General features: G+C 38.2%; 11 protein-coding genes across 16 annotated transcripts in view; 5 read left to right on the forward strand and 6 right to left on the reverse strand.

Annotated features, from left to right (window-relative positions):
* Positions 1-29,353: 29,353 nt before the first annotated feature.
* TMEM40 (transmembrane protein 40) lies at positions 29,354-43,953 on the forward strand. Its single transcript, XM_082767847.1, has 13 exons — positions 29,354-29,669; positions 33,035-33,091; positions 33,707-33,846; positions 34,419-34,572; positions 36,024-36,131; positions 37,019-37,072; positions 37,966-38,001; positions 39,430-39,462; positions 40,843-40,905; positions 41,181-41,252; positions 41,334-41,408; positions 42,140-42,202; positions 42,667-43,953. The coding sequence occupies exons 2-13, from the start codon at positions 33,043-33,045 to the stop codon at positions 42,684-42,686; spliced, it is 867 nt and encodes a 288-aa protein (XP_082623973.1). The 5' UTR covers positions 29,354-29,669; positions 33,035-33,042; the 3' UTR covers positions 42,687-43,953.
* Positions 43,954-45,215: 1,262 nt separating this feature from the next.
* TKT (transketolase) lies at positions 45,216-68,994 on the reverse strand. Its single transcript, XM_082768366.1, has 14 exons — positions 68,731-68,994; positions 63,535-63,652; positions 61,880-61,993; positions 61,142-61,239; positions 59,310-59,501; positions 58,395-58,513; positions 56,726-56,919; positions 55,908-56,072; positions 54,515-54,671; positions 51,195-51,325; positions 49,862-49,945; positions 49,592-49,685; positions 47,849-47,971; positions 45,216-45,513 (listed from the first exon to the last, which is right to left on the reverse strand). Exons 1-14 carry the CDS (start codon positions 68,835-68,837, stop codon positions 45,326-45,328), a joined length of 1,884 nt encoding a protein of 627 aa, XP_082624492.1. The 5' UTR covers positions 68,838-68,994; the 3' UTR covers positions 45,216-45,325.
* Positions 68,995-87,157: 18,163 nt separating this feature from the next.
* Positions 87,158-94,161, forward strand: LOC309881922 (phosphoenolpyruvate carboxykinase [GTP], mitochondrial-like; the record flags this gene model as incomplete). The annotated part of the gene is given in 5 exon segments (XM_082768481.1): positions 87,158-87,201; positions 88,733-88,917; positions 92,397-92,431; positions 92,433-92,624; positions 93,019-94,161. Coding segments are annotated over 5 exon segments (789 nt in total). The 3' UTR covers positions 93,352-94,161.
* A 13,939-nt stretch (positions 94,162-108,100) lies between these two features.
* Positions 108,101-143,968, reverse strand: DCP1A (decapping mRNA 1A). Of its 3 annotated transcripts, XM_082767881.1 has the most exons (10): positions 143,812-143,968; positions 142,909-142,949; positions 140,924-141,051; positions 131,816-131,882; positions 126,628-126,766; positions 122,448-122,567; positions 116,724-117,488; positions 114,218-114,283; positions 113,273-113,491; positions 108,101-111,983 (listed from the first exon to the last, which is right to left on the reverse strand). In XM_082767881.1, the coding sequence occupies exons 1-10, from the start codon at positions 143,950-143,952 to the stop codon at positions 111,903-111,905; spliced, it is 1,767 nt and encodes a 588-aa protein (XP_082624007.1). In that variant the 5' UTR covers positions 143,953-143,968; the 3' UTR covers positions 108,101-111,902. The 3 variants fall into 3 exon arrangements, with proteins under 3 accessions (XP_082624007.1, XP_082624009.1, XP_082624008.1); XM_082767883.1 differs by lacking the exon at positions 116,724-117,488; XM_082767882.1 differs by lacking the exon at positions 114,218-114,283.
* A 41,624-nt stretch (positions 143,969-185,592) lies between these two features.
* Positions 185,593-375,592, forward strand: CACNA1D (calcium voltage-gated channel subunit alpha1 D; the record flags this gene model as incomplete). The annotated part of the gene is made up of 47 exons (XM_082768090.1): positions 185,593-185,635; positions 187,482-187,800; positions 190,257-190,362; positions 252,002-252,141; positions 256,415-256,557; positions 257,988-258,140; positions 259,464-259,660; positions 273,111-273,214; positions 284,202-284,371; positions 292,369-292,456; positions 293,620-293,646; positions 296,276-296,436; positions 297,029-297,254; positions 297,428-297,635; positions 299,452-299,572; positions 300,663-300,777; positions 301,494-301,563; positions 302,185-302,254; positions 303,462-303,606; positions 305,428-305,557; positions 308,651-308,710; positions 312,173-312,279; positions 313,401-313,488; positions 313,988-314,095; positions 314,251-314,303; positions 314,585-314,731; positions 315,507-315,708; positions 317,136-317,294; positions 318,594-318,704; positions 324,359-324,442; positions 335,391-335,519; positions 336,278-336,343; positions 337,580-337,671; positions 339,440-339,599; positions 340,638-340,765; positions 340,887-340,983; positions 342,166-342,268; positions 343,309-343,410; positions 348,725-348,855; positions 358,498-358,614; positions 360,132-360,493; positions 360,800-360,826; positions 361,675-361,824; positions 363,631-363,794; positions 367,351-367,472; positions 368,924-369,244; positions 374,291-375,592. The coding sequence occupies 47 exons, from the start codon at positions 185,593-185,595 to the stop codon at positions 374,582-374,584; spliced, it is 6,420 nt and encodes a 2,139-aa protein (XP_082624216.1). The 3' UTR covers positions 374,585-375,592.
* Positions 375,593-375,725: 133 nt separating this feature from the next.
* On the reverse strand, positions 375,726-391,525 carry CHDH (choline dehydrogenase). Of its 2 annotated transcripts, none has more exons than XM_082768368.1 (8): positions 391,319-391,525; positions 385,514-386,318; positions 384,930-385,081; positions 384,224-384,353; positions 383,445-383,579; positions 382,152-382,294; positions 381,361-381,463; positions 375,726-380,926 (listed from the first exon to the last, which is right to left on the reverse strand). In XM_082768368.1, exons 2-8 carry the CDS (start codon positions 386,277-386,279, stop codon positions 380,508-380,510), a joined length of 1,848 nt encoding a protein of 615 aa, XP_082624494.1. In that variant the 5' UTR covers positions 386,280-386,318; positions 391,319-391,525; the 3' UTR covers positions 375,726-380,507. The 2 variants fall into 2 exon arrangements, with proteins under 2 accessions (XP_082624494.1, XP_082624493.1); XM_082768367.1 differs by having other exon boundaries at positions 391,175-391,525.
* A 354-nt stretch (positions 391,526-391,879) lies between these two features.
* Positions 391,880-408,557, forward strand: IL17RB (interleukin 17 receptor B; the record flags this gene model as incomplete). The annotated part of the gene is given in 6 exon segments (XM_082768482.1): positions 391,880-391,887; positions 396,158-396,227; positions 400,387-400,423; positions 400,426-400,534; positions 402,404-402,514; positions 406,496-408,557. Coding segments are annotated over 6 exon segments (789 nt in total). The 3' UTR covers positions 406,950-408,557.
* Positions 408,558-408,668: 111 nt separating this feature from the next.
* ACTR8 (actin related protein 8) lies at positions 408,669-417,435 on the reverse strand. Of its 3 annotated transcripts, none has more exons than XM_082767828.1 (13): positions 416,853-417,435; positions 416,584-416,751; positions 415,689-415,799; positions 415,309-415,413; positions 414,346-414,519; positions 413,649-413,742; positions 412,840-412,972; positions 412,295-412,448; positions 411,464-411,559; positions 410,779-410,919; positions 410,105-410,369; positions 409,605-409,768; positions 408,669-408,926 (listed from the first exon to the last, which is right to left on the reverse strand). In XM_082767828.1, exons 1-13 carry the CDS (start codon positions 417,309-417,311, stop codon positions 408,783-408,785), a joined length of 2,208 nt encoding a protein of 735 aa, XP_082623954.1. In that variant the 5' UTR covers positions 417,312-417,435; the 3' UTR covers positions 408,669-408,782. The 3 variants fall into 3 exon arrangements, with proteins under 3 accessions (XP_082623954.1, XP_082623953.1, XP_082623955.1); XM_082767827.1 differs by having other exon boundaries at positions 416,584-416,754; positions 416,853-417,416; XM_082767829.1 differs by lacking the exon at positions 415,689-415,799 and having other exon boundaries at positions 416,584-416,754; positions 416,853-417,419.
* A 714-nt stretch (positions 417,436-418,149) lies between these two features.
* On the reverse strand, positions 418,150-421,395 carry SELENOK (selenoprotein K). Its single transcript, XM_082767830.1, has 5 exons — positions 421,248-421,395; positions 420,818-420,908; positions 419,986-420,063; positions 419,276-419,368; positions 418,150-418,378 (listed from the first exon to the last, which is right to left on the reverse strand). The coding sequence occupies exons 1-4, from the start codon at positions 421,264-421,266 to the stop codon at positions 419,281-419,283; spliced, it is 276 nt and encodes a 91-aa protein (XP_082623956.1). The 5' UTR covers positions 421,267-421,395; the 3' UTR covers positions 418,150-418,378; positions 419,276-419,280.
* Positions 421,396-488,651: 67,256 nt separating this feature from the next.
* On the reverse strand, positions 488,652-510,268 carry LOC309881924 (uncharacterized protein; the record flags this gene model as incomplete). Its single annotated transcript, XM_082768483.1, has 2 exons — positions 509,785-510,268; positions 488,652-488,824 (listed from the first exon to the last, which is right to left on the reverse strand). The coding sequence occupies exons 1-2, from the start codon at positions 510,164-510,166 to the stop codon at positions 488,652-488,654; spliced, it is 555 nt and encodes a 184-aa protein (XP_082624609.1). The 5' UTR covers positions 510,167-510,268.
* Positions 510,269-510,320: 52 nt separating this feature from the next.
* The window catches only part of CACNA2D3 (calcium voltage-gated channel auxiliary subunit alpha2delta 3), a 463,161-nt gene continuing 396,765 nt past the window's right edge, over positions 510,321-576,716 (forward strand). Inside the window, exons 1-2 of the mRNA XM_082768173.1 lie at positions 510,321-510,822; positions 511,456-511,537. Coding sequence (XP_082624299.1) covers positions 510,704-510,822; positions 511,456-511,537 — 201 coding nt within the window. The 5' untranslated portion in view covers positions 510,321-510,703. The remainder of the gene's footprint in view (positions 510,823-511,455; positions 511,538-576,716) is intronic.

Consider the following 576,716-nt stretch of genomic DNA (forward strand, 5'->3'; position numbering starts at 1 on the left):
TAATCAGTGCTTTTAGCACTGAGCTAATGAGTTATGGAACAGGCAGGTACTTTTTTTTTTTTTTTTGAATGTTGTTTCCACTTATGTATTTTGAGTATCCACAGACTTCCCTGACATCTGCTATAATTTTTGCATTAATTACTAATAATTGGAAATCCCATAGAGCTATTTTAAATATAATTGACGTGCTTTATCTAAGAAAAATGTATCATTATGGTCAATTTCTGCACCTGGTAATTGAGGTAGGGTTCAATTTTAGCATTTGGAAGTATTACTCTGTGCATTTAAGATTGTAACAATAGGTTACTATCTTATATATCTGGTTAGAGATAAATAGATTTGTACCTTAGTCTTTGCTCTTTGATGTCTATCCCCCTGCGCTCTAGCCTTCAAATAAAGCTGCCTTTCCATAACTGATTAAAAACACCTGCTATCAAAAGGAGAAAAAAATAATAAAAGAAAACAAAACTGAAGAGAAGGCAATCCCAGACAGCTGAAAAACATCAGACCTATAAAAAAGGGAAAACTCTAAAGTGTTAATATGGGCAGTGGTTTCACTGGATATTATAAAATCCACAATTAAAATGTAGTAAAATCCTCACGGCTCAGTTCAGAACTCCCATGGGTGGGTTCAGGAAAACAAGGAAACAGAGCACAAAGTTGTTAAATGTAACCACTTAAACTAGGCCTTAATGGGGTACTTACTTTCTGTAGCTATTGCAGTTTTATATATCTGAATTATTTTCCAAAGTGACTTGTGTATCTGCAGAGCAGACACAGGGGTGTGTTCTTGCAGAGTGTTCACACACAGGATTCATAGCAAGGGGCTGGTTATGATTTTATTCACATCAGTTATAGATGCATACAGCCATTCTGTTTTCACTGGTTGACACCAAGAGTCAGGTCTCTGCCTTTAAAAAGCAAGCGTGAGCCTACATATACACTGATTTAAAAAAAAAAAATGAGGTGTACTACTTTAAAAAGCACATCCTTATGCCCAGCAGAGTCACATTCTTTGCCACTATAAACAAAACTAATTCCATAAAAAGATAAAAGCAGACATGCCACAGATTTCCATAAGCAGTCTTTCTGGGGCCAGACATCTGCAGCTGTAGCATCAGCCCAACGAGGCTGGCCACTAGTACAATGCAGGGGAAATAGTGCACTTTCTTCCCAGTTTCTTTTGACAGTTAGTTGGTACTCCCCATGTGATGGTGAGCTGTCAATAACACTTTAAAAGAGAAAACCATCAGCAGTCCAGTCTGAATTCATTTGTAATGAAGGACAGTTTTCTGAGCAAGTCGTCTTGCAGAGATCATAAGCGTGAGCAGGAAGGAAGAAAAGCAAAGAGAGAATTAAAACAGAAAAACAAGAAACAAATTTGAGCAGGGGATTTTACTCTAATTACTCTGCTGCACCACTCTTTTTCTTTTTACCCCCTTCCTTTTGCATCCATCCCTGGCTTGGTGCTGCCATGCCTTTATTCACACGAGACTGGGTCTTTAGAAGAGCTCCCAGTGACAGAGAACTCAGAAGGCACAGGTACTGTGCCACATTCCTCATTCGTATCCAGAGCAATGGTCTTCTGTAAGGGGATTAAAATGGAGCGTGCGTAGGTCAAAAGGTAGACAGGAAAAGAATTGGACTTTTGCTTTCTTCCTGTCAGGAAAGACTATAGGCTGGCCAAAGCATTAAGTCACATCTTTCATCATATCTGGAGAAAGACTTTAGTTGGATGGGAACAGCAGGAAGCCAGGGACAGCCAACTATGAAACGACATCCAAAGAACCACAACCCTCTAACATCCTGTTATAAAGCAAACTCCCAGTATTTTACAGGTAATGTCATTCAATATCTAGCACAAATTTTAAAAACGTAATAGTCCTATACTTGACTGCTATACCTTCTATTATTATAGGTGGTAATGAATGCAAATCATATGGCAATTATAGTTCATCATTACAATGAAAAGGTTCCTGGCAAAGTGCTACGACAAATGAAAACCCACATCACATTCGATAGCAAAAACATAAGCCTGATTCTATTTAAACATACCTACCACAGAAATATCCCACATATGTCCCAGATCTGTCAGTAATTATACTTGAAAAGGATGCACCATGTTAGTTAGCTCAGTGAAACTAGCCGTATTGTGGTCTTTGAGTCGTCATGGCCATTAGCGTTTATCAGTATTCATCACCAGCATATTTTGCTCTTCCAGCTTCTGTTTCTTTCCAGACTTCCCAAGATCACCTTGCTTTCCCATCCTCCCCTGCTCAGCTCAGCACAAAGAGCAGAGGATCAGGTTGCAGTCATCTGGAAAGCACCTCTTTGTCCTCAAGGTACATGGTCCCTGGCACAGTGCAGTGCCACTCACAGCATTTCCAAATCCATAAGCCCCATCTTTATTTGTTAGCGCTGAATATTAAACTAGTACCTCTTTCAGATTTGCAAGTAATTTCACATTGCTTCACATAGACATTCTTGTGGGCAGAAGAGAAATCCAAATGTTTTGCTTGGCCAGCTGATTATGTACTGTTACGTAAGATCTTTAAAATGGCAATATATTCTACAGTATAATTCAATGTAAGGGAAATAAACATTTAGGAAACATAAATAAACCAACCAGAATTATCAAACTGGGCTTTGAACCTGTACTTAGGAACAAGGAGAAGTCAGAAATTAGGTCCAAGTTAAGACCAAGGAAAGTAGAGTTTTGACCTGAAGTATCTGTCTCAAACTCCAGAAACGATTAAGAAAACCACAGGCCAATTTCTGCAAACAGTTATGCATTTGAATAACTTCAGAGATCTTATTTGTATGAGTAAAATTCCTTACCTAAGTGTCTGCAGGATCATGCTTCATGATGGGAACCAGCAAGGCTGGAGAAGTGTTTTAAATTGTTCCTTAACTACTGTTAGTCCAGTAAGGAAGGGCATACTCTCTCCCTGTGCAACATAACCAGATAAAAGCACGTTAACCTAACTTCATCATGGCATACAACTTACAGCTAACTAGCCTAAAGGAAATCGTATAACTTGGTGTACATTCTTTTGTTACATAGCACAGACAAATGAAGTGTCACTGTTGGACTGACTTTTTATTGTTTGGGTGCTGACTCTGTGCTCTTCAGAGCACATCCTGTACATTCTGTTTTCTTACATGGTACCTATTTGTAGGGGCTGTTCTTCCTGAAGAGCATAAACGAGTCCCTCCTGCCACACAGGAAATTTGTTTTTGAGAGAGGCCAGTAAGTACATTTTGCCTGTTGTGGAAAAGGTGAGTCAGACCCATGAAATATAAACTGCAGGTAAAAAAGCACTGAAAACAAATAATCTGCTGAAAGGTATGCTTTGCATTTGTGAAACAGTATTCAGATAAGGTTCACAAAGCTAGGTAATGATTATTTGAATATTTGGTATAGATTACTACTATCTAGCTAGCTCAATATCTACATGGTAGCCCTGTAACAACCACGAAGTACAACATCTTTCCCATAGAAGTAGATATGCATTTCTGGGAACAGCTTTGTATTCCAGGTGCTTTGTGTTTTGAATTTCTGCCCTAGCTCTGCATGTCCAGCAGTGCCAGAGTCAGTGGGAGCCACCAACCTAGAGTAAATCCAGCAAATATAGAGACAAGCACCCATAATGTACCAGGTACATAGAATACGCTTTGAAACTCTGGCAGGTAGTCACAACTCACTCAGCTAGGAGGAGGTCCAAAAATCACAATTTCCTATCATAACCACTCCAATACTTTTCCTTGTTTCAGAGACAAGAATAAAAATGTATTTTATTGAATGCCTCACCTACTACATCCTCTATCCTCTGGAACAGTGCGTTTGGTCTGGTGTAAACAAGCAAGGAGTAACTCAAGGTGGTGTCCACCAGAAACTCACTTGTTTGGACATTGCAGCCTGGTTATCTGAGGGCCAAAGCCACAGCTCTGTCACGATTTGTGCCTCGTGACCAGAGACTCCTGGAGTCTGTACAATAAGAAAGAAAGATTTCTGAAGGAGAGGGAGAAAGCAGACCTCACGCAGTACCTTTGAAAATCTCTCCCTAAAGGCATAACTAGAAAAGCCATTAATGGGGCAGAGAGTTTTCATTATTCGAAGCATGTTTATTGCATCTCTTTCCCCCAAGGAAAATAGCACCCGCTGTGAAATGGAAGGCAGTTAATGGATTGCAGCAGCAGGAACTAAATATATTTCCTTCTCTTCCATAAGTACCAAAGAAAGAAGAAAGTGGCCAGCACAGGCATTGCCCACAGAGGCTAACTGCTGCTCCAATTCCCCGGACAAAGCATCAGTTTTAGAGCTTCTCACTGAGCTTTGTATGTAGGCAAAGGCAGATGCTCTGCCCTGGGAGAAAGATTATTCCTCTCTAACTAACACTGGCCAAAAGACTCACACGGAGCTTCCATACACAGAGATGTCTGAACAGCCGTACGAGTCTGTACCCAGCCCCGGGGCAGGGCAGAACAGGGTGGAAGGGCACAGCTGCAGGGACCGGGTCAAGCAGAACTGTTCCCACCACAAGATCAGGTCTCCCATAGTTCAGTCCAGCCACCCCATGCCTCTTGGGGGAATATCTCCCACTTTGCTGCTTTCCCCACTTCAGGCAGCATTGTTAGCATGCTATGGCCCCTCTACTCATTGCTTTACCATGACTGCAGAGCATCTGCCCCTTGTTAAAGGCACCCTCAGACAGCACGTTTCATTTCTTCAACTTGCACCATGCAGAGAGCTGCCAGCTCCCCCGGTCTGGCCCCTGAGGTAAGGGAATCCTGCAGCGGCACACAGCAGCCGAGCTCTGCCCATTAACCGAGGCACCCCAGGCTGGAGGCTCACAACAAACCTCGCTTCAGCACCTCCTGCTAGCCAATTCCACTGCTTATTGACCTAACAGAAAAGAGCAAACAGAGGAAAGAAAGCATTTTCCTGAGCCTGGCTCTCTCCTATTGCTCCCTCCTTCCCAAAGCCTCAGAGATGCTCTGCAGAGCACTGAGCTTTCAGTGCCCCTTTGTTGGCTTTGCTTCTACCTGAACAAGAAAGACAGGGGCTCTTCCTGAAGCTTTCCTGCTATCCTATTATCAAGTTGTTAGATTTGTGTTTTTGTTTGTTTGTTTGTTTGTTTTGGTTTGTTAGATCATTCTTCTTTCTTTTCCTTTTCCTCTCCTCTCATTTTCCCTGATATCCTATCAGTATTAGTATTTTTAATATCTCTTCCTCAGGTCTGGGGAATAAAAGCTGTGGTAACTTAGCTGGGGGTTGGTCAGCATGAATAGCTTAGTCGTTAGTCCCACAGGCCCTTCCGAGGTGCAGCCTCGTATTAATGGTAGTTTGCCTTCTCTTTTGCTTTTGTATAGTCTTCCTTGAAAATGCCATGCAGACGGTGTAAATGGTATCAAGATAGATAAAGCAAGGCACATATAATTTCCATATCTTGTTCTCCACAACCTCTTTCCAGCAGAAGGAGCCACGATATCCCCTAAGTGAACTACTCACACAAGGGTAGATGTTATCCCGACACTACAGCAGGAGCAAAGCAAACAAGAAGTAAATACACAAGTGGAAATGCAGAAAAGAAAATGGAGACTGGATTCCCCACCACAGCCTTTGGGAAGTAAGGCAAAGCCAGGAGGTTTACTACTTTTAGAAGATTCACATACATTTTCTAACGAACTAGTATATACAGGAACTCTAACTTGGTACCTTGAATTCTTGTGCTGACTTACAAGATAATGACCAACGTGCAAGGAGAGACACTTGCACATATTCCCTTTAGAAAAAGAGCTGAGACAGAATCATGAACATCTTCAGCCTTGAAACTGATGTTGCTCAGAAGGAAATACTGGTGGGTGTGGTAGAAGGAGTCATTTCACAGACAATTTGTTTAAAAATACAAAGCCCACACCTTTTACATGCATTGTTAGAATAAAATAAAAATGGGAACTTAAACTGTATTTATTGCATAGTCCTAACACTTCTCGTGTTGCCTTATTTTCCATGCAGATAAAACATTGGTAGGGTAAAGAGTCTGTCTCTTTCACTGCCTCTGTAAACAAGCAGAAATACATTGACAACTCCAAGCTCCCTGGAATAACGTGCTAGCTGTAGATGCCTATTGTCTGCATATCACCATTACAGATTTCTCTACACCAGTGATTCAGCTTGGGCAGAACTGAAACTTCCCCATTTCCCCAGATATTGATAAAATAAACAGTGAAAGAAAGAAATTATTTTCCACAGCTTTTCCTCTTGGTTTTGCAGCAGGCTTTAGTTAAAAAGTGATTTCCCAATGAGAATGGAAATGAGAAATAAGAAAGTCAATTAGAAAACTGAGATTTGTGAGATACCCTTGGAGAAATCTTAATGAGACTTTGTACCTTCTTTCCCTGGCTTCAAGAGCCTGTACTCTACTAAATTATTTACAGTCTATGTAAACTAAGAATGAGTGGAACCAGAGTGTTTTGAGAAACAGATGCTGAGGTTGCCCTTTCCTTCCTCTCCACTCCTGGCAGATATATTATGTTCACAGTGAGGCTGTGATCCTGTGCAACTTTACTTCTGGGGTTGAATTTCTGTACTGTGCAGTTTTCTGCCATTCACCCGTGCTGCTTGCCTTCCCCTTTTCTTCTGTAAGCACCATCCTGTAACCTTTTAAAAGGCCCCACCCCACCCTGATATTAAACACAGCAGCTGACTACAGCCTCCTTTACTAGAGCTTTGTCATCAAAGCTCTTCATTCAATTCCTGCCGTAATTCTTTCTCCTGCATGGTTACGTTCCTCATATTCCCACTTCAAATGCCTCACCGCATGACCCCTGCTTTGTGACCATACCTAGGCTACATAAATATCTTAGAGAACATTTTTCAGGTTTTCTGTCACCCTGTCACTGGACCAGCAGGAGTGTTCGGGCAAGCAGAGCTTACACACCGCAGCATACTTCCCTGTTGGATCACCCCAGCCACCAAACACCTTGAGATTTTAAAATAAAGCCTCAGTGCTTCAGTTGGGCAGTACAGGGGGAAATGTGAGGTAGGCTGTCTCTTCACCTGATATTTTCCAATCTTGTCTTTGTCTTCTCCTTTCATTATGCTGATGTTACAGTCCAAAAAGACAGAGAAGAGAGAGAGAGAGAAGATTTTTTTTTTCTTTTTTTTTTTTTTTTTTGGGGGGGGAGGCCACTAACTTGAGCAATAATTAGATCTACAAAATGTGACAGCTGGTGGTGGGCTCACATCTATTTCCCTTTGTAACTGAGTACCTTGCACAAGTCCCTAAAGCCCTATTGTTGTTAACATTTTTTTTTTGCCAAAGTTTTTTGTATTACACCATTACTCTAGCTAAACCCCACTCTTCCACTAGCTTGCCTTTGTTACAATATCCACTTAGATACACAAAGACCAACCAGTTTCTGTCTCCCCAAGACTGGTCAGCCCTAGCTGCCAGGAAAGGTGAAGCTTCAGGGTCATCCAAAGTTTGGTAACGTGGGAAAGCAAAAGTCAAAGAGGACAAATCCCAGTGTTGTGCACTCAGACAGGGAAGCTGCAGTTGCCTCAGAAGACCTATCATCACTGAGGAAATGCAGGTGAGAAGATGGGGACTCAGCAAAGCAGCATGGAAGTGGGAGGACCTGAGCAGTGAGCAACAGCTTCTTTGGAACAGAGATGCCTCCACACCTACTCTGTTGAAAGCAAGTAGGCCTTGTGTCACAACAAACGGGTTTAATCATATGCTGAAGTGCCAATTGATTCCTCCAAATATTTAGCTCTTAAAAAAAAATAAATCCAAGGAAATATAGAAGCTTGTGGGTGCAGGGTACTTTACAGCAAAGTTGCTGCTGTTAATCCTTACCAGCTGTGGTGAGGACAAGCGTTTTTTCCCAGTACACTGTGAGACATCAAAGTGTGTTGCTAACATTTATGCTTAATGCTCCTCTCTCAAACAACTGCATCTGCCCTGCTGATAACTAAAGAAATAGTAGCTTAGAACAATAAGGCTGCCTTAGACTGATGATGATGTCAATTGATTGTGGGTATGGATGGCTCTTGATCCTATCATTTTTTCTATCCATGACACTTAAAATTTACCGTTTCAATCCATTTTAGCAGTACATGGTGTTCTGTAGTAAAAAATCCAATGTGGCAATGTGCCACAGGCTTTTATTCCTAGAATAAACGCAGCATAAGATTATAGGGGACATATCAAGGGTTTAGACAAAAACCAAGCTTTAAGATAGATTTCTTAAAGATAGCATGTCATATAAGAATTCTTGCCTTTCCATATATCATCAATGATTCAATACATATTCTCCTGGCTTCTTAAGAACACTATTAACTGTAATTTCTACAGAATAATGAGATTTAATCATCCATTTCATAATTACACACACTCCCTAGCCCCAGGCCATTTCCAATTGAAGGTAAACATGATGGGACCTGAGACAAGAGCACAGGAAAAAGAGGGTGTGGAGAGTGTTAACAAGGAGACAAAGGTAAAAGCAATTGCTTAAAGAGCCAAGCTAATCTGGAAGGATTATCAAAAACAAAAAATAATTCAACTGTGGGAACGAAGAACATGCCAGGAGAGCACAGGGCAGTTATGGCTGAAGGAGCAACTGTGCAGGACCCAGAGGTGGTTGGGGCAGGGAAGCTAAAGCCTAGGAAAAAACCAAAGCCCCATGTAGGTAGCAGTCAGTAATGTTTGTCAGTCCCTTTGCATGCTCCTGCTCCGAGGACCTCCTTGCTGCTAATCCAGAAAACTGCTGCAAAGACACAGCGTGAAGCACAATTATGCGGTTCAGTGCTCTATGTACTTAATGTCCTTCCTCCTTGAGCTCTCAGTTTCTCACTGTGGCTACAAGCACTGCAGCAGTGCTGCTCTTCCCTGTCGTATCTGAGGAGGACTTCTCCCTGAGAACAAGTTTGCTGGCTCAGTGGATTGATATCTGTGGAAGGGAGCATCGGTAAAATAACACAGTGCTTATACAGAACTTGATTTTTTTTTTTTTTTTAAAGGCATGAAAAAAAGAGGAAAGGAAAAAAGAAACAATTAGGGAGAACATGGCAAAAACAGACAAAAAGGACAGACAAGCAAGGCAGAAACAGACAAAAATGCCTCTTAGGTTTCAGGCAATGACAGTTGCTGGAGAAGCTGAACAAAATATCATCTGCTGGATTTTCATTGAACGTTTTCATTCCCTGGCCTCACTGTTCACGCAGCACTAAGTCTCTGTGCAATTCCTGTGACATAACACACAAAATTCTACGTTGTTTGCCCATGGCATGCTGCAGCACATGTGCCTTACGTGCTGTGTTGGTCCCCTTACTGTGCTGCTCTGCTCAAATGGGACCTGAGGGTGCTGGAAGCAGACAGGAAGGCATTATGAGAAGGACTTTTGCAGGCTCCCGTCTGTGGGACGTTTCTGCCCGTGTTGCAATAGATGATTTGCACACCGCCCACACAGGGACCGGGTAACACTTCCATCTAGTGGACAGTGACAGATCTATGCTATTGTGTGCCAAGGCTTGCTCCTCAGGCTTTGCTTTCTTACTGTTTTAGAAAAAACGTAAAATGGTGATATCAAATTCTTCTACATTAGTATGGTAGAGATGAGCTCATCTGGGAGAAAAGCTCTCAGGTGTCTAGCTGGGCGGGTATCCAAGTTGAAAACAGATCGATTTGATCAGATACGATGCCTTGGGATTTTCCATGCACATTTCATCCAGGAATCCTAGGGTGAGGTTTAGGTAGGCCTGATAGGTTTGAATAGTTTTTTTTATCTTAAACTAGATAGTTTCCAAACCTAATTCCATTTCAACTGAAGCAGATTCAAAACTTAGATCAACAAGTAGACCCAGAAAAATTAGCGATCCATAGGCTATGTAAAAATGAACTGAGAATCATTTACGCTTCTCTGTATTACATAGCTTAATCTGTGGGGAAAGAAGAAAAAGGAGGGCAATGGAAAAACCAAACCAAACCTGTGTTATCACTTTGGAAATACCCAAAGGGGAGTTTAGGAAGGGGGAAAAAAAAAAGCTTCTCCCATCTCTTTTATATAACGACCATAGTAAATCCCAAAGAAAGCCTGTCAGCATCAACACACTTATTGCAGATTGCAAGAACAGGTTGGATGTTTTTCCTCATTTAGCAGAGCAAAAGCGTTAAATTGTATTCTTCACAGCTAGGTACAATATATATTTTTGAAATCCCTTTCTGTTTCAAGCTTCTGTACTCAGATTGTCCAACTAAATTAAAAACAAACAAACAAACAAACAACAACAACGACACACACACACCCCAAACAAAAAGTCTACCACCACCTTGACCACCAACAAAATAATAAATAAATAAATAAATAAATAAATAAATAAATAAATAAACACCCACAAAACTGAAAGCCAAATTCCCAATCCCATCCCGAGGGAAACCAAGTACCCAAATCCCAGCCCCTGAGGAGAACAAATGTCTCCACCCTCTGCTTTCCAAGCAGTCTTTCATCAGAGTCAATCTGGCTGTTGACTCAAGGTGACCTCTATCATCTGCAAGAAAACCTCCTGAACAGCCAGCTGAATGAGCTGATGAATTAGCACAGATGCGCAGATTGCTCTGGTGAGTGAGAGGTCTTCAGACTTCAGCTTCACTCCATTTTCAGATACATCCGTAGTGCTCAAAATTAAAATCAAAAGAGCTGCTACTCCCCTTCATTTTGAACACTGCCATTTTAAATGCTGACCTTTCCTTTACAGACCCCAGCAAGTGGGCAAACATGATGCCATAGACAGGAAAACATCCCAAGCAAGTGGAAGGGACCATGTCTGTGGGCCTGAGCTGGTGGCAGGTGACACAGTGCATAGGGCTGACTCCTACAAGCTAAAATGAAGGTATCATTGTTTGAGACTGGTGGGCTGGTACCACTTTTCAAAAGAAAAACAGCTAGAGCCAAGGCAAATAGTGATAGCAAAGGGTTAGTATGTGCCATGTGGATCTTTGACCCTTATTTATTTAGTATATATAAAGATTGGCCTGCAAGTTACTGTAGGCTTAAGCAGAGTGTTTAGGAGCATCTTATTCTGCCTTTGAAATGTGCCAAGAAATTCTAAGAGGGCAACTCGGGATCATATTGTCCCTAGGCTGGCTTGAGTACCTCACTGGGTGATTCACGCATGCTTAGCCCAGTATCGATACTAATGGGAGAAATAGGAACTGCATATATTTAGCACATCTCTGAAAGGAAGATTCTTTCTCCCAAAATCTTAAATTGATTATTATAATTTGAAAGCTATTTATAAAAGCAAGAATCAGGAACCAGACATTTTAAAGCATGGTCCTAACAGCTCCCGCATCCTCTCGCGGCACAGCAGCTCCCAGGCCCTGCATGTGCAGGATCGGAGCAGTCTGGTGCAGACAACCCACGCAAGTAAGGAGCATCAGCTCAGCAGCAATCCCCCAGAGGCTTCAGGAGGACTAGAAGATAACGAAACAGAGGAAGCAATAAAGCAAAGCATGTTTCAGGAACACTTTAGGTATTGATTGCAACCTCGACTTTTTGCCTACTCTGCAAGGAATGTGTAATTCAGCTGGCATGGATGAGCTTTCAAAATCCAGGCCAGAATTAACTATGCTTAAATGATTCGTAGGAATAAATGACACAAAGATAGTTCTTGCTCCTCTAAACACATACACTCTAAACAGTAAGTAGCTTGGAGAGACACAAATTATGCTTCTCTTTTATAATCTGTGGAGGCAAACAACACTTCCTACTCCAACGAACAGCCATGGAAGGGAGGCTGATGACTCAGTTTTGCAGACCTGGAACAGGGTAGGTATGCCAAAGAGCTGCTAGAGGAATTGCCTGAAAGGAAAAGCTTAACAAGAGGGCCTAGAGGAACTGGCATCGGGCGAAAAGCTGAATGCCTTCCTGGCAGAGATGCATGGGGGTGTTCACTCTCCTCCTAAGAGAGCAGTGGGAGGGACAGTGACAGCCTACCATGGTCTTAAAACTCTAGCCAGAGGCAGCTAAACCTTGATGTCCAAAATGAGGGAGGATTAAGATCTCCCTCTTTGTTCTAGCTCCTTCTCTCTTAACATCTCACCTCTCCACAGGGCTGAAAATAAGATGTGAAGTACTAATGTTGTCACCATGGGTGCTGCAGCCAGAAGGATTCGGTAATTCTCAAAACTCATTGCAGATGTGAGAGGTAAGACTTAAGTCACCCCCTGCTTGAGAAGAAAAACTAAATTAATATTTAGTCACAGAAGCTCATTGCTGCTCCGAGCGAGACAGAACAGCTCTCAGGAATCCTGGAAAGGCATAGCATGCAAATGCCCAACAATTGAAAGACATTCTGGGAAGGAACATTTTGCAAGAGAAGGTACTACAGCTGACACACCTACCCTGCGTTACAGCTTCCAAGGAAACATTGTATACAGCAATTTGGAATGCATATACAACCCTGGGAGCAGCAGGTTTTTTAACAGCTAACGCATTTCCTTCAGCTGTATGAGGTGTCATTTGACATTTATATTCCACAGGGATCTTTTCTGCAGTTATTCGGATATAACTTGGAATATCCTCTTGGAAAGCACACAGCTTGACTGAGAAGTACCAAGGTCTTCTGTACAGTGAGGTGGGAGAGAGGAAACAGAAAACCTGTAGCTATTGCAGAGATGTTGCCATTATAGGGTTAATTAGGCATTAACAACTGAGGCACAGCACGCATTTTTCTGAGGATTAATGACCATCTGGAAGAAACTGATGGCCTAGGAGACCCTGATCATCAGTGTTTAAGGCTTGTCCTTTCTCAAGGTCATTAGCACAGCTACAGGGTAAGGCTGGATCAGAGGCCAAATGCCAGCCCAAAGTGCTCCCTCACACCCCATAGAAGTTTGCACCCGACTTTAGGGGTTTCCAGCCACCTGCTGATACACTGATACTGGTGAGAAGGTTTCAGGAGCATTCAGAAACCTGTCTGACTGATGGGTAAAAGCTTCACCGATCAGGTAGGATTTAATCTGTTCAGTTTATAATATCCCTCAGTTAATTTGTTTTGCAAGCAGAGGTTCTTCCTCTGAAGCTCACAAGCAGGTACTGTGCGAGCATTAGTCCCCAGACACACCAAAACCACAGCGGCTGAGAGTTGTGCCTGCCATACCCAGAAGCACAAAGTGTCCTCCAAAAATGTGGGAAATGAAGAATAACCCACGCAAATCAGAGATATTTTCTTGCCTATTCCCTTGGTATGAAATGGGAAGGTTTATATCATCAATATTTTTATACATATATGAGAGCACTCACAACAGTCTCATTACCCACAGAGGTGTGATCATTTTATGCCTTACAAAACTGTTAGATTATCATTTAGCCTGTTGCTTCCCAAGACAGGTGATACATTTTGGCTCTGTGTGGTTTTAAATACACTTGACAAGTAAAAAACATTTCTCCTTATTTGTTTACCTTGCCTCCAATTCTGAATAAAGAAAAACAAAATTCCTCTACCTATTTTCTAAAGTTAGTATTATTTCTTGTTCTCTCACGCACGTATTTCTAAACTCACCTATGAATTGTTTTATCACTCCATCTCCAGTGGACTTCATTTGGCAGAAGGAAATAAAAGTTTTCACAGGGCTACATAGGTTAAGGCCCAAATCTTTTCCCATGTGCCTGCTGGCGTGGGAACTCCTAACATGTGCACACCATTATTGTCCTTGCAACCTGCATCACCAGATGGAAGTCATCTGCCAGTGAGTGCCCAGTTAACGTGGCTGTTTATCTCTTCCTTTCTTCTCTAACCTAGAACTACTTTCAGTTTTATGTCTTTTTGTATCTACATCCTCAGCTCATGGTCAACTAGTGTCAGAGGACCTCTGCTTCAGTATGCAGATGTGGTACAAAGCTGCTGATGCTTTCCCTCTGCTCCTGAGCTCCTCTGCTTTATTAGGATCCCCTAAATAAGTTCTAGAGGTGCTTATAGGGGCAGATGAGTTTTCCCAGCTGCTCTTCCTGTCCTGCTGGAGATTAGGCCTCTTTCTCCCCCTTCTGTAATAGAATTAGCTGGAATGAATATACTCTGGCTTTTCGGCTGCCTCAGTTCATTGCCTGCTGTATTAACCAAGACGCTGAATTAGTTCATCCCAGCAGGACTCTCCAGAGATAACCTGAAATTGCTTTTTACTAGACTACTTTATGTCCCTCAGTTACTTCCAGTAAGGCAATTTTCCAAGTTCTTTTGAAAATCAGAATAAGTGGTTTTTATCCCTTTGCCCTTTATCCTCTATTTTGTCATTCAGAGTTTTATTTCAGAACTGTTTCACCCTGCCTTCCCCCCAGCCAGACACATTACTGGGCACTGCAGCTCTGTACTGCACCAGGGAGTCCTGCAGAAGCAGACCATCTGCAAAAGCCATTAACCAAGGCAGCTGCTGGCCAAGGCCAGCTAGGAAGGTTTGATTCAGAATGGCCTACTTCTTTCCCTCCTGCCCTCAGAGAGCGTGGGAAAGATCCAGCGACTTCACAGTGCTTCATTTTAAAGAACTTTTCAAGTCAAAGCAGTTGCAAAACAGGCTGAGAGCAATGCTGGATTTTCCCATGAAAATTTTGTGGATGAGGTTTGTCTTTCTGCCAGATCAGACTAACGTGAACCAGCCCCTCTTACCCCAATGAGAGCACCTCACCCCGCAGAGAGCTGCAGGAACAGGCCCAAAGACGATGGTATCTGCGGTCTGCAGCTGGGCGCAAGGAGCCAGTTACCAAGAGGACTGTCAGCAGTTAAGCCCTACGAGCTCCTGTCTCCTAGCCCCTGACAAAACCTGCATGTGTAAGTTGAACAATTCCATTTTCCCTACCAGCGAAGAAAGCATGGCTGAGCAATGAGAACAGTAAAAAGGCTCCCCAAAATTTTTACGCTTGCTTTTGCTCAAATTAAGAGCAGCTGGGTAATGACACATTTTTGGAGTCCATTTGTGCCTGGTCAGTAGCAGGAGGCATTTGACACAGCAAGTTGCTGATAATTGATCACATTGAAAGCAATTCTCCTAAAACCAAACTAGATTTTTTCCCTGGCAGAGTTGGTCAATGTGGTTCAAGTAGCTCTGGACTTGAGCACAGTGTGTATTTATCCATTATTTGCCTGCAGCCTCCAGTTACAGACAAGCCTAGCCTTAAGCACCTGCAGAGCATTCATCTAGCATCTTGCCCATTGCCATTTGCTCCAGCTCTTCTTTTGCTCACCAGCATTTGCCCAGACATTGAAAAATTGCTTTATGATTACTTAGCAAAAACACATTGCTTCAAACGTTTAAAACCCAGGAGCTTGCAGTGCATCCCAGCTACCATCACTATTGTCTTCTGCAAAATACATCCCTGTGTCCAGTAAGCCCAGTGTGTGGCAGGCTGTGCTCAGGAGGTGGGGACCGGTGTTCTCACTCCAGAACACTCATTGGCAGGCACCACATGGCAGCAGAGAAATCCCAGAAATGTCTCTCTATAAAATTACATTGCATCCTTCCCCAGTAACCTTTCCCCTCTGACTTTCTTCTGTTCAGCCCTCTCTACTGTTGATCCACTCCTGCTCGGTCTCTGCCACCTCTGTCAGCACAGCTCTGGCAGGGTTGGCAGTGGGTGAGTGAAGCCAGAACTCACCAATGCTCGCTGCACCAGCTTCTGATTTTAAGCCACGGCACCGCTCTGAGCAGCATGAGAACAAGCCTATGAGCAGCCCTCCCAGGACAGCTGTCCCAGACATGAACTGCTGATCCATTACTCCCCAGTAAACACAGAGAACAGGAAAGACAACAACAAGAAATCTACTCTCAAATTGCCAAGACGTAAATTAAAACGATATTGCTGTTTTTCTATTGCCAGCTCTCTAGGGAAGTGTTATTTCCACAGTAAAACAGGTCCATTTGAAACAGTGATGCATATCTCCCCCTCCTAATTGCTCCAGTTCCCCAGAAAATCCCCTGGTCCATGCTCTTAAGAGTTTTTGTTATCAGATAATCTGTGTGTTTGGCATATGTCCATGGGGCCACTTAAGTATCGTCTCCTTTGACATGTAGTGTATGTCCTAAAACCCTTAAAGGCTTAACCAAAACCCTTTGTTCTTATGCTCTGTTTCTCTGAGAGTCTGCTGAACACAAATAGCATTATTGTGTTCTCAGTTGTGGATTTGTTAATCCAAATAAATTATTGTCAATTACCCAAGTGCCGTATCTCCATACCCTGTAAACAGCAAGCCACGGTTTTAGGCGAGTGCCACGAACGTTTTAGAGTCTTTGAGCACTGTGTTTAATTCAACAAAATACAGGAACACAAGGGGGAAGAGATACGGGAAAAAGAGTGAAAGATAAAACTGAGACAGAGCATGGTGGGTGGGATCTTCAGAAGCTTGGAGTAACCATGGGGCAAATCACGTCTTATAGAACAGTCAATCCCATCACCTCTTTGGGACGGGGGAGATGCTGCCCCATCCACTCCTTCCTCATGGTGCCCTTGTCACTCACCAGGCTCTTTTCTGCATAGCCAAGGCTGCTAAATGGCAGGAAGCCAAACCCAGTACCTGCACAGTTGGCTTTCTGATGCAGCCCCAGGAGCACTGGGTAACAAGGATAGCAGAGCAGCAAGACATCAACCTTTGGAGGGCTGATGTGATGCCTAACCTTGTCCTTGTGTGGGTCTTTGGGGGAAGCAGCACTACTTCAAGTTGTACTGCACCCTGCTTTGTGGGCTTTTGTCCGTAACAGAATCAGGGAGCTGCCTTGGGCTATAAATCATGGAAAAAGAAGGGAAAGAGGGTAACTAACCTGTGGCAGTCAACTGGTCCGATTCACAGGGTGAGCCCGGGGCGCTGCAGCAGCCCAAGCAATGGGGCAGACCAGGGACAGGAGCAAACAGCGGGTCCTGAGGACAGGACCCCATTGCTGTCAGAAGAAACAGAGCACAATTATCTTTCTATTCTTATCGCCTTCACAGGCCTATGTAGCTGTATACTGTTTAATATAATATTTGATTATACACACACACATGGAAACAATTACTTTCAATCCTAAATTATTTAAACCTTTTCTCATTTTTATTTTGATTGTTTGCTAGAGGACCTTGGAAATAAAAGAAGGAAGGAGAAGAAACAGAAAAAAGCAATACAAATAACCAAAACATTCCCCCATCCCTCCTTCCGGGGAGACAGCCAGGCCCCAGCGAAATCCACATCATAAATTCCCATTGTTTCAAATGGATGCTTTTCCAGCATTAGTCTTTATAGGCTGGACCAAATTCTAAGTTTTCAACTAGGCACAGAAAATTGCAGCAAATTCTGTTTTAATTGATGTTGTTTTAAAAACACAAACTAACATATCTAGCACATTTTTTGATTGTGGCAGAAAAAAAAAAAAAAAAGAAAAAAAAAAGGATGTTATACCTTGTCTTGTCTACTATGTCAAGGTCTTGGTCATACATGTCAGCCAGATGGTCCTTTTTGTCTGTAACGTCCTAAATTGCACTGACACTCTGTTTCGGGCAGTAAAATTAATTTGTGGTAAATGCAATTGCTCCAACTGAAACAAATAAACAAACAAAAACTCCACCACCCTAATATTTTAGAGTTTACTTGTTTATTTCTTTACTTTGAGCACATTCAAATAACAGTGAAAGCATTGTTACTGTGTTATTGCCTTTGTATTATTGTAACAGAAATAAGAATAGTAAATAACTTTTTTTCCCATTCAATTCTTTCTGTTTGTGCCCCAAGCATCTAGTTATAGGTGCAGCCAACAAAACACACAGCAGCTTGCATATGCTCCTATGGCTGACTGAGTAAATGGCATAAGGACTGCACTAATACTAAATAGCCCAGCACTCATTCCAGAGCATACACCCTGTTATATAGGGGCACAGAATTAAGCAGTTCAAGCCCTGTGTCTAGCTTGTGTTCAGTTAGGAATTCAGAAAGTTTGTAAGCTATAACTGAGGTCTTTCTAAGCAGGTATATTCAAGATGGTAATTGCAGATGACCCATCATTATTATCCAACTCAGGATATTCTATGATTCTATGATTAACTCAAGCCCTTAACCATCGATTGAGCTAACATGATTAGCCACAACAGCTTGAATACAAATCACATAAAACACTCCTTTTCTAGGAGATGCAAAGCTGGTCTTCAAGCACTGAAGTTACTGTTCTTTTGCAAGGTTATTTGCAAGTTTTACAGGGTCTGTGACTCACAAAGCAGAAGAGCACTTTATAATGCCCATGCCTTTGACAAGCTTAGTCTGTGGCTATTGTGGTGTTCTAATTAATTTTTGTCAAGGTTAGTAATCTAGGAACTGTGGTCAAAGGAAAGCATCAGTAATTTAACTACATCCCACAAAAGATACTGTCATTATCACGTCACATGTGACTTTATCTAGCTGGATATAGGTTCTGTTCAGAAGCATGCATACATAAACACTGATTGCCAAGAAATTACCATATTTTATTCATAATATATATATGTATATATATATATATATCAAGGGTTTGATATTTTAAGAGAGAAAATCTTATCTACAACAAGTAAGCAAGGAAGCATCCAGCAGATACGCCCGACGTTACCTATCTGACAAAATCACAGTTTCAGCAGAATTGACAAGTGCCTACTCAACAGCACTCTTTAACTATGGCCCTTCATCCATTTCTCACATAATGCACTTTACTCTTTACCACTGTGCATCTTGGAGCTTTCTCCTGAAGTGTAACAAGTGAGGAATAAGCCATTCTTCTGCTGCAGATCTCCACTGCAGGAGCTGCACTGCCTGACTGTACACTTTTACCTCTTGCATATGCCGATTTTGACTTCTGCCTTTCACATGAAATTGCAGAGGCAGTGCAGAACTCAACCCTAGCCCCATGAGTGTGTCACTTAAACCCTCTTAAAGCCCATGTTTCTCCCGATTCAGTTCAAATTTGATCAATTTGACCTTTTCCAGCCATAAAATTCAGTGGTGTACAAAAAGAAAATCACTGAAATTCACAGACATTTTAAAAAAAGTAGAACAAGGGACATATTATTTGGGCTCCTATTTCAGTCACACTGATTTGCATTATAGTAGTTGGAAAAAGAAATCTGTTGAAGCAAAAATAGCTTTCTACAGCCCCTATATTATCCAGTTTTTAATAAATTATCTCAGCTATTTGCATAAGGACACACAGCTGTGTGCAGCACTTGGCAGCACCAGTAGTCTCAGGTTTTTTTGTGTGCTCTTCACTAGCACCAGCGAAATCAGTGATTTGCCTGAGGTTAGGTTACAGCCTTGTTGCTGTTCTGCTTCTGTCTCTTCGCTAAGTGCACAAATGAGTTAGTGACCTCTACACTTAGTGTCATTGATTACCAACAACTCAAACTATAGAGTCTCTGTGTCTTAAAGATAAATTAGGGATTAAGCCCTAAGGACTATAATATATTGCAGCAATAAGTTACAGTAAATATGTACTCTGATACTTTCAAAATTGCAAAGCCAGATGATAACCAGACCACCTTACTAAGTCATAATGTCCTTATTAAATCGAGTTGTACCAGTCCCATTTTATGAGCTGGTGAACCCAAACTCAGGAAGCATTTAAAAAAAGTTGAAACCCTGAGTATCAGTCACTTCCCAGCTCTACACACTCATCTCAGCAGAATGTTTTGTTGAACACTAGATGATGGACAAGCCACTGCATGCAGATGTGTACAAGTGTGTACAAGTATTCCCTGCATGTAACACATGCAAGAGGGAATTTTCTTATAGACTGAGAAAGGATGTTCCCCAGAGCTGCTTTAATTTTTGTGCTTTGTGTACATGGTTGATTCTGGCACAACATTTAGGAAAAGGGGGAGGAAAAAGGAAAAAAAGGACAAAAAAAGGGATAATCAGAAAGCACACTTGATTTTCTCAAATAATAAGAAAGCTCGCTGTGATTTACCATGGCATAGACACATCCAGGCAGCAGGACCCCCGAGCTGACTTGGCAGACAGGATACAAGTGCCAGGCTTTGCAGGCTGGGAGGCAGATGACCTGGTCTGGCAACTCTTCTGCTCCCTTGCAGTTCCTATCAACTCTAACAGCTGCTGGCAACAGACCACAATGGCCAAAAAATAAAAGTAACTAATGAGACAAAGCTTTGATACCTGATTTGAGCATACACACAATGAAATACAGATAATAGAAGAAAACATTTAAGGGCTGTAATACTGTTGTTGTTTCACTCTGGTGCACTAGGGACCCACAAAGTTAGAAAGTGGCTTAAAGAAGCCTTAGTAAATCACAATTTAATTTGTGTCTACACTTCTCACTTATCTACAAAGTAAGAACCCAGCAAAGATATTCCCTGTAACAGATTCTTATCAAAGGATTGTATTTCTTGCTGAAGAACTCCCAAGAGAGGGAAAATTGCCCAAGAAAGGAATGCTTTACCAGGTCTTCCTTTTCAGTACATGCAACCTACATGAGACTTCCAATCAAGCCTTGATTAATGCAGCATATCCCACTTCCTACTTAAGCACGCAAAAAGATAAGAGGCTTGTTTTTATTTTTAGTCAGTGACTCATTCTTACCTTGCATATATTTAGAAATCGTGAAAGAGAAAAAGTGGCTCAGACGCCTTTCTGGGGATTTTAAACCAGAAATAAATCACATTTAATCATCTTACCAATTCATACTTCATCTTACTCTGCTTTAGTTTGCCTGAAATGGGTTCCGAACTGCATCTCAAATGCCCCAAGAGCCTCCATGCCCTTTCCTCTCTGTCTTTTGATTTGACTTGTTAATTTCTCAGGAAATAGCCCACATCCTAGAGCAATGCACTGCAGATCCTTTACTGCACTGCATTTTTTCACTGGGATTTGTGCTGCTTCTCTCCTGCCCTAGGGCTTGGTGTGTGCTGGAGGCAAGGCTCCAGCTTCTGCAGCGTCCCAGTAAATCCACATCAGGGAACAAGATACAGTCAGCTGAGAGCAGAATTAGACTCCTAAAACTTTCCAGTGGATAAAACAGAACAGCAGGCATTTTACCACTGCAAGACTGTCTCATTCCTGGGTGAAATTAGCACCATCTGCTCTGTCTTCATCGCATCATTCCTTAAAAGCTCCTGCCTTGTTGCAAAATCATTGCAAACACCAGGGCAAAGAGAGTAGTGGCAAACACCCACTGGGTTTTTCAACACAGTGTTGGACAGTTCTCCTTGCAGCAGGGCTGTCCCTGCAGTTGAAGAAAACCTCAGGAAACTTTTACATGGAAATCCACCACCTTGACACTGGTGACACACCCCAGGATAACGGTAGCCCCAGGTAGGAGTTAGGACCTTTCTGAAGATGTAAATGCTGCGAAGTGAAAAGAGGGCCTTGCCTTCAGAGTGCTGCAGCAAGGCTGTCTGAAACTTTGGGGTACTTTGTAAGGAACCTGTGCTCTGACTAGAAGCTTCCATCTTCACCATTGTTAAGTCAACAGCCCTTACTAGCACCCTGACTTTCTGTGTCTATTTAAATTAAAAACACATCTGGGCCCTTAAGGGGTTCGGACAAGCTTCAGTGCTTACCTGATACTTGGAACAGATAAAAACAGCCTCACCAAGGGATGTAAATGATCACAAAAATTGATCTGACTTAAAGTACCTCTTAGCTTCACGCCGTGAGCCTCATATTCTGTTCCTACTGTGTGATACATGTACATACATACTGCAAAGATACTACTGTCTCTGTCCACAAGCATGTAAAAGGCTTCTGCTCCAGGAGTTTTTCTGTCAGGAACTATTAAATACAGAACCGCCTCTAGCTCAATAAATTGGCTCTGTAGATCTCAAGGACCCAGAAGAGCATACATGGGAATCATCACATGCTCGCCTTGCTCAAGGACGTCATCCTGGGCTCTATCTGCAGACATGGGTTAACCCTAGGTTAGACAGACTTTTGGTCTGATCCAGCAGGGCTCTAGCTTTTTTCCCCCACATTTGTCCCAGACTCATTGCAAGTGCCCTAACTCTGGGCATCTGAGCTCCACACCTGCAGGGCTTGCATGACCATGGGCAGGCTCCTCCACAAGGCAGTGCTCTTGCCCTAAGAAAGGGACATGAAACAGTCATAAGATTTGCACCCTAGGAGGGCCTCACTGAGCACAAAGGAGGAGTGAAACAACCATACTGAATGTAGGTACCTGCCTCGGGAGTGTCTAACATCAGATTACATGAATCCTGGGCACTGTATAATCATCTCTTGGTCTCTATTCCTCTATGATATGAATACCTAACCCCCACTGTGATGCTCATATTAATTTGAGAAAAATTAATTGAGATTGCAAATTAAAGGAAATAAAGAAAGGCATGCAGTGCAAGCGCTCTCCAGGGCTCAAACACACCAACAGCCTCCGCTGCTTCATTAGGCACATGGAACAGCACTTCTGCAATTATGGGATGTCCCTGAGACTACAGCTGCCAAATCTGGCTTGATACATTTCCCTCCTTGAAAAGTAGAAAGAGAGCATTACGAGAACAGGTGGTTTGTCAGTGGCAAGCCTCAAGATCCAGGCTCAGCTGATGCACAGTGAGGCAGCTGGCTACTGCCTCGCCGCCTGGCAGCGCGCTGGAGCGTGTTTCAGGATTACTGAGCTCCCTTCTTTTGTTTGTTGTAGCTGAGCTTTAGCGTCATATAGCATCATCTCATATAGCATTCACATATAATTGTGAAAAGATTTTTAAATATCCCACACCAGAGCATGCCAGACATTTCATAACCAACCCAGAAGTGCTGCATCAGTACCAGCTCTATATTTAGTGATGACTGCAGGAACTGGATTGGAATAATTCAGCTCTCCTCCTCTCTCCAGCCTACATTATTAGCATCCATCCTGCAGCATATTAGCATCTGATCGATCAGTTAGGAGAAGCTGGGGGAATGAAGATTACATACTGGATGTCTTTGAGTGCCATGTATGCCTTTGAACATTTTTTAATTTGTCCACTGTCAGGGAAAAGAAAGAAGTGAAACAGTCCATGAATCTGCTTCACTACAGCAGTTACTCTTCTCCTGTATGACCAGAAAGCAAGTACCACCACAGCTCCTGACTCAGAGCCCTAACCAAACCCCAAGCACAAAGCCACAGGTTGTCTTTGTGTTTTAGATAGAGGTCTGGAAAAGAAATAGCTCATTTTGCCAGCAAGTGAACCAGGTCCATTTTCTTTCTTTCCCAGACCAGTCTGGGTTTACATTTCAGACATGTTTCAACTATGAGAGAAACAGAAACTCAAACATAATAGCAGCCTTGGTCAGCCAGGGTTTGCAGCCTGGAGGGTTGTGCTTTTGGAGGGACAGTGATGTTAGTGTTGTCACTTTCCTGTCTCTGGGCTTTAGGAGAGGCTAGCGTTTAAGGTGCTGAACTTCTGTGCTAAGAAACAACACATTTCTACAGAAAGTCTAAGCTGCAAAATGACATTTTTGCTTTGCTGGCCATTAATCTGAAACTAGCTTTCAGTTCTGCTTTATTACAACCATGTACACAAAAAGCCAGAGCATCTCATTTTATAACACGGCAACAAAAAAAATGCAGTTTGGCTGGCAAGGGCTTGTTCCAGCGTGCTGCAGCCTCAGTCCCTGTGGCAGGCTGGGCATCAGCAGAGACGAAGAAAATGGAAAAACATCCCTGGAGACGGATAAGGAAGGTAGGGTGTGAGCAAGGCCTCTTGCACACCGTCCCCACGGATGGGAGCAAGGCCACACGATGGCAGCCTTTCTGCACAAATGCTTCAGTACAAAACACCACCTGGGAGCACAGGGCAGCCAGCGACAATACCTGCAAAGGGGTTTGGCAGGGCAGTAGAGCTCGTGTCTTCTTCCCCTAACCTCTGACCACACAGGATGGTGGATGTCAAAATGTTGATCACTACTAGGCAGAAAAAAAAAAATCTTTCTTGGAAGTTAAAGAAACTTGGAGCACTTGGCCTCCGCCAAACTGGGAACTGTATTTGGAAGACACAGTCACCTTCAGAGCTTTGCAAAATATTAGAGAGCTTATTTATATACCTGCGACACACATCTTCAACATTCACCGTGACATAACTGGACTGCTGGTGGCTCAATAGCTGCTCGCACAGCTCTGGACCAGCTGTAGCAAGATGTGGTGCTCATTCAGTTCAAGGTCTGTAAGCACTCAGCTTGCCAGCAAAGGTACGGGACAGCTGCTTAACATCTCCATGACACCTGGCCAGAAGAATAAGAATTGTGAGACTCGAGAATCTACATAGTAGTCCATTATTACCAATTATGATATTGCCAATAAGGAGAGTCAATAAAGTAGAGGAAGCAAACATTCTTCTGGAATCTGTCAACAGGCTCTGGAATATGCACAGATTTCATCTGCATCTTCAGCTGCTATCACCAATATCTTAGTAGCAATTAGAAATTGGAGATTTTTGATGTAAATGATTGAATTTCACTATTAAGAAATAACTAGTGCACATTGATCCACTTTCAACAACACATATTAGAAAGCTTGTAATGAGTTTGAAGAAAACATGACTTTGACCAGACATAGAAGTTTGAGGAAATAGAATGAGGAAAAAAAAGTCAGAGGTCAGCACAGTGCCCTCCTTGGCTCTCACTACGATTGAGATGCTGAAGGTATTGTACCAAACAAGAAACTCCTATTTCTAGATCACCATTAAATAAAACTATGCCTAATCCTTAAATTTCAAGAGGCTTTAACAGAAGTTTTACTTCCGTTTGAGATGTTTGTACCATGAATTAGTAATCGCGGTAAATTATTTTGTAGAAGGGTACAGAATAAGAAAAATCTCCTAAAAGTCTCAACAAGGTACAATGTGACCCACTCTCCCATGATTCTGTGAAAACTTTCATGGCTGAACGTCAGACCTCCTGTCAGCCCAGGCAAAGTAGGACAGGTACTTTCTCACGTCCACCTCCCAGCATCAGAGCATGTTATTAGATCAGTGATAGTCTGGAGGATTAGGGGAGCGGGTTGTACTTATTACTTGTTGCTTCTCTTTTCTCTCTGCCTCTCAAAAGTGTTCACAGTTTAAAAACAGAAAGGTATTCGTAGATCAGCTGTACCCTGCAAAATACAACTGATACTGAAACATAGTGCTCCCTCAATTACTAGTACTTTGCTGTTTCACGATTGTTTAAGCAGGATTAAAATAAAGAAAATAAGTAGCATCTGCGCAAATAGGAGGGACTAGTTTAATCAGCCCTTTGAAAGTCAGGCTAGAGCAAGAGATCACAAGAATGTCTTAATCCATCAGAAATGTGATGACTAAATGAGTAATTACTACTCTGAATATGTACCATCACCGGGCCCCTCCTGCACTGACTTAAGAGAATATTTCTGCATTTCTCTTGCAATGTATCTTTGTGACAGATCTGTGCGCAAGCTGTATCCAATTAGTGTTAAGTTTAAGAGCTCCTTAGCATGTGTCTTGTGTCTACAAACGCCTCCTGGAAGTAATTTTCCCAGTGAACAAAGAGCAAATCACCTTTTCTCCTAACACTCTCAGAAGATATTTCCCAAATATGGGCAAAATAAACACATGTAACACACAATAAAGAATTAATTAGGTAATTTTCTCTCAGTGCTTTGAAGGTGCAGCATATTATCTGTTTTAAGTACTAAACATTACATGCAATTAAATATGTCAGGCTAGGTGAGACAAGGCACTTGAATGATGTGGAAAACTAATGATGCAGCCTCTATCTCAGCAGGCTCTGGAGAAAAGGGATTTTCTTTTATTTAGAAGACCTGGTCCCAAAGTCTCCCCAGGTATTTAATCCTGCTCCCATGTGTATCAATAGAAAAATTCTCATCAGCTTGGTTGAAAGGAGGTTTAGATTGTAAACACCATGAAGTAGCAGCATTTTGCATGCATTACCCTCTGCTTCAGCTAAGAGAAGTCTCATCTGGCTGCCCTCAGGAAGGAGATGAGCACCCTTCCTGCGCAGGAGGCACGAGTCAGGGCATGACAGCACTGCACCCACCTGGAGACACACAGCTCACGCCAAGCTCCATGCCTCTGAACGCTCCAGCCAGCAGCTGATTGCTTTGCTTGCACGTGTAGGAGAAGCATTTCATAAACCCTGAGATTAAATCCACAGGGTTGTTAATCTCTTGCATGCTCCATTTGCAATCAAAGGCTAAACCTGGTGAATAAGCAAACATGATAGAAGAAATCATTATGGTATAGCCAGGTTAAACACACACACACACACACACACACAAATCTTGTTCCCGAATCACATGCAATTAGTTCTTTTTCCATTAAAGTTACAATTTTACCAAAATTTTGAATATATTTCACATGTACAACATGAACACAGCTAGTTTTAACGCTTTGGTAATTGTGTGTGAAAGCCTAAGTGCCAGCAGGTGTTTTATTTGAACACATTTAACCGAACCTGGAAACCTTTCACTTTGCAGTCCCAGTCTTTGATTTTCTCTTGCTAAGTGTACCGATCTTCTGAGAATTATGCTTAACATGAAATTTGTGACAAGTATAAGGAACCCATGCCATGTTTCAATTTTAAAATGAATTCTTTTTCATTTTTAAAATGAGTTCTGTTCAGTTTAACCTTTCTCTCACATTTCTAACAAGGATTTCAGTCTTTTCCTGACCGAAGAGGATTGCTCCCTAGAAACTGTGACACAGGTAACAGCTATGTCACTACTATCCCATGTGATGTAACATATGAACAAGCAGCACATCCTATTTCCTCAGTGCTACAGTTAAGCTTATGAACTAAGGCTTGACTAGTTCTCTCATAAAAATCTGACAGCATAGCCAGTGGCTGTGTTAGGAGCCCAACATGCCTTCCAAAGTCAGCTGGGGCTGCCTACAGCCACTTGGCGCAGACTTCCCTAAGCTCTGCTCTCTAACGTTCCTCTCCCTTCAACATCTCAGGCTCTGGAATCCAAAACCATAAAACAACAACAACAAACTCTCAGAATTTATCTGCATTCCAGTCTCTCCAGAAACATCAATATGTGAAAAGGAGAGCAGAGGGTACATTACCTGCTCTGCACACCCCTTCCTCTGGCACCAGTTGCATCAGGGTGAAACTGTTAGCTTAATTTGACAAATGACTTAACATAACCACACCTTGCATAATCAATAGACACACTACTTTATGGGAATGTCCCTAGAAGCCTCCCATTATTACCAGCAATCACAGAATCATCTAGGTTGATTTGTCACCCAATGGATGCACCGTTTCAAGTGACCAAACATAGTCAAAAGCAATACCTTCTGAGAAAAAGAAACTCTTTACAACAGGACAGTAACAAGAATGATGCTGAAAGGAAGTCAAACCCAGAAACATATTTTAATCCAGAGACCAAAATAGGAGATTACCTCTGTGCAGGCACAGAAGTAGCTCAGAATCAATAGGAGCTGGAGTATTTCCTTAGATGAGAATTTTAAGGGCCAAAGACAAGAGACTAGCCTAAGAAAGGCATCATAATTAGTTAATTATTTAGCCAGAGACAGCTGTAGTGGGAAACACCAAGGTGAAAATGCCAGAGTGTAGCTGTTATATGCCCAGTGTTAAGCCTCTGAACTGGGCTCTCTTTGCTCTCATGCACAGAAGGGGTCTCCCCCCCCCTCCCCCTTTCTTGCTGTCTTGTTCCCTTCTGCTGAGGGCTGACTGGGTCATCTTTCATCTGCTAGTGAAGGAGGAGCTCCCACAAACAGAATACAACACTTGGATGATTTCAGTTTAATGTTGTGCTAAAAATGTTATATGCATCAGAGGTAAACAGGAAGGCTTTGAGAAGAACATTGATTAGCTGTACTGCAGGTACAGCAGAAGAAAAAAAGCCAAACAAAAGGTGCTTTGTTTCCAGTTATTCTAACAGAGGCAGGACAGACTACAAGGAAACGGTTTGCGTCTCTTCCTCCTGCTCAAAGACAGAATGTTAAACCCATGAGCAATATGAATTGGTACTCTGGGTGACTGGGCAACAGCCTACGCAGAGCCAGAGCTGAGGTACTGCATGGCCAGCCAGGGAGGATGAGCTAGCAGTGGCAGGGAAATTGCCTGTGAAGGATGCCAGGACCTGGAAGATGACTGACCATCCTGATCTCTGTTGCTTGCTGTTATCAGAACTCAAGAGTCTGCCAAGAGTTACTAATAGCAAAACATATTGCTGGAAAAGGGCAAAGAGAAACTCCCTGCTTTACCTGAGCATAATCAGAGACTGGAAGCTGCACACAGCTTGGGCTGCTCCCTGTTGCTTTCTAAGAGCAAGCAAACAATGCACAGTGAATGACACAGCAAATGGAGGATTTGCACCCACTCACTTAAACTACATGCCTTGCTATAAAATCACACCTAATTTGATAAAAATCTAACTTCCAGCTATGAAACCCAGAGAAGTTTTGTACCTGGCAAAGACTCTGGCACAAATCTATTGTACTATGTGTGAAGAGACCTGGACATCCATTTGCCATAGTGAAAATGTGCTAGGCTGGGGAGGAAATATTTTCTTTGCCTCAGCTGACTGAGGTGCCTGGATTCCTGTCAGGCATGTTGCAGGTTAACCTGGTGAAGGTTACTGGGGAATTGATCACAGCTGGGGGCAGGCAGGGTGACCAGTCTGGGAGTAAGTGTTCCCAGAACAGCTCCTCACTCCCCAGTCTGGCTTCTGGCAATCTCGTTAGTACAGGCTGCTGCGCCTCATTTGTATCCCAGGCACTTGCAAACACAGCAGGCCAAGGAGCTGTGCTTGTGGTGTTTTCCAGCTTATTACTTGGGCAGGGCAGCGTGGTCTCTCATCCCAGAAGCGTGGCTTCACCTCTTACCTACGTACAAGCCTTCAGTGACTTAAGGTGCAGAGCTTTGCTCGTGGCAAAAGCTGCCCTACTTTGCTGAGCACGCCCGTACCCCAGCGGCGTCCCCACTCTGCTCGCTGGAGACAGGGGTCGGGGACCCCTTTCCCTTCCCCGCCAGCCTCCCAGCTCCTCAGCACAGGACCCGGCGGCCCTGGGGTGCAGGAGTAAGGGCAGGGGCTCTACCTGCCTGGGCCCTGCTCCCGAGAAGCGCACGGGACAGAGCCCGCCCGCCTCGCTGCTCCCCTCACGCCCTTCCCTCCACACAGCCACCGCGGGACGTGGGGCCTTTCCCTCGCAGCGTGGCCGCCGGCCCCACGGGGCGCCCCAGAACGGCTGTCTGGGGGTCTCCGGCCCGCCCAGACCCGCTCACAGCCCCCCGGCCCCGGCCCTCCTCGGCGGCCCCGCCCCCTGAGTCAGCGCCGAGGGGCGGCCCCGGGAGCTGCGCCGGGCTCCTGAGGCGCCGTGCGGCGGGGTTGTCCCGCACCAAGGCGGCCTTAGGGCGGGCTGCCGGACGGGCACGGGCCCCTCGTGGGTGTATATATATATATATATATATACACACACGCATATGCTTACATATATACACACAAATATATATTATAGACACGCACATTTATAAACACACACATACATATATATACACATACGTATACATATAATCCTCTGGGCAACCCTTGCCCCCACTTCCCCTTTTTACCCGTTTCACGCCAAGGAGACTCGTTTTGACTTTACTCAGAGGACAAGCACCAGCTCATCCAGTTTCTGAGGCGTTCGCCGTCTCCCCTTGGGGCTGCAGGAGAAGCACACGCCAGGTGAGATTGGAGCGCACAGTGGGTATGAGGGCACGGCCCCAGAGGCTGTGGGGATGCCTGTCGGGTCCCCGTACCAGTGTCCCGCTGGCGGCACTGGCTGGAGCCGCTTCAGGCTGAAGGGACAGGAGGTTTGGGCTCACCTGCTGAGGCCTCGCTGCCACCAGTTTCCATGGAACTAGCCTGAGGCATACAGGGGTACTGCGTGGGGTCTCGTGGGACTGGTGTGGGGGAGTGGATGTTCAAAAGCAAACTTGAGCAGGATTTGGTATCTGCGTGTAATTTAAAAGGAATTATAGGGGTAGTTCCAAAGTGAACAGTTTTAGTATTAGATGGTCTTTGTCTTGAGGTGTTCCTGTGTTATTGTAGTCACAATTTCTGCTATACCAGTGAACAATTTCACTCCTATATTTCAGCAATTAAACAGAAAAAAGTTGTTGCATCTGGCAGATAACTTTCTCTCTCGGTATCAGGGAGCATGATGCTGCACACAAATTTTACTCTTAACTCATCAAAAAGACCTCGCTGCAGTTAACTCCCCATGGGCTCTGGGGAAAGCCAGGTGAGGTCTGTTGGTCACAGTGTTCCCTGGGGAGCTGGTGGCCAGGCTGCAAGGCCAGTATGGTGTGCCATCATCCTGCTTTTGGTGTCAGGTATAATCAACTGCATTGCTTTTAATACACACAATAATTAAATGGCAAGCCTTCTTCTTTCTTTAGATCTGATTTTCTTTCCAGAAGAGCCACAGGGGTATTAATTGCCCTCAGCCTAACATAAATTAGGCACCTGACTCCCTCAGTCCCACAGTGTGATGGGCAGCTGGGCTCAGCATGCTGGAGGCGTACAAGGGGAGCCTGCGTCAGGCTGTGGCTGCTCCCGGACCCTGTCCCGGCATCCAGCCGCCTGGACAGGGGCATGTATGTGTCTGCCCGCCAAATGCATTTCTGCTGTGGGTACAGCTGGGCAGTTATGTCATTTGGGTCAACAAACAAATAGTTCTATTGGAAGTTAGTCTGGCAGCACATGAAGCTGACCGTGCCTCCTCTGCCTTCGGTGTTGTTATCTGCTCTTCCTTTGTGTATGGCAGCACAGACCTGTCAGTGCCTACCCCCTCCCTTTGTCTTTGCAGTGACACAAAGCCAGCGAGAGGCGGCCGCTATGAGAGGCTTGTGGCACAGGAAGGGCAACATGCCTTGAATGTGCCAATGAAAGTGGCCGTAACGAGATGTTGAGAGCCCCAAAGTCAATCCCCCTCAGTCTCACTCTACAGTAAAACTGTGGATAGTTATAAATACAAAATGCACTTCATAGTCATAAAGGCAATGTTCATACTGTAAGTCATTTTGTTCCTTTAGGCCTAGTGTTTCAACCCCACAGTCCACAAACAGATCTAGTGAACAAAAGCAGACACTTCCAGCATTTAAGCTGACTAAATAAGAAGGCAGGAAAGATACTGAAAAAGGCTGAAAAACATTTCTGGAGATACATAACTGCACAGAAATTATGTTCCTTGTAGTGTGGCTGAGAACGAGTTTGTCCAGGGTGTGGTATGCTGGGTTCCGGTATTTCAGCATCAGCTGTTGCTTCACCGCACAGTGAGGACAGATGAGTTTCCTGCATTCTCTATCGGGTGCTCACAGTCTTACAGCGCCAGCCACTGTCACACAGTGCTGCTCCACAGCTCAGGCAGCGGAGGCTATCAGTCAGGCAAGGTTTGTAGGAGAGGTAATAACTTTTATTAGATTAATGGATGGAGTTCAAAGCTTGTTTTTCCAAAAAAAAACAGACAAGTTTTTCCAGGTATATTAGGTGGTTTAATAAAAGGTATTATCTACCCTTGTAAACGTTGTTTTGCACAGACTTCTCATTAGGAATAATTTTGAAGTGTCCTTAAAATATTAAGTGTTTGTTTCCTCACAGTACACCTGGCAGGTAGGTAAGCAGTTTTTTGGGCTTAGGCTTTTAAAGTGATTGAAGAGGTTATGAAGCTTTCCCAGAGCCAAACGGCAAACCAATGGCTAAAAAGAGTATCCAACTAAGGAACTGTTCATTTGAAAAACACTAGCAGTCTAGGAAAGAAGGAAGCTCCCACAATTGCAAACATACCAAAAATTGGAGACCCTAGCCCTGGTTCTAAAGAAGGGATGGCTTTTATGGCTACTTTGGAATCTGTTAGTGTTTGATGTCCTCTGTCTAAGAACTAACACTCTAGCAACCCGTTCTATTTAGAAAATTAAGATGTTTTTGTGTGTTTTATGCCACCCTTCTCAAGATATCAACTGAACCTGTTTTAGATTTTGTATTGGAATGTTTTTATGATTGATGGTGGTAATTGAAACTGGCCATAGAAAAACATCAGTTTTCCATCTGGAAAATTTAACGGAAAGACTTTGTTTTTAAACTTGTTGATTTAAAGTGTTTTGTTGAATGGACCCGAAAGTCATAGTGTAAGAAAATGTGAGGGTGTACACACAGTGTTTTCCTATTGTGCCTTGCATAGTGGAAACTGTGTTTTAGGCTTGCGAAAAGTCTTCTTTCACATCTCTCAATATAACAGCTGTTACAGCTGAAACGGGGAGATGGAGTTAGTGCAGGATGCCTGGACCACAGTAGGTGGAGGCAACTGTGTTCAGAACCCCAAGCACGACAAAAAATACATCATCAGAATAAAGCAGCTTCAAAACAAAATTTCCAAGGTGAGTTTAGCAAACAAAAAGGAAACATTGCATTTTGGGGATGTCAGAATACTTTGTTTCTATGGTCAACAAGAAACTTTCTGGGATGGACACTTAATTTTCAATTCATAAATCTAAAATTAGTGGAAATTTCCTTTCATGACAATTGGGAAGAACAGACGTTGAAGTATCAAAGTCTTCTGTGAGACAAGAATTCAAAATCTTGCTGGGTTCTCATATGAACTATTTTTTACTATTGTCCCTGACTGTCATATTTTAAGTATGAAGATGTCAGAGGTAATAAATAATTGTTCTGTTTTGTGCATGGAATAGTGCCTACCTATTAAGTTACTCACATCATTGGCAAAAAGTTAATTAGATACCTTGGTAGTTTAAAAAAAAAAAAAGTGAAGGATCGAGTCAGGCTTCTTTCGGTTTTACTCATGATGATGAGACTTTTGTTCTTTCTTAACAACCAAGGGCCAGCTCAGCAAGACTCATTCAGGATTTGAGAATGGGTCCTGGGAGGGTAAATGAGTCATGACGTGAAACTTGCACTGCAACAAGTGATTTCAAAACTGAGTGCCTAGAGACAGAGATGTTTGCAGGAAATCAAGTGTAAGACAGAAAAATAGACAAGGTCAGACTGATCAGTTTCCAAATAACATCTGCTTTTTCTTCCTTTTGGAACAGGTACAGCAATGGAGAACTTGAATGGCCCATTCCCAGAACTTACTGAAGAACAGCAAGGTAGGGGTAACATGCCAAGGTCAAAGCATCTGCTCGTTTACACTATGCAACATTTTTTGCTAGACTGACAATGAGTCAGTGAGACTAGTTTGTTCTGAAAACATGCTCCATACATCTTCTCCTTGCTTGCAAGCAGACCAGCAGTCAGTTCCCTGTCCATTGCATGTCCATTTTCCACAGGCTTCTCATCTGACCTTGCCACATCCTTATGTGAATTTAGATGCATGAAGGGGATTTTGCTGTGCATTAAACGCCTAACAATATGTAGAAAACCCTAGGTCTTAGGTATCCATCCCTTTGTATTATTGTGCCTCAATTCCTTATTTGTCAAATTGCATAAACAGGATAAACACCTGCTAAATAAATAGTTAGTAATACTTCCCCTGCTTCTTTTACTGAGGCAGCAGCACCACACCCATTTGTATGGACTATTGACATTTTTCTACCAGTTTCTGGTAGACCATGTTGCTTTATGTGATACAGCACTACTCTCTTTCCTATAAGACAACATGCTGCGGAGTCTGTCTGTCACCGCGCCTACACTGAGCTGGAGGGGAACGCTACCACACAACCCACCTCCACTTCTGTGCAGTAACTTACTTGTTTCTCCTCCAGACGTTTTCCAGGGGGCTTTCACTGCTGATGATGATTACTTGGAGAATCATGAGAAAATGAACCAGTCTTTCTGGGAATCCCTTGTAAAATGTTTAGCCACCACTGACCCACCTATCCTGAATACTGAAGAAAAGAACAATGTAAGTTAATGAAGAAATGTGCATTCTTTTTTTGTAAGGCATAGTTCTACAGATACACTTCTCTGATATATTTTGGAGAGAAGGAACATAAAGCCCATTTTCTGATATGTTTAAAAAGATATCTAAAATACACTAAATGGCATAAAAGAGCACTTACATAAATTAGACTTTCACTTCATCGTTTTCCACATGGAAAAAATAACTTTCCAGCAGAGTTGGTTTTATATGTATTCCTCAGGACCTGTCCAGCTCCCTTTTTTCCTAGGCAGGCCTGTTAGAGGAGTTTTGCTGTAAGATACTGTAGAGATTGCACGTCCATTTTCAGGCCCTATACCTGTATTTCTCCAGCTCTTTAAATAGTTAGCTATTGAACACCCCAGTTCTTTCGCAGTTGACACAGTTCTTCTCATCTTTGACTTTAGCCTTTATTCCTGATTTTCCCCTTGTATAGCAGGGGCAGATAACATTTCCCACAGATGGAGTGAGCTACATTCATTTCCATAGCAGGATCTGTTCACACATGCTGTGTTTTATTGGAAGGACTATTTACTATTTACTCATCTTTCTCTCAGCTCCTCAAGAGATGCAGTGTCCTGCCTGGGGGCTGTGCAGCCTGCCTAAAAGCCATACGGACAAAAGGCGTCAGGGCAATGGTTGTTCTTTACCTCTTGCTGAAGAGTACCAACCCATCTGTGTATCGGCAGCTGCCCAGTTCCAAGAGAAATGGTGAGTTCTACCTGGTTGCCCTTCACCTGTTTGTTAAAATCACTGCAGTGCTTGTGGGACGTGACACCAGTTGCAAAACTGATATACTCTTGGCTGTGATTATTAGTGAAAGATTAAAATGTCTAGAAATACATCCTAGAAAACACAGGTATGGTGATAATGGGAGCCACAGATAGACAGAACTTTAGTTTGAGTTCACTTCTTAAGGGGGGAGATAAAAACAAACTTGTTCACTTAAAGAGAAAGGAAACCTCGTCTGGGGTGATGATTCCTAAGAAATTTCTGTGACTTAAAGTGGTCCCCCAGTTTTTCCTAACTGGATTAGTGACAGTCAGTATGCTTTTTTGCCTGAACAGTTACCAAGGCAGTCTGGACCTCTCTGAGCTTCCACAGTGGTAAGAAATCAGAGTTGAGATACTGTCAATATTGTTGCAAATTTCCCTAGCAGGATGTGCAGCACTAAGTAAAGGAGCAGATGGAAGATACAAATCAGGGTGCTGAGCCTGGCATCAAGATAGAAACAGCTTCTGCTACACTTCTCATTTGCCCTGTTGTGGAACTGCACTTTTTTAATGCACAGGGCTCATGGTATCATTAATTGTCTTTAATACATCATAAAGCAGCACTCACTTAAGATGACCCCAAATTTAACTGGGCAGTCTCAAGGAAATCCTTCTCCTGTTTCTGCCATGTTGAAATGTGGTCATGAAGGGGTAGACTCTGCACAGCCTGGAGGACAACCTTGTTTTGAGCATGTGTTAAAGAGCAGGAGTGGTTGTCATGGCAGGGACCCCTTCCCACCCTTGTAGTTAGCTGCACCAACAGCTGGGGGGAATTGTGTTACTGTGTATGTCCAAACTAATAATGGAGAGACGCACAGAGGTGAATATGAAGCTGCTAAGAATCACCTACAATTGCAGCCACACGAGCCAGGAGCAATTTACTGCCTGGCCCAGGAGTCAGCATCCTCCAAATTTCTCCTCCCAGGTGAACTGGCCTAACTGACTTCAAGAGTTCTACTTTTATGCCACAAGAGGGTGCTGGCACTGCGGCATAACCCCAGGGAACCCCGCAGAAATCACAATGGTGGAGGGAGAAGTAGCCCAGGAAGTGGTGAGCAGCTATTCTTCAGCTAAAGCACCTTTCAGCTGCAGATGCTGTTGCTTCAGGGAGTGGGAAATTTCACCGGGGTAGCATTATCAGTAAATTAAAACCTAGAATATGAGACCATAGGCACCTGCTGCAGCCATTTAAGAAAGTTTAACATTGTCATGATGTTTACATTTGTAATGCTTTGTACTACGAAAAGCACAGCTGAAATAAATCTAATTTCCTGACAGACAACCTTTAAATACAGCATCTTGAAACACTGGTAGTCTATGATTGTAAAAGAGAGAAAATGGAAGTAATTGTTTCAAATATGTATATATTTTCTCTACCTATCACATCAGATGAGAAATTAAAACTCCTGAAGAGACTGGAAAGAAATCTCATGCTTTCACAAGGGGATAAGAAGGCTGACGACTCATCCCACGAGTCCGTAGATGAAGATCCACGAGGTAAAAAAGATTTTATTTTTCCCTTACACATATTTTAGTCTGATTATGTGTTCAAAGGAGATTCACACAGGAGACTTGCAGCAATTCAGTAGCAATTCTGTATAACTCAGAAAAAAGTAAGAAACTGCAAAACAGATGACAAAATAATTACTGTCTCTAGATTCATTATAAACAAAACAGTGGCTGCCTCCTGCTGTTGTGGAAGTTGGGGGTTTCAGAAATGTTGAAAGCTGCTTCAAGATTCATTTCCAAATATAAGATCATAATTGTTACGATCTTCATGGGGTTTATGTTCTAGCCAAAGCCTGTGCTACAGCAGGAAGCAATAATATTCAACATACAGCAGTAGCTGGCAATGCTGTACCACTTCCTAGCATTTCTTTTCTTAATAGCAATCATGAACAGTGTTATCAAAAGTCATGGTTTTGGTTGCCATGAGTCTATTTCATTCATGGAAAATCAGAGGCTAAGGAAATGATACACAACATGGAAGAGAGAATGCTAATATGCTGATACTGGCTTGTTCTGTCACAGAAAGCCAAAAGACGATTAGAAAGAAATGAATTGTAATTAGAAATAAAAATTTAAAACTAGTTAGCAGTGTTAGTGATGTATCTGTGTTTAAAATAAGAAATTTCTTGCTACACCTTTCTATACAATTCATTCCATCATCAGATTTTATTGTTTTTCTCCTATTCAGCCAGGCTTAGAGAGAGCTGTGAGGCAAAAGCAACTAATAATGATGCTTGCATTTCAAAGCCTTCATTTTTACTTACACATCTCACAGCCATTCATATATGAGCAAAAGACTATAGTGCTGTTATTTTTGATATTGCTGGCACATTTTTCTTTAATCTGATAAAAAAAAAAACACTTTCTCTATCCAGACAGTGATGGTGAAGATTTAGGAAGACAGAAGACTGAAGGCCAATTACTTGGAGGTGGGACAAAATGACAACAGCATTATTTTTTTTTTCCTAGGGACAACCAATGTAAAACAGAAAATGAATAATTTCTGGCATTCTATGGTTTGACTTCTAAACAAAGGTACACGAACACTCCATAGGCAGTTTTAGACGTACGAAAATGACCAGTTAAAATCTGGCTATAGGAAAGGTGTTTCCTACAAAAAGAAGCTAGCTAGGGCATTGCTTAACTATGCCCTACGGCTACAGTTGAACCACAACAGCAAAATCTACCATTGTAGGAGAACTGCTGCTGCCTGGGTTTGCACAGACAGCTGCCACTGAAATGCAACAAGACTTTTTGAAAGCATCTGTCACAGCCACTACTTACAGGGTTTGCTTTCCACCCTTGGCAAACAGTGGAGGTCATCGATTGGGACCACTCCTTGGATCTCAGTGCTGAGGCTTTTCCTTTCCTTCCAAAGGAAAAACTGGAATATAAGTACAATGCAGATAAAGAGAGGTGTTGTGTCAACACACAGCTATCAGCTTGTGGTATAGAACCATGGATTTAAAAAAAAAAAAAAACAAAAACCTTAGGGGTTTAATCATTTAATTTGTATATTTAATTGATCTCACCCCAGATATAAGAGCAGTTCATTTAAATTAACATTAGGAGATCTGATTTTTCCTGACTCCACCTATTGTTTGAGATGAAATATGTGGGGTTAATACTCCATATTTCCCTTAGATACTGAACTGCATAACCCACAACAGACCTGCTGTTCCTAAAGAGTAGGAGTTAGTATCTCCCTTGTCACATCTACAACCCCACTAGCTTCAGTATGGTTGCATGGGTTAGGGCTGGCAGCAAGATAAGCACATTCATTACAGATATCAATCTATATCATCTTCACATAATGTTTTAGGTATGCCATCAGAGGTTGCTCCCTACAGAGATTCAGGTAAGTGTTCCCAGATAATAACCTCATCCTGCAGCAAGTAAGACCTTATAACTGCATTTTTTTCTTTCTGACATTCTTAGTATATTAAAAATAAGTTTTTGGCTGTAACTCCATCAGGTTTTCTGTTCGCCTGGTAGAGGATCTGGGCATGGTATACATGTTTTGTTGCAAGCTTGTGATAGCATGTGATTTGTAAAAAGGAGTTCTAGCAGATTAGCTCCCCCCCCCTTTTTTTTTTCTTGTAGGCCTGCTGACATAGGATCAGCTCACAGGAGTTGTCATCCTTTTTAGTGGAAAACCCAGCAATGCTATTGGGAAACCCTTCAGTCTTGCTCAAGACAGCGAGGCAGTTTTCAGTATTCCTTTCAGCCCTCTGCACCCTGCTGAATGGGGATGCAAGATTGTGCGGGAGCTGGAACCTCGTTTCTGGCAGCTGGTGATACTCAGTTCTGAAAGTCTCCCTCAGTTTGCTCAGAGTGCAGAGCACACTCCAACAGTGATGCTAGCTGAAGGCCAAGTGATAGGCAACACAAACAGTGCCAGTTGAGAGGCTTGAACAGACTGCCACACTCTGAAGACATGTTGCTTTCTATCAGGAACTACTGAGCAGCAGCAAAACAGATGTAAAGAGCCCCTAGGAGGAAATCTGCAATAGCTTGATCGAATTATCAACCTCATCCCTCCCGCTCCCAGGCAAATTCTACCTTTGTTAGCTAGGAGAGGCAGAGAACCAAGCAGACTGGTCTTTCTGAGAGGAGACCTGTTCAACCATTTTTTTCCTGTGAAGTGGGGAAGAGCTGTTGTAACTTGGTCCATTTCAGATGAGGAAAGAATTGGGACGAAGGTGCAAGTTGCAGCATAATCCCTAGAGGAGATTTTTTGAGTTAACTGTCACCAAGGAGCTATATAAAGCCTCAGGGAGTGTATGTAATACACTATTCTCCCCGCAGGTGCAGAAGGGATCACAGTGATTTTCCAGTTGGCATGTCCCACCTCTCACCCTGGCCTTTGTTGCTTCAGTTCTAGATTAGTTCAGTACACTAGACCAAGCCACTGAAAATATTTAGCTAGTGTGGGACACCGTGTCTACTGTATTGGAAATGTTTAGGCGACTTGCAAACATAGCTCCTGGTTCTGGCTCTGCCTGGTACCAACTTCAGTTTTAGCAATTAAATATTAACAGAGAGGCCATCAGGCACATACTGCCCAGCTATTTCACCTGGCATTACTGTAAATAGGTGTTTTTACTGGTAGTTGTTCTTCAGCTTCTTTTTAATGTCATCACTTTCCTAGCACTTTCTAGCATTGTTTTGTCTAAACTAAGTCACAAAATAGAATACTTACCCTGCTTACTAATCCTGCTAATGGTGTTAAACAGCATGTGAGAGTTGTTACCATCAGAAATAATAAAACTATGCTTCTTTTCAGAAATTACCAGAAGAGAAGATTCAATTGCAGATGGTAAATACAAACAAGCAAACAAGTTTTTCTTGTGACTGCTGTCTTTTGGTATTCAGTTCTACTTAGTGATGGTAGCTATACCAGCTCCTTATTGCCTAGATATTTTGTAAACAAAAAGTAGAAATTTAAGAATAGATATTAAAATGCATTTGTAATGCTGTGATAAAAGAAACACCGCAAGTCATTCCATGATACAAAGTTACAGTGGGACTATTGCCTTTAGGAGGCAGTGTAATACAGAACAAACACATGGTAGGTATGAACTGATGTTCTGATAAATTCTATGACTATAGATCTTCCTACACACAGACAGAGGAACAATTGCAAGTCAGAATAGTGCCATACTACGTTAACATTAATAATCAAATTACTGAGTTTGTCCCCAAACCAGAACTTATCAATCCAGAATTCTCAAAGAATCAAAAGCTAGAATGGGTCCAGTATCAGGTAACCCAAGACAGATTTCTTCTGCAAAGTTGAGTTGCTACATGGTTCAGAAGCACAACGACAGAATTTTGTAGCTCACTTTAGAGTTTTAAGGTTATTTTTCATTACTCTCCTGTTACATCATTAGATAAAATGAAATTTACTGCCAGGCAGTGGTTGCGTGGATGCACAGCCTAATGCAAGTGAAATCAGCATCTAAAACTTGTGGTGAATAAACTCCCTTATACGCTGCAGACTGCCTAGAGGTCTTCTCAAGCACTCAGCAAACAAAAAAAATCCTTCTGCTTTGAACATGTCGTTAGAAATCTGGTAAAATACTCAACTCTGACTTTCAATGAGACAATTGGAGAAAACAGAATTTGATAATTCTGCTCACAACAAGACTAGCACAAAAAGCCTTGCCTTGTATTTAGACCTCTAAAAATATTGAGCTGGTTCTTATGCTTTTTTTCCTCTATCAATATATTTAGGTACCTATAAGGGTCAGCTACTGCAGTTCTTAATTTGGGGGATGCAGAAATACTTCAACATCAGACTTCAGTAGATAGACTGACAGTACTGTAGCTGTGACATCAAGAATCAAACTGAAGCTCCCTTGTACTACTGCTTTACTTCCCTACTGCATTTCTGAGACTAGATTGCCCCAGACTCAATAGAAAAGACCCGGAGTGCTTTAAAAGCAATTGTGTGTTGTTAATTCAACTATCCAATGATGCTATTTTTTACAGCTGCTACAGGCTATTTGGAAAGTAGTTTGAGGAACACTTTTAAAATTGCTAATTTGATCTTTCTGAAAGGTTTACATCTCTTTCCTCTGAACAATTCTTAATATATTCCGCTCTGAGAATCGATTTTGGATACAAAGAGGGAAAGAAACATAAAACCTTTTAATTTCAGAGTTGCATGGCAATAAAAGACATTTCTTTCTTGTAGAACATGAGAACGAAAATACTCACCCTCATTGGACAGTACGGTGGATGGGCATACGAAAGGATGGTAATTGTTTTCTTTTTAATTTCAGCTGATAGTGAAACCCATTGAGCCTTAGACCAAGAATAAGATCTATGGCTCCAAAACTCTTTTTTCCCCAATATGAGTAGTTTGTAGATGTTCATCAAGCCTTCTCAGTGAAGGTCACCAAGTGTATGAGTCATCTAGCTTATGAGACATCTCTCATGGAAGTACAGTTTATTCAATGATACACTGTAACTTAATGTGTCTTAGGGGAGCCTTGTGTGCAGTTGTGACCTAATTTCCCGTCTGTATTTCAGATGAGTTTTTTCATTTTGTCATTCTTTGCTTTGGAATTGGAGCTTTACTAATTTGCTACTACTACTACAAAGGTAAGGCAAGATTTCAGCAGAAGGATAAAGTGGTGTTTGCCAGAAAATGAGCAAAGCCAAACTCTTATTTCGTTGCCTTAGATTGGACAATTTCTCTTGGAATTGGTTTAATCACCTTTGCCTCCCTGGAAACCACTGGGATATACTTTGGTCTAGGTAAGTATCTACAGCAGCCAGCTCTGTACCAACACTAAGGACACAAGTTCACATAGTCACTTAACCACACAAGTCTAAAACATGGCTAGTGCTGAGACCCTTTAAATCACCCCTTCGATGTCCTGCAATTCACCATTACATGGTGTAGTGGGAGACAAATGCGCCTCTGTGACGCTGAAGGGAGATGTTGACTCATTTTTCATTCTCAGTGATCACAAGACCCTGAGTCACCTCTTTCTGCAGCAGTGGCTGAATGCTAAGTTGCCATGACAACATACAATTTTAGCAGCAAGGCAGTCTTCACAGATAAGCCCTTTCAGGTGCTGTGCGCTCAGGCTGCCATTTGTTCCCCCGGGACAGAGGCTGCTGAGTGCCCTGAGGACCAGATCTCAGCAGAACCCGGATGATGGCAGCTACTAAGAATTATATAAAATGGAGATTCTTGGCACTCCATAGGGCTCTCAAAGGAAAGAGACAGCAAGTCATGGCTTTTGAACTGAGGAAAAAAGGCTACTTAAGCTTGTGCCTGCTGTGCTTGATATGTTGTGGACAGTTCTGTCTGGAGTCACCCTTGTCACTGTTAATGATAGCATAGAAACACTTTGTTTAAACAGTAATCTTAGTTCTTTAATAGTGCTAGTGTCAGGGTTTGGCTTTTACTGTTTTTCTGGAGTTTGTGTATTATTTTTATATCTGACTTACCTTGAAAATGTGTGTGTTTTCACTATTAGTGTACCGAATTCGGAGCATACTTCACAGTTTTATTCCTCTGCTTGAGAGATTCAGGCTAACAGGTAATAGTGATCTTGTTACTAACTGCATGTATATTTCCCTAAACCTTCCCAGGTACTTGATTTTGGCTAACTCTTAAGATTACCTTCTCTAAATTACAATTTCCAGTCTTTGTAATTAAAAAAGAATATTTTAACTACAGTCCATTACAGCTGCTAGGGTTTAGAAATTATTATTGACTCTTGCTGTGTGGCAGAGCATTTTCACGTTTTTAATGCTCTTCCCAATATGGGGCATTAATTATTTCCTGAAAATGCCTGAATGAGAATACTATAGCTCAATTTAATATTAAGGGGAGTTGGCTTCTCTTCCCTGGTTTTCAAACAGGCTCCAGGCTCATATCTATCTGTGTTCATGAGGACACAATATGAACGTTGATATGAAGTTGCATCAGGGGATAAGTCAACACATGACACTTAATGTGAATGCAGTAGTCCTGACAGTCTTCTTTTTCATCATCCTGCAGGTATGAGGAAAGCTGCCTAGGAGGAGTATTTCAGGAGAGTTCCACAAAACCCCGCTGTTTGAATTTATAGTACTAAAAGAATTGTTTTGTAAGGCAGTCATAAATGCATAATGGCCAACACAAAATATTGAAAGTGTTAAACAATAGAAACATATCATTGTCTGCTCAAAAATGAAGCTGAAACAAGCACTTTTTAGCTCAGGATTGCTTGTAAGACAATGTAGATCCTGGTTTATATTTAATTTCATGGAATATGAACCCATTCTCCTTCCCTCCATTTAACCATGTTAATCTGGCTACAATATATCAAAAATCAACAAAGACCAATACTATCCTCAGCTGGGTCTGGATATTACAATAGGAATCTTGGCACCTACAAATCCACCTCCTCTTCACCCCTTGTGATGCTGCAAACCAGGCAAACACCAGCTGCTTGCTTACATAGCTGAGCCCCAACACTGCAATAGCACTGAAGCAGATTAATTTATTGTGGCAGAACTCAATATAGTGGACATACAACGATTTCACCCAGTGGAAGCTGGTTGAGATTGATATGCACTGACATAGTGGTGCATTAATGAGATAGTTAACAGCAGCAAATTTCATCTCTGAGGAAGAAAGGAATAAAATGCTTGGTTTGGACCATCTACCAACTTTTTTTTTCCTTCTGGTAAAATAAAGTGCAATTTTGCCATTCCTTCAAGCATGCTATACATTAGATATAATATGTAGTATTTTAATTATGATTTTTAGTTTTTCATCAATTATACATAAAATTGCAGATTAAGGCTAATGAGAAAAACAGGATGCCTTCAAATCTTTAGCAGAAATGTAAGGTCATCATAACCATAGAAGGATGAAGGCATCAAGTGAGACAAGAGGACAATAAAACATGAGACTTTAAGGAAACATATACCTAAAAACCATTAGCCCAAACAGCTCAGTTTTAGTTCAGTGAAACAATTTCAAGCCTTGCTCTGAAAAAAAAAAAAAAACTTTTTAGAAGTTGTACTTAATTTTAAGCATTGGTGTTTATCATTCACACGTATTGCAGTTCTGTTTGCACATCCAGAAATACCAATAATCATGTGCAGACCTGTACCAACACAGGGCAGCAGTTACCTAACATGTCAGGGGTTAAATTAAGCAATAAAGATAAATGCAAGTTATTTTGTAATATTTATATTCTCATTTACATTTACTGTTTACATATCTTTATGGAAATATTTTCTCATATGAAAATACTGTATATTTTGTTCTTATTCTGCAAATAAAGTCTTGCTGAGACCAGTGTAGCATTGTTTAATGTCCAATAGCTTTTGGGTGAACTGAAAACTACATATAGTCAACCTGCTCTCATGACTATTTTTTAAAAAACTCTTGTGCTGTGGCACAGTAAGGATGAGAAGCATATTTTGGTACTAAATATGATTTCAGATTTTTAAATTTGGCACTCTGCAGACAAGAGAATGAAAACAACCAGTTCATGGGTAAAGTAGAAGTGGAAAAATACTTAAAAATGACAGTGGACCCCATCATGTGGGATGAACAGCTACCCACAACATAAAGCAGATCATGTGAGAGAAGTCAGTTCTATGGAAAAAGCAACTTACCTGTTTTCATTGCATCCTCTTTGGTACCTGGAAATTTCCTGATGTTCTTTCAGATCCTCCTTCTCAAGTCCACCTCAGCATTTAACACATTTCTGCCTCTTGCCCAAAGAGGTTGCTGTCATTCTGGTCTCCTCTATCACCCTTGCTGCAACACTGCCAAACACTCAAAAATATGATATGAATTCTATGAAGAGTTTCAAACTCCTTAGAAGAGCTTGTGCTCCTGTCAGCTATAACTCTCCAAGTCCAGCAAGTCCCTCCTGAGCCCACAGCTCATCACTCAATGCTACAGCTCTGCTGGGCCTCTACCTCCCTCTGTTGGTTCCTCAGGACCAGCTCCATCTCCCTCCACTAGGCTCCCATTATCCAGCACTCAGGGTCCTTCCTTCTTTCCTAAATGTTTGTGGGGCAATGCACAGAGGAGAAATCAAAGAAAAGGTACTAGTCACCTTCCTGGTGCAATACATGTTCCTACTTTTCATCATCCAGTGAATAACATTTCTATCCAGAAGAGGGGCTGATGAACTCTCCTGGCAGCAAGGGAAGAATTATGTCCTTCTGCCCAACTCTCTTCAACAGGATTTTAATCTTCAGTAGTAAATTCAAGCAAAAAAAAAAAAAAAAAAAAAAAAAAAAAAAAAAAAAAAACAACTTACGTGATTCACTCTAGGTTACTACACCCACTACTCAATTTCCCTGCTGAAGCACAGCCCACTTAGACGGTCAGTGAACATGCAACCGTTCCCACCCCAGAGCTCCCAGAGGAGAGGTTAGCTGCAGAGCAGAAAACCCTGCTGCTGTGCCACAGGTACACAAAGGGCTGCTGCCCACCATTTGTTAAATAACTGGAAGCTTTTAGCAGCTAAAGATATTGAGATTTTAACCATACTGGAGAAATCCCTCGGGAAAAAACATATTGAAATACAGAAGGTTTTTTTAAGCTGGTATTTTTATTAGAACTCTACATAAAGCACCTTTGCCTGCCTTAAACTTACAGTACTTCTCTGAACACTGCTTTTGTGTAACATAGCACAAGATGCTTCAAGCTACTCCGCATTTCTTGATTTGGACACTGCCACCTTAACAGCTTGCACAATGGCATCTTTGTCAATGCCAAACATCTTCAGGAGCTCAGCTGACTTCCCGCTTCGTGGTACGTGAGATACAGCCAGGCGGTTCACTGTGATACTGGGCTCACCCACTACTGTAGCGCACACCGCTTCTCCAATGCCACCTATGAAAAAAAAGGTCTGTCTGAAGTGTATGCTTCAATGGGCAACATACAGATTGCTTTTAAATCAAAATCAGAAAATCAGAGATCACTTTTTTTTTTTTTTGTCTTTCTGTTTACAAGCTCAGTGCTGTAATTGCTCTCTTGGAGGGCACACTGGTACCAAGAGGATCTAGACAGAAGAAATGAGGCTAGGATACCTGTCAGACAATCAGAGAAGAAGTTCAATAAGCCTGCTCTAACACATTTTCTCTTGAGCCCACGGTCAAGTAAATAAAATTTTAAAGGCATTTAGAAATTTAAATATGATCAGGTCTACACAATTCATATACTTACAAGAAACGTCACAATATCTATCCAAGTCCTCCAGTTATGCAACAAAACCAATTCAGTATTTTAAAGACGTTCCAAGGACAAACAGCCTAACATTTCTGAAGTACTTACCAACTGGCAGTAAGAAATATACCTCTAATGGGCATAGGGTCACGAATCCCTCACCACTTCAGCATCAGCCAACTGAGGGCCAGGTTTAAGATGTATTTAGACTGGAGAACGTTTACAAATATACCTGATGTGCTTAAATTCCCACCAAGCTCAACCAAATTTATGTGCTCCATCTTTTCATAATGCCTGTAAATGCCACTAGGCAGCTGAGTTGTGTAATAAATACACTCACTACCTTTGCTTAGTGCTCAGTGTGACTGTCAGTCACAACGACAAAGGGTGCAATGGGGAACTGCGTGGCAGCAGGAGAGATGTTGGAAGCGGGAATACTAGTGAACAAGAAAGCACAGGGCTGCATGTGCTCCAAAGCCTGACAGTAGAGACATCCTGGGGCTGCGTTACAATTAGGGTGTATCCAGGAACATGCAGGGCTTGTCCCAGCTATGGGTACACTGTGCTTTAACCAAACAGCCTCCAGCCAGAGGCACCCACGGCTGCTAAGATCAGCGTGATGTGGGTTTGCAATGCATTCAGGCTTGTGATGTGTGTACACCTGACCTTCCTTGATTGCATCATATACAGAAAGCTGTGCCAGTGTAAATCACAGATTCATTACCTCAGTGGGATTTTGCCATTTTGCAAATCTGCAGTAAAATATTCATTAAAAGTTGAAAGATAAGCTAGAATTGACGAGGCTCAGTAACACAAATACCCTCTATGATCTGGAACAGAAGTATGGCGTAATTAGTACTTACAGAAATACCAGCTCACTTCAGAGATCTGGCAAGAGAGGCACTCACCTTGAAGGAGGATAACGTTCTCCTAATATCTATTAGTAAATATCTTCAGTATCTACTAATGCTCTTTTTCCCCCCTAATTTCTTTAGCTCCCCCAGTAGAGGAAAGCCTGACATGCTGTTCACAGCAGCTGTTCTATCTGCGTGCAGGCTCACCCTCACAGGACATGTGTGCACAGGTAGGCCCCTGAAAACCTGTGCACAAAGTCATGTCAAAGAGCAAGAGGCAGCAGAGCAGCTGAACAGATGATCAGCTCCCGAGCAGATGATCAACTCTTAAACCAAGGTCCTGCAGAATTCTCACAGAGATATCAGAAGTGGAAAGGAACTGTTTTACTCATGCAAATAAGAACCCAGTGCAGAAGCTGAGGGAGTCTTATAGAGACTACTCTGCTTTTCCCAAGCAGCTTTTTATCTGAAGATTATTTGGGAATCATCTTCTTGCATGCATATGTGCACATTTTGCTCTCAGGTGAAGAACACTACCATATGCCAGTGACAGATTCTGAGCCAGCCTGCAGGCGGTTTGTAATGCAGGAACAAAACAGCTCCAGCAAGTATGCACACTGCTCTGGTTCTTCACAGACCCTGATCTATTCTTTTACAGTGGTGAAGGAGCAAGAGACAAATTTCTCCCAGTGACTGCTGAAACTGACAAAACCATCTGATTTCAAAAAAAAACAAAACAGCTGAAATCAAGCTATTGGACAAATGGAAAGCTTAAGAAATGTGCATAGCAAAGGTCTCTCTTACAGAACAGCTGCTGTAAAAGGTATTCTGAGGCTGTTCTGTGCAGTCACTGCACCACAGCAGGAATTTACACTCTCACTGGGAACAAAGGAATGAAGACTTCACTTGCATCATGTGTACAGAAGGACACAAAGCTAAGTAAACCATAAATGCAATTCTGATTAACCCATTACCTTAGAAAGCGTTCAGCCCTGTCAACATACAGTCATAACAGCAATGCGAAAAGGCTGAAACCTCTCTTGTTTTAACTGAATGAACCACAGCAGTGGGCCTCACACTTCTCTTTTTCATCAGAAGCTGCCCTGGGGGCCTGTGGTGTGCACTCTGACCTCTGGGACCCAGCTCACCTTCATGGTAATGGTCCTCAACAGTGATGATTCTGCCTTTGGTTGCTCTTGCATTTTCAAGTATTGTCTTCTTATCCAGGGGCTTTATAGTGAAGGGGTCAATCACCCGGATGAAGATTTTTTCTGCAGAAATACAATTAAGTTATTTGCAACTTGGCCTTGGACTACGTAAGACAACAAAAGCAGCACAGGCCTGTAATCTTCTAGAGCTATTCTGAAAGCTGCCTACACTAACTCCCAGGTATTTGTAATAATGGCTTGCCTAACAGAACCCAACCAACCTTCATCTTTGTATGTATTCTTTCTTGGTGCTCCTTGTGATATAGCAATATCCAACTATTCCACAGATCAAACGGAGACAGAAAGGCCTTGGATAAGCGACTCAGGGTCAATATGAGTGCCTATTAGCAAAGCAGTAACTGAACTGGCCTTCCCAAATGTAAGAGCAGGATCCATCCACCACAAAATCCTTCTTATTCAGATTGTTGCATTTATTTTTTTTTCCTCCAGACCTTTATTTTACCTTTAATTTTACTGTCAAGCCAAGCACAACTTCTTCCTGCTTCTTCAATCTGTAAGCATTCCGAATTCTCCATTGCAGGCTGCCCACCTCACAGGTATACTTATTTGAGCTGCCCCAGCCCTGATTACAGCACCCTTAAATTAGCACAAAAATCAGCATTGGTCCTGCTCTGACAGGCAGGCCAGATTACTCACTGAAGATGCATACAGAACAGCAATCACTACATTGACCCTTACTGATGTAAGGAACTGGCGTAGTGCACAGAAACCCTCTGCTACACTATGGTGACAGTTTTGTGACTGAAGGCTCTTTTGTGGCCACTATATTTTAGGCATTAGATGCTGCCTCTACAGTAAGGGAGTATCTCTCCATTGTCAGAGATTTCATGGTCAGCAGTGCATTGCGAAGCATGGAAAATGCAGCAAAATAACAGATCTAAAAATAACACTTTCAAAGTGTCCTAAGCCTGGTGGTTCAAGGACATGACAATATCTGTACAAATACAAAGCTACCCCTAAGCCAGAGGCAGCATTAATTGTATTATCTCTTACTATTTGTAGTCTCTTCCTGGGCATAGGCCACTGACTCACAGGTGGATTTTCATGGTTTCTTTCTCTTCTTATTTCACAGGATTTTTATTTTCTTTGTCAGATAATGTCAGTGTATTTGAGCACTATCACAGGATCTTCACCTCCTACTCTAGCTAAATGCTGATATGTTCATTCAAAAAATCAAGTTAGCAGTGAACCGTATCTACACATATGCACTGTGTATTGACAGCACTGTGTGAGAGCACACACCATTGCTGTGGCTCAGCTGGCAAGCTGCGCGTTAACTGGCCCCAGTCTGATTGCATTCGATCACGTTGGTGCACTAGCCCACCCAAGCAGAGACCACTCCTGCTTCTTATACACTTCTCCAAATTCTGTCTAAGAGCGCATTCAGACAGGACAGCAATTTTAAGGAGACCTTTGATCTGACCAGTCCAGCAACTTTCATTGCTACTAATGCTGCTAACTAAAACCTACTCCATTAGGCAAGATTGGCATATATATACACCATATTGCACTTTATCAGCTAGCTGGTGACCAGCTGTCTGTAACATTTTGGTAGTTGATATTTAACCAGTACAAAGGGTGAGCAGTTAGGTTGACCAGTATTGATTTCTTTGCTGTAGTAAATGATAAAGTAAAAAAAAAAAAAAAAAAAAAAAAGATCACCTTTTCTCAGCTGCTCAGCTGCAGCCAAAGCCTCATGCAGCGTGACTCCTGCTCCTATCACAGTCACTTGGTCATCCTTACTCTTCAGGACCACCTACAAGAAAATGTTTCCATGCATTTTTCATAAGTCTTGTTGTTTCTACCATTTCTGGAAATTTTATTAAGAGATCAAAGCTTTGGCTTTAGAATGCTTTAGAAGGAAAGAGGCTTTTACAGAAAATAACTTGGCATATTTTTTTCTAATTTTCTGATTCCCTAGACAATATTTACCTTTGCCTGTCCAATATGGAACTCCTCATTGTTGTTGTAAATGACAGGATTTTCAGGACGACTAGTTCTTATGAAGCAAATGCCCTGTTTCCAAAGAAAGGATGAGTTATAAAAACAGAAAGGCACTGACATTCTGAATGAAAAAAAATGCAGCAAAATGACTTTTTCTAATTGTCTGTTCTTCACTCTTCAGTTTTCCCTCACCTCTTCTTAGAACATGCCAGTAACTTACTGTCTTCTTTCTGATTCAAAGATCTTAATTTCTTTTCTGTTCTCTCGTGGAAATGGAGAATCCTACTTGAGTTAATTAGAATCTGAGATCTTTTCCATACACGTGCATATTTTACTCTAGCAGCTTTAAAGCAAAGGAAGAAATGCTCATCTGAAAGCAAGGAAATACACTTTTCATTAGTTAATATTCAGATGTCCTTCCAAAAGGAAGTAATAAACCACTACTCAGATCTAATCTCTCCCTCATACTGCTCTACAATTCTTTACCTTTTTTTCACTCATCTTTTTTCCCACAGCCCACTCAACACATGTGTTACATGTCACATTTCCACACTACTCCCCTTAAAAGCTGTACCAGCATGACTGAAATTTTTCAGATTCCTTGCTCAAGGTAAGTTGCTATGGAAGCAAAGAGAAGTAACAATCAAGGAGATCTGACCCAGTGCTACCAATGATGTTTGCACATTACTATGACAAATTAGCTGAAATAAATATGAGAAATCAGGCACCCAGCCATGGCCATATAGGAACTGTTGGTCGGTCCTCTTTAGCCATCTCCCAGTTTAACTACAATCCATTGTTATCAAAGGAGAAAAAGATGACCAGTAAGATTGTCAACTAGTGTCAGTACCAGTTCTCAACAGCTCCAAAAACATTGAGTGTGAGATGGCAGTAGAGGACCTGACTCCTGAGCTTTCATAGGCACTTGATGATCAAACTCCTCAAGACAAATTTATCTTTCCTTATCCAGCTTCAGTTTCGATGCCAGAGATATCTTTTTAAGAGTGTACAATTTCTAAGTTTGCTAAAGACCAACATGAGTTAACGCTTGCCCTTATTTCTGAGCCAATTTAGACCCAAGCTGCAATCACTGTGTAATCATTTACATCTCCCCAGATATGGCCCACAGCATTCCACACTGTTCATTCAGCACTAGCCAGAGCAGAATGTTTGCAACTTTCCATAAAAAGAAAACATCCCACTGCCACGCTGGAGCCTTTGAAGCAATTTAAGTGGACAGAGAAATTGAAAAAACATGCCAGCAGCAACAAGAAAGTACAGATAAAATATTATTCTCTGACTCAAATTGTCTGATGCAAACCTTGGTGTTGGCAGCTATTTCCACTGCTTTTTCAGTGGCTACAGCATCACTAGGGTAAAAGACAGTAGCATTGGGAACAGCTCGGAACATGGACAGATCCTCCAGTCCCATCTGAGAGGGCCCATCCTCACCTAAAAACAATTAACCAGGGTTACAGAAAGATAAGTGCAGTTTGACAATCACTCAATATGAGGTTCAGTGCAAACCAGTACTATGCATATGTGTATGTAAAAATAAAATCAGGCACACACAGGACATGCAAATCTACCTGCTTGAGAAAAGAATCATCTTCTCCTTAAACTTGGAACCGTCTAAACAGTAAATAAAGATAGAAAGACTAAAAGGAAAGAGAACTGGGGTTATAAAGAAAAAATGGAAAATAAAGTGCAACAATAAAACAACCCAAAGGGCAGACAACCAAAATGAGAAGGATACAGACATAGAAAGTGGGTCACAGGATATTTAAGTATCTTCAGATTTACATGTACTGAAGCCTTACAAGCAAAATTTGCAGTTGTCAGTGATGTTACTCTAGATTTCATCTGCTGGAAATGTGAAAGGAGAATTGCATGTGTACCACCAGAAAGGGAGAGTCCACTTTGCTACAACTACACACTACACCAATTCTTAGGCTTACTTCAAGATTAAACGCAGGATACGTATTTTAATACTTTAGAATGTCTTTTGGAAGAGCAATGAGGTGCCTGTGTTGTTGAAGTATTCAAGCATCTTATGGCTTGAATTGCAAATCTATGACAAGGACTGTTAGACAGAGCATGCTGGATGCCATCAATTCCCTTAAAGAAACAACCCCCACAACCCCCTCCCAAGGGCCTTTGGGAACGGCACTGTTCCAAAGTAACCATGCAGAGTTCTGAATCCAGTCATGTCACAGCCTGCAAAGCAGAAGCAGGGCAAGAAGCCTTCCCACATGCGCCCACTACCTGTGACTCAAGAAGGCCAAGCCCATGAGGAAAGAGAATTTTAACAAGAGCAGCACAAAACTCTGAAGAGCTTCAAAGATGTTAAGGAAATCAGTCACTGAATTCTGACACTATATAATACTAATAATGTATGCATGAACCAGAAAAAGAGTCTCGTCGTTCAGTCACAAAAGAAGTATCTCCAGCATCACAATCCTTAAATCTATATGCACTCTGACAAACAAATTGAAATTCAAGGGGATTTTTCTGTCCTGAAATGCATTCAAATGCATACATAGAAAAAAAAGTGAAATTACAAAGAACAAAATGAACAGGTACCTTACCTGAAGTGATATTCCACTCATGCTCGTCTGTTCCACTTTTGCTATTACAGTGCCAACAATAATAGCATTCACCGTTCATACCAGTAATTCACAAACTAGCACTAGGTTGAGTTCTGCCCCACATGTGTCTTGACAAAAATCCCAATTTAATAATTTTGAGAGTAATGAAGCTCAAAAATAATAATTTTTCAATTATATCCTCAAAACATATATTTACAGCTTAAGCAAAACCTGAGTGCGTACTATGAACAGTATCAAACAACTAGAATGTAAAGCTGGCAGTCTAAACGAGTTTTTTTGTTAAGGTCGTTGTGGTAATTCTCTCTGATTAATTTCATGGGTCAAATTTCAAAGCACCAAAAGCCCTAGAACTGCATTAAAAAATCTTCAATTTTCACCACAGCTCTAGTTAGGATCCTGAAATCCATGCAGGCCCGAAGTTCTAATAGGAATTACACTTAACTCATACCCTTCCATTTAAAATTGAATTTTCTAACAGTTAAAAGATTTCTCTGTAGTATTGTCTTTTAGAATTCCATTGCAACACTTTGGGTTTTTGGAAGCTGGAGTTGAGGCCAAAATCAGGTTTGTTACTCAAACAGCTTTATAAATTTAAGCGTGCACTTCCCAATCACAGCTCCCAGCAAAACATTTCAAACATTGAAAATTCAAAGTTGGAAGTGTAGTTCTAGGAGACAATCCAGGTAACCCAAAGCAGTTTCATCTTCTTAAATGAAGAAAGATAGAAGCTAATTGGCTTGTGCACCAACACCCTTTGCTGCTTAAAAGACTTAAACTGGATTGAACTCGACTGTGAAGAGGTGGGAGGACTGATTTTAAAAAGAAAAGAGGCTTGTAATAGAATCCCTCCCTTAATGACATATAGAAGCCATAATCTGATATACTCTACTTACAGCTTCCTTCACTAAAGCATATTCTACACCACTGCAAGTTAAGCTTGAAGTTCTGGATGAGACTACACATATTAATAGCATCTTTAAATCCGTATAGCTTTACCAATATTACAGGCCAGGCTAGCTAATTTGCTTCAAACAAACAAGCAAGAACAACAAAACCACCCCTTGTGCAAGCCATACTGCTAGCCAAAACCATTAAATCAACTACAAAAATGGATGTATGCAAAGAACACCACCCTCATTAGCTCTCTCCCTCTTTCTTTTTCTCCACGAATACCTTGTAATATTTCAAGCATGAAAGTTTATTGGCACTTTCCTTCTTGGTTTGTAAGTCTGGTCTTATTTTCATGGGTGATCTTTACAGGTTTCTTTAAAAAAAAAAAAAAAAAAAAAAAAGCCTTCCCTTCATCAAACCAAAAGCAAACCCTAACATGACCTAACATGCATTAAACAGTTATAACAGGAAGGCAAAGACCAGAGAAGGTAACGCCAATTTCCTGCATTACATAACAGATTCACAGTTCCTGTTTTATTAGCATTTTAAGTTCTGTTTGTTGGAATGTTTTTACATTTTTTTAATAAATACATTTACTGCTCCAGTATTATGAAATACTGAGAAAGACTGAAGCAATTATTTAAAACTGGTGATGTTAAAAGGCAGAATAATACAAAAATATTTTTTTTTTAAAGTGTTTTTGAGATCTGAGGGCAAGACTATCTGTGCAAAACCAAATACCCTTAGTTTCTCATTTTAAGAGGTATAACCATGTGACTATTCCCATCACAGAGGAAGTCCACTGCAAAGATGGAACGGAACCAAAGCTCCTCGCTTTCAACCGACTCCTTTGTATTGCTTTGCACTTCAGGCTTGTAGGGAAAAGTCCTACTTTTACCAAGCCAAGCTGATAGAAGAGGAAAAAAAGACAAGTTAAGGCAGACTTGAAATTTCTCATTCTTTCCAAATGCAGCATTGTGCTTGATATAAAATTACAAATATTACTGCTTCCCAAAAATGGCTCTACTGCTAGCTTTATGAATGATGAATCTTTAAAAAAGCTTTAGCACTCAGCTTTGACCACTGAACACATCATTAAACGAATGGGAAGCACTAGCAAGTAACTCCAGGATGTCCTTACCAATAGAAACACCGCAGTGTGACCCACAGAGGTTGATGTTACTCTCAGAGATGGCAGCCATGCGGATCTGGTCAAATGCCCGTGTGAAGAAGGTTGCAAAGGTGCTGGCGAAAGCAACAGTTCTGTCACGTGTGGCACAACCAACTGCAATGCTCACCTGAAAAGAGGGAGATCGTACAGGAACACTGAATTCCTAATTTATCAAGTTTTATTAGTTTCCAAGAGATCATCCATGGGACTTTAGCAAGAAGCCCTCAACGCACTTAAAAAACCTCTCTCCAGTTCTCCTCCTAATCACTGACCTTTCCAAAAAGGAAAGAGAAGCAACTCACTCTTCTCAGCATCTGTTCTGCAGCATTTCTACTCCTTGCCTTAGTTGCTACCTGGTATTGTTGATCCTTACTGGCAGCAGCTTCTCTTCATCTGCAGCAAGCAGCCATTCAGAGTTTTAAAACTTATCCATCCTCCTCCCTGGATCAAGGACTTACGCTGCCAGTCCAAAGTACATGGTATTGACTATCTCCAGCAGATGAAAAACATCATTATTAAATGGGGAATGGATTCACCCATATCACTTAGATTGGTGTTTACTAGAAGGACCCTTCTTCAGCAGGATGGAAAGTAGAACCATGTTATTAAATCATTTATTTCTACAGTTACCCCATGCATTTATTTTACACATGTTCCTTCACGGCCAGATTTTTCTCAGCCTGATGTAAATACAAAATGCCTGACTCACGCTCATGAAACTGCCCTAGCATAAAATCTGCAAGAGACAGTCCACGGGTTCTTGAGTTATAAATCATTAAAGACAGCAACCCATTTCTGCCTGAATTTATGTCTCTAATTTCATTTGCTTCAGTGAACCATATAGAGGCAACTGACTCAGTCCAACAGATTATCAAATATTAGTCCTTTCTGTACAAATTACATGAGGCCAACTTTTATTAACTACTTCTCTGTCCTCACCTTCAAACCCCAGTCTAGCATAGAGCTCACTGTCATGTTGTGTTGTGGTATTCCATTTCCTGTGAAGAAAAAAAAGCCTAAAAAGTCTCTTCAGAATTGACCCTCTGCAAATCACACTGCAGGAAATATTACTATAATTTACGTGTTGCTATCTCCATGCACTCTGCCGAATTGCAGACAGTGTGACCACAAAAATAAGAAAGACAATGGAAGACTTAGAACAGGCTGATTAGAAGCACTCCTTTTGTATTACATTTGTAAGCTTCTGCCACAGCCTAGGTTTTCCATACGCATTAAGTAAAATTCAGTATCCATGAGCACACATATGAAAAAACTGAAACCTCACTTTCTGAAGAGTCAGACTAAACGGTTCCAGATCCTGCTGTGTAATAGCAGTACTTCACGAAAACAAGAGACCAGTTACCATGTTCTGTTCAGCAATGTAGCATTCAATGTAGCGACTGGGATGATCTTTCTTGAAAAGCTCTGAGAAAGTAGAGTTCTTTGTGTCTCCATCCAAAGCAATCACTCGATCATTAGCATGGCCCAGTTTTGCAAGTGCAACACCATAAGCTTTGCGGGTAGCCCACTAGGAAAAGAAAAGTATAGCAGTACTGTTACAAGTTTCTGGTTTTAGAAGCTTTTGTTTACTCATTTTTCTCATCTTTCCTTGAATGTATGCACATAAAATTAAAACAAAACAAAAACTCATTTTAAGTGTTAACACTATGATAACTACATTTGAGAAGCGTGCCTCAGGAGAGTAAATAAAGGAAAATAGTGAAGCATAAGGACACGTATCTATGCTCAAACCAGCAACTCCCTACCAGTCCAGCTAGAAATTTTTGAAAACCTTACCCAGATAGGTCTCTATCAACCAGGTCTACAAAATCAACAAACCAATATTTTTGCTCCTGCTTTCCAACCAGGGAGATTCAACGAACCTTGCAGTGCTTCTTCAGTTTTATTTACACATAAAATAGTTTGGATAACTGACAATGATCACAAATTCACAGAGTGATTTGAATCTATTTTAAAATATCCTTTCAATACCTGGCAAGTAGAATGTTTGTGTGTCACACCACATAGGTATGTACGTACCAGGATACTAAAAACTGGATGGGAAGATTTGAATAGTAGAAATCGTGGCAAAGGATACCATGGGAAACAAGTTCTCTCGTCACCCACTAAACAGTCTTATGCTTCAGACATCTGTCAAACTTTGAGAAAAGAAGGGAGTACCTTTTCTCCCACTTTATAACTTGGTGGAGATGGCATCTTAATGTTTCTAATATTTACTACAGGTGCATCTTCTTCTGGGAGAGCAGGAGAAAGTTTTTTCTTGTTCTGGATTTTCTCATCTATTTCCAGAATTACTTGTTCAGCCATGTTTTTTGGAAGTGGCTTTCCATGCCAGCTTTCCTTATCTTCAACACCTGCACATTTTATTACAAATAAGAAAAATATTTAATCTTTTAGTTACAGATTTTACCATGACAAAAGAGCAGTGGACTATGACACTCTAATATCATTTCCAAAGAATTTCCTTATTCCTACTGTAAGCAGTTACAATAGTATTCAACTGCATTAATAAAAACATGTTCAAACACATCAGAGAAAGAGTCAAATTCCAAACATTCCAGACTAGTGACCATTCTTGACAACAAACTTCCAGTGTCTTCTAGTGAAACTATTTTTTAAATTGGTACCTAAAATATCCAGTCCATCAATGTGAATAGTTAACATGAAATTGCAGCAGTTAGTACTACAAAAACTAAGTTTCAAACAACAATTAACCAAGCTGTCTAATTCAAACAAGCCCTGCAGTTTTACAGCTTTAATAGCTTCTGCTGACTCATGTTTGTGCACCTAGCACTAACAGTAAAATCACCTCTCAGGCTGATATGTTTTTCACTAAGTGACTAGGAATAACAGCTTTTGCTTGCTTAATTAAAAGTATGGAAGAGATTCACCCTTGCTATTAATAATTTTTAGCTGATTAGAAAGAAGAATCCACACTGTGCTGCTAAATCCTGTAGCTGAACAGAATCATGGTGATGTCTGACAGGTTGAATATGCATAGAGTCCATTTTATTGTAGCTAGCATAGATTTCCTCACCTCTAAGAGCCAAAATCATTTTTAAGCACTAATGCTGTTAAGAAGTATAGTTTGAAAGACTTCTTACACACTGTTGCTCAAATGCATAATCGTTTGTCCACTGGAATATCACATTTACTTAAGACTCATAACACATGAAAACTATGAAAGGATCTCAGAGGACCCATGAATTCCAAAATGTCGAGCTGCTAACCTATGAAATCATCTCTTTGAAGTGCTGTGTTCTGTGTCTGTCAAAATTACACATCAGATCGTATGAAATAACCTACAGTATGATGTCTTATGTACCACATCTCATGAAGTTTTATCAAAACTGCAAACGTGACATCCCTCATTCTCTGTGCATTTTATACTGCCTGGCTGGTAACTAGCAGACTCATTATCTGCAACGGGAAGCATGGAGCTTTTGTGACCACGTTACTCTCTTCTCTGTCTCACAGCAGTCTCTGCATACAAGTACAGCTGACAGCAGAGGAAATCCTACTCTATAACTGGAGATCTATAAATGCCCAATTAACACAGCTGGCTGATGTTAAGATCTGAGTCACATCTTTGCCTGGTTCCAATGAAGGGCCAATCTAATGTCCTTTATAAAAAAAAAAAAAAAAGAAAGACCAATAGAGTAGAATTATGATTTTTCAGAATGCATTGTAATATAACCAAGTGATAAAAGTGCTAGTATTATAACCATTTGCAAATCTATGAGATATTAGACTTCAATTTATTTTTTTAAACAATTGCATCATTATTGCAGTACACGTATTATACACAAAACAGTGGATGGTTTATTACCTGATATGCCTTTGCCTTTAAAAGTTTTTGCAATGATAGCTGTTGGCTGATGTTTGGCCTGCCCAAAGGCTTTGCAAAGTTCTTCCACACTGTGTCCATCAACAATGATAGCATGCCAGCTAAGAACACAAACAGATCAACTGTTTCTAAATGGTGTTAGCATATGACACCCTCTGGTAGCTAGCAACAACAACGAATACTAACTTCATTCCAATGCAGTGTCTTTTTAAGAGACCCGAAACACGCCAGAAATGTAAACTATCATTCATTTGCGAAGATAAAATATCTTTTTTTTTTTAAAATAAGGCCATATGACTCACAAACAGATTAACAGCTACTGGCAAAATCCATTAAGTTATCCTACATTTCTTCAAAAATAAAACCAATTTTTACATACAAGATCAAATTACACATCTAGCAATCAAAAAACTAACAATGAAAATTGATTAAAACCATTAAAATGCTCCATCATAATTTGTACGGTTGATATTTTATCTGACTGTTTTTTGTCATGGATTTTTGCATCTGCATAAAAAATAAACATTTCTAAACTACAGAAAGCCCATGCAAAGAATTCTATTGGGAATAACATTTTTTATGCCCGTTTTTCTGATCTAGTTGCTAAGACAGTACCCGTGGTCACAGATAGTTATATCTGTATTCATTGTCATTAGAACTAGATCCTCTTAACAAACTTATCTGAGTATCTTGTATTTTTCCTCTAAACAACAATTCTGACACTTCTAGTGTTCCTGCTGCACAAATATAGCCTACTAGTACCAGCAACCATGAAAGACCATCTTTCTTGGTGTTGGTTCCCTTTAGAGCTGAAAGTGCATTTTAAAAATTTTAAAAAAGGCAAATAAAATGTGGTTTCAAACGGAAGAGCATACTGAATTTCTTCCAATCACATACCCAAAGGCCTCACAACGTTTTTGGTAGATTTCAACATGATGCTGCAGAGGTGCAGGGTCACTTTGTCCAAGACGGTTAACATCAAATATAGCAACTAGATTATCAAGCTTGTAAAACCCAGCAAAGGCCATTGCCTCCCAAACAGAGCCTTCAGATAACTCTCCGTCTCCGAGCAGACAATACACTCGATAGCTGGAAAAAGAAATTAAAAACAAACAAACAAACAAACATGGTTTGACACATAAGCAGAACTAAATCAAAAGCAAAATCTCTCTTAACAATTCCTGGTGAGAGGTTTTTTGTTTATTCCAAATATTGGTCAATTGATTCACTTCAGATTACCTTATGTAACCTTAGACAAATCAAAGTACTTCTGAGCTGTTACACACAAGAAAATATTTAAGATGAGAGATACTTTTTCAAACTTTTCTCTCTAAGAAAATTAGGTTTTAAGCCTCCTATTACAAGGCTTGAATGAACAGGGCCGTTCAACACTGTCACTGTGACTCAGCAAGGCCACTGACAATGCATGAAAGGTAAACGCCTGCTTCCTCATTCCTAGTATATATTCCCTGGAAGGTCAGTCAGTAATTTCATTTCAGGAAACTATAAATCGGGAGTTAATCTAGCTACATATTAACACCTGTCACGTAACCAAATTGAGGAAAGAGAAAACCAAATGATACTATTTTGTATACTACTTATGTGTACAATGAAGCTGTTTATTTAGGCAAAACTCTGCAGGATTACTGCCTGATCTCCTCTACGGCATTCAGTCCTGAGTTTTAATTCTGTTCTCACTATCTTTTTGGATGACAAAGCTATTATTTATTAAAATTAAAATGGAATAGTATGTTAGGCTTCAAAGATTTCTTTTTTAAAACCAAATATAAGATAGCCATTAGTGATTTTTTTTTTTTACTAGACACTAAGCTCTTACAGACTTCTGATCCAAATCCCACCTGCCTTTAGCTAGATCTGAACTCTGTCCACACAAGCTTCTCCCCATTACTGCATGCAACATCACCTTTTTCTTCCATCAAGTAACCACTGGTTAATTTTTTCCCCACACGTAGCATCTGCTAAATTCAATTAAAATCAGCAAGTCATCTTTCACACAAATGATTTCAAGCTAGTGAAGTGTAGGGCACATTAACTGGGCAGCCTACGTTTGAATGTACTAGAACTGTCACATAAAATAAATCAACTACATGAGGCTACTTTCCTCCTCATACAGATTTGACTTTAGACATCTACTTTTCTTGTCCACAAAACAAATGGCAGAAGCAGTCATTTTTGCCTCTATGGAATCAAGTGGTTTTCAGGTAACATTTTTAAGCCTGACTTTATGATTCAGTAATGCTATTATTGACCGTAACAGTTCCTCATCCAGATCCATGTTGTCCATTATTTGTCATCTGACTTTGAACAAATGCATCCCCACTTTATTCCTTCCCTCTAAGGGGAGGCATACGAGTCTCAAAATTGCTATCAATTACTCTCTGTAAGTTAGAGGCTGCTCCAGCAACTTACTGCCTTCTCTGTGCAGGAACATCACCTTGCTGACAGGTTACAAAATGAATGAGCAGATGCACCAATTCTTGATAACCTCCAAATCTTTCCCAGTTTCACTAGTGATGGATCCATAATTACCAGGGTGTATTTTTATTATTTTAAACCTGAATTAAGACTTAAGTTAAGACTTGGGAAAGGAGAAAAACAAAATAAAGGATTCCCCGTTCCCTTCCCCCTCCAAGGTAAAAATAAATTTATATTTTCACAAAACATTCCCACTGAACGCCTATAATGATGAAATAAGAAGATGGAATTACCTGGCTCTGTCAAAGAATTTGCCAGTGTATGCCATTCCACATGCAGCACCAAGACCCTGCCCAAGGGATCCAGTAGCCACATCAGTGAATGCTTGTCTCTGATAATAAAAAGACAATCATTATTTTACAGCCAAGAAACAGAAAAGCAAGAGATGGTTCAACATATACCAAAATTCAACATCTCAGGCATGACAGTATAGTGCAAGTCCCTCCATACCTCACCCTCTTCCCCTCTCCCAGCTATGCACGTACTTCAGTGGTCAGTGTCACAGGCTAACTAGTTTCTCTGAGAGGGAGTATTACCTATAGCTCAGGGATTTCTAAACTGTGCCTGGGATGGCAACAGTTAAGAACTGATAATTTTGAATAAAAAAATAATTGAAAGAACTGATTGGAAATGGAAAGTCAACCAAATGGGATATAAACCCTTAAAATACCTCAAAACTTCTTATAGAGCAAAACCAGACATATTTTACACAACCCTTTATAAACAGATAATATTGTCATACAGGACTGCAGAAGAAGTTTACTAGAATACTAAAGGTTATTTTTGCACACTCATTTGAACCTGACTCAATTGTGAAGCCACAAATATCAACATAAACCTGCATGGAAATCTTTATCTTTCCTGCACTGTAACTGGCAACCAAGACTTGCAGCAATATATATATTTTATTATTATTATTATTTTATTTTTTAAGAAAACACCATGTTGTATCAAAGGTTACAAGCACTCACTGGTACTGGGTGTCCTTCTAAGACAGAATCAATTTTCCTCAAGTTCAGTAAATCTGTTTCTTGTAGAAAGCCGGCCTCTGCCCAAACAGAATATAAAATCGGTGCTGCATGACCCTAGAGGGAAACACAAATTTTAAGCAAAAGAAGTTTCACAATATCCTATTAACAAGATAAACGTCTACAAAGCAGAAGAGGTCTATAATCAGCTTCTTGGGTCCACCAAAACGGGTTCAAATTCTAAACCATTCTTACGATACAACATACACTCTGATGCTTCCTACCATGTGCTCAGTGCCCATGCTTAAAGTAGCCCAAATATCTGACTGCAGTTAAGGTACAGAGAATGCTGCACTCAAGGGCCATTTAGGACATCCTCAAGAAAATTAACTTTGAAGAATAAGGAAGTCTCTCAGTCATGTGGGTCCAATTGCAAAAATCAGTTTTGATATCAAAATGAAACACCTTGATTGATTCAATTTGCTTAGGTAGCACTTTCAAGAACAGAGCGCTGGTCATTCAGTCAGTAAGCAGATGGCTGAGAAAGTGTTATCCCACTAAAACTTCCACAGTACCCAAGTGTGCAAGGCAAGATGCAGGGCATGCCAATCAGCAAAATGTGAAGCTTTATACAATCAGATCCCTGTGGCTAGATTAATCTGGACAATTACAACGTAGCAGCCACATTTCACCACAGAGCCATTAGGAGTCAGCAGAAGCACGCACAGTTTTGAAGCCATTTAGCAACTCTGGGCAGAAATCCTGTTTAATCTGAGGGGGTAAAAGAGATGAAGCTATCCTGTCTTACCGTTTTAGCTCCTCAACATTAGCTATGGGCTTCTCACCCAGTTACTTCATTTGGAAAGGCAGTCAGAAGTGGCAACAGCTATAACCGACATAACAGACAGGCACCATCAGCTATGCAGTATTACTGCAAGCCACCATGTGAGGGGCTCTGACTGAGCAGAGAACTGCTTCAGCTGCTGGGAGCTTTCCTGAAGGCCCCTCAGCCGCCCTTAAGGCACACAATCAAAATGTCCCCATGATGCACAAGGGCACAAAGCAAAAGGCAACAAGAAATTATTCAGGGGCAGTCAGGGTTGTGCTTGCATGTGTTTTCTGAACTAGAGTGGCTTCAGAAGTACTGCTGACTTTAACACCATATTGGCAGAGCAGGAATGCAAGCGACTCACTAACCCACCACAGCTACTTCCTACAACACTTCTGAAGAGCTGACAGTAATTAGAGCACTAATAACAGTATGGCTGCATTTAACAAGTGGAGCCCAAAAGCTAACTGTGACTTACTGGTGAGAAAATTAGCTATGCCAAGATAAAGCAGACTTGAATTTCCTGATAGGTTTTATAGACAACATGATAACATTTATTATTTAATATCAGAACAACTTAACATAGTGAAATTCAGGCAAGCCAAGACACAATGCAGAGATACTTTTTAATGATTTTTGAGTTATGCTACAACTTAACTCTACCAACTTTTATATTTCTGTAGTAAACACATTCCAAACTCTCAAACATTTGCAATAGACTTGTCAGTGGATGCAAGCATAAATAAGTGCAAGTCATGGAAGACAGATCAATGTGATTTACAGACAGCTCTTTACTAGCAACCATATAGCATAACAGTTAGGATTTTACCTTTGAGAGAACAAAACGGTCGTTGCTGGCATTTCTGGGATCTTGCACTTTGTACTTCATGGTATGGAAAAACAGCACAGACATAATCTCTGCCGCACTGCAACATGATGTAGGGTGGCTACAAGTCAAGACAGACCCAAGATTACCACTTCTCATTATTGTTTTAAAGATGTGATCCTAAGAAAACATCACTTTACCAGTCCTCTACCCCTCAGCATTAAAACACACAGCCTAAAAGCATCTGTGATAACCCATCCCATCTACCATTACCCCAATGCCAATCACTTGCACTTTAAGACAAAGGAGCCTTGTTATCTAGTTAAAGTGGATGTTAAAGATAGATGCCAGTGACGGATCAAGGACATCTTTTAGAGCTCTCTGTTCTTCATGACAAAGGACAGCACCTGAATCAGTGACCAGGGAGCACAGGAAGCAGCACACACCCCGTGCCCCAAATCATACCCTGCTGACTTGTCTGAGGCAAGAATTCACCTTGACGCAGAGGTACTTTGGCCACTCGCTGAATGAAGGAATTAAACACGTGACACCATGACATGTTCAGGCCTCGGTGCACAGGCGGGAACTGGTAACGTAAGATTAACTGGGGTTGAATGTTCTGGAACATTTGGAACTGTATAACTTTTTTTTTTTTTAAATGATTCATTATTTCGCTGTTTGAAGTGTTTGAACCAGAATTTTGACTTCTAGAGAAGGCACTAGATAATACACAGTTCATCTGTTGACACTGAACACAGATATCTACTATCTCCAGCTTGTTATTAAAATAATAAACATCCAGATACACATTATAAAATACCAATTTGGTTAATCTTAGGCAAAAAGAAGGACCACCATTTTCCAAATTTATATCTAGATAAGTTTGAAAAATTAAACTAATTGGTTTAAAGATTTAGAAATAGCTGGACAGTCTCTCTTCTACTGAGCAATCTGAGACAACTTTTGCAACAGTTTTTAGCAGCAACACAAATGAATACTTCAACTGTAGCCTGCCTCTGAAATACACTGGCCCCCTTCAGAAGCGGATATGCCATACAACAGCAAACAAATAAAAATAAAATTATATGATGAGTTTTTCCCATGTGGCAAATACTAAGTTATTCCAACACAATGTATATATTTCATTTAAGTGTATCAGAAGGGCATACAATTTTTTTTTTTATCTACGTTACTGTAAGTTAAATAATGATTGCTGTGGTTCTTTTTTACCTTGAAGATGGTCCCTACTTGACCTATTCAGTATATCAGCCTTGGGTTTTCACTTACTTTGAATAGAACTCTAAAGCAACACAGAGAGTTATTGCTTTTTTGTTTGTTTTTTAATCTTTTTTTAATGTGAAAGGAGCATTTTTTTCTTCAGATTTTCCTGGTGTAAACAGGATCATTCTAAAGTACAGGAAAGTAAGTGATGAACAGTTGGAGAGTTATGGCTCCAGAAACCAACAACAGCTTTGATACCAAAACACTCTCGCCCCACTTTTCTCTTCTGCCAACATTTATTTTTTTTATCTTTAACATGATACTCTTTGAAATATTAGACCCTTTTTGTAATATAGGACAATTTTACTATGAAAAAGTCACACTTCATTTTTCTTTACACATGTACATTTACCGTGCATGTTAGGATTAGACAACACTTTCTAGAACTAGAACTTTAATGACAATACTCTCTTCTGGTAGTAATAAACCTTCCCTCCCAACATCCCCAACAGTGCTAATAATAAGAGAATAAAAACATGCAAAACGCTAGCAAAATATAAATTATGGTTAGTGTCCATCCCTTAGTAAGTACTCACACACAGGGAACCACAATAATTAGCTTTAAACCATGGTTCAAACATATTAGTAAATATGTATTCGAGTTAATCAATAAGCCTTACATGCTTGTTTAAAGCTTTCATTCCTTGAATTTTATTAACTTTATACTTAACCATACTTCTATGAACTCCTGGTCTTGGTAAAAAAAGTTTTAAACAACCTAAAATGGTAGCACGTGGAAAAAAAAAAAAGTAGAAAATTTATTAAATGATGTGAAAATTAAAAAAAAAAAAAAAAAAAAATTGTTAAAACTAATAGTTAATTAAATGAATTCCTACTAACAGAAGTTACCTAAAATTTAATGACATAACAGACCATAAATCACTCTAAAACCAGCTATATAATTTTGCTAAATATAGCCATCCTAACTAGATCAACTGCTCCAATTTTAATTCATAATTTCCTAACAAATTCTGTTAAAAATTCCTTGTTAAGCCTAACAAAGTGTATCTGGCATACTCATACTGGGCAGAAAAATACAGCAACTCATCACCACTATTCTCACACTATCTTGCGCATATATTCTTGACTAACCAACAACCTAGAACTTTGTGGCAATGGTCTGATGAGTACATTTCTCTGCCCAATAGGTTCTACCATAGAACTTTCTTAGATTTGAAATACAGCCCTTCTATAGGAAACAAAAAAAATAATTAAAATCCTGAAATTTTGGATCCACAAAAATAAAGAGTAAAATAATTATACAATAGAACTTTTTTTCCACTTAACATCAATTTATATTATCTCCACATACACATGTCTAGTCATTTCATCTGAGGAGAACTGTAGTAGAATGTTAAAATGGAATATCGAGTAAAAGACAAAGATAAAATATGCAAGAAAATCTGCAACAAGTGATCATACCACATGTTATGAAATTTAACTGCTTCTTAAGAAACTCCGGCAGCTTCCACTTTCAAGAGTTTAGCCATCTAATTCTAGGAAGCAGACACTGTTTCAAAACTGCAGAAGTTTATCATTAGCTACAAAAGGTACTCTACCAGTTTTGATCAAAATGTCCGCACTGCTTATCTAAAAGGAAAGCTCGGCCACACCCAAAAGCAAGTATGTTCAATCTTTACAATTAAATTAATAAAGTTTTTTCCCCACCTAAGGCATTTTAGGCACTTGTTTCCAGTTTACCGGATTTTTCCACTACAGCTAATAAGGGACTCATCACAGTTAATTACATATTTGAGCATCTTAAGGACCATATTCCCTGGTATCTTAGCCCTTGTCCAGACAAAGGCTATACTTTCTTTAATGAAACACAACTAAAGACTGCAAGAACTGGCTTGTCCTACCAACCACTGAACCACTTTTCCAGCAACACATGCCACAGTTTACAGAAATTACTTCTGTGACAGAAGTTGGCAGGTTCTCTTTCATTTGAAGTGTTTCTATTGCAAGTATTTCTGTCACTTTTACAAACTACGCCTTTAACAAATACTAGTTTCCTTGAAAAAGTCAATGCAAGCATGACACGGCTTTTTTTTTTTCCTTTTTAAGAGTAAGCCTCTATTTAAACGTAACTTGCAATCAAACTTCTCTGTCTACATTCTTACACTATGCTAGCACTTCAAACAAAGCTCACTGTCTATTTGGAAAACACATTCATAATGCTTAATTGCTTTAGAAATGTATGTCATTTGCCTAATGCTCCCACAGATTCTGAAATTCTTTTCCTTTTAGGCGCAATAAGACACCATCTTGGTAAGCAAATCTTACATTTATTAATAAAAAATATAACTTGCCAGCATTATCTTTCCTCCAGAGCCCATCTTTTGTAACTTGCTCATTATCAGGTTGTGTAATAATTTCAGACTCTACACAACTCTAAGTAGAGCTAGAATAAACTGTAGTGATTAATGAAATATCCCTATGCACGGAGTACTCAGTATTGTACAACACAGGAATAAATAGCTCAAGCAAAGCTATTTTAACCATTTCTTCATCAGTACTGGGAGAATGGCGCTAATACCAGATTTCTGAATTTTGTGAACCACAGAAGAAAAGCAAATGGTGTGGCAAGATCCTCATTCTTTATTTTCACATCAGGCTACATGGAGATAATTTTACCTGTAGATAAGAGAATCAGTAACACACACATCTGTGGCCTGCATACAATACATAGTAGAACCACAAGACTGAAGCCTCAGCTATATTAATCAGATGTATCACAATTTTTCTTACCAGTAATTTCACATAAGCTTGTATAATATCCACTATACATTGGAGCTTTGAATCAAATCAAGAATCAAAGAGCAATTGTTGGGTGTCCTGCACTTCCCTCTCCAGACTGGACCAACCAAGTTTTTATTGCTTGGTAAAAACCCACTCCTATGGCTTGCTGAGAGGCTCCTCGTGCACCAACACCCCATTTTACACAGTGAATCAAAGCACTATTGTCACTTGCTGCATGGAAAAGGAATGAGTAAGTCCAGATTCTGCGTGCTTTGAGAACAAGCCACGTGAGGCAGCCCATGCCCAACACAGAATGGAAAGTGTAAGGCAATTCAAAGAGAAAGCTTGGAAATGTTTCCCAGGCCACCTTTCTCCACAGAAACCTCGGTGTCCAAAGGATTCCTTCAGCTATGTAGAGAAGAAAAAAAAAAAAGGGGGGAGGGGGGGAGAAGAAAAAAAAAAAAACCCACACACTACAGCCAGTTTCAAAGACATCCAAAGGGGGGAAATTGCCACAAGATGGAATATGAAAGGCCCACATTCTACGTGAAAGCACTCAAATGCATTATTCAAGCAGAAAAAATGGCTTTAATTTTACATGAGTCAAAGTGGATTGTCTGCAGATATTTTTTTTCCATAGGTAAAGCACGATCAAAGGAAGGATAACCCTGGAATCTGCACACATCAGAGACTCGGCTAAATCCTGTCCAGAGGCCTGAATAAACCGCCCGCTGGAGACCGCGGGCATTTCACAGATAATCCCACTCGGGCTCACTTGAAATTCTGTGGAGAATTACTTCCAACTGACGGGCACGAAATGAAAAAGAAACTGTTTGCGCCCGGGGCACGAATTCTTTGGTGCTCAGTCCTGCACCGGCTCGGCACGGCCACAGCGCCGCCGCCCGGGGCGGGGCCGGGCCGGGGCCGCTCCGCTCCGCGCCTCGCCCGCCGCCATTTCCTGACGGAGCATCCCGCGGGGCCCCCGCCGGCACGGCCACGCGGGCTGCGGGACACACGGGGCTTGTGGCCGCGGCTGCCCTGCGTGGAGGCTGCCCGCCCCCGCCGCGGGGTGCTCCATCCCCCCCCCCCCCCGCTCAGTGCTGTGCGGGAAACAGGGCGAGAAAGGGAGAGCCCCCAGCAGCCCCTCTCGGGGCTCGCACCGCCCGCCCCACTCACCCCGAACCGGCCGCGGTCGTGGCCTTGATGGAGCTGATGCGGAGCCGGTTGGCCGTGTCCTTCAGGGCCTGCAGCGTCTGCTGGTCGGGCTTGTGGTAGTCCTCCATGGGGGCCAAGCAGCAATCGGCGGCGGCACCTGGGGCCGGGCAGGGGCGGCGGCGCTCGGTGAGGACCGTGAGCAGCGCGCCTCGACGGGGCTGTGCGGGGAGGGCGGAGAGAAAGAGCAGGCGAGGGAGGGACGGGCGGAGGGCAGGAGACAGTGAGGGAGGCTCGGCCCCCACCGGAGAGGCGGGCCCGGTCCGGCCTCGGGGCCCGCCGGCTCCCCCTGCCGATAGGAGGCGGCTCGGGGGGCAGCGCGCAGGTGCCCCGGGCGCCATTTCGCTGCCTCGCGGCCTCTCACAGCCGCTCGGAGCAGAGGTGGGTCTCCAACTCGCGCTCTTCCATCGTTCAAACCCCATCAGGCGAAGCTATTTCTGTGGGTTTCCACCTCGAGCCTGTCCTTGCCTGTTAAAGAACGTCACTGCACCGCGTGTAGTCGTTTGCAGCGAGAAGAAACTGTTGTGGAATTGCTGTCTGCCCTTTGCTTTCAAGAAAGAATCAACATTTCAGTCACACGCGTTCAAAACGCAGAGCTCTCCCAGCTCTCCTCATTTAACAAGCACAGAGAGTTTAGCTCAATAGGCTGAATTCATCAGTCCTCAAGCAGAAAACACAGTTTCTTTAGCAATTCTGAACACTAGGATGTTAAAGTCATTAAAGCTACAAACTTAACTAGGCACGCTAAAAATGTAATGTTTGTTCTGGAAAACTCCAGTAGTACTTGAAGCCACAATCTTTATATATATATATATTAAACCCACAGAAAACACACATAAGAATCAAAACCTTCATGCCTTGCTTATGAAGGCTGCTATTAGTGCACTCCGCTCTCCATGTTTTTCAACGTTGTGTCCACTCATAGCATGTCTTCATTACATTGTTTAAAAAAGTGATATATGTTTTAAATGTAAACAGTTACTCATAGTGAATATTAGTGCTACTGTTATCTCTCTTCTGAAGGCATTACTGATGTGTACCATTCAAGAAAACCGCACCTTTGTCTTCAGCTGTCTGAAGACTCTGGGTTTCAGCAGTAAGGGAAACCAGCTGTATTTATAAAGTAGCCATGCTCACTTGGCAAATCCCAGCTAATAAGTAACATGTGAAACTCTTACCACAGGAAGGCTACACTTTCTTCCACAAACTATTCAGTTTATTGTTATAAATAAAAGTAGGCTGGACTCTGCTAGCTTACCTGTTTCCTTCAGTTGTCTTTTCAAAAACATTTTTAATTAAAAAAAAAAAAACTCAGAAGAAATACTAAACTAGAAATAGGCTATATGCCAAGAAGAAGGAAAAAATGGAGTCAAACAACCAAACCCGACAGTAGCAAAGTGCAGAGTTCATTTTAGAGAGCACTGTGTAAAGGTTGTTTGCTGCAACTGCCATTTTCTGTGCTCCAATCTATCTACTTTAAAATAATTAGATAAGTCATCTACTTTATTTTCTTCTTGCAGAAGCAGTTACACAAATCTTTTTATTTTAGTATGACACTTATAAGTGTTATGGACAATAAAATTGGGATATTGAAGTGCCTGATGAGAATCACATAGATGTTAATTTAAGTTTAGGAACTCTAAAAACATGGTCTAGATTGTCAAGAGCTTCCCAGAGCAGAGCAATGGCCCATTAGAGCAAAGCACCAAAAACTTAATTTGTTAATTCAATTCAAGGGTCACTGTGCAGATCTGCTAGTGTCTCAAGGTACAGAATAACATGTCATTTATCCTGTAATGTGCTATGTCTGAACCGCAACCTGGAAGTGAAGCAATACTTGATAGCTAATCTCTGTTGCATAGGAAGTCGTAACTGAGGAGGCACAGAAAAAGGACTGACCGTTGATTGTATCCACCATATATGGCATTCTTAACAGCAATTTCACACACAAACACACACACCCAATAGTTCTGCTGAAATCTGCTTTGGTTCAACAATAGGCTTTTTTGTTCCTTTGTTTGTTCTCCTGGAGCTGGGGTACTCAAAGGGATCAGGTCAGTAGGGAGACCATGTGAACTCTAAGGAGTGACAGTAGTATCTATAAAGTAATTACTGTTTTAGGGCTCCTTTTCAGATTATAAAACCTACCTTAACTATTTGAAAAGTGACAGTAAATTCAAACCTTAAATTCCCCATATCAAGTTAGGGTCCCATTTGAGATCTTTCATCAAACTTTATACCTGTTATATAGCAGCAAGTATCTTGTTAGTAATTTGGCTGTGCCATAAAACAGGCCTGAAATTACTATAATCTTGTTGTAGAGTGAGGATCACCAAACTCTAAGCAAGTTTCGCAGCTTTTTTCCAGAAGGTAAGTCTAAAGCTGCTTGAGCCAGAAGGATGCTCCTGGAGCAAATCTCGTGACCATTCCTCCTTACTGTGCTTGGCTTGCCCTGCAGAGCAGTCTCTGTGAACTGGATCCCTTTCAAATAAAGATAAAACAGAAGATTCAGTCTGAGAAAGCAGCTGGTATGCCCCAGTCACTGATGTGTATTCAGGACAGACAAGCTAATCTGGAACAGAACTCAAAAACGCATGTTTTGTAGATGTTGATTCCTCAGCACTGTTCTGTGCTCTATAGACCTGCTACACTGGGGTCTCCTACCTGCTGGCATAGATGAAGCCAGAGAACCAAGTTACAAGCACCAGCAGCATTTATTAGTTTGAGTTCTGCTCCATGCTTAAGAGTAGTTGTTAAAACTGGTTGTCCTATGGAAGTGAAAGACATTTTTTTCTGTCACAGCTGCTGTTTAAACACTGCTCTTCAGACAGCTGTTGACATCTAGCTCAATTGTACCTCAGTGACATGGATAACCATGTCAGGTGAGCGAGGGCAGACAGCAGAGCTGGGCCTGCTGTAATCCAGAAGCAGTGCTTGAACTGCATTCTTCAGGTGAGGCCAGGCACAAGTGGACAAATAGCTATGATTCAAGACTCCACCGTATCTTAGCATCTGAAGGTACATTAAGAAAACATGGCTGTACACCCCTCCAATTTCAGCTGTAGATATTAAATTTCCCCAAACCAGATGTTTGCTTCATGAAAAAAAAAAATAAAAATAAAAAAAAAAATCTCTTTTTAGGTATATGGGTACTCCATCCTTTTGGGCTGCTAGTAGAAAAAGATGGCAATGGAAGCAGGTAGCATGGGCACAATCAAACAAGCTCTTTCTACACTATGTTTTTCCTTCTAATTAATTCATTTACTCCATGTTTTATGCATAGACAGTACAATTAAACTGTGAACATTGCAAGGCTGTTACTACTTCTTTCTGCAGACATCGTTGGATGTGGCAAAGTGAGCCAGCACTCAGCTGAAATAGGGCTCAGTCCCTCCCTACTCCTTAGTCAACCTACTGCATTTTTCTTAGTTCTTTTAAGTACACCCCGACTAGATCATAGCCTCAAATTTGGCTTTATTGGTCTGGGGCTGGTTGTAGCCTTTGGCTGAGGAGTAAGGCCTGTGATCAAACCTCTGTGATTACAGTGAAGATGTGCTCTGGAACCTTCCCTGTACCAAAGGTTCCCTACCAAACAGGCTCCTAAGCATACTGCAGCAATAGCCATCTTAACTGCCTCATCAGACTGGACATATGGTGCTTTCTTTTTTCCCTCCTGTAAGAAACTAAAGGGGATGATCTGGATAAGACTGGTATTACTGTGGCTCACAACTTGGTTTCCTCCATTGTTATCTGGATGGTAGAAAAGTTTTAAGATAGACTTAGCTTAGATAATGTCATAGGGAGATTACTGCCTGCAACTCACTCTTCTTTCCCTGAATCCTCATGCTGCACTGAGTGCTTATTTATGGTATTGTGTTTTTAAAACAGCAGCTCAAGCATACAGAGGATGAAATTCCACCTTGTGTCAGTGCCTCCACTTTGATCTACTGAAGTGCATGTTATTTCTGCAACTTTGATCTAGCGTGATGGACTGTAAAGCAATAGCTAAAGTCACGGTATACATTGTGTACAACAGTCAACATTTCTTCCACATTCTTGCATTTGCCTCTGAAACCATGTACAATATGATTAAAACAAGGATGCAAACGTATGAACAGTCTTGCTTCAGTATATACAATCACATCTCATTAGCTTCAGCATAAGCTACTAGACAGCTTCTTAAATACATATGCAGGACAATTGGATTTTTCCATTCCCGCCTCCACACAGTTCACAGTCAGGGCATTATGTGCAGTAGAAGCAGGAAAGCCGAGCTATGGTTGTCATTTGCTGAGATACTGCAAAAATGCATTGCTGACATAAGTGGATACAACTCTGTTTTACCAGAGCAGGAACTGTGTGTACTCAGCGTGCTGAAATTCAGGCCACTTAGGTACTATGGGCCTACGTCCCCCAGCTTTGCCTTAAAAACTGGGCTCAAAAGAAATTCCCAAATCAAAGTCCAGTAATAATGCTGAATAGTTAGCTACCTCATCACCTACAAAATCCAAACAATAACAAGGAAAGAAAACAAGTAAAGGCATGGGAGGATCCCAACAGGCTGTGCACCTGCTGTTTAAGCACTGTGCAGATTCCAGACTGTGCTGTGATCTGCCAGTCGTTGTTGGCATGGATTGTAATCTGGCTAGTCCTGAACATCTGTGTATGGTATATCGGGCTTCATTTCATTTAAAAATAAATAAATAAATAAATAAAATAAAAGACAAGTTACACAGTGGAATTCCAATCCTTGTAGTCTAATGTATAGCAATATACTATATTCTCAAATCAAATCTGGTTCTGCAAATTTTCCATAGACTCAGTTCATACCCTCATACCTTACTTAAAAAAAATATATATTTTTTTTTTTTTATCAGTGATAACAAGTGGATTTAGTTCAGCACAGGTGAACATTCAAGTAAATACCCCACAAAAAGAATATTCATCAGCCTGTGACATTATGATCAGCTCTGCAATTCCCATTGGAGCATGAAATCACTTTAAACATCCTTTAGTTTCTATAGGACAGCAGTTGTCTATGCTAGAGGCCACATCCAGCAACCTAGAGAACACAAAATTATCATGCAGCTGCTGATACAGACATATCCGGACAAGGAGATAATTCACCCTTGAAGTCCAGAAGAGCAAGATAAAAGCAAAAGACACACACATACAGAATATATTCTTAGTTTGACTCAACAACAGTCTTTTTCTCAGATACAGCTGACAAAATAATCTGCAAAAAGAAAGTGTTCTACGGAAAACTTCATAACAGAAGTTTTAACATTTTTGAGTTACAGGCAGACAAATACTGGATGAAAATAGTTTAAAAGTTACAGTAATTTTCACATCACCACTAATTAAAACATCATTTAGTAAAAAAAAGATAAAATTTGTAAAAATATATCTATATCTAACACACAACCTATCAGAGGAAAAAAAACGTTGTGTATCTTACACAGTTAAAATAAATTCACTATGACTTGTTTTGCTAATTGCTCTGCTGTTTTAGGCTATTTAGGGAAATATTTCTGTTAGCACTGCAAGGAAATTACACAATTTAAATTCAAGTGTGTAACACTAATGCAGCAACAGTTGGAGGTGTTTGGCTTAGTTTAATTTAACCAATTGCTAGTATTAATACTACATACATTTTTAAAATTTGCTGTAAAAATGAGTTTGCCCTGTTCCAATTTTTCCATATTTATCTGTTAATATAACTGTGAGTAGAAAGAGTTTGAGGCATGTGCCTTCATCTCTGCTTAGAAGACCTCGAATATGTAAATACTCCACTGTTGCTTTATTAGGTTTGCTTTCCCCATTTGAGTCTTAATAATTCAGCTTCCCTAGGACATATGCTTCAAATAAGCTTGGAAGTTGCTCTGTATAAAGATACAGGAATATCTATATTCAAACAACTAACTAATAAAGTTAAAAGAATAAAATTATCATCAGCAACTTACTCTAAAAGAAATTTTATGCAGCAGCACTTTCACAGGTTATGTAAGTTTAGAAGAGAGGAGTCTTCTGTAATGATCACAGAAAGAAGGATTCATTTGTTTTGTAATACATATGGAAACAAGGAAACAAAGATTTTTTTCTTCATTTTGTCCCCTGCAACACTACAGGTTTTGACTATTCTTCTTGCCCTTCAAGAGAACAGCTGCATTAGAAACCCTTCAAAACTGGAACCGTTCAACAGTGACTGAGATGGATTTGTACCAAAGTGCTCTTTATTTACGTCGACCATTATGCATCACCAGCACATCACTTTACATGTACAAAACTGCAGTCTTCAGTTATATATGGAAGAGATTGTTCAGCTAGTCTTCAGTAATAACATTATTAATCAGTTGCTAATTAATTTGAAGTGGAAAAACATTGTAAAAGACCACGTCCCCAGTTTCTCTGCAACCTAGCATCAAGAATAGCAGGAATTAGTGATACATACTGCATGAGAATAGGTATGGGTGTAGTGGTATGATCAGGTTGTGTTTTTTTTTTCTTTTTTTCTTTAAATCTAAAATAAAGCTACACATGGAGCTATAAGTCATGCCCAGGCTCAGTCACTATGCAGTATGTAATCTACAAAACTTTCGTATCTTATCTTATGAGTTTTGTTCAGACAGCCTCATACCTGCAGAATACTGACCTATGTCCATTCCAATTCCTTATTAAAAGCACTGCATGTGTTTTTGACCAAGCCTTTGGGCTTCACAATGTGCCCAACATCGAGTTATGCCAAGGGGGGAGGAAGGAAGAAGCTTTACGTTTAAGCCTTCAGAGCATCGCTCCATCAGAAGATCGATTTGCAGCCACCATGGCGTGCCAATGGAGATCTTTCTGTGCCAAAAGAAGTGCTTTGTCCTCTTGATATCGAAGGTAACCACCTATAGTTACAGAACGGATGCACAAGACCTTAACTCTGACCAGCAGGGAAATTTAGGACAACTGAGCGCAGATCCTGCCAATTTCTACCACTTCGGACTGTGCTTTAAGTCTCATTGCAAAGCCTCAGTTAGAAAAAGGATCACCTCGGGGTATCCAACAAGAAGAACAGTTTTAATTTTTATTTTTTTTTTAATTATACCCTAGGACTACGCAGTTCAACTGTCAATCATCTCGGAGAGTTCAAGGAGGAGGTCATCCTCGTCCTTCCCTGGGTCTAAGTCGATTTCGGCTTCCAGTCTGCCTCCTGAGATTTCCCAAAGTAGCTTCTCAAAATCTTCATCCGCAGATAAGGGCGCGTTCCCTGTGGAACTCAGCCGGCGTGTCCGTGCCTCTTCTGGCTGGGAAGAAGCTGAGGTCGAGGTCTCGAGATCCATCTCCATCTGCTCCTCAAATCTTTCCGGGCTTCCAAGATGCACTTCAGGTCTTGGGAGAGCAAGAAAGAACAATCAGGATATGCCATTTCTTAACGGGAAATCCCTTTCCTGCAAACTGGCTCTTAAAACTGTAGGCAAGCCCTCCTATGCTTCAATCTTACACAGGGATTGTTATCAATCAACCCAGGGCTACATTTAGAGCCCGATGTGTTACCAGGTACATTTTTCAGTCTGGGGGTTTATCTGTGAAGCCAGGGCACCTGGAGTTGAGGTGGCATTCTTGAGGACCAAAAGGCAGAGGACACTACTCATCATCTATCACCTCACGAGGAAGTAGAACTTCACCTCATCCTCGTTCAGGTATTCAGACAACCCAAGAAGTCACCAGAAAGCTGTGCTGACTTGCAGCATTTCAAGAAAGCCTAATTAAGCAATCCTGCTAGCTGCTAGAAAGTGGTTTCAGGTGACTTATTCCTTTGATGGATTTTGGCTTCAATTATCTCAGAACCCTCATTTTTTCCCACATGTGACAGAACTTGTTTCCCTGAGGATATACACTGATTAAGAAAAAGAACAAGTTGGGGTTGTCACCTGTTTTGGGGATTTTCTTCAAGTCTGATGGCTGGGACGTGCTCCGGCACGTCTGAAACACCCTAGAAAGCAGCAAAACAGTATTTATGACACATGGGTAAAAGATTCCTTAATAGCTTTTTCCTCCACACTGCTTCTCCTCTGGCATTGCGGAGCCGTGGCCAAAATACAAAACCAAGGTGCTCCTGAAGAAAGTTCACATTCACCTGGAGGTTACTCACGATCTGGTGTCTTTTAAGAACATGGCATTAATGGACAAAATCCCCCACACCAGAGAAATCACAGCATCAGAGTACCGGTTAAAGAGTGCCATTCATCTCATAAATACAGAAGGGTTCTACAAGCATCCTGGAGACAGCTACTGGATTTCTAAGGAAACAGAAGGCCTGCAGAACGTTTGAGTTTTCCACCTTTTCAAATAGAGGAGGGTAGAAATTTAACAAGGGATCCATCGCTGCATTAGCCCCTGGCCTTACCATGGCTGCTTTTCTGGCTGGAGGTCCCATCATGTCAGCATCAAAGGCAGTCTGTAGTTCCACAGCTGCTATGGCAGAGGGGTAACTCCCAGGTGCCTTACGTTTCAGTGCCTTCTTCTTGGGGAAAGTGACTTTCCCACGCGAAGGCTTTGCAGATGTCATAAAGTTGGCTAGAGTAAAAGGAAGAGAGAACTGATACAGTCTTGCTCTGCCTCAGGAAAAATCCAGGTTCTCTTAATCATTTCCACAGTCCCTTCTACACAGTTAAATGCATTTGGCCAGCACAATTACACTGCCATTGCCTGGATTCTCAGGAATCTTTTCCACATAGTAAACTCTGTCTACCAACAAGCCATACAAAGGAACAAAGAAACCGAAGAGCTACAGTAAATAATAATCCAGGACAAGGGAAACCTCAGACACATAGCAATCCTAAGTGCAAGCTAGGTTCACAAATATAGACAGCTTTTATATTTAAAGTCCTGCTCCCGCTAGGAAAGGAAAAAGCAGCAGTTATAGTAGGACAAGAGTGTATGCAACTGTTGTACCAGCTTCCTCTCCCTTGCAGTGATGTCCCACAGTTAAGTTGTTCTACAAAGTCCACATTTGTAGTGTCATTTTCTAGTCTCCCGTTCCTTACCTAACATCTGGCTGGCAGGAAAAGAAGCAAACTAAGAAAAAGAAAGTACACCCTTCGCTTCGTAGCACTGCGTGGCAAAATGCACCCAGCCAGAGTTACAGCATGAGAATTGTCATCTTCTGTCTGTATTTCAGAAGACAACCTAAGTAACTCTTAACCTTCAACACTTACTTTTAGCTTCCTGGCCCTGAAATTGAGCTGCCACTTTCCCTGCTGGTTCAGTATTAAAGAAGCCAGCAGTAGATTTGACAGCAGCTTCCTCCTGCCGAAGCTTCTCTTGTTGTTCTCTCTGTTGCCACTTCTCCCACCGTCTCTCTTCAAAGCTCTTCTCTGGACATTTACGAGTTCCACTCTGCTGAGTGGGCTAGAAGGAAAGAAAAGTAGTGCATGAATAGGACAAAAAAAATAAATAAAATCCGTGGAGATTTCGTTAAGAAAATCTGATCAGCAATCCCTCCAAAATGGTCTTGATGTGGAACAGCATATTAATCTCGTTCAGGTTACTGTTGGTTTGTTTGTTTGTTTGTTTGTTTGTTTGTTTTTTTCCCATAAAATTCTGCCTGTAACAAGAGCCATGCTTTACTATGGACGCAGTCTCACATATCTGCAATATCCACTATGGCAAGCTTCTTTAAACAGCTAGGGTGTTCTGCTGTACATCTATTTATCACATTCTTTTTAAGCAGCAGAAAGTCATACAAGTTCCCCTATACAGTATCCACTGACAGATTGATTTCCTTGAACACAGAACTCTGGCCTTCTGTATTAAATCCTTCATGTCTGACAGATCAAGTCAGTAAGAACAAAAAGAATTCCCTCCACGTTAACTGTGTAGATTTCAGCTGGTGCTAACAGGGTTTCTTTGTTGCTGTGGTATAAACAGACTGATTCCAAGTTTGAGGATTACAGAGTTGTCTGGAAATGCTGCTGGCGATAGGATTTAGACTGCACTGCAGCTCCTACCAGCTGCTGAAGGGTAAGAACACACTCAAGAGGGTGGCACACGGTGAGTAACAAAACTTGTCAGAATTATCAGAAATTGTACGAATGTATGTGTGTCTTCACAGAGGACTCACCTGTACATCAGGTCCAGAGGAAAGTTTAGGAAAAGGCCGGTTCAATTCCACTGCCTTCTTTTCTTCTTTTTCAGGTGCTTTAAAAGAAGACAAAAAAAAGTGTTGTCAATGGCAGAAATAAAGAAAGCTGGGTACTTGTTTCCTTTGTGCATTTATTTCCTTGTGTCCCATGAGAGAGAGAGAGAAAGGCTACAATGTGCAAGCCATTCAGCATTTATCCATGAAGCAGATCCTGAGCAAACTGAACTTGCTCAATATGGGAAGCACCTCACTGGGGCAGGCATTAAAGCATCTTATTACCTGTTAGTTTTGTGCTCCATAAAGATTTCTGCTCTGCTGGGGCAGGTCCGGGTTGTGCTGAGGGAGCTGGCACATCTCCTTCACTCTGCTGCATCCGCAGAGCTTTCTCACGCTTTATTTCTTCCAAGGTTTTAACACGCACTTCTCCTTCTGGCTTGACTTTTCCTGCCGGCTCCTTCGCCTGCCCTTTGCTGGGCCCGGACAGAGCGAGCTGCTTCTTGGACTCACCCTGAATTTTGCTCTTGCTATGGCATTCTCCTGCTTTTTTCTTCTCTTCTACCAAGCGATTATTCTTTTTTTCAGACAAGGCTTCAGAGAAAGTTTGCATGCGACCTGCACGAGCAGCTCTTGCCCCTGCGCTGGAATCTTCAGTTTTACCGTGCCCTTCAGCCTCGGCTTTGGCTTGAGTTTCGCGTCTCTGAAGAGCTTTCTCACGACGGATTTCCTCCAGTGTTTTCACATGGATCTCTCCCATCGGCTTAGCAGCCTTCCCTGTCATCATCAAGAAATGAGGAGAAGCACCAACATTTAAAGAGAGTCCAGCAATATTTTAAGTCTCCAAAATTTGTCAGAGCACTAAGGAAAACTCATCTTGAGCGTTCCCAATAATGCATCTTAGAACAATATCCTTAGAACAACATTCTCCTCCTCCTCTGAGCCACTTGTATTTTGAAGACCAGCCCTATCCAGAGAGAACTGCTACACAGAAATGCTGCTTTACGGGAGTTTTAGTTTCTTCTCCTTCCTCAGAAAGTTGGTCTGAAGGGGAAAAATCGATTCAGTTATGCATAGACCAGGTTGGTCATGATTACGTAGCTCATGCAGTGACACTTCAGCCCATGGTTCATATAAAAAACTTTGTTGCTGTTTTTTTTTTTTTTTTTTTTTTTTTTTGTTTGTTTTTAAACAGCTACACTGACCTGATGAACTCCTAAGTAGAATACACTAGGACAAAACATCTAGGACTCTAGATTCTCTCTGCAGCTTTAACTACTACACAACACATTGCTCTTCAGACAGAAAAAAGAAATTTCCTTCCTAGTTTCACATAGAACTTTACACAAAAGACCAGCTAAAGCCAGGAGTGGTTCTAAGCTTTCCTCCAATGTTTCAGCTTCTGTCCACTGACTGCCAGACAAAGCCACCAGTGACCTGGCCAGACTGCCTGCCCTATCGCTAGTCAGACCTCAGGTCATCTGTGATTTATACATTCATTTACAGCACAGATTCCTTCCAAGAACCAAAGATTTAACACATTCATTTACAGCACAAATTCCTTCAAGAACCAAAGATTTAACACATTCATTTACAGCACAAATTCCTTCAAGAACCAAAGATTTAACACATTCATTAACAGCACAAATTCCTTCAAGAAACAAAGATTTAACACATTCATTTACAGCACAAATTCCTTCCAAGAACCAAAACATGCTCACCATCATCATCTTCATCATCATCTGCAGCACTGATTACAACTGGAGGGTGTGTAGGGCTTGGGACATTTTCAGAGTTTTCCACTTTCGTCACCCCCTTAGCTGTGGAGAGGGATTTGACTGGACAGAAAGTTTGTTTTGCTGCAGTGACATCTGAGCCACTTTCAGATCATCGTCCGCGCACTCAGGCGGACTTGGCAGTGTAGCTAGAGGAAGAGGAGGATCATCGGTAATATGGCAGTTTAAAACTTTGACCACAATGCAAAGAGATGGTAGCAAAGGCAGATAACCCGCACAGACAACGAATTCAGCATCTCCTTTTGCCCATCCCATCACTGCTTACACCGTGAACAATGATTTCCCTTCCAACAACAACACATCTCCCTACCACCCAGCAAAAGAGGAAACAACAGGAAGCAAACTGCAAGGCAAACATCACACAAAGCAAAGAGAAGCTGAGCACGAAAGCAGAAAACAAACACCAGCAGTACACTCGGTGCAGTACACCTATGACTGCAGACCTTTTCCTGCCCTCACAAATGAACAGTTACCTGACGCCCCCTACAGGATTGGCACCCACTAAGTAATACTCAAAATTAATTCTTCAGCGCTTAAAGAAAAAGGACCTAAACTCACTCTTGCTTGGTGGTAAGAATTGTCCATCGATGTAACGTCCCTTTGCATGATGAAAAGCACAGTTGGCTTTCTGACAGCCTCCCGGCTGGTTCTCCCAGTAGCAAGGAATCTCACTGCGCTTTTTCTGAAGACAGAAAGAAAGAAAAGCTCGTGATAACATGCACCTGAGGCTTGCAAAGAGATGCACAGCTCCAGATCGTGACAGCTGTCACAACACAGTGCTGAAACATCATTCCAAAGGTCAGTTTCTCAGTTAAGTGTAGTATTTCTGGGCATATTCACAAAGTTTGCATAAGCTGTAACCACTATGCACATTTAGATTTGTCATCATTCAGTTTGAGAAGACAGGCACGCTCAGACAGCAGTTGAGGGTGGGTTAAACTAATACACCTAGGATTATACTAGGATTATTCAGAGGGAAAAAGAACATCTGAAATTGCCTAGGTTAACCCTGTCTAGAACTACTTCTTGGAGACTTAGTTCTTCTGCACCTTTAACTTTCCCCACTTCCTACCCCAGGCAGCTAGAACAGCGTTATCTGAAGGACTGTGGGTCAGAAGAGACCTGATAGTTCATTAGAACAGCCTGTTTATTACCCCCCTGCTCCAGCAGGTTTTAGCAGTCTATTTAACAGCTGTTCTGCATCTGTTGAGAAAACTGTCAGCATCTAATAAAACAAAAATAAAAATATCTTGCTAAGACATACCTAAGGCATTGATTTTATTTCCCTCTGCTTCTTCCCACCCCCTCTCTTGGTAACAGAAACCAGTATGATTTTGAAGCAAACGAATCTATCCTGCAAAAGCACAATCAGTACACCTACGGCACTGAAAAATGCTTTTGTTGATTTATTTTGAGAACACATCGTTAGGCACTCACGTCAATTTCCAGGTGTCTGAATCGGCAGACATTCCTGAAACAACGACCCTCCTGCCACAGCTTGCAGACCGTCTCATTGCCCAGAGCAGCTTCGCAGTGGCGGTAGGCACATTTGTCTCCCTGGAACCAAAAGGAAACCAACAAGGAAAATATAGTACAGCCTCAAAAATGGCCATGCTGCTGCCTAATGTTGCTACAGCTGAATTCAGAATCTATCTGGTTCTCAAGTTAACCAAAGACCAGTGTGCTTCCTCCTCCTAATCTACTCCTTCCTGAAAAAAAGGGGAAAAAAAAGCAAAGCAAAGGAAAGCCAGCCATACCTTGGTACAGGTAGAATAGAAATAGAAGTAGCAATCGTCTCCTTGTTTAGACATGCCGACGAGTTCTGGTAACAAGCTCGGGTTCTCTCCACAGGGACTTCCTCTGCTCTTGGAGAGAGCTGTCTTCACCCTTGCTTGGGCTGAAAGTCTTCTACTGGCTTGTGATCAGTGAAATCTTTTTAAAAGTAACCCTAAAGAAAGTAACAAGTGAAAAATAATGAGGAACGAACATTTTTCCAGCTTTCTTCAGTTAATCAAATCAAGTTATCAGTCTCTCGAAGAGAGCAAAGCCTTGAAATCAGCTGTTACATGAACTAACTAAATATTAAAGTTCTGTAAATCTGCCAGGAGCTTTGTCAGCAAGCGTTCTCTTCCACATCCTCAATAATATGACTTGGAGCACATCTGGAAGCCTGAAAACGGAGTCACTCCTTAAAAAACCACCTGATGATACATACAAGTCAATAATCAACTATGGCTACAAATAACTTCTCTAGAACACAGTTAGGACGCATTAAACAGCACGTTCCAGGCACTGTGGTTCTTCGATTTCACCTTCCTGGACAACCTCAGCAAAGTTATCGATCTTCAAAGACTTCCAGTTAACTGCTCCTGTAGGCCGAACCAAGACTGAATCCGTGAATTAATAATAAAGGGGTAGGAAGAATTTTCCTCCTCACTTTGCCAAGGGAACCTCTCATCCACAATTCAAACATAGGATGCGCTTTTAAACAGCTTATAACTAATAGAGGAAGCAAGTCCATTTGAATGCTCTCTCAGACTGGAGGCAGCCAGGGTTAGTTAGCTCTTCAAAAAAATAAAAACAAAACAAAAAAAAACAAAAACAAAAAACCCAGCGCATTTAGAGATGAACTCGTGATTCAAAGTGGCTGCAAAAATGAGGCTCCATCTTCCACAGCCGGACAATTTAACTTTTTTTTTTTTTTTTTAAATTTAAAATTCAGTATGTTCCAATCTCTGGTCTTCAAGATTTCTTCACCTATTAAGAAAACACAAAAACCTTTCCCCGACTTTATTACCTGTACAGCAAAAAACATACCAGTGCATATAAATCCACAGATGTGCATACGCATACACACATCTGTGTTTATACACACACGAGGAGGGAGTGAGAGAAAGTTAGCGAGAGCGACAGTGAAAAGAATTTTTGCCTTTTCAACACAGAGAGCACGTAAAAATTCTCTCATTTTGAGGGAACTAGAAAAAAATGGAGGCTCTACAAAAGATTTTGATGAGTATGCCTTCGAGGCCGATGCTTTGTAACATGAGTGATCTGGGGGCCAGCACACAAATATGCATACGGATGTACATGCATACAGGATAAACATATCTATACACACAAGCGTGCACAGTATATGTTGTATGATCTCCATATCGAGAACAACTCGTAGCCCTGACACGTAGAGTTGCAATCAATTAACAGCAGGAAGACAGCAGATCAAGGGTACAGCAAGCTTTGAGAGGCAGGGGAATGCTCACTTTGCCAGTGGCATGGCTGCATGATACCAAGGATTTTGAATTAGTTTGATTTTTTGGAAGCAATTTGGTTTTTCTTTCTGCGCTGTAGCAAATACCACAGGTTTGCCATCACGTGCTGTTCCCTAATCCATATATCCATCATCATCCATTGCTGCAGGATCATGAAAGGTTAGAGAAGACGACTTAGGTCCAATTTAACAGCCAATGATTTTTCGATGAGCAGAGCTGCAACAGATTTTATTTAGCCACAAGCATTTTTTTTTCTTTTTTTCTGATATGAAGTCAGAAATTTTGATTTTTTTTTTATTTTAAAGACATTAAATGTCACAAAACCTGCAACCAGACCAGATAAAGTTCAAATTAGAGTGATTCTGAATCCTTTCATTAAAACGCTGCACATTTCTGTGCAAATTATTTCTGACTCTTCTGGACAAAAGTGGATGAAATAGTTCTTACAAATTAATAATAAAAGATTGGAACCTTTTACTCACACAAACACTAGTGAATTTTCCAGGAAATATTTTTTGGCAGGGAATTTTCCCAAATCTAAAATAAAGAGAGGAAAAGTTGGGTTCTCATATTAGTTACTGCTTTTGACTGCTGGACAAAGGGAATAAAAACAGTAGTTAAGTGCAAGGTTTCCTTCTCTTCTTTAGTATGGATAGGAATCATCACTTCGGACCTTTAGCACCTTCAGAAACACACCCAGTGCCATGCAGGTTCCTCTGCATCTACTTCTAACAATTACTGGTGCTCCTTAGCATGGAAGTTTGACTCAAAACACTCTCCAGATTTAGCTCTTTTGACTGCCCACGGAGCTCATCATTTTGCTTGTTGCCTTCCATCTTCCTGAACAGACCGGGAACGCTGTTCAGAATCTGAATGGATCTGGTCTAAGGAATGGGAAGAAAGCAAAACCAAGGATACCTTGCAGCCCTACATTCCAAAAAAGCAGTCTCATTTTAAAAAGGACCTCAAAAGCTTTTTTTTTTTTTTTAAACTGACATCTGCTAACATAGCAATCCAAGCGCTAAACCAACTGAAGTTGCCCCTGAAAGCCTGAATAAAAACGAGTAACTCTGGTGCACTCAGCAGGTCTGTAATAGAAGTTGGTAAGATTTTTAGATTTCTTTTTTTTTCTCCAGGGTGCTGGTAAAATTTTTGCATTAAGAGATTTTGAACCTTTTGTACCAAAGAATTAGAGATGCGCTACAGTGCCAGTAGCTGGGGGTCTGGAAATACACACCAACAAGTGTCATAAGCTTTGCCTTTGCTGAAGGAAGATAAATACCATCCCAAGGACCAAAGGCCACAGCGAGGCCTTGCGCAATCCCCGGGGGCTCGATCCTTTCTCCCTTTGCCCCATTTCCTCTCTTTTTCACCCCAAAACGCCAGGCGGGGGCTGCACGGGGGGGCCCTGGCGGCGCGCCCCCCCCCGGCGCGCGATTTCGTGGAGGAGGGGGCGAGGCTGTGCCGGCCCCGGGCCCTGCGGCTCTGCGACGGCTCCGAGGAGGAGGGAAGGGAGCTGCTCAGGGGGCTGCAGGAGGACGGGACGCTGCTGCCCCTCCCCAAGTATGAGAACTGGTGAGTTTTGGGGCCGAAATTTGGGGAAAATCCGGGGGAATTTGGGAAAGATGGCACGGGAAGGTTTGGGGGAAGTCTGACGATGTTTGGGCGAGATATGATGAAGTTTTGGGGAAGATCCTATAAAAATTAGGGGAAAATCCTATTAAAGTTTGGGGATGATTCTGTAAAGGTTTGGGAAAAATCCTATAAAGTTTAGGGGAAAATCCCATAAAGTTTTGGGGGCAATCCTATAAGAATTGGGAGAAAATTCTATAAAAAGTTTGGGGAAGATCCTATAATATATTGGGGAAACCCTATAAAAGGTCTGGAGAAGATGCTGTAAAAATTTGGGGGAAATCCTATAAAGGTTTGGGGAAGATCCTATAAAAGTTTGGGGAAAATCCTATAAAATTTTGGGGATGATTCTATGAAGTTTGGGAGAAATCCTATAAAGGTTTGGGAGCGATCCTACAAAAATTGGGGGATGATCCTATAAAGGTTTGGAGAAAAATCCTATAAAAGTTTGGGGATGATCCTATAAAGGTTTGGGGAAGATCCTATAAAATTTTGGGGAAAGAAACTAGGAAATTTGGGGAAGATCCTATAAAAATTCAGGGGCAATCCTATAAAAATTGGGGAAAATCCTATAAAAGTTTGGGGGAAGAAACAAGAAAATTTGGGGATGATCCTACAAAAATCGGGGGAAGAAACTGGGAAGTTTGGGGGGATCCTATAAAAGTTTGGGGGCAGGGAGCTGCTCAGGGGGCTGCAGGAGGATGGGACGCTGCTGCCCCTCCCCAAGTATGAGAACTGGTGAGTTTTGGGGGAAAAATGGGGGAATTTGGGGCAGAGAGCATAAAAAAAATTTGGGGGAAGTCTGACCAAGTTTGGGCGAGATATGATGAAGTTTTGGGGGAAATCCTATAAAATATTGGGGAAACCCTATTAAAGGTTTGGGGAAAATCCTATAAAAATTGGGAGAAAATCCTATAAAGTTTGGGGATGATCCTATAAAAATTGGGGGGAAATCCTATAAAAGCTTGGGGATGATCCTATAAAGTTTGAGAGATGATCCTACAAAAATTGGGGGAAAGTCCTAAAAAGTTTGGGGAAAATCCTACAAAATTTGAGGATGATCCTATAAAGGTTTGGGGAAAATCCTATAAAAATTGGGAGAAAATCCTATAAAGTTTGGGGGAAAATCCTACAAAAATTGGGGGGTGATCTTATAAAGTTTGGGGGAAAATCCCATAAAAATCAGGGGAGGATCCCATAATGGTTTGGGGAAGATTCTATAAAAATTGGGGGGAAATCCTATAAAAGTTTGGAGATGATCCTATAAAAATTAGAAGAAAATCCTATAAAGTTTGGGGGACAATCCTATAAAGGTTTGGGGGTGATCATATAAAAATTGTGGAAAATCCTATAAAAATTCGGGGGAAGAAACTAGGAAATTTGGGGAAGATCCTATAACAGCTTGGGGATGATCCTACAAAAATTGGGGAAAAATCCTATAAAGGTTTGGGGGCGATCCTACAAAAATTGGGGGAAGAAACTGGGAGGTTTTGGGGTGATCCTATAAAGGTTTGGGGGCAGGGAGCTGCTCAGGGGGCTGCAGGAGGAGGGGACGCTGCTGCCCCTCCCCAAGTATGAGAACTGGGGAGTTTGGGGGCCAAAATTTGGGGGAAATCTGGTAAAATTTGGGGGGGGGGGAGGTCCTACAAAAATTTGGGGGAAGTCTGACCAAGTTTGGGCAAGATATGATGAAGTTTTGGGGAAGATCCTATAAAATATTGGGGAAATCCTGTAAAGTTTGGGGGATGTTCCTACAGAAATTGGGGGAAAATCCTATAAAAATTTGGGGAAGATCCTATAAAAATTAGGGGAAAATCCTATTAAGGTTTGGGGATGATTCTGTAAAGGTTTGGGAAAAATCCTATAAAGTTTAGGGGAAGATCCCATAAAGTTTTGGGGGCAATCCTATAAGAATTGGGAGAAACTTCTATAAAGTTTGGGGAAGATCCTATAATATATTGGGGAAACCCTATAAAAGGTCTGGAGAAGATGCTATAAAAATTTGGGGGAAATCCTATAAAGGTTTGGGGAAGATCCTATAAAAGTTTAGGGAAAATCCTATAAAATTTTGGGGATGATTCTATGAAGTTTGGGAGAAATCCTATAAAGGTTTGGGAGCAATCCTACAAAAATTGGGGGATGATCCTATAAAAGTTTGGGGAAAATCCTATAAAAGTTTGGGAGAAATCCTATAAAGTTTTGGGGGAAATACTATAAAAGTTTGGGGGCGATCCTATAAGAATTGGGGGAAAATCCTATAAAGTTTGGGGGAAAATCCCATAAAAATCGGGGGAGGATCCTATAAAGGTTTGGGGAAAATCCTATAAAAATGAGGGGGAAATCCTATAAAGTTTGGGGGAAAATCCTATAAAATTTTGGGAACGATCTTACAAAAATTGGAGGATGATCCCTTAAGGTCTGGGAGAAATCCTATAAATATTTGGGGGTGATCCTACAAATTTTGGGGGAAGAAATTAGGAAATTTGGGGATGATCCTATGAAAATTGGGGGAAGATCCTATAAAAGTTTGGGGGTGATCCTATAAAGGTTTGGGAGAAATCCTATAAAGTTTTGGGGACAATCCTATAAAATTTTGGGGACAATCCCATAAACATTTGAGGGAAATCCTATAAAGTTTGGGGGTGATCCTATAAAAATTGGGGGAAAATCCTATAAAGGTTTGGGGACGATCCTATAAAAATTGGGGTCTCCTTTTGGGGTCGGGCTCCCCTTTGGGTTTGTGTTCCTCGTTGGGGTCTTTGGGGTCTCATTTGGGTTTTGGGGCCTGATTTGGGGTTTTGGGGTCCCTTTTGGGATTTGGGGTTTTTGGGGTCCCTTTAGGATTTTGGAGCCTGATTTGGGGTCTTTGGGTTCCCTTTAGGGTTTGGGGGTTTTTGGGTTCCCTTTGGGGCCTTTGGATTCCCTTTAGGGTTTTGGGGTTTTTGGGTTCCCATTTGGGTTTTTGGGCCCTGCTTTGGGGTTCTGGGGTCGATTTGGGGTCTTTGGGTTCCCTTTAGGGTTTTGGGTTTCCCTTTAGGGTTTTGGGGTTTTCGGTTTCCTGTTTGGGTTTTGGGGCCCTGCTTTGTGTTTTGGGGCCCTGATTTGGGATTTTGGGGTCTGATTTGGGGTTTTTGTGTCCCGTCCCACAGCTGGCTGGCCCGCATGGACCCCCGGGACATGGCGCGGGTGGAGAGCCACACGGTGCTGGTGACGGAGCGGGAGCGGGACGCCGTGCCCCCCCGACCCCAAAACAGGACCCCGCAGCTGGGCAACTGGATGAGCCCCCAGCAGCTGGAGCAGGCCCTACAGCAGCGCTTCCCGAGCTGCATGGAAGGTCAGACCCCAAAACAGGGAGAAATCCTATAAAAATGGGGAGGGAGAAAGTCCTATAAGAAACGGGAAAAAAATCCCATAGAAAAGGGGACAAATCCTACAAAAAAAGGGGGAAATCCTACAGAAAAGGGGAGAAATCCTATAGAAAAGGGGGAAATCCTACAAAAAAAGGGGGTAAATCCTATAAAAACCAGGGAAATCCTATAAAGAAAGGGGGGAAAATCCTATAAAAATGGGGAAATCCTATAAGGGAAGGGAAATCCTATAAGGGAGGGGAGAGAAATCCTATAAAAAAGGGGCAAATCCTATAAAGGTAGAGGGAAAAATCGTATAAAAATGGGGAAAAATCCTATAAAAATGGATGAAAAATCCTAAAAAAAATGGGAGGGAGAAAGTCCTAAAAGAAACGGGAAAAAAATCCTATTAAAAAGGGAGAAATCCTATCGAAAAGGGGGAAAATCCTATAAAGGAGGGTGGGAGAGTCCTATAAAGGAAGGGGAGGGGGAAATCCTATAAAAAAGGGGAAAATCCTATAAAGAAGGAGGAGAAATCCTATAAAGGAAGGGGAAAATACTATAAAAATGGGGACAAATCCTATAAAAAGGGGGGAACCCAACTGGATGAGCCCCCGGCAGCTGGAGCAGGCCCTACAGCAGTGCTTCCCGGGCTGCATGGAAGGTCAGACCCCAAAACGGGGAGAAATCCTATAAAAAGGGGGGAAAAATCCTAAAAAATAATGGGGAGGGAGAAAGTCCTAAAAGAAACGGAAAAAAAAATCCCATAAAAAAGGGGGAAATCCTATAGAAAAAGGAAAAAATCCTATGAAAAGGGGGTAAATCCTATAAAAAAGGTGGAGAAATCCTATAAAAAGGGTGAAAATCCTATAAAAAGGGGAGAAATCCTATAAGGGAGGGGGAAAATCCTATATGGAGAGTGAAAATCCTATAAAAATAGGGAGAAATCCTATAGAAAAGGGGGAAATCCTGTAAATAAGGGGGAAATCCTATAAAGGAAGGTGGAAAAATCCTATAAAAATGGGGAGGGGAATCCTATAAAAATGGGAGGGGGAAAAATCCTGTAAAAAAGGGGTAAAATCCTATAAAAAACAGGTAAATCCTATAAAAAGGGGGGAAGATCCTATAAAGGAGGAGAAATCCTATAATGGAAGGGGAAAATCCTATAAAATGGGGGAAAATCCTATAAAAAGGGTGAGAAATCCTATAAAAAGGGGGGAACCCAACTGGATGAGCCCCCAGCAGCTGGAGCAGGCCCTACAGCAGCGCTTCCCGGGCTGCATGGAAGGTCAGACCCCAAAACGGGGAGAAATCCTATAAAAAGGGGGGAAAAATCCTAAAAAAATGGGGAGGGAGAAAGTCCTAAAAGAAACGGGAAAAAAATCCCATAAAAAAGGGGGAAATCCTATAGAAAAAGGAAAAAATCCTATGAAAAGGGGGTAAATCCTATAAAAAAGGTGGAGAAATCCTATAAAAAGGGTGAAAATCCTATAAAAAGGGGAGAAATCCTATAAGGGAGGGGGAAATCCTGTAAAGAAGGGGGAAATCCTATAAAGGAAGGGGGAAAAATCCTATGAAAATGGGGAGGGGAATCCTATAAGGGAAGGGAGAAATCATAAAAGAGCGGGGAAGAAATCCTATAAAAAGGGGGCAAAATCCTATAAAAAGGGGGCAAAATCCTATAAAAGGATTCTTTCTTCCTCAACCTTTTTGGGGTCTTCCTCAAATCTTTTTGGGTTCTCCACATCTCCTTTTTCAACCTTTTTTGAGGTCTTCTCCCTCAACCCTTTTTTGGGGTTTTCTTCAACCTTTTTTTTCGGGTCTCCCCCTTCAACTCAACCGTTTTTGGGGTTTTCTTCCTCAACCCTTTTTAGGCTCTCCTTTTTGGGGTCTCTTCTTCATCCTTTTTTGGGGTCTCCCTCACCCTTTTTGGGATCTTCACATTTTCTCCTTCCTCAACCCCTTTTTGGGGTCTCAATTTCTTCTCCCTTAGCCCTTTTTTGGGGTCTTCTTCAACCTTTTTGGGGTCTCCTTTTTGGGGTCTTCATGTCTCCTTCCTCACCCCCTTTTTGGGGTCTTCCTCACCCTTTTTGGGGTCTTCCACTCAACCTTTTTTGGGGTCTTCTTCAACCTTTTTTGAGCTCTCCTTCTTTGGGGTCTTCTCTAACCTTCTTTGGGGTCTCCAACCTTTCTTTGGGGTCTCCAATCCTTTTTGGGGTCTTCTTCCTCAGCCTTTTTTGGGGTTTCCTTCTCCAACCCTTTTTTGGGGTCTTCTCCAATCCTTTTTTGGGGTCTCCTTCCTCACCCTTTTTGGGGTCTCCAACCCTTTTTGGAGTCTTCATGTCTCCTCTCTCAACGTTTTTTGGGGTCTTCTTCATCCTTTTTTGGGGTCTTCTTCATCCTTTTTTGAGCTCTCCTTTTTGGGGTCTTCTCCAACCCTTTTTGGGGTCTTCCTCACCCTTTTTGGGGTCTTCATGTCTCCTTCCTCAACCCTTTTTGGGGTCTTCTTCTTCAACCTTTTTTTTGGGGTCTTCTCCAACCTTTTTTGGGGTCTTCCTCACCCATTTTAGGGTCTCAAACCCTTTTTGGGGTCTCCTTTTTGGGGTCTCCTCCCTCAATCCTTTTGGGGCCTCCATGCCTTCAATTCTATGTTTTTTTGGGGTCTTCTTCACCCTTTTTGGGGTCTCCTTTTTAGGGTCTCCTTCCTCACCCTTTTTGGGGTCTTCATGTCTCCTTCCTCAACTCTTTTTGGGGTTTTCTTCCTCAGCCTTTTTTGGGGTCTTTTCCATCCTTTTTTGGGGTCTTCTTCAACCTTTTTGGGTTCTCCACATCTCCTCCTTCTCCAACCCTTTTTTGGGGTCTCCTTCTTCACCTTTTTTGGTGTCTCTTCTTCAACCTTTTTTGGGGTCTTCCTCACCCTTTTTGGGGTCTCCTTTTTGGGGTCTTCCTCACCCTTTTTTGGGGTCTTCTCCAACCCTTTTTGGGGTCTCCATGTCTCCTCTCTCAACCCTTTTTGGGGTCTTTTTCAACCCTTTTTGGGGTCTTCTTCAACCCTTTTTGGGGTTTCCTTCTCCAACGCTTTTTTGGGGTCTTCTCCAACCCTTTTATGGGGTCTCCTCCCTCACGCTTTTTGGGGTCTTCACGTCTCCTTCCTGAACCCTTTTTTGGGGATCATCTTCAACCCTTTTTAGGGTCTCCTTCCTCAACCTCTTTGGGGTCGTCTTCTTCAACCTTTTTTTAGGGTCTCCTTCCTCACCCTTTTTGGGGTCTTCTCCAACCCTTTTTGGGGTCTTCAACTCAACCTTTTTTGGGGTCTTCTTCTCCAACCTTTTTTTGGGGACTTCCTCACCCTTTTTGGGGTCTCCTTTTTAGGGTCTCCTTCCTCACCCTATTTGGGGTCTTCAACCTTTCTTTGGGGTCTCCAACCCTTTTTGGGGTCTCCAACCCTCTTTTTGGGGTCCCTCAGGCCGCACCATGTACATCATCCCCTTCAGCATGGGCCCCCCCCTTGTTACCCCTGGCCAAGGCGGGCGTGCAGCTCACCGACTCGCCTTACGTCGTGGCCTCCATGCGCATCATGACCCGCGTGGGCCACCAGATCTTCCCCTTGCTGGCCACCGGGGACTTCGTCCGCTGCCTCCACTCCGTCGGCTGGCCTCTGCCGCTGCGAGGTGAGCCCAAAAAACCCCAAAACGCCCCAAAAATGCCCCAAAACAGGCAAAAACACCCCAAAAATGCCCAAGCAACGCCCAAAAACACCCATGAAACGCCCAAGAAACACGCAAAAACGCCCCAAAAAGTGCAGAAACGCCCAAGAAACACCCAAAAACACGCAAAAACGCTCAAGAATTGCCCAAAACCACACTAAAATGCTCAAGAAATGCCCCAAAACACGCAAAAACGCTCAAGAAACGCCCCAAAACGCGCAAAAACGCCGAAAAAACACCCATGAACGCTCAAAAACGCCCAAGAAATGCCCAATAAAAATGCAAAAATGCCCAAAAACCGCCCCAAAACAGGCAAAACTGCCCCCAAAACACGACAAAACAAGCAAAAACACCCAAAACCCCCCCAAAACAAGCAAGTAGACCCACAAAAAAAGCCAAAAAATAAACAAAAAAAAAAAACACAAAAAGCCCCTAAAACCCCTAAATTCACCCCAAAAACTGTTCTCTTTTTTCGCAGAGCCCCTGGTGAACGGGTGGCCCTGTGACCCCAAGCGCACCCTGGTGACCCATGTCCCCACCGTGCGCCGCATCGCATCCTTCGGCAGCGGCTACGGGGGCAACTTGCTGCTGGGCAAGAAGTGCTTCGCCCTGCGCATCGCCTCCCGCATGGCCCGCGACGAGGGCTGGCTGGCCGAGCACATGCTGTTGGGGGGCTCTTTTGCAATGAAATCCCCCTTTTTTGTTGTTTTTTGAGGATCTGGGTTGATTTTGGGGCGGTTTTGAGGTGTTTTGGGGTCTTCGTTGGGTTTTCTTGGGTTTTGTTGGGTTTTGTGGAGGATGGGAGTGGATTGTGAATTTTGGAGAACATCAGGTAGGTTTAGGGGGACTTTTGGGGTGGATTCATCGTTTTTGGGGTTTTCTTCTGTTTTTTTGGGGTGATCCTGTTCTTTTTTGGGGTCTTTTTGACATGTTTTGGGGTCTCCGTTGGGTTTTGTTGGGTTTTCCGTAGTCATCATGGTGGAAAAGGGTAAATTGTGGGATTTGGAGAACATCAGGTAGGTTTAGGGGGACTTTGGGGGCAGATTCATGGTATTTGGGGTTTTCTTCTGTTTTTTGGGGGTGATTTTGTTCTTTTTTGGGGTGTTTTTGACGTGTTTTGGGGTCTCCGTTGGGTTTCGTTGGGATTTCCATGGTCATCATGGTGGAAAGGGGTAAATTGCGGGTTTTGGAGAACATCTGGTAGGTTTAGGGGGACTTTTGGGGTGGATCTGTGCTTTTTGGGGTTTTCTTCTGTTTTTTAGGGTTTTCTTCTGTTTCTTGGGGTGATCCTGTTCTTTTTTGGGGTGTTTTTGACGTGTTTTGGGGTCTCCGTTGGTTTTCCTTGGGTTCTTGTTGGTCATCATGGTGAATGGGAGTGAAATGTGGGATTTGGAGAAGATCAGGTGAGTTTAGGGTGGTTTTTGGGGGAAATTCATGTTTTTGTTGTGTTTTTTTCTTCACGTCTACTTCTCTTTTGGGGTGTTTTTGATGTGTTTTGGGGTCTCCATTGGGTTTTGTTGGGTTTCCATTGGGTTTTATGGTGGTTGGGAGTGGATTGTACATTTAGGAGAACATCAGGTAGGTTTAAGTGTTTTTTGGGGGTTAAATCACGTTTTTTCTTCTGATCCGGTTCGGTTTTGGGGTGGTTTTGATGTGTTTTGGGGTTTCCGTTGCGTTTTGTTGAGTTCCTAATGGGTTTTATGGTGGTTGGGAGTGGACTTTGCGATTTGGAGAACATCAGGTAGGTTTAGGGTGGTTTTGGGATTGGATCCATGCTTTTTGGGGATTTTCTTCCAGTTTTGGGGGTGATGCCGTTCTTTTTTGGGGTGTTTTTGATGTGTTTTGGGGTCTCCATTGGGTTTTGTTGGGTTTTCCGTGGTCATCATGGTGGAAAAGGGAAAATTGTGGGTTTTGGAGAACTTCAGGTAGGTGTAGGGGGACTTTTGGGGTGGATTCATGGTATTTGGGGTTTTCTTCTGTTTTTTGGGGTGATTTTGTTCTTTTTTGGGGTGTTTTTGACGTGTTTTGGGGTCTCCGTTGGGTTTTGTTGGGTTTTCCGTGGTCATCCTGGTGGAAAAGGGTAAATTGCGGGTTTTGGAGAACTTCAGGTAGGTTTAGGGGGACTTTTGGGGCGGATTCATGGTATTTGGGGTTTTCTTCTGTTCTTTTGGGGTGATCCTGTTCTTTTTTGGGGTTTTTATGACGTGTTTTGGGGTCTCCGTTGGGTTTTAGTTGGGTTCTTGTTGGTCATCATGGTGAAAAAGGGTAAATTGTGGGTTTTGGAGAACATCTGGTAGGTTTAGGGGGACTTTTGGGGCAGATCTATGGCTTTTGGGGTTTTCTTTCATTTTTGGGATTGTCCTGTTCTTTTTTGGGAAGTTTTTGAGGTGTTTTGGGGTCTCCATTGGGTTTTGTTGGGTTCTCGTTGGTCATCATGGTGGAAAATGGTAAATTGTGGGTTTTAGAGAACATCAGGTGAGTTTAAGGTTTTTTTGGGGGTGAATCTATGTTTTTGGGGGATTTCTTCTGTTTTTTAGGGTTTTCTTCTGTTTTTGGGGTGGTCCTGTTCTTTTTTGGGGTGTTTTTGACGTGTTTTGGGGTCTCCGTTGGGTTTTGTTGGATTCTTGTTGGTCAGTATGTTAAATAGGAGTGGATTGTGGGTTTTGGAGAACATCAGGTAGGTTTAGGGTGATTTTGGGGTGAAATTACGGTTTTTTTTTTCTTCTTCATGTTACATTCTTTTTTGGGGTGTTTTTGACGTGTTTTGGGGTCTCTGTTGGGTTTCGTTGGGTTCCCAATGGGTTTTATTGTTGTTGGGAGTGGACTTTGGGATTTGGAGAACATCAGGTAGGTTAAAGGGTTTTTTGGGGTGAAATCATGGCATTTTGTTTTTTTTTGAGGATCCGGGTCGATTTCAGGGTGGTTTTGAAGTGTTTTGGGGTCTCTGTTGGGTTTCGTTGGGTTCTTGTTGGTCATATTCATGGAAGGGAGTGATGGTGGATTCATGCTTTTTTGGGGTTTTTTCTTCTGATCCCATTCTTTATCTGCACATCGCCTCCCGCATGGCCCGCGACGAAGGGTGGCTGGCCGAGCACATGCTGGTAGGGGGCTCTTTTGGGGTGAAATCAGGGTTTTTTTTTTTTTTTTTTTGAGGATCCGGGTTGATTTTGGGGCGGTTTTGATGTCATTTGGGATCTCCGTTGGGTTGCGTTGGGTTCTCCTTGGTCGTTAACGGTGAATGGGAGTGGATTGCGGATTCTGGAGAACATCAGGTGAGTATAGGGTCTTTTTGGGGTCAGATTCATGGTTTTGGGAGTATTCTTCTGTTTTTTAGGGTTATCTTTTGTTTTTTTGGGGGGTGATCCTGTTCTTTTTTGGGGTGTTTTTGACGTGTTTTGGGGTCTCCGTTGGGTTTCATTGGGTTTTCCATGGTCATCATGGTGGAAAAGGGTAAATTGCGGGTTTTGGAGAACTTCAGGTAGGTTTAGGGCGTTTTTGGGGTGGATCTATGGTTTTGGGGGTTTTCTTTCGTTTTTGGGGGTGATCCTGTTCTTGTTTGGGGTGTTTTTGACATGTTTTGGAGTCTCCATTGGGTTTTGTTGGGTTTTCCGTGGTCATCGTGGTGGAAAAGGGAAAATTGCGGGTTTTGGAGAACTTCAGGTAGGTTTAGGGGGACTTTTGGGGTGGATTCATGGTATTTGGGGTTTTCTTTCATTTTTGGGGTTGATCCTGTTCTTTTTTGGGGTGTTTTTGACGTGTTTTGGGGTCTCCGTTGGGTTTCGTTGGGTTCTCATTGGTCCTTAAGGTAAATGGGAGTGGATTGTGGGTTTTGGAGAAGATCAGGTGAGTTTAGGGTGGTTTTGGGGGGAAATTCATAGGTTTTGGGGTTTTTTCTTCTGATCCAGTTCTTTTTGGGGTGTTTTTGACTTGTTTTGGGGTCTCCGTTGGGTTTCGTTGGGTTTTCCGTGGTCATCATTGTGGAAAAGGGTAAATTGTGGGTTTTGGAGAACATCAGGTAGGTTTAGGGGGACTTTTGGGGCAGATTCATGGTATTTGGGGTTTTCTTCTTTTTTTTTTTTCTCCCAAATACCATATAAATTACATGCAAAACATTGTACATAGAGATTAATATCAAAATGCAATACAGGTCAGGTGCACTTTAAGCTGGACTCTAGGATATGGCAAACACACCAGGGTACATATTGCTTTGAAACCACCATTTTTTTTTAATGTCATGCATACCACATAATATTCAGTCTTTTGTTTTGTATTTTTCTGTTTTTATACAAAAATACCAGTGCTTATTATAATAGTTACTGGAAAAGAAAAAAAAAACAGATCTGTGTGCCCTCTTCAAATCAAAATTTTGTTGTGAGAGCACTGGATAAATATATATACGCACACCAACAAGTGTCATAAGCTTTGCCTTTGCTGACGGAAGACAAATAGTACAAAGAAAATCTGTCTAGTTTGTTTTTAGGCTTGTCTTTCTCAGTATGGAACAAACTGACCTCCCTGGTCTAACTTTGCAGTGCCTATTCTGCCTTTGTCCTGGAGAGAAGAGCAAGAAAGGAACAAATCTATTTTTGCACTCCAAAAACGCATTAGAGGAGGATTATCACACCCACCTAAGGGTACTTCCTTGTTTGTTTATAAAGCACCAAGTATTTCTCTTGGACAGTCTCTGTTGCTGGTCTGTTTTGTGCCTTCCATTTTTTTTTTTTCAAAGAACAGTAGAAGTGGAGAGTCGGATGACAAGCAAGAAGAAACACTAGAAACTCCTTGTTCTGCCCCTGCTTTTTAATCACCCAGCATCACCCCGGCTGCAAAACAGCCTCTGCTGATTTACCTGCTTGTTAAAGCACCCCACAGGCTGCAAGTGCGGTGTGCTAGGTGTCAAGTTATATTTAACGGTGCACAGGTAACCATTCATCTTCCCACAGTTGAAGCACAGAACAGCCTCTTGCTAACAGAACTCATCCCTGCTGCTGCAAGAAACCTCAAGGCCTGCAGGAAAACCTCAAGCTAAGAGTTCCAAAGCAAAAGCAGAAAATGCATGATTTGTACTCTTTATATTTGAGTGAATTCTAGCTGCTAAATGCTGCCTACATCTGAGGGCACGTTCTGAGGCTGGGGGGAAGGACACTCAACACCCACTGACAGCAGGAGTGCAAAGATGCCAGCCAAGAAGGCAAAGGTTAGAGCTGAACGCTGCCTCAGCTCCCTCCAGCAACCAGCTGGGGGTCACCTTTCACCACGCTCTCTGAGACTCTGAGCCCCGAGTTACCGCAGCCGCCAGGTACAGCTGCTCCTTGCTGGCCCAAACTATTTGAAGAGTCTTCAAACTTCAGGGACCTGTTTTATGACAGCCTCAAGATCAAATTCATCTGTTCCTGAAGGCGCTGATCGTCCTGGTGTTTCTGTAGCTGTCAAAGAACAATCCTGAACTGAGGCACTCGTCTGATCAGACAGTGCTTCGGCACAGATTTGTCTTTAGCTTGACACATCAAGGTGAAGAGGAATCGATTCTTGCAAGCAACCTCTCAAGCAGGGATCTAATAAGGTGACCAAAACGACAGATCTGTTGTGCAGATCTGAGCACGTCACTCTGCAGGGAATCACTTTCAAGCCTAAGATGTTTCACCCATCTCCCTGCCCCAGAGTGACACAAGTAAAGCTCTTAAGCAATTGCTAACCTGTTCTCAGTACTCACGAGTCCCAGATCACTAATTTTACAATATATAAACCATGGCAGCTGGCACCTAGTTGGCACACGGTGACACTGCACACGTTGGCAGTGTCGTCAGGAGCTGGAAAGTCAGGGGTGAGGGGGTTAAGGGAAAACCACACATCAGTTTAGCATCTTGGGTCCCGTAGGATACTTCCTACGGCAGGAGTTTTAGCAAAGCCACTCAGAGGGACCTGCTGGCTAATTAAAACGGGACTTCTGCTGGAGCAGTCAGAAGGCAGCAGGGTATCAGGAGATATCCAGTGGGCATCACTGTCAGTCTGTGGCAGTTTGGGGTCCAGGTATCAGTGGTTATGTGTGGTTTTCTCTGCTTCACTTTTTCCAAAGCTGTGAAAAAATATTTCTTTTACAGCGCTGTATAGTCACACGTTATAGATGGAACCAGCTGCATCAACTTCCAGTACGATGGTGTTGGAAAAAGGTGCCTTTGGTGGTCAGGAGCACAACAGCTCTGGTGATGTGTTATTTAAGTGTGTTCTTACATCTGAGTTTCCTCATAGCAGTACGTAGCCTAGGGGGTCCAAGTTTCCCAGGTAAGATTGATGTTTTTTCTCCTACCAAGCACCATCTCAGTATACAAAGCTCTGTTAATAACACCCAAGCATGTAGATGTTAAACTGAAACTGCTTTTAAACCTATTTGTTGTTACAAAGATAGCTTAATACACCATCTTCATAGGGTAAAAATTCACATGGAAGTACAGAAAAACCCAGAAGTGCTTCCTGAGCTTCAGTTTACCAACAGCACCATCGGATTTAGATCCTGGCCTGGCAGCCAGGATGCAGGGTCTGTAAGCATTGCTGCGATGTGGAAGTGCCAAGGCAGGTTTCTGGCCTGCCCTGACTAAAATACCTTTTTTTTAAATACAAACAGCGTGCCAGGTACGCTGTAATGCCAATGTGCCAGGTCAATAGAGGATGTCAAACAACAGAGGCGTTTATCCTAATTTCTGGCATGAAAACACTTTTAACAGCATTCTTTTCACGAAGAAACCCCTCTCTATCTTCTCCAGTGCTCCAGGATCTGCTGCAGCTGCAGCAGCCGCGCTGGTACAACCCACATCTTTGCCAAATCTTTTCAATAATTGTGCTTTACCTCGGCAATGTTGAGGTCACTCCTCTTCCTCCTCCAGCTGAGAAAGCAGCTCGCTGGCTCTGCCACACCGCAGGTGCGGAAGCGAAAGCTGGGAACACAGGAGTCAAACTCTCAGTGCTCATGAAGCCACCAGGGCAGAGGGCTGACACAGAGGCACCCCGGATCCGCTCTCCCTCCCCGCTGCGAGGCTCGCAGCAACCCCGACCCGAAGCACACACAATGCTTCGCATGGTGATGTCACCGCTGATTCTGAGTCCCCAGGTGAGGATCTGCCTCACCACTCTAAACGTTGGTGTTGGTTTTTTTCTTTTTTTTTTTCTTTTAAACATTCACAGCTTATGGGAAACCATCAGGTAAACCACAGATCGCTAGGGAAGAAGTCCCACACGAGGGAAGTCCGTGCTTTTCTTCCAGGCAGTGGCACGTGCTTTAACACGCCGCGTTCAACAAAGCAGCTCTCCCCGTTTTGCTCAGTGGCAACAGGCACGACTGCAACGCACAAAGGTGTAGGCAGCACCTGCAGGTCCCAAACCCTTAACCGGTTTTTAGAGAGCACCAATTTTTTAAGTAGTCGTTTTCCCTTAATCCATGACCCCTTCTTTCCTTTATTTCTATCGGGTGGCTCTCCTCCATTTTCCTCCTCAGTGTCTGAGCAGACACTGGGAATCGTTTCTGGAGGAAGGGCACCGCTGAAGCTCCTCCATCTACTCTCCGAGAAAAGAGAGTATGTTAAAGAATACATATTTCCTTTCTTTTTCCTTTTTTAAATACAATTTCTGAAATCAACGCTGCGGCCTGGCAGCAAATACTTACGGGACTAAAGATGATTCCTCATCCTCACTGTAACGTTGTAGTTAACCTCCCAACGAACCCATCTCCCCAGGAAGCGGCCATTTGAGATGGGAAGGGGCAGAGCAAGAGGAAGCTCTCCTTAGCCTAGCTCTTCCCCCAACACCACCTCGCCACCCAGCACCAAATTCAATTCGCCTGCTCCGCCCGATCAGTAGAACGGGCGTCCGACGCTGGCACACGCCACAGTGGTGGTTCTGACGTGGCTTAAATCACCTATCCGCAGAATATCTCCGGTCTGTACGCTCAAATAACGCAGTATTTGAGAAATAACGCCCAGAGCTCACACTCTGAGTGCAGCCCAACAGCACCGAAGCACCGGTAGGCTAAACATTCCAAACCTGGCAACAAGGCTGACCCAAGCAACAGCACGGAACCCTTCTGCACCTTCAGCGTGGACATCAGCGTAAGGAAACACAGACCTCCTCGATCCAAATTTTAAGCGAGAAACGCAAAAGGTCACCCAACCGGCTTGTTTTCAGCAAGCTAAAGGAGAAATTAAGGCGACAACCGGGTGCATCCAGAGTTAGTCAGATCCTGAAGGCAGTTCCTTGGGGGAACGGAGGAGCAACGCGCCAGATGAGGGCTGCCTTACAGCGCACCCCTTAGAGGCACTGCTACGGAAGGAAGGCAGAAGGTTGGAACTCGAAAGAACTCGCAAGGCGCCCGTTAAGGGGGAAATCTTTCATTTTTTTCTCAGCAGAACCTCCCTTATCCCCCCCCCCCCCCCCCCATGAAGGCAGCCCAGGGACTCTTTGCTTCCTTAGGGAGAGGGCAGGGACGGGGCAGGGTGGTGGGACAGATGGCCAGAGGGTCGGATGGACGGACAGACAGCCGGACAGAGGGCTCAGCAAGGCCTGACGAAGGGCTCAGGAGCGGGAGGGAAGGGCAGGGCAAGGGGAAGGGCGGCCCCGGGCCTGACAGGGGACCTTGGGCCTAACCCTGGGCAGCAGCTCCGCGTCTCACAGGGCCCAGAAGGGGCTGATACAGGGGGAGGGAACACCCCAGCCCCCAGCCCTGCCTCCAGGCCCTGCGGCCTGCACCCCCCCCCCTCCCCTCAGGGCACCCCGACCCACAGGGCCCGGGACGCAGCCTGCTCCCCCTCAGGGCAGCAGAGGGGAGCCGGGCCAGGCAGGAGGCCTTTCCCCCGCCCCCCGCTGGTCTATGAAGGGCTCTAGTTACCGGCGAGCAGGGATTTTTACCGATCCTGGCCGGACAACGAAGACTACTTATTAGAGAAGTACAATTCTTTTTTTCCTTGTGATAACTTTTCTTGACCAAAAAACAGGATTGTGAATGAGGGAAAATGAAAGATGTAACATGGGGACGTGCGGATACTCACGATGATGCAGCCTTCTATCCGCATGTTCACCTGCTCATAGAGCCACACCTGGATCCTCGACCTCTGCAGAACAAAGGAGGAGAGTAAGTCGGGCCACAAACACTGAGCAGTTTTGTTCTCTCATGTGTTCAGAAATACCTGCTAGCCACAGCCACGACAGCTCCCAGACGCTCCAAGGAGCAACTCTCAGGGGCAGTTCCAATGTGCAATCTGACATTTGAGCGTTATACCATCGGGTGAATACTACACGTTTGGTGAAGAACACGTTTCCAGTCACAAGGGAACACCCCTGCATGCCCGGCTACACGAGGGGGAAACGCCGGGCTCCTTGTGCCCACTGTAATACGCAATAAATGTTTGTTCATTGTCTTTTGTATTATAAAAACAAGGAGTTCTGTTTGAGGAACAGGAGTTGCAAAAGCTCCCTGCTGAAGTAAGGAGCTGTATAATACTTGGCTAGACACTATGAAAATTCTTTTGCTTAATGTAACAAAAAAAGAGAACCCCCTCCCCTTCTCTCCTTCTGCATCTCAGTTGCCTCTTTTGTTCAAAGACACTGCTGCAAAGTTCATGTAACCATCTCCTGATAAGTTGCTAAACTAGTGTATCAACAGGAATCTCACGCTGGGCCAACATGACCAAATAAAAAAAAGAAGTTGAACCACAATGCCGAGGAAGACTACAGCCTTCATCTTCACGACCACCAGAGGGACAGAGATGACCCCCTAGCAACAGTGCGCGCAGTCGCAGAATATACCAGGATGTGCTGCGTAATCCCGGAATTACCAAGATATAAAAAGGGACCCTGGTGGGGGTGAGGTGCGTGCTGTTAGCGGAGCTGAGACTCACGGCCGCCCAGCGCTGTTTTGCTTGCTGTTGCTTACTCAATAAATTCTATTATTAATGCAGTGCTCTCTGAAAATTAATTAGGGGGGCAACTTATAACACCCACCAGCACGCTGCACAGCTCTCCATCCCCCACAGACCCGTCCCGGGACACGGCCAGGAGCCGAAAACTCAGCGAGGGTGTTAGAAATGGCTCAGGATTCAAATTAGGATTAAATAAAAAATAGGATTTATTAAAAGAATATAGAAGAATAGAGGTAAGCAATCAGTGCTGGGTTCACCGGGAGTCTCCGCTCCACCAGGACGCACACCAGCCACATCAAGTAGCTGATTTTTATGCTCCTAGATTAATACATATTCATTACTACTTCTAAAAAAAAAAACAGGTTATTATAATTAGCTTCCAGGGTCCAGTCCCTCCTACTGGAGCATGCGCATCAGTCTCCTCTGGGGGTCTCTAGGGGTCTTTCATGCTGAAGGCTCGTAGTCTTCCTCTCCAAGTCCTTCCCCTTTGTACTCCTTTGGCACCGTACCAAGTTTATAGAACATTTTCTGCAGGTCTTGTCTCCCAGCCGTCCTTCAGCTTCTTTTTTTCTTCTTCTTAATCTCTTGGCCACCTGGCCAGATACCAGGGGTTTGCATAGTATCCCATAACAGTCAGTAGTTGTTATCAGTTGTTCTGAAACCCCCAAACATCAAAGACTTCATACAAATACAAATAACTTTCTTATTGACGCTTCACCAGTAATTAAAACATTCTTCACCAGCCATTCACAGGGACAGTCACACCTATAGCAGTGTTAAGTTAATCTCGAAGAAGACAAAAAAAAAAAGGCTGTAACTGTTAGAAATAGAAGTCCGGAATAACAAAAGCAAACAGGTTCATAAATTTGAGGAGTATTTTCTGAAGACTTGATAAATTGACTAGAATGAGGGGGAGACTGGGACACACTGCATCTGTGGTTCAAGAATTAAATTGCCAGTGCAGGGCCCAGAGGCAGACAGGACTGTTCTTTATGGACACGAATTGTTAACACATAACAAGAGGCGAAGGCTGATGGTAGAACAGGGCTTGGGGTGAAGGGAAAGCGAGGGCAGGTGGGCGCAGTCTTTGAGCTCTCCTCGTCCTGATTTTGGTTTTTCTCCCCCATTTCTGGCTGCGTGTGAGCACCCGGAGCCAGCAGAAGTCCCCGTGAAGTCCTTCGGCACGATGAAGGCCTGCGTGAGCTCCAGCAGCAGTTTCGTCGGCGGAGGTTTTCCCTGGTGGGGCCGGGGCGTCACAGCACACACACACACACAGAGATGCGTGGTTTTGTCCAAACATTAAGTATTTACAACAAATTCGACAAGCGCTTTTCCTCTGCCAGCAGCAAATGCCTGAGGGCCCCCACAGCTTCACAAATCATAGCGGGAAGAGCCTACCGTGCCGCGAAAAGTTCGGAAAATAATTCAAAATTGATCTGCTAGGGGAAAAAAAACGATGGCTGGTGGCAGGGTACACAATACACCCGAATCTCAGCTCTGTCCTCCGCAGGGTCAGTGCCCACGCCCAAGCGTGATGCTGATTGTGAGAAACACTCCGTAGCCAATAACTTAGGCTCAGGCGAGGATCTCAGTGAAGTAGTAATTTATTTGCGATTGCAATGGCGGGCGCCCCACAAGCAGGAGAGAGCGCATCTACTAGTTCCAAAACACTGTTTATATACCTTTTGATGGCAGGACCCTCCCCTGTTTCCCCACTGAGTGGGTAATCCAGATTCACAATCTATCTGATGCTTCACAAACAATGCATGGCCTTCAGTCGCCAGCCTGTTAAATTTCAAATTTCTTTTGACATTTTTACTGCTTGAAGTGGTAATGTTTCTTCACTTATCTGACTTGACACCATGATTTTCACCTAATTGTCCTAAGGAGTCTGATTGTCTGCATTTTATAAGGTCGCCTGCTAAACTTTCTTATCACTGTAAGCATATCTCAGTACCACATTCCCTCCTTCTAAACAATGTAACTCTGCAAAAACAACATTTCTATTCCCACACTGATGGCACCCGAACATTTGCTGTAGCAGGCAGCAGAGCCAGCAGCTCAGGGGAGCAATTTTTAAAACCAAGAGGCACTTAAACAACCCTTCATCGACCCCGTGACTGCGGCAGAGTCCCAACTGCTCGCCCTGGAGTCCTCACACCAGCAAAAAGCACCAACCAAAGCCTGGGGGAAGTTTGGTACAGCACAAGAGAAGGGAGTGGGGGTAGCGGAGCCGCATGGCAGAGCTGCTGCTTTTCACCATTTGATCCTCCCTGATAATTGAAAGTAAGGCTGGGTGGGCTGACCCTCACCCCCGCTCCTGGCAGCAAGTTTGGTCCACAACACACTGGAATAACGATTCTGCTCCCTCCCACCCCTACAGCTTCATCATCTGACAGGGGTACAGTCAAAACAATGGCATACATGAGTAAAAGTCAGGAGTTGACATACTAACTCCAGGATTTGGGTATCAACTATCTGAGAAATCAGAAGGCTTCTCTTGTGACAGGGCCTTCCTTTTCTCTTTATAATAGGTGTCTTAACTCTTTCATCTTGAAGATTACACCAGGAGCAGGGCTTGCTATAAATCCAACAGATTCTACAAATATCTGATTTGTGTAAGCTTTAATTTTAGCTTCTATCTCACTTCTTGTGGTAAATTTAAAATATCAGAATATTCCTTCCCAGCAATTGTTACATAGGAAAACTCCAACCCTAGAGAGCAGAAACTAACTTGATGCGTACTAAGTAAACTAGGGAAGGCCATTAGCATTACCCATAAATCTCAGTCGACATGAAAAAGCCAGGTGGATGACCTGCTAAGCCTTTCCCATCCCTCTTACGAACCACAAGTAGTAAAGCAGGATATGCAAGCCATATGCTCTCTAAATTAAGATCACATAGAGCTCTGCATACATGAGGCAGTCTGGAGGATCTTTACTTTGTTGATACTCTCAAAGCTTCTTGACTTATTTATGAGGAAAAAAGAAACAACTTGTGCATTTACATCACATACCTGCATGGTTCTAAGTGAGGCCAAGGGCAAGTGATTTCATTTCAGTCAGCATATAAAGGAAGCTTATTCCTTTATGGTTTAATTTTCCCAAAGCTTATTTTGAAAATGGTGCATCTTGAATTTTAAAGAATAGGTTATGATAAAAATATTTTAAGAGGTTTATTTTAAATGAACAAAGAAGGGCTAGATATGAAAAGCCATGTTCTAAACAGCAGATTTTAAGATATGAGGCCATAAAGCAAAGACGAATTATGTACTGCCATGAATCAGACAACTCCATTATGATGCTTCAGGATACTTGAAGAGTAAAGAAACCCATAGACCTGGCAAATTATATATTGCTACATCATTAGAGTAGGGAAATTGTGCCTAACCCAGCCTGTTTATGAATACATTCTGAAATATTTGTGATTCTTAGAGGCAAGCCTCATTTGAGGTTTGGAAGTACCTGAGGAAGACATACAGCAGTACAGAAACAAAGCTGACTTCAGTTCTTCTGTGCTTTAGGAAACCTCTTCACAGGCCGTACTCATCGCCCTACAATATTGTCTTTCACATTTACTTATATGCCTTTGATATTCCTTCCCCTTCTCAGGATTCCTTTCACTTCCCAGGAGCCTCCCACTCACTGTTTCTCTCCCTTTCATTTTATCACAAGGATTCTTTCAAGAATGCAGCAACTGCCCTCTTTTCCAATGTTTTTTGAGCCTATCTAGGAGTCGCACATGAAGAAGGATTGAGAGAAGGGTTTTTTTGTTGCAAAACTGTCAAGGACAAACTTCACTGTTAATAACCATATTGCAGTTACAGGTCTATCACTGGAGTGTAACCCTCTGAGAACAGCAGGACGGTTGATTTAAAGTACCTCCCTTACAATCAAAATTTGGAACAGTGAAAAGCCAATTCGCGCTTCAACTTATGTTAAAATGAGACAAAACATTTTACTATCAGGCACTGAAAATAACTTTAAAAACTGATGAACATACCAGTTGAGCTGTTATAATTCATAATCTTCTGAACTTCCAGTGAGGACACTAAACTTTTAAAAAGCAAAGTATCTCTACTATACTAGATACTACATTTAGTAATTTGACTGCATCTTGTTCATAAACGTCAAAAAAATTGTTTGAAGGATAACAGTTACTTATCCTCTAAAAATGACAGAGTGCTAATCCCAGCCCAGTGTTCTGTATATTGAGAATGAAGTATAGCTGAATCTTGACAAATACAGGACTTCCCTGACTTTGATTAACTTGGCCCATGAACATGAGCTACAGAGCTGTCTCCAATTTGTTTGAAAAGCCAGTTGTGTCATTTCATTCTGCAAGTCTCCAAATGAAATTTGAACAACGTTTAGTGGATGAGTTTTAGGAAGCTTCACGCTTACTAGTTGGTTCTACCCCAGTGTTGTGTGTCACCGCTGTATTAGAGATGGACTTTCTGCTCTGAGGTACTCTCCAAAAACACTACTGTTGAGCACACACTAGCAGGGAAAAGGCCCAAAATACTTATGGTTACATGAAGCAAGTCACAATTATTAACTTAATTTCAAAAATAAAATGGGAGTTCTTCGACGGAATAATAGTACACAGTAACACCTAGATTCAGGAAAACACAAGGTTAACAGCACCAACAATAAAACAACAACAACCTTTCTCAGTACTGATCCAACAGACAACATCTAACAGAATTTAATGCTGGATGTTAGGCCATTTCCATTTTTTCCTCAGTTCTGTTTAAAAAAATCCCTGATTTGTGTACTTGTTTTATATAGCAGCCTTCTGTCAGAAGAGGCTCCTGTATAGAGCACAGAAGCCAGCTCAGTGTGACCCAGCAGAGCAACAAAGGCTGTTCCCCAGTGACCTCTCATGATGCTGGGTACACCTCCCAGTCTGATTCCTAGGGGAACATTGTTCCTATTTCAAATGGGTGTAAGCAGCCAGGTACAATTTAGGGACTTCAGTGCAAGATTTTGTTTAATTTCAAAATCTGTTCCAACAGAACTTCTGCTATGGTTTTTCTCCTTAACAGCCTCCACTTAACTGTGAAGTTTGGATAGAACAGTTGCATGACAGCAACCAGGTATGGTAACTAATTCCTCTCCCAAGTTGATCAATGACCAGCGTTGGATTCATCAAGTATCATGTGCCATGTCTAGATTGATGAGAGGGGGAATACATTAAAAATGTGGTAAGGAAAAGCACTAAAATCAGTTACAGCTGCTCTTACAAAACAGTGAACCTGCAACTGCCTTTCTTAATGTGGAAGGAAATTAGTTTATCAAATTCAAAATGCAAGCTCACTTACAGCCATGCAGAAGAAGGCCAGATGCTATTACATGTGACAGATGCTATTCTGAACCATCCTTCAAGCAGGCATACTACATCCTCTTTCATAAAGAAATGCCATTTGTTTTTGCCCCCAGAAACTGAGACGTTTGAATTTCTTGTTTGGAAAACACTAACCCCAAGTCAAATCTGAATTTACCCTCCTAGCAGGCTACTAGCTCTAGAAACAAAAGGAAACATTGGAAGACTTTAGGAGGTGCTGAAACATTTGTTTTGAGGTTTTATTACAAAAATATATTTGCAAACATACAAAATTTTGGATGAAAAATGCTCATTCTTAAACATTTATGCAATAACTTAATAACTGCAAACATACATAGGTGCTATAAAATCCATACCATACTAAAAATGTTAATGATGCAGTATCTACATTTATTGACTTAAAATTGTTTGGGTTCCGTTTCCAGAAATCTGTCCTGAAGCCTCCCTTCCCCATGGTTTTCATGCTTAAAGAACATGCAAATGAGTATGTAACTGGTGCATCCACCGAAGTGGTAAAACTCAGAAATTGCTAAAAGCACATAATGTACATTAAAAAACACAAAACAACCATATGCCCATACACTGAATAGATAAATATAAATAGACAACCAAATTAAAGATACTGCAATTTTTCCAACTTGAAGTAAAGATATTGCATCTTAACATTTCCGTAACATTGCCAGACAAAACTGAGGTGATATATATTGCACACATTCCTCCTGTTAAGATACGCTGTACAAAGCAACCAAAATAGCTGGCAAAAAGGTGGGTGATTTGTTTAGAATACTATTTAAAACAAAAAGTCCCAAATTAACATTGGCTTTTAAAAATGTTTCAGAAAGTACATCAGTGACTACACATGGCATAATGGGTTTCAGAAATATACCAAAATGAAGCAACTAGAAATGTAAGCAAAAGTGAGATACATCCAGCAGTGAGTTTTTAAATATTATATTGAGTATCTATACACAGTTAAACATATATAAGAAATCAAAATGAAGTACTTAAATTTTTTAAACTTTATTCATTCTGCAAATCTTGTTTAATTTGGAAAGATATACATCTTCTAAGTTAACAGATGTTAGGCACCTTTTATATAAACTTTGCATTATTAAATAACAGCAGATAAAGTCTAACTACAAAACTGAGAATTCCAATTTTCCTGAATAGTTCAGCAGCTGTAGGTTTTTAAACTGTCTTTGATCAGGCTTTATTTTTTTGTTTTTAAATTAAAGTGACTTTAACATTAGCCACAAAAAATCATGCTTAGATAATGAAATTAATTTGGGGAGTATGGTCTAAACTAACTTTTTCACTCTCATAAATAGTAAGTATAATCCCATTAACCCAGTAGTTCTATTAAAAACCTCCACACACTTGAAAATTGTCAAAATAATTTGCTGTGTTGATCCATGGTAACTTGCTATACCCTAGTTATAGCTACATGCTGCTAACACGAATCAAGCATGTCAACAAACTGGTAGTTTTAGGTTTATGCAAAAAGTTTTAAAAAAAATCAGGAATAAAAGTTTTTAAATAGCACAGTCTACATTAAAAAATTCCAAGTTTTACACTGTAGTTAAGCTTGTGTATTACAACGCAACTTATCTTTAAAGAGATTTGTCTGTTAAATCTACTACAGAGTGCTACTCTGGCACTCATAAATCAATCTCTGCAGTGTATTGGAGGACACCTACATTCATTCCAGTGTCTGCTGGCCATACATATAGAGGCCAGGCCAGACCAGACATGTTCAAGATGAACAGGTCTGCTTGTACTACAAATGATTTCACTGTTTCCTTTCCAATTCATTTTAAAAGTTGGGGGAAACAAACCAATAACATATTGCTACTAATACATTAAATAAAAACAAATGAAGGATATTCAGGTGTCAGAATAGAGTCAAACTCTCAAAGCAGCATTGCTGCTCAAAACAGTATTACTTTTGTCAACTGCACACAATTTAAGAACTCAAAATATAACTCCTTCCATTGTTCCTATAGATCTTTGGATACGACTGTATTTAGCAACCAGTATAAATATTCATAATTAGCTTCCAATATCTCTGTTCTTCGAAACCCATTTAAACTTCCTCCAAAGGAGCTGGAAGTTGTACATAAAAAGCCAGGAGTTAGGAACTTCATCTTTGCAAAAGGACCTCTGTATTTGGTTTATACCTAATTTGAGTCTCATTGTTTATGCACATATGCAGTATCATAACTCTAGAATTTGTGTAGGAAGCTCCCATTTTCCTTAACAAGGCTCAGTGTCTATATTGCTGAATTCAAATGCTACCATTAAAGCCAATACAGTTCTTCATGAATGCGCATGATATTAGCATCATTCCCTGAATCTTCCAATTTTTTTTTAATTTTTTTTTATTTAGCAAAATACTATATATTTTAAACAGAAACATTGAACTCAAAGGCGGAGAAGAGCTCTTCAGAAGGCAGATAGTGCTAAAGAAGATATATTTTTTCCACTAAAAAAATATGAAAAAATAAAATAGATCGAATACATAAAATGTAAATATTTGTTTTATCTAAAACATACCAATTTGTGAAAACTCACAATTAAAGCTCAATTAGTTTCCAATGAAATGGCCTTGACTACGTCAACATGTACTAATCCTTAGGATACATATACATATGTATGTTTTTTTGTAAGGATCCAAACAATTTTTTTTCTTCAATTTCAACAGTGCTTGGGGGCATCATAACTCAATACAGATCATCTTTCTGCTCAATAAACCAAAACTTTTCTACTGCAAAAGCATCCTTTAAAACTACTATTGCTGGAAAAAGTTGAGACCTGAAGTCTTATTAACTACCTTTGTATGACTTCAAGAAACAAATGCAAGCTATGGGCTAACCAATACAACAGCATAGGAAAATATAATTACAAATTTTTCTGACTTCAAATGGGAAAGTATGAGATTAAACTCTTACATTACTGAATTATAAAATCACATAAGAAACACTAACAGGTTAACTATATAAACTTCATAAACAAGTATGAAGTTTTTACTACATAAACATACTTCAGACTATGAAGTATGCATTAACAATCTGGGAAGAGGGCAAGAGAAACGCATGCATTTGTTCCCTATCTGCATAGTTTTCAACACCGCAGTTCCAACACAACTGAGGAATGAAACCCAACTAAGATATGGTCCATCCTTAAGCTAAAAGGGAAACCAAGTAATTAAAACTATTTCAGTCAAACACTACTCAATGGGAAAATAGTCTTTCAGTGGTGGTTTCTTAACTATACATTTAAACCGAAATAACTTCAACATACAACAGAATTATTCCATTGCTTAAAAACAATACAATCACTGAAGTTTGCATATTTCAAATTCCACCTTTTTAGAGAAAATGGCCTTAATCACTTGAATACCTGTTTAATGTCAGGGATGGAGAAGCAGTACAATTAATGGAATATATAACAGATGAATTGATGTGCATTAGCTAGAGACTGTTAATGTATTGAGCAAATCACATTTTTAAACATTTTGCTAAAGATTTAGCTCTGAAGGCCTGGCGTCCAGATCCTACTCTTCCCCACAACTGCCAACTTAATCACTTAGCATTTTGCTCTCACCTTAAAACTGGAACTAGGTTCCCACAACAAAGTTTTGTCTGGTGTGGTGTAGTGTACTGTACTATGTATTTGCTAGTTTAGAGAGTATGAGTCTGTAATCCTTGAAAACTGAATACAGCTAGGAATGAAAGCCAGCACAAACACCTGCATATTCCATTAATGTGAATGAAAGATCATATGCAACTTAACTCCCTTCCCCAATAAAAACAAAGGTTTGCTGGTGATGATCACAGTGAAAACCTAGATCGCTTCTGAGAACATTACTTTCGTAAGTATTTAAGGAATAGTCTTTCCTAACAGGTTGAAATTCAAGACATTGAAAACTAAATATTCTTTTAAAAAAATAGTAGTTTTATAGATGAGGCATAATTGTTTCTAAAGTGGTAATATTCTAAGTAGATTTAGCTTCGATTATAGCTTAATGTTGTCTGTATTCTTGGTTAGGACTTGCAAGTAGACTTCGTGAATAGTGCTGAGAAAGCGGGAATCATTCTGCAAAAAAAAAAAAAAAACCAAAAAACAGAAACAAAACATCAGAAACATTAGTAAAAAGATACCAGAAAAAGTATAATTTAAGTCCATTTAAGTTATGCACAAAGATTCCTACTTACGTTGCTATCTACCTGAGGGCTAAGGCAAGGGAACTGGGGCAACTTGATCTGGTGGGTGGTATCCCTGCCCACAGCAGGGGGTTGGAACCAGACAGCCTTGAAGGTCCCTTTCAACTCAAGCTTTCTATACATTTATATTAATTCTATGATTTAAAAATTCCTGTCAAAGCATTACCAGGAAGTGAAATTGTTTAACTGATAGACAACATTTAGAGAGATTTCCTGAGTCCTACTCCTTCAAATGGTATATATTTCTCTAGGCTGAAGATGTAGTACTCTTTCTACAAAAATCTACAGAGCAAATTTATGCATCTTGCTTGGAACATTCTGTAAGTAATCCCATGCTACAGGGTATGTCCATTATGGCTTATGTTCAGCTGTCTCTGTAAGTAAAATGAAGATTAGAAAGCTGGCTGGAATATTTGTCTCTAAAATCACTACAGTGATTCAGACTACTGGGGGGAGATTCTCTAATGAGAATAAGACTTCTGGCAATCGAGCTCAGTTGCAAGTCTTACAAGTAAGCTAGTTTAAGTCTTTAAATAAAAAATACCAATATGCAAATTGTGCAAAAATAAACAACATAGATAAGTCAGGCAATCTAGCTGATGTTGGGATCTGGCAGTGGCCCTTTTGATCACAGCTTTTTCACTAGGAAGATATTGTTTGCTATTTTAGACCTGTGTTTTGGGTGTAAAACCTAACATTAGCATGTACAGAGCAAGAGAATCCTGAGTTAACACAGTACAGCTGTCACAGCAACTTCTACTGGTTACCTACAAATCTCACTATGGCTACTCCCAGCATTACACATTTAAATCAGCTAAATATTTTAGTCACTAGGGATAGCAACACTAGAGCTTTGTAAATTCCATTTCAAAGACACATACTTTGGTTAAAGTACAAGAACAGTTCTAGGTAAGTGGAAACAGGAAAGCTTTCCCAAGGAAAGCAGAAACACCTACAAGGACAGTAAAAACAGTCCCCAACCCCCATACACAGGCTTCTACAAGTGTAACTTTTTCCTCAGGTGTCCACAAGTTCATATGGATGTAAAAGGACATCTGAAGCAGAGTTGTCCTTCTAAGTCTTCCTTCCGTTTCACAACCAAAGTCTGGCTAGTCTACTTGGAACCCCATCCCTCAGATATGGAGTTCTTTAAGGACAGACCTTTATTAGATGTATCAGTGCTTCTTGAAGCTGGGACCTACTGAGAACAGTAGGAGGTATAGTCTGAATTTCTGTTGTTCCAAGTGTTAAAGGTGAAGAAGAATTGGCTTTATTTTCCACTTCAATAGCTTTTGTAGCTGACTGTTGGAAAACACTAGGAGACAAGAGTATTGAAGGAGCTACTGTAGTTGTGGCTGTAACAAACTGTGGAGGTGTGACCTGTAAAAGAACAGAAAGTCAGTGAGCACCACCTCCAGTAGGAACGAATGCTTTATTAACAGACAGAGATAAGCATAAAAAAAATTAAAAAAAACACGCTATTACTACAGGTCAGTTCGGTATTACAGAACAGTTATTCATAATGAGGAGGTATCTGCCTATGAAGGGTACCTGCTCAAGGGCAGTTCCAATAACTTTAAATTTGTATCTAGATCACCAGATCTTGCTATTACAAAAAGTTTCGTAGTGGTAAATTCTGTTAGTCTTTTCTTCCTCTACCTGCCATTTTACTGTCCTGATATCTTTTTCATGAAACACAAAGTATTTCAAGAACACTGAAAGATGGCAAGGCAAGGATTACATTTTATGCCTCTTGGGTGCTTAATGCTCAACTGAGGATAATATACACCACAACAATATAGGATAAATACTTAAAAACAAAAACCAGTTCTAATGGTGTTAACGCAAGACTGCAGAGCCAAAAATGTACTTAAATTTCTGCATTCACACCAACAGTAAGAGGTACTGTAATGTATGACTGACTGATCTTCTGTCCTAATCTTCCTCACTTCAGTACAGCTTGTTTCTGCTCCATCAACAGCATTTTAAATATGGTCAAAGTGGACAATATGACTGTATGATATGGCAATGATTACCATCCTTTAAAACGTCTTAAATTTTATTTTAAAATCAAACTCAATTTGTTGAAGGGTTTATTCACCTTACCTGACTTGTTTTAGATAAAGTCTTTGTCTGTGGAAATACTTCTGATTCCTTGTTTTGTTGTACAGTCTAATTTAAAAAAAATATATATATACATAAATTACAAGTGAGTATCCGCAGCTCAATTTTTATATAAAGCTGCAAAAATCTAAGTACCAACAGATTTTAGATGTAGTTCATTCCAGTTTGTAACAGTTGGAATTTGTGGTTTATGCTTTCAGTATTACAGCAAACTCTTAACACAGTTATTAAGAAAGTCTACCACAGTTCAAAAAAAAAATACTAAACATCGAACAGGAATCAAATGCATACAAAATGAAGAGTTTAATTAGAGTGTAATCAGTATGGCAAACTGACAGGATGCTAAATTCAGTGTTTTTTCCTAGAAGGTTTATCTAATTCCCTCCACAGAAATGAAATACTGTTGTCTACTAGATCTCTGTACTTTATATCTTTACAAATGACATCCAGGTATCTCTTTAGTCAGATTTCAAGACTGTAATATAATAAAATTATAGGATTATAAAAGCTTAGAAAACAAACAAACAAAAAGCACGTAGATAAGGTACTTGAATAAATTCACCTTGCATTCTTGGAAAGGCTTGTTATAGCCATTTGGAAAACCTCAACAGAGAAAAAAAACATCCTCAGGTAACTGATAACCTGTATCTATAATGACAGAAGTCAAATGAGCTTTCTGAAGTGGTTACAATGACAAGATCAAATTGCTAAGACCTAATTAGGCAAGAGTTAGGAAGTCTTCCTAGTTTGAGAGAACATATTTGGAGTATGAAGAACTTTGTCTAACAAAAATACATACACACAATGGACCTCATCAAAGAACAAAAGGGTGCAAGACTAGCACATGAATTGGAATTCATAAGGTTATCAAAGCAGACATTGAATAAATCTAGTAAGAGCAGTTACAGATACACCTCGACAGCTTTTCTAGATGCTTAAAAACATCACAATCCCAAGTCAAATCTTTACCAAGGTTCACTAGTACATGGAAGAAAGATACTGCTCAGAATGTACAGTTCTTCAACACTAGATCCAGACCGCTGCTCAGTGTTGTACTCTGACCTCCTCCTCTCTGGGCAAAACATCTCAGCCCAAACATCTCAACAAGGTGATGGCTTGCAAAATAACCCTAGCATACAGCGCTCAAGGCCTTCTTGAAAGTTTTCAAGAGCAGCAGTAGGTTATAAATGGGGTAATTAGAAAGACAGCCCAATGAGAGCACGCCCATTTCCTAAAAAAAAATTAAAAAAAATAAAAAAAATAAAAAAAATAAAAAAAGGTAATAATTCTTCTAAAGACAGAAGAGCCACATGTGAAAAATACAGGGCATTTACTGCTTAGGGTGTTACAGGCAGAAGCTTGTAATATATAAAAAATATAAATACATGTATATATATATATATATATATATAAATATATATATTACATATATATAATATAATATATATAATACATAATACATAATATATAATATATATATATAATATATATATAATATATATAAAAAATATAAAAATACAGAGTTGAGCTGTTTGTTAGATCTGTGTTATGAGTAAGTCATCACTATTATCACAACAAAAAATAGTAGTATCAGCTGACCCAGACAAGACTGTTGAAGATTTTGCTGAAACCCAGTGGGAAGCACTGGATAATAAAAAAAAAAAAAAATAGGAAATTCATACAGGTATAGCTGTAAGTAGTTCTGTGTGATAATTTTTTTTCTTGCATTCTCACTGTCCCTAAGATGCAACACTAAGTGACAGAAAATTTAAAACACAAAGCACGAGCATTAATCTTACAGAGTAGCAGTAATATTTCCATCTAGTCTCTCAAAACAAGCTTATTTATTTGGGTTATATCGAGGCACAGACAGTAGATTCGCCTGCAAGAAACAAGTTTAGAAGGTCCTTTAGAAGTGATACTGGGACAAAAGAAACCAAGGGGGTCAATTAGACAGAAGAAATCAGTTGATGATCCACGTTGACAAATAACAAACAACATCTCAAGGTAGCCCAGAGGGATTCCCAACAGAAGCGGTCAGTATCAAAGTGTTATGAAACACCCAAAGCTATATAATCTGAATCAGCAGACAATTTCATACTTTCAAATAAAGTACAGGCTATATTTCCACAGTAGCAACACTCCTAACACCATCTGACCTGTAACCTTCAGTCCTTTCTCAGATCAGACTCAGCAGCACTTCTCTAACCCAAGTATAGGCAAATTCCTGAGGATACATTCATCCACTAATAGCACCAGCCTGAAAAAATTCCTCCTCTGCAGACAAGTCTGTCACTGATAGCAGATGCTAATGACCAAAATTAGATTTTGAAGTTTGCAATTCAGTCACACACATTAGAAGTCCTTATTTTATTTATTTTTTTTTTTAGGAGCAATATATAGAAGCACATTTTCAAATGGAAATATTTGAAATATTTGTAGCCAATAATAGCTTAAAGCTTTATGGGTATAAAAAGCCACAGAATACCTGCAGAGAAGGGATTATCTTGTTGTTCAAGGTTGATGGTTTACTGTGCGATTCTTTGAAGCTTTCTGGTGTTGCAAGCTGGCCAACCGAGGCAGAGGTGTTTGGTGTTAAGGAAGTCTTAGTGAGAGACTGCTGCTGCATTTGGTCATGCTGTGGGGTCAACCTGAGTTTCTGGAGAAGATCAACGCCTGTATGGGATGTATTTGAGACAGTTCCCGTATTTGTTGATGTCAAGGGTGCTATAAGCTGACTTTGGCCAGCCATTAGATTTTGTGGAGCGTGGTTCACTTCGGATGGTGGCTGATTCACTAGTGGGGATATCTGCTTGGCAGCTTGCTGCATGACTTGCATTAAACTGTTGTTTTGCTTTAGGCCAGGAAGCCTCTGAGAAGGGGCAGCTTCCATTGTTGAGGCTGAATTAAGAATAGGGCTTAAACGAACTGAATAGCTTGAAATGCTTTTTACATCAGGCTGGGAAACTGAAGCTGGAGGTATTAGCATAGGTGTTAAACATTCCTGCTGATTCAAAGGATTGGCACTGGTTTTAACGTTTGGACTTTCTGATTTCCCTAGTGGTTGCTGTATTACTGTTGACTGGTCAAAGGAAAAAGGCAAGAGCAAGTTTTGCTGCTCTCTGGCAGAGGTCTCAGTCTGCAACTTCTCCCTTCTCTCTGCATTGGGATACGGAGGTGCAGGCTGTTCCTTTGGGACAGAAGTCCCAAACAGTTCTTCCAAAGTCAGATGCTTTGGCCTCGACTGAAATGTCTACAAAGAAAGGAAAAGGAAGGTTACAGAGTCAATTTAGGAATACCCAAACTGTGAGAAGTACAGTGATGTGTTACAAATTCAAGAAAAGTATGAATACAACTAGGTCAGATACATTTAAAAGACACCAAATTTTCTGTCACTTTTTTTTTTTTTTTTTTTTTAAACAATCACAGTCTCAGGCTAAGCTTGAAGCCAATTCGTCGCTTGTCACTGGACTCTACCTCCCCCTCCCCCAAATTGCACACTCTTCCCCTTCAGCTTGCATTATTTTTCTATTCCAAACACCTCCAACTCTATCTTTAAAAACTTCCACTGCAGTAAGTGTTTACATTCCACCACTTGGCTGGAGTACTTGGGACTGGGGGAGAATATTCACATTTCTTCAAGCATGACGTTAAAACTTGAAATAACCCATAGCAATCATACGGCAGTGGCACGAGGGCAGGATGCAGCCACAGTAGAGATGACACCTTCACAGCACTTTCTGTCTCTACATCCTTCTATAGACAGACTGCACTACTAGCACAGAAGGGGGACAGCTATGGTTTCTGCTATTAAGGTGATGCCTGCCATCACTGATCAACCTTAACTACACAGCACACTTGGTTGGGGGGGGGGGGGGGGGGGGGGGAGGGGAGAGGGGCTGAGGAACAACATATGTTTTGAACCAATGCCATGCAGAATTTACAGTACTGTAACTAATTAAATGGTCTGAAGGATGGGAAATAAAAAGAGAAGCCTGAAGGTAAACAGCTTATCTAGCAGTACATGCCTAGACAGTTCTCCCATTTTCATCAATATTGCAGTGGATGTCACCATAAGTAAAAGAATCTGTAAAAACCTAAAAATATGTGTTAATTTCCTTGAAAAGCATGCACATGTACACATGAACACATTGACCCTTGAGTCTCTTACACAAATATACATCTAGCCTACAGCACTGACATTGCTAGAAAAATCTTAAGGACTTCCTATTCCTAATATTTTGCCTTACTAAACAGCATTCCCTACATTAAAAGTCAACACAAGGTTAGCAAAGAATGGCTGTCTACTAGGAGTTTGTGTAGTATTGTTCCCCCCCCTCCCAACCAAGTTATCTTGTGAAAAACAGTCACCCTTTAACCATCAAAATAGATGTTGGCTTAACAGATGGAAAAAATGCTTCTTTCCTTATTTGAGAAGAATCCATAGAAAAACAGGATTCCTTGCTGAACAGGAAAAATAGCGGAAGTCCTAACAAGGCAACCAAGGTAACACACAGTAATAAAAATAACCCAAGTGACTCGTCCTCACTTTCTCCTTCAAAGGAAAACAATAACTATCGACAGAATGAGAAAGCAAATTGATAGAAAAAAAAAAGTAGGGTTGGCTAGGTCTCCCTGCGTTTCAGGTGTTGAAGAGGCAATACAACACAGTTCTGAATTACTTAACAGATCGCAAACATTTTTAAAATGCCTTAATAAAAAGAGATGATCACAGCTAATTAACCACAGGCTCCTGTATACCATTTTGCAAGGGAAAATAATGCATTTTCTTCAGCAGTATAATGAGAGAGTCTGAGTTAACCCCTTATGATACACCTGCCAGTTCTACCATGAATTACTCACAGTTTATTCCAAGCCAGCTATTTTACAGCAGGTATTTTAGCTGAATTAGTTTAAAACGCATTTTTCTAGTGAGAAAAACAGCTACTAACACCCTTATGTTAATTTTTTCCTGCTTTTTTAGGTTGTGCAGGAAGTTACATAAAACAGCTGGACTAAAACATGACATTCTGTTCAGAAGAGTGAATGGCCCGCAGCGAAATTCCAGTGCCTTGTGATGGTATGTCTAAACAAAGACACTATTTCACAATGACAATTACTGTACCGCGACATTGCTCTGCTCGTTCCAGTGTTACTAACATTGGTAAGGGCAACGAAGGAATGGCAGCACAGGTAGCATGCAAGCTGCCTGGCAGTCTCAAGCTTGAAATCACATTGACTTCTGCCAAGGTTACTAACTTGTGCTGCTGACACTGCTGATTTATTATTATTATTATTATGTTAAGAGAAAATGACTACTCTGCATCAACTCTGCTTTTCACCTCCATTTGAGTAACTGACTGGCTTTCTTTTATTAATACATTAAAATTTTCACCTAATGAACATGAATCTCTGCCGTGCTCTGATCGCAGTCAGATTAGCCCCTTACACATAACACACGACACATACAGCTTGAAACATGAAGTTCATTCCCAACCTGAGGGATAAAACACATCTTGTGCTTGACTCATCTCTGGCTGAGGTGTATTTTGGACATGTCAGCAACTCACTGTGTTATGGACACCCTTCTCCGCATGGGGTTGGAAAAAAGGCAACACAATCCATTTACTTGACAGGAATGGAGTGCTGCCCAAAGGGTTTCTCCGGGAATTATTTCAGATATATCGAGGCATGGGAATTAGCAGTCATAGCTGGCACATGACATTTCACTGTTCTAGTTATATTTTTGTGTTGGTGATGAGCAAAATTAATTTTATAATACAGCTTGTTTTCTTTTTGAACTGCCAGGGTACAGAACTTGAACTTCAGAATATCATACGACATTTATTTTTTATTCCCAAGTCTGTGATGTCTTTAGCATGAAGTGAAGGTAATCAATCAACATACAGTTATGACATTTTGGAAGGGTTTCAGCATCTCACAGTAATTATCAAATATATACTAGTTTTTAATTTCAATGGTTATCTGTTTTAATTAGATGAAAAATGTATTCTTACAGTTCAAATAACATTTTTTCCAGTTCTCTTCTAGTAGTACACATTATTAAAAATGAAATTATGAACAAACACCTTGGTGCTGTATTTGAACCCAGCTAGCTTTACACAAGTAAATTACCACTTAGATAACATAACTTTTTCCTGCATCTCCACAACAATTATTTTAAATAGCTCAACAGAAGAGACACTAGAACACCACTTCACCTGCTCTGTAAAACTGTACTTTCCCTTGAATTACTTTAAAGTAATGTATTACAATCTTAGAATTTTTAGAAATTTAAACATCAGAATTTATAGATCTTTTTTCAAGAAAAACTTTGAAATTAGAATTTTTCCTTAGCTAGTTTCTACTGCTCTGCAAGCTCATGCACTGTCAGGCTGGTCACTTCAGCTGATCACACATGCACAGCCAAAAAGAAGATTTCTTCTTTTAAAAGCAAGACACAACCCTGTTGCCAGGCCTCAAGATCAAGCATACAGCAAGCACAACTGGCTGCCAGGGGTCAGTCTATCACTTGTGCTGGTCCAAAACCAGAGGTGCTGCTGAGAGGGCAGAAGATGCCATGAGAGCCAATAATCCTTGCAAGTTTCCCCTCACCCCGTTTTAACCCACTGATTGTTATTACCCCAGCCCCTTAAACAGGTTTCTGCTACTCATACCGTAGCCCTAACCTGTACTAGAAATTATTTATTTTTACTTAAAAATAAGTATGTTGTTTACAATTACTAAATGCAGTGTTGCACGCATTTTCCTAGGGCATTTTCCAGAGGCAGTGCTTTATTGCATCCAAAACACAACAATAAGCTAGGACAAGGAGCTGGAGGCACACACTGTGGGGCATTTTCTGGAGAGGACCACTACTGACCTTTCTGTCCCCACTGGGTGGCACTGTAAGCAGGCACAAGTTACTGATGTGTTAGAAAGCATTTAATTGTTGCAAAAATTATTAGTATTTTTTTAAAAACGAACCTCCAAGAAGCACTGTATGAAGCTACACATCCCTTGTGCATAAAGGCTTATTAGGAAATGGAGCCAATTATTGAACTATCACTGCCTATATTCCAACCACTCCAGTGATGATGCTAATTATTTTTATAACAAGTTTCCCATGGTTCATCAACAACATTTACATGAAGCATGTTATTTTCACTAGCATTTTTACAGTAGTTTAATCTTTAATTACAGAAGTAATACTAGGCTTTAGAATTTGTAGGTATCTGGATACATGCTGATTGAACACGTATCTAATAATTATCTGACAGACATCTAAGCACTGTATGTGCACTAGAATTACCATAAATTTGAGCAACATCCCTCACTAACATCACTGAAACAATTCTGGAAGATACTGCTTAACGCAGAGGAAGGAATACACTGTCAAAAAAAGTCTAAACAAAACCGAACAGCAACACAACACCTCTCCCATGATATATATTAATCAGGCAAGTTGAATTTGATCATACAAGCAAAGGTTAAACACAAGCTACAGAAGTATGGGAGAAGACGGGTATGCACACATTCAGTAACTCCAAAGAGAATTTAGTGCTCCGTGACAGAAGTACTTTCCATTTCTTGTCTAGCAACTGACTGATGATTTCATTTAGCAGGACTGTAGCTACAGCTTTAAATGCAGCACTGACAAACTAAGTAAACGTCTCAGACACACGAAGACAGTGCTTCAGTTGCTGTTTGAAAGACTGCAACACAGTGTACAGTGAACAAATGCCATATTCTCTCTGTCAATTCAACAGGGGTAATTTTTATTTGCTCCCTTACTCAGAAGTCATCCTGCACAGGTGTCTCTATACTATCATGGACTGACTTACAGAATCTGAGTTAGCCCATTTAAACACACTTTTATATTGACAGGAGTGTGGATACAGCCTCATATTTAAACATTACGGCAAAAAAAAAAACAGAATTTAGGCTCTTTAGAGTCTTCAGACCCATTAGTTTATCTGAGGGGGGTGTGGGCAGCAGGAAACATACCAGCTGATCTTCAACAAGCATAGTGAAGAGAAATGAGAGTAGATACTAAAACCAATTCTAAACTGCAGTTAAACTTACAAATTTATTTTCACGATGAAGCATAATACATTCAGCAAGATGATACTTCTATTCCAAGAAAATATTTTGGTACCAAAACAAAGTGCTAAATGAAGTAACACACTATTTAGATTTGTATGACACTTACCTGATCTTGCACTTGTATCGAAGGTTTTTGCTCTGAAGCCTCTGTGCTTTCTGACTTCAGGAAATTTGCATTTTGTTGCATTCCAGAACTTGACATAATACTTAAGTCACTGATCTGATTCTGGGGGGGAAAAAATAAAATTAAAAAAATTACATAGCCACAGGAGCTCAGCCACTACTATAGTTCTGCTTAGGTAGCACTTGGGCTGATATCCAGAGGATGTACAGGTTAGTAATTTTCCTGTCAGACACTGTAAAATTCACAAGTTTCAGGAAAAAATATACCAAGTAATACAATATCTGGTAAGTGTTCACAATACTTTTACTCTGTATTATCAAAAAAAGACAACTGGTTTTATACTTTTTTCCACTGATAAATAAATAAAGGTAGACTTTTCACATTTTGTATTAGCTGCTAACAAGGCCATTAAATTAAGAATTCATGCTAGAAACAACTTAGCATGCTAGAAACAACTTAGCATGCTAGAAACAACTTCGAAAAAAGTCCTGTCAGAAATTCTTCTAAAGTGACTGGAAGAAGAGCTTGTCACTGACTTATTTCCACCAGATTTAAATAACCACGTGCATGTACTTCCACTAGGCATTAATTGGTTTTTCTGTGAATAAGGCAAACTAGCCAAGGAAGTTGTAGTAATAGACCATACGTTTATGGTTTGAATTGACTTCCTTCTTTACTAAATATATACATTAACAAAAATAAAAACTGTATTAAATTTTAAAGCATTAGTGAAAAAGTGTAGAACCAGTCTAGCATAAAATAGGTAAACTATGTTTATGATACAGCTGAACATCAGCACATCAGATGATCTCTCCTCACTTACCTGACAACTACAAAATATGAGAAACTGTAGCAGTAAGTTAGAAACAATCTCAGCTTTATTATTGTTTTGTTTTAAATTTCAAATTGCAAGTGATATAAACAACATCAGGACCATATGTTGTGATTTAGGGACAGAAGGGAGAGAAACAATGGCTGCCTTTCTGTAGTTTAGCCATTAATTCAAAAGGTTAAAACTCTTTGAGCCTGAAATGGTTGACTGCCTTGCAGCTACAAAATCAAAGCCTAGTTTTTCCTTTTCACTAGAGGATAAGCTGCTATGTTTTCTCAGACTGAAACACACACACACGAACACTATAAAAAACATCCATTCACTTCATTAAAAAAATATCTCCATTCATTTTCACATATGGACTTTATGGAGCGAGTACTTGAAGGATTAAGCTGATTTGGAATCCTAGATTAAATCACTCAGACTTCCATAAATCTCTTTTTCACTCTCTCTGCCCCCTTCTCATGCTGACACTCTGCCAATCTCATGTGGGCTGCACACAAGGATTACTGTATGATCCATCTGGAACATACCAGGCAGATGAGTACTTTCGGCTCCTAAATACAAATTCATGCATAATTACTGAACACCATAAAATAGTAATAAAAAAAAATCAGACAAGAAAGGTCTCTCAAGAAGCCACCATCCAAGTTGGTTACCTAATCGTATTAGCTTTGATGTGTGCTGGCCACAAGGACTTCCAAAATCAATGTGCCTGAGGTTTGTTGCTAAAGGTGAGGTGGCCAACAGAACATCCTGCAGGAAGTTTGCCTGAATCACAACTAGCATTGTTCATTTCTGTTTACTGAGCAATTTCTACAACACTACACTCGTAGCAGATTAAGTGGGGTAGATTCAGTTTATTGCTCATCTACATGCACACAAAATGAAATAACGTCTCTAATAATATAGGTGATCTAAAAGCATCAAGAAGCAAAATCAAGACAGAGAGGCAAAAAAGCTAATTTGTGTAGTATCTTTACTGTAGCCTAGTCCATGCCCCATGTATTTTCACACTGTATGACAGCTGCCACGGCCCAGTTATCAGTACTTGTCTACACAGATGCAATCATGACACTTCTGAACTTTGTTTCTAGCGAAAGGTTTTCATTACTCTCACACACAGACCTCAAAATTCAGAGAGAAGCTGGAATATCCTGAGTCATTTTTAAGAACCATCTGTTGGAAGTGTGTATCATCCGATATTGCAAGAACAAAGAAGGAGAAAGACTTCATTACACCCTAACAGGCCCCTACCAGAACAATTTCTGATTTTTTGTTCTGTTTTTTTTTCAAGCCTTCCATTTCTCCAGATCTGTCTCAATTGATATAACATTGAAAGATGAATCATTCAGCTTTCGATGCTTCTTTCTGTGCTCTCACAAAAGCTGCCACTTTCCCAATGTTGGCCTTCATACAAAGACACGTTCTCCTCAAACAGGATTAATGTGCTGAGAATTAGCTTTTATTTGGACCTATATTAAAACATTCTGAAAATACATTACTGATTTTCCGAAACTAGAATATAGGCTCAAATATATTGTATGGTCTGTCACTTTCACCTGTCCTTTATGCCAGAAAGCGACAAGATAAGCAGGTTCATCATACATAGCTTAGCCCACGTGTTCATTCCTTCCTCCTCATCCCACATGGTACCAACCTAGAATCCTACAAAGACTCAAAACACAATTATTCCAAGGAACTCCAGTGTCCCACTATACAAGTTCAAGAAGAAATGAAGCACTCTAGTGATGTGCTAACCCTTCTCCCACCAGTATAGCTGCAAACCATATTGTATCTCTGCGATATTATAGCTACACATTACTATTGTACATCCTTGTGTTATTGCACTCACAAAGAATCTTTGTTGCCTTTTTTTTTTTTTTTTTTTTTTTTTTTTATCTCCCACGGACTTCTCTTACATTTGTCTTCCATGTATGAATTTGGTTCTCAGGACTATGTAAAGTAATGCCTTCCCAAGAGATCTAATACTTTCCTTCATCATGTAAACTTATGAATTTAGTACTGGCAAAAGACACCAGACTCACCATTCCGGTATCAGCTTATTAAAAGAACAGACACACAATAGACAGGATTGAGTAGTACACCAGGGAACAGAAGGAAAATGTTATATGCTCATCTACAGCAATTAAAAATATGGTTCACTGAGTTTACATGTACTGAATGACTAAATCTCTACCCTCTAACACCACGTCTTTTTTTTTTTTTTTTTTTTTTTTTTTTGACACTAACTGAATGCTGACACTGTTGGGTACAATTTTTGTTATTCCTAGAGACAAAATTTTCCTCACAGCAGTAGAAACTGTTGTAGAATTGGTCTATCAAGCTCCATTTTCAAGTTGGATCACAGAGTTGATATTGGACTTCTTCCTCCTACAGTGTACTTGAGGGAAGGAACAGCAGCATTCTGAAAACAAGACCACTGGAACAATGGCAGAGAATGCCTTCTCTTTAAACAAAACACAGTTACGTTAAAAACTACTTACCATATAGGCTTTCTTAAGAATGAAAAAAATGAACAGTTTGGCAGAGTTACCTACTAAGCTAAAAATTATGGAAATAAAGCTTATGAACTTATCCAACAAGCAAACTCCACACTTCTTAAAAATATTTCCCTACAAAACCTGTTCCCCATAAGTCACTGTACATCTGTGCTTTTATCACAGACATGGGAGAGTTTACAGCTTCAGGGCTTTTATAATATTATTTAAGATGCCAAAGCATTTTGGTATGCAACCCAGTGAATGCTGTTGATTATGCCATGAATCATAGCCGACCTCCTCCAGTGATTTTCAGTACAATGGAAAAAAAAAGAAAACCTGAAGTGTTAGCTACTATAACAAATGTTTACGGAAGTGGAACTTCAGAATCACAGAAACAGACACATTCTTCTGCAGTGTTACATTCTGTTCATCTTTCCTTTGCTAATGATCTCACAAAATAGGACAATGATTGAATACTGAGATTAAGCAGCCCATGCACCTGTTTTAGAACACCGTATTTATTGTGTTTGCATTTCTAGGTACCCATTTTTAAAACTCTACTTCTTTCCCCTCAAGAGGCAGCAATTCAAACATACAAAATTTCAGGCCCATTGAATTATGGATTAGGTGCGCTGCTTTGTGATCTTGGGTTAGAGTATACTCAATTGTCATGTGGAGCACATGAGGATCCTTCTCCATCATGGCTCTCAGAAGCCACAAGGCATGCCATTTCAGCAGACTCCGTGAGGCCCCGACCACCTCACTGAGAAGGGAAAGCAGTGTTTTTATTCATTCATAGCAGAATAAAATTAAGACATTTCCTTACTCGTTCATATTCATCCTTGGCTTTACTAAGCATTTCCAGGATGTCAATAGGCCTGTTTTTACTGCAGCCATTTGTTCTGCTGGGACTTTTTCTGTCCTGGGAAACTTGCTGTGATCTCTGAGCTTCTTGTTCTACCACTCTGCAACAGGAAAGGAGAAATGGTTTTTCACAATTTTTATCTAGCATGAACATTTTACAAAAAGCAGGAAGGAAAAACATTCTCCAAGCATATAAACATGTTTTGTTCTGCTTGAATGAAAACCTAACACTGAGCTGACCAAAGCTATACAAGTTTTAATTTGCTACAAGGTTTAGGCAAGTCAAGCTGTCAAATGGTCTGTATGATTTACCTCTAATCCAGACAGCACTGGTCTATATCTCAGAATTTGCCTGCAGTAAGCCCTACTTCTGTAGACCTGTCACATTTAGACATTTTTTACAATATAGCATACAACACGCATTTGGATGTCCGCATAAGCAGCACGTGTACTATACCACAGACTGAGCAAACTGTGTATTTTTTATCGTTTACTTTGTAACATGCAGTTTTTCCATATTTAACCATATCAAGCCATGTTGTTCAACTAAATCGAATACAAACCAGTTCTTGTTTAGGACGAGACCTACCATTAGAAAACAAAAGGAGTAAAGGCAGCATACATTTCTACTCCTAATCCACGTACAGTTCACAAGATGTACATGGCTGTGCAATGCACTAAAGCTTATTCTCTTGAAATAAACACACACCAGCCTGTAATCCCCTCTTTTTTTAAGCCTGCATTAATCAAATATGTTAAGAAAAAACAAGCACTGTAAGCAGGGCAGAGCTCTACAGCTGGCACATCACTTGAAAACTCTCATGCTGTGGAGCTGATGGAGGAGTTGAGGTGCCATCAGAGCAGTCACAGAAAGAGTCAATCATCCAGCCTCCAGCTTCTTCTGGTCACTTAGGACTCAGGAATAAATCTAGATTTTAGACTGTTCACTAAATAGATATTTCTATGTACCTCTATGTTATCATTCCTGAGGAAAAAAATAGAGCAAGCGTTAGAAGATTCCTCCCATTTTCCTAGCTGCCAAGACCCTTTACTTCACTAGAGTTCAGCTGTGTTTATTTGAAGAAATATTAGACAGTGCGTTTTTTTTAAAAAAAGAGAAAGAAAAAAGATAGCTTTTAACAGTACAGCATTGTCCAGGAAAATGAGTTTCAAAACTTTTAATTATACAAGATGATTATTGAAGTAGCTTCTCATTATTCTTTGAATACTATACAGCTTCCTCTGTTTGCAGGCAAGCACTCACCTGCGAGCATAACTCAGGATCTGCAGGCCAATCTACTCTGTCAGTTTCTATGAACTGCAGCATGTGCTGCTTTGGATGAAGCAGCTCAATACTGTACAAATGTTTCTATGGTGACACCATGAGAGAACATTTTGTTCTAGCACCCCACATGGTCATACAGCCCTGACTTAGGACTTGTCTATACTCAAATCCAAAACTAGGGATGAGAAAAGGCAAGATGAAAGAACCAGAAGGCTTTGCTCAGATTTAAGTGCCAGCATGGCTGCATCAGGAAACATAAATACTTTGGCTAAAGAGCAATTTCTGGGCAGCTGAAGTCATGCATGTGCTGCCCTGTAGACAAAGGGACGGCTTGAGTCTCCCAGCCCTCTTTCTGTTCATTAAAAACAGTTCCAGAAGATTTCAACAAAATATCTTTCCATTGGAAGTAGTTCTAATGGTCTCAGAGCGAAATATTTTCAATGAGTAAATCCATTTCACAGAAGTGCTTCAGAAGTATTTCCACAGAACATCTCTATTTTCTTCTGCACATTATCAGGGGTATGCTACCTTTGTAATAGTTTACTTTTTGTTAAAGAATGAAAATGAAATTATCTCACGTAGATAAGTGCCTAATGGCTCTTCCTCCATTTCCTGTCTTATGCAGGTTACATTCAGATGATGGCAGTAGGGTAAATGTGAAGCAGCACCCCTTCCAAACTGTCCCAGATAAAGGCAAAACATCTGGAAGCGGGAGACTATCTCAGAGCCCAGCTGAGGTCTGACAGTTAAAATAGGGTAGAACAAGCCAATAAACCAACTTCAAAATAAGAAAATTACAATGTACACATCAGAATACAATAAAGTCTCCCAAAGACTTATGTCCTACTACTTCTAGGAAGCTTATCCTTCATGAACAAGTATTTTAACTTGACCCAAATTTATTTCTCCTCAAGTTAGCAGTTTGAACACTTGTATAGTCTTTTCATTAGTATAGAATCTTTTCATTGTATAGAATTTTCATTCCAGAAAATTCTAGATTTCGTTTTTAAAATAAAAAATTCTATAGATCAAATGCCTTTTCCTGGGGTAAAAAGTCAAAAGAAAAAAACCTCTACTAATGCAAATCTGTAAACCAAGCGTGCTCTGTATGCAATCAGGATTAAATCTTTTTTAAGCAAAGCCTGCTTTTTCTTTCCATTCTATCAGACAGTGGAAGAGGCACACATTCCTTCAGGGACACAGAAGTGGCTGTGACAGTTTGTTCAAGAATATCTGCAGTTACAGCATTGAAAATATACCTGGCACAACCTCACAGAAGAGCAGGGAAGGGGTGGGGAGAGAGAGAGACAGAGAGAATGTGAGAAGTGAAGTTGTGTGATTACAAAGCCTATGAAGAGTAATTTACTTTTCTTTTGAAAGATAAGCCACCAAAATATAAATGGATGGCCTGCAATCTTGTTAACTCAATCTGGCACAATAAGGTCAACTCAAACAGCAGGAAAGAAAAAAAAAAAAAAACCTTGGAAAAAAAAAAAAAAAAAAAAAAAAAGCTTGAAACCTTTTATGGTTATGTTTTTGAAGCTCTGAGATACTCTAAATGCAGTCCTCTTTCCTGTAAGTGATACAGGACACCCCACCTAAGTAAAACGGCACCAACAGGCAAAATACAAGTTTCTGCTGCTAACAACAAAAAACGTGAAACTAAATTGATACTCAAAGATAAACAACCACTGGAAAATCCACTGAACTAAGCCTGGTGGGGCCCACAACCATGTGACAAAGCTCATTCTCTAAAAAGGATTATTGTTATTATTATTTAATTAAAGGGCATACTTTATTTTTTTGAAATACATTTTTCATCCCAGGCTGAAACAATCCCTGTAGTTTGAAAAGAAAGGACACGTAAGCATCAGCACTTTTCTTCTCACTGCTTTCTACCCATTTGCAGGGAGAGGAAGCTTGATGTTTGTAGAAACTCATGTCAGCAAAATAGTTTCAATCCACTTTTCATCAAGTTTGTAACAACAGCCTCAGAAGTGCAATTTTGCCCTTCTACAGCAACGTGCAACTACAATGCCTTCATTCCAGTTTCCCTAGTATTCATCTTTAGATTCTCAGAAGCTCTAAGACACATGGTACCAAATGAAGTATGCTTTCATTCTACAGGACTTTTAAAAATATTCAATTTGATATACTTGCACTAAATGCTTCTAAGTATAGTAATGGCTTCAGCAAACTCTTTTGTTACCCCTACATCTATACACAGCTATTAAGAAAAAGAGAGCCAAGAGTATTTAGACATTCTACATACTAGTAATGGGGAAAGGCTTTATGAAATATACTCTCAGGTAATCAAAGACTTATTACCAGCAATATGCAGGCTAGTGAATATCACATCCTTTTTGACCATGTTAATAGCAGCAACAACTAAAAACCATTCTGAAGTGAGGTCCTAGGAAAGCTCAGAAAAACTTAACTGTATTCTGTCAATATCCAATCAATTACTTTTTCTATCTACATGTTTGATTTCTGTAGTTTCACTTGCCTAAGACTGAAGAAGTAACTATGGTCCAGACACATTCCCAAAATCTGCTTGATATGTTAAGCCGTTTCCAAGATATGCTTAATCCACAGTCATGCCAACACCTAAATTAGCGATTTGGTTTAAAATGATGTTCATCCTATGTCTACTTTACATATTATTAAGTTCTGCCTGCCTTTAAGATGTCATGACTTACAAGACATGATGTGCTGATTAGAGCACACAGAGAAGGTGCAGGAAAGTAAATAGTGATGGTGCAGAAAAACAAAGCAGAGAACACAGGAAGAGAAAATACCCTGAGGAATACATCTGCGTTTTGCAATTTTGCAATTTTTGCTAGCATATGAACACACTGCCACACACTTTAAACTTTCCTTTCACAAAGAACATAGAAGACTCACTTAAATGAATTCTCATCCTCTTCTATAAGCAAGGCTTAATCAGCAACACACCTCACCTGAAGGAACAGAAGCAAGAATACTCTCTCTACCCTACACTCACTACATTTTAAGTACCTCAGCTTTCCTTGACCTCTTCTGTTCACCCAAACTACTGAAGCCATGCCAGTGCAACCACGTACAGCACAGATAGGCTAACTGTGCTGCTACACGGATAGTATTTTAACAACTAACAATGCCATGTGTCTGCAAACACAACTTGAAGGTTTCTTTAAACAGACATCATTTCCAAAGTACTCCCGCTGCATGGCCTCCACACTTCTAAGAACCTCAGGAACCATAAAACAAGAGCAAGTGACATGTCAATTTTATAAACTGATTTATCTCTTGAGAAAGAAGAAAAGCATTAATAAAAGTTGAATAACAATCTAGAAGTTTAGCAACAAGTTCCTTTTATTTCATAGTTCAGTCTACACTCCTAACACAGAATCTTGCAGAATGAAAAACTATATCCTTCTCCCACTTTCCTTCTTTTTTTTTTTTTTTTTTTTTGACTTTAGTCAGGAATAATAATCAAGCTTTTAGAACAGGAAATGACCCACCACCAAACCAACCACAAAAAACACAGCCCTTATTTATTTGCCTTACACTTTCTGCTTCAGAGAATCTTCTACCAGGGTATTACTCTCCATTAAGCATCTCAATACTAAATACAAGTATAAGATAATAAACAGGGCTTATGTTTGCACTCTTCAGAGAGGGCCAATTAATACTTCAACTGAATTCTTTATTACTTAAAAAAGCCTTAGTGCTATAGTTTTGATTATTAACAGACCCCAACAGCAGCAAGAACTTTGTATCTCTCAATTTAAGGAGAGAAAAAAACATGCATGTAATAGGTTCAATTTTTGCCTGAAGAAGAATTCTGAAAAAGAATTACAGAGTAACAATCAGGAGTACTTACTTAGCCATGAGTTTTGCTATTCGATGACAGTCATTCTTGTCGTAAAACCAGATACTGTAAATTGACACTTGAAAAGAAAAAAAGGGAAGTGTAAGACAAGGGTTGAAAGAATAAAAATAAATCAGTAGAAAGGAAGCAAAAACCAACAGCCCATTAGCCTAGTAATGTATGAGTTAACATCAATTTCCACTCAAATATTCTCTGCATGACCAAGTACCATTTATAAAGTAATTATAAATAGCATGTGGGTAAACACAAATACAACGTAAAACAAATTAAATGGACAGACTACAAAATGCTGATCCTTGTTCACGGGTAGAAGAGGCAAGCAAGTGAAGTTTCACATTCCAGATGGCTTCCCACTATGGTTGCAACCTTCTATTTAGAATGGCAGATCTTACCATTACACTAGGCTGAAGAATATCCACATAGTTTTTGAACACTCATTTTCAACACTGCCAGGTTTTTAAGTTCAACAGAAGCGTTCAAGTTTGAGTTGCAGTATGACAATTCAGTCACAGGCTCTCTCTAAAGGTTCCCTCTCCTAATTCTTTTCATGAGAAGCAGTTGTACAGGAAGGGAGTGATAACAACGCTCCAGCTGTACTGTCACATTCACAGAGCAGCTTAAACACAGATTCATACTGAACCCTGCTCTTCGAAGGCAGCAATGACAAACCAGCAAGGGCAAAAAGCTTCCAGCTCTGCAAGACACCCAGGACAACTCTGGTTTTCAGGGCAAGTACAATTCCACTGAAACTTGGCGAAGTTCGAGCCTGATCACTCAGTGAAAGACATGGCAGAGCAAGAAACATGGTCAGCAGTGCTACATACTATTTCTTCATCAGCAGCCCCACTTTAAAGATGCCATTTTCACCCAAATACATCCTCATCTCCTCATTGTCCCCACAGTTGTGCCAACACAACAAATCTACAAACTATTCTCACAATTGTATTTGATCCAATTCACACAGCAGGTGATTTTAAATCCTGGTTCATCTATGAAATTTACCAGTGCAGAGTGTGCAAGTACCTCAAAGGCGATTAGACACCTGGCATATGTTACCACTGAAATATTTTCATTCCTGAAGGGATATTTTCAGCCTTTTAAAATTCAGCTTTATAGCACAGTTCATGCCAATGTTTTTATTAAGTTGAAATCCTTACAGAAAAGTAAAGAGTTAAAAACAAACACACTACCTTTCCTAGCTGGATTTACATTTAATTTTGTTTTTTGTTGTTGTTGTTGTTGTTGTTGTTTTAAAAGACAAAAAACACACCCCCCAAAAAAACTCAAAGTCTCAACAAAGGCCTACTCAAGGTTATTTAAGCCACAGCAAAGACTGTGATTATTTACCAAACATAATTTTCTAAAACTTCCAGTTATCCTAGCCTTGCTGTGTTGGACCAAAGAAGTCATGCCCATACCTCACTTCTATAACAAGATCTTAAGACAAGCTGAAGTTGTACTTTGCTTCTTATGTTTTTTTCTTTTTCCTTAAGTAACTATTATCTTTGCAAGTTCCAGATGAAGTAATAGCCAATAAAGATTTTCTAGCCATAAAGAAATAAATAACAACTTAAATAGCTTAACAATTTAAGCTATTTTCTCCTTGCAAAACACATAAGCCAATTGACATTGCCAACATTTACGAAATATTTATGAAAATTTATCACCTCATACAACTGGACTGTTTACTGCATTGAGACTCGACAGCATTTCAGTGCGAGATGTTTCTCTAGTCACGTAGGATATTTTAACACTAAAGAAAAGCTCTTTCCCTTCCCTGACTCCTGTATCAGTCGAACTACTAAAGGAAGAAAGCTTCTTCAAAAGCATACTTGCTGAAGAAATTAAGATAAGGAACCTATAACGATATCTTAATGGGATAAGTGATAAGAGTCACACACTATTCTGCCAGACACAGGCCTACGTAAGACCTGAAGCTGATTGAAATCTCAGCTCTGACTACAGAGTATCATTTTTCTCTTTACTTTGTACTACTGGCAAACAATCACAGGGAGTCACCACAAAACTTCAGCAGTATCACAAACTTCTAAAGCAGATTATGAACAAGTGAACTTGGGCATTAAGTTTGATATGGTCTGACGGACTGGAACAATTACCTCCCTCTTTTCAGAAGAGGACTCATCGGTACCCTCAGTTCAGCTCCCTTGCCCCAGATATCTCCAAACTTTCTGCCACAACTGCCTTACTACATTTGATGTGTTTAACATGCATGCAACCTCAGCTACGAACATCCTTGCATTAGGAGTTGGTACTTCCCAATTCTTTTGCTATCCGTGATCTTACTACACCCAGCAGAAACATCAGCTGAACGTTTGTATGCCTAATGGCACACCTTTCTACTGCAGCTCTCTAATATTAGTTTCAGATAAATTGGCTCATTTTTCCAACTACTTTAACACTTTCACTCTAGCTTTTCTACACCAAACGCTGGGCAGCATCTTCAGTAATCAAGTAGAGACAGAGTGTAGTCATCGTAATCCTTCGGTGGCATTCACATTACACTGACACACATGAAGTCGTAAGTAATCCTTAACCGCGGCCAAACCAGACTTGATAAAATTAAAATAAGTCAGTTATCTTAATCTAAATTCTTCTCGGACATTAGATACCTGGGCAAGTTAATTACATCACTTTTATTAAAAGCAGTGACTCGTAAGTGTTAATCAAAATGTGTAATGCCAGTTTCTCATGCTGGCTCCTTCTCTGTTGTGCTTCCACTGCTTCAAGGAGCAGTCAGATCCAGCTCCAGCACTGCCCAGCTACCAGAGCTGAATTTGGAGTGGAGATAGCCAAGTGCTACAGCAGGACAGAGGCCATACTCTGGCAACTTAAAGTAAGGCTTCATGCCACAGCTGCAGCTGCACTTCAGGTTTCATTTCAAGTTAGGGGAAATAAACAGTGTCGCCACCCTTACATTCTCACAACTTTGCCATGACTCAATTTACCCCAATCCACCCTCTCCCTTATGTCAGCCGGGTATGCCAGACCAGTTCCCCGATATTGTTTGCAGATCAGCTCGACAAACATGCCATCTGGTACCAGAGAAACGACAGAAACAAGAAGCTGAGGGCTGCACAGTAAGGCAAAATGGTTAAAACGTTCATATAATACCATGCCAAAAGGAAAGTATACGGGATGCGTCAGCAGCACCACTTTGAGAGATTACAAACTACCACTCTCTTGCTTCAACCAGGTTACCATTTGTGCAGATACAGCTTCACCTCATCCAAAACAATGGTAAGTTGTAAAATGGATCATAACTAGCTGGAAGAGCTGATGGGAAGAGAGAAAAAAAATACAGTTTTAATTCAGATGTTATCCTACAACAACTGGAAGACAATATCCCTTCCAGCTCCCTCTGCAAAAAAATGGGTTCATGTTGAAACCACCCTAAAAAGAAATCACGAAAGATAACCAAATCTCACTCCCATTAAAACAAAAAACTGATACATACATCATTTTACACCTCAAATAGAAGACAGGTGTATAATCTCTCTCAGTGCTCATATTTCTTTCAGGAGTAAGATTAGCTGAAATGCCACGCCCCCCCAGCCACTGTGCTCTGATCTCTTCCTCATTCACAACTCTTTATTTTTTTCAATTTAAATATTAGACTGTCACACAGATTTATAAGTCATTACAAATCATTTTAAAACATCCCTCCCCTTCTTATTGCTTTGAATATCAAAAGCTACTTCACAAACAGCGTTCACAGCACAACCCCACCAGCAGCTGCACTGGAGTAATTCAGCAGGTGTCAAACAGCAGCCACGTCCAGGATCAGGAACACTGGAACAAACTCCCATCTGACAAAGCACGACACAGAACGAGAGGGATTACCACTACACAACACTGAACTAGAGCAGAAAACTCCTACTAGTTCGAATGCCATTTTTCAGGTCAAACAAAATATTTTTAGCACTGCTTAGCAGCTTTCAATGGTTCTTCCCCTCCCCCTTGCTCGCATTGCTGCTTCTGCTGTAAAGGTATCAAGAACAGGCTCCTTCCTTATCTCGGACTAAAGCACTGGGTTAATGCGCTTGCTGGAGAGCCCTTCAGCTGCGCCAGCTGCAGAGATGTGTTACGTTCACTGCCTCATGAGTTGGGCGGGAGGAGAGGGGGAGAATATGATGAGATACTTTCCTTAACCGTTAAGATTCCCTGATTCGAAACCAATCAGAAGCTCCTGCAAAGAATTTAAAAAGCCATTTGAAATCAAGCAACTCACTTTTGGTTTGCTGTTCTGAATACAAGCGTTTATCATTAATGATAATGCAGGATGACAACACTTTGTACCCAACTTTTACATTTCAAAGTATAAACCTCCCCAGATCTATTACTTTTGTTTCACTAACTCTTACTTTTGGATAAAGAATAAGAAGGGGAATAAACCTATCAAACAATGACCATTTATTTTACTTTTTAAGTTTTACACTTGGCATCTGCCCTTTCAGAACCATGGAAATACATCTGCCTGACCTTCCAAAAGAACTAGCTTGGATTAAAAAGCCTTTTAATCAAGACCAACACCACCAATACAGAGGGAAAGTTATAAACGAGAAGGACTTAGAAGAATACTTCTTGCAGACCTTCAGAGGTAAGACGGTCATTGTCTAACTTATTTTCCTCTATAATTTAGCAAAGTATAGACTTGTAAAAAAAAAAAAAACACACACACAAAAAAAACAACCAACCAAACAAACAAAAAAACACACAAACTGCTGCACAGGAGCCACCACACTCCAATTTCTCACATTACAGACTGAAAAAAAGTAGAGAACTTTTAGACTAGACTATTATTAATGTTATGGACGGAGCCTCATCCATTTTTTAAAACAGATTTTAACGTACTTTTTCTCAAAATACAACGAAGAGGAAAGTTGATGGAGATATATCAGTGGTATTCAATGCTTCAGGAACAAATGCTCTGAACACTCTAAAGAACATGTACGTCTCCAGACAGAAAGCTAGACAAGGATCTCATGTACACAGCAACATACATTCTCGATGAAGCAATAATAAATAACATATTAAGTATGAAGCATAATCTAAAAAGTCTAACTTTTGAGAATTCTAAAAGCAAAATCTGTTACGTTACCAAACAAGAAAGTGATAGATTGCATTTTTGGATTCATCCTTATTTGGAAATATTAGCTTTCTTTAATTCTATCTAACATAGAAAAGTAGAATGTTTTTTTTTTTTTTTTTTTATTTCACTGCTGTAACTGGTACAATGCTTAACAGCTTCTTAGTCAACGCATTCTGTCATTTTTGGTTTAGGATCTGATACTACTGAATAAGTGGTCTAAGTTTTCAAACCGCATTATATACAAATTTTAAAGTAAATATATATTGCCTCGAATTTTTAGATTTAAATATTGTTTTGGGGTTTTAATCTTATGATACTGTCAGAATTATTTTGAGAAAAAAACAAGTTGGGAAGGATTTCAGTTACCTGCAAAAGTATTGAGAAGGTATTATTTTCTGAAAAAAAGCTTCTGCATGTCTTAGATCTAACCAAAATAGCACCTAATACTTTGACCCAAATGTTTTTCATGTTACTCAGTGAACACAAGAGAAGGTAGGTGTACAAAAGATATTTTATCATTTGATCTGTTGCGCTAGTAGTATAACCATAAAAGACACTTTCTTATCACATCCTGCAAAAAACAGAAAAAAAATACAAAACAGCCAAAGAGAAGTGAGGCCTCCTTTCCCATGGGAATAATATAGCAATTCCCTGTTATTCTAAGAGCATGAAAAAGTCTTTGTGCAATTACATTAGCTATAAACTTGAGATCCTTTAACAATAATTAAGTTCAATTATGCAGCAAACTATAAATTCCATTGTAATGAAAAATGTATTTGCACAAATCGAACTACAAAAGAATGGTAAATCCACTGAGAACATGATTATCTAGCATGACAGGCAAATTCTTCTTGTAGCCTCCAGCCAAACAGAAATGTTTATATATGGATTGCAAAATTTTGCTTATAACTTGTTAGTGACTCTGCACAGACTGGTGTACGTCACTCAATAGCATCAGAACTGTTCTCAAAGAAAAATGTCAGAGGTCTGAACTGGTGCACATGACAGACTTTGCCCTTATTATCTTCTTAAGGCAGAATCCCAGAGCAAAGTGAAGATACAAAGTTTATAAAACAGTGATATAAATATTGAAATCACTTATAAATATTGTCACCATGTATTCAAGAGAGGCTCCATAATTTAGCTGTGATCATCTTCTATTTCTACTGTGCCCTGAAGGAGCATCAAGCACCATTTGTCATTGATCTTGTTACAACCTAAATATACAGGCACACTGCTGTTAGGCAGAGACAAGCAGCAGTATTAACAAAAAGGAGTTTTGGAAAGCTAAGGAACCAAAAGTCAGTTCAATAATTCAGCAATTTGAGCAGGACAACTTAATTTTGAACGACCACAGCAGATCTTCCTCAAACAGGATACAGAAAACAGTGCAAGAGAAACAGGACTGTTGCCAACACCCTGCTAACGAGGTATTTTTCCATGCCCAATCTAGCAGTCCATCCTCTTTCTGTCATTATAAGATCTCAGACGAACTTCACGTTAAGTCCTTAGAGATACACACCACAAATCCCTTAGGGATGAGCATTATATTATCTATGGCCTTACAGCTCCTATTTGAATTGGTCTCAAAAATGCAAAGGTTTTTCATGACAGCAGGCAGCTGAGCAGAAGCAGACACTTTTCTGCATGAAGAGAACTCCGAAATAATTGCCTCACCTACCCGTATAACTAGAACATACACATGTTGAAGTCTGTCTGTAAATACGGATCAGTCCTGGAAGTAGCTTTGCTTATTTAGGTTTCTAGAACAGTATGCAGATACAGGCAAATGGAAACTTTTTAGTTGTATATATACATTTTTTTCCCAACAAATTCAATGGATGGAGATCAGGCAACTAAGGAAACTGCAGGAAAGTAAGAAAATCCCAAACCCAACAACTAAAAGCACAATATAATGGAGTTAACATGCTGAAATGATAAGGACTAAGAAGCTTACACAGAATTTTCCATACTGCTAAGTTTGTTCTTGAACAAAGCAAACACTAACAGAGTGCATGAAGTGATCTGCTGCCTATTTGTAGCACTCAGGGCAATAACTAACAGCACACTAACTGAACTTTACATCTCCAATTTGCATTAAGCACAGACTGGTTCTGGACACGCTCTTTCTAGGGGACAGAATGGAATGATGAAATAGGATAGTTTCCAACCAATGCCTTTTGGTCAGAATGACAGTGGCACTGACAAAAATACAGGTAATAAAGGTACCCTCCAAAATACAATTATTTCCAGTATCAAGTCTATCATATTCTCCTTGCACACTTTTGTCTAAATTTCTTTCTTCCTCATACTTTTCTGTCATCTCTGTCCTAAGTGCCAGGAGCCTCCCACAGATTTTACACAGTTGTGTCCCATAGGAAAATGAGGGCTTTCGTCAATGAGAGGAAAGCACATAATTAGCTTTAGGGGTTTCTAATGAACTTACAGCCAGCCTACCTTCTCTGACTACTTCCATTAAGTGATCCTCTGTCACTCCCACTAGCATACAATATGGTAATTCCACAGTAGCTCCTGATACCATCATAAGCTCCAAACAACAAATGAATCATCAGCTTCCTGTTTCCCTTGTATCACCAGCCTCACATTTGCAATCATTTCCTCTGCTGACACCTCAACAGCCACCCTGTACCTACAACCATCCTCTACAGTTCCTCTTCCTTCCAAACCAAGTGACCTGCTTAAAGACCCAACTCAGTGCAGCATTTCCACACACACCCCTCACAATTTCTCATGAATCTTTTCCTTTCCTGATCTCCTAGACTCGTCAATTCACTGACAAAGTTTGACTCGTTCCCCTCTCAGAGGCTTACAGAAGGAGGATTGCTAAACCCATTAAAAACAGAAACCTCCCACCTTAATTTGTTCTCTGTCAACTTAATGGAAACTATCCTATGCCCCACAGACCCTGAAGGCTTTCCAAGGGGGAAAAACAAGATGGGATTAACAACTGATTGGTCTTCTAGGTACACTGAAGTGCAGCCAAAACAGTGTTCCTGTCTGTAATTCAAGGAGACATTAGATGATAAGAAGAGATTGTGTCGAGGAAGTACTTTTTCCAGACAGTACTTGGGTTCTCTAAGTAATTCAGTAAGAACCTGTCACCAGATAGCAAACTAATTTCAAGGATGTAGCCTAAATAACAGGATATAAAGTGATAGTTTTGTATCATGAGGACACTGCTCTGTGGGACACCTTTTACATCATCTCCTTAACCTCACAATAGTTTCATATACACATATAATCCCTTGTTCCTTCAAAGAGCTACCTAAGTTATAGTTTGTGCTCTTTGCAGTAATAAGATTTTTACTGTGTGCCAAACTGGAATCCTAACTCACCTGACGACCCCAAATTGGTATTAGAGATAAACTGCAGCATGAAGATAGGGCTACTATTTTACCACTCATCTCAAAGCACTCCAGACTTGCTGAAGCCTAGATTCAAAGAAATTTAGCAGACACATTTGTCTCCAGACTCCAAATCCTGTTCTGGAGAAAGAAACCATCACTGAGAGCTGTGCGATTTTCACAACCCAGGCAGCTACTGATTAATATTTAATTTTCCTCTTGCAAAAGAAAAAAAAAAAATAGAAGTTTCACAATCTGACTTTTGAAGCCCTTAGAACTTCTCTCACTGTTAAATATTCTCAATAGGTATACATCTTCACTTGTCTTTAATAACGCTATAGCCCTGTGCATATGTTTATATTAAACCTGTAAGCTCATTAGTTAAAAAGCATGTAACTTTTTCTATCGGATACTTTGTCTATCTTGTTTTTACTGAAAGCAGGTGATCAAAGTAAAAACATTCTCAGCTACTTAAGCATATCTAGTACTGTAGACAGAGACATCAAACAAAGCACTGGAACCCAGCCCACTGCATTACACTGGAACACAGCACGGTAACTGGAAGTGGTCTGGGTTATAAAGCAGAATCTGAGGGTTAAATGGATTAAAGGATGTTATACTCACAGCTAGCATTTCTGTAAAGAAGAAAAGGCTCATGGAGCTGAAACTCCAAGTCTTTATTTACTGGCTCAACCAGGTTGTGCATGTTCAGTCGATTCACTATCGTAAAACCATGATAAGGAGAAGCCGACCTATTGTTTTAATTAAAATAAAATCATGGATTAATACCTTGATCAACATATACAAACAATTTTCTGAAACACGTTTACGTATTAATCCTCAAATCTCCATTACTTCATGAACTAAAGCTTTCGCAGTCCTGAATATCTAATAGCTGTTCTTCTACGCCATTTCTGGGTGAGCCAACTCATTTCAATTTAAAATCATGCTTACCTCAAATATGGTTAGGATTAGTGTTACAGTTCTGAACTGCTGAATCAAAGATATGCCTCAAAAAAAACCACAAAACTATTCAAAAAACCTAGGGCAGGCCCAGGATTAATTTTCAAGTGTACTTAATACTTCAAATAAGACAGCTTTAAAGCTTTTTAGAATCTTTAGTTAGAGGAGAAAAAACATCAAACCATACTATTCAGCAATACTGACGTTATTGCAAATAGATGTGACGATAAAAAAAAAAAAAAAAAAGATGGCTTAAATAACACAAAATTCACTTAGAGGGGAACCAGAAGCAGTAATTTCTTCCTAAAGGGATACTCTGAAAATAAAGATTTTACCCAGTATCTTCAAAGTAGTTATTAAAATATTTACAATTGTACTGCTTAGTGAAAGAATTTTTAATATCCACATTTTTGGTAGACACCATGTGGAAAAAGAAAGCAGCAAGCTAGCACACACTGAAAATTCAAGATGGTTTTGTTTCAGGTGTATTTTCTCTTGCTGCATGAATATCATGTCACCATACTGAGCTGTGCCCGTAAGCACTCATATAATCAACAAAGCAGCATGATGAAGGCCTTTGGGGGAAGAGGAGGCTTGTTTTAGATCATTCATTATCTGAGAAAAATAACTAGCTAAGCAAAGGCACTAGGGTAAAGAAACTGATAGAATTAGCTAGTAAGCATTAACATCTTTATAGCAACATGGACACCTCTAAACAATGTCCAACAACAAAACCTGCCAAGAGTTTCTATGAAGGTGGCAAACAGTCCTTACTGTCACGGGTTACTCATTTAATGCTCTTAACAGACCTTTTGTGAAATAATCAGAAACTTTGTTTATTTTTTTTTTAATTTGGTTGGTTTCTTACACTGTGTATTTCCAAACTTGGAGCTCAAGCAAAGTTAACAGCAAAAGATGACATGTATTCCTTTACAGTGCCAAGATACAACAGCTGGAATAACCTACTCCCTGACAGTCTGTTTCAGGATGGGTTGATTAAGTCTGCATTATTCACACTTCTTACATTCAGCACTGTTATTTCATTGTTAAATTTCTGACATGCTGGCAACTTAAAACTTAAATCCATAATTGGTTTTGCTGCTTCCATCAAGAATATCAGGCCCTTTTCCCCATGCCACGTAACTGCGAATTCCTTTCATTATTTTAACAAGGAAATCAAGTAGCCCTCAAGCGACTTAAGTGTCATCATCCATTTTTAGAACTAGACAGGATATGACAGAAGTTAAGAACATTATTTAATTTGATTTGAAATTCATATTGTTTTCATGATCAACTTCACATATTTTAGGAGACGTGGGGTGGCTATGCATTTATCAACCCCAATACATTAACAGATGATATTGTTACCAACAAAATAATGTTAATAAACTAGGTTTTTGTGTGGATACATAGGTAGCATTTATCAGGCCCTACGATTTTTCAGCAGTATTTCTGTGTGTTATCACTAGGGTTATTCACTCATGCGCAGAGTTTATTCCTCTCAAAGAATATATAACACATATGTTACCAGCTAGACAAATAAGTAATTATGAACTGTATGCAATAAATCCAGTATGGAGCTGCACATGTAGCCACCTTCTTTGTCTTTTTCATAGTGAAAAAGAAAACAAAAAAATAACCCTTACCTTTTGTACACAAATAAGGTACCTTCTATATCAGTTTTCTCCTACAAAAGAGAGCAGATGTGTTTAAGAAATACACTTGTTCACAGAGAATAGCTTTTATAGAACATTCCAATTACAAAGACTATTTGTATTTTTTTTTAAATAAGGATATTGTGATCTGTTATTTTCTGGCACTTGTTATTTTTTCTTAGGGAAGTTCAGAAATTAAACACACTTCCAGAAGATTTCCTTCATGGTGCTAACTTACTGATGGATATAACGTATCCCACAACTTTCTCATGCTCAGCTTCAACAGTCAGAGCTGAACACCTTTCTCACAACTCCCGCTTTAAATAAGGGCTACACTTAATTACCTACAAATAGTTTTTCACAGTTGTTACTTAAAACAAGTAGAGTGCCAGCACACAGAACAACGAAACAACCTAACTATGTGCCCCAGCTCTGTTTTGTCCTTCAGTTTTCCAAGCAGCCCTCACCGTACGCTTGAGGGTCTCCAGCACAGCTCCAGCGCTGCCCACAGCGCTGAACTTCCACACGTTCACATCTCGCGGTTCTGTGACTAAACTACAACAGGCAGGGACAGCCCGAAGGAGGCACAGGACAGCTCTGAACCTAAATCAGGCGTTTTCCTTAAACCGTACCTCCAGAGACGCCTTTTTACCGTAGGACCGGCAGCCATACGCAAACCACTGAGGACAACCAGCTGAGGTGAAAGCTATATTTTAACGCGCAGACGAGTATTATTCCCCAAGCCCCACTGCTCCCGAATTAGGGCTACGAACAACAAACCACACTTTAAAATGTCAGAGCTGTAGCAGCCCTCCAGCCCCACAGCACCGATACGATAACGAGGGCCCGGCCGGCGGCGAGGGAAGAGCCCCGGCCCCGCTGCCCGTCACTTACCCACTCGTTGGCCTTGGGGCTGAAGCTGTAGAGCGCTACCTGGCCGGTCACGTCGGCGATGCTGGTGATGTAGGGGTCGTGGCGCTGCAGGGCCGCCAGGCTGATCTCCTGCCCCGCCCGGCCCGCCGCCGCCTCCTCCATCTTGCGGCCCGGCGCGAAGCGGCCGCGCGGTGTCACGGCGCGCCCGTCCCCGCCGCCCGCCGGAACGCTGAGCCCCGCGCCTTCCGTTCCGCCCCGCCTCACGGCCCACCCCGCCGCCCTACCTTACCCCCCCCCCCCCCCCCCAAATAAATAAATAAATAAATAAAAACGGATACATAAATAAATGTGCCCTTGACTGTGTTGCGGGACTGCTGCCCTCAGACTGTAGTGGCCACTTGGTGAAATGGCCAGTGATGGAAGGGTAAAGGCAGTGCTGACCATGAGACAACACTGACCCTACCTCTGTGAGGCAAAAGGGCACGACCTGTGTAAAAATAAATGAAGATCTTGAAGTATTGCTTTTCGAGATTGAAAATTCAGATTCAGCTGTCACCTGAATTTGGTGGGTATCTTCCCATTTTCCCATACGTCTGTCCAAGCACAGTGGATATTTCTGTTATCCAACATTTTCAGTTTCGTTCCGAATTGTCTCTCCGCATCTGGGCATGTCATGAAGAGAAATAGCTTCTTTATTTCTCATGATCAGATCAAGCTAAAGATCTGTGTATTGCTTACATTGTAAGAAGTAATTATGTTTTTACCATAATTTGTTTCCTGACATGAGTAGTACAAAGGCTTCAGAGTTTGCCCCGGGCTGGCCTGTGACATGCTGTGAGCTGGGTCCCAGGACGGAGGAGTCACCTCCCAGGATTTTGGGGCCAATGTTGCTCGTTCCCTTGGGTTCCCCCTGCCTCAGGGGTGCGAGATGTGCCTGCAGCGTGTCCGTCTCTCGTGCAGCTGGGGGAGCAGACGGTGCAGTCAGGGATGCAACTGCACGGCGCAGTGCGTAGTGCCTCAGCCTCTGCCTCCATGGTTCCACACACCCCCTGCAGATGCTCACATGTTCATCATTATCTGGTATTTGGTTCACACTCTGCAGTGGGATATGGAATTCCCAATACTTCAGAAGAATGTTGGAATTAAATACTTTGTTTTTCTAATATATGGATTTTAGGAAAAAGTACAGCATACATATTATGAACAAGACGTGAAGGAATTCCAAAATAACATCATATTTGTAAAATTTTGTGAAATCTGCCACGAAAAAAAAAAAAACAAAAACAAAAACAAAACAAAACAAAACAAAACAAAAAAAAACTTGAGGCTAGCAAACTTAAATAAAACTATGTTTGCGGCGAGCTTATGACCCTTCTGAGAATGTAAGGAATTTCCTTTACCATTTGTATTACCACAGATCATGTTCTCCGTTGCAGGTGGACATACTTCTGATTTTAATACAATTAGCTTTACAGTTTAATCCTCCCCCCAAAAGGTCGATGTTTCATGCAAAAGCATAAGCAAGGATCCAGCAATTGTGTGGCTCCATAAAAAGTCTTCCTGACAAGCAGCAGAAACGCCAAGTTCCAGTAAGATACCAATTTATTTATTTATTTAAAAGTAAAGCTTTTTGGAGTGAACATTAATTTACCTGTTTCAATGTCAAACAGCTCTAGCATAAAGTAAAAAGACATTTCATATACATAAAAAAAGGTAATCTGGACACAAATTCCCATGTACCTTCATCATATAACTCACTCCTGAATCCCAAAGCCTAACTACCTGTCAAAAAAACATAAAAGCATAGAGAATGTCATAGAGAGCTCCATAAATCTTCCATCCCTTGAGTCCTTCCTGTTTTGTCACAAGGGGGGTCCAATCTAATCAACAAAATTTGGGGTTTTATTGGTTCTGTATGTAAAGTGTGAAAACCCATTTCCATAAAGGGCAAACAATCACACTTAATTTGATGTGAAAAATACTTTGCTATAAAATAGCTAGTTACTATTCAGTAACACTCTAAATTAGGTAATAACAATATGAAGAAGTTCATGTTTAAAAGCAATCTTTTGAAAGACGTTCTAAGGGCTCAAATGAAGCAAACAAAATGACAAAAACTCTTTAAACAGTTGGTTTTAAATGGCATTTGAAACACCTGCACCAAGCTGTTCGTTTCTTCAAGACTACTATAAGCAAAGGTATTTTTTAATGTAAAAAACTTCTTGACAAAGGGCAGCTTTCTGCTGTGCCAGACCTTCTCAAGTGTGAAAACTCCTTGGCTGCATCTTGAATTTAAAGTGAAACATGAAGAGCATTGATTAGAAGAAGAAGAAGAAGAAGAAGAAGAAGAAGGAGAAGGAGAAGGAGAAGGAGAAGGAGAAGGAGAAGGAGAAGGAGAAGGAGAAGGAGAAGGAGAAGGAGAAGGAGAAGGAGAAGGAGAAGGAGAAGGAGAAGGAGAAGGAGAAGGAGAAGGAGAAGGAGAAGGAGGAGAAGGAGAAGGAGGAGGAGGAGGAGGAGGAGGAGGAGGAGGAGGAGGAGGAGAAGGAGAAGGAGAAGGAGAAGGAGAAGGAGAAGGAGAAGGAGAAGGAGAAGGAGAAGGAGAAGGAGAAGGAGAAGGAGAAGGAGAAGGAGAAGAAGAAGAAGAAGAAGAAGAAGAAGCTGTGTTTTCCAGTTACGGGTTGTATTCCTCCTTTATCTGCTAATTCCTGTTCTTCGTTTTAGTGAATTCTCTCTGACCTTCACTGTTGTTGCCTTGGAATAATATATTTTATATCAGAAATGAGTCATATGACCTGCCATCTGCTTCATCAACCTTGAAGTACACTGAAACACACGGTATACTTAGACTCAAGCTGTGACCTCTGCAAACTGAAATGTTAGTTGTATCCATTCAGGCTTGTTCCTTGATTATTGTATATTGCAAATTTCTTTGTCCTCCTCTAAAGCTATGCAGCAGCTACTGCTGGGGAAAAGTTCATCCATTGCTCTCTATTTCTGGTTCTTGCACTGTACCAGACAGAAGTGGGATGCTGTACATAATGCCCTTTTGATGTTTGCTCTGTGAGTGGGACAGATTCCATTTGTGTTTCAACAAGTGAAGAGAACGTTATGTTCTGTATTTCAGTTATTCAGCTGAGGTTTTGTAGGACAGAATTTGATGATTTATTACCCTCTGTACTGTTATCTACTTGATATGTGTTAAGATAGGTGAAATAATAAAGACCCTCTTTTACCCCTTCAGATACTTGTGACAGCATGGCCGTGTCTTTCCACTGATGTCTGCTCTGCTATTTGCAGTTGTACTAACTCTCTGGCCCTTGTTTTTCACACAGCAAATTACTTACGTAATTTCAAAGCTTATTTGGGATCCTTTCAAACTTCATACAGAAAAAATGTTCTTCAGTCTGCAATACCTTTGTTTATCCCCTGTTAGCTGAATATCATCAGGAAAGAATCTATTGCTGATGTTACGATGGTGGAGAAATGCAGTCAGCATTCCCAGTCACTGCATTTGCCATTACTGCTAAAAGTTGAATTAGGGTCCAGTGGATTTCAGAAAACCTGAGTGACTCACAGAGCTAGTGTTCTGTCATCCACACTGTTTTCCACCTGAAGCAATTTTCAGAAGTTGCTGGTATCATGAGATATTTTGGAAATAGCACACTTTTTATTGGTTTGCTTACTGATTTCCTTGAATTTCAATAGCAGGTAATTCTTGTTTTATTTATTAGTAATTGCATTGGTATTTGTGCCTTAAATTTCAGTGATAATGGCTGTTATTCAACAGAATTTATTTATTTGGGCTTATTTCTAGCTAGGGTAAATTGCCCTGATGATGACTTCCTTAATCAATAAGTTACCAGACTTTTAGTTTGCAGTTTAATTCCCTAGACAAGCCTGCAAGCCTAATTGTGTGTGTGTTGTTTTTTGTGTGTGTGTGTGTTCGTGAGAGATGTCAGTTTCTAGGTGCTAAAGTGGTTAAAACAAGGGGGGAGGATGCTAGAATTTTGATAGGTCTGCCATTTTGTTCGGAAAATAATTTTATTTCACAAGAAGCGTTACTTGGACATTTTTATTTGCTTATTATTTATTACAATGTTTACTTCAGTTGCATTGTTCATCCTACTATGAAGGCACACTTGATCTTTGCCATTAGTGAGGCTGACAGTTCCTGGCATTCAGTCTCATCACTATACTTTACTGTACAAATAATTCTTCATGGGATGATTCTTCAGGCTGATAAAGGATAACTGAACACAGCTACAGTTGGAGATAAAGACCTCTCTCTTTGTAAATGACATCTGTAAAAATCATACTTTCTGAGACTTAGCGCAGAAACAGGCTTTTACGGTACTCACCAGCAGTTTATGCAGTTTTTATGTACATAAAGAAAAATTTTCTTTCCTGGCAATCATTCTGCACTGCTGAGCGAATTACAAGCCTTTCATAAGTCTTCCAATTTGCAGTATGTTCTTTCTGCACTAATGTTGCATCCATAGGTACCTTATTGAAAATTCATGGTCATAGATATTTATTTTTAGCTATGAAAAATCTATTCCCACCTTTAGATGAGGGTTTTCTAAATGGTTACACATTACAGTGTTATAGGGTAGCAGCACTTTTTTTTTCCCTGCAAATTCTGCAGTATCCCTTGGTCACCAGATCCATTTCCTTTTATCCTTCTTCCCTTGGTTACAGAACTAAACTTGTTAAAGAAGTCATTTCTCCACACCTACTGGCAAAAGGACCAAATGAAATCTGGTTAATGTGCCACAGAAGTCGTTAGGCTGGGTCCCTAACAATTCCAATTAGTTTATTGAAGGTTGTTACAGTGTTTTCTTCACTGTTGTGTTTTAAGATCAGATGATATAGTATCTGGCAGGGTTGATTCTTGCATACTCAGTTCTTGCATCTGTACAGAGCCTTATAATTAAGTTAATTATTCAATTTTGCTATCGTATCATTTCTGACCTGCCTTTCCAAGAAGGTTTGTATCCCTTCCCTTCTGCCATGTCAAATCCTTATGTCAGATTTGTGAAATAAGCCAACTTTATATTTCCACAAATCTCCACATCAAAAGTGACAGTTTCTGACCTAGGTTTTGTCAACAGGGTTATTTTTGACTGTGTGACTACTAAATGCAGTGTGGATGGACAAAGCATAGTGATAATCTAAACAGTAAAAATCTGTGCGATTGCTTGATGTGTAAATCTACTCCTGTCATTTCAAAGTGACAAGGTAGAGGAAAACAGTGCTTGGACTCCAGACTTACTCAGATGTACGTATGGGATTTTTACTATTTCTGTGCTGTACCTAAAACAGGGATAATATATAACAATTTTGTAGGGTATCTGAGTTTCCCAGATCTTGCAGTATTGAAATCTGATTTTAACTATAAATTACCTTGGTCTCATTTTGTCATGTAATAGTAGCAGTCATGATTCTGTAACAGAAATGGATGATATTTTCTTTCTCTTTTTTTTTCTTCTTCTTTTTCTTCTTCTTCTTTTTTTTTTTTTTTTCTTCTCCTTGTGCAATTGGCAAAATGGTCTAGCAAATCTGAAGCAGGAAGCATAAAAAAACAACTGTGAATTATTGAAATAATATAATTTAATAAAGTACAAGTAAAATGATATAAAAATGTTCGTTCACCTACGAGTTCACAACCATATCGGACATGATTGTCATCAACAGTTATTGTCCTTAAAACAGATGCTAAAAAACCATGAATCATAGAGAGGGGAATAAATTACAATTACAATTCAGTAAAACTAAGAGAATGAAAATACTCAATTCCAGAAAAGCTGTTCCCACAACAACAGTGTTGAAATAGGTTGAAATAGGTCACAGGCAGTGCTCCTTACATTGCTCAAGAACATTAGAAGGATTAATCATTTATGGATTATCTCCTAGAAACAATGATCTGGCACAGACAGGTAATCCAATCTCCTCTATCTTTCTAACCTGGTTTGCCATTTCACAGGGGATTGTAAAAGGGTGGCAATTTTTTCTAGGAAGACATTGTCTGCCTGCCAGCTTGAAACATGTAAATTGCTGGAATTTGCATGAAAAATATGACAGCTCTTCTCTGACAAAGGTAGGTAGTGAAACTAGATTGGTAAAACTAATTTTTTTTTTAACTGAAGCAGGAAGGTTTGGCTTAGAAATTTTATCATTTTCACCTTTAGTTATAATGTCACTGAACAGAGTAAAGAGAGAATTTTGTCATTGACATCAATAAGAACTAGAGAGAAAATGTTGTTTCTGGGACTCTGTATTTTGCACAGATGTCTGGTAATCTTTTCTTCCAGACAAAATTTGTCCAAAAATTTATATACATCTTACTTTTGAATACAAACCTTTCAATGATCATAGCCTCTATAACTACATTAGAAGTAGGTATACAGCCTTGCTTTTACTGATTTGTATGTTTAATGTAATATGTAGGGATTTGAACACATCTCTAGCCAGTGGCGTCGTATTTTAACCAATGATAGGTGCAGGGCCTGCTGCTGAATATATTAGAACTATACTAATTTCATTAATGGAAATGAACTCTATTGCAAATCGCCACTGGGGCAAATTAGCAATTGGACAAGAACAATGCAGAAGGAAAGGTGCGCTGTCAGGGATTTTCTATTGCTCATTTCATTTTACATGTAGTTTCTGTTTTATTGGTATAATAACATTAAAAACAATATGCAATTACTATCACAAGGCTCAGAGTAGCCTGTTCCAAGTTTTCTTCTCCAGATTACAGACTGCACAGATCAAAACCCAACAATTAGATTAGCAAGGTTCTGCTTTGTAGAGAACTGAGAAATACAGCAGGAATAATTGTGCATCAGATGCCTTAAGCCTTGAGCAAGCTACTTTAGCAGAACAAAGTCAGTTTTTAAACTCAATTTAACATCACTTTTTAAATTATCGAGTTATTGACCTTAAATGTACTGTGTCAGTTTTATAGCATTACCACATGCTTACGTTTTTGTTTTCTTGTAGCCATCCTTCTGTATTCTTTAAGGTTCTTGAACCTCTTTGAACATCTCTGTGTACCTACCCCTTTAAAACAGATTATCATGCAAATCTTAAAATGTGGATTTACATTCTTTGTAATCTCAGAAGCCTTTCTGTAAAATAGCAAATCAGAAATTCTTTTTTAATATTTATATTCCTTTTAATATTAATAGAGCTGGTCCTCTTAGAAAATATACATGTATTAGAGCAATTGGCTTTAACATAGGTTAGTTATATTTTTAAGATATAAATGTTAGTTATATTTTTAAGATATAAAATGTATGTATTTCAAAGGGCTTTTCTTGATGTGGTATAGTAATAAGAAAGCATATGCAACAAAATTTTGAGAGTAAGTAGCTTTTAGAGCTTTTCAAACATGACTGGGAACAAATACAACACAAAACAGCCTAGTGATTTGGGCTTGTTTTGGTGTTATTTAGATTGTCCAGTGCCAGAGGAATGGGAATCGGTAAACCTACGTTTGGGTCAAACCAGTGTCATTTTGTACACTATTAAACAACTTCAGCTCTCTGTACCTTTGTTTTCCCATTGTAGAATGAGTATCATGGCTTTACTCATCACTGTTCTTTTCACTGAAATACTTTTCTGAAGAGTGATATAGACAGTAGGTGTGAGGAGGATACTTCTGGGGGGAATACTTTCTGGGAAGGGCTGGTGGCTGCTGGTCCATCACAGGGCCTGGTCAGAAGGTGAGGGCAGCAGCTGCTTGACTGCTGGGATCCTAATGCTGCTCTCACAGCAAAGGAGCCATGTCAGCATTTTCAGCCTCTTTTCTCTTTCGGGGTGGTTTCCTCAGGCCCCTTGCTGCCCTCTGTGCCTGCCTGCATGCTGGTGTTGGGCTGCTGTCTGAAAGACACACACCTATAACCAGGCACCTAAGGCACAGTCATTTAACGCTCAGTGTAAGCACATGTACCTCCTGCTTGTCTCCGTTAGCTCTGTCGAGGCTGTATAATGCCCGGGACAGTTCAGTGACATAACCATGTGGACTTAAATGTCCATCCCGTGACGTGTTCTGCCCCTAGCAGTTGCAGCCAGGGACACAGGTTTCAGAAACATGTTCCTGTCTAGAACCCAGAGGCCGGGGCCAAGCCACCCAGTATGGGCCTGCAGCCTGCTGCTGGGGTGGGTGGCAGGGAGTCTGCACCTTCCTGGAGCTGCAGCGGGAGGCTAGGTGAGGAGGAGTCATCTACTGGCAAAAAGGAAGCTTAATTACATCGTGACTAAGTAAATTAACTGGATGAGGTCCTAACTTCTTATTTGGCTTCTTTTCACCAGTTAAGTTCTGGCTGACAGAGGATTTCTTTGCTGTAGTCAGGCAGAAGAAAGCCGTAAAGCTGCCTGCAGAAGGTCCTGTGGGGATCACCATGGCACAGATGCGCCAGTCATGGCAGGGGAAGGGAATTTCAGGAGGAAAGTGTTAAGTTTTCTTGTGCAGAAAAACTGGAAGGTTGCAGCCAAACTGTGGCACAGTGCTAAGCACAGGAAACTGCTTAGTTCAGGCAGGCCTGTGGTGGGAGTGCAAGCCTTTAGTTTGGGGACCTCATGTCCCTTGACTGTGGTGCTAGAACATGAGTGATCAGGTACTAGTGAATTATTTAAGAACAAAACCAGTAACATCTTCTTTAAATAATTTCAAATGGGTCGTGTGCAGTTATGTGTGCAATCAAAATGGCAGTCACCTAGTGAAATATTTTCTGCAAGATATGGAGTACAAATTTACTGAATTTTCATTTTGAAAATGAATGTAATTTTAGAGATTAGTCTACGAATTGGATTGCTTACTTTGGCACATTTTCAAAGGAAAAAGGGCTAACTAATATATTTTACACTGAAACCATCCACTTCATTCATATAGTAATTTTTCCACAGCAGTATTTCACAATAAAATTACTTTTATGATGTGGAGTTAGTATACTGAAATGATGAATCCAAAGACCTTATGTTGACGTGGTACATTTTGTCAGGAAAATGGCTGAAGAGTTGCTAAGCATCTCTCCAATAAATTTATTTATAATAATCACAAATACTTATTTAACACCTCCAGAGTACCCATTTATATGGCAGGCTCTAACAGGGTCTTTCAAAACTCTCATGGTCAATATGGTGAGTACTTCTTATTTTTAAAAATGATTACCTCTTCTAAAGCTTGAATTAGTTACGTGATTTCCAAAACAACTAACTTTAACAGGCATTGATAGTTGCAATGTGAATAAATACACACAAGTGAAAATAGCCCAGGGCCAAATCTCTTTCTTTTCCTTCTTGGCCTTGATGTCTCTCTGAGCTGGCGAGCTCCGCCAAGCTCAGATGTCCTGGAGGTCTGAGTCCAGTGTTGCATAACTGCCCAGCTCCTCTGCTACCCACAAGTGAAATCTGGGGGGATGGTAACAACTGGTGTAGAAATTGGTGATAGGTAGGTCAGACTTACTGTGTTTGCCTTTCCCATATCCCTGTGTGCCTGTGTACTTGGCATCGGTCAGGCAGAGAAAGGGTGTTTTCAGGAGGGCTCGCACTTCATTACGGACAGACTTACCAACCAAGGGAAATTAATTCCAGCAGTGCTGAGCTATTCTTCAGGGCAGGAATGACCAAAGTCCACTACTTACTGTAACTGAAATTAGTTTAAAGCCAGTTACCAAAAAATAGAGCAAAAAATTACTTCTAGAAAATATTTTCACTGTGCAATAAGGTATTTTTGCCTTTTCTGGATTAAGAAAAATTCCGATCAGCTCCGTTTTCAGGACAGACTTGTGACCTGAATAATTCATGAGCGGCTATGTCTAGGAGGTAAGCTGAAGCAGGAGTAAGCTGTTGGAGTACCTGCGGCACATGGAGGAGGAGTGGGGAACGAGTCGGGGGAAGGCAGGCTGCTCCTCCTGATGCTTGCTTTAATTCTCATAAAAGCATCTGTGCAAGAGGCACTCAGCCTGAAGGATGTCTTAGCTTGGAAAGACAGCACTGCTTTTACAATGTGTCTGTCTGGGAAGGGGCATATTTGAATTTGTTAATACTTCGGTCATATATTTTCGATAAAATTCTCCAGTTAAAGTCTGTTTTATTATTATTTTTGGTTGGTTAGTGGCCAAGTAGGCTGTGCAAACCTCTAAGATTTAGCACTGTAGGGCTACCATGTGATTCATGAGCTTCTGTGACACAAGAGCTAGGCAGTGCTGTTGGTTTACAAGCCTCCACGGGGAATGCTTAAGAATGATAATCAGTTATTCTTGCTCCTTCAGAAAATCTCCCAAGTATTACTGTGTAATATCAGGTTTTGTACATTCATTTTACTTCAGATGTTCCTGTTCGAGGCCCTAGCCTACTTGGTGGTGCTTGTTCATGCTCACACTTTGGCAAAGTGTTCTCCATGGCTGAGTGGCACCAGGCCAACTGCTGAGGTATTTAAGGATAGAAAGTGTTTGTTTGTTTTCAGACAGCGAGAGGCCTGTTAAGTGAAATTCCCTGCAAGTGAAAGCTGGTAATTGAAACACTGACTTTACCAGGTGGGCTTGGCTGCCACAGTAAGGGCACTTCATCAAGCACTTCAATAAAGAGAAAAATCAAAGTGTAATAATTAAGGTACCCCTATGAGTGTATTTAATTTATTACCATCATGTCTAGAATCCCTGTTAGTTCTTTATAAACTCAATAAAATAAAATAAAATAAAATAAAATTAAATTAAATTAAAGCAGAGAGCAAGACAAAAAAAAATTATCTCTTTAAGTTAGTTCTTCATTTGCATATCTATTCAGAATTTAATTATTCATGCTTGCAAAAACATATTCTGGTCAATGGACTATTTGCAAACTGTTCACTGAGATTATTATTTAAGATATCTCTTACCTGTAGTTTATCAAGTACCTAAGCAACCTTGCATTGGTTCTTGAAAGGTTCCCAAAGCCATAAAGTGATCTCCAGAGGGTATGGTAATGAGGCATGCAATGGGACGTAAAGATGCATTGGTTAGTTTAATTTATACATAAAAAGGTCATTTGGGGTCTTTTTGTTACCCGTTTCTCATTAGAAATATGAAAAAATAAACAATTTCTAGTACTAGATTCAACTACTAGGAAATGTTTACCCCAGAAAGTAATCCAGAGAGTATTTTGATCATTTGTATCTGGCTGAAGGACTGCAGTAGCAGCAGGGCTTGTATGAACAAGACTGTTATAATCAGCAAAGTGGTAACAGAAGAAAAAGATTTCTAAAATGTAGGAGATTCATAGTAACATCTTCTGCTGGCTCATAGGTTTTTGAGGTTTCTACATTCTCTTTGGGGTACAGGTTTTTCTTGTATTTTAGCTGGAGTTACCTTTTAAATTTGTGCTTCCACCAAGCTTACGGCAATGAGGAATCTCCCCAAACCTCCATAACTGGTTTTTCCGATGGAGAATTTGGCAGATTGTGTGTGCTGCAGCTGGGCGTTCCCTGGCCTCTGCACTGGGGCTGCTCCAGCCACAGGCTGGGCTCACCCTTGCAGCACGGCCTCGGTCACGATGACTGCGGTCACCCTGTGAGTGCTCACTGGTAACACTACAGCTGTTTTGGGGGGGCATAGGAACGAGTTTTCTGGCTAGTGAGTACCTGAGGTGTGGGGCTATTTGAAAAGGCTCTTTTTGTGATCTTCGGCTTGCATCCAGGACCTATTTCAGTTCCAGCCTCTGGCTTGTCTCTTGGTTTCTGACTCAGGCTCGTGACCTTTGGCGCTTAGCCTGATTGCTGGTCTTTGGGTGCCAGGCTGCTTGTTGTCTGAGGCTTGGACTCGGCTTTCAGATAGTAGCTCTAGCTGCTTCTTGCAGCCTGGCACTTCAGTCTCATTTGTGCTTTTTAGGTTTTCCCCTTAGGTCCACAGTGGTACTTCTTACATTTCTTTTACAGCCTTTACAAAAATGATTCCTAACTCTTGTAATCCCAACAGCTCTGTTCTGCTCATTTCTAAATGCATCCTTCCTCCAGTGTGTCACTGAAGCAAGGATGCAGAGCAGCTTGGATGCTTTTCCAGGAACCCTTGCTTCAAACTGAATGTGGGGAGCCCCTGGGTTGCCTTTGCCCCTCGCTTGTCTGTTCGGTCATCTCCTGTGGGCTCCGTGCAGGTGGCTGGGTGCCCCTTGGCCAAGCCTCACCCCAGTGGCTGCAGGAAGGTCCAAAACCAGGACATGAACAAGCCTGCTGGATGCTGGCATCCCGTTTGCTAGAAATCTGTTGCTGAGACAACAACCTGTAAATTGGTTTGTTTCATCAGATGTCTCAGAAAGAAAAACTCCATAAATTAAAAATGAAATCAATTAATTTTCTAAGTCATTTGATATGAAGTGACAGTAAGATCTTATTTATGAAAAATAAAAGCAACCCCCAACAACCTTGTAGTATTTTCCATAAAATCACCAAAAAATTGTGTCATTTTTGAAGGTCAGATGGCAGGCTTTACGCTCACAGTTGTGACTACATGCTCACATGCGTTTGTTTCCCTGGCTTTACTGTGAGTGTTCGCATGAATAACTATTCCTGCAGAGTGAATAAAGGCATTTGCAATCTGGTCCCAGCTGGAAACTTATTTCTGAAGTCTGTTCACTCCCTTCATAAAACATAGATTCTTTATTTTATCCTGTTTTATAATTACTTCAAATGATTGGAGATCGTTGTGTTGAGTGCTCCTCCATTCCAAACCATTTTCTTGTGGAGGAGACATATGTTTCAGAGCTTATTTCTTTCTGGGTACCTATTTGGAAAAGAGATATTTTTTTTTTGTCTGGGAGGGGAAGGATAATTGCTGCCTGCCTGGATATCGGTTAATTAGCAGTCTCCTCACCAGTGGATGCCTGGCTAAATTCATTCCTCTGCCAAGTGATTTATTAAATAACTACAAGACCATTCAGGCAGTCCCAATAGTATTTTATAGGAAAGCACTAATTGCTTGGTATACTTAGTGGGAAGAAGGGATATAAGGAAATACACGGCATATATTTTCAATTGCTTATCAACGTTTCTGTCAACCCTTCCTCTGGGATCTCAGAGCTCAGTGCGTTAGGTCCAGTTGTTCCTCAAGTGAGGATGCCATATAATTTCAGAGGAGATTGACTCTCCTTTTCTTCCACAGTTAACGCAGTCTGGGCCTGCTCAGGAATGCAGACCAACATTTCAAACAGGAATCGCTGTCACAGCCTCAGCGGGGCTGCCTAGATAGGGAGAATCAGCTCCACTAAGTGCTGCTGGTTGTGTGGCAGCTTAGGAATGGCAGAAGGGAAGCGCGTGATAAACCTTGCACTCGGGTCCCCATCACTTCTTCTGCCATGCGGCTGGCCATTAACGTGCCGCTGGCTTGGGCAGAGGGCTGAGGTCTGCCCAGATCACTTGGTAGCTGTCAGGTGGATTAGACAAGCTTCCTGGGGAATGCACGAAGATAATTACAGGGAGGTGACGTTAAATCACATACATGTGCTGCGCTCTGCTCGGAGCATAGGAGGCTTTATCCTGCCGTACAGGACCAGATGGACTCGGTGGCTGTTCTCTCGATTTCTGGGGGAGAATTCGGTACATATGGTCTGGGATCAGCACCTTGTTCTGTCAGCTCGAGTCACAGCACCCCACTCCCACCCCCCGTAATAACCTTTTTTGTTTTATAAACAGAAAATCCACTGGTGAGGTGTGTGTTAGAGCAGCCTTTTGAATTGTGCCAGCTCTTTTATCTCTTCTGCTGACCCCCCTACTTCAAATCCAAAAGCCCAAGCTCTTTTCTCTTTCCTGCAGGGTAGAGACAGCTGCTATTTTGCAGAGGTAGGCTATGCACCATAGTCATTCTTCTCAGCAATTCAAAAAATGTACAAGATGTCTGTTACTCTCATGCCTTACCAGGTGATTAGCTGTTTATATGTATAATATACTGTATAAATTGTTCAAATGGAAGGTCACTGCATTCAGTGGTTAGATTTAATCCTGCTCTTTTAGGAACACTGATCCTTGCAGCATAACTATGATATGTATGTTTACACATGTATTTCCTAGTCTGAGTAATACCAAGGGTCAGTTTTAATGCTGGGATATACTAAGCAGGAAGGAAGGGCACTCCAGTTTTTCAGGTTCTCCTTTCCAATATGTGGTTCGTGTAAAACTGAACACATCACTGTTAAAACATTGTTCTACACAGCATTGTAGTTCATATGGTACAGCCATTCTTCAGGAAAAACAAGGATTATCTCCATAGCTTCATCTACTGAGTAATTTAATGTGCTGCAGAAGACAAATTAGAAGAGCCCATTTTGCAAAGTAGTGGGTTAACAACCAAACAACAAAACTGGGGAACTGCCATGGTAACGGTAGTCATATATACATGTATGACTGTACTTCATGGTACTGGTCATAGAAAAATAAAAAATGGTAGTCTGTTTGTTAAATTAATTCACATTTTAATTTTATTGAGAACTTTTCTGCCACATTTTGAATTTATGTGCAGTCTTGAAGCTTAGTTTTTAATGAAATGTGTATGATACAGAAAAAGAAACTATCATGTTAGATTTTCATATCTAATAGGCAGAGAGCTGAATTATATGTCTTGATATTTATTACTTCTTCCTTGAGTGGACATTCTTGAGAAGTGTCTGTGGTAAGGCAGCTTTGCTGTTGTTTCTTCCCAAAATTTTAGAATATTAGTGCAGTAAAGGGCACAGAATATAATTTTATTATTATTATTATCTTTTTTTTTTTTTTTTTTGCATAGGGGAGGTAGTCTTACAGGTAAAGGATAAGCAGGATCTTGTGGTCCTCTATTTATATTTTTAAAGAAGTAGTTAAGTTTTCAGGGAAAATTGGGTTAATAGTAATATTTTAAAACAATGATGGTTCAAATTTTATTAAAAAAAAAAAAAGCAAACAGAATGTTCTTGTTTTAATTAAACTCTTAAGTGGAATTAGATGAGGAATTGAACTGAATTCAGAAAACTTTCAGATGGTGGTGCCAGTTTGCTCTTTCTGAGGATGAGGATTGCCATCAGAACGGCTCCTGTTGCAGCCCATGTTTCTCTCGGACAGCTGGAGCTGCTGTCTTTTGTTTTTGCAAAACTAGCTGCAGTTTTATTTCATCCTGACTGACTTGACACATACTTTGAAGTTGTTCAGCAGCATATATGAAGATCATTACTTTGAGAGAGACATTATCTCTGTATTCCTCATATTTGGTGTCACATAAGACTTATAACTTGCATTGTGGACTCTAATTCAGTTTTATTTCTGATATTTCACACCTACAACTTGCAAGATAAAAAAAAAGTCATCAAAGCTGTCATTGCCCACTGCACTCAGGCTTTGTCTTTTCCTTTGTGATTCCCATTATTCAGTAATGATGACATGTTGACTGATCTTGCTCACATTTTATGATGCACAGTCACTCCATGCATATTATGAAGACCGGCCAAAGCTGAGAGGCTTTTGTTTTTTTTTTCTTCTTCTCTCCATTAAATCTATTGCATTCAAAGTCTGGCCCCATCTTTTTTATTTTATTTTATTTTATTTTATTTTATTTTTATTTTATTTTTTTTATTTTTTTTTAATTATTTTTTTCTAAAAGATCTACATGGCAGGCAGGGTGGAGAGGGATCAAGGGTGCCTCTAACCTGGTTGGGTTCCCCAGCTGAGATCAGCTTTAGGATTACGTTGGTGTAGGATGTGCTGGAGGATTGAATGTGAGAGGTTTTACCACTACACAAACTCCTAATTTTTGGTTTCAATATTTTTTACCCACTTGGAATGAAAATTGATTTTGAAATATCTGAATTTCCCAAAGGAGGGATAATTTGTCACTCTAACTAAAAAGGGTTTTGCCACACATTTCTCTAAAACAGGATCTGTATCCTTATACACTAAGCAGGGTGCTTCCTTTCTCAGTCTTGACTATTAAAGAATGAGAGCTGTCAGATGAGAAAAAATATGCAGCTCACATGTACTGCCTATACACATTGTTTAAAATCAAAAGAAATTAAGACCAGAAAGTCTCGTTTCTTCTCACCTTAAAACTAAATCAAACTGAAGTTAATTAACCTTCAGAGACAGCTATAACTTCAGAAAATAATGGCTTCTCCAGGATTTTTCTCAGTGGGAAACCTTTGGTCTCCAAATATATTGCACAGAAGTGTTCTTAAAGTTCCAAGGGATTACTTAAAAAAAAAAAAAAAAAGTTGCATCAAGATTTTTCGTCTCACTAAAGTCCATGAGCATTGGATTAGGTCCTTAGATCCAGTTACGTAAACATTTCTGTAACATTTTTAGACTGCAGTGTTTGGGCTGTTACTAGAGAGCACTGCAGTGCTTTTCAAAGCTCAGTGTTTTAATACCTACTTTTGAAGAGCTTATGTTTTATTTTCCACCTCATACATCCTCTTCTCTTGTTAACACATACACTGATATTTAAGAGTATGTGTTTCTCTTATAAGCACTCTTTGCTTTCTGTACTCATTGACATATGTGAAACGGCTGCCTGAGGTCTGACAAAACATGAGAAGGTTGCTGAGTCTCGGTGATCACTAATTTGAACAAGAGCAGAAGATATCCTTCGCATTTTATCTTGCAGCTATTTCCTGTTTACTTGTGGATAAGAGGTTTTATAATCCACTGTCTTTGCTCTTCATGACTATTCGGTTGGTAAATGTGGCCACCCATGTAAATGGTGCCTCAAAGACTTTCAGTTTCAATCCATTTTATCTTTTTCTTACACTTTGTTGGATTAGATTTATCCTTGTATAAAGAGCCAGCGCAAAGTCTCAGGTCCTTGCCCAGGAATGCTTAACTTCACTTAACTTTGCTTCAGGTGTTAGCTGGGGCTTCAGTGGCATGGAAAGATTGTGCTGGAATTTGCAGGGGGAAGTGGAGACAGAGGACCAGGAATCACTTGCTTTTGATTCAGGGAGCTGTGTGAACGTGTAAGGTAAAGACAACACAGCATTCTGGGGTCCCATTAGATGTGAATAAGAACCTCAGGTTTAAGAATATCAGACTCTTCTCCCATTAATTCCACATACTGCAGTGACTTCTAACCTTTTTTTTTTTTTTTTTTTTTTACAAACATGTATCTCATTATTAATGGGGTTATGTTAAACAGAGGGAGCATGTTGATCAAAAAAGACTAAATAATAGATGCCTTGCACCAGAACTGCTGAAACATGCTGGCAAAACTGAAACGCAGTCCCTTGTTCATTGTTTATTCATTCTGTGCTCTTGTGACATCTGTTACGCTAGCACAGTGACACACTAAATTGTTGCATCTTGAAAGCATCAGTATTTTGCACAAAGGAAGCGGGCTAAGAGCATCAGGAAAATGTTTTTGAATGTGTGACCTGTATCTTGCAGAAACGCCATGCCATTCCCTGACAATGCAGGCAAGCAGGGAAGTGGACTTCCACCTCTTCTCTGTGATAAATGACATTAGCTTCAGCATCAACATGTATGTGTGTCCTAACAACTTATGACAGAGTGGCTGTTCGTAAGCAACAGCACTGATAATTACTCTGCTACCAAATTAAACTGATGTCATGTGGACTTGTTTTTGGTTTAGGATTACCTTTGATTCCCTCTTTCTTACAACCATCAGAGCTCTCAGACGATGAGCACAATATAATTTTTTCTTTGTTCAGTAGTTGCACTGCTTTTTGGTGGCAGAAATCAAACCTGTTAAAAATTGATAAAATATATTTAAAAGAATAACTAATAATGTGGTTCTACACACTCTCCAACCTAGCATTATCTAGATCTGTTACTGCAAGAAGTGGTCCCAAGCCTCTCTGACCTTGGCCACCATCTGGTCCATAGGAAGGAGAGGATCTCCGAGGTGGTAAGGGGACTTGGGAAGTCACCCTGTCCGGCCTCCTGCTCGAAGCAGGCATCACGGCTGATCTCAGACTGGGTTGCTCAGGACCTTGTCTGAGTTAAAACTAATCCACCACGACAACTTAGAGTTGATCCAGCTCAGTCCCTTCCTCTGGGTCATTCTGCATCCACCTGGATGCCAGAACTTAGGCTGACACAGCACCTGAGGGGATGAAGAAAAGGGGCAAGTGAGAGCATTCATTTTAATGGCAGTAGTCTTTCACACTACCCTGCAATGTAAGACTTACTATCGGAGTATTAGAATAAAAGAGAGATTCTCAGTCCTGCTTTCTTCTTGTATTTAGGCATTTGTTGGAATGACAGCCTCAAAAGGAAGAAGGCAGATAGACACACTGTGTTTCGTGAGAGAAATCCCCCATAGTAGTGGCACTTTCTAGCCCCCAAAGCAGGCCAAGCAGATGTATTTTCATACATCCGTAAATGAAGTCTGATATCAACTGTTCAGTTGTAATACATATTTGTGGCCTGTCTCCTCTTTCTAGCTTATTTGTTTCTGTTGTACGGTAGCACAAATTTACCTTATATTACCATCTTAATGTTTAGCCTTCTGGATCTGCTAAGCCATTCATAGTAGTTTAATGACAACAGATCTCCCTGAGCTTTCAGTGCAATTCCCTCTCTATTGCACCATGTTAATGAGGGAAGGGGCAGTTCTCCTGGCTTAACTTCCTGCATTATACTTTGTAAGATAATGTTTGTTCCTGACATGTGAGGTATCTTTGAATGCCGTCCTTGAAGCCTTTGCTTTCCTTTTCACTGCGTTCTTATTGTGTCTGTCTATGCTGTAAGCTTTATGCTCTGCTAAATTTTAGCCTGGAGTGACAGCAGAGAAATAAGCATTATAATGAAAGTGCTGACAAACCCCTAGCTGTAATGACGGAATGGTGCAGCTATCATTTGAGTTTGCTGCGTTCGTTATTTTAAATCTTTAATGCTATTTTCTCTTTTTTTCCTGTGCTGAGCAGTGGGATTACTCAAGTGGTTTATGGCTTAGAGGTTGTGCAGTTAAGTGAGTTTTTTGGTAGGGTGGAAGGGCACCTCTCGGGGCTGCCTCCTTCATTTTAGAGGTGTGGAAAAGTTTAAGACTGTGGAGGAAAGCCACCATTAGCAAGGTGCTGCATTGCCATTGCAGCACTGCTGCCACCCTTGCCCCCTGTGAGCACTCACTGTGATGATGCCTGATTTTATACACACCTGACTGAGGCAAGGTCAGGATCCTCTCAGGTGGAAGGGCATTCTGTACTGCGAAGGGGGAGAGAGTGAAGCATTAAGAGTGAGGAAGTGTAGCTCATATTAAAAAAAAAATAATTCGTTGATGATGTAGGCATTAATATTTTAGACCGTAAGTCATTTGAAGCAGGGTGTCTGCATTTCTGTGTATGTGGATGCTGTCCAATACGTTTCTGACATTACCACAGCACAAATAATGCATGGACTAGATATGAATCGGTACCGAAGTGCCTACTCTCTGCCGGCATGTAGCTGATGCTGCAGCAATGAAAGTAATGATCCTGTGGAGTTTCCCATTGATTTCAGTGAAAGCAGAGGCAAGGTTTAAAGAGGCCTTTTGGATTAGATCTCTAGCTTTTCTAAAATGATAGAAGTCCTTTCATCTTGAATATGTCCTGTTTGTTTATGCTGGAGCAGGATTTAGCATCTGAGAAGTTACTTGGCCAGTGCGTGCCTGATTCCAAGTGGATGCAGTTACTGTGTGGATGCGTGGCTTTTGCTCTGCCATGCGATCAGGTAATACTAAGGAAGAGTTGAACTGTAATCCTTTTAGCTCTATCATATACCTACCTCCCCGTGGTGACTGAGATTAACACTGTATTAATTTGAACAAAATACATATGATAAGAAAATGTTAGAGAAGATTTTAAAAGGTATATGTGCAGAGGGATGCTAGCAGCCTAGAGACATGGACTGACTCGGAGCTCATGAAGCTCAGCCCCATTTCCCTGTTAGGGAAATGAAATCCTCATCTTTGGAGATGGAGAAGAGCTGGCTGGGCAAGGCCATGAGCAGCTTGCTCACAATGGTCCTATTCTGAGTGGGGGATTGGGCCAGATGACCTTCAGAGGTCCTTTCCAGTGTACATCATCCTACAAACCTAGTCTATTAAAAGAAAAATTAGCAGTTAAATCATTGTCCTTTGTGCTGTGAATCTGACTAAACTGTGAAACCAGTGGGTGCTTAGAACTGCCTAGAGAGACATGAATAGTTCTCTCAGGATCAGCACCATTGAAGAAAGACCCTTCAAGTGTGATGTACCAGCAACAGATAAGCTCGTTGCTGTCAGCAAAGTTAGCGTACGAACTCTGATTTGATTTCTTGTGGTTCTCTGTCACTACGAGATCTGTATTTTTCTCACTCTTCATTATGATTATCAAATCAGAGTGCTTATGTCTCAAGAATTCACCTGCTTAGTCAGAAATCATCACACTTTTCCTTTGCTTTACTGTCTGAAAATTATGTTGATTCACGGAGGAGGGATTACTGTGCATCCTCCCTGCCTTTGATCTCATTTCCTCTCCTGCGTCTCACATGTGGCAGCACAGTATCGCAAGGCTCATACCCACTTCCCAGGCTCTCTGGGGTATGGCCTGGAGACTCCTTGGGACTACATCACAAAGATGTGGCTGCCCCAGGGAGCACCTCTGCCAGCTGCTTCCCATGAGGAACTGCACAAATTCTTCAGATCCTCGTCTCTCTTTTACTCTCCTTGGTCTGTCAAGATTTTGCTACCTAAAGAAGGCACATGCAGACACGCTGTCCGTACACCTGGCTGTAACACTGATTTTCTTGAGCTGACAGCTAGCACCAGTTCTTCATTAACAGCCTTTTGAGAGACAATGCTAATAGGAACAGCAGCAGTGGGGGTGGTATCATGCTTCTCTGAGTCAGGATTGATTAAAGAAGGTAAAAAAAACATCAGAAAAAGCTTGTGAGTATCAGGTTTGCAAAATAGTTGATAACAGCTTTCTGAGTTTCACCTCTCATTGCCTCGCCTTACCTCCACATAAAAGGAGGATTTTTGACTAAGATTAGAAAGGAGGATTAGAAGATTAACCCATTCATCCTTGTAAAATATTTTGAAGTATTTAGAGAATGACACGTGAGTCCAAAGTTTCGCTGTGTAGGAACTGCTGTGTGGGTAGCAATGGCAATAAAGTCTAGATATGTTTTTTTTTTTTTTTTTTTTGTGAATGCTTTTGTGACCTCCTGTTTTGTGGTATGACAGAAAGAGTTCCTAAAGGAACCCTTGCAGAAAACACAGTTACACAGCACCTCCAAAACAGATACTTGATGGTCTCAGCCACTCCTGGGCTGGGAATGTAGGTACAAGAGGCAGACACCCAAAATAGCCATATCTTCTTGAGTGTACAACAGAAATTATTCAATAATTAGTAAGACTTGGGTATTAAGCATGATGCCGATTTCATTGTGATTGTTCTTTGAGACACAGATATGAGCTGACATAAAAAAAAAAAAAGTGATTTGCTGAGTGTCTAGTAAACTTTGAGAAACCTTCCAAAAACACTAGCATAATTGTAAGTGTAATGAGCTCTTGGCTTTTTGTCCTTTGCATCACTTTTCCGAATACCTTATGGGAAGTCCAGTGTGTCAAGTCAACAGAAAAGCTTTCAAAAACCAAATATATATATTCTGCCCTAGAAGCCACACAGTTATCCATCCCTGAAAGCAGAGCCAATGTTTAAGACAGAGACATTCTGGTACGGCAGCATGTGGCAGCATGTAAACCCATGTCAGTCCATCCTGACCCAGTATATATGGTTCGTTGGAGAGCTGTGCAGAGCCACCTTTTTCTGACAGCCTTCTTTTCACTGGATGCCAAAACCAGAATTTCATCCTCAGAGGGGCTATGGCAGAGACCTTAGGAGACAACAGTCCCTGTCTTGGGCCTTCCTCACCGACTTTGATAAATGCTGCTAAAACTCATCCTAACTGGTTTAGCTTGTTTTCTTTTTCCCCGCTTAAACGTATGTTACATCACCAGCAAGTTTGCATGCTAATCAGAGGATTGCTTTCCTGCTGATTTCCCTATGGAGAACTAGAGATTATCTTGCGGGGAGAAAAAGTGTGTAGATGTCTGACACATTACATTTTCTTCTATATTTGCCCTTTGTTCATATACGACAAGAGGCTAAAACTTGCCAAGGCTATTTGTTGCTCATCACTCCTATTTGTACATGAACATATACATATGGCCTTATGCAGAGACATAGAAACTTTGAATTTTAAAACAGTGTGAAAAGGTTTTATGTCCTTATTTATCCTCTAAGCACTGTGCTCTCACTTCTCTTTTGATGATGATGGGAAAGAGGCTTATTAATGGGCTGGTTCAATAGATTTGTTATAAGATTTTCTTTATAATAAAGGAAAAGAAATCTCTTTGGAATTCCATCATTTGATGAAATTACCTCACTGATTTAGTCTTTATTTTCCAAATGACTAAGCACCTCATTTTTATACAGAATAAGAATTCTTGTCAAGAAAAATTGGTCACAGTTCAGATATTTTCTAACAAGGAATCAGCTGCATCATTATTATGTTTTTCTTTTCTAAGCTGTACATTGGCTCCTATGAGAATGAAGTGATAGGCTGAACTCCATATTCTTCCTCCCCTCTCTGATCTGCATATCGTGCTCCACTGCCGTGGTACGTTAATTCTCTTGTGATCTTGCCATTCATAAATAGCTCTCAACATCATTACCAAAAGCACAGTTTTTGAGAAGGAAAGATCTTTTATGTCAGCCCGCACCATTTCCTCACCTGTACATGGTTGTGCTGTAATACCTACAGACTACATGTGCAATGCCACTAGTATAGGAAAGCTAAGTGTGTGAACTTGGAAGAAATGAGAGAAGCAAGAAAGATGTGCTTGTGAAGGCATGGGTGGAAAGAGTGGCTCTAGGTTTCCAGGGGCAAAGTGGGACAGTCACCACTGAGATACTTATTTTCTTCTCCCCAAACAGTCTGAGATTCTTCTTCTGCCTCTTTAGTGAGGACCTGGTATCCCCCTATTTAGAAGTATTTGTTCTGAGAAACACCCACCCCATCTTTTTCACACATATTTCAGTGATAAGAGATGGGAAAAGGATTCCTATTGTTCAACACATTTAAATTCACTAAATATAAATGTATTTGATATGTGAAAAAAAAAAAGCTGTATATTAGTTCTGTATACCTTGAGTTGAAATACTTGAATGTTGACCCAAACGTTCTAAAGTTAAATATAGATATTTGGCAAATTTTGTTTTTAGGATATTTTTCTGGTTTATGAGAATCAGTCTCCTACAAATTCTATTTGCTTTGGTTTTAAACCCAATCTTGCTTACATTTTTTCTGTACAAAGCCTTAGGGCATCATGACAGCTAGTGTATTTGCAAACACATACCCTTCCCAGAAGATGTAGTCAGCTGAAAATAATGTGAGTTGAGGATGTATCTTATAGAAGTAAATCTTCACAAAATTATTTGTCATGGAGTCTCTGCCATAGAATCCACTGTAGTCTTTCCTTTACTTTTCATATATAGAACGTTGTTTTATAAATTATTTGTTGATCTCTGTTCTTACAGCTGTTAGATCCACTTTTGCACCATGCCTTGTACACACTGTGCAAGAGACTTCAGAACACTGTGTTGCATTCATGCAAACAGTATGCAATTTTTTGGCTCCAGTTTAAAGGAATAAACCCACGTCATTCTCCTAATGTCATCATTCTTTAATATAAAGGCTTAGTGCTTTGTGTTTGAGACAACGTGAAGGCTTAAACTCAGGTTTTACACCCGTTCTGCAGTATGCAGACTGAAAACTTCACAGGAACACGGCAGTTCAGCTTGCAAGTCACTCGTTTGCTCTTGGGCTGTAAGGGTGAAAATGTATTTTGACAAGACCATCAAGCTCAACATCTAGCCAATTTACAAAGAACTATTGATCTGCAGAGATTTAATTTCTCTTTGGGACTTGGCTTTACTAATCTGTGTTAATGGGTGGGCATACAAATATATTCTATCAGGATCCTGTTGTAAAAAAATATTTTTCACATTTATTTTTTACATCCAATGGCCTTTCAGCTTCATTGTTTACAGTGATGGGTGGCGGTTACTGTACTACTGAAGTCATAGTCAGTCTCCTGGAAGGTACAATTCTTAATGAGTCTAGCATTTTCTTAATTATGAACAACTGTGGTGGTTTTACCGTGCTGGGCAGCTAAACCCCACAACCGCTCTCTCACTCCCCCTCCTTTAGATGAGGAGGGGGAGAAGTAAAGCAAAGAACAACTCACGGGTTGAGATAAGGATAATTTAATTAAAGGGAAATAATTATAATAATTAAATAAAGACTACCATGAACTAAACAATTTAACTAAGGGGAAATAAAAGGGAAAGGGGAAAAAAGGGAGGAAAACAAACAAACAAAATAAATGAAAGCTATATGGAAGTGCAGAGGAAAGAAATTACTTTCTACTTCCCACAAATGAGCGATGATTGACCACGTCCTTGAAGCAAGGCCTCAACGCACGAAGCCGGTGTTCGAGAGGAAGACCGACGTCTTCTCAACGAGAGCCCACCCCTCCCCTCTTCTTCCTGTTTCCACCTTTTCTTGCTGAGTGTGACACCACATGGTATGAAATATCCCTTTGATTGGTTTAGGTCAGCTGCCCTAGTGATGTTTCTCTCCTCACTTTTTTGCCCACCCCCTAGGAGGGTTAGAGAAAGGCCCAATGCTGTGCCACTGCTGCTCAGCAGTAGACACAACACTGGTGTGATAACACTGCTGTTCCAGCTACAAGTACAGAGTACGGCACTGTATGGGCTGCTGCAGGGAAAGTTAACATTCCAGCCAGACCCAGTACAACAACTCCTTTAAACAGGTCAGGTAATTATTTCATCAGCTGAGCTCAAAACCATCTCACAGAACATTTTGAGATACTTCTTTAAAGAAATTAAGAAAAGTTTTATTCTTATGAATGCCGTACAGCTTTGCACATTGTATTTCCATTTGGGATGAATCTGCAGGGTGAACCAGAAGTCAGATACTCTCTGAGATTTTAAGCTTGCTTTTTAACCCAATTCAGAAAATGATAAATGAAAATAACCAGTTCAACAACTTCTTTAATGGGTGTTGTACTGAATGGGAAGTTTCTGCATGAATTCCTATTTGAGATGAAACTTGGTAGGGACTGTACTAAGCAAGAACACTGAGTTTCTTCAAGAAAGTCTGCTCTTTATGGGCATGATGCAGTGTTCACAGAAGCAAATGGAAAAAAAAAATTCCTTGTGACAACCAAGCATCAAAGTCCCACACACTGAAATTCAGAATGTACCTGCTGTTGTGAATGCAATTTGAGGAATGACTTAGCAAAGAGCCACAATGACTAGAGAGGGATTGAGGAGCAGTAAGAATACAGAAATAGTTATTTAATGATTCTGAGACCATTTCATTGCTAACAAAAATTCAGTCATACATGTGCCTTTAGCTGGGAGACATTTTTCTGTTGAGATTTGGCTACACAATAATTTGGATTATCATCTCCCTTTACACCCATTAATGTCAAATATACGAAGACTGAATCTTGTAGAAACAGAGGAGGGAAAACACATTGACATTGTTTATTTTAGTAATACTCTAGAATTATTAGATATGATGGTAATTAACAGCTGATGGAAAACTTAAACCCTGCAATTTTGAGTTAACTCCTGGGTTTAAAGAGCTACAGTCAATGGGAAAAAATTGGTGATGTATCCAGATTACAGAGATTGCTTGGTGGGATGTTCCTGTGTTAGAAAAAAGTAAAAAATGCAGCCACAACAATTCAGAAGTTAAAAGATAGTCTACTGATCAGCACTATTTTGGCATCCACTTCATTAACCCCAATTCACACTGAGTGGCTCTTTAACATAAATGAAATTACTTCCTGGGGAAAGGAGAATTCATTGTGTGTAAAATTGCCAAAAAGAAAACCGAAGGAATAGTTAAGTAAAATGAAATTCTTCCTGTCCATATTTAATTGCTTTCTGCCTTAGCCTATTTCTAAGTTTATATTACTTCAGCTTTTCAGTACTAACTAATGTTTATGAAGAAATGGAAAATTCAAATAGTTGCTTCTTTTTCCAGATTTTTTACTAGTTTTGTGCAGGGAAAAGCTTTTTGTAAAATATGTCTTCAGGGAAATGTTTTTTACTTCTGCAAATGTGGCTATGACCACTAAAATATGAGTTTGGAAATGAGAGTAGCCAGTGGCAGATGAGGTACTATTACTGCTGCTTTGGGAACTGGAAAAAAGATGTGATCACAAAGTGACAATTCCCTACTTTTTAGAAGTCTAGTCACCGTGTTCTCCTGGCTCTGGCAGCTTCAAGAGTAAAGGTAATTGAAATCATGTCATGGTTATATACGAAGAAGCTGTTTCTAGTCAGTTTTGCACTTACAATTTTGGTATTATTATATTTGGATATTATTTTAAGAAAAGTAAAAAAACATAATATTTTGTGCAGTCTTTTAAAAATCATTTTAATTTAGCTCAGCATGGATGTGCACAGATGTATTTGTATCTTCAGCATTGAGTGAAGCAGCCAATTTAAGCGTGAATGAAATGATGTCTGTCTGAGGCGTGTGCTTCCTGTTGTTCCCTGAACTGTGAGCTTCTGCAGACATGTTTAAATTACTTTGAATAGTTTCTTATGCTGTCATATATGCTTGGCTTTGCTAATGGGTAGCTGTTGTTTTACCAAAGGCTCACAGACTGAGACAGATATTTGATTGCTTAGCTGAAATGAATTGATTAAATGTAAAGGTGAAAGAATTTATTGCAGCTTTCTAGGAGGTGCTCTGGTCAAAAGCTGACCTCCTTGTTTCCCTAGAAATTTTTGAATACTTTACATGAAATCTTACAGAATTCAGGATTAGTGCTTTCTGGAAGGCAAATATTTCTGCTTGTTATGAAACGTAAGGACTTTGTTGAGATACTGATGCATTAATATCATGCAAAGGATGGTCTCTAGGTCTATCAGACCTCTATTGCATTTCCTAGACTGATCTATAACAAAAGATTCCTGATTTTCCTGTTTGAATTCATGACATCTCTGTTTTTATTTATCCTTGGAAACTCAAAACACAAATCAAATGAATTAATATTCAGTTTAAAGAAGAACTTTCAGTGTCTTATAAAAATCCACAATCCCACCTACCCACTAACACTCTTCCCTGGTTTCAGGAATAGCTTTTGAACATGTGGAGATATATGAACCATTAATTTGTGTCTTGGAAAGATCTTGAAAGAATGATCTTCACTTAACACTGATCCTACATGACACTATATAAAGTATAGAGCTGTAGATTTTAAAACCGTAAGAGACCATTGTAACTGTCTATTTCAATCTATGTAATTTTATGAATGAGTCATTGTATCACATCCAACAACTATGACTGAAGGAGAACTGATCTTTCAGAAAAACATCCAACTTTGATTTAAAGATTTTCCATGATGGAAAGTCCTTTGCAAGGCTGAAAAACACAACTTCACAATAAGGTACATCAGCCAACTTTTATACATTGTATACCACACTGATATCATCATCCTGTTTTATTAATCAAAAGGACAAGTCAAATACCATAGGCAAGCCTAAATATATTCCATTAATGAAGTGATTTTATCAAAACATCTTAGTCTTAACAGAAAAATAGGAGCAAGGTGGTCTGAAAGATTTATTTTCCATTACATTGTGCTGAATGGCATGAAATATATTACCTTCCTTTAATTTTTTGTTACTTAAAAATTCTTGTGCTGCTTTTTCTGCTATTTTGTCCAGGATCCCTATTATGCTGACAGTCCTGTAATCACTTTGGTCCTTCCATTTACTCTGTTTAAATTTGGCACGATTTAGCTTTTTTCCTGTCAAACTGAATTTTAGTATTGAACTCTCCTTCCAAGGTAGAAAATTGTCCTTGGAATTTTTAAAAACAATAACTGACACTATATTGTTCACATCATGAGACAACCAGTATATGTCAGAGACACAAAACTCTTCTAAATAGCTAAGTACTATATCTCAACAGAAAACATCTAGAAGTGGAGGACAACTTAAAAATGTTACTTTTTTACCTAAAATAATTCACTTTTATAGAATAATGATCTGAATGTTCTCTTGAAGTGTTTAATTCATGGTCACCAAGCATAGGGTATTTTTGCAACACTGGAATTCCTGCACACAAGTGCAAGGTGGGATGATAGGTTGTATTGCTACTTAAACATTTATGATAGTTTATTTAGAGGTCAAATGCTGACAAGTTAAAATAGAGAAGAACCATCTTGCTAGTTATTAAGTAATTTACAAGAACAAATTACTCTTCAGGAGAGCTCAGGACCATCATGAGTTGATTATGAATTCAGTGTGTGTGTCCTTCAAGAGAGCATTCCTCTTTCACAAAGTATTGAACTACAATTTTAAATATCAAAAAAGTCAGTCTCAAGGGTTTTTCTGGAATGGCCACATTCATTCTTACTGTGTTGCAGACACAAAATCAAAATAAAATGTTAATTTTAGTAGAGCTTAAAATATCTGTATCATTATCAAATTACTGTGCTAATTTTCATGTTTCTCTGTAGACTTCCAGATTTACTACTTTAATACTTTACACCCTTTACAAAACAGTAGATGATGATTAAAACTAAGTTGTAATGTTTCTCCTGGCTGCTACTTTGCCAAAATACCATGATTTGGAAGCAGTTCTCCATTAAAAACGATTACCCTATTCAATACAAAGCACTTCCCTGAAGATTTGTTGTTTTATCTTTACAAATTTGGTTCTATATATGTCCGTTCTACTTCAGTGCCCACTTTAGTGGCACTATAAATTATTGTTACTTAAACGGTATTAAATATTTTCTTACAATTTTATTCTGTGATAAAATTGTTTAACTTTTTCCTTCTTCTTTTCCATAAAAGATCAATTAATATTAAAATATCACATTTTCAGATCCTTTTTTTTTTGGACATAGTTTACTTTATTTACAATTATTTTTAGTAATGATTTTATTGCAAGCCAGGGGATCAATGTATATTTTATAATGTGTTGAATCTATTGTGACAAGTCTAATGTAACAAGTTCTTTGATATAAAGGAGAGTATTAAACATATGGACGTGATTTCTGCCTGCTGATACACTGATTTTATTGCACTGACACTGGCTTGCTATCTAACATCAGAGAGTTTTGTTCCACTTAACCTTCATAACATTGCCTGCATAGTTTCTGCAGCAGAAAGTTAAACCCTAACCCTATAGAACCATTATAGTGAACACTCTGCTGATACACTAACAGCAGAGCTCCCACTGGTTTCAGTAATTCCATTGTGTTACCCTAAATGAATAACCTTTCCTGATATTGATAAAATTGATGAAGCCTATTGTATGGGGTGGCCATAAATCATCAGACTTATAATTTTAGATTATAATTTTAGGCAAATGGAGCTGTGCTATGTGGGATGCAAACCTATTGAAACTTTACTCGTTGGTTTCATAACCATGTACAGAAACCTTGGAGCTGGCTGTCATTGCAAGGGTGAATTTCAGCCTGATGGAGTAGATGTCTTCAGCAGCATTTGGCCTGCTTCTTCCAGCAATACACTTGGCTCTGTGTTGCCTGTGATTGCTCTGTAAAGCAATTAGCTAACTAGCCTTGTTCTCAATGCTGCGCTGACATCAGCAATGATGGTGGTGGCCAAAGAGTTTCAGCATGAATCTCTTTAATGTAATGTCATTTAATAGAGCATCCATAGCAGTTTCAGTACAGCCTAAAACACAGGATAGCATACACTATTAGGGAAAGGTCAGTAAGCAGAAACAAAGCATATTTACAAATATTTAAACTAAACAGTATTCAATGACATAAAGGTTGTTTGCATGTGCATTCAGAATGGTAAGTATCTACAGTAAGAGATACAAATTGCGCAGTAGTGAGCTAAATTAGTGTGCAAAATCTGGGCAGAACTATTAGGAATCTGATGAAGACAATAGTTGGATAAAATTTATTTTGCGACCTACTTTGGCAGTTCATACTAGGCTTCAGATAACTCTTCAATAACCTCTCCAGAGCAGAGTAGTCTCTCTTTCCTGTGGTTAGCAGATGACTTACTTGATACAACAGGTTGAAACTAAATTTAAATTACAAAAAAAAAAAGTTTAAGTTCTTTAATTTTGTCTGGTAATATCCTTAGAATCTAAGATGGTCAGTGAGTTCCATCCTTCATGCTGCTAAATAGGAGGCCAGTGATTTGATGCTGGATGGGCTTGCTGACCTTTTTTACAAAGAGGTAGTAGAATATAAGTGCTCTGGTATGATGGTCTTTCAGCTTCAGGGTTATTCTGCAGTGCTGAAATAGGGCTTGTAGCTGATCATGCAATGCCCCTTCTTTTAGATCTGCAATCAGGTTTTAACAGAATCAGCCTGAAGGTTTCCCTGACATTGTGAATATGGATACTACTAAGCAGTAAGCCACTGGTTTCTGTGAAAAAAACAAGGATAGAAATTGTGTGTGTGTGTGTGAAGACTGTTATCAGATTGATTTCACTTTGGAGTAATGAAAAATGAAGTTGCAAGCATGCTTCATTTGCAAAGGTTGTCCCACTGTGGATTGACATGGAATGCATTGTAGTTCTTCCCAATGCCATACCTGGTTCCTGGCCTCATGCTTTTATGTTGGTAGGATCACGATGACCACTCAGGTCATAGTGAGACAACTCTGCTTTCCTAGCTCTTTCATTTTTGGTTTCTGCAGGCTGGAGTAACATTCGCTTGGTTTTGTGTTCATCTTGAGCTCTTTCTGCAAAATCACCATTAAGGGGTCACAACTGTTTGAAAATTTCTTTCAAGTATATTTGCCACAAATAATCTAGCCTCCCATCTTCTGTGTTCCTGGTTATTCTAGACTGTGCAAAGTTGGTGCGTATTGTATTGCTCTCTAAGTTGTGTTCTCTTTTCTAGCATTTTGCTTCTCTTTACTGCATCGATATTGGATAGAAGTTCACATTAACATTTCTAGCTTTGTTGTGCTGTTTTGCTAAGTCTTCTCATGCACAGGTTCTGTTAACAGCTTAGGAGCTAATTCTTTGTTGATCTTCACATCACTTAAATATTTTGAGATCCTGCATTGTTTTTCATCCCCCTCTGAGCAATCTTCTCGCTTTGTCAATTCTGGCAGCCTTAAACAGTGCTGTTGTTGGGTTTGCGGTTTTTTGTACAGCCTTTCTGTTTCACTACATAATTCCCTTAATCCTTTTCAGATTTCATGTTCTTATATATGTCATATAACCTCTATTTTTCCTCAAGTGCTCTTCTGACATTCTTAGTTATCCATATCAGTCTTATTCTTCTTTTATAACTAGAAGAGCCAATCTTTCTTCATGCTCTCACTTTCTCTTGACCTCCTCCCTTGTCCCAACTCCTATTTTGTTCATTATTTAGCACTGGATGTGACTGGATTGAAAGAAATACCATATCTCATGGAAGTCAATGATATTGAAGTGTCTGCCTATTTAGGGGAAACATTGATGTTTAGCTTCAGTGGTTCTGAGTCAGCCTTTGCCCCCAGGCCACTGCTGCATTGCTGGCTCATTTGGACAGCAGAGAAGGTGGTGCTTGGTGATGCAACAGGCACGGACTGAATAGACACAGATTTTGCTTTCCAGAAAGTAAATTTGTCTGTAAGCAGGATGCTTAGGCAGAGGGAAAAACAAAGCAAAGCAAAACAAAACAAAACAAAGAAAAAACAAAACAAAACAAAACAAAAAATGAATCAAAACAAAATAAAAAAAAAAAGGAAGATATTAAATTACTGTGTTTGTATGATAGCGGCTGGACAGTGCTGTGCTGAATTTCGGGGAAGTCAGAAAAAGTCCTTATAGAGTGAAATTGCCTACCGGTTATCTGCAGGGTGTATCAGCTAATGGCATACATGTGCATACGTGGCATCTGATCTTAGAGTGGCCACCTGTGTATCACAAACCAGATCAAATCCATCTACTGTACACATACTCCATCTCCGAGCCTTCATAATTTAAGTAGTGTTTCCAATGAAGTTATGGCGTTGAAATGATATATCTAAAACCAGAATTAGAATTGAAAGATGGAGAAAAAGAATATTTCACATGGGTTTACATTGTAGAATATTTGACAAAAATCCAGCCTACTGAAGAAGTATTCTTGTCTATTTTTAAATAGCTTGATTCCTAATGTTTTCTAAGTGGTTTAACAGCTTATTATGCTAAAATATAGGTTCACAACTAATGATTTAAAAAGTCTCTATTACATTTGCTTTCTCTATAGCTCTGAAGCAGTACCTTTGAGGCACCTCAGCACCATGCCTCACCTCCGTCAATGAGGAACATTTTATGCCTCATTATAATAAGCTGCTTCCTAACGAGGGTGAGTGTTCATGTGTGGGCATATGTGTGCCTCGGTATTTGCCTGCAGTGCATTTCCAGATGAAGTCTATGGCTGGCCAGCATGAAAGTCAGCATTAGCCGCCTCCTTTCCTTGTGTCAGACATAAAAATTCATAAAAAATATGCAGTTTTTTTTTTTTTTTTTTTTGTCAACACTTCCTGAAATATTTGAGCTCTTTCTCCTTTCCACTGAAAGAAAACATTCAGCTACAGCTTGTTCTCCAAATTAAGGCTGCTCTGTGGAGAGATGGCACTGATGGAAAGAGGTACTGTGCAGATGTCTTTACATTCTGGCAGCCCAGGACTACAGCTAGTGACTAGTCTAATAACTGACATACATTAATTTGCCTTGCAGACTCTTCTAATATATGCCTGACTGCAAGATGCTAAGGAACTGTATCTTTAGCCTGGGATCTCCTTGGCAAAGGTCACAATCATTTTTACTTCCATTGAGAACACCATGTACTGAGGGCTAAGGCAGTTCTGAGGTTCCTCTGAGACATCAAAACTTCAAAAATAGTGATGGCTGAGACAGTCTTTGCTAGGATTTTTTAATAATAGCGTTTGGGCTCTTTTCACTTTGTTTAAAACTTGAATTTGTTATCAAAATTTCCAAGAGCCTGTGTAACACACCAGGTGCGGCTGTACCATGCCAGCTTTTTGTGACACTAGAATATGATTTTGTATGTGTGGGGCACTGAAATGTGTTTCATATTGCTAGGTACCTTTATTACACCTCAGGAGGCACATCATTTCTCCCTCAAGTGTTGTTTTACCCATTGTATGGTATACAAAGTAGGTCAAAATGTGATATGGTTAAGCAGAGCCTTTAAACCTAAATCAACTTAATCTAAATTGAACTTCTAAGTGAAATTCACCATTTGGTTTGTTTACAATTTGCTAAATTCAGTATGAGACAAGAGGAAGCAATCTGTATCTTTAGAGAATTAAAATGTGCCCATAAATAAGCTCAATCACTGGCCTTTCCACAGAACAAAGCCAAAAAAACATACTAAATCAGCTAGAGGCTGAAAATAAATGTTGAGATTGTACTCTGTGTTGCTGTTTGTATTTTTTTAACTGTGTATTTATATGGAATGGCAAACACAGATTATGCCTTAGTAATTTTTATGGCTTCTGCATTTGTCCTTTTGCTTTTACTCACATATTTTCATAGCCATAATCTCTAGTTTCTTATTTGATGATGCAAACCTTTCAGATGCAGAAATGGATAAAAATCTTGCTGAGTTTAGTGAGAGTCATTTTCAGAAATAGTCTTTTTATTTGACAGGAAATAAAGGCCCTGGGGGGGAAGGAAAGAAAAAAAAAAAAAAAAAAAAAAAAAAAAGAAGCATGAATATTAAATGACTGAAGATATTAGTGTCCAATGTTTTCATTACCAGCTTGCTGCATAAAGAAATGCTTGGAGAATTACTTTACAATAGCAAACTGGAAAAGCCCCAAGCCATAATCCACCTGAGCCTAAGTTTTATTTTGCATGAATAATAGAGCTTTATTATGTTTGAAATTGCAGACTATGTTGACAGGTCTGTCAGCTATCTCAGGCTATTTCCATTATGGGAGATACCCCCTTCATCTGGAGCTGGCACCAGACATTGAGATGCCAGCTCCGTGGTCGTTAACAGGAGCTTTACACATATGTTCAAAGCTGTAAGCAAACTGTGTCAACATGCCAATTGTGTGAGGCCAGTGATTATTTTATTTCAATATTATAGAGTATTGAAGTTTGGCTACATTTACTGATTTTCGGTTGGTTTCAAGGGCATGCAAAAGGAAGCAACAGTGTAACAGAATTTGCTAGTTTTTTAGAAATACTAATCTGATGCAAATCTGGAACATTTCCATTAATTTAAACACATCATAGCACATCCTCATTTGATGTGCTTGGGCAGCACTGTCTGTATCTGATGAAAGCAAAACAAACCCCAAACCCTCTAGATGACAAACCTTACTCTACAAACATCTTTTGATAATTGCACCTGCTAACTGAAAAACACAAAGAGAGAGTCCACTGTGTCCTAAAGCAGTTTTATTTACAGCTACTCTATTACAGATTGAAAGTTCCTCTATTGCCTTGTCTACTACTGGCGTGATCCCTCGGTGCTTTTCTATAGGGATTTGCTTCCCTAATATATTGAGCTGGTCTTTGTGTTGTCAAGAGCTATGCACTGAAGTCTTATGATATGGAAGGATATTTACTTTATTTCCATAGTTATACTTTCGTCCATTCAAACTCCTTGAACTCCAGTGAAAGCATGGCTGTCAGAGTTTTGACCTAACGTGGTTCTGCATTTTGTTAGATGTAATCATAAAGGTAGGAAGGAGAAAGATTTTTGGCAGGGTATCCTTCAGCATTCAAAGAGACAAGGAATGCAACTAGTAGATGTATTTAGGTATCCATAAAAACAGAGACTGAATATATATATATGAGATGTTCATGTTAAAGCCAGATACTGGATCTTTACATGAATTCTACCTAGCGAGCCACTTTAAAAGGGATTGTCATATCATCTACTGCTGAGATTATACCACACTTCCTAAAGCATTTAATAATGGCAATCCTTTACTTCAGTGAGTAATGCATCTCAGTGGATCTGCTTGTAAGAGTGTCAAATTATAAAAAAAAAAAAAAAGACCTTAAAATCTTGCTCCAAATCTGAAAATCTTGCTTTTTCTTCAGTGGCATTTTATTTTATTTTATTATTTTATTTTATTTTATTTTATTTTATTTTATTTTATTTTATTTTATTTTATTTTATTTTATTTTATTTTATTTTATTTTATTCCCTTTCTAATGCAATTACTGTGATTCCTCCCTCTTTTTCTAGAGCTCTGATTTTCTGATCTGTGGTTCCTCTTTCAGTGTGGGGTGCCAACATCAACAAAGAGACAGGGCTACATTTCCTCCAGCAGGTATCAATTAGCACAGACAGAAATCTTTCTGTTTACAGGTGTTGTTAGCTCCTGCATACTAAAAAAATTCTGCTTGTGGTTACTGCTAACCTTACTTATTGTGAAATGTGTATGGGCAAATACACATGGGCAAGTCTTTGCTACAGTAGAATTTTGTCTTCCAGCAAAATAAGTTTGGAATGCATGTAGTGTTTTATCCATTGCTGAATACATAAATTAATTAATCTGATGAAAGATAAATATTTACTGTCAGTTTCATGCTTTAAGTGCAAGGTGTCTCACACAGTATGTGGTGTGTATTCCTGTAAAAGGAAGAACAGCTCATGTGAAACTGTGTCATGATGCAGCCACAGAATAAAGTAGGACATTTCTTGACCTTGGTGTACTCAACCATGCAGCTGTTGCCTTCTTCAAGAGATGCTTTTTACAAGGAATGTCTTTGAAAGTCATTAAAAAAAATCTGTTTGGGAAAAATTCTGCAGAGAAGTTTGGCAAGTTCATTTTTCCTGTATCTGGTGAGAAAAGAACATTTTTTTTTTTTTTTTGAAACAAACATACAAACAAAAAAAAACACACACAGGTAATGTGTTGTGTTTAGTATGTGGAGCAGGGACTGGTAGATCTGAGAATATGATTTCACTCTGTACTCTGCTGTGTGTTAAGGAACATGAATTTTCACTTCTTCCCTGACCTCTATAAGTGTCAGTTTCTTAATATTTAATACAGAGCTAATGAATTTTACTTGTCCTGGCAAAAATACTCTCAGATCCCAGAGCAGAAAAAGTTGTTTTAAAAGTGCAAAGTAAGTTCACATTTGAAAGGTCGTCTTTGTGCTTTCCTAGGAGAAAGCAAAAGGACTTTGTATGACGGGCAAGGAATTGTGTCCGAAAGTCTTTGTTTGGGCTGGGCTCAGCGTGGAGCGCACTGGGGCAGTGCCTTGGTGCCTCCTGTTGGGTGCCATGGGAGAGGCTTCCGAGGCCAGGATTCCCACCGGAGGCTGTCAGGCCTCCTCCTCTCCCTCCCCAGCTCCTGAGGTCTGCTCCTGAGGTCTGCTGAGGTCTGCTGCTGCCTGGCTCTTGTCTCCCGCAGCCACCGTGGGAGAACCCCCACTCAGATGCGCTTGCTTCTGTCTAAAGCCCGTGCGGTTTTTAGCAGTCTTCCAGCCTCCAGAGTGGGGTTTTCAAGCTCCATCAGAAGCCACCGCCAGAATATCCTGCAGAAGCTGGAGTGTGGCTTGTATTTATAAAAGTTATTTGTTTGCATGAGGCACATGTGCTGATACTGTGAGTCATCCGTCCATTTTGCTGTGACATTTTCGAGCACAATTATGTGTAGTGGAATTTTTTTGGTAGCTGGCTATGTTGCCCATCTGTGAAATCATCATTCTACTGAGCACTAAAAATAGAAGTGAAACTCTTCTGAGAAAATTCTGAATCTACTTAAATGACAGTTTGAAATGTGTTCATGCAGTCAACAGTTTAAATATTTTCTACCCTAAATATGGGTACTCAAATTTAAGGTGATGTAGTCCTGCTGTCACCACTTCAGTTCACCTTGCTAACACAGCGATACAGTTAGAAATAATTTCTGGCTAGGAACCTGGTCTAATGCCCACCAAAGCAAATTCACCTGGGCCTCAGATGTCCAGGACTGGCATAGGAATGTAAGCATTCTGGAAGGTGGAAAACACGCAGGGTGGAAAATATTTAGTAGTAATGGGGAATCACTGGAGAAAAATGTGAAGAGAGTCCATAGCAGTAGATAAGAAGGGCAGAGAGAGAAGACTATTAGGAAATTAAGCTTCCAGATAAGGAATAACAGAATATGCGGTAACTTCAAAAAGGCTTTATTTCTGGTCAAATACTCAAAGCAAGTTAGTGTGGAGATATGGTAAGCCCTAAAAATAGTGAAGAAGAAGAGCTAGAGCTAAGAGAAAGAAATGATGGACGAACATAAACTGTGTTGAGTAATTGCATCATAATTGAAGCCACAGAAAGCCAAAGAATCTAATTAGTCAGAAAAACACATTTCATTACATTCTTAGTAATTTGTTTTGAAAAAGTCCAACTGGATTTTAAATTTAACAGATCCTGAATATGTTTAGAGCACGCTACACTTTTTACTTGCATATAGCAAAAAGTAAAAATATAGTTTCAGAGACATATTCATGGATTGTTTCATTCAAAATCAAGTTTGCAGTTGTCCCTTAGTATCTGGGTATCATTACATGATGTCTTGTGAGAGGATGGGAAAAATTAATTTTGTTGAGTTGATAAGCATTAATAGAGACCACCAGCCACTTCTTTAATTCACAGGCAATGAGACATACTTGAGGCTGTTGTTCAGCCAAACAAATTAAAAGAGCATTGGCAGCGCAACTCCCTGCCTTTCCTTTTTCCTGTCCTCCCTCCCTCCATCCCTATTTGTTTACAAATTTTCACAGTGATATTTTTTTTTCACAATACATACAGCTAGATCTCCTGCTAGACAGAATTAGTGTAACACTCTTCATTTACATTTTTCTTTCAAAAATTTGTATTTTTTGGTGAGCTTATGTGGAAATGGTAAGGCTTCAGTGTGGTAGGCTTTTTATATCTTGAATTATTTTTTGTTACACTCTAAATAGGAGAATAGAAAATCAGAATTATACTTCATATTAGGATATTCTCCTCATCCACATTAATAAAAAACAATTATGTGAAGATGTAAAAGGCTATTTTGTAGAGGGAAAATCAAAATTTGGTGCTGTTTCCTCATGGAAGATATTTTAGACATTAAATCTAGAGTATGGATAAGGTCAATAAAATGGATAGTTACTCCTTCTCATCATCTTTATTCTGTAGTGGATTCTTATATTTTAAAATCCTTACATGCACATTTTTGTCTATTTTTGAGATCTCAGTTAGTAGGCTTTTAGAAGCATGTGCTTTCTATAGTTTTCCACATAAACTACACTCATAATAACAAAGTGCTATTTTAAGTGCTTTAGCTCTTACTTGTTACTTGTACTGACATCAGAAAGATGATATTCACTGATCTGACAGGCAATATAAGGACATCCTTAAGTTTCATTATGATCATTTTTAGATAAAAATGTGAAAAACATCTTCAAACTCAAACTAGCTCTATCATCCTTCAGGCGAGAAGAATGAAAATAGATGTCTTCAGGCAAAAAGAAAAAGTGAATGCATATGAAAGTGTATGCAAAGTTAGACAGAAACACATAAGGTGGAAGAGAATGAATTCTGCAAGTCCTTGCTCTCAGCATGGCCATATTTCATTAAAATATTCTTTCTGTGTGTAAGGGTAGTGATAGGTTAGTGTATGTTTGTATACTAATAACTTCAACTGAACTAATAGGGTAATGGATTAACACACGAGTGAGAATTGCCTGCTTGTTAATGGACTAGGCTAGTTCTGTTGCTTCACATTTTATAAAATTATGTATTTGTTACATGACTGCCTCCCACACTTGCAGCTGTATTACAATAGGACCTGTTCCTTCTTCATGCAATGAACGGCTGTGCAGTTTTGAGGCACACTGCTCCACAAGTTCATAGGTGGCCGAGGTTTTGCTTAAGTGGGTTTAGCCTTGAACACATCGCTCTTGAATTCTTTATGGGCTTCATTGTGCTTCTAAGATGTGCTTAAGAGGATGCTTCTTTGGTTACCTGTTTCTGTTACAGAGAACAAGTCCCTGAAAAGCAATGAATGTTACCAAGAGGAAAATGATAATAAGTGAGTGGCAACTCTGCAACAAATAAATGGTAATAGTGACCATATTAATTTCCCATCCTGTTCCTTAACATATAAAGAAAATACACTGACAATGGCATAGCGCTGAGCGTATGACAGATGAGGACATTCATCCTTATTTTTTCTCTGAATATGGGTTGTTTTCATTCAAAATCTCATCACTTATTATGGTAGCTGGTACACATTCTAAAGCATGAACATAAAGCCAGCAGTTTCATTCAGGAATGAGTAACTAATATCTAAGTGACATAAAAGTGAAGCAATGTTAGTGAAGTAATTAGACACTAGTTTGTAGAAGAGGGCAAAGAGCTGTTTAGATAATTAATGGCTTCAGTAATTAGCACTTTTGTGACTAAACAGTATCAGTATTCTTGAATACTTTCTTGAAACTCTCTGAAAGGACTTGCATTTCTTTTTTTAAACTGTAATTTTGATTTTGGAAATATAGTTGATAATTTGATTTGAAAAAAAAAAAAAAAAAGCCAGATAGCTTTGAAATAAGCAGAAATACATGCATATGGTTTTGGACCAACTAGGAAACAGTGTTTCTTCATTTCACTGGAAGGCTCACAAAGTTTATTTTTGGGGAGTATTTGGCAGCTTCCACTACATAGTGCTATGCACCATCACAAGGACTGGGGATTAGAAAAGCAGCACTGGCAAGGCCAAAATCCAGGAGTTTCATGGACTTCTGCAAGGGAAACAGCCTTTTTCTTTAGGATGTTTTTTGCTTATGTTAGATCCAGGACTTATTAGTTATGAATTTGTTAATAGCATCTCAGTGCTGAGCTTCATAAGCCTTATTCAAAAAAAAAAAAAAAAAAAAGAGTGAGATACCTGAATCTATACTTATAAAAGTACTAAGCAACTAAGCAGGTTGGGCACCTCACTTCCTGTAAGTGATTTAGGTGCCTGCTTCCAGTGCTTCAGCCTTCAGTTAGGTACTTTTGAAGATTCACCAAGCATCTTTGCCACCTAAATACCTGACTGTCAAGACCAAACATTGCCCTGACTTTTATGGATCGTTAAGGCAGTAACCCAGGTACACAGACTGCTAAGTTTTCATCAGGAAACACGTGCTCTAATGATAGGAGCCTCTCAACTGGCAGTGGTACCTTCCTGGCTAAACCAACCTTCTGAGCAGCAGGTTGGCCGATGAGTCAGATCAGAAGGTCAGAAAAAGGGAAGTCCTCGGACAGAGGCTGAGAAGTGGCAGGGAGGTGGAAGATTTCTTCTTGTTGGAGGACTTGTCTGTGGGTACTCCTGAATAAATTTTAGTATTTTTTTTTTTTTTTAATTTTAACTCACAAAGATAACACCAAGTGGGATAGACTCCACCAAGCAGAACTTCTTATAAAACTGGAGGATGCCTGCAATGCCAAGGTTTTATTGCTCTTCTTCTAATGCTGGTGTGTAGTTGTTGTTTCTTATTAATTAGATGAAACTAATTGTGGATGAAGGATATCTAGAAGAGAGGATAGGGACATAGATAAAGCAGTAGAAGAAAAAGGGCTAGTGCTCGTTTTGCTGAAATGTTTTCTTAACAGAAAACCCATTTGCCAAAGGTTCAAAGCCACTGTGATGATGGCTTGGAAAAAAAAAAATAAATTGAAATACACTTGACAAATCAGAAAGAATTTATTGCAGAGAAGTACAAGTTTAGCTTTCCAGTATTAATTTAGTTTTGAGTGTGTATAGTTCTTAGTTGTTTCGTTAATTACTTTTCCCAGTGGCTGCAGTCCCTTCCTTCAGTAACTGAGGGCAGCTGCCGCCGTTGGCACGACTTCTCTCCTTCCTACCACACCTCCGGCTGCTCCAGTCCTGCGCACCGGCACGCAGGGCTTCTGCGCTTCGAGACCAATAAAACAAAAACGAAATCACAGGCTTCGGCTTTTTGTAGTGAAAGCTGACGCCGAAAACGAAATATTTTCAAAAAGATTTGTTGGAAGTATCCAGGTAACGATCTGAAAAGGTCGGGGTCGGCTGGGAGACGCTTCAACAGGTTGACCAGCCCGAGCGGAGCTGAGGGGCGGTGCGGGGACACGGAGGGGGCGACACCGCTGTGCTGGGCCGTCCCGGGAGGCTCCCCCGGCACCTGCCGCCCGGCCGGGGGCCGAGATGGCGCCGGGGCTCCTGAGGGGCCGCGGCACCTGAGGTAGGGCTGAGGGGCGGGGAGCAGGCGAGGCGGGATCGCGGCCGGCTCGAGGCGGCGGCGGCGGCTCCGTTCGCCCTGCCGGAGCTCCGGGAGATTAAGGAGCAGCTCCGCGCCCCCGCCCGGCCCGGCCCGGCCCAGGGAGCAGCAGGTGGCGGCAGCGGCAGCAGCGAGGGAGTTAACGGCGTGGCGGCGGCGGGAGGGCGCTGAGGAGGAGCGGCACCGGGAGGAGGGGGACCGGGGAGCGGGCGGCAGCGGCAGGAGGGGGACTGAGGAGCTGGCGGCGGCAGCAGCGGGGTTGCTAGGGATGGAGAGATCCCGTGTCACCCGGATGTGAGTGTCATGTTGGCCCAAACTCGGAGGGATTTGGCAGCGGCAAAGCAGCGGCGGCAGCAGCAGCAGGAGGAGGAAAAGCCCCTCGCGCGTCGCTAGTCACTACCATGGGGGTCGGGTAGCGGGACCGCAGGGGCAGCGCACACCTGGCTCGGGGTGGGTGGGGGGCGTCTCGGCCCTTTTTTTTTTTTTTTTTTTTTTTTTTTTTTCTTTCTTTTTCCTCTCATACGCTGGAGAAAGTGAGAATAATGCACCACCACCAGCAGCAGCCGCCGGAGCAGCACCCAGAAGGTAAGAGCCAGCAAGGGCAGCGGCAGCAGAATGCCCGGGGCTGAGGGGAGGGGGGGCAGCGGGGGAGGATTTGTGAGGGATTTGGGAGACGGGGATTAGGGAGGGAGAGGAGGGGTGAGGATGGGGCAGGTTTGGGGTGGGGAGAGGACCGGGAGACGGGGGGGAGGGGGCAGGGGGCGAAGACGGGAGGGATCGGGGTGCCGTCGGGGCTGGGGGGGATGCGGCTGTTGGGGGCTCCGGCACATCCCCCGCAGCTGGGTGTAAGGTTTAATTTACTACCCCGGGGTAGTAATGTGGAGGTGGCAAGGATGCAGCGGGACACGAAAGAACCCGAGGGATGGCTGCGCGGATCGGGGAGTTGTTTGCGCCGAGCCACGTTTCGTAGCATCCCGGGAGGCAGGCGGGGGGAGATGTCTGTGCCGTTGCTTTTTTTTTTTTTTTTTTTTTTTTTTTTTAAAAAAAAAAAAAAAAAAGAAAAGAAAAGGACTCCAGTGAAAAACGCCGCGATGGACACCGCCGCCCCCGAGGAGCCGCGCTGCCTTCGGGCAGCCCCAGGTGCGGGCGGGCAGCTCTGCCCCGCTGCCGCCGGCTGAGCTCCGGCCGGGAGCCATCTTAGCGCGCCCCCCGCGGCCGCCCCTCGCGCAGGCAGCGGCCGAGGCCGAGGCCGAGGCCGAGCCTGGGACCGGCGGCGTGTGAGGGGCTGAGGCAGCCCCGGTCTGCGCTGCCCCCGCCGGGGAGGCGGCGGGAGGTGACCGGAGGGCTGGGCTGGCGAGCCCCGAGGCTCCGCTGCTCGGCGAGCGGCGGTCGCTGGGGAGGTGTTTTCCCCTCCTGCCCGGGTAGCTGGATGCGTGTCGCTGCCGTTCCGCCCGTCAGCCCCGGTTCCCTGCGCGGATGCTGTGCCGTTCTTCCATTTTTTCCCCACCCAGGCATCTTCAAGTTTTGGGTTTGACTTAGGAGCGTCTCCTTCCTACAGGTGCATGTAGGAGGAGGCTCTGCTGCTCTAGTCAGGGAGCTTGCGAGGAAAGAGCTGTGCGAGGAGGTGTTGTTTTGCCTGCTTTGCTGTCATCCGGGATAAAAAAAGGCCTTAAAGTATTATTTGGAAGGTGCGATTTATTTTGTGACACCTTGTGAAAAAGCAGAAATAAAATAAAATTCCTTTACAGTAGTTTGACGGGTGTAATTTCTGGCGTGCAAGATAGCAGAGCTTTATGAACCTATTTACCACCAGACAATATTATGTTTTCCTGTGTGGGAGGCATTTTTCTTTGAGAATACAGAACAGTGCGAAATTTAACTTGCTTACAGGACTTCTGGGGTTTTATGTTTTGGGGGAAGAGGTGTACACTTGGTTGTTCTCGATTGAAAAATGTGCAAGGATTTTAAATGACTACTCCTTCGATCAGGATGAGGTGAGGAAATAGTAAATGCTGAGGCACCACAGCCCAATCGGTCATTAGGAGGAGGTGTGTTTTACTGCATTATCGTGCTGACAGAAGAGCTGCCATCCAGTTTGTGAAGGAAAAAAAAAAGGAAGAATTAAAATGTCAAGTGTTGGTGTAGCACTTACCTTGACACTTAGGTTAAACTTGAAATAAATGCTGGTTCCTGAGACCTTTTGGCTACTGTTGAATCACATATATACACTCATACCTGTATATTCAATCATGTATGTATGTACGCATACATACATACACATGTGCATATACTTATGCTCTATAGTATACATAATATAAGCATCACACCAGCAAGAGGTCTTAAAATAATCTTTTAATCAAAAACACTGTGACACATTCTAGCATAAAAAGTTATAAACAAGTACTTTTTTTTTTTTCCGTTTCTCTCACAGAGGCGAACTATGCAAGTAGCACCAGAATTCCTCTCCCTGGTGACGGACCAACTACTCAGTCAAACAGTTCAGCACCATCCAAGCAAACTGTTCTGTCTTGGCAAGCTGCAATTGATGCTGCTAGACAAGCAAAGGCTGCCCAAAATATGAGTACCACCACAACCCAGCCTGTAGGATCTCTGTCCCAAAGAAAACGTCAGCAATATGCCAAGAGCAAAAAACAGGGTAATACGTCTAATAGTCGGCCACCCCGTGCCCTTTTCTGTTTATCCCTCAACAATCCAATACGAAGAGCCTGCATTAGTCTAGTAGAATGGAAGTATCCTTTGATGCAGTTTCATTTTACCATCTGTTCCTTGAGTTTTCCAGATAGATCAGAGGAATTGTATTGCCATGTCTGATAGTGTCACAGCTAGTGACAGTTAGTTCACTTAACTCTGTGCGGGTAACACTCATTAACGTTAATGGTAGTTAATTTTGTGTAAATTGCTGTTAATGATAGCCTCTTAATCCGTGTCATAATGATGTAGAGTATTGTTTCATTAAAGTAAGTACTTCAAAGACAGGGAAGAGTTCATAGTGGTTCGTTTTTTCTTAGGGGGAGAGGGGAACACATTCTGAACTTAACTTTTGGCATTTGCAAGCTTATGTTATGTTCCATCAAATCTCAATATTGAATTCATTGCTCTTCCAAATAAGGCTGAATAGACAGGAATACATCTAGTGGTTTTAATTGGGAGATGACCTTTGACCTAAGATGTCAAACCTGTATCTTCTATATAGTGATGAGGTGTTAGGGCCAATGTATGTAGATGTAGAATGAATGTAGAAGTTATTTCAAAATGATGTTTTCCAATTGCTAAATGCAAGGAAGGCTTTTAGCTAAAATACAGATTCACTGTAATTACATATGAATGACTGAACGTTTACAACATACATGTATGTCTGCCACCAAACATTTGGAAGCTCATCCAGCTGTAGATTCAGGATCAGGTATACTGGCATGTGTTCATGATTTGAGTGCTTGGAAGAATTGCTTTATCTTCAGGTCAGTGGTTCTGATTTGGAAGAATGTGGATTTCCTTGGAAGAACAAAGAGCATGTAGATTTGGTATATTTTTTAATTCTCAAGAAAAAGTTTGAAATAGAGAATGAAGCTTTGTTGAAGTACAAGGATAAAAACACATGCCTGTTAGTTGTGGCAATATCCCTGTAGCAGGAGAGAGCTATTTACGAGAGTAGACTAACAAAGTAAAATTCATTTTGTTATTTTAAGCAGCACACCCAACCGCTTTCAGTAGGAAATATTTCTCATTTATAGGGCTTTTTTTTTTTTCCCAATTCTTTGAACTTAATTAAAGATAATGAAACAGATTCCACTTTCATTTACACTGGTAGAAGTCCAACTAATTTCAGTAAATTGGCATCTCCTTGGCTAAGGTGAGTGAAATGAAATTACTATGGGTCTAGAGTGGAATAACTCGGGGCAGAATTTGTCCTGCTAGCACTGTATCATAAAACAAGCTTGTCAGTCTTGCACTGATATTGTCCATTTCAGTCTGGAGAACACTGCTTGTTGAGATGTGTATTCTAACTTTATTTTGTAATGACTGTTGATGTTGATGGGCTTTTGTGAAGGTAAACTCAGACCTTGAGTTTACAAACTGAGATGTCAACAAACGAAATTTACAAGATCTTAAAGGGCATATGAGCTTAATAGTTTTTTTCATCGTAAAAAGTCTATTCTAAATTGAAAAAATTGTTTTTGAGGAAACAAAATTATATGCAGTGCTCTTTGCTCAATCTTTTATGGAAATTTTATGGACATATATGAGGAAGCTGTGCACTGAAATGGGGGGGGGAAAAAGTCAAGTCCCAAATACTTTGTTTACAAACTTCCAAAAGTAGTTTTATCTGAGTACCCCCATATTTTTAATTAGAAGAAGATAATTAAATATTATTCAGTGAAAGGCAAATTGATGATAAGCTGGAGAATAAACTTCATAAGGCTGAATTTTAAGAAATACCTTTCTTTTCCTGGAGGAAAAATATCTCCAGATTTCAACTGTATTCATCTAGACATGTTGTTAAAAGTGTAGCTGTAGTTCCTGCCATCCCATGTGAAAGCCTAAAGCCTCCCAGTATGTATGGCTGCCAAGCCAGCAATGACATTCTCTTAGCCAGTCTACTCGCCTAAACTTTCATTGGTTCTGGCCAAAGCAAAACTGTTCAGGTGTTCAGCTGTCCAAGACATGAAAGGGGCTCAGAGTTTTCTGTGTGCATTACACAACATTCCAGCTCTCTACAGGAGAACAGTTGTGATTTGTTGGGAATCATTCTCATCTTACTATGAACTAGATACCAAATGATTTTCTTCCTTTGGATAAACACATTTCTGTTAGTTAATGAGACTTAATGTTAGCATATGAAGACAAAATAGCTCCATAAATATTCCTTATCTAGCATGTTAACCTGCATATTGATTTAAGAGTATGTAATTAAATTAATCTGTAGAACTTAATAAAAAGCGCTCTGTGGCAGCAACAGTAAGTCTTCTCCCCTTTGCAGAAAAGAGCAGCACATTGAAACATCAGTGTGATGGAAAATAATTTGGTGTAGTGATATAGTTGGAGGTGATTGAGTGTTTGTCACAGTTATCAGTCAAAAGATTGCCTGAGACCTAAGACCTGTTTGAGTGTTAGAACTGAAAAAAGAGCTAGGCTTGAAAGTTAGTAGGCACTTAGAATTCATGGATTCCTTAACAGGATTTTCCAGACCATTTGACATATTTATACTACTGTCTATTTTTGCCAATTGTGTGGCCTTAGCTGTTTACATCCCATTCCCAGAAGATGATTCTAATTCAACTAATCATAATTTGGTAAGTACTCTTGTATTTTTATTTTATAATGATGTTCTTTTATCTTGATGGTCAAGATTAGTTGCTAGTGTTTGAGACCGTATTAAGTGTAACAATTTCAGTCAAAAAACTGGTATGCAGTGATACTTTGGAATAAAATATATCCAGAATGTGGAATTGTTTTATTTTTATTTTTAATGTGTTCCCTTATGTCATATGTTTAAAACCAGATATTTTTCAGCAGTAAAATTATTTGGAAGAGAATGTAAATTAATGTTATACTGTGCGTGTATAGAGGTATGGTATTAAAAACCTTGATTTAAATTTCTGTTGTTTTAGACATGCCTTTTTTAGTCCTTCTGAAGTTTTACTGTCTTTCCTAGTATGCTTATCTAATCTATTTTCAATTTTTAATGGTGTTATTTAGCTGTATATATTATTAGATGAGAAGAGAATGGTGGGAAACTTTACAGCAATACATTTTGAACTTGTAAGAATAGCAATGTGAATTTTAAAAGCAGTTACTTCTAAGTGTTTTTTAAAGAGGATGATATTGCTGTACTTTGTAGAGCTGTATTTCTTCCATTAAAAATAGTATACCTGTGTTGTACTTGAAAATATTATGTAAAATATTTTCCTTTTAGTTGCTATTTTATTAATACTTTGGGAGGCTATCACTCTTAAAGGTGATTTGAATTTACGTTAGAGTAGTTCCATCGTTTACATTAAAAGATATTTTGAAATAGTAATTAGACCTCAGCAAACCTTTGAGTTTTCAAAGTCTATGGGACTTACTTTTTTTGAGCGGTGGTTGGGAGGGTGTCTTCAGAACAAAAATTGGATGCCAGATCAGTAAGTAGGTAATTTTGGACTACTTTGGATGGAAAATTTAGGCTGATACTAGGCTTTCTATTTTTAGAGATGTTTGTGCATTGTGTGGTGTGTAAGATTAATTACTTTCGGGGGGGGTGGAGGGGTGGGAAGGGGGGAACCAACCACATTCGATTCATATGATCTGTTTAATATATTTTTGTTCATCAAGATTAAGCATCTATGGATGACAAAAAAAATATGCTAGCGAAAGGCAGAATAATTCAGGTCAATGTAAAGAATTATTTATGCAGCTGTGTATCTAGCCAGCCAACAGTCTTATCTCTCTTCATTTTCTCCCCTCTGTGAGAAATTGAGGGCACAGATCTCAATAACTGCCAATCCAACAAGAGATTTGGTAATAACAACTTTCAAAAAGCATTACATGAAAAAGGTAATATAATTACTTGTGTTAGAGGCTAATCATTTTGACATAAATGTTTTTAGCATTAGTTTTGTTAGGCTGGTATCTGACCTAATTCTGCAATGTGTTAGCATTTAGAAAGCAATGTACGTTTTTGTCCCTGATGTTATTTTAACTAATGTGAACAGGTTGGTCTAAGCAAAAATACATTACCTTTTTATTTTTTTGTTATTTTTATTGTTATTTTATTTTTTAATAAGAGTTCCCTATCTATTTTAGGAAAAGAGGTCTTGAAGACCTCTAAGTGTACATATGGTTTAGAATTTGGCCATTTAAATTTGCCTTTTGTTAATTTTGAGTAATTCCACTAGGCTTGCTCAAGTACTGCCATGTGCTGGGGCAGACTTGAGCCAGAAAAGGGAATGTACTGACACATCCTGTCTACCTGATGTAATAAATTACTCTGGCAGAAGCAGTGTTGTCTTTCCTTATGACTAGGGTTATACATCATGAAATGCACTAACCATTGATCTGTGTCCTTGTATCTTTCTCAGGTATTTTGCTGACATTTTTCTCAACTAGTGTAGCCCAACTTCCTTTGTTAAGCCGGTACTTTGGATTCAAGTATGATGTGAAGCACTATCGTATAAGATAACTTAGAAATCTTCAAGCTTAATTGGGAACCAGTTTGAGCATGTTTCCTGATGTGTGTGGATCAGAAATGTGGAGTTATATTCTGAATGGACTGTGCTTGGCCACTTACTGGTGTGACAGTTCTGTGTTCTGTGGGAAAATGTATCCAGAAAGCAGTCAGAAACACTTTGATGTGTTTCTTCTGTGTTCTGGGAGAGGCAGGAGAAAGAGATCTTCTATTCCTTGAATGGAGCAGTTCTGTCATTATGGTCTGTTGTGCACAGAGTACTATACAGACTAATGAGCTTCCAAGAGTTATTAAGCTTGGTCCCTTATTCTACTTAAGTGAGTAAGCACTGACCAATTGACATTTTCACAAGTTGGTACAGTTCTTCTGCAAGTAGTTTGGAGAAACTATTATTGATCCGGGAAAGTTTTTCTTTTGCTGCAGCAGGAGGATAGGGCCAGTATACTCTGGGCTGAATCCTCATAAGCCCACTATTTCATTCGGAGTTAGATGTAGTTTTTTTTGATCTGCCTTGAAGTTTCAGGTGATCTGAACTTTTCATGTTTGATTCAGCTCTTCTTTTGGCAGTGTCTCTTGTCTGCACTTGATAAGAAGCTGTTTCTGTCAGGATGAATTTCCTGTATATTTCTTCTATTTCTGCCTTTTCTGCTTTTTTTTTTTTTTTTTTCCCCCTCATCTGTTTTATTTATTTTCATGTCTTTTGTCTTCAACTTCCTGCTTATTTCTGTTTCTCATTATCTTTTGTCTCTGCCCTCTGTCTTCCTTCTGTCTTTACTCTTCCACTTGGCCTCTTCTGCAGCATGCTTTGCTCTATCTCACTCTCCTACCTCATTTTTTTCTTGTATCATCCTGCTGTACCATGTTCTGTTCTCTCAGACTGTCTTGTGCTTTGCCTCCTACTTACTTGGGTAGGAGGCAATCTAACCCATGGGTTAGATTAGCACCATATTTTACTCTGCAGTATGCAGGCAGACTGGCACAGCACAGGTAGGGATTTCTCCTGTGATCAAGACATTGAGACATCTTTGGTTATTATTATTTTTTTTGAAGTGTGAACAATAAGGCGTCCATGCTGAGTCTATGAAAAATAGAGCACTGAAGTTTGAGTTGTTTGCATCTCTTGTGTCTAGACTCCAAGAGTTTTCACTGGTGAGACTGTTCTACTTGAAGAGATTCAAGGCTCCCATTTTGAGGGACTTGCATATATTGCAGCAAATTGGCAAGTGCGAAGTCACATACACAAGGGGCTAACGGGAGTCTGTGAGGTCCCCATGAGGGACCCTAACGAGAACTGAAGACTCTATGCCCCTGATAACAGGTTCTTCAGCCTTGTTTCTGATTATGGTTGTCAGTGGGGAACTCTCTTGAAAGGTGAAGTTCTGCATTAAAAGGTCTCCCCAGCCTGTGCTTACAGGGCTGGTGAGCTGATGGCCCACAACACCTCCTTTTCTTTCTCCAAACTTTTCAAGGCAGCTGGGACCAGGAGAGCCTTAGTGGGGGGACCCTGCTATGGAAAGCTACTGTTTGTATTCTGTCTTTCAGGCAAACATTTCCCCTGTAAGTAGATTTAGGTGAATCTTTCAGTGACCTCCAACAGGAAAGCCTGTGTTGTCCCTGCACTGTTACTTGTGCCTTCAATCTAGGTCACAGCAGGAGAGTGCTCTGAGAAGAACCAGTGAACTCCTGACATAAGGTGTCAGGCTTCCTATCCTTATCTCATTAGCAACCCCATGACTCATTCAGTCCTCAGGCCACATGACTGACTAATCCATCCATTGACAAGGTTTTGGGATTCTACCTTGCACCTAGTTATCCTCTACTTGTAGTTTATCTGACAATATTTGTGTAGAATGTCGTTGGTTTTAAACACACAGTAAATAATAAATTGTTTAATTAACAAATATTCTGTGATGTGTTTTAGAAAGATTTCTACTTGTATTTATTTGCTGTGTTTTTCAGCTGAGGGAGCTTTGGGGCTTGGGTCTCTTTTTCTGTACCTCGATTATGCTGGTATCTCATTTAAAAAAACAACTCGAAGTAACTGTTGTAGCAGCCTGACTTATTTTGCTCAAAATAAGTAATAAAGCTGTTGTGTTTTTAGCTGAGACTGCACATTGGCAAGTAACCTTTGTACAGCTGCAATAATTCCTTACTGGATGACGCTTTGGCAAGGGGATCATTTAAAAATGCTCCACTCAGCCCTATCTTCACATTTCAATTTTCTTCTATTACTGCCAGCCCAAGCTTCCGATAGTACGCATTAATAAATAGTTATGGATTATTTTGACTTGTTATCAGTGCAGATCCTAGTTTTTTGAACTTTTCTTTTGCTTTGTAATGGACATCCCTGCAAAGTAAAATGAAAAATTCTACATTGGTAGAATTTTGCACCCACTTTGTCCTGCAGTCACTTCTTAGGCTCTGCACTGTGCTAGTAGCATCCAACAGTGAGGTCTTCCTCATTCTTGGTAAAGAGTTGCTATATGTCAAGTCCATTTTTAATGGTAAATGAAGAAAGGTTTTACTTCATTCTCTGGCTCAGGAAAAGGGACATTTCTGGAAGAAGGATGTGAGCAAGATGACTGGCAATTTCCAGCTGGTAGAAGGGTCACCTGGGTCTGTAGCAGTTTGTCAATAACAGACTAGTCTCTGCTACCCTTTTATTTTTGCAATTTTTGCAAGCCCCGATACAGCTGAGGATCTGGCTACTTCAACACAGATTAAAAAAAAAGTCTATTCAGTTTGCAAGGGTAGGAAAAGGAGCTCCACAATTTAGTTTTAAAGGTTTTAGTTAAAGACATTGGAAAAAAAATTTTATATATATATATATATATATATTTTTAAATACAGGAGATAACCATCAAATTATCCAAACCAGAAGGTCCCCCAAAAGATGTACTTAATCATTCCCATTTGAAATAAAGTGTTTGTTTTTTTTTTCCATGTTCAAAGTTGCAAGCTTGTTCCTGTGGGGAATTCCTGCTAAGGGCTTGTCTTCTTAAAAAGATTTGCTGGTAGTGCTTTACTGGCAAAATGCCTAGGGAGATGAGCATATACCAGAAAGTTCTTTTTCTATTATAGCCTAAAGTCAGTCTCCCAGACAGAATAGTACCGCACTGGTAGATGATGGTTTTGTTAGTTTAATTGTTCTGGGAAGAGCTGTGAGGTTTTATTGCCTTTCCCTTTGCCCTTACCCCATGCATGATAAAGGTGTGCCTGCAAAACTTTCAAGTGTCTGGTCCTAATAAATATAAACGTGCGTCCTTCCAAATCTACCAGCTAGTCTTATTATATACTGTAACAGTTGAACTGTTGGTGGGGAAGTAGTTAGGTCTGACACTAATATTGTTGTCATTAAAGTTTAAAAGTAAACATATAAGATGAATGGGAGAAGTTTGTACTTATGCAAACTACTGGAATAGTGAGAATACAAGATGACTTTTAAATGCTCTGAAAAAAATACAAACACACCGAGGTTATAAAAACAGTAATTAAGATGGTTTAAATAGACAGTAAACTAATTTACTACAATTACTAGTATGTGAATTTAACACAATTATAATCCATAGTTTTATTCATTGACAATAGTTTTTACAGTAAAGGAAACCCTGAAAATTATGATTCTGGAAAGTACTCAGTGAATGAACATGTAGAGAACCTTTATATGTTGCTAGGTATCAGTGCCATGCCAAAAGTAGATAGTCAAAATATTATTTAGATTTGCTTTACAGAAGCTGTTTTAAAAACTCCAGAGTTCTAAACTTAACAGAATCATGTTACGTGCTGAGACCTGTTTTTGTGGTTTTTTTTTTTTTTTTTTTTTTTTTTTTGTGTGTGTGTGTCTCTGTCTGTCTTGAAATCTGACAGAGTTTGGTTCCATGGCTTTTAGAAGCATTGGTCACGACCTGTTTGCTTGCTTCATTTCAGCAGAAATGGAGAAGTTCTGAGTGGCTTTGAAAAGCCAGTCCCTGGTTGCTTCAAAAGACACATGCATCTTAGTTAAGATAAACTATAATGTATTTTCTAATCTGGTGAGGTTTAATTACAAACTATTTTCTGGGTTGGTTAATTGAATATGTGATTTGTTTTATCATTCATTTTGCATGAGTTCATATTTGCTTATCCTGCTGTCAGGCACCAAAACCTTTCACTTCTGGTGGACCATCTAAAAGGACAGGGACATAAAGAAAGGTTAAGTGAATTTACTGAGATAGTGGGAGAATATTACTTAGGATGGATTTGCTTTTCAGTGCTAGTCTTTTTTTTTTTTTTGGTTACTGTGCAATACTCTGCAATAAAATCTACATTTAATGGATTACAATTAAAATACCCTCCCTCACCCCTGCCTTTCAATGAAGATTGAGAGGATGCCCTTAGTAATTGCTGGTATAAAATTCACTTGGTAGTGCTGATTTAGCAACTTGATGTTGATGTTGTTTCTTATTTTTTTTTTAGACTTCCATTCCTGAAGAACGCCTTGATTAAACAGTGCGATTCTTCTCAGAAATCTTGGTACTTGCTTTTAGCATTTAAAGCTAAGCTTTAAATAAAGAAGTGAGATTTATGTTCAAAACTTAACTATGAAAATTATGTTTTCAATGAAATCAACACAGCTGGACAGGATGCATCATTTACATATTCAAGGTTAGTAGGGAGTGTAAGATAGTGGTTGATAATACAAAACTGAAATGATGAGCAGATTGAGCAGACTGACTTGTTTGCATGGATATACTTACAGAGTCCTGAAATAGTATTTTTTTTTCTTAGTTACTATTAAAAGGTATTTGATAATATTAAAAAAATATTAAAAATATATAAATATATAAATTTTTACTTTTGCATGACTAAAAATTCAAGCAGTGTTTAACTCCTCAGTTACTGTTGCCTGTTGTCAGTGTGGTCTCTATTCATGTGGGTAGAGAGCTGCTTGCAATTTTGAAGGCTTATGTTATAATAACATCATCATCAAAGATCTGAACCTTGATATTTGTTAATGTGGTAAACAACGTATAATACAGTGTTGGACAGTATAGTGGATAGGATGATGCTAGACAAGGAGCTTGCAGAAGACCAGAATTGATTCTTTCTATAGTTATTGCGTATTTTGTAAGGGACTAACATTTTATATCTTAATTGAGGACAGCAGTTCAGCTCACAAAGTCATTTGACCAATTGTTTTAGATATGCCTTTCTCACGTGATGCAAAGCTAAGTATTACCCATTTAAGTATATTGTACTGAGATATCCTTTCGGGTTTCAGTGAATTTTTGCAGAAGACCAAGTGATGCAAAAGTGCACAGAGTCAGTTGAATTTGTAAATTTGTATGGCATAATGACAAGAAAGCTGTTTCCAATATAAGAATATAAATCGTTAATCGTTACACTTGTCTGTATTGGCTGACAGTGACTACAGTTGCTTTCCAGTGGTGTAGCAGCCTCCAGCAACATTGCATCTTATGCCACTCAGCTAATCAGAAAAATGCAGTCCTTCCTAGGAACTGAGTGGCGAACACCCCGAAGCTCTATTATGTTTATCAGAGTTTTGCTAGTGCAGTTTTCTGCATGGATTTATTAGGGTCCCATTCCTTTTTTTTTTTTTTTTTTTTTTTCCCTCCATCCAGAGCCCTTTAAAACACATACAGATGGAGTGTGGCAAAAGTAAGTTATTCCTCCTAATTTGGTATTGAAATAGCTGTATGCTTAGCTTCATCCCAAGAAGACCCAACAGTTGCAAATTCAGGTAGCTTCTCTTCAATAATTTCTTTCTTTGGTATAGCAAAGGAAAAAGCTGAGAGGAAAAAAAAAAAAAAAAAACCTACAAAATTATTTCTATCTTGTTCTGGTCTTTAAGATGAGGATGCTATCTCTTGATGCCACTGACCGAAGAAAAAATAAATGGAAAAATCAGTATTGAAATACAATATTTAACTTACTAGAGACTTCCAGATATAGTTATTAAATTATGCTTACTACAGTTTGTATTCTGATCTACTGCTAGAGCAAAGATGAATACTTCAAGATAAGAAGTGTGTGTGACTGGCCTGATTTAGCCCAACAGAGCAAGTTTTGTCTTCTGACTTTAGAACTACCTCAGCTTCCATCACTCTTGAAGTGCAATACAGAACAGAAAGCTCCTGTATGTTCTGGTACTGAGTTGAATTGTACTTGAAATTTTTCAGATATTGTCTTAATGATAATGAAACAGTAACAAACTTAAAAGAAATGCCCTAAAATGTAGTTTCTGCAGAGGCCATGCTATTTTACTGGTTGCCCATTCTATTTTGTTTGTGTTGTCTTGGATGTGTTGGTGTAAGCCCGTCTTAAGACCAGACATGCCTGCCATCTGTATGCTTAATACAATAAGAAGACTGAAACTCACTGGAGGCTTTGCGAGCTTAACACTCCTACAGTTAATGCAGATTGAACACAGGTAGACTGAGCACACACCGACCTTGTCTGTCAGCACTTGTGAGGTATTTGAGGACTTTGTCGTCTCTAGTAGTAAAATACTGCTAGCTGCTTCTCACATCCAGTTTCCTTAAGCACTGTATGGCTATGAGAATGTTATTAAGGGTGAAAAATATGTGGATCACAAACTGTGATGTAGCAAAGGCTGATCTCACAAGATCTTCCTGTTAAAAAAGAAAAGACCCCCCCCCCCCCCCAAACAAAACAAAACAAAACAAACACAAAAAACCTCTTGCAGTAATATGCTATATGTGTATACCTCTTTAAGCCCTAAAACTATGCTGGTTGAGGAAAGATGATAGTTTGGAGCCATAATGGAGAGGGCAAGAAAAAAGGGGGGTAAGGCAGTAGCCAAAAAATTCAGCAGTGAACACTTTTTTTGGAGCTTGCTCCCAACTTCTTGTGTGTTCTTTGACGGGCTATTTATGTTGTTAGTATTTTACTTTTCTACCTATAAACCTTTTTCTGCTATAAAAGGGCATCAAAAGATAGAGTAAGATTGAGGCTATAAAATGTTCAGATATGGTGACAGGGTTTGTATAATCGCTAGAATGTGGTCTGAGGTGTTCTCTTAAAACAGTTTGTTACTTTTTCTTTAATTGGAGATTACTTAGCTAACAGTGGTGAACATGAGAAACTCGGCATTAATTTTGTTGTCAGAGGCTATATTTCAAGGTTGAACGTAGAAATTTTGGCAGTGAATTTTGGTGAAGAGAAAGTGATTGGTAGTGGCAATACAGGAACAGAAGGAACCGCCGCTGTTCCCATAGTGATACAGCAAAAGCAGTGACATTTAGGTAAATAGCAGTAGGAAAGGAAATTCGGGGGAGTTAATGTTAGATGTCTCAGAGGATACAGCAAGCTTCCATGTGTTTTGTGTGTATCTAAAAACGCTAATGTTAGTCTCCTGTTTGGTATATTAGTAACACAAGCACCCCTCAGGGTTTGGTGGGAAGTTCGGTGACTTCCTTGAACAGGTGATCTGTGAATGAACCCAGGCAGTATCCCACTCAGCAGGAACTGCACAGAGCAGAAGAAAGCATGATATATGGAGTATTCACAAACATGGTTGTATGAACTATCCAGCCGGTGGGATGGTGCCACAGGAGGTGTTTTTAGCATGGTCATGTGACATGCAGATGGCAAATCTATTTTTAGAAACACTTGCAGAAATATTGCTGTTGATCTAAATATTAGATACCTATTGTGCCCAAATAATTATTTTAAATATTTGTATGGAAGCTCAAACCCGGGACCTAAGTATTCATTTTCATTCAGTGAGTGCTAGAGCTGAGGTATTGGGTGGGGTTGTATGTACCCCTTTATTGGGCAGTGCAAATTCTGCAATCATGTGAGGACTTCTGCTTGAGGATCAAGCAAATTAAAAGGAAGCAAGTTTCTTTTTTTTGAATAGTTACTAGGGCATTAAGTGCAGGATTGGAAATTAACGCCAGATAAAAGGTGTAGGTGAAATAAGATTCAAGACATTTTTTTAATGGAAACTTTCAGGAAAGTTAGCTCATCAGCTAAAACTTGGATTAGAGAAATTGTCATCTGAAGCACACATTTTTTAATTTTTTTTAATTTTTTTTTGTCATCTGAACCCACTTATTGAGTGGGTTTCTTGTCCCCTTTTCCATGTTTGTGAATGAGGGTGTTTCAGAAGGTATCAAGAGAAGTAACAACTGCAAAGGCTAATGGGGAGAAAACCAACTTAAAGAGCAACTGCACAAAGACAGTGCATTTTAATCTTGCACCTTGCTTTAATAAATGATCTGAATTTGTTCTTTGAACAAATATATGGCTATGTTAGATTGCTTTGAATGTGCTTTGTTCACTTCCAGTGAAAACAGGGTGAAGCTTTACAGGTGATTTGGAGGCCTTGATGCTAGCATGTGTTCAGTGAATAGAAACTTCCATTGAAGGGTTAAGTAATGTGAATCATAAACACACTAGAATTGTCTTTTTCTTGCCTTTGAACAAGTGTAGAGGAAACAAAATACAGGTGTTTTAGTAGATAACCTTCAGGCAAATGAAACACTACAACTGAGTTAGTTATAGATTTCTGGGCTGAGGATGCTGGAAGTATTTGAAGAGATGGTTTAAAGTTCTGTGCTTGAGGGCTTCTGTCCTGTAGCTATTTTTTATTGTTTAAGAAGTGATAATCTTTTCAACTGTCAAGGATGTGTCAATAGCCTTCATATAACATTATCAATATAAATGTATTTTCTAAGGAATAGAGCGAAACATCAGAAAAGATGCATTATTTTGTAGCTACACTGCTTTGTGGAAGTATGAAAATATGAATTCTGCCTATGAAGTAGGTATATTTAAGTCAAGATGGGGATGTTGAGAAATGGTGAACTGTGTCAGCCTCCTGTAGCAATAGCTGGAGCAGCATGCTTTCTGGATAGCAAGATTCTGTTTTCGGGAATGTTAGTTGAAATTCTGTACTCCAGCACTTTGTATTAAAAGATAAATAGTGATGTTATCTTTCTCTTTGATATGCAACTGTGAAATACTACTGAAACCATAAAATATCTCTGAATTTGCTTTTGCAGAAGTACAAGATACTTAACATTATTACTCAAAGATTTCATCTGTAATAAAGAATTAATGTTACTTTTAGTTCATTACTTAGAATTGGCATCTTCATAGTGCAGATTTTTTTGTTATTTTTTAAAATTTTGTTTATAAGTCAGGGAAAAGAAAAGTTTACCCAAGTGCATGCCAGAAGATATAACTGAAGATATAAGAAGATATCAGCTGGACTGGGCTCCACATTGGTGACTTTTTTTTTTTTTCTTCATGATAACAATGTAACTTTTATCTTGGCAAGTAGTGGAAGCTCATCTATTCTTCCGTGAGCTGAAGAGAATTTTGGGAAGGATATGAACTGATGAGTAACCTCATCAGGTATCAATGACCTTAAAAATTTGTGTTTCTTCATTATTGGCTGCATACTCATAGCCTGCATAATTGTAGGGTATAGTGCTGATGCTTGCTCTTCACTAAATTATTGAAGGCCATGTAGAATCAAGACACTTGAGTTTTCTTGGCCAGGGGCACGTGTGTACTTGTGTTTATCTAGAGGAGGCATTTCCTTAACGGGCAAGCACCATTCAGTGCCCTGGGTGATCCAACACAGGGTCACACTCAGTATGCAAGGTGAGCCTGAAACATTAGCTTCATATTATAATACTTTTTGAGGATGTGAAGGGAAAACAGGGAATTCTCAGGATATAAGAGCCTAAGTTATCCTGTCCTTTCTCCTCTAAACATATACCAGTACACTAATTAGTTCTATAATACCCCCTTCACAGTAGCTGAAATTCTTTCAACTTGGGAAACTGTATATTTTCTAGTGGTCATATGGAGTTCTCTATAGAGAATGAAAAACTACCGAAAATAGGTTTTTCTCAGTCGTCTTTCATAGATCTAATAAGTACACAGACTACTACAGGGCTGATGCCAATGAACAAGTGATTATTGCCTTAATACAAAATACTAAAGGCTATGCTCCCAAGAAGGTCGAAGAATTCATTCACCTTTGCAGGCGTATAGAGAAGTACATGTTAGAGCAAAATTATGTAAAAGTGAGAGAGGCAAAACTTGAGCTGATGAGTTTTTAAGAAGTATTAAGGCTTCAAAACAGTATATACTGTCAGTAACTATGTTATGTTTGTAAAAATGTTGAGGAATAATTCTATAATTTGTAAATTAGGTATTACGTGCATATTGAGCTTTACCAAAGTAGCTAGAATCAAGAATGTTTTATATATATATATATATATTTTTTTTTTCCTAGTAGGTTTTTTCATCCCATACTAAGATTTTTTTAATAAATGGTGAGATTTCAATAATGAAAAATAACATTTCAAAATACATCAAAATTGGTGAAGAGTTTCCCTTTATTTCAGCGGTATCTGGATGATGCTGTATTTGCCACTAATGTATGTGATGTTTTGATGATTACTCAAGAACTTGGTGTTATATCTATGCAAATGTACTATACCTAAGGAAAAAAAATGACATTTTAGCTTATATGTGCTAGCTGTGATTTTGCATAGGAGGTAACCCACAGTCTAATGTGTGCTATGTGGTTTGTGGTAACGTTCATTGCTGGGAATAACTGAAAGAAAAATCAAAGATGTACTTAGAAATTCTTTGTTTGGAGGGCTAATCTGCTGTCCTAATTGTGCATAGTGACTGCAGAGACCTTTTCAGCTTGGACAGACACAGATCTTCCAAAGGGCAGAATCAAGCACTCAGTTTTCTTTTTATATCAAAATACTGCATGTATGTATCTGCCTAAAATAGACCAACATGTTTGTACTGAGCTATTGACTTCTAGTCTACATAAGTTTTTTTATGTAAATGCAGAAAGTATTCATGTCTCTAAAAAGGACTCACAGGTTATTTTTATCAATAATTTAACCACTGTGATTAGTTGAGGAAGTTAAATGTCAAGATTTTACTTTCTATGTGGATGTGCCAGAAAATGAACTTGGTATTGCTGGAAACAACAGTGTTTCAGCAAGATTTTACCTTAGTGGAGGATCAGCGCCTTAAAGCAGCTGTACTGGGTTACAGTTAAGCCCCAAAACTTAGCTCTGACACTGACTAATAGGGGATGTTTAGGGAATGAAATTAATACATAGTACTGCATCCAGCACTCCTCATCTTCAGAAATTCCTGAGACAAGTAAGGTTTCTGTATGTAATGGTTTTAAATGAGATTGTACGCATCACTGTTAATAGCTCAAAAATTTCCAGCTATGTTTTTTTAGAAGTTTTTGAGAGGAAAATTATCTAGTCATGATGTTTTCATTCTTACTCATTTGGTCTGATTTTTTTTTTCTAACTATTTCAGTTGAGACTGAAATTTTTCTGATAAGTAACCCATAAGCTTCCATTTTGAAGCAGTCTCCTCCTAACCTGCATTTTTAAAATACTTTTTCTATTGCTTGTTTAACAAGCTTTTTTTCATTCTCCATGTCACTGTGGTAGATACTTCTATTAATAGGAGAGTTGCTTTTCTATACTGCCACTACTCCGCTGCCCCAGTGTCTGGTTTTCTGTATTTCTGAGATCTTGTACTATATATTATTTCTTTGGTAATGAAAGGGGGAATTAAGAAAAAAAAAATCATCTTGATAAAGTAACAGCTTTATATCTGCTTCTTCTATATCACAAGTAAACAGAATATCCACATGGAATTTACAATATTTAGGGCTTTGTCAGCTATGCCTTTCAGCAGATTTCACAATGTCACAAGTTTCTCATTTTAAATGTATCATTTCACTGTAATACTACTATTGCTCAGTAACTTTATTTGCAGAAGGTAAAAACAGTAATTCCTGGACAAATGCTAATAATGACTTTACATCAGATGATCTCTAGATATTTAAATACTGTTTGTGCATATTGTTGCTAATCATACTGCATTACATACACCTACATGTAGTAATGGTTCAGAACACAGTTCCTGACTATAGGCCATTCTTGCAGTATTTCCCATGAAAGTATATTATAGTAGTATGGAATGCCTTTCTAGCTTGCTTGTTAGTAAAGAGAAACATATTCCATATCGTACCATCATAAATTTATTCATGTTTGCTGGTCTTTTTGTAAAGAAGGCCATTAGTCATGAAGTAAGCTACAGAATATTAAAACACTTGTCTGTGAATCAAAATGTTATACAATTTAACAACTATTTCTTCCTTTATTTTCTTGTCCCAAGACTTCAGTCTAATTTGGTATCTTTGGTAACTTACTGATCAGTGCATAGTTCTCCTCTCTTGAATAAAAGCAATGATCTATTTTGAGGTTGCCAAACTAACATATGCATACAAACAGCCAACAGCATATTCTTGGTATTAAAAGATACTGAAAGAAGCTGGTGATTCCAGCTGAAAGAAGGAGGAGGACTGAAACTGGTCAACAATAGCTAACAGCTTTTAAAAGAAAAATCAAGTGTTCTGTTGGTTTCAACATCACCTGATAAGTGATAAATTAGTCAGCATAAGAGTATCTAAGGGAAGATGAGACACTGTAGAGAAACAATAGAAAACAGTTAAGTTAGAATTGAATTGTGCCTCAGTGTTTGTTTTTGTCTAGTTTAGAAATCTCTTCCCTCTTTTCTTCCTAAAAATAGTCTTCTAGAAGTCCTGAAGGGCAGTACTCCAAGCCTGATTGACAAGCTTGTCTTTCAGCCGGATAATGGCCATCCCATCACTTCCTTGCTTTCCAGTGGGACTGACCAAAGCCTTTGTCTGAGAACAAGATTGATACAACCTTCTTAATTATGCATAGAAAGAGCTGCGCGATTATATTCAGACAAGCTTTTCATGACTGATGATGCTAAATTCTCTATTAGGGGCACTGCTTGGGAAGAAGACATGAGCAAGATGCTTCTGGGGAGCAGCCTTCATTAGATTCTTCTTTTGGTCTCTGGACCAAACCTTTGTTTTCAACATTGCAGTGGTTCTAAGCTGAGGCAGGCTAAGCCTAGCTAAGCTAATCCATGTCTAGGCAAGACATGAAAAAGATTGCCCTGTTAGTGAAGACATACGATTCCCCTCAAACTTTTCCCAGCTTTTCAAGCAGTTGGTGTTACCTGCTTACCTGTCAACTGTCCTGGCCTTCGTTGCAATATGACGTAAGGAGGAGTGAACTGCAGGTTATTTCTCCCAAGTTTTCTCTTTTATGCAGAATCTTTTCATGTTCTGTGTGAGACGGGTAGTTACAACAAAGTAGGAATGATGAATAACAAACAAGCGTTACAATGATCCCAGAAGATCCATGCCTTATCTGTAAAACTAATAACTTCAAAGTCTCACAGTCTTTCAAACTCAGAAGCTAAACCTGGGATTCTGTTCGGCACTTGGTGTACAGGCTTCATGCCTGTGTACTCTACTGCTCCTCTTCCCCTCCCCCCCCCAAAAAAAAATAAATAAATGCCTGCACCTCCCTTTCTCTGCCATTTTTTTTTTGTTTGTTTAATCAATGTAACACCTTAAAAATAATTTGAAAATTGCCTAGATTATGGAAGCTTCTTGGACTCTACCATGCAAAGTGTCCAGAATAAAGTAAATACTTTCCATTTATATAGGGATGTTGCACTGTAATTTCATTGTTATTTAGGGTAAACGTTAAGTTTTCATACAGCGTCAAAGTTAGAAATGAAGATAAGTCAGGTTAAAAAGCTCAGAAAAATCTCTTCATTTTACAGTGCTGTTAAAGAAAAAATCCTAGCACTTATAAATGCCTTATTTGCCACGACCATCTCTGGTTGCTTGGAGATAAAAGAAATGGATCCTGTTTTATGTTCAGCGGTTTGTAAATCAGTATAATGTGTAGAAGGCCCTCAGTGGAGATCTTTAGAAGTACTGCTTTGGAAGTCTGCCACTTTTTTTCAGGAAACAGTTCTCAGTGAGACTGATGCTGTTTCAATAGAGTGTGTGTGTGTGTGTGCACGCATATTTATGTATATACTACAAGCTTCTAGGAGAATTATACAGATGATACCATATCAGTCCAGAATTATTCCCTAGTATGAGATGAGAGCAGTGGATTTTTATTTTTATTTTTAAACTCAACTAGGCTATTCAGCATTGGCACTCATTCTAAACTATTATTGGGATGGTAGTCCAGGTGGTAAAATTTCTTTTTTTGCTCATTTCTTTCCATTGCCTTGATTGTTGAATGTAGCTCAAATCTGCTGGGAGGTAGCTGTGCTTCCTTGAAAAAACATCTCTTTAGCAGCTACTGCTTAAGTATATAGTAATCAGTACAGTAATGATGAAAATGGTACAGAAATTCCTTTTTCCATTAAGATGTTTTCTATCACTGATAGTAGCTTTTATGAGTTCTTGAAGGAGATTTTCACTCTAGGTGATAGTGATTAATAAGTTAGAAGCCATCTTAGAAGCAACTACATCCCTTGTCTGGGGCTCACAGAGTCAGTGAAGAGCTTCGCTTACTATTTGTTTCAGGTGCACCTTGTGCCTTTGTCTGTAAATTTACATCTCTTAGGAGGCTGGACCAGGCAGGAACCAAGAAGCTAATGGGGTCTGTTTTGTATACCCGTACTGCTTGGTTCTAGTGGCAACTGCTAGTTGCCACTAGCAAATTACACTGGTAATTTGCTAGTGGCATGCCACAGCTTCAAAGAAAGTGCCCCTGTGGGATGCTGCCAGGTTTGTCACCCTTGCAGTACACAATGTTGGGGTCTATCTAGGAAAGCCCCTGTGCTGATCTGCCCATAGGGCACATGGGAGCAACTGGTTGCTGTCTTCCCATCCTTCCGGCCACAGGACTGCACTTGGAATGTGGTGGAGAGTGGGAGCCTGACGGTGCGTTCCTGTCCTCTGTCAGCACTGTCTTCTGTCCCTGTAACATGGGGATAAAATGAACTTGGGCTCAGGTGCCAAATGGTGCCTAAGGGATCTATGGATATTTTCTTACACTCCTGCTGGCAGCACTATATACTATTAACAATGATCTCTCATCCTCTCAATCAGAAATTACATTACTAGAAGAAAGCAAAATATGTTGTGAAACATGCATTATTTTCCAATCTTTATGAAATTGTGTTTTATAGTACTTTTGTAATTGTATTCTGTATTTTTTGTCTTCCCCCCAAATGCCAGTTAATGTATCTTTTGACATTGTTACTGTAATTATTTTTATGGTATAACACTGTGTTTTTTTTGAACAAGGCAGTTATTCTGTGCTGGAAGTTGATGTCTGTAAAAGTTGTGCTTGTGAAAAGAAGTAACTTCCATTTTTACCTTCAGATGTAGACAACTGTTGTTAGAGGAGTGTTCTGGGTTGTTGTCAGTGTTGATAAATACTTCAAAAATCGTTAAATAGAAGTCTCTTTCATGCTGAGGAAAAATACTGCTTCTTTGTCTATCCTTTCATGCAAATGTAGACAATTTTGTGTGTTTCATTAATATTAATGTTATCTGTTACAAATTTGCCATCTACCTCTAGAAGAATAAGCCTGCAATTTTCAAGTGTTTTTCTCAGCTGTTGTAATGTTTTTTTTATCCCACATCAGCATCTTGCAAACAGCATCTTAGACAGTGAGCTTGTAACTCTAACTGGACGTTAATCCAGTTTTGGTTGGGGACAGGAGAAGGGAAGGTATAAACAACTCCTTATTGAAGACTTGGCATGAAATTAGTGCAAAGGTTATACCTAATAAAAAATGCAGAGAATATAAAATTAAGTTGAGATTATAATATAAAAGCTTTTTCCTTTGGGCTAGAACTTTTTGAAATTTTAGTTTGTGTCAAAACTTTTGGCCATAAATGGATATCCTAGATAGCTTGTAAATAAAGGTCAAGTTTCTACAGCCAAATGTCTGTTTTGCAGTGTCAAAACCTATTAAATGCCAAGTTGTACAAGTTAAGATGCTTATGTTTAATCTCTGATTCTTTGTGTGAGTTTTCTAAAATTACTTTTTGATAATTACACATGTAATTAATTGATACTAGTGTTAGAGTTTGCCCATTTCCTTTGTTGCTTTATGGAGAGTTTTAAATGTACTGTGAAATTATGATTTATTTATATTTTACAGTGACAACACTGAGAAAAGACGATGTTTTTTTTTTTTAACATAAAGTTTAGCAGTTTTCAGGGAGGAGCTCATGACTGGAAGTTCATGGAGCAAATGCTTTCCTATTTTAGTCTTTATTCTAAAACTCAGTTACATGATTGAAGATTAACAAGTCATTAGTGAATGCATATCTGAAATATTTGTGTTTGCCAGAGTCTTCAAGTTGCAAGCTGATTTAAGATGCGTAGCTGTGATAAGAATTTGGCCCATCAGTTTACCAGCAGTCAAAGACCTACAAGTTGCTCGGTGGTTTTTGGTCCTGAAGCCTGTGGTTATGGTGGAGGGTTTAGAAGGACTCTGGAGCGGGGATATTCACAACCGAGCCAATGCACAGGAATGATGTCTTGTCTGTAGTTTATTTAGAATAGATAGATTTCTAAACTGGCCCACAACTTAGATGTGGTTGCTTTGTAATTATGCTATTGAATTTGCTTTTGGATTTATTTGATTTTATTTTATTTCAAGATCATGCAATTCCTTACATTTCTGGTGTCAGACTGTGCCATGTAGCGTGAATTTATATGCATGTGAGTTTTAGACTTCAGTGTCTGTTTTACTTCAAAATGTCTATCACTTTCTTGACAATCTTCTAATGACGGTCCTGCACTATATTGGCTCTGTGGTTAATGTATTCACTAATTCCTTTCCTAACTACAAATAAATTTGTGTATATGAGGAAGCTGCAGGATTTATTCCTGGAGCAGGGGGGAGCCCCACAACCAAAGCTGCAAAGCACAGAAGCGGTATAGAGAAGTTCTGGATCCTGTACTGCATGTGGTGCACTTTATCGTAGCACTATTTTTTCTTCTCTAAACATAAGACTCTGGATCTGAAATCAAAGTGATGTTAAACTCTCTTTAATGTTTCTTGAAAATCCCAGACTTCATTCACAGTATCTGTCTTGATTTTTCAAAGAGTACACCACACACTGTGGTGGAAACTAAGTAGTAGACTTCTGAGAAAAAGAAATAAAAGATAATAATAATAAATAAATATATATATATTTGGAGTATTTTTCTCATAATTAAACATGGAGCACTGTAAGAACAAATAGCTGAAGTGGTAAAAATCTTGCAGATAAGTAGGAACTTCAAAAAAATAACACTTTTGTTTTTTCACTGTGAGACTTGGTCAAAATACTGGAATTCTGTTAGCTAAATTCTCAACAAATTCTGCCATGGTGCCTGAATATATGATCTTCAGCGTAAATTTTCTAGCTCGTTAAATAGGAGTTTATTGAACAAGAGACTAGGCGATGGATGAGCAAGCATCTAGCTGACTTAACCTATTGATTCCAATGAATGTTTTGGTAAGCATTCACAGTGTCGCTTTGGGTATTCTAATGGAGCTAGAGCTGTTAGTAATTTTTAAGTAATGTTTAACTTTACATGTAAGTTATGAAAATTTCTGTACTGGTTTCCATTTAAAAAAGGGTTAAGTGGACAAATTTAAATTCATCTCTGGCATTGATTCTCTTTATGTTAATTCCTTGTTTATTTATCTTTAGTTTGTCTTCTGCTGGAGGGGGAGTGGGACAAAAGGGAGGAGGGAAAGAAAGAAAGAAAACAAATCTTAGAAAATGATAAGCATTTCCAAAATGTTCAGAGTTGTCAACAAGGTTAGAAGGGATTTATTTGAATCATCAATATTATAAATACAAAGATTATGTAAAGTGTTAGGTTGCATATTCAGAAGGTCTTTCTTAGAGCCTTACCTCTTTTTTTCTTAAAATCTTACCTGTTTTTCTTAAATCCAAGCTCTTGTAAAATTTAATGTTGGCAAAGGTGGAATAAATATGTTTGGGGCACATTTGTGGACGGGTTTTATAAACCTGTTAAGTGTTATCTTAAAACTGACTTTCAAATATAAAATCAAGTTGAATTTTTTATATAAAAGGTGTTACGAATCGTTTTTAGTGTAGTAAAAATGTATTAAAACCCAGACTCACTGTTGGCTCTTGTTTCTTCGTCTCTGCCAGAGGAAACCATTGTCTCATCTGCCAGCTGAACTGTTGCTGTGGTTGTTCAGTACCCCAGTGTTTCAGTCAAAATGAGTTAACTAAAGCAGTTTAAACAATAAGGCTCACTTTTCTTTCCAAACTAAGGAGTGATGAGCAGCTAAGAATAGATTGAGTGGGGTTCTCCTTTCTGCGCTACAGCTGCATCCAGAAGAGGATGTCTGCCCACAGTGTCATTTCGAAGTTTGACACGTAATCTTTAGTTGATGAAGCTTCCTCTCTGTGAGGTTTGCAAATAGAATTTCCTTCCTTTATTTATTTATTTATTCATTTTATTAGAAGTTCAGGAGGTGTCAGAGGGTGAGAACTTTCTGATATTACACAGCAGCAATGATTGGAGGAAAGCACCTGGTTTGAGCACTTCTTGTGCCAGGTGCTTGCATGAAATTGCCTGTGGTGGATTTAGAGTCTATATTCCATTGTATCCAGTAAGTTTCTGGCAGACTTGAATTCTGTGATGCTTCCTTCAAATTTATGCAGGCATGCAGTTTCAGTGTCAGTGAAGAAAACCTGAAATTCTCCAAATTCTCCAAATGGAAACCTGGATATTTTATTTTGTTTCTTTGTCCTCTGTGGACCATTTCTGTTTTGCAGATAAATGGTACTTATATTAGCATACGGTGAAGATATTCATTGTACTAGTTCAGGTAATACAGAATTCATGTTTTTTTTTTTTTTTTTTTTTTTTTTTTAATGCTTCAATGCATATGCAGTGGGGAAGCTTTAATACATGAGCATAAAACACTTGGTAATGAGAAATCATCAATTTAAGTACTCAGATTGTACCTTTAATGCTATACAAGGCATGAAGAGACATGTTGCCAAATTCTTCTTTTAGTTGTACTCTTGTTAACTATAATGCTGCAGTTCTAGAGTTATATCTGATTTTAGTCCTGGCTTTGGGAAGGGAAAAAAAAAGGGAAAAACAAAAACACATTATATGAAAATAGTTACAGTGCATTTTTTAGATACTAACATAAACAGATGACTTAAGTATTGCATTTAACTTACTCTGTAGTGGGAAATTTCTTGTGATGCATACATGCAATGAAGAGAGCTCAGGTCTACTCTTGGGGGTTTTGATTATTTTTCTTGATTTCTACATTATTGAATATGTACAGTTTTCAGTTAAGAGCAGCTTCTCTACTGCCATATTTTTAAGGTAATCTGACAAATGCCTTTAGCAGTCTACATACTTACATATTAAATGCATAGATATTATTTAAAGCAAGCTGTGGGAGGCTGCCTGCCCTTACCTTAAGAAACTAAACTATGTGCTTCCCAGTAATGTATTAGAGCATCTGCTCTGTGTTGACACTAAATCAGAGGTCAGTAATGGTATTATGGTCTGCTGTGTACTTAGCAAAGACCAGAGTAAAGCTTTTCTGTTTCCAGCATTTTGTGAACTGTGTTTGCCTCTATACTGCCTGTAGCTTCCTTAACGTGCATTTGTGTGTTGATTTTACAATGTTCTTGAAGATGTGAGAAGCTGCTAGTTTTCTGATCTGATCATAAAATATGAAACAGTGTTGTCAGAAGCACTCTTCTGGTGAATTTAAAGTCTTTGATCATCAGGATAATTCTCATCTGTGTAAGACATCTTCTGAATCTTGGAATAAGGATCATGCTCAGAAAGATTATATTGCAACAAAGCTGACAGCATTGGATGCTCTTGAGTGATTATGAGGGCTTAGATGGCATCAGTGAGAGCTATTAAGGGTAATGGGGAGGAAAGGGGGTATAGTGTAGGTGATCTGAATACAACCCTTTGTGTCACCAGAGACAGCAGAGAAAGGATACATGACCAACAGTTGCTGTTACTATATTTTTAGTGACATTCTGCTGATGCGACAAAGTTGTGGCCAGAGCAAATCATAAGCCAAAAAGATATTTTCCTAGGCACTTTTTGCTGATGCTTCTGGAGGAAAAGGCACCCAAGAGATGTTTGTGTACCAGTAAAAACATTGTGTGTCATACTCTACCAGAAATTAATGTTGCATGCATCTTTTCTGAAAAGCATGGGAAATAGATTTTTTTTTCTCTAACGTGAAATTGTCACTGGAGTCTGTTTTGGCCTTATAATCTTTTGGTTCAACAGTGAACCAAAAGAGCTTCTTCATTATCTCGATGGCATTTCAGATTTTTTCCTCATTAAATGTTTACAAAAAATAGGACAAGAACTTTATTTTTAATTAAAATTCTAATTCATAATTATGGGAGGTACATGATCTTAAATTGCTGTGATTTAATCACTTTCTTGTCATATCTCAATTCTAAGTAGTATAATAGCATTAGCATTTCTTGTAAGAGTGGTTGGTTTCAGTGATCAGCTGCAGCTCCAGCACAACACAGTGCTCTCTGGCCAGTAACGTGTTAAGTATCAAGATTGTTTTTACCCTGGATCCTCTGCCTCTTCTTCTCCAGGCTGAAGAGTCCCAAAGACGTACCTCCAGAAGATTTTGCTGACTGAAATGCAGGGGCAGTTCTCCCCTATGACTGCAGTATTCAAGGCTTATGTTGCTTTGTGTTTGTGACCCAGGGGGTGGTTTGATGGTTTAATCTTTTTAATGAAAATGTTAAAATCAGACCATTACTGGCTGTTAGACAGAAATGCAGCTACAACTAAGCCAGGTGGAAAGAAAGCTTTGGGTAGCTAAGACGAGTTCAGACAGAGTGTGCCAGGCAAGCCTTGATCCTGAAACTGTGCAGCCTGAGTGCTGAGCCTGTGGGTTGTTACTGGCAATGGCGCTGCTGTATGGACAGGGCTACTGCTTCTCTGTGATATGACAGAAGAGGTCACAGTAGTCCAGAAAAGTTGGTAGCTGAGAATGGATTGCTATCATCAGAGTAATTAACACATTGTCTTGGTTTTTGGTTGCAAACCTGAATAAGCTTCTAAGACATCTCTCTGAAAAGGCAGTTATGAGGGAGCTGCGTAAATTATTTTGGGTGCAGCTGCATTCCCAAAACACTCATTAATCAGAGACCATTTGGGACTGGTGAAGGATATGAATGTGTTGAGGTGCACATATTTAGAGATACTTGCAGAAATTACAGGTTTGCTATATGCATTTGGCTTGGCAGGTCTGCACGATGCAGGTCTGTTCATTCAGCTGCAGCCTTCCCCTGTCACTGGCAAAGGATGTGGCAGCCAGTCAGGCTGCCAAAGTGAATACTGCTGGTATCGTCGCTATGGTTGAAAATACTGTCAAGTACTGTACCCCTAGGCTGCAAGATGAGATAGTGAGTCCAGGTTTCATTAGATGAAGCCCTTTCTCTAGGAAGCTTGAACCACTCTTTAGTTTCTCTAGAAGTCAGAAGTCAGCAACTTTTCACAGTACGAGTAAAGAGTGCATAAAATCATTTAATGCAGAAGTGAGATTCTTGGATCATAGGGCGGTAATTGACCTAGCAAGGATGTAGAAAATTACATAATGGCTTACAGCAATCATGCAATGAACAAGACTGTGGCCTTGGAGAAATATGGTATCAGAAACGAAGTGGACTAGATGCAATATTGGTCAAAACTGTGTGTTATCTTTTAATACGTGTACTTTGTTGGAATGTGAACTTTCAGTTTCATTTGTAGTTTGTCTTTGCATTTCAATAACACACTGCTTACAAACTCACCTTTTGGAGAAAATATAAGGGCTCTTTTCCCCTGAAATGAAATTAATTCACACTACAAAGTTCTTTGGGCTGGTTTTGACCTTGAAGCACAGTTTTGTATCAACATTGTCCCTCAGTCAGAAAACAAACAGTTCACAGCTGTATTTAGTTACAGAGAAAGTGATTTTTCTGGTTTTCTAAACCAGAAAAGAATGTGGAACACTTCAGGTGTCTGGAGAGAGTTTTGAATAGAAACAAAATTATTTTGAGAGGAAAATAAAAAGAATGCATTTCTATAATAACAATATATATGTGTATAATATATAATGTTATATTTTATATATATACATAAATATATATATATATAAAATAATAATAATTCTCACTTGTTGAGGTGACTGGCGGAGCCAGCAGTGCCCCCTGTGCCCTGATGATCAGAAGCAGCCCCTGGGAGCGCGGCGAGCAGGGCGGGCACACAGGGCGGGGCAGGGCAGGGCAGGGCAGAGCATCCCGCCCTGCTCAGGAGCAGCTCGGCTGTCAGCTGTCTGCCTGGAGCTGAACCGCCATGGTCTGCACGAGGCAGAAAGCTCTTTCTAGAAAGTCTGTGATGACCCAGACTGAGTGCCCGCTCAAACATGCGGCAGTTCAGGTCTCTGGATGCAGGGAGTGCCTGAGCCTGTTGTTGCCCTCAGAGGGCACCGTGTGTGTGAGGTGCGAGCAGGTGGATGACCTGGTCCGCCTGGTGGCGGAGCTCAAGGAGGAGGTGGAGAGGCTGAGGGCTATCTGGGAGTGCAAGCGGGAGACAGACTGGTGGGGCAACTCCCTGCCAGGCCTGAAGGAGAGGTACCAGGCTGAGACACCCCAAATGGGGGTGGACCCCCTGCCCTGTCGCAGTCGGGCAGAGGGAGGGGACCTGGGAGTTGAGGGATGGAGACAGGTCCCTGATCGACCTCGCAGGCAATGCCCCCCCTACCGGCCCCACCTTCCCAGGTGCCCTTACACAACAGGTTTGAGGCCCTGGAGCTTGAGAGACTGGTGGGTGAGGATGAGGTAGCAGGTCTACCCAGGAGGATGCCTAGGGCGAGAAAGTTGACTCCACACCTCAGGACTGCCTCCACCAAGAAAGACAGAAGGGTAATTGTTGTAGGCGACTCACTTCTGACGTGGGAAAAGGATGAGGTTGAGGGTCTGGACAGTAGTCCGAACCTGGGAAGCAAACCTGCAAAGCATGTCAAGACTGGGGAAAGTACTGATCATAATGATTGGGGCCGGATGGATCACTGCATCACAAACAGTGCCACAAAAAAAAGAATGGAGAGTCTTAGTGATCAGAGATTCCTTGCTGAGGGGCACTGAGGCTCCTGGTTGTTGCCCAGATAACCTATCCAGAGAGGTGTGCTGTCTTCCTGGGGCATGTGTCAGAGATGTTAGGAAGACTCTACCACAGCTCATTAAACCAGAGGATTACTATCCTCTTGTCATTCAGGTTGGATCCCAGGAAGCTGCAACTAGAAAAATGAGGAATATTAGAAAGGACTTTGCATCCCTGGGAAGGTTGTTGAAGGGATCAGGGGTGCAGGTAGTGTTCTCCTCTGACCTCCCTCTGGGTGACCAGGACCCAGAAAGAAGAACGGGACAGGTGAACGACTGGCTGAGGGGGTGGTGTCTGGACCAAGGATTTGGGTATTTCGATCTTGGGCAGCCCTTTGAGAAGCCAGGTATGTGGGCTGCTGACTGACTTCAACTCATTAAGTGGTGCACAGGTGTGTTAGGGAGCAAGCTCTCTGGGCCAATTACCAGGGCTTTAAATTAGGTTTGACGGGAGAAGGGAGGGGAGATAAAAGTGACAGAAGGGCTGGGTGAAGTTGTCACTGCTGACACTGTTGAAGATAGTAGGGAAAAACCTCTGAGCTGTCCCATAGGATCATCCAAGGACTCCTTAGAGAAGGTTATGATCCCGATACCCTGTCCAGAATTTTCTTCTTCTTGCATCCCTCCAGGGGTAACTGTGCCTGCTGCTTCCCTAAAGTGCCTGTACACCAATGCACGGAGTATGGGAAATAAACAGAATGAGCTCTAGATCTGTGTTCGGTCACAGGGCCATGATTTCATTGCAGTCACAGAGACGTGGTGGGACAGCTCGCATGACTGGAACGCAATCATGGAGGGCTATGTCCTTGTTAGGAAAGACAGGCTGGGGAAGTGAGGGGGTGGGGTTGCCCTTTGTGTGAGGGAGCAATTAGAGTGTACCCAGCTCCACTTGGGAGAGGGTGATGAACAAGTGGAGAGCTTGTGGGTGAGAATTAAGGGGTGGGCTGGTATGGGGAACACTGTTGTGGGGGTGTACTAGAGGTCACCAAATCAGGAGGAGGAGGTTGATGAGGCCTTCTACAAGCAGCTGGAAGTAGCCTCATGATCACGGGTGCTGGTTCTCATGGGGGACTTCAATTTTCCAGACATCTATTGTGTAAGCAACTTGGCTAGGCACATGTAGTTCAAACAGTTCCTACAATGCGTTGAAGACAATTTTCTGACGCAGGTGGTGGAGGAGCCAGTGAGGAGGGGGGTGTTCCTGGACCTTGTCATTACCAATAGGGATGGCCTTGTTAGGGATGTGAAGGTCAGGGGCAGCTTGGGATGCAGCGACCATCAGATGGTGGAGTTCAAGATGGAACAATGTAAACAGTAAAAGGAAGACTCGGGATAATGTGGGTCCCTTGCAGAATGAATGTCCTGGTAACAGGAGACGCTGAGAAAGCAGAGATACTGAATGCTTTCTTTGCTTCAGTCTTTGCTTCAAGGACTCCCCTCTGGGACTCCTCAACCCTGGAGGGAGGAGAAAGAGTCTGGGAAGTGGAGATCTCCCCCATTGTTGACAAGGGAGTGGTTTGGGAGTGTATGAGTGGGCTCAATGCACATAAGTCCATGGGTCCTGATGGGATGCATCCACATGTGCTAAGGGAGTTGGCAGAGGTGATTGCTGAACCTCTCTCTATCATCTTTGAAAGGCCCTGGAGAACAGGAGAGGTGCCTGAAGATTGGAGGATAGCAAATGTCACTCTGGTCTTCAAGAAGGGCAAGGAGGATCCAGGAAACTACAGGCCAGTCAGTCTCACCTCTGTCCCTGGAAAGGTGTTGGAACAGCTTGTTCTGGATGCCATCTCCAAGCAATTGGAAGAGAAGAAGGTTATGGGGAGTAGTCAGCATGGATTCACCAAGGGGAAGTCATTCTTGACCAACCTCATTGCTTTCCATGATGGCATCACCAGCTGGGTAGATGAGGGGAGAGCAGTGGATGTCATCTACCTTGACTTTAGCAAGACTTTCGATACTGTCTCCCATGACATCCTGATAGCAAAGCTGAGAAAGTGTGGGATAGAGGAGTGGACGGCAAGGTGGGTTGAGAACTGGCTGACTGGCTGAGCTCAGAGGGTGGTGATCGGTGGCACAGAGTCTGGCTGGAGACCTGTGACAAGCAGTGTTTCCCAGGGGTTGGTGCTGGGTCCAGTCTTGTTCAACATCTTCATCGACAAGCTTGATGAGGGAATAGTGTCTGCCCTCAGCAAGTAGGCAGATGACACAAAGCTGGGAGACGTGTCTGACACGCCAGAAGGCTGTGCTGCCATTCAGCGAGACCTGGACCAGCTGGAGAGATGGGCAGGAAGAAAGCAAATGAGGTTTAACAAGAGTAAGTGTAGAGTCTTGTACCTGGGAACTGCATGGATCAGTACAGGCTGGTGGATGACCTGCTGGAGGGAAGCTCTGAGGAGAAGGACCTGGGGGTCCTGGTGTACGACAGGTTGACCATGATCCAGCACTGTGCCCTCATGGCCAAGAGGGCCAATGGGATCCTGGCGTGCATTAAAAGGAGTGTGGCCAGCAGGTCAAGGGAGGTGATCCTCCCCCTCTACTCTGCCCTGGTCAGGCCTTACCTGGAGTACTGTGTCCAGTTCTGGGCTCTCCAGTACAAAATAGATAGGGATCTCGTGGAAAGAGTCCTGCGGAGGGCCACAAAAATGATACGGGGCCTGGAGCATCTCCCTTATGAGGAAAGGCTGAGAGATCTGGGCTTGTTCAGCATGGAGAAGAGATGACTGAGAGGGGAGCTCATCAATATTTTTAAGTACCTGAGGTGTGGGAGACAGAGGGATTTGGCCAACCTCTTTTCAGTAGTTCGCAGGGACAGGACAAGAAATAATGGTTACAAGATAGAACACTGGAAGTTCCACACCAACACGTGAAAGAACTTCTTCATGGTGAGGGTGATGGAGCACTGGAAGAGTCTGCCCAGGGAAGTTGTGGAGTCTCCTCTGGAGATGCTTAAGGCCTGTCTGGATGCCTACCTGGGCAGCCTGTTCCAAGGAACCTGCTTTGGCAGGGGAGTTGGACCCAATGATCTTTCGAGGTCCCTTCCAACCCCTTCAATCCTGTGATTCTGTGATAATATTCTGTAACAACTTTGTATACGTTATATGAACTCTTTGGATTTGGTTGTACATTGAAGGGAAGGAAGGGGAGGAAGCAATTTGTTTATGAATAACTGTAATCTGTTTTAATCAGAAGACCTGTAAAAACTTGCAATTGATGAGAGGCTATTTATTGGCAGAAGCCACAGAACCACCTCTGAACACCTACAGGAGTGGAAATTGAGCTGGAGGGCCTTAAAAGCATAGTAATTTTGTTTTACAAAGATGCACAGATCTGTGCAACCACATGCAGCTGGCAGAAATCCATAGAAGGGCAGAGGAAATGTTGCAAAAAGAAGCTTGTATATGATTTCTACGTAGACTACTTGAATAAGATGAATTTGGAGCTGCTGTTTAGGTTCAGTGTAACTTCTGCTCCTTTATATTTTTCAGTTCCTATGGGATTTCTTTTTCCATGAGTCTTTGCCTTCTTTGTTTTTAATGAGTGTGTCCTCAGGTTTGGATTTTGGAGATCTTTATGGATCTTCTGTCTGGGGAGAATGTAGTTAAGTGCTTCATGCATACAGCTTGAAGCTTTGTAGTGTGTCCAGCAATTACACGTTTTGGACTCAGATTGAGGGAGGGGCTTTGCAAGGTCATCTTTCACTCTTCACTGTTGTACCTATCTGGATAATCTTGGGGAAAAATATAGGCTGTAACCATTATAAAGTTTGTATTTTGAAGATATTTGGTATTGTTTTAAGTTAAACTCTTACTGATTGAGTGACGTGCTTTGTTAATTATTGCTGCTAACATTTATTTCTAAATTTCTAATGAATTTCTAATTAGAAATTTGTAATAAATTTCTAATTTCTTGTATTTTGAACTGCAGTTTGGTATGTTTTGCAGTACAATACAATAGCTAGATCTAATGTTAGAAGTGAATGCAAGTACTTGACTATTTGATTTTTTTTTTTCTTTCTCCTTAGAATTCCTATTTTTTGATAAACTAGCATAGGAGCTATATCAGTCAGCTGCCAATCATTACATGGAGTATGATGCTTTTAAAGACTCCCAAAATACCACTTAGAAGACAACATTGTAAATTCGTTACAAATTATAACGCACCAGTGTGAACTGCAAAGTCTAAAATCAATCAAGTAAGATTGTAACTGTTGTTCCAAAGGTGTACTGTGGGACTTTGCAGACAACATTTTCTTGGGTCCATACCTTTGGGGACATTAATTATGGGGGAAATGTTGATTGACTTACATTGACACGCTAATGCTGTGGCAATAAAAGAGTGTCATAATATGAAATTTCAATAGAGAGTGAATCTTTGCAAGTGTAGCTTGCACATGATAATGCCATCACTTGCTCTCTTCCTGTGTCCTGTTTCCTTGTGTTTGTAGACATATCCTCATGGCTATTAGAGCTATTTCTGAGGGAGATATTATCAACCATAGCAGTGAAAATGCAATGATACAACTGCTTTCTAGTTAACTAATCCATTTAAATATTAACCTGGAACAAACTACCTAGGTCAGTGCAACCTTAACTTATCCATGCTACCTGTTTTCAGTTACAGGGTAGTTTGTAGAATAAAAAGAATGCAGTTAGCTGAAGGATAACCTGAGGGCAGGTTATCTGTCATGATAGATTTAAAGCAATAACCTTGATTTTTTTTTTTCCTTCAGAGAATTCCTGAGATTAATGTAACATTTGTTCAGTTTAGTCTTAGGTCTTGATCTCAGATTCCTTATTTGCACATAGAGCTAACAACTTTATAATGGCAGCATTACTGAACAACTCTATACTTTCTCAATGGCAGTGCAACAATGTCCTAAATTAAAATTGGTAATAGTCATAATTGTTTAATGTGATGATGATGAACTAGACAGGTTTTAAAGATGAACTAGAATGCACATAACATGACAAGAAAAGAGAACTTCATTGTTGTTGCTCATGGGATTAGATTTTCAGATGTTCACTAACAAAAATTAGAGAACAAGAAATTAAGATGAGAAATCAACCACAGTTCTTCTATGCAGTTACATTTTATTCATCAAATTCTGTTTACTCTTTTATTGTGTTCAGATTTTGAATGGGCATGTAGAACAGAAGAACTAAAGACTATTGTGATTTCTGTAACAGAAGAAGGAATGCATCATCTTTATCAGTGTATTCAAGTAATGTGATTGTCTATATAGTTTTTGTCCATGGACAAAGACTTGTTGAAGTGATCATGGTTTATATCGTCTTGCATATTGTGTCTTGCTAGTAGTTGTTTTGAGTACCAGGTACAAAGACTACCTATCAAACTCTATTCCTTTACAAAAAGCATAATCTTTAAAGTAAGAATAGTCAGGATGGAAAGAACGTTTTGCCAGGCTAGCATGCAGATTGAATGGCAGAAAGCTTTCTTTCCTGAAAGCTAATTCCTTCTTTTTTATTGACCTTCTGTTCAGGTTAACTTTCTGATGAGGTAAATTGCACTTCTGGTAATATCATAAAAAGCACAAAACAGTGAAATTCCCCTCTTTAAATAACAAATCTTGTGTATGAGCATAGTTAGAATATATAACTATAAATTTAAAATAAAACAACCCAACAAGAAAAAACAACCTACCTACCAAACCAAACAAAACAAACAGAAAAAGACACACACACACACACACAAAAAAAAAAAAAAAAAAAAAAAAAACAACCAAAAAACCCAAAATGTACATTGTAACTAGAAATGCAATTGATCTTGGTTAGTTCTATTTCCTCACCTAGTACTACTAAACTTCTTGTAGAGGTCCAAAACATGAGGGATTACAGCTTTTAAATGTTAACTACTCCCTTTAATTTAAAATGAAAAAAGGAAGTGTTTGCAATTCTACGCAGCACATAAGAATCTCTATGGGAAGTTTGAGCAGTTCAAAGACAGCAGCTGTTCCAGCACTTTATGTTGCTGTCAATGGAAAGTACTAGTTTTACTGGTATTTTTGTGGATGGCTTTGCAAGTGAGTTACCAGGAGCTCAATTATATAATCCTGGTTTAATCATACACTAGTGTAGATTGAAAGAGTACTTAATGGAGAAAGTCAAAGTGATCTGGCTCAATGGCAAAGACCTGAATTTGCAGGAAAAAATGGTTTTGGTTAATAAAACTGTGGTAGCACAGCACACTTAGAAGCTTTCTGAGAAAAGAGCTTGCTGTGTGGATCATAGATGTTTGAAATTGTCATCTCTTCTATGGTAACGTAATTATGTAACATTTTGGATTGAGTTATTTTAAAATGTAGTGGAAGAATATAAAACAGGAGTCTGTTGGCAGTATTCATGTCTGAAATCACAAAACTATGAACTGTGTTCCAAGCACAGAGGGGAGAAGAGTTTTCTATCTTAAATAGGAGTGCTAATTCCATTTAAGGTATTACAGGGCTTAGGCATTGCCTGGGCTTCTGATAAGGGAAGTGCAATGCAAGTGCAAACTATTAATAATCACTCACTTGAGAGAAAGGATGGTAGGTTGCTAATCTAAAAGGAAGATTATTCTAACGTATGCCTGTTTCATTTTATGGTACATCTTTTTTTTTTTTTTTTTTTTTGCTATATGCACTTGAAAAGCTGGCTTTGGAACACGTGCAACTCAGTGTTTCTGAGTGTTTTAAGATGTATAGTTAGAAATTGCTAGAATATCATGTTTGTCTTTCATACCAAACGTCTCTTGGAGAGAGACTAAAATTATTTTATCTACTGATAAGGTAAATTAGAGGGAGTTTAAATATATTCTGGTCGGACTTATTTGCATTTCTCCTTCAATGGTTACTTTGTTAGAAGTTTTCCTTGTAGAGGAATAAAAAAATAATGAATGCCAAAGTCACATGCCGTGGAAACTCCTGAGCTTTCCTGCAATCTTGTAATGAAAGCGCCACGCTAATCTAGGAAGTAAGCCTATATCAATTTTATAAGGGCAGTTTCTTTAGATGCAATTTCTAAATTTTACTTTGTTGCAGATGACTGTAATGTTACAGACAGCTCTTTACTCCTGAAGTAACATTGCATTGAGTAATATGCTAAGGAACTAAATTGGCTTTGTCAAAAATAAGTAATGTATTTTGTTTTCTTATAACAGCAGAAGGACTTACGTAAAATCTCATTTTTCATATTTTGGTCCAGCTCAAGCTAGGAGAAGTCTTTGAATTGATCTGCTTACTATCCGTCAGTTTTTCAAAGCTAGTTTTACACTTCTCATTTGTATAAAAATGGTTTCAAGTCAAATGAGTAGAGCTTCTGCACCAAATGATTAAAAATGTAAAGTAAAGAAATTCCGTGGAAAGGGCAAGTATATGGGTTGTGTAGAACTGTGAAGTAGGAGTATACTTAATGAAATCCTTACTAATTTCATAATACTATGATCCATATATAATTACAAACTTATTTTTATTCCCTTTTCCCTATATTTTAAGTTATAATTATGATATTTAGGCTTATTTACTATTGTACTAATTTAAAATGAGAGAAGGGGTCAGCAAAAACAACACACATCAAATATTCTCTCAAGCCTGATGTGAACCAAATTGGCTGAGATATTTAACATAAAAATAATTTATAATTTTGGTGCTCAAGCACATTAATTTAGCCTTATTTAACTGCTCAGCATTGTATTTGGTCGGAAGAAGCACAGGTATCTTTTTGCAGTAGCTGAGCTAAGAAAACTCTGTGCCCGGACTGGCAATTTTTACTACCATAGTTCTGACTTATTCCTTGCATAAAAGAGCTAAAGTAAGGGTAAGGATATTCTTGGTAGAGGAGAATTTAAAATACTAGCTATCTTATCTGCAATATCTGTCATACTCAGGTGATACACAATGATCGTCTAAGGCTTTATCATAACTTATTTTGCCCAGTATCATAAATTGCAAACATAGAAAATAACAAGTATTCACAATTAGAACTGCATTTATTTAGTATAGAAGCTTCTGTAGTAATTTACTTGAGTATCAGGACAGAAATTCAAGTGTAAATGAGTTCAAATGTACAGTGTATGAATACATACTGTCACGAGAATGAAGCTCAGCTAGTTTTATGCTAAAGATTCACTCATAGTGCTGCAGAGACTTACTGTAATAAATAATAGCTTCCATGAAGCTAATGAGCATGCGAACCTTGTCAATGACAAGCTAAATGTACAAACTTCTTTTTTTCTCCTGTTTGTTCTGAATTCTCATTTAAATTGAGGTTGCTGAGAACATTTTTGACATGAAAAAGAAAAGAAAATTATGATCTGGACAAAAAATGTTAACTGCTAATCATAGTGATTTCACAACTGCATCATTGCATCTGGACAGTTTTTCATTGCTATTGAATGATTTAAAAAAAATCTCTTGTATGGATACTATGGTAAACAAGTTTAATGATTGATATACCACATTACCATTTTAGGCAAGTCTTTTTTTTTTTTTTTTTTTTTTTTTACAGATGTTTTTATTTTGCTGATTTCAAATATTGTGAATAATGGAAAATGTCCAGGAAACCATTTATACTTTGGGTAAGCCCCATATAAATATCCCATGTGTTTTTCTTTCTTCTGAAAAAGGATGTCTTGTTTCACCTGAATATACGTATTAGAAACAATTATATAGAGGAAATTACAATTTGATTCCCTCTTGGGAGTTTTGGTAACATGTTCAATATCCTTTTGCTCATCAGCATGGCAGTTCTGTTTCAGGAGGAGCTCCTCCAAAGTGAAGCATCCTGCTCTGTGAAGCCCTCAGGTACAGCTAGGTTGTGGAGACTCATTAAACCTTCATGCAGCATTCTCAAACTACATTCTTCTGTAGGCATGTGTTTCTTGAAACTTGTGATTTATTTCATAAATTTCTTGTACCTGTGACTGTACCTGATTTATTTCTTGTACCTGTGATTTAGTTCATAAAGCTCACAAGTGAGTGCTATTATTTAGTGTCTGAAACTGTGGTGCCCCAGATTTAACATTTTTCTGAAAACTTACTTGGAAATAGAAATGCTCTTCATTAAGGACTAGATTTGTCGCACTGAGTTAAAACAAACAAAAACAAACAAACAACAACAACAAAAAAAAAACACTAGCTTTTCAGTCTTGTATGGGAGTAAAAGGCAATCAGAGCCACCTTTTTAGTATTATTCTGTATGTCCTCATGGCTCCCCAGAATAGTTTGGTCTCATGATTAAGTTATACCTGGCAGTTCCAATAAATGAAAAAAACAAAACCAACCCTCCAAAAAAAAAACAAAACTGAAAAACAATACAAAACAACAACAACAAAAAACTACTACCAACAGACTAACAGAAAATGAAGACCAACCTCCTTTTGAGTTGTGCCATATCAGTCACTGTTTGCCTCCAACAGACAAGGTCTAACCCGTCTAGGGGGCATGGGGTATTAATTGGAGAGATTTATGATTTGAGTAATTCTGCTGGCATGTTTATTCCCTAATCTGAAGCACAAAATACTTGCGGAACTACCCTATGCACTTGCATAAGTAAAGGTCAAAGAAAACTTTGGCCATTTTTTTTTCAGTTCATAATGTACAGCAAGTGAGTTGTGATGAGTGGTTTCTTCAGCAAAATTTCATTAAGTTGATGTTCCACACATATTCTGATTCATTTCCAAAAGTGAGAACCAATATTTTAAACCGTATCATGCATAATCCATTTTAAGTTGTGAAATAATTTATATACATGATGTTTATATACCCTTAAAATTTAGGGTATGATTCAGCTATTCTTGCATTAGATAGATAGTACTTACTTAACCTGTAATTCAATTTGTTTTGATTAACTTTGTATTGATTATTAGCTGGTTATTGTAACACTTGATCAGAATCACTCCAGTTTTAATTAGCCTCCAAGGACACGATGTGACTCATCCTCATGCTGAACTATTTTTAGTAAATGTTTATATTCTTACTTTGTACTGAAAGGAAATGTACCCTAGTATGTTGACAAAGGAAAAAGTCCCTACTCTGGAGGTGTTGTAAAGTGTAGACTAAATAGCACTTTTCCCCATGACTAGCCTCTGTGAAATTAATAGGATTTTCTAGATCAAATTATGAACAAGAATGAAAGAGTTGAACATAAGAAATGAAATCTAAAGAAATTACATATTAATCTTGTTTCAGGTTCGCACTAACCTTCTGTATTTTCTGAATGTGACCATGGTCAGGGTTTGTCAGATACACTAGATATAGGTGGAGAGATGAAATCATTTGTTGTTCAGGTTCTGGTACAAGGCAAAAGAAGAGTGTGAAAAATGTAGAAATACAAAGATGAAACTACTGTATTGGGTATGCAGAGGTTTTTTTATTTATTATTAGTTTAATGAATATGGATATATTTCTATGAATACTTGCCTTATAAACAATATACAGGTATATTGTTTGGTTTCCACTGGGTTGGTAGGAGTATTTTTCTCTGCACTACCATTAACCTTTATGCATAGGATTTTGGGCACTTTTTCACAGCCTGGTGTTACACTAACTTCTATTGATGTTATTCAGAAGGGTGAAGCTTTTACTTTATCTTAGCCTGTCATCATGCTGTATATTAAAGATTGTATCATAATAAGTAGTGAAAGAATATTCAGCATTTACCTGCCAACTCCATTCTGTAGGATTTATGAGCTTTTTTCCTGGTTAAGATTTTGATCTTGGCATTCCCAAATAAGGTAGTATTTGAAAATTGGAAGGAAGTCATACTGTAAAACATACTCACAGAAATAGTAAAGTTGTCAGCAGCAACTTCTAAAATACATTCTGGTTAAATATTTTAGGATTCCATCATGTTCTCAATCATTTCCTTAGAAGGGACTATGATCACAGTGGAGAATCTGTTACTTTTCTTTGAGCAAGCTGAGGTCTGTAGTCAACAATAAATAGTTTGAGGCTGACCTTCTAAAATCCTTCTGGAATTCTGGATAGAAAGTTACTTTGTGGCTGTAAGGAGGGAATTAAGAATCCTGATGCATGGCAATACAGGTCTGTGTGAGCAGAAAGTGATTTACATGTACATTTTTTTTCCCCAGGAGGGCTCTGCTAGTCTGCTGCCTAGCTTAAAAACAACAAGTTTTAAAATAAGATGCATATAATTTCTGGGGATGGCTAATTTCCATATTTTTCTACAGACTTCACTGTTAGGCAAAGCCTTCAGTGATATTTATTATTTCATTGCACCAAGCTGCCAGGTGTTCTGATTGTATATGTGAGCAGATCTTTATAGGAAGAAACACCATTAGAGGCTTGATATTAGAATGGTGTGGAGGTATGAGTGAAAATCATTTGGATAAATTTTGATTTTTATATTTTCAAATCTTTTACGTAGTCACCTATTTTACTGAAAATCACTACATTAAAAATTGCAATAGGCTTTTAGATGTAACTAGAAAAACTTCATTAAGCTGTAGTAAAGATGAATAAAATTTAATCCAGTAACTGAAGCATTTCATGTGATTTGAATAAAGCTAAATATTGAACAAAAGCTATACTTTCTTCATGGTGTTTGAAACAAATATTGATACATCAGTATATGCAGTTAAAATGAATTTAGCTTTGTGTTATTAAACTCCCCTTTCCAATCTCCATGAATCTAATAGTTGTCCGTACAGATTTTGCTGGGCTTAAAAAACTTCCAGTAAACTTAAGCAAGCTGCAAGTTAATTCTTGGTGTGCTAGAAACGTGTGATTATTTCATCATGTGTTCTAAAGTTTATTACAGCAAAATAATCTAGTGCAAAATTAGTTAGGAATGAGATCATGCAGCACGATGCTGATTTTTTTTTTTTAGTGCAATTTTAATGAATCTAGTGCAATTTTAATGAATAAGAGACAGAACTTAGTGTTTGAGGAGAGTGGAATTTATGCTTAGCTCTGCCTTGTGAGACCAGAGGATTGGACATAGGGATACTTCCATAAGCTACAGATATACCTGTAGGAAAAAAGAGAACCTGAGGGAGTGGTGTGTTTTTTTTTTGTTTGTTTTGTTTTGTTTTGTTTTTTTTGTTTTGTTTTGTTTGGGGGGGGGGGGATGGGGGCGGAGAAAACACAATTTGAAGAAGTACACATTTGGTCAAAATCTTTTTATCTAATCTTTTCTTTCTGGGCTATAAAAATCTTTCCCATCGAGTAATGTTCTTTCAGAAATACAGTTAAAAGACTTCCTAAAAAATACTCCTCGCTTTCCTCTGTCCAAAGTAGAAAGCTTTTTTTAAATGTAAAACTGTTGAAATTCACTTCCATTTCAGTTACTGAAACAAATCGAATTAATTTCAAATCATAGTCCATGAAGACACTTTAGATGTCTTTTTTTTCTTTTCTTTTTTTTTTTTCTTTACTTCGAGTACACTGCATTTCATTGCTATGCAGTTGGTGCTAATCCAATTTATTCCTATTATGGATTAGATCACATCGCTTTGCCTAGTGCAAATTACTGTCTGTGAAATCATGTTAGACTTGCTCAGTTTTTACAAACTTCATTTTGTGTAGGCTGACATAGTTATGTTAAATGTGTTAACTCTTTAAATTTTGTTTTGCAAGTTGTTTTTATATCCTAGCTTATATACTCTTTAACATTATTATATCACCTTCACTTTAATATTCAACCATTTGCTAATCTTGTACTTGTCTTGCATGTGTTGTTTGTCTCGTTTTTTTAGGTGGGTTATTGTGCATTGCTCCCCTTCAGACTAATCTGCTTTAGAGGCTCTAATGACATCTTAGCAAGTTACATCATTGCTTGTAAATAATAGGACTGAAAGAGTTCCGGGTACACCATGAAACACTTGGGCTGTAGCAGTACCTTTTTCAATATAAATTCTAAACCTATCTGATGCATTGATCCTAAATGTCTTAATGCTGGAAATTGAAGCTGTATAAATTCTGACAAGATGTAAAGTGAAAACTTCAAACAATTAGTATAGATAACCACTGTCAGAGAGTTGTAGTGTTATAGCAGCCGCTCCGCATGCTGACCATTCTAGAAATCCACATGGGATACTCTTTGCTGATCGCTATCATGCTCAAATAGGGCTGAGGTGAACTGATCTTTTGGAATTGTGTATGAACTTCTTTTTAGGGACTGGTTAGAACTTCTGACCCTGCTCTCTGATGAACAACATGAGGCTTGAGCAATTCCCTCCAAATACCTACATGTTTTTCCATGTGTTGTGGTTTTCTTCCAATAGGTTTACATTGGGTCTCAGCCAAGAAGGAGTGGAGAAGATCAGCCTGTGTTTTGAGAGCAGAATGGATTTATTAACTATGATTTAATAAAGGGGGTCATCTTTATTCATAGGTGAATTTTTCCTCTGTGTTGATTGAGGGGCACTGATTTTCAGCCTGAAGGAAGGGAGATGCTTTTGTTCACCAAGCTGAGTTACTCTGGTCTTGTAGCTATGAAGTGAGGTCTGATAAAAACCTCTTTCCTGTATTGCTCTCGCTGTTGTTTCAGACTGGCAAGAGGAAAATAAAATGTACTTTTTTTTTCACATGGGGAACTGGGTAAGAATGATTTTGGCTTCAATATCTTTATTGCCCATGTTGGTAACTTCTGTGGTCCCATCTTCGAACTTCTGGAAGATGAAACCTGATATCATGCTGCTTTGCTTTCTTCTCTGTGTTGAAGTTACTTAAAGGGTCTGACTCCTGATACTTTTTAAACAATTTCCCTGCTAGATGATGTCTTCATTTAGTGTCCTATGCCACTTTTTAATTTCTATATGGACTTTTTATCTTCTAAAACATAGTGGGTTTTTTTGTTTGTTTGTTTGTTTGTTGAAAGAACACTTAACTGTTCATCAAGATAAAACCTTTTCAGTTGAAAGCATGATGGTAAGATGGGGGAAAATGTTCAGTTTAATCCAGGATATCTGCTGGAAAAAATGGTTCATTGGTGTCCTTTCTTGCATTTCTTATCCTGCAGAAAGGTTACAAGCTGGACATAAAACCATGGGTGTTTCAATGTATGTACAACTAAATTAAAATGAGAAACTGTAGGAAACCTAGTTTTTAAGACTGAAGTTCATTAAAATTGAACTGTTCAGTCTGGCTCAAAGGATTATTTTCATAATCCTTTTCATAAAATGCCATAGATATGTGGTATTGCGTTATGAACTCATGCAAGTCCATTTGACTGTTACGAGTTTGCTAAATCTCTTTTTCAGTGGATCAACTTTATACTGACGGATGTCCTGCAGTGCAGATACCGTCTCGCTGGCTTTCTAGGTCTCATGCTGAATTAGGGATCTTCTGACCTACTACAGCCATCAAAAACTTCTATAAACTCTATATTATGTGCTGTGAATATTGAAGAGATATGTGATCAGGGCACGTCTGACGTGTATCAAAATTTTTGCTGCTGGGTGAATTAACACACACACACTATGAACTCACAGCCACAGTTTCCAGACTTATTTTAGTTTTGAATCCTCTGAGTAGAATTTTAGGGAAAGAATGCCTTTCATCAAACTATGGGGTTTCTGGACCTTCCAGTTGTGGATTTCTGAAGTTTGAGTGAATACATGCTAAATGGTGACAAAAATATTCCCTAACACTATAGTAAAAATGTATTTCAAAGAGCCATAACATCTTGAGGAGTATTTCTGAAGGGCTCAGTGAATTAATACATCTGTTTCAGTTTTCCTCTTTGAACTGCTGTAAAACCCTGTTTTCTTCTCTGTGTCTTTAAGTCTAGCCAGAAAGTGATTTTCCATTTGGAACTAATTTTTGTGTTGGGTAGTTTGGTTAGAAATGAATTATCATTGTCTTGCTTAACTTTAAGGTATTGGTTCTATCACCAGAAGTACATATATTAAGTGCAGTTCTCAAGTGGCTCCAAGTATTGTGACATCTACAGAAGTCAGCTGCAGATCATACACCATTTTGGCAGTTGTAACGTTTTACTGGAAATTGTTGAGAGAAAAGAGTACTAGCTTCATGGATTTTTTTTTTTTTTTATTGTATTATATTAGAACAGACGTAATGCCATCCATTGTACAAAAACTTAAGGACATGGTCTTGGTACGCGTTGTAGCTGAGCTTTGGCTGTTCTGGGACAGTCTTAAACCTTGCATTTTTAAATGTTGGCTTGGTTTCATGACTGATTATTGTTAATGCACTGGTGTTGCTAAAACTGAGGTGATTTGGCGTACAAACATAAAACCACAATAAAATATTTGCCATATGATGCCATACTAATAAATATTCTCCTGCAAATTAACTTTAAATGCTAAATTGAATTTCTTTCATATCTGACAAACAGAATAGCTGCTTGCTTACATCTTACATGGAAGGTTTGTATGGCATTAATCAGACTGTTATCTAGCCATCTGCATTCTTTATAGAAGGTGAATTTATTGCTTGAAGCAAACAACTTTATCTACAAAAAGATGCTGTCCAGATAGTCTTCGTGAAAGTTGTCAGATGCTTCATTGTGAGCCCTAAATACTTTAGTTGCTCTATCTACTTAGAACTTGATCTAGTTGGGCAAGTGATTGAAGACAGGTATTAGGATGCATTCTAAAGAACTTGACCTAAACTTCATTAAATTGATATGCTAACATTTTTCAAATAGTCAGAATATGAGGACCATAAGGTTTGTGCAATATAATCTGTAATTTGGGACAGACTTGGATCAGCATAGCAAAAGAATTAATCTCTTTTTCATTAACTTTTCTGGTCAACCCCTTGGTAGAGTAACAGGAAATAGAAAAAGTACAAGAGATAGATTTACAACATTATCTCTTTCTGTAAGTGTACAAATGCTAACTCCTTGATGCCAAGAGTTGGACCAGACACTTGTAATGTCATCACACATGCTAGGATCTAATGTGAGTGGACCAGTTAATTGTATTGTAGGCAACGGAACATTCAAAGAATCCACTTCCAACTGCTGTGAACCGAAACTGATCTTGAACAACTGATTGGTGGGTAAAAGTGTTTTTTTACTGTTATAATCTGCTCTTCAGTTATGTTCTAAAGTTTATTTGTCCTCTGCTAATCTTACTTAAACTTTGTTCATATAGGATTTTCAGACTTTGTGTCTTACTCTCATTTTCCTGATGAAAAACAAACCTTAATGCAAATCTGAATAAAAAGAGTGCGTGATACAGTTCTAATAGTAATAGCATCTGGAACTTGCCATCTGACACAAGGAGGGAAAAAGGCTATGTTTTTGCCTTTTGCTTTTAAAGTACAAATATAATTAGAATGGTTGGAAGCAAAAATTAAGGAACTGTAATATATATATATATTTTTTTTTTTTTACAGAAACATTCAACTGCATTAAGTTGGTATACCAAGGAAAGATTTTTCTAGATTAGGGTTGGGGCATGAATAATTTAGATGCAAATAAATAAAATGTCTTTATTTACTTTTTTTTTTTTTTTTTTTACCTCTACTTACTTCCTCTGGCTGTACACATAACAGTATAGCAAACACATGAAAGAGTTTCTGATGGATATATATTTTAATTTTCTTCCTTGCAATCCACAGTAGTTGGCCTGCATAAAAATGTCAGGAAGTACAGCTGGGTCATAATGACCTACTTTCTTCATTTTTGAAGGCAGCGGTGATGGTGGGAATACACTACTTCCCTTGTGCTGCACTTTCGATGCGTTTGGTAATATGCCCAAATCGTGAAGCTTGGTCTGAAATCTCCTTTTCTCTGCTTCACAGAATATGGTATAGGGAATCGCTACCACTTACAATATCTAAAAAGTGTCGCGCTTCCTATTTTTTTGTTGTACCAGTAGTCTGTATATTAGAAATATTTACCGAAGCTACCATTACAATGTTGAAGAAAAATAGGTAAATGCAGTATCTGTGTATAGCAAGCTTGTAGCTGTCCCAACTCCAACAGAGTGGTGTTGGGCCAGGTTCCAGCTCTTACTTTGCAGTGCCTGGTTTCATCACTGCTCTGCATGCTAGTAGTAGGTGGAGGGTACATAATTCTCTATACAAATCTTAGATGCCGGAATAGAGATCCTAAACTGCCAGGATGCTAGACTAAATTTGTTAGCCAATATATGGTTTTATGGTGCTGTCAAACTCTCCAGGTGGTATGCACTGCAGTCAGAGGTTCAGTTAATGAATACATGGGGCAGATGTCAAGGTTGCTAGCTTGAGCATGGAGATGGGTGCAGCTGCAGTCAGACTTCACTCTACAGATTTTAGGTGACAAACCTGTGCTGATGTTTTGCTGCTAAAACTTTAAGGCTGTTTGTACTCGGGTTCAGCTGATGTTGGCCTGCCTTATATATACTACAGTCACTTCTCTGCTAGCACTGTTGGTAAATTCTTATGTATATAAAAAATAGAATACATCCCAATATATCAGTTCTTGATACACTCAAGTTTACAGCACATCTGTTAATTAGTTTTGACTCAGTTAAACTAATTGAGCAAATATGATCGAAGCATAATATTAGTTTAGAACTAAAATGTCTGTTGTGATAGACAATCTAAAGTAATGAGACACAAGCTGAATATGAAGTATGTCTAGTTCAGAGAAAACCTACACAGTAATGTGAGAAAGACAGGAGAATGCAATAAATGTAAGCACATATAATGTATTTTCTCTTTCCTTGTTGCCCACTTGAAGCATACTTTCTGTGGAATTTTGTGAATTTTCACATCCAGGGAGGTAAGCAAGCTTTGTCCTGAAGACAGCACAGCATATCAAATTGATTTCACTGTTTATGGTGTGCCATCGTTGCAGTATTATTTTGCTGCCTGAGCTGCAGCTTCTCAGGTCCTTTAAAAAAGTGTTCTACACAACCAGCAACGGACCTGAGACTGGATTTTTGTCTGGAAAATTTTCTGAATTAGGCAGCAGCTGAGCTAAATTATCCTAAATTGGCCTTTTCTTGAGACATGTATGCTTTTCTGGAGGGAGTGTGGATGGTGTCTCAACACAATTCTTCAGAAATTAAAATTTGCCCTGTAATTTTATTCTGTCATTTGATGAAATGTCTGTACTGCACTTGCTTATGTAATGAGCTGAAACCTATCCGAGGCATAAAGAATTTAGTCCTCCAGTATTCTTTGTTGTTAGAGGTGGGGTAATAGTTGCAATAATCTAGAGGCTAGTTGTCAAAACATATTCTCTCAGTTTGGCTAAGTAGTATTAGAATGGCCCTTTCTGTAATATTTTTATAATCCTTTGGGAAAGCAAGCTCATATGAAAGGATACGCTCATTCAAAAGATAGAGAAAACATAAATGACAGCATTTTAAATGTTCTATGTCAGTATGCAGTAGAGAAAATATAATACGAAAATAAACAGCTACATAGCATAGTCCCTGAAAGTCTTGCTTCTAGAAGATGGCAAATAAAAGTAAACGTCCTTCTGCCCTCTAACGTTACTTTTTTTTAAAAAAACAAACAAACAAACAAACAAACAAAAAAAACAGAAATGTGGATTTTTTTTTCCAGTAATATCAGGGGCTGATTGCCTGGCTAGCTTGTCTCTGCTTTTATCACCGCCACAATCTAAATGACAAGTATATATAGCCTGAATACCTGATCCAAACTCGTTTTGTAACAATACAAAAAAGGCTTTGTATTAGTCCAATATCTTTCATCCAAACAAAACATTATTACAATGAAGTGTCACTGGATATCTTCCAAGTTCTAGGTTCACTACTATTCCTTTTAACTTAGATGATAATATTGTCTAACTTTAGAGAAGATAAATACATAACAGTGCAGACATCATCAAGGCTTGTGTAACATCGGAAAAGACAACTTAAGGCAAAATAAACAATCATTTTTTCTTCTAAGAAAGTTTGTATACATTTTGAGGAACCTCACGCAAAGAACTCCAACATGTTCAATGTTATAAAGCTCTGTAAATTTTGTAGAGGGGGAAAACAGATAAGGTACCCTAGCTGAAATGTCAGCCTATGGTGTCTCAAAAAATAGTGTAAGAAATATTGATCAAAGGTGGTGGAAAAAACTAGAGATGATTCTTTGGTGGAGTTCAAGTGGGGACAGTTTTGACCCTGAAGTAAGGATCTGAAGTTTAGAAATGTTCACTAAATTAGAGACATGTAAATAGACGTGTGTTTTAAAATTACAGATTTATGTGCTTACTCTGACACTGTTGAAATTGCTTTCTGACAGAAGGTAAATTCATAACCCTCTATTGGATCAATTAATTAGGATAATAGGATGATTGTGGAAAGATTTTATTTTTTATTTTATTTTTTATTTTTTATTTTATTTTATTTTATTTTATTTTATTTTATTTTATTTTATTTTATTTTATTTTATTTTATTTTATTTTATTTTATTTTATTTTATTTTATTTTATTTTATTTTATGTAAGAGTGAACTGTAACAGCTTGACATTTTTCAGCTAGGAAAATTAAAGAATGTGGGAGAATTTCATTGGGGGAATATGATGGAGAGAGAAGCTGCTTAAGTTAAACTATAATGTTGGCTCAAGAACAATTGGTATCAACTAGCTTTGAGTAAAGTTATATTGGAGATCAGAAATCTTTCTAAACACCAGAGGGGTGAGATAGAGGAACAGACTTCCTGTGGGTGTGAACAAGACATTCATGTTTGGAGGATTGGGCCCCCAAAACTGGGACAACTTCACATATTGAAATGCTGTCATCTGTGCTGGGAAAGAGTGCGGTGAAGAATCAAGAAATAAAATAGGAGAAACTCAGAAATATGATGAGTTTACTGACATTTTAATAAAATCTCTCTTGAACAACTCCCAAACCTAATAAAGTACTAGACTGTTTTGTTAGTGAATATTATTGTACAAAAATAAGCCTTAGAATATCTGCAAAAAGATAAAATCGTTTATTCAGGACTTAACTGGTGTTGCTGCTGGTTCTCTGCATAGCCTTTAAAAGTGGTGAATGATGAGTTGCTGAATCACCCAGAGTACTAAGCAAGCACCTGGTTCACACAGTGGTAGTCTCTTAGACTTCAATAATATTGCACTTCTTATACAAATGCATTTTTTTTTTTTTTTAATTTTGGCTTATTCTTAGTAAAACAATAAAGATGGTCTTTGTAAACCAAAAATCTCATTGGTTAGGAGGGCCTATAGGTATTTATTTATATTTTCTGTAACGATGAGGCAGTAATGGCATGATGATTTATTGGAATATAGTTTCACTCATTCTTGAGCTCTTTTCCTGAAGGATAATATCTTGGCACTATACAGGATTAATGACAATCTGTGAAATTAGGAATAAATGTAGTACTTGGACTGAAGTGCCTCATACAGAGAAACCAATAGAATTACAGTTCAGGTGAGAAAACCAAAGCTGGAGAACCATTTTAAAATATGATACATTTACATTCCTACGTTTGGCACAAGAACCTTCTTACAGAGTATTGTAGATAGTGGCCCAAGAAAAATGTGATAGTGTGGAAACATTCAAATGTGAAGTGGGTACCTGTTTCAAACCAAAACCTAGGTTTGTTTTTGAAGTGTTGAGTGATGTTGTTAAAAATGTAAGGATAATTAACAAAAAATAACAGGAATAGTCCATGGCATTATTCTGCTAGAAAATAATCATACAGCAAATATTCTTACACGGCTCTATGACCATTTTAAATAATTGTTTTAGATCTAAACTGCCTTCCAAAAATAACAATTTATTGTAACATACAGTATTGTAGAACTGAAGCTGCCTTTGTGTTCCTATTTTGTTCTTCACTGGTTTAATACTTAATTCTGAGAGTCGTCAGTGAGTCTATGTCTAATAAACATTTGCTCATGTGAAGAAATGAGAACTTATATTTTGCGTTTCTATGAATGAATGTTGGGGGGGTGGGCGGGAACAACAAACAGGCTTTTAAGTCTGAGCTAACATGCTGATTGTCAGTTATTGCTCCACCCAACAGCAATCAAACCAAAAAATGAAGGTTATTCTCTGGTCAACAAGTACATCATACTATCTCCAATGCATTTTTGCATGCCATTTAAAATTCTTCAGCAACTTCAACCTTTTAACTCTATTTCCAGGATAAACTAAGCATACAGAATTAAAAGCTTGTCACTTTCTGTAAACTGTATTAATTATACATGGAGCACGTTTTCCGTGCTTTCAAGAGCTTTCTTCAGTCATGTGGCTCTGTCAAACAAAACAAAAGGTTTAGTCTTATATGTAGTAAAAAAGCAAGTAACTTGTTCATATTTCAGAAAGGAAAAGCTATCATAATTTAAATAACAGTCTTGAAATATATAAACATGTTGAGAATAGAGATTCATGTCCAGGCATGCTGGATACATATTTATTGTTCAAAAAGAAATACATTTGTTATGTGATCTTAGCATTCCGCAATTGTACTGTCTTTCATTACTAGTAAAAGATTAATGTATGCAGTCCACTTGGTGGTTATGTAGTATGTTGCGTTTTTAACTACTGCTTTTGAACATGGCATGTATGCATGTGTTATTTAGAGACTGTGCTCCCACCCAGAATAGACAGATTGTAAATCATTATTTTTAGTCATCTGTGGGAATTTTGGAGATCAGTGTAATTGTATTTATCATGTGCTTTTCTGCGAGATAACTGTATAATGTACAAGGCACAATTCATTGCTGTTATTTTGCTTATTTTTAAACAAACAAATAAATAAGCAGACCCCCCACCCCACCCCCAAATAACCTCTTCCCTCACCCTCCCCCTTTTCCCCAGAAAACAGAAAGAAGTTCAGATGCTTAAAAAGGATGTGAGCTAAGCCTTGTAATATGGCTGAATTTCCCTGAAGGAGGAGGGAGGTGTCAGTTACGATTAATGTGAACAACATTTATGGCCCTTGAGATGTGACCTCTCGTTACAGTAAATGTGACAACATGAATTATTTTCAATTACGGTGAACTACATACAGCTACATTAGTTCTGACACACCTCGCTAGGAGATTGCTGCTTTGATACCTTTAACCAAAGGAAAACAGCAAAACTTTTGAGTGCAAATGTGCATGTCACTTAAGGAAAAACATTGGATTTTGACTATGATGTATTATTGCCTCAGGTTTTACCCACTTGTATTACATCATTTGTTCTTTCCACTGCCTTGGGCACTAGAAAATATGAAAACTACCTTTTTAATATGCCATGTATAATAAATGCAAATGATGAAATTTATTAAAAAAAACAATTAGGGGAATTATCTATTTTTTGTTGATAGTAACCTGCCCCTTTACTTGGAGCCATATAAGCAGGGTTTACCAACTATCAGAATGTTTATTAACACCATCAATTTAATCTGAAAAATTAAATAACTCAATACAAAATATTTATCGCTTCATGCAAACAGTTGTTATAATGTCACTACTTTTTTCTTCAAGGTTCAATTATCATGCTTCAGTTTCTACCTCTAAGCTTTCATAGAAAATAAAAAATGCCCTAGGCATAAGTCAACCTTTCACTTTTGCTAAGGAGGAGATGCCATCTATTTCACGCTTGCTAAGTATTCCATTGAAACACGAGTAAAACAATGCCTTTGGCAAATCCTAAGTTAGAAATAGCACTGAGCAAAAGAAAAAGTTTTAATTAAAGCATTTTGTTCATCTTTGAAGACTTCATATTGCAGAGTATTGAATGTCTCATCTTGCAGAGTTGAACATCTTTTCTGCAAAGATGAAGACCCTCAACTCTTTCCAGATTCAGAGGATTGGTGTTTGTTATGGAATTATACAGTAGAAAATTTGCAATGTAAAATGTCCCATTAACAAAAGAGTATAAAATGGTATTTGCCTATGCTAAAGTAATTTTGATTTAAGGACTTGCAGAGGAACTTCCTTTTAGCTTTTATCCTGGGTTAAGAGTTTCAAACCTCAGTTTTTCCAGTATTTATACTGGCCATTGCATATTGTAGTACTGGATTGTGAGAATATATGTCAATGCGTCAAATAGCTATTTCAAAGATCAAAGGATAATATAAATTTATTTCCATGTCTTAATGCCTTTCCAGACTGTTAAGATGGAGAGATTTTTATCTTAGTTATTACACTTACTAAAACTTAAAATAGAATAATAAAATTTCATAAGAGCTTTCTTCGATCTTCAAATCACTCAAACAGTGGGAGTCATAACATTTTGAATTCAACTTTTCTGGCTGTAAAATGTTCTCACTTAGACACTCACATTCATTAGAGGTGATGAAGTTTCTTATTTTTTTGTATGTTTATGTGACAGCAGAATTCTCTGCTGTTGTAATCTGAATTTCTCCTGTGTTGTAAACAGTTTCATACTTGAGAGATAACATAAAACTTTCAAAATCAAAGGAGGACATTGTGGCCCTAATCCATCCTGCATGGACAATGAGTGATAAGTTAACAAATGACACCTCAGATTTAGAGTATAATGGGTTATCTCCTTCTTCTGGAGGTGATGAATGCTATTAATAATACAGTAGTTTTTCTGATATTTTTAACAAATGATGGTGATTCATTCTGTCCAGCCAAATAGTTTTACATCAAGATTTTAGCTACAGTTTAACACAGTCCCATAAGCACTGGTACCATAATATGCCTGTTCATTGCTAATGTTTGTATATTCTTAAACCAAAGAACCAACTCTCTTGATTTTTGTTCTGCCTTTTTCATGTATTTGAATCCTCACTTAAATGTACTAAGTGCCCTTTTTTAACTATAATACATAGACTTTGACTTTTTGGCTGTACATACTCTTACTCTCTCATTGGCAAAATGACAGTTGGGATGGACTGTCCAGGTGGGCCAGACAGGCTGTGTGTCATTAGAAAACACATACAAATGTCTCATATGAATTTATGAGCACTTTTCTATAGAATATATGAGATCAAATTAGCCAAGCTGTGGCTGAATTCCTAATGATCATTTTTTCATCTTCCCAAGTATGGAAGTAGAAGTTGGAAAAATGCAGGACTGACTCCACATAAACATCTTGAGCAAAGGAGTGTTGATGAAATTCTGTGCATACAACTGAAGAATGCATTCTATGTCTCTGTGATTTGTATCTAATAAAAGTAATCATTTTTCTTGCCTACTTGAAAGTAGTTTTGGTAGACCTGATTACAGTTCCTGAGGTGTAAAAAGGTATTTTCCAAAAGGGAAGTATGTCCTTCCATATAATTACTTGTGAGAACACAACTTGTAAATATGCTTTAGGGGCTATTTCACTAAGTAGCTGCGAGAAAGTTACAGGGACTGGGTTAGTTTACATCACCTGGAGAGCTGTTTTATGGGTGAGGATAAAGCAGGTGTTGGTATACTCAAACTGCCTTATAGAGATACTAGAAGTGAACTTGAAACTGTGACAGAGTACTTACAAATATATAGTCCCAGACAGGGTGTTCTCTGGAAATCAAGACTGATCTCTGAAATAAGTGAAAAAAGCTTAGATGCAGTTCAGATAGGAATAATAAAAACAAGACAATCTTCCTGATAAATATTGCTCTGTGTGGGGAAGTGGAAAATGGAATAAGAAATTCAACCTAAATTAATCTCCTGTGCTACTAAATGGTGTTGGAATGAAAGGAACAAAATTACTTTGTGTTATAACTGAAATTGCAAGGATACTCTTAGAAGTGTGAGATTTTCTGAGCACTGCTTACTGCCTTTAATATTAAGGCTAGCTAGGTGATTAAAAAAACAAACAAGCCTAGTCACTTGCAGAATCAGGAGCTGTAATTGCAGCAGCTACTGGAGGAGTACTAATTAATGTTAGTAGCATTTGACAAGAGAGAATAAAAACTGATTCATCTGTAGAGAAGAAAGAAATTTGGCTTCAGGGCAGGCAGTTTCATATTTTTCTTTCTATCAGAAGTTGCAGACTATCACTAAGGTTTGATTTGTAGATCACAGGAATTGATATAGTTATTTTAGGCCATGTCTAATACATTGCCTTTGAGTAGTTTTTAAAGATTTTTTTTGGGGGAGGGACTACTATGTAAGAAATCTTTTTTATTTGAATTAAAAGGTATAAGAGATGACAAACAAACAAACGTTTTTTTCAACTTCATTCAATTTCTTTCAATTTAGTTTTTAATTCTGTAAGTATTTCTAGCATTTCAGCAATGACTATAGGTAGTATTCCAGATGTTTATTTCTTTCTAAGCTAGTACACTTATCGTTACTTCTGCTGAACACTTTGCTAGTGTGGCATATAGGTTAAAATAAAGAAAATAGTAAGTCTTCAACATGGTGCCATTTCTAGAAACTAGGTAAATAAGTTCTTCATTTTTAATATTAATTTTCAGAAGAGTCTACAAGTGTCTGAGCACAGTACGAATTTGGTGTTTTAACTGTGCTATTTTTTCTCTCTTGGAGCTCCTCGATGTGTACAGAGAACCATTCCACCTCTTAATTCTTTTCCTTGTGGTCCACATCTGCAAGGAATGTACGGGCTAATACCTTTTATTTTAGGGAGCAAAGGGTTTCCATTGAAAACTATTATGGCAAAGGAGTACAGTTCTCCTTGCAACTGTTTGCTCCAGAAATCAGCATTTTCGTGATTATGGAATGGCCAGAACAATCTGACACTGACTAGTCTGATGAATAAAGAAAATGCACTTCTCATGTTCATTGAACCTTCTGTTCCAGTTGAAAGAAATATAGAGGTCTTTCCTTTCATCATTATCCAAATAGTTAATTACTGGCCACATGAAATGGGAATCATCCTGCATTGTTTTCCTGTAGGAAAATGCCAGTTTCTTCAGTCAATTTAAATTTTGCATATCTGGAATTTACTACAAAGTATTAACTCATCAATATCTTGTCAGGAGAAAAGCTTGGATTTTTTTTGATGACTGAGGAGTAAAGTTTTTATTAGACACTTCAGCTATTTGGTACAGAGACAATCGTAGGTGAGGATAAGCAGTAGAAGTTGTTCAGCAAACTGAGGAAATCAAGGATAAAGTTTTGCTTTGCATTTTCATGGGTATTGCAGACCATTCTACTGTCAGTTCAGATAAACTCTATTTCTGTTCTTCACATCTTTGTTTTGAACAATGTCTATAAGAAGTATTCTATGCTGCCCTGTCCTATAGGTAAAAGTTTATTTCATTAACATCATTGCTGTTGACATTTTTGTAGTTTATGATTCCTAATGCTCTGGCAGGCTGTCTGCTCATAGGTAATACAGTCTTCCCAGAACTACTCTGAGAGTTATTTTTTATAGTGCAATACTGCATACTACCTTCTAACAAATACAATGTAAATTAATGTATATCTAACTATATAAGAAATTCTTCATAGAAAAAAAAAAAAAAAACAACCAAAAAACGAAGAGGCTATAGAACATGTAGAACTTGTAGCATGTCATTACCAGAAAGCCATTAGATTTTTTCACAATTGAACATGTTATCTACCTACCATACTTCGCAGTATACAAGCATCATATCCACAACATGCATTGCATTCGGTACCATCCATGTGAAATTCTAATGTTGGTCTGATGTTGGGAAACATTAAACAAGAAACAAAGAGCTACATACACATTTCTTTGATCAAACTTCTTTGTTATTATCCCAGTCTAGAGGATTTTTATCCTCTAGCATTCTAAACCACTTACTGATTTTTAAAAATGCTTCACTTCTGTAGCCTGTCCTGCTTTATTTCTCTGCTCTGTTTCAACATGTACAAAGGAAAGAAAAAATGAAATAAATACAATGAATCTTGTAGACTGTTATGTTTGAAGACACTTGCTGGGGAGGGGAAAAGAAAGTGAAAAGGACAAGGGAATAGGTGGCAGACTGAACTGCCTTATTTTGAAATATTTTTTTAGTGTATTTTAGAATATTTGAAATTAAAGCCATTTTCATTCATAGTTCATATAAAAAATTAAATCCTACTGCTAGCTTATGAAAAGACTTAAAGACTAAAATTATTAGCTTGTTTAATTTTCCAAATAAAATAAATGAAAGTAACAACAGTAAATCATATCCTTAAATCCTTCTTAAAGTGAACGTAGGGAGCACTGCTTTCCCACAAAAAAGAAAAAAAAAAAAAAAAAAAAGCAGGGAGGTGAAAGGGAGGGGAAAAGACCAGAAGAGAGAATATATAAGCATAGTAAGCATAGTAGATTGAAGACATTGACAAGTATGTCATCTTTGTTGGTAGTCATTAATATATTTCTATTTTGTAAATGAAATGTATGCTGAAATGCATTTTTTTTAACCCACCTTGCCCTTTTTTTTGATTTCACTTCGAACATTCTGGGAAGCCTGTTTTAAAGAAATACTAGTTAAACATAAAATGTGGGCTTGTTACTAGTCTCAGAACATTTGAAAGTTTTCTATGTTCTAACATAAGTTTACAAAGTACTGGATTTGTTGCTGTCAGTGCACCTGTTTGTTTTCTGCTTGTTGGTTTCTGTACGGTCAGAGGCGAATTTACAGGGATTAAAAGGTTCTCTTGGTTTAAAAATTCTCTGAGAATTTGAGTATGTTCCCTCCCTCCCCACAGTGTTTAGCCAAAATCTGCTTCCTTATAAACAAAATTTCTGGAGAGTACCAAAATATATTTAAGATTACTTTAATGCTGTTTTCTGACTAGATACAAGTTTAATTAATCTCTCGACACTGACTCTAGTCAACTGCATAAGGTAAAAATATGTGACAGTATACATAAGCATTGTTTCCTACTTTCTTACTTTGCTGAGTTTAGTTTCCTGAATATTATCAATTAAATAAGAGGGCAACAGAAATGTGCCCAAGTAATTTGTGTTCTATATGAGTTATATTCTTTAGTGCTTGCTTGACCTGCTTTCTGTTGTGCAATTCAGATCCTTTGGCAAGCTGTGCTTAATCCTCAGTAGGAGTTAGTATGGATTTAGGGTTGAAACTTGCATGCCGATACCTATTGGCATTTCTACAACTTGCCTTTCACACTTTGTAAGTATAGTTATTGCAAAGTGATGTACTGTACTCAGAAGAACTCAAATTTTCCTTTTCATGGAGAAATACTTTATTGATTTTTTTTTTTGATAATTTTTCAGTAGATGGTAAATTGGTGGGTCAGTTACATATTTAGTCACTCATGAGTACTTTTCCAAAATCATGCCATTTACCTTGTTCCTTCAGAACAATATGAATCAGAAAAAGCCAGTGCTGTAAAAGGGAATGTAGGAGAGTAGGAATAGCGTGTGTAATAACATACACATAGAAAATGCAAAAATTTTGTACAGCATGTATAAAAATAGAATGTGTCTACACAGAGGCTTGTTTAAACATGAAAACTTGTCATCTGGATGTACCATTTTCCTGTCTGTACAAATCATTCTTTATAGAACTGAGGTATGTAACTACATCTCCATAATTGTGTTATTTACAAGGTAAAATGGGAAAAAAAACCCACATGATTAAATGTATAAGAAGCAATCACATTCAAAGGTGAAATGCAGGTTTACAGTGCATTTAGGGGAAGTGACTGCAGGAAATAAAAAAAGTAATCAGTGTTAAACATGATCTGCTTAGTCATCTATCTGTGGCTGCCAGCATCTGGCAGATGAAAGCATGGGCATTAGTGCAACCTAAAACTGTTTTTGAAAATTGAGATACTGTTTTGGTGACTTAAGTTATTCAAATTTTAGATCAGATTACATTGGTCAAAAAGCAGAATTTAATTGCACTTGAATTTAATTACATTTTAGCATATGGCTTACAAATCCATTTTGCTCATCGGCCGTGCCCAGTATTTCTGATCTGTCCCATTGCACATTCTTTTCTTGCATGCATACATGCCTGCTTGAGGTCTAGAGAGTGGAACTGTTAATTGTGGCTGTACCAAACCATTGTGAATTCACAGTTCAAATGAGATGAAAACGTTTTGTATCCTCTTTGGAAACAGTGATGATTCTGTGAGTGAGATTTGTCATTCAGCGGTGCTATTAAGAACATGACATCCCTTCAGTTTTATATAAACTGGTTTAAAAATGCTCACAGTGTGTAGCAATTACTTAGTGTCAGCAGTACCTCCTGAATATAGAATGCATGTTTCGTAATGACTCTTAAATATCAACATTGCTAGTGGATGTACCAGTAGTAAGAGCCAAAATGTGGATCTCTGGTAGTATGGTTGTGTCCTATGAAAAGCTACAAAAGGCTGAAGAGATTTCTTAAAAATTCCTGCCCACAGCTGCCCTCGATTTTACCACTGAGCAAAAACATTCATTTCTTTCTTATTCTTCAAGACTTTCACAACTGTGGCAGAAGCTATATATATTTTTTTTTTACTTGTAGTAGAAATTTTTGTAAATTAAAGACTGTGTCTAGACTTTGACTTCTGGATAGATTTCCCCCAAATAGACTTCTGAACGCATAAAGACACATTACAAGTTGACATCTGAAAGTAGATTAGCCACCTCTACTTTTCCTGCTACTGCCTGTTGAATTTTGGAGAAAAAAAAACAAAACAAAAAAACTCTCAGATTTTTGTCCACACATATGCAAAAATGTTTTTTCTTTAGTATGTATTTCTAGATGGAGTGTCTTTTTAATGGAGTTGTTCAGCAGTTACTATGTAAGGAGGACCGCTACTACTCAATTAAAACTGTACAGAAAATTTAGCTACCGAAAGTGGAGTCCATGTGAGCATTTAACTGATTCCTTGTGGTATATTGGCTACACAAGCTCTGCACTTGTTTTCCAGGGAGAATCCTAGTCCTCAGGAATATGAAATCTGTTTAAACCTTTATTCTCTGAGATGTGGGGAAGAAGGTGCCCTAGGAGCAATTAAAAGTGAGGAACCATTGCTGTTCAAATATAAACATAAAATGATATCTGTATCTGGTTTTCTGCATGGCTGATCTGCAGAAGGGCGATCAGTTCAATTACTTCCCTTAAATGGAGTCACTTCATCTGATAAGCAGTTTTTATTCTGATACATGCATTTACTTTGGATGCAAAAATACATTTCCACAGTTAAGAATTAATCCAAATCTTTGATGCCCAGGGAGTAGGAATTAATATGAGAAGACTCTTAATTATATAACATACTAAGGTTTTGCAAACCAAGGACTTTTTATTTTGAAGCAATTTTCTTGTGAGACATCTTAAGTTATATGCTGAGATTCAGTGTGTCATGTTCAAATATGTAGCAGTAGCTTTGCCTGTTTTGTTCAGAGATTTTGAAAATATGAGGATAATAAATGATGACTAATGTATGCCATCTGGCAAGGGTGGAAAAAAAAGATTTCTTCCTGAGCAACAGGGTTTCTGCTAAGCTGATTTACTTAAAATAAGAATGCAAACATTTCTTTGCTGAGAAAATGTTCTAATGACTTCACTGAAACTCAGTGGATAAAGGTAGCCTTTTTTGGTGCTAAATTATTGATATCAAAGTGGAGGGTGATGGTCTGTTGCATTATGAGAATGGCCATGTATCTAACCAGTCCTGTTGTTGCATCACATATTTCTAAAGAGATTTCTGTGACTCCAAGGGTTTGAGCAACATTGACAGAAGTGTTAGACAGCCTGGCAGGAGTTGGCCCCCTGAGAAGATAGAGGACCTAGCTCTGCTTGGAATCAAGTCAGTGAACAAACTGCTTAATCTGTATTGCAATACAATTAGATCCTCCGTAACACATTTTTGTGCTCCTTAACATCTTTAGATTTACAGCTATCAGTTTTTAATCCAATACTTTTGTGATGCAATCTAGGACTAAGTGCTATAATAGATGTCAGTAATTGTATACAATTTCTAATTGAGCCTGTAGAAGCAAAGTGGTCTTTTCAGTTGCTTGTCAATACAGATATTTTTCAGGGACTCAGTCATACAGATATCCTTAGTTTCAGTTCAGTTGTCTTATTTCTTAGTGTTCCTACTTCCATTTTTTAATGGAATAAATTATTCGCTTAGATCTCAGCTAATATGAACAAAATAAAAAAGTGCAGGGATGGTTTTCTCCACCATAGAGAAAAATAAGAGATGCGTTCCTCATAATCCATTAGAACTGCACTCTTCCATCTGTATTCTTAAATTATCACTTACTGCTTTACATAAAAAACCTGCCTCTGCAGCCCTTGCAGTAATACTGAAAATGGGATGATTACACTTTGAGTACTTTTGAGTAATGCACTAGGATGCACTAGGTGGTGTATGGCATGTAAGTCTACCTAGGTTGCAGAGGTAAAGATGGACGATATCCCTAGTGACTGGGAGGTGGTGACAGAAGTGTGAGGAGGGACCGCCAGTACCTTCCTGAGGGTGAGCAGGTTGTCAGCTTTGCAGTTTGTGTAAGAACATCTGTTGGCTGCCCACTTACTGAAAAACAGTCTGTAAAGAAAGCAGAGCTTGTATACTTTGGATACTGGTGTTAACTTGTGGGCCAAATCACTCCTCTGGACCCCATGGAAGACACAATGTGAATTTAAAAAAAAGTGTGAGAGCATGAAGGCAGGGAGGAAAATGAAAATACAAAAGGAAGAAAGAAAAAAAAGAAGAGAGTAAGGAAGAAGGAGGAAACAAAGAAACAGCATTGAGAATAATTTACCTCTTTAGTTGTCAATGTATACAAATGTTTTCCTTTTTAACAGGGTTTTCAAGAAATCGGGTCTTAGAATGCCCAATGGCTATTCTGTTAAAAAAGCATCCTTCCTTTGTGCCATTGGCTCAGTTAATAGCATCATCTCCAATTCTATCTTGTATCCATTATGAATACAAATATCTCAGGGCAAACTCTGGAACCAGGACACACATTTCCATTTTTCCACAGAAAAGAAGGAAAACTGTTGTACAATGCTCAACACTGTGTAGACTGCAGGGGCGTATATTGAATGTGTAGTGGATGTAGGTAGTTGTGCTTGTCCTGATTCTGTCTGTACTTTTCCCTGTGCTCATGTGAGAATTATTTGAAATGTATCAAAATAACAGGAATATTAACTGGAAGAAACCTCTAGAGGTTATCTAGACCTTCATCTCTTAGCAGAACTGTTGCCAGCACTAGATCAGATCATCTGTGCCTTTGTCTAGCTGCATCTTCAAAATCTCAACTGCTTTGAGGCCACCTGTTCCAGTGACACATTGCCCTATTGGCAAAGAAGTTTTTCTTATCTCCATGGAGCTTGTGGCTCTTTCCCCTTATTTTACTGTCTGCTGTTACAAAGCATTTGATTTCATCATCTTTGTAACTCCCCTGCAGATAGTCCACTGTTCTTCTATATAGTCACTGTCCTTCTCTTAACCTCCTTTTTGAGGGAGAGGAGATCTTTTCTTTGCTGGAGTTTGCAGTTTCTCAACATGGCTTTTGAACTAAGAGGCCCCAAAGTGCAGTAGCAGTGCAGCCTCACAGCACGGTGTAGAGTTAATTTCCCACAATTTGATGACCATGCTCTTCCCAATGCAGCCCAGTGTGCAATTTGTCTTACAATGAACACATATTTAACTTGGTGTCCACTGTGACTTTTGGGTCCTTTCTCACCCTGTGTTGAAGAATAAAATTATTCTACCCAAGGTTCAGAACTTTACACTTCTTTCTGAAATTCATGAATTTCTGTTGGTCCAGCTGTCAACGTTTCATATGGCTCCTCTGCTTTGGCACACACTGACTTCTCAGTTTTATTCATGCACTGCAATTAAGAATGCTCTGAGTGCAGAACTCAAGCTGCTGTTCAGATGTGGACATCCTGCGGTCTTGATCCGCACTAAATTTGTATTAGGTAGAACTACCCTGTGAACTTAGGGAGCAGGGTGCCAGTATGTATTTCTTCCTTTCATTCTTTCTTTTTGTTTTTAGGACTCTTTATACCTTTTCTAAAACTTCTGAGAATTCTATCTACCCTGCATGAGATTAATAATACCATTGTATGAACTAATTAAAACAAAATGACTAATAATGAAAAATTATCATAATGCCTTGCAAAAGCAAATTTACATCTTTTTTTTTCCATGTTAGTCTTTTAAGAACTAGATAAGCACAAAATAGTTAAGAATTTACTCATGAAAATAACTACCAAAAGTAAAATCACAGAATCACAGAATTTCTAGGTTGGAAGAGACCTCAAGGTCGTCGAGTCCAACCTCTGACCTAACACTAACAGTCCCCACTAAACCATATCCCTAAGCTCTACATCTAAACATCTTTTAAAGACTTCCAGGGATGGTGACTCCACCACTTCCCTGGGCAGCCTGTTCTAATGTCTAACAAAAGCACGTGCAGGGCTTTCCACTATCGTTAAACTAACAGAACTCTGCAGGAGAATATGCATGGTAAAAATAGAATTGATTTTCATCTCACTATATTTTTATGATATCGTTTTACAGAGATTGAAGCTTAGTTTCAGGGAAATACAATTTCAGATAGAAATAGCATAAACTGTAAGAACCCGTTCCTATGATTCCCACCTAAAAGCAGTCCCTTTGTTTTGTTAAAGATGGAGTTTGCAGGATCAGCTCATTGGTTGGGAAATAACTGTTAAATGAAAGTTTTCAATTCTCTTTAAAACAAACAAACAAACAACAACAAACTGAAATGAGTAGAGTCTTCCAATTCACATTGTTGAAGACAACAAGAGAGAAGAGAGAAGTAGCTTTTCTACCTTCTGGTAACAGATCTTGTGGAGGAGTCACAAGGGACTTGTCTGTGGCTGGTTAATTTCCTATCCAGAGCTCTGGCTTGCTTTGGAGTAGCCGTACTAATGCCTGTTTCCTTTCCGATTAGTGCCAACTGATACGGGTCTTCAGTGGGCCAGAACCCAGGACTTATCTTGGTCACACGCCATAGCTGTTTTTCTTTCATATTCCAGCATACTTTAAAAGAAAATAGCATAGGAAGGAGAAGTAGGATCCTGTTATGTTGACTCTAGAACAGATAGAACTTAAAAAAATAGTAGGATGAAAATAATATTCAATAATCATCTTTGGGGTCTACAGGCTAGAGGAAGATTTGAAAAATTGGAAGATAGGTGATGAACATGCTAAAAATGTGTATTCCACATGCCATATTTATCCATAACAAAAATGGTTCTTACTGGTGCTAAAATGTGATTTCCTTTTGTCTTGGCTGCTCTAAAATGCTTGTTTTCATAGTATTAACATTTTCCACCTCACTTGGAAGGTACACCTTCACAGTAATTGCACTGAAATTGCAATAGCGTTTTTCTCCCTGATCTGTTAACCGGAAATTGTAAGCCAGTGACAGTAAGACTTTGGGTTTAAAAAATGAGCTTGCCATGTATCACATATTGCTTGAACAGAATGTTTGCAATGCTGGTTAAGAACTAGGAAACAGTCCTGCTTCCACAGAAGGGAAATAAAATGTGCAGGAAGATGAGTGCTAAATGGATAGGATAGAGTTGTTAGATGTGAACTGTAATTCAAATGAACTGCTAGGGTACATGACTATTAAGCAAGTTTCACTGGGACTAGGACTGGTTCCTAGCCCAAATAACTGTAGAGCATTAAGACGTTCCAGGAAGGGGAGCAGTGAAGGGCAAAGATGGTTATTAGGGTGGAATCTGGTATGTTCATGGGCAGTATTAAATTGCATATTTCCTTATAATAACAATAGACTGGTTGTGGTGGCCCAGAAGGGTTGGTCCAGTCCTGCATTCCTTTCATGGTAAGAAGCTGGTGAAATTTGCATATATGAAGCTTCCTCACTTTTGTTTCATGTTGGTTTTTACTACTATGACTACTGATATGTATTCTGCCTATAGCAAATGCCAACCTAATATTTTTGTCTTCCTTATGTTGTCTTATATTATTTATCTTTCTATACTCGAGTTACAGACTCGTATGCAGGCAGATAGAAATAGCTGTTATTGTGGAATATATACATGGTAGGACTTGGTTGAATTTCAGCGTTTTTGCAGTATGGTTCTCAGACATGCTGATAATTCATATTATTGTATCATTGTAATTCATATTATTGTAGCATAGAAGGCACCTTGTGGTGCCTTCTAGCTAAAAAATTGTGATGGCTCTTGGTGCACAGAGCATTCACACTTCTGTGAGGCCACCTCACTCTTATCCTGTAATTGCTCCAGTTTATCAGTAATAAATTAATAGGTAAGTGGAAGGGACAATTTTGAAATACAAATTATGAAAACTAACTGGAGAAGGGTATCCATTAGTATCACTGGGCCAGAAGAACTCATGCAAAACAACATAGCTGAGGAGAAACTGCTTTGGGTGAAGATCTATAATGTTTATAAGCAGTATTTGGAGGGAAAATGCAGACATACGTGATTGAGATGAGCAGATCTTAGCTTCACATTAGGGAAACCCTTACCTCTCATAGTGATTCCAGGTTGCCACTTACTAGAAGTGGACTGGATTATGTGATTTATGGATAAGCTTCTACCATTTATTAATTCACTAATGTCAGATTTATAAAAGGATATATCATGTCCTGTACATAACCAACACTAAATGCCCTTTTCATGAGGAAAAGAAATCTGGCCCCTCGAATTCAGACTTGCACATGAGTTTATAAAAACCTTCCTTTTAAATTGTGAATGGACCGTGTTTGTTCTTTATTTGATTGTGTGTGAAAGTGTCAGGATGTATAACAAATAGCAAACACATAATTTTGTGTGTAATGTCTTTGCTGCATAGATGTTTGTAGTCCTTACTGAGCAATTATGGTCCATGTAATTAATGCTGTGTGTGGTAATAGTGAGCAACAGCCATGAGTGCTTGAACAAATAAAATAAAATAAAATAAAATAAAATAAAATCATTCTGTCTTGTATTCTTAGCTCTAATATTTACATAACAACAGGTAACAAAACAAATATTATACAAAGCAATGAAGTGATGAAAGTAAAAAGAAAAAAATGTGTTAATTGACCTGTTTTGATAGCAGTGATTTTTACAGTTTATCCAAATCAAATATGCTATTACTCTAGAAAGAAAAAGCCACAAAAATATTATCCAACTAGCTCTGAAAAGAGATTCAACGTATATGCTGGTTTAAAATGTGATCTTTGGTAAAAATGAAGATACTAATAATATTGTAAAAAAGTATTGAAGCAAATGTGAAGTTGGAATGTCAATGATGCAAGGTGGTGATATATTAAACTAAAATTTCTTCAACCATATTTGGATGATTTAAAGCAATAGTAGTGATGTGGAAGGAAGAATAAGTCAGTATAAACTTCCATGTAAAAAAGAAAAAGACGTAAGACAGTAGAATTAAATTAAGATCCTGCTAGATAGATTACAATAATTTTTTGAAGTTCCATAGTACATAATGACACTGTCTCAAACTCCCTTATTAGGTGAAACTCTGTCCTAATTAAATAAAGGCTGATGTGAAGAATAGTGAAAGTATACTTCTGCGTACCTTTTAAGGATGTTTCCAGGACCCTATTCTACAGAATTTTCTGGTTTTAATGAATATAAAGAATACTATTGATTGGGTACTAGGGTGGGACTATTTACATAAGTAAAGGCTCAGAGTGCTTCCATGTTTGCAGAACTGGAGTCTTTTTCTCTCGTGGAATGTGAAAACAGGAAATATCCCATGCAATTATATGATTATAACCTTGTCAGTGCAGCTATCATTAAATTCTGTGCAATTAAACCCACAAATAAACTGCCATGAAGAACTATATCTCCATAGTCCTGATCAATACAGTTTACCCTCTTACTGCAAATTGTAACTAGTAAAAGAGTTGCTAAATTACATTGTCTTTTATTGTACTTTGTCTTTTACAGGAAAAAGTAGAATATGCCTTCCTGATAATTTTTACAGTTGAAACATTTTTGAAGATTATAGCATATGGATTATTATTACACCCCAATGCGTATGTTAGAAATGGATGGAATTTACTGGATTTTGTAATAGTGGTAGTAGGGTAAGTAACTTATACTTTGTTATAAAAAGGCTTTAAAATCTTCTTTACAGTAAATTATATATAGGTTTGTTTGGCTGTGTATAAGGGCCTGAGATTGACATTTATTCTTTAAAACTATCAACTGATAGGAGTGAAGAATTCAAAACAAAGTTGTAAAAGTTTTCAGTGCTGTATTTGGCTGTAGGCTGTATTGCACCATCACTTTTATAGTAAATGTACCCATGGAATTCTGAGTTCTGTCAAACAGTTTGACCAGATGTTGTCAACCTTAGTTGTCCTGCAGAATCTTTTCCATCTGATTTTTCCTAGGTAAACTCCTGGTGTCTTTCAATATGATAGAGGTTTATTCATTTAGGTCCATGCACTGTTAAGTCATTTATTCATTTATACCTACACTGAGGTTACATGGAGTTCATTTATTCACCAAAGACCTCTGGGTGAACCCCATGTTCTGAAGTGAATGATAGCGGTGAGGGGAGTCGGAGTAACTGAGTGCTTCATTGAACTTCCTGGAATATGAGGAAAACTGGATGCTTCAGTACTTTGGTGTGCTGGACATTAGGCCCCAGATGTATTTGAGACTTGCCTGGGGAAGAATATGCATTAAAAATTCCTTTTTTTTTTTTTTTTTTTTTTTTTTTTCCCCAGTGCCTCTTGTTATATCGAGAAACTCTGAAGAGTTTGTTCCACTCCTCTGATAAGATGCTGCTCAGGCCTTGTTCAGGTTACACAAAAGTGGGGAGTGGAATGTCCCACATTCACATTATGCACCAGCTTAGGATATAGGAAGCACTGGGGGTGTTTTGTGTCAACAGTTGCGCTAGTTCATTAGAAGAGCCTACCTTCAGCTATCTAGGGAATTAATCTTGAGGCATATATTGTAATTATCTAAATATGACAGGATAATATTGTAAAAGGGAATTTCCGGTATTGTAGGTTTACTAAAAATGTTTATTGAAATGGAGAACATTATCTGTGTATAATTTTGTAGGTTGGGGCTGGCTAGCAAAGATGACCTTGGCATGCAATATGCCATTCTAACTTCATTTTAAGTTCAGACTGCATCAAGGCTTGCCTGTAATTGAAAAGGCTCAAGAGTTCATGAGCATACTGTTCTTATTCATGCCATTGCATTAAGTAAATTGATGCTAAGTAAAGAAATACGTGGTAAAGCACTATTAAATTTGGGGAAGTATTATGAAAGTGTGAATGATTTATAACTATTTGTTTCTGAGATAGTAAAAAAAAAAAAAAAAGTGTTGAGAAAATTGTATTTGGGCCAGCTGCTTGGCATTAAGGCAGTTTTGGTTAAGGACTAAAATTTGTATATAAATAGATTCTTCATCAGGCTAGGTCATTCTCAACAGATCGGCCTCTATGCCTGAAGGGGAAGCTTGGTGGGCAGGTGTGGAGACTATCACAGACAAAAACTTAATTCTCTTGCCAGGCGTCACTTGAATAGACCTCTTCTCTTTTGTCAAGTGACCACAGAGCTACAGTAACCCTGGAGCAGTCTAATTAACATGACCTCTATCTTTGGCTCTGTCCTAAATACATGATAACTGAAAAATTTTCCATTAACTCATAAAATATTCAGTGTTGAAGGCTAAATCTAGTTAGGTCAAATACACTGAACCCAGGGAAAATAAAAGAAGCAAAAAGGACTACATCTTACCAAATGCCTAAAATATCCTACTAAGATTTAAATTATAGCTCAAAACCCAAAACTTTCGCAGTATAAATTACTATGTACACTGCCGTCAGTCTACCTGGAAGACAAGATGGACCCTTCATAACATGTCAGGCACTGACAAAACAGTTTTAAGACAATTAGTTAAAAACCAAACAGAAAACAAAACAAAACAAAACAAAACAAACAAACAAAAAGATAAAATAACCCCCCCAAAACAAGCAAATATAAATAAGCAAACAAGAATGAATCCATTTATCTAACAGATACTTAAAATAAAAGCCTAGTGAGAAGTTGGTATTCATATATAATCCAAGATGGATATGGAATCACTTTTGGATGTGATTCTATTTGACTAGTTTCATCATGCAATTTCATTAGGTATTTTAATAGCTTTGAAAGAGTTGCTGTTATGTCCTATATTCAACATATAAGATGAAACATGCTTCATGTTCTTTTTCAGCAGAAACTGAAGCAGTCGTAATGCATAAATCTTAACAGTACCATAAGAAACCTCTACTGGCAAAAAGAAAGCATGCATACAGGCTTTTTCTCCAACATCAAATTTGGCATCTAAACTTTGATAAACTGTACAGGAGAATAACTGTATTTTTTAAGAGTAATAAAGGAGCTTGTTCCTTTTATACCTTAATGGCTTTAGACAATGGATATAAAATGACAGAGCAGTAGATACAGCTGTGAATGTCATGATTTCTCCTGTCTTTGTCATTCTCTGAAACCAGTCAGAGTATGAATTACTTTCTGAGCAGTCTACTACTTGCCTGTATTCTTTGCGGCATAATTTCAATGGATTTAAGTGAAAGAATAAGGGCCTAGTAGAAAGCTTTCATAGCGCTTTTGTTGTCCCTTTACCCCTTAAATCTTCTGAATGATACAAGGACTGACAGGCTGAAAACAGCTTCTCTTAATTTGGGATTTGATTCAGAAGTCTGTTGAACCAGGTCACCTTTGGAGCATGAACAGTCACTCTGCAGTCATTGATATGACTCATTTTCTTAGAAGTGTTCTGTTAAATTATGGGGCTGAATTAGGACCTGAAATATTAAACTTCAGGATTTCTCTAGGTGTTACAATAGATAGGTTGCTGGAATGGTGCTCACTCCAAGAGCTGTATGACGCTCTTTGTATGGGTTTCATTTGGGAAGAGAATAAGCAGAGTAGAGGTGGGAATGAACCTGTACAGGTCAGTTGCTTACTGGAAGAGGAGGAAGTCCTCATTTCTCTGCTTTGGTGTTGTGGTTTGACCTGGCAGGCAACTAACTATCCCACAGCTGTTCATTCACCCTCTGACCACCAGTGGGATGGGGGAGAGATTTGAGGAGAAAAAAAAAGTAAAAATCTTGTGGGTTGAGATAAAGACAGTTTCGTACGACAGAAAAGAAAGAGAAATAATAATAATCATAGTAATAATAATAATTTGTACAAAGCAGGTGATGCACAATGCAATTGCTCACCACCTGCTAACTGATGGCCAGCCTGTCCCTGAGAAGTGATTCCCTCCCCACCCCCTCCCTGCCTCAGTTGAATAATTCTCATCCTAAATCTAAAACTGAGCACCATACCAGCTACTGTGAGGAAAATTAACTCTATCCTATCTGAAACCAGGACATTTGGTCAAGTTATTAAATATTACATGTTTACTAGCAACTATCCAGCATAACAGCATTGTGAACTTTTCCTGATAAAGCCAAAAACCTACATATTTCAGGAGTCCTTTCTGAATGTGAAAGAAATTTCAGGATTACAAGACTATTGCCTTGAAAATCCATTTAGGAGAAGTGTGGTTTTGCAAGTACTGGACTATAGACCCTGCAAAGTATTGTTATGGCTTGCCTGGTCCATACTTGCAGTCTAGAAAACTATGGATCTGAAATGCAGGTCCAAACTAAAATAAGCCTAAGATTACTTTGCACTTCAAACAGTTGCATCGGTTTGAATTTTTGCTGGAAATGGGAAGGAAAACTGTTCTAATGAATGACTAGCTCATTTCTGCTGTGGAGAAATACAATATAATAAATGACTCATCTGGGAATATTTTTATACTCAAAGTTATTATGAGTAAGAAACAAATCATTTTGGTGTTATTAAATGTTAGACTCATTTTCAATATTTTTGTAATTGTTTTTTAATATATGCAGCTTTTGCTGACTGTATTTAGAATATTGAACTGCAGTGTCACTTGGAGTTTGTATATTCCACCAAAATTAAAACAGATGGTTTCTTGTGATTATCTATTTCATCTTCTAAAGAGAAGAGTACTTTTCCAAACCTTACAGCTATAAAATGTTGGAACAAAGAAAAATGGCAAAGTAGCTTCATTTATTTAAAAATAACAGAGGGTGTATACAAGCAGATTGCTAATTTATTGGATACTGTCATCATTATCTCAAGGGATTAGAAACTTTTGCACTTCATAACTCTTCCTGTCATGATTTAATGCATAAATATACCTCTCATTTTGACAGTTGAATGGCTTTTCAGAATTATTGGCAGTTCACGTAATTACCTTTGATTGCATGGTAAATGGATGGTGATGACCTAACCTTTCATCTCATTTTCTAGATTATTTAGTGTAATATTGGAACAATTAACCAAAGAAACAGAAGGTGGCAGCCACTCAGGTGGCAAACCTGGTGGTTTTGATGTCAAAGCCCTAAGAGCCTTTCGTGTATTGCGACCTCTCCGGCTTGTATCAGGAGTGCCCAGTAAGCACTTTTCCTTTTAATTCCATTGGAATGAGTGTTGTAACTGATCTGATTATTTAACTTTCATGTTCCAGACACTAACATAAATGAGATAATATTAAGTTGATTTTTGTTGTCTGGTTATATGTATAGAGTTAGCTTCAAGATGGATGATACACTATTTCAGTTTGAACAAAGGGTTGTGAATTCATTCAGTGTGTGATCTTCTTACACAGATCAATAAGCAGACGGGGAATACACTTCCCTTTTAGAAACTTTATATAAAAATGAATTACATGTTTAAATGCAAATACACTAGGAAATATATATATATATATATATATATATATAATTCCAAAGTCCTACACATCTGAAAATGTAGGTGGTCCTAAAATAGTTTATAAATTGGTAAGTGTATGCCAAAGCACATTACACATTTCATATTTCCTGCCCCCTCCAATGCACATGAATGCCTTCTGTTTATCTCAATATAACAGATAAATTAGGAAACTTGAAAAGTAGAACAAATTACTTAAAGAAAGCAATTGAATTTTATAACAATCCTTTCTGCTTTCTCTTCATGCATTATTAATTAGTGTAGCTATTTGGGCTGAATAAGAGGTTCATGACTTACAACTCAACTCTTCCCAGTACATTCAAATGAAGAAACCTAACGCTGTGTTTATTATTATCTCATACTCTGTTACATGTAAATGATTGTGATTGTATATTTTGGGCAAAAGAGCTTTACTGAAGAAAGAAGCAGTCTTATGAGATGCCAGAAAGGAAGTATTTTGAAATTAAAATGAGCCATATTTTATTCTTACCAGTACTGTAGCAACCTCAGTAGTCTGGCATTTACTCTTTTATAAGAACAAAATCTGGCTAAATTAAGGAGAAAAAACAAAAAAATGAAATAGTTCTGAAAGTGATGCAAGGGATGAATAACTAAAAAGTAAGATTCTTCAAAGTGAAAATATGTTTTCCCAGATAGCTATATGTTATCTCTCCGGACCAAAAATACAGTTCTGCAACTGCCTGTGTACAATTTCTCTGGACTTGTCACAAAGTTGTGGTTGTAGCACAGGACTTTTAAAAGGTCATATAAAATAAAGCCACATGCTGACTACAAGCCTTTTCTTTCAGAAAAAAAAAAAAAAAAAGTGGAGCAAACAAAAAAAAAATCATGTAAATTATTGAATATCAAGCATTGGCTTCAGTGATATAACCTTTGTTAACAGAATAAATAATTAGGCTTTGACACAAAACTTTAGATTCTTATGGAGTAAATTATGTTGCAGTAATGTTTTGTAGTTCTGAGCAGAAGATTTTTTTTTAACTGATGGTCTACATGCCTGTATCATTAATTTCTAATAATGTATAATTATAGAAGTTTTGGTAAGGCAAGGCATAGAAATCTGGCTCATATCTTGTATCTTCTTTTCTTTTAGGTTTACAAGTTGTCCTGAACTCCATTATAAAAGCCATGGTTCCCCTGCTCCATATTGCCCTTTTGGTATTGTTTGTAATCATAATCTATGCTATTATAGGATTGGAACTTTTTATTGGAAAAATGCACAAATCTTGTTTTCTTATTGATTCAGGTAAGTCATGAAACTGCTGACTAAAATAAGGGATCAGTTCTGTTCTCTTTCAAGTCTGTGGGATTTCAGTTTGAAATAGAATGGGCCAAAGTACTAAAACTGTTTCAACCCTGATTTTTAGTGATCAATAATTTTAGGAAAAGTTCCTTAAATTTAAAAAACAACAGCAGCAACAACAACAAATAAATCACCAACAAAACAAACAAACAAAAAACAAACCTAACACTACCTCCACCACCAATATGCAAAACAGTTAGAGACAAGAACATGTTCTGAATAGTATTTTGTGTCTGAAATGTCTAACTGAAATGTCATTATTGAAAATAGTAAGGGTGACTATCCACAAGGGACAACTTAATAGTATTCTGAGCCTTTGATTACTAAAAGCTATCTAGTCCCAGGGAAGAGGTACCCTCTTGAGATGACAATCTGGCAGTGTCTCTCCTTCAGAATTTTGGGTGGAGTGACAAGAAGCGCAGTTCTAAGAATAATAATAAAAGAAAATAGTGTTCCTCCACTCGTGTGGATTGAAATGATGCAATGAAAGTGTTTCTTAGAGTTTTAAAGGACTGACCTGGGACTCCTGGTGGAAAGTAGATTAACCATGAGTTGGCAATGTGCACTTGTGGCCAAGAAGGCCAATGGTATCCTGGGCTGCATTAGAAAGAGTGTTGCCAACAGGTTGAGGGTATCTCCTTCTCTGGAGATATTCAAAACCTGCATGAATGGGATCCTGTGCAGTGTGCTCTGGGTGACACTGCTTGGCAGGGGGTTGGACCAGATGATCATCAGAGGTCACTTTCATCCTCAACCATTCTGTGATTCTGTGATCATCATGAGGGAGAGATGCATCTGATGGCTAAGGGTATGTTTTGTTACCTAAGCAATGAAGTAAACTATATGTAGAAATTAGTCCAGGATGTGTCCTTGGTGGTACATGTGTTAGTAGGAAGGGAAGAAAGAGTAAAGATGATGGAAAAAAAACATCACTATGGTGAGATTCAAAAAAGATATAGTGCATTTGTACAACTGTAAATATGAACATGCATTATTTTTTTCCTATTGCTAAATGGCTTGAGCTATGTTATGTGTTCAGTTTTTATTAAACTATTTTAAGAGCCCATATGTGAGAGCAACTAACAGCTCTAAAGTTTCCATGGGCTCACTTTCTCAACATTTGATATCTGCATTTACCATCTAACAGGATTGATACTGCTTCACATAGAATTAATTCAAAAAACTTTGAGAACTTCTGATTTTAACCTTAGCTTCTGAAATATCTTTTTTTTTTTTTTCTTTTTTGGGGGGGGGGTCAATTTTCAGATATACTAGTTGAAGAAGATCCAGCACCTTGTGCATTCTCAGGGAATGGACGTCAGTGTGTCATGAATGGCACTGAATGTAAGGGTGGATGGGTTGGACCAAATGGAGGCATAACAAACTTTGATAATTTTGCATTTGCAATGTTGACTGTATTCCAGTGTATAACCATGGAAGGATGGACTGATGTATTATACTGGGTAAGTAGCTTCATAAATCAAATGAGAAATAAGCTGTTTTACAATACCACAAGCAAGAAATTTTTGAGAGTTTTACAGGAGAGGAGCTTAGCTGCATACTTCTTAAAGTCACAGAACCATGTTGGATTCCTCAGTCTAAGAAGACATTTTAGAAATGAATTTATTCATTGCTTGTTTGATCGTTTTTCCTATTCCATTTGTATAAATGTAATATCCCATTTATGTCCTTTGGACTAACATTTTTTCATGCAAGTCTGCAGTTTTTAAGCATGTCTTTTCTGATTAAGCTTAAGAGCTCTCTTTTTGCAGTATTTCTGCAAAGTATTTTGCAATATTAACATAAATTAGACCAAAACAAGCTCTCAGCTGTCATTGCTTGCTTTGGGGACTGCAAACCATTTGATAAACATTCAAAAACAACAAATCACAAGAATTGTGAGCCTGACATTGTCTCTGTGGAAGCAGCAAAAGGTATTCAAAATCATAGCTTTGTAAAGTCCCACCTTTAAATGCTACTCTAACATTAAATATGGAAGCTCTGCAATTTTAGAACATAAATAGGCATCTGGACACAGACTAGAAAATGAGATACTCTTTTTCCAAATTTCATAGATGAGAATGGAGAAAAAAAAAACACACATTTTTTAAATGAATAGGGTCAGGTAGTGTTTCTCTGCCTCAACCCTATTCCAGTCAAAGAACATTATGTTCCTATGTGAATATGTAAGCATCTACATATTTGGCATGAATGACTTGTCCAAGGTCATTCAAAAGTCTGTGACAGAACCTGCCTACCATAGGTGCTGAAAATCATTGAGAGTATTCTGTAGTTCTTGATACTCAGCAGTAAGTCTTTGCAGCAATTAGGACCTTGTGGCAACTTTAACAGTTTGAATATCGGAAATTTTCATGAATGAAGAAAACTGAGTGCTAATAAGGATCATTATTAGAAAGCTGTTGAAAACAGACAAGCTATCTCAAGACGTATATTTTTGGAACTTTATTCTGTGTTATTTTGTTCACAGCAGCCCTAAAATTCGGATTGCCCTAAAATTTGGCCAAAAGGGGGTTATTTACTAATAGAGAATCTTCTGTGGAGTATCGGATGCAATTAAGGATAAAGCATTACTCAGTGAATGAAAACTTTGTGGTCATTTGTTGCAAATCAAGGTGAAATACATTGTTGCAAAGAACACCTGTGTGTGTTGTCTCAGATGACAATTTGTGATACAAGAATCTATAAAGAAAGATGTTTTTAAGATGTTGTCACTGTTAAAAATAATTAAGATGGTAAGATGGCATTCTTTTTGGACTGCAAGGCAAACAAGTTGACCAAATAGGAATCTATGCTTTCACTATCAGTTGTCAGGGATATAAAGTTGGCTATAAACGTGCAAGCTTTCAGTAGTAAAGAGCCTAACAATAATGCAGAACTATACATGGGCTAATTTATTGTTTCTCATGGTGTAGATATATGCTTTTTGGGTTTTGCTCTCCAACTCTTAATTTTCTGAGAGACTGTGTCAGTGTAGAGTTAGTATGTGCTTTATACGATCTGTGTTCATGATGATGATAGTTATTTTTATCCCTCCTGAGAGAAAAGGGAAGGTTTGCTATGATTTTCTATTAAAAAAATAGACATTTACCATTATTCAAAGCAAAAGTATGCTTGCATTTTCATACTTGATAATTACACTGTCATCATTTTTTTCAAAGAAAATTAGCAATAAAAGTAATGGAGTTTACTGTATTTGGACTATGATTGTTAAGAAAAAAAAAAAAAAGATATAGAAAAGAATTTAAGCTGAGTGGCCTATTAAATTTTCCCCTGAGAATTAATGAGCTAATTGATCAGATGTATCCTAAGATTTTTTTTTTAAAGTCTCCATTGACAGCACAAAAACCCTATAACACGAAAATAGGATGCTGTGAAAGTTGTCATGGTCAGACAATTTCAAAATCAAAGCATAAGAAAAATTGAAATTCAAAAAAAAAGAAAACTGCACGTTATTTTTTTTGTTTCTCCATAATGACTTCCCAAAGCCAAAGTTATTTACACGAATCATAAATCTCAGTTTTAATTTTATTACAAATGATACTGGGGTTGTTAGCAAGAGAAGCAAACATTTGATCTAGTGGAATACAATCAAAGCCAGATATTCAGATGGCTTTGGAATCTGTCTTAACTGTTGTTTTATATAATTAAATTATAGATCTAGGTTCTTTCTATCTGTATATTAATGAATTGTGCAATGTCAAGCTGAAATTATTTGTTGCAGACAGAAGAAATGACCATTTACATGTTTTACTCTTACCACTTGATTAGCCTGATTTAGCTGTTATTAGCTAAAAATTCAAAAATATTTTGTTTTAATCACAAAATGAAAACAAGATTACACGAGGTTGTGCTAAAAATGTCCAAACAGTTTAAGGAAAGCACTACTGATACAAGTGTACATGTTTAAGAGGTTAGTTTTTGCTTAGAAATCTATTGATAAGAGCCAGACTGAATGAGTTTTATACAAAACATAAACACAATAAAATAAAATAAAATAAAATAAAAACACAAATATTAGAAACTGCACAAAATTCTGATTTCCACTTGTTCACTGTGTGAACTGTAAACTTAACTATGTAGGGTTATCTTGCTAGCATGTGTAAGCTGAGTGGGTGAAATATGTGCAGTATTTTGCATCATGTTATGTGGCATTCTGTTAGCAAAAATGACAGCTGAAAATGACAGCTTCCAGTAACACTCACTAGCACAGCTCGTTATCACCTGGTTAACAACAGTAAACTCTGCTTAAAAATTCCCCATGCAACGACAGTGATTTTTCTCTTACACATATTTATTATAAAATAAGGGTTTGATCCTGCTACTGCTAGGCATTCTTCCCATCGGGTTGAGTCACCTGGACATCCTGCTGCTCACCAGTTTTCCATCTGACTACTATTTTTACAGTTTTTTGGCCACTTAGTTTTCTCTAGCTTATGTGTGACCCACTGGCTGGCATATATTACCTACTTCATCCACTAAAACCGTGACTCCTTAGTGCCAAATTCTAGTCTGAACTGTAAAGGTTAAGGGGTAGTGTCCTTTTTTATACCAGCCACTGCAGCATGTTTTCCCAAATTATGTAATGTGTTTGTGGCTGCACATCTGTACATCTTCTCCATTTGCTCTCCAGCTCAAGTTAAGGCTTACTCTATTAGATTTGGATCCCTGTGCAGTCCTTGTTATTGGCAAAGTGGCAGCTTCTGTCTGCACAAGGTTTTAATGCCCTGGCTCACGTTCTAAAGCTGAGAGCACAGTATTCTTTGCCCCAGCTTCAATTTATGTCAGTAAGCACTCAATAATTACAAAATGCAAGTCTGCATTTGCCTAACTGGCTCAAGACTTTTTTTGCATGTCTTTGGAGCATCCAGATTTTTAGTCTATTAATGGAAAACATGTATTTTGTAAATTGCTTTTTTGTTTTTAACTCTTTCACTTGATTTTTAGGAATACACATAATGAGCAGTGATACTTGCCAGTACAATCCCCAATTTTCCTGTCAATACCAAAATTGTCACGTTTAATAAAGTGATCTTCATGTTTTTACCATAGCAAAGTTAGGTGAGCTACTACACTTCAACAATCTACACTGATACTACTGTAAATTGAACTAGAGCAGGGCATGGACTCTGTGAAACAAACTGCTTTGCGTGGTGGGTTGCCAGCACAGGTCATTCAATCATGGAGCAACTGCATTAGCAACTATTGAACTTTACTAAGTCAACCTTATGGACAGGATTGGAATTGGTAGCTCAAATATTAACACCTCATCAGTGCTCTGGCACATAGCTAGCACCATTCACACTGACCTAAAGATTTTTGGGACTGAAGCTTGGATACAGTGTAAACTGAAATTGCTGAATAATGGTATGTATCTTTTTTTTTTTTTTTTTTGCATATTAATACAAGTACTGATATTTTAACAAGGTATTCTCTCACAGTTTCATGTTTAAAATGAACAATTCATTAACTGAATATCTAAGCATTCTAAAATATATCTAAAACTTTGATCAGGTTAAAGGAAAGGGATGCCAGGGTATTTTTTTAACATGCCCTTTACTAACATGTCAACTTTTAGAAACTATATCCTTTACTAATGTTTGACAATAACATCAAATAATATTTCATAATTCCTCTGCTTTTATAACAAAAAGAAGTGTGCACTTAATTTCTAAAGGAAGGAACAGGTTTCTAAGTTTTATATTCCCTAACATCCTCCTTGAAGCGTACTGGGACACTTGAAGAAAACCAATCATTTTTGCAATATGGTCTGTTTAGGCTGCACTGCACTTTTGTGTATGTCTAGTGTTCAGATGTCTACATGGCCGTTGCACTAATATAACTGGGAGTAACATATCTTGAGACAGAAAAAAAATAATCAATATTTCTTTAAATATATTTCCATTACAAAGTAAAATCAGGCAATCTTCTAATCATGCCACTTTTTATAATGTTCCTAGTTCAAGAATCTTAGAGGATAACTTACTGAGAGGTATTATAAGAGGATATAACATACTTGAGACCAATTGGTGTACAACCAAAGATTTTTCTGGAACACAACAAAATATCTTGTAAATGTATCTCACAAGAGAATCCCTTGGCTCTGGCACAAAATGTATTATTAGTTCATAAACAAAAAGTCACAGTGTGTTTGAGGTATTATCAAAACTGTCATCAGAGTGCTGAGAAGGAATCTGTTAAAAAATAAAATTTTGGCCAACAGTCAAGTAAGCAATGATACTCTAGAGCTTTGAATCGGATAATATAATAAACCATTGGGAAAGAACTACATAGGGTGATTGAAGTCATACTAGTTACATTACCGCTGCAGATATGGAAGGCACATTTTAGCATCCAAACAATACTTGGCAGTGACAAATTTCAGCTTAGTATGAGAAGTAAAAGGATGCTTGACAGCTTTTTGTCCTTTGTATGTGAGCTGCAAATATTTGGCAGTGTTAAAAACTGTGAGGAATAAGCAAGAAAAATCTTTAAAAAACTTTATTTCACCCTTTTATTTGCCTTAAATGTACTAAAGATAGCTTAATGCTGTTTTCCTAGCATCATTCAGCACCACTCACAGGTCATCTAAGGGAGACGCTTCAGTGAAACAAGGCAGTTCATCCCCAAAGACATCGATGTGCTGGCTGCAGAGTGCTCCCGGCATCTGATGACTACATAGCCAGAAATTTAACACATGATATCCAGCTGGAGAGAGAATGGTAGAAATTTTGGATGACAATATTAATATACTGCACAAATCGTACTTAAGAGCCAAGGATGGCAGGCAGGATTTTTTTGAATTCGTGTGTTAATCACTTGAATCCAATTTCCTGTCAAAATCTAGCTTAACACTTTTTCCCCTTGCCCTGCCCTTTTAGGTAATGATTTGGACTACTTGATCATGTCATTTAGGTGTAAGAAAGCTCAGAATCAACCAATTTTAGATAGCAAAGAGATGTGGTTTAAATAACGAGTAAGTTAGAAACCTCAGAAAGAAAATGGAATGATCAAATTCAGACCTACAGAGATACCAAGCCAGGGAATATGTGTATTAACAAGTTTGAATTAGCATTAAAAGGGATGATCATATAATTTTTCTCAAACGAACAGCTTATCACAACCCACCTGAGGAGGATTTTAAACTACCTCCAATGGAAATATTGTTCCCATGCATTGAACCTGATTTACTTTGACAAGACATCTAGTATCTCAGTCTTAGCTGACTGCTGACCAGTACTGCAGTCAAAGCATGGAACTAATTTCTTGTCACACATCATTGCAAATACTCAAAAGAAAGTATTTCTTCTCCCCAGACAGTTTAAATTAAACAGAGAGAACTGGATTAGAAGTAGGCTTTACTTTAGGTAGTGCTGAGGACTCCACTGATTGAGGCTACAATTTCCTCAAAAGAATTGCTACCAGAAGCAAAAAATCATTTTAAAACAATCCCAGTTCCCAGACTGTCCCAGGATAACAGTTAAGTTGATAAATTCAGATCTACTGTGAGTACTGTTTATTTGTTCATATGTTCACTACATTAACTAAGGTAACAGTTACACATCATTAATCCAATAGACCTGTGCGGTGTCGAGAGTTGGACTTGATGATCCTTAAGGGTCCCTTCCAACTCAGGATATTCTATGATTCTATGATTCTATGATTCAAATAATACATGCTATTATGCTTATTATGCTTGCATTTTTTTTTAATTTTTTTTTTGCACTTAGCATATAGGAAAATACTAAATACATGCAATTATTTTATCACATTTTATGGATTAAATGTTGCTAGCATAGCAGATTTGAAAATAAGAAAGATATTTGGTACCTACCTCCAAAGTAGACACCACTACCCTTCGTATTTTAATACATTGCAGCTTAAAATTGAAAAATAAATAATTTTCATCACATTCATTCATCCATTCAAAAAACAAAACTAAACAAACAAACAAACAAACAAATACACATTTTTTTATCCCTTAGGTTTAACAAAATACATCAGTAGATAGGTTTTACAAAATTATGTGAAATTAGTCTGGGCAATATGGATAAATATATAGAAGCAGTAATGAATTTTGTTAATCTTAAATTAATATGCTGCTGCAACCAATGAAAGAATCATATCCTTCTGTTTTGCTATACCTGGAAAATATGGATTTTGTTAAACCTGGTAGAATCATAGTTTTATTTCCACTGATCCAATAGGAAAACTTCTCTGGATTACTAAAATGGAGAGAGGCAGTACTCTCCATTTTGTTACAGTGATGTGAATCTGCTCTGCCACCGATGGAGTCTGCTGCAAAAGTGTTTCAACTTGGGTTAGCTACCTGAAAAAGAAGTAATTTCTTAGCAAACAATCACATTTGACATCTAGGCTTTTTCTTCTTCTCCCCAGCCAAAGACAGTAAGCTGATTAATGAAATACCATCAACAGTAATTAGCTAAAATAGTATTAGGTGCTGAATGAAAAAAAAAAAAAAAAAAAAAAGACTCACATCTAAACTTATTTCTAACCAATATTAGTATTAGAAAAAATAGTTTTTAGCAATTAGCTTTGAATAATAGATGCTTTATGTGACTACCTAACCTATACACTTCAATAGCTAATAATAAATAAAATTAACAAAAGGTAGAACCTGAGATCTGTTCAGACAGATCAAAGCAAATCAATGCAAAAGAAGACATGCCATACAAGTTGGGGTTTAACTTGAAAGGGTCACCTATGTATGTACTGTAGGGTAACTTTATAGAATGGTTTACATACAGAAGATGGAGGCCAAATTTAGAGGTGATAAAGTAATTATAAGGCTGTCTGGGTGCTGTAACAACTTTTTGTCCTTCCAGGAGATGTATTTCTTTTTAGCCTGCCTTAATGCCTGAGCCATGGAATTCTGTTTTCCAGTTGTTCTTGTGCTGAGATGCTTAACAGTGCAGTGGTCTCTGATTTCACACCCCACATGCATCACTCAGCATGTATCTGTGTCAGTGGTGTACCAAAGCTGAGTCTGTCCAACCAGGAGAATGTCAGGGAAATCTATGCTTTAATGGCAGAACCCAGGGAAGATTGAAGATAAAATTACATGCTTTCACAAGCTAGCCTGGAGGCTGCTATGCTTTGAGCACAGCCTGTTTTAAGTAAGCTTTAAGTTAACTCCACTTCAGCCAAGAATATCCCTGGACACAACCTTTGAAGCTAGTAGGCTTTGAAAATATGTCTGGTGTGCTTTAAAATGAGTAGAATAAATAGTTTGTGATATGAGATTTGTGAACCTACAGTGTATGCTTCAGAGAAGGCAGGATTAGTCGCATTTCACAAAACACTAATTTCTGAGGTATTTTTACACCCTTCAAGAGACTTAATAGTTTTCAAGATGATTAGATAGGTTCTAGGTAACAATAAATAAACACACTGATTGTGTCCATTAGAATGTTATGAAAGGAGAAAAGTAAAATTGGAAAATAAGATACTTAAGAAATTAAATGAGTCTGAAACATAATGGAAAATAATTCAAAATAGCTTCATGCTTCAGCGCAATGCATTTTTAATGGTATAAATGCAGAATTAGAGGCATTACTGCACAGCTTTATCATTATCCTCCAGTTAGGGCTTCGATTAATCAATAAATACAAAAAGCTTGCCGCATTTTTTGGTAAACTAGTGAAAGCTTTTCAGGAAATTAAGGCCTTGATTGCATATGGGGATTTTACTTATAATTACCACAGATAGGGATAGATGAGATATTTTAATGATTTCTAATTTATGTTATAGATTGGGGTGTGCCATCTGCTGCTATGTAATGTTTTTTTCTGTGCTGTAAATTTGGCATGCTCCTGGTATCACTTCAGAAACTTTGTCCCTGAACATCTACACTGCATTGTATGACAGCTGACTCCAACTACAGCACAACTAACAAGATAATTCACCCCCAATGGACAGATGAGGCAGTTTCAGATGGTACCAGGTTTGTCTCATCAGATCAATTGTTCAAGACTTTGTAGGCATATGCTCACAAATATATGCATATGAATCACGGAATCACAGAATTTCTAGGAAGAGACCTCAAGATCATCAAGTCCAACCTCTGACCTAACGCTAGCAGTCCCCACTAAACCATATTCCTAAGCTCTACATCTAAACGTCTTTTGAAGACTTCCAGGGATGGTGACTCCACCACTTCCCTGGGCAGCCTGTTCCAATGCCTAACAACCCTTTCGGTAAAGAAGTTCTTCCTAACATCTAACCTAAAACTCCCCTGGCGCAACTTAAGCCCATTCCCCCTCGTCCTGTCACCAGGCACGTGGGAGAACAGACCAACCCCCACCTCGCTACAGCCTCCCTTGAGGTACCTGTAGAGAGCGATAAGGTCGCCCCTGAGCCTCCTCTTCTCCAGGCTGAACAAGCCCAGCTCTCTCAGCCGCTCCTCGTAGGACTTGTTCTCCAGGCCCCTCACCAGCTTTGTCGCCCTTCTCTGCACCCGCTCAAGCACCTGCATGTCCTTCTTGTAGCGAGGGGCCCAAAACTGAACACAGTACTCAAGGTGCGGCCTCACCAGAGCTGAGTACAGGGGGACGAACACCTCCCTAGCCCTGCTGGTCACACTGTTTCTTATGCAAGCCATGATGCTGTTGGCCTTCTTGGCCACCTGAGCACACTGCTGGCTCATATTCAGCTGACTATCCACCATCATTCCCAGGTCCTTCTCTGCCTGGCAGCTCTCCAACTATTCCTCTCCCAGCCTGTAGCTCTGCTTGGGGTTATTGCGCCCCAGGTGCAGGACCTGGCACTTGGCCTTGTTGAACTTCATACAGTTGACCTCAGCCCATCGGTGCAGCCTATCCAGATCCTCCTGCAGAGTTTTCCTACCCTCAAGCAGATCGACACACGCACCTAACTTGGTGTCATCTGCGAACTTACTGAATGTAATATGAATATATGACTATATGAATATGAATATATGAATATATAATGTAATATGAATATATTAATTTAGTGTAATATATATATATATAATATTTTATCCTCTACCAATTTGACTTGCACAGAGTAACTTGTCTCCAGATCTGGTAGTATCAACAGATCAAGTATCAAAATGGTTCCTTTTACAGGGACTTTAAAGCAGTTAGTTCCTGCGTCACCATGAAAAGGATTGGGAGAGCTTCAGAGTTTAGTTCAAATGTTATTTTCAAAGCTGTTCAAGCATACAACATAAGAACTCTAATGTAGTGTCTGTATGAAAGGCTGAAAATGTCAGAATGTAGCCAAAAAAAGCATCTCTGGTTAAAAAAAAAAAAAAAAAAAAGGGCATTTTTAAACAGTTATCTAACTGAATAGTAATGCATCTACCATTATAGTGAAATGTAATTAAGTGATAAGAAAAACACTCACTTTGTCCTTCATATCGTCCTTCATCTTGTCTGTCCTCTGGATGATGTGATGGACAAATTAATTAGAGCTAAAATCAAAACATTATGTCTAGATCTGGAAAATGGTACAAAGAAGGGCAGGAAGAATGGCACTTGGCAAGTGTCTTTGTGATAGGTTTTATGGATGCTAAAAGCTTAATGGCTCCAAAAAGAGATGGGACAAGTCCATTGAGAGCCACTAGGTTTGATGGCTGCTCTAGGCGGCTATATTTCTGAGCCACAGAGAGTGGGGGTCTTGTAAGACTTTTTACTAAGGATTTGAGATCTGATAGCTCCTGGATTTCCTGATGCCGTTGTAGCATTATTTAGGGGCATTTATGTTTCTTAGTTGCAACTTCCAATAGGTCTGGAATTTGTGTCTTTTAACTCCTATATCTGGACTTTGTGTGAGAATTTAGTATCAATGCTTTCAATTGAAAAAAAAAATCATTTCAGAGGATGGAGATTCTTTTGTGTATATATTACCAATACTCTGCCTCCATCATTAGTCAGAGTACAAATTGACTCTTCTAATCTTTCTGTAATTGAAAGTTATGAAAAATGCCACTTGACATGCACGAAATGAGCAGTAAAGTTTTCCAGATGGAAAGGTCTTCTTTACACGCTTTCATCTCTGGTATTAATGCAATCGGAAATATTATTTCATGAATAGAAATTACAGTATGTTACTTAAAAAGAGTTTGTTTCTAGATTTAAATGGTAAAATTGTATAGAAGCAGTTTCATGCTGTTGATTTTAGGAATTAGTACCAACCTGTTCTAGTGGAATATGGGTTCCTGACTAAGGATTGCTTTTGGATTAGTTCAGCATCTGCCCAAACCAAAACATTTCTTCTGGTGCTGGTTAACTGCAGTTTCCAGGTTTCATATCACAGGACATTAGTCCTAGATAGATTAGCCTGAAATACTGGGTTTAGAATCAAACTGCATAAATTAGAAGGATTTCTTTTTATACATTGCTCTAAAGTGAATGAAGGATATGCAAATCACAGCTGTGTGTGCTAATAGAGCCTTTATGACAGACCATGGAAATTTAAGCTTTGTATATGGGTTACTAAGCTAGCACAATGCCTGGCTTCTTGGATACATCCTCCCTAGCAAAAAGAATGTATCAGGTTAGGTTACAATGATTACCAGAGCACTTCTTTTCCTCATATCTTTTGTTATCTTTTATCTTTCTTAAAATGTAATTGCAATTTCAGGTTTTTCAAAATGATTTATAGCAGGAAAACATTGACATCAGCACCAGATGAATTTATGCCCTCACTCTGAACTCTGGTAACTTGCAAAATACTGTGTGCAAATGGTATAGTTAAGTTGGATACAAAACTCATTTGCAAGTACTTGAAGTTCAGACAAAATGTTGGCTCTTACACACTCTTGTTAGAAACCATCTTTGCCTGATCTGTATTATGTGAATCATTTCTATGAAGGAAACTCAATTCTGAAGTAATAAAATAATTACTAAGTATGCAATTAAAAAATAAAATAAAATAACTGAGTACATTTGATTCCTAAACTTCAAGGCCAGATGCTTATAGTTGAAAGAAGGTGCAAAGGGCAACACACACTGGAACAAAGAAGAAATTCAGTATCAGCAGTAGGGCATTTTCTTAAATACTTAGCTCTCTTTTGCTGCTAAGACTGCTCAAAGGAGCGGACTCACACTGAGGAAACAGGCACAGATGATAAACTATCAGTCCCCTTAGCTTAGGTGCCTACCATGCTAAGTATTGCTAAAAGTACTGCACAGAAAAGTATTGCACAGGAGATTGAGTTGAAGTAGGTCAGTGTAATGGCAGCATTATGAAAGATTTTATTTCCCACATGAATAAGATGTAGCAGAACTGGACCATGGAAACTTGAAATCTTTTAAAATTGAAGCCAAAGATCCTAGCCTTTCAGAATGGCTGTAACTCTTCTCCATTTTAATTTCTCTAAAATATTGCTTTATTGAAATTAAAAGGAAAAAAAATCCAAATCAAGTATATAACTTGCATTTTTAAATCTTTTTTTTTACATATACTATCAAGTAAGTGATTGTATATTACTCTTTTGGTAATTTTGGAAGTTCCAGTTAGTATAAAATGGTATTACTGCAGATCACTAGTGAAGAAAAGTGCCTGTGGGCCTTAACCTGCAAAGACTTAATGCATGTGCTTGCATCTAGCTATCCATTGGAGTGCCTTGCAGAAACTTAGACTACAACAAATTTTTAAAAGATAGAGAAAAAAAAAGAAAAAAAAAAAGCAAAGTACACCTTGAAAACCTTTTGTTCCCATGCTTTATATGGGATTGTGTCCATTCCAACAGAGATGTTAGTGACGTGATTTAAAATGGACTGTCTATAGAGCTCAAAGCCTAATCACAAGTTTCAGATGCGACAGACAGACATACAACAGCATTCACAAAGAGAAAAAGGTTTGCCCAAAAATCGTTATACATTGCCATATCTAGTCCTGAATCCTCATGGATTTTTATTTTGTCTGATGAATCTTTATGGCCAAAAAGCATCTCAAGAAGAACGTAGTGCAAACCTGTCAGTATACACAAAAAAGCCAGAATAATTCTTCTCCCATAAGAGAAATTTCCAAGAAGCTGCAAGTCAGAATTGCTTTTTTATAACTTCATGTCTCTTTACACCTGAATGATAGATAAAATAAGCATTTCCCTGTGTTTTAAAGTATCTTTTATTTTCTGAACAGTTCTTAGTTTTCCCTGGATATGTTTCTTGAATCCATCTCATAGGATTGCTAAAAATAACAATGGAAAAGATAGATTTGTAGAAAAATTTGTGTGTACCTATAAATAGTGTGTCTGAAGTTCAGTAACTTCAACCTTATTGTTTCTGGAATATTTCCATGTTTCTGCTATGTTTTAAAATTTGATTTCAGGTTTTAATTTTCATAAAAGTGTTCACGTTTTTTCAAGTATCTGACTGCATCCAGCTGTAGTATTTCAGGGAAAAAGTATTGAAATTCAATTTTGCAGAAAAAAATAATATTGCTTGTCCTGCTGAGATACATGTTACTGTTTACTTTCTCAGAGGATCATTCATGTAGTTAGGATATATATGAATTAAAAATCCTAGTATTTCAATGCACTTTGTAAACATCTTTTAATTTAATGAGATCTGAAATTTACCATTTTAGGTATTAAAGAATTAATGTTATTAATGTTATAGTGCTCTATTTGTATGTTTGATAGTATTTTTGATCTGAAGGCTAGGTTCACTCAGTACTTTCTCCTAGAATATGTATTATGACTGCAAATTGATGTGGCCAGTGCCTTTTTTCTTATATTATTCTCCTTTGATAATTGCTGCAGGAATGCATAGAATGCTGTCTCATCTGAATGACTGAATTCTGTTTAGAATGCTGTCTCATCTGAATGATTAAATTCTGTTTCTCTGACTCTTCATTGCTATTACTATAGTGATCTACTCTATAAGATCATCTTATTTCTTGCAGATGAATGATGCTATGGGATTTGAATTGCCATGGGTGTATTTTGTCAGTCTCGTCATCTTTGGGTCATTTTTCGTACTAAATCTTGTTCTTGGTGTATTGAGCGGGTAAGCATACACCTTTTTTATCATGAAGGCAGAGTCCTGAATTCAGTTGCCATGAACACACAGGTTATCTTATACAGGTGAGACTTCAGTTGCAATGACATTTTATTTTTTTCAATTAAATTTCTATTTTTTCTCTTCTAATTTTGAACAGAAGGAGTTTTCTGTAGCTTTCATAAAAAATACCAAATAAAAAATCAGAATTCAGACATACCAGTATATATATATATATGTCTATATTTGTGGCAAAAGTATGAGAAGAACTAAAAATTCTCCTGCACTTATTTAAATATGTTATTTTAATTCAGCTTCTGCAGCATCACATTTGCAATATAATTTGGGTAAGTAAATAAATTAAACAAAAGTTTCTTGCTTTTAAGAACTGAATAAGCCCTAAACTTTCAGTGTTAACACCTACGTGATCTGGCAGCTGCAAAAAAGGACTCTGCTGTTTAATGAATGACTGAATCATAACTTATTTCCTTGCATTTTACAGGTAAATGATGCAATAGGATGTGAATGGCCATGGATCTATTTTGTTAGTCTTATCATCCTTGGCTCATTTTTCGTACTTAACCTGGTTCTTGGTGTACTTAGTGGGTAAGCAGTTGAGTTAACATTGTGTATGCTACTGTTACTTGTAAGATGGCCTCTGCATTTACTCAAGCTTCTCAGCAATGGCTTTTCTGCATGCACTTAAGATTCTTATGTCATCCTACCAGTGTTTGCTCTCTTGACTAAAGTGTGATCCTAGTGCCTGTATCTGTCTGACATCATGTTCACCATGCTTGCCAAAAGTATCTTTTAGATGAGGCACCGAACTTCTCATTCTCTAATAGTTCAGCAGGGAGAAACATTTTTCACACAGAGATGGGTGACACTTGTACAAACGTTTTCCCCTATAATTATAGCCAAGTGTCTCTCTGGAAAATCGATTATTATTATTATTATTATTATTATTATTATTATTATTATTATTATTATTATTATTATCATTATTATTATTATTATTATTATTATTATTATTATTAAACTAGCTATAAAGTAATTGGAGTGTTCTTTGCATTTACCAGTCATGTAGCAAATTTTATTTTAATGGGGTACTTGAAGATCTGTCTGATAGAAAGAGTATGACTAGTGTACTATGACACAAAATGTTTAATGCTTCCTGTATCATTGAGGTGTGTACTGCTGTGACATCCCACAGCAGCAATCTGATATTTTTATCAATAATCAAATAAAAAGTTAATATGGTTGTCAGTGGGAGGTTGTCACAGCACTTTGTTGCTCTGTATATTCCAGACTCCAGCTAAGAACTAAAGTGTCATCAGTTTTAGATGTATAATGTGGTTTAAAACTGTAATTTATGGCAACAGTTTGCAAAGTTTTCTTCTTACAAAGCCCAAGATATTTTTTCATAAAGAAAGAAAAGGTCCTGCTGGCATCTGAATCCAAATACAATTATAACACACATTATTTTTTATGTTAGCTACGAGTTACACAACAAATGATGTTGTTTTGGCAGCCTTGGGCTAGCTGTGCCGTCTTTGTTACCCAGCAGAAAAATGTGTCTTGTACTGAACACAGCCTTATAGTTGATGGTGTCATCAGGCTGCTGAGTGTGTATGCAGCCATGTTACAGTTTTGCTGTGCTGCGTATTAGGTTTGAAAGGAATTATAGGATGTTATATACAGAACATTCATGGAAATCAGGGAATCAGAAGCAATTTCCAATTGATAATGTGATAATTATGTTACTAAGGCATTTTTGTTTTAAATTAAACAATGTGTTTTTAAAAATCATTTATCTGTGATAGATTACTGTTGCACACAGGAAACTGTGGAAAGCATGGTTTTTACATTCCTTTCAGAATCAATTTACAAAGCAGATGTTTAAAAGTAAAGAGGTAGTGTGCTAAAAACACATTGCTGATTTTTTGATTTAATTTCTTCTTTCCAAGACCCACCCTGTAGTGGCTGACTTATGCTATCATATAGTCTTTGTTTTTTTCAGGGACAAGTATGTAAACTGTTGCAAAACTAAGGGCCTAGCTTTTGCATCACAGCCACGCTGGTCAAATAAGAAAGAAAAGAACAGACAGAAAACTGAGAGTATGATTTATTTCTCTGTTTGATACTGTTACCTAATGTCGCTGTGCGACCAGACTTCCCACTAAAGCCATTAGGTTTCCACGGTTCCTTTCACTGGCCCTTAAGAAGGTCATAAGCAGCAATTAATTTTCTTCCCGTTGTGTGAAGGTGTGCTATGGGAACAGTTAATTATTATTTCCCTTTTCCCTTGCTTGACTCAAACGAAGTGCTATTGGTTTCATTGTTTTTTTAATTTTATATAATCTCTATATATATTAAATTTTATTTTTATTATTTATTATTATGATTATTATTATTATATTTATTATCAATTATTTTAATATATATAATTTTATATATTTTTAATAAGGAGTGGAGAAAGTAATGCCAGATTTGGTGTGTTGATACCCCTGTTCATTTCTTCCACTGAAGCCAAAGAAATTCAGAGATTTACACTAAGTTTTTTATTTGATTTAGTACAGTCAAAATATTTTATAAGGCTTGCAACATTATGATGTGTTAGCTTTTTTTTTTTTCTGCATGATTTGTACGTTTAAATAAGGTAGTTTTTCAAAGCTAGTAAAAATTTGTTGGGTAAGTCAGATAAATCATTGTATTTTTTATTGTACCCCTCTTATATTCTCTTATATTTGTGACTCAGATATCTTTAATATCTACTTTGTTGGCATCAGTGTTGGTACTCTTTCAGCAGCTTTTCCTTTATTCTGTTGTAATGAGACAGCTTTGTTGAGGAAATTTTGCTGGAATATGAAGTTGTTCTATAGCCACTGTAACAATATAGAGGAAAAGGTGTCCCTTTGTCCTTGGGTTCCATTCTACAGACAAGAACTCACCACTGATTTCTTGATCCTAAGAGCTCTAATGCTCTTTAGAGTCCTTACCCACTTGCCTTTGATTTCCAGTGAACTGAACTGGCAGTGGTAAGTGTCACATGAGCTCACCTGAAATTTATAAATTCATTCATTATTCCTAAACTTATTTTCTGCTGGGGTGTCACTAACTGCAGCATCACTTAAAAGTCCGGAGTGCTTGATGGATTCCCTGTATCAATGTTTGCTCAAAACATGTGAAAGAGAAATCCTAGCACTCTGGTTGTTCACAATTTCTGTGCTGAAGGAAATGATATAAATAGATTGAGATTTGTGATGTATGAATATCACTAATATTGACATTGAGAAGGAGAGGAGAAAGGAGAAGATATCTATTATACCAAACTGATACAAAAGTGAAGAAAATGTCCTGGCATACTTGTTTGAAACTGTGAAAAAGGCTAGTGTGTAGCACTGTTACACTGATTTATTTTGGTTGATTAATTCCGTTATACTTAATAGCAAATATTTTCCATGTATTTTCTATTTAGACATGTCTGCTTAAATCTTAGGGGCACTCTGTACATCCTTTGGATGTATTTATATTAATTAGCAGAAAGCTATATATATATTTCATCCTGAGCCAGGCATTGAATGAGTAACACTTGCATTCTTTTTTTTTTTTTTTTTTTTTTTTAAGAGTTAGCTTTTATGTTTTATGTTCTTCAAACCATAGCATGAAACTTGTTCACTTATAAATCTACAAAGAAAATTAAATTTTACTAAACCAGTCAGGGAATGCAAAAATGATGCCAACTGACTTGAAAAGCATGGCTTTGCATACAGATTTTGGAAGTGGAATCTGAATGCCTAATACAACTTTTCTGTATGAAAGTGTTAGTTCTTGTAATATCAACTTCTTCTGTGTCCATTTAAATCTGCTGGTTTGCAGTTTTAAAACATTCATTCACTCTCTTTGTATACCTTTGTTACACTGTGACCATCTGCCCCTTTGTATTTCTCTACTGGCTCTTGTGCACTGCATGTTTGATGTATTTAGATACTGTACAAGTGGATGAGAATGATGATTTCGAAGATCTTTTATTTTACATCTAGCATTTTCTGAAGGTGAGTATTTACTGGTGATCCATGTCAGTTTTGTGTGCTGAAGGTAATAATCATAAAAACTCAGTTTGTGCTATTAATAGCAGATATGTAAATTAATAGAAGTAATGTGTGTGTAGGAAATATGGTAAATATTTTAAATTTTGGAAGGAAGTTGCCTATAGAGATTTTTTCTAGTCAATTGAATAACAAGGATGGAAAGATTTCATAGGCTTAATTATATAATTGTTTTTGGTAGTTTTGTCTTTTTCAAAATACTGCCTTTTTCATACTCCATAATCAGACAAGTGCTCTAGAAATGCTTTTGGAGACTGCTATAGATGTGGCTCTAGGAAAGGGTCCTAGTGCCGGCTCCGGGTGCAACACCAGCAGAGGGCTCTGAAGAAGACTAGCTCTGGCCTGAGAACAGACTTGACAGACAGCTCCTCCCTAAATACACAAGAAAAACTGGTGGTAGATCTGGCTCCTGAAAGTTATCTGGAAATGTTTGGAACTGTGATTCAGAATGTGGGCGTGTTGGGAATTCCTTTCAAAGTGGTGAATTTAGTTAAGGGGAATCTAGGTGGCCACCTCGAACCTTTACCTGATCTTTCACAAAAAGGTTGCGAGATTGAATTCATATACAATTTGGAATCTAGATCAAAATACTTGTTGCAGGTCTGAAAAGCTGCAAATAAATGCATTTTTCAGATAGCTTTGAATTTTCTTTCTCATTGGCTGGTCTGCATTTTGCCAGTTCACATTAGAAATGTAAGGCTGCAATGTGGTTCCAAGTAATTGTTTTAGCAATTAGAAATCACAGGGTTGTCATGACACAAGTGCACTCTATTTTGATTGCTGTGTCCTCTGAGCTACCAGCATGGTGGTGTTTCGGTCTGCAAAAGATATCAGAGTACACTTTTTTTTTTTTTTTTTCCCCTTTGTAAAGATCCCTCTGGTTATGACCCAAGGACTGGGCAGTGCAGCTTTAGGGCAACTTGACACTTGATGAAATAGCACAGAAATTGCAACTGAGGAGCTGCTCAGCAATGCAAGTTCTGTAAAGGGTGGTGGACTGCTTCAGGAGCCTGCTTTTATGTGTAGCTTTGTTATACACAGTTTGTGTATCTGGCATAAACAGGACCCGTATTCTCCAAACTCATGAAATACCAGACAGAAACTGGGACCTGAGGGCAGGCCTCCAAATATTCCAGGATAAAAGACCTGAGTGTGTCATGACCAGCAGTGCAAGAGACAGAAACCTGAAACTAGAAAGTTAAGTTAGACATTATAAAGTTAGAGGCTACCTTTAAAAAGTAAGGGGCAGAAATTGAGAGGAACTCATCAACCCTGAAAGTCTGTTTTATATTGTGCTGAAATAAATATGCCGGTATTTCAGCATGCATTCAACTGTTTTACTATTAGCAGAGAAAATAATAAATGATAAAACTTCGTAATTTATTTATCAAGAGTCATGGCTTTTAATGATGCATGATAATCTATTCCTTGAGATATTCCTTGTCATTAGGGGATGGTTTCTGCTGATGGCATCTTCTGCTCAAGGCATTAGTATTTCATTGGGTAGCCATGGGAACAAATAAGACCTTTCAAACACACTTTAATAAATCTCTCTGAGTTGAATTTATTGCTTTCCTAAAGGACACCAAAGCGTAAGCTTTGACATCCTCCTACATGTAAGTTTTGCAGGTTACTAAGAGAATGTTATTTTTTTTTCCATTTCTTTCCCACAGTATTATTTGCAATGTATGTAGTGATTCTAAAAGCTAAGGGCACATACTTATCCATGCTAATCTCACTGGTAATATCTGTCAATTCATATAATAGAAATTATGTTCACACAGAGAAGCTTATACACCTAAGAACTGTTGTCTACAGTATATATGGAAAAAAAAATGTAGAAGATGAAATTTGAATAATGATGCACAAAATAGAAAACAGCAGTGAACTGTCATCCATAGTCTTTCAGCAAAAGGGAAATGAACTGGTTTTGATAGCATTCTTTTTCACATCAGAGGGAAAGCTTCATAGAAAAAGGAGACTTACAGATAAAAATTTAACTCCCTCACACAATATATATTAATAAAAAGGAAAGGAACTTCAGCTCCAGATCTCAGCAGGTTGCTTTTGATTGCTGTGTGGCTAGTAAAAATAAAACTCAAATACACAAATAAAAACATTTAAAAAAATCAAAAGGTAAAGGGAATATCCTTGGTTGATCAATTGAATATACAACAATAATTAGAAAATTCTTTCAGCTATATACAGTGGTAACTCTAACCAACTTCTCTAAACAGAGACCAATAAAAAACTATGGAGTAATCCAGTATCCTTTAACAAAAGAGCATGAATGGGAGTGATTTTATTTCCGTCTTGTCAGAACTCATCACACTGTCTTATTAGGTGTTGGTCCTGTGAAATGAGCTCCTCACAGTTAACAAACCATTGTCTGTTTCAAAAGCTTTGACAGTGCTCATCATGATGGTTGGGTGAACACACTATGAGGAATGGTCCTACCCTCAATGCTACGAGTTCTTCCTCTAAAAAATCCAGCATAGTGAGCCAAACAAGTCTCTACTCAGGACAGAATGAGCCAATCTTAAAGTGCAAATATAATTAGTCTGAAAAATTCAATCTCAATTTTGTTGGTCCGTTACCACCACTATCAAACTGTTCCCAATCTTGCTGTTCCCACAGCTGATTCCATCACCTTCATGTGCACTCTTTGGCATAATAATGCTATCCAGGCCTTGACACAGTGTAAATAGACTTTTTGCTGTTGAGTGTACATTTTCTCAATTGTTGGCCAGCTATACAGAAAAAAATATAGCTAGGTATTAATAGTTTGCATTTCCACATCAATTCTCCTTGCTCAAGCAAAATTCCTGATTGATATATATACATATATATATACATATTTCCTGCAGAAATAATTCTGCAGTGTTCAGCATATGAGTTATTATTTCTAACAAGAGGAGTAATAATATAAAAAAAATCTCAAGTAATTAAAGATGTGATGTCACACACCTTTTTTTTCATATCTTGTTACATCTCGTTACACAATAGGCCTGGCTGTGAGCTGCTGTCCATGCTTTTTTTTTTTTTTTTTTTTTTTTTTAAGCAGTTTGAGTTCTCTGATTTGATTCTGCTAATTTGTTGGTTGGTATGGTTACAGCCATGTGAAACCTATGCTGTGGCCAACACTGTACTCCTGTGAACACCTTTTTGCTATTGCATGACTCTTCTCTGTGAACAAACAAGAGTCTGTGATGTCTGGGTAACAGCTCTACATATGGCATTCACACAGCGCTTTCCACATACTGGAACCCGGTGTGCACTATGTTACATACAGGAGATGCAGGAGATGAATTCTTGCTCTCATTCTGTCTGCAGAGACTTGCAGTGACAAAAGGTCTGTAATATGGCCAGCCAAGAATTAGTCCTGGTTTATGCTTAGAGGTGGAAGGCAATTGTTTGTTTCCTATCATCATTGTCTAAGTGATGGACAGGAGATAGAGCAGCACTCCTGTTGCCAGATTTTCAATTCACATGTACTGGTGTGCCAAATCAGAGTAGCTTGTTGGGATTTTTCAGTTTACAACAACTTGGGTGGACTGATTTAAATCATATTTTAGGGGGGAGACCCTTATGAATGAGAGCGTAACTCGTTGAATGCAATTTTTGTCAGGTTAGTCAAAGAACAACAACAACAAAACAACACTAATTACCCTTTCACACACCAGATCCAGGTCATTTTTATCAAATAAGAATGAAATATTTTGAAATTAGCCCTTAGAAAAGGCATTTGTGAAAACAAACGTTTACATATTTGTACATGTAAATAAATAAAGTCCAATTACCACAATTAACATACAGCTTCCTAAGCCTGTCAGCTTCGTAAGCTTCTGGACTGAGTTCTGGCTTGAACACAGTGAGGGAGGCCAGTTCAGGCCATTGAGTGGCCTGAATGACATTTAGACCTAATTGGCCTAATGACAGTTAGACTAATGATGCCAACATATCCAAAAGCTTTTTTTTTTTCTGCCTGGACCTAGCCTACACTCTTCATAGCCATTAAATGCTACACAAGCAGCTGTCTTATTCCTCCTTCCAGGAGAACAACCAATCTATACCTATCTATACAGCCAAATATCTTGTTGTCTAAATGTCTTTGTCAGCAGTTTTAAAGAGCCAACATCTCTCCTTCACCTCACCCCTAGCAACTTTTTCAATTAACTTCTTGTTACTTGGAAAAAAAAGGAACTTTTTCTGTGCTAACAGATTACTAATTACACTTCTAATTCCATTTAATTCCACTCTTACATGAGGCATTTCAGTGAAAGGAATGTGTACATGCATTCATATGAGGGATGTCACTTCATTGTGGCTGTCATTGAAAAAAATACCATAGATCCAGATTCCTCCCTCCTTTGAAGAAAATGCAGTCTTCTCAGGTGTGTTATATTTCCTTACAAACAGTTTTTTAAAATAAAAGGAAATCTTTTAAACATTATGGAAATTAAGTACCACTGCATACTACTGATAAATTGCTGCAGCATTTAACCAAGACAATATCTGGATTCTGTGCTGTATTGAAGGGAAAGGTCGTAGTTAGCTGTGTGTATAAAAACTGTGTTTAATTCTCTGCATGCAGCTATTGTAATATAAAGTCAAAGTTAAAAGGTGGTTCAGTCATGGGTGAAGTGCAGTTCAAAGTTGCAATCTTGCCAACTGTTTCATTTTAAAATGACTTCTTTCTCTTCATATAATAGCAGCCGCTTTCATTTTGCTTTACCCACACAGATCACAAATCCTTCACTCTATTAAAAAACACCCAAAAGACTTAATTGAACAAAACAAGAGTACTTAGTAAAAGCTAACAAAGGTTATTACTTCTGATTTCACAGTATGCTACAGTAGCTCTTTTTTCCAAGTTACTGCCTATGAAATGAGTCATGAGTATGTTGCCCTAGTCAGATGTAATGGACAGCCTCTTTGAGATAATCCTAAACCCAGTCTTCTGTATACAAAAAAAAATAAAAATAATAATGTTACAGGCTTTTGACATCTTCTACCAAAACATTTAAATCTGTATTTATTTTTTAAATAAAGCAGTTATCCTTCATAGAGCTGCTAGGTGTTGTCACTTTCACAAGCATTTTTGCGAAGAGAAGGGTTTTTGAAGGACCTTTTCCATAGATGTTAGATGAAGGGTAGCAATTGCAAAGCAAGCACCGGCATTCTTCAGCTTCATTAAGGTGCCATCAGATAGAACAGGATGATCTTCTCCACGTGCCAACTGTAATTTTTGTTGAATTAAGACTTAAACTGTAAAAGGTGTAGTGTCTGCCTCATAGGTTTTGCAACGGAAAGTCTTTCAGCTTCTGCAACATAACATAAAAAATAATAATAATAAAAAATAAATAAATATCTGAATGATTGCTTGTAAAGAGCTTAACTTAAAATTACTAATGGCAAAGCAGAAAGTTAGTATTTAGAAGACATTTGAAGACTGCAAATAAAATAGTAACAAAACCAGATTATATGTTTGCAATTCCAGATAAGTAATGTCTGTCACTGAACTGAAATATATTGAAAAAATAGGAGACTATTATTTTACTATATTTTGTTCTCAGGGAACCATAATACCGCTAATTGTGTTCACCTTGTTAAAATATTTTGCAAGTCTTACCTGTTTGAATCTGGGAACTTCCTAATATGTTTTTCTATTTGAAAGAAGATACCTTCAGTGCTTCAATAAATTTCCCCTTGAGAGTATGTTAATTAGGGGAAATTTTAAAGTAAAAGTTCACAAAAAATAAAGGGGTTGCAAATCCATGGTATTTGGAATTACTGTAGCCATTTCCTAGGTTTAATTTCAGCCCCGTTGTAATATAACAGTCTAGGAGAAGCTTAATTTTAAATACTGAATCAGTACATAGTTACAATACAGTTCAAAAGATGGCTGCCTACCCCGATTATACATATCAATCCTCAGATAAATCAGAAGATGTATGATCCCTCTGGCAAAGGGAGTTATGCATTTGGACCCTTTGTTACTGTGCTGAGTGTTTTAACAATGTCAGTATGTGAAATGTCATGGTGCAAGAACTTACATGATAGTTGTCTCGAGAAATGCATAATTGAGGGAATCATGGATTTGTGGGGTAGTTCAGGTTGGAAAAGACCTCAGGGTCATTTTATGCACCCTCCTTCTCACAAAGTGTTGCTTAATTATATTAAAGATCATTCCATGATAATGTAGGGAATTAGTCAAATCACCAAGTTAAACTAACAGAGTCAAATACATTAGGTAACTTTAGATGGGGGAACCAGGCAGAAGATTCAGTTTATGTAAAAGGATGCAATTCTGATCTGTAAGTACATGATTTCTAGATTTTATTATCTGAGAGCAAAAGGGCAAAACATCCAGATCGCAAACAGCAGAGGTGTCTGTGCCTGGTATAATTAAGAGGAAGCTTGTTAGTGAAATTTTCTGAACCATACACAGAAATAAGTGTGTTTAGCCATGGCTAATGAGCCATGGCTGGAAGAAGGAGGAGGTATGTTAAGATGGCATTTCTTTTTTGCTGAAAATAACTAAGTTCTCTGATATTATTTTATTTGTGCCAGTCAGATTTTAAACCTACTTGTAAGAGTGCATAATCATGTGGTGGCTTATAGACTGTATGGGAAGGTTTAAGAATATTGCTTAATTTTTAGTTAAATCAAAACAGTTATGAAAGTTTTGATGTTGTTTTATAGGGATTTGCTGTGACTTCTTTGCATCACTGTCTCATTTTCAAAGAAGCTCTCAAATCTTCCGTGTTGTTGATTTAGTTCATTTTCTATGTCAGTATGTTATTCTGCAATGTCAAGACCTAGGTCAAAATACCTGGCAGTTTGACAATCAGCATTTTTGTTTTTTCTTTATCTGAATTTGATAGAGAATTTTCCAAAGAAAGAGAAAAAGCCAAGGCCCGAGGGGACTTTCAGAAGCTACGTGAAAAGCAACAGCTCGAAGAAGATCTGAAGGGGTATTTAGACTGGATTACACAGGCAGAAGATATTGACCCTGAGAATGATGAAGAGGTTGATGAAGAAGGCAAACGGAACAGTACGTGTTCTTTACTTAGTGCTACTTCTGTGTGGGGCAGTTTGATTGCTTTTAGTGAGTTACAATGGGGAGAATGCAGCCTATGTGGTGGTGTTGTCTGTTTTTTAGTTTGCAAAAACATTTGTTAACAGAACAATCATGTCTACTAATATGTTAACAAATGAAGTTATGGAAGATAATTTAGAATTTTACAGTAAATATTTGCTCTGACTTGTCCATGTACAAATCATTGCCTGCACTCAATCGCTACTGAGATTTAAAAACTTTATTTCTGTTCTGTGAAAAGTTAGTGCATACATGCCCCTAGGTGTTGTCATAAATCCTTGGTCAAGAAGAATACATTCTTACCTGTAGGTGCATGCACAGAAATCATAGCTCACGGCCAGAACTATGGTAAAGAAATAACCTTGTGTTATTAGGACTTTTTTGAGGTTTGAAGTAAGAATTTCAAAAAATAGTAAAAGTTACATAGTTTGATACAGAGGTATCTGTTTTTAAACTTAGCTCTGTAATGTATGTAGTTAAGTTTTTGAAAATATTTTTATTTTTATGAAACGTACCAGTCCTTTTGTTTGCAATAAAAGCAGGGCCTGAATTTGCATTGCTGACAGAAGGGAAATATGATTTTATGATAAGCTGGGAAGCAACTTGTGGGATGATGATGTCAATATCACCATAAAAGGAGTAATCTATATCTAAATAAAAATCCATAGCACAAGCATAGTTTGATCTAGAGCAGAGCAAATAAGCCAAAGATTTAATAGAGTTCACTGTGCTTGGTGATTGCTAATAATTTTATATGGAAGATACACACAAATTATGGGGTTGTGAATGAGTATAAAATTCTAAAGCTGAGAAGTGAATGATTACACATTCTACAGAGTAAAATCCAGTGTACAAGGCTGTCATGCAGGGTTGTGGGTGATGCCAGATATGCACAATTGTGATGGACTTGGTTTCAAAGTCTGCAGATGAAATTTCAGGAATTTTTTGCATCGTGTTCAAATTGCCTGCTCATTAATTTGCTGTGAATAACCCTTTGCCCCATCATTCCTTAAACATCTTCTAGATCATGTAGGTCTTTCATAAAATCAAAAATACTTGTTTCCTTACTTGTGTTTGAGAGAGCTTTTTGACTTAGACATAGTTCTAGGACAAATTAAGAGTTGGAGGAGACTTCCAGAGTAACAAGAGGATAGGGAATGTTATTAAAAGAACTTTAAAATGAATCTCAAGAATTGAATTTCGGATAGTTGCTTCTATTTTAAATATACAGTATCAGAGCTAACTTATTAACATAGAAATACCAAAGAAGAGTAGAAGCTCCTTTATCAGTGTTATAAAACTACTGAATACTTTATATGTGTTTTATCTTCAAAGCCCTAATACTGTCAGCTGGTCATAATACCCTTACAATGCAAATATTTGCAGTTTTCTTTTGACTACAGAGAAAAACAGTTAAAATGGAGATTTAATAAGTGAATGAATTTACTGCAGTCTCATCAATACAGCATTGCTTTTCAATGAATAATGCTTCCTTTGCAGGTGGTCAGCTTTTGTATACTTAGTGGTATCTCTTTAGTCCTGTCAACTTAATTTCTACTACTGTAGCAAGAGAGAGTGTAGGGAAAGCTGGCAGACCTAATGTGATTCCTACTTCTGCAGCTCTGCTAGAAGCTGAGCTCTGCTTCATTCTACTTCATCGTAGAATGAAGTGAACTAAGAAATCAGGATGGTGATGGCACCAGTATACTAAGGGTATACTAGTATACCCTTAGCTGTGGCAGATCTTGGTCATCTTCTTCTGGCAAGATACTGTCTTAGCATTGTTTTTTCTCCACAAAGCAGACATAGTGCATGTAATCACCTGGAATGTTTTTTTAAGTCATATATTCCAGGCATCTTGTGAAAATCACTTCTGGTTTGTCTGAGTTGTAAAAGGTTCACAAAACATTTTGCACAAGCTCACTGGTTTGTTTCACAGTAAACTGTTAACCTGCCAGCATTCTTTTAGCACTGAGCACGTCATATGTGGACGTTGAGTGGAAATTTCCAGCGAATGGACTGTCTCCTAGCACTCTTCTGGGTTTGTGCATATGCGCTTAAATATGTGGCAGTGTCATCCATTTTTAGCATCATCTGCAACAGGGTGTGAAGGACAAAGGTTTGCTCAATCACTTCACCTTCTTGCATTTAAGATGTGTTCTGCTGCACATCCTATTGCATGGGAAGGTGAGATGAGAGAGGGCATGAGCTGTCTATCCACTTACTCCGGAGAAAGCTGTTGGGTTAGGAGCATAATTATGATGATGAACTAATTCTTTGAGAGTCAGATGAAATTTAGCTAGCTATCACCAGGTTAATAATCTTGAGTAGTAAGCTTGGGAAATGATTTTAGTCCAAATGTACCAATGATTTCTAGAACTATCTTTGAAGCAAGTGGTAGAGCTGGGCCTGAAGATGGATAGAATAAGCATTTGCAAGCTGCTGAGCAGCCATGGCCCTACTTCAAATGGCTAAGCCTCTGGACAGTCATGACAGCCATTGAGTAGGATGGTGATGGAAGATCACCATGATCTTCAGTGATGTGGTAGAGCTTTGGGTTTAGGATATGGGAGATCTCTCCATGACAGGAATAGATACTGATCTAAAAGACAGTTAAAATCAATGATTATTGGCTTCTTGTATGGTCATTAAAAAATGTAGTTAAAATTTCTGAGACCACAGCATTTTACAAGTTCTAACCAGATAACTGAATTTTTACTAAGTTATTTATATATGAATCCCATGTATTTGTGCATTTTTGTTGCATATAGTGGGCAGGTATCCAGTATTGTCAAGTAATGTACAACCTTTTAACTACTAGAATTGCCAGCATGTTTCTAGTAACTGTTAAAAGCTTTCATCTTTATTAATTAAACAACAGCTTATTACCCTGAAATCAATGAAAGAAAACACCACCACCCTTTGTCTTCAAAGGAATGTGAATTTAGCTCAAAATGCAAAAATACAAGTGAGAGGTGATGGTTATAGCTCTGATAAATTATGCAGCCGGTAATTTCAATTTGTTTTGCCTAACATTACTTGTGTTGTGTATCTGGACACGTTTTTATTGATTTTTTTATTTTTTTTGCGTTGCAACTGCTGCCATCTACTGTGTAAATGCTGGGATTACATGTATTTAACACGAAGGGGTTACATTGGCTGACTTAATGGAAGAAAAGAAGAAAAGCAGACTTAGTTGCTTTGGCCGTTCTTCCAATAAACATGGTAAAACATGCTCTGATTTGCAGTTGAACTTTCTTTTGTGCCACTACTGCATTTGATGCGTTAGCCTTTGAAGCCTATTGTATGCATTTTCCATAACAAAGGTGTATACATCTAACATGTAGACACCCATGCATGTGGTTCTGCTGTTTTAAGTGCATGCTTCAAATAGACTGGTGCTGCAGTGCTCTGCCTTCTTAAAGCATAGTTTTTAATCCATTTAGATTTTGACTGAAGTGTCTTTAAATGTTGCTTAAGTATAGGTTTTCTTTCTTAAAGTTACAAAATACAAAATATATTTTAAATTTAGTTGTGAAGAAGTCCATCAAAGTACGTCACAAGCTTTATACTGGATCATATTGCAAGTTTAGAACAGCATGGTTCTAACATTATATTCTAATATTACTATAAATATTAAATATAATATTTATATTTTTGATTATATTTTTAATGCAGGATATAACAACAACAACAACAACAACAAAAAACACACTTTTACTGTATCTGCTTTGCTATTGATACTTTTGTTTTTATAATTTTGTTTTTTCAATTTCTCTTCCACTCCGACTGGAGATGCAGAAGGGTTTTAGTGTGATGGGCATTTTCAAATCTGCACTGTTTTAATACTGGCAGATGTGTTGATTTGACATTATCACAATGGTAGCAATTAGGAGATTTGTTTTTAAGCCTACATACAACAAAGTATTTGGAGCAACTGACTTCCTTGCTGTCATGAGGCAGTCACTGTTGTGGCTCAGCCAGAGGCTGGCAAATATGATGGAGTTACTTCAAAGAATGCAGAATATTATTTTGCTAGGACTTTATGGACTCATTTTTACAAATATTAAGTCTGCTTAAAATTATTTATGTAGCTATTACATATATTGTAATTTAGATTATTTCACTGTCCTTCCACTGCAAGGCAACCAACCACATTCAAACTTATCTTTAGTTTCTGAGGGCTGCCAATAAAAAGAACGCCCATGAGAATGGACATTGATAGTATCAAAACTAAATGTGCACTATGTAAGCAGGTACCTCATATCATGTAGAACATATTCCAGGCAGCCCCGCCATAAACAGAATTAGTCCTGAGGGGCTTCACAGTCAAAAGATTTCTTCCTGTTCTGTTTTCTGGACATACAGCAGATTTAGAGAAATTTGTGATGAGTTTGCAATGATAGTGTTGCCACTTTTTTTTTTTTTTTTTGGTTGTTAGTCTGTTTTCCTATCTGACTACCTCAAATATTTGGCATAAAGAATTGAGAAAATCTATGTACTGATTTGAGAAAGAATTAGGACAATTCTGAAGCTTATGGAACTGGTTGGCTATTACTAGCAGACACAAGAAGAGCGTTTTGCAAGGTTTGCTCTAAAATGTTGCCAGTATCATACCATGTTTAGTAATAGTATGATTCTCACCAGTAGCTATTTCTGGTTATTGTACTCTAGCTGTACAGATCACTGTGCTTCTGAAGGTTTTTTTTTCAGCATGTGTAACCAGAAGGCTACCCCCAGGTTCTCACTGTGGAAGTGAGATCAACCAGTGGATCGATAATGCATAGCTGAAGTTGAACCAGAGTAAAATGGAATTTATATACCTTCTATAGGAAAGAAACTGCCACAATAATATGTGCCACCGTGGTTCAATACTGCAGGCTGTAATTTAGCCTGCTTCTGGATTCCATGTTAACGCTAGATTGTTGTATAGTAGGATTATTGGAATTTATTTCTTCCAACTCCAGCTGGCTGGGACACATCAATGCTGATGAACACCAGCTCCCTCTTAGTTATGCAAGGTTTTGTCCTGAAGTGGGGTTTGAAATTCCTGCACCAAAAATCTGAAGACCTCAAAGCTGGCCTTCTGTGTGCTGTACTTTGCCCAGCCAACACCACCTTACATAGCTGTCCTCGTGAAACCAGGTCTCTTCAAGACTTGCCAAGTTGCTTGCATTGGTTATAGTCAATGTGGTCATGCAGTGCTCTTGCTGTTTTCTTCCAGCTAAAGATTTAAAGACTTGCTAGCATTGTTGGAGCTAGACTTCCACACTCTGCCTTTCTTAGTGTTTCTGTCAAGTTTTTCTGTTGGTGTACAAATTACATATAATGTTAGACGTGTTTCTAATTTAAACTGAACTGCCATGGTTCTTTTTTCCTCTCCTATTTTGTTAACAAAGCACCTGCAAGTCACTAATGGAGTTAGAGCAGCGACCCTGTTTGAAATAGGGGATGACATCCTGGCTATACTTAATAATTAGTGGAACTGACATTGGCTTCAACAGGGACAAAGTTTTTTTTTCCTTGATATTTTGCTTTTCTTAATGCAGTCGTGTTCAGAGAAGGCTGATAATTCTAACTGAGCATCAACTCACCAAGTCTGGGTAGACTTAAATAAAAACTACATTACTTTACACTAAAAAAATTATTTGACATATTAAAACAAAATAGCATTTGTGTGACATGGAGTGACAATTTGAGGAACAAGATTCTAGGTACTGCTTTGGGATGGTATATTTGATGCACAAGTGTGAGGGATGTTGCACCTGTTGTGCATGTGAGACTTTCTGCAAAAGTGGTCCTCTGCTTTTATGTAACAGCCCTTAATAACAGCGTATGCAACAAGCCTTCTGAACTCCTATGTTTTTGGTTACCCATAAAAAATGCTAAAATGTTCATCACTAGGTGGCTATCATGTTGTGTTTCCTAACAGCAAGCTACCACCCAGCAAAGAATAACCATTTCAGTTCCTTATCAGACAGAGAAACTCATTGTATTTATTGCAAAATAAAGCTGGCATTTCTTCTTTCTTCTGAAGATCTGAGAAAGTGCTTGAAATAGTTTTGTCATTTTTTTCCTAAGCCGTTGAAAATATGAGTTATGGAATTTGGATGTCATCGAAGACTACATGCTTTAATTTTGAACAAAAATCCCTTTTAACTCTGTAAGCTGTGAAGTTCACATGAGACTAGCAGTATTCATTTTCTAAACCTTCAATGATATTATATTATGATATTAGAATAGAGGCACTTGCAGGTGCTAACCAGGGATTTTTCATATATAAAATACTGTAAGACTTAAAAAGAATAATCAAAGCAGAAGAAGAACCTCAGGAAAGAATGTTTTGTTGTGCTTAGTGCCTGTAGTGTCTTGTTTTATTCAAAGACCCGCATGGACAGTTTGGATCTTTCTATGCTATGCCAAGTCTGTGTTTAACGTTTCATGTAATGGTAACTTACATTTGTGGGGACAGATTCTCATCTTTTGCAAAGGCTTGCTGAGCATCTAGTCTGCACAGAGCTGACAGTCTCTCAAGCATGGAATTGGTGGGCATGTAAACCAACATACCATAATCCCTTGCAAGTATCTCTAGGTCAGTATTGAGGCAATACAGTGGCTATGCAGAGAAGCTGTTACTAACAGTTCTCATTTTGTACCTGATCTATAGACAAAACAGAAAATTAGTGCCTAGTTCTCACTCACATTAACATGAATAATTAAGCCCACTTTAAGCCTCCTTTAGGCAACAAAATAGTGAGAGATCCCTAATAGAAATGGGTATTGTAGTCCTTCTGCCTTCATTAATCTCAGTCCACAGACATGGGCTTAAATATATATATATATATGATATATATATCGGATGTTGGATATGTGTTGATCCAAAAAGCAACAAACCATCAGGAGGTACAACCCAGAATAACCTTAAGATACTCTATTTTGCTTTTTTTCCTTGCTATTCTACAGTAATTTCTGTGTATCTTCTACCTTCTGTTTTGTTTGTTTGTTTGTTTGTTTTGTTTTGTTTTGTTTTTTCCTACTTTATATGATATTTCTTCTATATAAACCAGCAAAATTAATTTGACACTTTTCTTGTTCCTGAAGTTTTCCTTTAATGCTTCCTTTGCAGCTGTGGAAGTAGTGTTCTCTCCTAAGATGTACTGAGCACTTTGATTGTTCATCCTTTCCTAACACCTATCAATACATACTGTCTCTCTTTTTTAGCTGATTTGGAGGTAACTGGTGATGATGAATTGACAAATGAGTTTATTCTAATAAATCATTGGCTACAGTTGTTAACTATGATCCTTACTTGAATGAGGGGTTGGACCAGATAACCTCCAGATAATCTCCTTTTTATTAGTAGTAGTCCTCTTCATCCATTGTAGTTCCTATTCTGCCATTCACAGTGCTCCTTCCTGTCTGCTCATATGATATTTACAGGCACAATTACTTTCTAGTGTCTTGCCTTTATAATTTCATAATGGAAGTGAAAGCATAGAGTGGTCATTGTGATTGGAGTGTGATAGCCCCGTTTTCGAGAGGAACTTTGGTATTTCTTGGAATTAGCAAGCATGTTTGAATTAAACTGATGATTACCTCCAAGGTGGTAACAGAACCCTTCAAAGGTCACAGAATCTAGCATTTGTTTATTAGGAGAAACATGCTCTTTGTTGCAAAATCTCCTTACAGTGTATTCTGTGGTGCATTTTCTGCAGTTATGACGAATCACTGAAATGAAACAAAAAAGTTATAATATACTCTGGAATTCTGTGTGCTTTGTTTTGTTATAAGAGGAGGACTGTTGGAAGTGTCTGACTTCATCTACTATTCCTCAGACCTTCCAAGCTCTCATTAGATCTGCAGAGCAGATGCGTTCTTGTGACAGAACAGATCAGTTTCTGTGTAATGCCTTGCTTGGCTCGCAGTCTAAAACAATTGCTGTCTCCTAACAGCAAGTATGCCCACCAGTGAAACTGAATCAGTGAACACAGAGAACGTGAGTGGAGAAGGAGAGAACCCAGCATGCTGTGGGAGTTTATGGTGAGTACACACAGACTGTTTCAGGTTCCCTCCTGTTGTGGCTTAACCCAGCAGGCACCACGCAACTGCTCACTCACTCCCCCCGCAGTGGGATGGGGAAGAGAATTAAAAAAGGTAAAAGCGCGAGAACTTGTGGGTTGATATAAAGGCAGTTTAATAAGAAAGAAAAAGAGGGTCAGCTCCCCCCAGTTTCACTGTGCAGAACGATGCCACATGGCACAGAATAGCCCTTTGGCCAGTCTGGCCCAGCTGTCCTGGTGCTGTCCCTTCCCAGTTCCTTGTGCACCCCCAGCCTCCTTGCAGGCAGGCGGTATGAGAAGCCAAAAGCACTTGACTTAGTGTAAGCATTGCTCAGCAACAAACAAAACATCAGTGTGTTATCAACATTATCCTCACTCCATAACACAGCACCACTACTAGGAAGAAAATTAACCCTATCCCAGCCAAAATCAGGATACCTCTTCATCTCAAAATTTAAAAGAAACGTTCTCTTCCTTTTGCTGATTTAGCCAAAATTGCTTTCAATTGGTCAAACTCTGTATGACTTTTATTTATTTATTACTCTTTGTTACTTTAAGTTAGACTGTGGCATTAATATACTCCTAAAGTTCTCAAATTAGGAAAATGTAGATAAATTCAACTAAACTTCCAGTGGAGTTATATTTTCTTGAAAACTTGTATAGAATATAATTGCTATTGTCCATAATAATAATAATAATAAAAGGAAGTCACCTATGATGTGCAAAAAAGAAAAATGTTTTCTGTTATGTTGTATATGAACTGGAGAATATGTATTTTCGTATATATATATATACAAATATTTCCATACATTCAATTATTGCCTGAAAACTTGTATAGAATATAATTGCACTGTTTATTTGCTCAGATTTTCATGTTTTCCAAGCATCCTCTACATGAGCATTTTAGTTATGTAGATTTAAAGCATTTCCTTTCTTTCATTTGAAGAGTGGGAATAGTATTACAGAAAATAAATAACAGACAATAATATTTTAGCATTCATGAAGCATCTTGTTGGGAGCCTATTTTTATGTATATGTAATTCCAATGTATTGAATTGGAAAAATGCCTTATTCCAAGGAGAATGAATTTGTGTTAATTATTTTTACTACACTCTTTAAAATTTTGTTTTCCTTTTCTTTTAGTCAAACCATCTCAAAATCCAAGTTCAGGTCAGTATTTTCCTTTCTCTTTTCATCATTTTTTCCTTGATCCTTATATATTCCTTGTTTTCTTTCCTATTTGCACATCATGATGATCTGATATGATTATTTTTTGCTTACTGTTCTTTAAATTGTACTGCTTGAAAATTGTTGCTAATAGTTACTGGTGAATACAAAAGAAAAATATTCATGGATGTTCTTGGGAATCAAACTCCCTGATTTGCTTTAACAATATTTGTGGCTCTCTTTTCACTTACGAGGAACATTTGGGAGTGTGAGCTTTTATTTGCAAGTATGATTGCAGAAAGGAAGGGTCATGAGCAGAATTAATAGTCCTGATATTGTAGACGTGGGATGTGCCAGTACAAAATCAACAGTTTTTTTTTTTATTTTGATTTATTTCCAGTCTTACAGAACATAAATTGAGCAATTAAAAAGGATAATTGCCAACACTGAAGACATACCTCTTTCTGTTTAAAAAGGTTGGGTTGCTCTATGGAGAAAAAAAAAAAAAAAGCTGTTTGATTTAAGGGAAATAATCAAGTGGCAAACCTAATGAATCATGAAGGGCAAAGACACTCCTACAGTTGCAGATAATCCACAAAATAAATCTCTTCACAGAAAATTTTTAGTGAAAAAAGGGACAATCAAGATTTGTCAACATGTGGAATCAGCAGTTTTGCAACATCTAGAATCATTACATTTTTTTAACCCTAATAAAAGTGATTTCAGTTTTGAATTTATAACAAGTAAATCATTGGTAGCAGCAGTGTATTCTTGCAGCAGTGAAGAATAGTGTACCCATTTTTTTTCTACTAGCCTTACTAACACTTACTAATTTTGAGTGGATTTGCATTCCTTCTGAATAGTCTTTCTTTTCTGAAGAAGAGCTCACCGGCAACATTTTACTGGTTCTTTTCTACACTGAGAAAACTTTCATGTCACTCTGTGATTGGGTTTTATTTTGTCATGCCCTTCAGTCAACCAGCTGGTGAGCACATAAACATGGTTCACTCAGTCTTCTGCTGAAGATTGACCGATGGAGATCTGGGCATTTAGGATGATAGTGAATATAGACCTATCTTTTCAGAGATTTCATCAGTTAGGTCCATGTGGACCTTTGAGTGTAACTGTTCATGAGGAAATCATAGAATCATAGAATCATAGAATATCCTGAGTTGGAAGGGACCCTTAAGGATCATCAAGTCCAACTCTTGACACCGCACAGGTCTACCCAAAAGTTCAGACCATGTGACTAAGTGCACAGTCCAATCTCTTCTTAAATTCAGACAGGCTCGGTGCAGTGACTACGTCCCTGGGGAGCCTGTTCCAGTGTGCAACCACCCTCTCTGTGAAGAACCCCCTCCTGATGTCAAGCCTAAATTTCCCCTGCCTCAGCTTAATCCCGTTCCTGCGGGTCCTGTCACTGGTGTTAATGGAGAAAAGGTCTCCTGCCTCTCAACACCCCCTTACGAGGAAGTTGTAGACTGTGATGAGGTCTCCCCTCAGCCTCCTCTTCTCCAGGCTGAACAGGCCCAGTGACCTCAGCCGTTCTTCGTACGTCTTCCCCTCCAGGCCTTTCACCATCTTCGTAGCCCTCCTCTGGACACTCTCCAACAGTTTCATGTCCTTTTTATACTGTGGTGCCCAGAACTGCACACAGTACTCGAGGTGAGGCCGCACCAGCGCAGAGTAGAGCGGGACAATCACCTCCCTTGACCTACTAGCGATGCCGTGCTTGATGCACCCCAGGACACGGTTGGCCCTCCTGGCTGCCAGGGCACACTGCTGGCTCATATTCAACTTGCTGTCAACCACGACCCCCAGATCCCTCTCTTCTAGGCTGCTCTCCAGCGTCTCATCACCCAGTCTGTACGTGCAGCCAGGGTTTCCCCGTCCCAGGTGCAGGACCCGGCACTTGCTCTTATTGAACTTCTTGCGGTTGGTGATCGCCCAGCTCTCCAACCTATCCAGATCCCTCTGCAAGGCCTTTCCACCCTCATTCGAGTCCACAACTCCTCCAAGTTTGGTGTCATCAGCAAACTTGCTCAAAATACCTTCTATTCCTACATCCAGATCGTTTATAAAAATATTGAAAAGTACCGGCCCTAAAATGGAGCCTTGAGGGACCCCACTGGTGACCGCCCGCCAGCCTGACGCAGCCCCATTTACCATAACCCTTTGGGCCCTGCCCGTTAGCCAATTGCTCACCCATCGTATGATGTTTTTATTTAGCTGTATGGTGGACATTTTGTCCAGTAGGATCCTATGGGAAACCGTGTCAAAAGGCTTGCTGAAGTCCAAAAAAATCACATCAGCTGGTTTCCCTTGGTCCACCATACGGGTGATCTTATCATAAAAGGAAATCAGGTTAGTTAGGCAGGACCTACCCTTCACAAACCCATGCTGGCTGGGACCAATGACTGCTTTGTCCCCCAGGTGCGCCTCAATAAGTTCGAGAACCATCTTCTCCATGATTTTACCAGGCACTGACGTGAGACTGACAGGCCTGTAATTGCTAGGGTCTTCTTTCTATGACCGATAGTAACTTGCACTGTTTTTCTATGCAGATGAAACCCTCCCTAAGTTCTTATGCATTTTCTGTATAATATACATTTGCTTTTATTTGAACTTTCAGTCGACGCTGGCGTCGCTGGAATCGATTTAATCGAAGAAAATGTAGAGCTGCAGTAAAATCTGTCACGTTTTATTGGCTTGTTATTGTCTTGGTCTTTCTGAACACATTAACTATCTCATCAGAACATTATAATCAACCTGACTGGCTGACCCAGATCCAAGGTACAGTCAAAAATTATTTGTCCTGTTTTTGATTATGTATACTTGCATTTTATCAGTGGCTACTTTTGTACTTTGCCATTTTGTTGTTTGTTGCTGTCCTGAAGGGTGATACAAGAAATGACTGAGTGTATTAGATTTCTACATCTGTAACACAGTTTAATGGCGGACCAGTAAAAAATCTGTCAATGATAAATTCAAAGTTTCAGTACTTTTGTTGTTAAACTGTGCTTGAAGGATGAGGAAGGAAATAGTAACTGGCACAGTAGAACATGCTGTGGGCTGCACTCCTTAAGTTAGTGTGGACTCGAGCTATGAACTGAGTGGTCTTGAACTCCACAGTGGATTGGAAATATGAATAGGTCTTAAGTAGCAAGAAGCTGTGCATACTTCTGTAACCTTTGCCCTTTTAACTCCAAAGTAAAAAGCAAACAACAACAACAAAAAAAAACACACCCAAAACCCAGCCCTTTCATACTTCTTAAGCATAAGACTGTAAACTCATATATAAGTATAAATATATTAAAATAATATGGAAAATATGAGACAATTCAGAAATGTCTTTTTTTTTTTTTTTTTTAATATTGTGTTCCAGATATCGCAAATAAAGTTCTTCTGGCTTTGTTCACCTGTGAAATGTTAGTAAAGATGTACAGCTTGGGTCTACAGGCTTATTTTGTTTCTCTTTTTAACCGCTTTGATTGCTTCGTTGTCTGTGGTGGCATTGTTGAAACCATTTTGGTGGAGTTGGAAATTATGTCACCCCTTGGAATTTCAGTGTTTCGCTGTGTTCGTCTCCTGCGTATTTTTAAAGTAACAAGGTAAGATTAACTAATACTGCTAACTTTAGGGATAGCTGAAGAGTGATCAGCAATTCTTTTGTAATACTTCATCATGCACTGCTCTTTTACTGTTTTTTTGGTTGTTGTTTTTTTGTTTGTTTGTTTGTTTTTCTTCTCCTCGTGTGTGTTAACACACACATTTTAATTTATAGGCACTGGGCATCCCTGAGCAACTTGGTAGCATCCTTGTTAAACTCAATGAAGTCCATTGCTTCACTGTTGCTTCTGCTTTTCCTCTTCATCATAATCTTCTCGTTGCTTGGAATGCAGCTGTTTGGAGGCAAATTTAATTTTGATGAAACTCAAACAAAACGGAGCACCTTCGATAATTTTCCACAAGCTCTTTTAACTGTATTCCAGGTAACTGTCTTTCATCCCCTATGAAACATTTTACCTTTGATGATCAACAAAACTGTTTAAGTGATCATGTTGCCTGAAAACAAAATCACAAATACTATTTATTCAGTTTACTTTAAGTAACATTCTGCTCATTAAATTCAGTATTTTGGTAATTCTGCACCATTTGTACCATTCGTTTCATGTCTTATTTGATCTATCTATGCAACATAGCTGTCATATTACTTCACAAAATTAAATCTTATTTGTCCATCAAATATACACTTAGAAGAGAAGAAAATTTTAATTATTTTGTTTTCTTTAACTTTATTAGTTATATAAAAGTTCAGCTATTCCCAAGTAGGAAAAATTGAGAAGCATTGTAAGCATGCATATTTGCATATGGGTCCTATCAGTTACTATAATATATAAATAAGTATGAATTTCTTTAAAGGGACACTGTTAGGTTTATTACAATTTTAAAGCAACTTGCCTATTGCTTTTGAAAAGACAGGGCCATACTTACAGTATATTTTTCACTATTTTCTGATGCTTCCCTCCTTGGACACTGTAATTAGGCATAGCAGTTTCATCTGTGTAGTCACTTTCATGTTCAGCTTACCACAGTGTTTGGTTTCAGACATTGCAGATGAATGTTTAAAGGTGACCCTGTAAGACTCAACTCTGTGTCAGCTTCCTCAGTAGATGTTTCATCTGGTGGCTGACCAGAGCAAGCCAAAACCTTTTCAAGTAATTTTAACTTAAGAAAATCTTAATGAGAAATTTCCTTAAGAAAAAAGTATCCACATTTGACCTGACATTGCCACTTTAAAAAAAATAAGACCATACTTTCAAATGCATAGTACGTTGGGCTTTATTCAGATGCCTTATTTTCAAAGGAATGAGGCTTCATTCAGTTTGAGAATATGCTCTGGAGCAACCAACCTGTTGGGTGCTCAACAGCTATGAAAATCAGATGATAAATTTAGCTCTCAAAAATGGATTTCAGAAATTGGCACACTTATCACTTGAACGGTCACTTGATTACTTGGAATATTTTCCCAGGATAGAACTGATACTATTTAAGTAACGCAAAAATACATATAAAGCACCCCCTTTCTCATAATAATCAGAATTTTTGTAGCAGTACCAAAGTGTAGTTATCACATTGTAAACTATCAACAAATGTCTTTAAAGTTATTTTAGACTTTGTTGGTATTATGTGAAACCATAGTAAATAAGAAAATCATGTAATTCTCCCACAGCAGTGAGCTCCATTAAGTTTAAAATAGATACCAGTTCAAAAACTATACTGGTACTGTATGTGTATTATGTAATTTATGATAAGGTGACTGGTCCCAGTTAAAACCAAAATTGGGAAAACTCTTTTACAGGACCAAAAAATGACACACTAGGAAAGGTTTGTGAACACTGATTTTGTAAAGAGATTCTGCAACAAATACTGAGTTGAGAATCTTGATTTTCAAGAGTGTTGAACGGGGGGACATCACTAGATTTGTGGCATTACTGAAAATTAGGGCGCTTAGTTTTGCATGCCCAAATCAATAAAATTCTAGTTTTCTATTTTTGTTATTTTTGCTTCTGAAGTTCAGTGATGTAATTGCTTGCCATAAAATAAAAGCTAGTAGATTTAAACCCAGGCTTTCAGGAGGTGTTTATTTAAATAGCAATTCTAAAACAATGTTTGTTAATGAAAAAAAATATGGTATTGCTTTGTGTATACAGAAAGTTAGTTTTATAGTGTATTTTGAGAAGAGGAAACATAATCCTCTATTGCTCTTTTTGATATTGAGGTACTAACAGTGTCTCTGCTTCTTAGATCCTAACAGGTGAAGACTGGAATGCTGTTATGTACGATGGCATAATGGCATACGGTGGCCCATCATCCTCAGGCATGATAGTCTGCATATATTTCATTATCCTCTTCATCTGTGGTAACTGTATCCTTTGTGCTCCCTGGAAACTTCTCCAAATGGGACTGTGTGGTAGGGTGTAACCATACTGGGGGCATATGCAAAATTTCTCTAGGAGGGAGTAAATCGCTGTGGATATGAGTGCCCATTCTGTATGTGCTAAGTCCTTTGAATTGACTCTTCTTTGTACAGCAATTCCCTTTTTTTGCATTCCCTAAAGGATGAGATTCCAGTGATCACCATGTGCATCTCAAGCCACTACAAACCACTAGATTTTTTTTTCATTCTTCCTTCAGTGGGAATAAAAAAAAACTTATTCTACCTGCTTGTCTCTATTTGACATCGCTCCTCAAAATGCACAGATGTAGTCTGATCTCCATGACAGTAATTTCCCGTTCATCCTTTTTATGCTTGTTATAGCCCTGATAAATCTTACGCACACTGACAGTGGAGTCAGCGATCCACTGTCTAGTGCAGGGACCAGATGAGACAAATCTACAAGGAGAAATGTTAAGTCAGTTAGGATTAAGCCTTCAGCAGCATTCCCCTTCCCTGCATTGAATACACTGGAAATACTCCCTTGGTCCCATACAGCAAAAGAAGCTGGCGTCGTTCTCATAAGTTCTTAAAAGGTCAGGAGGTAATAAAAAGGCAAAAACATTCTATTTTCTGTACGATACGGTACTTGAATCAGGGTTTGTACTTAACTGATATGGACTGAAGTACAGAATTTGATAGAGATTGTTATAGACACAGAAGACAGGACATTATAAAAATATTTTTTTTCAAAATGCCTGAGCAGTCTTGACTTTTACAAAGCAATGTTTCGTATTTAAAACTTGATCAGGCAAACATAAAGTTATTTTGTTTGTTGATTAAATACACCAAATATTCTGCTATTTTAAAATCAGTGACCCTAACTGATCTCTGCTGATTTTACACTTGGTATTATTCTGGTCCATGAAATGAGTGTTATTTGCACAACACTCCAGCATCACACATCTCTACACTTAAGGTTGGGAACATGGGTTTTATCTCGCTCACATTGTCAGTGTTTCTGCTGATAATAAACTAAATGTGTAGAAAGGCATAATGTCCTTAAAATGATTTGAAACAGATATCTTGCTAAATGTCTTCTTGGCCATTGCTGTGGATAACTTGGCAGATGCTGAAAGTCTAAATACAGCTCAGAAAGAAGAAGCAGAAGAAAAGGAAAGGAAAAAGAATGCAAGGTATAACAGTTCAGGCATGTTGAATGATCAGGAGAGGGGAAGAAGAAAGTAAGGAATTCGTTCTTTCATAAGGATTTTCTTTACATAAATGCCTTCACCATCTTTAAAATTTACTGGACCCAGGAAAAAAGGAAAGAATTTACCTTGACATTAAAGTAACACAATTTAAAATAACTTTAGATAAAATTTGGCTAGTGACTGGGAAAATAGGGTCATCTAAGGACATAATGATAAGCCAACTGATATTTAAACATTACAATGGTAGGATTTATTGCACAATTAGAACACGAATGTAGTTGTTCTTGCCAGTGAACAACTCCCTGTGGAATCAGTTCTGTAACCCTTATATAGAGAAGACAACAACCTTCTGTGAGATCAGTGCATGCATATTGAAGTCAGTGCAAGTTGTTATTTGAGTCCAAGGGCACAATTTATCCACCTAGAAAGGAGTAATGATCATGCATTGAATTTGTGGGGAATTAGCTTCTGCAATATATTCAAAATGACAATGTTTTAAATGGATGTAGTACATTAAAATGCAATAGATTTTATTGCTCTGACATCTACTGCTTTAAATATAATTTTAAGTAGTTTACAATATGTTTAGGCATACTCTTAACTTCAAAGAATGGGTATAGTTCACTTTAAGTATTCCGTCTTTACATTATTTGCATTGCATTTTTGAAATTATTTTTATATTTTTTTGTATTTTGTAGAAAGGAGAGTCTGGAAAATAAAAAAAGTGAGAAGGCAGAAAGTGACCAAAAGAAGCCCAAGGATAGTAAGGTGTTTATTTTTTAAAATGTGTCTTTTGGAGAAGCAGTTTCACTAATTCTAAGGAGTACTTTTCAAGCCTGCTGTGCTTTGTAGCTTGTTTTATGAATTCATCATCCATACATTTTTTTTCTAGGCAAAGGAAACTGTTCTGATCCTTTGCATCCTTGCAGAATCTCTTAGCCCAGAAAATCCTTTTGATTTTGATATCCTGAGAAGGGGAGCGCTTAGAGCATGCAATAATTAATTGACATTACTTCAGGATCCCTGTATCTGTTTTGCCAGATAAATCCAATGAAAGAGATTAGTGAATGATAAATTCCTATTTGAAATTTCAAATGTTTTTAGTATATTTTTTTAACCAAATCTGTTGGTTATATACTGATTGTAATATACACAGCTAGAAGTATGTGGATATTATACAAAAATCATCTTATAAAAATATGTGTTAAAATGTCAGTTTTCTTCCACTGTTCTCTGTATTACACTGTTTCAAAAAAACTCAAAGTAAACATGGGGGTGACTTTCTTGACTTCAGAGGCTCAGTTGTTTTGCTTTCTAATAAGTTTTATACACAAATAAAGCTATACAAAAAATTATTTTTCTCCTTGTACATCTCTTTCTTTGCCATAGGTGACAATTGCTGAATATGGAGAAGGAGAGGATGAGGATAAAGATCCCTATCCACCCTGTGATGTACCAGGTATGTGAATACCAGCCAAAAGACAAGAGCATTTAAGTTTGCTAAAATATCCTAAACTAGCTCTCACTGAACACTGCATCAATTCATTTGAAGTTGGTGAAGTTGTGCTTTGTTACTACTGGATAAATGGATCTGTAAGTTAAGTATGACCTTTTTCTTCAGTTCCCTAGACTGTACATACATGAGAGTTAATACAGTGAGCCTGAAAACTGCCAGGCTTATTCTTATCTGGATGTGAGAGCAAATTCTAAAATGTTTGGCAAAAAAATGAGATTCCAGGGCTGAAGATGTTCAGTTACTTTTATTTTAGCTTCTTCTAGTCCAGCGGACATGTCTATCTAATAAAAAGTTCTGACTGATTGTCTGGACACCTAATACAGAAATCTGATTCTACCCTACCTTTTGAGTATCTTAATATCCTTTTTACATTGTGCAGCCCAGAACTGCACACCATATTAAAGGTAAAGCCACACCAACAATATATTTATAGTGAGAGAATTACCTGTTTTGACTGACTGGCTATGCTGTGTTTCCAAATGCAGTTTGCCCTCCTGGCTGCCAGGGCACACTGCTGACTCGTTCACGCTCAGCCTGCTGTCACCCAGCACTCCCAGATCTCTTTCTGTTGAGCCACTTGTATCCCAGTCTTTACCTGTGTCTGGTATTGCTCTGTCCCAGTGTTGTGTCAGTGCCAGGCACTTACCCATACTGAATTTGATCCCATTGCTGATTGTCCAATGTTCCAGTCTATCTAGATCTCTCTGAAATGCCTATTATCCCTCCAGAGAATCAACAGCACCTCCCAGTTTACTGTTGTCAGTGAACTCACTAAGAGTCATTCCACTCCTGCATCCAGATCACTGATACATGCTTTGAACAGAACCAGCCCTAGGCCTGTGTCCTGGGGAACACCACTAGTGACCAGCTGCCAACCAGATGTAGCCACATTCACAACACTTCTTGTAGACGGGTATAGTGTTGTCTAGCTTCCAGTCAGCAGGGATCTCTGCCAACTCCTTCAGTACTCTGGGGTGAATCTCTCAGGAACTTTCATAGATTCATTCATATTGGTTCATAGATTTTTAGAACTGTGGTATGCATATATAATTTTCCAGTGAGCCATATATATTTTAATAAAATTATATATTGTTATGAAAAAAAAATTAGTCTTTTTTCTTTCATAGTAAAAGAAATGTTTAATTTAAAGTAGGTGAAGATGAAGAAGATGAGGAGGAAGAACCAGAGGTACCAGCAGGCCCCCGTCCCCGTAGAATATCAGAACTAAATATGAAGGAGAAGATAACACCAATCCCTGAAGGGAGCGCCTTCTTCATTTTCAGCAGCACCAATCCGTAAATACCATTTTGAAAAATACTGTTTTAGCCTCACAGGTGGTGAAGGAGCAGGCTTCCTTGCAGTGAGGTGTGAGGTTAAGGATAGAATTTCAGTATCTGTTTGCAGCAAGATAGAAATTGTTGTATCTCCTACAATTTTCTAAATGACTTGGTAAATAAAACTGATTTGTTATATACATTAATTTGCTTCCCACTGTCAAAGATGACAGCATCTTTTACATATAGACTATCAAGCCTCCATCAGGGCGAAAAGTATTCTGTAATGTATATTAGCTATTTATTGTGTTAGGCACTGGATACAAAATGTGTGACATGATATGAGCATTTTTTACATGAGATAGGATTCCTAGAAACCCTAGGTAGAATAGTACCTTTTTGTAGCTGTAAGAGTGAGAAGAGAGAAGAGAGAGTAAGAATGAGAGAAAGTGAAAAGGAGAAAAGATGTACATATTCCTCTTAGGGGGACAGTATTTTTCCACATTCAAGCAAACACTGAAGAGAAAGACAATTATTTAACAACAACAACAACAACAACAAAAAAAAGTCAAGAGAAATAGTAGTTGGATTTGGGAAGGAACAGGAACCTTTCACCAGAGTCTAACTCCAGAGCATTTCAGGTTCTATAGTGATGAAGAAAGCAAGCTTCAATAGTCAGTAAAAGTTGTTACTGATTGTTGGACAGAAGTGAACAAGTGAACAAAATTCATTTCCTACAGGACTGAAGATAGCTGATACATTCATGTATAGCAATTTTATCAGCAATTTTAGAAAGGATTTTAAAAGTTATTTGGTATGGGAAAATACTATCTTCTCAGTAGTAGAGGTTATCACAGGTAAGACTAAAAGACAGCATGAGGATCAGGATACAATATTTTGGTCTTGAATCTTATTGATTACATGGGCTATCTAACATTCCTCAGAATTTTCAGACAAACTGGAAAGACATCTATTTAAACTGTTAATTTTAAGAAAACACGCTGAATGCAAAAATCACTAGATCTGAACATATCAAATTCTTTTTGACTTCAAGTAGCTCTATAGTTTCTCAGGCCAAAATTTTGCTTAACTGACATACACTGTACGCTGATAATCTACTTAACAGTAGAATAAATTTTTACTAAGAACCTCCTTATTCTTCAGAAGAATATTTCAGACAACTTTGGTGTTCAACAGCTAAGAACCCAATCCTGCCTTTTTGCAAATTTAATCCTAGACCAACTCCAGTGAAGTGTTTTAGTAACCTTGGTCTCAGCAATTGTAAGCATATGTGTAGTTCCACTTCATCATATTTGGCCGAATCGTAGTAGCTCTGTAATATTCAACACCCACTTGTCCTATAATTCAGCAAAAAAGAGTCTTCCCAGGAGATTCTACTTTAAGTGGAGTCTTTAAGTAACACAATGAGATTTCCATCCTAAACAACATTTCACCAAATTAGTATTTTTGACAGCTTTATTAAATGTCAAATCAAACTTGGGATCTGAAATGACTTAACATGTGGCATTTGGCCCATTTGACATTGTCCTCTATGTACGTGCACAGTAGTACAAACACTGGAACTTCTAATGACATTTAAAACCCATTCTGCTGGGAAGTTATTACTCTTAGATTGCTTTGTTAAGTGCGCCTTCACAACAGGTGGACTGGATTTTGAATTTTTTTAATTTTTATAAGGCATAACAATAGCTTCAGGATCTGCTTTTTAGCTGATGATGGTTCCCCAGTTCCATTGGCATTGGCAAAGTAATAGAAAATCTGTATTAGCGATCTGCTGAATTCTATTTGCACATGAAGTATATTTTTATATTTCTTCTGCAGAATTCGAGTGGGATGCCACAGGCTCATCAATCATCACATCTTTACCAATCTCATCCTTGTCTTCATCATGCTGAGCAGTGTTTCCCTAGCAGCAGAAGATCCAATTCGCAGCCACTCTTTTAGAAATAATGTAAGCCCATCATTTTTATGTCTGAAGATTAATATTTCCTCACAGAATAACAATCCTTTGGGACTATTGCTTGAGTTTTGATTTTCAAGTTAAGAAACTTTGCTTTTACTTTTTCAAGTCATACACAAGCATTGTTTTCTGTAAAAGACATAATTTTTTTAAAGACAAGTAACTTTACTGTTGTAACATCATAGGTATTAGAACCATTTTGTATTAGTGGTGAGGCAAGCCTATTAAGTTATTGTGAGTTGTGCATGCTTTTGATTAGGTATGAAATAGCTGAGATGGTGAAACTAGCAATAGTCTGTGGGGACTTGGACATAACTTCCAGTCCTCTCCTGTCTCATTATTGGTTTGCAGAGATAGCCATGGAGTTAGAGAAAATTCTTCCACATCTTCCAAGATGGGTCTACTAGGTCAGTAAAGGCTCCAGTAAAGAACTACTGGGGCAGTTACATAGGAAATGCAGCTTTTGTTTATCCTCTCCTTCTAGAGAAAAGCTTGAGAATTGAACTCATAATATTAAAAAACAAACAAACAAACAAAACACATAACAGGACATCAATGGAAAGCCCTTCCAAAATCAATCAAAAAATAAATACATGCATTATCAAAATTCCAAACTTTTTTTTTTTTCCAAGGTGTATGAATGGCCACAAGTTGACAGTAGGCTGGGTGCTAATCTTCTGTATCTGAAGAATTACCATTCTACTTCAGATTTTGTGTTCAGTTTTGACACACATCTCAGTGCTGCTCCACTTTGGCTTTGCATTTTAGAATACTCACAGGGTTCACAAACTAGATTCCTTCCAGATGAAGCTGAGATTTCAACACATACACTCAATGCAAAAACTTTTGATTTGTTAAACATGTCAAAATCCTTTTGGCCTCAACTGGTGCCATAACTTCTCAGGCCAAAATGGCCATCTTATATAATGAAGATACATTCTGCTCAAATCATCTGCTTTGAGGTAAACCTAAGCTGAGAAATGCACTTGAACCACTAATAGGACTTGAGTTCATGTAATGAGAACAGACATATATGTAGGTGAAATGGAGGTATTGGTCCTCACTTACATCCTCTGCTCTGCTCTTGTGTCCCTGTAGTTCTTGCTGTGTTACATGCAGCCTCTGAAGTCTTCTTTGGACTGTTGACATTCTCTGAATATTTTTTCAGTAACGTTATTAAAAAACAAAACAAAACCAAAAACAAAAACAAACAAAAAAAACCCAACCACCACCACCACCAAAAAAGCACAAAACTAATACTTTCTCCAAAGGTAGAACTAGATCAAAGCACAAAGGCACGCTGTGTACTGTTCAGTGGAGCTATGTTGTTTCCATATCTGTAAATCTGAACAAGTGCAATCTTACAAATATATCATGATAGTGGATGAACAAAACAGACCTGGTGAGCAATACTGAAATAGTTACTGTAGAAATAGTTTGAAGGGCTGTATTTCTTTTTGTAACCAGAGGAATGCTAGGAAGATGCAATTCCAGAGTGGTGGTAATTGAAGAGGTTATTCCTTTTCCTTTACCTAACAGGTAAAATGTTTGAGTGATTTTGAGAAGACATTGCCCTCTTGTAAAAATTCACAAATGCACCAGACTTGCATGTTTTCCTTGTTATTATTTTCAATGATCATGTTTCCTTCAAATGGCCAACTTGGCAAGGGAAAGAACTTCCTGTTGAATGACAGAATAGAGAGCTTAGCATTGACTTTGTGAGTTGGTAGCTGGAAGACTCAAAAACACTGAAAGATATGATGCAAAATTTGGTGGTTAATTTTTACAAGGATGGCCTCTGCTTATTCCAGCTGGCGCTCAAGTTCAATATTATGGCCTTCTGGTGAGTGTTCATGCTATCCCTTCTGCAAATATCAATGCTTCTAGACAGTCCTTGCTTTTTGTGATGAATATCCTGTGTTTGTTCATCACTGAAGGTTGTGGTAATATTCCAAGACAATGGACAGCACATGGGCTATGTCATTGAGGGATCAAGACTTGCCACTGCTGAACATGGTAGCTAACCATCATGATGAGTCTCAGCTTCTGTGTCTCTGCTGAAATTCATGCCATAGTACAGGAGTGAAAAAAAAAAAGTTTAACAAAATGGAATGTCTTTAAAACATGTCTTTTAACTCTAGAATTAATTCCTTACTGCTAATTTTTGTTGAATGGCTTTTATATATGACTCTTTCAGCCCTGGAAAGGTACAGAAGGATATATTCTTCATCTGAATATAGGAAAGAAAACATCCTTTTATCTGATCTAACAGAAATATTTCCTTTGCGTGTTGTCTCTTTATTTTATTCCTTCTTCCCATTTTACTATCTGTTGCACCACAGGCAATGTTTCTGTGCACAACTGACTGCTGAGTGAATTGCTGGATCCTTGAAACTAAATTAGTGCAGTACTGCAGTGTATGGCAATAACTAAATTAGGTGCTAGCAGTACTGCCACCTTGAAAGGATGAAATCCTGGTTCTATTGAAATATATGGTAATGTTCCTGTTGACAATAGAGAATTCAGTATGAAATACAAAATATTTTTAAAAGTTTGCATGTCACTGTGCATGTCACAGGTGTGGGTTCTTCTAAATTTCCAGGGGAAAAAAGAAATAAATCCCTGCTATATTTTCCAAGTTTCAGAAAAAATAGATGCAGTGCTGATTTTAATTATTTCAGTTATTTGTTAATTTGCTTTGTGACACTATAGCTCAGCCTATACAGTAATGACAACAAAAAAAAGCTAACTTAATAGTAAACATCTCTCTTGTTTGTAAGATCATGTATCTCTGTGCAAGGCTTAAGAAAGTACCTGTGAAAGCTGATAGAGGAAAGTCTGAATTGAAAGAAAGTCTCACTTACTGGGTCTTTGTGGTAAAATCTCATATCTAACTATGGTGACATCTGATAATTTTTTATGTAAACAAAAATGGTTGCACAGTAGCTGGTATTTTAAACTACATTGACTTAATTCCCGGTTTACCTATTAATATTTCTTCAGGTGTTGTTGTGCGTGTGGTCTAAATTGTAAAAAATTATTAATAGATGGATTTCTTACTGTGGCACGTGTTATACCTTGCAGATACTTGGTTACTTTGACTATGCTTTCACAGCCATCTTTACTGTTGAAATCCTGTTAAAGGTAATGCTTTGTTAATTGATCCTTGTTAGCTCAAAAGCAGCTTTAGCAATAATGTTTGTAACTTTTTGTTTACCTTCCAGATCCTAGGGTATGCAGATTATGTCTTCACTAGTATGTTTACATTTGAGATCATTTTGAAGGTAACAGGTTATTAAAGGAAGTTTGTTTAAAAGGATTTTCCTTGTGTGTCACCTGCCAAGAAAAGGCACTTGAAGTGTTCTTCGCCTTTTCTCTAAGCTATCAAAGCTAAACTTTTTTTAAACAAGAGGATTTTTTTTTATTTGACAGTTTCTTATAGTTTTGATTGGTTATTTTTTGCCATTGGATGCATGTAGAAGCTGACTTTTTATCATTACATCAATTTAGTAATTCATTTTTTTTACCCTTTTAAAACTTACAGTTGTCAGAAAAGGGAAAAAAAAAAAAAAACACAAAACACTGCGCATGAGCTTTTCCTTCTCCCTGCTCTGGCATTTCTAAAAAGAGTTGATCAGTCTTGTAAGGAGGGAGCATGTAATTTCTCGTTTCTCTTGCTGAACTATATTCACAGAGCTAAAATAGATAACTATTTTCTTGCAACAGGACTTGCAAGATATCTTACATTTATCTATCTGTATACTAAGATACTTTGCATTTATCTTATCTTGGGCATACATTTAAATACACAGAAAGGCATAAATATGCTTGCTTAAATGTATTACCCATGCATGAGTTCAAAATTGGCATTTTAATGTACAGTTTGTGTACAGATTATTGAGAATATCCATTGGGGTTACTCAGACTTTACACGCGTAAATCTTATTTTGGCAAAGAAGCTGTATAACTGAGCATGTTAGTTTCACGTGGGGAAAATGCTGAACAAAGCAATAAAAGTATATATATATATATATATATAAAATTTGTTATTTTGTATGATTCTTAAAAATTTAATTCAGTGCATATTCAACGTAAGCTTTTGCTTGAGTAACCCCAATCTATACAATACAATTTCTGGTGCACTAAGAATCTGTACATAAACTTTACATTTCCAGTTGAGGATTAAGCTTAACAAAATCTCTTCTCCCAGCTTTTGCTCATGTTGCTGTGCATACTCTTCACAATGAGATTTGATTAATACTAATTGATGCAATATTTGGGCTGTTTACAAGATAAGCTGTACTGTAAGTAGTAGGCTATATTTATGCTTGCAGATATTCTCACAGACTTCTGTTTATCCCCTTTTCATTTTCAGCAGTGAGGAACTTGCTAAAAAAGTGGTAAATCTTGTAACATTTTTAACATTCTAGAAAAAAAAATCCAGATTTTTCACATCAAGAGAAAAATAAAACAAAGAAAAGAATGAAGCACTGAAATGTTTTGTAGTACTAGAACAAACCAATTCCAAACTCTGAATTTGAGAAGCCATACTAAATATGTTGGTTCCAGTTCTGTGGCAGAAGAGAGTCAATAGACCACCCACATGCTCTGAGCAGCAGTTTGTGTAGCTTCTGTAGTTCCAGTTGTGTTTCTCCACAGACAGAGGAATTATAAATTCTGGCATAAACAAGCATAACTGGATAAATTAAGAAATGTTCCTACTGACTGCAAAAGATTCTGACTTTGAGTTATTCTAGGGAAGTAGGAAGCACCAGAGCTACTGAAATCTGGCATTCTTAAATACTACAAAGAAACAAGGAGTCCAATCAGAGCCCAAAATGTTGATGCTCCTGACTCCACTTTCTCCAGGAAGCTCTTCCTGGCAGTGCACTCACATGTATTTATAAAGAAAGTAAGTTGTACCATAAAAAAAGTAGCGGACTGTACATATACATGCCTGCTTTGCTAACATGTCTCAGATTCTGGCTTTGCTTGCTTGTGGCTTGAGTCCTCCATGTTTTCCCTGCTGGGTTCTGCGCTGGGCTTTTGACAGTATCCAAGTCATACAGAAGCTGTGTGTGTTCTACAGGGAGCAAATTCAAGATCTGTAGGAAAAATAGCATTCCTTAATTTCCAGTCAAAAAATATGTGAAACCGACAAGAAGATAACCAGTGGCATTATTATCAGCTGCAGAGGAGAAACTTGCACATGTCCAAAAAAGCAAGTATTAAAATAGAATAACTCACATGTGAAGAGTCTCCCTGTGCTCTGTTTTATTGCCTTCTCTGCAGACATGAGGATTTCCACATTATATGCTGTTGAGGTTATGAGTGAGGATATAAATAACAGAGAAGCTGCAATATCAGTTTAAAGCATTTAAGAATTCTCTTATGTAACCCCTTCATAGCTTTCAAATCCAGTTTACCATCCTGTTTGTAGTACTTGGCAAATGTGAAAATGTCAGAGTGAAGGCCAGGTTACGGCCCTGTGCTTTTAACCTTGCCCCAGCTGTGCTAATCCCACACCATTTAAACCAATACCCATTGGTGTGGAATTACAGGCAGGAGGAAAAGAGCAACAGTGGTGGTGTCCTGGATGCTCAGCTCAGTGAGTGCTCTCCAGCATTGTCTCTTCTGAAGGCTGTGTGGCCATACTCACTACCTCGTTTGTTTTAGGGTTTGCCTTGACCTGAGCAAAGGATAGAATGGCTTTTTTGTAGAACAGTTTTAGTCAAATGCTTCTGCTGGGATTTGTTATGATGGAAGCATGAGTTTCCATATACAGATGGGATGATGAGTACTTCAGCTGTATTTCTACATTCATATATTTTAACATTCATAGGAGTATTTATGTTAAATACAGTTAAATGATCACATACTACAGTGTGAATGGATGTTTGTACAGAGATGTAGGCTTGATACATCTTTATATAGTTATATTAGTGTTTAACTCCCACTGATTTTAATTAGTTTAATAACCACACTCTATACAATTGGAAGTGAAGTGAGCTAGGACTGTCTACGGGTTGTTCCACTGCCCTGAGGAATCCTAGTCTGCAGTACCACAAACAGCACGTACACTGTCTTCCAAGGTACCCACTCATTATCTTAACCCATCTCCAGCGTGAAAGAGAAAAATAGCAATGTGATGGTGCCTTGTGACAGCCTTGTACTGCTTCTGCACCAGATTTTACTCTCAGGATTTTGCAATGCATTTTCAGCTCCTTCAATTCTCAAGACAAAAAAGAATGATTAAGAGTCAGAATCTGGTCCTTATAGTTTAGTGAGTGTGGGAGTTTTATGGTTCTTTTAGTTATTTTTCTGTAAAAGGCCCAATCAGTTCAGTGAGATCAGTCCTTACATGAGTACAACATTTGTTGACATCAGAAACAATTAATATATTTGCTTGTGTTGCTTGAGCAGAATATTGTGATTTAAATGAAAGTTAGTTAACACACGTAGTGGGATTTTTTATCTCAGTTCCTTTTAGAAAGATGAGATGCTATTGTATGCATTCACACTCTAGGCGAGTGTCTTGTAAACAGCCTAAATGTCACTTTGAATAAATTGAAATGGAGAGTAAACATGTAACAATTCTGTTTTTAGATGACAGCTTTTGGAGCGTTTCTTCATAAAGGGTCCTTCTGCAGGAATTATTTTAATTTGCTGGATTTGCTGGTTGTGGGTGTTTCTCTGGTATCATTTGGTATTCAGTAAGTATTATATGTGAACAATTTATTTTTGCTTTGGGGTTTTATGCTGAAATCAATCTTCCAGCTCCTTTTGTTCTGCCATTGCATGTAGGTGTGCAAAATCAGTATTCAGGGGTGGGAATGGGAAGAATGGAGAGTTACATGGAGAGTGTTGTAACTCATTACTAATACAGGTTGGAAACAAATTCCTGCTTCCTGCTATTGCTAAGAGAATAGGGAAGAGCACCACGACACTATTGTTTAGCAAGTAATTCCTGGGATTTCAGGAGGTTTGTTAGTTTCAAAAGGTTACTCTGTGCTATTGCTAATGCCATATGTACAGTCTAGTTCTATGAACTTGTTCTTTTGGCATTGCCCTCCTGGCATAACCTGACAGAATTTGAAGGGGAGAAAAGTTGTACCTTTATCAGGACTGAAAGTGGTAGTGAAGGTATGTTTTGCTTCCTTCTTTTGGATGAGGCAGAACATAATAATAGTTTGAAGGTGCTTACTAATTCACTGCGTGAGCAGTTGTGCCTCATTCAGAATCATCTATGAAGCCTTTACTGACCTAGAAAAGAGCAAGGGCTGGGTGTCCATTAGCTGCTTCCCGATTTGTATTCTGCTTGTACTACCAATTATGCAAGCTTTCAGTTTCACAGCATGTTCTTTAAAGGGCTATCTACTACTATTTTATCTCAAAATACAGTTGTAGATACTGAAAGAGAATGTGAGTTGAATGAGATCTTTTTAAATCCAGTTGGTTGGAAATTAAGGTATTTGTGGATTTACAGGACTTAAACACTGTATTTGAAAGAACTTGTCAACATGGAAAAAATGCTTTGGGGAGTATGTTTCTCTTGACCAAACTTAATTGTATTAGTGTCAGACAAGATTCTGAGCTGTTAATTCCCAAGTTGCTCCAGAAATCAAAATGATCCTTATGGTATTTATGAGGTTGATATTATTTTCTAGTATCAATAAGAGATCAGTAAAGAAGTGCTTCAAAAAATCTTGTATGTTAAATTTTGATATATTTTTTTAAAAATTTTCATGTATAAGGAAGTTGCAAGAACATTGTTATTAGAAATAAAATCAGTTTCCTTAAAAGTAACAGAATTTTTTTTTCTTTTTTCCCCCAGATCCAGTGCTATCTCAGTTGTGAAGATCCTCAGAGTCTTAAGAGTCTTGAGGCCGCTAAGGGCAATAAACAGAGCAAAAGGACTTAAAGTATTTATTTTTATCTTTTTCTAAGTTACGTTTCTGTTGACCTTATTCTTCAATACTGCCTCAGGTTAAAAAGTCTAGCACAAGAAAAATTCCCTGGAGAAGGTCACAGGGCAACACCATAAATCAGTTCCTGATTCTTAAATGTACTAGGCCAGATGGTGCCCACCATTACAGCGGTTTATATGTGGAGGAACACCACTGCCATGGAGAGATTTGGCCATAATGCTTGTTGTGAACCAACATGTCACAGCAATATTTCCATTGTTCTTCCACAGTGCTTATGTACTTTTTAATCTATACGTGCTGCTAGGTCTACCTCAACAATCTTACAAATTTAGAAAACAAGTTTATGTGTGGTAACACGTATAATACTGACAATGCAAAAATGGTAGTTTTAAAAAGTAATCTAAATGTGATAAAATAGGTGTTTACTCTTATGGTAGTATTTTGTGATGTTATTAAATACCAAGCTGTGTTTAATTTTTTTCTTTCTTTCCAGCATGTTGTTCAATGTGTCTTTGTGGCTATTAGAACTATTGGTAATATCATGATTGTTACAACTCTGCTGCAGTTCATGTTTGCTTGCATTGGAGTGCAGCTCTTCAAGGTAAGCAAACTTTCAAAATCTGCAAATAATCAAGAAGAGCAAAGCTGAGCTGAATTCTGTGTGGCTTGCTGCTGGAAGTGGGCTGAACCAGACTTAGTGTAAATGCATTTTCTTTGTTCTGCATTTTATCATTGTTTTTCTTGTTCTATACATAGGGAAAATTCTACAGATGCACTGATGAGGCAAAACAGAATCCTGAGGAATGCCGGTGAGAATTCCTTGAGCAAAGAAAGCGTTTTTTTGTTTTTTAATAATTTAAAATGTAGCAAGCATGTGTGACAGGCAGTTCAGGTTTGAATAAATTTGAATTGCTATCTTGAGATCTAGCAGAAAATTTAAAAAAATAAAGGCAGTCAACACAGGTTATCAAGGGAATGAAATGAGCTTGCTGATGGAGTAAAATGAACTATTTTGAACAGAGCATGGAATAATCTGAGGTCTAATTTAATATTTCACTAATGGCAGTTTGTTTCCTTCTCTTTCCTACAGGGGGATATACATTGTTTATAAAGATGGAGATGTTGATAATCCAATGGTCAAAGAGAGGGTCTGGCAAAATAGTGATTTCAACTTTGACAATGTTCTGTCTGCTATGATGGCCCTTTTTACAGTGTCCACTTTTGAAGGCTGGCCAGCGTGAGTGAATTCTCCATGTTTTCACATTACTATTGAGACAGATTTTCCAGAAAAGTTCTCTATCATTTACTGGGCATTCAGGGGTAACAAAACAGTCAAGCAATAATCAGGCTTCCTACAGTAAATGAAATCAATTTAAAATTAGGAGCACAATATAGGCTAACTTAAAAGTACTGTATAATCTCTGAATATAATAGTTTTTTATGTGTGTGCCTGTTCATACCAATGGAATCTTGTGTTTGATATTGTTTGATTCCTAATCTTTCAGCTACTTCTGCTATAACAGTCTATTCTTTTAATTCTACTGAAAGTAATCCTTTTTGATATTTATCCATCATGCAATTTAAATAATACTAACTAATATGAAAATTTTAGGTGTTTGAATAAATCTACGATAAAACTAGGAAGTGGTACAATGCATAAAGAAACCCTGGAAGAGCAAGCTACCATTTGGTATTTACCTAAATGAGTAGTCTTCCAGGACAACATTATGTGGAAAAGCAAAAACCAAGCTGGTCATTGTTTTAATTATTTTGAAACAACCAAAAACAACAACAAAAATCACCAAACAAAGCATTGTGTGGTGTGCTTCTGTTTGATATGTTTGTACGTGTTGGCAGTACTCAGAGAAAGATAATAATAAACAGGAGGCCACTTGTGAAATCTGTCCTCAGAGTCTGCATATTTTACTCTCTTTTGCCATTTTAATGATAACTTTTTTCTTTTCTTTTTCTTTCTCCCTGCTCCCTTCCCCTTCCTTCCCCTCCCCCCCCAGGCTGCTGTACAAAGCTATTGATTCGAATGGCGAGAATGTAGGACCTGTATACAACTATAGAGTGGAGATATCCATTTTTTTCATCATCTATATCATCATTATTGCTTTCTTTATGATGAACATATTTGTTGGTTTTGTCATTGTTACATTCCAAGAACAAGGAGAACAAGAATATAAGAACTGTGAGCTGGACAAAAATCAGGTTAAAATAAATAAACTCTTCTAGTTCTTAAAAGAATTTTTTGTTTATTATTATTACAGTTACTACTATTTTTGCACAAAGAGCTTCTTTTCTGCTTTGGGCCAGAAGAGGGCATCAAACACATATCTTAGGTTAAAAAAAATAAAAATAAAAAAAGTAGCACAGCACTAGTAAATACTATCAATTAATATTCAGGTTACTATATGTTCCTCTTCCTGTAATCCCAGCATCTCAGTCTTTTTGTTGTGAAGGTTGTTACCTTAAGCTTGATAATTTAAATTAACTTCTTAGTGTCTCACTTCTCAGTGTCATGTTAGGAAGAATAAAAGCATTTGCCAGTTTATCCATAGGCAGAGGTTGATTACACATTAAGAACAAGAATATAAAAGTTACATGATGAATAGTCTGAAAACGTTCAAAGAAAGTGAATGTGTTCAAAACATTCTAATCTTTTTTTTTTCCTATTTATTTAGAAATTCACAGGTGATAGATTCAAATAAAAAACCCATCCCCTTTTATTGTTTAATCTTTTGACTGAGAAACTTGTCAGTCACCAGTCATGATTTTTCAGGGGATCATGTTTGACTGTAGCACAGCAGTACTTATTCAAACATAGGTAAGCATGAAACCTAGGGGAGCATTCATACTGCATTTTCTGCTCCCTTAGTAAGCCTTTGTAAGCATTCTTCAAAAGACTAGTGGAATGTCCAGTTTATATGAAGATTTCAGGTAGTAATGGGGTTGGAAAGGAGTAATGGGGTTGGAAAGGAGTAATGGGGTTGGAAAATCTGTGATGTTCCTACATACGTGACATGCTTTTGCTGGGCAATTTAGTAGCTGTTTTGCTAACTGTAGGATTTTATGCGGTGCAGTTACACTGGTGTTTGAAAACTGTAAAGATGAAGCACGACTTACAGACTAATTAATAGTCATCATTATTATTATTCACTGAGATTCCTTACAGTGAATTCTTGATGATTCATTATTATTACGATGGCTGGGTATCAGTATGACGATATGTGTAAAATACAGTGCACATAGTACTATATACTATACATATGCATATACATACATATTGTCTGTGGTCTGCTACTACTTTGTACAAAGGTACCACTTCAGAATTTCCATGAGCACTCTGATTCTGTGTATGCAACTGAGTAATGTATATGATCAGATATAGTTGTAAATGAATGAGGATCGGTAAGCTACTTGATTACTTTGTTGGTACATAATAATAAAAATACTTAATACTGGTACTTAATTGGTATTATTAAGTTGGTACTTAATAATAAGAAATCTGTATAAAGTAGATACACTGCATGTTTCTAAGATTTATATTTAACACTTTGTACTTACGATTAATTATATTCCAATTTGATTCACTGTTAGGTATGGTCTGACACTTTTTGATGTGCTTGTTTTTACAGCGTCAGTGTGTGGAATATGCCTTGAAAGCACGTCCTCTTCGTAGATATATTCCAAAAAATCCTTACCAGTACAAGTTCTGGTACGTGGTGAATTCTACTGGATTTGAATACATCATGTTTGTCCTCATCATGCTGAACACACTTTGCCTGGCTATGCAGGTAGGAAAACCAAAAGCTCTTCTGAAGCCAGTGGCATGAATTGCAAGGAAAGATGTGGGTGATACGCTGCCTTTCATTTACAGCAACTTGTGTTTTTCTATAAAGTGAAATTAAAACAAACTTCTCATTATAGTACTCTTCTGTGATGCATGCTAATCTGTGCATTAGTTCTCTGAAATAAGTGTTTGAAAGAGCTTGATGCGGATGGTCTTCCTAACATAATGAAGCTCATTGATCTATATTTTATCATTGTAATTTAATGTAATTTATAAATGTCTATTCCCAAGGTTGTCCGTGTGCAAGAAAATGTGAAGGGAATGTAAAAGCCAAATTTTGTTAGCAAACATTTCTCTGTTAGCAAACATTTCTCTGAACCCCTTAGATTCTTTCATCTAATAAAAGATATTTTATCTTATTCTTTTATGCAATGCCTTTAAGATTACTTCATCCCTTTGTAACTTCTGTACTTGTTAAGTCTTTGTTTCATATATGTACTAACCCATATTTCCACTACCTATGTCTGTATCTTCTTCAGAAGTTTAAAGACTTCATATATGAAGCAACTCTAGAATTGTATAATGATGCAAATGTGCAAATATGTTTTTTTTATATTAGCTCTATGTTTGTATGTATTTGGGTGTATTTTTGCACATGCTCTTTTTGTCTGTGTGTTTACATTTTCCTGCTTTTCCTGCATGCTACATCCACTGTTTTTCACCAGCTGCTTCTCTTATCTACTTTTCCAAGTTGTTTCTTTCTTTTCCCCAGTACTCTTGATTTTGATATGAAAAAGAATCTTTCAATTCCAATCTATATACCAATTCTACTTACTTTTTGCAATAAATTTGCATGCACTGTTATGCTCTTAAATATATCACTCCTATACAATGTTTTTCTGTGACTAACATACTGCAGGCTTTTTAAGCAGATATGACATAAGGCTATATAATTTAAAACCTGGGGAAATATCTGGGGATCTTTAAAAGATTTGGGAAATTGCTTTTGTCTAATACTCTTTTTTTGGACGAACACGGTCCTCCTCAAAACTGTCCTAAGGGTCCCCAGATGTAGAGGAATGCCAAATTTGTTCCACTCAGTGCCTGAACAGAATAGATTTAAATAGCCATTTTTGGACAGAGATATTCAGCTAGTCTTGTGTGTATATAGGTGTGAATCAAAATATACTATTAGAAAATATTTTCCTGTGCTCCATCGTTGCCAACTTTTCATATTCTGCCTTACTTTCATTTATTATTTTAAAACCTTTACTTTTAAATATGTCATATTTTTCATTCACAGCACTACGGACAGTCTAAGCTGTTTAACGATGCAATGGACATTATGAATATGGTTTTCACAGGAGTGTTCACTGTTGAAATGGTTTTGAAACTGATTGCATTCAAACCCAAGGTAAGTTTTAGACATGATTTAATTAGGTCATCACTACAAGAATTAAGTGTAATGTAAGTTTCACACTAGTTATGTATTATTCAAAGAACAAAAGGAACCTACATGTTTCCCACAGTTATCTATGAGTGAAATCATAATTGAAATGTTAATCTGATCGTGTGTATATAAATAGCTCCAGGAAATGAAATGCAGATATCGGAGCAAACATTACAAGGTGGTTGATGAGATCTGGAATATTCTGAAGTAATGAAAATGTCCCTTTCTAAATCAGATAAATCATTTCCTGATATAAGCACTTCCTCATCTCCTATTCATAGTACTACATTCATAACCTTAAACCAAGTTAACCTCCAGTAAAGACCTGTATGTTATGTTATGATACATAACCTTTTCGAAATGCAATGCAAAATTTTTTCCTTACTTTTAAAAATATAGCCAGGTACTACAAACATACACAGAAATAACTGGAACATTCAATAGCCTTTTTAGATTTTAATGTTTTCAGTTATATGCACACACCATTTTGTAGAGGGCCCCACACTGAGCAGTTTGGATTCCTTGCCTTAGAGGGACACTGTCAAAATAAGGAATGCAGACACATCTTCAAACGCAGATTTGCAAGAGACACTGATAACAATTAATATTGACTTAAAAAACAAACAAAAAAAAAACTTCGATGCAGTCTTGTATGTTCAGTTCTAATACACCATTAATGACAGTGCAAAAGTTAATGACAGGCTAAACTAAATTTTGTTTTCATTACAATGAAATCAATACTAATTCTGGTGTTATATCTATGTAAATAAGTGAAGTGGGGTCACTCAATATACGTGGAATTTGAAGGAAGTCAGTCATGCCATTTGAGGTTTCCTGATCTCACCATCAAGGCTGGTATTTTTCATTTTCCATCGCCCTTCTCTTAAAGTACCCAGGATAACTGTATCTGTAATTGAATGTAAACTGCACTTCCTTTGTTTTAAGTAGTGAAGTGGATGATCGTAGTCTTTGTGGGCAATCTTAAAAAAAATTAAAGCAAAATTTTTGTTTTAAACAAACTAGCTCTGATGTAGCAACATAGCCATGGCAGCTCAGAGCTTAGTGTGGGGTAGGTGCATAACTACTTCCTGGCATTTCAAGGATATTTATTCAGTAGCATTTAGCCACGAGCTCTGCTGTGTAGCCTGAGCTACTTGATTTAAGGCTAGCTTATATTCACCTGAAGATGTAGATGAATTCTATATCACTTGAGGTCAGGCATTGAGATCTGAAGTGTGGAGTTCTGGGTGACAGTTTTTCCACTCTCCCATGGTCTTGCTCTGCACTGTCCAGTCCATTGTACATTTCTAATGAATTTATTTGAATATATTTTTTGTCGCCTATCTTATTTAAATGCTAAGGATTTCACATCAAAACTAACACAATATGAAGCCCTAGAGGGGATAGTTATGCAGTGCCATGAGTATGCTGATTGTATTTCTTGATATGTATTTCCTGTTCTATATCCTTGTTACACAATGAATTTTGAGAAGACTTTGCTGCATTTTATCATCTGCTCTTTGAAAAAAGATTGTGAATTCTTGTGTGGTTCACCATACACTTATGCCTATAGTCAGCAATAGCAGCTAAAATACAAAACCTAGTGGTCTGATCATGAGTGTATAAATTCTTCATGTGTATTATGGACTTCCTACTCATTATTGAAAGCAGTGTCTTAATAGTGGTCTCTAAGACTTTGTACAATTTGGGTTCTAACTGTTGCAACATGCTTTCTGTCTTATTTGATGTTTTTACTGTAATGGTTCCCTGAGTCTGAAAACTGAGAGTTTGAAGGGAATCCACTGTCAGTGAAAGGTCCTTGTTTCCTGACTTTCATTACCTTGTAGAAACAGAAGACCTAAAATTTGTTAATTAGCAGGACAAGGTTAAAAGGCCATGATATTAATCACATCTGGCAGATATTAATTAGCACAAAGGGAAAAGAGTTAAATATCTTTAAGGTTGTTCCTTGTTCCTTGAAGGTTGAAACCTTTTTTTCAACTACATGAAATAATCTAGCGGCAACATAGATTACTTTGTTTGTTAATAGCTGTAAATGAGCTAGCAGCCTTAAGCAGAATGTGAACGTCTCTTTGCAATCTAAATTTTAAACATATTTAAAACAAAAATGAATTGTTTTAACTAATATTAAAAATGTCATCGTAGGAACAGTCTGAAGCCAAGCCTAAAATTTTGCTTAATGTTTTTTGGGAAAAGACTGATTCATTTACTTTGTTTGTGTCACCATTGGGTTACCTCGTCTTGTCTAGCAGAATGGATATTGTTATTTATTAATTTTTTGCTTTTTATAAATTATTTCAAAGTTGCTTAAGGCATCAAATAAAAACTCCATTACTCTATGTGTAAAAAGAAGAACAGATAAGAATGCGTTAGTTTTTATCTGATCTGTTTGACAGTGTCCCCTTAATAACACTGACAAAAATCCTGTAAAAAGCGTAATCTTTGCTTTTGCTGTTCCTGCCAACTTAGGGCAATTACAAATTATTGGTACTCCTACTATGATACTGTGTTGTATAAAACTGAGGTATTGCAGACTACCTTCCAACTCTGAAGTATATAAAACTTGGATAAGTGATAGATACTAAAGGTGATGCTGAGTGCCTGGCACACTTGTTGACTGGGAACACACAGTACTTCGCTGAATGAGGCCCTAAAGTTTTCAAAAGAGTACTATAAGTACTAAAATATTTATGTGATAAATCAATAGAAATATATTTCTGTGTTAATTCTCTATGCCTACATATTCCCCAGAATTTGTGATTTATCCTTAAGCATTTCTAAATGAATAAATTTTTCACAATATAAGGTAAAAGAGCAGGCATATTTTTCTCCATGTCATTCTCCACATACGCTAAAGTTTGTTACTTAGTATGGTCAGTACATTACAAAACAAAATATAGCAATGAAATATAAAACTATACATCAACACATACCATATGTTCAGCTTCATTATAGTCAGCTGTTACTTAAACTTGTAATGATTTTCCATGTCATTTTACATCAGATTTTTGTAAGAAAAAAGGAAAGATGGCTAGTAAGTGAATTGATTTTGGGTTATTGCAGTGGTGAAAACAACTTATTTGCATGATGTTTATTTGCTGTGACTTGTCCATTCCTCCCTTTTCCAAAACCATCTTTCTTTTCTTTTTTTTTTGTTTGTATGCTTTTGCTTTACATATTACTTTGAACAATATTTGTCTATACTGTTGGAAAAGGTTTCATAAAATAAATGTTTAAAGTATTTTAGCAGTATTGAATTGAAATGTGAATTTGTTATTTAAGTGCTTTATATTATAGCATGTCTAGTCACGTCACTTTTACTATAGCTGAAATTAACCTTTATTTGGAGAACCTTTTTTGGTTGCTTTGTAGGTGAAGATGGATAGCACACCTCAGGATTGTGCTGATTATCATTTTGCTGTTTGCCAGTCTTTTAAATATGTATGTATATAAAATTAGGTTAAAATCAAAGATATTTCTTTTAAATAAGAGAAGTAAGGCATATAAATGACAAGGAAGAGTGTCATGAGAATATAGCTGCTGCCTTTAGCTGGCAGCTGCCAATCTCTTCAGGATTGTAAATCTCAGTAACTTTGGATGGTTGAACATGAAGTTTAGCAGGACTTTGCAAATGGTTTGTTTTGGTGAGGTGGGATGGATAAAGGAGTGACAGGGAGTTGAGAAGGAGCTCTCAGATGTGGGTGTGTTTGTTCAGGAAGCCAAATCCATGAACGTTGCCTTTTGCCTCAAGACTGGAATTGATGATTAATCCCAGAGAAAGAAATCATGTGGCACAATGGGTTGTAGAGTTAATCATTCTCTGACCGATTTTCCTCCTACAGCTCCTTCCTTAAATGAAGGAATTATTATAACAATTTTCTTTATAAAGGAACTAAAATTTAAAATGGAGTAGTGTTAATAAGTACAGTATTCTGGGAGCAAAGACTAGCCTTAGAAGGAGGCTTTCCTGAACCTGCTCAGTGCTTTCTCTCCTGGAATACTCTATAGAGCTGTCATCTGCTGTGGCAGCTCTTCCGTAGTTTCTAAGAGCAAATTTAACATTCACTTTTTTAAATCATCATGTACACAGGTGTAACTTTTAAAATGAACAGTTACTATAAGTCCTAACAGTTTAAAATGTTGAGAAAAATATTTTCCACTTCTAAATTAAAAAAAAAAAAAATTCAGATTTTTATTTTCTGTGGTAAACATACATAACAACTTAAACTACTCAACTAAAACATTATCTTATAACAAGTAGCATAATAATAAGTGAAACTAGACATCAGGTAAGAACAGCATACTTGTTATTTTTAACTTTTTGCTAAATTAACTTTTTAGAACTGCAACAGCAACTAACAAATTACTACTTTAAAATGAATTACCTGGAAGCAGAATGCACATGTACAACATGTACGTTGCAGCCTTTGAAATATAATGTACAATCCTTAGCCGTGATAGGCTCTTAAGTCATTATATCTGAATGACAGAAAGGATGAGTAAAGAAACTTGTGCAGTTCTGAACTTCTGTAATAACTAGGCAAAATCCACAATTTGTAGGAAACCTACGTATCTTGTATTGATAGACTTGCCTTCAGCAGCATAATACACCTTGATTTGTTTGCAGTGACAGGCGATCCTGTAACTTACCTCCTGATTTCTTCCCAAATATCTTCTTGCACAACATGCACTTTTGATTGCAGTAGACACAGCTAATTCGGGTTCTTGCTGGAAGATACTAGTTTATAACAATTTGCAGCAGTGGACTACTAACATATCCATAAGAGAATATATTTAAAGGCATAAATGTTGGAAGGGTGACTAAATGATTTATGAAAATAAATTTTCAGACATTGGACTGGCTGCATTAAAAGCCTTAAGAACTTGTTCAAGGTGCTTTGCTTCCTAGCACAGGTTACAGAATCAGGCCCTAACAGCAAATGTAGGTTTCTATATTAAACCTTCTTTATCAATAGAGTCAGAGTCACAGAATTATAAGGGTTGGAAGGGACCTTAAGAGGTCATTGGGTCTGAAATAGAAGATTAAGTCAGTTCTGCAATATTTTATTGCACAGTTTTACTTTGATAATAATTGTGCATTCATAAACAGTGATGACCCTTAAATATTCTTTACCAGTTACCTAGGTAGGACATCACATCATTAATGCTAAGGAGGTTTCAATTGGCTTGGTCCTGTAGAAATATGGTTAAAGGGATTTTGTTGTGCTTGTTAGGTGATATATATCAGAATTTTTCAGCCTTGCTGGTTAGTCCCAGACAACAGTTTTGGATGATGGCTTGCTTGCCAAAGTCATGCTTATCTAATGGTGCGTTATGCATGTGTAGTGCGCGCGTGTGTCTGTGTGTGTGTCTGTACATGTATACATATAATGTGTATATATATACACACACGCACACATGCACATATATGTTGCTTTTCCTTCAGTAGGCAATATTGTTTGTTTTGTTTTGTTTTCTCATTAGATCACAGGTTTTGTTTAACTAATTTCTGTTTATGCAAAACTAAACAGAAGTATGCAAATATTTGACATTTCATGTGTAATCACAAACGTTTGCACCCTGCCTGCTCTGTTCAGGGCTATTTTAGTGATGCCTGGAATACGTTTGACTCCCTCATCGTTATTGGCAGCATAGTAGACGTCGTTCTCAGTGAAGCTGATGTGAGTATACCCCAGCTTACTTTCCCCAGTCCCTACTTCTCTTTCTCTGTCTCCCCACTATTTCCATCATCTGGACAAGTCACAGATTTTGATCTGATGTTTCTAAAGTTTGAGTACAGACCATTCATAGGTCAATTATGTTGATATGGGAAATAAATAGCCTTTTTTTTTCTACCAATTTTTTTAGCTAAGAAAAGGGAAAGATTGTATAGTGGTACATCAGAGAAGTCTAGAGTGTTTCTGTGTTATAACACTGTCCTTTTCTTCTCTTTTTCTGTTTGTGTTTTTCTCTTGCTCTCTTTCTGCTGAATGCTTGTCCTAACAGCACTATTTCACTGATGCATGGAACACTTTTGATGCCTTAATTGTTGTTGGTAGCGTCGTTGATATTGCTATAACAGAAGTTAATGTAAGTAGCAACTGTTCATGCACTAAAAAGTAATTGCTGTCATCAAGAAATACAGAAAATGTAAACTTTATATCCCCAAATTCTCTTTTTTTAACAAAAGTATGCTTTATACTGAAATTGAAGACCAAAATATTGACATAGATGTTCATACAAGCTGTTATTATAGAACTATAAATGAGTAAAACTTCACGTGCACACAGTATAGTAAAACAATGGAATTATATCTTTCTATTTATGTTTGGATTTTTTTTTTTAATATATAGAATGTTTAAAATGAAATGAAGCCTCAATTGCTATTTTATTTGAAGCCCAATGATTTTTGTATGTAGCTTGACTCAGATAATTTAAGCATCTGTAAATTGTTTTAATGGCTTAGCTTAACAAATAATTATTTTTTTTTCCCATGGGAGGTACGTTTTATAAAGTGGTTTTAGCATCTATGTCTCATGAGGTAGTGGAAGAAAGGTACAAAGAGAAAATAAGGACTTTCATGCCATGGAAAATAGAATGTTAATCCCCTTCTCCCCCTTTTTTTTCCTTTTCCAATACTGCAGTAAATGTTTTGAAATTCAATTTACTCTTAAAATTATTTGAAGACTCCATCTTTTCACCAAAAGTTTGATTAATGGCCACTACATGTGTAGGTATTCCGACAATAAAAAGAGAGAAATTGTGATTTTTTCTTATTTTCTTTATGACTTGCTGGTTTTAACAAGGAAAGCTGTATGACAAAAAAAGATAAATGAAAGATAACAAACCACAGAACAGCTCTGGAGCAAATGCTGTCCATACATACATGTTTCTTTAACTAGTCAAAATGAAATTTCAGAGGAAAATGCCTCTTCTCTTTAGTGCATGTCAAGAGCTCAAAAAGGGAGACTGAAGATAGTGAGACTTACATCCAACTCAGCAACCAAAAATGCTCAATGAGTGCACACTCAGCAGGTGTAGTTAGCATATTACACCTGCTGGAGATCGTGTCTGCTTGGCATTCTGAGAACAAAATTATCCACAAATACCTACGGAGATGCAGGTCCCCAGCATTCACACCTATCAAAGAACAGATTAATCAGAGAAAGCTGTAGATGTAAGTGGTTTCTTGGTATTATCTTATTTGAAGATTGCATATTTCTGTGCATCAGTCCCACTTTATGAGCTGGCTAAAAACCTTCATTTTCTCATAAAATTGGTTTAGTAAGCTACTTGCTAGATACCTTTATTTTTTTTATTTTTTTTTTCCTTTTTTTTGTCTCTGATAGATTTTATTATTTACCCAAATGCTTTCTTTTCAGTAGGGATAGTTAACATGCAACATCTTTGAAAAAACTTTAAATTTTCAGTAAATACTCTTAAGTGGTGAATATAATTGCAATATCTCTATTTTCTATTCGAGAGAAGCAAGGCAGAAAAGTTGTGATATACCCAAAGTCTTAATGGGGGCCAGTGTACAGTGGCTCTTAAGCCCTATGCATTGCATACTGTTACCAAATCAAAAAAAAGAGTCTGCTAAGAGTGTTCACATTTTGGTTCTAGATATATTTTTATCAAAAGAAAGTAGAGAGCAAACCCTTAACACTATATAGCACTTCTGTAAAACCCAGATTTTAACTTCACTAAAAAGCATTCAAAGAATAAATATATGCTGTATGTTTTATTTGTTTGTTCATTTGTTTTTTAAAGTTGGCTATCCTTTCTGTGGCTATCACTGCCATTTAATTGAAACAGTTTCTCAGAGAAAAGATAGATTAAAATGTATTTTTCAAAGTGGTTCATGCCAGCAGCCAGATTCTTAGGATCACAGTGCTCCAGTGAATAGCAGAAATGATACCCTGACCTTCAATTAGACAGTAACTTAATTTTGGAACTGAGAATACCTGAGTAAAAAGGTTGCTGAGGAACATGGAATAGAAACTGTGTTTGAAAAGGCTGTGATCTGTTCCAGGCATTCCAGAATGAGGAGAAAACAAAACAAAATGAAACTAAAATGCTTTGTTCAGATCAGTGATCTGTAAACCACCTGACCAGGAGCTTGGATTTCTTGGGCTAGTCTAGACCGAGGTTTTGTTTCGATGGTTTGTTTTGGTTCCTCTGGTTTGATGAAGATTACTTTTGCCATCCCTGTGAGTTTACACAGCCTTCACCCACAGCACAGCCCTTCTTCCTACTGATAGCTCTGCGAGCTCTGCTTCTGCAAGTGACCGGGGGCTTCACAGTTGCCTGGATCAGGTGCTGAGCACAAGCTACTGGCAAAAGCATGGGCCTTAGTGAGGCAGAAGTGAGTAGATGAGCAAGGATATGGCTGCTTGCCAAAGGAGACAGTTCTCATACTGTGCCCATACAGGTCTCCCTTCAGTTCGTATTAGCTTTGGCTTCGATAACATCAATTAACTGCAATAGCTGCTGCTGAGAAACAGTGATGTGCATGGTTTTTAAACTTCTTAGGTTCTAGTCTATTTGGTAAGCATAATAATACATATTATAAATACATTTCACACAAATATAGAAAACAAATGTATTCTTTTATTTATTTATTTTTAAGATGGCAGAATGCCTTCAAGTGCGCACACAGTTTATTGTCTCACTAAGGACTTCAAATTCCTCTATACAGCTGCAAATTCCACATACAGCCAGCTCAAAGAATAATCACAATCAAAATAATTTTATGCCTGATTCACCTTAAATTTTACTTACCGATTTTATGTTAAATTGATCAAGAGTCTAATGACTGACTGCATTACTGGAAAGAAAATGAAGGAGTGGTACTCCTACTCATTAAGAATTGCTGTCCCTAATGTCCTTACTGAAGACATTGTCCTTAATGAAGACATTAAAAAATATCTCAAAATGTACTTTTGCAATTATAGATGTCCCTGCATTTGTTGCTGTATGGACAGTGTTAATTTGACAGCATTACTTGTAACTGATCACTGCTGAGCTTTCAGCTGTGATGAACACGGACTTTTTAGTGATTCACTCACTTGTCTTGAAACTACTCTGGAGATCAAGTAGTGATCTTCAGCTAAAGTACACCCCACAGTCAAGAACTAGCACTGCATTTCTTACTTTTTCATAATATACTCACTAGACAAAAGTCTTATCTTTGATGTCTTTGAGCACTGCACAGCAGACTGTTTGTGTACTAAGTATTGTCTGTTTCTGGTCTTTTTTTTCACTTTTTTTGTGTGTGCTTTGTTTGTGCAAGTGATGAATGTGTTTCAGTTTCAGTATAATTCTGGGCTTGATTTCCCATTTTTAGCATGAAACAGTGTATACTACAGTGTCTAGGGAACTTTAATGACTTTTATTGTTTTGATTCTATTGAATTATTCCTACTTCATTAGTTTTGTGTCAGCTTGTGTAATACAAATTTAGTGTTTTAGAATCTCTTTCTCAATATTTTCTTCAGCATTTGGAAATATACCATTCCATCCTTACTTTTATCTAACAATGACAGTGATCCTGGAAAATCCACAGCTCTGCTAAGATGCTAACAAGGCTTTGTTTTCAATGGAATTTCAGGCACCATTGAAATGGCACCTGTATAAATTCCCAGTAGAGAAACTACTTAAACTGAGGAAGCTCAGCCTTGTTGGAGGGGTGGTCTGAAACAGTGTAATGTGCTAGCACTGATGTAAACCCAGATCTTGTTGATCAAGTTGCAGCCCGCTTAGTTGGTCAGTATAAATGAAGATTTAAAAGGATGTGAATACCTAAAATAACGTACAGAGACTTGAGATGAATTAAACATTCTTATTGATTTGCGTACATAGTTGCCTCATGCGGTGGGAACAACTTGACCTTGTTGTGACATTTTAGCTGTATACATTCAGACTCATTCCAAAGGCCAGCAATTTTAACAATATTGTATCTGACCCAGTTTTTTTCAAGTGAGTGGGTTAGACTTTCTAGTTACGTATCTCCTTGATTTCAGTATTAAGTTTTGGAAATTAAGTATGTTCTTTTTATTTTGCTGTTCCTTTTCTTATTTTTTTGAAATTTTATGATAATGTGTATGGTGCCCTGAGGCTGATTCTTCTGATCCAGTAACCTCCCATTTACACTCTGTCCAGGAAATTACTGTGCTTTGAATATTTCAGTGCCCATGGAAATCAATGTATTTAAGGTGTTCAGCAATTTACAGGACTGCTTGGCATTCTCAAGGACTGGATCACTGACCGGCTCCAGAAATGAACCACCTCAGAGCAACATATATTTTGGCAACACACTATTTTCTATGATTTTTTTTTCACTTTGTCATTTAATATCCTTTCCTTTAACCAGTTCTTTTCATGAGCCTAATTGGTTTTCATGTTCATTTTATTTTTAGAAATTTTTAGAGGCAAGTATATATAAGTAAATATATATATGGTATAGAAATACAAAATTTAAAAGCACTACTAAAATCTATATAATTATTTTGGCTTTTTTGTAACCTTTTGTTTTCAAAAAATTTCACATGACACACAAGATCTTGTGTGGTCATAAAAATGGTTCCTTTTGACTTAAAAAAACAAAACAAAACAAACACACACACACACACACAAAAAAAACAACAACAGGGTGGTGGTTGTGAGACTCAATATGTGGTCAGCCCATTCTGGGAGATGAACATCCTTAACTTAAGGCAATGAGAGAGAAATAAGTGGAAATAAATTCCAAGAAAATGAATAAACTCTTAAATGGAAATAATAGACATGGTTCAACCTGATCTGACTGTACAAAAATTATCTTCATATTTGATGGTTCAGAAACCATTTGGATGACCAGCACTAGATGACTTAAAGGCATGATCACACTGACATACAGTAGTAGATACAGAGGTTTTGATTCACATTTTTTATCATTCATGTGCTGCCAAAATGTCAAGAAAATGACGGAGAGTTCACTTTCCTTTTAATTTGTGAAAATGTTTAATGCAGCCCCTGTGAACCTAATCTTATGCTTCACATTCAGTAAGATTCAGGTTCTTTGCTGAAGTAGGACTTCAAAGAAGAGCTTATATCTTCCTCCTAAGCGCCTCAGAAAGATCTGTTCATATGGAACTCAGCACTGTAAACATGTGAGACTTACTCAGTGCTTACGCTACCGTAACAGCTAACAGTGGTTAGTAGCAATGAGATTGACCAAAAAATGTCTCTCACAGAACCAGAATCAGATATTCTGTCATTTGTCAGGAAGGAGCCAAATTGTCACCATTTCAGCACTATGCAGCGTGTAACACTGACTTGAGGACAGTGGGAGGAGACTTTTTGTTTGCTAGGCTGCTTGTGGAGCATCTGCTGGGACGGCTGGGGCTCGCTCTTGCATAACTCACATCCACCTCCTGTAAGAGATTCTGGATTCCAGTTTTGGAATTGCTTCCATGAAGATATTAATACTTACAACTTAGTTATTGTACAACTGAATATATTTTGGACTGTTATGAGAACAGTATCCCATGTCAACAACAGATGTTATGAATTTAGAGTATTAAATACTCTAGGAAACAAGGAAAAATATGCTTCTTAATATACTATCTTGGGGTTCTTCACATTGACTCAAAGTTTTTACTAAATGATGCATATGGGCTTTTGATTCGTGTTGAACAGGGAATATAGAGAGCGATAAGAATTGCTACTAATTACTTGGTAGCTAATTTGAATCCCAGTAATGATGCTCTGAAGGAATCATGTATACATACAGAGGTGCACATACACTACATGTTTCTGAAGATATTTTGGCAACCTGAATGCTTTCCTGTGTATGTTACTGTCATTGCATGCATTTGTCATTTGCATATTTCCTGCTATTTTTAAAATTGTGATTCCATCATCATTATGTGTTAATTTGCTTTGCATACTGTAGTACACTTCAGCACAAAATATAACAAGAAATTTGTTCAGAACTGCCTACTAACATCCACAGTTTTGCACCATGTTTTTTATTTTAATTTTTTATTTTTTCCTTAAACACAGAACTATGGTTTGCTTCCAATGCATGGTGCAATCAGTTTCACACTGATCACAGTTTTGACATTGAAGCTTTTCCAAAGTTAGGATGTTTATTTGGAGCTTTAATTGCAATCTGAGGAGATGGAAAGAGGAATTACAGATTAGGAAATGTGCTTTTTTTTTTTTTTTTTTTTTTTTTTGTAAGCAGTAATAAATACCAGCAGGTTGCAAACATTTTAATTAGTGAATCAGAAATTTTGGCTGATCATTGGTTAATCTTTTTTGAGGGTTAGGATTATTTTGAGAAGAAAACTGCTATATTAAGCTGTGATTAAGAAAAATATATATAAGTTACTGATTTAGAGTCTATTTGAAGTATTTAAGAAGTGGCTTAAATTTACGGAGAGATGAGGTGCTTTGCTGAACTAGGCTCTCAGTGTAGCTGGCACATGGCTGACAGAGAGGAGAATAATTAAGCCAGTCTCTGTCCTTGTTTACCTCATCTCAGTGCATCTGTTGGGCAAGTGGTGAAAGCAGAAGCTGCTCATATAAAAATAAATATTCTAGCTTTGCTCTAACCTTGTGCCCATTACCAGACTTGTAGCAGTAATACCAGAAGCACAGCTGCCATCTTCAAAATCATGTAGTCCCACGGGGGACAAAAAATGTGAGAATGGCCATCCAGTGCCCATGTCTGGGACACGGGTAGTGTTGGAATCATTGCTGGAAGGTGAGGGGAGAGCAGTTTGTAGGCACAACCTGGCCACAAAAAAATACTTGGACTTGCAGTTTTGTCAGCAACTGTCCTCCAAAGATACCACTCAACCTGCCCCATCTCAATTCTATTCAATACTTTTCCTACATAATGTGCCACATACTTGTGTGTGTACATGTTAAGCAATATTACTGAAATTGTAAATAAGTTTGTGTTTGGATAGTATGTTTTTTTCCTTATCTGAAGGAAGCAGATGTTCACTGTTGTCAATCTCTTTGTTACTGAAAATTGTGTCAAAATCTTAGTTTCCCAGATGTTATTATAACTGGTGCTGGCTCGACATAAACAAATGTTAATTTATCTCTTAGATTAGCATTTCCCTTAAAGAAGCATGAATATTGCTTCTGATCTGTCAGTATACTAAATTAATTGGAATTATTATTCATAATGTGAACTGAGCTGATGTATTATCAGAGAGAAGTGCCAGAGAGGGTAAAAAATCAGATACACTCATTTTAAAATGTCAGTACCCAAAACAGTTGGCCAGTGATGGGCAGAAGTTTAATGTTTTCATATCCAGTGGAAAATACTCCTCAGGTACCAGGAGTTTGTTTTCATTCTTTGTTTCTAACATTTGTCCCCATCTCAGTACCCTGGTGTTTTTGCACAATTTCTCTTTTGTGAGCAGGGCATTTTCCTGGCCTGCTCTTACTGCTTGCATTTGATATCCTACCACTGCCCAACAGCAGCTAATCAGCCATCATGTCAAAAAAAAAAAAAAAAAAAAAAAAAAAGGGGGGGGCTTTTACGCACATCACTCCTGAGTATTTGCAGTGGGAAGTAGAACTGTTCACATGCAGTTTTGGTAATCTGATCTCTGTCTGCAGTATAAAAACTGGGAATTAAGCATTTATTAAAATCATAATATGCAGGAAAAGTTTTTTTTTCTTTTTAACCTATTGTTCCTTTTATGAGTTTTTTAATAACAAAATCCAGTGATCTTAATGCATATGCTTTCTTCATTATTTTTTTCTTTTGGGATGAAATTAAAAATCTGTAGGACTAAAGTATGCTTATCCTGATATTATATATTCCATTATACATTGTTATCCTAATACCATTTGTAGATTATTGGGGCCCAATCCTTTTCCTACTGGGGAAAGATCTCAAATGCAAAATCCAGCATTTTATTTCATTCTTCTAGTGCCAGCTTGTGAAGATGTTGTAATTTAATATGTTCTCTTTCTGTCAAATACTTAATTTAATTTTTGATAACACAAAATATTGAATACTAATTAATTTGATTAATGATTAGGACTATCTGTCTCAGCATGCCAGTTATCAGAAATTAATGTGAAATTTCAGGGCTCGTCTGCAGAAGTTGTAATGAAACCTGTTTCCTTTAAAAGTTTCAGATAAAGAGGAATTATTTCTGTACCGAAAAATCAGTAACAATGTGGGTCTGTGTGTACTAGTCCAGGTTTATTGCTGATGTAGTTAGACAGCCTTGTAAGATCGTTTAAGCATTGTGTGGTATTTTGGCATTTATGATGTGGTATTTTGGCATCTGTGCTGTTTGTGATTATGGATTTCTCATTAATCAATATTTTGGTGGTTTTATTTCAAATTATTGAAATACGCAGGGCATTTCTAATGCAGCAACTCTCTTTTATTGACAGCATTTTATTTATATGTATTTTATACAAGTGCTTACAAAGCTTAGACATGATAGCTGATTTTACAAACTTACTGAAGTCTGTTAACTAAAGTCTAATGATGAGATCTGGGTCTTTGTTAACATTAATGCCTTGCTTTATTAATAAACCCTAAAACAGTTTTAGAACTGTTTCAGAAAATACTGAAATCCTAGCAGGGCAGTAATGCATATATAGAGATTGCATATAGTTCAACAAATGGTTATTTTTATCTCGTTTTTTAGCCACTTTTGATTTCTTCATTATATATGTTTTGAAAAAAAGTAACAAATAAAACAATTAGTCTTTTAATAAATACTGCTAATGATCTGGATTCAGGAAAGTGCTACCTTTTATATTGTTGTTGTTATCATTATTTTACCATAGTATGTTTGTATGATATACTGTTAGTATTTTCAAAAGACTCATCTGCTCTCTGTTCCCTTCTTTCCTTCTGGGTCTTATCCTAGGTAACAGCAAGGCTTGAGATCTTACTCTGTTTCAAAGAAAAGTGCGGCACTGAAAGTGTGCCCGATGTATCCTCAGTGTGTTGGAAGCAGCACTGGGGAGGCATCACGGTTACTGCATGTGACCCTAATTGTTGAGAAGTGCCACTTGAAAAAGGTGTACATTTTAGACAAGAGAGTAAGAGCCATCACTTGGATCTAACCTCCCAAATTCCATTTTTGGTAGTGCTATAAAGTTTTTAAAGACTTTTCCATTCAGTTTTGAAAAAGCTGCAGTGAATCTGTCCATGCACAAGCAAGCATAGACATGTGGTCCTGTAAGCTTTGATAGCTGATTTGCCTGTCTGGCCATTTAGTATATTGGGACAATTTCTCCAAAGATGGACAGAGACATTTTAAAAAGAGAAGTGAGTTTCTTCTTCACAGGAGTGAAGAAGAGTTTAGCTCTGAACAAGACGTTGGTATGCCTCTCTCCCCTACCTGTAGCTCATGCGGGTTGTACAGATCTGTTCAAAGAGGTCAATTAAATCCTGAAGCCCTTTCTCCATGCCCAATCCTGCTATATCAGCTCAAACGTACAGGTACTTTATGGGTGATGAGAGACTCCAAATTTTGCCTTCTCATTTGCACCCCCATGGGAGAGTTAGCTTTTGTGTTACTGTGCTAAAAATGTTTGTCTGCCACTTCAGCTGAGTGAAAAATCTGTCCTTCTTAAGCCTGCCTGTCCTGATGCTCATCAATGAACAAATTAACTCATGTGTATTACTTTGCTTTAAATGAACTCCTGATGTGATATACAACAACAATTTGTTGAATATGGTTAGGTTCCAGTGATGGAGTAATCAACTTTGAAGAGAAGCACATTGGAAAAAGGACCTTGAAAAGCCAGTTTGACCCCAAAGCTTTGTTCTTGAGTTTTACTTAAGGCTTATTGCCACAGTTTCATACAACCATGGAAATTTGTGTCTAATTTTGACTGGCTTACCATGGGAGTAGGCATTTTATTTTGTATTTAGTTTACATTTATTCTCTTAAACATGCTCTATACTAGCAGATTTAATATCAGCCACCAACAGTGTTTTAGTGTGTCAGCCAATGTGTAATGCTAAGGGAAGGTTTTAATAAGTACTTAATGTTCTGTTCCAGGAGTACATTGAGTTGAAAGATTTTCATTTATGTTTAGAAGTGAAAAATGTCCTTCCTTCTGTTTATGGTGAAGCTGATTTTTTGATCTTTTACTTGATTTTAATATTTAATGTTCTTAATTTCTTAAAGCCAAAGCCAACTGAAACAGTCACAACTGATGAGTCTGGGGTAAGATTAGTAAACTGACCCCGGTGGTTTTACCTCTACTTGAGTTTATTCTTTTTACCATGTCTCTATTTTCCACCAATTTTTTATGTATTTTTCATAACTGTCCTACTACAAAGGTGTATGCAGTGGTTTGCATTTGTTGTCAATGTACTATTGAAGTCTACTACAAACAAACCCAACATGATCCTTATTAACAAACCAGAAAACTGGGAAATGCATGTGATGTGTGAAGCATTTCTACAGGTCCTGTGTTTTTAGCATGTAATTTTTCCTTTCATATCATTCTTATCAAGGTGAAAAGGTCCTCAAGATACATTTTCAAATCTTACCTCTTCCACCTTTGCATTTGATGTTGTTTATCTGGAAGTGTTGCATGTTTGAGTTTGTATTTGGTTTGACTTCTCCATGATACTCTTCAGAACTCCGAAGACAGCGCTAGAATCTCCATCACTTTTTTCCGTCTTTTCCGGGTGATGAGGTTGGTGAAGCTGCTTAGCAGAGGAGAAGGGATCAGAACTTTATTGTGGACATTTATTAAGTCATTTCAGGTTAGCAAAATTTATTTAAAGTTGCTTAATTATTACAACTATTTACATACCAATTTTTGTGATATAATGCATTGTAGAGTGCAAATAACATTTCTTTTGAAATTCATGCTAGCAGTAATTACATTTCTAAATTCATTTGCATGTTAAAGCTAAAAGAAACTTTGCCAGTTAATTCAGTGAGACCAAGGGTCATTCTTTGTCATATGATGTTAACTGTTACAATGAGATTTTTACAATACTTCATAAGAAATTATTTGGTATGTCTAAAAAGGATTTTTTGTGAAAATAATTTAAAAAAATTACAGGTTTGACACACACAGGTCTTTTACTTCTATGTATTTTTATTATATGATTACAAAAGAGAAATTCAATCTTTTGTTTGTATAAAACTGATTTCATAAGTGTAGCAAATAGATATTTCAATCCTGTCTCCTGAAAATTCTGAAGAATGTGAAGTTAATGTAGTATAGTGGGAAGTACATTTGTGTTGTCAGAAGTAGTAATGAAAATAAAATCTGAAACTGGTAAAGATGGCTCTTCCCCCTGGATTACTGGCAGAAGTAATTTAAAATATAACGAAGTTCATGTTCATTATATGTGGCAGAATATTAAGAATGACAGGTAATAACATTTTATGCACTTGCATAAGAAGAAAACAGCTGGGAAGACCTATGGCATACAGAGAAATTATTTTGTAAATGTAAATTGAAATTATGGTGTGAAATTATTAAAAGACAATGCACCTGTCCCTTTCCTAGGCTCTGCCTTATGTTGCCCTTCTGATAGCCATGCTGTTCTTCATCTATGCTGTCATTGGAATGCAGGTAATTATAGGGTTTTGTTTGTTTGCTTGTTTGTTTGTTTGTTTCCTTAGTATTAAACAAAAGCTCAGTGTTGGCTTCTTTGAGACCGGTTGACCAAAGTGCTTATTGAAATGTTCCTTTGATAGTGGTGCTATGTATGAGGCAGAGCTTTCAGAGTAATGTAGAAACCTTTTATTGGCTATGATTTTGGCAATCAGAAACTCCAAAAAGATAAACAAGAACTGGGTGTGAGCTTCTAGTATCTTCATTTGCTGAGGGGAGCCATTCCTCTTTTGTATACTGTGAGGCTTATTCTTCCTGTGCATGAATGTATGAAAGAATGCATGGCTTCTTTACTTTATTCCCAGATTTGTTCTGGGAATATGGCATTAAAATCCTGGCTTTTTTTTTTTTTTCTCCTGTCTTCCATGAGAGAAATGAACAAGGAAATTATTTTCCTTGTTTAGAACAAGGAAAATAATCTAGCTGAGGATTAGAAAAAGGTTTTCTTTTGATCTCAGAGTTGTAAGGTTCCCAAACCAACTCAAAGGGAAGCCCTAATTAAACATGATGAGATGAGGAAACGTGATATGGAGTGTAGATTTGCTTCCTGAGTCTTAATCTTCTTTTTTAATCTGAAGAGAGCTTATATCCTTACAGTCCAGCAGCTTGTATACAGAGCGCAGTGACCTTAATCTCTCAAAATGAAATAACAGCCCTTACTGTGTCAGTGTATTAATGTGAGGAAAAAGAATGGTCTTGCAACCAAGGAATTGCAGTTTAATTTTGGAGAAATGAACTAATTTCCGTCTCTGGCTGGGACAAAATGCTCAGGCTGGGACTCTATGCTTTGGCTTCAATTTTTGCATCTAATGTGCCTGTTTAGATTCAAGGTTTTCAGAACAGCAATTATTTCTTACTACAGGTATGCACAATATCTGTTGCAGTGGGGTTTTAATCTTACTCGAGGACTCTAGGTGCCAGTCTAAAGCAAATATTTTGTCACCTACAATACAAGAAAAGGTATTAGTGTTATAATGACTTAATGATGCCAAATTAAAATGAACAATTATCTTGTAGTTGCGATATATTTACTGCATTTATATTGTCAGGAAAAATCTCATGACTTACTCAAAAGAGTTAGTACATTTGTGAAAGTACTTTTAATATATACTGAAGCTAGTTTAGACTACAATGGCTATAGTTTCTCCCAGTACAGGTCGCTAGGATGAAAGTCAAAATCCTGTTTTTCTTTAGGTATTTGGAAAAGTGGCCATGAGGGACAACAATCAAATAAACAGAAACAACAATTTTCAGACTTTCCCCCAAGCCGTGCTGCTCCTCTTCAGGTGAGTAAACATGAACTCTTACTTAATGCAACCCATTTCAGTGGTCTGTAAGAAATGTCTGTAACCCTTCTTCTGTGGATTTGTTCAAAATGTGTCTGCAAGTAAGAAGCAATTTCCTATAACAAGCATGTACTCTCTACTATGTATGCTGAGTGTCCACTGGCACACCAGGGCTCTAATCAGGTGCTGCAGGCCCGAAGTCATTACATCTATTACGGAACAGTGTATTTGTGGAGGAACTGTCTTCAGGTGGAGCCTAAATAGTCAGCACTGATGGCTCTCTGCAGGTGTTGGGGAAGGTGAAAAAGACTTTGCCCTTATTTTATTCTGTGGAAGCACAGGCAAGCTAGCATGATGGTATGAAAAAAAATAAAATAAAATAATAAAAAAGGAAAGGTTGTTGCAAAGGTGAAAACAATGAACTGTTCTTTATATTTTCCAAAGAGATGTCAAGAAGTAGTGGGGTGTAGCTCGCAGAAGGGAGATATGAATAGGAAAAACCTACTGATAATAAAAATAGCTAAACCTTGGTGTAAATGATCCTGGGGGATTATGGAATTTTCATCAGTAGAGAGCTTGAGAAAACGGTAAACCTTTGCCAGGAGTGCTGTGGTTTCATCTAGGCCTTCTGCATTGCTTGTTACTTGACTCTCAACCAAAATGTATCCTCAGATGTGACAATTCTTCCACATTCACCATGGATCTAAGCCAAAACTGAATTTGTTTATGAGATATGCAGAACATCTGCATATGCAAAACACATTATAGATCAATAATTTATAGACAGCCTTATTTCATTTCAAAAGTACACTTTATTCTCTGTTAAAAACAATTTACTTAAAAATCTGAGCAAAAAATACAGTTCTCAGATGACCCCTTCTTTCAGTTCATTGCTCTCAAATTGCTTTGGATGTTTATCTCAGATTTCATTATTTAATTTAGAAAAGCTTGGAATAAAACTTTTGGAATGTTGGGAGGGAAATAAAAATAGTAAACTAACCCCAAATCATTTTCCAGTTCTGCCTTGTGGAAAAATTCTTATCATATTGCATAAGATGATTGACTATCCCCAGATAATAAGCTGAAGGTTATATAAGCTGAGGGAGAGAGTGTGTTACTGAAAAAATGAACTTAGAATCACATAGGTTTAACATCTGTAGTCAGCTACAGTGCTCTGTATCTGTAGTCCCAATGAGAGCTAAGTCACTTTATGCATGTGAAGACTTGCCTTTGCAACTAGGTCATAGGTAAGTGGTTGTTTTTAAGTATTTGAAATCTCAGGTGTGTATACAAGCATTACCCAACTATGAAAAAAAAGAAAAAAGAAAAAAGAAAAAAGAAAAAAAAAGGCAACAGCAGAAATAAGAGAGAAACATTTTCTCAGCCATGGAGAGAAAAAAGCAACTCAACTTTTACTTTTAACTTTTATTACATTTTTTTTTATACGATAACTCCCCTTCCATACACTACAACCCCACTGCAATAGGTATTTAACTTGTAAATGACAGTTTGGAGTTCAAATTTTTACATGTGAGCCTTTCTGGTGTGCTATTGTACCTTATAAAATTGCCTGCAGTGTCAGATCTAAACTTTTCATTTCTGAAACATGCTCTGTAATTTCTAATTAATTTCTGCTTTGAGGAGTTTGAGGCCTGTCTTCACATTTGTGCATGTACAGCTCCAAACATTTTATCAGAATGTAACAAATTAATACATTCTACTTCATTTTGATCAAATAATACTTAATTCTCTTTGTGACCTTATGAAGGTGTGCAACTGGAGAAGCCTGGCAGGAAATCATGCTGGCATGTTTGCCTGGAAAACGCTGTGATCCAGAATCTGATTATAATCCAGGGGAAGAATACACATGTGGAAGCAATTTTGCCATCATTTATTTTATCAGTTTTTACATGCTTTGTGCGTTTTTGGTGAGTTCGGCTTGTGCTTATTAGCAGAAATAAGTTTTAACATTTTAAATTTATTTTCAACTAAAAGAGTAGTAGGGTCAGAGAAGAATTTAGAATCCTATCGCTAAAATATTTTTGCAAGGTTGTATTTTTCATACACACTCCTAAATCCTGTATCTTATACTGAAGGCTAATAAATTCACAAGATGTTCTTCAGACTACAGGCCTCCCTGTGTACAGGAAATGGTTCCTTGGACATTTGAAAGCTGTTAACCTTCCTTTCATCAGCTACTATTTAATGCATTTTTCAATAATGTCATTAAATATTCATTAATAATGAATCTGCAGTTCATTTGACTTACGAGTATTATATAAACTTATCAGAATTTGGATATGTGTCTCTATAAAGTGTGCTCAGACTGTGGTGCGCAAGATGCAAACTATAAACTTTCTTCCTAATGATGGCATAATGAATTATTTGCTCTAAAACAATCTGCAAAAATCCCTTTTTTCCTCATTGCAGGTGTCTTGGCTAAGCTGCTTGATTTGTTCTGTTCTCAGTACTGTTCTCCTTGCAAAAGGAGATTGGTCAAACAGAATCCTGGACCACTGTAAACATACCCCTTCTCTTGTGTCATCTTTTATGTTGATGAAACATAGGCAGAAGTCTCAATGTCATATCAGTGAAACCTGTAAATATAAAAAGTGTTTCCTGAAATCTATACAGTGTCAAACGTGTTGGATCCATTCTTTGATCTGGCAAGTCAAGGAAGAGAAGCAAAAACATTCAAAAGCCTATGTCAAAGACTGAGTATTATACAACAGAACCACACTCATTTGATTGCTTGATAGTTCCAGTTAAGCAGTTAAATGGTCAGCAAGTATTTTTTTGTGATATTCAATAGTATTTGCCAAAAATCATTATTTATTGACTTATTTGAATTCTAAAGCTCCTACCTTATAAAGTTATTTATTGGAAATATTTGTATTTCCAAAAAATTCAATTAGATCTGTGTTCTTAATTTATTTTTTATTTTATTTTATTTTATTTTATTTTAGATAATAAACTTATTTGTGGCTGTCATTATGGATAACTTTGATTATTTGACACGTGACTGGTCCATCCTGGGTCCACATCATTTGGATGAGTTCAAAAGGATATGGTCAGAATACGACCCTGAGGCAAAGTAAGTTAAAGCATTTCTCTGGTAAGATTCATCTGATAAAAACAGTAAAAGCAGAGCATAGTACATTCTTTGAGAATGCATGCATATTTGGTATTTGGTAATTGATATGTGTTGCTTCTAGGGGAAGAATAAAGCATCTTGATGTGGTTACGTTACTGAGACGCATTCAGCCACCACTTGGTTTTGGCAAATTATGCCCTCACCGAGTGGCCTGCAAGGTAGGTTTTACCCTATTTCCTTTGTAGGCTTCTTTAACAGGTATTCATTCATTCATTCAATTCTGCCAGATGTGTATTCTGTATGCACAGTACACCTGTCTATTCACAAGGTGTCCTCCACTTGGGTTTTCCCAGTTTTATGCAGGTTTAACTTAAAGCAGCAAAAGCAGTGTCATTTCCTTCAGTGTACCCATCTAAGTAGCTTTTGTCAACATAAAATTCTTTACAAAGCATGAAAATAAAAGGAGTTGGTCTGTAAATCTATCATTCTATTATTGTGGCATATATGAGATACCTCAGACCAGCATTGCTGGTGACCCAGTGATATTTCTGGTTTCTCTTTAGTCCCAGGGAGAAGAGGACGGTAGTTTACTTTAGTTCACAATTAAGTTTTGATACAGTACTTTTACAGTTGCGTTCATGAAATGTTTGCTGCATGTGAAACATAGATCTGAGTTTGAAGGGTGTAGACTGTGAGAAATGAATATGAATAAGAAATGAATAACAATGTCCAAACAGTGTCCAGAAGTGAGAAGACTGAAAATCAGCAGATATTTCAAGTAGAACTTGTTAAGCACAGTGTGTAATCTGGATGAGGATAAATGACATTGTAATATAAAAGTTGAAAAGCAACGCAAAGGAGATTAACAATTATTAATTTATTTAAGGAATTCTAATGAAGAGGCTAATCCAAAGAAGAAAATCACTTTCGCACTAATTTTATGTAGATAGTGTAAAAGATGCACAGCATTATTTAAGAGTCACCTGAGAAATGAATCAGTTTATGTAAGCCAGACCTGGTGCTGTGGTTCTTCATGGAGCATGAGGCTGGAGCACTCCATGGGAAGCCTGGAACATGAGTGCAACTGGAGTGCATGCTTTTGAATAACTGCATATATCCCTGATACTGCTTCAATGTCTGCAGATTAGCTCAATAAAAATTACCTATGAAAACTGTTGGGCAGTCTTATCATTTGTAGAAGCATACATATGATTAATATCAGAAATAAGCAGTATTGGGTGTTTATTATAGACAGGTTGGATAGAAGGCTCAATGTTTTTTGAAAAGTTACAGAATTTTTACTCCTCTCAGTGTATATTATTCTTTGATTATGTCAGCTTTTCAGAAATGAATGTTACAGGGGTTTGATTTTTTGAACAGTTTTCTTTTCTCCTTCACAGAGGTTAGTAGCCATGAATATGCCACTGAACAGTGATGGAACCGTCATGTTCAATGCTACTTTGTTTGCTTTGGTTAGGACTGCTCTAAAGATAAAAACAGAAGGTAAGGGTTTTACCTGCCAAGTCTTGTCAGAAAGTACAATGAAGAAAAATTCATTTTGTGGGAAATGAATAAGGCTTCCTAAGTCTCAGTGGATTTTATTGGACTTTGGATCATGGATTGCTAGGAATCACTATTGCTAGGAATGACTCGTGAGAAAATGAAAGAAGGAGGTAGTGAGATCAAAGCCCAAGTAATATCAGAAAATATTACATGTTTTCATCTGCTCAGATAGAAACATTCAGCAGTGATGTAACAGGACTTCTAGCGCAAGGAATGAATGAGTTCCCCTCTCTGGATGACCAAGATGTTCCTTCCTCACTGCTCTTTAAGTCAGTGCATAGATCCCACATTAGTGCAACTGCAGCTTCTGCACACTTGAAAGTGACATCACTGGTTTGATGGAGACCAGTTCTGACTGTGTAGAATGAATTTCTGTCATTTACATCACAAAGGGAAAAGGTTTTAAAATTATGGTATGTTTTGAGGAATTTTGCTTTTTGTTTTTATATTTTTTTTTCATTATTTTACTGTCTTTTACTTTTTCCTGTTCCAATTTCTTCTGCTGTTCTCTGGGTTAGGGTAGCACTTCATGGGAAAACTGCTCAGTAGTTGGATGCCTGAAATTGCATGCCTGCACAATTGAGTAAATCCTATGATTAGAAAAAAAAAAAAAAAAAAAAAAAAAAAGAGGTCAGCTTTGGATCAGGAAGGAAGTGGCTTGTAAAGAACAATTTGTCATGTTCTGCACAATTTAGGCAGAAGGTATTAAGCAGTGACAGAGCAGAACCAAGATCTGTAAATTACTGTTGACTTCTGAAGTACTCCAGGGACTGCTTTGAAAGCCCCTAGGAGTTCTCTCTTACACTCTTCTCTTGGATTACTGCAGTATTATTGTCTGATACTTCACATACCTTAGCCTGCTGCTAACAGTCTTTATCACAGTCTTTATATGTAAACAGCTAATTAATATCCAAGGATCATTCATTGCAGCTATTTGAAACATAGTGGTCATCTTTTGTTTTTCTATTTCATTGCCACAGGTAACCTAGAGCAAGCAAATGAAGAACTTAGGGCAGTTATAAAGAAAATATGGAAGAAAACAAGCATGAAATTACTTGACCAAGTTGTCCCTCCAGCTGGCGGTTAGTGTGATAGATTTTGCAATATGCTATTCTCTGTGCATTTTGGTCTTTGTGGATTGCTAGGAACCAAAGAAATAAAATTACTAAAATTTGAAATTATAATGTCATTAAAGTACAACAAACAATAATAGCAAAATAAATGCAGAGACCATTATATCCTGTTACACTAGATAATAAATATATGACTGATTAACACAAACTCCTTAGATTAAAAAGAATGAGAGGAAGATGCATTTAATGCTTATTTTCTTGCTGGGAAACAAAACAAAACAAACCTTATTAGAGATAAATTCAGTCTTAATTTCAAGTCATTCAGCAAAATAAACTAAAGTTAGTTTGATTTCAGTGCATTCAGCAAAATAACTTTTTTTTTTTTTTTTTACTAATTAAGCTTGTCAATGTACACTACATTTTAGCTTATATCCTCATATATGTTGAATACTTCTGGGAGAAAACTAAAAATTTTTAAATGCAAGATTAAATATATATATATATGTATTTTGCTAAATTGGTAAAGCAAAAGGCTAAATTATCTTAGACTAGTATAAACCAGAGCAGTTCATAGTCAACAGGTAATGGAACTGGTTTGGATTTATGCCAGTATGACTGAGGTATGAATATGGCCCTTGTAAATAAATATCTAGATTGTTATCATACTGATACGTTTGCAAGAACTTCAAGGCACGAATATTACTTACTCTTATGTGCTATAAAATGGCATCAAATATTTGTTATATCTCTTTTTTAAATATATATATGTTGAAATATATATATTTAGCCTTTTTCAATATATACGTTTTTCTTAATATGCTGTAGTGTAGGTTTAGGTGACATTTTACTTGCTTTTTCAAGTTTTAAAGGTGCAGGATCTGTTGCACTGTGTTATCCACACCCAGGCTGTATATATCCAGACAATATACAGATCCATTGTAATCATCTGGTCTTTTTTGTAGTTTATTGTACTTTTATAGTGTTACAGCAGCTTTCAAGACTGATCAGACTCAGGTTTGGAAGCAGACTCAAGATCCCAGGCCCGATGGTGGTGGAGGCTGATCCCTTTCTGAAGGTGATACTCTCAGTCTCTAGGGGAGAAAGAGCATGCTGGCTGCACTGCTGTTCAGCATGACCCAAGAAGCAGCATTAGCTTTGTCGCTGGAGGGAGCCACTTGCTATTGGTGTGGTGGCTGCCAGCTACTTCTGGGGATTGATACAAAAATCTAGCAAATTTGACTATCCAAAGGGGAACTGATACTGCACATTTAAAACAAGTTTTTTTTGGTGTTCTACTCTGTTGTTTTTAGCCTTACACCTAAGTGCTTGCATGGCATAGATTAATTGCTTTGTTATTGTTGTAACTATGTGCTTGAGCTTTTTCTGCAGCCTCTGTTCCTTTCAACTATGAGTCTTTCCGAATATTCTGAAGCAATTCTGTTTCAGGGTGGTGGCATGGAATTAGTGTTGCCTCTTGCCAACTTTATTCCCCTACATTTTTTATTGAAATAGAGATGCATGCTTCAGAATAGTGAGCTGTGCCTGCCTAAACCAATCTGACAAAGAATCTTTAAGGATTACATTCCTAGAACTAATCTTACATAGTGACTCACCGTTAACTTCAGCTTCATTTCATTGCTGAATGTAAGCTGCATATTTACTTTCAGCTATACTAAAATTCATTGCTAATATTTATTCCGCAAATATAGCTCTTCACTGTAGTTAGAAGGATGAAAATCTGGATCATTGCTTGAATGATAAAAGACGCTATGTCTTCAGTGGTCCAATATAAACTAGAACATATTGTGAAGTCCTTAAGATTTAAGAAGTCCTTAAAATTTTCAATTTACTTTTTCTCTGCAGACAGTTAGCTAAATACTGGTTAAATAATTCATTACTATACTTGAATTAAACTGTTAATAGATAGCAACAGATTTTCAGTATAGAAAACTGAAACTGTTTTGCAAAAGCATAGAATGAAAGTCAAATGCCTGAATGTATGAACGCATTAATATTCTTAGGAGACTACATAGTAAGAGAAAGGCATACAACCCACTAAAGATTCAACTGCTTTCTATTCTCTAAACTCCCCGGTCTCTACCTGCAAACCCATTTAATCCTGCCTAATACTTTTTTGCCCTCTTCCAAAAACTTCCTGCTGAAATGATTCGTTTTGCTGTCCCTATTTGTAACTATAGATCTGTCCATACTGTGGTCAGTTATGCTTAGCTGCCTCCCTACCTGTCCATATCTGGCTTTATGTGTGTTACTCAAAAAACAAAGTCAAGGATGGCTCCCCTTGGCCAAGCTTCAGTTTTTGTGTGCACCTGTCTGCAATACAACTGACTGTGCCTGTGAATTACATGTGCATCTTGTTTGTAAAAACAGACTTTGACATGCACGATTCAGGAAACTGGTAATGCATCCATCTAATATACTAATAAAAAATTGGTTTATGTCGACAGTGATCAATAGGGCCCTCTATTTGTGCATACTGAGACTTTGGAGTTACTGTCGTCTCAGGTACAGTCAGTAGTCATAGCCTGTCTTGAGACACACTTTAACTGCAACCCATAGTAGTCTATGTTATATCAAGTCTGTCACTTCTATGTGCTTGTTCTTTCTAGGAGCCATTTGCTATATCACTTCCTTAAAAGTTCTGTTGAAATACTTGAAACAAAATAATATAGAAGATAGAGAAAGTATTACTGGGGGAGATTGACCAAGAATACATTGCAGAAATTAATGGATACAGCTAAACTAGGGAAGGCAAGTTTAGGTTATCTACTTTATAAGAGAACTCTTCTGAATAGAAGACTTGTTTCCTGAGGAGTTACTGAGAGAGATTGCAGATGAACTTCAAAGTGAACGTTCACAAAAAGATTAGAAATTAGATTTGGGGAGTCAATTAAAAACCTTTTTACTGATGAGACTGAATCAGTACACTGATGAGCTTTTCTTGTGAGCTACGGAGTCCCTGCTATTTCCTAGTAGGAACTGGGGGGACCCCATCCTTTGAAGACATGTCAGGATTTGGCAGAACAGACTCATTAACAAGTAGAAACATTTCCTGCAACAGACTGGTCTTCCAAACAAGATATTTTAAGGCAATTATTATAATTGGTTTTGCTTTGATACCTCTAAAGACAATAAAATGCTGGGAGGATACATCCCTGGTACAATTTTTCTGAAGTTAGAGCCTGTCATGCTTTCTCACATGCACACAACCCACATCAGACATTATAATGAAATGCATCCTGTGAATTCTGGAAGGAGCTTATTTTGAATGGCGAGGATTCATTTTGAGACAGATTGTGTCACAGAGATAAAAATAAGTTTAAATAGTATTACATATGAATTGGATTTCCCCATCATTTTTACTGACACTTCATCACATCATGAAAAAACGGTTACTGAAATTTAAATTAGCAAAAGCTGTCATATTACAGGGAAAAGTGCTATTATTAGTGAGATACATTGGGACGTAAAATTGATAATGCAAAATCACAAGGAGACTGTTTTAATCAAATGTTAATGTATGATATTACACTAGATCACAATCATTTTAAAAAAATTACTTGACAGGGAAAACGCTTAAGAAGATATGCTCATATGTAAAAAACAAAACAAACCAACAGGAAACAAGCAAAAACATCAAGTCTACTAAATCTCCATTAGAGTTAAAGTATGCACAAAGCAAATGACATAAAACTTAAAACAAACAAACAAACAAAAAACACAGCAACAACAAAAAAGCCTGTACTTTCTATCAAACGTGTTTAAAGTGTATCTGAGCACATAAGATTTTCTGCATTCAGCCAAGCAAGTCACGAAGTTGTAACCCAGATCCTGAGATGTGTTAAGCACCTGTCTGACACAACGAGGGTAGCCAGAATGGTAGGAGCTTACTGTCCACTGGGATGTGGGCTATAACTGTGGAGAGAACTTGGACACCTAAAATACATAGCCCTTCCAGTACTAAAGTACTTCCTCCTTCATGTGCAGTACTAGCCAACTAGTAACCATGTTGCAAATGGCTGGCTCTACATATTGCTAAACTCCAGAGAGTAGGAAGCAGAAAGGGAAAAAGATAACTTTGTGCCAGGTAACTCTAGGGGAAAGAAATGTGTGAGAACAAAAGCAATGTTTTTAAATAGAAAACTATTTCTAGTTTTCTGGCAAGCATTACTTATCAAGGCATCAACTTCCACAGCTGAACAATTGAATGGGACTCATAAAACAGACACAAAGTACTTACATGCTGTGAACCAGGAGATTTCAGTATTGTCATAAGGTACCTGTTGTTGAACTTTGAAAACTGGAAATTCGGATTTGGTTCACAACAGTGACTCTGTAAAAAAAAAAATAAAAAAAAATCTATTTTTTACTGCACTGGCTATCTATGTATCTTTTGAACTGTGCAAAATTAACTGTTGCAACTTATTTTCCTATCTATCAGCAAATCAGACCTTATATGATACAATAATGTGGGAAAGCAACATGTCTGTTTCATATTTACTCTTATCATCATTTTCTAGGAGGTGACTAAGGACCAAATCTTCATTTAAACAAGAGCCTCACAGAAAATAAGTGAAATTGTAAAATCCGTGAGATTTTACTCCAGAATCAGCCTTACTGGGTGACAATTAGACAGCAGAAGATACGGTCCAACATGAGTATCAGTAACACTGACCAAATTCAAAGTGGAAGATGTTCAGCTGTTATAGTGAGGATATGACACCAATTAAAAAAAAAAAAAAAAAGAAAAAAAAAAAGTGCATAGCAAAGCAGCCTGTAAAGATACCAAAGTCCTTGTGTAATTAAAACAATACTATATTGATACACTAAGAAAATTTGGCTCAGCAGGAATTAAAAAAAAAAAAAAAAAAAAAAAAAAACATGAAATATGTTATGAGCAAGACCTTTTTCTTATAGAGAGTCACTCTTATAAGCATGTGTAAGTCACAGTAGCTCTTATTTTAATCCATTTATTTCAAGTAACTAAAGCCAATCTTTCAGCTTTTATGAACGTATAAACATGCTTATGTTTTTTTTAGAAACTTACATGAACTTACCTAGAAGTACATGAGACTTGGTAAAGTATTGTATTTCCTTCTTTATTAAGGACACGTTCACCTACCTGACTGAGCCTAAAGTGCTTGCTAAAACATTGCTTTAAGATAGTTACAGATTCCATTACTGTAAGATGAAATCATAGCGCCTATTGCACCCATCACATTTTTTCCCCCAAATCAGATATGAGTGTACAGGCTGTTGACAAATGTGCTGACCTGGGAGAGATCTGTCTGGTCTGTTCATTTAGATGATGAGGTAACCGTGGGGAAGTTCTATGCCACCTTCCTGATACAGGACTACTTTAGGAAATTCAAGAAACGCAAAGAACAAGGACTGGTGGGGAAATATCCTGCGAAGAATACCACGATTGCTCTGCAGGTGATTTTGTTTTTACATTTTAACTAACTATTTTGTGAGCTTACTTGAAATACCAGGTAGATGAATATTGATGATTGTGCAGTGCTGCAACGATTTAATTTAGCTGGGACTCTTTTGGCCCTTGTTCATCAGAAAAGTAAAACGTAACCCTGCTTTTCTCTCTATAACAAGGTAAGTGCAATAAATTATTCTCTGTGAATTACTCAAATGGTAGCAACAATTATAAAATTCCTCAACAAGTATAGTTGATACATCCAAGTCTAAAGTTGCTGAAGTAAAATCAGATAAATGAAGTTCTGAGCTATCATTCTTGTCGTTTTACTCCAACCGTTCAATTTCTTACGTTCTGACAATGTTATAAGCCAATTCTCAGGTAACTTCCTAACAGGTATTACCTCATAATAAAGATGTTTTTATATGGTATTTGCTTCCTAATTCTCATTGTTCTTTTTCTTTTCCATTCATGGTTACTGGTGAAATAAGTTCTTATTAACATTTTTAATGTTTGCACATTTTGAACTTCACTTCCATCAATATATTCTGTACGAAGTAATATTAGCATGCTATATTAATGCCTGTCTCTTAAACCAAGCTGTTAAATGGAACCCAGGACAATAGATTGACTAGTACTACTTGGCCATCTGTTTTTTGGAAAGCCTGCCACAAGCAGTCCATAGAGTATAAATGATCTGAAGGTTATATTTTGAATATTTTTATCCAGTGATACCCTTGGCATTATGAACTTTGAAACATGCAGATGGAAGGCTGCCCTCAAATAATTCCATATATCACACACTGCATCATTTTAATTGGATTATGACTCAACAAACTGCAGTTAATGCTGGCTGGATTCCTACAAACTGTAAAGATATTTAACCTTTCTGATGCAAGTTGAAGACTTTGTTGTGAAAATATCTAAAGGGGGAGGAATGTGTTAATCCATATACCTTTTTCTTTGTTAAAAATCCTGCTTTTTTTTCTCTTTTTCTTTTGTCTAACAAAACAATCTTTGCTGTCTTTAGTGGGCAATTTTTTTCTCATATTTCCTAATAATGTCTCTACCGGGAGCTCTGATACATTTGCTGTTCCAAGTCACGCATTTCTCTACAATAGGCAGAGAAAAATTCATCTCAATGCTTGTTACTGATGTATGAGCACATGGCTTGCTGGGACAATGTGAGCTATATTTGTACATCATCAGAGAGAAAAGAAATAACATGGGAAATGGAAGAGTTAAAAAGGAAAAGGCTGGAAACAGTTGAGAGGAAAGTGAAAGACACGAGATTGTTAGGAAGGAGTTTGCAGACTTTGAGCAGTATTTGGTAATAAGGAGCTCAAAATTAGTTCTAAGCCACAGTATTACAGGTTACCACCTCTGTATTTGAAGTTGTGCATGTAACAGCATAGAAATAAGTAGAGTTTCCAAATGTGAGTATGCTCCATTGTTTATTATCAGATTGTGCTTCCTATTCAATGCCAAAGACAGACAGAAAGATGAAACTGGGAAGAATTAGCACTTTCTCTGTCTTTAGACAAACATTTCTCAGTTCAGAACAGCTAAAAATTGCACCATGAATGCTAGGAAACTGTTTTTTTGTTTTGTTTTCCTTCTGATTAAAACAATGTTCCTGTGGCAATAACATGATTCAAGCTAGTAGATAGGAAGTTGTTTCTTTCTTTCTCCACATTTTCCTGTTATACTTCTGTCTTTCTAATAAATGAATAATAATTCAGCTTCATCTACCAAATATCAGTAGAAAGGCTATTTCAAAGAAACCTGAAACCTATGGTTGGAAAAAAGCCCTGTCTTATGGGGCATTTAAAGGATTAGATGTTTGGACTTGATGATCTTAAGAGTCTTTTCCAACCTAAATGATTCTGATTCCTGTATCTATTTCTCCAAAGTAGATTATCAACAAATGTAACAAGTTAATTTTTTTCTCTTTATCTTGCTGACCAATTTTGCTCAATCAAAAAATGATGTATTGATATGGTCAGAAGAGTTTATTCTGGAATAAAATCTTCCCTATATATATATATATATATATATATATATATTAGAAAGCTACTGCTTATTATATTTTAGCTTCCTTTATAAAAATGTCAGTTATTCAGGAAGACTCACTCAGTCAGTGGGGCTAACAGTAAATTAGATCTCAGTTCTGATAACTGTTCCATCAATTCTATTTGCATTTCATCATGAGTATGATATATAGGCTTGATAGCAGGCATTTTTCTATCCCTTCAGCTGTCAAAATCAAAAATATAGGTTGTCTAACACCACATTTCTGTAGTGGAGGAAGGAGAAAAACATAAAGAGGCACGTTGTGGCACTGCCTAAATATTGTCTCCTGAATTTTTGGAGTTTTATGCTCCAGTCTGTAAGACTCACTCTGTATTGTCTCATTTCTGCCATTTCTCAGTTCCAGTCAAAACACATTTATAGTTAGCATTTATTGAATTTTCCAGAAGAAGGAAAGCTGGATCCTAGATGCCAATGTTCATGATACCAGATATGTGTAGTAAATAAATCACTGAAGGTATCAGACTCTTTGCACATTCAGAGAAAGAAGGGAACTGTAAGAAAAGAAAATTAATATTATGTTCTACCAAAATAACTTATCTGGAAAGAAAGGAATAGAAACTGGGAATATTTAAGATAGCTAACAGTGTAGAAGCTGTAAAATTAGTGTCTTCTAATTAGCGACAAAGTACAGAGTAGCATTTTAATTTATTTTTTAGTCATTAAGACAGGAGTCTTAACAAATGAAGATGTGAAACTTTCACCCTTTGCTTTCATATTATTTGGTTACATGAGACAAATTGCCTGTTGTGTCAAGAGAATTTCAGTGGTAGTCCCCTTGCCATTTTTGCATCAGAACCTTGACACAACTGGAATAAAGACAATGGCTTCTTCTGATAATAGGCTTGAGAAATGTTTGAGGGGGAGAAGCAGCAAAGTTTGGGTTGAGTAAGACCATTGGAATGGAGTTCCTGGCAAAACTAGATTTGCTTTGTGAATCTCCAGCAGGCAGGAATTCCCCTTCTTACCCTGCAGTGATTGCATTCAGGGTGATTTTTGTTCTGTATAGCTCAGTTTGTCCTCAAGGCTGCAGCATTTGTAGTTAGCCTAACAAAAGCTGCTCTTTGGAAAAGAAGAGGAAGCACTCTAAAACATGAAGTGGGTCTCCAGAGTTTATCTACTTAGGCTGCTGAGTAAAGTCTTTTTGCCATGAAGTTTCAAATTCCTCCTCAGTCAGAAAAGTGTATTTCAAGTTATAACCAATAGCATTTGGTCTAAACTTGCGTATTGTCATTGAAACCATCTTCAGAAATAGTATAATGATGTTCCTTGGAACAACAACAGGCTAGAATGTTTTCTGCAGATTCAGGAGTTTTCAGTCCTTATGAAGGGAAGAAAAGCAGCTAGTTCTCAAATGATAGGTGACCAGTTTGCGTTAGCTATCTACTGACATTTTTGTTGTTATACACACTTTTAGGACATGAGACACAAAATTCTTTGGGGGTGAATTGCTCATAGTGCCTTTCTTATTCTATTAATCAATATTTATGCAATTAGAATGAATACATTCTTGGGATAAAACCAGAAAATTATATTTGTAGCAGTAGTTTAGGAGATGTCTTTTTGTGGTGATGGAAAAATGTATTGAGCCAAACAGTAGTCACATTGCTGGTGAAAATAAATGTTAAGTGAAGCATGATCAGGTTTAATTACTTTCATCTGTTAATTAGAGTAAATGAATTAATTTGATGCTCTTTTTACTAGGGAACGTGTGCTCTAAACTATATAACATTTGCATCTGTATTTCACATTTATTTACACACAATCCACTTTGTTAATATCTGCAAATAAAAGTTAATGGATATTTCCCTTCACATCATAAGGACACAAGCTCAATTTATTGAGCTGAACTTGATCTTGGGAATGTGCTTTGGGTTAAGTTAATTATGCTTTTTATCTATGAAAATATTGTAAGTAATATCAACCCTACAGGAAACTTGAGAGAAGGTAGACCTCTAGTAGGCATCTATTGAGGGGTTAATATGCTTTGTTCGAGTTCAATTTAATTGTCTTCTGTGTTCATGTTGCATTCAGAGAAGGGCTTAGCTTCACAGGAGTCACAGTTTGACTGAAAGCACGGAGCTTTTGTGCCATTGTAGAGCAGTGCACTCAGCCTCGGTGTTAAGAGGGTGGGCTCAATGAAGATGAGGAACACTGGGGAATCAAGACTTGGCTACTACATCTCTTATGTTCACTGCTATAGCGTAGGTCTATTTAGATATTTTTCTGCATGCTTATTTTCTTACTTTACTAGTTCTGGCATTGTGTTCCATTCTTACTGCCTTCAGGTTATTTTATGCTGTGACAGTGCATCTGTTGTGGTTTTTTGTTCTTTTTGATTTTCTTTGCTATAAAATAAACAGCTATTAAAAATGTGTTCATTATCACATTCATTATACAGCAGTTCATATGAACAGTTTCATAGTCATATACTTTCAGTACTCTGAAACTCTTAAGACATTAGCATTTAGAATTCATGTTTATGCTTTATTTCAGATCTAATTAGTTTATATAGCAATATGCGTAACTATCCAGCATTCTTCTAAAATCTGTGAAGCATATTATACAAGTGTCTGCCATTTCATGATATCACTATAAAATGCCTCAAGTAGGGAGAATTGTTTGTTTTATGTGACTAGAACTACTGTGGTGATTGTGATTCTTATTATTTAGACTGTTGTGTTTACTCAGCTTAAAATAAGCTCAAACTTCATCTGTGTGTAGGTTGCATGATGCCTCTAAATGGATGTACACTGAGTTCAGATATAGGGAAAATTATCTTTGTGCAGTTCCAGTATTCATAAACCTTTATTTTTTTTTCTAAAAGTTGTGACTCTGAAGTCTTGCATTATACACAAACTTCTCAACATAAAATGTGAATCTAAAATGGTGCTACTGTTTTATGAATACTACAGATGCATAAAATTAATCTTAAAACTATTTAGCATTTGTTAAAAGCAATCTTTTTGAAATATTTAACTTCTTAATATTTTCATGCTTAATTTGACTTTTAAATATTTTTGCATTTTGGCATGTGATACTTTTCAAGTATATTTAGGTTCTGAATGACCAATTGAGAACTATAGTTATTAATCATATGACAATTTCACCACTGAGGGACACCTACAGTTCTATTCCTTTAAATTTAAAGGCACACATGTCATCTCAGTGCTGTGTCAGACATGGGGGCATTGCTAATTGTCTCTAGAGCTGCTGTTTAGCACACAGCACTGATGTATTAGTGCTTTGTGCCATCTTGAAAACATTGCAGGTGCTATTATGCCTCATAAAGCACAGCTGTACAGAATTATTGTGTTAATTTGAAGTCATCTTGTGTATTTAGAGGAAAGCCTATTTAAAGACATGCTTGGTTTTATTATGTAATTATGTTTGGTGCACTCTGTGTCATGAAATAACTAACTATTGGTCTGATATATCTCATATTTCCCATGCCTAGAATGAACAAATTAAACAAAAAAAAAGGCATCAAAAATAAATTTTGGAGAGAAAATGTCTGAATAAGAAAGAGCTTTTATTTTTTGCAAATTTGTAGTGAAATGTATAGAATAGAATTAGAGTCAAACAAATACAGTAGCATGTATCTCTTCTATTCCACTACTTCAAAGAAATGTCAACAAAATGGAACAATATGAATAGAACCAACAGATGTCCTTTTGCAGAAGAGCGTGAATAATTCAGTGGTGCAGTTTTGGAAAAAACAAAACAAAAACCCACTATTTTTTCCACTCACATATCCACTAAGCAAAAATATTTGTGAATAGCAAATAATGATACTCTGTGTTGGAAAGTTAGAGATAACAGAACTGAAGAGTTGTGTGTTCTGTAATAATCTGGTATTATTAATGCATTTTCTTAGAAAACTGATCCGTTTGACTGATTTAACAACCTTGAACCAAGCAAGTTTCCAGACTGGTGAGCTGAGATGGATATTAGACATACATACGATGGTAGAACTGACCCCATGCTTCTTGAAATAATGTGATTTATATTTTGACCATCAAAAAATAGGAAATAAAATTATACTTATTCACATTTATATTTATTTAGGGAATAACTTTAAAGGTGTTTTTACTGATGAAATAGCATAAAATAATCTTGAAGCTTCCTTTAAGGAAAGGCAAAAATTCTCTGGACAGGAGAAAATCTGCAGAAATCAAGAATCTGTCTTAAGAAGTAGATATAAAGGATAAAAGGTAGACTACAGAGAGTGTCACGCCTTCAGCAACCATTACTAACTAAATGAAATGTTATGAAAAGTCTTATATCAGTCTTCAATTCCTACCAGTTGTTCCGTTTATGGAAAATAAAAAGGATTTAACTGTGATTTCCTTTCGTCTGCAGCTCTGACAAGCCATGTGAGGAAGTAGTTTCTGTATAGCACTAAAATTTGACATTTAAAAAAAATAAAAAAAAAAAGTCATTTTATTATGATGCCTCAGAAATGTGGCTGGTCTTGATTCATTATATGTATATATATATAACACAAAATGTTTATGAAGTTCTTAGGGAAGTAGTTGCCTGCTATGGACTTCAGCAGTTGTAGGAACAAAGAAACAAGCACTCCTCCCTGAAAAATGCAAGTAAATCACTGTCCACAGAAGGACAGTGCGTAGTTCCATTGTCCCTGTAGGGTTCTTGCTGTGAGTAGGCTAAACTGGTCAATATTGCAGGGGAAAATGTGTATCAGAAGGACCTTATTTTCCTTTTCAACTAATGGAAAGATGTGGGAAGGGTTGGTCTGATTTTGTGTTGTTTTGTGATATTATTTTTTATTTAAGAGATCTTTGATTTGCTTCTAAAGTACTTGAAGGTAAAAGTCAAACATTTATCAGCCCATGATTTCTTTGTGATCTTCACAGAAGACCTGAAATGTAGTTCAGAGGAGGGATATTCCTACTGGCAGACAAGTACCAGTGCCTGCCTTTTTACATCAGCCCAACTTCAGTGAAGTTGACTGATATAATGAGGGGTTGTCTTCTCACCACTAAGAGCTTACCATGAGAGTTTATCTCATGGTGCAGAGCCCTCCTGCTGTAAAAATTCATAGATTGCTTAGAATACTTTTCAAATGCTCCATGTAAAATGTGGCAGTACATGGGAGTAGTCACTGACAGACTTAGCAAAGTCAATCCGGGTGATTCAGTTGGAGCAAATAACCTAACAGATATTTTAATTCTGCAAGCAGGTGTTGCTTGTAGAACCTATGGCTTTGGTACTGGATGTCAGTAAATAAAGCTGATTGTTTGAGTACACTTTGAAAAGTGTACTCTTACATACTGTGATTCAGGTTTTAATTTTCTGCTGGTGACTGTCATTGCAAAGGGTCTGTCACAGGAAAATTAGTATTACTGAGGAGAGATGAGATGATAAAAGCTGCCTGCTCTTATTTATTCTTTTTAAGAGGGAGTAATTCACCAAGAAATATACCAGAAGGAAGTGGGAAATGTAATTACATGATTATTAGATATGTTCCTGCCAAACATTTGCCTTTTCTCAGTTTTCAGGTATATATTTATGGGACTTTGTCACAATTTGGCATACAGGAACATAAGCTAGTAGTTTTTGCTAGAGATAAAAAGTATAATATTGCTGTCTGAGAGCATTGCATTCAGAGAAGGGCTTAGCTTGAAGGGAGTTGGGGTTTGACCGAAAGCATAGAGCTTTTGTGCTCTATTTTGTGCAGTGTGCTCAGCCTCAGAGGGTGGGTTGATGAAGATGAGGAACACTGGGGAATCGAGATTTGGCTGCTACATCTCTCACATTCACTGCAATAGTGTAGGTCTAATCAGCTATTTTTCTGCATGCATATTTTCTTATTTTAGTACTTCTGGCATTGTGTTCTGTTCTTACTACAGTTTATGTTATAGTGTCGGTGATTTGGAAGTGTAAGTGATTACTCTCACTAGTGACAGAGCAACCAAAATATAGTAGTAATCCTCTGCTAAATAAATACTAAAGCCTTTGGTCTATTTTGAAATTTGTACCTGGGAGTGTTAATTCTACTTCCCTTTAGAACCTTACAAAGTGATGCCATTAGCAACCTTGCTAAACTTGACTATGTAATTAGCACAGGAAGTGAGAAAAAGCACAGCGCATTCATGAAAAGTATGTTGCACATTAACTCCCTAGTAAATGATTTTAGAGACCTGTTCTATTACAACATAACTCTCAAAGATCATTCTTGAGGAAGAAAATGTAATTGCCAAGTTCACATAGCTAATGTGATTATTCAAGCACCATTTTCAGGAGGTGAAACACCAGTAGAGTGAAACCTGAGCAAGAAACTGTGTATCAGCACAGGCTGATACAATGCTTTTTAGTTCTTCCCTTTCCAGGTTCTGGTTGCCCACACTGCATAAATGCAATTTTGCTCCCCAGCAAACTGGCTGTTCCCACTGGGGTCTAAAAGCTGGGTGCAGTGCTGCAGCGAGCTCCCAGGAATGTGTGTGATGGGCAGCAGGAATGGGACCCAGCCATGCCTGGTACCTGCCAAGGCCCTCCAGCTCAGTCTGTGCTCTGAAACATGCAAAATGCTCCACCCATCTCCATGCCACCCCAGGAGAAGTAACGTGCCCCAATGGGCTGGTCAGCCTTCACGTCTGTATCAAAAATGCACAGAAAGATGATAAATCAGGCTTTTAGATCGTGATTGTGTCAAGTGCCATGCACGCTCTTTATATGTGTAAGTGTAGCACTAGTAAAGGGGTAAAAAAAAATTGATTTCTTCTGAACCTGAGAAGAAAAAAAAGAGTTGGGGAGAACAAGGTTGTGGTTTTTTGTTTGTTTGTTTTTCTTTACACAGTGGCAGCCAGAGTTAAAATAGGAAAAATATCATCTTTTCAGAGTAGGTAAGGCATACAGAAGCACGGAATTGTTGGGCATAAGGATGCTGTCTGTTTTCTCTGTGATGTGTAGGGGTCTCTTCGGCAGTTCTAGCACAGACACTCTTGCTAAAAATTCCTTTTGATAGTAGGCTTGAGAAGGAATATGAACCTTCTCAATACATGCTGAGGCCCCTGCTGCTGTAGCTGGATGGATTTCTGTTCTACACTGAAGGTTCACATCTGTACCTGTGGGCAGCACAGATGAGCTGGAATTATTTCACTGCTTTCTTTACAGTCTGAGCTCTGCTAAAACTGCTATTGCTGGAGCAAAGATCCTCTTGTGTTTCCTGCATGGACACAGGCTGCAAACACGTTTTTAACATTAAATATACATCTTTTTGAAATACGTTTTATTAAAGTACTTGTTGATTGCTTATAATTTCTTGTAAGATGAATTTTGTTTCCGTAGGGTTCCATAAACATCAGTGGTCCTTTAGTCAGGATCTACACAGTGGTAATAAGGACACTTCACTTCAGCAGGACTGTACTGGACTACAAGCCTTTTATTAATGACAGTAAAGAGACATAGTAGGATGCATCATCTATGAATATCAGAATACAAAAATGTGTTAACTGTTTTTTAGTAATTTTACATGTCTGTGACTATAGAAGAATTTGCATTCCTAATATGTTATGATATTGTGATTGATTTAGGCAGGACTAAGGACACTTCACGATATCGGTCCTGAAATACGCCGAGCTATATCCTGTGACTTGCAAGATGATGAACCGGAGGAAAATAATCCAGAGGAGGAGGAGAATGTTTATAAAGTAATGTCAGAACACAGCTCTGTGACTTCTATGTTGTTAATGTTGTGTTATGTAATATAAGGTTTATAGAATGAGTTTATCCCCGAATGTAGAAGAAGAATAAAAGCCTCAAACCAGAAAATGTAAATATTTAATAAACACTTGTAAATGTAAATATTTAATAAACATCAAGTATGTTTTATGTCTATCTAGAAAAATGGTATTACCAGGACAACTGCATCTCATCATAAATTTAGGAAGGAGTTCCAGCAAGAGTCATTCTTCTGCTCCTAATTTCTTCTCCCTAATTCTTATTTTTTCTTTAGTAATTCCTAAGAAATGTGTGAGTCTTGCATGTGCCTATGAAGACAGCTCAAACTGAGATAGTGGCAAGGTTTAAACAGTAAATGTCTTAACATCTGCAGTGGTGGGTAGGAAGAAGAGATGAACAGGAAAACCATAAGAGTTGCAGAGCTGCATATTTTAAAAGAATGCCTAGAATTGCACAGAAGTCAACTCACAAATGCCAGTTCCACTTTCCTGTGAGGGATATCAATAAGAATTAATTGGGGAAAAAAGTTTGGTTTTCCTCTTTTATGCTTTAGCTATTCAGGCTAATGGTGAGCACTTAAAGTTGGTATTGTAACCAGCAAATTGTTTTTCAGCTAGCAAGAAAACTTAATTCTTTGCAATGTTTCAGAAGTAGATGTAAAGGCATGTTCCTGCAGTAATTGTCAGAAGCTCATAGTTTGCTGTCCTTTACAAAAAGAGGAGGATGTGGTACTGGAGATAGTGGTGCAGTGACCATCAGTAGATGCATTTCTCTGCCAACCATCATTACCTCCTGTCTTCTCTAGATTGAGCTTCAATTCTGAGCTGTCATCCAAGACACACCCCTGGCTAGACAGGGAGGCTACATAATCTGGGTTAGATGTAAAAGAGAGCTGCATGTCATAGTCATAATTTATCACTTAATTCTTTCTCATCATCCATTTCACTCTCAGGACTGATAAAGAGTTACTGCTCTTTCTTATATCTCTGCAAGAAGAAAGAATGGAACCACTGAAGCTTAATGCTATCTACTTGAGATATGCTTGCAAACTGTTGCATGGCACTCCATCCTGTCTGAGTGACACCTGTTGCAAACCAATGCTCTGAGAAAATAGGAGAGAATTCCACCAAAGTGTTCTCAGAAATTACACAGTCCTGTCCCTTTTTGAGGAATTTGGTGCATGTTCTTCATGTATGAGAATCTAGGTTTCTCTTGTGTAACAAAACACAGAGTAAGCTGGATGTCACATTAAGTTGTATGGAAAAAGAAAAATGTTCGCTAATTTGACTCTGAAATACAAATACTGTCATTAGCACAATCACATCTCTATCACTTCAGCAGATCCCATCTGAATCATCATATATTAGAAAGAAAAATCACGTTTATTTGATACTTTGTATGCATGTTGGAGAGAAGTAAGTCATTGCTGTCAGAAAATGTTTTTTGTACCTGATGTTATTTTTTTCTTTCTCTTCCCCTAAAATAGAGGAATGGTGCCCTCTTTGGCAACCACATAAACCATATTAGCAGTGACAGACGAGATTCATTTCAACAGATCAACACCACACACCGTCCTTTACATGTTCAACGGCCTTCAATTCCATCTGCAAGTGATACTGAGAAAAATCCATATCCAGGAAATTCTATATACCACAATCATCATAACCACAACTCAGTAGGAAAGCAAGTTCCAAACTCAACAAATGCCAATCTCAATAATGCCAATGTGTCCAAAGTTGTCCATGGAAAACACACAACTTTTGGAAATCATGAGCATAGATCTGAAAATGGTTACCATTCATACTCCAGAGCTGATCATGAGAAGCGTAGAAGGCCAAGCAGTAGAAGGTAAACTTACGAAAATAATATTTGCTTTTAAATTAATGTATATGTTTTAAATCCACTATAAGAAAAATTGTGCTGCATTAAACTAATTCATATATTTAGCTTCATTTCAGTTCCCTATTACTGTACAAAACTTAAACTATAGCTTTGATATGTGGGAAAATGGTGTAACTTTAATAAGGTTTGAAAATAGTCATTTTATTTAAAATGAAATTATTACAGTACAGACAATGTAATCACCAATGGATTTCTCAAAGCTACCTGATTTTAAAGTATCTTTCTCCATAATTTCATGGCTTACCTGGATAGAACCCGCTACTATGAAACATACATTAGGTGAGTTTACTTTGTTCTGATATAATTCAAAAGCACAAAGTAGATTTTTTTTTTCTTTGTTCATTTAAAGAAGCAGTGTGGTTCTCCAGACTAACTGCATGACAATGAATATGCTGATAAATTAACGTGAAGAATGCTAAGTCAGATTGTCCACTGTTCTAAAAGGGTAAACTTCTCTTATAGTTCAAAACTATTCAAACCCTCCTAAAGTCTGCACAGGTTTGTGCAGTTTTCAGCAAACAAAAGATCACACCTGGTGGTAGTCCTTGTGTAAGACTGACTTGCGTAAATTGGAAAAAAAATGATGTTAGCTTTTGTAAATACTTCTATGTATGATCCCATTTATAAGGGGCCCAAAATGTATCCTGGCCTTGTATCTGGATATTTTCTAAGACAAGATTTTAAAATTAGATGTAGTCCATTATTTGAAGTGCATTGCTAAATGTGCGTTCAGTTGTAGCTTTTAGTGTCTAGATTTGGACACGCATTTTTCTTGGAAGAACCTCAGTGAATGCTCCTTAATATTTTAGCTATGTGGTAACCTTCCAAGATTTGAGAGAGGCTGTTTTTCTACCAAGTACTTTGAATTTATATTTTGTAAAAATGTCTTAAATGTATTCAACTTCGCAGAACATCCCCATGTTAATTATTTTCATATTTGTACCATAAACAAAGAAAGGAAGGCCATGAAGAAACAGGTAAACTGCTTCTATTCTGAACTGTAGTTCTACAGAATTTACTATAAAGTCACATTCTGCCTGAGTTGTTAATTCTTTTTTATTGAATGCACCTTCAAAGAGCTATGTCTAAACTATAATCAGTCCCAAGTATTTGTTTGCTGCTTATAGGTCTGACTCTGGTGATGGACGTCGACCTACTATTTGCCGTGAAGAACGTGAAGTTCGAGACTATTGCAATGATGATCATTATTTGGGAGAACAGGAATATTTTAGTGGAGAAGAATATTATGAGGAAGACAGCATGTTATCAGGAAGCAGGTGAGGATATTTGTTAAACTGAGAAAAGATTTCAGGAACATATGTATGTATACATATATGCTCCACTAAGAGTACTTACAGTGAAAATTTTCTAATGAGGTTAATACTCCACAACTGCTGGTAAGTGAAATGGTGAATAGAAATAGCGTAGGTTCAGCAAACCTTTGTGTTTGACATCAAGTGCTAGATTCAGCAAAAGTTCTGTACAAGATTTTAAGCAAAGCAGAAAGTTCATTTGAACAGAGTATAAACTAGTATAAAGTTGTGCATAACCAAATAAGCCTTTTGTTTATAAACAAAATTTCAATTACAGTGGAATTAAGGGTTAAGGTCAGCTAAAGGAACTTTTAGAAATGGTTTTCTTCTTGTAGTATTAGCTTAACTGATGAATTGGATGTCTTTCTTTTGAAAATTTTCATTATTACCACTTTATTAATAATGTTCCTCTCAGCACCATTTTCTGTCTCCCTGATACAATCACTGTCACATTTTCCTAGCCTTTAGGTGATTGGAATTGATAGTTTTTATGGTTTGTTCATATGTTTTATGGAAACATCATAGATTGCATTTCAGTCAGATTATTGGCATTTGTTACACATTTGTATTACTGAACAATGTGCAGACTTGTATTGACCAGACTCCCCTTGCTGTAACTGCACAGTTCTCATTTTGTAACCCAGTTCCTCTTGGTTTTCTCACTCATTTGTGTTTTCTCTGGCCAAAACTCAGAATAGTAGCCTAGCTAATTGTGGTATTTTTGTCACGTAGGGTTAGTTTGTGTTTTTTTTTCAAGGTCCAGTTGTGTGTAACAACTGTTACCTGATTGTTTGTTTTTAACTCCTTTGATCTTTGCATTTAATAACTTAATTTTAAGGGGGAAAAAAAAAGCCTTAATTTAATTTTGACAAATCAAAGCTTTTCACTGCAGCTTTGTTTCACACAGTCTTCAGAAGTGGACTGGGATAGGATTTCCTAACTTTAGAAGAGTGGTTCCTAAGTTACTTTGGCTTGAGTATTACTGCTGTGATGTGGCTTCAGCAATGTCGCATCTTAACCTTTCATTTGGACTTAAAAGATTGTCAGTAGATTGTGGTGTTCTTCCTCACAATAGCTGTGCTTCCCTCTGATGAGTAAATTTAACAACTGCTCAAAAGTAGTAGAGGAGTTTATTGCCTTTTATTTTAGAGCCATAAAAGAATACACACAAGTGACAGACACTCTTTATTCTCCTCCTCCTCTCCTATCTTTTTTGCCATCTGAATTTTGACAAGATTGGCACACTCATGTGCATCTTGTTGGATTGCACAGAAGCCAAGATTTGCATAAAAACTAAGTTATACAGAATTCTCAAGCCACTCATTTTGATATGATAATTACAGCCAAATAATAACCTTACAGGATTTCATTTTTGACAAGTATCCAAGTGTATAAGGCTGAGTTCCATTCTCTGGGTTTCTGTGTTCCATAGCTAGGATTCGCAAAAGAGAATGGCAGGAGCAGAACAGAATATTGTTTTTGTCTTTTAAGCAATTTATATTTTAGCTTGTAATGGTAAAAATTACTTCACTGAAAATATACTGATAAAAAATTAATCTGAGAATTTATTATGTAATTATACTGATAGAAATGTTCATGCTCACTATCTCAAAATCAGTTTGCATACAGAACATGGGTTTTAAAACTGAGTCATGTAATTGTATAATGCAGTTATACTTGGTTTTGTTTGGTTATCTTCTAGAAAACACCTAAATAGATCAACTTACAGAAACTCTGAAATAACATTTACTTTATTGTACTTTAACTCAGGCATATATATGATTACCACTGTAGACATCACTGCCATGACTCAGATTTTGAGAGACCAAAAGGTTACCATCACCCACATGGGTTTTTTGAAGAAGATGATTCACAGACCTGTTATGATACAAAAAGATCTCCTAGGAGACGGCTGCTACCTCCAACACCGACACGTAAGTACATTAAGAACAATTTGTTTGCAAACCCAGAATTATTTAAATTTATTTAAAAAATAATCCAGTTTCAAAATGCTTCTTTGTAAACTGGATTTAAAACAAGACATTTCTCGATTAATGTTGCTAGCAGATTACTGTGTACAGCAGAAGAACCTATCCATCCTGAGACATTGCTCAACCTAGAGATCCTGGCACACAAGTCAGCCTTTTTAATATCTCTTGCCTCACTCATGCAGTAATATGAAAATAATTGATTTAACTGCTAGTTTTAACTTGAATCGGTAAATGAAGAGAAAGTAAGGTAGAACGCAGCAGTAGTTTTCTCTGAAACTTTGATCAGAGGAATTCAGTCTGTGCCCCCTTATCCAGACCCACGGATGTGCTGTGCTGCTGTTATCCCTCTGGAACACCTCTGGACCTGCTGGCACGTCCCCATCTCTTGGCAGACATGCTGCTTACTGGCACTGGGACCGCTTCCATTTATATCTTTACCTCTTGCTGCTTTAGTAAACAGTAGACTGAAATATAGCAGTTTTCAAGGAAAACAGAACCAAGAGAGAGCTTAATGGTGTGGGGTTGTGGGTTTTTTGATAGTTTTTGTTTTGTTTTTCTGCCCAAAGAACTTTGGAATGCCTTTAGGTTTTTAATGTGTATCTCAAATCCCTGTGAAAAATAACAGCATTATCCTGGACCAAGCATCTATCTGAGATTTACACTGGAAATTCACTCTGCCATCTGTAGAAAGTACCTTAAAATTCTGTGCTGCTCCTGATTGGGAAAACGTTTCAGTGTATAGATTGAATAATTTTTGCCAACATATGTTTTTACTCATTTCTTTAACTGTTTTTTCTTTTAGTTCTCAGATCCTTCACTTGGTTTCCCTTCCTCTCAAGCACAGTGTTTCTCTGTCTGCATTACTAAGACCTGTCAGGCTTCTTATCCTTTAATTTTGTTTTTGTATGTTCCAGGCCACACTACAGAGGTTAGCAGTGCTAATCCTCTGGTGAAATTAGGTGCAGATGCAAAGGTTTTGGAGTTTGGCCTTCTGACACTTCACAGGGAGGAAGCACTTTGTCTGGGTTGTGAAATGCAAACTAAACTCCCTTCGAGTGTTAAACTAACAAGGGTTGGTGTGGAGGGGTGGATGCGTGAGAAACATAGCTCAGCTCCATGCCACCCCACAGTGTCCCTAAGGGTACTCAGGTATAGCATGGTCAGCACTGCCAAGTCTGTTACATGTGTCCGAGTGCTCTGACCATATACACAGTGCCATCTGGACATGTAGGGCACACAGCTCCTGAGGATAAGCCTGCGACTTTCTGACCTTAAGTGGGGCAGATAGAAAAAAGCACAAGGACTGAGTCTCATTCTACAAAGGGTAATAGCTCAGCTCAGCTGAATGTCAGCGTACAGAAAGCTGATGGCTTTCCTCCAGCAGCAGCAGGGAAAGATTTCAGACAAAGGGGGGGGCTGTGAAAGGAGATTTCTGTACATCTTTCTACAAGCTGCTCTGATAGCAGAGGAATTTTAAGCCAGAGAGATGGATGCTTCAGATATCCGTTCCATAAACTGTAGGATAACAACCTTCTTGTAAAAATCCTCTGTGGTCTTCCTGTGGAAGTGTTGGAAAGGCTGAAGGCTTCCTGTGACTGCAGCCTTTTGGCTCCATTTAACTTTTCTGATGAAGTTCTGATGAGAGTATACAAAAAATGTCTTCAGAGGAAGTTCACCAATAGGGTGAACTAAGCAGGGTGCTCTTTCTTACATGCAAGCAGCTAGATGAATGTACTAGATAAGAGGGTATTTGATATCCTAGGATAAAAGGACCTACTTTTGATCTAAGTTACATAAGGGTGGCATAGGAAGAGCTTCAGAAAAGCCCTTTGACTTACACCAGTATAATGGCACAAGAGCACAGTCAGGCCTCCTATCTTAAGCGTTTTTTTAATGTTCAGGAGCACAGATGAGAAATTTTAGAGGCTTAGTATCTCAGCAGATTTTAAAAGAAGTTCAAGGCTATTATTTGTAGTTAGTTTATGTGCTCTTTGACTTGGAAGGAAGCCTTCATGTTCTCACTTAAAGTGTTAAAAAAGTACTGGCAACATTGCACTACTAGCATCTGAATTCAAACCAAGTTCATGTGACATCCATTATCTTGTCTGAGTACTATAGTTAGTAAATTGAGCTCTGTCAGGCCTTCTAGAGGTTTTTATTGCAAACTCATCACTGTATTATCTGAGTATCTTCCAGAAGTGCCCTGAGAACTAATGCTCATGTTCTTTCCATCTGTCTTCTGGAGAGAAGCATCTGCAAAATGTCCTGTTTTGGATAAGGGAGCTTTATTTATTTTTTTATTTTATTTTATTTTATTTTATTTTATTTTATTTTATTTTATTTTATTTTATTTTATTTTATTTTATTTTATTTTATTTTATTTTATTTTATTTCAGAATTGGGACATTTAGCATTTGTTAGGATCAGGAGCTAAGGTTCAGGTTGATGTTCCAGTATATATAGTTTGCTATAGAGTTAATGAAAAGAGATGCAGAGTTTGTATTAAAAGTAGACTGAATCACCTTTCGGGGGAGCCTGGTTTCATCTTGTGGCTCTTTAAGGAACCTCAGTCATTGCTATCCAGCATTAAGGGGCCGGTGATAATTATGGTGAATCTAGAGTTTATGGCAATTAACTCTTCAACTCTCTTTACCACAGTCCTGGTGTTGGAAAAAAGATAGAACTTTCAATTAGTTTCAAGAGAGCAAAATTTTGTATCATTCCTTTGTGCTGTCAGACTTTTTCCAATTTTCCAATGAGGACATAGCTGGATCCTAGCTGCTCTTCAGCATCCAGGTTTTCTTCACACTGAAACTAACATAAATGAATGTCACCATGTGCTATTACCCATCGTTCCACAGGCTTTCACCAAGACCAGATGAAACAATTCCACATGAGCCAAACATCTAGATCCAGTTTAGATTTCTATTTTTTTTTCTTTCTGACATTTACATGAGCAGTAAATGTTCTTCGTAACAGCAGAGAGCATGGCTTATCATTGTCTTAGGTAACACAACAAACATCAGGAATCAATAATGTTTAGTTGACTTGGACTTGCACCTGGCTTTTAATATTGCACGCTGCTTCCAGGGAACTGGGGATTTGGTATTTTCTTGGGGAAATCTGTCTCATTAGAATGAAGAGTTTATGGGAAAGAAGGAATAAACACTTTTTAACTATTCACAGGATTTTACAGCAAAACCCTGAATAGTCTGAATCAATTTGCTGCATTATACAACGCTTGCTTTGTCAACAGAGCTGCTTCAAATTGCGTCACGTTAGGCTACTCATGTTTCTGCCTAGGACCGTGTTTGCTCATGTGCTGAATCTATCCTTTATTTATTATCAGCTGTTTACTTCTGTTAGCAGACTTTATTTCTCATTGGAAGGATATCTTTTTATTTGTGTGCTAGTTGGCCCACACTGAAATTGTGGAAATAATAAACTTGCAGGAAAAGAAAGTATTTTATTTTCCTAATGAATTATGGTTTCCCTGTAGCAAATAGACGATCTTCCTTTAATTTTGAATGCCTCCGCCGACAAAGTAGTCAAGATGACATACCACTCTCTCCAAATTTCCACCATCGCACTGCTTTACCACTTCACTTAATGCAGCAGCAGGTAAATCTTTTTTTTTTATTTAAACTAATAATGAATTCCGTCTTTTTAGCTTCCATATTGTACCTCTGACTGTCATTGTTGCTTGAAAAAGTACTAGTGGATTTTGCAGTTTGCCTGTGCACTACTTCCAGGCCACGTGTGTACCATGTTCTTTTTGCTAGCTGCTAGATGCAAGGCTCCTCTAATATCTGCCTTCTACAAAACATTGAAAGTGGGTAGTTTGCCCCGTGATTCTTTAAGTGGAACAAGCAGCTGGCAAACCCCAGTTTTGACCAGGGCTGAATAATGTGGCAACCATTGATTGATCTTTGCACATGGAGTTACTCAGCTGCGTTTGCAAGTACAACCTATACATTTTCTGCAGCTCATTACCCAGCTCTTATGCGGCCCTGAGAAAATGGTAATTTGTACAGCCTAGAGATATACCATCCATGAGCCATTGAAAATGCTCAGTAGCTGCAAGCTGCTACTACTGCAATTCTTAAGCAGCCTGCATTTCCCTTGGTCACCTGGGTGAGTTCCTGAAGATCTTCCACCGATCTACTGAGTCGGGGGAAACAGGAAAATCTGCGAGTCAGTACTTTGTGTGCAAACCTCAGTAACTGCAGTATTTTCGACCTGCATAAGGATTTAGTAAAAAGTTTATCTTAATGATTTATCTCTGAGTCAAAGTGTACTGTTTCATTTGGTGCTGCATAAAAACTAGTGTTGTTTCAATGAAAATAGGACAATGAATTTGAATTTCTAGACAATCTTGCAGCTCCCAGTATGTAATGTAATAGAGATATATAGCACTAGATGGTCATTACAATGCATGAGGACATTGCTGTGAAATATAAAGGTGCTTTGGGATAATTAAAAGATGTTTTAACAAGCATAGGCAATATATGGTGAATATAAATTAGCTCATGTTCTGTGTCTGGAGCTGCATCTGTTTTGTGTGAATCAGATTATTGCTTCCTATTACATTGTATGTACATCTACTTACTTGATCTAGACTAGATCTTGTGGCATGTAGTCTTACTCATTTTTTGATGTTTTTAATTACTTCAAATTAAATTGAATCATTTGGTTTCATATGATCAAACAAAATCTTTCTGTGGCACAAGTCTCCTATCCCCTGCATCATCATGCAGAGAGGACTTGTACCAGTAAGAAAAGTTTTTAAACAATTCTAAATGATGCCAGGTGAACAGGTCACTCTTCCCCAGAGGCTGAGGAAAGCAACGTGCTTAAACCAGTTATAATAACAGAAAAAAAAAGTACAATTTTATCTTCTATCTACTAATCACATTTCTGTTTCTCTTTTACATGACTCTTAAACATCAGAAAATGCTAACTTTGCATTTTAGGAAAAAAAAATTTTTTAGCAAACAGCTTGTTTGCTAAAATCAGAAATGGGTATGACTGAGCATTTGAAATCTCTGTTTTAAAATTCTTTCCCACACCAGGTCATGGCTGTTGCAGGTCTGGATTCCAGTAAAGCTCATAAACATTCACCAAGTCGTTCAACACGTTCCTGGGCAACCCCTCCTGCAACCCCTCCCAACAGGGACTGCACTCCATATTACACACCTCTAATCCATGTTGACAAGGCAGAATCTACAGAGCATATGAATGGTAGCCTGCCTTCCTTGCACAGGAGCTCCTGGTACACAGATGACCCAGATATTTCCTACCGAACATTTACACCAGCCAATTTAACTGTACCTAATGACTTTAGGCATAAACATAGTGACAAGCAGAGGAGCGCAGACAGTTTGGTAGAAGCGGTAAGTATTGCAGAAACCTCTAAAGTAGTCAAGTGTGTCTGCTCAGTTTTTATGTTAACTTTAAAAAGCACATTGTTCAGTTCATATGATCTCCCTGAAAATGTGGCATTTTCACTTTCAAATGAAACGTTTTTTAGGTAAAGATAGGGGAACTTCTTCTCAGTTGTCATGTTATAAAGGATTTCAGGTAAATCCAAATCTTAACATAAGTGTGAGGGAGCTGGAAATCAAACTGCAAGAAATAAGTGGAAGAAAAATTGGAAACACTTCAAGGACAGGATTTAAAATGAAATTTAAGTTTATTAGACAATGAGGATTAGTTGTAAAGTATCCTTCTACAAGGGCTGATGGGGAAGGATAACAGACCAGTTTTCTCTGTATTTTTTTCTATATAAATACATCACTATTTTTGAAGTAATCTAAATAAAAGAACAAGAACTCTATGAATCAATATACTAGGTGTGGAGAGGATGAATAAGGACCACAAGGTTTGAGTTGTAGTATACTAAAGAATGCTAAGAATTCCTTTGTATTATATATAAAAAAAAAGGGGGGGGGGGGGCAGGATTTGGAGATAAGTAAAATTATGTACTGCATTTCTGAGTATCATAGTTACTGTTCTTGCTTCCATCTATCACTTGGATCATTGATTTGCCGAGGCGATGGGCTCCGAAGCAGACGCGTTGCGCAGCGGAGCGGGGGATCGGGACAGGCAGGGCTTTTTTCCGGCACCGAGCCCACTCGACGCAGCCGAGGGAGCCGCCAGGGCACGGCAGCCCTCGCGAGGGAGGCGTAGGCGGAGCCAGCAGTGCCCCCTGTGCCTTGATGATCAGAAGCAGCCCCTGGGAGCGCGGCGAGCAGGGCGGGCACACAGGGCGGGGCAGGGCGGGGCAGGGCGGGGCAGGGCAGAGCATCCCGCCCTGCTCAGGAGCAGCTCGGCTGTCAGCTGTCTGCCTGGAGCTGAACCGCCATGGTCTGCACGAGGCAGAAAGCTCTTTCTAGAAAGTCTGTGATGACCCAGACTGAGTGCCCGCTCAAACATGCGGCAGTTCAGGTCTCTGGATGCAGGGAGTGCCTGAGCCTGTTGTTGCCCTCAGAGGGCACCGTGTGTGTGAGGTGCGAGCAGGTGGATGACCTGGTCCGCCTGGTGGCGGAGCTCAAGGAGGAGGTGGAGAGGCTGAGGGCTATCTGGGAGTGCAAGCGGGAGACAGACTGGTGGGGCAACTCCCTGCCAGGCCTGAAGGAGAGGTACTGGGCTGAGACACCCCAAATGGGGGTGGACCCCCTGCCCTGTCGCAGTCGGGCAGAGGGAGGGGACCTGGGAGTTGAGGGATGGAGACAGGTCCCTGATCGACCTCGCAGGCAATGCCCCCCCTACCGGCCCCACCTTCCCAGGTGCCCTTACACAACAGGTTTGAGGCCCTGGAGCTTGAGAGACTGGTGGGTGAGGATGAGGTAGCAGGTCTACCCAGGAGGATGCCTAGGGCGAGAAAGTTGACTCCACACCTCAGGACTGCCTCCACCAAGAAAGACAGAAGGGTAATCGTTGTAGGCGACTCCCTTCTCAGGGGAACAGGGGGCCCTATTTGTCAGCCTGACCCTACCCGTAGGGAAGTCTGCTGCCTCTCTGAGGCCAGGGTCAGGGACATTGCCAGAAATCTTCCCAACCTGGTTTGCCCCTCTGATTGCTATCCTCGTTTGATAGTCCAGGCTGGCAGTGATGATATTCAAGAGAGAAGCCCGAAGGCTATCAAATGGGAGTTTAGGGGACTGGGAAGGTTAGTGGATGGAGCAGGAGTACAGGTGGTGTTTTCTTCCATCCCTACAGTGGCAGGGAGGGGTACAGAGAGGACATGGAAAGCCCATGTGATAAACCCGTGGCTCAGAGGCTGGTGCCAACACAGGATTTTTGTTTGTTTTTTTTGACCATGGGGCACTTTACACAGCACCCGGCTTGATGGCCGCAGACAGGTCCATATCTCTAAGGGGAAAATGGATCCTAGGCCAGGAGCTGGCGGGCCTCATTGAGAGGGCTTTAAACTGGGTAAGAAGGGGGACAAGCTGAAACAAGGCTTGTTAGAGCTGTGCCAGGGGTAACAATGGCTAGGCCAGAGGAGAAGGCAATGGCCCAACTGAAGTGCATCTACAGTAATGCACACAGCATGGGTAACAAACAAGAGGAGCTGGAAGCCATCGTGCGGCAGCCAGGCTACGACTTGGTTGCCATCACAGAAACGTGGTGGGACCACTCTCATGACTGGAGTGCTGCAATGACTGTCTATAAGCTCTTCAGAAGGGACAGACAGCACAGAAGGGGTGGTGGTGTGGCTCTCTATATCAGAGTTTTCATGTCATGGAACTTGAGGCTGGGAATGATAAGGTTGAGTCCCTATGGATTAGGATCAGTGAGCAGGCCAACAAGGCAAGCATCCTGGTGGGAGTCTGTTATACACCGCCGAACCAGGATGAGGAGACAGATGAGGCGTTCTACAGGCAGCTGACAGAAATTGCGAAATCGTCAGCGCTTGTTCTTGTGGGGAACTTCAACTTTCCAGACATATCCTGGAAGCACAACACAGCACAGAGAAAGCAGTCTAGGAGGTTTCTGGAAGGCGTGGAAGATAACTTCCTGACACAGCTGGTTAGTGAGCCTAGGATGTGATTGTCGGGAGCTGTCTTGGGCAGAGTGACCACAAAATGGTAGAGTTCTCTATTCTTGGCAAAGTCAGGAGGGGGACCAGTAAAACCACAGTCTTGCACTTCCATAGGGCTGACTTTGAGCTGCTCAGGACACTGGTTGGCAGAGTCCCTTGGGAGGTGGTTCTGAAGGGCAGAGGAGTCCAGGAAGGCTGGGCGCTCTTCAAGAAGGAAATCTTAATGGCGCAGGAGTGGTCTGTCCCCAGGTGCCCAAAGACGACCTGGTGCAGAAGAAGAACGGCCTGGCTGAACAGAGAATTGTGGCTTGAGTTTAGGAGAAAAAAGAGGGTTTATAATCTGTGGAAAAGAGGGCAGGCCACTCAGGAGGACTACAAGGATGTTGCGAGGCAGTGCAGGGACAAAATTAGAAAGGCCCAAGCTCATCTGGAGCTCAGTCTGACTACTGCCGTTAAAGATAACAAAAAATGTTTTTACAAATACATCAATGCAAAAAGGAGGACTAAAGAGAATCTCCATCCTTTACTGGATGCAGGGAGAAACTTAGTTACAAGAGATGAGGAAAAGGCTGAGGTGCTTAATGCCTTCTTTGCCTCAGTGTTTAGCAGCAAAACCAATTGTTCTCTGGACACCCAGTACCCTGAGCTGCTGGAAGGGGATGGGGAGCAGAATGTGGCCCTCACTATCCATGAGGAAATGGTTGGCAACCTGCTACAGCACTTGGATGTGCACAAGTCGATGGGGCCAGATGGGATCCACCCGAGGGTACTGAGAGAACTGGCAGAAGAGTTGGCCAAGCCACTATCCATCATTTATCAGCAGTCCTGGCTATCAGGGGAGGTCCCAGTTGACTGGCGGCTAGCAAATGTGACGCCCATCTACAAGAAGGGCCGGAGGGCAGACCCAGGGAACTACAGGCCTGTCAGTTTGACCTCAGTGCCAGAGAAGCTCATAGAGCAGATTATCTTGAGAGTCATCACAAGGCACTTGCAGGGCAAGCAGGCGATCAGGCCCAGTCAGCATGGGTTTATGAAAGGCAGGTCCTGCTTGATTAACCTGATCTCCTTCTATGACAAAGTGATGTGCTTGGTGGATGAGGGAAAGGCTGTGGATATGGTCTACCTTGACTTCAGCAAGGCTTTTGACACTGTTTCCCACAGCATTCTCCTCAAGAAACTGGCTGCTCTTGGCTTGCATTGGTGTATGCTTTGTTGGGTTAAAAACTGTCTGGATAGCCAGGCCCAAAGAGTCGTGGTGAATGGAGTCAAATCCAGTTGGAGGCCAGTCGCTAGTGGCATTCCCCAGGGCTTGGTACTAGGGCCAGTCCTCTTTAATATCTTTATCGATGATCTGGATGAGGAGATCGAGTGCACCCTCAGTAAGTTCACAGATGACACCAAGTTAGGTGCATGTGTTGATCTGCTTGAGGAAGCTCTGTAGGAAGGCTCTGCAGGAGGATCTGGATAGGCTGCACTGATGGGCTGAGGTCAACTGCATGAAGTTCAACAAGGCCAAGTGCCGGGTCCCGCACCTGGGGCGCAATAACCCCAAGCAGCACTACAGGCTGGGAGAGGAGTAGTTGGAAAGCTGCCAGGCAGAGAAGGACCTGGGAGTATTGGTGGATAGTTGGCTGAATATGAGCCAGCAGTGTGCTCAGGTGGCCAAGAAGGCCAACAGCATCCTGGCTTGCATAAGAAGCAGTGTGGCCAGCAGGGCTAGGGAAGCGATTGTCCTCTTGCGGGCTCTGGTGAGGCCGCACCTTGAGTACTGTGTTCAGTTTTGGGCCCCTCACTACAGGAAGGACATCGAGGTGCTTGAGTGGGTCCAGAGAAGGGCAACAAAGCTGGTGAGGGGTCTGGAGAACAAGTCCTATGAGGAGCGGGTGAGGGAGCTGGGTTTGTTCAGCCTGGAGAAGAGGAGGATCAGGGGTGACCTTATTGCTCTCTATAGGTACCTTAAAGGAGGCTTTAGCGAGGTGGGGGTTGGTCTATTCTCCCACGTGCCTGGTGACAGGACGAGGGGGAATAATTGAAAGTTGCGCCAGGGGAGGTTTAGGTTGGATATTAGGAAGAACTTCTTTACCAAAATGGCTGTTAGGCATTGGAATGGGCTGCCCAGGGAAGTGGTTCAGTCACCATCCCTGGAGGTCTTTAAAAGACGTTTAGATGTTGAGCTTAGCGATGTGGTTTAGTGGAGGACTTGTTAGTGTTAGGTCAGAGGTTGGACTCGATGATCTTGAGGTCTCTTCCAACCTAGATGATCCTGTGATTCTGTGATTTGTGATTTAGCATGGAGTTTCTAGTATTTTCCACAAATGAAAAACATTTTTATGATCTGAATGTCCTTCCATAATTCCACTTTATATCTCATTCTCTCCTCTCCATCTGCCAGGTACTTATATCTGAAGGCTTAGGAAGGTATGCAAAAGACCCTAAATTTGTCTCAGCTACAAAACACGAGATTGCTGATGCGTGTGACATGACTATTGATGAGATGGAAAGTGCAGCAAGTAATCTTCTCAATGGAAATATTAGCAATGGGACCAATGGTGATATGTTTCCCATTTTAAGCAGACAAGATTATGAACTTCAAGACTTTGGTCCTGGCTACAGTGATGAAGAACCAGAACCAGGACGATATGAAGAAGACTTAGCTGATGAAATGATATGCATTACAAGCTTATAGTATTTATTAAGGAAAATGATTTTAATAACAGAAAAAGTGCCTCATAGTTTAAAGATGCTAGGCACTAGTTGGAGTTAATAACCTATCAAGTTTTGTACAAGTGATGTCACACCTCAAGGAAGCCATAACTAATAAATAGATTATCTCCGGGTTGCTGAAATGTGATTGAAGTTGGGTACGTCAAGTTCCTCCCACAGAATCGTCAGTTCCTCTGTAGGAATAAGGTTATTTTGAAACCAAGCAGGTTCTGACAGTGAAGTTTTTGAGGGCTAGAGTGGGATTCTGAGGTGTAATATCTTGCCTGTCTTTCAACCTTGTGCTGCTGTCCTTCATAGTAGAGCAGGATTTTGTCAATGAAATGTCTGTGTAATTCCAGCACAAAATTGTGTGGGAAATAACAAGATGAGTGATGACAACCAATAATGTCATTCCCTCATTCCTAATTAGTAGCATATCAGCTATTCATTGCATATCCATTCTAAAATTATTTTCAAACCTGCCTCCTGATTTCTTTTCTTAATGCTCTTCTAAAATACAGTTTGTCATGCTCTACCTGTTAGAGATGATTGGAAAAAGAAGTTATATAAAGAATATTCTGTCATATGTAACACCAGTTTACATAGGAAAATATCATTCAGATAGTCTGTTTTATGACTATCACGTTAAGGGCAAAACATACTGGAATAACTGCATTCTTACTAATGCACTTGCAACCAGGTTAAAGTAGAATTAGATAAGATAGTTTGCTAAAAATTATATAGTAGAAATTATTGTAAATGAATTGTAATATATACTGATTTGTATTTGTAAAGAGATGTTCTATATTTTGTAATTATTGTACCGTAATTGAACTGCAGCAATATTTATGGACCCTAATTATTGTAACTCCCCACAGAATTCTAGATATAAGTATTTTTACTTGGGATATATAGATCTATAGCATAAATATTTAAATATAGCCACCTCTCATTGTAAATCTCTTTTTGGGATAAACTGTCAAGTTTGAACTTGGCAACACACTTTTTTTTTTTTTTTAAATAATTGAATTAAATGAGTCTCTCTGTGTAGGGGATGCACAGTTGACTATTTGCAGTCTTATACTTGGAAAGGTAAAAGATTTGAAATTATTTTAACTTTTTGGATTGAAAAATAAGCTGTAATTTTATTTTTGTATTAATCCCATGTGACAAAAATATTAAAATCATTTAAAAATTGATTAGTTCATGCCAGGGTACTACTGCTCATGGGACAGTTCATTTTGGCAAAGTGTATTACCTACATAACCTACTTTGATAGGAATTGTCTAGGGCAGAAACTGTTTTACAGATAAATGAAAATACTTTACTTCAGTATTGCTTACTTAACTCAGCTCAGAAAAAAAAAAAAAAAAAAAAAAAGGATACGAGGAAATGATTCTTCACAGAACCAAAAAAAACCCTTGGTTATATAAAAATATACTTTATTGCCTCTACCTTTTTGGTTTTTTTTATGTGTAATGTTTCAAGAATTTATTTTTATGCAATCATAAGAGGGCTCAGATATTGTTCACAATGCAGTAAAACCCTGAAATGACTTTGAGGCTAATACAACCTTGGAGGAAAATCAAAAAACACTGAAAGTTACTGTCTATTTTGTTAACACTGGATAACAATGACTTGTTCGAACAAGTTATCTTGCCAGGTTTTACCTGTAGTTCATATGCTAGATAGCAATCCGGTTCACATTTTTACGAATGTGATGTTTAAATCATGTCAATAAACATTTTGTACATAATGACAATTTCCTATGAATAGCTTACAGACTTCCTTTGGAATCATTCTTATTTCAAATGCCAGGATAAGAACTTAAAAGTTTGTAAATTATTTCTTGACCTACATCATTTTGTATTAAAACAAATGCGAAATGTTCAAAATAAAACTGTGTACTAATTTTATTATACTTGGGACTCCTTTTGCTAACAGTTTTTCACCACGAAGCTCCAAAGGTTAAATTCTGATTGCACTGTTTGGACAATGAGAGGGAATGCACGGAATTCAATAATCAATCTACTCTATCATAGTGTGCAAGTCTTATGAATGATTACTGTTCACCAGAAAGGAGTAATGTGATTAGAGTAATTCTATGAAATGGCTACTCTTATTCCCCTACTGTCTAGGAGATTAATATGCCCCTAGATGCAGATCTGTGGAAACAGTCAGGAAAATCTGGGCAACCCCCTAAAATGTCAAAACCAAATCTACTGTGTTCATCTGCCAGGAAACACTGGGACAGGTAACCCAGCTGTACTCGCTTTGTTACACAGTTTACAGAAGCAAACTTCAGGATACCAAAATACACTTTCCAGATGTGATACCACTGTGAAAAAAGAGTGAGTAGTTTTCACAGTTCCACACATTTCTGAAAAGCACCTTTAAGGCAGCTGAAGCTGAACAGTAAAAAAGAAAAAAAAGGGGTGTGGGGGGCAAGGCCAAGCAGGGGATGTCCCAGCCCAGGTTGCTTAAGTACATGGACTTTTCATAGCACATCCGATTCAGCAGATTGAGCTGAACAATTTTTTAACTAAGTATTTGTCCAAGGAGACAGAAAAGGATACGCTGATCTCACCATGTTTTCTTGCTAGTATTGTTAGTCCTTAGCTTTGAAATAGTCTGATGAGACAGATGTTCTTTTACATAGATATGCTATTTTATGAGCAAACAGTCCTTACAAAAATAAATAAAGGAAATTCAGCTACAAGCCATTTCTAGATAGTTAATGGTTTAAGGGAGAACATATATATATGGATACATAGAATACCTGTTCAATTTTATTACAGAAATGTAAGGGGAAAAAAAGTAATCCATATATGCATAATTACATGGCGATTGGCAACCTTAAAATACAGCCAATCATAGTTATCACTCAATACAGAAAAACTACAAGTCAACTCAACCATTAAAGCATATTTCATGAGTTTTCAGATTTGCTTATACATGTATATGGATATAATGACAGAAACGTTATAGCTGATCATTAACACAGATTTAAACATCCCTAAGAAAAGTATAGTCACTGAAAAAGTGTACATAAAAATGTATTTGAACAGTGTTTTTTTGGAGGTTGGATGACAGAACAATGTAGACTAAAAACTGGAACACTCTAATATGATATGCTTGTGTTCCCTCTATAACTTTTTAACCATTACTTGTCTAAGATGCATAAATGCTTTTGTATGTTTCTTTTCCAGAGAATGCATGGTAAAAGCCCACTTTCCACTTTTCCAGTGTTTCTACAGCTGCCTTATTTGGTTGTAGACTAACTGAAATCTTGAACTTAAAAAGTATTTTAAGCTGTGGAAACATCAGAAGTTCTGATGTACAAAAGCTCGAGTGGCCTAACTTAAACAAGATGCAGTTTTACAAATGCTGCTATTTTCTGCTGCTTTTAAAAGCACTTCTCATACTAAAGCAACTTGAACTGAGATACATATACAAAAAGAAATGTTTTTGGTTGCTTTTCTTTCTTAATCGGATTGTCCCCAGCCAGAGACCTCCAAGTGAGTGTGAAGCATCTGCAGCAAACTATTAGCATGGAAATGCTGATGTTCTCACTGGTGGTACTGCTGCTGTTCAAGTCATGTTGGCAGGTCTAGTAACTTCCAAATTCTTATATCAAGCTGTTTTTACAGTTTTTGAATACATAATGCAGTACCAATTGCTTATTTATAGAAAAAAAAATAATATCTGTGTAGAACTGGAAATAATACTGTTATTCACTATATTATTTTGTTAAATAAGTAAAATTCTGGAATCATCAGCCTGTGCTCTGCATCATCCAATAAGGTGTATAGACATCTAATTTTTAGCTTGCAGGCTCCCAGTACTCTACAGAGCACAGAAAACTGAAAAAAAAAAAAAAAAGATGATGGTTCAGGTATCAGATATGTCTGATTATCTAATTGCACAATGCAGCAACATGTCCCCCAAATATAAGAGAGACACGCATTTTGCATGTACAGCTAAGCTTGCTATGGTAGAAGATAGTCCTAGGTGTGCTCAGTAGTAAGTTATGTAAGACAGTTAATCCTCTGCAGTTTCATAGTAACAATTTCCATCTTGCATGCCTAGAGTGGAAACCAATGTTGTAAATCTGCAAATGCAGGACCATCAATATCCTGGCTTTTCTAAAAGCTGCCCTGTTCAACTGCACAGGACTGTGGTAAGTTTCCTCAGGATATGTCATTCTGTGTATCCTAATACTTTATATTCCAAATGGCACTAAGATACAGTGAATAGCTTTAAATGAAAATCTCAAAAGCGCAGGTGTTGAATAAAAGCCATTATTTGCCATAAAAATGATACACCATATACATGCTTTCCCCAAAGGCACATAAGACACATTTGTGTCAGATTAATTGTTTTATTAACACAGCCAATCATTCACCTCTGACTTAAAATAATCTTGATCCCCTCATTCCACAAGAATGTATGATGTACATAGAAACGGTTTACCTGTCTCCTTTGAGAGTGACGTTCACTGCTATCATCTTCTATCTTCAGTATTTTTGTTAAACTAATCAATTAAGTCCTTTCCCTCAGCAGCAGGGCTTCCAACCAGTGCCTTGCAGCAGCACCAGGTAGAAGAATCTGCCTTAAACATCTGCAGTTGTGCCTCTAGCCAACATCTGAGTAAGCAGTTTTTTTTTTTTTTCAATGTGCTCAAATGGTGTAAAATTCCATTTTTCCTGGAAAAAATTTATTCTGTTCATCAGAAGTCCTGAGCAATCTCAAGCTACAAAAGCATTTTCTTTATAATTCAGCAGCAGCTTAGTCAGAAGATATTTTGGAATACTTAACAAATCCATACAATTGAATGAGTTAATTCATTCAATTAATTCAATTTGTTTATTTTTCTAAATTATTATTATTTTTAATTCAGCATCTGAAAGACTGATACAGAAAACAGCCATGAAAGATCATTTTGCTTGGCACATCTGAAAACAGTAAAAAGACTTAAGTTCTATTTAAAGCATTGGTTTACTGAATAAGTTACTTGGCTTCTAATTTAAAAAGATCTCTTCCTACATCATTGAAGCAGCATATTTAATGCAGCTATTTTGAGTAAACTTCCATTTTAAAACTACCTTGGCTCTATTTTATTAATGAATTTTAGTGATAGATGACTTATGATTGAGTATTTGCTGAGAAATATCTTTTGTACACACTCACCTTTGAGCAAAGACCAGTAACTTTAAGGAAGTTATTGGGAGCATGGACTCTTACTATGATACATGATAAAGCACCACAACTAAATCAGCTAAAAATGTAAACTGAATTCTACTACAGTTCTTGCAATAAAAGCAAGGAAATCCAGTTTTTCAGTATATTTTTATAAATATCAGCTTTTGTTCAGCATTTATTAAAAAAATAATTTTTGATAAAGACAATGTATGTCTTCTTTCTGAATATAGTTAAGACTGCTAGGTATGATAAAGTCTAACTTTCAGTGAGGATTTGTAAACTGCATTCCTCCCATAAAAAGTACACACCATGTAGGTGTCTCTCCTATCAATGCTGATACTACTTTGGCCTGTGAATAAGAAGTTAAATAAATGCTTACTTAACCATTCTTTTCAGCACATGGAGATTGCTGATTAGCTGTTACCCTGGGTAATGCTCTCAAAACAGTTAAAATGCTTCCTTTAAATAGCAAGGCATATCATAAGGGTTTTCAAAATAGCACACATGAAAAGTTCATTAAAATGAAACTCAAGCCAACTGGTTGAAAAACTGATTAGATAATCTTCTATAAGAGAATGGATCAAATTAATGGTTACTTTAATATAACGTGTTGTTTTGCATAGCTTTTATTTGGTTGGCTTGTCCAGTATGACACACCAACATGCTGATTAAGTGGCAAAAGTATGAAAGGATGACAACATTGTTTATCGTTGTGTTTCTAAGGTCTTGGGCTTATATACAGGAGCATTTTTCTCCTGAAGTGACGGAAGCCCCTTAATTATGTCTGCAGCTTTCTCTGCTATCATAATAGTTGGGGCATTCAAATTCCCACTGACAATACTGGGCATTATTGAGGCATCTACTACTCTCAAATTTTCAACACCAATTACTTTTGTTTGGGGATCAACTACAGCGGTGCTATCTGAAAGCTGACCCATTTTACAGGTGCAGGAAGGATGATAAGCACTATCAGCCTTCTGTCTTATGAAAGCATCTATTTCTTTGTCAGACTGAACATAGTTTCCTGGTTGAATTTCAGGGCCACGAAATTTTTCAAAAGCTTTCTGAGCAAAGATCTCCCTGGTCAGCTTGACGCACTGGCGGAATTCCCAAATATCTCTTTCTGTAAGGAAAGAAAATAAGAGGACTGTAAGTGCACTCTTATATAACAGAAAAAAATAGCATCAAAGAAGGAAGACTGGAGGGGACGTCTCCCACTCATTGCTGAAGGCCAAAATAAAGCCAAACAGTTTTTAAAGTCACAGATATTTACATTCACTGTGAGCAAAATTGCTACATATCTGGCACACTCTCAAAAGGGAATAAGGAGAAGAAATGAACATAACCCAGGCAAACGTTAAGAACTCTGACAGCATCTGCAGTGCAGAATTCTGTAGGTTTATACAGTGCTTTGCACAGAGGCCTCTTTGATATTAACTGACTTTAAAATTAAATAACAAGGCACCAACTATCACTTCTGAACTGGTGTTGAGTAGATGTGAAATTCTGCTACTGGCACAAAATGCGTTAATCAGATGAAGGAGAGGCTGCTTTTACCTGTGGACATGTAGTTAGGCTCAATGATTGGATGGTCCTTTGGGTTTGTACTTTTCAGTTTCACCCAGCCTACACTTGTGCTCCTCATGGGTCCCACGTGGACCTGCAACAGACACACCATGCTCATGACACAATCCCAACAGACATATTTCCAAATTCAGTGTGATTTTTTTTTTCAAGATTTTACAAATTAAGCAACTGTAAATGTTAAAGGAAGATAATGAAAAAAGTCAAAGTATGAATATTTTTCCATTTTATATAAATTTGCAGAATCACAGAATCATCTAGGTTGGAAGAGACCTCCAAGATCACCTAGTCCAACCTCTGACCTAACACTAACAAGTCCTCCACTAAACCACATCACTAAGCTCTACATCTAAACGTCTTTTAAAGACCTCCAGGGATGGTGACTGAACCACTTCCCTGGGCAGCCTATTCCAATGCCCTTTCTAAAGGCATCTGCCTAAACTGCAGTGGAACAGGGAACACCTTGGGTTAGTTTTGTACAGCATCTAGCACAATGGTATCCTAATGAACAGCACTATGGCACCTCAGTAGTGCAAATACTTAAATATTTTCTCAGAGATAAAAAGCAACATAATTTTGGTAGCAATATCAAATAATAAGCCTGTATTTTTCCCCAGTGTAGGTTAAGCCAACTCTTTGTGTAATAATGAAAAAGGTATTTTCCTGTATATAGCCAAATTAGCGATGATTATACTAAACGGTAAGACTACTTGCTAATTGCTACAGAACATTACTCTTCAAATATATGCTCTTCAAAAACTCACCTGGTAAGCTTCCATTGTTGAAGCAACGCGACCATGATCAACCACCTGAGAAGGAAGAAAGTGGAACTGAATGTCAGGGTGAGGAACTCCTGGCTCACTTCGAATAAACCCACCAGATTCTAAGTGGGCAGTGGCTCCATCACCTAGAGAGTGTAAATGAGAGAGAAAAAGCCATTACAAGACCTCAGAACAGCAATAAATCTACTTCTTCTTAACCCTTGTTTTACGATAGTTTATAATGTATACATGTATATACAGTGGAAGCTTGCAATTTAAGCAATATGCACCACTTTCACCTACTTCTGAATCACTAGGTAACTGTAACTACATCTAATTTTGGAAATTCCAGTTATTTGAGAGTAGGATGTTACAGTTACCTCAGTGTAACTGGCAGAAGCACTGCCAGAGGCAGATCTGTAATCAATATCCTGACAGGTGTGGAGGGAACCAGCTGCAGCATCCTGATATCACTGCACTGCATGCTCCATGACATGCAGCATAACTATCCCATTAGTCACATGTAACAGGCAGAGCCATCCCCAGCGCCTACCCTGAAGGGAAAAGATGAAGAGACTACGATGCCCCTCATATTATGTTATTTTCAAATCCATTTAAAACCATGATTCAGCCCTCAGTTCATATTTACTTGCATGGTAAAATGCCACATGTACACAGCATAAATCATCGCTTTGGATCAACTGCTAACATAAGGATTAAGCAGGAGATGAAGTCCTTGAGTTTGGCCAAACTATTTTACTGATTTCAATGATGACTTTTACAAACTTTTTAAAATACAACGTACAGTTGGATCATTATAAAACTACAGTGTCATTTTTAACAGAAGTCACTCTTATTTACCTGCAAGCCTAATGGGTTCTGGTCAGAACAACAAAATACTTCATTTGGGGTGAGATAATGAAAAACAAATTCACAGTACATTTTTATCTACACAGTATCTATTTCTAAATAGATTTTTTTCTTAATTTTTATTTTTTAAAACAGCTTTTCTCAGGCACCAAGATTTAAAAGTAGGTTATTTTCTTAAAATTAAGGAGATTCAACTGTGTTAAAAAAATGTTTAAAACCTCACTTGATACTTAAGACATAACAGTTTTAAAAGACTCCTACCTGTAAGAAAAAAAAATCTTTCAGGCCTATTTGGAAGATTCAATTATTTAGTGGACGTGAAAAACAATTTATATAAAGGTTCACGGACTTTGAAATTCACAGACAAAAGGCTGTAATAATTCAGAAGTGATGAACAGAGGAACAATTGCATACTTCGTTTCATACCTGTGAACTTCCAAAGCCATTCTAGACCAATCCTTGCCATGCTAACCGGCTTTTGTGCACTATACAGAGTGATAGGTTTGGTGCACTTTTGCTGGATGTACACTTCTAAGTGATCTTGAAGATTCTGGCCTACTCCTGATTAAATGTTTAAAAATAGGGCAGGAGGGAGAAGAAAAGAAAAAGTTATTTCACAGAGAACAATTATAAATAACATTTGCTACCAGAAAACAACACAAATGGGAACTAAACTAACCTCTTACGAGGGCAGTGATGACTAACACCAAGACCATGAGTCATATCAGCCTTTTGCTCATGTCAGAACAAGGTTTTACATAAACATAGCATAACTAGAATGAAAATAGAAAGTTAAATGTAGACATATCACTTGTTCTAAAATTGCCAGATATGACTTCTAAATACAGTGCTAGATTTTCTAGTTTAAAGGAAAAGTTTATGTTATTCCTTCCATCTTTGAATATATATGACGATGGAAGCTTATGCAATCTGTTGTGGATCAAAACCACTCATCCAAAATTCTAAATATGCTGCTTCAGTGGCATTTTTCAGAAAGGCATTTTCCACTATCAAATATAGTGAAGGAACCGTAGGAGGTTATTGCTCCGTTTTAAAACCAGTGCATTTCCACAGATTTGTAACACTATTAGTTTCTGTCCACACAACTTGACATAAAGACAACCAAATTTCATGGATTCATTCCATTTAATGGTCTGAATTGCCTCCTTAGGAAGGTACAAGGTTGAAAGAAGTAATAAAATTACCAGGAAGGTGGCAAACAACAGGGATTCCCAGTTTTTTTAGATCATCTGCATTGCCAATCCCAGACAGCATAAGCAGCTGTGGAGAATTTATGGCACCTCCACTTAAAATAACTTCTTTACTGGCAAAAGCCTAAAATGAAACAAGCACAAAAGTCCTGACGTTATTAAGCTTGATCTGAATGTGACACATCAAGAGCTTCTGCTCAGATACTATTTTGAGCCAGATTAGACACCCTTTCCCCACATTTTTCCTATTCCAAATCTTTCAGTAAAGAGAAATGTTCAAGCTTTCAGTCTGAGGGGACAAGCCATAACTTGATGTTACACAAGAGCGTTGTGTAATATTTCGAGCTGGAACCTATGTTGTAATTGTACACTGTCTCTGTATATTGACTAGTGTGCTGAAATACTGGGATTTCTGAAAAGCAATTCTGAAAATGCTGTAGAGGGAAATACAATGGAGATGTTAATCTCTCAGTCAAGACAACTGAAATATCACTTCCTGTAAAGTAACTCACAAGGAATCATACACAGGAAGAGAAAACAGTTTCAGAAAGCTTGTATTTTGTATAGTGAAGCATCCCTTGCAACAATTTTTCCTTCCTTCCTTCCTTCCTTCCTTCCTTCCTTCCTTCTGTCCGTCTTTCTGTCTTTTTAAATTTTGCTTCAAATAACTATTTTATACTGGAAAATAAAAATCTCTTACCTTTTTCCTTTGACCATTTTTCAAATACTCAACACCAATGGATTTTGTTCCTTGAAACAAGATTTTTGTTACAAGTGTCTTCTCTGTGATTGACAAATTTGGGCGGGATATGGCTGGGTGAAGGTAAGCACTTGCTGCGCTCCATCTTTGACCTACAATTTTTATTAACATAGAAAATCAAAATAGTCATGCTAACTATTCTTCAAGATTTTCACCAATACCAATTAGGACGTTTATACAGGTTTTATACACTCTTCTGTAGAGTTCAAAGCAAATGTGCTTTGATATAATAACTAAAGATTTTATTTTAACATAACAAACTTCTCAGTGACATTCTGCAAACCTACTCTCCCAAATTTAACTATTAATCAAGACCTGGATGCCAACTCAAATTTCAATGAAATACAGCCTAGACTGATAACCAGCTGCTGTGAAACAAATACTTGTATATTTAGAGTGTAGTAGCTGTTCAGCAAACCAAACAACTGAAAGCACGGGTTATACATCTGTATTCTAAAATGCTTTCAGAGGCACTTCTGGTGGGTCAGAAACACAAATTCCTTACAGAATCCTTTATGATTTACCTTTGTGTACAGTCATGTCCATCCAGCCAAATCCTTCTTGCTGATAGCCATTCATATCATCTGTGAAGGGATACCCAGCTTGCTGAGTTGCCTCCAGGAATGCGTGATGAAGAGGATGGTTTGTTTTCCCTCTTGACACATGCAGAGGTCCTTTTCCACCTCTATACTGATCTGGTCCCAGTTCATGTGTTTGTGCCTTCTTAAAATAGGGCAAGCAATGTTCATAGTCCCATCCTACAGCCCCTTCTCTGCTCCATCGATTATAATCTTCAGCATGCCCACGAATATACACCATTGCATTGAGAGAAGAGGAACCACCCCACACTCTTCCTCGGGGCCAGTACATAATCCGATTATCCATATGTTTCTGTGAAGTTGTGTGGTAATACCAGTTATATTTCTCATCACAGAGGTTGTAAGTTAATGCAGCAGGCATATGAATCTTCCACATCAGTCTCTTACTACCTAGAAGGGTATCTTTAGGGCCTGCTTCCAAAAGTAGTACAGTACTGAGAGGGTCTTCGGTCAACCTGTTGGCTAATACACACCCAGCTGATCCAGCTCCAACAATGACATAATTAAAAGAGTTTGCCTTTTCAGAACTAAGCTGAGACACTGCACGTGAGATTCTGAATGATTTGTTGATGCCCAACATGTTCCTTAACAGGTGTGCTTTAAACAGAGCTCCTGTTACTTTGTGCATCTGACTCACAGGGCTGTAACATTTAACTCCTTTGATTAAGTAGAACATCTTTACTAAGAACATCACTCCTACAGTATTTTCTCCAAAATTGTGTGTTTTGTCCTAGAAAAACAAACAAAAAATCCTAATTAAAACATAAGCGTTAGTACAGTGTATGACCTCTAAAATGTCCACCATTTTCAGGTAAAAATGTCATATTTCACCCATTCTCACTATCCTAAGGGTTAACTACAATGCCAATAAAACAGTAATTTACTTTGAAAGTTGCTGTCTTATTCTTTTGATGCATTATATGCACCAGCTGAGTGGCACAGTATTTTACAGGTGAATACCTGCAGCACATTTTCAAGTATTTGCCAAGACCATAAAGAATGGACACCTTTGTTTACTTGGAAGTCTGTCTTCATCTGCCTCTAGTAGATGAGAATTTAAGAAAAACAACAATGTCATACACTGCTCTGTAAGTTTGTGAGTCAGTGGTAGTGTACAGCCAATTCACAACCATGGACATGATTCAGTTGGGAGCACAGTGTGATGAATATTCTTGCTGTAGTTCTGCCAGATCAAAACCAGGATGGTTCTCTACAAGGCACATGCAACAGTGAAATTAATTTTCAGCTATCCCTACATTGAAAAACTACTGTTTTTGACGTAACATAGGTAAAGGCACAATTTATACATCTGTGGCTTCTCCCTTATTACCCAGAATGGTTTGGGTTGGAAGGGACCTTAAAGATCATCTAATTCCAATCCCTCTGCCATGTTTAACGTGTTTTAGCTATCACTAAAACCGGACCCTGCAAGAGTGCTCTGAGTACTGCTACAATCCAGTAACATCAGATCCTGAGGCTCAGTTGAACTTGCAATTTTTAACCTTCATAAATTCTTGTGAGCCTTGCAAGCAACACAGGTTGAGCTGTGTGTTCCAGGGGTTCAGGTGCAGGGACTAAATCAAAGATTTTCACAGCCCATTTAAGTGCCAAAGTAACAATGCTGCTGGCCAGTTTGAAGTGTGTCTCTCTTGCTCTCCCTTTGAAACCATTACGCTTGGTTTAGGAAAAATGGATAGATATCCTTGGATTGTAAAAACTAATTTTTCCTGTCCCATGGCTTCTATCTAAGGGGTTGCTGTGGATTCTAAGGACAGCAATCTCTCCAGGGGCTGGTACGCTGTAATGTACTGCCAATCTGAAAAAGACAGGTGAGCTTGCTCCTGGAAATATATTCAACACTGTATTATGTTTGTGAAATCTATTTTTTTCAGAAAAGAATTAGGTTATTAATGTTGATTTTCTTACACTTAAGTTTCATAGTTATCCAATATTTTATATTATAAGCCCCACATTGTTGTAAAATATGTTTATTTTCACAAAAAAAAAGTGTCTTAATGAATCATTGAAATAGCTTTTTTTTCTTACTAAAAGGTGGAATAGAGCTGTATTCATTCTCTCATGTGACACTCTACAATTTTGTGAGAGAAATCTCTACAGTGTGTGAGAATACACACAAGCCCTGAAGGCCCAACTCTAGCAACATTATATGCAGTCCTTAATTAATGTTATAAGTCTTCCACGTGGAACTGTATTTATTTACAATTTAATGTATGTGCACAAATGCAAATCAGTTGTCTCTCAGGGAACATATGGGAAGAAGCATACTTCTCTTACTTTTCTCTAGGAAGGATAGTAATAAGCTGTACAAATCCTGAATTTTCTAGAACATGAATGACCAGCTATGTGGGAAAACAGTTGCCCTAGCCAAAGAAAAATAAAAAGAAAAAAAAGATGCAAGGTATAGGTCTAAGTCTAGAATTGACATAACTGATTCTCACTTGGCTAATTCAAAATGGATCTCAGCTGAAGTTGGGGGGTTATCATTTACAGATGAAAAATATTAAAAGGGTTGTTCCCTCAGAAGAGGGTTTTGCAATTTCTGGTGATGAACCAGGGGAGAACAGAAAGGTAGAGAGGTTTTACTTGTGTTGTCTTATTTGTGATGAGGATGGCTACAATTCTAAAGGACATATGCTTAATCTAGAGAACTGGTTGGTCATGGCATTTCACAGGAACAGCAGATAGCTGATGGGGTTTGCTGGAGTATGGGCTTGGGCTCTGATAATCTGCAAAAGGTGCTTGGTCAATTACATAAGGAAGACACACTGGCCTGTTTATTTTGGCATGGGATCTATAATACCAACAAATATTGCTGTGCTTTCTGAACAGGCTGTTGGCTGCAAAGCCTATGACCTACATAGGTATTGACTACAAGAGCCAGAGTAGACTGTGGAATCCCTGAAATCACATTCAGTTGGAGTGAGTTACTCTGTGTCACAGTCTAAGGGGCAGTGCTGGAGGCTACAGTTCTATAGTTTGCTACAGCATAAGCGGTGCCTCCTGAGCTCCTGAAGATGTTATCTCAAACAACACTCAAAAGGCAGCACTGATATGATGGGTCTAGGTGTTCATGTCCTGTCTCATGATAGGATACTATTACTGAAGTCTAGATCTCTTTAAAAGCTTGTTTGTTAAGAGCCTCCCATGCATGCAGACTTTGAAACTCATAGAGCAATTCAAATATATATTGAAGAGACTGGTATCATTAAGTCGTGGAACTAGAACATGATGATACTTTGCTCTCTGACAATGTATGCACCTCTATGAGCATACATGGGTTTACCAGTGTTCAAATTCTTTTATAGTTTTATTGAATTTTGCAGGAGTCTTTGAACTGGAGAGCATCAGTCAAATTTAACCTAATATGTCTTCTTTCTAAACTTAGTTTCATCCTGGTCTTTTGAGGGAGAGAATTTATAGCCCACGTCATGTTCCTAAGAACTGTATTTCAACAAAAGTGGGTTTTGGTTGGTTTTCTAACCACTCCTGTAACTGCAAAAATCAAATTGTTATCCCAACAGGTACATCCGAGGCTCTGAGATTTGCTGGTGATGCTAACTGAAGCTTACCCAGGAGGGAGCTTTAGTTTTATGGGCAGCTCTATTAAATATTGTGGTGGCTATGTCAAAGCAAAATATCTTGATTTAAGGAGATGTAAACAGCCTGGCTCTAATAAAATTGTTGGTACTACCAACAACATAAAAGTTGTATTTTCATCTTACTGGGTTATTACTGAATGTCTTTATCTGAATCCTTGTATATCATGGCCCCTTTATGAACATACACATCAAAAGGTTCCTCAAGAAACAGTGAGCAGCCCTGTAGAAGTACATACAGCAACATAAAATATAGTTATTATGTTCTGTTAGCTTCAAAATCTGGAGCTCACTTTAAAAATGGTATCTGCTTTCCAGGTAGATACTGATAAGTGGGCCTAGGGACAGCATTCTTAGAGTGAGGAGAGCAAGAGCATCTTAGCAGGAAAACTATTGCTATGATGTAAGAATATCTGTAATCTTACACTAGGTAGCTAAAAGTGGGCAGTGGAATTCCTAAGTTAGCTGTTACGGGCTCCTTGCAAACTTGTAATGTTTCTGAATGCAGTACTAAGTTTGCAGGAGAAACGCTCATTTTACCTATTGGTACCTACCACTGCCACTCTATGGTGGCTGATTTGGGATCATGTGTGAGAAGAGACTTTTCTGAAGTACAGCAAACATATGAAAGGTGAAAAATGAATTATTTTTCATTCTGATTTTTGGAAAAGGAGTGGGGAGACAAAGAAAAAAACTGTATAGGATATCTAAAGATTAAATAGCTTGTCCTCCTGCAAGAAAGATAAGCAAAAGTCTTAGAAGTCAGCCCATGGACCTTATTTCTAGACCTTTAAATCAAAAGAACTGTCAGTCCAAGACAAAGAGGTTAAGTGCCTTGCTTTCACAAGTGGACATACTGAAAAATGGACAGTAGCCAAGTGGTTCTGTAGGTAGATGAGGTAGCTAATCCAGAAAGGTTAGAGGGCATTGGGAATCATTACTGTTAGCCAATCAGAGCTGTGCTGTTCTCTGATAAAGCTGGAAATGAAAATGATCCAAGACGTACCAAGACAGTTATGGTACCTGCTGTCTGGGCAGGAGGCCAAATTGCTAAAAAAAAAAAAAAAAAGGCAGACTCTCTAATGTTCCTTTGAAGTTACTGAAGCAGTATTTTGAATCTGTTCCATCACATAAATTCACCAGATTTATATTTAGATGTTATTTCATGTTTTTGTTGGTGTTGTTTTTGTTTTACATCAATGAACTCATTAAAATGGAACAGGAGAGACAGAGTATCAATGAGATAATTAACTTTTACGTTGCAGCAAGTGGGGAGTGAAGTCAGTCAACAATGTCCACACCATGGTATTTGAGTGACTTTGAGAATCAGCATGTAGACAATTCACAAATTTCTGTGCTTTAAAGCTTTGAGGTGCAGAGGTTAAATATCAAGCTGTTCTGCTTTAATTTAAATCCAACATACATAGTAGAAAGCACACTAATATCAAAGTACAGTTCTTATCATATGATCCCCCTGTTCACCCACACATGGGCCTCCTCCCCGCACACTAGCCTACCCTGGTTCCTCCAGACTGATATGGACACCGCATGGAGATGGTTGCTGACTGGAATTGTACGTTGTGCTGTGGCCAAGACGCTCCCACCCCCCGACAGATGCACAGCGTGTCCCACGGAGGTGGGTGGCTGGTGGCAGTGCCCACAGCTAGCGCAGCCCAGCCCTTGGTGTGGTGCTGGGGCAGCCTGCTCCTGCCGGGCCCGGCAGAGGGGTGTGCAGCTCTCAGGTAATGGCAGCTCCTGCTCTCTTTTGCTGCAGGCTGTGTACATAGTTTACATTTATCTTATGCAGGGCTGTTTTGGAGTAACTCTCCCTTTAGTCTTACTGGTAAACTAGAGTTCATCTACCCACAGAAATGGCGCGGGAGGTTTCATCTCCACAGCTGAAACTACTCCCCCACCCGACCTGCTCTTCTGACCGACCCCCCCACCCTGCTCTTCCTCAACAACCCACCTGCTGCACGCAACCGCTGCTGCTCCACGGGACGGGACGGGGCACCCCTGGGCCGTGTCCCCTCTTTTCCCTGCCGAGCCTCCTTCGGAGACGCTCGCTCCTCCTGGCCCCTCTCCCCCCTCAGCCCCTGCCAGCCCCACTCACTCGCTCGCACGCCCCAGCGGCTCTCCCCGGGCACCGTCCCTGCGAAGCAGTGGGGAGGCCGGGCGGGGGAGCGGGGCGGGCTGGGCTCTCCCGCAGCAAGGCGCACTTTGCCCGTTGGGGGAAGGCGTTCGGCTGGCCCGGGGCGGTGTCGAAAACCCCCGCAGCGGCTGCGGGCCGAAGTCCGCCTCCCGCCGCCTGCACGGCGGCTGAGACAGGGCCCCAGGCTTCGCCTCTCACAGCGGCCCCGGCGCTGAGACCTCCCCGTCCCGCCCCGGGAGTGCTTGAGCTTGTTCCTCCCCGGCCCTGGGCGGGATAACGGGAGGCATTCCGCTGGAAAGAAACGCGGCCGACGGCGCCGTGGGATCGCTGAGAAACTTGGCCGGCGGGAGCTGGGGGGCTCCCCTCACGGGGCTCGGCAGCTGCCGCCATTATGCGACTGCCACAGGACCTGCCCCTCGGTTGACTGCCTCCTCTAAATCTCGCCAGTTTCATTCAGTGGAGGTTAAGCTGTATTAAAATGTATCGGGGGGATGCCATAAAATTCTGTGGAAAATGACAAAAATGCCCAGGTACGTGTAGTCTGCCAGTCAGAGCTGCACAGCTAGGCTGGTGGGGATGAAACTAAGAGTCTTGTTTTCCCATTCAGAACACTCATGGTAGAATAATGATATGATGAAGACTAATCAAGAGAACTTACTTTCTTCAGAGTTATTTTAAGGATGTTTTCGTTTGTTACAGTATCTTCAAAGGTTGGACTTGGTGCTTAGGGACAGGGTTTAGTGGGTGACATTGAGAGTAGGGTGGATGGTTGGACCCAGTGATCTTGGAGGTCTTTTCCAACTGTAACGATTCTATGGTTCAATGCTACTTGTAGATGCTGGTTACTTTCCCAAGTCCTTCCCCATGGCTCTGTTAGGAATAAAGCCAAGCCCTTGAAGCCAAGCTGATGGATGTTTACAGTACGTTTGGTTACTCAAAGCTTTTACTTGGTAAGCAAATAAAGACTGTAGAAAACATGTATTCAACGTATATTAATTATACAAAACATATACAAATGTATTAGTATATACATTTAAGAACTATGATTGAGCTCTTTATCCATGATTGCATAGCACCAACTGCTGTGGGAACCTGGTCCCTTGCTAGAGCTCTTAAACACTGACAACACTAATAAGAGTCAATAATTATTTTTGGTTTCCTACAGGGGAGGAAAAAAAATTGCTGATTAGTTGGTTCTGTCAATTTCAAGAAAAGTTCTACCCTTAAATATCTGCCTAAAGCAAGATGTAAAACTGTAGGCTGAGTTATTTGCGAGTAATCCTGACCCTCACATAGAACAGACTTTGGGGCACCAGGCTCTAGAGCTGGTGATTAGGATCTTTATGGAAGCTATTGTTTTGGTTTTCTGTTGGAGGTGGAAGAACAGGATGGATTCCACTACTACAGCTGTGTTACTACAATGTTATCAAACTGCGGAGTGTCTTCAGTGTGGTTTTTATCTTCTGTTCTTTGGTTAGTCAATGGAGCATATTTTCCATTAACCTGTTTTTCTGAGGTCAATGACAAAATATTCTGTAGTGAAATCTGAAATATTTTATTTGGAAAAAAATACATCTTCACTTGAGCTGATGATTTAAAGACAAAATAAAAATGCATTATTGTGTAAAGGCAAAGCCCATTTGTATTTTGCCATAGAAATTAATATATTTTTAAAGACACCTTAAATACATAGTTGCAACAAGAAAATATAAACTAATAAGTACATGTTCCTCAGGAATAAAACAGTATATAAAAACAGAAGACCGGAAGACTAGAGAGCAATGGAGAAATTCCCATGCTAAAATTTTGTGGTTGTAATTCTTGAAGACAGATTAGCATAAATCAGGATTATCTTTAGTGTCAGAAATTTAAGCAAAAGCAGGACACTGTCTTATAGCACAAACTTCAAAAGCTCTGCCTGAAGTAGGCAAGAGAAAAAAGGGAGTTTTCTGTACTAGCTGTTTGGATATGCCAGGCTTCAAGTGTATTCAGATTTAACCTGCTTCAGTTTTGCTACACTTCCTTTTGTTGCAGCTAATAAAACTGGTACTAATTTCTATTCTATTTTATACAGGAAACTATATTTGGCTATAAATGACTTGAGGACTATAAACTAAAAAAGAATTAGTTGGTTGACATTCTGTTTAGTAGAGCACCAAGTGTCACAAGAATCTATTACTGTTTAAGTATGCACAGCAGCTGCTATACACAAGTCATCTATTAATTTGGAGAATCCAGATCGATGCTTCTCACCTGCTATGTTTTCAAGCTTAGCTAGTGGAAGTTCAGGGCTTATTTGAATAAAATATTTTCTAGACATTTATTCAGAATCTATCACCTTAAGCAAAAAATAAGAATCATGAACTACTTCTGAAGTCATGGTAATGATAATCATTTTTTTTCTTTCCATCTCAAATTAAGCAAATGGTAATTAAAACTTCTGGCACTTTCTGGTCTGCTGTCTTGTTTAAACTTTTCTTATTGTGTGCAAGGGAAAGCTTCAGACAGAAAAGCCAAGCTTTAATCCATAATGTTGTGCTTGTTTGTGTGTGGCTGTTCATGATGTTCTTCCCTTCTCTCTTAGCAGAAACGAACTACATGATGTCGTACTGTTTCAAAGCTTCCGCTACTTATTTTTCTTGAACCCCATGTTTATATTTCACTTGAATCCCACATTTCCTATAGGGATGCTATAAAATCTAGAATATTCACTGTTTTCTTTCCAGTTAGAAGTGCAATGCATTCTCTTTGTGTGGCACTTTGCCAAGTTTTTTTTTTTTAAATCAATATTTATGTGAACTACAGAAATTTGCATGGTTATGAGCATTTTTGCAGCACCTTGATAACTGCAACATGGAGAAGGGAGGAAATACCCATTGTGGCAAAGTTCTGTGTACAATAACCATATTTCTGAGCATACTTACATCTGAGGATCAGCTCTCATGTTCAAAACACTTTGAAAGTCGAAATCACATTATCTTCGTTATACAGACTCTCAACTGCATAATTAAAAGTATCCAGCAATTACAGCAAAGGCAGCTAGAAATAGTTCTTAAATTCAACAGCTCACACAGCCATTCTCTCAGGAAGGAATTTGTGTCTGCCTGGGACTTGAGGATTCCTTCCTGCCTCTCCTTTCTATTCTTGCTTCCTGATGCTCAATAATTTTCCTTCTTTAAGATATCATTTTAAAAAGAGGTGGTGGGTTTTTGTTTTTGAGACAAGCAGTAATTTCAACAGTAAGCGATGGACAGATCTGTAGCACCATGTTCTGTTTGTCTTGGTGTTTTGAAGATGAGAAAAATTGAGAAGTTTCCCACATCAAGGGCTCCTCCTGCAGGTGTCCAGTATTTTATGGGTTTGTTGTTGATTTGCAGAAAATGGCAATGCTTGGCTACTCAGAGCATCACTGTTTCTGTCCTTGGCTCAGCAAACTAACCCACGATTTTCTTCTGTCACAGTCACATCATTATCTGGATATTTTCAGTTCCCTTCTGTTGCACTGATGTAGAGCCCCCTCCTATGCACTGATCCTTCCCCAAGCGCCAGAATTTCCCTTACTCCTTTCAGCTTCCATTCTCCATTGTTTCATTTGTATTTGGGCATTAAACTTTAATGAACGTGTTCCTTATATGATTCTTAGTAAACTGTTAAAATACTGCTTTAGTGAACATGTAAAATTCAGAATAAATGTCATCCTTTTATTTCTGCACCAATACTTTATTCTCCATTTATCTCACAAAATGTATAATAATTTCTTTGACAAAGTATTGTTAATATTTTTGTCACCTATTAAAGCTTGAAAGTGGCTATAGTATCTAAATATTTCTTTAAAGCAATTTAAAATCCTTTATGATGAAAAGTACATAAAAGCATAAAATTGAATAGTATTTTTACCTTAATTTTGTAATGCGATCTTTTAAAGAGACTCAAAATTTCATGGCAGTATGTTTCATTAAATGTGTTATGGCTTACTGTTGCTCTTAGGAGTATGTTTGCATCCTTGAATTTCCATTTCAGTTGAGAGCAAGTTGATGTTTCACATTTTTGCTAAATTTGTGGGAATAATTGCATATAAAATCAAGCAGCAGCAGCACCACCTGCCTAATACACAGACCAAATATTCTAACTTAAAGAGCAAGGGAAAGAAATGAACTGTTTGTGAAAGGAGGAGGAAAATATATGTTAAAAGAGCTTACTTTAAGGGAAGTAAGGCTGATTATCAACCCATTATTTTAATATAAAACAGAGATAGATTAAGGCTGAAAAAAAATGTTACATTGAAAAGTGGGGACTTGTCATTGCTTGCTGTATTTCACATCTTTTTGTAACAGCAGTATTAACTTTCAGACAAAATGGCAAAAGGGTAGAAACTGTAAGTAATTCCATTTTATCGTTCCAATCTCCTCTTTACTAAAGTTTAGAGTTACAGAGGTGTTAAGCATACAAGGGAGTAGACGTGTGTTGTCTAACACCTGTTCTGTAAACACGTTTTGTGTTGTGCTGTAATCTGTATGTTTTTCTCCATATTGTAAGGTATGCCCTTCTGTATTTATTTACTGACTTTCAGCCTAAGTGCATTAAGTTTTTCTTGTAGTACTTTGAAAATTTGCTGATGGGAGAGATGCTGGGGTGTGTGGGTGGGGGGAAACACTGCGATATAAAGTGCTTGGGAGGAAGCATGAGGATAATTAAAATTCTCAGCACACAGCTTGGGCTACAAATGATTTATAGCAAGGTTGGTTTTCAGAAGAAAAGATAATTCTGCCCAGATCAAAGAGTTTGTATCATTTTTATCAGTGGAGATGAATCTGGTGGCCTGCTGAATTTGGTACTGAACAGCTGTACTGGTGGTGAACAAGCTAAGCCGGTAAAATATCAGTGGAAAAATAATGCACCTTCCTTTCTCCTGTCTATTCTACGTCAAAAGCAGAATAACAGTTTCTCACACTGAATTGAAGACATGAAAGGAAGCTGATTCTTCATGCACTAGAAAGAAAATGGATACTACTGTGGCTACAGACACTGGCTACAGCTGTTGTACTTCTAATCCTCTGTGGGTTAATGGCTTGAATCCATAGGTGCTATGCCCAGCTTTATTAATTAGGCTTCTTTCCTTTAAAATTCTTGTGAGGAGAAGAAAAGAATATCTTTAAAGAATACAGTTGTCCCAAAGGACTGGGAAGGAGGAAAATTATTGAGTTCAAAGCGTTCGTTATATCCAGGTAGCTTCTCATTCAGTGTTAGACTCAAAGACAAAAAAGACTTGAATGTTGATAGCCATCAGTGTTTTAAAGATGGTAATCCATCTTTTAAAACAAAGGGTGACAGCTCTCTTCTCAAGAATGAGATGGTAGTGTAGAGCCAAAATATTGACTCCTGCCTGTTACTGCAAAAATTCTCTTAGGCCGTGTACGTAAGATATTCAGAAGTTTTGATATAATCTTTGTTTTATGATTTGTCCTTACAGCCCAGATGCTTTTGATAAACATTACACAAATATAAATTAACCTGATTCCCAAGATGTCTACATAATATGCAAATTCAAGGATCTGAGCTGATCTGCCTCTATGCTTTTCATTTCTGTGCTGAAGCCACTGAACACCATTATCAAAAACAAAACAGCCAAGCCTACCAGTACTTAGGTAATTGCTGAGTTGCAACTGCATTTTGGCACGCTGTTTGCGGTGATCTTGTTGCTGCTTTGTATGCCCCTTGACCATTTGTTACCTGGGGACCCAGTCATGCACTTTGTGTATGGGCTCAGGATTTTACTGGAAATTATTTTTGCAATAACTAAATAATTATGATGCTTCTGAGAGAAACCTAGGTTATTGTGCCCTGACTTTAATAAAGTAAACAAAAACCCCTTCAAATAATATGGATTTTTTCCCCTGTGTTTATGTGTGTGTTTGCTGCAAGAATAAACCAGGTGTATAAGAGACACAAAAAAATCCCAACGGATGTGCAAAATAAAAAGACAATTTATTTTGCTATGTATTTTTTTTAACAGCTCAAGGTGATACCTATAGCTAGAGGAAACTGGGAGTATGATTTCTGCCTTCAAATTAGTGTTACTTCTTTAAATTTGTGGTTTTGCAAATAAAGGTCACAGAGAAATGTCTTTATGCAGACATGATCGCTTAATTTATGTGTATAAGAAAAATAACGTTACATTTCTTACAGTCCATTCATTCTGTGTGGCTTAGAAAGAGGTATGTAGAAATAAGTTTAAAAATCTGATTTCCCATCTGTCTTTGCCACAGTCATCCTTTCTTTACATGTTTCCCTGTCTAGAACTTGTGTTGCTTATTATTATTTTTACCTTTTTTTTTTTTTTTTTTTTTTTTTTTTTTTTTTTACGTTCTCTCTGATGTAGTAGAATCTAGTTAAATTTGTTTCTCGCACCTTAATGCTCTCAGGCACTTACCTTCCTTCTCAGATGGATTTCTAGCTGCTTCACAACTTATCCTGGAAGAATTACTGTGCTAAGGGGCATTGCTCAGTTCTGCGGGAGAGGAAGTTCATGTTTATTGCATAGCTGTTTGTCCACCAGAACACTTGAGTTCTGACGGTTCATTTTGGCTCGTTACTTAAGCTAAGATTACTATCTGATTATATTTTACCTGATTTGATTTTTATCATTGACATCGAAGACTACAGCTTAAGACAAATAACTTTCATCTAGACAAACAAGAAGGGGGATAAAAATCACTCTTTATTTTACCATTTTTACAGAATTTTTTCTCTCTAAAAGAGAGAAGGTACATGGGAGAAGAAAGGCTTTAGTATTCATAAACAGATACTGAAATTCAAGACTCAAAGTGTATTTTTTTCTCCTTCCTTCCACTCCCAGCATCAAGTAAAAATGCACTCTAGAGACTGATGGATAGGTGGGGAATACATTGGCTATGATCTGTCTCTTAATTCCTGGTTCTCTTTCTTCAGAAGGTCCTGTTCCCAAGCTGAGGAAGCAGTACCATGTTGCACCAGCAGCATGATTATTATCTTCATAATCTCAGTGCTGTATTGGTTGAAAAACAAATCGAAACACAATTCCAGTCCTATTTCATGAATATAAGTTGGAGTCTCAGCACAGATGGTAGGTTTTTTTTTTTTTTTTGTTTTGTTTTGTTTTGTTTTTTTTTGTCCAAGTGGCTGGTGGTGATCTTAAGGAGAGTGAGAAAATGAAATGCAGAGGGTAATGTAAGACACATGCCATGAGCAAACAAAAGGTATCCTGCTGCCTTTCAGTTTAACCATAGAGGTTTAAGAATGAAAGATAATTGTTCTGAAGAGATTGGTGAGTACAAACCTACACGGTTCCAGATCAATAGAGGCGTGTTGTCTCCTGGTTTGATTGATGTGTTACCTGACTTTGTGACTCTGGGTGCACTGTTGCAGTGAATACTGCCACCCCCTCCAAGCAGCAAATACATGTTCAGTAAAGCGATGACTTGGCTGCAGTCATAAATACACAAGATACTATGCCACTGGCAACCACAGGCAGGACAGGGCTTGTAGGCAAACATAATACATCGGAAAAAATAGCTAAGCTCCTGTTAGAAACAAAAGCAGTGGATGGCAAAGGTAAAAAAGAGCTGGGAAAAAATGATTGGAGTCTAGGGAGGACAGCATCAACAAGATAGAAAAGGTAGTAGTTGTTTGTGGAGTGGAAGGGATATTAACATAATTTATATTGTATGGACAGGGTGAGAAATTAGAATATGCTATAGAATTGCAGAGTCCATTTTTCCCCAGCAGAATTATGAATTCTGGTTCCCACATCTGGGACTTCCCTTGTTAGAATATAAAATATTTTATAAAGGATTTTCTGCCTCCAGTGGGATGTTTTTAAGTCTGCAGTGAAAAGACTGAAAACTTTACCAGATCTCCTAGGACAGGCACAGGTACAAAATGAAGTTATTCCTGTGACTGAGCAGAGAGCTGAAATAGACTAAAACTTAGATATTTTGTGGTTTAATAACAGGCTTTTTTTGTTTGTTTTCATGAGATGAACATGGAATAAACTGGATAAAACTGAGAAAGGTATGACAGACCTTGGTGTTAGTTCTGTAAACAGGCCAAAAGATCAAGTACCATGGCAAATTTTACCATTGCAGCATCTTATTCAAAGAACCTATTGTCACAGAAGTTTTCTCTGTTTAATGTTCTATGAGATGAAACCATTTTTATATTTTGTTGATCTTTTTTACTATGTCTGTTTTACTTCAAGCCAGCGTCAAAGAACTGACAGCCACAAAGATCTGTGTGACCAGCAAAGGAATTATTGAACATTTTCAGTGTATTTGATACAATTAAATGGAAAAGTTTCAAAGCCAAACTGCAGCTGGTAATCAAGGAGTAAGAAATTTTCAAGTAGTTTTCTTCATCTGCCTTACTTTGGGAAGTGACATTTAAAAATATACAGTAGAAATGTCCCTTCTGCTGAAATGATAAAAAGGGACCTAGAAAAGGAAAAACTGAACATTGATACTTAAGATATTTACTGAAATAGGATTTTTAGCCATGTGTGTTGGAAGATGGAAAACAAAGCTATAGGAAAATCGGCCTGTGGAAAATGCCATGGAAAGCCATGGAATGCCATGGAAAATGCCATGAAAATCTTTCCATGGCTTACCTCTCCTTCTGTTCTCAAGTGAATGCTTAGAGCTAGGGTAACGTAAGCCAGAAATACATGAGCTGTCATTGGATGATGTAGGACAGAGGATGGTGTGATAGGGAGCAACTGTCCTTCATTGTAGGCTGAAATAAAATTATCCCATGTTGTCTGCAAGCTATAACTGTGCATATGTGTAATTATTACACTGATACTTTGTAACTTGTTGCAGTCTCTGAGTTCGGAATTCTCATTTCCTAAAAAACTATTTTTGTCTTCTTACGTGCACCTATCTGTTAGCAGATACTTATTTATATAAATTCTCCATTAAACCTAATCCCACTATAATAGTATACATATTTCTAAGTATGAAGTCCTCAAGGCGAACTTTTCTTCATTTTTATTTTAGTGGCAGTTCTATTACATTGGATTCCCTGTAGAACCGAAACAAAATATTTCACCCAGGCTTACAATCTACCCCCAGCAAATATAAATGGTGATTTTCCATCAAAATCCCTTTTGCTAACTACACCAGGTAATTTACCAAGAATTCTCTGGTAATGATACTACTGTCTTTTTCCACCCATGATATTGCACAGTCTTCCTTAATGAGGTCAGAAAAGGCTTCTGTTTTAAATGTGTTTTGAAATCTATATGGCACCCTATAGACACACCGTTATCAAAGCTCTGTACTCAGATGCAGGCAGTTCCGTAGCACTGTTTCTTTCCATTTTGTTTTCCTCCAGGCTTGTTTGTTTCTGTATTTCCTTGCCACTTATATTTTAGCAATGGATTAATATAATTCTAAAGAAAAATATTTGTTCTGCTGTCAGTTTTAAAATAATTTGCATTTTTAACTGTATAGTTCTTCAATGTAGTTTTTTGTAAAACATTAATCAGGAATATTATTATTCCTCTAAAGTTGTAAGGCAAACTGTAGGTTCAGAGATGCTTTAAAGAACATGTTGTTCTGGTCATTTTGTCCAGTAACTGTTGAACTGTCTCCACACACAAAGACAAAGAACAACTTGGTGCTTGTCCTCCAGGATAGCTGTCTAGGAGGACAGGTAGTGTCCTCCTTAGAAAACAGCTGTATTCATTACGCCTCCCTTCAAGACATCACGTATCAGGATCAAGGCACTGCTGCTGTATGCAGCATTCTTCCAGCCAGAACATGTTCTCTTCCTAAAAAGGCTTATATTAGTTTTGTTTGAAATAGGTTGTATGTGTTTATAACAATTTTCTTTCTTGTTTTGAGTTGGATTGTTGGGAGATGGAGAGGACTGCTGTTGGGAGATGGAGAATAAGCAGAGCAGACTGATAGTAGGATGTTTTTCTTCTGGTTTCTTTTAATCTGCAGTAAGATAAGTGAATCATTTGTAAACAAGCTTTTGATTCCACAAGAGAGAGCACTGGGATTTTTTTTTTTTAAACTTGAATGCCTAGTTATGACCATCACATTTGAGGCAGCTCTCTAAGAAGATAGCTAAGTGGAGTATGTCTTGTGTGTGTGTTTGAGGTGGTGATAAAAGTAAGGATGGTAATAGAAAATCAGACAAAACCACTAAGCCACTGTTGATGGAGCCAGAACTACATAGGCTAGTACTTATTTCTAACTGTCCATTTCAAAATGCACTGTGCATAAGGATTCATTTATGGCTAATTTGATGGACTTTAGTGAAAATGTACACACATTATGCAAGCATTTGCTAAAATTTTTAGTATCCATTTACATTCACAGGCTGTAATGACAACGTAATGAAATGCAGCAAAAGTTGTATTGAAACGGGTAAGTGCAATGTATGCATATAGAGATGAAGAGGGGAAAAATAACTTCATAAGTTTTACAAGATCATCTTTGCCTGCATACTGAATAGAATCTAAGATCTACTTTTTTTTTTTTTTTTTTTTTTTTTTCTTTTCTGTATATTATAGTTCATGGCCCTACGATGGGAATTTTGAGAATTCTTCACAGTTTAATTTAGATAATAACACCATACTTCAGTCCATGAAAACGTGATTGAGAAGTTTTCTTGGTTTCTGAGATAATGAATTTAGTTTAGTTACTGGTAGATACATTATGACATGAAAAAAGGTACTTTATTTAATAGACTAAAATTCCTTGCAGATTTTGGCATGCAGACGTGTCATTAATAGTAAGTACTACTGCTTTTCAATCTGTTGGAGCATTTATGGGCTAGTTTTAGCACATGTTTTCAAGTGACAGTACCTGAAGCAGCTGCAGGGTCTCCTTGTAACTAACACTTCTGACCGGCCCTCTTCCAAGGCACAAACACTCTCTTAGGTCATAAGCTGCCATCTGCAGGGTGTTCATTGCCTATCACAAGCACATTTACAGCAGAAATCCATTTCATCACTTAGTTATTACAAAAAAATAAGATGAAATCTTTTCAACCCTCATGAAGTTTGTGGAATCCAAATATAACTGTCTGTAAAACAGAGACAGGATTAGAAGTGAATTTTACAACAAGAAGTCTTGGGCTTGAATACTTCATAATTTTGGCACTCATAAAGCAGTATTAAGTACTTCTTGAAAAAAACGTGGGAGCAAAGGTAATTTTCTGTTCAATCATAATATATTGAAAGCTGCGTCCTCTAAGTTCTTCTCTGCTATCATAGTTGTGCTCCACTGTTCCAAAGTGCTGCACTCCACTGTTCCAATACATTCTTTCACTTTTTGAGATGGTCTTTTTCATTTTTTATGATTTTTTTAAACAAAATTATTTCATTCATCATGAGCTTAATCAGTAAACATGAAAATATAAGAAGATATATAGTCACTAGTTACTTAGGCTTAACTAATATGAAACTCATCCTTGCCTGCATTTTCCATTATGATATTATTTATTAACTGCATTTAAAGATAAACATATATGCTGCATGTAATAATGATACTGAGACATTAATACATATATAATACAACCTATTAAATGTGATTTGAAATGCAGTTAACTATTACCTGTAATTTAACTTACTAATGACTCCTTTTGTAATAAATGTCTGACTTTTTCCTCCCTCTTGCACACTTCTTTGGGATTTCATGATTAGATAAATGAAAGCAGAATTTCTGTGAAGATACCAAGGCGTGATGAGAGCACTGATATTTTTGTAGAGGTAGGTAATCTTTTGGATTTATTTTCTGTGAACAGAATATTTGCTTGTATATAGTTAATGTGAAGAGTAGTATCGATTCTGGCTATCAAACAAGATGCAACTATAGCATTGTACCTATTTTTTTTCTTATTAAAATGGCTTTTTGATTATGGATTGATAGACATCATGCCTCATCTCACGGTGGTAATCGGGGTCTGAATTGTTCAGTAGTGTTCCTGTCCTATAAAGCTTAAAGCAAACATACCTAATATATTCACGCTGAATTCTCTTAAATTCTTACTTACCTTATGAATGTCTCTTATTTTTTGTTATTTATATCATTAGTAAGGAAAATATCTTTCAAGAAAATCTTGTTTTAGGAAGTGCTATTCTTCCAAGAAGACTAAACCCTAACAATAAAGAAAATATATGTAAGGTATTAATCTGTGCAGAACTTCAATTTAATTGTGTACTTGAATTGTTCTACTTTTTTCCTTTTTTTCCTCCCCCAGATAATTAGTAATTTTGGTAAGTGCGGATATGACTGCCCAAGGCCTATAGAAAACCTATCAAACTGTGTGCAGGTGAAAGACAACGGTTAGTTGAGTGTTTATCATTCCTGAGTCACAAACTCATCAGCAACTGTTCAATATTTTCTGTTGTATTGTGTATATTCAGCAATTTTCCATGGTACATTTGACAAAATCTGGGAAAATAAATGTTTTGGTAAACAAACATTGGAATGTCTGTCTTGGTTTTGGCTAGGACAATTATTTTTCTTCCTAGTAGCTTATATGGCGCTGTGTTTGGATTTTGGCTGAAAGTAATGCTGGTAACACACAGCTTAGTTATTGCTGGGCAGTGCTCACCTACATCCCTCCTGCCAGCTACGGGGCTGGCGATGCACAAGAAGTTGGGAAGGGAGAGCACCAGAACAGCTGGCCCAGACTGGGCACTGGGCTATTCTGTGCCACGTGGCATTGTGCTGAGCAATGGAACTGGGGGGATTTGGCTAGGGGGCTGATGTTGTTCAGGGACTGCCTGGGCATTGGCCAATGGGTGGCAAGCAATTGTGTTGTACATCACTTTTTTTTTTTTTTTTAATATTGTGTTGTGTTTTTTTTTTTTTTTCTTCCCCTTTTCCCTTTTTTATTAAACTGTCCATATCTTAACCCATGAGTTCTTGCACTTTGTCCATTCTTTCAATTCTCTCCCCTTGTCTGACTGTGGGGAGTGAGCAAACAGCTGTGTGGTGTTTAGTTGCCTGCCGGGTTAAACCACAACAGCATCAAAAACCTATTAAAAAGCAGGTGACTTCAGTCTAAGGTAATTTTATACACACCGATCTTGGTAAATTTTGCTTTACATCTTCCCTCTCTTTAAAGTTGAAGTTTTAAACTTAACACAGTCAGTAATGCTGCAGTTCAGAGATTACTTAGTAACTATCGCTCATGGCCAAACTCTAAACAAAAGAGTAGAGAGAATAAGTAATGAGAGGTTGCAGGAGGAGGTGCTGGCAGGAAGTCTAAGGAAACAGATTCAGATTGCTTTTTTTTTTTTTTTTCTTTTCAAAATAAGGAAGGAAGTCAAGTAACTCAGTACACAGCTATGCTGTTCTCAGTGTGATTGTGTGATTATTAGGCCTTTTGCGTTAACTTTTAGCGCAATTCTTCTTCCAAGTATAGTGATATTGTATAGACTCACTTTAGGATAGAATAAATCTTGTGGTTAAAAATTAATGAGAACAAAATAGATGACATCTTGTTATCTGTCGACCTTTTGTTATGTTGAAGCATCTTGTTAATTGAAACATCCCGTTATCTGTCGACCCTCAGTCAGGCTGAGACTTGAGATAACTTGAGTCAACCTTCTGTTATGTCTTGTTAACTGAGACATCCCGTTATCTGCCGACCCTCAGTTAGGCCGAAAGCCAACTCAGCTTGGAAAATAACTGATTCATCCTACCTGGTATTTTTTTAAGCAAAAGGTGAAAAGTGCATCACGAGGAAGACCTATGGTCTTCCTCCCAAAGACCACTGCCCACATCCCGAAGACCCTGGCCCACAATTCTTGGAAGGCTTTGCGCAAGAGCAAGGACTGATAAGCTAATTAGTATACAAAGCGAGAGTAGGCGGGTTTAGGTAATGAATATGTATAGGCATAATAGAATATTCATCTTTTGCTGTATAAATATGAGATGGTTTGTTACTTCAGACATGCACGATAGGTGGAAAGATCCTCCGTGCATCCAGCGCTGCAATAAAGAATATACCTCTTAAGGAAATTTTGGCTTCGATCTTTAAATCAATAGACACTAGAAATGTTCATTTCAGTAATTCATTAACTGGAGACAGATTTTTCAGCTAAAACTGTTGTTTCCCCCCACCCCCCACCCCCCCGAGATCCTAACAATCAATTCAGCTGGAAGATTTGTGTCTTCTCGCTGCTCTACTTGCAGTTGTATCTATTATTGCTGTGGTAGTTTGTATCCTTAGAAAGCAAGGTAAGAGTTCTCTCTTTTTTTTTTTTTTTTGAAGTTCAGTATTTATGTAATTCCTGTTGATTTTTGTGATTTTTACCACATTATCCTTTTAGATGAAATAGATTGTATAAATTTCACCACCTTTTAGGTATCATTGCAATATATAGTCACAAGGTTGTTTAAGAAACTCCAGGTAAGTCTCCATTAATGCTTTATTTTAAATCAGTATTGTGCTTTTCAAGGGAATCACCCATCATGCTCATTACAGTTTGGTTCATATTGCTGTGTAGTTGAGGAGTGTGGCCTTGACTCTCGCAGATGAAATTGAACTGGAAGACAGGTTCTAATGAATCTAATGTAGTGCAACCACTAGTGGGTATGCAAGCCACAGGACCATACCAGGGATAAGCTGCAGTGAAACCCAAGAGACTTGGTGCAGTCTGGTCCTTGGCCCAGTTGTTCTGCTCTGCAGTCTGTTATTCTACCACACTATTCACTAACGTAAGCCTACCCTTTTTCCTTCCACTGTTTCTTTCCTAAATGGAGAATAGGTACTCAATTTCTTAAACACTTATGAAACAGTAAATTACGTAGCGTGGACAATTTTTGGTTTGCCATTTCTTCTTTCACATGAACCCAGCTGATGTTTCCTATAGTTTTGCTGTTTTTCTTTGCTTAGTACCTTAATTCACAGTATTAGTTTTGCAGAAGGACTAACAGCATCCTTCTGCTACATTTTATTCTTCACACCTGTCTATAATGCAAGGCTGTGGTCAACCCCTTCATACTGAGAATGCCATTCAAATTTTGTTTTGTTTCTAGAAATACTGACGCTTTAAGAGAGCATATGGTGTCTTTTTTGTTAAACAGATACATTTAGAAGGCAATTCTTCCATCAGGTGTGACTACAACTACATGTTAAAATACTGGTTATATATCCAGAAGAAGTGTGTCTTAATCATACTGTCCTTTCTTTTGCTGAACCTCTGCACGAGGGCTGCCAGACTGATGTCATTCTAGACTTGTGGGAGAGAAGGAGAATTGCTGAAAAAGGTCCTGTAGCATGGCTTGCTGCTCAAAAAGCAGCAGCAGATAGGGTTATGTTCCTTAGTTCAAACCCTACCACTGCTGCGTGTGACGGTGCCTGTAAAAGTGTGAGAAACTACAGTAACACAGAAAGCATGTTCTCTATTGCAGTTAACCTCTTCTGTAGTGACATGACAAATCAGTCCTCTGTGCAGAAATATATGGTTGTTTCTTTCAATGAGGTGAATGCACAAGACACTTTACCAAGTGCTCTGAATATCTGTCCAAAACACTGTCTTATGAAGGACATGAAGAATTTCTACAGAGACGTTTCTGTTTTATACAACTAGGTGCACAGCAAGAAATTGAGAATTAATAGTTGACTGAATATTAAGCTCTAGTCTTACAAAAGCTGTACAATAGGGACAAATTTAATATGAGCTTTCTTACTTGAAAGAAATCACAAATTAAATACTTCTATTTTAACCGGTGAAAAACGTAGAAGTGATTTCCACAATATGAAATGAAATAATTTGTTCTCAAGTAACATAACCAGTAAGAAGTAATCAGTTGTGAAAATAATGGAATGTAGTTCACTAAGTAATTTAGAAGCACTGCTCTTTCCTGCACAGAGTTTGTCAACTTAACTGGTGGACTCCTCAGTTGCAGTGAAGTGGTGCAGTCTGGCTCAGAGGCTGTTTTGGTGATTGTTACTTTGTTGAGATACAGTGCACATTTACAGTATATTTGATATGGTATTATAAGAATGAAGTAGATTTTACATTTCACTTGCTGTCCAGATGTCATCAGCACTCATTGATGTAAAGTTGTGATTTTTTTTTGCTGTGGAGAATATTTGTAGGTCAAAAAATCCACAAAAAAAATAATCTTTATACATACATATTTTTCTTCTGTATCACCCTCAAGTGACTTAAAAATCTTAAAAATTAATTCTGTAACTTTTCTTGAACCACTCCCCCCCCAAAAAATGAAAAACAAAACCAAACCCAGCACTGACAAGTAACCTTGCCAGAGTAAAACCTGAAGTACGGTATGCTTTCTGGAGATCTGCAATGAAAGGGAGCTCACAGTTACTACTTTTAAATAAAATATAATAACGTAACTATAGTCTGCAGTGAATTATTTTTAGATGAGTTTACAGCATAATTTGACTAGAGAGATCCTTTCTCTAAAACTTTTAATGAAGGCAGGTTAAAAGTAAGTCAGTTCTTTCTTATGTGATTTGCAGAAACATTCATCTTTGATATTATATTGTTTAAAGAGGTTTAATATTAACCTACATTTTAATTGGGATAGGGATTTAAGGCATGGTTTGCAGGTGGTAGGACTCTTCATTACAGAAGATAAAACAACAAATAGCACTTATATAACTAAGGCTTAGTTTATAACTAAGGATTCAGGAGAAAAAAACCCATGCTATATAAAAGCTACATAAATAAAGAAGAGCTCTAAATAGCTTTAGAGCTACATAAAAAATAAATCTAGTTTTAGGTGTATTATATTTTCTTTTTAAATAGGGAAAAAGGGGAGCACTACCACAAATAAGGAGAAGCTAAAATGAGATTTCAATTATGTGACCAGGGAAGAAAATATATTCCACTTTCGTAAGTTTTTTCAGTGAATAATATAAATTATTATAGAAGCGAAATACAACAGCAACTGAAGTCTAGGTTCTCTATTTCACTTTTTCCATGATGAGCATTTGTGCAACGATTTTATCTCCTGGTAACATTAGTGTAGGAATGGGAGTAACGCATTAATCACACAGAATGCACGCTTCAGGTGTTGTTTCTGTGTATACTTATGTGTGCCTGGAATTAATCTTGGTTTAAACTTGACCTTTTCAATATGGTATATCATATTCCAACATTGTGCCACTTTGTGTGTGTGTGTATATATTTAAAACCCACATGATATAAATGTAGTGAATCTGGAGATAAGTGGTATTCTGTACACTAAATTCAATGCATACAATTGAAAAGATCAAGGATAGCAATGCTGAAGTAATACGCATGCAATAAGATTTTTGCGCCACTATTGGAAAAATCTCAGTTGAAGTTAGTTTTAATAAAATAAAACATCAGCAGAAAATCAATACATCTGCACTGGAAGAAAGTGACGTCTGGGGATCGATTAACCATGCTCTCCTGTAAACATACCAGTTACCAGACAAACGCAGCTCGCTCTCGTAACATTCTTACACCAAAACGCTGCCATTCTCGCTGATATATCCAGAGCTCCTGAGTTGTGTCTAGACAGGCTAAAACAGCACCTCCTTTCCATGCAATTAAGCGGGGATCCATATCCTAAATTTAAATACATAGAGAGAGTCACTACTCTGTGCACAGTTCTAAAATGCTGCCTCCTTTTTTTTCCCCAACAGTATTCATTACTTAGAATCTTGGTAGTGAGGAGAGGAGAAAATTTTTCAAAATCATTCAGAATAAAAAACTTTCACGATACTGAGATTAAAAAAAAAAAAAGGAAAAAAATATTTAAGGTGTTTTAAAAGTCACTTTTTTTTTTTTTAAACGACATGCCACGAAAATCCTGCCCTCAGCAGGCAGGCCAAATGCTCTGAAAATACTCAAACTTTGCTTTTTACAAATTTTGTTTGGTTACAGCCAAGCTAAAATGACCATACTTTAACACTGATAAAAATTAAAACAAAACCAAAACCTAACAATTCTTTATTGAGCAGAAAGATACTTTCATGGATCCATACTAATTGCTTCTTTGAGAACATGGCCCTCAGCTAATAAGCACTTCCATGATCAATACCAGTAATTATCTTGCTTTACCTGTAATTGCCCACCTGTAATACCAGTGCTATAGTATGAGCTGCCAGCTTGCCTCCTCAAAAATACACAAAAAAGTGTAACCATTCTTTCTGTGGTTTTGAAAAAAATGTATTATTAAAGATCTTTTGAAGATTTCAACCAATTCTAGTTTACTAACTGTGTAGCTATTAGTTAATGTTATACCTTAGGTCTTGTGATGACTTCAACATTTTCAACGACTCTTCTGAAAGAAGGGGGCATTTTGTTGAGAATTCGGTGTTGAAGAAACTCTTGAGCTTTATGAAACATGAGACCTCCTCCCACTACTAAGATGGAGCTGTACATCTTCTTTTTTGTATCATCAGATACTGGAAGGAATGGATATATAGAAGTATATCTATTTTTAAAGTTTAATACAGCCTGTATTTATACTTCAAAGAACCTAATGTAACTCAAACTAGATACAAACTGGTAAAAATTTACTTTTAAAATTCTTTTGCTGTTCCTGGGAGCTTCAAAAACAAGCTCAAGAAAGCTCAACAAAGATTCAAGTTTAACAGTGCAACTATTCTGGAGATGATAAAATAAAGGGACATACATACTACTTTCCTAAATTAAATCCACATTAAAATATGGATTTAAATGTGGAGATTAAAACCACACTGAAAAGCAATTTGACAGAATTATACAAACGTATTTCTTACCACAGCAGTCAATACTATGAAGGATGGCTTTGTCAAGACCTAGGGCTTTGCCTTCAAACTGAGAAATTGCTGTTTTCCTGGACATGTGTGCACTTAAAGGTTCCTCTGAATCATTTCCAGATATCATACAGTCACTTTGGGAAGATCCTAGTTCCACTTCTTGGGGGTAGATCCTCTCTGAAATGTCTGTGGCTTGGCCTCTCAAGTCTCCCTCATATGTACCAGGCTTTGACATAGACTTTCTATCAGCTGTAGCTTTTGCAGACTTAAAATAAGAAAACAAGTTTAAATATAAACTATGAAAAATAGGAAAAGATCTTCAACAGGTTACAGAACAGTACAAAGGCTTAATTAAGCACCACTTCTTTACCTTTCTGCACAGAGAACAGTTAAACATTGCATTGCTACCTCATACAATTTTTGATTCAGACTAAGTGTTTTAATTTCAAATCCACTAGATGTATCAATGCCATTATTAAGAAGTCTCCTTAGATACTGAAAATGCACAGTTCTAATTAAGGACTTGTCTAGACGTGTAATTCCTCACTTTACATTTGTTCTTTAACACTGCTGACCCAGATAACAAACCTTGGTCTCAGAGATGAGGTAGTAAGTCCTAATTTCATTCCCTAATTACATAATACTCAATGAAAAATAAACCAGCAGTCACACACCTGCTCCTGCTTACTCTGTGTGGCTAGCAGATAATGTTCATCATGAGGATCTTCAGGGTCACCTTGTGACCTGTGTTGCAAAGTTGTCATTTTTTGTCCAACAATTCCAAAAGTTGCTGGATAAAACAGAGCCATAGGAGCCTGCAGAATGAGAGATTTGGCATTTTATTATGTGCATTTTTACCTAATTGGTATTATAGAAAAATCATCTTCTACCTTAGTTGTCTTGCAATTCAAAATTAATTCAGTTTTTTTTCAAGTAGTTTCATAAAAGACTTAGTGGCTTCAGTTTTGTATAAATAAAAAAAACACATTGAATATACTTGTAGATGTTCATAGGTTTCTTTACAGCCTTCTGTGATGTACAAGTAATTCAAATGTAGTTTGTTACAGAGCTAGTAAAAGTTTGCAGAGTCAGCATTCATTCCTTACATTTGAAGGATAAACATCGTCATATTCAATTGAACTCACAAACCTTCTGGCTAAAGCTAGTTAGAAATGTTGTACATTGCCTTGTGCTTCATTAGGCACACTCATATATATTGTAATTCATTTTAATATTATTACTAAGCATATGTAAAAAACAGTATGTAAATTACATGGGCTAAATAGCATGGAGACAATACAAAGGGAGGCCCTGAACCCAAACAATGAATGTATTTCTTGTCCCTTTTACAAAAATCACCTGTAATTTTTCATCCCCTAATCGGAACTGGTATAATAGAGCTGGAGAATCTGGATGCCGAATTTGGAACTCATGGTCTTGCAATCCAGAAATATCCTGCAGTCAAAAATGTTAAAAATAATTTTAAAAATAATTAAAAAAATATATATATATATATATATGTATTTTTTGTATCTCTATGCCAAGCTGCACAATCTAGTTAAACTGTGGGCAATGACAAAAAATAACAATTCTAAGTTTCATAAATCTATTCTTCAACTCCTTTTTAAAGTCTTTTCCTTTAAACAAGATCTACCAAAACACCTTTCCACATGCTTAAGCCTCTAAAATGATGATGTGTTTGGAACAATGAGACCTGCTGGTACATCTCACAAAACTGAAGCTGAAAAACAGCATATATGCAAATACTGTCAGGTTTTTTTTCAATAATAAGAACAAATAAACCTCCTTTCTAAGAGCTGGGATTTCTTTCAACTACAAGAAAAATAAAACAAATTTCAAATACTTCAGCTCTAAACCTTCTACAATTTTTGCCAGTATTTCATTTTCTATGCCCATTAAGCCCATTTCCTACAGCTCTCCTGTATCTAATAATTAAAAATATACTAGTTAGAGAGGACTATGAGATGACTATTCTATATTAAAAATAAAGCACACAGTATGTGCAAACACAACTTTTCATTGAAAAAAATCATGCATCTGAACTGTTGCATTATGTTCTAACCATTCTATATGCTTTTTCCATTTGCAAGCAATTGTAGACTCATGTAAAGGTTCCCCAGAGTAGCATTCTATAGAGGAAAAAAAGAACAGACCATTTTCCTTTCTCACCTGGTCTAGATGACAGAATGTCTCCTTTAGGTGCTGAAGCAGAAGGCAATCCAACTTATTAGTTAACTGACAGTCTCTGTACGGAAACCCTGCTCGTTGCATAAGCCAATAAAAACACCTTGACACATCAGATCCTCCATATGCAAGGCACAGCCTGAAGAATAGAGAAGAATATTTTATTCATTTTCTGTAATACTGGCCTTTTACAGTGGCATACATTGGAACGAAGGCAACATTTTAGATGGACTATGATCATGACTTCCACATAGTTTGCAGAGCATGATGTTCTGCTATTTTATTCTTTTAAACATGTCAGAATTCTTTAAGGTTTACATTCTATCATGATGACCTTGTTGAACAGCTCACAATAAAACAAACAAAATAACCACACGACAATGATGACAACAACAACAAACAACACAAGCAAACAACTGTACTTGCAAAAAAGTTTTCTGTATTTGTAAAGTTGTCCTCATTTTTTTAAGTCAAGTCTTTGGTAAGTAACTAAGTACATGTTTGTAATAATTCTGCACATGAAAAGATACCTGGTGTTGCGATGGGAAACACCATCTTCTACACAGCAAACACTTGTCTTCTGATCTCCCACATCTACTATACACGCACTGCTTAAACCACTTCCAAAAGTAGCACAGACAGACTCCTGGTGTACTATAATTCCTAGCAATATGAGAAAAAAAATATCCAATTTACACCAAGCACCACAGTTATGTTTCTGAATTCAAAGTATATCTTTTAAATGTCTTTTATGTCTTTAAATACTTTAAAAAATCTACTCATAGCCTGAGTCTCCACTGAAAGTTTGTACACTTAGTGATGATTGGGTGGAGGACTAACACAGTTTTTGTTGGGTAAACCTTTGAAGTCCTGCAAAAAGCTACTACCAGGATGGATGCCTATATTTGCATGTTCTTATTTTTTGAGATTAAGGATACTGTTGCCAGACAATCTGTTTTTGTAACTTGTATTACCAGGTCTTGGTTATAAGATGCATATGAAACGTTTTCCTATTTTTTTTTCTAGAATAATATTGTACATTTTAGAAACAGTCATTTAGAAATACTTGAGAAATCAAGACTTGCTACAGCCTTTTTATCTCAGCTGAAGCGAGAAGCCCACAGTTGGAATACCTGATAGCAAAGCAAGAAAATGATTTCAGTGCTAGGCAACCATTTTGCCCTATTAAAAGAGGCAACAGTTACAGGAATATCAAAAGATGAAAGCTGTGAGCCCTGGCCAAGCTGGGATTGGCCTGCAAAAATGTGCGTTAAGGGGAAAAAAAAACACACAATTTTACGCTATTAATCATTCCGTGCTTGCTTCTGTAGGGTTTTACCTGAGAAGCCCATCTTCATTAGGATCATATTCACCAGTTCTTTCACATGCTGTTTATTGTAGATGTCTGGAATTAGTAAAATGCACCTATAGTACTGAATATAAGAACAGTAAGTCAGCTCTCAAACTGAGTTTCTCTTTGCCTGCTTGAACACCTGTTGCCAATTAAGAAAGCATAATACACGAGGTGCTAAAAGAAGCAAAATTATGGAAAGGTGGAACATTTTTAATATTTTTTTAAAAATACTGAGAATCAGTACCAAGTTAGCAATTTTTAAGTCATTAAAATGTTTTCAAGTATACCAAACACAACAAAAACACATACTCGGCCAGGAACAGAAATTATGCATGTGTTAGACACCCATTCCTGTTGACTCCTTTTTAGTCAACATACAAAAAAAAAGACAGAAATTTCTATGATGGATTCTATATAGGACTTTTGTTCCATAAAGGATTTATAGATCTTCTTGCTAGAAGTTCTATTAACAAATTTTGTCCCAAAGGAACACACAAAATTCCAAATGAAGTCTTAGACAGGCAGATAGCCTTAGAGAGTCTCACAGTCACCAGACAGACTATCCATTAAGAAAACTACCAGTAAGAGGTTACCAGTTTGCAGGCAGCCTCTGCTAACAGGTTGATTCTCTTTTATCACAACATTTACAGAAGTGGATACAGCCCACATGTTTATAGCTCACCTTTAGGTCTTTCAGTGGTATTTCCAGATATTTTTGTATTGCATGGGACCATATCACTTCAAGATCTGCTAATACTGCAGTGAGGGAGCCACCAGGTCCTGCGTGGAGATTCAACTGCCCTCTTCTAATAGGCCAATGTATATTATAAGAATCCAGTGGATTAACATATAGTGCCTGAAAACAAGAGAGAAAGATAAAATAATTAAATTAAAATAAATTTTAAAAATTTAAAAATAATTAAAATTAATATTTCAGAAGTAGTTAGAACATGGCATACAGCAGAACCAAGACCAATGTAACAGCAATACAGTGGATTTCTTTTCAACAGGTCTGGATTGCATAAAAGAACATTCAATACATGGTTTAAATTGCCAGAATTTTCCTATCCATGGACGCAGAATCATTTAGGTTGGAAAAGAACTTCAAGATCAAGTCCCTAACAGTATCTTTTTTTTCCTGTTATCTCAAATTAATAACTAAAATAATTTAAAAACTCTTTGAAGCTCGTGAATACCTACTTACTGAGCAGTGATTACATGTGCTGATCCTTTTATCAGTTTCTTGCCTTTTCTCTGAATTACACCACATGGGCTAAGTTCTTACCTAGTCCCTACAGAAATGGTGATTTACAACAGCAAAGAATCCACCCTATTGCTTCCAATAACTAGGTGAAGCTTTAGAGTAGTCATATATGTTTTACTTATCCTTGACAAACACAAGAATGAGAGACACGGTTTATCATGCAGTTTGAAAAAAAAAATGCTTACTTGCTAGGCACCTAGGAAAAAACATCTGGTCTTGCTGAATAATAACATTCAGTTAGTCCCTAGTAAAGTTTCTCATATATTGCTAAATTTAGCCTAAATTGCTCTTCAATACATACTACTATATAGCAAAGTACTACTGATTAAATAACCATGTTAAAAGATAATAGCCTCATTTTAGCAGGGAAATGAATCTTACCTCTTCTCCTACCAAAAATTCAGGATGATTTGCTGTGTTTGTCCACTTTGCCCCAGAGCTGTGATCTAAAATAGCTGGTCGCATCTGTCTGTTGTATGACCTGGCCTGAAATGTAAACAAGTCAAAAGCTGTTGATAAATATTTTACCAGTCGCTTTTTATGCATAAAAGCTAAACAAGACAAAACCAGAAACCAAAGCAATCAACATGGAAGAACCAATTTACATCTTCACCATCTTCTCAAATCTTAAGTATCAATGCACACATAGCACCATCTGTATCTAGCGTGTAACAGATGTCTGTTCTTGGGCATTAAAACATAGCATTATATCAAATGATTACATGAATTACCAGTGTACTAAAATCTTAAGAATGAGTTACCTGGTCAGGTGACACTGGTATACGCCTCGCACCATTTGACATCTTTTTGGACCATATTGCTTGGTCCACCATTTTAAGGCCATTTTGTCTCTGCTCAGTACTTTCAGGTTTCTAAACAACAAAAACACATATATAACAAAATACTTACTTTCCAGTCTGTAAACTAGTAGCATTGACTGAGAATCATGATTATAGTTGCTAGACTGTAGGACTTTTTTTATATTAGAGTTTCTGACACCTATTTGTGAAAGTCACCCTGAGTTTTTGTAATTGACTGTAATGGCTGCTGGACTTCATCTCCAGTTTGAGGAGCTCTGGACGTTATCTATTTAACTATAAAAATATAAAGTAGGAAAAAATGTTTAAAGAGATCTCAATTATTTAGAAGTGAGCTTAAGTATTAGAGATGTGAATTTGATTAACGATTTATGGTATAGATTTTGATTATGAATAAAATCATATATTTTCTGAACAGACTAATATTACTGGCTAAGTTATCAATATTACAAAACAAGTTGTAAGGGGTGCAATCACAAAAGGAGGGGTTTGATTCTAGATCCGCAGCTGGCATTCTATAAACGCAAACAGTATGCACGGTAGCAGATCATGTGGCACGTAAGTCAATGAGTACAAGCTCTCACTCTATCAATTAATGAAATTTAATTCATTGTGACCAAATGAAATGACATGAAGTGGTGCATATCTACTGGCTTGGTTAAGGTGACATCTACAGCATGTAAAAGGGGGGAAAAGAAAAGGTTTGCCCTCAGAAGTGTTCTGTGGAAAAAACATGCATGAGGGTAAGAGCCGCGTCACACAGCCGGAAAGGCCAGGAAATACGGCACACAAACACCAGTTCTAGCGCGGTCGGAGGGCACTGGGGTGCCGGGCTTACGTTAAGGCCGTCCCTGAGGAGCCAGCTGTCCCTGCAGGCCGCCTGCCCGGGCTGCCGCTGCCGCCGCGCGATGACGTGCGGGATGCCCACAGGCAGCGTGTCCGTGGCCCGGCCGAGGCGCAGCGTCGCGGAGCCGGGGTGGATGACCACGATGAAGTTGCTCTGTATCTGCTGCAAGCAAGCATAAGGCGCGGGGCCGCAGTGGGTGCCTGAGCCCGAGCCCGGGCCCGGGCCCGTCGCCCCCCGCCCCTCGCCCGGCCCGGCCTCACCTCCTGCAGGGACTCGGGCACGGCGGCAGGGACGATAGGCCGCTTGGCACCGCGCTGCTCGCGCTCGCGCTCGCGCTCCTTGTCCTTGCCGTTTTCCGCCTCGCCCTTCTCCGCCTGGGTCATGGCTCCAAGCCTGAGGAAGCCGAGCGGCGCCCAGCCCGGCCTCGGAGCGAGCGGGGGGCGGGAGCGGGCGGGCCCGCAGCCGGCACCGCCCCTCAGGGAGGCGCCGCTCGGGGGCTCGGCCGCCCGGGGTCGGTGTTGGTGACGGAAGGGCAGCGTGGTCGGCTGTGCCGCTGCGGGGGAAGGAAGCGGCCTTCTCCGAGCGACCGCAGGGACTGCCCGCGCCTGGTCGCAGGGCGGGGGAGCTCCTTCAGGAGGAACGTGGGGAGGCGAGAGCGTTAGGGGCAGCTGCTGCCACGCAGCGTGAGGCGAGGGGAGCTCGGCTGTGGCTGTGGGCATCGACACCTGGGGGGGCCATTTCACTATAACTAGTAGGCAAAACCAACTAGTACATCCTATATTAACCAAGGGGCAGTGTTGGATGTAATAATTACCTGCTATATAGGTTATTAGTTTTAGTGGAAAAGCTTCAAGTGGCACCTTACAGAAAATAAGCCAGTCTGGATTCTTCTTAGCAGGTACTATTTTCTCAAATAGACCCAGTCCTCTCCAACTGAAGTACAAAATACCAGTTGACCCCCAGAATAATAAAAATAATAAAAAAAACCACACCGAAGTGCAGAAAAGTAATTACAGTTTGAAAGAAAATAACTCTTCTGTGTTAGTACTGGGTGTTACCAAGTTTGTTACCTTTTCTTCCTTTTAAAAAAAGGAAAGAACTAACTTTATTGAAAAAGCGCCCTATCAGCAGTTGCACAGCAAATAGGCATATACCTTCATAATGGAAGGAAGTTGTTTCAAGAGAGCTTATAAAATCGGCATGTTGTAAAACCCATTATTGGGCTTAAGGAAGAGAGTTCGTAAAAAGGAAGATCTGTAAAACAGTAATTTAAAATTCATTTAAAAACTTTTTAGCATATCAATATTATGAAAATATGGCAATGCACAAAAAATACAGCAAAACCAACACCTTTCAGGAAGTATGGCTTGAAGTTGACTCTTGAATGATCCTCTGTATCAAGTAAGCATAGTGTATTTTTCATTTGCACAGGAAAGGGTTTTGAATAGAACTGTTTGATTTTCTAGAAATGATAAGAAAGAGTCTGCCTACTGACAAGCCATAAATAATTTACTTATTTTGCAACTACAGTAAAATGTTCAGAAGCTATACAGAGACTTTAGACAGACAGTAAACATGTATTTAATAAAACTGCAGTTCAGTTACACTGGATCCTTGAAGGAGTTCCCAGTACAACTTCATTAGTCTGCTAGTATTGCAGAACAGTTTTTGGTTAGGCATACACATTCACAACTTCAAACACGTTTGGTCCACTGCTGAACTCTTCTTCCCTTTCACCTTGCAAATGTGCATTCTCATTTGCCTGCCTCTTACAGCAGGCGTTTACCTAAAAGACAAATTATTGCTTGGTTAGAAACAAGGCCTTCCTTTGCAAGATAATGTTATATAAGTAACCGTTTAAAAATAAAGTTGCTTTTAATTTAGCTAAATAGGCCAAAGGTTTGCAAAATTCTCTTCCTCAGATTACACATCATTGTTATCACACAAAAGCCTTCCCCCTTGGCTTTGCTGGCCTCATAGCTAGTCAAATGAAAAAAACAGATGAAAAAAGGATCATGGAGAGTCACTTATCCCTTTTTGGGACAGAACTGAAGGACGAGTATGCATGGTTGGTTTTGTTTATTTCTTGAGTATGAACTTTTACTACAAGGCTTCTTAGTATTGATCACCTGCATATGTGTTTTTCTTGTATCTTTTATTATGGTAACAAGGGAGAATTCATGAAAAGAGCTGTTTTCTTAAGCCCTAAAGTAAATTAAACCATACTATATATACATGCAGTGTTAGATGAAAATCCGCTCAGCCTAGTGAATAAAAGACACTGCAGATTTTGAATTACAAAAAGCATCCCCTTTAAACAAAAAATCTCACCTGTCATATGATAACCATTAGAAATGCAAAGTTTCAGTTACTACTGATCTGGATGAGACTTTGTATTAGCAACCAATAAAGAGTTCCATATCATTTTTTATCAGATGTGTTCAAATAGCTGTTCAACACTTAAGTAGAAGCTCATCATTTCTGAGCCAAAACTTTATACCATACCCCTTCACACACACTCCCCCCCACTCCCTTAATGAAGTGTCTAACCACTTGGATTCTCTTCCTGTTAACTTTTACAAAAGTAGGACAAAGCACTCAATTCTACCTTAAGCTCTGATTATCACTGTTATCTCCTGGATTTTTAAAAAATGTTCAAAGCAGGATATATATTTGGAATTACCTTCCTCATCCACCTCCAGCCATTGGTGGTGGATTGGGGCCTCCGCCCCAGTGATTTATTCGACCCATTCTACGGCGAGGATTTCCTGGATGCCTAAAAAGAAAACAAAATGTATTTAGTAAACATTCCATTGTACAACTAGAAATATAAAAACACTGAAATTACTGTAAAGTAGGGACAAAATTAGAGATGCTAGAAAAGTTGTTTGGTTTCAAGTGAAAAGCTGTAACAAAAAATTCAACACTTTCATAAAACTTCTCATACACAAACTGTTCTAATTACTCAAGTAATTACAGACATAAGAGAAAGCTAGAGGCATAAGACAAAGCTACCACTAACCAATGCTTTTACACAGCTCTACAAAAAGGAAAGGCCATCTAATACATGAAATGACTGATTTCATGTAGTCTAACACTTGATTTTAGGAAGTCTAACAAAATAAGAATTTTGAAGATACATATTGCTGATTACGCAGCCTTGAAAAATTAGTTAGACTAAGCTGTTATTACAGCTATTCAAAACTAAGTATTGTTATCAACAAGTTTCAGACAAAATGCTGCAGACAAAAAAAAAAAAACAAAACACATTTTAGTCCTCTGACATGACTGATCCAACACAAATCACAACTGTAGTCTGAATACATTTGAATCTGAATGACAGTTGTCTAAGAAGGGGAAAAAAATGAGAACTATTGATAATATGAAAAATACCCTCTTCCATCATTGTGTCCTAAGTAGGAGGACGTGTAGCCTCTTCTTCTCAGATCTGGTTGAATAATGCTCTGGAAACTGAAAATAAAACAGGAGGAATTCAGTTGAACTGACTGTTAGATACAACTTTGTATTTTTGGAAGTTAAAGATAAGAAGATAAGAAAAAACAGTAGTGTCAGGAACAAAGTTCTGTTAAAGTTATTGTTAATTTTTGCCATCTTCTTCTCTATGGGAAGATAAAATCTGAAGTAATTCCAAATTGCAATACAACTCAAACCCAATTTTCAAATATTTAAAACTAATAAAATTACTTTTGTGCTAAATAAAGTGCAAGGAATGCATAAAATGTAAGCCTATAACTGAAATAATGGACTGTTGAAGACATCAAAAGAACTCTTTGTTTCTTTACCGGCCTCAATCTAGGTCTTACCACTGTGTGATTATTTTCATGCAGACAGAAACTATCCTTACCAGTAAAAGTTCTCCAAGTAATATCTCAATTTGATCAGCTATTAGAAACTAGATATTTAACAAGAATACACATTTTCTTTTTTTTCAGTATAAAACTGGAAAAAAATCAAAAACTCATTTGACCTGCTACTATGTTAGCACCAGATTCCATGTAGTTTTTATTACATATTTCAAAGTGCTTAACAACCAGGGCCATGTTGTCATATTAGAACACTCACACATGTTTTGAAGGCAGTAAATATGGGATGTTAAAGAATAAATCCAATACTTCTGTTGCATTGTGTTGCCTATAGTACTTAGTGCCATCTATCTATGACAAATCTAAAATACTGTTGATTAGAAGAATTAATTTTTACTTACAACAGAACCACAAAATCTGCTATTGACCAGAAGAAATCTGTTATAGATGACAAACTCCAAGGAGCCCGACTCTGGTTATCCAGCACTTGTCCTGTCATGACAAAAAACATTCAGCGACGTTTAGTAAGTGACGCCGCGCAGCGCGTTACATAAAGCCCCGTCCACGGAGCGCAGCATTTACACCCAGGCTGCCACACGACGTGCGTAATGGTTTATGGACAGAACACGGGAACAGCCGGGCTGTCGCTGCCACACGGACACTGCGTCTGGACAGCGCAGAGGGCCGGGCCGATCAACGCCATCTCCCCTTCGCCGTGCAGCGTTTCGCCCTTCTTCTTCCCCATTAAACCCACGCCGAGGGCCGTGCCGTGACGGAGGAGACCCTCAGCGGCCCCTCGCCGCCGTGGGGAGTCCCGGCCGCGCCGCTCACCGTTGGAGATGTACACCATGGCGCCCGCCGCCGCCCCGCCGCCGGCCCCTGCCGCCGAGCATGCGCGGCCGGGAGGCGCATAGGGCGCTGAGGGCGGCTCCGCGCTGAGGGCTGACGAGGCCGAAGGGAACGGGGCGGGGGCTGCGGCGGGGCCGGTCGTTGTTCTGGGGACGCGCCGCGTCCGTCAGCGCGGCAGCGGGAGGTGCTGAGGGCGGCCGCTGCCTCACGGCGGGCGGTGCTTCGCCTCTCAGCGTGTGTCACGCTCACGACCCCCAGCCGTAATTAGTAGCGCACCAGGACCGCTTTCACGAAATACACGCGATTTTAGTAGTTCTCGGTAGCCTCCGGACCGTGGTGGTGCCCATTCTGCCTCTTGCCAGCCCTGAGGGCACCGGCGCGGAGGCCGTAGGTCGTGGTACCTGGAACAGGGCCGGTGTGGGGCGGGTCTATGGTCCCGGTACCGGCCCTATACTGGCCGATGTATATTCCCGTCGTGCTGATGTTAACTCTCAGACCAGAGTTAAGTGTTTGTTTGAATTGATTTCGTTTTTATAAAGCCCAGCAAATAGTGGCTGGCATTTCTTCTCATGGAGAGTTCATGCGTGTAAAATCTGAGGTAACTGAAAGCTAATTTAACGTAATGCCTTCCCTTTCTCCTCTTCTGTAAACATGTAGAGGAAGCACATGCGATTCTGCTGGGAGACAGCAGTAAGAAAAACACGCACTTAGATAAAATACTTTTAACACTGCCTTAACATGACGGGCCTTTTCCTGGTAACTACAAGTTAAAGCCCTTTGCTAATCCCCTTAATGCAAAGGTGGTGTCTGAATTTGAAACTGCAGTGCGGTATGTCTTTGGCAATGTAGTTGTCCCACAGCAGAGAAATTGTTTGCAATTGACAGATGTTTACACAAGTTCCACCTTCCAGAAATAAACCCTTGCTAATGACTGAAAGCAGTTGTGAAGGAAAAGTATCTGTAGGAATGTTATAAGTTGCCCCCTTAATTAATTTTCAGAGAGCATTGCATTAATAATAGAAAGGAATTTATTGAGTAAGCAACAGCAAGCAAAACAGCGCTGGGCGGCCGGGGAGTCTCGGCTCCGCCAACGGCACGCACCTCACCCCCACCAGGGTCCCTTTTTATATCTTGGTAATTCCGGGATTACGCAGCACATCCTGGTATATTCTGCGACTGCGCGCACTGTTGCTAGGGGGTCATCTCTGTCCCTCTGGTGGTCGTGAAGATGAAGGCCGTAGTCTTCCTCCGCATTGTGGTTCAACTTCTTTTTTTATTTGGTCATGTTGGCCCAGCGTGAGACAGGAAGGCAGGATGTTGATACACTAGTTTAGCAACTTATCAGGAGATGGTTACATGAGCTTTGCAGCAGGGTCTTTGAACAAAAGAGGCAACTGAGATGCAGAAGGAGAGAAGGGGAGGGGGTTCTCTTTTTGTTACATTAAGCAAAAGAATTTTCATAGTGTCTAGCCAAACATTATACAGCTCCTTACTTCAGCAGGGAGTTTTCACAACTCCCGTTCCTCAAACAGAACTCCTTGTTTTATAATACAAAAGACAATGAACAAACATTTATTGTGTATTACAGGAACACTTAAAAAAAAATAATTATCCCTCATACCTAGGTAATCTGTCACTCAATAAACGGGGTAGTACAACGGTGTTCGGAAATAGTGGGGGCTTCAGAGTTAGTGCACAGAGTAAGTGTGCACAAATGCAGAGTGTATGTTGAAATTATTCTGGGACAGCATTTGTCCTTTTTCTTCATTAAGTATGATTTTTTTTTTTTCCAAATAATAGTAAAGTTTCAGCTTAGAACTCGCAGAACAGACTGTAGGTGTATAAGAAAAACAGGCATTCACTCAGTAAGTCTTTGAAATGTTGTTTTTGGAGTCTCAGGGAAACCAGCTACATGGAACAATAAAAAGAAGGAAAGGTGTATTGGTATAAGTTTAAACTACAGAATGCATTGTAGATTTGGTACAATGTGTTAGGTGATATTGTTGCATAAATACTAAGTTTATATGGAAAGTGAAAGGATTACTTTAAAAAGGTATTGTCAAATAATAGGAAAATAGCTACTTAAGGAAAGTATATGACAAAAGTATACCCTTTTATTTATATGCTAAAATGTGAAAATAATATAGTTTTGCTTTTAAATAATTTTAACAAATATACATTTTTTTTTTCCTAGTACTCTTTCAGACAGAATACCAAATTGTCTTATGTTTGGAGAACTGTTGCACAAGCTGTAGTTAGAAGATTTGCCAAGAGGAAAACAAAAACACGGAGAATGGCAATGGGAAATTAGTGGCAATAAATTGAGATAAAAGAGGTATTGTAAATTTTATGATGTACTGAAAATACACACAAAATGACTCTTGCTTGTATAAAAACAGATATCAAAGTCCGAGCCTTCCGCTGTGGTTTAGACAGAAACATAATAATGAATGTGAATAAGATCAAGTAGTTATTCTACCTGAACTCATACGCTGTATGCAGTTGATGCTGTCCTGCAATTCATCCAATAACAGTTTGAACAATTCAGTTTTATTTTTAATGGATTATCTTTCAAAGGGAATGTGTTAATTCAGCAGAGAGGAACATTGTGGGTTTTGTTTTCCAAATTAAAAAAAAAAATATATATATATATATATGTATATATCTCATACGATGTTTAACTACGTATGTGCTTCTTCAGTTATTAAAAAAAAAAAGTAAAATTACATTGGAGATTGTCTCGGTTTATTTCATTAAATTGTTATCTCAGTGCTCTAAAATTATATAAGTACAATAGAAACTATGTGAAAAGTAGTTTTGGTGAATGAAATTAAAGACATACTTATTTTAAATTCAGATTACCAGTGCATGTTTATTCCTATTATATATTTTTCCATGAAAGCATATCCAGGTACTTAACAGTAGTAAAAATAAGTAACCACTGCATAAAATGGTACATGAAAATGTTAGTGTTAATAACTATTTCTAAATGCTCAAATATGCATTATTTATTTATTTATATACATATTTTAACTTTATACATGAAAATGTGAGATTCAGAAGATGTGGTTAAAAATCTATGGTAGCATAGCATTGTCAAGCATTATCCATTTATCCATATTATCCATTGGGCCATCCTTGGTTTGGGAATGGAGTACAGAAGAGGAAGATGTTTATTCATGTGCATTTGCAGTTTATGGTGTGGCTGGGACAGCAGGTAGGGACATAAGCTCTGGTCTAAACTATTTTCTGGTGTTTGCACTGCCCGAGCATCCTGCTCTGAGCAGCTACTCCCTGACAAAGGGCAGGGCAGGTCGTGGGGGGGGTTTTGTTATGTCACAGTTGTTGCTATACCTATGTCACTCTGTGACCCTCACTCATGCTTTCAGTCTGCCTGCCTGATGCTGGGAAGTTCAGAGGACAACAGCAGCAGTGCAGCAGTGTACCTGCTCTTGATGAAACACAGGAGGAGGCATTTTGAAAGTTGGCAATGGAAATAAAAAAACATCTGGCTTGCCTCCCTGAAGGCATATATGAGGGAGAATGAAGTCAGGTAGTTACAGGTATGTGCTAAAAGTTAATGTATAAGCTGTTTGGAAACTGGGGAGATGAGATCGTTTTTGATTGTATAGTAAAGATGTGTATGAAGCTAGTAACAGTAGAGTAGGTCATATATTAAGCTGAGTAATTTCAGAAGACTGATAATAAGTGGGATTTTCTTTTTTTTTTTTTTTTCATTGTGTGTGTGTTTAACACAATCTGAACTCTCAATTGTGATATCTTTTGTGCTTTTAGTATGTGTAGTTTGTTAACCTCTATTCTAGATACAGATTTGTGTAATCTGGTTCTTTGTGAACTGCATATTTACATATCAATACCTAAGTACTGGTGTCTGAGTAGTGTGTTACTGTGCTTTAACAACTAATTATGATTTTATTTTTTTTTCCATCAAAAGTACCAAGAGCATAGGTCAGCTATTTTTATAGTCAGCTATTGTTATAGCATTCTATATGCTATGGAATTATGTTCTAGGTGAAATGCAAAAGAGAAAATTGTGTGCATCTGATCATAGAAAAGTGGTGATATAATATGACAGACGATGTACTCTCTAAAGTCTGTTGTCTGTTTGTTTGTTTGTTTTTATATCAATGTAACTTTATATCAGAAAATCATTTTGAATTAAAAGGTAACTTGGAGAAACCTGACCCTGTCCTGAAGAAGATCTGCAAACTGTTGACCATATTCGAATAGCAGAAATTGCAAAGGCATCTTTTTTTTTTTTTTTTTACTTGCCTATAGTATTTTTCACATCACATAATTCAAATAGAAACATGCCAAAATTCAGTTAGATTTGAATTACTTGTAGAAGAGTTGATTGTCGTGTAGTATTTGTCTTATGCACATGCAATTAATACTGTATGTATTGGAGGTAGAACTCCAAAACAAATTACACATGTAGAATGTTCCTTACATATTTAAAGATGAAATTCAGAGGGTATTCCACTGTATTCTATTTTTTTAAACAGCTCTTATATGAAAAAAATAATTTGCTTTATTTGAATGAGCTGAAACTTGGTTATGCTTGAAAATTAAGGTATGTTGATTCAAAGTCTAAATTTTGATCAGAACTTAACTGTTTAAATGGGCTTCAGTTCTGATAATTGATTGAAGACCTATTTTTTCTAAGTTCTCCTTCCTCAGACAAGAATATACTCATGTACTGTAGGGTTTCAGTTAAAGGAGGAGATATATTGTATAGATATCAACAGGAAGATATATTTTGCAAAGTTTGGAGCTCTGATCTAAGCATAAAGAAAATAAGCATGTAATGCTCTGAACTGTTTTTCTCCTTATCTGGGACAGAGACCAGGTGTTGCAGTAAGTTGTCTGTGATCTGTCTTCATTATGCTTTGCTGGTATCTGATTAACAAACATGATGAGGCTTTGGTGCAAGCTTACTGCTACAGGACAATTAACAGGCTGAAAGCAAATATAGACTGAAGGACTGCCATATGCTTTGTTATTTAATTAGATAATAGCATATCCTTATGTATAGAAAGCTATAACTTTCTGTTAACATATCTACTTTTCCTAGTAACAAAGACTTGACTTCTCAGTAGAATGAAATTGTTGGCCTTCAATTTGAAGTTGTAGAAAGCCTAGAAAGAAACTCCCATACTCCTCTAGGCAGGGTGAATAGGCCACTACATTTTCTTTTCAGCCTGAAACAGAGTGTTCTGTAGTTGGGCAAGCAAGTGCCTGACCAAGGGTGAAGAAATCCCTGCTCCACTCATGGGTGTTGAGTGGTGGTGATACTTTGAATAGCCAGAAGCTGGCAGACTAAATGTGAAATAACACAATCTACTTTGTTTCGTCGCGGTACACGTTTTCACAGAATCACAGAATTGTCTAGGTTGGAAGAGACCTCAAGATCAACGAGTCCAACCTCTGATCTAACACTAACAAGTCCTCCACTAAACCATATCGCTAAGTTCAACATCTAAACGTCTTTTAAAGACCTCCAGGGATGGTGACTCCATCACTTCCCTGGGCAGCCCATTCCAATGCCTGACAACCATTTTGGTAAAGAAGTTCTTCCTAATATCCAACCTAAACCTCCCCTGGCACAACTTTCAACCATCGTCCTGTCACCAGGCACGTGGGAGAGTAGACCAACCTCCACCTCACTACAGCCTCCTTTAATGTACTTATAAAGAGCGATAAGGTCGCCCCTGAGCCTCTTTTTCTCCAGGCTGAACAAACCCAGCTCCCTCAGCTGCTCCTCACAAGCCTTATTCTCCAGACCCCTCACCAGCTTTGTCGCCCTTCTCTGGACTCCCTCAAGCACCTCCATGTCCTTTTTATAGCAAGGAGCCCAAAACTGAACATGGTACTCGAGGTACGGCCTCACCAGAGCCAAGTACAGGAGGACAATCACCTCCCTAGCCCTGCTGGCCACACTGCTTCTTATGCAAGCCAGGATGCCGTTGGCCTTCTTGCCCACCTGAGCACACTGCTGGCTCATATTCAGCCGACTATCAACCAATACTCCCAGGTCCTTATCTGCCAGACAGCTTTCCAACCACTCAGCTCCCAGTCTATAGTTCTGCTTGGGGTTATTGTGCCCCAGGTGCAGGACCCAGCACTTGGCCTTGTTGAACTTCATACAGTTGGCCTCAGCCCATCGGTGCAGCCTATCCAGATCTTCCTGCAGAGCCTTCCTACCCTCGAGCAGATCAACACATGTACCTGTTATAAATGAAGTCTCAACTCAATCTGAATTTAGTAATATTTATGAAAGGCAAGTAAATAGTGCTGGGTGCATGGGGAGTCTACGCTCTACCAACACGCACACATGAACATCGAACATTCTAAATATCACACACACAAGAACATCAAACTTTCTATATATACAGAACATTGCTTTTACATACTAAACCCAAGTACACCTATACATACGCACAATCAGAAAAGGTAACAAACAATCCTCTAAGTTCCATGACTCAACAGTCTCCATTTTCTATTCCTTACCTTGATTACAAACAACAGTCTCCATCTTCCATTCCTTTTCTTCCCGGATTGAAGAAAAGCATATCCATCTCCTTTTCGAGGCCAATAGGCCTGGGTCAAAAGGCACGTGCAGGTCACCAGGGGGCGCAACAGCAAAGACCTAGCGGTGGGACGGTCAATAGTGTAGCGGTTGGATCGCTACTGCCATCAAAGGTGACCTGGATGGATATGCTTTTCTTCGATCTGGGAAGAACAGGATACATAAGGCCCGAAGACCGAGTTGCTCGACAACTTAAAGCGAGACATACTGTTCCCACAACTAGCCCTGGAATTCTCCGGTATTTGTAATCAATTAAAGGAATGGAAGATGGAGACTGTTGTTTGTAATCAAGATAAGGAATAGAAAATGGAGACTGTTGAGTCATGGAACTTAGAGGATTGTTTGTTACCTTTTCTGATTGTACATATGTATAGGTGTACTTGGGTTTAGTATGTAAAAGCAATGTTCTGTATATATAGAAAGTTTGATGTTCTTGTGTGCGTGTTGGTAGAGCATAGACTCCCTGCATACTCAGCACTGTTTACTTGCCTTTTATAAATATTACTAAATTCAGATTGAGTTGTATTGTTATTTATAACAGAACCAATGTTGAATACACAGATAAATAATTTGGTAGAAGGCTTGTATTGGTGGAGTCTTGAATAAAACTGGGGAAACATTTGCATGTTTACATATCACTATTTTTATAACGGGAAAGATTCTATAGAATCATAGGTTAGATTTCAGTCTGTAAACATAGTTCATTTCTAGCATCTAACACTGAAGACTTTTGCTGAGTGGAATATATTAGGGTCATGGTTTTGAGTCAAGTTTTTTTGTGTGTGTGTGTTTGTTTCTTTCTGTTTGTTTTTGTTTTTAAGCCATGGTTAGCCTGAGAAGGGTCTGAGAACTCTGCTGTGTAATCTCAAACTTAATTTTGCTAGTGGCACCTTTGGCTATTTCTTTGAATGAGTGAAAAACTGTGAAAACACTAGGATCAATGTAGGTAGTTAGAAAACAAGACAGAACACATAAGTACATACAAAAGGAATTATATTGGTGTCCAAAAATGTTACTATTTTTTGCATATTTGAAAAAAAAAAAAAGAATTTTGGAAGTATAACAAATATGTTTATTAATTACCTTTTGAAGTACAATAATTAGGAAAAATAGCATTCATCAGATAGGTCTACTGAAAATAAAAATTGCTTCCTCAAAGGCAGCAAACTAATGACAAAGCCTGAAATAGAACTGACTTGCTCATTCTTACAGCTGTTTTAATTCCTCCAGGACATGCTTACATCTGTCAAGGAGAAACAAAAGCAGACTTAGAATTGGTTAGGGGTTTGGTTTAAGGCAAATATCCCTTGCCTTGTTATGCTTTCTGCTAATGCACAGACCTCTAGTTTGTCATGTGACCGCAGAGACTGAATTTTGAATTCACACACACACAGTATCTGCTTTTGTACATTTTTCTTCCTTTTCTTTTTTCTGAACTCATTTTCAAATAACGGGCTTTCTATTTAGTGAGAAGTAAACTTAATGTAATGAAGTTTGAAAAATAAATGTTCAAGATAGGAATTCTCCTTTGTCATAGTCATTGTTACATTTTTAAACCCTACTTGTAAAGTAAGTCTGTAAACATACCTACAGACTTCTTATGGCTACTTCCACTTCACACATTTAAATTTGATGCTGAAAACAACTGTGTTATCCTGTTGTGATATCTTTAGAAATTAAAAGGAATGATTAACCAGAGGAATAAATTTGTTAGGACAGGTTTTGTAATATGGATATTTGCTTTTATACCAGAATTGGCCCACAGACCAAGGCACTACATCATCAGCAGGTGACAACCTTGTTGGAAATGATGTCATAATCTTCTGTGGGTTTGGTCTTATCTGCATGTGGAAATTTGCCTGTGCTGATTTATTTAGCACTATGGTACTAGCAAAGCAGAGGGAGTTCTTTTAAAGACTGGGAATAAATGGGTTCAAGAAAAAAAAAAAAAAGGCGTCTCAGAAAGCTGAAGAAATCTAAATGCTTTAAATGTCAGACATCATATCTAAGCAAACCTCTTTTTGTTCAGAAGGTTGGTCAACAATCTATTTTACATGGAATGTGTTCACGGGGTGTGTGTTAGGCATGCGTTATATGCCCGATAAGGCATGTAGCATGTTTCTGTTATCTATAAAGCTCTATTAAACATTTGGCATGCATCCCTTCTGGATGATGGCTTGGTTATGAATATACTCAAAGGGAGAAAAGAGCATTTAGCTCACTGATGCTGTGGAGCTGCTTGTAGATAGCTGGTTGAGGAACTTTGTTAGCAGCCATGCTGTGGGTGAAGCATGAACTATGCGACTGAGAGAATTCATACTTGAAGAGTGGGAAAGGAAGCTGGGAAAACTTATGTTCCAGTGTGATGCTACTGCTTGCCATTTATTTGTGTGTCTGAGCCCACCACAATGTGAAGTTTATAATAGAATCCTCTGGCCTCATCCATGTTCTGGTGAGCTTTGTCTAGGCAGTACCTCATGGTACAGCTGGGGCAGGTTTTTCTAGCCATAGCTAGGAAGGTATTAGAATTTAGTAGGAGTGAATTGGGGGAATTTCTGTGCTGAAGGATAAATGTTTCTGAAAAAAAAAAAAAAAAAAAAAAAGCACAAACAAACCTGCCACATATTACTTCAGTTTCTTCTTTTCTCATTTGTATGCATATTGTTTTTGTTAGAGCTGGCTGCTCCTAATGCTTGGTATAGTGTGGTTGGCTTTACCAGAAAGTTTCTGTCCCATAGCCTATTCCAGTTCTACTGAACACCCGTGCTATCTCCAGCTGTAGCTCCTGGAAGAATTTCTGACTATTTATGTACTGAGGTATTTATACATAAGTTAAATTTCTTGATTATGTCTATCCCTTTAACATAAACAGTAATCTTACTGCTAAATATTGTTGAAGAACAAAGAAAATTTCACCTATTTCTCTGTTTCTTCATACATAATCAAGTGTAAGAGCATGTGTACCTGAAAATATATATAGCTAGGATATAGACTGTGCTGTTTTCTGCTTGGGTTGTATCTACACTGATGAGCTAACAGAACTGGTTCTTCTTGGTGCAAAATTACTTTACTGTACATTTGGAGTCCTGTGCTTGTATATGGAGTCTTGCCGTAGGCACTTGGATGTATACTATTGTGCTGAGAGCGGCTTCCCTAGGGATGAGCAAAGGTTGAGGTTGTGCAGCAGCTCTGGAGCACTCCTGTTGTGTAGACACAGGGTTATTAGCTCTCTGTCCATCTGCTGTAAACACAGAGGATTAGCAGCTGACATTACAACTTTACCAGCAGCAAGGTTCATGTGGATATGCAGTCCTGGAATCATACCAGATTTCAGTGGATGAAACCTTTTTTTCCCCGCTTAGCACCACACCAGCCAGTGATGTAGACTTGTCAATGAACATTAGGTACAAAAAAGTTAACATAAATTTGAGGGATATTCACTACAGCAAACAAAAAGGCAATGCAAATAAGGTGACAAATGAAAAAAGGCTCTAAATGCAGCTAGAGGCAGATATCTCTGATATCTGATCTGCAGCTTTAGCTGTTGAACTTTAACTGTTTCAGACCTAACAACCGAGTTTAAAATAACAGTTAAGGTACTTGTCAGAAGCAGGTAGGTGAAGCCTGTTCTGTAATATATTTGCTGAATAAAACAGTGATCTGATAATTGACAAGTTCTGAAGAGGTCTTATGGTTGTGTTGGAGTAATATCAGTGCTTGTCTTCTGAAAAGTTACTACTTCAGTAAGATATGTTAATGAGAATGAAAATCCCATAAACTGGTGCAAACAGTGTAGATATTTTAAAAACAGTTATGATTTGTTAGGGGGTGTTTGCGAAGATATGAATGCTGTGAAGGGCACTGACATAGTGATTCTGTAGAGATACCTTGCTTTGAGGTTGTGATATTCTTACTCTGTTCTCACTGCTCCTGATTTTGATGTTTCTCTGTCTGAAACATTGCCGTTCTTGTTTTTATTGAGCAGAACAAGGACACTATGGCCATGACAAAAGATTCAGTGCAAATACAGATTGCCAGATCTGCAAGATGTATTTAAACCAATGGGCTTCTGATAGGACAATCCCCTAAAAGCTATAGAAGGACAACACACCACCAGAAGAATACCACATTTTTGCAGGAGGTTTGTACATCTTGCAGTACAGTGTCTTGCAGGTTGCAGAAATGTTGAGTTACCATATGAAATACCAGTATAGGTATATGCAAGATGTTGTACAGTAGACTCAACCAAAGTATTAAGTAATATATGATTGGGGCACACACTATACCCACATTTTGAAGTTTATATGAATATCATTTGCTCCTGCCATTAACACATGATAGAGGACTGCAATGAATATGATTTAAAAATATATCTGAAATTCTTTATTGTCCTATTTATTGCATTGTCCATCTTTTTTCATTTCAGATAGCCCATTGTGTTATAACCTAGAACATAACATACAATGGCATTTTGTTATTAGAAGCAGAACTAGCCATGAGCAAGAAAAAAAATCCCATTAATTAAATGTTTTTGTCTGCCTCAATCAATTCTCTACATTCAGGTCATCATGACTTGGACAATTCATCCTTTTACTCCTGGCTTAAATAAGTAGTTTATAACTCAGAAGGAACAAATATGGACATTGAGAAGAATCCTCAGTAACTTCTTTATGTTGACAATTAGTTGAAATTGAAATGTGCTTCATGCTCAAGGAAAAATGTCTAGCTTTTTTAAAAAAAAAATTATAAGTGCTATTTTCATTCACCGCTAAGTATGGTAAGAGTTAAGATTCTTTGGAAATCCAGTCAGCATGAAGCTGACCTTCAAAGGTAGAAGAAAATAATGGAAGTCAATCTAAATAATGGGACGATAAAATTTCTAGTTAAAACCTTCGATAGAATAGTATGTTCAGTTCTAATTACTGCATCATAAAAATGGTGTTATAGAAGTACAGAGAAAGGCAGTAAAAGCTGATTTCTTTTAAAAGCAAAGTCACACATATATAATAGCATCTAAGTATCTTAGTAGGTAAATAGTAAGAGAGTTGATATATCAAAATGTAAATGGATTAAGCAGTGCCAAGTGTTGCAGTTTCCTTTGTAACAGAAACATTTTATGCCCATGAAAATTAGTCAGTGATAACAAGTAGCAAGAAGCCTTTTTTAGTGTCTTGACAGAAAGACACTTCCATGCAGAAGGAGGTTATGCTTCTTCAAACAAACGAACAATAAGCTCAATAGATATTACTTGTGAGAACCAAAGAACTTGAATTCCATGCTGTGATTTTGTCCTAGAAAGTTTGTATTAGTGATATTGTGAGGGTCCATAGTCATCTCAGTACTTCAGCATAAAATACCCTTTCTGTATATATTTTTTTCTTTTTCTCCCTTCCTTTCTATTGTTACCCTTCCTAAAACATTTGTTACCTGACTATGAGATGTAGGTCTCCTTTGCAATGTGTCATCTGTAGAAATAGGTCTCTGCAAATTATTTAGTATTATCTGCACATATTTAGTATTATCCTTTAGTATTCTATGGCACCTGTGTATAGCCCCGGACAAGTACAAAACAGTTGCAATATAATATAGAAAGAAGACAGAAGCAAAGTGCTTTGTGTGCAAGTGTCTGTGCACCAATGTGCTACAGCTATGCTATGTACATGTATATTCTCTGCTGGAGTGGATGGCACAGAAGTTTCAAGTCATGCTACATTACTCCGCTGAAGTCTGCAAACCCTCCCTTTGAAGTATGTGTTTTTGTGGCTCTTTGAGCCTCCACCATACCTGAAATTGTTTCTATGAGACTGACTATGTTGTGGCTTGTACTGGCTGCTACAAGTAGATCTTTTCTGGCTGAAGAAATTATTACATGTGTTACACACAGAGAGTTTTCACAACCTATATTGTAAAGTCAGTTTAATTTTTCTAATACGGAGTTCTTCAGGTAGAGTCTTCACAGCGTCCTTACAGAGTTCTCAAGCCTTGATCATTGCATCAGAATGTATTACTATTCAAAATCACAAGGGGCTTTGAACTCCTGGACCTGCTGTGACTTCATGGAACTCCTACAGATCGTTGCTAGCATTTTTGCAGGACCTTTCCTACTCTGCATACTTGTATATTGTGCTCATCTCACTTGTAACTAGTGCAGCATTTTGTTGTAAAATGCTGTTGTAAATCAGTTTTATATTTTCAAATGTCTTTGCAAGGTGGTGAATGACTTAGCAGAAAGTGCAATTGCTGACAGTATGTTCTTTCCCTTAAGAGATAATGCTTGCAAAAAGAAAACATAATGTAATAGTGTAAACAGAAAAAAATCTGGAAGATGTGTGGCTCACTTCAGTTCAGTGACCTTGGATGTAATCAAAAAGACTTCACATCTTTGTCTCAAACAATCCGTAAATAGTCTACACAGTCTTGACTGTCTTTATGAAGAAAGATGGAAAATATGGTACAGTCTAGGAATTTGATGTGAAAGGTTGTTATATTTGTTGTTATATATATGATATTATGATATATATATATATGATGTTATATATATGAATATTGTTTTTGTTGTTCTAAAAAGTTTTTATAAGAATTGTGTAGTCTCGGATCTGAACAAATACAATTTTTCTGCTTTTTTTTTTTTTTAATATCCAGCAGCTCTATCTAATGCAGCAAATCTACTACAGAAAACAAGGTTTTCATTTTTCGAACAAACCTTTATCTAATTACAGAAGATTGAGTATCCTCTTATTCTCCAAAGTTATCTTGTTAATTATGTTATCTATTTCATTATGAGTTTGTGTCCTTAGACAGACCTTCTTACATGAAAATAGGGCATTTTAATCTGACCATGTTCATTTTGTCATGGGATATCTTATTCCAATTATTACTTCTCTTCCTTTTGTCAAGGATCCTATTTTGTATATCAGACAGCTGTGCTAACAGTCAGCTTATGTGAATTTTCTTCCGTACTCTCCTAGCATATATCCTGTTTTACATATTTTTATTTTGTTATTGTTAACCAAATTGGTTCTACATGCCGTCAGCCATGATGTGTTTTTGTTTATAGTGTTCTGACTTAGTTCAGTGTTACCATGTCTTCCTTTCTCTGTGATTGCATGAAAGTTAGCAAGACTGTGCAGTATGCTCAGGTGGCCAAGAAGGCCAACAGCATCCTGGCTTGCATAAGAAACAGCAGGGCTAGGGAGATGATCGTCCCCCTGTACTTGGCTCTGGTGAGGCCGCACCTCGAGTACTGTGTTCAGTTTTGGGCCCCTCGCTACAAGAAGGACATCGAGGTGCTTGAGCAGGTCCAGAGAAGGGCAACGAAGCTGGTGAGGGGCCTGGAGAACAAGTCCTATGAGGAGCAGCTGAGGGAGCTGAGTTTGTTCAGCCTGGAGAAAGGGAGGCTCAGGGGTGACCTTATTGCTCTCTACAGGTACCTTAAAGGAGGCTGTAGTCAGGTGGGGGTTGGTCTGTTCTCCCACGTGCCTGGTGACAGGACGAGGGGGAATGGGCTTAAGTTGAGCCAGGGGAGTTTTAGGTTAGATGTTAGGAAGAACTTCTTTACCGAAAGGGTTGTTAGACATTGGAACAGGCTGCCCAGGGAAGTGGTGGAGTCACCATCCCTGGAGGTCTTTAAAAGACATTTAGATGTGGAGCTTAGGTTTAGTGGGGACTGTTAGTGTTAGGTCAGAGGTTGGACTCGATGATCTTGAAGTCTCTTCCAACCTAGAAATTCTGTGATTCTGTGATCTTCCTTTTTTTCTTTTTTTCCTTTTTCCCTTTTCCTTTTTTCTTTTTTCTTTTTTCTTTTTTCTTCTTTTTTTCTTTTTTCTTTTTTCTTTTTTCTCTTTTTTCTTTTTTATTTTTTCTTTTTTCCTTTTTCTTTTTTTTTTTTCCCCCCACCTTAAGTCTACTTATTCATTTTTTTTCTGGGCTCTGGTCCTCTGGAGGAATTGTGGGAACTTTCACATGTTGCTTAAGATCCCAAAACAGCTAGATAGTCTTAGGGGTGGGATGTGTGAGAGACCATGAATTTGTTGATGTACTTAGCCTGAGACTACAGAAAATACACTGGGCTCTTCAGCTGGCTATGGGCAGCATGAGACTGGAGTGTTAGTGGTAGGCTGCTCTAGGACCATAGTACAATTGCTGAAAACCATCTTGAAACTTCACATTTAAAAAAAAAAGGACTGTAAACTTCCCAGTCTGTATTGACCATGGCAGAATTGAGGTACACATGGTTACTTTATGGGGAATGACTGCTGATGCTTTCTGGCAAGCCCAGTTCTTTTAGGATGATGTTTTTAAAAAAGGGAAAAGCACATATGTTCTAAGCTAAGAATAACAACTATCTTAGGGCAGTAGCACTAGATGACATTTCTCTTACCTGTTCTTATGATCTTATCCCAAAATTAATAATAGTCTTTGACTGCTATTGCTGTGATTAGGAAAGAGTGACATTGCTTGTTAAAAGTACTTCACAGAATATTAAGAAAAAAAAAAAGTTCTCAGATTAATAACACAAAGTTAGCTGATGTGTCAGGGCAAGCAAAGTAGTCTTGAAGTTCCAGTTACCAGAAGTTCATGAATGTCACCGTAAGATAATGGACAAGATGCTGCTTCAGGACTTTCAGGGACAATGTATTCATTGTTCTTCAGTTTGTCTAATGTAGCAATTAATGTGATTAAGCTAGCATCAAATCTGTTTTAAATACTATTGCACTGGGTCATTAACTTTAACACTGTCATCATGTTCTCCCTCCTGCATTTACCTTATTTAGGGAAGATACCAATGCTTAGTACTCACTTGAGTCAAAGAATATATTAATGCTTCTCAAATTCTCAAAATATTACTCAAATTGTTCTTGTACTGGGAACTGGACCATAAGGGGAAAAAATCAGTCCTATATCTCTTGGTCACTTGGAACTTGCACTGAAATAATGGCAAGTTTGTAATTAGCAAACCTATTGGTGGTTTGCCAGGGGTGTGTGTGTTTGGAGGGGGAGAGGGTGTTTTTTTTGTTGTTGTTTTTGTTTTTTTTTTTTTCTTCTTAACAGTTGCTGGTTTAGATTACCTTTAAGATTGTCTGGAAATAAAAAATAAAAAAAGAATAAAATAATAATTAAAAAAATAATAATAATAAAAAAAAGAGCTGTCTGTAGATCCTGTAAAAGGATGTTTCAAGGTAATTCAGAAGAAGTCATCAAATGATTCTCAAGGAAGTCTTTTTATTCGAGATACTCCTCAAGTCATGCAGGTTTTTATGGTGAGAAGTATCAAGGGTAGCTGGGGAAGGATGTGAGGGGTACCTGGGATAAGAGGGTACAGAAAGGCTCTGATGTCAGACAGCCATGCACCTACAGAAACAGTTACTCAGGTAGCAGTTGGTGTATGTGGTTTCTAATCTTTATCAAATGCACTTGAAACGAAGAAGTGAATTAAGATCATGAACAAAAATATATACTGTAAATCTGCTGTAAGAAAGGGATACAGACATCAGTCAGGCAACACTCATTTTTCACATGTGGAAACAAGAGTAAGAAAAATGACTAAAATAAATTTTTATAAATACGCATATAAGATGAAGAGGAAATATACTCTGTGTGGCTCTACTCTTCACTTTTAAAACTCTCCCAAGTGAGGTCAGATACTGAAGTCTCGAGGATTTTAGGTCCACCCACCACGACATATGTAAAAGTCTTTTAGGAACTTGTTCGGAAATGAATCTGTGAACTCAGTAGCACTAAGATTAGAATACATTCACAGCTCTGAGGTAGGAGGTGGGAGTTCTTGACTAAATGATGCAAGAGCACAAGCTAAAAAAAATGGTATCAGTCTCATCTGAAAAAATATAGAGAAATTAATAATAGGGTCAGATGGATGGGTAGAAAGATCAGCTGCAGATAATGGGGAGCCCCTGCATTGTGAAGAAGAGAAGAGAACAGGAGAAAGAATTCCCAACAGGAATATAGGAAAGGAGATGCACAGATTCTAGTGTATGGGGGCACAATTTCTAGCCTAGGAAATTGCGCGCAAAGAACTTGGTGAGGAGGGCTGGGGATGGAAATCTGTAAGCAAGCCACAGTGTATGCTATCTTCTCAGCCTGTGGAACAACAAAATGGAACCTGAGTAATTGGGGGATTGGTTAGATGTACCTGGAAACCCTAGACAAAATCTTGGTTGTGAAGTTATAGTCTGCTGACTTTGCATTAAACCCTTATAGGTATCTTTATAGAACTCAGAGTAGGCTGTTTTGTTCCTAGTCAGTAGTAAAAAGAGAGCTCAAACTGGGAACTAGGATGGACTGGTGAGTGCATGGTAAACTCCTTTCCTAGTTTATGTTGTGCTATGTTCCATGTGTGGAAAATCACATAGATGTCTAAGGGCTTGTATGCTTAGGAACAGTTACGATAGTTAAGTTAGCTTTACTGAAGAAAGGTAAGACCTCAATAAGTGAGATTTGTATCATAGTAAAGATGAGGTGGGAGCGGGGGACTGTCAAGAAGTGTAAAGTGACCATGAAAGCGTTTTTATTTTTTGTACTTGTGTTGCCTTCTATGAAGTGCACCAAGCAACTGAATCTCCTGGAACAGACAGTGTTACATTCTATGTTATTCTATGTGCTTGTTGATATCAAAATCTATGTCAATAATTATGCTGAATTTCAAAACCCCTCCCCCCTCCACCCCAAGTTCTCTTAATTTTCAAAATATTTCCCTGTGTTCTGCCAATTCCCTAAAATATATTCTGGAGAAATAAGAGGGTAGCTTTTTTCACTTTCAACCATAGTCCACAACATAAACTGAATTGCCTCTGATAGCCTCTCTTCTGCTCTGAAACTGATTGTTTTATTTTTTAAAACTAGGCAGTCTTTGAAAGCATGTGCCTATTGCATTTTATATCTTGAAATAAGATAGAGAACTTTCACAGTTCAGTAGAATTATCTGACTTGAAGTGATCCAAAGAAGATGGAGGTTTTTCTTGTACACTAGCCAGGTGGATACCATATTGCACAATCTGATCTATACTCTTGGCAGTAGTTCGTTTCTGATGTACAGCTTAGCTTCAGTTTTTAATTTGTGATGACCTTCGCTTTACAAATTTATAACTTTGAAGTATGCCATCCATCAGCTGTTTGTTTAATCTAGTAGCGATATAGTTCTAGAAATTGCTTCCCAATAAATTCTCCTTGTGGTTTATGTTTTTGGAGGGTGAAAAGGAGGAGAATTTCTTCTTGCACATTTCCAAGTTTTTACAGAATTGGGATCAAGAATATATAATGCTTAAGAATGCTTTCCTTTTAATGACCTAAGCAAAATCTTACAGAAAATATGTTATTGGGCACAGAAAGTATATTAACTTTTGCATCTTCCTCAAGTAGTAAAACAATTTGCTATATTTAAAATTATAAAACATAGCAAATATGTTTTGGAGATTGCCTATTCCAGGTTCTTAATTGGAAAATTAATGCACTTGTTTATCAGAAAGTCTAGGTGTTCATTGGTCTGGCAAAACTGAATGAGAACTGCAGGTGTTAGGTTGCTTTCACGGTTGTGTTCAAATATAGTGACTCAAAATCAGACCTTATGTTTTGAAAATGCCTCCAGTGCATAGCAATCTAAATGATTACAAAGGCTTTACAAAGACTTAGAAATGACTCACAGTTTCCTAGAAGACTTGCTTTTTCTGTAAGAAGTAACTGAACACAGATTTTTTTTTTTTTAATGGCATGTGCCTGTCATGAGTGATGTAGAGGGCAGGTGGGCTGAGAGAAGTGAGAAGATACTTATCTACGTAAGTGTCCCTGTGAAATCTTTCACTAAGACAAGAAGAGTTAAAAAGACTTATGTGAAAGTACTGTGGGCTCTATTTATGGATGCAAGTAGAGGACTTTTTTTAAAATATGCACCTCCAAGATAAAGTGGTAGCAGTCCGCTTTGTTTCCACTCCAGGAAAGGATCTATGGCACATGAACCAAGTTCAGGGAAGTAAGAAGCATAATGCAGACAGCAGTGATCCCAAGGTCTTTAGGTGTTATTTTCTTTACTTTCAATTAACAAGTATCTGAATTTTGTGTACATATATATATTTCATATATGACAAACTCATTAGCTCTGTGTTATCTGAGAACATGGGACATAGAAGAGTCTAAGAAACTTTAAGTCATAGAGTAGTGAAAAACTGTTTCCAGGATCAACTTGTCAAATCTTTTAGATGAAAATCATGCACACTGGAAAAAACAAAAACAAAACAAAAAAAAAACCCTGCAATTCAAAGTTAAAAGAGATTGTTTTAAGGAGATTAGTGTACAAAAAAATGCATAAATTATGGTTCCTAAAAGAAGCCCTTTGAACTATTATTCTTACCGCTATTGCATTTGGTATTTGTAATACAGAATCCAGAGTGCTGATTGTTGTCACCTTGGACATTTTGAAGAACAGTTAGTTATTTGCAGGTGGCCATTGTCATTTAATAATAATATTAAAGTCAGTATGCCATGGCAAAGAGTTTACGGGCATCTCTTGGTTGATAATCCTGATGCTAATTCATACTGGTGCACTTGTTTTACTCACTGCACAAACTTTAAGAATCTCTGTAGTCAGTATCACAGATCAAAGAAGCTTTTCTACATTGGTCAGTGTTTTCATCATTAAATGTGGCCCTTTTATTATGTATTTTCTTGTAGGGTAAAAATGAATAAATTACAGTTCTTTAGTGTCATATTTTTAATTGGATAACCTCGGCTTTATAAATTAAGTGATAATGCTTTGGTTTTTGTTTCTATAAATTGCTTTTATTGGCTTCTTGAAAAGGGTGACTTCAAGCAGCTGTATTTAAATGAAGGTGGAAGTAATTTATAAGCAGAATAAAATTGTCATAATGTTTCAGATCAATAACAAAATAACTGAACCTTAAAAATGAAAAAATAAAATTTTCACTACTAGGGTGCATTTCCCTTTCATCTTGATGACCATCTCTTCTTAGGGAATTTACTTGGTTCACAGCTATTGCTAGCGCTTTAAACTGCATTTTGACTTTGATTCTAAATATGTTGGGATATTTGGAGCTTAGTGGCTGGGTCATATATAGCCTACATTCAATAAATGGCATGAAAGAACGGTATAAATATCAGTATATATGTAACTGATGATAGCTGTTCTCATGCGTACACAGCTATGGTGATTTTGGGCACTGAAAATAACTAGATTTCTACCTCTCTTTTTAGTAGTAGTGCTTATTTTCCTACAAAACAAAACAAAACAAAAACAAAAACAAATATACTTGGAAAAAAGTCTGAAAATTTGAGATGTTTCAGACCCTCATGGAAAATCCATATTTGATCTTTTCCAGCAAGGAAAGAAAATTCTTTATAGATCAGATGTTTTCAGGCATAAAAACCCAATAAAGTCAATGCAGCATCTGCAATAGTTTTCCAGCAAATTAGCAATAGATTGGGGTAGCATGAAGGGAATCAAGTATACCTTATGGTAGTTAGTTGATTTTCTATTTAAGAAATAGATCTTCATGCCATAATGTAAGCATCTCCCATGGCATGGCATGGATTTCCATTGGGTATCATTGCAGGTAATGGACTTGGGTTTGCTTCTTGGGTTTTCATAATTTTACAGAGCAGAAAACTTTGATTGCCATGTGCTTCCTTGCATCATTGCAAACGTAGTGGTGGAAGCAATATCAAAATCACCAGAAGACCCAAACAAACAAAAAGCAGCCCCAACTGCTAAAAGGGAAAGTACGTATCTGTGTAAGTAATACTGAAATTCAGGAGTACATCTACAAAAGACCCTGCTACTTGTGGGCTATTTTTTAAATTCCAATTATGGAGCAACTTATAGAATGAATAGTCATTGAGGTAAGGTAAAAATGATAGCCCTTTTTGTTATTTGAAGAGGCCTGTTGTAATAATCCGCTTTCATGAAAGCATTTTAGATGTAATGCGAGGCACTTATGAGATATGCATTTCAAACATTTCTGTTCTTTCTTATCATCACTGGAATGACCTTTCATACTCTCTTCCTCTCATCAGTCTCTTGGCTAAAATAAAAATTTGCAGCTTGCACATCCCTCTTTATTTCAGTCTGTAGTTAATGCACATGCATTCACTGATTTGGCAGGTGCAGATGCAGTTCATTTCATAATCTCAAGGATACTAACTCAGTTATTTACTAAATGTGCAGATCATCTGTGGCATCATTTATTTAACTATATCCTGGTGAATTCTGTACAACAGGTTTACACTGAAGTGGTCAACTCCAATTTACTGATCAATAATCTTGGTTTGTAGTAGGCAGCTCTATAAAAATGCTATTTTGAAGCTTGACAGTGGTCAAAAAAGGAAGAAAAAAAGGTTAAGATAGTAACTAAAATTGTTACTGTTCCTCTGAATGCAAGTAGTTACATCTTGAACAGTGTACAGTTGAAGTCGTCCTATCTCCAAGATGATGTAGTGTAACTAGAAAAGATGTAGACAATGGTTTCAGCACTATCAAAGGTATGGAGATGGCTTTGGGTGAAGAGTAGTTGTAGGACTCTTTAGCTTTGATAAGAGAATTGAAGAGAGCTATGAGTGTATTCAGTCATGAGTAGTGTGGAGAAGTCAACACAGAACAAGACTCTTCATATCCCTGTAGTGCAAGAATAGTAAACATACAGTGAAGCCACAAGTGGCAGGTTTACAAATAACTGTGTAGTTCTCACTATACAATTAGGCTGTGGAACCCTTCTCCTGTTCTATTTAGGTTGTTTGTAGATTTTATGTGAATTCAGAAATCAGATATGTAGATTTATGAAATAAGAATTCTTGAAGGAAGAGGAAGCATAAAGATATCACATCTGGGTTAAGATGTCTGAGCTGCAAACTGGTGAAGGTTAGGAGGGTATACTCTGGATTATCAGAATTATCATGACTGTGGCCTGGCAATACTTTAGGGATTTTCACTAGAAATTTTGAAATGGCTTAATTGCACACACTCTTGGGTGCTTCAGCACTTAGCAGACAGGTGAGGTTGGTGATAGCTTCTGAACAGAAGGTAAATATGTTTATATCTTCTTGAATCTAAGTATCTTTGCTGCTGTCTTCTTGGGTGATAGACAAACTGAGGTTCTACCATTGAGTTTAAGATAGTTGATTAGAAGTGATGTTCTCCCATTTTTAAGATGAGCAGTGGTATTTGAGTTGCTAACCTGGTGAGGAATGAGGAGCAATATGAATAATTCAGTTTATCATGTGGAAAAGCCAAATAATTGTAGCACAGATGAAATTCTACTGTACCATTCCTTCTCCTTTCCTATGGGTGCTTGGACTTGTCTCAGCATATTGCCTGGTTTCATCAATGTAACAAATCCAAAAAACTGTCAGGTTTCCATTATCACCATCTCTTTGGAGAATGAGGTAGTTTTTCAGTAGATGATTCATGAGGATGTGTTTTTGGAAAGGACTGTTCTGAAATGTGTGTGGCAGATGTCAAAGAAATATTGCTTACATATTTTAAGTGTTGCTTCCAATTGGGGCATTCTTGAAGTGTAAATATCCCATAACAACAAGGAAAAAAATTCTTCTGTACTCATCAAGAAATACTTTATATATAGTTTTCTGGAGCCAGGTTGAATTTTTGTAATGATGCTGACAGACATTTGTCGGATAAGGGACAGACCTAGAATAATACCCAAGTCATCCTTGTGAATGTGATTCTGAAACAGATTGCTGTGCTTCTATTCTACTTCGCAGCTTTTGTGTGAAGGTTACATCTTCTTCACTGCCTTTTGTCAGTACTTAGCACTCTAAAAGCTTGCAAAAACTTTGTGTTAAATGTCCGAAGTTTTACAAGCACCTTGCAAATGACAGTAATAATATCAGATATACAAGATATATAGGTGGGGATCCTGTTGTTTCAGCCAAATTTCCTTGTAAATTTCCTTGTGTGTGAGTGGGACCAGCTTGGAAAAGTTAATAATATGGAGAAATTGTCACAAATAACAAGTTGCAATTAAACCTTCCAAAAAGTTGATTCCTTATGTGCCTTGTGGACTAAAATATGGCCTAAATTATAGTGGAGGTACTAAAAAACTAACCAACTAAATTAACAACAACAACAATACAAGTGTTTTACAAATTCCAGAGAAGGTAAGGATAGTAAGGAGGAAACCCTTCAGATAGACGAGGGCAAAGGGATATACATGCCAAAACTAGCTTGAGACACTTTTGCTCTAGTGGCTGCTCTGTAAGAACCATGAAAGGGGGAAGCTGAAGTGAAGGAGTTTGGCCAGAAGGAGAAACTTGTGAATGGCTGTGAGACTATTACGAGCTGGCAAGGATGTTGCCAGGAAATCCAAAGGTACCTGAGGATAGTGGTAATAGAAGGGAAGTAGTTACAGAACCTCTGCCAGGACTTGGTGATTTTGTAGGTTACTCCATGAACTGAACATGCTCTGTTTGTTTCTGTTGGAAGTAATTCTTTCAAGATAACATATCTGAAATGTCTTTATATTTAACAATGTTTAGCAAGCAGTATGTCTGTAAATGGCACTGAAACGATGCTTTTTTGGTTTTCTGAGACCAATAAAATTGATTTTTCACTAAGCGAGTTTAGTGAAGCGGAGTGGAATAGTGCACTTACAACCACAGTAATGCTGAAGAGCAAATATGAATAAACATATGTGTTAAGGTGAAAAAAAAAAATCAGATACTGAAAAAAAATTGCTAAATAAAGCACACTTTAATTTTTTAATAATTGTTTTCCTGATCGTAATTTTGTGCTAATAGCTTGATAGACTTATTCCTTCCTACTAGATCAGGTTTCTTTCAGTACAACAAGCAAAAGAAAAAATCTCCTTAGATCAGGTATGATCTATGACCCTTTCATAAAATAAGAAGCAAATCTCTTTTTTTTTTTCCACTTGAGGAGACCAGAAAGACAGTAGCAGTATTTCTCCAAAGGTTGGGATATATATTATCTGCTAATATAAAATAATGCATCTAGTTTTAATAGGAAATTATCTACATAGACTGCTAATTTTTTTCAACATCTCTTTAGATTCCAGTAGGGAAAAATAAGTTTATACAATCAGTCCATAACTCATGTGAGGACAGTAAGTGTTGGAGTTGGAAACACTGCTGCAATCAAGGCTTGCTCTAGCAGTGGCAGAGCCCCTGACTAGACTAAATTTCTACTTACTGTGGTTCCAATTTACATCTGTTGAAGGCAGTGGCAAAGCTTTTAATCAAGCCTCTTCCTTCTGGCTTTAACCAGAGACACACTAAAAAAACAACCAAACAAAACAACTACAAACTTGTAGCAAATGCAAGAAATTATCTGTAGCTGAGATCTACTAGATATCAGATTTGAGCATATTTTGTAGTTAGGTTACATATATCACAATAAAGGGTTTTGGTTGAAATGCAGACCTCTATGGCTATAGAAACAAAACACACTGCTTATTGTAGTTTAATTAAGCAAAATAATTTACTTTTTGATCTTTGGCATGGAAAGTACATGTATGCTTGTGGCTATAATAGCAATAATTCTCTGCTTGTAATAAGCCAAACATACTTTAAAAAGTGAATATATTTTCGTATTTTTTGTAAGTAGGAATTAAGTTTTGTATGAATTCTGGTAAACACGATTTCAGACTCCTCTCATTTATCCAAATGGTCCCAAATGCTGATCAAAATAAAGCTTAATGTTTTCAAATTTGATGAAATACTCAATGGCAAGTGAACTGAGTAAAGGCATTCATTTTTCAATATATGTTTCCTAACAGTCTTGCCTTAGGACTTGAAGTAATGTGTAAATGTGTTCTCAATACTATTCCAATGATAATTTCTTTATCATGTTTTCCTCAGCAACAGACTATTTTATATTTAATTCCATGTAAGATTATCTCATGCATCTCTGCACATAAATAGGACTAGTTTACTGGTCCAAATGTGCATCAGGATGTCAGGTTTCCTTGTTGCCTAACTTTCCCAACTTGTTAACAAGTTGTTAATTTCTTTATAACCCGTTATACAGGTTATAAAGAAATATATGCTAAGAACTTAATCATATAAAACAAGTCAGCATCGGAATTATTTCTGCCTAGAGAACTGACCATTTATACAGCAGCCAGTGTTTTGTTTTATAAATGATAAATGAAACACTTAGACTGAGGTGGTTTTTAGCAAAATGGACAAATAAGTGGGTGTGCCTGCCTTGGGTGTACTGAGCATTGTCGTCCTTTTAGGAGGCTAAGTGAAGCTCAGGGGAGAGTTGCAATTGTGATTATTTTATTTTTTTCTCTACCTTTTTCTTTGCAGTGAAATTAAATTTTACAGAGGTCAGTATCATAAGTTATGGTACCGTACACATTTTTATACCACGCATATATTTGTATATACCATACTTATCTATGTATATCTATTTGAAAGGCTTAATTCTTGTTTTGTGTCTGATTATATAATGATGGAGTTAAGAATGTATTTCTCTGCTTTTATACTGTATAGACCATGTTCCAAGTAATGGTCATAGAAATAATCTTTCCTCTTGGTTTCTGTCTGCAAGTTCAAATGAATTCCATGATGTGACACAGTCAGCTAGTTCTGTGCTTTCATGTATTTGCTAAAAAAGAAGCACACTTTTGATATTGTTCTACTTATGTCTCATCAAACGTTTTGTGGCAGCTGCATTTCATGTTTCTCTGCAAAACCACCTGGAAAACATCCCTCATCTGAAAGTGATATTCTGAAGAGTGCCTTGCAGACTCATATTTGCAGGTTGCTGAATGCTGCTAAACTGAAAATGACTTTATTTGAAAGGAAATAGATGCTGTCAATCCTTTAAGAATATCAAAAGCTACAGTACAAACAGCTCACAAAATGTAATGAGTGTCTAGAGATCCAGCTGTAAAGCTGCAGTGCTAGTGTAATCTGTTGAATTTTAGTCATATAGAATAAGATTTTGCACATTTCTTTCAGAATGATTTAATGCTGAATGTCAATTTTAAAATTTTACTGAATATGTGATTGCCTGTGCTTATTAAAAGAGACAAGACCAACATTAAATGAAATTGTAGTTAAATACTCCTGTTACCCTTTTGTTTTTCCTATCAAGTTGTCAAAGACAAAACCATATGCATTGATATTTCATCTATTTCTTCCAAAGATACATACATTTAAAAGATCACTGAAAAACGATCATTCGTATTGTTCAATGGTAGATAGAAAAATAACTTTTTTTTTTTTTTTTTGAGAGAGAGAGAGAAGGAATTATAAACGTTCATGGCGAAGTTACTCATGAAGTCCCACAGGCATTTGCCCATAGACCAATGCTGTTCTATGTAATTCTATACATTCACAAATTATTCAAGGAAAGAGTAAATAATATGCATCATCAGCAAATTTTCAATCAGTAAAAACTTAATTTGACTGCAGACAGTTAAAGTAGGCTCTTTTAGTACTGTGTGGTGCAGTTATATAATAACATTTTTCCAAAAAGTGCCAAGTAATATGAAGAGGAAAACCAAACATTCTGCACAGAGATCTCTAAATTGGCTGTGGTCATTTGGGGGAGAGGGGGGGTGGAGGTGGTGGTGGGGAAAGCACCAACAAACATCTCTGACAGTTCTGGCAGGCTCTCCAAAAACGTCAGCTGAACGTTTACACTGGATTATTCCAAGTGGCTTTAGAAAAATACACATTGGTGAAATGTATCTTCTTTCACCAAATCAATTTTTGGAAAAAAAAAAACAAATCAGTCTCGTTTCTTCCCCTATTTCCCCTTATCCCCCCTTTATTAAAATTGTTTGCATATCCAACTTGTTAAAGTAAATCAGTCAAGGAAAATTAGGATACAAAAATATCCAAAATTAATGGAAAAGTTAAAGTAACATGAGAATCTCTGTTGTCTTTTTCATTTTCTTTTGTATTAATCTGCTATGTATTTCCATCAATCATTTCTAGTGGCACTTAAATTAGTGTTGTGATTCATACCATTAATTTATTCCAAGAATTACACAAATAGCACATAATAATTATCTGCTATGGCCTGTAGTGTTGGTTTCACTAACTGCTACATGAAAGGATAGATATCTCTGCACTGATCTGACATCTTTTACTCTTCAGGTGATGTAAAGGAGCCAGATGCTGCCTGCAGTTAATCAGCAGAGAATTGTTCTGCTGATGGAAAGCTCTCAGCTGGAATAAAGCACACAAAGCAGGCTTCTTCTCCAAACACTTCTGCTACTCTGACATCAGAAGAGGGACAAAATTTAAATCTACTAATCCAATCGATGTATTGGATTATGGCCTGTGAAAAACGTGTTACTAGGTCACTAGGTTGGTGTTGGTTTACTCACAGAATCATGCAGCTCTAATTGCTCCCTTGTTTTTCATCTGCTGCACTGGTCAAATGAAGAATGTAGGAGCAAACATAATGCAAGAAGAATTTGACTGCACCATTTTTATGAGTAATGCTTGTCCATTAAACAAACAAACAACAAAACAAACAAACAAACAAACAAATGCAACACAGTATTATGGATACACAAAACTTTATCTTTTAAATATTTCTCCTCCTACATCTATGAATATTTGTGATGATCTCATAGTGACAAGAAATACAATAAAATATAAGTTATTTGAAGAAAAATATTTATTTAAAAAAGGAAAATTATTGTTTCCAATTGTGCACAGAAAAGCAGCTAGTAATTTGCCTTTCTCTCTAGGTCACCCAAGTCAGTAGCATGCATATATTTTCTCTTGAACTGTTTCCCTATTTCTGCACTGCAGTAGAAGTTAAAGAAAGCAAGATAAAATCAGATCAGGAAATAAAATGAAAAATTCAATCTTTATTCAAAATATAAAACAAACATTTTGTGGAGGCTTTTATAACTGTTCAGAAAGAAAAAAAAATACATCAGGTTTTAATTCTTCTGTAGCTTTTTATGACCTTCTGTTTCTTTTAAATCACAGAAAACAAACAAACAAACAAACAAACAAAAAACATTTCAAAGAAGAAATTGCTCTTAAAATGGTTAAAATACATCTTTTATTTCAAGTATTGATTATGAAGACGTTTAAATGAGAGATACTCTCACAATTTACTGCCAAGAGGCAACACTAACATTTTTGGAAATTGCACCACACGTAAGAATTCTGGGCAAATTTACGTAGCAGCAGCTTGAGTCATTTACCTAGTGTTACCTAGTGTCATTTGATTCCTGTGCTGCCTTGGTTTTTCCACTGGGTGTCTCCACACTACGTAGGAAAGACACACAGTCCTTTTCAAAGGGATTATGTAAAAGCGGAGAGAGTGCGTGAATACTGAAAAGGATGTTTTGAAATAGAACTCAACAGTAAATTATTGAAAATGGGAATATCTAAACGAGCCCTGTCTTTCAGGCCTGAAACCTTGAGTGGCAGCTGACTGCTTTCATTCACCAAAGATTTTAGAAATGTGTGCTGATAGAGATATTCTTTCTATATTGATCTGACTTTGAAGAATTCATGTCCTAGTATAGCATTGAAGTGGAAGTGGATATTCATGGAAAGAGAAATTACAAAATCTTACTTTTTTTTTTTCTTTTTTCTTTTTTTTTTTTCTTTCTGTGTACATTAGTTATAGAACTCAGATCCAGACCCTTCTTTTGAATTCCACATTCAGTAGCACTTCTTTGGCTAGAGACGGTCATTCCTATTTCACACTGTAATGACAATGACTGATACCTTTGAAATTAACAAACCATTACCTAATCCTCTGAGTGCAGTTGTCCTACATTTGAGTTCTCAGCTGCACTCTTAACTATGGTCACAGGCCCATACTTGCATTGCTCTTTAGCATTCTCCAGAGCACCATCAAAGAGATACACTTCTGTGCTGATTCCTTCTCTCAGCATCCAGTGTTTTACACAGTGCCTTACACCCAAGCAAGGCTGTACTGCAGGAAGAATCCTTGAAAACGACTAGAATTGCAAATGGTTGGGGGAAGATGAATTCTACTCTGAGTTCATAATGTTATCATCATGGCTAGGTAGCTGTCCTATGTTGTTAAATGACTAGCATCAATACCTAGTGCATACATGACAATATTGCTGGAATTGCAGGTGACAGGTGTCCTGTTTGAAGACATATAACATGTTTGAAGACATGTTATAACTAGATATGTCCTGGTTTTGCATTGAATGTGACCAGGTTGCTAGACACCATGACCAGCAGCTGAGTACCAGTTCAGAATAAGAGGCATAGCATTTCCAGACCTTAATGACATAGGTTATCTTCAGGAAAGTAGTCTGTTACAGCAGTTCCTGATAGGAATCAGGTATGCTAGCTACAGAGATGTGAAAAGTACCTGCCAGGTTATATCCCCCCACCTTTGCTTTTTGTTTGGGATTATAAAAAGCTGGCATTGCCCCTTTCTGGAGATGTGAGGAAACCAAGTGTGTCTGCCTAGTAGACAGGATACATGTTGTAATCCAATTTCTGCTGGGGGTCATCAGTAATTCTGACAATCAGAAGTATAATTTCATCACAGTTGCCAAACATTGTTCAATTCTTACAGAATTTTGAGGTAGGTGTGATTCCAGCACCGGCTATGCCATTTGAATTACTGTTGACATGAGTTTCACAGTTGGTTAGAGAACACCTGGAGTCCCACCAACCATGCGACTGAAGGAGCAAGCTGTATCCTGGAAGCCCTTCTCTTAATCTGGTGTCAATAATAAATGCACCTTGAGAACTTCACTTGCTTGTGATTCCTGGGCGCAAGAACCCATGCAGACCACCACTGTAGCTAAGAAACTTACCAAAACATCTCCAAGGGAAGCAAGGCTTTCCATGTCTTGATGTATTCATGTTAATACTGTCTGTTTTGGGGGGATTTATTATTAGCCTGAGCTGTACTTGAGTTAAGCTTTCTCTTTAGAAAACTGGATGAAAATCTAAGGTATATTTTACAGTAGCTGGCCATTTTTGTGGTAGGCTAAGAATCTATATCCACTCTTTAAGAACATAGATTCCTGACTGATTCTGTGTTTTTCCTCCCACTTATTACAAACATTCAATGGAAAATCTGTTTAAAATACCCAAGTGTTACTAGGTCTCTTCTGCAATGAACTAAGTGTGCCAACATGGGTCATAGGCAAGTCTGTGGAATGGGATCTACCATTTAGTAATCTCATTATTTTATAGTAATATTAATAGTAAATTGCTGTGATGTTTGTACTGTACACCCTGGCAGGTTGATTGAGTGAGGCCAGTATAAAGAAAAAATAGCTATGTGAAACCATTAAGGTAAAGTGAAACATTTTCAAACTGACCATGTAGATCTTTAAGTATATAAAACAAAATTGAACTAGCTGCTAGGGGCACAGCTGGATAGCACAGTTTGTTTTATCAGGGAAATCTGTCTTAGGGCTGGTAAACTAGTAGACCCTTGAAAGGATATTGAACTTTCCGAATTTCTAATACTGGGCAAAGGAATCTTTTGCTTCAGCAGGAACATTAGCTTCTTCATTCATGGTTTCTCTGAGATTTCAGGATTTTTTTTTTTTTAAATCTGCAATAAAATTGATGTTATTTCTAAATTGTAATATGAACCCACATAGGAAAAATACCAGATGTAGGCACTTTCCTTATCCCTGATTGACCTATTATCATCAGTTTTTAATGAAAACAGTCACTTGTCTATTAGCTGCCTGTGAGGGTCTGTCATCTTTTTCCCCCTCTATTGCAAATACGCATCTAATATATACAATTTTTGCTGCAGTTGCAGTGGGAGTTGCAATGGAGTTATTGTTAAGAAATGTGGAACTCTCTTTAATGAGTGTTGCCCAGCTTGAAATCTTTTCCCTATTGCTTTGGTTGCCTTCTTGCCACTTTTGCCATGCAGACTAGCAGGCTGTTGCTTCCTTTTTACGAATTAGTAGAAGGAGAACATAAAGGAAAATATGCTTGTTTATATCAAAACATTTCTCCATGTGTTTCAGCAGTGTTCATATCAAAACAAATTTCCATGTGTTTCATTAATATTCCTGTGAGAAGAAGCAGTTTTCAAGTATGCACAGTTAATAATTTGTCCCAAGAGTGCGCAGAATGCATTGATTAAAAACACACGGACAGATGCAACAGGTGGTATTGCGTACCCTTGGGAAGCCTTTAATGGTTGGTTCCTGAGACAGTCTTTTCTCTACATGCTATGAATTGCTATGTGTGAGACAATTAGTTTCAGTACAATCTGTATCAGTGCCCTTTTTAATGGAAAATTCAAGCTACAGTATCTAATTGCTAGATAGATAGAATTATAGTGAGTTGTGGTCTATGTTACGTATGGTGCCATAGCTACTTCTACACATCTGCAGCTGTGCAATCTCCAACTTGGTTTTCTCAGATGATGGATGCTGTCATCTGAGATCTCTGAATGAATCAATGAGGAAATAAAAGTTTGTCATTAGTACAATCATTCAGTTATAGTTTCTGGTCCTTGTATTCAACTCTACGAGAATTAATTGGAGCATATGTTTTTACAAATGCTTTTTTCCCGCATTCAGTTGTGTATCCAATGAGATGTTCAGTGCAAACATTGTCAGTTGTTACCTACATTCTTATTTTAGTCATACCTAAGGGTTCCATATTAAAATTAATGTATGTTATTTATCATCTCACCACCAGTGTACTATGGCATTTCATATGCCCAACATTTTGAAAAAACGTGGAAATACACCTGAAGATTTTTTTCCCCACATTTTACAGATGGGGAAGGTGAAGCAAATTGAAAGGTTCACCCAGAGTCAGCAAAAAGGCTGTGGTATAGCTAGAAATAACTGAAGTCTATAATTAAACTCTTACATGTATTCATAACTGATCCATATAATCTTATATTTGAAATATAAGGGAATCAAGATTTTATTTTCCCCTACATTTGTTCAAATAGAAAATGTTCCTGCTAACAGAGGGCTCCTTGTTAAATATAAATGAGTTTACATTACTGAATCCATAATGTGAAGATTAAGTTCTCTCCTTGTTTGGAGTAAATTGTGCCTTTTTTTTTTTTTTTCTCTTGTGACATGAAATGAAACCAAGAAAGATGCATTATTTTTACTCAGTACTGATTTTGCTTTTGACATCATGTAAAATCTCAAATTCCCATTCCCTCTGAGAACACAGAAGACAGAGTATTTAAGTCTGAAACTTTTTGATTCATCATAGCAAGACTACATGTGTTTTGCTTGTATTTTCTATATACCATTAACTAGTAAGTAAAAATGTTTATCTTCTTTTAATTGCATGGAAGGTATTTTTCTGATAAGCAGTGCTGAACTATCAATGAAACTGCAATTCAGTTACAATAAACAATACCTGGAGTCAGACCAAAAATAGTCTTTTTTTTTTTTTTTTTTTCTTTATAGCCTTTAACTTTATTCTGATTGCTATGCAGAGTACTAGAAAAGATGAATATTTATTTTTAGTCCATGTCTAAGTGGTATCTTTTGGAAGATGTTTACCAAAATGATCAAAAGAATGTAAGAAAAATGCAGTTCTAATATTTGCATCAGAAGGCAGCCACTCAGGAACTTCCGTCTTTTGCTTTTACTTTTGCTTTTACTTTTTTACTTTACTACTACAAGGCAGATTGTAAGGAATACACACTTCCTTACTTTAAAAGGAATCTTAGGTCATTAACATTTATTTCTATGACTACATCATATCACTCATAAATCATTCTGTCAACATACCCCTTGCATGGTTTATAAGATTTGATACATTTATCCTGAGGAGTCCACTTGCATAAAGAAATATTGTCCATTTCCACTCAAGAAAGAACGCTAACAAATGTAAATTTGGAAGCACATAGATCTATCTGCATTTCAGTGTTTGCTTTCTTCTCAAGGCAAATAGATGTTCTGGGTTTGAATTCCACCATCCCAATGCCATTAAGCTTCTCAATTTAGTCCACTTTTGGTATTCTCTCTTTTTGCCTTGGTCTCTTACCATGAGTATGTGACCAGAAATAAAGAAATTTCAATGACTACAGAAAATAATGTTTAACATAAGCCAGGCCATGATATAGTGCAAAGAAAGTGTTAAATCAAAATCAAGGAAAGATCCATCAGTTATGAAATTGGTACAAAACCAATAATATGTCTGGTAAAGTATAATTCTAGTATTTCAAAGGACTGGTTATCCACAGAAATGTGTTAGTATTAAAATGCATACCACAACATGAAACATGGCTGTGCAACATGTGTTAAAAATATGCTTCAAATAAAATTTCTGCAATTTGATTAATTACATTCATAATAGACATTCACACTATTTCCTGATGATAGTTGACTAGCTGACATGGAGCTCAAGAGCATTCTCACTAGGTCAAGGAGTGTTGTGCCATATACATACACATGCATATGAAATACGTAATACAACCATTTATACTGTACAGTGCAAATAGCTGCACTTTAGCTCAAATAATGGCCTTAACAGAAAGTCTTTGCTTAAGTATTAAGTATTTGCTTAAGTCTACTTAAGTGTTTATGTATATATGCATGCATACACATATATAAATATATATATTCATTAAAAGGAATTCTGTGTAAAATAAGCCTTGTTTGCATTTTGCTATTAATCCATGTGAAATGCTTATATTATAATTTAAACAGCTGCTTCCTTCTTTCTATAACTTCCAAACAGTTGTTCTTATAAGGTCATTGAATTACAGGTGATCGTGTCCTTAGATTTCAAATCTTTGATTTCTGAAAGCACTGTGAAGTCAGCTGCCAGATTTTATTGTTTCCATTTACTCTTTCTTTAATATTTCAGCTTTCTCAGCTTGTACTTTAAACTTCTGAGAAAGGTTGGATTGCAACTCCAGCAAGTTCTTCAACAGCTGCTGCTGGTTAGTCAGCATTCTATAGATGATTGTCGTTGTATGGCATGGCAGTAAAAATGCTGTACTGAATAATATCATATATATTTAATAAGTGTAGAACTTTAGCAGGCAGAGTAAACATTAAAATATTTTCTAAAATAAAGAACTTCCTAAATACCTTTTCATCTGTTATACCTACAGTAGGTATACATAATATTTTCTGAGGCTTCTTTTAGAAATTTTCATAGTCTACAGACGGAACCATAATGATTTCCAGTCCTGCTTTGCTGGCTATAGGAGCTGTTCCGTGTTGAGGTAAGAATGCTTTCATTTGCTGCTTTTATCATGGAGAGGGGTTTTATTTTATGAGAAGGTTTTGTGTGTAGTGCTTTTGCAATGAGCTGTGAAAATAACTAAAATTGCTCTAATAGAGCATTCCCTGACATAAGGATCAGAACTGGCAATGCCCTGGCCCTAGTCCTCAGCTGCACTGCAGGCACTTTGCACCATGCCAACAGTGCAAGGTGACTCTGAAGACAGCTTAACTGGCCATGGAGGGATATGCTTAATGTAAGGATCCTCCCTGGCGGCTGTACAGTGTGTGGCTGGGCCTTATAGAACTGCCAAGCTGGCTAGTGCAAAGCCTTTGGGAACATTGGCAGCCAGTATAAATCTGGTTAGACTTTGGACAGTTCTGATTTATGTGAAAAGGCTAGACCAATGAATGCACAGCCAGCCCACTCCTCAGCAAGTATTTGCAGAGAAAAATTTACAGCTTAGTCATGTGGTTCACAGATTGGTTTGCATTCATATTGTATATACAATCTGTTTCATGTTAAATGGATGATAGTTTCTGTTAAAATTATAGGAAAAATAATTTAAACAATGTATTTCTATTCATTTGCTCTAGTATTCTCACTGTGATGGAAATGTCCCAGTCTGTGAATTTAACTTCAAGGCTGTTCATGAAGACATTAAGCACCCAGTGTAGAGACCTCCTTGTTCCACTGGAGAGGGTTAAGAGGAGATAAAGAACAAGGGATATGCAGTTAAGATATTTGCATGAAATTGTTAGGGGAGTTGTGGGAAGCATTTTAATTTTATAATCTTTCATAAATTATTCATTTTTAGAATCACAAATTTGAACACAGCTAAAAGATACCAGGCTTAACAGCAAATCACAGGTTTTACAATCACAATGGAATGTCTGCCCTTTCAGATTCTTATGTTTTCTCCAGCCATTTTTTCACTGAGAAAGAGAATAAAGGAAAAAGATATTCAAGCTTTTTCCTTTTCGTTCTCCTCCTACCTAGAAAATTATGGCACTGAGTCAGGTAGGTATTTCAGAATAAAAAGAATAGCTTTTGTTTACTTTCTTTTATCTAGTTTTCAGAGCTCTTTTTATATTTCAGAATTATTTTCTCTGATAGTTCTGAGTATATTTTACAGACTTCTCATGCTGCATTTATTGTTGATTCACATCCATTTGCACTTCTTTGAGAAGGTAGTAGGGGTTTTTTTTTGGTTGTTTGTTTGTTTTTAAGACTCAGATCCTGGCCATATTTGACTCATTCCCTCACTATGTTTTGAAAGATATTCATTAACATGAGGGAACTATAGTTTACAATCTGTGGTGTGTATATTAAAAGTGTATAGGAAAACAGTACATGGAAAAGGTTGTATACATGGTCTATGTGTACTTTTAAATCACAGAATCACAGAATCACAGAATTTCTAGGTTGGAAGAGACTTCAAGATCATCAAGTCCAACCTCTGACCTAACGCTAACAGTCCCCACTAAACTATATCCCTAAGCTCTACATCTAAACGTCTTTTAAAGACCTCCAGGGATGGTGACTCCACCACTTCCCTGGGCAGCCTGTTCCAATGCCTCACAACCCTTTCGGTAAAGAAGTTCTTCCTAACATCCAACCTAAAACTCCCCTGGCTCAACTTAAGCCCATTCCCCCTCGTCCTGTCACCAGGCACGTGGGAGAATAGACCAACCCCCACCTCACTACAGCCTCCTTTAAGGTATCTGTAGAGAGCAATAAGGTCGACCCTGAGCCTCCTTTTCTCCAGGCTGAACAAGCCCAGCTCCCTCAGCTGCTCCTCATAGGACTTGTTCTCCAGACCCCTCACCAGCTTTGTTGCCCTTCTCTGGACCTGCTCAAGCACCTCGATGTCCTTCCTGTAGTGAGGGGCCCAAAACTGAACACAGTACTCGAGGTGCGGCCTCACCAGAGCCCGCAAGAGGACAATCGCTTCCCTAGCCCTGCTGGCCACACTGCTTCTTATACAAGCCAGGATGCTGTTGGCCTTCTTGGCCACCTGAGCACACTGCTGGCTCATATTCAGCCAACTATCCACCAATACTCCTAGGCCCTTCTCCGCCAGACAGCTTTCCAAGCATTCCTCTCCCAGTCTGTAGCTCTGGTTGGGGTTATTGCGCCCCAGGTGCACGACCCAGCACTTGGCCTTGTTGAACTTCATGCAGTTGACCTCAGCCCATCAGTGCAGCCTGTCCAGATCCTCCTGCAGAGCCTTCCTACCCTCGAGCAGATTGACACACGCACCTAACTTGGTGTCATCTGCAAACTTACTGAGGGTGCACTCAATGCCCTCGTCCAGATCATCGATGAAGATATTAAAGAGGACGGGCCCCAGCACCAAGCCCTGGGGAACGCCACTAGTGACTGGCCTCCAACTGGACTTGGCTCCATTTACCACGACTCTTTGGGCCCGGCTATCCAGCCAGTTTCTAACCCAACGAAGTGTGCGCCAGTCCAAGCCAAGAACAGCCAGTTTCTTGAGGAGAATGCTGTGGGAGACGGTGTCAAAAGCCTTGCTGAAGTCAAGGTAGACCACATCCACAGCCTTTCCCTCATCCACCCAACGCGTCACTTTGTCACAGAAGGAGATCAGGTTCGTCAAGCAGGACCTGCCTTTCATAAACCCATGCTGACTGGGCCTGATCGCCTGCTTGCCCTGCAAGTGCTGCATGATGACTCTCAAGAGGATCTGCTCCATGAGCTTCCCTGGTACTGAGGTCAAACTGTCAGGCCTGTAGTTCCCTGGGTCTGCCCTCCGGCCCTTCTTGTAGATGGGCGTCACGTTTGCTAGCCGCCAGTCGACTGGGACCTCTCCCAATAGCCAGGACTGCTGATAAATGATGGATAGTGGCTTGGCCAGCTCCTCTGCCAGTTCTCTCAGTACCCTTGGGTGGATCCCATCTGGCCCCATCGACTTGTGCACATCCAAGTGCCGTACCAGGTCACCAACCAGTTCTTTGTGGATAGTGAGGGCCACATCCTGCTCCCCATCCCCTTCCACCAGCTCAGGGTACTGGGTATCCAGAGAACAACCGGTATTGCCGCTAAAGACTGAGGCGAAGAAGGCATTAAGCACCTCAGCCTTTTCCTCATCTCTTGTAACTAAGTTTCCCCCCGCATCCAGTAAAGGATGAAGATTCTCCTTAGTCCTCCTTTTTGTGTTGATGTATTTATAAAAATGTTTTTTGTTATCTTTAACTGCAGTAGCCAGATTGAGCTCCAGATGAGCTTTGGCCTTCCTAATTTTGTCCCTGCACAGCCTCGCAACATCCTTATAGTCCTCCCTAGTGGCCTGCCCACTTTTCCAAAGATTATAAACCCTCTTTTTTCTCCTAAGCTCAAGCCACAATTCTCTGTTGAGCCAGGCTGGTCTTCCCCGCCAGCTCGTCTTTGGACACGTGGGACAGACGCCATTAAGATTTCCCTCTTGAAGAGCGCCCAGCCTTCCTGGACCCCTCTGCCCTTCAGAACCACCTCCCAAGGGACTCTACCAACCAGTGTCCTGAGCAGCTCAAAGTCAGCCCTCCGGAAGTCCAATACAGCGGTTTTACTGGTCCCATTCCTGGCCTCGCCAAGAATAGTGAACTCCACCATTTTGTGGTCACTCTGCCCAAGACAGCTCCCGACAATCACATCCTCCACCAGTCCTTCTCTGTTTGTGAAGAGAAGGTCTAGCGGAGCATCTCCCCTGGTAGGCTCACTAACCAGCTGTGTCAGGAAGCTATCTTCCACACTCTCCAGAAACCTCCTAGACTGCTTTCTCTGGGCTGTGTTGTGCTTCCAGGATATGTCAGGGAAGTTGAAGTCCCCCACGGGGACTTCAACTTACAAGCGCTGAAGATTTCGCAACTTCTGTCAGTTGCCTGTAGAACTCCTCTTCCGTCTCCTCATCCTGGTTCGGCGGTCTATAGCAGACCCCGACCAGGACACTAGCCTTGTTGTCCCTGCCGATCCTAACCCAAAGGGACTCGACCTTGTCATTCCCAGCCTCGAGTTCTACAACATCGAAAGACTCTCTAATATAGAGAGCCACACCACCACCCCTTCTGTGCTGCCTGTCCCTTCTGAAGAGCTTATAGCCAGGCATTGCAGCACTCCAGTCATGAGACTGGTCCCACCACGTCTCCTTGATGGCAACCAAGTCGTAGCCTGCCTGCTGCATGATGGCTTCCAGCTCCTCCTGTTTGTTACCCATGCTGCGTGCATTGGAGTAGATGCACTTCAGCTGGGCCATTACCTTATCCCCCGGGCTTGCCATTGTTCCCCCTGGCACAGCCCCAACAATCCTTGCTTCAGCCCCATCCCCCTTCTTACCTAGTTTAAAGAAATAGATGAAGTTGGAATAGATGTATCTATTCATTTTTGAATAGATGGAATTGTTGTTAGTTTCCCCACTAATGTGTCAAAACAGTGACAATGGAATAGTTGGAGTGGTAATAGGATATAGAGCTTGCCACTAATTCAACTGCTTTTAGTTTGTCCTGAGTCAGGCACAGGTTCACTGGACTGTTACATAGCTGAGTTGGTGGTATAGATCCACACTGTGGCAAATATTTGGTTTGCAAACCATCTTCGGAACAGGCAAATTACATGTTTGTTTAAGCAGAAAGACCAGGGACTAATTAGGCACTGTAGTAGAGTTACCCTAGGATAGTTGCAGACAGACAGTGAGGGAGGTGTGTTGGCAGGTACGTGTTAAGGCCACCATGGCTATTTCCTTACATTGGACCCATCCTCTCAAACATAACTACTAGTTTCCACTGCCATCCATAAGGTTCTTCTAGTGGCATTTAAATTACATGTATCTTTTTTAAAAACATTATTATTATTGAGAAAAAGAAAAATGTTATATATTGCTATTCATAAAAATAAAGCATCCACAATGTAACTGGAATTTTTGCTAATCATGAAGTTCATAGCATTTTACTTTCCTTCTCAAATAAAGATGTGAAATATTCCTCCAACAAGAGATCCAAAGACAGACCTAAGAGAAGGAGATGCAAGTCATGTTTAGACAAGCAAGTTCATAAAGGAGGGACAGAAAATAGCCTATTTTAGTTGCAAAACATGTTATCACATGTTTCAGAGCAAAGTGATGGAGGTCTTGGCTTTGGCTTTGTCATTTTTTATCAAAACCTTTGTTCTGGAACCCTGTGCTTTAGCTATGTGTGTGTGACTATATTTTGCAGTTTTACAATTTGAGTGACAGAACACGAAAGATTATTTCTGTAGTTGCATTCATGGCACTACATCCCTTTGGTATTTCTGGTTTTGCTTTTATTTCTTAAAGCAGTCTTGTTCTGTATGTTTTGTTGTTTGTGTATGAAAACAACATATTACTGGAAATTTTGGTAATTGTCAAATCACATATTTTGTTCATTTCTGCATATTGAATACATAGCATACTTCTGACTTCTGCTAGAAATAGTGATGTAGAGGTTTCTGTCATACATTTACCATGTGCCTTTTTTGATAGTCCAATTCAGAAAAAGGAAAGGAAAGGAAAGGAAAGGAAAGGAAAGGAAAGGAAAGGAAAGGAAAGGAAAGGAAAGGAAAGGAAAGGAAAGGAAAGGAAAGGAAAGGAAAGGAAAGGAAAGGAAAGGAAAGGAAAGGAAAGGAAAGGAAAGGAAAGGAAAGGAAAGGAAAGGAAAAAGACAAAACATTTATCTCCTGGACATAAAATAAATGATGGTAGCAAGGGTGATTAGCATTATGAGGGAATAAAAAACAGTCTTCAGTTTAAGTGTACCATTCAAACAGCTTGGCTAACATTTTTCCTCTACTCTTGAATGCTAATTGTGACTTTCAATTGGAGCAAATAGTCCTGCAAAACAGTGTAACATCACCTGAAAAATATGCCCCTGAAACATTTCACAGTGGGGGATGTAGCTATGCATGGCATATGAAATTAAAGATATGTCACATATTGGCACATCAGCTTTGTCATTTCACCCACGCTGTAGCATTGCAGACTTTAGGTGACATGCCACAGTTGAAAAGCCAGCATATGACAAGCTCTTCATTTAACTGAGTATGCCAGATGCTAGGAAATACTGCAGTCTCCACTCATGTTCTGTATAATCAGTTTCCAAGCCATTGTGCTCTCTAAAATGTGGTGTTTTGAAACACCATTTAGGCAGAACAATGATTATCTATACACTAAGTTCGCATCTGGAATAAAACAATGAAAATACCCCAACTCCCCAACTCTCTTGCCTCTACATCTGTAAATCATTTAAATCTAACCATTTATTTCAGGATCCTACATTTGCCAAGAAATATCAGAAATCCACATGATGTCCCAAGTGGCAGATTTTGTATTTGGATCTCTGATTTAGATGAATAATGTGTAAAAGTTCATGAGGTGTGAAACTGCATATAGATAGCTCCTCACTCTTTTATGCACATGAGGACATTAAGGTTTCTTCCAAGGTCAGTTCAATTTATGCTCACCAAATACTATCAGAAATGTCAGTTGCCTTCGGAGATAGCAAATGACTAAGCATTTTGTTAATATTAATTTACTGCCCCACCATGCCCACTTTTGAGCCCCTAATTAAAATACAAAGGCTGTGAAGACAAAGATGTCAAGATATATTGTTACTGTAATTAAAAAATAAGACTGCTAGCTACTGTGACAAACTTAATTTTTCACATGCTTAAGGGCTATGAACCAGAGGTAATATTATAAATATTATAATTTGGTTCTTAGGCTGGTTTAAAATATAGTCATAATTGCAGAAGACATACCTATACAGCTTGTTACAGTTGTTTCAAAGGTACTTATTTGTTCTTTAACTGGGCTTATCCAACCCATTATCATTACCCAAGTTTTTAACATAATGTACCTTATTTTCCTGTTCAAAACAATTGGATGACCACATAAATAGGCAAGTAAATTTTTTCACTAAAAACTGTTTTGCAGTTAATAGCATTGCAGGTCTTTATGAACAGTAGTTGGTAACTGCAGGCTCTTGGAGATGCCACAACAAAGAATTCTTTAAACATGCAGCTGTACACTAAAGAACTGACTAAATGGATTTGATAAATTGGTTAAAAAAAAAAAAAAAAAAGAAAAGAAAAAAGGTTTTGGCTCAACAAAGTAAAAGCTGACCCTGGCCAAAGGATGCAAATGAAACAAAATGTTCATGAACAACACAAAATAAAGGAATCTATCAATTGGAGGAGTCCAAAGAGAAGAACTCATGTCTTTTACTTTGTTTTTGTTGATTTACATGTATTTATTACACTTTATTTTATAGTTCACTGGTTCAAGTCTATTCTAGAAGCAGAAGCTTACTGATATTAGAAAAATTCTCAATCTATGTTCATGTGCTATCCATGTCATAATAGCTTCCACATCTAAATTTTAGATCCCTTGTTCGTGACTCATCAAAAAGTGCAAGAGTTAACTGCAATAATAAAGATTTATGTCTACTTTCAAACAGGCATGTTCTTTTGTGGAAAAGGATAAGACTTGTTTTGTCTTCCTTTCCAGCAAAGCTGCATAGGGAAGCTTTTCCTCTGTAACTGATCAAGTATGTGTGTTATTGAATCTGAATACTACTAGGACTCTAAAACTATACTCTCTAGTCACCATTCTTCTTTGTGCCTGAAGTTAACATGACAAAGTAAATGGCGGTCTTTGCTGTTTTTTTGGTTTTTTTCTTCTTCTTTTTTTTCTTAATCTCTGACAAGCTGTTGATGAAAAAAAAATGCTTCTGAAAATAGATATTTGGGACCATATCCTATTTTGAAGAGTAGGACTTGAGGATTAAGCCAGTAGCTAGTATAATGAAAGAAATAGCCAGATGGGGCATTCTTTTTGTCTTATGCGGTCTATCTCAGATTCACAGGACTTTTAAGGTCAGAAGGGACCTCTGGAGGTCCACCTCCCTGTTCAAGCAGGGACACCTAGAGCAGGGTGTCCAGGACCATATCTAGACAGCTTTCAAAGATGTCTAGGGATGGAGACTCCACAACCTCTTTGGGCAGCCTTTTCCAGTGTTCCATCACCTGCATGATAAAGAGGTATTTCTTGATGTTAGACAGAAGAACTTCTTGTGTTCCAGTTTGTGCCCATTGCCTCTTGTCCTGGCACTGGACACCACTGAAAAGAGCCTGGCTCTGTTGTCTTCGCGCCCTCCCTTTAGGCGTTTTTACACATTGATGAGGTACCCTTGGAGTCTCCTATTCTCCAGGCATAAAATTCCTAGTGTTCTCAGCCTCTCCTCAGAGGAGGGTTTCTCCAGTCCCTTTATTGTATTGGTGGCCCCGACTTTGGACTTTTACCAGTATGCCCAGTACAAGAGTACTGAGGGTCCCTGAACTGGACACAATGCTCCACATATCTGAATAGACAGGAAGGATCACTTCTTTTGACCTCCTGGCAATATTTTGCCTAATGCAGCCAAGAATACCATTAGCTGCCTTAGCAGCAAGGGCTCTTTGCTGAATCACATTCAACTTAATGTCTACCAGGACCCCCAGGCCATTTTCTGCAGAGCTGCTTTCAAGCTGGGTGGCCTCAGCATGTATTGGTGCCTGGAGTTGTTCCCCCCCCAGATGCAGGACTCAGTCCTTGTTGAACTTTATGAGATTCTTGTCTGCCTACCTCTCCAGCCTGTTAATGTCACTCTGGATGGCTGCGTGGCCTTCTGGGGAGTCAGCCAATACCCCCAGTTTCGTGTTGTCTGTGAATTTACTGAGGGTGCTCTCTACACCATCATCCACACCACTAATGAAGATGTTAAACATCTTGTTCATTGAAGACCAGACCCAGTGTTGATCCCTGGAGTACTCTACTCATAACTGGCCTTCAACTAGACATTGTACTACTGCCCACTACCCTCTGGCTCCAGAGAGTTTTTCATCCACTTCATCCTGCCCCATATTTCAACAGCTGCTTTGTGAAGATCTTATGGGGGATTGTGTCAAAGAAAGTTCAGACTTTCTGAAGTCCATGAAGACAATATCCATTGCTTGTCCAGGTGTGCTAACCATAGTGCATTTAAGACTGTATCAGAGTTTTTGCAAAAAAAAAAAAGAGTAAATAATGCCTTCACTTGCTCTGGTCATTTGCATAGAATTTCAGTTACACACTTCCTGTTATATTTGTGTAAAACCTAAACTATTCCTGTTTTGTCTTTTTGACTCAGTCAAATTATACAAGAGTGAGTTTTGCATATCTAATGAAGAACAGCTCAAAAGATTAGGAATAAAGTATTTTTGTAGAACTAACAAGCACTTCAGATATGTGACTGCAGAAACTGTTGCTTAGCCACAAATGGTTTCGGTCAGATTCAGCTTTTATCTTGGATGTTCCTGAAGGAATCTAGATTAACATAATTAAAACATTCATGAACCATCTCGTTATAATTTTAGAAATTTCAGTGCTGAATAACACACTAGGCTTTATTATCAGGCTTTATGGATGAGCCTTTTTATTTAGTAAAAATATATCTGTTTGCATTCACTTTCACATATATACTTTTATTATTTTAGTCTAGAATTTGAAAAAAAAGAGATAAAATATCAGTAAAATTTTTAACATCATTTCGTAGTTGCCTGGTGTTTCATACAAAACATACTTTTTTTACTGAATCTTCTTGTGCCCTCTTCATTAGACAGATCTGAGGTCAGACATACATTGTATTACCATGAGTTCCAATTAATTCCAAATTAACCCATACTTGAAAATCTATACAATCCAACTGGTTGTTGTATTAGGGTAAAGTACCGCATATCATTTCTAAAAACAAATTGCAAATCAGGAGGAGTGAATCATAAAGGTGTAAGTATGTACAGTGCGCTCTGTATGCTGCATTAGTCCTGGATGAAACTCACTGAAGATATATATATATATAAATACAAAATATTTGCAGCAATACCAAGGAATTTGTGATTTTTTTAATAGTGTTTTCTTCTTTCCAACATCATAGACATCTTGAAAATGTGATGTAGTTAAGGAACTGATAATGAAGGTGGTTTTCTGTTTCACACAAGTTATTGACTGCTATTATTACAGCTTTATAACACAATATGAGCTTGTAGCATTTTTTCTTTCTTCTTGCTCCTGTTCTGGCTTTTAAGGTGTTTTCCTTTATGTACTGGATCATCCCAGTACTCTTTTGCAAAGGATGTGGAGTTCTTTACAAGGGAAGCAAGGTTGCTGTCAGAGATGATGCTGCAATTTCTTCTGCCCAATGTTTTCTTTACTTCTGCCTATAATATATAAATATTATAGACATATAAGTTATAATATTACATATATAATATTATATATTTGGTATAAAAGAGTCTCTTTTACAAAAGAGCTCTCACTTGGAAGTTCATCTGCTCTGCAGCCCAAATATTTTTTTTTCTTATTTATGGGTGAAATGTAATCATCCTTTCTCTAGACCTAACATCTGGTAGACAGAAGTAGCATTATTTTTTGTTGTTGATGGTGTATACTAAAAATAAATATCTGTTTGAAGTCTTTAAGGAGGGTTTATAGAGTGCTGAGAATTTTTTGTCTTACCTTGTCTTGCGTATCTCAAACCCATTAATATATTTCATAAAATAATTACACCTGCATTGCACAGTTGACTGTGGACTGAAAAGAGATTTTTCCCATTATAAAATTGATAGCAAGTATGTCCTTCTTGCTGTCCCCTGCAGTTTACTCCTCATGTCTAAATCCTTGATTCAGCAAGTCCTCCCTGCTGTGAATATGTATCAGGTTGTTTACCTGGTATTTCAGTTTCATTACCTGATATTTTTTATTTAGAAAAATTAATTAAAGCAAGCATGGAAGTTTGGGGGAAGTGTAGGAGAGTTCACCTGTTCCTGGAACAGATAGGAACCTCTGAGAAAGCAGAGTATGCTGTAAACAAATTGATATACAAGCATATACTCCATCTTATATTCAGCTGTATGTGTTCATATTTGTGTACTTCAGGGAAACAGAACTGTTGGCTTTCTGTGCAACTTCATTTTTGGATTTATTTGGTTAATAATGCACTGCTTTACTATTATTACTGTTACTACACAAGCAGTTAAAATATTAATCATTATTTTGGCTCTACATTTTAGTAACAGAACATTGAACATAATAATTCCACACTTACTAGTGTAGTAATATCTTCTAGATTTTTTTAACCAAGATCTTGGAATAAAAGTGAAGATAATATACAACAAATCTTTTCTGAATTTTAAGTTAGCTTAATGACTCCTGAAAGAAAGCTTTGAGAAGTTTGTGAATACTCACAGAACCGTCACTGAGTGATTGGTATTAAAAAGATGACAACTAATGCAGTAATTGTATCTTTTTATGGAAGAGTTCTCTTTCCTTTTCTGAGCATTATGTAATTCACAGTGAGTTTCTGAGCCAAAACTCAAGTTCTAGGGACTGAGAACCCATTGCTTAGGACCAGATTGTGAATTCCTTACTCCTGTTGTTGAATGTTTAGTTATTGTCTTCAGTGTTTGCATTTTTCACATGAGTAACAGCTCAGCAAGGGAAAAAGATATCGTTTTAGTCTTTAGTAGCTGTTTCTTCAGTGGTATCTGTGAATTTGGAGGATACTAACTTGATCTGTCTTTTGGGCATATGCAGGCAGTTCTGTGTAAGTTTGTAGGCTATGGAAAAATAGAAATAATGAACAAAAATATAGATTACAAGTATTGTGAGCAGAAGACATAGAGATTTTCCCTATTTCTCTTGAAAAAAAAAATATATATATTTTCCTGAAAGAGTTTTAAAATACTTTAATATAAATTTTGTTGATCACCTCTTTGGTATTTAACTACTTGTAGTTGTGAAGCTGTGCCATAGGCTGCAGCCTTGTCGAATAGCATAGGGAAGTTTTAAGAAAATGGATATTCTTCATATAAGTAACATATGTAGATAAATATATAATTAATTTTAATTATATGAGAGGCAATTGCCTTTTGGTGGGTACTTCCTCTGTAAACCTACAATATTGTTTATTTGCCTTTTCAGTAGTTACCCTATTATTGTAATTTTCACTTATATTTTCGGACCTTTTCTGATCAGAAATAATTGCTCTTAAAATAATGCACTGCCCTAATATATTCAGATCATCTAAGATGAATTCTTTTGTGGTGATGCAACCTGATATACCTTGGTGAAAAATTATAGATGCAGCATTTTATACATTAGGGAAAAACAGGCTGACTGCATGAGAAAAGGAATGGTGAGTCAGGAGAGGGAGATGAATGACCTTTTTTTTTTTTTTTTTGTTCTTTCTGTTCATCTCATATTTGTGAAACATTTCCAAAGGAGATAAAATCCTCAGCTAATTAATTCACTATGATGTATAAATGCTTTCTGAATTGAATAAATAGCAGTAGATTATTTTTTAAAATGTTTGGGATGTAGGAACTCTAACAACAACTATTTGGACATTATCGACAAACAATATCCCTAAGTCACAAAAGCATTACCCTAAGGATCTGTAAATCAATTATCCCAGAGTTTTCAGCCAAAAAGTTCTGTTCGATCTTCTTTGATAACAACAAAAGCTAAGTGAATGCAATGTGTGGTCTGCATTTTCATCTTAAATTTCTCTTTAATGGGATAAATTTTTGCCCTCAATCATAAGTTGGAGTAATTATGATAACCCAGAATGGATTTAGACATTTAAAAGCAAATGAAGCCAAACTAATTATAAGAAGAGACTGAAGATGGTGTATCACGTTCGCTTGTACCAATGGCTTCAGAAACTCATATGTCTGAATCTGAACCTAGTTTGAGAGGTCAACTGTGTACTGTTTTCACCATCATTTGCAAACAGCTGGAGTACCTGTGACAACAGAAATAGTTAACATTGAAAAATATTACAAAAAAATTATTTTGAACCACCTTTTACACTAGGTTCATACAGAGCGATACCTTAACATATGATGAAGAATCCTGGTAAGTAGATACAAGCATCCTTCTTTTCTGTTGATGAAACTTCAAATGAAAGACTGTGGCAAGACTCACACTAGGTGTAGCCTCCAAAAATGCTCCTTAGGTTTGTTTTTTTAACTGTTTGCCCTCTGATAGGGGGAGTAATATAATTTCCATATTTACTAACAAGATGTTATGTGAGACTGTGTCAAAATCTTAGGTAGATGAAAATCTAGCACATTTACAGTTCTCTCATATCCAGCAGGTCACAGTTTCCCTACAGAGGAAGAAGCATGACCACCCTGTGGTTTTTCTGTATCAAAGATGCCATCAACAAACTGTCTGATTCTACGATTACTACATGCTTGTTTTTGCTCGCTTTTATGAGTAGCCAAAAATAAGCCAATTGTCTTTTGTCAAGTTTCTCCATGAGGATCAGCAGCAAATTCTGACTACAGTCCACATTGCATCGTCTTGTTTTTGAGAACAGGACAGGCCACTTCCCATGGTTGCCACAGTAATGCTATGTAAAAGTGTAACTAATGAATGTAAATTGTGAAGATGCCCCAATGAGTTGCACTTATATCAATCACATTCAAAGAACAAATACCTCAAAGAAAATTGCAGAGTGACAGATTTTCTAAATTTCTCCCTGTGGTGACTAAAATGTTAGAACATTTTATTTAGTTTCAGAGATTGAGTTCCCTGCCCTGGTAATTTCAGTAGTAAAATCTTGGTAAATCTTGCATATTCAACATCAGGGATATAGTAGAGAAGGTATTTGGCAGGAGCAAGTCAACATAAAAAAAAAAAAAAAGCAAGACATTACAAGACATTATTCATAAAGCCTATCATCTCATTATGTTTCAACAGGATTTCTGAGTGGTATATTGTCAGTAGCATGCATTAAATGATTTTTTGCCTTAATTTAATTAAGGATAGATATTCAAATCATTGTCAGTAAGCCTCTGCTCCTGTGTAACTGTGAATATTTTGGCCATGTCATCCTTTGCAATATCATCTTTGCAATATCGTCTGCTGCTTGCAATATCCTCTTACTGCATTTTTTCATGATCATGATAGAACACTGATCTTCGTTCGTGCTTCTGGTTTCTTTGGCACTAGTTTGTAACCAAATCCTTTATTTAAAGACTTCTGCCTTCTGTTTCTCACAGAGTAATTAATCTGATTGTGGCCATGCAAGGTAGGTTACTTTTTCTGGGCCTTTTGACTTGTTTTAAAATTATGGGTACTTCCAAGTTGGAATTTCTTCTCATTTAGACATTCTTCCAGCTGAGACAAAATAACAAACAGAAGGTGGGAGAGGGCAAACGTGGATGTGGGGATTTGATGTATTCCATCCCTTGTCTGGGGACAAAAATTAAATACAAGTTTTCATTTATGACGTCTCAGGAAAAAGAAGCCCATTGATATTTGCCCATTCACAGACCCATCTACAATAATATTTTTCAATGTGTGAAATGTTCTTTGAGGCGTATTCCTATGAAGTGCTGTTTTTACTGCATACTAGTGAAGAGGCATGTAATAAGAAGAAAGAACAATTAAATGAACTGCAGCCCTTTTATCCATTAAGGGAAGAGCATTGCAGTAAGCAGCTATGGTGAATAATAACACTGGAAAACTAAAATGAGAGCTGACATTAGTGATAATGCACTTTCTGCCTCTTGAAGGTAATATACCAACAAAGCAAACAATTTGAATTACACTCAAAAGCAGAGAATTTCACTGGAAGTGAAAATGTTGGATAGCAGACTGAAGCAAAATACAAATTTGAAATATAGTGATTGACAGTAGGGAAAGACACTGATATTTAAGTGCTAGTGGGATTAACATGCTACAATATTAAAAATGTTGGACAAAGCAAATCAACTTAATTTATATATCAAAATCATTTGAAACAAATTACAAAAAGAAATCCATATAGATGTTGATTTCCCAAAATGCCTCATAAAAGTTTGAGAGTATTGGAAATCGAATCAGAACATATGACAACATGCTGGACTCTGTCTTACCTTCAGTTACTTGGGATTACAATGCTAAGCTTACATACAGTTGAGGTTAAATCTTGTTACAGTTCTGAAATCTACCTGTGTAAATTTAGAGTTATAAATGAGGATGACTGAAAGGCTGCAAGGAAATGACCAGAATGTCACACTTAATGGTCTAAGGAAGGAATGCATGTTCTGTTGAATATATTAATGTTCTGATTATTAAGATTGGATCATTTTCCCTTTATGTTTATTTAATTATTTACTTTTGAGGGATGTGGATTTCTGATTTAACAGTGATACAATACACCAGGAATATAAAGATGCCTAACACAAACCTTAGCAAATAAAACTTGAAGAGACACTTCAAGTAAGTATTTTTTACTTAATAGTTGCATCCTCTAATTAGTTGTAAATCTAGCTTAAAAACAATTCACAGTGACACTCTCTGTTAGGCAATTTACTCAGATCGATTCTGCTGTTTTTCAAAAGACTCCAAGTGGAGAAAGGAAATTGCTATCACAATGTTGCCTATATTCTGTTAGAATTTTTTCTCAAGCTACCATAAGACTATATATTTTAAAGACTTCCTGTGGGGTTCTGAATTTCTGGAGAAGCCATTGATACAATTAAGTATGTGTGTTTATGTTTATGTAACCCTGTTTACCTGCACACAATGCATGCTAAGACATCCAAGGCATCTGAATTATATTTGAATAAGTTATTAGACCTTTCAAACAGTATAGCTATTCTAGTCTGATGAGCCTGAATGTTTGATTTTGAAACAGCTGATGAATTTCTCATATTGACAAATGCATTTTCCTTTAAGTGGGTGTTTTGTATCCATAGAAAAATGCATGAAGCTGCCAGGGTAACCATGAATGTTCCTCAGGTCCTGGGATGAATAAGTAGCTAGAGTTTGATAAATATATGGCTCTGCATGGGGCCTATGGGGTAATTCTGTCTATGGCCATTCTGACAACATCTGTGATGTATGGCATCTAGCATCCCATGGAAGCCTATAACTAGATATATACCAACTAGCTCATACAACCTCTTATCACACAGGTGGTGATGTGGCTGATGGGACTTTAACAGCACTTTATCTGATAGAGTCTGCCTGGCTTTGCTTTCCCTGGACTAGGCTAACTTGACGCTAATTCATTCTACTACAGCCAGGAAAAATGTGGTCATCTTTGCAAGGTAGAGCAGCACCCAGAACTGCTCCGATGGTTTGTGAGAGTGCAAGTTTGCTATGATGAGCAGCTTGTCATTTCTTTGTCAATCTTTTATTACACCCAGAGAAGCCACTTGCATATATTGTACTTTTCTACTGCTTTTAGGCAAAAAGTAAAGACAAAACAGCAGGTGTCTAGTGGTGAAGACTGGAAGCTAGAAATTGTGAGCCTTAAATGTGTTTTGTCACGGGAGTAAGTCAGTCTCACATCTCTGCTTAGCTGGGAGTGAATGGGAAAGCTGTTGCTGTTCAAGCATGTTTGTGAATCCAGGGACTAGCTGCTACCAATATACGTAAGATCAGCTGCTGCTATAGATCTTACTAACATACTTAATTCCACTGGGATGATTAGACTTTCCAGTTTCCAAAATATTTAGTTTCCCAAGCTCATTTAAAGATTGACCTTGCAACATTTACATTTGGACATACGAATCAAGACAGTGGACATGATTGCACTTACACTTTCAGTATAAGAAGCATAGACTAAGCAATTTTAGTTGAATATTATGACATACCACAAAAAATGTTTCATAGTAGTAAAAAATCAGGTTAAGGAAAGTCAAATTTAATGTATTATAAACGTTTGCCTTAAATTTTTGTGGTCTTAACACAAAATATCAGTGCAGGACCATTGCCTAAATATATATCACATAGTTGTATGCTAATGAGACTACAGGTGAGTGACTAGTCTCATAGTGACTAGTCTCATTACCTTTAGCTATCATTAAATAATATTACAAGCTGGGGCTATAAACCCAAACTGGCTTAATAATAATATAATATAATATAATATAATATAATATAATATAATATAATATAATATAATATAATATAATATAATATAATATAATATAATATTATATTATATTATATTATATTATATTATATTATATTATATTATATTATATTATATTATATTATATTATAAATATAATAATATATAACATAATACCAGTTACTTAAAAAAAAGTGATTCAACTCAAGTAAGATGGGATTCAAAGCTGTCATTCAAAATATGAGATCTAGGCAAAGCTGTGTGTTTTAGTTTACTGAAAAACTTAGAAGTGAATTCATCTGCTGAAGATGGTAGAGACTTTTGCCTGATTCTCTTCAGATAGCTCAGTTCTGCACAGCTTAGAAACTCATTTACTGTTCTGTTTAAACCTAAAGCTACAGAACTTTGTATGTTCTTTGCCTTGATTTTGTTTTTCTTTCTTCATTCATTTGAGGGATGAAATTTTTTTGACTGCTGCTAAGCAATGAATGCCCGATAAAATTTGGTATTTTCAATGAAACAGAATGAGACCAATTTGAATAAGGAGTATCTATCTTATGCTGGTCAAAATGCTCAGGGACAGAGAATAAGGGGAAAATAGAAAGACTGGAAGGACTTTGGGTACTTTGTTTTCAGGGGAAGTTCAATAGCTCTGCAAGTCTGAAATTAGAAATATGTGCTATATGGAGAAATTAGCAGTAAGGAAAGTGGGCAATCTTTCTGAGACATCTAACAAAACTATAACATAATGATTTGCTGAGGTCAAATATTTCATTTTAATGCTACTTAAAATGTTTCTGAAATACTTGTATGAAGCAGCATGCAAGTCTGAAATCACTTCAATCCTATAGTGAAGGTTTTACAATGAAGTAGAGGATGATAAATCAGTGGGAGAAAGCACATCACAAAGAAATATCTTTAGGTCATAGTAATGGCTTTTTAAAGCTGGAACATCTAGTAAGTGCTAGAAGGACTTGATAAAAAGGAACTTTGTCAATAAATGTTCACAGTTTCTAAGGTGGATTTGCGTGATTAGCTCCAAAGGCTATTACTTTCAAATGATTTCAGATGTTTTGGACTAAATCTGAAATAAACTAATACAGCACTTGAATTCTGTAGCAGGTGTACATGCATTTAAACACAGACTTTTATTGAGGATTTTCAACCTGTAATCACTCTTTTCAACCTGTAATCATTCCTGGGCCAGATATTCTCCTTTTCTCTTTCAGCTTGCACAAAAGTTTAATGCTGTTTATTGCATGGGTGTTTTTCTTTGATATAAACATTCAATACTTAAGTATTTCACATTTTCATAGGATCTTGTATGCCTGCAGTGAGGAGTGGGGTATAGTGCAAGGAACCCCAAACACACTAATAATTTTTTTAAACCAGGAGAGAGTCATGGTTTAGCTTCCATTAATAAGCTAATTATCTGAACTCTTTGTCCAGACCAATGAACTTCCAAGATATGAGTCTTGAGAGGCTTGAGGTATGATCTTAGATGATATGTTTGGCTTTGAATTGTTGTATAAAATATACTCCTACTTTATATTTACCAACTGCTACCTGTTCGTTCCACTCATGCGAAGTACCTTTGACAAATCTCAGCGGCATTCTAGAGTCCATAGAAACTAGCTCGAAGCTGAAATGACTCTTAAATTCTCCTTGACTCCATTCCCATTTATGTTATCATTTATTCCTTGAGGAGTTACATTCTGGATCCAAATGAAAATACCTTTGCTGCTATGCCTGGCCAGATGCAGAAGGCAAACCAGAATTAAAACTCATTAAAAAAGAATGGAGGATTTCTAGGATCTTCCCAAAAAGGATCTTCTGGAGAGGAGGCAAAGAAGAAATGAGAGCCTTTTACTTGTTCATTAACTTCTGTCTTTTCTATGACATTTCATAGGTGTAGGTTCCTACCACTGCAAGCTGTTATCTCATGGGGAGCCAAACACTACCTAACATTGTGTAAGAAGCTGTCAGTGATGCAGCATAGTGTGCACAGCCCTTTCATCTCACTAAGATCAATCCCTCATTCTCCTCAGAGTGTGTCTGTCTCTGCTTTGATTGAACCTTTTATCAGTGTTTATATCAAAACTCTTGAACATCATCTTTTTTAAAATACTTTCCAAGGATAGACTTAAATTACAGCCAGTGATATTATAGGTCTCTTGTGCTTTATGAAGTGGGTGAGAGTAACTGTGATTTCATCAGATTTTCTTTTCCTAACACATCAGTTTACACAGACGTATTTCCCATCTGTGCATCTTTTCTTTTTGCCTCGAGGAATTTAGCAGGAAATCTAGTATACATTAAAACACTACTGGAACGGAATAGTTTAGTGATTTCTATTCTGGTCACATCATCAATAATCCTCTGAATGCTTGTTCTAATACATAGTAAAGATGTTGGGGAACAACATACATAACTGTGCTGTGTGGAGTTAATTTGGAATCACGGAAGTACTAGTAAACCAGCATGTTTGTAGTTCTTGTTCTTAAAATTTTGCCATTAGCTATAACCATCTGGGATAGGGGGATTTCTAAGTCTGACATACAGTAACCAACAGTAACATTGTCTTGCACTTGAAGATCCTTTTCTGGATCCCTTAGATGTAACTTAATTTAATAACAACTTAACCTTACAAGATGACCTGCAGGGATAAAATTTGCAGCAAATAGCACTAGAAAGATACAAACTTGAAAGATCTTGCAAAACATACAAACCAAACAACAAGAAAAAAACTACATCTGTGGACATTATTAAATTGAGAACCTCATTATCTTCCCCAGTTGGGGACAATAAACTCACTAGGAACAGGTATTCTACAAATAACTGTTCAGGTAACAGGAGAAGTTTGTTGTAGAGAGAAAATGCAGTGGAAGAAAAAGTTGGAATGAAGAAACTACAATACTAAGGCTGTATGAAATTTGTCTGGTTGAATCTCCTTCCTGTAAGGAGAATGTGTTTTCGTGATACACAAGAAGCCTGTATGTGGGTGAGTACAGGTTCTTATTCTGTAACTTGTAGATGTATCATCTCTGACTTCCAATCATTGTGCTTTCAGTGCATCTATGTGCATCTAATGTTGTGTTTGTGAAACTAAATATACTGAGCTTGTAGTTTTCTAGTAGCTGTTATAATATATGGGTATGTGGCTAGTAGTATTTCTAGTACTAGATGTGCTTGCTGAGATACTGCTTTTTATTTAAAAATAAGCTATTAAAAGATGATGTAGAATCCCTCATTTCATTACAAAACAGCATAAGTGACTGTGGATTTCATGCATTGGAGAAGGAGCAATATGTGATGATAATTGTGACGGGATTTTCTGAGCAAGCTACAAGTCTGCTCAGTAAGCTTTCCATTATTCTCACTCTGGATTGCCTAACTTTTCTTATTCTACTACTAATACTTAAAAGACCTTCAAAGCTTCTGTCCTGGGATGTTGCACTCTTTTTTCCCCCTCCCCTGCTTTATTAAAACAAAAAAAAAATCCACTTTCTTTGGGTTCATAACTTAAACTGAAAGTAGGTGACCCAGTAGTTGTTATTAAGAATTAATATAAAGAAAGGTGTTGCATCCTGTACTGTCTCCAGTGATAAGAGGCAGGTTTTAGTATGTTACATCTCAGTCTTTAGTATCCTGGCAGTGGAGCTGTAGAGCTAGCTCCCTGTGTTTTTGTGTGCCGGTCATAGATTTCAGTTCTTGCTAATGGGTTATAAGCATAACTCTTAAAATACTCTTCTGAAGTAGTTACACATATATCACTTTTTCGTAGAGTGATTTTTGTTAGGATTTATTCGTCTTTTAGGAGCTAAGTGTGTTTTTCTCTCATGTGCCTTGATGTTTACTCTCTTAACATTCTGGAACAGCATAGATGTATTTTGTAGTCACCAAAGTTGTACAGAAAATTGTGTTTCTTGCTTATGCCATTATTAAAAAAACAAACAACAACAACAACAACAAAATAAAATGAAAATAAAAACTTCTGACGCTCCTTTACACTGTAAAAAGTCTGAGTTATCATGCAGTCCTTAGTAGTTTCTGCTCGTAATGGTGCACATGGCAGTATCACCTGCTGTTCATATTACTCTGAGTTTTAAGGGTTTACTTAATGCTTCAGTAGTTAAGGCTTTGAGCACTAATATTACTAGACCATAAGAATCACACTGTGAAAAGCAAATATGCTTTCTGTGGCTCTCCTTCTTTATTTTTTTGAGGAGTGTGGGGGATGGGGAATGTTCCTATATAGCCAAAGTTCAATTTTGTAAGCTAACGGTGTTGTCTAAAATAGAAAAAAAACTCTTGGAAGAAGACGGATCTGATATAGTTTGATTAAGTTAGAAGAGAGAGGTTGAAAATCTTTGTGTGTCCCTAATATTTCCTTTCTGGTGCAGCAATCTAAGTTGAGCAGGCTGGATGTTATTGTGTGCTGTAGGAAATCTCCAGTAAAGCATCATTGCCTTTCTAAGTGTTGCTTATGACAATAATGTTTTGCATTTATGCAGAACAGAAGACTAAAATTGGTGACTAGATCAGGGATAAAAAAATATTCTGAGCTGTCACAAATACATGGAAATGTAAGCTTGTCACTTTAGCTGCAAGTCAGGTGTTACCCCAATAGCCATCCCCACGCCTCTGTTTTCTGATTTTGTCTGGACATTGTGTTTGTCTCTTCCTGTGTTTGTCCTGCACAGTGCTGTAATTTGTATAGCAGTTCTTCCAAACTATTAGCCTTTAAGGTTAGGACCATGCTGCATGAGTGAAGTACACGCATGAGCGCTGGCAGTCCCAGCCTGCCTTTATTCCCATCTTTATGGGGTGCACTCTAGGCATATCAGTGCAAGCAAGTCTCAGCCAAACAATTCTTGCTGTACCTCTTGGTCTTATGTTGAGAAATTGTTGTGCTAGTATAAATGCTGTGTCTGTCTGGTTGGGCTATCTTGGGAGTTTTCTCATTGCACTCAGTACCTTAATCTTATTTAACTGTGGATATGCACTTCACATTACACCTTGTACAAGGAGCACAAAGGTTGATGGCACAACCCTTTTCATTTTTTTTTAATATTTTAGTAACCGTGTTAGAGTTCCCATCCATATCCCGTCTCAGATGGCACTTCATGGAAAAGGGACCCAATTGATTAGTTTCCCCTTAGTTTCCCCTTATGTGCAAATTCACTATAACTATGTATAAACCGGTGGTATTGGCAGCCTGTGGCTGCTTTTAATGGGCAATTGAAAATAGCTGAGGAGAAAGTAGCTACTGTCAGTAGGTTTGTATTTACCATACGGGGAGTCTAGTTGAAAATGGCTAAAAATTATGGATGCAGACAATACTGCACAGTTTCTTCAAAACTCCTCAAAAGCCCTCTGGCTTAGATCATTATCCACTAGGGGGATGTCTTGTCTTTCCTCCTTTGCCTATAACTTTCCTGCTGAATCATGTTAGCTTTTATTCTCTGGCTTGTGCAGCCAATGCCCTTCTGGTCTCTCAAGTGACCTGTGAGTTCTTTTTTCTTGCAAGCAATGGCTTCCTTTCCAAACGGTAAATTTGTTCTGAAGGTTCAAGTCCCCCTCTAGGTGGGTATGTGGGTAGTTGTAATTATTTTTGCACACTGGCATCTTGCTGGAATGCATAACTTGATTTAAGAACTGAAGCTAGAGTTCTGTTGCTTAAAGGAGTCTTTCTTTTGTGGATATGTAGATAAATTAAGTGTTTTTCACTAATTTTTAAATGTTCACTCATTTTTTAAATGTTTAAATGTCTTGAGTTTGCAGTCTGTCGCAGGCATATCTGAATTCCAAGTGTTAGACTTGAAATTAACATATACCTTTGAAATATTCTAAAACAAGCCATCCAATTGAGTCTGAGCAGTAAGCTGCTTTCTGTTCTTCCCCCAATTCCCGTGCTAATTATGTCTCCTCCTAGAAAGATCTGTTCTCATTTGGTCCTACTGAGGTGGCAATTCAGCTTGGATTGCTGCATTATTGTTATGTTCCATTACTATCCTCTTAACTGCTTATACTGCTGAATCATCCTGTCTCATCTACTATTGTCTTTGCTTGTGATCAGGTGCTCCAGTGACCTTGGCACCTACAAGAATTTTACATTGAGTTGCTGTGGGGAATATGAAGTTAAATAGAAGTTAAAGCTTTTTCAAAGCAAACAATGATTATCTTACTGAGTGATGCAGACTGGACAAAGTAAAGGATTTGAAACCTAAGAAGATCTAATAATACCTTACTTATGCCTGGCATTTCACTACAGTCCTTAGAGAAATATGACTTACCTTTGGCATCCCATGCCAAGTTCTCTTGGGGACCAAATTACAATCTGCTTGCTGCAGACTATGACTTTGTTAGATTGCTGCAGCTGACAGCTGCAGAACTCAGGACTGGCCATCAAGCCAATAGCAGTGAGTTTGCAAACGTGCTTATGCTCTGTCTTAATCTGAAAATAACAATGATGGGCAGCTAATACATGTGGCAGTGGTGATGGCTGAGTTTATCTGATGTAATAAAAGTGGATATACCTGTGCACGTGTGCTTTATTCTGCTTAAAAAAAAAAAAAAAAAAAAAAGACGCTCTTTGTATTTTTTTTCCCTTGCATTGTCATACTTTTATGTTTTGGTAAATCAAAAATAATGACTTGGGGTGGGAAAGGAAAGGCAAGCTGGAAATGCATGGTTTCTTAAGTTACGGAAATGACCTTAGGAGTGACTTTGCCAACATGTCTCACTGTTTTAACAAATTAAATAACATGAGAAGGCTGTGTGATGCACCAAATTTTAAGAATAGCACTAAAAGCATGGATATCTTTGAATTCATGAAAAACTGACCATTTCAACTATTAGGAAGTTGCAGGTCAAAGATGATCTTGAAGACTTAAGAACTGTACTTCATGGCTGCATTGTACAACTGCTTATAACTTGTATTCTGTTTCACAATATAACTTGTTCTTTTTTCTAAACATTGCTATTTCATCATATCACTGGCATTTTTTTCAAGTTATCCTAAGGTATAGTAAGTTTTTTAGCTTTATTATAATTAGTAGTAACCTGAAGTTTGACAAGAATTGGTTGTAGGGTTTATCTAAAGATCTGTACTTGAAAGATAGTATTGTGTTTTCATTTTTCAAGATGAAACTACTAATTTTTTTGAAATCTATCAGTCTCCAAAGTGTGTTATGCTGAAATTACCCTGCTGTTCAGGTTGGCCCGCAGTAGTCAACGCTGACATTCTGACTACATAAAACCTCTTGAACCGAGTACTACACGTGCTTAGAATAACTTCTTATATTACATGTTTGGACTTTTTTTGCTGTTTTCCACCCTGCCTAGCTCCCCACACCCCTTTGAAAGGGATGGAACTAGTGGGACTATATTTAGAACCCTTGCTTCCAGTTCTGGCTGAAACTGAGAAGAAAGCTGGTATATGAAGAATCTGAAGAAACTAAACAAAAACAAAAAGTTATTTGGTCTATACAGCTTGTGGATTTACTTTGATACCTTTGAACATTGTCGTTGGATTCTCCCTTTCTAAAGCTTGTGGGCTTCCTATCTTGAATATAACAGGGGTAATGAATGAGTTTATACTCTGCTACCTGGAGCATATAGGTGAGTGTAACTACACTGAATATGAAGAACAATAGAACTTCTTGAAACCGTTGTCCATTTATTGGCTTCAATAGCAGTTTCATTAAACAGCTGATATGGCAATACTGAACTTTGAATGTCCATAGAGAAGGTCCTTGAAGGGTGGCAGGCAGGCTTCTAGAATTGCAGAATATCTGCTGCTCTATGGAGCAAGGAAAAGCTGACTTATAGAAACCAACACTCTTAAAATCTTCAGTTACTGTAATTCTGTATCCAATTCTCCTTTTAGTAATTATGTTTTGAAACTTTTTTTTTTTTTTTTTTTTTTGTGAAACAATAGTGTTTTTGCCTTTCTAATTTACTTTGTCTGTGTGTTGATGTGAAGTGTTGGGACAAAATCATTCAATATAGTTTAAGTGAATATGTATATGTGAAACTTTATTTCTTAGAAATGAAGAATTCCTTTAAAAATAGGATTGGTTTAAAGAGAACATTCAGTAGGGCTGAAATATGCATAAATTTAAATAAATATTTAAATAAGAAAGTCAAGGCTTATTCATCATCTTTTCTAACCTTTCGTCATGGCACTATTTCCACCTAAAGTGACAAATGGATCTGTCTTTCTTGATTTGATAGCTTTATAGATAATAGATAAGGAAAAAAATGTTTAAATAGTTGGCTTTATCCTTGGTGAATCTGGCTATCCTTGGTCAAACTGGTTATACTGATGAATGATTTTTATCTTAATTTAACAACAAGTAATTTCCCCACTATTGCCAGTGTGTCCCGTTCCATCCCGTCCCCCGGATTCTCCATGTAACTTGTCAATATTTCTGTTATTGTAACTGAGTATTTTATATTCTTTCTTATTATGAATTCAGTATAAAATCATGTCTGATAAAAGACAAATATTCTTCACGGTGATCAGTAAAGTAGTATGGTGCTAAAGTAATGTGGTGCTTATCTGCAGGAACACCAGATGCAGATGTAGTACTTGTTGACATTCAGGATCTTTCATTCTCTTCTGAAATATCTTCTCTTATATAGATATTCTATTAAGCAGGAAAAAAAAATAAAAATGAACGCTTAGCCAGAAATCAACTGTGCTGCTGCACATATCTAAAATAAATAAAAGCCCATCTAGAGCATAACCATCTATTCCAAGAATTAGTTTGAACAACATGCTTCAAACCTATGGATATTCTTGGACAACTCTAATAGAGAATTTATACAAGTCCCCTTTTTCTAAGGATGATTTCCAGTGTTTTTGATTTTGGAAATGGTTATAAACTGCAGGTATCACTGACTTTTCAATTATGACGCAGTAAGACACTGTTCTGCTTCAGAGCTTGAATAGTTTTCTGTGCATTGAAAATACAATGAGCTGTCTTGTTAAAGATTTCTTGTTTGGAAATAAGAGGAAATACCAATAATGAGTTGTAACTTGACAGGCTGAACCCTTCATAAAAACAAAAAAAAAAAGCTCAGCAAGCCTTGTAGTAGTAGAACTATTAGCTAACCTTTTCATGAAACATCATGTGTTGTGGAGAAAGATGATGCTTTCTCAGATGCAGAAATTACTTGCTAGTTTTATTCCATTGCTTCCAATTTTCTGCTACCTATAAAACATTCCGATCTCTTTTTAATAACTGAAGGTCTATCGACCAACATTAACAAGATCTGAAAGTTTTTTTTTTCTAAAGGTGCAAGAGGGAAGAAGTGTGCCATGCACTGTAATTTTCTTTGAAAAGTAGGTTAAAAAGGTTACGATATGCTCTTTCACTTTCGCTCATAAAAGCTAAGCCATTACTGTGAGTTACATGTGTGGCAGACAGTGGCTGGGTATTGCATTCCTTTTCGTGCAACATAATTAACATCCTGGAGACCTTGCATGTTACTAGGTTCCACTTATATTTACTTGTAAATTAAAAATAAATAAATAAATAAATCAGCAATGCTAATAGCCTGCATAGCTTTAATAGACCTGTGTTGGGGTAAGAGTTTGCTGGTAGGTAGATGTGTTTAACAGTACTCGTGAGAAATCTTGTCATTTTAGAATTCTGTGAGTAAACAAAAGAATGGGTTTTAATTCCTTAGCAAGAGATTTTATCTTATTTTTAAGGGACTTATCTCTTCTTTTCTGGAGGGGGATTAAGGTATGTCTTCAAATACTTTCTGGGGAGTTCTTTTGACTGATATGGGAAGATGAAATATAATAGTAACTTCTGTAAAGCCATATGCTCTTGGACCTGCAAGTGACAGCATAGGCATGTTTTCTATTTAGTTAAGCAACCTTTGTACTTGAATCTGCCTTTAATGTAAGGAAAGAAGCAATGGCCAAATATAATACATTATTACAAAGGTCTTGCAGCTGCTGATACTGGTGACTTTTAAAAATTCTGCTCTGTATACAATGTTAAAGTATTAACATCGTCTACTTAGTATTTCTATTTATAGTTTGTGTACTTGTTATGATATGTGCTAACAGGACTGCATAGCCTCACAGAAAGAAACCATGACCTATTTTGAAGTTCCACATAATTCAAATAATTGGTTAATGCATAGGAATAATGATTATATACCAAGCTGAGATTTACTACATCTAAGTAGAATAAAAAAAATCCATCAAATTATACAAGATTAGTTTCTTTAGTTATGGCCATAGGTAGAAGATACAAATGTTAAATGGCTAGTTAAAAAAAAAATGCAGTAGTATTTTTTGTTAACTCTTTGGAAATGATGATGGTGAAAATAGTTTGCAGATGGTCCTGAAATAAAGGAACAAATACTGAGTTATGCAGCTAAACAGGAGTAGTTCTTTGTGGTGGTTTTACCGTGCTGGGCAGCTAAACCCCACAACCGCTCTCTCACTCCCCCATTCAACCATTCAAGTAAATGATACTTAAACTCATAAGTATCATTTATAGAGCAGACTGTTCATTTGACACAAACTCAATAGCAGAAGCTGAAAATCTGTTGTTATGGCATTATCACAAGGAACTCGTATTTTTATTCTTGGTGTTTGTCACTGACTCGCTTTTAAAAAATTATTATAGCCATAATTTGCATATTGGCAAGGAGCTGGGAGGGGACAGCACCAGGACAGCTGGCCCAGACTGGCAAAAGGGCTATTCCATGCCATGTGGCATTGTGCTGGTGCTGAGCAATTAGGTGGGGTGGGTGGCTGGGGTAGGAGGGGCAATGGGGACTGCTGCTTGGGGACAAGATGGGCATCAGTCAGCAGGTGGTGAGCAATTGCATTGTGCATCACTTGCTTTTTACTTCTATTATTATTATTTCTATTCTTTTTCTGTCCTATTAAACTGTCTTTATCTCAACCCATGTGTTTTCACCCCCTGCACCCCCCAGTTCTCTCCCACATCCCACTGTGGGCACGGGGTGAGTGAACTGTAAAAACAAACGAATGACAGAACATCTGTCAGCCAACCTTTTCTTTAAAATATATAGAAGTATACATTTGCTAAAAAATTTAATTCATTGTTTAAGTGACCTAGACTAAGAAAATTTTTGACCTGCTCAAAGCATTTTCATCTGTTATTATATTTAGTTAGTATTGTGTAGTGCTTCTGTTTGGTGGCCTTTTTTTGTCTGATTTAACATACTTTTTTTGGGTGAGACTGGCATACCTTATGGAGAAATTTCTTGCTCATGTTTGAATTCTTTAAGCTTGCCTGAGTTTTCATGTCCGTGCTTAGGTATGCAATATCTTCAACATTTCTAGAATGTAATTCCTCTTTGAAAAATACCTTTACAAATAATATTTTCTGACTTACCAAATCACTTTCTGCAGCTATCTAGTCATGCAAAGCATACGTGTATATATTTCATTATATTTAGAGAGTAACTGAGAGCCTTCCAAAAGGTCAGACTGTAGTAACGCAAGAAGTATCGTGCCAGATCTGACCATTTCTGAGTTCAGTCCTGTGTATTGTCTTTGACAGTCCAGGGCCATTCAGAGGAAAGGCAAGAAAACAGAAAACAAAGTTGTGGAAGAAAGTGGTTGTCATGAGTCATTCTTCATCTAAATTACCTTTAATCCTCTAAGTATCCAATATAACTTTCTGTCCATTTCTACTTTAGATTTTGGTAGTGGTATGTTGAATCTTGCATAAGAAAGCTAATGACTTTTCTTATCTGAGTTAAAGACAATTTCTCTTAGTCTTCTAATGAAAAAGTATCTTTCTGCTCTCAGCTTAAGACATTAAAAAACATTGAAATTGTAAAATTGCTTTTAAATTCTTGCAGCTTGATGAAGACTATCTAAAAAGAAACCTAAAATAGCCAAACTGTAAGAGCTATGGCAAGATTATTGAAGTGCTATGTTTGGTCCATTACTTGTGCAGCAAATGAAGCTAAGTTGGATGCTTGCCTTTTTCTTTTCCAATAGCAGTTTCTTGTTCTTCTTATCCCTTCCTTTATTTGTCTTAATTTCTGTGGGAATTCTTCCCAGATGAAGTGAGACTGAGCTTTGAATAGAGCTTGCTTTTTTCCATGCTAAAACGAGTGCAACCTACAAGTGAACACACATGGTGGGCTTTACCAGAACTCTTTAACTTGAACTCAAAGGTAACTGCACTGTAATACTGCACTCTGCAGTGGTAATTCCACTGCACACTTGGAGTCTTTATTTTTTATTTTATTTTTTTAGGTGTGAATAAATAGGAATGACAGGAGCAGTAGGTGTGGGTTTCTTTTTTTGAGAGGGCAATGCTAAATATTTGTTTTTTTGTTTTGTTACTCTTAAACTGTATTTATGATTGTGGGCAAATCGCTCTATCTTGGTATTGAGAACTGCAAGCTAGTTGCAAGGTTGCCACCCAAATAAGAGAATTGTGATATTTTGAAACTTGTTTTCTGACTGCTATATGGTGTAAATCAGTGCTGTTAAAATAAATTGGATTGTATTGGTGACCTTGAAGTTTGTATTTCAAAAGCCTGGAGACTCAACAGCTACAATTTCCTGTTGAATGCTTAGAGAAGCTGCATATTATGATGACCCCAAATGGGTGGCTCTTAATTCAGGTGACTTGTCAGCAGTACAGGCTGAGGAGTGCAATTCAAGTTAATTCTCAGTCAGTTCTCCTGGATCCAGAAAAGGACATCAAGCCACCATTTGGATAGAGAAATGGAGGCTCTCTCTGTTACACAGTTACTCACTAATAACTAGAAGCAGGTGCAACTCCTGAGGTTTCTCAGGAGTGAAGGGCTGCAAGCTCTTCAGCCTCTATGTGCTTTCATCTGCTCACTCCTGGCTTGCTGTTCAGTGTTACTGTTATGTTATGTTATGTTATGTTATGTTATGTTATGTTATGTTATGTTATGTTATGTTATGTTATGTTATGTTATGTTATGTTGTGTTATGGGCCAGCATGTACTTGTTCTTGGCTTAGTGGCTGCTGGTAGCTTCTTTGTTTTAGTAGACTTCTTAGATATAATAAATAAATATAATAAATAAAATAAAGAATTAATGTAGTTTGACCATATTTTCAAATAATTGGAAAGTAATGATTTTCTTTACATATCTTTATTCTTCTTTGTCAGTGGAATGTTGAAATGTGCTTGTAAGTGAAGATTTAACATATGTTAACAATACTGTTATTCACTAAGCTTCTCCTAATACTACAGGTTGTCAGTGATTACTGAATTTTTTTTAGCTCCTGCTTTTTTAGATGATTCCTGCCTCCTTTTTTTTTTTTTTTTTTTTTTTTTTTTTTTTTTTTTTTAATCAAGGATCAGGAGAAAACTATGGTGTCTCTTCTGTTGTGTTGCTGAACAGTGCCATATTTCCTGGCTTCTGAAATTAAACCATTTTGATTTTTTTGCATGTTTTCTTATTCACCTTATTTTACACAGCAGTTTGAATTCCTTTTAGAGATAAGAACCTTGGTAACAGGCTTTCAACTTTGTAGTGCTTGTGAGGCAGTCATTAATGGAGCCATTTTGATATACTTCTTTCCATGACAGCCTTAAGCTGGAGACAGAAGTGGCTCTTCAGTTTTTTATTTGAACTCTTGTCTTTAGGTTTTCATGTTTTTGATGAATTGATGCTGCTTTTTGAGTTTCTAAATATATGTTGGAAACATTAAAACATATTAAAGGTCTCTTAAATGGAAAGAGAGTGAAGCCCATACATAAAGCATGAGAGACATGCTTTTGGAGACATGTCACACCTGTTGTGGAATTCGCATTGTGAAATTTCAGAATGTTGGGCTGTTTTTAGAAAGATACATCATTAAAAAAAAATACTTCAAAGAGTTCTTTCCTGCTTGATTTGGGAGTGAAAAAGTGACTTAATGCTTTGATCTTTCTAGGAAATCAAGCAATGTAAAAAAGGGGGGAAAAAAAAAGCTGTATTTGTAGAGCAATGTTATGCTGCCTACAAGTACAGTGTAGATGCTTATTGGCTCCTGCAGACTACATCATCATACAATTTTCAGTCACTGTAGGACTACCCGTTTTTTGTATGAACTTCTTGGTGATAAAATGTTAATAAATCTGTGATAACAAGAACAGTAAGTTATCTAGCCATGCTTACTAGGTGAGTGGCTTCAAATTCAGCATGACTTTTCAGATAAAGAGTACTGTCAACCATAACATGCTTAATCCCAGTATAAATGTTTATCTAAATATGCTGTGAATTCTTATGCACCCCTCTTGAGGGGAAGAGAAATGTTACCATATCTGTATCCAAGCTTGAACTTTGCTTTATAGTGAATGTACACACACTCAAAAAGGATTAGACTCTAACATCTAAGACTGGTTTTAGATCCTCTATTTATCATTCATTATGTACTTAACAGCTGAGGACCTGGAGGAAGATAGCATGTAGAAACAACAGCAGCATCTTTCTCTGGGTAGCCCATTTCTGATGCATGGCACTAGTAGCCTGCAATGGCTGAGGGGAGAGGTCAGTACGGAAAGCACAAGTGCATGAGCTGTCAGGAGTGAAGAGCTGACAGTGAACAAGGCGACTGCTTCCTTGCTTAGCTCTTGCTGTGTTCAGGGAAACAGAACCTGATACTGTCTCACTAAAGATGAACAGGACTGAATCATGAAATGTTTGGCTCTGTCACCCATTTTGCTTAAGAACAGTTATCTCCAGGATCCTGTAGTTGCTGTCTGGCAACCCAGGAAGTTATTGCTGTTCTCTGGTATTGTAACTGTGTTTTTCAAGCCAAGTTTTGCAGCCGACCTTTCAAATTTGAAGCGCTGTCTGCTGTAGCAGAATATGATACTTCCTTTTCCAAGTAATACTAGAGCATTCAAGCTCTGCTTTCTCTATTTTGAGACATCATTTTTCTAAACTTTTAGTCCTCTGTAAAAGGGGTGAGGATTGGACAATAAACTAGTAGCAAATGCTTTTAAAGATTCAAATAGTGATGTGAAATGATTTTTCAAGTTTTGTCAACTGTAGTTACAGTTGCTTTTTTTGTCATCTTTATTCTGAGCCTGTAATTTTATGACGTATTATGTTGGCTGCATTACTTCTGTGCAGGTTGTTGTAATGGGAAAACAACTTATGTCTGTAATATGGATCTCACTGGAATTATTCCCTGTAGTGAAAATGCAGACCTGGATAGAAATGGTTATCTCTGACTAGGACTGTGGTTCCTCCTCTCTGCTACCTGTGTCTGGTAGTGACCGGGCTAGCTCTTTAGGAAAACAGTAGGAAAAAAGTAAGAAAATATGGTAGGAATAAATAGAATAACTTTCACATGTGGAGAACACTTTTCCTACCACACCATCATACATGTATATACTAAAAAGAATGAAAATTCTTTGGGGTTCAGTAGCCAAGTTCTGTTTTGTTTCCTTCTTGCCAAAGAATAAAACATTTTTTTTCTTTTTTTTTTTTTTTAAGTAATAGATCTTGTGAAAGATCTTTATCGGATTAAGAACTCCTTTTAATAACACTTGATTTGTAATTGAAAACTATTTTCGTAACTGGTAAAGATTTCCCAAGGAAATTGGAATACAAAATCAAGAACCAAGTCTTGAGCACGTTCTCAGAGGTGGATTCTGGTAACATACAGATTTGACTCACTGTAAATGAAGCTACTATTTCTGTTATTACTTACTCTTCAAACAGATCATGCACTTACTCAAAAAAGTACTTGTGTAAAAGACAAGACTGAATAAATGTGTTTTTTTTCTGGGCTGTGTGGGTACAGGATGTGTAGGATGTGCATACGTGCTAGCGTTGGCAAGTACAGTTTTTGGTTAATGCTATTCAGATACATTTTAAACATACATTACATTAATGAAGGTAGTTTGTATTATTTTGGAGACAGATACTGGCTTTACAGCCTGTTACCATTTTTTAGATAACACTTAAGATGAACCGAATAAGGATTATTACTCTGGGATAGAAATGCTGGCTGCTGTTTTTGAGTGGAACACAATTGTAGTCAATTCCCACCAAGTAAGGCATCTGAACTGCTAGATGCTTTTGAAAATCATAGCAGATGTCTATCTCTATTTATAGGAGCTTGAACAACATCTCAGAATCTGGTCTAATTCTGAATTCTGGTCTGATTTTTTGGGGGGAGAGGGGGAGTTCGAAAAAAAAAGTCCTGAATTGCAACTGCAATTTTAATGGTAAATTAATGCAGGCAAATGGATGATCTGTTTTATTAACTTATTTTTTGGTAAATGCTGGGAATGTTTTGCAATACTTGCAGGATGTTTTGAAGTAAAACAATGCAATATCACTAGAAACTTAATGTTCAAAGAAATACTAACAAAGGTTTTTCTCCATGACAAAATACACTGAGGATACAAATCCTCAGTAGAGCCTTCAGCTGACTTTATTTAACCTTTAGGCATCGCCATCAAAAGCTGTTGATCCATTTGTATGTTACCTGTCTAAGGTATGTGTACCTTTGAGCAAGGCATAGGTCTTTGCTTTGGTCATGATGGGAAGCAGAAACCTTAGAGCCTTGGACTATCTTGTTCCATTATCATCTATTTCCTGAAGCCTTCTTTCTGTGAAGCTATTTGCATTCTCTTTTCTTCAAGAAAAAAAAGAACCAGAGAAATATTTCTGAAGATACTTTATCTTTTTATTTTAGTTAAAACACAGTTAAAACTAAGTTTTCTTAACTTGCTGGAAACTTCAGCCAGACCTTTTGATCCTCTTTGTCCAGTCCCAGGAAGAGCACAATCAAGAGGACTTATTGGTATGTCAGCTTTCTGCTTTTCAGTTTGCAGGGGTTGGAAAGGCAGTTCTGGAATGAGGACAGATATATCAAACATCCACGATGTAATCTAAACATTATGTAATGTGTATTTAAAATTATTGCTGACCAAGTTCCATTGGCTAAACATTTTTTACTGAATTCTGTTCTCCTTTCTGCTATTGGTGTGTGTGTGTGCCTCAAAATGATTTCTGTACTTGAGCTTCCCTTAAATGGCATCAGTTGGGTTAGGTGAGGAATAGGACTCAGTCAGGTGTTTGTTTTCAGCTTCTGTTGTTCTGATGCTGGTTTGTTGCTCCATTCTGTCCCTGCCCCCCCTAAATATGCACAGAGAATGTTAAGGAATATCTAGGGCAAATGAGTTTTGGCTGAGCTTGGGCATAAAGAAAGCCCAAGACATAGCACAAAATTCACTTAGACTTTCCTTTACCCAGCTGGGTCAGGAGGGTACAATCATACAACAGGAGGGTTAAATCATTTTTTGTCTTGCAAACTAGCCATAATTTGACTCATTGAGCCTTTCAGTACTTAGAGGACTTAGTTAAAACAAACAAACAAACAAACAACAACAAAAAAAAAAGATGGAGAGTGGCTTACACAGGTAGATAGGGTTAGGACAAGAAAAAACAATTTTAAACTAAAAAGAGAGATTTAGATTAGAGGTTAAGAGTAAATTCTTTACTCAGAGGGTGATGAAACATTGGCATAAGCTGCCCAGAGAAGCTGCAGATGCCCCATCCCTGAAGGGGATGGTTGGATGAAGCCCTGGGGCAACGTGGTCTGGTGGGAGGTGTCCCTGCCCATGGCAGGGGGTTGGAACAGTATGGTCTTTAAGATCCCTTCCAATCCAAGGCATTTTGTGACAAACTATTTTCTAGGTGGGAAAACAGCTTACAGTCATTTGGCAATAGATCATAGGCAAAACTAAAAACAAAAAAACATGCAGGATGGCAATGGTTGGGGGAAGTGTGGGGACTTCGGTGCCTATGCATTCAGCATAGGGTGCTACAAGGACCTTGACTGTGAACGCTCCAGGGATATTTACATCCTGATTTGAAGATGTTGGCTTGGCAAATACCTTGTCTCTGCTTCTTTTGGTTTCAACTCCTTTTTAGGTTATGAAAGGTTCAGGAGCAAAGTGGAAAATTTCTGGGCCTTGGCATGTGGTGACTCTGACCTTTATGATGACATTGATTGATGATCTGGGTGTCACAATCCAGAACTCCCTGCCAAACGGCCTTGGCCATTGTTCCCCAGGAAAGGGGGAGGTATGGGGCCGGGGTTGAAGTAGCAAGCTTGTGAAGCTGAGACAAAATCCCTCAAATCCTGCTCGCTTCATCGCTGGGGATTCCCCCCCCCCCCCCCCCCCCCTTTCTTGGAGAATAACAAAATAATCATTTATGGAGATAGAGTAAATTGGGCATCCTTTGGGGGATGCCTTTAAGGGAGTTGCTTTTAAGCATCTATTGCCATCTTGTCAGCCCTGTGTCATTCACTAGGTAAGTTGTTTAAATTCTGTCCCACCATTCAGACAATTTACTGTTATCTGGCCTGTTTTTTTTTTTTGTTTTTTTTTTTTTTAGAAAAATAAGGGGTTTACCCAGGATGAATTAAGTTCCACTGATCCATTATTCTTAATGGTTATGAAAGGGTGAGAGGTAACAGTGGCTTAACAGTAAAACGAAGCTCTGGTAAAAATGAGGAAAGTCACTAAAATTACTGTGGAAATAGTACAAATTAGCCAAACATGAAGGTTTTAGAGGGCGCTATTAATGTGTTCAAGGCCTACTTTGCAAGGTGAATTAATGCAAAATATTTTCATCTCCCTTCTTGCAGCAGCAGGCATCTAGAATAATTGTGTATGGCTTATATATGTGTGGCTTATGAGAGTGGAAACTAACTTGTCTCTCAGACTGTGCTTAAAACTTGCGGTGTCGGAATGTATCCTTGTTAGCACCACGTGCCACCTTAATGAAAGGTTTATTCCTAAATGAACCTGATGGACTGCAGAAAAAAAAGTTTGTCTTGGATGAATTTGCATGTTTTGAAGGATAATTATCATATCCTTCAAAAAGAAAATTGTTCTTAATTACAATTATGTTCATGGTAGCAGGAAAGAAGCAGTATATAATGATGAGGGAGGTGTGTATGCTGTTTCTTTTCACACCTGTTTTTAAATAATTTAATTCTTTATCTGCTAGATTTTTTTCCTTTGTCTGCAGAATTTTCAACCGAGTTTTCTTGGGTAGTATAGAACAGAGGTCTCTGTCCTTTACTTTTCAGTCCTCAATTAGCACAGTGAGGGGAAAAAAGAAATTGTGAAGTAATGTATGAAGTGACCGGATGAGAATTCTGTATAAATAAGCCTGTTTTAATGCTTATTCAAAGGAAAATAAGATTGTGTAGCAAGTCCATTGCACACTGTGTGGAAAGCAGGTTACCAGAGTGCTCTTGCAGACGATGCAGTGTGCTGCTAGTCATGTGGCAGTGGTACCATGCATCAGCAGCACTTGGAAAGTTTTCCCTGGAACAGATTTTCAGCTCATGGACTGAAATTCTGTGAAGTCCAAGTGTACATGAAATGTTGTATTTAGAGATGAAAGCTTTAATTGAATATTTGGTGTTAATGATGGTGTCGTTCATTGCTAACTGTTTGTTTATATGTTTTGTTGGATGCAGACTATAGGATTAGAGCAACTTCTTGCCTAAACCAGAACAGCCAGACTTACTTTGTGGATGCTGCAAGGTGTGTGGACTAACCATAGCTTCTTCATGCACAAATGTGTGGAAGATCTTGATCTGAATGGATTCTTCCTGGTATAGGACTCTAAGCTTGTTCAGCTGCTGATGGAAGATACCAAATACTCATAGGTCCAGTCTAGGACTGTAGTTGGCAAGGCTATGTCACCATATGTGTATATGTACATAGAAGCTTTTATTGTATCAAATGCTTGGTCTTGCTGGTCATGAATCAGAATGGTCACGAAGCATTCATTTTCTTTGTGTCTTGAGTCTTTTAGACTCAAAAGAATTAGAAATGCATCACAGGTGATCTGAGAGAAGAACAAACTGTCATTAGGCAAATCCAGGGTGGTTGTACTAATAAAAATCTTAGTAACCACTATAGAAAAGTGAAGTGTTGAGGCACAAAGTAAAAGCTGAAATGAATGAAAAGGATCTTAATTTTGTATTTAGTATTTTTGTTTTCACTTAGATTGGCAACTTTTAATGCCAAAATTTTCCAGAAGTAAAAACTTTTTCCAGTTGGTGGTTTCAAAGCCTGACAGGTTTTAACCAGTACTTTTATTGATACTGGGAATTCCTGCTATATAACACAGTCAGTTACCGTTACTATCTCTGTATCACTCTGGTACTGTTACTTCTAGTATCCTGGTTCACATACTTAACATTTAGCTGGTATGTTATTTTGTGGGTTTTGTATATTCTCATCTTAAAATAAGGGGACTCAGCTGACAGTAGAAATATCACATTATCTTCTCATTATAGTAAGTAATCAGCTTGTCTCAATCCAAAGGTTTACTAGCCTGTTCCTGAGAGACTGACAGGTTTCATTCACTTCTGCAGGCATGCAACTATTACTAGCATCACTGTTAGACACTTTACAATTAAATTAACACAAAGTTGCTAAGCTTTTAAAGTAGCCTAAGGCTTCTGCTAGGACAAAACATGTTAAATATGCTGTACTAATGCCACCTGCTGATGCTGAGAGTACATGTCTGCCTGCAGTTTCCTATCATGTGAAGTTGTTATACGCAATGCTATATCTGGTCAATGAGCAACTTTTCACATACTCTGTCCTAGTGCTATTTTAGTTCCACAGTAATGAATTAGTTCCAGTTCTTATTCCAGCTTGCAATAATTTAGTTTCAGCTGTAGTACATTTCCTGAAGTATAATTCTTGCTATAAAAAAGGCACCAAAAAGCATAGTTCTTGTTCTCACTGTGTTCTGTCTCCATCTCAATTCATTGTTAAACAGCAGACTTTTGTAACACTGTAAGGAGTTGTTATATCTTATTGCCTCTCAAAAAAATTCTAATTCTAATGCTTGATTTTTGTGTCCCAGCATTTTGCTTTCTTTCTGTAGCAGAGAACTTGTGTACAAGGCATTCCTCGTGATCAGGATCACAAGGAAGGACAATACAGAATTGTATTTCTTTGCTTTTTTTTTTGCCTTTTTTTTTTTTTTTTTTAAACTGGGAGTAATCTTAAATCTAGCTATTGGCAGCAGGCGCATGCCAATAGCACTGTAAGGCACACTACAATTGCACGTCTGTTTCCATTTTTTATGTATTTTGCAATGGATTCCTTTTTTTTTTTTCTTAAACTTATATTTGAATTTCTCTGCTTGCACATTTCAGTGTGATATAAACAACCAAAACAGTCAAGTCCTAGAATATGTCCTAGAATCAACCTGTGTCAACCTGTACATAGAGTAATTAACTAGATCTGATAAGACTGTTGAAAATTAGGGGAAGATTTTGAAAATTTGTAAGCTATTGCAAGTCCACATTTAACATTAGGCTGTTAAAAAGGCTGAAACAGTAGAAAAAAAAGAGACCTCATTCCACTTAAGAAGGAAGTGAAGAAAAGGAAGTAGTGAAAATTAGAGCAAAGTAGCTTTTTTGCTTGTTTCCTATAAAAAGAATGTTTTTTTCTTTTTAAACCATAAATTTTGGAAGCAGTGGTGTAGCAAGAACTAGAAATTACTCCATGTAAATGTACATTGGATCTAGTACTGTGGGACTATTGTTCTTGGTATTTAATCTGTTCTCTGCATGGTTGGATACTGGATATTCCTGTGTTTTATTGACCATTTCCTAGGAGAAAGGCTGTGGGAAGCATGTAATCCAATGGCAAGTCTAAGCAAATATTACAACTCATTTGCAAAGGCAGAACTAGATGCAAAGCGGAGGTAGCTGCTAATGAAAGCTTTCTGCGATTTCCATGTACCATTAGCTTATCAGCATACTTGCTCTTCTTCCTTCCCTTCCTGGAGACCAAGAGTTGATTACTGAACTGTATCAAGAAGCTCATGGACCTGGTCATCCAGAGGGATGTTCATGACAGCATGTTCCAGTAAATCTGTCGAGTTTTGGACCAGCTAATCTGTATTAGAAAGAAATTCTTATTTCTTGCTCATTGAAGATTTAAAGTCTGGAAACCAGGCCAAGTATTTTGTTTTAGTTTGTGATAAAGCACTCCAGGCTATGTTTGCTGACAGTGATTTATTTATACATCTATGATATTCAGCAGCCCTTCCCTGGAAGGGGATTGTTAACCTTGATAATGTGCATAGCAATGGAATAAGACTGGAGTTTTATGCTAGCCAAAGCTGTATGTACTAATGATGAGTACACAGGGAACCTTTGCTTCATTGTAAATGGATGCTATCAGGCACTTTTTTTTCCCCTATTGATTAGTAGAGTGGTAAGGACAGTGAAATCAGAGCAAGAGGTTTCACTTCCTTTTCATTTCTATCTTCTTTAATAGGGAACATTATGAGTAGTGTGTACATGTACAATGTACTTTCTGCTGCATCCTGTGCATGTCTCAGTTTCTGAACTTGCATCCATATACAAAATAAGTGAGAAATGCCCATCCCTGTGAAGTGAGGAATTTGATAGCATTTTGTATCCACTCTACAGAGTTCTAGATGATGGGAAGGAGCTGTCTACTAGGCTTCTATTAACACCAGTAACTTACTCCTTCAGTAACATCTCTTTATGCTTGGCGGAATGGCCCCCTAAAGGTGTAAGGATTCTCTCATCTGCTTGCCACCTCTGTGGCTAAGGATTTAATAGGTGAAACAAGATCTGCTTCTGGGGTTTCGTATTTAATTTCTATTTATGACAAAGCTTTTCATTAATTGTTCTGAAATGTGTACTTTGGTCCTCTCGGAACCTTTCTCTTCAGCCCATCTGATTCAACAGCTGTTGTCAAAATACTTTATATTCACAAATCTTATTCAAATCCATTTCATTTCTTTTTTCACTGTGTTGTTATTTCTAGTTGTAAGTGTCCCAAAGTAAACAAGCCTTCCTCTACTCATAAAGGTAAAACTGGTCTGTCTTCCTCTCGTGGATGTTGGGGCAGTTATCTTTTACCTGCCATTATTGTGCTTCATTCTTGTGTGGTAGTGCATTTGTCTTATTGCCTTTGTGCCACATTCCCAGAAAAAAAAACAACAAAAAAAAAATTGTTATAGTAGAATAAAACTTCTACTTTTTTTTCTTTAATTTTTATTCCGTGTGAAATGTTTTTAGTAATTGTGAGAGATACTTGGACTCTGAGTTTTTGCATGCTGTCTCAGAAATACCCATCTTGTGGTTTAAAATACAAAAGGAGTCAAGGCCTCTGACTGGCACAGTACCAATCCCTCTGTCAAATGCAATGGTCTCAATGGTTTGCTGTGGTGGCCTTACAGAGGAAGACGAGACTATTTAACAGAGATGTTGAACTTTATAGCACTTGCTCTCTGAACATGAAAAACCCTTTTGCCACAAAAAGCAAATAAGAGATAGACCTTTATTCCTTGCTGATTTAAAATCACAGTTTACTTTTGGGGGGAAGTTTTTTTTTTTTTGTTTTGTTTTTTTTTTTTTTTTTTTAAATTGAGGTTGTTAAATGATAAGTGAACTTTTACTTGGGCAGACAATTGCTTATGAATAAGTTCTATTTTAAAGTAATCTCAATTCCTAAAAGAGGAGTCTCTGGGAAAAAAAAAAAAAAAAAGGATAGTTTGATTTCCTTAAATATTCTGAAGCTCTCTCTGTTGTCTGCAGATCAAGAATTTGAGAATGTGAGTCTTCTGTGTTTTAATTTTATGAGGCCACAGGCAAAAAATAAGAGCAGCTTGTGCTTGCCTGTTCCCAGCTGTGTCTCTCTCCTCTGACTGACAACCTCTTTGCTGTCCAAATGACTGTTGCTGGTCAATACTTACAGAATGCAAAAACTTATTGAGAAGATAAACTGTGAGGACTACTGGGAGGAAGGTAATACATGTATATCACTAATTTGTAAGTCTTGCATTGTAGGTCAGGAGAATATGGGCTCTATGGTACAGTAAACTGAAATTCCAGTTAATGTCAGTGGATGTTCTGAAGATGATTGAATTGATTAATTTAAAATATATTGAAGATTTCAAACTGGGAAAGCTGAAGGTCCAGGACTGTGAAGGAAAGAGATGAGTACAGTGTACATGAAAGTGGAGTTTCTGCCCTTGCTAATAAGAGGGGATGTAAGAAAACCTGAAGCTGGGGAAAGGGCCTGCTCAAACTTTCACGCCCCAAGGTGAGCCAACCTGCTGGCTGCCTATGCCATGAGGCGGAGCATGGCAAGGGAGACAAAAGACAACTGTAAAGGGAGAGGTGGTTGCTGCAGTACTATTTTTGTTAGACTTTTGCTTTTGGGTAATACATGTATGTATAGAACTAGCAGCATGTGTGTGAATCGAGACATCCATAGCTACAGTCTGCTTTGCTTTGGCCTAGAACATGAGCTTGGCTTCTGAGCATGCCTCTCCTGCCTAGCTGCATGGCTCACTGTGAGTGAATGCTGCCTCGGTGCTGTGAGATGCTGTGACAGCAGTTACACAGTGTTGTTGCAGGGACTGTGAGGAGAAAAACTCCCTGGCAAGCTGAGAGATGGTACTTGTGTAGAGACCTACTGCACCCACAGAGGTGCAGTGCGAAGATGATGCCATCTTAAGTCACAGAAGAAAATTGGTGCTAAATGATGGATTTTATCACTGAGGAGTAGAATTAAGAAATGTTACAGAAGTTCAAAACTTAGGCTCTAAACATAGATCTTACTTTTCAGTCTAACGGTGGCTTGACCTCCCCCTATGTGTGTCGTATTTTTTAGTTGTATCCAAACATGCAAGTGCAGTATCAGTCCAACAAGTAAAACAAAGGGGTTTCATGTGAGTAGCCCTATGTGTGTTTTTAAGAGGAGGAGAGAGACTCAATGAGGGGTTACAGAGGAACCTGTAATCTGACCTCCATGCACTCCTTAATGAATGGTGTTTGAATTCTGAATCCCCTTTTGGGAGCTCAAGATAAAGATCACAGAATCACAGAATTTCTAGGTTGGAAGAGACCTCAGGATCATCGAGTCCAACCTCTGACCTAACACTAACAGTCCCCACTAAATGTGCATATCTAACTCAGACAATGCTCAGATGCCTATGATACATAAGAAAACTCCTCCTAATCCAGAAATAAAGGTTCACTTTGGTGGCAGACTTTGCATGTAATTTGAATATTGTGCATATGCTAACAAAATTCCTAACTTTACTTAGCTTGCGAACTTTTGAACTGATTAAGAGCAGACTTTTTCCACTGTCAAGTTTTCATTAAATTTTAAAATACATAGGTAGGTCTGTGGTGTCAGCAAATAAAGAATTTCTCAGAGCAGGGTTCAGAGTCAGGGCTCAAGGATCTGAATTAGTGGATCACTGCTCCAGCTGTCATGGTGGTACTTTTTATATAGCATTGTACCTATTAGCTGAGAGCTTCTCCAGTGGAGGCATATTTACAGTGCATGCATAATCTTCACAGTCGATGACTGTTTTCACAGCCTTTCTAATAGAACAGGATTCCCTGCCCACAACAAACAACTTGCAAGCTCACTGCATATCTCTTCCTAACCTCTTGCTGAGCCTCGGCAGTCTGGCACAATGGCAGATTCTGCAGCTGTTTTATTTAATGACCTGGAAATGGCATTATACGGGTGCAGACTGAGTGTTAACCCGTGATTGATGTGTTATTTCACTAGGTAACTTACTATGTGCGTGTATTAGTGCAGAACAGATTTGTTTCACTGCACACAATAGGTTCATTCTTCACTAGATAAATATAATGTGAGTAATTGCAGTTCATTATGTAAATACCTCCATATGAGACTTTTATGGAGTAGTAATGGATTTTGAAGAATATTTTCTCCTACAAAGGGTATGATTCCATTGTTTTTAAAGCAACATAACAGTGTCCATCAGGAGGAGGAGTGCTTCCAAGCTTGCAACTTACAACACTTGGTGTGACTTGATTTCAGATGGGGAGAATAGTTCTGACTGTTCAAACATCCCACCACCTGCTATTTGGGGGTGGCACAGGGAAAGGAAGGAGGACAGTACTTTTATCATAAGCTTCCCAATTTTGCTCTAAGTGCAGTGGTTCAGTAGAGAGAAAACAAACAAACAAACAAACAAACAAAACTTAGGCACCAAAAGGAGATGATGCTTCTAAATTTTGGAAATGCTGATTTGTCAGTGATGATGTGTAGGAAGACAAAATTAAGGTCTGCGTGGTGTGATTAAAGATTATTTTTTTGTTTTTTTCCCAAGCATGTAGAAACAAAGTGAACAAGAGTGGAATTAAAGAAAAACATTGCTGTAAACATAAGGAAACAGAAAAGACAGTTAAGAATGTGATAGAGAAGACAAGAAGTTAAGGTTCTAAAGGCACAGCTGCTTGTGGCAGTACCTACCAGAAAATATCTACAACATAAGAAGTTTCTTCCTAAATCCTAAACTTTGAAGGGTTTTCTTCAATTATTTCACTTCCTGCCTCTGTGTGTTAGTACCAGTACAGAGATAATATATTTTGTTGTAACAACAGAAGTGCATTTCATTTTGGAAAATGAGTAGGTGTTTTGTTGGTGAAGGATCATTGAGAATGAAATATTTGAGACCAAAAAGAATAGTCCTGTTGACGTAGGATTTAAAATCAAAACAAACAAACAAAACATTGTCTTAGAGTATGCTTTTAACTCCTATCTACTCATACTTAACTGCAGATTTGTGACTAAACTTTGCTTGCTGGTATGGGAGAAAACAAACAAACACACACAAGTGAAAACTCAAACAGCCAAATAATGAAAATAAACAAAACCACACCCACAAAACACCAGTCCTCACCTGGCTGCCTGACTGCACTTCCACTTCAGAGTGCAGTGTTTCCATAAAACTTTTCTTGCTTTCATAATGTGGTAGCACGCCCCTTGATTCTTGGCACTAAAAACTAAGTGTGTGAAAAATTACTTTGGCATTACTATTGGATTCCACTATTTTCCAAATTGTTTTTGCTCCTTATGCTGTCTGGAAACACCAAGATGCACAAAGAATGCTGCAGTTGGTCAGCTCTGTGAAAGGAGAGGTCACACACGTTTGCAGAGATGGATCTGTCTGTTGTGTACTGGAGAAATCCAGCCAACACTGTCATGTATGTGGAGAACCCTAACAGGCTTCCCATCTACTAGTGTCTCTAGAATATTGGCATATAGAGAAAAGAAACCTTTCTGTTTTGCTATAGCTAAGTTCCTTGCCTATTGAACAAAAAATCTGTAATGAGAAAAATAGTTTAAACTGACTTAGAAAAAACAGCTCAAGTCTATAATTGAAAGAAAGGAAAAGCCAAATAACACAGCTGCTTTATGTAATGGCTAGCCTGTCTTCAAACAACTCGGCTGTGAAATGATGCAAGCCTTGAGATTATTACTTGTCCCCATTGGCAATTTGTATTCTCAAAGAGTGTGTGTGTGCATACACTACTGTATTTCAGTATTTCAGTCTCACTGGGGGTGGCAGGATGCTGGGTGGTGCTTGTACCAATTGTGGTAAATAAGGTCAGTTAGGACACCTTTTTTTTTTTTTTTTTTTCCTAGATAAATCCCTCGTTGCTTCATCTACAGCTTTTAAAAATGTAAAACTCTGGTTCTCTTGGTAATTCAGTGAAGGCAAAATGCCCAGAAAAATGACATATGTTGTCTTCAGCTACTGCAGTTCCCTGGTCTTACACTTTTCTTGAAGCTGTAGCTGCTGCTCTAAGAAATGCTGCTTGAAGTGTCTGCTGATGTGTAGTGCTGCTTTTCTCTGACAACAGAGCCACGTTAGCAGATGTCCCTGGGATAGTATGAAAGAGATGTTCAACTTTGTTAAAGGGTTGTCTTGACTGTATGCATCAGTAGGTTAAAGGCTGGACATGTGCTCATTATACCTGGAATAACCTCCAGCGTTGTCTTAGGAAACAGGTAGTAGCCTTTTGTTTGCCTGGATTTGGAGATTTTGTCTTTTCAGAGCTCTGCAGCTTCTCAGCAGTGTTGGCTGCTTTTCTTTGCCTATGATTAATTAGCTTACTTAACCAACGGAGGTGAGAGTAGATCCACTAGCTTTGTGACAAGTGTAATACCATAGATTTTCCAGTTGTGCCTTTATTGATGTGAATAGCTTGGCCTAAAGGATCCAGAAGAAGTATTTAGTTGCAACTTTATCCCTCCCCAGTCTCCTTCAGTCTCAGTTGTGCATGTGTGCATGTGTATGGTTGTCCCTTTTTTTTTTTTTTTTTCTTAAAACTTTGATTTGCATGCTTAGCAGAGTAAGGGCAAGAATAGAAGAGCTAGTAATGCCAGCCATTACCTGCTGTCATGTGAGGGGAGCACAGTTTGAATGGGGGAAGCTGTCTTAGGAGTCCCTTCATCAGGACTGAGTTGTTTAGTGTCATTCTCTCACTTGTAGGCAATGAATTTCCAACCTTGTGCCATGGTGCAGCATCCTGATGAAATGTATTAGCAAGAATTCTGACTTTTAATATTCAGGTATTATATAGATTTGTATGGAACATGGGTGTCTGTGCTTTTTAATCTCCTCCTAGGATTTCTTTTTCTGAACCTAGGAAGCAGTAAGTCAAATCACTACAGTGATTACAAAAGTATCTATTATATAAAAGCATTGAAGTATGTGTATCAGTTAACATATTACATGAAAATATGTAGGTGTAGAGTCTCACAAAATGCAGCTATATTCTATTATCTGAGTACTATCACAAAGCCGTTAACAAACAAGAACTCCTGTTGAAGTCTCACAGTGATAATTACTCTTTTCCTTTAAAAATAAACTGACTTCAGATCTTAAATAGCTTGAAAGAAAGTAGGGAGTTTCCTGTAACAGCTTCTTGGGAGGAGAATTTTAAACGAAGTAGATGACACCTTGGGTGGAGGTTCCCTGGTGAGAAATAAAACAAAAGCAAATTAGCAATGCACTGAGTGGGTCAGTGGTCTCAATCAGTAGCTGATGATAATAGGTACTGAGCTGGTGACTTTGGTGCTTGATTACTAGGCAAGCATCACATGTGCATAGTACATCTGATATGGATGGCTCTGTGTGAATTTCTGACACCCCCTGTTCTGGACGCTGGGTAGCTGCTGTAGGTGGAATTTGTGGTAATGACAGAAGTGACCAGAGGCCATGATTTCAGTGCTTTCTGTTCTCCGGCAGAAAGACTGGTCAGCAGTCTGTATAAGTTGGACGGTAACATAGGATGACACGGCCTTTGCTACATCTATAGAGGAGGCTGCGAGTATTGAATCTAGGCATGAGAGAAGTCAAAAAACTTCAGGGAATTTTAGATGCTTTTGTGAGGAAAAAGGGGAATACCATTCTGTTACTTGGTAATAGAGAAAACTGAGAACTCGAAATAGAGATGCACAACAGTGGGTTTGTAGAGGAATAAAATGATGGTGGTGGGGAGGGGGGAATAAATATACTGGAGGAAAAATAGGGAGTCTTCCTTCTCAGGGGTAAAACTGTGTACCAGACTGCATAATGTTCAGGAGGAGCTCTTTGAGCTTCATCTCTTAAGCTTTCCTGTGAAACACTGACAAGATGTCCTTTCACTTTCTTCTATCTGCCTTCAGATCTAATTCCAAAAATACTGTTTTGGAGAGAGTTAAGCCCATCCTCCATGAATATGGGGGGGGGGCTATTTCTAGTGATGTCTGTGAAGTAGAAGGCCTGGTAAGTGCACTTTTTTATTTTTATTTATTTATTTATTTATTTATTGATCGTGAAGTCCTTGATAAATGGCATACGTTATTGATTAACAAAATATCACTGTCGCGTTAAGGGGTGTAGCTGATTAACCGTTATGGGCCTGGTCAGATTCAGGGTACTGAACCAGTCGGATACACCAATAACGTGTTAACCGTCTAGGGTCTGGTCAGATATTCACCAATAACAGATTAACCGTCTGGGGTTCAGTCGGATTCACCAATTAATTCATTAATCATCTGAGGTCCAGTCGGATTCACCAATAATGTGTTAACCGTCTGATTAACAAAATATCACTGTCGCGTTAAGGGGTGTAGCTGATTAACCGTTATGGGCCTGGTCAGATTCAGGGTACTGAACCAGTCGGATACACCAATAACGTGTTAACCGTCTAGGGTCTGGTCGGACATTCACCAATAACGGATTAACCGTCTGGGGGTCCGATCGGATATTCACCAATAATGTATTAACCGTCTGGGGTCCAGTTGGATTCACCAATAATGCATTAACCATCTGGGGTTCGGTCGGATATTCACCAATAACGTGTTAACTGTCTGGGGTCTAGCTGGATTCAGAACACTGAAATATCACAGATAACCACCCTTACCCTAGTTGCACTTAATGAGAGCTATCACAATGCAATGAAATATGATTTATTACAGCAACAGATAACCAGGTTCTTTGGATTGCTGGCAATACTGACTGTCTGCAAAAGCAAGCTAGCATGCATGAAATATACAGGTGTTACAGGTGTTACAGGTGCGCAGCCTAGAAATAAATGCGTTAAAAGGATCAAAGACTCTAGAGAGATGTATAAGCCATTGCTCAAATCTTACCCAAAGGCATCCCAATGGGGGGGAAGAGAGGCTCAGCCCGTCAACTGATCCCAGGAGTCAGGCGGTCCTAAGGATGTTGTATTTTCTCGGGATGTTATCTCCCCTGACGGTGGTATCTTCCCTAACATCTCCTCTCTCTTAGGCCAATTTATATTATTTTCTGTCTTTTAGGTGGAGCTTGAGTGACTCTAGTCAAGCATATCTTAGTTACGAATGGTGAAAAGTTCTCCTGTCTCCATTTAAAGTAATAGGCTCCGAGAAATTCAGGGCGCATGCTCAGTGAGAGGTGGTCGCACCTTGGAGGCGGGTAGCTTTTGAGATGGAGGTGTGTTTTGGTATTATAATGATATTATAATGAGCAAAAAGTACACTAGGGTACAGCATTTGTCAAAACATGACAGGTCCTTGGCTCAGGGTGGCAAAAAGTGCAGCTTATCGGTCTCAGTGTGCACAAGAACAATAGAGTTCCCACCTGGTTACAGAGCCTAGCTATGGTGTCTCCACTCCACTCTACGCTTGGTACCATTCCTTAGGGCAAGCACACCAAGTTTCCCCAGTGTGATAGCATCTAAGGTTGGAAGCCTAGGGAATGCTCAGGTAATGCAGCTATGCCCTACCCTGAAAGCCTCTTCAATGCTGTACATTTTCCTTAAAATGCAAATGTTAGTTTTATTTCCCTAGTTACCTCAGGCAATTACACCACAATCACCTTAACCAAAGAGTGGTTTCACTGGTCTTTTGTAGTTCATTATAAAGCATAACCACTTTGATCAAATGTATCAAGTCCTTTATATTCATTTTACTCCCCAAGTTTATAACAAATTGAAGATTAATTATAAGTGTTTTCCTGATGAGGGTGGAAAAAAAGCAACCCAGAGCACTGAGGTGGGCTATTGCTTGTAATGTTTAGAAAAGTTTGGCTCAAGACTTTGTTTCTTGTATATTTGCTATTGCCTACCTAGTATTGGTTGCTTTTGAGTAGAATCATAGTGTAAAATGGCATTTGTTCCTTGTGCAGTCATAGGAAGGATGGCTATATTATGGCCTGGAGTTGTTAGTTTTGTTGTTTAAAATAGAGACATTAAAAAGTAATGAATGTGGCCTGAGTGTCTGTCTGGCAGTGTTAGTGACATGATGTATTAACAGCCTGTGAAATAAAAATGCATGCTCTGGCAAATGTTTTTCCTTCTTAGTATAACTATGGCCATTAGTTTTGCTTTCACTTTACATCTTTTAAACATACACCTGTTTTAATTCATTTTTAAACTAACCTACTGCTTTTAGCAAATGAAGCCTGAGCATCCCAGGGTATGTGGTGTCAAGCTAGATTATTAACAGAACTGGACCACTAGACACAAGTCAATTTGAAACCCCAATGTGAGAGACAATCCTGTAGGTTTTTCTGTGATACGGTGTTCTTTGTGGTGCCAGAGGCATTCATTATGCTCAACTCCAGCATTTCCACTGATTCTGGGTATTGGAAGAGTATTGTCCTAATACAAGATCAGTTTCATCAGCTTATAGGGAGCAAGGTTTCAACTATCGCTTGCTAGAACAAGCAGCTTGTGTTGGTGGGGAAAGGAAAAAGCCATCCTAAACTTGGTTCTTACCCAAAGTAACAGTAACCATTGAAGGGAAGCTTGATTCACATAAAGCAGTAAGTTTTAAATAGACTTTACTGTTGTGACCTTAGTACAACTAATGAATTACCTAACCTCTCTTTTTCAAGGTTAAATAAACTGATTTTAAACTTCAAATAGTTATTTACCATTTCCCAATATTATTTTAGTGTAATTGGAACTTGTTTGCCTTTTGATAATCCTTGGTGGTCTTACTCTGCAACTGTGATCAGGTATTTAAGACAGTCCTATATCCTTGCTTCTTAGGATTTTTTGTATGTTGACAGATTTCTTACTTTTTTTTTTTTTTTTTGTAACAAATCGGTTGAATTAATTATCATATGCTTGCTTTTATATGCATGCTATTTCCAATAGTATTTTAAGAGAAGTTTGATTTTCAGGATCACTGTTTGTGATAAATAAACAAGACTCACCAGAATGACAGAGCAGAAATATATCACAAGTTCACTTAGAATTACACAAAACTCATTTTCATTAACATCTCACAACTGGTGTTGTGTTGACTAAACTGCCAGTTCCTTGATCTAATATTCAAGACTTCAGAAAAATTGTATCTCCATTCATGATTGGGATGCAGGAATTAACCAGTGACAGAGTTATAGGCCTCTGAAGTTCCTAATGGCTCTACGTAATTACTTAACATAGCGCTTTCTTGTGGACCAAAAGCCATGCTGCTTTCAACTTCAGAGTAAAGGCAGTATTTTGAAAAAGTTAGTGTAAAGTTTGCAGGTTGCATTCATTTGTATGGTTGGAAACTTAACCTCCCTGAAGACAAGACAGGTCAACAGATGAGACTTCAGCAATCAATGCAAAAGAAGCTCTCCCTGAGAGTCTGCTCAGTACTACTTCCTTTCGGTTCTGGGCAGGTTTCTAATGAGTCATCTCCACAATTAAATACTTCATTTTTGGTATCCAGTGTCTGTGTCCCTACTAATGCAAAGATCTCAAGAGCAATGCTTTTCCTTACCTTTTGAAGTCTGGTTTTTGGGTTTAAAGTCAATCCTGGGGACCCTTGTCAGAGGAATTTTCAAGATTTAGATGAACTTTGACAAACCATTGTAGATGTGACTAGGGGCTTCATTCTAGTGTATAGACGGTAGTAATTAGCACTCAAATATGTTGTGGCCTTTACACTTCATTTGTATTTGCAGAGGAAAAAATGCTCATTTTGTTTGTTTCCATAGTGTTCTCTCCATTATGTTAGAGTCCTCAATTATAGTTTCTCATTTTTAGGTCCTGTCTTCAGTCTTGACATATTTTGAATGCATTGAAAGCATTAATGTTTACAACCTAGCACTAGCCTTGGGAGTAAAAAGGTAATTTATTTGCTTAGTGAGAAGTTCATTTCCTAGCTTGACACTCAAAAGAAACCAAATGTAGATTTTGTCTTAATAGTAGAAAATTCAAAATAAACAAAGCTTATGTAAAATGGCATGAACAGACTAGAGCTACAGTGGACTGCTGAAATTGGATTTGGTTAGCTATAAACACCATTAGCTTAAAGCATTCTAGCTTACCATGCAGTGTGAGCTCTCATAGGCTGGGATGTGATAATGCTTTGCTCTTTTACATTTTAACTCCTTGTGGAGATGCTGAAGCCATAGGCTTTGTAGAAGCTAAATTAACCATGCATGCCCTGAGGGTTTATGGCAAACTGTGAGGTTTATTTGGTGTCGAAGTGTGCTGAAGATAACATGGCAGTAGCCTAAAATGCTACTTATTAATTGTATGTATTAGGATTTTTCAAGTCTGCATTTATTCTCATGTAACAGATTGTATCTGTAAAAACAGGCTGCATATATCATTAATATTCTTGCGAACTGAAATATTGGACCTAAACAGTATATGCAAACCAGATGATGACACAACAAACTTGCTTACAAAATACTGATGTAGCTTAGAAATTTTGTAGCATTTTTATTTTCACAAGTTGCTAGCTCATGTGCATTATGGTGCATTATGTGGAATTGTGATAATTTAATCCAGTGAGTAATGTTACTTGACCTCAACCTTTGTCGTAAGTGGCTTAGAAATGGTATGGGAATGCCTCCTTATTGACTAATGAAACACTTAGATTTATACACATGGGACCTTCATAAAATTCAAAGAATACATGTACATATGTTAAGCCTCTACAGAATAGGTCTAATGCAGCCTCGTACTCTCTGATATACAGCTCACTTGAAACAAGGAAACCTGTGTTCTCACTGCATGCAAACACTATTTGATGAATCCTTCTACCACTGGGTTGTTTCTAAATAAATCCTGAGCATTCAGATTTTGCCTTTTATCTGACAATCTCAAAGTGCTTTGTGAAGCTGAAATGTCATTTGTTATCCCTCTACCTCTGTCTTTATTTTCCATGTATGTCTATATAAAACATACTTAGAGAAATAAGGGAAAAGTGGCATACAGGTTAAAGGCTGGAAAATTTTTCAGCATAGGACATATAGCTCCCTCATACAATTAACTTAATATTTCACTTCCTCCTTTTTTCCTCCCTGTACTTCCCACTTCCTCTGTTCAAAGGGTCATAATTTTGGAAAAACATCTCAAAGAAGATGTATGTGGGGGGGGGGTCATCTTCATCTCTTAGTCCTAACAAAAAAGGCACCATGGGGAACACAGTTGAAGATTTAAAGCTTTGTGCTTAGAACCACTGAGTAATACAGTACAAAGCAATTAATAATGCCACAATGTGCAGTGTAGCTAAGACTTATCTATTTTTGCAGTATCTGAATTTTCTGATATGTGGAATGTACCTAAACTGACATATTCCCTCCTCCCCACCTTTATTAATAAACTTTTTGTGGAAGCGACTTGCATCTTCATCAGGGCTTTTAGCACTTTAGCCTTCTGCATTTATTTTTCTCTTTAGATTAAACAATTGTAGATAAGAAGAATCCGAAAAAAATACAATAAACATTTGTGTTAATTATATCGTATCCTCCTACTCTTCTCCCATGCAACATATGTTCTTCCCTCTCTTAATCTCTCCATTGATTTTTTTATTAGGACTTGATATGTGTCTAATCAAAGACCTCAAAGTACACCGGTGTGATTATGACCCTATTCATGCACCCTTCTATCAGTTTAAATATATCTGTAGGTAGATAGAGGAAAACAATGGGAATTGGTAGGCGAAGTTACGCTGTGTCTATCTGCTGGACTTTCCCTTCATCTGTTTCCTGCCTCAGCCTTTGTGTTAAATCTCATGTTACCCTTTGCACTTGACCTGTCTTTCCCCCCTTTTTCTTCAGTCCCTTGTTTGTTTTTCTGAATGTGGCACACTGCAAAAGCTCTGGAGATTCATCAGCTTTCTGACCATGCCTGTGACTTTCTATTGCAACACTTAGTTGTCAACTTATGTCCAAATTTTTTAACTCGTGTCCAAATTTTTCTGCTTTCACAAAGGAAGTGGATTCTTCCATTTTCTGAGATAATAAAATGTGCCATTATACTTGATCATCAGACAGAGCAGGCGATTAGATGAGATGTTTTGTATTTTAAAAACAGGGGCTGGGGGAGGATCCAAGTTAGTATGAGCATACACTTGTATGCTTCTGAGGCCACTGCCATGTAAATAACTTTCCAGCACTTAGTGCTGAGAGGCCACTACAGTTCTAGGAGCATCACTTCTCTGATCAGTTATCTATATGCACGTTTTTCTAGTGGGAGCAGCAATTAACAGCTGAATCTGGAAGAATCTTGATCTATAGAAACGTAGGTATGTGATAGAAATGCTACATTACTTTCAAAATCTAACTTCGTTATTTAGCTTCTCTGAAATTTATTTTTTTTTTATGACTTTGTTCCAGAACATCACAAGGTTGTGCATTAATAATGATGCACACTACTATCTGCCCATTATAAAGGATTCAAACCTTTTGGCCAAACTTAACGCTTTCCTATTTATTTTCCTTGGTCCTCATGTAAGCCCACTTTAGGGAAAGTTTCTGCATCTACCTCATGACGACAGTGTGGTGGTGGTGGAAACCATAACACTGGTTTTGGACCTGATGTCTTGCCTGCAGTGATCTGCATTCCAGGCATAGCCAGTGGTAGTTGGGCCAAGACATGATGCCAGCCCTCTTCTCTTGTGATGGGAAACTTCTAGAAGCTTATACGTGCATGTGTGTTAAACCACTGCTACAGCACAGTCAGTGAGTGGAAAGCCCTATTGAAAAGAACCAAATAACTTCATGAACCTATTGGAGTGTGTTAATGCAAGATGCAGAGAGGACACTATAGTATAAGGCATGCAGATGTCTGTTAATGCCAAATGTGGTTGCTGGTCTTGTGCTGGGAGTATCAGTATTTTATTTTATTTTTTCTGAGACTAATGATAGTAGAAATAAGATTTTTATACTAAATGAATCTAACTGACCAGTTATATATGAAAAAGGTATAAAATGTGAATCTGGTATGATAGTGAGTGTCAAATAAATAGTCAAGGTTGGACAAGTGACTGTCATCTTTTCATAGTAATTAGTGGTGGTTTTAATGTATGTTAAATTTCTTGGGCTATTGAACATATACACATTGTATGTGCTTCAGAAAGTTTCCAGGGTTTCTGATAATACCTTGAAGAATGAAGCTAGCTGTTACTTGTCATCAGTGAACTGTGTGCTGACTTAACTGAGACAGGTGAAGATCTGTGTTAATGGAAAAATGAAGCTTGAGTCCTACAAGTTAGTATTACAATTCTCTATCCTGATGTGGTTTTGAAAATGTTTTTTTTTTTTTAAAAAAAAAAACAAAAAAAAAACCACACACACACAAAAAAAAAAAAGCACGATTAGTGAGGCAGTTTACCTCAGTTTCCGCTATTTCCTTCCGAGTTCTGAAAATGGTAGTGTTTATGTAATATGTTCAAAGGAGCATGTAATTCATTATATATGGTTAGTCAGCCATGTGCATTTTTACAGTTCTGCCTGTAGGTAGGCTGAACACCTGGTGACATGGCAGCATATTTAAAACTCTGTTTAGAAAACCCACAGTAACAGCACGGTCTTGAGCAGTTAAATAATGCACAAAACAGAACCAGCATCCCTTCTCACAAATTCCTTCATTGCCTTCAAATAAAGGTGGTGTTATGGGCAGGAATATATCGGCTATCCTTGGGCAATGGCTGGTGTGTAATGAGAGGTGCGGTGCGCTATGCCGCTCTTGTTCTATACAGTTTACCTAAGCTGGTCTTCCTGACTTTGAACTTCCAGCTGTATTTGAGGAAGCAGAAAGCTTTCATCAGCCAGGTGTTAATCGGAGATTTTTGGTATCTTAAAGCAAACTGTTCGGTACTCTTAGAAATGGTAATGGGGGGGAAGGAAGGGGGGAAAGTATTGCATATCTAGCTTCACGACAGCAACCGTTAAACAAGTATGGTACACAAAGGCAGGGTCTATGTTCTGGGGGTTTTAATTCCAGCCCGAGAGGGAAGAAACAAGCCCTCCACAGCGGCCGCGGAGCTGCACCGTGTGATGCAAGGATGACTCAGCCCGGGCTCAGCTCATCCTCAGGTCTTGCCACGCTTATTTCCATTAAAGTTCAACCGCTATTTTTAAGTCTGTGCCTTTGGTGGAGAAGGTGAGAAGGGAGCTGAGGGCGAGAAACAAAAGCAAAAGGAGGGAGGGAGGGAAGGCTCCCAGTCGCACCAACAACCCAAATACCTGGGCCAAGCCCTCCGGCTCCCCACGCTGCCCTGGCGGAGCTCGGAAGCCGCTCTTCTCTCCGACAAGGGGCTCCGGCGAGCGCAGATCGCGACCCCGTTCCGAGGCTCCCGCCGCTTAGCCCGCACCGCTTCACTCCTGCTGCATTTTTTTCTTTTCCTTCGCCGAGCCGCGGCTCGCCCCCAGCCCTGGGCGAGCGGGGAGGGAGCCGGGGCCGGGCTCGGCAGGGCCTCCTCGGGCTCCGCAGCCCCCCCCCGGCGATGTGCAGCGCTCCGTCCCGGAGGGGCCGGCTCACGGCAGCATCCTCGGTCCGCTGCCGCCGTGCGGAGGCACCCTCCCGCCGGGGCGGCTCCTCCCGTGCCTGCCTCTGCCTCGGCGCCATCCCGTTAAAAGGCTGCTGCTCCCGCACCGCCGGCCCAATGCCTGGGCTCGCTCCGGCCGGGCTGGAGGCTGCGGGCTGCCGGCGAGGGAGAGGAGACCTTTAGGCAGCCTGCCCTGCCGCCAAGTGAGCGGGACCCGCGAGAAGACAGCCGCCCCCGGCTGGAATCGAGAGCTGCTCGCTTGCTGCTGAGGGCACTTTGGAGCAGTAGCAGGTCGCTGAAGTAACTCCGGCACGCTGCTGACTGCGGAGTTGTAAAGAACTACGTGCAAGTGGCTGCAGTAGTGCTGGAGAACGCTTTGCTGTTACCAGGGACACAATAGTTTTCAAGTCACTAGAGCCTCGCTTCTGGTCCTCTCCTTCCATTACACAGAGAGGGTCATTCTTGGGAGGGATGAGAATGGAGCTGTGATTTCTTCCAGTGGCGCTCTGGTGGAGGGGGCAAGGGTGGGGAAAGAGGCTTTAGAAGCAAAACCCCACAACTGCTACGTTCAGATTCACTTGAATTTCCCCACATTTTTTCAGGCGTAGGGAGACACAATGCTAGAGAACTTGAATCTTCTTCGGGCTTTTTGGGGTCTTCTCTTTATCTTCTGGACTGCTTTTAACACAGCCTTAGTGGATGTGGTTGGATCGGAGCAGCAGATCCCCTTGTCTGTGTAAGTCTTTTCATGTTATTTCTCTCAGGACCATGGTCAAGAATGAGAACTTGCCTGCTCGAGTTCGTATTTTATTTTTATTTATCTATTGCAGGTATTTGACTGTTCAAGGCACCTTTGCTCCTCTGTCAGCTGTTTCTGAAATCATAGTCTTTAACACGCGTGGCAGTACTTAAATTTTATTCTAGTGCATGTGTTAGTGGAATACATGGCTGTGGAGTCTTACCTTAAATGCTTCTATTTAGCGTAGTTGATATTATCTTAACTCATGCGAGAAGTTATCATTTGGAACTGGTCTGCTGTTCTACCTGCTCCTCTTCTTTCTGTGGGCATAGATTATATTGTACAAAAGCATGCCTCTGTACAAGTTGACTTTAATTTTTAAAAGTGCAGGTTAGGTGGTTCTGTATTGCAGGCCTTACCTTGGCACAGCATCTGCCGTGTGCTTGTACTTGAACAGCTCTGCTATTCTTTTGCTGTGACTAGGTTCCTTTGAGCTCTTTAATGCAAAATTGCTTGAATCCTTACGAGTGCAGCTGAAGCTGCTACAGTCTGTGTTGCTTGCTATGACATGTGTATTACATTTCTTCCTGTCTTGTGTTTTTTTTTTTTTTTTTTTTTTCCCCCTCACAGTGTAAAGCTCTGGGCCTCAGCATTTGGTGGGGAGATCAAATCTATTGCAGCCAAGTACTCAGGTTCCCAGCTCCTGCAGAAGGTAAGGATCTCTTTGATTGTAATAAGGAAGGATTTTAAGAAGAAAATGGACGCAGATTTAATTTTTTTTTTCCATAGGAAAGCAGAGCAGTGCATCCTTTGGTCCAAGATCTATTTTTGTATTTAATGCTAGTCCCTGATGCCTCTTTGCATTGCACTGGACTATCTGGAGCCTTCTTGATTATACTGAGTTGTTTTTTTGGGGATGATTTCTTTTTGTTATTATTAGAAAGTAAACTCCAACATATATTTATTGAAATCAGGGTTGAAGCCTAGATTGCGGGTATTTCATCTAGTTGCTGCATTGTGATGATGATGTTTTTGTATAGGAACAGCTGCTCCTTATGAAAAATGGTAACTTCACTCAAGGAGCAGAATTAGGGCATATTTTATTATTGTCACCCTGTGCTGTATTTATGCAATTGACTGTATCAGGAAAAAAAGGCTGCACTGTTGTTTGTCATCTTTGCAGTTTTTACAATCCCATTATTCCTCAATCATCTCAACCCAGTGGTGGGATGTATTACATCATTACGGATAAAAGGAATGAATGTGGTTATCTTCTTGCTCAGCTGCACAGCTGGGTAATAAGCTAGTGAAGTATAGCAAAAACTTGAGAAATTGGTGTAAGTCTGTGTAATGGGGGCAGGGGGGTAATGAGAAAGGGGATTTGAATATGAGGTAGATATTGGACTAGATACAGTACTCGATTTAAATATGCAACCTGTACTGAAGTTCTGTGTTGTAGACAGTTTATTTTTATAGTAGGTTCTGGAAAAGGCATAATGAAAGACTAAAATACATTAAAAACTTTAAGACTGATTTTGCAGTGTTTAGTGTGTGATATGGAAATGGAAAAACACTGAGACAATCTCTGACTAGGGACCACTCATGCAAACCATATGTTAAATTTCTGCTGCTTTTAGACATGATTTTGAGTTCTGAGTAACACGTTAAATTGTCTGTTTGTGAAGGAAATAGCTTCAGCTTGTAGCACTGATTTTGAAAGGATTTTGTATACTTGTGAAATTATATAATGGACAGTACATGTAACAGTTCAAATAAAATGCTTATGCTCTCTATGTAAAATGAAGCACCTAACTTAATACTGAAATGTGTGAGTTCAGTAGTCATCTGTCTTTTCAGTGTTGCATATCCAGGACTGCAAAACCTGAAATTCACTAAGCTGGAATATCAGCTGTTAAGAAAAAATACTTTTGAGGTCTTTGAATACATCTCAAAACCATTAAATGGTTTGTGTTTAGTATATTTGGCCAACTTATATTTTAATCTGAAAGTCAAGACGTTCAGTATTTATTATGCTTTTAGTTCACATCCTTTGTGTACTCTCATATCATCACATTTTTGTGTGAACTCTTCACATTTATGAAGCAGATGGACCTTTCCATTTCAATTAGTATCTAATCAAGTATTATTAAAAGGCTTTAATTTTTTATTGGGCCCTAACAAACAGGTACATTTATTTAACTTTGTAACTGCTCTGTGTGCAGCCATTTTTGCACTAAAATGGCTTAAAATTTTTTATCTACCAGAAAAATATGTAATATGCTGTGTTTGGCAATGGTGCTAAAATCCACAAAGACTCAGTAAGATCCTTCATTATTCTCCTCTTCCTCATAGTAGATATGTTACAGAAAGGAAGACAGCTGTGTTTTTCCCTCTGTAGTAGTAAGATTTCTTCCTATTGGTTGTTATAATTGTAGGTAATTGGAAGCCATTCATTTTACCTTTTTTTCATCAGCATCCTTTCTACTTCACTGTCAAATCTGTGCTCCTGTTTTTGAAGGTGGATAGTGTATGCTCATTCCAAGCTACTTTGCTTTCATTTCTTGCTTTTGTTACAGCATTTCATTATAAAATAAAATGGGAAAGACAAAATGCAGATTTGACAAGTATTTAGAGCCTATTAATTCCATTATCATATCCTCTCTCTTTCTTCCCTTCTGGTTACAGTAGTTTGAGAAAACCTCTGGTGCTTTTCATTCTTATTTAAAATTTTGTACGTCTCTGTACTTTTAAGCTTGCTATTTCTTCCTGTTGGTCATGGCAAATGAGCCTGGATGACAGATGACTTTGGCGTGTATCTTGTATTGTTATTAAGCATATTTCTGTTGTAAGCTTGTATGAATAAAAACATAGCAAACTTCAAGATTTACAAGTATTTTCAACATGAGAAGTCAGTGGCAGAAGTTATAACAATTAATTGAAGTAATTACACAGTAGTGCTCTAAATACAAGTGGTTTTTTTTTGATTGATTTTTTGTTGTTGTTGTTTTTTTCTCCTTACCCCTTACTAGCCAGGCACTAAGAATCCATTTGGTATGTACTGTGAGCTTGGTGATTAGAGTCAATGTCTTTTTAAAGTCAGGATTCCACTTCTAGAAGCAGTGTTACTTCTAATGTTTCTGGTTGAATTCCCTTTCTGATTATGAATTAAGCATTGTTAATAAATGAGGTTATTAAACATGTTTATAATTATGTATCTGGGCATTATAGATTTCTCAATTACCAACTGCTTTGTAGTGCCATTTAGTTTAAAGGCTTACTAAATGAAAAATTAATGTACAGGTTACTTGATTCATTCTGTTAACATATATGAGGATCGCTACTTTCAAAGGAATGTGTTTGAAATCCAGGCATTGTTAACACGCTCTACTACTGGAAGGCTTTACATAATAAAATTTATTTTACCCATCTTGAAACTTCATTAAACAAATGAAGTTATGTGAGATACTCAAACAGAATTCTGCCAGGTTGTAGCTGTGAGTATTGAGTATATATATATATATAGTTATTGCAATTCCTATATATTGCTGTGCTGTGAATATCAAATGAGTAACGAGAAATGCTGTCCTCTTGAGTTTTGAAAAGATGTATAAGGATATTTTCATCACAATTCATTTTTTTTAAAAAAGCAGCACTGTTTATCTTAACTGATTATTTTATCATTTTATGACATTATAATAAAATCTAAGTATGTTGTTACACCTTCTAACAGTAGATGGGATATATGACTTTTCCTGGAATTAGTTTTGGGTGAAATACATGTATATAGATGCTGTAAATACCTCAGAAAATTATAGCTCAGTAAATGACTTCAGAAGTGAAGATGAGATTTAAGCCAATTAGCACTTCAAAATGTTGCATTTTAATGCTGCATTACTTATTTCCAAAGAGGAGAGAGGCCATTCAGTGTTCAAAATACCAAACAGAAGAAAATAGGACAATATTATTTATGGAGGTTTTACAGTTGTCACGTAGATATGACTTTATACAAGAAGCTGCTTGGTGCTGTAGAGACATGCGTGCTCTTCAAATAGCTAGAAAATATTGCTGGGGCCTAGGATTTTAATTGTCTCTTAGGTTACATGTAGTACAGTATAACAGAACATTTTTTTTCCTTATGCTTTGAAAAGACATCTGCCTTATTTAAATCTTGACACATCTTTAAACCTTTTTTTTTTTTTTTTAACACCGATTGTGTTTAGTTTTAATGTTAGTATAGCCTGCTGGCAAATCCAGGGTTTTAAGTACAGGATAAAAAGCAAGGCTTAGGTGCCAGGAATGTATTTGCTTTGCTGCTACAGTTAGAATTTTGGGGGAGTAGACTTGGAGAATGCTATTGTTCATGTTAATGTTCCTAATAATGGTGTGCTTTGAGTTCTATGCTGTTGCAAAATAATAGTAATAAAATGCAAGTAGAAAGTGCAGGTAATTTGCTTTAGGTTAATGTTTAAAAAAAATGTTTGTGCAGGAAGGCTTTTCTAATATCAATGAGGTCTTAAGTCAGTCTCTGATTATGTAGTGTGGTTTATGCTTTCTCAAATTTATAATGGGAAAAAAAAAAATCATACTCTGAGCCCTGAATTCTTGATTTGGTCTTGAACAGTCTATCTTATTACTAATGTAGGAACAGTTTTCAATTGAAAATAAACTTGTATTTGTTGGTTTGGCCAATAAGGTGTCTTGCTGAAAACCATCTTTCTTAAAGCTGTTGTAGATTTTGATTATGTAAGTTGCGTAACTGAGTCTTCAGTGTTATGTAATTTCAAGCAGTCTAAGGTCTGCATATGCCCACTCATTGAAACCAAATCCTTGTTGCATTAGGAGTTCTCAAATCCATTGTATTTCTACAAGCAAATCTTTGGATCAGTATAGCATGCCTATTTTAAAGGCTCAGAACTACATTTTGTCTTACCAACTAGTGTTGTATCTTGTTTCTTACAACTCTGGAAATGTCAGTACAAAATTAATATAACAGGGTGATTTAGAGCAGTTAGTATTCATCTGGTGTATCTGATTCCTGCAGTACATCTATCTTTAGTTTTAAAATGTATAATAGTTACTTAAATTCTTGAAGAAGTTTAGTCCCATCATCTTGACATTAATTGCTTTTCTTTTATTCAGCCTTATGTTGGTTCTGGTCTCTTTAGGCTGTGTTTTTTTTGTTTTTTCTTCTTCACTCAAGAAACTGCAGCTACTGCTGCCTTCTTTGAAGGAAGAGTCAGCAGGACTAAGCTATGCACTTTAAGCTTGTAGGCATGGATTGCCTTTTTGGATGTCAATTTAAACTTTTGCTAGCTGAGCTATTAAATTTAATCCTACAAAAATGACATTGTTTTTCCTATCAAAAAAAAAAAAAAAAAAAGAAGAAAAATTACCAGAAAAGCCCGTGTACGCAATTATGATTTAAACAAACCAAAGCAAACAAAAAGCAAGCAGGTAAATCATATTAACTTTACTAAAATTTGAAGTTAATTCATTATAATTCTGAACTCGGAATTTTGGGTCATGTAAAATGTCTCCCCTCACTGAATTAAAATCAATCACTAAATGATTAAAAAAAATAAATCATATGTGAATCTTAAAACACTTCAATTCTGATGATTAATGCAACTTGCAGGACTTGAACTTCTGTCCCCTTCATTTCTTCCAGGCAATGTAAATCACAAAGCTATTCTCCATGTTAAACCCGTTGCTGAGTGCTTGTGTGTTTTGCTGTGTATTTAATGTTACGTGAAGACATAAAGGTAGATTATTTTGGATTAATATCTTATTTTTTCTTTTTCTGAGAGTAAAAAAAGTGCACTCTAGGGAAAACTTGGTACATCCAATACCAATGTTCAGTTAGCATATTGATCTGTAGAAGAAAATATCATAGTGCTATGTAACTTTCGTTTCTTTATAAGTGATTTTTTTTCTCCTTTCTTGTGATGAAGTCTTGACTTCTCTGAAAGCATTGGAGAATTTTCATTGCCTTCGGTGAGTTAGAACTGCATCTTGAATGATGCAGTTCTTGTTTGAATGTCTTGGCAGGAGTGATAATTTCTTGGTGCTTGTAATGTTTTAAAAATGTAGTCTAAATCAGCCTGAATATCAATCATCATGTTTTATATTTCTTCCTTAACTAAAAGGAAAGAACTATTTTAAACCACAGTGAATTCATCCTCTTCTGCTATCAGTACTCTGTGTTTTGCAGTATTTTCTGTCCTTCTGGGTTTTGCAAGTACAGCATGAGCCTCTTAGTTATATTATTAAAAGTAGATATGTTCTATTGGTGAAGTCTAACAGATATAGGAGATGGCTTCTGTAAGTTTGTATGCATTGCACTTCCAATAATATGGAAATTGAGTGGACAATCCAACTGGAAAATATCAGATCTCGAAAGGGAATGAATGCTAATTCCCTTACTTAATGCATTTATGGTTGATTGGTTTTATGTCCTGTATTGGAAAATGCTTACATTTCAAGGTTAAAAGAGCTGGTCTCCATGCAGATTATCTTGGGAGTGAAGGTATACAACCACGAGTAGATGCTGCATTGTAATGGTGATTCGCTTTTAAAGCAACTACTAATCAATACTCTACACTTTCAAATGTCATTACTGTTCTGTAGGGTACAATTTTTGTTGCTGATAATAAATGGTTACCAATTTATAATTTGTGTTGTACAATGTGTAGGATAGACTACTTTGTTAAGGTTTCTACAGATGCTTCATGGAAAAGTCTGCGTGAAATACTCCAATTAATATATCGTTCTCGTCTTCCTATCTTGCTTTTTCTATGTGTGTTTTTGCAAAACTGTGGACATTCTTGTGACCCCAGTTATCCTCTTCCCAAAGCTTAAGTAATTCCTTTGCAAATGACAAATTCATTACAATATTTGTAGCTGAAGAAAGAGTATGGTAAAGCTTTTTTTTAATTAATACTTTGAGAAAGTTTGGGAAGGATCTTGGGTACCTTTCTAGAAGTGCTGAATTCCAGGGACAGGTGTTTTCTGAAAATATCCTGCCCTCAGATCTCTTGGGACTTTACAGATAGTTGATAACTAGCACATTGGTTTGGAGGATATTGTAAGACATGAGGAGAATGGGATTATTCAAGAGAGACAAAGGCTTGTCCACACCGGACTGTATAGATATTACAATCAGTATATTAAATTTAAGCTGGGAATAAATTGCAGACAATAGAATCCAGAGCACAGGAATTAAGCTGTCATAAATAACTGGCTGCTCTTGGCTTGGACTGGCGCACGCTTCGTTGGGTTAGAAACTGGCTGGATAGCCGGGCCCAAAGAGTCGTGGTGAATGGAGCCAAGTCCAGTTGGAGGCCAGTCACTAGTGGCGTCCCCCAGGGCTCGGTGCTGGGGCCGGTCCTCTTTAATATCTTCATTGATGATCTGGATGAGGGCATTGAGTGCACCCTCAGTAAGTTTGCAGATGACACCAAGTTAGGTGCGTGTGTCGATCTGCTTGAGGGTAGGAAAGCTCTGCAGGAGGATCTGGATAGGCTGCACCGATGGGCTGAGGTCAACTGCATGAAGTTCAACAAGGCCAAGTGCTGGGTCATGCACCTGGGGCGCAATAACCCCAAGCAGAGTTACAGGCTGGGAGAGGAATGGTTAGAGAGCTGCCAGGCAGAGAAGGACCTGGGAGTGATGGTGGATAGTCAGCTGAATATGAGGCAGCAGTGTGCTCAGGTGGCCAACAAGGCCAACGGCATCCTGGCTTGTATCAGAAACAGTGTGACCAGCAGGGCCAGGGAGGTGATCGTCCCCCTGTACTTGGCTCTGGTGAGGCCGCACCTCGAGTACTGTGTTCAGTTTTGGGCCCCTCACTACAAGAAGGACATCGAGGTGCTTGAGCAGGTCCAGAGAAGGGCAACGAAGCTGGTGAGGGGTCTGGAGAACAAGTCCTACGAGGAGCGGCTGAGGGAGCTGGGCTTGTTCAGCCTGGAGAAGAGGAGGCTCAGGGGCGACCTTATCGCTCTTTATAGGTACCTCAAGGGAAGCTGTAGCGAGGTGGAGGTTGGTCTGTTATCCCACGTGCCTGGTGACGGGACGAGGGGGAATGGGCTTAAGTTGTGCCAGGGGAGTTTTAGGTTAGATGTTAGGAAGAACTTCTTTACTGAAAGGGTTGTGAGGCATTGGAACAGGCTGCCCAGGGAAGTGGTGGAGTCACCATCCCTGGAAGTCTTCAAAAGACGTTTAGATGTAGAGCTTAGGGATATGGTTTAGTGGGGACTGCTAGTGTTAGGTCAGAGGTTGGACTTGATGATCTTGAGGTCTCTTCCAACCTAGAAATTCTGTGATTCTGTGATTCTGTAAATACCTCTCACATGAGAGTTGGCTTCATGCACTCCTTAGCTGGATCTTAGCAGTAGCTATAGAATCTCAGATTGCTTTAACAAGCTAGACTTGAATTTACCATGGACAGCAGTTGAGTTTAAAACAAAAATCACTTGTCTTACTTGGGCCTATTTCAGCAGTGGTACTCTGAGTATGAAGAGAGAAAGATTAGAGTTTATAGAGAAGTGTTGGGTGCATGTCTGTATGTATAAAACAAATCTTGGACAAGCCTATAGGTGGGATGTGTGTACATTTTAAATGTATTTTCAGAATAGGACTGCCTGAGCAGCACACAGTGCCAGGCAATTTTTATACAGGAGATGGCTGCTGGGAGGTGAACAAGTTTCGCATATATCAGTTTGCAGTACAGGAGACACTTAGGAAGGTAACTGTCGCTATTATCCTTCAAACTAGATTGAGCTCTTAGAGTACCTAAGAAAAGGTTGTAGAAGATGTATGAATAAACTGATCTCAATTCCATTAAAAAAAAAAAAAAAAAAGGTGAAAAAAATGGTATGGTGACCTTATCTGGTTCATAAATTGGGGATATAAAATGAGAAGTATGTGTATATAATTCCTTCAATGTATTGGGGCTCAACATGTGCAGACTTGATTGCTTGTTTCTTTAGGTTCTTGCTTGTATATGGGACGGTAGTATCTACATCAAAGCTTTGTTCTTGGCATATAGAAAAGGGTGGAATTGACTTCTGGGCTTCATAAAATATTTTCCTTTGGAGTAATCAAAAGATGGAGTTGATGGTCTTCCCTGAATTCTGTGCAGGTGGCAGATTATGTGAATATTCTAGAATTTTCAGGCTGAGAAGATGGCTGATGGATGTTCTTCTGAATACCTTGATACTGAATTTACCTCTGGCCAGACCAAAACCAAACCAAAACAAAAAGTGGCTTTCAACTTCCCCCTTTCTACCACTGCCTAATGCTCTTCCATTGTGGACCTCTGTTTTTCTGTCATTGCACAATAATTGTTCTGGAAGAACATTTTAGGTTATTTAACTCAAGTTTCTGCTCAAAGTAAGTTCAATGCAGGCTTCAGAGCATATTTTGGGGGGTCTTTGAGTCCAGTCTTCAGAACCTTCAAAGACAGATGCCACAATCTCTTATTCCACAGCTTGACTATTCTCAGGATGAAAAACTATTTGCTGCCTCTCTCCTCCTGTAGTACATCCCCATAAACAGCATTGGTTATTCTTGTCTGTAACCTCTTTGTAGGTACTAGAAGGCTGTTTATAGGTCCTCTCCCCAACAGTTCCCTGCTATGCATGCCCTACCTTCAAGTACTCTCTTAAAGTGGTGTGCACAATCTTGATGAGTCTTCTACATCTTCAGTGATGAAGATCATTAATGAACACATTAAAACGAAGAGTTCCCAGTATACACCCCTGGGGAACTCTGCTTGCAAATAGCCTCCAGGGTTGCTGTGAATAACCACTACCTTTTGAGGCTCATTGACTGTTTTTTCACCGATCTGGCATCTCTCAAACAGACCATAGTTGTCCTAATTTAGATACAGAGATACTGTGGGAGATATCAAAAGCCTTTCTGAAATAAGGTAAATGCCACCCACTGCTCTCCACTCATTCACAGATGTAGTTGTTTTATTGCAGAAGGCAGTCAGGCTGTTGTTGATTTTTGTATCCTTGAACATTAACAGAAATAGAAAAGCAGCTCTAAGAAACTTTATATTAAGACACATTTGTCTTTTTGCAAAAGACAGGTGTCTAGCCCCTGTTTTGATCAAGGCAAAAAAAAATACAAATTGAAGTGTACTTGTACTTTTATACCTTTTCCTTTTGATTTTTCAGTCTGGAAGACCTATATGCTTTACATTATCCATGGTATGTTATACTATTGCCTCCCTTATTGTGAAATACTGATAAAAATGTAAGGGCTAATAAAAATCCCCAAAAATGCTGTGGACTTTAGCTGAAAGATTTTCAACCACTGTAAACAGATGGATAACTTAGTGAGAGATTGATATTTCCATAAAAGTTGTTTGGATGTTTGAGCCATTGTCTATGTTTATTTGGAAATGAGTTTCATTTGGCAAGAATCAAGAAAGCAATAGTTCTATTTGTTTTCATTCTTTAGTCCAGGCCATGTGCCATGTTTACCTTTCAGTTACTTTTAAGAAGTTTTTTTTTAAAATGAGACAATTCCAAATAAATACTCTTTATATAGAAGAAATATATATATAGAAATATATATATTGCCACTATTCTTTTTTTCGTTGGGTCTATGCATGTTTCATCAGCTCAAGGCTTTGACTCTTGAATTGCATCTCTCCATGTCGTAGAAAATAAGTGTTAGTCTGAAGCTGACTTCTTTGGTAGGCTTATAAGCAAGCAGCATTTTCACAGACCTAAGAGCTTGGCATGAAAGCTTACTGTGTTATGCCAGTGGACTGCCTGTGAATTTAACCACTTCCAAGTCTCCGAGTATGACCTAGGGAATTCTTGATTGTATTCGGATTTTGATTCTCTCTCTTGATATATTTGTTTCTCCTAAAACTCTGTTATGCCTCAGTCATACCATCTTTCAGTTGCTTCCTCAGGCCTCTTTTCTGTCTCATTTTTTAAAAATACTTGCATTAACATTACAGGGTTTTAATCTAAACTCTCTTCTGTTTAATGTTCAGGTAAACTTTCCTCCACAGACACTCCTCTTTTCACAATAGGGCTACGTAACTCTTCTCATAATTATGAGATCTTGAGAGTAATGTCCACTAAGCTGATTGCAGGAATTGGAAAACCTTTTATATTTTTAATTTGTAATGATAGCACAGGCACTTCCCTTCTAATCCAGGGCTAAACCAAACTCTTTATTTCTTAGTTGTCTTACTGTAGATATTTTTTTTTTTTTTACTGTATTTAACCACAGTACCTTAAATGAACTTAGTGTTGTGCAGAAATCACTTGTCAGCTGGTAGAAGGTTTTATGCGTCATCTGTTTTCACTTTAGATTATTCTGCTGTAACTGGCAAGGAGCTTCTTCAAGTTTTAATATACAAACAAGGATTTGACTTGCAGGCATTGAACTATATAGCGATAGTATCTCTAGCCTGTTAAATAAAAGGCATTGTGAACATGCTATTTGGAAGGCATTATGAAAAACTTGGTCAGGGCTACAGCATCTACTTTTTCGTATTGTCTTCTAGGTTGTATCTGAATGTTTGGCTGTTCAATATACTCCCAAGAGTTTGTCAAGCTAAGTCACTAATTTTCAAGACACGAGAAAAGGATCTTTGTACTATGGGTATTAAAGTTTGATGTGTTGGGAACACATCATTGGTCAAAAAACTAGATAATTATCTTCTAAAGTGACAAAGCTTCAAAGATGAAAAGCAGGAATATTCAAACTTCAGCTTTATCTTGAAGCTAAATGACTATCATTTTATGACAGCTGTGCCAAATCTATGACTGCTGAGCTGTTTGTACATGATACTATCATATCACATTAATAGAAATTTTCACTGATAATGAAAACTGTAGGAGGCTAAGAGTAAAGCTTTACGTTATGACTTGCAGCATTGACTATCTGCATCCCACAGATTTACTGCCCCCTACTTACATTTTGCCTTTTACAATATCTTCAGCAGTTTCTTCAGTGAAGTACAACAAGAGAGATTATAGATGGCACTGTACAAAAAGCCTGAGTACTCACTTCATGTTACAGACGTCCTTCTATCATTACAAACTGCAGCACAATTTCACAGTAAAAGTAAAGATGAGATCTGACAACCCTTTGGAACTTACTATGGAAAACACGAAGAGAAAAAAAAAAAAAAGATTTCTGTTGGCCACCTCAGTTTTAAATTTCCTGTTAAAATCCAGGCAGAAGACTAAGATTGAGATCTGTCTTCTCACCCTAGGTCTGTGATAATTTCTTGACGGACTGCTTAGGCAGTTAAATAACACCTGTAATGTCCTACATAAAAATTTCAGAACTTGTGACAGTAGTAGGATTTTGTCCAGAATGCCAGAAGCCTTAATGTGAAAGTTAAAGCTACAAGCAGGACCTCCCCCACGTTGCTGTCCTCACAGGCAAATGGTGGCATCTTTGCTAACTTTTCCTGTAAAATGGACCTAGCAATGCTGTCTTTTTCCTTAACTCTCTACTCCCAGTCCAAGGACCTTTAACATTTAAAGTGCTTATTGTGTGGGGAAATGAGGTGGTGAAAACACCACTAGAGAAGCAAGGCAAAGTGCATGGAACTTAGCACCTCTGAGAGCTACAAAGCATTAATTCAGAAGCAGACTTGAAAACTTCTTCCACAGCTAAAAAGGTGAATGACTTTTTGTTACAGCCTTAAACTATGAAATGAACAAACCCCCTTTTATTTCTGCTGTAGATATTTGGTGTCTGTGGTTGACATTTCCATGTGGCGTTGTGCTGGCAAGTGAAACAGAACCATTTCTTGTCAGAGGATTTGTTCTACCTATCTTTTGAATACAAAGTGATATGCTATGCTCATACTGGAAACTAATCTTTAATTTTTCAATCTTCTTTCTGTTATGCTAGTTTATTTACACTGGTACCACTTACTATTCATTTTTTCCATAACTGCAGTTTTGCACTGTTTTTTCATGAGAGCCTTCAGAATGACCTTTTAAAATCTTCTTTCAAGTAAGATCCAACCAAATGAGACTTGTTACAGAGTCAAATTTACAAATGGCAAAAGCACTTAAATTGAAAACCAGGTAACTTTCTTTATCCCATTATGGGTAGCTGATTAGTTGTGTTGTATTTACCATATAAATTTATGTTATGCAAGTACTTTTTCACTCTGTCCTCTATGCTCCCGGTTGTTTATAGCCTTTGCTTTTTGCTCTGGAAATGTTTATCATTTATGCTTTTTTTTTTTTCAGTGACTTGAGCAGAGGTAATGGCAGTGCTGCAGTAAGGATATGGTGAGCTGGAACAAAATATGCAGAAAGAGAATGAATAATGGCTTAATAATTCTTCAGTGCATAAGTACGGGGGAAGGTTATGCAAATACAGGTATTGTCCTTAAAATGGTCTTTTATTCAATTAGTGTTACACTTTCCAAAAGGAAGAATAAATACTGGAGGATCTACCAGTGTACATTTTATGTCGTGAAAGTTATTGGAAAGTGGAGGTGGCTATTTCTCCAGTAACAGTGAATATGCTTAGTTGTACCTTAGCATGTTCAGGAAGAAATAAAATAAAAGGAATTTTCTCAAATATTAACTGGAAGATTTTTTTGTCACAGTAGAAGCAACTTTACATCACTTTTCAGACAGGGCAAATTGCAGGGAGGAGTCTACTTCAGCTTCCTGATACTATCTCGTTTAAAACAGTTAAAGGCAAATACAGGGAGACCAAAGGAAATCAGATGGACAAGAACAGAATGTGTTGCAGGGGCAAAGAAGCAGAAGGACCTGAAGCACGTGTTCTTACCTCTTTAGTGCAAGTGGAGAATATATTTGTGTGAAATTAAGTCAAAGTCTGTATACTGGTGATTATTTTTTACATATATTGAAAAAACAATTTCCATATTAAAAACATGTAAGTCATAGTCAGAAAGCCAAACTGTTTTTTGTTTTTTGTTTTTTGTTTTTTTTTTTTTCAAAGGGATGAGTGCTATGTGATTTCAAAATTTTTGCCTAGAACTAAACTGAAGAAGAAATCATGTGTTAAGAAATGTAAAATTCAATCTAGGAAAGGCAGCTGAAATTAAACTGAATGTTGCTAAGAAATAGCATTATTCTTTTTGTATTTAGCTTCCCAGATACTTAATATTTTGAATGTTTTTTCATGTTTAAATTATTGATTTGAATTTTTCTCTGCTGAAGTTTTTATCTGTACAGCCCCAATGTAACAGGAGTCTCACTGCACTCATAACTTGGCACTAATTCTATCAAGTCCACCCTGAGCATGTTATTGATATAAATATATTTTTATTTAGTAGAACTTCCTTAACGTTAGAAGATATCTGGTGAATTTTGTGTGAACATGGGCTGTAGAAAATGTCATTGTAGTTCCCAATCCCGTATATGTTGAAAAAATTCAAATGATCTATAGAATTATGTATGGCTTTTATTTATGTGATTGCACTCTATTTATTTTGGTTCACAAATGCACAGGAGTCATAACTGCAAACTGTAATTATTCTAAACATAATTTGTCTGACAAAAGCAGCTGCTAACTCAGCTCTTCTCAAAAATCTTCAATAAAATCCATCTTGAGAAGTACAAAATCCCCTTTCTTCACATGCATCCTTGGTGCCTACCTGGTATTTTCCTCTCAAGAGTCTTGTAAAAACCTCCGGCTTCCTTGTGTGATTAAGACAAATCCAGGCAGACTGTACCATGCTTTGCATTGCATAAACTTTACTCATTTAATAGCAAAGTTCTCAATGTTGTGGGACACCTCTTTAATTTGGCAGAGATAATCCTTTCACATTTCGTTTACTTGTTTAAACATTGAGATGTCTGATGGCTAGTTAATGCATTCATTAATTTGATTTAAATAATATTGTTACTGCTTTGGAAGCCTCCAAATAAAACAACAGCAACAACAAACAAAGAAAACCCCACCACATGTAGCTGAGGTTTTGCCCCTGACCTGTTGATTGACATTGTGCAAATCAGTTGTAGTATGTCTGGTTCCACACTTGCTAAGCAGAGTTTTCCACTTCTGTCTTCAGTAGTGTATGCCATTTTCTTAGAAATGTTTTGATCGAAACTTGTATATGAAATTCACTTAAAGCAAAAAAAAAGTTATCAAATGGCTTACTAGTATGTATTAATGAATGGTTTATTGGTTGACTGAACAGGTCAGTCCTCTGCACCATGCCATGTAGCAGTAGTAGCCTGGTCAAAAACAGGCTTGGAGTCTGGATAATTATAGCATCTGTTTCCAAAGTCTTTGAAAGTTGAATGAACATCAGATTAATGCAGAATTAATGCTATTATTTAAATCTCACTTAAGGGTAAACTAATTAACAAAATTTAAATTCACATCAGTTCAGGAGCAATTGAAATGGGGGCAGATGGAGTTACTTTGCTTGTTGATATGAGTGGCACTTAAGTAGTTTTGTACTTGAAATAAGGCTGATCTTGGCGACAGCATATGTGCTTTCAATGAAAAGTACTGCTGCAAAGTAGTGAGTAGCACAAATACCGTTTTTTTTAAGGAGGTGATTCTGCCTTGATTATATAGAGGTGTCATGGCTGGTGTGGAGAATGGAACCGAGGAAAGGAATCTGCTAGATTGTGGCAGCTAGTTATTGTACATTCAAGTGAAAAAAAACATTTACCTGGGATATATATGTAGGTCTGTATCTACTATGACTGTATGCTTTCTTGCAAGCCTTTAAACTAGTTCTTAGCATGCTGAGTATAATATAAACTTCAAAAGGATTAGATCTACAGTTGGGAAGTTTTCTTTTACATTCACAATAGTTATACAGAGTAATGAGACAGCTACCTGTAATAAGACTGTAGTCTGTAGGAGAAGAGGTATAGAATGTTTGAGGGTGCAATGTTCTTCAGGATGGAAAATGTTATGGTTTCAATACAAAGAGTAATTATAAATCTCCTTGAAGGCTTCATATTAAGTCAAGCTGTAATTTCTTTTTAACTGTGAAAGTGTATGTACTTTGCCAACTTTTACTTTTTCTTCTGGGTGGGTAGGAGGTTAGAATTGAAAGATTGGTTTTCTTTCCTCTTTTAATTGCCTAAAAAGAAAAGTAACTGGAATAGAATCACATTTCCTGTAGGTGAATGGTAAAATAAAATTCTGTCACTTAGTGATTTCAACATATAGGCTCCTTAATTATTCTCTTCATTCCCTTCCAAAGCAGTTTGCAATCATTTTGTGGCACTAGCTCTTCTTTATTATGTCAGGTATGAGGAATTGCTTTCTTCCTTTTTAATATGAGTGGCTTGATATACAACATATTTTCTACATTAAGCATTTGTTTTTATCCTTTCTGATGCTTCTTCATTTCCTTTTTCCCCCATCCTCTTTCCTCACTTCAGTTTTCTGATATTGTCATAATTGACTTTTTCAGAATATAGCTTTTCTTAATCCTCTTCTGTGACTTACTCTTATGTTTTAACTTGTGTGTGTATGTATGCTATGTATTTTAACAGTTCTCTATTAAAGTCCTGTTTCACTGGAACCTTCTCATTTCTTTAAAATGTTTTAAGAGATGCAATCTAACCTTGATGTACATTGACCTCTGTATCAGTCTTCCACCTCCCAATTGCTGTTTGCTTTTGACTGTATTTAGTCTAGAACTTCTTAGATGTAAAAAGCAATTTAATTTTAGAAGTGTAAATGTTTCTTCATTTGTTCATAGTGATTCTTTCCCCATGCTGCTACCCTCCATTCATTCTGTAATTTCTGATCTGAGCCCCACTGATATTTTCAGAGGAAGAAAATTGTGGAAATAACTTTCTTCCTGAAGTTTCCCTTATCTACCCAGAGAGCTTTTGTCTCTCACTTCGAGCTTATTAGTAGTGGCTTTTAAATGTTATGAGAGAGAAATGGCACTTGGGAATCCCAAGTTCTGTTACTGTGTGTTGCTAGGATTGTTGAGTGATCTTGAGCAACTGGTTTTTGCTCTTGATTCATCCTGGAGAGTAGTAGTGTCTTTGAGACAGTCTAGCTCAGTGTTAGGTACTGATAGCTCTCTGGCACATCTGCTGGATGATTGCAAAGGTGTTAGCAGAGCTTTGATCCTCACTTGCCAGTGAGGATACAACTACTGATACAACTCTGATACCAGAGGACTGCAACCCAGTCCTCCAGCACGATGCATTTCTCACATTCAGGTCAGCTACTGCCACTTCCTGCAAAAGCCACAACTACACTGCATTATGTATAGATCACTCCAGATATTTCTGATACCAGTTCAAAATCTGTACTTATTTGCTTTCTCATTTTTTTCCTAGATCTTGCTTTGTTTAATGCTTTATATTTTCCTCTGTATGGATGGATATAGGTCAGGTTATGTGAATGCACTTGTTGAAGCACAGAAGTATTTGAATGGATGGTAGCGAGATTAGTTCTGAGTGATAGAGCAATTGGTTATATGTATAAAGGATGGGATTATTACTAATATCTTTGTGTTTCCATTTTAAAAGTTGATTTTTCGTCCTGAGAACCTGCCTTTCTCATCTAAAATAGTTATGCTGTATTTGGGTGAAATCTCAAAGTGGAGAAGTGTTAACTATGGTTATTTGCTCAGAATGAGTGTAAAAAGCAGTTAAAACTTTCTTATGCATCAGGAGCAGAATAGGATCATCATATAACCTTTTTCAGGATCAGTTCTGAACCTAAACAGTGCTGGCGGAAGAGTTCTCTGGATTTTAAAATAGTATTATTGAAACAGTGCATGTGTTTCAGGAAGAAGAAAACACAATTACATGAAAAAAAAAAAAGGAATAGAGGAAGCATGTAACTACCTGCAGTTATTGTAAAGCCCTATAAAAAAAAAAGTGATTTTTTCTTTAATGAGCATAATAACTGTTTTTTTTGGTGTGGTTTTTTTTTTTTTTTTAAAGTAACTGGATTGGTTTCTCTGTGCAGCTGTAAAAAGTCATAACCCTGAGCTACATCTTGTGCTAAAATGGGAAAACAGTAGCTGTTGTATAGTTTCCTGCATCTTTAAAAATAGGATTATAAGCATGACATAATAATAACAATAAAAAAAACTATTTACCTGCGTGGAGGGATAAAAATACCCAAATTCTGCAGCAAGATGTTGTATTGCAGGTGTTGTTCATCCAGGCATGAAAAAATGTCTCTTATTCTGGCCTTTCTGGAATGTGGAAAAGGTGTGAAGAAAGATTTGCTCTTGTGCTAAATAAGTATTAATGCTAGTCTGTTATGAAACAGAAGTAAAAAAGAAAGACGGGGTGAAATTGGATACCATGGTTCATTGTACTAGACAAGCCAAGTATCTTATAGTCTGACCTTTGCATAGTGGGACTTTTTTCAAACAATCCAGAGGATATCTTATTACATCTTTCAAAGAAAAATTCCTTTTCATATGTATGTTAAAAAGAAGAAAAAAAAAACAAAAAACACACCACCACCAAAAAAACACCTCCCTCACCATTGTTTACTTTTAAAAATAAATACATAAACTAAGCTGTTGTGAAAAATAGTTTTTCATATTGGGATTTTTTTCTGTTTCTGTTTCTTGACATTGAAATATTATGCTTTTTAGCAAAGCTAGCTACCATATGATAAATGTTTTAGGTATTCATATAGACTGAAGAGTTTTTAATGTGGCTTCTTTTAATCAGCTGTGCAAGTATTCTGACTTCCTTAAGAAAATTATTGAATCCATTATTTAGGACTCAGTTTATATCATTCAAGGTGTTCCAATTGGGAGATAGGGTTAATTTGTTTTACTAAATATTAAACTGATAGCAATGGCTACTTAGCATTATTATTATTATTATTTTTTGAATAGCCCTAATAGCATAAAATAGGTTGAGCCAGGCTTTGTGTGAGGTGCTTGTGTTTTTTATGTAGATGCCTACTGTAATATGGCTTTACAACTGGAATTAAAAATTTGGGGAGCTGAGGGAAAGTGAAAATCCATGTCTGATTTCTCTAAGCAAATTTGCACAGACAAGTGTTTTGATGTTTGGTAGTACTGATAATGGTCTGTAGAGGTAGTGGTATTAACACAGACATAAAAGTCAACTGAATAACATTTTTCTTACCTTCTCTTTATCATGATCTCTTTTCTTAACTTGAGACAGCAAAATATTGTTAACTTTTTTACCAGTATTTGCTATTTGCTTTTTCATTATATATTTATATAAATAAATAATATACCTATTTTATATATTATATATAATATATATATTACATATATATATATAGTGTGTGTGTGTGTGCTGAGCCATCTGCATGCTTTCTGATGAATGTGGTTGACCCAATGAGCAATGTTGAAGGTAGGTGAGAATAGTTTACCTATAAGGTAAATGAGGGTGGTGAGTGGCAATTTGGGGTGACCTGTCCACAGGTGGAGTGTTAGTTGTGCATTGGTGCTGTGCACATGGAACTGCCAAGCATGTCGCTGCTGCTGGTTTCACCATGCTACCTGTTTGTCTGCTGAGCCTTCCCCACCTCAGTAGAGTAATAAGCAGCTATAGTTTTAAACAGGTGAATTACAGCATCTTGTGAACGTGCAAAAGATCTTAATGTACAAGCTGATCAGCACTTCATTTTCTAACACTGGATTAGTCTATTTGATAACTCAGCTTCCTATGAAGAGGATGCAAATTTTCAAGCACACGCTTCGGTCTTCCCGGAGGTCCTCCTTAATAAGCACTGTGTGTAAACCAGGCTTTCTAACTAACCCATCTTGTCCTGCTTTTAAAAATAACTCCCTCAGTATTTCTGCACTTTCCTGAGCATCTTGCTTCTGTGATCTGTGCTTTTACATTTTTTCCCCTTTATTTTAGTCCTGGCTAGTGGCTCTGGAGTTTGGCAATTTCCATCTTCAGAACGAGTCGAAATAGCTGGACTGTTTCAGCCTGCTTTGACTCCAGTAGGCTATCTGCCAATCTTTCTTCTCAGATAAGGTATAGACTCAATGACTGCATCCATACAGCCGTATGACAGGCAGCTGAAAGAGCGGCTGTGAGAACAGCATGGTCTGTGATCTGTTCATTTTCCATTTGTGTGACTTCTTTGGAAAGCAGCCTGCCTGCAGGCTGCAAGTCTGAAAATCCTGGGCAGTGCATTAAGGTACTGAATGCTACTGTATGTGGAGCTGCCAAGCACACTCAGGTGGGTGACATCTTCTGTGGTCCCAAAGGCGTTCTACAGCTGTGTTTTCAGGCTAGCTGTCTATGTATCTAGTTTGAGAGCTTCTCACCTCTGAGAGAACATGCACAGTGAGCTTATGCCAGCATGACCTCAGTAAGACTCATGTGAGTGCTTGCCATTTGTTTCTGGTGATGTTCCCTGCTAAACTGTTCATCTATTTTTTCCCCTCTAAGCACTGATGTTATTTCAACCACTGAAGACTCTGATGACTTCATAGGGTACAGACCAAATCTGATACGGTTTCTCTTATTCCACTTGTCCCCTTCCTCCTGTCTCACTCTCACTGTTGATGTACTGATACTTGAAGGTAACCTGCATTGCAATCAAGTTATGTTTCACACAACAAATGGGCTGCTTTGTCAACACAGGAAATCCATGGAACTCTTATCTTTCTATTACTGTCATTACTGTTAATAATAATTAAAAGTTTTTTTTTCAGGAAAGTTCAGACTAATGTTTAGATTTTCTTTAGAGTCCAGTCCCAGTGTACCTCATTTCATGTGTGGTGGGCACTTCACTCCACCAAGTTGGGAGAAGGAGAAGCATTTCAATCTTACACTCTGTCACAAGGTAGGGTATTTCAAGAAAACATTTATGTGTTACAGTGTTAGAGCAGGCAAAAAAAATAATACACTGGATCTATAATAAGCTCTTATGAGCTTGACCTGTTTAATACTGTTTCTTCATTTTTTTGGCCATCTCTAATACAGATGAAGAGAAGTGTCAGTTTATCACTGTGAGAATGGTAAAGCAATTACACAGCCCTTTAAGGCACAGTACTTGGAATCTTTGTGTTTGATACAAGACTTTCTTGTATCAAACTTAGAGGCTTAAAAACATTTCTGAAGTATCTTGATTTTTTTTTCTTTTCCCGTGGAACTTTGTTCTTGCATTTACTGTTTTTTGTCACAGGATGGCAGCATGAGTAAGACCCTAGGAAGGTATAGCAGTGAGTTCTTTTTGACATTTTAAAGATTTGTACAGGGTTAGCTTGTTGCTCTTAAAGGTGAGGGTTTAGACATAATTTTGATTACTATAGACTGTGAACACCTGAGTTTCCAAAGCTTATACACTGTTATGTAATCTGAAAAGTAAGCTATGAAGGGATGAAGTGGATAAACTTATCATTCAAAAGATGACATGTACATTCAGATCAAGCTTTTTAAACAATGTGAGCTTACTTCTTATATTTTGGTCTTCTATTTTCCGGATTAGAATCCAAGGCTCACTTTGAGCATGCTTGTGTTTGATTTGGAAATCTTGTTCTGTTACCAGGCTACAAGATTCTGTGAATGTATTTAAAACAAACAAACAAAACATAAACCAAACAAATGTAACCCAAATGTCTGGATCCCTAAACCCCAGGGGAGTTTAGTTTTTCATAGGACTTTGTGGAACAGACCCCTTCTAAAGTCAGTCATTTGATCATTATTATTGCCTTAACTAGGTCCTGAGAAAGAGCTCTCATAAAATACTAGTTTGTGTAGGACAACTACTACTACTAGCTATACCCATGTCAGGTGCAGTGATTGTATCTCAAAAATGTGCTATGTATATACGCGTGCGCATGTGTATGTATATATATATATACATATGTATATATATTTATATATATATATATTTATATATATATATATAAAGAAATAGTAAAAAAAAAAAAAAAAAAAAAAAAAAAGAGCCTGCAAATCTCCTCAGCCAAAAAAAAGTACCTCCTTTTCAGATGAAGTATCTCTTGAACATGTATGCATATGTTCTGATTCATGCAAAATCATAGATCATTTTTTCTTGCCAGCCATTGCATTTGTCTTTGAAACTGTTGGCTTAAAAACATAAGATAGGAATGGAGGGAAACCTTCTTTCCCTTCCTGACCTAATATTATTAGTTTTTGTTTCTGTTACTTAAATCTAAACTCTTAAAGCTTAATAGCCTTCATTTACTCTGAATTATATTCTCTGCTGTTTTATCATCCTACTTGACTGTTATATTTAGAAGCCTCCTCTCAGAAAATTTAGACTCTCAATGCTTATTCCAATTCTGAGAGACATGACAAAAGTCTACCTCCTTGTATGGACACTGGACTGCAGACTGGATTCTTCTCCCTATTTCCATAGGTAAATTCAGTATGAAGATCCTAGGACATGTCTGTTTGGCACATTGCCTTCTCTAGTAGAAGTTCAGGACCCAGCCTGAACAGTGCAGTCCAAGTTCATCTGCACCTGCCGCAAGCAAATTGTCTGAAATAAAAATATTTGCCTACATATCTACACAACTTCCAGAATCGCTGTAGCAGTTGTCTGTTAACAATTTTCAGTGTTATGTTCACAAAAATGAAAAAAGGCCGTCTTATGAAACATCTTTTCCTGTCATGCTTTTTATCAGAGATGAATGATGCTTTGGGCTGGGTGCAAAAATGTTACAATTTTGGAAGGGGGTTACTGAAAGAAAAAACAAGTGCATGTACATAATGAGCAAAATCAACTCCATGCACTTTCTAGCATTTATTTATGAATGCAAAGTAACTGATTTCCCAAACAGCTAGTAGAAGCGCAAATGCTATGTAATAGATGGTGATCTCTATTTTCTTTGCTTTTCATAGGATCAAGAATGATTATTATAGGGCATCTGCAATAGCAGGGGAGGAATTGGTGAGATGTTGTTAGGTTTCCCATGAATTTTGGGTAATACATGTGCTAACGCACCATTCATTGTGATTCTGGCTATGTAATCTCTCATCCCTTCCAGACTTCTTTCATATCAGGTCTTCATTTGCTCTTGCAGACAGTAAAGCACTTACATCTCACATAAAGCTAAATCAACCACAAAGCTAACAATGTCTTTGATCAGTGCTGTGATGTTTATTAGTCACTTTCCTTTTGGGAATTGCTGTGTCCTCTTGAAAGCATCAAAGAATTCTACAGTAATACCCAATCCTGCATCCAACCAAGACACCCCGAGGGCTAAGGCTGTGCATTATTCCTCCAGATGCCATCAGTGCTGGTCCTGAGCCTACGGGAGAGTTCTGCAAGCAGCAGCGTGGTGCTTTTCTCCTGCTGCTAGGGATCTAAGCAAACTTGCTCTGTAGTGCTCCCAGCTGTCAATAATTTTTAGAGGCCTAAACTATATTGCTCACTATGCAGATTTACGTTTACAAACTCTATTGCTTTGTCCATTTTATTCTGTGAGTGGTTCATGTCCTTCCTATTCATTTTATGCATATTGAGTGTTATTTCAGCTCTAACTTGATGTTCTTGCTAGTAGTGTATTTGTATTCATGGAAAAACGTGAACAATTTCATCTATTGATGCTGTACAATGTGCCTATTAAATATACAACTAGCGTTTGAATATATCCCCCAACCATTGTTAGGCCGCTTCAAATGATAATGTGGCCACGTTCTTCTGTGAGGCTGATAAAGCATAAGAATGAGTCTGCAATCTTCAAGTATCTGTATGTTGTGCTAACAGTGACCAGAAATTGAAAGTAATTGCTTCCATTACTTACACAGTGAATAGCAGAGAATGTGTGGCTTCATTATGTTCATTAGTTTTACTTGTAGATCACAGCCATTAGCAAATCATAGCATTTCAGTTTGACAGGCTGTTTTGGGGAGCTCATCCCTTTTCCCATGGTGGTATCATGAGCCGAAACAGAGCAAAAAATACTTGGCTATTCTCCAGACACTTCTATGGGAAGAAATATGGAATAAACCAGAGGCTGAGTTTTAAAATCTCTAGTTATTCTGTACCAGCTTCTTCACTAAAAATGGCTTTGTACAGTACAACTTATTATGCAGTGGTAAAAATACATACACATCTTCTTATTGGCCTCTCAAGAACTATTTCTGCTTATTTGGAATGAGGTGCAAGCATAAGGAAGTTTGCCTTTAATTTCCCAGGAAAGAGAAATTATTCTCACTTTGTGTTTTTTTGTTTAAAGGTTCTAACAGTAATAAATGATGTTACATGAAAGTGATCTCAGTGACTCTAGCACAACCAGAGCTGCAAAGTCTGTTTATTAAGACTCTTTCGAAGGCAGGAGCTAAGAATAACAAAAAACACATTAACATTTATTTCCTGATCTGCATTTTCAGCATGTCTGCCTGCTTTGTGGAAGCAAGTGGCGAGGACCTGTATGGAACAGCTAGCAGTCCTCAGCAGGATCACAGAGTGCTCTGAGTAGTCTCACTAAAAATACTAATGACACAAGAAGGAAACCAAGTACCTACTGGTAATGTATATTCTAGTGAGTGAGTTACTTGACTATAAATAGTTCAAATGCGTAACAGTTGCAAAATGGAAAAAGATTAACTGAAGTGTAATATTAATTAAGCATCTACTTTAGGCTTGTGTAGAACTAATTTTCAGACGGAACTGGGGAAATCCACAGTGCAAGGTTCTTGAAATGTTTGCCTTGACATGATTCTGGCTCAGTGAAATCAAATTATTGCAGAAACTTTTGAAGGCACTTTTAAATTTACCAGGTTAAAAAAGGCTAAGACATTAAATAGAGAAGATAAATTTGTGAATGATCAAATATTGAAAATCACTCTTGCTATTTTAGCTATAAACCAAGCCAGACTAGTATCACGAAACATCTGAAAATTGCCTTTTCCCTCAACAGCTGACAACCATAGAACTCAGTGCTCAAATTGGTTAGCTCCTTTGCTTAAAGTGGGATTTTGGTCTATAAAGTGGGCTGTAAGCAATAAAAATGACAGCATTTGCTTTCCGAACAAAAGGCAACCAACCTTGTTTTCATCACTCCGCTCAGTACTTTGACCAAAATGTCATTTTAGATGTTCTGTATGATTCCAAAGAAAATTATCAGCTTTGAACATGACTGCAGAGTGGGGATTAATTCTGTAATATCTCTTTCTCTGCATTTGGTGGTCTCTAAAAATGCTGTTGCTATTTGACATGTACTGAGAACGAGACTATATTCTGAGTCACCAATTGATACGCTAACTTTGGCATAGCTGTCAGGTTTACCCGTGCTTTGGCCTGTAGCTCTTTACTTCTTGCTTCTTTACTTGCCTCTGTTGGCATATTGAGGTTTTGTTGTTTTGATGTCCCTGGGTAATGAATACCCAGATAATGCACGCTGTACTTGTTTTTTTTAGAAATTGATTCCTCTGTAAGAAAGTTGCTTGGCCACATTTGAAATGGTTTTCATAACTCTCCTCTTCCCCACTTCCAGCAGAAAGTATTCTTCTGAGTATGTTAGTGTTGTGCTGAGGAGTTGCAATGGTGGGAATTGGTTGGGGATGAAGAAGTGAAAGGATGGACTTTTAAAAATGCTTGGGCTACTGAGGAATGGAAACCACAACATTATCTCATCTGCTTTGAGACTTAATATAGAGAAGCAAGGGAAGAAGCAAGAGAAGCAAGAATGCCCATATATATATGGGCATATACATACAGTTCTTGCATTCCTACTGGAGACTGTTACTAGGTAAGGAGACAGCAGATAATTAGGGGCAGCCAATTTTTACAGTTGGGTTAACTTCCGGAGAATGTGAGGAAGAATGCTGCCTTCTTGTACAGAGAGAGACAGTGGACTCCTGCTAGTCTGCTGTCCAATGAAGGTGAATTAACAGTTGCTGAATTTAGCTGACTTAAGAACTGATACTTCATAATGAATCTGAAAAGGAAGTGGCAAATTCTGACAGGGTTATGTAGGTAGGGGGATACAGAAAATAAGTGGAAAAGGACACTTGGAGTAAACAATGTTTCTTCCTGTAGTTTCTCATCCCAAGCAACAATCCAGAACTGTTCGCTGCTTATTTATCAGTGTGGGTGACGTACCTTGCTTGCAGGTGAGGTAGTAACGATCTGGTGAATGCTTTTCAAGTTCTTGCTGCCATTTTGTCGAATAGCTTTAGAAGTCCCAGAGCTGATTTGAGCAAAAGATACTTGCTATCTGTTCTCTAAATTTAATTTGTAAGAGAAAGACCCGAAAACTGACTCCCCAGAGGACAGGGAAAATGAAGCTCAGTGCCTAGTGGAATTTATATACAGATTAACTTGAAGAAGTAAATACCCAAGAAGTGCTATCACATCTTTTCAGGGGCAGTTAGCTGCTACAAAGTGAGAGATTCTCTTTTATTATGGGAGTATCTGTCTTCCAGGCTTGCATTGATTTCTACACTGTAGTTAATGGTGTCCTGAATATTGCTCCTGAAATATGTGAAAAACTATTTGAAAAATTATTTCATGTTGGAGTATTCATACCTCATTACAAATTGGAAAATGGGATCATTCGTTCAGGTATCCCTTTCTGACCATTGAATTCTTAGTGAAAGCCATGTGGGGAAGTAATGTATGCAAAACAGATTGTATGTATCACTATGCCAATATTTTTCCTATTGAAATGTATTAGAGATGAAAATTGACTCTGAAATCTAAATCTCTTGTCAATTTTCTACATAAAGTAGTGTTAAACTGTATAGTAGAAATTCAAATCTTTGGTATGATATGATCTGAAAACTATAAATGTTAAGTTTAAATATTCCTAAATGGAGCTTTGTTTTTAGTAATATCTATGATTATAATATTTAACAGTGACTGGCTTTTTGTTTGCCTAAAATTATATTCTTTTTACTGGATTTTATTCTGTAATCTCATGAGAGAGAGAAGACTTTGATAAGTTTAGAAATGTGGGATTCAAATCCCACAGAACAGAATTCTAGTTCTGCGTGTACTGGGATAGTTGAATGCAAATCAAGTATTTAAAGATACTGGATTTTATTGCTGAGAATCAGACAAGACTAACGTTCTGTAGATTTTCATGTAAGCACATTATATTTTGTCTGTAATGTAGTATTTTGCCTGTAATGTTTAAATGAAGAACAGGATTCGTTACTTTTATTGTATGTGACTTGATGTATGAGAACACTTCTGAGGAAGGGAAAAGTGTTTCACTTTTTTTGTTTCCATGTAAAAGCATCTGTATGGTGAGGCATGACTGGAGCAGGACAGACCACACAATGTGAGCTACTTTGCGCAAGTTCCAGTGCTCACTGATCCTTCTGCCCCAGACACAGCAATGTTTTGTGAATAGAAACTTCTATACAAATGAGGTTTTTGAGGAATGACTTATGTCATGAAAGGAAATGGAGAAACAGCCTTTTAAATTGTGTATGAAGCTCATCTGAGGGTACTAAAGTCACTGAAAATTATGCAACTTCACTGGACTTTGCAAAAGGCTCTGAAATTTTTCTATCAAATTTAAAAATTGCTTGATCTAAACGTTACTTGTTTTGTTTTACTGAAATAGCATGCTCAGCTATTACATATCAGTAAGATATATATTAAAAATATATATCTTACTTACTTTATATATTAAAAAAAAATAAATCAACAACCAGTGTTAATAGTGGTGGAATAGGTACTTTTATGCACTTTTCTGGGTAGCAGCACAGAATTGCCTTCTCAGGATGGCTGTGTTCCATTGCTGTTAGCTGCTAGATAGATGATCTAAAGTGCACAGGCAAATGCATGTTCTGTTCATGAATGTTTTCCATACTGAACATCTTTTATTCCAAAGAGCAAGCCCAAGGTTAAGTTACTTCCTTGTGTCATGTGCACGCCAGTCCCAAGGCCCATTGTCAGATTTCTTTTTATCGTGTTCATTCACCTGTATATCCTATGAAGGATTACAGCGCTAAATTGTTATACTCTACGCTCAATGCCATTAATCTTGTGTGAGTAATTTAACTTATTGCAGGTTATTAGCTGTTCACCTTGAAAACCTGTGAATAAAAAAAGAAAATTATACTGATGCCTATATATGAATTGATAAACTAGTGGCTGAATTATGTAATTGTCATTAACATAAGAAAAAAGACAATGTCATTTAAAGTATTGTTTTAGATTTACTGTTACTTAGTAACTGAAGTAAATTACACACCTTGATCGTTTGAAAGCATATTTTCTCTTCCTCACTTTTTCCATCACCACATAGATCTAAAAGTTTCAGTTGGTTTTTTTTTTTTTTTTTTTTTTTTTTTTTTAATCGAGGGGTCTTTCCTGTTGTCCTTCCATTATCTTCAGTTTCTGACAGTGCCATACGTTAGATTCTGGATTCTGGAAACTAAAAAGCTTCCTGAACTCATCAGGCTTCTAAGGAAAGAATTACTGTCCCTTATGTGTGTTGCTTTGTTTTTTATACAGGAAGAATTTAGCATTGTCACTATCAAGCTCTAAAATTTTCTTAGGAAAGAATAAATTAGGAGTATGTACATCAAATGTTGCCTGTTGATTCAAAGTGTGAAGATCAATTTACCAATTTGTTAATGAAAGATAAAAAAGGGAACTCTTCAGAAAAGAATGGGAACTAAAAAAAAAAGTGTTTTGTAGCTTATATTTTTATTTTTTATAATTATTTATATTTTATATAATAAAATAATACAATTAATATATTATTAATAATTAATATGTTAATATTAATATATTTATATAATATATATTTATTTATATTTACTTGTCTTTTGGGAAAAAATGGTGGCATAATTCTTTTGATTTAAAATGAGAATCTTGAATTATCTGGTCTTGCTTTCTCTTTGCAGTTCAGTTTCTGTTTAACTATGTAATATCTTTCACATACTTTAAAATTTACAGGGTGTAATGTTTTATTGTACTGCAGTTATTGAATAATGGAATTGTAACTGACTTTACAGTCATTGCAGTGTATGAGAGAAGTAAGGCTTGCTTTGGAGGTGTGGTGATTATCTTTTTTTTTTTTTTTTTTTTTTTTTTTATGGTGGAAAGGTAGCATAGAAGGTGCATAGAAGCACCAGGCTATGCTTATTTTCTCCCTTCATTTCTCTCCTCACCTGGGCATCCACATTCTTGACCTCTTCTTCTTGTGAAGTATTCTGTCTTGAGAGACAGAATACTTAGTCTTAGATCTTAGTTGACACACAATGATTGCAGCTAGTGAATAGGAGATTCAGCTAGGATTTTGTGTAAGTGATTTATTTCTGGTTATTAATTTTTTTCCTTATCTCTGTTGTGGTTATGGACATGAGTATTTGTAAAGTACTTGAAAATTGAGGGGAAGTGTTTGAAAAGTATAGAGCATAGACATTCTTACATTCTCTGTCCGAGCCTTACAAAGGGATTAACCTTCAAGGCAGTCTGCTAGGATCAGTTCTGAGAAAGTAGTGAAGGATTTCAGCTCATTTAACATGGTTTGAAATTTAGAAGAGGCTTCTCAAATTAATTATATTTTGAAAAGCTAGATCTAGCTATATTGGCTTGCTATCTTTTGTACTAGGCCATTGTTTTTTTTTTTCCACTTTTTTTCACTTTATTTTTTTTTTCAATTTTATTTCACTATGCATAGTTGATATACTGTTTAATATTTTGGAGTGTACAGAAGGGTCTGTTATCACTTATAACTTAAATCCAATTTATCCCAAAGCATTATTCTCCAGAAGTGCTGTGGTCTCTAGCATATCATTCCATTTCTGTGAAGTTTTAAAAATATTTCTGAGTCCATTCTGAGCTTTCCCCAGTGAAAAGCCTGACCGATGGTAGGGGGAGTACCCCAAATTTCCCTGGGAGCAAACCTATTATTGCTGTTCTGCTCTCTTTGTAAAGAAGTTTGTGTACAGACAGTACAGACAGTACAGAAAGTACAGACAGGCAGCGACTTTGCTGTGCACAAATCCAGAAGTAGAAGTCTTAGTATTCTGGGTTCCTGCAGTTCCTGTGCTATTTGTACAAGGAATCCACATGTCTGGTAATGGAAATATTTTCTTCCAGTGATGTTGAGACTGTTTAGGCACTGACCTTTTTTGCCGTTCTGATCACTGCTAGGAAGCAGTGTATTGGGAAGTTTTCTCTATTAGAATTTTGTGTTCTTCAAAAGAGAAAGCACACCCCTTACCAGACTTCCTTGGATGGTTCTACCTGGGAATATCAGGTGTGATTCCAAACGATGTTATTGATAGAGTATGTGGCTGTATTCCCAGTATTAAATTTAGCCTAGTACTACTTCAACAAGGATGGGAACTGTGCTGTAGGCAAAGTATGCAGTTACTGCTTCCACTTGCATGAAGTTTCTGTTTCTTCTCCATAGTGTTGCCTCCATCATGAATTTATTGCCTTCTGGATTGTTGCAGTGCTGACCTGCTCTGTAGAATCTCCTATTTCCATTTGTTTGTTTTTCTTGCGTGGTGTGAAGATGAAAGAACAAACAACAAGTGGTTCTAAAAATATGAAAAAGCTCTTGGGCTTGACAAAAAATAGGAACTACTCATAGATTTCATAGATTTGTTACATAAAAAATATCTTCTGTGTAATATAACATTGTGTGCACAAAACCATTGAGCTTACAAAGCACCAGTGCTTTTAAAAACTTAAAACAAAAAAAAAATCAACATTCCTATGACAGTTTAAAATGAAATACTCAATTTATTCTATGCTTGAAAAGTGATCTCAACAGTCCCTATTTAAAAACAAACATAAATAAAATCTTGAAGTGAGATGAATAAACTGCAAGTTAAAGGGACTGTATAAATCTGCTAAAACAGACATCTGTTCATATAGAAAATTCATGAGACTGATCTTTGAAATTTTTTCCTCTTCTAAAATAAGATGACTTAAGGAAAAAAAAAATTGTATTTTTCCCCAAAGTTGAATTATTCTGGAATCTGATTAGACAACTAAGACAACAAAGCAATGTTTATATTTGACAGTTATTAACTCAGGAAGGCCAAATGCTTTTTCCAGGCACATACTGTCTGTAACTCTCCCTAGTCTGCTTATATGTATATATGTGTGTGTGTATATATATATATCAGTGTTTCTGCAGACTAGAGAGAATTACAGATAGTATGCATGTGTGTATATATATATATATATGCAGAAGGGAGAATATTTATAATATTTATATGTGGCTTGAAGAAGCTTTCTTTAGTCAACCTTTGTATCTCCAGTTTTCCTGCAGGAAGATATTTAAGTCATCACAGAAATGCTACATGTAGAGAAAAGAGATTCAAGACAGCTTTGTGAATTATTGCTCGGTTTGACAAATCAGGATAATGTGAATCAATGACTTACTGATTTTTGTTTCCTATATTAATGTAATTGTCAAGATTTAGCTAGGATTCCCCTCCAAAATTGGAAGCCAGTTATTGTGGGATTCTAAAAGTACATCTAGAATTCCTGCTTTGGATTTTCTGAAGTTTTGATTATGATACTTTTTGCAGAAACATGGAAGAACTCAAATGCATCAATGTCTCACATGATTAGTTTCTATTATATGAAAATTCATCTGCTCTGCCATTAGAAGATTGTTCTCAGTTCTAAGTAGCAACTGTTTTCTATGTTTAACCCAATAATGAAATATTTCCCCACATGAAGTATCCCCTTAGTTAATGCCAGTTTAATAATCAGCATTGAACATGAAAATTAAATAAAAATGGTATCAGTGTCATGTTCCTAAAACAAACAAACAAAAAAGCTGGTGGGGTGTGAAAATCAACAAACACTTCTGGCCTAGGTAACTGCGTAAAGTCTAATGTTAAATTGGACATCTTAATGTTGAGTCATTTCTAATTCTTTATTTTCTTAAGCCCTGAGTTCTAGAGCACAGGTTTGACAGGCAGAAATGCAGTAAAAATTGGGGAAAAAAAAAGTATTAAAAAAATAATTGTAATCCTTCACTGCTTGTTCCTGGGTTCAAGCTATATTTCTACAGAAATGGGAATAAGACCAAGCAACTTAGTTGTGTTGCGGGCTGAGTTCCTTCAGCTGTGTGAGTTAGTGAATGAAAAGATGAACAGATTTAAAAGGAGTTTAAAAATATTTCTTTGTGTTACTTCAGCCCTTCTAATTCTTGAAATCTTAAATTTTAGGTTTAAAAAATAAATGAAAACAGTGTTCCTCCTTGGGATGGCATATTTTGTTATAAAACAAGGAAGATTTAAAAAACATGCCTTTCTTTCATTAGCTTAATATTAGTACTGAAAGCAATAGCTTCTTCAGGGAATGCAGTTAAATGGAATAATATTCATGTGACCAAGGACAATTTTAAATGTGCATTTGGTTGTATGCCTTACAATTGGAAAGTGACATATTATGTAAATTTTACAGTTGATCAGTATATCCTAATACATTATGTATGAGCGAGTTCATGCATCTCCTTGTTCCTTCTGATGACTGTTAGAGTTCATCAGAAACCAGAAGAGTGAAGAGCTACACTACAGCAATACTCTGCAAAGTTGAAGTTGCAACATTGAGCTGTTGCTAGCAGGCTTTGCAAGAAGTGGGTCAGTTCAACAAGTAACACTTCCAGTCTTGATCTGTGTCCATTTATCCATTTCCATTATCATTTATCAGTTAGCTCACAGTGAGGAAAACTTTGGGAGTATGCTGAGAAATTGTATCTTTCAAGGGGATACACTACTACAAATGCCACAAAAGGAGAAAGCAATGTCTTCTTTCTCTTTTGTCCTTCTCATTTTCTTATTACCTGCTAACTTACAGCAAAAGAACAAGTCTGGTGGTTCAACCAAGTCCTATAGAATCACTCTTTACACAGGCTGGAAGCCAAAAGGGGCAAAGGTGATGGTAGGTTTGCTGGGGGTGGAACAGAGAACAAAAGTTATTATGCTGTACTGTTAATCTATGTTAGGCTTAAATCTTGAAAAACATGTAGATCTGTCTTTCCATCTCAATAAGGATTCAGTAGAATGAAGAAAGGTAGAGAGACAAATGTGTAATCTGCTGAGAGGAATGGGACACCTTTTGGGGGGAAAACTAAGACAGGCATAACTAGCATACAATAGAGATGAAAAGGAGGGAAGGGTGGCTTGAGAGCTGTATAGAATCACTGACAAGGAAAGTGATGGAGAGGTTATTCACTGTTTTTCTTAACAGAATAGTAGAAGAACTTTGAATGAAATTCAATTCAAAGATATTTTCATTAGACAAAATTAATCTATGCAATTCCTTGTCATGGGGTATTACTGATGCTAGTGTGTAAGTTCAAAAAGCAATTAGGTAAATGCACACAGGAAAAGTCTATCAAAGAGTATTAAATATTAAGCAAATACTATTTTTGTCTTGAAGTTCTTAAATCAGATTCCTGTTGCCTGGCAGAATATTTTGGGAGAATATATAAATATATACTTGATTCCTGTGGACTCCTTGTTATGGTCCGTGCATCTGCTGCAGGATGCTGTGTGGGTGATTACTGTGTTCATCTGATATGGCTATTCTTACGTTCATAATGATTATTTGTTGGATGCACCAAGCCAGGTACATCATTTAATGCTGACTCTGGATGAGTAATTCGTGATTGTTTCAGGGCAATGAACCATATGGGAGCCCAGGTGTAACTTCCTATGCTGAACAGAAACAAGTCCACAGCATGTCGCTGTATCTCGGATTTGTTTCTTGACTGTTTGCCCTTCCTTACAGCGTTTGTGTGTTGGCTTGCTGAGTGGAGAGAGTACAATTTAAGCATTGCATTAAGTTTTGGTTACATACACACATTTGGTACGTGTGGTCTTTGATTGATGCACACTGGATTAGAGGAATGATGTATTTGCATTGCTTATCTCTTCACCTGCATGGCATCTTGCATGTGCATAAAAGGAAGAAAATAAAATGGGTATTGCCGTTTTACTGTAAACTGTACTAAACTATTTTTACTGCTGTTTCTTGAAGTAATTTACCATGCTTTTATGGATTATATTTGTTAGTTCAATTAGTTTATAATTCCTTGATAAAAAACAATTTTAGACTGACTGTATGGAAAGATCAATTAAAATTATTTAGCTATAGAAAAATCTAATGACAGCTGAAAAAATGCTTGAATCACAGGATCATAGAATTGAAGGGGTTGGAAGGGACCTCAAAAGATCATCAGGTCCAACCCCCCTGCCAAAGCAGGTTCCTTAGAGCAGGTTGCCCGGGTAGGCGTCCAGACAGGCTTTGAATATCTCCAGAGAAGGAAGACACCTGTAAGAGTTTATTTGTTGAAGACACCTGTAAGAGTTTGTTTCACCAACAAAACTTAATATGCATTTAGAGTTGAAAGTACATCCGCGAAAACCTCCTCCTACAATGAACCTGGAAGGGAAACCGGCACTGCTCAGGTGTTGCGCATGTCGATGCACTGGGATGTGCAGCCTGAATGGAGAATTCCACATCTGAATGTTACTTCTTGTGTGTTGTACAGCAGCTCCTTGCTATGTATTGCTTACAATCATTTTTTGTTTAAAAATATATAAATTAGAAATACAAGCTGACATGGTGAGTCTTTGATACATCATTAAAGTAATTTGCAGTCTGTTGCTCTAAATAGACTATTAAAAGTCATGCTGTTTTCCTGATTAGCTATCAGTAGCTTCTTTACATTTTTCTTCCAGCTTTTAGCTAAAATAGCAGAGCTGTCTACAGTTAAAATTAATTAAAAAAAAAAAAAAAAAAAAAGCACTTCACAGTATGTATGCTTTTTTTTTTTTTTTTTTTTTTTTTTTTTTTTTTTTAACCTTCTGTGCAGTTTGTTAGCGGAGAAGAGTAGTAAATCAACTTGAATCTCGGCCCAACAACTGACGCTTACAATACTTATGCCATGCTTATTGTATGAGAAACTAACTGTAGCATCATTAATCAAGCTGTCAGGTACAATCTGAAAGTCCTGTATTTATTACATAAAGAGGAACTCCATGAAGAAATGTATCCCCTATGATGAATGAGCACTGGACACCAATTATTGTGGTGCTATTAATCATTATAACCATGGACAACGTAGATGGGGATTGTGAACTTAAACTTCTGTGGGGAAGAAATGTGACTGTTAATATTCATATTCAAAGCTCACTTTGTGAGCTTCAAGGCTCTTTTGATGAGATGACAACTAGAATTGAGTGTTGCCAGATTAACTTAAAAACACTTTAATGGAAAGTGTGATGGATTTGAAATTTTCTTGCCATGTGTGCTCTGTGAACACATGCATCATACTGACTTTGTCTTTCACTGTTGTCTTTGACTTCAAATCTTACATTTTAAGTATTTTCTAGTATTCTTAGAATGGTTTGTAGTTGTTTTTGTAGTTGGAAAATTTCTCATATACTTTCAGGATGAAAAAAATATATTCCCAAATGACAAGAATGGGATGTAATATAGAATAATCATATGTTCCAGCTAACGAGTAAATCTTTGCAGATCTATTTAATGAAACTTTACAATATGAAATTGTATCAAACTGTTTTCTTGTATGGTAGGAATAACTGTGGATTACAGTTTTTCAGTTAACTGAAGTATTCTGTAAATAGTTCTGTGGCAGATGCTTTCCTGTCTTATTCTTCCCATGATTTCTGGAGCTTTCTGTATGAAAGTGAGCCACTTAATGAGTAGCTCAATGCATTTAACACAAGTGAAAATAACTGTAGAGGCAGTGGATCTGAGTGGTTTGTTGCTGTGTAGCACCACTGCAAGGCAGTCACTGTTGTCTAAATGATGTATAAAAAGTGTACTTCCTAGTTCAGACTGAAAACAATATTGAGGTAAATTCCAGACTTTTCAGAAAAAGCTGTGAAATCATTAATACATATGGAAATGAGACACTTCCTTCTAAAGCAGAAATGTTACAAAATGGTTCAGATCACTTAACAGGTCTGCATGAATTATTAAGCTCCAAAATATGCATTTTGCCATGTCTTTTACTCCAACAGTAGCTTCTGAAAGCCTTTTTCCTTTATTAATTTCTCTGCATTAATTCTCATTCACTTCTGATATTTTTAATATTATGCAAATATAGGTATTTGGATGGCCAGTGCTGTAAACCAAATACTGATGTTTAAACTCTCTTTGATTTGTCTGCTCATCCTTCTCAAATATTTTCAGAAATAACTCTGAACGTATTTCTGCCACTGCTCAATTTTGGCCTGATATACACAGAACTATGCTCAAGCATTCTCAATTTTTTTAACAGGATTTGAGTAGAAACCCTTTCTGTTGCTCTGCCTGTACTTTTCAAATTATCACTTGAATCCTGAAGAGTTTTCAGGATTTCTTGTCCTTTTTCAGCTTGCTGAAAGCAAATGTTGCCATCTGAATGTCTCTGCAGAGAAGAACCCAGTCACATGAGGCCACTTTCTGAACAATTAACCACAGAGCATTCAGCCAGAGCTGAGCAAAGCCCCAGTCAGAATTAATTGCTAAAATTATATAATTACAGCTGCACTGAATGAGACTAGACCACAGCATCTGTTCCAGCCTCAACTGCATTTATTATTGCTTTTGGGGAAAACTGCAAACTAGGATATATTCTTTACTGTGCCTTTTTGTGAATTACTAAATGAATTACTGGTATATTTAACAGGGTATTCTCAAGTGAAATAGGTATTTTAAAAACACCATGTGGTGATAAAGTTACCAAAGAAAGTTATCATTCAAATTATCACTTAAATCCTGAAGGGTTTTTAGGATTTATTTTCCTTTCTTGTGTTACTCTCAATTTTCAGATTGCTTATTGTAACTGGAGATTACTTTTATGTAATCATAAAATAAAATGGTGACTTAAAAATGAAATCTTCCTGCATCTTGAGTCCAAACAGAGTTTATCATGCATAAAAACAATATTGCTTTAAGTTTAAATAGCAAGTGAAATAGCATGGAATAGGATGCTTTTGAATCTACAATGATAATGTGAAGAAACAACTGAAACTACCAATAGTAAGCCTCTGATTTTCACACTTGCTCAGTTTTCATAATATAAAATTTGATTTTTTTGTGTAATTTAAAATGTATGGAGGGCAGTTTATAGTTCTAACATAAATATTGGTACATAAGCAGACCACATTTCTGGGCAGTCCTCTCCTCTGGGCCATAACTGCTGAACTCAAGATATCAATGTGCTCTGCTCATTAGTTATTTAATGGCTTTGCTTATCTGGAATCAAGTTGTGGCAGAATGGGCACTCTGCGGGCTGTCATGAATGGTGTGCTCAGAAGAGAAACACTTTTTCTGAAAAAGCAGCATGAGGAACTGAAGCTTCAAAATACACAGTGAGAAAGGCAAAGCTGAGTTCAGTTGAGTGCCCTGCTTGTATGACTAGTCTTACTGTCCTACCCACTGGGTCTACCTCTGGCCTCTCAAGCAAACAATCAGGAAATGCATGCTTCCACCCTAATGTTTCCAGTTTTATGCAATCAAAAGGTATGAGATCATCCCCTTAAACAAGGGAGACTTGAGTACTGAAGATGAGGCCAGTAGGTTGCATCTTCTCACTTTCTGTTTTTTAATCTTGAGGTTGAACAATTTTCAGGATTTCCTCTATAGTCATGAAATTGGTTTAGATTGAGTTCTAATTGAAAAGTGTGTATATATGTTCAACAACTTTTCTTCCAGAAAATGAGCCTTTAAAAAGGCATCAAACAGCTTGAGATTTGCTATGCTGAATAAGAAAATTTGGCACATGCTGTTCTGTTGTGGAAACTCTAGGAGTTCAGTGTTGTAACACAGCATTTATTATAGCTAATTTTTACTATCAAATATTTCAGAAAACTTACCAAATTTACAATGAGTATAATTTATGTTCCAACCCAAAACTGTAGGTATCTGCAGCTCACATAAACATTTAATTCATATCACAGAATCACAGAATTTCTAGGTTGGAAGAGACCTCAAGATCATCGAGTCCAACCTCTGACCTAACGCTAACAGTCCCCACTAAACCATATCCCTAAGCTCTACATCTAAATGTCTTTTGAAGACTTCCAGGGATGGTGGCTCTACCACTTCCCTGGGCAGCCTGTTCCAATGTCTAACAACCCTTTCGGTAAAGAAGTTCTTCCTAAGATCCAACCTAAAACTCCCCTGGCACAACTTAAGCCCATTCCCCCTCGTCCTGTCACCAGGCACGTGGGAGAACAGACCAACCCCCACTCGCTACAGCCTCCTTTAAGGTATCTGTAGAGAGCAATAAGGTCGCCCCGAGCCTCCTTTTCTCCAGGCTGAACAAGCCCAGCTCCCTCAGCCGCTCCTCGTAGGACTTGTTCTCCAGGCCCCTCACCAGCTTCGTTGCCCTTCTCTGGACCTGCTCAAGCACCTCGATGTCCTTCTTGTAGTGAGGGGCCCAAAACTGAACACAGTACTTGAGGTGCGGCCTCACCAGAGCCGAATACAGGGGAAAGAGCCGAGTACAGGGGAAACATGATTGTGTATGTTTTATGTGTGAGGTTGGTAATAGGGTTAAGGGAGAGGATATCAGTTCATTGGTTGTAGGTATTTACTTACATAATTATAGTTTCGTTCTTGTTTTAAGAATTCATTTTATTTATTGTCAGGTAAGACGTCCCACTTTTTTCTTCCTATTTGTCGTGGTTTAACCTGGCTGGCAGCTAAACACCACGCAGCCGTTCGCTCACCCTCCTCCCTCCCTCTCTGGGACGGGAGAGAGAAATGGAAAGTGAAGCCCGTGAGTTGAGATAAAAACAGTTTAATAAGACAGGAAAATAATAATAACAAAATAATAATAATAATAATAATAATAATAATAATGATACAATGGTGATAATAGGAAAGTAATAATAATATGTACAAACAAGTGATGCACAATGCAATTGCTCACCACCCGCTGACCGATGCCCAGCCTAACCCCGAGCAGTCCGGCCCCCTCCCCCGGCTAGCCACCCCTATATATTGTTTAGCATGACGTCAGATGGTATGGAATACTCCTTTGGCTAGTTCGGGTCACCTGTCCTGGGTCTGTCCCCTCCCAGTTCTTACTGCACCTCCAGCCTGCCTGTTGGTAGGACAGAGCGAAAGGCTGAGATGTCCTTGGCTTGGTATAAGCACTGCTCTGCAACAATTAAAACATCGGGGTGTTATCAGCACTCTTCTCATCCTAAGCCAAAACACAGCATTCCACCAGCTACTAGGAAGAAAATTAATTCTGTTCTAACTGAAACCAGGACACTACTCTTGTCCAACTCTTACTGTTTGTATTGCAAGATCATAATTTAAGACAAAAATTAGTGGGTAGCTCACAGAGAAATAATAAAAGGTAAAGACAAATATGTGATAAACTTGAGATTAAACCTTTAAGATACTTGCATTTTCTTCAAAGCATCTGTGCTTATCTGTGCAGAGTTGGTCACCGTGTGTCCCACAAAGACCATCATACTTCAATCCAGTTTTTGTATAATGTTTTGTAAGTCTGGATTAATTGGCTGAAATGCATTCACTGCTTTCCAACTGTAATTATTTACAATGGAGTACTCAAATTATTTTGATATTTTGGCAGATAGAGAACACTCTGTCTCTGTTCTGATAGTAATATTTGTTTTAATGTGGCTGAAGACAGGTTGACAAATGTGGCTGGTTGCCCAAGATATACATGGGACAATAAATGGGCAGGTTATGGTGCTGTAAATGTTAGTTTAGAAAATAACTTCAGAGATCAGTTATGAAGATTGCCTGACCTGATTGCCTGAAGATTGAATGTCAGTGCAGTTTTCAAGATGCATATGTCCTGCTGAAGGAGCTTAAACAGCTGTGAACTACGTTTTGGCAAGGTGTGGCATGTGTATGATGCTGAAAAATAGCACTGCAATCAATGTCTTGGAATGTTACAAAGATGAAGTAAAAGATGAAGCTTGAGGGTTTTTTCTCCAGTCTTCAGGACATACGGTCTCAACTCAAATTTTAGAATGTTCTGTTCAAATGTTTTCTGTTGCTCCTGCCTTGTCTGAAACTGCATTCTCAGCGTTTAAATTAGTGAGTTCACTCTCTCCTTTAATGTAGCTGTTTTGCATAAGTGGATATTGTGAATATTGTTAGTTTGTGCTTTTGAATCAGTTGTTTTTCCTGCACTCTACTTTTACTTTTAAATATCTGAAGACAGGCTTTTGAAATGACAAAACAGGCATATTTTTTTCTTTCAGTTACAGGATATTATGTCAGTTCAGCAAAGAGTCTGTGATAGAGTTGCAAGGATTTTCAAAATATTTTTTTCCCTAAAAACTTAATAGAAAGGACCATTTTACCTTAAAAAAGAAAAACAAACAAACAAACAAACAAACAAAAACCAGAAAAGTCTTAATATAATAAGCTACTCTGTATTTGATTTAATAGTCTGTATGGTGTAGGTATATTTGTATTTCGTGCTAGCTGTATAACTGAATCCTGATGTGGAGCATATTAGAATAGGTGAATTTGAGTCACGCTTCTAGTTTTTTGTTTTGCATTATCTTTTAAAATCAATTTTCACTACACTGCAGTAATTTCAGTACAAGCATTGGCAACCACCCTGGCAGAGACCATTTTGGGGGCACGTTCCTATCAAGAAAAGATGCAAAAATAGATGAGTCAAATTGGGAGCAAGTACCTGGAATTTGGAGGAAGCAGGTGCTGTATGTGGATCAGCAATTAAGTGATTTGGTTTACATACTGTGACTGGAAAAGAAAAATCCCAAAGTCTTTGGGATTGCACTCCTGAATTTACTGATCTGCCTACCCTCATAAGAATTTGAAGGAAGATCAACTGCTCTGAGTCTTTATTTGGTGTCTCCACGCAGGTTTATAGGCTTCTAATTTTCTGTTTTTGTGAGCAATTAGAGGTGTCAGTGTTGCATGAATAGGTATCTTTGCCATGTGATAAAGGCTAAAGATTGGGACAACAACAGGAATTTAAAAATAAAGTGTAATCATAAGATTCCAAAATGACCTACCATCTATCTGTTGTATAACCTAAGTAGGGTACTTAAAGACAGTTATACATGTAAGGATAACTAGCTAGTTTTGATGGTTTAAAGATGGTTTTGGCCTTCGTAGATTCCAATTCCTTTCATGATGGCTACTCTCTTTATGAAATGTATCTACCCCGATACATCCCCAGATCATTTGATTATTATTGTATGGTTTTGTATTAATCTAATACAGAAACTGTATTTTTGCTGTAGAGGTGTTCAGAAATAGTTATGTAAGGCTGATTCCAGTTGTTATTGGCCACTTCAGTCTTGAAATTAATATCTATTTCTGTTTGTATAACGCTATCAAGAACAACAGTGTAATATTCAGAATGATGTGTTTTTTCATGTTTTTCTTTTTCTTTTTTTTTTTTTTTTTTTTTTTTAATGTATGCTTTGTGGAAAAGCAGATTATAATTTGGGTTCATTCTAATTTTTCTGTGTGATGTTGAGTCATTCACTTCCAGGTTTTCCTGTGTGAATGTTTCCTAGTGTTATAAATGAAGTCTCAACTCAATCTGAATTTAGTAATATTTATAAAAGGAGTATTTATAAAAGGCAAGTAAATGGTGCTGGGTGTGCGGGGAGTCTACGCTCCACCAACACGCACACACAAACATCAAACATTCTAAACATAGAACATTGCTTTTACATACTAAACCCGAGTATGCCTATACATACGTACAATCAGGAAAGGTAACAAACAATCCTTTAAGTTCCATGACTTAACAGTCTCCATTTTCCATTCCTTTTCTTGCAAGTAGAATTCCAGGGCTAGTTGTGGGAACAGTATGTCTTGTTTTTAAGTTGTCAAGCAACTTGGTCTTCGGGCCTTATGTATCCCGTTCTTCCTGGATCAAAGAAAAGCATATCCATCTCCTTTTCAAGTCCAATAGGCCTGGGTCAAAAGGCACGTCCAGGTCACTAGGGGGTGTAACAGCAGCCGGATCAGTAAAGGAGCCTGCAGCTCCCTCACTATCTGGCAAGCCACACGTTTCTGACTGTGGCCCCACATGGCTCTTTAAGGCCTCAGAGATTGCTCGCCAGGTGCCGAGCAATCCCACTGCAACCTTGTCGTTTTTAGTTGCAGAGTCCCACACCTTGACCTCAGTTTGGTCCCATATTTCAGGATCATAAACTATCCGATTGATAATAAGGAGAATAAGCTGTAAGGTTACCAGGACAGTCTTTGTTTCTAAGGACGTATGATTCCCCATAATGCACAGCTGCTTACCAATGAGGGGCAGTTGTGTGCACAGGTCCGCTTCTCTCAGCTTGAGCTTCTTTCCAGCTCTGGTGCGCCCATTTCCAGCGACTTTCAGTATGAGCTTCTCTGAGCGGTTTGCTGAGTTTGGCCGAACCTATCTTCATGAGGCAATCAGTGTGCCTGTTCCCATCCTGGTCTCCGTTCTGCTAGCCTGTTCCTTTTCATTCCTTCTTTCTGCTTCTTTATTGATGACGTAACTTCATCACATAGTGTTGCCTTTATTTTTTTAACCTGAGGACAGGCTCCCCTCTTATACCCTTCTCCCCACAGCAGTTCTTTTCAAAACAGCTTTTCATTGGTCGAACAACTTTGCCTATAACAGCAATAGCAAACACCCAGCAGCTTCCATGCCTTAATGGCTGGAGAACAAGCAACCCGAGACTCCATGGAGTCTCCTGAATCACCCTTCTTTGTTCCCTCTAAACTCTTTTAAATTCCTGATCGCCTCATCATTAAGAGTCTGATGTTATCATCAACCACGGGGCTTGCCGACCCTCATGGCCACACTCCCACATTTCCCCCTTCTTTATTAACATCAACCATTTTCTCGACACAAATTACCACTCCATATATAACAAGTATAAAATTTTATGTGAATGATTTAAATTAAATCAATAGAGTACTTTCTCACATAATTTATCTTCCTGGTGTCCTCATTTTACGTTGTCTAATGAAAGCTCACACAACTTCACAAGCATGATCTTTAGTGTTTTTTTTCTAGGACTCCAAGAAGCCTACATAAACCATGACATGGAGTATAGTCAGCAGAATGTTCTTTATTTTTCAAGCACGCTTGGGTTAATTTGCTTATATTTGCTTTATTCTAAGTGCTTCTATGATTACCAGAGCTGTGTTTGTCCACTCAACTCCTATGTTCAGGATTTAGTTGAAAGGTGTAGTTAGAATGTCTCACTACTTATAACATTCTCATACAATACCTTTGTTGAGTTCTCTCATCTGAATAGCAGCACTTTGTCATTCTTTATGTGATACCCTATAAAATGAACCTGCTTATGATCTTGAATTACATCAAAGACATTCCAGAGAATAGAAAATGTATAAATAGTTCAAGAATTGCTGTTTCTTTCACATCATTTTACTTGACTAGACCACTGAAATTCATTTAAAAGTCAGTACAAATTGGCAGAATAACTTTTTCTTTTACTTCTGTACAGGAACATACGTTGAGAGACCAAGAAAAAGTTAAACACGTGGTTTCCAACTGTGTCTCGGTTTCTTCAAACTGTAGGTGGAAACAAGCCATTTTAACATGATTTGCACTGAAATAACAGCATGCTAGAACACTGCTCAGCTCACCACTTAATGAGACACACGAGCAACCCAACAAAAAGGAAAGCCTCAGTTACAGCTCAGCAGGATGGAGAAGGTCTTCATTGACTCAGCCTGTCCAAATTACAAAAAGGATGCATGAAAGAAGAGAGCCTGTTATCCTGACAATCTCTACCTTTTCTGCTGCTTAATATTAATATTTGAAGCTGTCTTTTTGATCAAGGTACTCAAGTTTTGTAAGACCAAAGCCAGTATATGTTCACTGGGCCAAAACACCAGATCAATGACAGCTGGATTCAAAGTAGGTTAAATAAAAATATCAGAATGTTGGAATACAACAGCCATTGAACAGATGCATACTGAATGAAGCATTCCACTGAAAGGAAAATCACTGTTTTAATCAGGAAGAAACTTAAATTACACTTGCTTACTGAAATTTTTAGGTCTCCATAAAGAAATCACAGAAGTATATTTTAAAAAGAAAAATATATCAATAGAATAAATAGAGCAAATTAGATGAACCTTCTGCATCTGGACTGGAATCACATCTGCATTAAATACTATGTTGGGAGAGATGCACCCTCATTATGAAAGAAGGGCCCTTAAGAACAGAGAAACATATAAATACACGTGCTCCAAAGACTCAGAGCAAAAAGCAGAAAGGTAATTTACAGAGATATTATGAAGGCAGTACAGTTTGGATGACACTATATAAATTAATCACTCATAATGCCATAACAAGGCTTCCATCAAGAGATGTTTCAGTCATGAATCTCAACCAGCACAAAAATCCCAATTAGTTGCAGGCAGTTTCTTAATTCTTACTTGTTTAATTTCCCTTTAATTATCAACATTGATTTGGAAGCTACAATGTGAAGCTCAACCAGTAAATGTTAATAGTGCAGAAAATACTTAATGTAATATATATATATATTTCATCTGAAGCTATTAATATATGAATCTTGAATAAAACTGCAAACATAAATCGCTACATGCAAAACAGGATATAGATTACATTTGTTCAGCATGGCATATTATAATGTCAAAGACCTATCTCCAGCTTCAGACTGCTGATTAAAAAAAAGAATCATTTTAACGGTAGAAATGCCTACTGCCAATTTATGAAGTCCAGATAAAACCTAATTTCATAATCCATGAAGAAAAGGGAAAGCATAGCAGGATCCTAACAACAGAAAATTACACCATCAGGATAAATGTCAGGCACTAAATAAGCATGTCCATGAAAACTTCATGCTGTAGACTGCTGATGTCTCTGAACTACTGCCATATTCTTGAACAGAAAGATGAAAGCCAACTATCCTGATATCTAAACGGACCATAAAGAAATTAGCAATTGGAAGGTCCTTCACTAATCAACCTTCCACCACGATGAAATTCTGTCTATAAGACCCAGCTAGTACATAAATGGTACTAAAATCTCTGAAAGTTAGGAATAGTAGGATATGGGATTGACCATGAACATGGATTCACATCCATAAGGCTAGTGAGGTCAGCCTTCAGTAGCACTGCTGTAGTGGGCAAAAAAGGAAGGGAGGAAAGGGAAGAGTCCAGCAACAAATCCAAGCTTCCTGCTTGGAAGGTTTTAACTGTCACTGAACTTGTATATATGCTGGTGAGTTGCAAAGCTCCATTTTGTCATGTGTTATACAGAGGTTACCACCAAAGCTAGTGTTATATATGGAGTGGTAATTTGTGTCGAGAAGATGGCTGATATTAATAAAGAAGGGGGAAATGTGGGAGTGTGGCCATGAGGGTCGGCAAGCCCCGTGGTTGATGATAACATCAGACTCTTAATGATGAGGCGATCAGGAATTTAAAAGAGTTTAGAGGGAACAAAGAAGGGTGATTCAGGAGACTCCATGAAGTCTCGGGTTGCTTGTTCTCCAGCCATTAAGGCATGGAAGCTGCTGGGTGTTTGCTATTGCTGTTATAGGCAAAGTTGTTCGACCAATGAAAAGCTGTTTTGAAAAGAACTGCTGTGGGGAGAAGGGTATAAGAGGGGAGCCTGTCCTCAGGTTAAAAAAATAAAGGCAACACTATGTGATGAAGTTACGTCATCAATAAAGAAGCAGAAAGAAGGAATGAAAAGGAACAGGCTAGCAGAACGGAGACCAGGATGGGAACAGGCACACTGATTGCCTCATGAAGATAGGTTCGGCCAAACTCAGCAAACCGCTCAGAGAAGCTCATACTGAAAGTCGCTGGAAATGGGCGCACCAGAGCTGGAAAGAAGCTCAAGCTGAGAGAAGCGGACCTGTGCACACAACTGCCCCTCATTGGTAAGCAGCTGTGCATTATGGGGAATCATACGTCCTTAGAAACAAAGACTGTCCTGGTAACCTTACAGCTTATTCTCCTTATTATCAATCGGATAGTTTATGATCCTGAAATATGGGACCAAACTGAGGTCAAGGTGTGGGACTCTGCAACTAAAAACGACAAGGTTGCAGTGGGATTGCTCGGCACCTGGCGAGCAATCTCTGAGGCCTTAAAGAGCCATGTGGGGCCACAGTCAGAAACGTGTGGCTTGCCAGATAGTGAGGGAGCTGCAGGCTCCTTTACTGATCCGGCTGCTACGCTGTCGGCCCCTCCGCTGCTACAGCCATCAAAGGCTTTTGCTGTTACACCCCCTGGTGACCTGGACGTGCCTTTTGACCCAGGCCTATTGGACTTGAAAAGGAGATGGATATGCTTTTCTTTGATCCAGGAAGAACGGGATACATAAGGCCCGAAGACCAAGTTGCTTGACAACTTAAAAACAAGACATACTGTTCCCACAACTAGCCCTGGAATTCTACTTGCAAGAAAAGGAATGGAAAATGGAGACTGTTAAGTCATGGAACTTAAAGGATTGTTTGTTACCTTTCCTGATTGTATGTATGTATAGGCATACTCGGGTTTAGTATGTAAAAGCGATGTTCTATGTTTAGAATGTTTGATGTTTGTGTGTGCGTGTTGGTGGAGCGTAGACTCCCTGCACACACAGCGCTGTTTACTTGCCTTTTATTCCTTTTATAAATATTCTTTTATGAATATTACTAAATTCAGATTGAGTTGAGACTTCATTTATAACATACTTAAGAACATATTTTGGAATGTGAAAACTGTATTACGAAGTCCTAGGTGTGTACAACACAATCATATGGAGAGAGAGATTGCATGGAATTTCAGAAGTTGTCTTATTTTGAACATCTGTCAAACACTTTGCAGGAAATGGAAAAAGAATAAAAATAAAACAGGGAGGTGCGCTTCTAACAAATGTAAACCTCATTTTATGTGTGCATTGAATATTCTGGAGATGTGATAAATTAAAAAAAAAAATTTTTTTTTTTTGAAAGGGTAAATTTCAGCAGATTTAACTTGCAGATTTAGCAAGTAAAGGTATGAAAGCTTGAAAACAATAAAACACTAAAGCCTGGTCTTCACTATGTGTATGCTACAATTTATTAGGAATTAGGAACTGTTAATCGAAGTGAAAATAGCTGGGACAAGGGCATTTTAATGAAACATTAGGAGCTGACTACAACTGACACTTCTGCTATGCCAGGGTAGCTGCAAAGGTTTTCTTGTGATGGTGGGTGATTTCTTGAAAACGCTAGCAAAAACAGGGCTTTTGAGATGTTAATTAGCTCTTATGCAAATTAACCTGTCAGTGGCACAGTGAATGTGGAAGACCCAACTCTTTTCCTAGAGTGGTTCCTATGGTTTCTGAGGTGCGCTTTGTCAGTTTGGAAGTTATGAATATTTATGGTATACAAAACTCATCTGTGTTGCAGTTTCTACATTTTTTATTTAATTTTACATTAAAAGATGTCATTTCTATCCATTGCGTAGGTAAATGGCTTCATCAGCAATCATTTTATGCATGCAAGAACTGGCCTGATTTACAGAATGCTATACACAGATGGGTTTGTTCCTAATGCTCTCTAGTAGTTACTGTAGGAAATAGTGCACAGTATATGCCTAATACATTATTTACTGAAGATAAATGCCAGACATGATTATGGTAAATTAGACCTCTTGAATTATTTATGAGAGTCAGTGCTAAATGTTTTTCTCCTCCTTGTGTTACTATAAAAGCTGTTATATAATTGTTGGTAAACAGTTTTTTTTTGTTAATTATTCAAGATACAGGAAATAAAATGTTTGGTTGAGTGAATCTGTTATTCACTTACAGTTATCTTTTGTTATCTTTTTTTTTTTTTTTTTTTTTAATGTGTTTCAACGTTTATCTCTGCTTTCTGATGCAAAAGATGAGTGCATTATTAGATAGCCTTCCTCAAGGTCTTGTCATTGCCTACATGGAGAAACAAAGCTGAAAAGCAGTGCTGTATGGAAAAAAAATCTTTTCTTGAATCATGATACTTTCTAATATTTTCATAATGTATGAGTGGAAACTTTTGCCATGTATGCATTGCTATTCTTCACTGAGTGGGTTTTGTGGCTGGAGCTTGTACTCTAGCTTGTACCTGGCTTGCAGAGTATTTGCCCTCATTTCCTTTGAAATACTTGGGTTTTGGTGGAAAACCAGTCTGTGCAGTATTGGCATGGCATTTTGTATGTCCCAGTCTCCAGCTGCTTCATTGGTTTCCAGTAAAATACCAAAGAAAAATTCTGATTCTGAATTAAGTATTCTATACAAGGTATTCCTTCAGCTGTGTTAATGTTTCTTTTCTTTTTTTTTTTTTTTTCCTAATTATATTTTGAAATTGAAATTCTAAGATGCCACTATTCCCAAAGGCCAAATGAACATAATCTATTTGACAGCAGACTGGCTTTTGGCAGCAAGGAACATGCTGACAATGTGGGCATATACATCTTTTGTCAGTTTTTATTTAGCAAGCAAAAATTTATTTCCACTGCTGTAAGAGTATTTCTGCACCAGTTTTGAAGCTATGATGGTGATAATGTATCCAAGTCTCATTGTGCGTTTTTCACTGCCAGCATACCCATTTATTTATTCCAACTGAAGCATCTTTAAAGCTCTACACAACCATTCATGTTTGGTTTTTATTTTTATCAGTATTTTTTACTTGGTTAGAATTGAATGCTGTAAGTGTGTTTAAGATGTGTTTTGCAACATTGGTCCAGTTCATATTCTCCACATTTCTGACTGACACATGAAAAGAAACCCATGTGATTTGGTGGAAGGTGGAAAAAGTCAGGTTAGAAAATTTTAAGGATAATGCACTTCTGTCATGGTTCCACTCGAGTGGGCAGCTGAGCTCCACCACAGCCGCTCTCTCACGCCCCCTCCTCAAAGAGGAACGGGGAGAAAACATGATGAAAAGGGCTCAAAGTTTGAGCCCATCCAGCATGGGCTTCCCACAGGCAGCAGCTCTTCCAGAACTGCTCCAGATATGGGTCCGTACCATGGGGTCCATCCCTTGGGAGCAAACTGCTCCAACCTGGGTCCCCCATGGGCAGCAGCTCCTGCCAGGTCACCTGCTCCTGCGTGGGCTCCTCTCCACGGGCTACAGGTCCGGCCCGGAATCTGCTCTGGCAGGGGTCTTCCACAGGTGGCAGCCTCCGTCGGTGCAGGGCCACCTGCTCCACCGTGGTCTCTTCCACGGGCTGCAGCGTGGAACCCCGCTCCACCGTGGGCTGCAGGGGGACATCCTGCTTCACCATAGGCCTTACCACAGGCTGCAGGAGACTTCTGCTCCGGCGCCTGGAGCACCTCTCCCCCTCCTTCTTCACTGACCTTGGCACCTGCAAGGCTGTTCCTCACTCCTTTTACTCTCCCAGCTGCTGTGTGGCGCAGCATTTTTTTTTCCCTGTCTTAAATATGCTCTCACAGAGGCGCAAAACAACATCACTTATTGGCTCGGCTCTGGTCAGCAGTGGCGCCCTTACCAAACATGGGGCAGCTTCTAGATCCTTCTCACAGAAACCACCCCTATGGCCCCCTGCTACCAAAACCTTGCCACGTAAACCCACTACAACTTCTGCCAAAGTTACTTATGATCAGTCTTTATTGCCAAATCAATTGTAAGACAACCTTATTCTTAGGTAGGCTTTTCTGGAAGGCTATTACTGTTTCTTCTTTCATTCACCAACTTTCTTCCTTCTCTTTACTGAATTTAGCAAGGGAAAAGCAAATGTTGGGGGGGGGGGGGGAAGGTGCATATATATATATATATTTTTTTTTTGACAGGTAGTCTTGGGAGCTTTTAATTTTTCCATATTTATAAAACGTTATGAAAACTAACTTTTTTTTTTTTTTGTGGCTACTTTTTTTTTTTTTTTTAAATAATATTATTCTGTAAAAGGTAAATAAACATTTCAGTTCCAGATCAAAGCTACATATTTATTTCAGGAGAAGTTCTGTAAACAGTGTTAATCTGTGCATTTCATTCAATTACAGCAGCAGAGGACTAAATGCACTGAAGTCTGCAGGGAAAAATGGAAAAGAGCAGCATTAATTTGAGTTAATGCAATTTTCAAGATACATTTCTATATTGGTCCAAAGTCTGTCTTTTTGCCTTTCAAATTGGTGAGTTAAAAGAATCAGACATGGTAGGGGTTGGTGTGTAATTATCTAATTTCTTTATGCACACTTGTCTGGTGTTGTTCTAATAATCTAAACAGGAATCAAGAGGAGCTAGTTGAATGCAAGCTTGTTGCAGGAAGAACGGCCGAAAGCATGACAGACACCAGTATGGTCAGATCACACTCCATTTTATTGCCCGAATAGCCTAACTTTTATAGTGAACTTGACAGGGGTGGATAGTGTCTCACACAAGATCATTGGTCAAAAGCACTCAGACAAACAACTACAAGAAAACAACCTCACCTGCAAGAAAACAACCCCCTTGTGATTAGCAGTCACGTAGACCTTGTCCTTGAAGCCAGCTGCTGGTAACAATATTTTTCTAAATTCCTCAATTGGGCGATGTGGGAACATTGTCATGGGAACTTCTCATAGTTGCCCTGGTAGCTTGTTTTGCTCAGCTGCAGCAAGCCGTGGGATCTTTGCTGTTTCAAAAATCCCTCAACACAAGCTGAACAATGATTTCTGTTTCTCCTCTACCCATTTACCAAAAGAAAACAAGAACAGATAATGATTTGTCCATACATATTCACATCACTTGGCCTATTCATTTTTTTCCCCTCCCTGTAATCTTTTCATAACTGCAGGAACTTGGTTTCCTTAGGTTGCAGATGTGATTTTAAAGAATAGTTATAAAACCTGAACTAATGCACAATAGAAAACCAAATATCTGCTAGACTATAGAAAGTGTTCTGTATCTATCCTGGAAAGCAAATTCAGCCAGCCAGGGTAAAAAGTTGGTGCCAATGAGCTGATAATCAGCGTTAGTATAAAAAGGCATACCATTTAATGGGTAGTGCTCTGTATTTCAGTTTCAAATGGTGAGATGGCCTCTTTCCATCACTTATGCTAGTTGTCTAGATATCAAAGTGTATAGATTTTGTGCCAGCCATTAGTTTTTGTGGCACTGCGTTTAAGCCCATCTTTGGAGTTTGCTTACATGAGAGAAGTGGAGCTGTGCTGTAGAGGACACTGGTTGTCTTGTTCCTAACTAGGCACTCCTTCTGCTCATGCAGTTCATACAGCTCTTTGTTCAAAGCATGCATGATTTTTCTTCTTAGGGGGATAGAGTGAGGTAGTGATGTAGGTGTTAGCTTTATGAATTTTCAGTGATGACCTTTGAAGCATGTGCATACTACTATAGTGTTTATTAAAAAAAAAAAAAAAGCTGTGGAATACCAATACCACAAGTTTCTCTGAACTTCATGTTAGTTCTGCTTAATTTACTGGGAAAAAAAAAAGAAAAACAAGTGGTGGTGGGTGGGGGGAACAGTGTTACCTTAGTGGCCTTTGCTTCTCCTCTGGAAATTGGAATAGTTGAGAGAGTTTTGTGCATCCTGATCTGCAAAAGTCACTGTGGGTATAATTTCATCAATAGCTTTATAAAAGTTATGAATTCAAGTGATCTCTAGATCTTCTGTCTGTAGTTAGTTGCAGGAAAAAAAAAGAAATCTGCTGTTACAAGTAAAATATTCTGACCACAAGTTGTTCTTGTAACTGTACTGTATTTTAAGGGAATTAGTTATATTTCACACTTTACTTAATAGATTTTGTCAATAAAATAATGTTAGGAAATGCCTCTATTCTGTTTAAATTTTGATGCTGTCAAGTTTTAATTCTGTAAAAGGTGTATGCAATCTGTAGTCTTGATTTTTTTTCCATTTTTCTTCCCTTTGAATTCTATCAAATAGAATTAAATATGACTCCTCTGTTTTCTCCTAATCCTGTGACAGCCTGCAGTTTTGTGATAAACAATTAGTGTAATGATTTATCTAGAGGGAAAACAAAAATGTTTGGAAGGTACTTTATCTGCTTTATCTGGAAAATTATTTTTAAACTAAACGGTGAAGTAATGGACCCAAGGGGCATAGTGATATAAAACAGCACCAAGTAATAATTACAGTAAGGTTTGTAAACTAAAGAGCCATCAATATTTACAGGTTCAGACAAACGGTAATATATTGTGCATGGTTAATTCCTCTTTTGACAGAAGCAGGTTTGAAAAGACAAGAAGCAAATGCGTATGCTGTTTGTTTGAAATGAGACAAATGAGGCTTTTGTGACTGTGAACAGAAGTATCTGCAAGAAGCGTGATATTTTACTGGCTTTTTGTTGTTGTTGTTGGACTCATTTTTCTGTTTAAAACTAATGCCAAACCAACAAACAAGAAAAGCACAACGGGAAGTGCATGCAGTGAGATGCTGAGGGTCACCTCTGAGAGGCTGACCACTTGTAGCTGTCATTTACCTAAAAAGATCTTGAGGGCACCCAGCATGATGTGTGTTTGGAAAAGTGCCTATTAATGACTAGCAAGGAAACCGAAAGCATTATAACTTAAAAAGAAAATCATCAGAGGTTAGTCATATGGTATTTACGCAGTACCACAAGGAGTTAAGTTGGATCCTGCCCCCCAGCAGTAAATCAATAACGCATTTAAAATTCCTTCCTTGTAATTTTATCACTGGTAGCAGTGCAGGGCGCTTTAATGGAAGCGCTGATAAGAGCCTGCCTGCAGCTGATAACAGCCCTTTTCCTGGGGGGGGAGGGAGGGGACGCTCCCTGAAGAAGCGATGAGCTCCGCTTCTCTGCTGCAGAGCCCTGGCTCCCCTGGGGTCGAGCATGGCTCGGGGGCAAGTGGCCAGCCTCGGCCTTTGCTGCAGCTGGGGGAAAGGCGTTTTGGCTGGAGGTCGACTAGGTGCCTGAGAAATGTTATGTTTGTTTTGTTCATTACCAAGTTCTTAAATCCACGCCTCAACATTTTAAACAAGTGCAACTGGTTACGTGGTGCTGTTTAACTCTGTCGCAAACATGGATGTACCGCATACCAGCGTAGTAGTATTATTCAAGTAGAGTTTGTAGTTAACATGAAGTAGTGCCTATTCTTTTTACCAAAGTTACCTTCACTGGTTTATGCAGGTGGGATTGCATAATATGCTCAGATATGCCCACATCTGAGATTCTGAGCAGATTTCTAAAAGCCAACTAATCTATTCCCCATGTAGTACCAATGCTTATTTTGCACACTAGGTCGCTCCTACCATGGGCAGAATGGAAACGCTTTGATTCCGGTAGTTTCACTATAAAGAGAAACAAATGTACAGCCTGCAGTGTACATCCTTTTTAAAAAATATATATATATAAAGCGAGGAAACACGTTCAGTTCAAAAAGCAATGATTCCAGTTCTGTTTAGAACACAGAGAATTATAAATCTTCATAGAATGTTCAATCTTTTTTTTTTTTTTTTTTTTTTTAATTTGCATCTGTTTCATTAGTTGGATTTTAATTTGAGACATTATTATAATGGAGAATGAACAATATTTTGTAAATGCTTTTGGTAATAATATATTACAACTATTCAAAATTTCTACCTTTTAAAATACAGGTGTCTAGGATTTGTAGCTATATTTTTTCTTTTACATTCTATTCTGATTGTAATGAAATATTTGGAAGAATATGGGTAAAATCTTTTCTGATGAGTAAACTGAAAACGTGAGCCTTTTGCTTTCTCAATGAAGATGATGCTTGGCTATTCCAAAACTGCTTTTGATTCTTCATCTAGTAGTTGCATAGAAAATAGAGAAAATCTAAAAGATTCTAAAAGATCTGAATTATTTCATTTATAAACATAGGAATGCTGCCAGTAAATTGACAGGTGAAAGCCTATTCCTAATGATGACAAGGTTTGACTTCCATGCAGTGCTAGATTAAACTGGGATTGCTAAATGTATTGCCCCCCCTACCCTATGCTTTTCTTAGAAATTGCAGCACCTGCAAGAGGTTATAAGGAAGGTGAGTAACAATATCCTCCTGATGATGGACTGCCTATATTAAAATCCTGAACGTGAGTTGCAGTGATGAAGGGTACTTGCATGTCTCATCTGGCATCCCTCTGGAAAACTGAGTGGCCATCTGGGATTGAGCATCACTTCAGCTCTATAATTTCTTGTTTGCAGTGCCACTTGAGTGAATTTTGTGTTTGGATGCTGGTGTGGAGGTGCTGCATGTCTGAGGTCATTCTCATGGAAAACTGAGAACCTGGCAGAACTGAGGGTAGCCTGGCTTTAACTATCCAAAGTTGGTGTTTCATGGCTGTCTTTTTAGCTGTTTTCAATGCATTTCAAGTGTATTTCACAGGGTGACAAAAAGCCAGCACTGGCTATTTTTCAGGGCTGAATTGTTTTTGACTATATTGGAGTATAAAGTGTATGTCAATGAAATAATTGCATCTGTCTTGAATAGATACATTTAGTGTCTAGAGTTCTAGTGTAAGCAAATCTTCAGACTTGTTCTGAATCATCACTGCTTTAAATGAGAGGAAAAATGGGACTGCTCTGTATTAAAATTTGTTCTGTAAACAATCATGGAAATGCACAATTTTGTGAACATAAACAGACGCATTGGCCCAAACAGAAATGTTTAAAGGGTTAGGGACTAAGCAGGGATTAAGAGCCAACTGATGTAACTGTGAGGCTGCAGTCACTGTAAGAAACTATAAAGCTCTGTTTTTGCTCCCATAAAAGCTGGTGACAAGCATTGGCAGCTCTTACAAAAGCATCTGTATTCTGTAACTCCATACCAATCACAATATAAAGCAAATCCTGAAATAACCTAAACACAGAAATCTACATTCCCTGGAAAAAGTATCCCACTATAAGGCACAGGGCTCACTCTAAGATGATATGTCAAATACTCAGAGGTTCAGTATGGATGAAAATCTTATGTGGAAAGTATGCAGGCAGTACCATGAGGAGCAGCAACATAAATACCAAGAGCCAAGATCATTCCTAGTAGGAGTTGGTTTTAACAAAATGAACCTACTACAGAATTGCCTTTAGTCTTCATTAATTGCGTTACTTGTGTTTCCTATTTAAGTATGGAAATTCAAAAGGAAAAAAGAAAGAAAAATGCATATATAAACTGAATCTTGTTAGGAAGATCCATCTCAGGCTTGTTAGTTGTCACCAAAGTGTTCAACTTGCTGTAAATGCTCAGTAGCCCCCAAGTGCCCCATGCCCACCTGCAGCTGCAGCTGCGAAAACATAGACGGCATGGAGGCATGCAAGACACTAGGATGGACAAGATGCACTACAAAGTCCGTAAGATATTTTCAGATTGAAACCCAGCTCTTTTTCTTTTTATTTATTTATTATTTATTTATTTTTTAAACTGAAATATCAGTGTAAAAGAATGGTAACATATGAACAGTTTTTAAATTATGCTTGGTATTTTTAGCAATGTTTAGCAGTGTTTCCTTTAATCCATTTTATTCAGATTTATAATACTTTTTTTTGATCAGAGGCTTCAAGCCTTTCTGAGTCCTCACTAAAGCTGCTTCTGTAGTAAGGCCAAAAAGGATTGTATAAATTTGGCTCACACTCCGTTGATACAATTTATTTACGTTCCTACCAAGGGAAATATCACAGCACAATATTTCTGCTACAGAACACACTTTTATGTAAACAAGTCATCTTTCATAGTGTTTTATAGTTAATTTTGTGCATCTTTGTCTAATTTCAGTAGAGATTTTTTGTTTAAGATAACATTTTTGAGATTCATCACTACACTACACTAAAATTCTCAAGGGCTAAAATGTCAAAACTGAGTCCTGCTCGTAGCATTTTATGTCGAGTCTCACACATAATGAAGGGGTCTCTCAGTACGACGTGTTTCTTTTGCCCAGTTCTTTCTTCAATAATTAGCTTCATGTAATGTCCATAATCAGGTGTGAGCTTGCAGTCCCCTTTCAGCTGTCCTGGTTTCAGTTAGGACAGAGTTAATTTTCTTCCTAATAGCTGGTAGGGTGCTATGTGGGTGCATCACTGGCAGGTGTTTGTGGCGAGAACATTTGTGATATCGGCATGCTACAGGAGGAGAGATGGCATCTTCTGAAAGAGCCTAGAGCATAGTTTGTCTGGTGCTTGCAGAAAGGATCAAGGAGCTGACAGCAAGGGTAGGGATTTCTGTCAGTTGACATGTCCTGTATTCAAAGGGATGATTTTTTTTTTTCTCTCTCTCACAGAGGGGACTGTATTTAAGATATGTGACTTGACGAGATTTTTCTAAGTGGAAAAATAAGTGTTCTTTTCTGAAATGGACTTGTCCTGTGTTCAAATGTTCAAAGGGAGGATTTTGTACCCTCTTTCCTCACAAAGCTGACTATATTTAAGATATGTGACTTGAGATTTTTCTACATGGAAAAAATAAGCATTCTTTTGCTGAGATGTTGAGTGTTTCTTTGGCCCTTCATCTGTGTAGGACACCTTGGGCTAGATGATAATTTCTGTACAGTGTTGTAAAGGGGATGCTGGAGTTATTTTTACAGCCTTGAGTAGTGTTTTCTATATATGCTTATTTCTCTGATACGCTTAAATAATTTATTATCCTGTTCTGTCAAGGGTAAATATGAACTCCACTGCAACCAGGTTTTTGTTGCTAGCTGATTAAGATACTAGGTTTTTGTTATGAAGTGTATCAAAATTAGTGACTTCACAACAGCAAAAACAGAGGACTCTGAGACTGTCTGCTTCTGCAGAAAAGTCCTAAGTAGCAGAGACGGAGGACTTGAAACAGCAGTGCAAGAAAAGGATATAGTAATTTCAGTGGTGTCTTCAAAAACAAAACAAAACAAACTGACACAAAATTAAACCAATAAGCCCACAACTTTCTGCTATTTTAATCTGCATGGGCCCAAAAAGCATTGAGATGAATATTATTTAAGACAGTGTGTTCCAAACTGTGACAAACAACATTGTAGAAATTCTTCTGCATTTGGAGAAGTGTTTAGACTGGTATTGTGTGTTCTTTGTTTGTTTGTTTGTTTGCTTTTTGTTTTTGTTTTCTCCTCACAGAAAGAATGAACTGCAGGAGCAAGTGGGTAAAATACTTTGCAAAAAGATTGTGAACTGAGAAGTATATACATTTTCCCAAGAATCTTGGAATGAATGCAAGGTTATTACAGCACTTCAAATAGAAAAGGTTTTAATGCCTAATCTAAAACAAGGCTCTAGTCTATTCCCCTCACATTCTTTATCCCTTTTAGAAGAAACATAAATAGGTTATTACTGGAAGATACTGGAAGATGCTTTTTTTTTTTTTTTTTTTTTTTTTTTTTTTTTTTTTTAATCTGAAATCTGCTAAGCGGATTCTTGTATTGCAGGTCACTGCAGTAAATCAGAAATTCACTGTAGCCTCTATCATATTAGCTAATGAACTCATCTCACATGAACACTGCGTACACTAGATAGTCTTTCATTTTAAGCAGTGAGTTCCATGGTTGCCAGGATTCAGATACAAATGAATTCTATTGCATATTTAGATAATTTCAGTCACAGTATATTGTGAAGTTGCTTTAAAATTTCATGTGTGTCCATAGGAGAGACTACAAATGTGTAGCCTCATTAAGCGTGTTTTAGTTCAGAATAGCCTGTGTGAGAGAACAACCTGGCATCACATTTGTCTTCTTTTTGAAAGGAAGGAGTTCTAGAATATCAGTGTACTCATATTTCCAGTCCTGTACATTTATAACAGTATCAGTTTCTTTTTAATGCGAAAATTATCCACTCTTTAGAATTTTATAATCAAATGTGATTTAATTTGCTATCCTCTTTAAAAATTATAAATTGAATAACTGTATTGAACTGGGTAAGCTCTGTTTAAAGGTCTGTCTCTATCTCATACTGCCAATGATTACTGAAAAGCATTTAAGAACATAGAAAGGTAAGTGCCAAGAAATCCAAAATTCAGAAATGGTAGGCTTGAGATGCTGAACTGGCCACAGACCCAGAACAGCCCTGCAGAAGTTTGGTGGTGTGATTGCAATGGGAAGGCAATTAATCCCTTGAGAGAGAACTATTAATATGCAAATAAGGTTCATGACATGGTCAGCATATTTAAAAGGGCTGTGTGACACTAGCAGATACTTCCATCAGACTAGAGGAAAAAAAAAAAAAAAAAATTAAGCTTTTGCAGGAAAATGAGGTTCCAAGGAAAGAAGTTCAATGCAGACGTTGAAGCAGTATGCCCTTCTGGCGTGAGCGCTGTCACATTGATATAACTTGCTCCGGCAGGCACTTTGGCACCAGGGCAGTGAATCTTAAACTTCTTCTCTGCATGTCATTTCTGCATGTGTCATTTCCCACACAGCTTGAGAACTGCTAAGTAAGAAGCACAGCCCATGCCCTTTGTAAGGGCTAACATGTTTCCAGCTCCCTGAGGATGAGCTGGATGTGGCTGGGTGGGGGCAGTCAGCACTTGCAGTAGGTGTGTGAGGGCCTGTGCCTTCTGCCTGGGCCCTGCCCCACTCTCCAGCTGCCCCTGCTGCTCTTCTTCTTGGCAGGGTGCCTGTCCTTCTTGCCCCTTATCTGGGCCTGATCTGAAGTACTTCCTGCACCTCAGTTACAATGGGACTCTGACGTGACATCTCACAGCTTAATCTGCCCAGTAGGGACTTCACTGAAAGATTTGTAAAGCACAGATGAGGTCTCCTGCTAGCAGCAGCTCTGCTTGTGCTGCAGGCCTCTGGCTCCTTAAGGCCTTCTCAGGCCTCCCCTCAGCCGCTCACTGCCTCTTTAGCCGCCGACCCCTGGGCAACTGAAGAAAGGAGCAGCCTCTGTCCCTTCAGCTCCCCAGTCTCACTCTGTTTCCCCCAGACCCATCTGCCCTTTCTGTCAATGACCCGGCCTTGGTGAAATGGCACTGCCTGCCACAGGAGCATGTGCCAGCTGTTGAGGGGGTGGTGCTGAGGTGCGCCGGGGCAGAGAGCATTCAGAGTCCACAGCTTGGAGGCGAGCTCAGAGTATGTGAGGGGAGTGCCAAGCTGCATGTCTCCTGTGCTCTACAGGTGCTTTGAGGAAGCACCTGTAAATTATTTTCAGGTGCTGAATCTTGGACCACTGACCAAGACTCAGATCTTGCCTTACCCAGACAAATTTTCAGGCATAGACTGGGATTTGGATTGGTAAGCACACACCAGAGACTCCAAGGGTAGAAGAAAATTGTCTGGGCTATCTGTAGCCATTTATAAGGTTTTGACCTACTTACAAAAATCAGTGTGAAAGCAAACACAAAGTTGTGTAAAAATTTATTTTCCATTTCCTTTGTAAAATTGTTTTATATTTATAGCTCAGAAACAATTTCTAAAAAGCATGGAAAAAAAACACAAAACTATATAGTTAAACAGACAATCCCAGAGCTTCCAGTAAGCATGCCAGAGTGGAAAGCAATAGAGTTTGAAAGATTTTACATCAAGAGATTAAACCAAACACCCATTCCATGTTGTGATACAGAAATTGTTTGGCCTGTGATGAGACACTTCTGTTTTCAGTAGTGCTGGAAGAAATTCAGTACATTTTATGTTGCTCACATAAAATGCCAAGAGGCTGGGAGTGAACTGTTCAGATTGTGCAATTCAGCACAGGAAAACAGTCAAGCTAATTTTATGGTTACAGTAATTAATATTTTTATGATAGATTACATTGAAGAATGTCTTGAGAGAAAAGGCACCAATACTCAGTCTGTCTGTTTTCTGAAAAGCAGCAAAACAGCCTTTGCAGTGAAAAGAAGGAAGACAATAAGGGACTGCCAAATGTCCAGAGGTGCTATACCATGGTCTGTGAATTTATGTAAAATGCATTGGATACTGAGCTAATTTTTCACTGGTGGCTTAAAACAAACTAGACTGTGATGATATAGTCAATGTGCTTATTTCATAGGTATGATGTAAGGATTTGGAAATAAATGTAAAAAGTAGGAAGGAGAGTTTTAGAAAGGTTTTTCATAAGTATCAATTTTTAAAAATAGCATACAAGAATGATTAATATGTTTTGACTTTCTCCCTGTTTCTCCCTCAAAAGATTCCTTGCCTTTTTAGTTTTTCTTTGCTGTCCTACACAAGTCATATTTTGATATGAAATGACAATTTTGTAGCATAACATACTTGAATAATACTCATCCATATGTAGTTGTTGAATATTACTTATTTAATACATTATTTGATGAGCATTGACATTATTCCTATGCTTTATATAAAAGGAGCAGAGGTATTCTAGTATATCAAACAATGAAAATGTAAGAAGGAAGAAAAAGTCATTTGAATTATAATGAGGTTGTATAAAATTCACAGTACATTAGTTTTCATCTGTGGGATCTTATAATGAGTATTATTCTGCCAGGCTAAAAATTAATGTTGTGAGGAAGTCCCCTCAAGTGCTTTGTGATATTTTGTATCTTCTCACTGTGTTAACCATCATAGGATTTGACCCCAAGTTCCCAAATGTATCTCATTAACACAGAGATTTTTGCTTTAGTTTGAGTAATAAAATCACTGTAGATGATTGTCATTTTTTTTCAGTGGAATGGAAATCTGGAAATTATAGGAAAATTATAATTTGGAAATTAAATAGGAAAGCCTCCTATTTTTCTTTTATTTTTTAAAGGTGTCTTGAGATCATTGATAATTGCCAAAGTAACTTGGCTGACTTTTTCCAGTGCATGAAATTTTAGGTTGCCTCCTCTGCAGTTCTACCAGAGCAGAGCTATTTCACAGAACTGGGAGACAGCATCCAGAAACCATGTCTCCGCCTATTGCAGGTTGAGCATTGGGTTTGAAGAGCACAAAGCCACATTTCAGTCATCTTTGCCTTCTCAGATTGGTTGCGTTGTCTTTGAAGGCTGAAGATTTAACCTATTTACCTTCGTACAGACGTGCCTTCTATAAAAGTTATGCTGAATTGTGGAAGCTGATACGAGTGCGTAGAATCAAAACATTAAGCATCTTCTATGAACCAAACATGTAAAGGCAGAGCTCTACCTTTTATTTACAGTAATTTTCAGCTGTTGGAATTAGTGTCTGTTTTTCTGACATTCTGTTAATGATTCAGATCTACGTCTGGAACTCTAAAATGTTCTATCCACAGAAATGTTTCATTGATGCAAACCATTAGCATGGAATAGAAATAAAATGGCACTTACATGTAAATGTAATAATTTTGTAGAGAAAGCATTGCAACTGCAAAATTGTACATCTGAAACCTTAGTTTGTGATATTCAGTGCACAGGATGGGCTCAAAGTCACTGATCTCATGAGGAAACAGCAGACTTACAGCTTGCATCATAAAGAAAGTATTTGCATAAGCAAGCACAAATGCTTTTTCAACTATAAATCAAGCTTTCCTTAGTTCACAAGTGTTCAAGTCTGTCAGCTAAATTGCTTTTTTTTTTTTTTTTAATGTTGGTTGTTCATTTGTTATTTCCCTGAGGGTTTTCATTTTCTCATTTTTAAAGATAAAGCCTCAAAGAGATTTTCCTATGTCCAGTTGTAAGCATCTTTTGTGTAGATTTAAATGTCTGCTTCTGGCTGTGAACACTTAATCTTTAGGACCGATGGTGTGGCAGCCTTTGGCTTGAGAAGTTGCTTGGCTGAGAACAACGGATGGGCAGGGGATGCCATCAGGGGCATTAGCTGCTGTGGGCATGTGCTGGTTCCATTGGCTGGCTCTTACCTTGGGGCTCTGTCCTTGTAGCTGCTGTGGTCACTGCCAAGTGTTTCCAAGCTCTCTGTGGTGGTCCTGGTGGTGGTGGTTCTAGCCAAGATCTAGAGTTTTCATGTGCCAGTGTTAATTTTGGCAAGGTGACAAAGTAAAATGCTTCTGACAAATCCAAGCAAGAGAAGTGAGACTCTTCCCTCATTATTGATGTTTGGTATCTCAGCAAAAAAACTAGCACAATGCTGTAGACAGTTTGCTTGTCCTTGGAGAATATCAACGGTTTTTGCAGCAGACAGGAGCAGTTCCAGTAGGAACTCCCAAGGATTTTCTGTTTAAGCAGGTGGAAAAATACGTGTTTGTGTTCTCTTACGTAGACTTGGATTTAAATTGTTTCCTCTTTGTACCCAGGAGATTATTAATGCAGTAGTGGGAAGACATCCATAAAAAATGCAAAGCGTTTAATTCTGTCACTTCCAGAATGTTTTGGAAAAGTCAAAACGTTGTGACTTAGCATATTAAAAACCCAACCTTCGAAGTGTTTCCAAGCTTGTTTCAAAATTGACATCTCTGTTTTATTTTCAAAATGAAAGGGCAAGCAGGAGATAATGCACTTTGACCCAAGATGAAGTCTTTTATTTAACCACTGAATTGAAAAACATTATTTGTAAAATCTTCCACAGTATGAGTAACAACAATGGTGACAAATCAGAGACAATATAAATTGTAAATTTTTCATGTGCTGTATATTTTGTTATTCTGTCAAATTTGTTTTAGAGCATCTCAGAGTTCAGTTGTGTATAGTTACCTAGGGCAAAGAAAAGACAATTTTATCCCCAAAAGTCTGCAGTCTAAATTTAACACAAGAAAGAACAGCTGGACACTGCAGCAGTGCAGGTGCACTAGGAAAGAGTGGAATAGCTGTGTTAAGTGTAATAAGTGGTGGTCACAGCACACCAGCTGTCTGGCCAACAAGGAGCAAGTGTGAAGTGGATTAGATATTCGTGAGTATAGCTTCTCTGCTTTGCTGTATTAAAGCTTACAGGTGACTTTATTATTTGTCAGATTGGTAAATGAAAAATTATTAGTGGCTGCAATGACGTGTGAATGCATCTTGGCAACATGGTTGAGAAGAGTCTGAATACAAGATGCTGACAAAACCATTTGTGTCTTTAGAAGAAGCAATGTTCTCTAAATTAGCTGACTTAATCAGCATTGATGTGCGCTTCATAGTAATGCATGATATAAATTGGAATTGGAAATACTTTTATAAAGGTTGGCTTAAATATATGTATTTAACATAATGCCCCAGGTAAGGAAGGAAAAAAAATAATTTGTGTGAAGCTTTATTTATGCACCATGGCATGGTGCAGTTTGCAGAACAATGGTTAGAGATGCCTAGGTTGGCCAGGTTTGTACTATTGATGTCGGAAAAAAAATATTGCATCAGATGAAGGTTAAATTTAGTCATAAATTAGTCTAATTCTGTCTCTCCCTTGTCCAGTCTGCAAACATTCAGATATAGTCACAATTAAATATGTTGTAGAGCCATGTCTTATGCATCGCTGAGCAATTATTAGTTTCTTCATCCGTACAGGCATTTTTTTGTGTCAAAGATAAATAGTAGACTTCTATTTCCAGATTATAGCACAGGGTGCATAAGTGAAACTCAGTAAATATTCTTGTTACTTTTACCTTAAATGTCATATTTTAATTGCTATTGTTTCAGTAGTTTACTAACTAAAAAGACTTAAGATCTGCATATGTGTCTAATTAGGCGTTTAGTTAAGCAAGTACTGTTTTATTCTAGAAGCACGAATCTTTTGTCTCTTGTGTTTGCAAGTAATATTGCGTACCGTTTCACAAAATTAGTAATTCCTTTCCTTTAAAAAATTTTGATTGTTCAACATACATATTGCAAAAAACATTTTGTGTGACAGAGTGTAATATCAAGACAAATTGAATGTTAATCATTTTATTTTAGTTAATTTTTCTTCCCACTTAGAGCAGCTTAATACAATGTATGTCAGCCTCATAATAATGCTTGAATTTGTTCAGATAAATTGTGGTTCTCTGAAAATAAGTACTGAAAATTTTTATTACAAAAACAAGTATACTGCTTATTGCATGTAGGGAAAAGTGAAAATTAATATGAATATTCAAAATTCGTATTTTAAATTTAAATGTTGTGCATCTCAAAAATTATAAAGACTTCATGTGGCTTTAGGGTTATATGACAGAGCAGTTAAATGCTGGAAGCTTTTTCTACTGAGGACTGTAATTTTATGTGTTATAAGTCAAAGCAAGAGGAACTACAGATCTTGGCCAAGTTTGAATTCCAGTGAATTACAGGTTCATCATGTCTCTCTCCTATTCCCAAAAGGAGAAAATTGGAAACATCATGGTAAAGATGTTTTGTTTTGGTTGACAAAGATTTCTTATCACATTGTGGCTAGCTTTCAAGAGCAACTCTTTTCTTCCAAGTAGTTGCCACAGGTTTCATAAAAAGGGCTTTAGCATTAATATGGAATACGAGGGTAGTTACACAGAGTGCTGCTATGCCTTTGGCCTTACCATTTTTGATGGATGGAGCTGTATGCAATAACTGATCTCTATTTAAAAGCACATATCTGTTCTTTATATGTAGTATAATTTGCTGACTTTGATGGTGACTGTGCTGCAAGATGCTGGTGGCTTTGCATCTTAGCATTTGGATGGTATTTGAACAGCAAGTTACCAATATTCATTTTTTTTTCCTTGATTTATTTGAAGTACTGTTCATCCACTGAATTCTTCTTGTCATTGCCCTGCATTCCTGGATGTCTGAAGCAGGCTAGGGAAGGTATTTTCACTTGGGTAGGACAGCATCATATCTGCTCTGCCAAGTGCTTAACCTTTTGCCTCCACTTAGTTCTTGTGTAAGTGGTATTTTGCACCCATCTTACAACAGCGTAATTTTCCTCTTGTTTTCCAAGTGGACTCTCAGGTCTCAGTGTTTGCAGTTGTGCTGGCAAGGTTCTCAATTTTTGAGGTTATTTACGTTGTGACTGAGCAGACTTAGCTTTAATTCCTGCTGTCTTGCTGTATTGACGAGATGTGTTCATTCCAAGCCAAAAGTTTGTAGTACATTTCAGGTTTCAAGCATCAAGAAAGCAAGTGGTTTCTACCACTTCTTTTCTGCAGTGATGTGGATTTTCTTATGTGTTTAATAAGCTATTGTTTAGACAGCATTAAAATGAAAATGTCAGTCAGTGTGGGTGTGCATGCCTCTGCTGGAACTGTATTGTTAAACAAAGGGTAAAGCAATAAAATGTGGAAAGGTTAAAAAAAGATAATTTATTATTTTTCATTGTTATCTGAATCGATAACATGAGACTGAATCTATAATGAAATCTTGAGAAGCAAGACAATTGGAATAATAATCTGTCAAGAAATTCTAAAACTCATAAATGTTTTCCAGGTTGTAACAAGGTTAATGTAGAAGCACACAGACTTGGGATGGGGGGTGGGGGGAGCTTCTCTGAGCATCAGTACTGTTTGGTGCACCTAGGCTTCACAGGGCTCTTAGCCTGTGTTTGGGGTTGCTGTTAGTAAAACGGCTTTCAGGAAAACATATTTAGGTGTCTTACAGTCTGTTTCCAAAGCTTGGTAGAAACAGTCACTTGTGAAATGCAGTTGAGTGGAAGGTAGTAATGCTATGAACTTGTCCTTAGGCATTAATTACCTCTAGAGAATTCTGGCCCTTTGAAATGACCAGAAAGGGGACGTGCTGTGGTGCAGAGAGCTGCTTCAGCTCCAGTTAAACTGACTTCGTCTGCTGCTTCTTAGCAGAGGTGGCTTATCACAGTAACAACCTGCAATAGTTGTAAAATGCTAGAAATACATCTCCTAGCTTAATAACACTATCTGTCATTATCAATGCTAAAAGCAATGCTAAAAGTCACTGTCAGCCTTTTTTATTATAGTTGTTAATGTGCAGTTTTAAATGATAGCGATAGAAACAATGCAAGAAAGTTTTTTGTTTGTTTGTTTGTTTTTTCTTGGAGCATATCAAGCAAACAATATGTATCATTTTGGCAAACATGTATTTTTTACAAAGCATAATTTGCTGAAATAGTGAACTAATTCTGTGCTGATGACGGCACGTGGACACCTTGGGCATTGTTGGTTGTTTTTCTCTGTCAGCTGTTTTGAGATGGCAAGGATTATCTGATGTTCATTTACCAGCTGTGCAGAGCTTTTGCTCAAGGAAGTTTTTTTTTGTTTTTTGGTTTTTTTTTAAGATATAATATTGTGATACATTAAAAGTATAATTTAAAAATACATAAGGGTGCATATCCTGAATGCAGTGTTTGTATTTGGTTTAGAG

The sequence above is a fragment of the Aythya marila genome (assembly GCF_965140915.1).
Source record: "Aythya marila genome assembly, chromosome: 10".
Lineage (NCBI taxonomy): Eukaryota > Metazoa > Chordata > Aves > Anseriformes > Anatidae > Aythya > Aythya marila.

Excerpts from the sequence above, each read along its gene's own strand:
- CHDH (XM_082768368.1), bottom strand. The coding sequence starts at position 386,279 with ATGTTCTTAGTAAAGATGTTCTACTTAATCAAAGGAGTTAAATGTTAC. Across the intron at positions 384,354-384,929 it reads AAAATGGTCAAAGGAAAAAG|GCTTTTGCCAGTAAAGAAGT; the intron begins GTAAGAGATTTT and ends GTTTCATTTTAG. Across the intron at positions 382,295-383,444 it reads ATGGCTTTGGAAGTTCACAG|GTGATGGAGCCACTGCCCAC; the intron begins GTATGAAACGAA and ends TACACTCTCTAG.
- DCP1A (XM_082767881.1), bottom strand. The coding sequence starts at position 143,952 with ATGGAGGAGGCGGCGGCGGGCCGGGCGGGGCAGGAGATCAGCCTGGCG. Across the intron at positions 142,950-143,811 it reads GCCCCAAGGCCAACGAGTGG|GAGAAAACTGATATAGAAGG; the intron begins GTAAGTGACGGG and ends TCTCTTTTGTAG. Across the intron at positions 122,568-126,627 it reads CCAAGGATGAATATGAACGA|AATCAGATCAGTGACTTAAG; the intron begins GTAAGGAAATGT and ends TTTCCCCCCCAG.
- SELENOK (XM_082767830.1), bottom strand. Across the intron at positions 420,064-420,817 it reads GCAGATTTTGTGGTTCTGTT|TTTCCAGAGCATTATTCAAC; the intron begins GTAAGTAAAAAT and ends TTTTATTTTCAG. Across the intron at positions 419,369-419,985 it reads GGACACAATGATGGAAGAGG|GCATCCAGGAAATCCTCGCC; the intron begins GTATTTTTCATA and ends TTTTCTTTTTAG.
- TMEM40 (XM_082767847.1), top strand. The coding sequence starts at position 33,043 with ATGGAGAACTTGAATGGCCCATTCCCAGAACTTACTGAAGAACAGCAA. Across the intron at positions 36,132-37,018 it reads CGTAGATGAAGATCCACGAG|ACAGTGATGGTGAAGATTTA; the intron begins GTAAAAAAGATT and ends TTCTCTATCCAG. Across the intron at positions 40,906-41,180 it reads GATGGGCATACGAAAGGATG|ATGAGTTTTTTCATTTTGTC; the intron begins GTAATTGTTTTC and ends TCTGTATTTCAG.
- TKT (XM_082768366.1), bottom strand. The coding sequence starts at position 68,837 with ATGGAGGACTACCACAAGCCCGACCAGCAGACGCTGCAGGCCCTGAAG. Across the intron at positions 54,672-55,907 it reads ACATTGCTGAACAGAACATG|GTGAGCATTGCAGTTGGTTG; the intron begins GTAACTGGTCTC and ends CCCTCTTTTCAG. Across the intron at positions 51,326-54,514 it reads ACACTGCGGTGTTTCTATTG|GTGAGGATGGGCCCTCTCAG; the intron begins GTAAGGACATCC and ends AATTGTTTTTAG.
- ACTR8 (XM_082767827.1), bottom strand. The coding sequence starts at position 417,311 with ATGCCCACAGCCACAGCCGAGCTCCCCTCGCCTCACGCTGCGTGGCAG. Across the intron at positions 412,973-413,648 it reads AATGAAGATGGGCTTCTCAG|GAATTATAGTACACCAGGAG; the intron begins GTAAAACCCTAC and ends TCATATTGCTAG. Across the intron at positions 412,449-412,839 it reads GTTTCCCATCGCAACACCAG|GCTGTGCCTTGCATATGGAG; the intron begins GTATCTTTTCAT and ends TCTATTCTTCAG.